The sequence below is a fragment of the Lissotriton helveticus genome, chromosome 4_1 (genome assembly GCF_964261635.1).
Source record: "Lissotriton helveticus chromosome 4_1, aLisHel1.1, whole genome shotgun sequence".
Taxonomy (NCBI): Eukaryota; Metazoa; Chordata; class Amphibia; order Caudata; family Salamandridae; genus Lissotriton; species Lissotriton helveticus.
Genome location: NC_136063.1, coordinates 1,649,398,760 through 1,649,975,475, shown reverse-complemented (window position 1 = coordinate 1,649,975,475; position 576,716 = coordinate 1,649,398,760).

Here is a 576,716-nt window from a genome sequence, read left to right as displayed (position 1 = left end):
TGTACAATCAGACTCAAATGTTGACCTATTAATTGGAGATGAGTTAAACATATCTTGTAATGAATCAGGGATAGATAAGCAGAGTATTTCCCCCCAAGCGCCTGTACCTGCACCAAGAGTAACAAGAGGGTCCACAAAAGTTCCCCCTAAAAGAGAAGGTCTCCGGTCTAGTAGGAACAAAACAACAAATCTCCCTAGAAACAAACACAAGAGTGTCTCAGAAGAAATAAGGGAGGAAGGGAATGGCAACACAGGATGGGATGACATGTTACAAAGTAAGTTTCTGGGCATGTTAGAAGCTAAGATATCCCGGCTAATTAAACCCCTTATATCTAAAATAGATCATCTAACCGACAAAGTTAATAAACTAGAGACCCTTCTAAAAACAACAAATGATAGTGTGGGTGAGATACCGAACCTGGTTATAAGTAAAATTGATGAAAAACAGGTGACGGAAAAGGCAATAGGGGGAAACATTTTAGAGGGAATAGAAAATATCCCAGCACTTATCCACCCAATTAGTACTAGATCTAGTAATGACCTAAGCAACCATATAGTCCCAGATCCTTCGATAATTCAGGAGAATAGTACATCCCCTGACTTTAATTCTGAAACGAGTCCCATGGAGCTAATTGTAGAAGCTTCACCATTGATATTAGTACTCGCCAACGTCCCTCCACTGAAAACAGGCCAGAGTGAGTCGCCAGATTCCCTACTAAATAAAGCCTCGCAGTGGCTGAGTAATAACATGCACATATCTCCTTGGGGAAAAGAAAAGCTACTAGAAGATCTTCAATCAGCAAGACGGGTAAAGTGGATAGGGACTAAACCGAAGAAATTTGCAGGTGACTGTGTGGTATTAAATCTTAAGGGCCCTGAGGTACTACCGGATATTCTGAATAACATTTTTCCCCCACAACGTAGAACGGCAGAAATAATTCCACTTATGTTGGATTTTTTCTACACCAGAAGAGGACTCGTAGCCAAGCCAAGCATTTTGAGAACTAAGTGGGCAGTAGTGGGAAATAGAAGGGCAAGGGGTGGCCCTACCTGCGATTGGGGACTACACTTGGCAAATCGTTACTCGGCTCTATCCGATCTAAACGAGTGCGACTGACTTGGAAGTCGTGAATCTGACTCTCTCAAAAAGAAGTTAATCCAAACTAATGGAAGGGCAGGAAAAAAGACATGCGTACAACTGTGCAATTGGGAGTTAAGCCCTAGGGAACCCCAAATCTCTGTCCAAGGAGTGTTAGAGGCAGATTTAGAGGGTTTAAACAGACCCAGAGAGCAAAAAGAAAGTAAAATAATACTGACGGATGGAGAAGTAATAACTACAGATCGCGAAGTATTCGCAAATAATATTGAGAAGTGCCAGGTGTTGCCATATCAAGTGACTACATTATTGTCTTTTGTTTCATGGAACATAGCAGGGATAGCAAATAAAACATCCATACCAGAGTGGGGGGACTTCATTGATCAATTAGATATAATCATGTTCCAAGAAACCTGGTCAGTGACTCCAACCTTTCGACTGGGGTATCTAAACTTCCATATGTCAGCAATTAGAAACCGCTTGGGACGTCCCTCAGGAGGCTTGCTAATTTGGGTTCGCCAGTCACTGAATTGTTCCATAAAACAAAGACCCGTACCATCTAATGATATCATAGCTCTCGATATCAGTTGGGAAAACGGCCATGAACTTGTCTTGTATAATGTTTATGCCAGGGGAGTTGGCAGTGGCAAATCCTCAGAGGTCGTAACAATCTTGGAGGAGAATATTGAAGCGACAATAGCAAAATCTCATGTAATAGTAGGCGGAGATTTTAATGCCACCTTTGAACCTTTGGGCGAAGAGGACAGGATTTTATCTGAAGAGGAGGATGTTAAGTGGGGTATACCCCAACTAGAGGTGCCTGTTATTAAAAAATGGAGCACAGTGGCAATCCAGCTAAAGAGCCTCTGTCTAGCAAAGGGTTTAAGAGCAGTAAACGGGCGTTCGCCCTCTGACCTAGAAGGGAACAACACGTTCGATAACGGACGAGCAGGTAGTAGAATTGACTATTTACTACTGGATGTAAGGGCCTGGATTAAAATGGTAGACATGGTCGTGGAAAAGAGATTGGAAAGTGACCATAACCCTCTATGCCTGACCCTTCATCCCTACAATGAGAGTATAGAATCTACTAATAAAATCGAAATGGTCACGCAAGATGTTGTGTGTTCAAATAACCAACGACATCTGAAATGGAGAATGTTATTAGAAGATGTAGCTAACCTTGAGAATGTGGAAAAGTAAATTTTGCCATGTTCTCTGTCCCTACGTGTTCCCCATCTTATGTTATATGTGCATGATTAATATGCATATGTATTCCCCATGATCGATTAAAGACGCAATTACAGTTGTGTCCATCTCTAGTATGCCAGTTTCCAGTTCTCGTGAAAGCTACGAGTGTTAGGCCTATGTAAAGTTACGTTGCCACGTTTCCCAGTGTGCACGTTATTTCATTGTAAAGTCCCCGTTTCTAGGCCTCAAAAGGGCCTGGACACCAGATTCAGCTCCTGTCTCCTGAGCCCTCGCTGAGGAGCGATACAGCCCCCACCTGTATCCTCGACCCTTCACTTACTTCCTGCCTCACAGTGCCCGGCTCGGCCTGGCTCTGCCTACGAGTCTGCCAAGAGTATGTTATGATTCTAGTTATCAGTCCAGCCCTCCTTCTCTGCATTCCTAAGCTACTGAATCGCATCAATAGTTTCCGTCATCGTCTAGCCCTTACGTCTCCATGTAAGAGAAATACTGTATTTCTGGTCATTTAATATTCTTCATCACGCACTACATGTAGAATAATGCATGCACCAGTCTTAGAGTCTGTTAGCCTTTGCCCCGATAACTTTTGGATTCTATCAACATGTTCTCTAAACATCAGATACTAGATATTGTTTAGGTACATGTCGCCCTGACTCTACAGACTTCAGTCTCTACTCCTAGCACGGAGTTCATAGCCCCCAGCTTCTCCTAGTAACACGTCATTGTCAGTTTGCGCGCACCATTAGGTTAAAGGTCCCGGCTCCTTAGGTAGCCCCCTCCATGTTTCCGCCCCATTTATGACATATTCTGTTACGTTTACATCACATGTCCATGTATACGCCTCCTGTTACACCTACTTTCACCCTTATCTTTCGCGACTGCTATTGACCACACCCACTGCTCCGCCTATTCTATTAATTGTAATGCAACTGTTTTAGTATATATGCTTGTGTACTGTTATTAAATGTTAGCGCGCTCATCCCAGATCCAGCCCCGGCAGCTGCCGGGCCCTGTCATCCTATTCCTGTGCAGGTTGTCCTGTTCCTGTCCTTATGCTGTATTAAACCTGCAAACTCCTACTACCTCGAATCTTGACTCTTATTTATTGAGCTATCTGTTATTACTATGTCCAGTAAAACCTAGATCCGGTATTATTTATTTATATACCACATAATGGCGCCCGAACAGGGACTTGCCCTTTCCCCACGCGCCGGTGAAGCCACGCCGGCCCCCTGACCCTCTGCAGCCGTGACGGAACCATACCGTGCACGTGCAGATATTTCTGCTTCAAGTATCCCTCAGGCCCACGGAGGAGACGGAGGTGGCGGTCCAGCATCCAGACGAGGCGGTGGAGGAACGCGGCGAGTCCCGACCAGAGCCCAAGCCGAGAGTCCAAGGTCCGAGGTATCCGGAGGCCCACCCGTAACTGAAGTCCGAAGTTCGTCTGTCCGGCGTCGAAGCAGTCCAGTCCAGTCCGAGGCCTTCCGTTCTTGCTGCCCGGTGAGTACCGTTGCTGGGGTAGTATCTAGACAGGGTCAATCTAATTGTCTCTGGTCCGTGGGGTTTGGTGGTACACAGATCCCAAAACGAAGTGTCCACTCCGGTGGATGCGGGTCCTGACGTGTCTCTTTATGAGACCGGTAAGTTCCGTACTGTTTCAGCAGTGCATCTAGTCTCTGTTCTAGTCAGTTCAGTTCTCAAGAAGATTCATGTATTCTGTTTTCCGTATTCCAGGTAGTATTCTGTCCGAACTGTTATTTTAAATGTTCTTCATGTATTTTAATGTCGTGGTATGAGAGCGGTGTAATTATCGTGTTTATTGTGTATTGTATTGTGTCCAGATTACAGTTCAGTCATGCCGTTATTTTCCAGACTACGTCAGTTAAGAACTAGAAAAGGTCTGTTAGAAGAAGCAGTTCCTGTCCCGCCTAGGGACAGTCCAGGTCATTTTATGTATCAGAAGCATGGCATAAGTGCCATATTATATCTAGATTTATGGGTAGAGTATACCAAACAGTTAGAAGAAAAGTATAGATGGCCCGTATCGGGTACATGGGATGCCGAGTGCATCATGCGAGTAGAAGAAGCATTATGGAAAAAGAAAGCCAGACAGTCACAGAAAGATGCCATCGAGTTATGGCGCAAAGAATCTCATAAAAGAACCGAAAAAGAAATCAGAAAGTCAGAATTAAGTAGAGAATCCTTAGAACGAGCCCAAGAAAGGGAATTAATCGAGATAGGTGAACGAGTTAAAACCGAACAGTTAGACAGACAGAGGAATGCCCTCATTAAGGGTATGTATCCTCTTCTTGCCGAGGGCTTGCCAAAAGCAACCCCGGAGGCATCCAGTAATTTTCCGCCACCATTAGTTCCGACCAAGCTACGTCACAAACCGACCGCAGCTGATATTTTTATTTCGTCCTATTTGGACGACACGGTTCCAGAATATGCAAATCCTGTTCCGCCAGTCCCTGTAAATAATGTAAATCCTGCTCCTCCAGTCACCGGAGTACCTGTTACGGTACCCCCGGTTCAGCCCACATTACAATTTCCCACTCTGCCAGCACGAAGAGTATCAGTCGACGATTCTAGTTTAGGGGCCGCAGGAGGAGGTCCTCCTGGTACCCCGCCACCACACCAACGTTTAACGTTAGTCGAGTTACATGAATGTGCGTTACAGAGTACGCCCAAATATAAGTCCGTTGCAGATATCCGACGAGCTCTTACTGAATGCCGCTATGATCCAGTCGCAGGTGATGATAGTACAGTTATATATTCCATCCGTGTAAGACGGGTGACCGGGTATTTGGACACCCTACCGAATATGAAAGAAGATCTAGACAGAATATATCGTTTCATCCGTACAGGGGATGATCCAGAAAGTATTGGTGAAGCCATGTCTCAAAGGAAAGCTGAGATCCAGCTCATGCTATTAAAGTTTCTGATTAATTGTTTAATAAGGGAACAAGATTATCCGACCAAAGATCCGGCCGAAATGAGAATCCTGACAAGGTGGAGTGATAATATAGCCGAGGGTAAACACAGAACTATCAGTAGTATAGAGAGTATGTACAAGAGAATTCGTAAGGAAATAATAAAGTTACACGAACAACGTAAAGCAGCACAAGTAAGCGAGAAAGAGAATGACTCTTCTACGGAAGAGGTAGAGGACGAGAATCCCGCCAGATTAGCGTATGTAGGTAAGTCTAGATTTCCAGACCGCCATTTACGCCTAGAACACAAGTCAGTTTTTCATCATCCAGCACCAGAGCAAGGTTCTCTAGAACAAGTATTTCAAGCTACCGATCATATTCTGAAATCACGAATCGGTTATAGTGAGTTGAGTACTATGCATGAACAAGAACTAGCCCGATCAGCAGTCCGATGGATTACTGATTCTACCACTTTTCCAGACGAAATAGTGGCACAAATGTTTCTGAAATTGCCCCCAACCGAGCAGCGACTGGTGGGTATGTATATGATCCAGCACCTCATCACATTGTATGAGGGTCAACATTCTGATCCTGGTCCGTTACATGATGTCCTGAACGAGTTACTCCAGTATAGATGGAAAGGTTTAGGTACCGATTTAATTAGTGTCATTCTAGAACAGCGTCACAAATATAGAACGTTCCTGAACCCGCATTTTGTTCATGTTTCACCTCCAGAAAGTAAACCCTTTTACATAGACAGACAGAATCCGTTACGAGAAGTACACCCAGTTAGGACAACAGATGGTGAAATGCAACGAGTGTTTGTTTACACCCCGATTACAAAGATGGAACTCTTAGAGATGAAGAAATTAATGCCTTGTCACGACAAAGATCCAGCAGGGTTCCACCGAGAATTAAAAGACATGCTCCGTATGGGAGAATACACTTATCCAGATATTATTAAAATGCTAAAGGTCCTGTTGCCCGCAGGGGTATATGAGAAACTCAAGGAAAAAGATTGGGAGGTGGGAGAGAAAAAGATCAATTGGGCAGTTCTCGAAGCTGAAGATAAGATACGAGTACCAGGTACCGGTCTTGGAGAGAAATGTAAAGAATTACCAGAATTATTGATACAAGTTTTGCCCAGATTATTAGCCACTAAAAAGGAAGACTGGGATGCAATCTCAGCCTGTAAACAGAAACAAGACGAAGACACTAGTGATTTTTATTCTAGATTTGAGAAATGTTTTATCATAAACAGTGGCCTCAAGACAAGTAGTGAGTCATACCCTCATCTTTTTGTTACTAAATTAGTCGAGAATTCAAGTCCACAAGTTAAGAATCGAGTTTTGAAAGTTGAAAGTACATGGCAAGCTAGTACCCCGTCCCAAATGTTACAGATGCTCCAGTATCATCAGAATAGAATCAGAGAAGAGCAAGAACACGAGAGAAAACGTATGAAAGACACGAAAATGAAAGTACTAGTTGCACAATCTGTTCCTCAAGACAGTCAGAAGAGGGGTCCGAATCAAGCCAGTCATCCTGCAGCTCCCGTTAAAGGGACATGTAATTACTGTAAACAGCCAGGTCATTTCATAAACGAGTGTGCAGTTCTGAAACATAATATAGCCACTGGTAAAACTAAAGAAAGACCACGTCCGCCTAGACAAGAACAAGTTTCACAGATTTCTCAGCCACAGAATGCACAACAGACAGTTCCAGCACCGCAGCCTATTGCTGCAACACAGCATGTTACACAGCAGATGTACCAGTATGCACAGTCCGAGTATCCAGAGTATCAGCCATATTCATGAAACAGCCTAGAGAGGGAGGTAGGCTTGCCTCTCATCGAGATTCCTGTAGATCAAGAAGGTCCCTATGTTCATAGTCAGGTACTAGGGAAAGACAGAAAGTTTTTGATTGATACAGGGGCAAGTAGGACCACCATTAGTCACGCCGAAGTTCCAGGGGCTCCGCTCTCAGGCTCTAGAAATGTTTCCCTTGGATTTTCAGGAAAGCCTATTGTAAACGAGATATCTAAGCCAGTTACTCTAGAAGTAGGTCCATTGTCCCGCACTACTGATCTGTTACTTACGAAGTCATGTCCAGAAAATCTGTTAGGCATTAAAACACTGAAAGAATTATGTGCAGTTATTTGCTGCTCCCCAGAGGGAATACGCCTGTTTCTACGTGACTTCAAGGGTCACTATGTATTACGAGATTTTGATCCGAGATTGTCCAATGTTCCACAGCATTTATGGGCGCAAGGTCCAACTGATGTAGGTTATATGCAAATCACACCCCATCGTGTGACTCTCAAGCCAGGTGTAGTGTTACCACGATTCAGACAGTACAGATTGCCACCTGAGGCTGTAGCAGCCTTATCCAAAATTATTGACGAGCTCATCACTCAAGGAGTAGTTGTAGAAACTGACTCCAATGTATGTAATTCTCCGATCATTCCAGTCATGAAACGTACTGATCCAAATGCACCCCCAGTATATCGATTAGTGATTGACCTTCGAGAACTTAACAAATGTATTATTCCCCAGTATCCAGTTGTCCCAGATATCTCTTCTCTATTGACAGCCATTGATTCCGAAGCCTCATTTTTTACAGTCATAGACCTCAAAAACGCGTTTTTCAGTGTCCCCATTCATCCAGACAGCCAGTTTCTTTTCGGATTTTGTTTAAATGGAAGGAGCTATATGTTCACACGAGCTCCTCAAGGTTTCACAGAAAGTCCTAGCATTTACAGTCAAGCACTTAAGAGACAACTAGACAACATTCACATGCCAACTGACACTGCCCTGCTCCAGTATGTCGATGATCTACTGATCACAGCCCGTTCTGAACGTGCTTGCGAGCGAGCATCACTCACAGTCTTGTATTTTCTAGCCGAGATGGGGCACAAGGTGTCCCCTTCGAAGCTTCAATTCTGTGTCCAGCAAGTGATCTATTTAGGCCACTTACTGTCCAAGTGGGGTAGGCAGTTGACACCAGACCGTATTCAGTTAATAGTGAGTCTTCCTCAGCCCAAGACACAGAAGGAGGTACGTGCTTTTATCGGCCTTACTTCTTATTGTAGACAATGGATTCCTCAGTATGCATTTCTAGCTAAGCCACTGATACAGTTAACGACACAGGAGGCAGCCGTATCGACTGTCCTCCCTTGGACATCTGAACATACACTTAGTTTCAATGAGCTAAAGAAAGCTTTATGCCAAGCTCCAGTTCTAGCTACACCGAACTACAGTAAGCCTTTTACACTTTTTGTCACAGAACGTGATGGTACAGCATTATCTGTTCTCACACAAGATCAAGCAGGACAATACAAGCCCTGTGCTTATTTTTCGAGCACACTAGATCCTGTAGCCCAGGCTTTGCCTGCGTGCCTCAAGTCAGTTGCAGCCACAGCACTAGCTATCAGACAAAGTGATTCCATAGTATCAGGACATTCCCTGACAGTACAAGTTCCACACTCTGTGGAAGTTCTTTTAAACCGAACACAGACTCGGCACTTGACAATTGCACGTTTAACAGGTTATGAACTGACACTGTTCCAGCCACACATAGAAATCAGACGCTGCAACGTTTTAAATCCTGCTACACTGTTACCGTCAGTTAATTCGAATCCTGCCACACACGACTGTGTGGAAGTAGTTAACATTATGACTAAGCCAAGACAAGATCTGTCAGATATTCCATTTCCAGATCCCGACCTGACACTTTATGTGGACGGTTCATGTATGAGAACAAGTACAGGAGAACTAGTAGCCGCGTATGCAGTGACTACTGACACTGACGTTATAGAAACACACCGTATTGACACCCTGTCTGCTCAAGCAGCAGAGCTAGTTGCTCTGACACAAGCCTGCATACACGCCAAGAACCTGAAAGTTAATGTTTACACAGATTCACGCTACGCATTCGGAGTTGTACACGACTTCGGAGTGCTCTGGCAGGAGAGAGGTTTCATGACCTCTCATGGAACCAAGATTCAGCATGGTCTCCTTATTCAAGCTCTGTTAGATGCCATACATTTACCGACATCTATTGCTATCATGAAGTGCAAAGCACATACGAAAGTTACTGACATTATTTCTCAAGGTAATGATCTAGCAGATCGCACAGCCAAGCTTACAGCACAGACTCCAGACATGTCAGTTAATCCGATACAGACACATACTCCAGATCCGACTACATGTATGACAGTTAAGGACCCCACTCAAGATGTCATAGATATCCAGTTACATGCTACTCCCGATGAAATTAAGAAATGGTCCGAACAAGGAGGGGTCCAGACAGATCAGGGATGGGTAACGAAGGGAAAAGCCACATGGTTCCTCCCCAACTCAATGGTTCAAGTCATTATCAATACCGCACATAGTCCAGCACATTTAGGAGAAAAAGCTATGTTAGACAGTATCCAGAACATTTGGTTCAACAAGCATTTACGAGCTGCAGCCAAGCAGAAAGTCCGTACCTGTATGATATGCTGCCAGTTTAATCCAGGTAAAAGTGTCCCGGTGGAACAAGGTGGATTCCAGCCCCCTGACCACCCTTTTGAAGTCCTCCAGATGGATTATATTCAGATGGAGCGATGTCGAGGTTTCAAGTATGTTCTTGTAGTTGTATGCGCTTTGTCCAGGTGGACAGAGGCATATCCAGTCCCAGATTACACAGCCACGACCACTGCCAAGCAGTTGGTTCGTGAATTCTTCCCCCGTTATGGACTCCCTAGAGTCGTATATTCTGATAACGGCCAGCCATTCTCATCCGAGTTGATGAAACATGTTTCCCTGTTGTTAGGGTACCAGTGGAAGTTCCATTGTGTACGCCATCCAGAAGCAGCCGGTCTCGTAGAGAGACATAATCAGACCCTGAAAATCCGTATTGCTAAGATTTGTAAAGAGAAAGGTGTGGACTGGCTAGTAGCTCTGCCAGTCGCTTTGTTTTATATGCGCATGGTCGCACATTCCAGATCAGGTCTGTCCCCGTACGAGGTCGTATTCGGCCGCCCCCCTAACATGTGGGGTACACCTAGACCTCGAAGTATTACAGATGTTTCAAGTAATATGCTGACAGATTACCTAGCTTCCTTGATGTCTGCCCTCAACTCTTGTCGTTCACAGGTTGCCGCCGCATTTCCAGACAATACCGAGGTGGCACCGCATGAAATCGTTCCCGGATGCATGGTTCTCGTGAGGAACTTTGATCGTTCAAGTCCGCTGGAGCCTCGCTGGAAGGAACCCCGACAGGTCCTCCTGGCCACCCGTACTGCCGTCAAGCTGGAAGGCAGGAAGGGCTGGGTGCATCTGTCTCATGTGAAAAGATTTTACGGACTGAAGCCCGTTTCTAAGAACATTTCCCAGGATTTGAAAGACTGCCAAAGTACTATTCTTAAGGACTGTCCCGCAAAAGACAATGATACTGAACCCTCCCTGTTAGAGAAAACTCCGCAACAGGAGTATAAGAAGAAATTAAGGTCTAGTAAAATAAGTCAGCCAGTTTGATTGTCTAAGTCCTCCCCTAGGTGAAACGGTTAGACCGGTTTCTGACATGTATAAAATAGACCCCCATAGTGAGAGAGTTAGTCAAAACTCAATCCGATGTATCGTTTTTCTAAGTTTTATATTGTTTTTCAGCCTCATGATTACCTGCACAGGTTATGCATTTTATTTGTATTTTCCAGTTTCTCATGTAAATAAGTCTTCTATTGCTACAGTAGAGCACACGTTTAGTGATCTGCCTCCTCATGAACTCTCATATCGTCTTGCTATGCGAAATAATTCTTTTATCCGTATGTTACATTATTCACACCAGACCAGCAATGCCACTAATTGTTGGGTGTGTGGTCGACTCCCCCCTTTCCAGACACCGAAGGGAGTTCTGCCACTCTTTCCTTATCCATTTTCACATAATGGTTCGTGTGGAGCATGGTCCACGTTAACGTCATCCTCAACAGATATGTCTTTTCTTAACAGTACATGTTTCCCAGACAAGCAAGGTCTTCCCCACAGAACAGGGTTAGATCTAGAAAATGAAGTTTACAATTTGGGTAATTATTCTTCGAATTTCATGGTCCTGAATGTTCAGTCTGATACTACTCCAGACTTACCTGCTATTTCAGTATTACCAGTTAAAGGCGAATTATGTGTCCGAAAGAATGGTTCCGTACATGTAGGCCATAGTGATTGTACTACTATTGTCAAGTATAGTGACAGTAGGAAATCTATTTTTAAAGCTTCACGTCATTCTTATTTTGTTTGTGGTCAGACCGCATATGTTCGTCTGCCCCTCGATTGGGAGGGAACCTGTTACATTGCCTTCCTACTGCCACCAGTTTTTCTAGCCCCACCTGACTATCATAGGAATTCCCACCTAGTACATACTAGACACAAAAGAGACCTCCCGATTGTCGATTATACTGAAACTGCTCTAGAACAATATATAGATATCAATAAAGGTGTCTTCCCTTATTTAGGTACTGTTGTGAATAGTAAACTGATACGTAGATTAACCAGAACCCTTGAAGCAGTAGTGATTGAGACTACTTCTGCTCTAGGTAACTTAACCGAAGAGCAATCCTTTATGAGAATTGTCGTGCTCCAGAATCGTCTCGTCCTTGACGTCATACTGGCCGATAGGGGCGGGGCATGTAGAGTCATCGGATCTAGTTGCTGCATTTTCATTCCAAATAACGCGCCGTCTGTTTATTCAGCTATAACCAGACTCCATAAAATTGCCCATATGTTACACCAAGATCCAGGCACCTGGACATGGTCCGGTTGGTTCTGGAATATAATTTCCGTCTGGGGATGGAAAGTATTGTCATTTCTGGGTATTGCAGTAGCGATCATATTCAGTTGCTGCCTCTGTTTACAATGTGGTCCTGCGATTTGCGGCATTTGTGCTACCTCTTGTATTCCTAGTCCCAAGTCCCGTTCTAAATCCCGTTCCAAGAAAATTCGAGACGAGCAAATGATACTGTATGAAATGATAGATGGTATCATGAATATTGATGTTTCCTGATGGAAACGTAGTGACAAGGAGGGAATGTGGAAAAGTAAATTTTGCCATGTTCTGTGTCCCTACGTGTTCCCCATCTTATGTTATATGTGCATGATTAATATGCATATGTATTCCCCATGATCGATTAAAGACGCAATTACAGTTGTGTCCATCTCTAGTATGCCAGTTTCCAGTTCTCGTGAAAGCTACGAGTGTTAGGCCTATGTAAAGTTACGTTGCCACGTTTCCCAGTGTGCACGTTATTTCATTGTAAAGTCCCCGTTTCTAGGCCTCAAAAGGGCCTGGACACCAGATTCAGCTCCTGTCTCCTGAGCCCTCGCTGAGGAGCGATACAGCCCCCACCTGTATCCTCGACCCTTCACTTACTTCCTGCCTCACAGTGCCCGGCTCGGCCTGGCTCTGCCTACGAGTCTGCCAAGAGTATGTTATGATTCTAGTTATCAGTCCAGCCCTCCTTCTCTGCATTCCTAAGCTACTGAATCGCATCAATAGTTTCCGTCATCGTCTAGCCCTTACGTCTCCATGTAAGAGAAATACTGTATTTCTGGTCATTTAATATTCTTCATCACGCACTACATGTAGAATAATGCATGCACCAGTCTTAGAGTCTGTTAGCCTTTGCCCCGATAACTTTTGGATTCTATCAACATGTTCTCTAAACATCAGATACTAGATATTGTTTAGGTACATGTCGCCCTGACTCTACAGACTTCAGTCTCTACTCCTAGCACGGAGTTCATAGCCCCCAGCTTCTCCTAGTAACACGTCATTGTCAGTTTGCGCGCACCATTAGGTTAAAGGTCCCGGCTCCTTAGGTAGCCCCCTCCATGTTTCCGCCCCATTTATGACATATTCTGTTACGTTTACATCACATGTCCATGTATACGCCTCCTGTTACACCTACTTTCACCCTTATCTTTCGCGACTGCTATTGACCACACCCACTGCTCCGCCTATTCTATTCATTGTAATGCAACTGTTTTAGTATATATGCTTGTGTACTGTTATTAAATGTTAGCGCGCTCATCCCAGATCCAGCCCCGGCAGCTGCCGGGCCCTGTCATCCTATTCCTGTGCAGGTTGTCCTGTTCCTGTCCTTATGCTGTATTAAACCTGCAAACTCCTACTACCTCGAATCTTGACTCTTATTTATTGAGCTATCTGTTATTACTATGTCCAGTAAAACCTAGATCCGGTATTATTTATTTATATACCACAAGACTCTCAAAAAAATAGTAGCTGATGAAGTAAACAATATCAAGTCCCATTGTGGAAAGCCCAACTTCCAAGATCATATGATGGAGGCTCATAAAAACCTCTTTTGTAACATCCAAAGCTTTTTTGTTAAAACAGTAAATTCTAATAAAACTAGCAAAGAACAATCTAAGCATGGATGGTATGATAAGAGTTGCAGGTTGGCACGATTCAACCTAAGTATAGAATTGAGAACAGGCAATGCCATAGCAGTTAGGAGGGCCAGGGATATTTATAGGCAGACTCAGAAACAGGCTAGGAAACGTTGGGATGAAGAATGCTGACAGGACCTGAAGGAGGCTTGTGCTGCCAAGGACTCTAAGCGATTTTGGTCCCTGGTAAAATGGGAAAGGGGCGGGATAGCTGCTCAGCCACAAAACCACGTAGCTAAACATAAATGGACTGAGTTTTTCCAACCACAGTATGCTCGAAATCCAGCCTACATCTCCATTGAACCCCCACCACCTGTCTATTTCAAACACCAAATATTTAATGAAATGGATGTTAGTAAAGCATTGGATTGTATAGCGGGGGGAAAAGCCCCTGGTATGGATGGAATTCCGGCTGATATAATTTTATCGGACCGGCAATCCTGGTGTACCTATTTTGAAATGCTGGCCAATGCTGTGGCGATGGGAGGGGAGGTACCGGCATCTTGGAAAGGAGCAGAAATTATCCCCATATTTAAAAAAGGGGATAAAACCCTAGCTAAAAATTATAGACCCATTAGTTTAATCGACACAGCCCAAAAACTAATGGGGCGCCTAGTCCAAAACAAACTGCAGCAATGGATTGAAGAAAAGGACATACTGTCACCCTATCAGGCTGGGTTTCGCCCCCTGACTAGTAGTGTTGACCAAGTACTATACTTCATAACAATCTATTGGAGAAATGTCACACTAAAAAAGGGGTCATTGTATGCCGTTTTTGTGCATCTAAAAGCAGCGTTTGACCTGGTCCCTAGAGAAAAATTATGGCAGACCCTGGCTGACATAGGACTAAGCCAGGAACTCCTTACCCTCCTAGTTCGCCTTCATGAAAATAATTTTGCTAAAATTAGATGGGGCAAGCAGGGAGAAGCAACAGACCCGTTTCCAGTAGAACGAGGGGTGAGCAAAGGATGTGTCTTAGCTCCAACACTATTTTCAATTTATATAAATGGCATAGTTGACCACTTAAAGGGACTCTCAAGTGATGCCCCAATCAAAGCAGGCTCCCGTGTCCCCGTCCTTATGTTTGCGGACGACACGCTTTTGCTTTCACGTACACCGAGCGGTCTTCAAAAAGTGGTAGATGCCTTTGGAGAATTTTGTGACAATAAGGGCCTTGAATTGAATACCACGAAAACTCAATTTATGTGCCTAAATCAACACTCCACTTTTAAAGGTGTAATAAAATATAAAGGTATTCCCTTAGAGAAAGTGGACGCTTTTTCTTACTTAGGCATCATCTTACAGGGAAACATGAAGTGGAAGTCGCACATAAATACGACAGTTTTGAAGTTTAACCAGCTCGCAGGCGCAGTTGCTCTAAAACATCGAGCCTCGTTAACCAAGCCGGTAAATTGTGCACTTGAAATTTATAATATGAAAGTATTGGGCGCCTGTCTATATGGTTCTGAATTATGGGGGTTCTCAAATTTGGGAGAGCTGGGACGAGCAGAAAACAGATTCTTGCGAGGGCTTGTAATGGTCCCCCAAAGCACACCCACAATTCCATTGAAATTGGACCTTGGCAGGAAAAACATTGAGGATATTGCCAGGCTACGGCCACTCTTATATTGGAGACGACTGATGGTGACTCCAGAGCTGAATCATTATGCTTCAGCTCTGGTAGATGTTGTTGAGTTTGATCGTTTTCATTGCATTGAATGGCTAAAAGAATTACGGGGACTTCTTGCAAAGCTAAAACTGGATTATTTATGGGGCTGTAATGATGTGGCTTGCTTTCCTACAAAAGCAAAACTGAAAGAACTATATTGGGAAATGGTGTATACAACAATGTTCTGTAGTGGATCCCAATCAAAATTGTCATCTTGTTTTTTGGACATAAAAATGTATCCATCATGTGAATTATATTGGGATATAATTGAACGACCATATGACAGGAAGCTGTATTTCCAGTTCCGCATAGGCACACTACCTGTGAATGCGTTCAAGAAACACTGGTCCCCATTGTGGGATGAACACTGTCATTTTTGTAAGAATCAAGTAGAGCACATTTCCCATGTGTTATTCTGTTGCCCATTGTATACCAGCCCTAGGCGCAAATGGTTAAAACCAGTGTGCTTAAACATCGGTACCCGTAGCCAATCGATAGCTCGTAGAATATTAGAAACCGATTGTTCAGCCCCATTTGTAGTTGCCGTAGCAAAATTTCTTGCTTGGGCGTGGGTAATCCGCACCCGTACTCTATGTCAAACGTAGTAAACTGAATCTGGCTGCTACCATTTATCTTTTTTGTTATATGAATTCCCAAGAACTTTTATGAACTTTGAAAATGTAATTGTACTTTTATATGTATAGCATTCGACTGTCATTGTTTAATATGTGTTTTAGGAAATATTTTTAGATATAGTATTTATTGTATTAGGGTTAGGAGGATGCTTTTATGACAAATGTCGAATAAAGCTTTGAAATTTGAATTTGAAAATATGCAAGAAACATTACACGTTTGAGAGAAGAATTGAAACCACTGGGGGTTGACAATGCATGGAAGAGACTAATTAGTGGTCTCTCTTCCATAGGTAGTTGGTTTTCTAACGTAGGAAAGAGTTTTGTAGGTAAAATACTGATGCCAATGGTGGAAGTAGCCCTACTGATTTTAGGAATAATAATTTGTTGCAAATATCGCAAGCATAAAAAGACATATACAGTAAATAAGAAAGGAAAGAAAAGAAACTGCAATGAAATTGAACTTAAAGAATTAGATTGGGATTTATATAAGAAAATGAAAAACTTTCACATGAATAATGGGGGAAAAGCCTAAGAGAATGTTTGAAGAAATAGAGCTGAGTAAATGTTGAAAGTTGGCATCTGTTTCTGTAATGTGTGATGATATAAAATATCATCAAAGAGGGGATTGATGGAGCAAGGTTTTGCCCGTAAAGAGACTTGCTTGGATTCAACCCTCTCGAAATAACACATAATGCACTAACAAACATGTTTCGTATTACAAATAATGCACCACACAACATTTCTAGTATCATGGGGAAGCTTTCGTATGTGCTTTTTACTAACAGTAACTCGAGTGATCTAAAATGGCCGCCGCAATGTGGATCTTTACTGCGCATGCGTCTGTCACACTCACGTGACGTGACGTATTCTCTGCTTTGGTGGTAAATCTTTGCTTCTGTGCACTAGAACTAAAGATGGCTGCTCAATGTTTCACATGCTGATGCTTGCCCTGCTGCTCGTACTAAACCCTGTTCGTTCTGCCTAATCATTACCGCTATAGTTAAAATAAAGTAAGGGGAATAGAGCAGAGATAAGTGGTATACAGTGCATTCATTTATTCTTTGCACTAAAATTGTTTCTCTTTGACTTTACTACTAGCTAGTATTTGGGCCTGATGTGTCATTGCTGAACTCCATCTAAGACTCTCAACCCGCATGTGCTAAATTCCCTCGAGTCCACAAGCCATGGCATTGAACCCGTGCTAGTGACAGTCTTGCCTGGAATGCGCCTGGGAAAATGAACTTTTACCTTCAAAAAGAAAGACAACTTACAAATCTTCGTATACATTGTATTTGTATTGAAACATCCATTGCTGGGTGGAATAAAAATGTATGGGAAAATAAAGCTATGGGAGGGAACATTAATTTGAATATATGAATGAAATGACCTCATAACTGGTATGGTGTGATGACCTCTCCTCATCTTTTGACCAATCAAATTGAGGGAATACCTGAACTTGCAACATTGGGTGGTGGTACACTGCCCTGGAAAATGGTATAACTAAGGTAGGCTTAGCTAGTTAGTTTGTCTGACTTGTCCGAATAGCTGACCTGTCACTGACCCAACGTACTCAATAGGCGATCGAGAGCAAAGATGCTGGCGGAGCACTTTTTCAGAAGATTCGATAACCCAATCAGGGTTCTGGGAAGGAGTTCGATAATCCAATCGGGGTCCGTCTGTTAGTTGCAGAGAGGGTGTGAAACTGGCGTTGCAATTTAGCTGTGGGTGCCGGTCCTGACCTGCGGTGGTCCTGTCCTTATCCAAAATGGTCCGTACTTGTCCTGATTCTGGTCTACACCTGTCCCGTCCTGTTGGCACCTGAACTATAGGGAGTCCTGTCCTTTATCCCAGCCCGTGGTCAGGGTTGGTTTTCACACCATTCTAGGTAAATATAAATTAGTGTGGGTATGTCATTGTATTGTTTCCCTTTTCTTACCCTTCCTATGTTTCAATGCTTAAAAAAAGTCTCATAATAATTTCACTTCATCTTGCTTTGATTATTTTCTTCCTAATTGAACGAGGTTTAATTGAATTGGTATGGACTCTGACATTTAAGAATTTACATAGATAAAGTGTTTAAACCTTTCCCGAGTCTGTGGTTATTTTATAAATGCAAATGTTTATTAGTGCCTATTATTCTAACACCCTTGATCCCTTGAGACTCTAGGTACCAGTGACTAGGATTGGTAAGTCAATGGTATAGGTCCTAAAAGGTTAAGTAAAATCTGATTAAGCGTAGGTTTACCTGTTCAAAGTGTGTATTGTTTATGGGCCCAGGTGAGTATGGTAAAATGAGCAGGTCAGCCCACGCTCTATCAGCGTCTGCTCAAAGTCTCTTGTTGTGTGCAATGTTTTGGCTGTCATTATATACATTTCAATTGGTACAATAAAACAATTTCTACATTCCAAAAGAGCATCTCAGTCATAAATTAACAAGGGCAGGCATCTGCTAAGGACACAAAGGTCTCTTGACCTCTGGGAGAGCTAGTGTGGGCCATTGTTTATGTGTCAATATGTCCTGCATGAGAAGTGTGTGATCACTAGTTGTGGTGTGCATGTTGTGTTCTGATAGGCTGAGTGTTTCTATCTACATGTGGTATCTAGCTTTGGGGTCTTTTTGGGGGATGCAAGCCTTTGGCCAAACGTGCTTTATTGGGGCCATTTGCATCAGACCATTTTGTGGTGCGACTATCTATCTGTGGGATCGATCAGGGTTTTCCCTAGGGGAGCGTTTGTCTTTGGGTTAAGAGAGACCCCATCTGTGACCTGGTATTTGATGGACATGGGGCATAGGGCCTGCATAACCCCATATCGCTGACTCTGGGTTGATGGGGAGGTCACCTTGGGTGAATTCAACAGCAGTGATGAGAGTTCATTAAAGCTCCTGAAAATAATATGGCAGTTATTGATAAAAATTATATTATGCACATTGCATATACAATTGTCATAGCGTACATTGATATTGTCCTTATTGGTATAGACATGGTTATGCTTACATAGGTCATAACGTACATCAACAATGTTTCTTCTGGTCACTACATTGCCATTTGCACATGGATTATGGAATACATTCACATTGTTACTGTCATTGTCAACACTGCTGTGCAGGCACAGGCTATGGCATACATTGATTTTGCATAGATAAGTATTGGTATGCCATGTGGGCACAGGTGACGGGATACGTTGACTTTGCATTTTAGTATTGCCATTGTCGGGCCTTCACATATCATGGTATTCATTGACATCGTATTCACCCATTCCTACATCTTCATTTTCTATCTCCAAAATTCTCACATTCTCTTTATCAAGAGAAATGGCAATATAAAAACAGGAGCAATTAATGGTGCATTAATTCAAAAAATCCTCTTAAGGCTGTGTACTAAAAATATAATACTCCGTTTGGCGGATTGAAATGGCAGAGCCCTGGGGAGACTCAGTCCTCGCATGCTGGAAACTTGGGAAAAGACGCATCTGAGACATCCATTTTGTGACACTGTACTTTCCCAAGAGCCTGTGATAACGTGTTATATTTTTAGCACGGCTGTAGCTTTTGACTGATGATATTTTTCTGCACTGGTAAAAAGATGTGAGAACATGGGCAGGTGTTTTTTTGTGTTTCTTGTTTTTAAAATGATTCTATTGTTTCAGGGTTCTCATGTTCTCATATATGTTGTCCTAACTAGAAACTGTTTAAACACAGTCCTAATATTTGGGATTGGTTTTTCATGCACGGATTAGTCAATTGGATCCCTGCCAGGAAAGAGGCAAGAGGCAACAGAGTTCCATATATGTGTTATTGGCATGTTTTTCGAGAGTTTATTAAGAGGTTGATTGGGAGTCGAGGGTCAATGCAGATTCCTCCTCCAGCTTCTTTCCTCCATCTTCTCCCAGTTGTACATTTGATCCTGCTTATTGGTTTCACGTTCATGCGTCTGATACACACTAAACATCAGTAACTTTGGGAACAACAGGCTTACCTCGACAGTTCTGTCAAGTTACTAATTTCTGTAGGATTCAGAGAAGGGCTGTTCCTTGGCCGTATTCTCATATTTACGCCCAAAACTAAGCTAGAAATATTTCTGCAACTGGACAATCCAAAAGACTGTGTTATGATTAAGTTGCAAACGCCTTTTTTCTTTGTATTGGTTTTCTCAGATGGATATTTTCCAACTGGTATACTACCGGAATATCAGCTTCAAATATCATTGCAGCAAAATATCACTGCAAAAATATTGTTCACCAAAAATTGTGAAGATTGGTAAGTATATCTAGATTTGTAAATATTTACTACACACTTAACCCAACACATATGTTGATATAACGATCAAAGATGGCCTCAAGGCCAGGACCTGCACCTAACTCTCAGCAGACAGCCAAAGCCTGATCATGAACAGACTCTGGCTGTGCGTATCAGGGGCTTTTTTGTATTTTAAAATTAGAGAGCTGTTAAGCCACTGAGGAGATGGAAAAAGTGAGTAGTTGTGGAAAGGGGATGCTTTATTTATGCAGACATGTCCCTCTTTAACTATTGTTAGCCCCTTTAAGAATACCTCAAATTAGTAAAACCCCACATCTCTCCTTACATTTTTAACCTGCTGCTTCCTAAAGTGAAGCTGTGAAACAGACAGTGCTTAATTTATAATAGAATGAGTGCCAGCACATGAAGCTCTGCTTAGAAGCCTGTGACTGGGACTATTACATATCAGTGTGCTAAATACCAAGGTTGCATAGTCTTGAATCCGCCTCATTCCTCTATAATTCACTACCAGGCACTTCCTGCCCCTTACCTCACTCTGACAGGTTTGTGGTTTCTCCCTTTGGGACATTTTGTCAGTCTTTCTCCTCCTTTCCCCTTTCTTTATTTTTCCTTCTCTTGCTCTCAGGAAATGTCCAATGGGGAAAAATAAGCGCCGGTCCCAAAAAAAGACTTCTGGTAAGCTACACCGACAATCACTGCCTCAGATTAGGCACTGGAAACAGATAAGCAAGGTAAATACTTGAACTTTATTGTGAGCACCAGCATATATGGAGACTTCCTTGCCTGCTCCGTAACCACTCCTTCAACCCTTTTATGTGTAATTGGCGTAGGCCACCAGCATATGTGTCTTGCAGTGCTGCCCTACACCAATGTGAAAGGGCAGGAATGCACCACATTTATGAAATACAATGCTTTCCTGTCCTTTCCCCCGGCACTGGCGCACAATGGTCTGCCTAGCGTCAATGCAGGCACCCTTGCATCATGGTGCACGGGTGTCTGCGTTGCATCCAGGATTGTTTTTGTGCAGGAAGGGGGACCTTCCTGCATGAAAACAATCGAGAGAAGCATTTTCCTCTTTCTGTGTGTGCTGCAAAATTCATCTCACATGGAAATAGGAATAAATGAAGAGAAATAAAATTTGGTCTCCTCTTTACGCCTGCTCTGGATTGGAGTCCATTTTTAGCGCTGCCCGAGGTTTACGTGAATGAGTAAATCTGGGGCTGCTTCAAAATCCATGGATGTTGCATGGGAAATCCCCCTGCAACGCCCATGGAACCCCTCCCTAGTGCAGAGTAAGACAAAGGAGCGGCTTGCGCTGTTTAGTCTTACTCAACATCTGTGATACCAAGTAAGTCCACGCAAAGTGGCTTTGCGCAGCATGATAGATATGGTTGAGAGGTTTGCACCGCCGAAGCATCCAAAAAAGTGACACTCTGGCCGCTTATAAATCAACCCCCTAGAGTACTTAATAATGCAGGAAGATAAACCCACTATGCAATTAGCACACCATTTTAGAGAAATGATACATTGAAAAAAAAAACTACTATGACATATTTTGTTTCAGTACTATAGAAAAAAACAAGTAAATAGAAAAAAATAATACAAAGAAAGGGCATGGCCAAAGTGAAGATAAATATATGAAATAGGCTTATCTCAAATCAATATATGGGAGCAGATTCACAAACTGCAGGCTTAATTCACAAATGGCCTCTGCAGTCACAGCGGGGGTCTGCCACTCGTGACGGGAGCTCTGTACAGCAGTTTCACATTGCAGAGATCCTGCAGTGAGTGCGGGACCCCTGATGCAATTGGGATCCTCCACTGCAACTGCGGAGGCCGTTTGTGAATTAGGTACTTAGGGGCTCATTAGGATGGCGGACGGAAGAGCCACCGGAGTACGCGGGCCCTGGAGTACGCGGAAAATGCCTTTTCCGGGTCCGCCTGCCGCGGACACTCCATCCGCCATATCAGGATAGGAAAACGTGTCAAATTTCCGTCCGCGACGGAAAAGCACGCACCGCCGCCGAACTACACACGACCACGCGGCAGACGGAACACTTCCGGAGGCTCCGCCGTACGTACTGACGTCTAAGACCGTCCCCCAAATCAAGATGGCGGAAAATACACATAAAACCGCTGCGGAAAAACAACCTGTCTGAACACGGCGGATTCCCCACAGCGAAGAAAAGATACATAGCAGAGAGACCCACCACAAGCTGCTCGCCACCATGGACCCAGCGCTACACGCTTTCCCGATGCTCTTCGCGATCCACCACGTCCTAGTCTTGGCCCACCATCGACGCCGGCGCAGGTAAGGCACAAACCATTGGCTGCATGGAGGGGAATACCTGCAAGGGTCGTGACGTAGGGAGGGGGAGTGTCATGTTACCGAAACCACTGATGAGAAGCAAATAGAAATACACATTTGTAGTACGCTAACATTAATGGAAAACGACAAACCACGAGACATGATAGACTACCTTTATTCCACATAATAGGGGTATAATCACAGTGTATGCGTGAGCATGGGCAAAGTGGGCACCAGAGCAGGTACATCAGAGGCAGCACATCAGAGGGCAGAATGCAGTATCAGAACATCAACAGGGCATTGTGGAGTACAGAGCAGCTACATCAGAGGCAGCACGTGAGAGTGCAGAATGCAGTATCAGAACATCAACAGGGCATTGTGCCCAACAGAGCAGGTACATCAGAGGCAGCACGTGAGAGTGCAGAATGCAGTATCGGAACATCAACAGGGCATTGTGGAGTACAGAGCAGCGACATCAGAGGCAGCACATCAGAGGGCAGAATGCAGTATCAGAACATCAACAGGGCATTGTGGAGTACAGAGCAGCTACATCAGAGGCAGCACGTGAGAGTGCAGAATGCGGTATCAGAACATCAACAGGGCATTGTGCCCAACAGAGCAGGTACATCAGAGGCTGCACGTGAGAGTGCAGAATGCAGTATCAGAACATCAACAGGGCATTGTGGAGTACAGAGCAGCGACATCAGAGGCAGCACATCAGAGGGCAGAATGTAGTATCAGAACTTCAACAGGGCATTGTGGAGTACAGAGCAGCGACATCAGAGGCAGCACATCAGAGGGCAGAATGCAGTATCAGAACATCAACAGGGCATTGTGGAGAACAGAGCAGCTACATCAGAGGCAGCACATCAGAGGGCAGAATGCAGTATCAGAGCATCAACAGGGCATTGTGCCCAACAGAGCAGGTACATCAGAGGCAGCACGTGAGAGGGGCCAAGTGCATCAACAGTCCATAGCACTGAACATGTCCATCAGAGGCAGCACGTGAGAGGGGCCAAGTGCATCAACAGTCCATAGCACTGAACATGTCCATCAGAGGCAGCACGTGAGAGGGGCCAAGTGCATCAACAGTCCATAGCACTGAACATGTCCATCAGAGGCAGCACGTGAGAGGGACCAAGTGCATCAACAATCCATAGCACTGAACATGTCCATCAGAGGCAGCACGTGAGAGGGGCCAAGTGCATCAACAGTCCATAGCACTGAACATGTCCATCAGAGGCAGCACGTGAGAGGGGCCAAGTGCATCAACAGTCCATAGCACTGAACATGTCCATCAGAGGCAGCACGTGAGAGTGCAGAATGCAGTATCAGAACATCAACAGGGCATTGTGCCCAACAGAGCAGGTACATCAGAGGCAGCACATCAGAGGGCAGAATGCAGTATCAGAACATCAACAGGGCATTGTGGAGTACAGAGCAGGTACATCAGAGGCAGCACATCAGAGGGCAGAATGCAGTATCAGAACATCAACAGGGCATTGTGGAGTACAGAGCAGCTACATCAGAGGCAGCACATCAGAGGGCAGAATGCAGTATCAGAACATCAACAGGGCATTGTGGAGTACAGAGCAGGTACATCAGAGGCAGCACAAGTACGTGTCCCAACCACCCCGTCCCAGGGACCACAAGAGTGCAACGCAGTTCTCAATGGACAATGGACACACCGTGTGAAATAACATGTGAGTGAAGTGATCAGCACCTCACATCACAGAATCAGGTGGACTGCGTGAACTACCTGCCTCGGACACACTGCCAGCACCAGCAACAGGAGTGTGAGACACAGCCACAGCCCGAGTGACACACACATGGGCCACAGACCCAGACACACTGCCAGCACCAGCAACAGGAATGTGAGACACAGCCACAGCCCGAGTGACAGACACATGGGCCACGGACCCAGACACACTGCCAGCACCAGCAACAGGAGTGTGAGACACAGCCACAGCCCGAGTGACAGACACATGGGCCACGGACCCAGACACACTGCCAGCACCAGCAACAGGAATGTGAGACACAGCCACAGATGTAGTCACTGACACTTGAGCCACTGACCCAGACAGACTGCCAGCACCAGAAACAGGAGTGTGCAACACAGCCACAGATCTACTCACTGACACGTGAGCCATAGACCGAGATACACTGCCAGGACCTGCAACAGCAGAGGGCACAACTGAGACTTTGCCACAACATGATGCATGACAGCAAACAACAGACACAGTGCCACTATCTGATACATGAGAGTCAACTGCACCTGCGCCACTGGGACCACTGAAATGATGAGCCACAGGGCTGTATGGGCCAGGAGGCAGGGTGGCCCTGAGAGCTGGGGATAGCTGACCTTGAGCGACATCGGGGTGGGCAGGTGTCAATGGTGTGTGTCTGCGTTTCTTCGGGATGTGTGAGTGCACCCTGGACAGGACAGGACTGGCAAGTGGTGGTGACTCTAAACAAATATCACCCACCATAGGTGGAGCATCTGCAGCCGGGGAGCGGGTTTCTGGGGACGTGCTGGAGCCTGCTTGTCGTTTGCTATGTGCCTGCCGTCTGGACTCAGAATCATGTGTAATGGGGGATGCAACAACAGGGGACTCCCTCCTCTGCTTCTGACTGGGCTGGATGGGAGTGGAGGTATGGGGGGACTCCGCCGCGGAGACATCTGTGTGGCGTTCAGTCGAAAACATCAGCCTCAGTGCAGCCAGGGGTGAAGTATGCCTGTCCTTGATTGCGCCATTGTCCATGGTAGAAGCCTTGTCCGTAGGATGTGCCTTATCCTTAGGTGGAGTGTTGTCTCTGGATTTTGCCTGTGCCCTGGTCGGCGCCCTGTTCCTGCCAGCAGACTTGTCGTCCGTGGTGTACCTGTCTCCAGTAGACACCTGCTCTCTGTGTGTGTCCCTGGCCTTGGGAGATCGACCTTGCTCTGTTGTGTGCCTGTCCATGGGAGTCTCCCTGCTCTTAGGAGGTGCCTTTGTCTTTTGACTGTCCCTGTCCTTGGGAGGGTCCCTTTCCTCTGTTGTGGGCCTGCCCTTGGGAGTCTCCCTGCTCTTAGGAGGTGCCTTTGTCTTTTGAGTGGCCTTGTCCAAGGGACTGTCCATGGACTTGTGAGTATCCCTTGCCTTGGGAGTACCTTTTGTGTTGAATGCCTGTGCAGCTTCTGAAGGCATGTCCCCCAACAACACTTGTGGATCCTGTGTGTACTCCAGTGTATCTGACGTTGTCGTCGTGAACAGATTTTGCTGACCTAGGGGATGGGGTCTGTGCCCTGCGTGCCCTGGCGTGCTGTCTGACGCTGCTTCTAGTGCAATAACCTGTATTTGAGTCCTGCTCAGAATAATCACTACCCCCTGAGACATCCAGTGGTGTAGATGGGGAAACAGAAGTAGCACCCTGTCCATGCGACTGTACTATTGCAGACGACACACTGCTTGCCAATGACTGCACTGTCCTGTGTAGACCAGCAAGATCGCCATGCATCCCTTCCATGAATGCCACCACCTGCCCCAACTACCTATCATGGTCATGGAAAGCATTTGTCATATTGGTCTGCCCCACACACAGCTGTCGCAGCAGATCAACGGCCTCAGCACACAGTGCATTTTGGCTCACCGTGGCAGGGGCAGTGGTGCCTGCACGGAACGCCACTCTGCTCCCCCTACTCCTGCGGGCACGAACAGTACATGGTGCAGTTGGCGGAAGTGTGGGCCCTGTGTGCTGTGTTCCGACAGAAGGTGATGATTGCCCACTCCCAGTCTGTGACAACAGTGCAGGCTCACCAAGATTTTCCGAAGATGAGGACGATGGTGTCTCCACATGCGAGTCCTCAGGGACGGTCCTGTCCCCCTCTCCGGCGCTGCCCTCCTCTGTGTCAGTCTGTGTGTGTGCGAAGTCTGACCCGGACTCATTTCCTCGACTAATCTCCTCCGTCTGTGGCCGAGTGTCCTCTGTCATAGCTGAAATGCACATAAAAGAGGTGTAAGTCATGGGCACACTCACGTACAGAAGGACAAGGATTCCCAAATTCCATAGCTGACAAAGTTCTTGTAGCACCCATCCTGCACACGGCCCACCTCTACCAGTCATCCTCACATTACATAAGCGTTGGTGGCCGTGACACATGTACAGCATGCGGACAGGGCAGGAGCACGTACATCTGCACACATTTCCTGCCATGGGGCCATGGACCACTAGGGGATGTGCTTCAACACTCAACTACTAAGCAAGTGGCGTGTCAACATGGCGGACCTGGATGTCAAATGACACCCACCCAATGGGACCAACATGGCATCACAGAGATACATACGCAACACGGAACTCAATACTGTGTCTGTGCACCAATACATGCATTGCACTCACATGTTTCCTACACAGACAGTATGCTCACCGCTAGTTTGCTGTTGATCGACACTCAGATGTTCGGACAGGTCAGGATGCGTCACTGCAATGATACGGTGCATGAGAGGGGTCATGGAGCGTCGGGCCAGACGGGCCGTCCTTGGAATCATCCCCAGTGTCACTTCCGCTACATTCTTGCTCAGCCTGGAAATGTCGTCCCAGCGTTTGTGGCAGTGTGTATGTCGTCTGTTGCACACCCCCAATGCCCGTACTTGACGTGCAATGCTCCTCCACACGTCCTTGTGAAGGTGCAGCTTAACCTACCATGATGGGAGACAAAAGGGTGTAAGTCAGTGGACAGTTGGCCTGTCACACACATAGGGGCAACACGTATCTGTCATCAGCCATGCACAATCCGGAACATATGTCGAGCCCACACTACACAGCTAAGATTGCAGTAGGCAGGATTATTTGGCCCTCTCATGCACACCAACATGTCCCACACTGCACTTACCACCTGTCCGGGTGCGCCGTAGAGGCGTCCATAGTTGCGGAGCACACCGTCCACGAGGACATCAAGCTCCGCGGCGGTGAAGGGACGAGACCGGATCTCTTTGGCTCTCGACATGTCAAGATCACGGAGTATGGCACTAGAGCAGCAGTCGGTGGTCAGCTCAGCAGCAGCAGCAGGTCGAGGTGATGGTCACAGGCAGCAGTCGGTGGTCAGCTCAGCAGCAGCAGCAGGTCGAGGTGATGGTCACAGGCAGCAGTCGGTGGTCAGCTCAGCAGCAGCAGCAGGTCGAGGTGATGGTCACAGGCAGCAGTCGGTGGTCAGCTCAGCAGCAGCAGCAGGTCGAGGTGATGGTCACAGGCAGCAGTCGGTGGTCAGCTCAGCAGCAGCAGCAGGTCGAGGTGAACAGGCAGCACTGGTCCCCAGGGTAGGATGTGTGCTTTTGGGCAACACACATATATAGGGCCCTCAGCACGTGTCAGTGGCATACGTCGCCAGCAATTGGTCAGCCCTGGATGCGTGTTCGTGAAATGGGCCAATGACTGGCCCTGTTGTTGCGGTGCACTGCTTCCGCTACTTTCGATTGGGCATATGCGGCCAGTGTCCCTCTTCCCATTGGCTGCATGTGGACGGACCGTCACGGGCACACATCGGCAACCGCACGTGCAAGCTTCAGGCACGGATGCTTCAGTTGCAACAATGTTCTATCACTGGCGCCACCATGGCGGTGCACGTACTCAGCGGGGGAGGTGCAGGCCTATACACCCTTTAGATGTACTCAATGGACATGCCAGTTCATGTCCCCTCTTACAGTCACATTGCATCATCCCCCATCATCGGGCCTAGGACGGCCGTGCCGGCCATGTCCACAACCGCCGTGCAAGGCCATGTCCACAACCGCCGTGCCAGGCCATGTACACAACCGCCGTGCAAGGCCATGTCCACAACCGCCGTGCCGGCCATGTCCACAACTGCCGTGCCAGGCCATGTCCACAACCGCCGTGCAAGGCCATGTCCACAACCGCCATGCCGGCCATGTCCACAACCGCCGTGCCAGGCCATGTACACAACCGCCGTGCAAGGCCATGTCCACAACCGCCGTGCCAGGCCATGTACACAACCGCCGTGCCAGGCCATGTACACAACCGCCGTGCAAGGCCATGTCCACAACCGCCGTGCCAGGCCATGTACACAACCGCCGTGCCAGGCCATGTACACAACCGCCGTGCAAGGCCATGTCCACAACCGCCGTGCCAGGCCATGTACACAACCGCCGTGCAAGGCCATGTCCACAACCGCCGTGCCAGGCCATGTACACAATCGCCGTGCAAGGCCATGTCCACAACCGCCGTGCCAGGCCATGTACACAACCGCCGTGCCAGGCCATGTACACAACCGCCGTGCAAGGCCATGTCCACAACCGCCGTGCCAGGCCATGTACACAACCGCCGTGCCAGGCCATGTACACAACCGCCGTGCAAGGCCATGTCCACAACCGCCGTGCCAGGCCATGTACAAAACCGCCGTGCAAGGCCATGTCCACAACCGCCGTGCCGGCCAGGTCCACAACCGCCGTGCCAGGCCATGTCCACAACCGCCGTGCAAGGCCATGTCCACAACCGCCGTGCCGGCCATGTCCACAACCGCCGTGCCAGGCCATGTACACAACCGCCGTGCAAGGCCATGTCCACAACCGCCGTGCCAGGCCATGTACACAACCGCCGTGCCAGGCCATGTACACAACCGCCGTGCCAGGCCGGGCCTAGGACGGCGGTTGTGGACATGGCCTTGCACGGCGGTTGTGGACATGGCCGGCACGGCCGTCCTAGGCCCGATGATGGAGGATGATGCAATGTGACTGTAAGAGGGGACATGAACTGGCATGTCCATTGAGTACATCTAAAGGGTGTATAGGCCTGCACCTCCCCCGCTGAGTATGTGCACCGCCATGGTGGCGCCAGTGATAGAACATTGTTGCAACTGAAGCATCCGTGCCTGAAGCTTGCACGTGCGGTTGCCGATGTGTGCCGGTCCGTGCACATGCAGCCAATGGGAAGAGGGCCGCTGGCCGCGTATGGCCATTGGGAAGTAGCGGAAGCTGTGCACCGCCATGGCGGCGCCAATTATGTTATCTTGTCAGACGCTGCACCGTGATGTGTTATCTGCAGTTGCGTCATGAGGGTTGTGAGCGTGATAGGGAAAGTTCATATGTCATACACTATTGAATGTGTGTCCATACTATGCCCATCGGTGGGCACACAATGGGCAACAGATGTGCATTTGGACGTGTCGACGTCGGGTGTGACCCTACAGACGTTATTACATCTTCACAACTACACAGTACATCACGGCTGTATGGCCAAATTATGAATCTGTTGTCAGTGTGTGGTTCTGGCGAGGTGACTACAATGGTGGTGGTTCACATGCATTCAGTGTATGTGTTTTGGACGTTGTGTCACCATGCATGTAATTACCGTATGCACAACATTATTGCTGTTGGCATTGGGCATGATGACATGGTGTGTGTGTATCATTATCGTCTGTGTGCATGCACTTGCATGCGTGTCTGTGATGTGGCTACTAAACATTAGGGTAAAGACACACGTATTGTCAGTAAGGTTCACATGTGACTACGTTGTGTTGTACGTGTTGACACGCTTCCTGTTGCAAGTGGCTGCACTTTGTTAACGGCCCACTCCGTATTGTATAGACTATCAGAGATGTCACACATATGACCATTCTCCCTCGAAGATTTTTTGTTGCTAATGTTGGCTTACATGTGATGGAGTTGCACACGTATGGGTCGTTTGTAAGTTGACTCAAGTTACATTTCTCTCCCACACCGGAGGGCTCCAAATGTGCATCTGCCATACACTGTGCTGGAGGATATGGTTGACGAGGAGGTGATTAGGAAATTCCGGCTGGATCGACGTCGGTTGATGGAGCTTGCTGCCCAATTGCCTCCTCATCTGCAGCCACGTAGGACGTATCCTGGTTCTATTACACCCACTGCAAAGGTTATGGCGGCACTACATTTCTTTGCTACAGGCACCTTTCAGTACACAGTTAGACATGCCGGGGGGATGTCACAGGCCATGTTCAGCACGGTACTTCGGGATGTTTTAACAGCTATGATGCTGTACAAGAATGACTACATCCATTTCCCACGGCCGGAAGAGTTACCAGCAGTCAAAGCAGACTTCTATGCACTGGGCCACATACCACACGTTGTGGGTTCAATTGATGGCACACATATCGCTATCATTCCACCACGGGCACGTGAGCAGGTTTTTAGGAATCGCAAACACTTCCATTCGCTGAACGTGCAGGTGGTGTGCCTGGCAAACAACATCATCTCCCATGTGTGTGCAAGATTTCCTGGCTCCGCACATGACGCCCACATCATGCGGAGCAGCATTGTCCCCCAACTGATGGCAAATCGGCGACCCGGTCAAGCGTGGCTTGTTGGTGAGTGTGCAGTGGGGACTCTTGTGATCTCTGTGTGGCATGGGGTACCCACCATATCTTGTTGTGATGTTTGTGTCTGTCATCCCCCTACATAGGCGACTCGGCGTACCCAAACCGGCCCTGGCTCCTCAGTCCCATACGTAATCCTACTACAGCGGGTGAAATGCGCTACAATGATGCACATGGAAGGACACGGAGAGTGATTGAACATACCTTTGGACTGCTAAAGTCTAGGTTTCGGTGCCTGGATAAGACAGGAGGGGCCCTGCCTTACTCACCAGGAAAAGTATGCAGGATTGTGATTGCCTGCTGCATGCTCCACAACCTGGCCGTGTGCAATGACATTGAACTGCTCTTGGACCCTGAAGACGAAGAAGTTCCTCGGCCTCCCATCCCACCCATGTCGACTGATGAGGATAGTGGTGAGGAGGAAGGTGTGGACCAGAGGCGCCAGCTCATTGATCGCTACTTCCCTTGAATGTGAGTAACTACCTCTTGTGCCAGTTGACAATGCCTTATGTATGTTTGCTGGTGTTGTGTGGATGAGGGGTGCATCAGCTGTGTGTTCTTGTTTGTGATGGTTGCATATGTGTGTATTCATTTCTTTGGACATACAAGTCTCCATGATGTGTGTCCTCTCATCCCATGCTTTTGTGATGAGTGTAGTTTGTGTAATGTTGCTGTGCAGTGTGTTGTGATGTGTGTGACTGTGTTTCCTGACGTGTGTTTGCTGTCTCTGATTTTCCCTAGGTCACTCCTGCAGCGCCATGATCATGTACGACTAGGATCCCTGAACCTGTTTACGTCTGTTTCTGAAGGCAATCATGTGAATAAACATGGAGGCAAAACATCATTGAGTGTGTAAGTGAAATTTATTTACAGGTTGTGCATTTGTGCTGGTGATTATTTACAAGTAAGTGGGGGGGGAGGGAGTTGGAGTTGAAGGTAATGGCAGATGAAATGTCACCACATTGGGGGGTGTCAGGCTAGTCCAGCAGACCAGTGGCAATGATTGTCTCTGTGGGACAGGATACTTTGCAGGGTGAATGTCTGGCACAGGCAGTGACAAAGTCATTGGCGGCCCCTCTTGGACCGTGTGGATGGCGCTCCAACACTGCTCTCACCCACTTCCAGGCTCGGGCGGCCCCTCCGTCTCTGAGGTGGAACAGAGTCAGCTGGGGGTGCAGGTTGGTCATGGGCCACATCCGTCGCCAGAGGCACAGGTGGTGGTGGTGGTGGCGGCGGCGGTGGAGGCGGAGGTGACGGTGGCGGTGGAGGTGGAGGTGACGGTGGCGGTGGCGCAATGACAATTGGTGGAGGCGGGGGGGGGGTTGTTCCGGCCAATCCATTCCCTCCACATTGTTGTCTGCTGGCCCATGATGTGCACTATCTGGCCAAGGTACCCCGAGATTTCGCGCAACATGTTCGTGTTGTCCACTGAGTCCTGGTGTGCACGATCTGCATGTTCCTGGGAACGGTCATATGACGCCTGGCTAGGGCTTGTAGGGACTCAGCCACAGGATGGGGTAGCTGTCCTTCCTCTGTACGGCGGAGTGTGGGTCGCCTGATTGCCTGATGTCCCGTCGCCTCTCTCCTTTGTGGCCCACTCACCCTGCTTGGGTGTGAGGCCGATGGACCTGCGTCGTGCGCTGGGTTAGGCTGGGTGGCACAGGCAGGAGTCGTGGTACTGGTGGTACTAGTGGTACTGGTGGTAGTGGTGGTGGTGGTGGTGGTGGTGGTGGTGGTGGGGACTCTGCAGATCACAGAGGCAGGTGTCGCTGGAGTCACACATGCGACGGTTGTCGGGCCCGGGAGTCCCTGTGAGCCAGATGGCCCTGGCTGTCTGCTTGGGCCCGCTCCATCCTCCGCACCGGAGCTGCCTGTGTCATCGTCACCAGAGAGTCCGGTATGTGTGGGAGGCGAGGCTTGCGGCCGGGTGCTGGTTTCCCCAGTCAGTTCACGATCACCTGAGGGACAAGATAGAGCTGGTCAGTAATGTGGACATTACATGTTCATATAGATTTGTACACATTTCTGTGTCCTGTCGCACACACCCCACACACCCCACACTCCACCACCACCATCCTCCCCGTGAACATGGGGGCCTGTTGGGAGTTGTAGTTTGGACCTCTCACACACCCCACCCTCCACCACCACCACCCTCCCCGTGAACATGGGGGCCTGTTGGGAGTTGTAGTTTGGACCTCTCACACACCCCACCCTCCACCACCACCATCCTCCACCCACCACCACCACCCTCCCCGTGAACATGGGGGCCTGTTGGGAGTTGTAGTTTGGACCTCTCACACACCACACCCTCCACCACCACCACCCTCCCCGTGAACATGGGGGCTTGTTGGTAGCCATGTACATGTTGGTGAATAGGTGTCCGACGTGCATGGGTTGGGGCGTAGGAGATGTGTCTTCTCAGTTGTGTGAGCCTGACCATGTCGTACTGATCGTGGTGCTTGGTTTGTACTTACCAGCCTCTTCTCCTTCATCAAGTCCGTCTAGGCTCTCTGGGTGAAGTATCACCAGCATCTTCTCCTCCCAATCGGTGTAGGGTATGGGCTCCGGGGGTGTTCCGTCGCCAGTATGATTGGCTCTTGCATAGTTTTTGGCGCGGATGCCTTTCACCCGGGTCTTCAGGTCATGCCACCGCCTCTGGATTTCATGCTTCGTCCTCGGCACGGTCCCTGACGCATTCACCCGACTGACGATCCTGTCCCACATGTGGTTCTTTTGCGCCACGGGCGTCTGCTGGACTTGGGCCCCAAAGATGTGGGGCTCAACACGGATTATTTCATCTACCATTACCTTCAACTCTGTCTCTGTGAATTTAGTTTTTTTTTTGGGTGCCATGGTGTGTGGTGCTCAGTGTGTGGGTTGAGTGAGTTGGGGGGTACAGGTGTGTGGTGTGTGATGTGTAGGAATGGTGTGGTGGGTGTTTGTGTGGTGGGTTTGGTAGGGTGGTGGTTGTGTGTCTTCTATTTGAGTAAGCTGTATATCGATTAGGGCCTCTTGCTAGCAGCAATGCTGTGATGCAAAGGATTGTGGTAGTGTGTGGGTGTCATTTTATAGTCGTGTCTCAATGGTTGTTGGCAGTCAGGTGGTAGGTGGGCGTGTTGACTAGTGTGCATTATTGGGTACTTGGGGCGTGTCATGGTGGCTTGTGCTTGGTGTTGGTGTATCGGGGGGGCGTTGTCAATGTTCGTATGTTTGCTTTGTACTTGCGGTACACTTTCTGACATTTGTTTGACGTTAGGGATGTTGTGCGTGTTGGCCTTCCGCAGTGATGCACTGTTTATCGTTGCATTCTTTCCACCGCGGACGTGGATGGCTGTGCGTTCCGTGGTACAGGCGGATTTATCCTAATTGCGGACACGGAGTATTCACAGGTATGGCGGTAAATGTGTCTTTTTCCGCGGTCATTCCCGTCCGCGGCGGTGGCTGTTCATTAGGCTCCGTCCGCCGCGGACGGAGTTAGATGTGTTCCGTCCACCGCGGACGGTGTTTGTTATGATCCGTCCGCCGCGGTCGGAGTTTCGTGACATGAATAACCTAATCGCAACCGCGGAATCTCCGCGGCGCAGCCGGGAGTAAAATTTCCCCGGCCATGGCGGACAGTACCTGTTTCCGTCCGCCATCCTAATCGACCCCTAAATGTGGAGTTTATGCCTCCGTAATTGCCTATTCTTTGTGTGCTGAGTTTTCCGACACCACTGCAGAGTTTTTGCACACATAGGTATACGTTTTAGTAGTAAATGTGGGTGGGACTGGTGGGAGTGAGTGGTTAAAGGGGCATACGTACTCCAAAAGGGGGGGTGAGATTAGGGATGAGTTAAATGGGTTTAGGGAGGACCAGAGAGGGGTTCAAGGAGGGATGCCACCCACCCACGCAATAATGAGCCAATTGCTACACTACGGGGGAGGAGACATGAAACTTAGAATTTATACTTGGAGTTTGTGAATACTGAAATGCAGTACACCTACTCCAAACTGTAAATTGTTCAAAAGTGTGAGTTACCTTTGTGAAACCGGTCCTGTGTTTTGAAACCTCGCTAATGCATGGTGCTTTCTGCGTTCTTCTCCCCAAACATTGTTTTCCAACCTTTCCCCCACATGCAGTATATTTCTCCTCTCTCCTCTGCCTTTTTCTTACGCAACTTGGTCTACTAATTCACCCCACCACCAAAACATCCATACTGCAACATTTCATCATTCATCAACATGAAACCACTACATTCACCATGCACACCTTGACTTCTCACCCTTCCAGCACTTACACTATTCCATTTATCCCATTTTTTTACAGTACAAAGGCACTCTCCTTTTATTCCACCTTTGATCATTTTTTCAACACAACATGCCACTTATGCACATTTCCGACCTGAATAAGTTCCACAAATGTATTAACTCCATCACTCCTTCTACGCAACCTTATTTTCTTATACTCACCTTCTTTAATTCTTTGCCTCTTTGATACCACTCTCCAAAGCATCAAAAATGTTTCAGTCTGTCATCCACTGCGGGGTGAATTTTGTTTTGGCTTCTCCTCTCCTCGTAATTACAAAAGGTATCTTGCCTGTCACACCATTCTGGGTGGTATTATACCCTCAAACCACATTCTCCACAGCTTTTTCAGTTACTGGCTGCCATTCACAGCCATTTCTATTGTGCCTCTGATTACGAGTTTCACTCGGTCAGCTATGATATTCCCATGAGGATCATAAAATGATGTCCTCACTTGTCTGATTATGATACTGTGACTCCTTACAAAATGTTTGCATTAATGTGGGCATGAGTTGAGTTCCAATGTCCAAAACAATGAGCCCAGACCACCCCTCGATTCTGAAAACTTTCCTGAAAAGACTAATTATATTTTCTGTAGTAATGTTTCTCATACACTCTTTTTCCATCTATCTCAAAAACACATCCACTGTGACAGCGGCAAATTGATCTGACTCCCTCAAATAATGCATGAGACCAATAAAATCCACATACACCTTCTTCCATACACCTACCAAATCACCCAAAGAGCCCACTGATAGTCCACCATCCTTCAAAATGTGTTTTGCTCTCCTTACAGAGCACACACCTTTCTATCCAATCTTCACATCGCTAGCCATGTCTGACCACCAAACTTTCTCATAGAAACTTCTTTAGTCAAAGATTGTCCTAGGTGTCTCTTATAAGCTTGTTCCATTAACTTCTCCTTCACTCCCTCTGGGGGTAAGTGTCTCTCTCCTTTTATTACTAATCCATCAGTCATCCTCAAGCTCAACTTGTTCTGCAATTTAAATAACGTAATGAGGAAATTACATTACCCTTTCTCTTTCACCCTTCACATACACTTCTTACTAATTCTTGAAAAACATGTCAACTCATGAAACTTGTCCCTATTCCTCACATGTAATGGCTCAATTCGCTCCTCACAATCTGTTTTCTATACTTTCCACCAAAAATGGCAATCCTGACAAGCAATAGCCTGTACATTTTTCCACCCTCCAATATAACTCCAGTATGTATTGATATTTTTGCAGTCTTGGAGGAAACCTAGTCATTCCTACAGAGACCTTGTTTGCTCTCCCACCCCCGGTTGCAATTCCCCGAGCAAGGGTTTGTGATCCGTTTGTAACTTAAAATTCACACCTCAAAAGTACGAATAGAAATATCCACACCCTTTGCTGCTACTAAAGCCTCCCTTCCTTTCACAGGGTAATTACTCTCAGAAAACAAACTGAGATCTGGATGCAAAAGCTACTGGCTTCTACATACCATCCTTGAATTACAATAACATTACTCACAGTGTATGGGCACTTGCATCAACTTTTAAGATACATGCGGCTGTGCAATCAAATAGTGTTAATATTTTAGCACTGGCAAGTCCACTTTTCTGTCAGTAGCTCTGCCATTTGTCTTAAGACAGCTGGGTTGAGAGTAAGTGCAGGCTTACAGTGAGCTCTGGTGCGCCACAACAAGCCACTCCCTCCAATTAGGACGCTGCTCTCATGCTGGTTACCTGCATGTGAGCAATGGCAGAATTGGTAAAGCAAGCAGCAGCATTCAGTTACAGTTCCTGAGGCAGAGGACGTTATGTTGGTAAAAGTAGTCCCTGAGTGGAGGACATTGTGTTGGTAAGTGTTTTATTTTTTAATATTATCATTTGCCCACCCCATTCCCCGTAGATGCCAACTGCCACTTGTTGGTAGCCTGAAACAGGTTACTGTAGGTTCTGCTCTATTGCTGTTTGAGTGCTTCTAAATAAGCAGACAGTTGTCGCTCACCTTAAACAACAACATTTTAAGGGCACACTATGCAGGAAGATGAATTCACTATCTACAATGTTAACATTGTAAAAGTTCCATTCATTTAAGTTTAATTCTTTTTAGGATGCAGCAACCATGTCTCTGAGTTTTGTAATGGCTGTCACAACATATTATTCATGTTGTGGCCAACCAGTCAAGATTGGTCAACTTGCTTGAGACTGACCAATAAGAGCAAACCTGGACAACAGCGGTGCAGACGTCAGTAACTTTTTTCTGGTTGTTAACCCTTCATGCCTACCCAACCATATTTTTAAATGCTAATTTCTCAAAAACTATTCAACAAATAATAGGCCCGATAATGAAATGCATGCTTTCTGAGTAATGTTTTAACTTTCTGTCAAATTTGGTTTAGTTTCAGTCAGCTTTTTTGTCTGTATTGGAAAGCATGAAAATGGGAAATTAATGACCACCCCCTTTTCTTGGGATTTGTTTTATGGATCAGTGTGATGAACTTTTTTGTGAAAGGGTTTGTGCGCAAAAGTCATTGAATGGACCCACAATTATTAAAAAGTGAACAAAATGCTTTTTCTATGGAAAGACTGACATAACTACAGCTACTCTGGTGCTATCACCACCAGAGTAATAACGTCAAGATATGCAGATGTTAGACATAAGAATAGTAAATCTATACTAACCTATCTTTTCTTACTTTTGGCAATATTTTAGCTACCTCATTTTGGTAATAACATTTTTTGGTGCTCAATATTCTGCCATACAAACACTTTAGTTCTAGAGAAATTCCTTCTCATTCGCAACCCCTTTCTTGAAGACATGAATATTCTGGCATTTCTTCTTAAATATCGGTTTTGTGCTCACATATTTATGCAATTTATTTGCATTGTAATCAAATGGTTCTGAGCCATGATGAATCTCTGATCCAACAGTCACTGACTCACATTTGATGCCTTGTGTTGGACCTGAACGTCTCCTTAGAGTTGCCCCCAAACTTTTTACATTCACTCCCCCTATTTTTCTAAATTCGTTTTTGCTGGCCTTAGGACTCTGTGCACATTACCACTGCTAACCAGTGGTAAAGTGCTTGTGCTCATCCCCTAAAACCTGACAAAAGTGGCCTACACGTGGTTGGCATATTTAAGGAACTTATTAGTCTGTAGTAAAGTGGTATACTGTATACCCAGGGCCTGTAAATTAAATGCAACTAGTGGGCCTGCAGCACTTATTGCACAACTCACTTATGTAGCCCTTTAAAACTTGGCCCCGGTCTGCCATTGCAGCCTATATGCAGTTTTAAACTGCCAATTCAACTTGCCAATTTAACCCAGTTGTCAAGCCTTAAACTCTCATTTACTACATATAGCTCACCCTAAGGCAGTACCTAGGCAGCCAATAGGACAGAGTGCATTGTAAATAAATGGTTGGACATGTGATGGAAGTGAAAAACTCAAAAGTTCCTGTTTCACTACTGTAAGGCCTACCTCTCTCATATGATAAAATGGTGGTACCTTAATATATTTAATACGTGCTAATGTTAGGTTGGAAACAGGTAGGAAAGTCATATTTGGTATCTGAGAAATTTTAATTCAAAACACTCTTCAATGGTAAAGTTGGATTTTAAATTACAACTTTGAGAATGCCATTTTTAGAAAGTTGGCATTTTCCTGCACTATGTGTGCCTGTAGCTTGTGCATCATTGTATATTACTCCTAGATAACCACATAATAGAGTGATTAGGTGGCCTGTGTGGTCCTTTCCTGGCAGGATGTGGAGTAGGTGGAGCTGGGCTCAGCCACACTTGCAAGTCAAAAGACTGTGCTCTGCCGTCACACAAAGGTGTAGCCCATTGTTCCTGCAGCCAGGCTGGAGCCAGGGCAGGGTTCCAGGAAATCTCAAGCATGTCAAAAGGAATATCTACTTCAAAGAAGGCTCCAGGTATAAAAATAGGACCCTAAGACCCACTATTCAGTTTACGTTCTGGACCTGCAGAAGGACTCTGAGAGGATTGGCTATTGCTGTGGCCTGTTTTGTACTTCAGAAGACTGCTTGTCTGAGCCTGCCTGAAGCTTGCCTCGAACCCTCAGAGAACGGCCCTGCTATTTGAGCCCTATTCCACTGCTTGAAGGGAGGAGTACCAGAGCGACTCCAAGTGCTAGTTAGTTTAGTCTCATAATCAGAGGCTCAGGGACAGAAAAACCTCCAACCATCTTGAACCTACACCTGGCCCCAGCCTGAGTGAATCCTGACCCTTCAAATGGTGCCTCTCCACTCCTGGACCCTCGGAAGTGCCCAGATAGCAAAGTCCCAAACTTGGGACCTCAGAAATCTTTGTCTAAAAAGTGCTGTGAGAACCGAGACCATAATGGGACCTACCTGCTCGTTGAGCGACCCAAGGTGCATTGCTGGCCCGCATGACTTTGCAGCATCTCTCGCTATGGTTTTCTCTGCAGCAGCAAATCCGGCCCCAAGGAGCCCTCATTTGCACCAGTTTTATCCCACTGGAGATTTTTGACTTCAAGAAAAAAAATGAAGGGCCTGATTACGAGTTTGGTGGACAGGGTTACTCCGTCACAAACGTGATGCATATCCCATCTTGGTTCAGCACTACAAAATATTATTCAGGATAATTGGTTTCTGCCAAACATTGAAACCAAGCGTATATAAAACTTTAAAACAGCGCTGGTTTTCAATTATTGGATGATTCAAATTAATAAAAGTAGATAATACTTTGGTAATCAGTCTCCGCTGTAAACCTCTAAACAGCGCTGGTTTTCAACTACTGATTGACTATATTAACATAAGTATAGAATATTTTGGCTATATCTGTTGTACTTACAATATACATTAATGCCTATGACATCAAGATTAAAACAGAATGGAGTACATTGATGGCCCGGACTATATTAACAGCAATCAGGGCCACCCATTTGTTATTTGTTATTACAGCACTCTGTCTATGAACAGCAAGACCAGTGCTGTTGGCTTTAGTTGTCCCATATACTCTAGGGCTTCTAATCAGACCATTGAGATGATGTTGGTCTCGGCGCACACCTAGCCAGCGAGAATGCTTTTTGTGAAGTCAGCCGTCGCTGACATGTCTATTTGTTTCTCTCCTTCCCTTCAGAGCGGTGCTTCAATTACCTGAGCCGTAGCCAGGTGAGGTGGAGCTTTTCTCTCCTACATAAATCGGTAAGTGAATCACCGAGATGAGGATGATATCTTCTCTGCTCTAATTAAATCTAATTGGCAGAATGAGGGCAATATGACATATGAAATATGCATTGCCGAATTGAGACATACTAGAAATATTAAACGATGTGTGAAATGAATACATAGTATGTACTAACTGTGTTTTGTCTTTTTGTGCAACTGTCATTTTGTGTCCTGTTCGGTTGGATTACGACACATAGCTGGGAGAATGATCTTTCAAAAAAATCCAGGTGACATTCACTTTTTTTATTATATTTCACGGTTTTAAGCAGTAGCGACATAGGTCCTGAAGAAAGCAGTGGACACCGCTGGGGTCCCCACATCTGCAGAAACATGTCGACCAGTTAAGATGATGCTAGTAGCTATTTGTTGAACTACTAGATTCGCACTACTTTTTTATTGATTTAGAAGCAGCGTGGTGTCCATTAAAATTGTTTTCCTCCTGTCTATCTAATTTTAAACAGTAAAGTCCACATTTGTAAAGCGCACAATCACCCGTAAGGGTCTCTAGGCGCTGGGGGGCCGTCGGGAAGATTAAGCGAGCTATTGCCCAGAATCACATGGTGCTGGGCTGACCTGCCGCCGGAGCCGGGGATCGAACCGTGGTCCCCAGATTCCAGCGTCAGTCGCCTTGGCCGCGGCGCCACAGCACTCTGTCACTTTTTTTACACCCTACACTTTACATTTGCACTGCTTAACAGTAGTTCCCTGTCGCCCACAGCGTGGATATACAACACTGTGCCCAGTTCCAGTCTAACATTCCAAACGACTGGCATAAACCACCTTCCTTTGTGGTATGAAGGCACCCATATGATGACAAGGGCGTCACAGGTCGAACGCTGATGGGTATTTTTCTTCAAATCATGAATGAAGTACCGTCTTGATTGAAGTAGAATATAGTTGATTATCACAGTTGTCAGTTGCATAGTTAGTCACTTCCAGCTCTTTGACCCACCACTATTTGTTGTTGCTGCATATCCCATCTGCCAAATTACAACTCCATTATATCCTATGGATCTTGTAATAAGGCAGATGGGATTTCTGTCCCGTTTGTGATGGAGTATCCCATCCGTCAAACTAGTAATCGTACCCTAAGTCAAAACGTAGAAATCGCCACCCTGACTTGGTCTAGCAACGCCCTAAAGATGACTCCTACTCCTTACTTTGCTGAACTCTACCTTCTCAGACATTTCTTCTAAGGCTGACGGTAAGCACCAACTGGGCCAATCCACTTTTTGTATCCGACCCACACTCCATCGCAGTCAGTCATATTTTATGACTTCAACTTGGCCTAGCAGGAGACTAGATATCCACAGTTTGTGCTTCGATCTTTTAGGTGCTAGTTTGTACCTTAATCTTTAACAGTTCTTAACTCCAGTTCTACTGATTCGATTGTTGTTGTTTTAGTGTAAAATAATGTATTAAAATTACTCTATTTTTCTAAATTGGTGTGGTATTTTCTTGTATTGAGTTTTCCCTTAATTCCTGTTTGTGTGGTGCATAAATACTTTATTATCAATCAAAAGAGAGGGAGATGGGAAGCTATTAAAAGGTCCAGTACCCTCGTTCCTAAGACCAAGTCTGGGTAACTGTTCCTTAGGAAGAAAGTGCATCAGGATGGATGATGGTAAAAGGGGGAGCTTCCTTATTAGAAAGTAGTGCCCTCACACAGCTGTGAGGGTGTCATGCTTCATCATCGAGCTTAGATCCTTGTGGAGTTGGCGCTGCAATACCCTCTGGGCCCTGTGAGAAGGATGTTTGGCATCTTGTAAATAAAGTTGCGATGGTGAGTGAGGGTCTGTGGGGTAAGTGAAAAGGTGAATTAAAGCTACCTGATGTTGTACCATGAGACAAATTTAATCAGGAGTCTCCTGGTAGTGAAAAACTCCCAAATTCTTTTTTCACTAACTTGAGGCCACCTGTCCGATCGGATAACATTGTGTTACCTTATTGCATTTAATAAGTGCTAACTTTTGATTGGAAACAGGAAGAAACCCCATGTTTGGTTTCAAAAGAATTCTAATATGAAATCATCCGAAATGTTATTGTCGGAATTTAAGTCACAAGTCTGAAAATTGCACTTTTGGGAAGTTTGCATTTTCTTGTCCTCACCACTTGGTAACTAAAGCCTCTGTCCTGGGCAACATGACTGTGAATAGAGCAGCAGTTGGCCTTTGGGTAGTCCTCTTTGACAGTGAGACCAAGGGATCTAGATGTTGGCAGGATGGGCCAGGATGGTATGAACAGAACTGTTCCCTGTCCACTTACATTTCAAAGAGGCTGTCTCCAGCACACTCACAAAGAACTTATTACCATAGATCTTTGGAGCCAGGGCAGAGGAGGAAGGAGATTTCCACAACCAAATGTGGGGGGAAGTCTAGATGTTTCTCCCACTTTAAAGGCTGGCACCTGGTATAAATATTGGACCCTCAAGCCAATTCTTCATTTCACACCCCGAAGGACTGCCTAGCACTTCAGAGGACTGTCCTGCTGCTTGGCCCTGCCTTGTACGTCAGAGGACTGCCATGCTGCTACCACAGGGCTGCCCTGCTGTTACCAGAGGAGTGCCCTGCTGCTTGAAGCCTGCCTTGTAACCCCAGTGGACTGCCCTGCTTCTTGAGGCCTGCCTTACTGCTTAATCCCAAGACTACCAGAGTGACTCCAAGGGCTAGTTGGCTTGCCTCTTCTTCTGTGCTACAGGGACACAACAAGCTCCAACATCCTTGAACTTACACCTGGACCCTGCCTGAATTGAGTCCTGCCCTTCAAGTGGTGCCCACAAAGTCTTGGTGCCCTGAGGGTGGTGCTGAAGGTGCCCAAACATCCATAATCCACAATGTGGGAATTAAAACAATGTCCACTAAAAAGTGGCCTGAGAAGCTATAGAAGACAGAGACCATCCTGCTGGCTGATCTGCCCAATGTGCATTCCTAGTCTGACTTTGCAGCAGCTCTCGCTACATTCTTCTCTGCAGCAGCAAATACTTTTCAGTGGGACCTTTTCTGGAGGGTATCCGACCTTGTGGAGTCCACGTCGGCTACAACATGCAGCGTTGTCTTGCTGGAGATTTGTGACTTCCAAATAGGGACCAAGTTTGAATGAAGATATCTTTACTGCAACTTCATCGAGTGGCTCCCTGGCGGTGCCACCTTCTCAGACACCACCAGCGGCTTTAGCCTGCTGAACTTTACCTTCTCAAACATTTTTCTTTGAAATTTACTCTAAGTCTGATGGTAATTTGAGATCAGACCCAATCTACTTTGTGTATACGAACTGCACTCCATCGGGGTCAGCCACAATTTTTGCCTTTGCCCAGTCTCGAGCAACTGGATGTCCGCGATTGGAGCGTTGATCTTTTATGTGCTATTTTTCACAAACTTTTTTTACAATTTATAACTTCTGCTGTTCTGATTAGATTTAATTTGTTATTGGTATCATTTCATTTATTAAAATGTTTTATATTTTTCTAAATTGGTATGTGATTTTTCTTGTGTTGTGTTTTTATTTTATTACCATTTGAATGCTGCAAACATACTTTAGACATTGCCTCAAAGGTAAGCCTGACTGCTTTTGTGCTAAACTACCAGATAGTGACACACAGGTAATTTTAGTGAATTTGATGATGTGCCCTGACAGGGATTGTGGTTGTTGTTTGGGAAGGATTTTCACCCCCTTTATCCAGAAACATAATTTCTTAAAAGGTATTCTTGTAGAAGATCTAGGTACATCACTCACAAATTCATAAAGTCTGCCTGTTAATTCAAAACCAACCCTTAGGTCCTTAATATGTATGGACCAGATTCACAAAGATTTTGTGTGATTTAGAAGTTTTTGTGTAGTGTGTCCTAAGTGAAGAAAAAGAAAAATGTCAACCACAAAACACTCAAAGAAAAAGTGAAAACACGGTAAGTGTTTATGTGTTCTTAACAAACATCTTCCCAGTTATCATTAGTGCATTGATAAAGTATGACCTGTAGTTTGATGTTTATGCTAGACCGTTGATAATGTTTTATCCCTCTTTGGGATACATCAGGAGATTAGGGATGTAGGGACATCTGCAACTTTTTTTAATTAAGTAATTTAATTAAATTATGTGTAGTATGGTAATTAGCTAAAAACAATGTATATGTACTCAGTGGGTTCCTTAAGTGGCCGCCTTCCTATGTAAAATGACAAATTGGTCCTAAACTCTCAAATGTCAAGATACCTGATGGTGCTCATCAATGTGCAAAAATGTAAGGAATTGTTAGACCTGTAATCCGTAGGGTGGTCTTCCCCCAAATGTTTGCCTGCTTCCCTCCATTTTTTGCTATATCTTTTTGTTGGCGTTAGGACTCTGAGCACTTAACCATTGCTGACTAGTGATAAAGTGCATGTGCTTCTCCCCTAAACATGGTAACATTGGTGTACACCTGAATGGCATATTTATTTTACCTGTTAGTCCATTGTAAAGTGGTATACCATATATGCCCGGCCGGTAATCTGAATACTACTAGTGGACCTGCAGGACTGGTAGTGCCACCCACACAAGTAGCCTTTCAAGCCTATCTCAGGCCTGCCATTGCAGGGCCTGTCTGTGCAGTTTACTGCCACCTCGACTTGGCATTTAAAAGCACTTGCCCAGCCTTCAACTCCCCTTTTATTAGAACAAGTTCATCACTAAGGCAGGCCCTAAGTGACCCTAGGTGCAGGATGCTATGTAACTAAAAGGCAGGACATGTACTTTTAAGTTTTACATGTCCTTGCAGTGACAATCATCTAAATGAGTTTTTCACTGCTGTGAGGCCTACTTCTCTCATAGGCTAGCAGTGGTGTTTCCTTAAAAACCTTTTTTAGTTGTAATATCTGATCAAAAAGGAATAGCTCCATCATGTTTCATTTCTTTTTACATGGTGGTGATGAATCCTCTTTAGTGGTAAAGTTGAGTGTGACATTAACATTTTAGAAATGCCACTTTTAGAAAGTGGATATTTATCTGATTTTAACTTTGCTCTGTGTGCCTGCAGTCTGCCTCCAATACACGTCTGGGATGAGTGACAGCTACACTTTGTACATTTCATCTAGACAGCCACAAACACTGGCAGGCCTGGGTGTGATCAAGGACTCATCTGCATTCATCTGCATTCTGATAGCCTTCCTGGGCAGGAAGGGTTAGAGGTGGCTCACACTTACATCTGAATAGGCTGTGCCCTGTTCTCACACAAAGGGCTAGCTACCCCTCATAGATAGCCTGGAAGACAAAGTTTGGTTGAAAGGGGCCCTTGTGAGCTTCAGATAGTTCATTTGAAGTCACCCCCTACATCAAATGCACTTTTGGGTGTAAGTACTAGGGCTCTGACTCTATCACATAAGTACACTATTGGACCTAGGAAGAACTCTGCTAGAGTAAATACTACTCTGCTGTAACGACTGACACTTTGCTGTGACTGACTGTTCTGAGGAACTGCTTCTCTGCTTTTCTGAGCTGCCCTGCTGCCTGCTGATCTTTGCAATGCTGAGGACAAGGAATGGACCCATCTCACCTGAATGAAGAGTGACTCCAAGGGCTTGCTGGCTTGCCTTCCTGTTTTCTGAAGTCTTGGGGACACAAACTACTTACTGCAATTCTGCTGGTGATGCTGACCTTTGTTTTCTTTGAGTCCGACCCATGCCTGAGGTGCCCCCTCCAGTCCTGGGCCTCATAAGTGGGTTCTGCAGCTGATTCCTTCAAAAACTGATGCATTGCCTTGAGTGCGTGAGAATTTTTTGCAGTATTGGCCTTCAACGCCAACCCAGACACTGCTCCACGAAGAAGAATCCACAGCCTGGATGGCTTGCCGAAGACGCTCTGCTCCACAATGACGCATTGCCTTTAATTCTACAGAGACTGACGACGATGTGAGACACCCTTTGCACGGCTCGACGAGAATGCGAAAAAAGCTCCATTCAAGGTATTTCTTCAGCAGGACCTGTCTGAGTCCTGTACCCTCATGTAATCGTTTGACCGCTAGTGACTTCGAAGCACTGTTATCACATTTACTGCCAGATTCATGAAAACCATAATCTGCGAATTTTAAATTGCGATTAATACCGAATCGCAAATTAGAATTCGCAGAATGGGATTCATGTAAATGTGCGAGAAAATATAGCGATTCGCATTCGGCCGCAAAAGCTGATAGCGATTATTCTGAAATCGCAGAAAAATCGCAAAATCGGTCAAATCCCATGTTGAAATTGCGATCTCGCTATTAGCGATATCGCAAATTGCGATCTCGCTAATAGCGAGATCGCAAAAACAGGAAGTCGCTTTTCGAGCACTGTGATGACATCACAACCAGGAAGCAGGCAGTTCCCTCCCTCATTCTGAATACTGAGGCAGAATTGGAAGCAGCACTGCTCAGAGCTCCACTCCAACCACCTCCAGTTATTGTATTTGGATACTGCAGACTGCAGCAATGTCACAGGAAATAGCAGGGCCCAGTGACACAGGGAGAAAGCGCAAAATTAAATTCTCCGAACAGGAGCTGGAACATCTCATTGATGGAGTCTGTAAAGACCATGATAGACTGTTTGGTAAGGACTCCAGGAGGGTGCCAGAGGCCGAGAAACGGCGACTGTGGTTGCGCATCTGTGCAAAAGTGAACTCTGTTGGAGTCACACAGAGATCAATGGACGATCTCAAAAAGAGGTGGTACGACCTTCGAGGTTGTGCCAAGGAGAGGGTGGCCGAGAGGCTGGGTGAGCGCCTAGCAACAGGAGGGGGAGAGCCTACAGTCCCTCCCAACACCCCATTGGAGGATTGCTTAGAGGACACATTGCAACCTGAGGCATGCGTGGGGGTAACCCGGCTGGACTCCTCCAGACCCACCCAAGACAGCCAAGGTAAGTGCCATGCGACTGCGACCCTGTCCCCTAACAATGGCCATGACGTTATAGCTACCCATAAGAAACCCCAGTCATGCAGCCCATGCACACCAGAATATCCCTATAGCATTGTGGGACATGTAGTCTGACCACAATATACAAAAAGTCCCATACAGCCAGACATGTCCTAACTTAGTCAATGCAACAGCCAGTCAGGGAATGGTAGCCAGCATGCATGTAGCAACCTTCCATGTGAAAGATACATGTAATTAATCAACGTCCACTTTCCATCGCAGGTGGCGCTGATAACACCAGCAGCGACAGTGAGGGGCTGCAAATTGATGAAACACATGAGGATCCTGAGGGTGAGGAAGATACATCAACACAACCAGCTCCATCTGGCCAAGCACTAGTGCCAGCAGGCGTACCACCACCTGCAACTCCAGCTACAACAGGCGCACCACCATCGTCAGCTGTGAGACCCATGCCAGTGGCATCGTTAACACCAGCAGCTGCAAGACCACCAACATAACGCACACCTACTGTGCCCACCCAGCCCAGCAGGCAGGTCAGGGAGCGGCGCCAAAGTACACCACACACCGGCAGGAGGGGGATGACTGTGCGTGTACCGGGGCTCTCAATAGAGCGCCGCATGCTGCACGTACACCAATTACAGGCACGACACCTTGCAGCTATACACCTGCAGCTGCACAACACAGGCAGGAATGTAGCCCATCTATCCGACCGGATGGACAGAATGACCACAGCTATAGAGGCAAACACTGCCGCCATGGTTAGCCAGCGAAACCTCACCCGCCGCCGCCACCGCCAGCTCCTCACACGCCTCTCGGCGTACACACGCTCCAATTATGTGATTGGCAACGCAACGTCCCAGCTGTCCCGTAGATGTTTGGCCATGCAACTCCAGATGGTCCAATGCTGTCAGGACTTGGTACGGGCACTCGAGCAGGTAACCACTGCTGTTCAGGCTCTGCAGCCAACTGGCCATGGCCATGCAGGAGGGGATGACACAAGTGAGGGGACATCTAGTCACAGCAGCCTGTCTTCGTCACAGGTTAGTGTTCCACGCCGCAGCAGCAGGCCCACTGCGGCATCACGTGCTCAGCCGGAGGAAGTGCTCGAGAGGCGATTGGGAGCTTTGCGCCGGAGGCGCCAATGACATTAATGTTCATAGGGCAGGGACATGCTGCTGACATAAGCATGCCCACTACAAAATCTTGAGTAGTATGACGCAATACTCCTCATATGTTACTGTTTGAAATAATGCCATATTATTGTGCAACCAACAATAATATTTATTCAATAATAGTACATCAGACTCATGTCATTATTTACATTGTCATGCATGAGTGAAGTGTTGGGTGAGGGGAGTGGGTGCACTAGAAACAGTTCATTGTGATTTGGTTGCGCCGTCTGCGTCCTTCGGCGGGATTTTCCCCGCGTGCATGATGCGCATGTGCAGGTGGGCGGTGGTCCCCTTCCGACTCACTGCCAGATATCTCTACAGGTATCCGGCGCTTGGTAGCAATGTTGTGTAGTATAGCACACACAGCCACAATGCGGCAGCAGACCTCAGGCTCGTATTTGAGGGCCCCACCAGTCTTGTGAAGTATGCGGAATCTGCTCTTCAGAAGCGCAAATGTCCTCTCAATGCAATTTCTTGTGTGTATGTGTGCTGCATTGTAACGTCGTTGCTGTGGTGTTGCAGGGTTGAGGTATGGGGTGAGGAGGTACTCACGGAGAGCGTAGCCACTGTCACCTGAATGAGAGGAGCAGAGGGTGAGTGCCTGTGCTGCGCAGCTACATCATCACAGTGTAAGATTGTGGGGCATGTGTACTTACCTAGTAGGTGTCCTTCGCCAAAGTCTCCCCTGGCCAGTCGTGTGTGGATGCCGCTGTGCCGGAATATGAAGGAGTCATGTGTGCTCCCCGGGTACTGTGCCACTATGTCCGTGATGTATGTCTCAGCATTGCACACCATCTGGATGTTGAGGGAGTGGTAGGACTTGCGGTTGCGGTACATGTATTCCGTTTGTGCTGGTGGGCAGATGTGGATGTGGGTACAGTCAATGCATCCTATCACATGGGGAAATTGTGCAACATTGTAAAATTGATGCTTGGTCTCATCCAAGTCCTGTTGGCTGGTGGGGAATGTGATGTAGTGGTGTAGCCGGGTCAGCATTGCATCCAGGAAACTCCTTAGGCAGCGGGACATGGTGGGCTGGGATATCCCCCCTGCAACTGCGACTATCCCCTGGAAGCTTCCGGAGGCCAGAAGGTGCAGGCTGCACAATACCTGGACATGTGTGGGCACGGCATTGGTCCTCCTTGTTGGGTGCTGCATCAGGGGGTCTAGGTCCTGGATTAGCTTGATGATCATTGGCCCATTCAGGCGGTACTTAGCGTATATTTGCTCCCTGGTTTGGCCCAGAAGGGTGACCCGCTGGCGGAATATCCGCTCCTGGATCCTACGTCTGTTCCATGCTGCTCGCTGTAGCCTTCGCCGCCTGACCACCATGTAGAGTCCTGGCATTGTGAGAGTCCTGATGCTACAGCTGCATCTCCTTAAGTGTGTTTGGTCAGGCCTGCACCTGTTGCTACTTAGAAAACGTTTTTAAAAATGTCCTTACTGGTTACCACCTGGTTTGGGTTCTCCTTAAATTGCGCCTCGCAAACTGCGATTTTGGTTTTTTTCCGCAATCTGCGATTTTACATGAATTGCGATTGCGATTTATTCACGAATTCGCAGTTTTATTCGCAGAATCCATGGTTTCTCGCAAATTCAGATTCGCTAATGGGCTTCTTCCAGGAATCTGCGAATATTTTTTTGCGAATTCGCTATTTTTGGTTTTACACTGTCTTGAATTCCTTTTCATCAAATTGCGATCGCAATTGCATTTTCGCAACTATTGCGATCGCAATTTCGCTTCATGAATCTAGCTGTTAATCTTTAACAATTCCTATCTAGACTTCTACTTATTGTATTTTTGTCGTTCTGGTCTTACTTTACTCAGAAGAATATTCTCTATTTTTCTAAACCTAAGTGGAGTCTTTTGTGGTGTTTTAATTGAGTTACTGTAATGTAAGTGTTGCACAAATACTCTTCACATTGCCTCTTAAGTTAAACCTGACTGCTCTGTGCCAAACTACCACAGGGTGAGCACATGTTAATTTAGGAAGTGTATCTGACTTACTCTGACTAGAGAGGTGGTCCCTACTTTAATATGTTGCAAACCTCTGCCAACTATAGACCCCATTTCTAGCAGGAATGTACTCACTCAGGTGTATTATTCCAGAGCCTTTTATGAGGCAAAGTAAGACAATGAAGGGGACAAATATTAATGTATTCTACAGTAAGTACAATCATCCTCGGCAGAGCACTATGGTCTGTGATCTACTTACTCCTGAGTTGAATGAGGCAACCCCGGCTGAGGGTTTGTACCTGAGTGGTGACCTATCACTGATGCCACGTTTGGCATGTTCTAGACTGCAGAGAGGCAGGAGACAATGCCACCAAAGAACTTCAAGGCCTTGTGAGTGCCAGATAAAAGGCGTACCCTCTGCAGCAGAGGCCATGCGGTAAACTCTAATAGTGCCTGTTACTCCCTGAATGTATGCACTTACCACAAATTGCAGGAGGTAATACCTTCTATTAGTATACGTATCATGAGAACGATCGCGTTTTGGTGAAAATAGGAGTCTGCTCCCAAAACAAGATTAGGAGAGAAAAAACGTCTTCACGTCAACGTGACCAGAAGATCAGAACAGCAATAGCTAGGAGCAAACAAATGGGTGCATTGAAAGTTCAGCTTTAAGGCCGTTTCCAAGAAATACATTGCTACAAAGACATATACAGTAACATTTACTATGTAAACCTTTATTGAGATGAAGATTAGATATGCGTGGATTAAAAGTGCTACAGATTATTTCTTTTTCAAAGGATGATTTATGGTTGTATGCTTTCTCGTATTTATATAATTTGTGTTTATGCTTTACGTTACTACTCTCATTGGATTTCTATAATATTCAATTCACATACATAACTTAATTGTGAATGTCAGTGGTCACAAATACTTGGCTGAAATTCATGACACACTCGAAATATCCTGAGTCTAAACTACCTCTTCTGGTTTGAACCTGTGTTCCTTGTTCACACTGATGTAGCAAATGTACCTGACAATTTCTTCTAAAGAATCCATGCCCCAACATCCTAAAAAAGTATGCATTCCGCTGTTATTGGAAAAGCTAAATAATTGACAACAAGGTTCAGAGAAGGGGAAAATGGCCCAGTTAAATGGCTCATTGCTTTAAGGATGTCAGGAGAGTCCTTGAGAGTGGTATTGTAGTAACAATTGACGTGAAGCAACGAGGTGGTACAGCTCTACTTCTATGTCTGATATAATTATAGTACATGTCTCCTGCAGACCATCTTTTGAGAAGAAATTATTTGACAATTAAAACAGCGGTTTAAAGGGGTACTACTAGATTCCGCAGGGATTGTCTTATTGTTTCTGGAGGGATTAATTCCAAAAATGGCAAGTTTCTTGGGAACAGGCGTCGTCTCAAAAGAAATAAATTCATCCTGGGCAAGAAAACTCTGTCATACCAAACGAAATGGAAACCATTTATGTAGTCAGTGGTTATCCTAAAATGTGGTTCAGGTCTAACCCTCCAGCTGACCCTCCTACTCATGAGTTATACATCCATTGTTTAAAGAGTAGAAACTCACAATGCTAAATGTATGAGCTAGAGTATGGGTAAGAATGAGTGGCCCCCATGACAAGCAGAAGAAAGCTAGATGTAGTGGGATTTTGGAGATCTATCTCTTAAACAAAACAGAATTTTGATAAACTGAACGATGCACTATCAGAAGATTAATAAAAATAACCAAAGAGGTTGCTTCTGCTAAAAGTATAAAGTAAATGGAAAGTAATTGGGATTGTGTTAGTGCTGCCTCTCTTATACATGGTTAAAATGTCTTATTCCTGATTGGCACATTTAACTTGCTTCTAGATCCCTCATATATGGTGTAGAAAATGCACCCAGGGCCTAGAAGTTAAATGCCCCTGGTGAACTGCAGCATCTATAATGTCATCTGCTACAGTGCACACATGACTCCAGGTCTACCCTATGTATCCTGACTGCAGCAGTGTAAAACCTGCAGTGCAAACTGTCAAAATAACCCTTTTGACGGTTAAAGTCCTAAATTTTGGATATGTGTTAGTCACCCAATGTAGGTCTTGCAGCCCACATAACAGGATGCATGGTTTTTAATATTTAATTCTAATACTGTTAATTCTGGAATGGGACCTGCTAGAAAAACAACTAAAACCACTAGTTTCATAATTATTAAAAATCTACTTCAAGGGTGAAATCAAACTTTTTGATAAATATTAAGGAAAAGTAAGCTTTCAAATGTTACACTATAGCTCTCTTAGCTTTCAGATGGCTAACTAGCCTTAACCTCTGCAACACCAAGCTTGTCCTCATCCCTCAATGAGGTGTGAACTAGGTGTTGCATTCCTCATTTAAACAACACAAGAGGTTGACATGAATGGGCATGGATGACTCCTCTGTGATCAGCAGAATTTTCAGGGTGAGGGCTGGGCTATCCTATTGGCACAATTGAATTAGATTTTGCCTGACATATGTGTTTGAGCTGCATGTAATACTTAGGTGCAGTTCAGAGGCAGAAAACAGGATGTGGTCAAAATAACATGTCAAGAATATTTTGGTCAATGATATTCTGTCCGTGAACCAGTTTGTTGTGGGTACAGCACCTGTTTCAAACTGGACTTTAGTGTTAAATGTGGGACCACAATAGTGGTTACCAAAGTGTACTCCCCTACACACCCACAACCCTTTAGTATGGCCAAAGACTTTTGCTACAATGGTTAGGGGGGCTACAGAGTCAAAAGGAATCACTAGCACCCACTAGCTAGTGACTGGCATAAACATAGCATATCAAGGCACACCATCAGAACACATTCTGGACCTGCAGAAGAACAGAAGAGGACTGCACCTGATGTCTTTGACTTGAGAGGAGCTCAGAAAAACTGAACCTGTACCCCTTGTACCCAGGTCAAAGAAATTGACTTCTAGAGTCATTTGGCTGATCTTCTGTGTGGCTACAGGGAGACAACAAGTTGTAAGAGATCTTTTCCCTGGAGTGCTCAGATGACCAGTAATAACTGGACAGGGACTAGACGTTTCTAATGGCTTCTGCTGGAGTGAGTCCTGTCCCCTAAGAGCAGTTTCTTGGAGTCTTAGAAGCGATCTAGGGTAGATCCTCTTAAAACCTTGAAAATGTGGGACTTCAAGGACTAAGGGCCCGATTTTCATGTTCGCAGATGGAGTAATCACCTTTGGCCTAGAGGAGGACTTTACGTCAGCCGGCCCATGAATACTCTACCCACCAAATTTGTAAATGACCACCAAGCTGGGAGTCTTTTATGAAGCATTGGTAGGAGCCATTATCACGGTGGTTCCTGTCATTGCGTTTTTCCAGTTTGGTGGAGGGTTCCGTCAGTAGGAGGCAATTCTGCACCAAACAGTTAATATTATTTTATTTTTTTCCAAAAGAAAACCCTAAATTATTTCAGTCTTCTGCTTCCATAGAATATCACCGGCTCTTTGCCCTTTTTGGCACTATTTCTACTTAAAGTTTTAAACAAATCATATCCCTAGTTCCCCTTATTGGATTTTTGTCATGTTGGTGTCATTTTGCTTATTACATTTCACTATATTTTTCGAATCTAGTTTGGAATTTTTTGCTTTGTTTTGCACTTTATTACTATTTGGGTACTGCATAAATACTTTAAACACTGCCCTAAGGATGTGTGTACACCTCATCCTGGTTATTCTATACTTGTCTGTCTCTCTGGAAGCTTTAGAAATAAATAGCAATCTGTCTAAATTGGAGGGACTGGGGATATGTTGCAATTTTTCTTTTTGTGAATAGTGTGATTGTGACAACATATGTTTTGTTATGCTTCATTGTGTCATGATGGAGAAGAATGGAAGTGGAGCTTATTGCCCCTTTTTAGCAACATTTTAGAATGTTTGATGTGTGTGATGAATATTGTGCATTTTAAACATTGATCTATGGGGGAACTAAATTACACCGGTAATCGTACAACTTCTGAGGGAGAATGTTGCTTTAGGATTTTGGGAAAGTACATTTTATATTTTTATAGACAGGATATTTTATGCTATGCAAATAATTGACTAGATTATCATTTGTGATGAACGAACCAAAAATATATATATATATATATATATATATATATACACATTTCAGTAAGACAATCAGAAAAAGTAGTCTATGGACATGGCCATTTCGAAACAGTTAGGACCTCATTACCGATTGTATGGAGTGGTAATTTTGCAGCTGACCACACTGCACTATTACAAGTTTTATAAGGTGAAAAGTTGCTAACAATAATATCACTTCTTTTTCAGCTCATATTTCCCTACTAAAAGCAATCTGAAAACGTCAATCGTAAAAGCTCCATAACCCGCGTAAAACACGCAGTGAATAGCCCAGTAACTTCAGTATCAACGCATTATTCAACACTCAAGTGTCAAATTTGTAATGCCCGAAAATGGGGTGGTAATATCACCCACTAACATCAACCCCAAGACCGTTATAACCACCCAATTTTATCTGCCAACTTGTAATGATGCTCTTCATAGCCAACTGTTGCACTAAATAGAGAAAGCTTACTGCTTTTGAGCAGAAAAGTACATTCATGAAATATTTCCACTGCAAATAGTTACAAGGCCATTCACACAGTAAAGATGAGATTGAGCCAAGCAAACTATGCTGATCTGTCCTTTTGAAACGATGAATTACAATATTTTCCTCAAGGTGCTAAGTTTAGACACCAGAGTTCCACATTCAGCTTTTACTGGATCTGAGTGATTCAGCGACATTGCATTTTCAGGGTTAGGAATAGTTGACCTGCCATCTCTTCTGAAATTAAAGTTGACAAATGGTCAGTATTATCATCCAGCCTGTACAATACTTACGTACCACAGTTCCACAGCTCCACGATGTCCTCATATTCAGAGCCAAATCAACTGGGATATTTGGCTATTCAACTTCCAAAAAAACCAAGGGTCTGACTTAGTCCTTGGTGGATGCTACGCTGTTAGTCAGGGTGGAGGAGGACATTATCTACGCCACCCAGATAAACTACTGTCTGCCAATTGTAGAGATCCGTGCTGGCCCAGCGGTCAAATCTGAAGCATCACGACGGTTACCTTGAAGGTTAGCGGATGGCCACCGTCGGTTCTAATGACGCTCAACCAACTTTTAAACTTTTAAGCATTTTCCCCAGAACTGGAGAAATGCTGAAGTGGTGGGGTCCCTCAAACTGGGCCGACCCCACATTGTCACTCCCTCTACCGCCCAATCTACCTATTGAACATAGAAGCCAAACTACTCACCAAAGTCCTGGCCAACTGACTCATACCCCATTGCATTAGTAAACCCAGACCGGGCTGGCTTCATGCCCCGTTGCGCTACCCATCATAATATCCGTTGTGATCACAATAATATCAATTTCAGTGACATAATAATGAAGGCTCAACCAACTTTTAAACTTCTTTGGTTATCATAAGCAAACACCCAAAACAAAAAAGCCTAAGATTATGGCATGTGTGGTATCTAGTTTTGATGTTTATTAAAGTACTTTTCATTCAAATAGTAAAGCACTGGATTGGATGTTCATTCCTTGTGCTACTGTCTGATTATTGAGTTCTTTTTTTTTCAATACAGATTTTATTTGTAATGTCAGCCATATGTGGCCCGCTGGGCCCGATCCACACATGTGCAGGTCAATGCATATAGGTATGGCATTATTATCTACGTCAATACAAATCAAAAACAAAATATCATTCTACAAGACAACTAAATGTGCAATGTCACTACTATGCTCCCCTGTAACTGCTCTCCCAAACCTAAATGTCTCCTGACACATATAAGTTGTACAGTGGTTTAATAAGCTGGTATCCATATCTACGTTAATTCTATGAATGTGATGCTACAGAGGTCATGGGCTCCAAAAGAAGTTCGCAATACTCCATCAACTGCTGCCAAATCTTGGGATGTTTCTGTGGGCATCCATTAGCTTTGAATACTGCTAGTTCTAGACCCATGCAGAAGTCCATGCCCTGTTTTCATACACCCAGCAGAGATGGGAAGGTAGCCTTCCACAGCCAGGCTACATCTTGTTTTGCCAGGGTAAGGCCCAGAACCAGCAGGTGTTGTTTGTACCTATTGCCTTCAATTTTGACAGCAACATGTAGAAAAATTAATTTCAGTGACATAAGAGATCCAGGTCAAAATCTCAGACAGGCGTGTCATAACCCCTGCCAGAATTTTGTGGGCGCATCCCATAAAAAATATCATGTGAAGAAAGGTACCGTCTCTGTTGCCACACTGTGGGCATGTTGGGGAGGCCACTAGGCCAGCCCGCCAGAGCATATGCGGGGTAAAGTATGCACGGTTTAGATATTTGAATTGAATGAGGCGTAGGCGTGAAGAAATGGCCATGCCTTGTGGAGATTCCAGGGCCTCGGTCAAATTGTCATCCTCAGGTCGCTTAGAGGGGATCAAATATGGTGGGGCTGTTGGTAATTAGAGACTCAGATATCCTAGTTATTTTATGATCTCGCAGGTCTCCCATAAGTAGTGTACCATCCAGTGGATTGATCTCCGGAAGAGCCTCTAGGTCCTTAAGATAGGGGGACAGGGCGTGACGAAATTGTAGTTATTTGTACAATTGGTTGTGTGGCCTGGTGAATTCCCTGTGGAGCTCCTTGAAGGATTTAAGAGGTCGGCCGTGCATGACTACCTACCCCCAATGATAATATTCCAATATTTTCCCATCCACTGAACCCAGATATATTGGCCATCTGAGGGAGGAGACCATTATGCCACAGTGGGGTCTTATGTTAGGCGACCTCACCACCCCATCCGATTCAGTGATTGCCACCACAATAAGTAGACTGAAAGCAGGTTAGTAGGGCCACTAGTACCGTGCCCCGAACCCATAAGATTTGACCCAATAGTGCATTTATTTGCTGAAACCACGTGGCGGGAATCGGATATGGTTGGGTCTGCAATTGGTATAAGAGACAAAGAAGGGATTCTATCTTAAAGATGGTGGATCTTCCATATAGTGACAGGGGCAGGTGTGACCAGGATTTCACCTCTACCTTTACCTGTTCTGTCAATGGAGCAAGGTTATGCTCCCAAAAGATAGGTTGAGAGGGAGACAGGAAGGAACCAAGTTATCACAGCCCCTCTGTGGCAATGGTCAGATCATCCGACAATGTGCCGAAGTCATGTGCCCCCTGTATCAGTCACAGAATGAATTTGCTGGCGTTCATATATAAACTGGACGTCGCTCCGAAAACCTGTATGATATGAAGGAGTCTAGGGTCTGTTCTATGTGGGTCGGTAGGGAAAATAAGACGTCATCTGCATATAGCATGATGCGGTCTGAGATCTCCTATGACCATTCAAAGCCCCGGAACAGGGTGTCTATTCTGACCCAAGCTGCCAATGGCTCCAAAGCCAGGGCAAATAAATATGGAGACAGGCGACAACCCTGGCGAGTACTATGCCGGATAGGGAATCAGGGGGAAACCGAGCCAGCCACCTGCACCGAAAGGGTAAGATCTGTATATAGTAGAATTACGTATGATAGAAATCTAAGGCTGATATTGAGGCATTGCAGAAGCACAAACAAATAAGTTCAACTGACAGAGTGGAAGGCCGTACTGAAATCAGCTAATAGAGCAGCCAGGCATCCCAGGCACTCTACAGCAGCTATGGCATTGTGAGCACAACGAATATTATGATGGGTAGCGCAACGGGGCATGAAGCCAGCCCGGTCCGGGTGTACTATTGCTATGGGGTATGAGTCAGTTGGCCAGGACTTTGGTGAGTAGTTTGGCTTCTATGTTCAATAGGTAGATTGGGCGGTAGGGGAGTGACAATGTGGGGTCGGCCCAGTTTGAGGGATACCACCACTTCAGCATTTCTCCAGTTCTGGGGAAAACGCTCTAAGGTGCTTTGGATCGCCTTGAGATAATGGGTGCATAGTTGTGACATGTATGCCTTACAAAATCACATGGGAAGCCACTGGGACCTTGTGCTTTACCTGGGCCTAGGTCAGCTAGAGCAGTCACTAACTCTTCAACTGTAAGGGGAGTGTCAAGCAGCGACCTAGCCATGTGATAGGGCCTTCGGGGTTAGGTCGTCTAGAAATTTCTGTACTAAAGCCTCAGGCAGCACATCACCTTTGGCGTAGAGCGCCATATAATATTCGAATACCGCTGTTAGAGTCAGCGCTTGGAACTTGAACCATCTGTAACGCATTTTGGGACAGCTTATGCAGTAGTTTACTGGATTTGTCTCCCCGTTGATATATCTGACAACAGGAAGCCAGCCAAGCAGTCCGTTCTTCTTCTAATGGTTCTCCCTGATACAGTTGTTGAATTAGAGCCAACTGACATGCACCAGGCCCCCTTGCTCCACCCGTCCCCACCGTTCTAAAGTTAAGATGCGGGCCTCCATCTGCAAGAGATTCTTGCAATGTTGTTTATGCCGCATGGCGCAGAGCGAGATACCGACTCCATGAAAAGTTGGTTTCATGGACTCCCATAAAGTCACAGCCGAGGCAGCAGTTCCTGTATTTAGGGAAAAGTACCCTGCACTGGTATTGCTAAATGCCTGGGGGAAAGACACCAGAGGAAAGGAGGATAACCAGGGCCCACCAGGAGTCTAAGTGACACCGGAGAGTTGTCAGAAAACCCCCTGGGCAGTATCTCGGCATCAGAGACTCTATGAATATAGCTAGAGGGTACAAACAAGTAGTCTAGACAAGAGAACGACTCATGGACATGGCAATAGTAGGTAAAGCCATGCTCAGCCGGATGGAGCATCCTCCAAAGGTGTACCCATTCCATCCCGTCAACCAGGGGCCCCAATCACGATTTGCTCGACCCCTCCAACCCCCAGTGGCTCACCATCTGTCTTGAGCTCGATCCATAACATCATTCCAGTCACCACTCAGTACCGTCAACCCATCGGGGATCTACCCAGATAGCCATCAATTGTTCCCCTAGGGCCTGAGTGAGTATTGGAGGGGCTTATATGCTACCCAGGACCACCTGTTCTCCATGGATCAATCCTGTCACAACAACTTATCTATTCTGCGTGTCTACCCATGAGTGTGAAATTGGAAGGGGACTCTGCGGTGGATCAGAATGGGCATGCCTTGGGAACCTCTAGCGAACACCGATTGAAAGGCTTGGTTGTAGCCAAATCTAGAACCTAGGAGAGGTGCTTCTTGTAGTAGCAAAAAAACTGTCTCAAAATGATTAGCCTGCCGAAGCACTGCCCTGCTTCACCTTGTCTAGGACACCCCGAACATTCCAACTAACAATTTAGAACCTACCCCGCAGAATACTCACATTTACATCTGTCATCTGGAAGGGTGGCAGGTATCTAGGGGACATGATCTGTGTGCGGTCGCGGCACAAGGAACACTTAAGTCATGCATAGAGGAAATAGCATAAACAACAACTGAATAATCCCAACCAACACCCATCCTCCCACCCCAATACCTAACAACTGTTGAAGTATCTATCGCGGATGAGACGCTGTCTCAACCCCAAGGGGGGGCCGGAGACCAGGCCTCTCCAATGGATCCCCCAAACCATGATCCACTAACATAGAGTCTCTTCTGGAGTTCGGCGGTATCTCTCTAGGTGCGTAATCCATCCATATTGTCGTCATGCAAGTAGGTGAGTATAGCAATGAAGTCCACCTCTGTCGACGCAAACAAAGTCCAGACCCTGTAATATGGACAGTCACATCAGTCCGGGGGAGCCTCAGACCAGTCCTCACTACGAGCTCTGGAATACCATGATGACCTCGATTTATATCTACGCTTTCCCTTTGGGCTTGGACTGTCGATGAAGAAGTTCGCTGTCAGAAGAGTCTGAGTCAAACCACAGCGGTGTGTGTGGCTTCACACATATCTCCTCATCTGTACAGACAAAAGCCTTCTTGGTGGTGTCAAAGAAGAGTATACGAGAGTTGTATGTCACTCATAGGCGGGCTGGAAATGATAGTGCGCAGGAGATCTTGAGGCTCCTCAAGCGAGCCTTCGATTCCAGTAAGGACTGACAACGCTGCTGGACCAGTCTGGTATAGTCCAGGAATGTCATGATGCATTGGGAATCAAAAGAGAAGGAATCTTTCAGCCTAGCCTGTCTGAGGAATGTGTCCTGATCATGGAAGTTAAGGATCCTGGCAATGATAGGCTGTGGCCTGGCAGCGGGGGCCTCTTTACCAGAGCAAGGTGGGCCTGCTCGATAATGAAACATGGGGAAATGGATCCAGCTGGAATCCAGTCTGCTATCCATGTTGCGAGGAACTTTCCTACATCTTCACCTTCTAATCCCTTTGGAAAGCCCACAACTCGAAGGTTGTTTCTGCGGGCTCACCCCTCAGCATTCTCAACTTGCATTGTGAGGCTGCTGGTGAGGGTCTCAAGGGTGTTCACTTTCTTTTGGTGGGTGGTCACAGTGTCCCCCATGTTGGACACCCTCGTCTCGGCCTTTGTAAGCCTCTCTAATGCATTTCGTAGTTCTTGATGCAGCAGCATCACGTCTGAGCCATTAGCGCCTATTTTGGCATCCAGCATGTCTTTGGATTGAGTAATGGCTGTCAACAATTTGGCGTTCTCCGGCAATACACCACCAGTCCCCCAGAGTTTACAGCTGGGGCGCCAGCCCCGTAGTAGTGGTCCATTATACTCTGTTTGGAGGCAGCACTACATGGCTTATCACGTGTGATTTGAGAGGGCATCTCTATCTGGAGCTTTCAGGCCTCGCTAGGCAGCATCAACTTATATTGCCTGACGAAGGCAAGGCCCACACGGGTGTCTCAAGCTGGGTGCGGGTGATAAGGAGAGGCAGCCACTGCCTCAGTCTCACTTGGTAGAGGTTGGGAAACTCACTGCCCACAGCCCACACCGGGGCCTTGCCCAAACACCTCCAGCTGCCTCCATAGGAGGGAGCCTTCCTCTGCCACCTAATGGGTGCCTCACCTGTGGAATACATTCAGCCTTGTCTGCATGAGTTCAGATCCTCCCTGCTGACAGCAGGTCTTCAGCAGGGTTCAGTAGCAGCTCATCACCAGGTGTCAGAATGTGGGTTGGAGCCCCGCCGTCTCACTTGGGCCCAGTATGTGTGTTGTTGGGGCCTCCTCTCTCCACAGTCCCCTGGTGCAGTAGCACAAGTCAAATCTCGGGTCTCTGAGTGACCCAGGCTCCAACACCAAGATCTTAGTAGCGTCTGCAGTGTGGTCAGTAATGGGGGCCTTTGCTGGGTCCATCCCTGCTTGATCGCCCTCACCACCATGGACCAACTTGGCTGCCGAGACCCCAGTGGCTGTAGGCCACACTCCTCAGGGGCTGCAAGAACACCACAGGCACCGCTCTGTCCAAGGCGGCCCCGCTCCAGCTCAATCCTAGCCGTCACCTTGGCTCCATGTAGACGCCATGTCTATTTGGCTCTGGCAAGGTCGCAATCACCATCACGGCCCGGTGGCCGAGATAGGAAGAAGTCGCAGGCCACACTCACAGCAGGCCACACGCTCATCGCAGGTGTCAGCTGCCCCCTCAAACCACCTCCTGGCAGTCATGGTGTATGTACTGGCTCCAGGCTCCTCAGAAAGTGAGGTCCCAGACTCCAGAGCCTGGCCACTGGTGATGTATTGGCCAAGCAGTCCGCACCCCAGACCAGTATAGATGATCTGGGACTCGCTCGGTCTCAGTCGGCTCAGAGCAAGCCTGCCCCTAAAATGGTCACACCGGAGAGACAAGCGGATCTCTGCAGGACAGGCACCTCCAGCGGATCCTCTTTGGCCAGGTCTCAACCACTGACACAACTCGACATGGCCGCCAGATCACTCCTCCCAGGCAGCCACACCACCAGCAGGTTGCAGGGTGTTTTCGTGGTATCCTAGCACCCCAGGGCCATTCCCCTCCTCCCCAAGTGACCTAAAATGTACCAGGGTCAATGTAGGGGCAACAAGGGGCTAAGATGCTTGCATTTCGACAGGAAATTGGGTGGATAGAATACCGGGCTACTGGAGCTTGCCTAGAGTGCATCTGCCATGTTAGACCGCCAGGCCACGGCCCGTGATTATTGAGTTTAGAGCTTGAGAACCCCAACGACAAGGACCATTGCAAGAATGTTGCTTTTGCATATGTGTGCATAAGTGTGCATAAAAATGAATCTATGTACTGTACTGTTAAGGTAATTTCGTATACTCAAACATCACTGTTTAGTTTTTATAATCTGCTCCTTTCTATAATAAGTTCAAATACATGAGGGTTATTGCAAACTGAACGTTGCATTTTGATTGATAGGTCAGAAACACAGCTTATTATTCCCCCCCTTAAACATCCATTATATGTATCCCACACAATCGTGCGGGAAGCACTATATTGATTAATTTTAAAAAAATCCTCTAGTCCAATTTTTAATATACTTTATAAAATCTTCATCAGTTAGCAATTTCCTATCAAACGACCAAGAGCAAAGTTTCCCTTTCTAAGCCCTGGCGTGTTATTTCGAGCACAAGAGGATTGTGATCTCAAAAAACTTGCGGCAACTTTTTTATCTCAGCTTCCCCCACCAAAAAGTAGTCTAAACAAACATATTTTTAGATGTGGGCATGAGAAATACGAATACCCAGGATCTACAGTCTTAGCTGCCCACACATCTACCAGACCATGGCTGGATTTAAGGCTATTTATGGCCCGATTGACCGCAGCATTCTCCCCTTATATTTCTGCCTCGCCACACTTGAGCTCTCGGAGTGAATATTAAAATCTCCACATACTATTAGTGGGGTAGGCCAGGTAGCAAGCTCCAGCTGTAGCTCTTCCCAAAGCTCGGGATCATCCTGATTTGAAGCATAAATTACCCCTATAGTCACTCCTGTACTTAACATTATAATAGCCCATCTACCCCATTTATCAGCCAGAGTCCGTTTGGTAATATCCGCTTGCCGTTTGATCAATATCGCTACTCCCCTGATCATAGAGGTCTGTGTGGAGCAAACTGACAAATCATATCCTGTTATCTGGAGGACACCCCTATTATTCCATGGGATGTGGGTCTCCTGTAAAAAGATAATTTCCGGGGTTATAAACCGCAGGATTTCAAAAACTTTGGCTCTTTTAGCTATGTCATTCAAGCCTGCCACATTGACTGATCAAATTTGTAATTTATCCATTCCCTACTACCAAAATGAACCATCTCTGTACCCTACCACCCCATCTTTTATTTATTCTTTCCTTTTCTTTATTTCCCTCTACTCACCGTGCCCCCCTCCCACCCCTACCTTCCCTCAACCCACCCATGAAATCCAATAGACCAATGGTCTACTAAGGATGATGCGACTCTTGGCGTGATCCATGTGTCCCCCCCCCAATTTGAATCAATAAATCAAAAACTTTTATTTCTTACCCATTTCTTAAATTAAAACACCATTTAAAGCACACCCCTGTACCCTACCCCATTCCCTGTCATAATACCTAAGCTGGCCCAGCCACCCTAACCTTTCCTACTTAGCTCATCCAAAAATATTTTTGCTTTAATTTCTGATGTAAAAAAAGCGGACCCTATCCCCAATTATAACTTTTAACTTTGCTTGATTCAGGAGGTATGCCTAAGCTCCTTTTTCTTGAAAAGGGTTTATCATCTGCCGTAACCTCCATCGTCTCTCAACGGTCACATGGCAGAAATCAGGTCTTTTAAAAAATTCGACATCCTCTATTCGCCGTTTGCGATCTGGTCTAGCTTTTTCAAAAATGATCTGTCGAAGGAGGTAGTTTCCATAAAACACGAGCACTGCACGAGGTCTGGCGTCAGCACCATCCTGCTTCTTCTGTACTATTGGGACCCGGTGTGCTCGTTGGACTACCTGAGCCCAGTTCCATTCTTCAACCTCAGGGAATGCCTTGGCTAACAGGTCGACCATATAGTGACTGATATCCGTACCCCCTTTGTCTTCAGGGATACCCAGGAACCGTAGATTGTTTCTTCGTTGTCGATTTTCCTGATCTTCAAGCTTCCACTGTACGTCTACGAGTCTAGCCTCATGTGATGTGGTCTGCTGCGTTGCCATCATTTCGGTCTCAATAATACAAGTTCTTGTCTCAAGATCCGTTAAGTGATCCGAAATTTCACTGCACACTTTGGCTATTTTGCGAACTGAGCCTTGGATCTTCCGAATAGCTGCTTGGGAGCACCTATTATCCGATCTAGACTCGTCTCGATGTCCCGTAACTGATTGTAATATTGCATCTAAGGTTGTTGTGGTCACTGATTCCATATTAGCGGGAGATTTGATTGTATCTCCCACTAATTGACTAGAAGGTGAGTAGTCCCAGTTTAAGTCTTGTTCTCCCACTTTTGTTCGAGCTAAGAGGAATACCTATTTCACCGACCTCCGTAGCGTTGCAGCGGAATCCCTTCCACTAGTGCCATGAGGGCTGTCGCTCTCGTCTTCTACTTCACTACCACTTGTTGAGGGAGCCGATCTCACCAATGATTCTGTGCCCTCAGACAGTGAATAGTAGTAGTCGGGTGCTTCAATTTCAGTTTTCAGTTTCCTTCCCCTGATGGATTTTTTGCGCAAAGTGTTTGAGCAGCGCGTGAGGTAGGTCACCACTCGTGGCAGCTGTTGACTTTATTTTTGCCTTTAGCGTGGAACTTATTAAGCTTGTCCCCTTATAGATGGTTTGGCCTGTGGAAAAGTCAGCCCATAACGCACCCGATGCCCAGGCTGCTGGCGCAGGACGCCTCTTAGTTCCCATCTTGAACAATTACCAAAATAAATGGACGGGCGCTGGAAGCAGGAAAACAAGAACAGAGTTTTATTTCTCATGAGGAGAGCCTGTCATTTCGGACACTCGCATGGTGTCTTCAGGAGGTGCTCTAACAAGTTTCTCTGAGGCTTCGTCTTTTATACACATGTTTATGATGCACAAACATTCCTTATTGCAATAAAGACGCTTTGAAGTAGGAAAAACATGCTTGGAATCCCAGCTTCAGGCCTATTCCCATACCAGTCGCTCAGATGTCATCCTCCCCTCCTGAATGTAACAAGAGATTGTGATCTCTCAGCCGGACATTCCTACAGGACACGAGGGCAGGAGGGGATGATCAGATCAAAGGTTGGGCAGGCGATAAGATCGGGCACTTCGGTTGGTGTATCACGGTTTTGTTATGCTGGGCAGGAAAAAAGGGGGGGGTGTACATCCACGAGGCTTGGTCTTAGGACTTGGGACCGGGTCGAAAGGGCAAGTGCAGCTGGGGGGGGCTCGTCAGCTGAGGGGAAGGGTGTTCTTGGGAGGAAATGGGGGGGTGTGGGTCAAGCAGGAGTGTTACTTCTAGAGCAGGGTCACGCAGAGGGAGAGGGTCTTGTGGCCGATGCATGAGCAGTGCGCGCGGGGAGGGGTGCCAGGAACAAATGGGCAGAGAGGCCATGGTGCCTAAAATGGCTGTCATGTACGTGTGTGCATGGGTCTATGCTGGCGGGATAATACAGTCAGGGTTTAGCGATATCCGTTCTGCTTACAACAAGGGGTACAGTGAACACAAATGAACGCCGCTTATGTGCATATACATTGCCATTTTCAACAGTCGCCGCTTTTTTACATAAGCTAGTTCATTTCTATACAGTCGATACGATTGGCGGAATGCGGTACATGTGATTTTACATTTGTTGGGTTATTCATACAAGTCTAGAGATCGGCATAATACTTAGTAGGGGTCAATCAAGAAAAAGTTCCTACACATTATATAATCAAGTTCTGACTTTCTCTCCGGTGACATCAACATACAGTAAAGAAGTGCTCTGATACCTTCGGGTCCTGTCAGTGCTATGTGAGACTTCTGGAAAACTAAATACATGAGTGACCGATGAAACATTTTTGAAAGCAATACAAAATGGTTGAGGGAGGAATTCAGTTCGATACAAGCAATTAGTGAAGGGGTGGGCAGAAAGTTCAGGAAGGGGGGTCTTTGTCACAGTGTCTTTTTAACAGAGTCCGTTTTCTTTCGTTGGCGCTGTTGAGCACCGGCGGTGGAGCTATAGGTCCAGCTCGGATTCATCCTTACGCGTTGCAGGGTGTGATCAGTCCTCTGCTGTTAGATCACAGTCCTGTTTCCTAACTGATCTTCTTAGTGGTGCCTCATGCTGAGCACCTGCGTGTCTTTCTTCTTTCGTGGCAAAACTTTATTCTATCTAAATGTTGCTCTTCTTTTCTGAGTCAAAAGTTATGCGAAAAGGGTGATGTTGTTGAATAATCGAGGGAAGAGAGGGCGGAGTGGGATCAGATCTTTGAACACACCAAGGGACCAAAGGAGCAAAGGATGACGAGCAGGCAGGCCCATTAGTCGGGCTCAAAAGGGACGGGGACTTCAGGCACGAGTGGGTCAGCAAATCGAGGGCTTCAAGGCAGCCCTTCATTCCTTTATCTGCCAAGTTTGAGAGTGGTGCCTCGTCCCGCGTCTCATTGCTCTGCGACTCCACCTTTGGTTGCGGTCACACGTGCTTCATGATCTGTGGCCAGGCTGTGCGTCACATCCAGCTCCTCTCCTCCGGTGATTATATCTTAGAATGGGTACAAAACAAGTTTTAGAAAAACTGGCAGGAGAAGACATTTATACATCTCAATTCCGTCCCCAATCCTAATAGGTGGGGGATATGTTCATCAGTCACAGTCAGAAGTCATCACTTATGGAGTATGTAGGAGGGCATTTCCACTGAATTCGTAAGCCTATTTGGCGTTCATTCGTGACGTACGTGGAGAGAAATCGGACTCCTATCGACAGTGTATTATATCAAAACTCGAAATCGAGTCCTTAGGTAGAGACTCGCCCTTTTTTTTTTCTAACCCAAGTACTGACAATCTTACATTTCCCTTCGGGGTCGGCTAATTCTTGCAAGCAGGGGGGTTATCATCATGAGAGGGGGGCAGAGGTTAAACATGCTTTTCTTGGGGAGCGACGGCTAATCAAGGTCATCAATTACGCTTCGGGGATAGCTGATATGGAGCTGGGGTCAATCGGGAGAAGCGAGGACGCTTTGGACAGGGAGCTGGGGTCAATCGGGCGAGCAGGAAGACGCTTTGGACATCCGCACTTAAGTGCAGAGGGGTGAGGCAATCTGGGCATTGGGGATTGCATTTCTAACGAACTGAAAAACAGAAGACCATTGACGTTATAGTCCCCCTATAAAAAGGCCAAATTAGGGGACATCAGTCGTCTTACCTGTCCTTTCTTTCATTACCAACTCGGGTTCTATCATTTCGCAGAAAGGAGAGGTAGTAATATGGCAAGTTACAATCGTTTTAGTTTCTGTCAATTTTGCCGAACACCTTTGCGTTCGAAGAGACCCAACTAGGTTTGTGCCGGTGGGGCACAACGTTACCATACAAGGGAGGAGGGAACAGGGGGATCCTCAGAGAGAGAGAGAGAGAGAGAGAGAGAGAGAGAGAGAGTGAGTGAGAGAGAGAGAGAGAGAGAGAGAGAGAGAGAGAGAGAGAGAGAGAGAGAGAGAGAGAGAGAGAGAGAGAGAGAGAGAGAGAGAGAGAGTCCGCACTCTAAACGAACCATTCGGTACACGTATGACATGGAGGGAGAGAGAGAAAGAGAGAGAGAGCGAGAGAGAGAGAGAGAAACATGTACAATAATCGGCCATTCAGTGCGCACACAACACAGAACAGCAGGGGTCAAGTAATACGGAAACACAGGCAGAGGGACGACGTAGATCCATACATTACGTGCACACAAACTCAGGCGGGGGAGACAGTACATGTATTATGTACACAAATCCAAGACAAAACATAGAACAGTTATTGGCCAAAATGATCTCTGCCTGTATGCTGCGCATCCTTAGCATCCTAAGCTCTTTTTACCTTTTTCTTCTCTTTTATCGTCGGCTGCCTTTACCGGTGGCTTTAGTTATATACACTTATATGCTTTTGGCAATTGGTCAAGAACTAACCTGGTCGGGCTAGGATGTTTCCAGGCTTGAGGCAACAGTGGGTGTCAGTTGTGAGAACAATGGGGCAGCTTTGAGTTTCATGTCTATGAGGGTGCGAAAGGAGGTAGTAGATTTTAAACACTGGCAATACTCCTAGTCCTCCAAGCGGAGGGTACTTGGGTAAACCTCACCTCGGAATATTCCTTAAACTTTCCCTATTTAATTAAACGTAGGAATTTATTCATTAGTGCACGTCATTCTTGGTTGTATTATTCGGGGTGCCAAGCGAAGTCATATTTCGTAGTTTCCGCTTCAGGCTGTCCTCCCAAGCGCTAAGTAAATCGACGTTCCGATGTGACCTGCAGAAAGAGGGAAAAAGAAGGGGGGCGGGGGCAGCATTTTAAAAACACATTAGCGCGCATAAACCCGTAAAGGCTTTTACTTACTACATACTCGGCCTATCTCCACGGGATGCAGTCCCTGCCAACTTGGCGTTTAAGCCCAGGTGGACCATTCAGTGTGGGAGAGATGATTATCGGAAGCCTGTGGATAGCATAGGTCGCCCAAGTGTGGTATTACGGATCGTGTGCAGGGGGGGGGTCAGAACAAAGGGCAGTCGGTGCAACGGGGGGGGGGGCGAGCTCGTGCTCTCCTTTGAGTAAAAGTGATAACCTACAGTGGTACGGGGTCGTTTGTCGTTCGTACCAGGGGGGGGGGTTAGGTGGCACTCCTTCGGGGCGACTTAGGGGCATTTTTAAAACAACTTTCCTGGTACAGGTAGCTCATAAAATATAGGCTAAATACTAGGATCTTTAGCGGTTGCTTTAGGCTGTACAAAAATGCAAAACACATACAACAAAAACCTGGACCGTTCATATTTGCAATATTTCTGCGTACTATACTTTTTAACCCTTGGCTAATCGAGCTGAGCCATTTCACCTGTAATTTAGTTATATCGGCTTGTTGTCATTTATTCGAAACTTACCAATTTACGCGTGACAACTACGTTTGCTTTTTCCAAAAATCTTTAATAAAAATGTCGGTGCATAAATACGGGCCTACAACCCTGTGGGCCGGCCAGAACTGTACATGTGGGGATACTTATTAGTGGAAAACCTAATGGAGTCGGTGGTCGTTGATTTCATAATAAAAAGTGCGACAGGTGCAATAAAATCATATCGAAACTTCAGTGTGAGCGAGTATCATAAGTGTTGAAATTCGAACTTTCAATAATCATGATGCGCCAAAACTTAACAACAATTCATTGTCTGAATGTTCAATCAGTACCCATCTCACTTCAATTCATTGTCCGAACACATAATCAGTACCCATCCCATATCAATTCATTGTGTTTAAAAACTGCATACATATTTCATGACACCAAGGCTAAGCAATCGGGGTACAACAAGGAGTTGAAAGTTTCATTTGTACCAGCGCCATTTTGGGAGCAGCCAGGCAGATCTAGGCATAGTCAAAATCTCCACCAACTCGTGGTTGGCCTAGAGCCTCTTTCGGCAGTCCAAAAGTTCCGTTAAAGGGCAACAGAAAGGATCGGCGGTATGAACCATCAGTCAAAAAAGGGGGGAGGGAGGCAACAATTTTTTTCTACCGGGTCATACTGGGTTTTCACCGGAACTGATCCGAACTGTAGTCTGCAGGGTTTTAGTCATTCAAACTGAGGCTGGCGTCAGCATGGGAGCGCCGACGTCTCGCGGCTACATTTTCATCGTTCCGCGGGTAATCATGGCAGTCATTCCCCATCGGGGGTGTCTGCGGGGGTCGGGGGCCCCCGTGGCTTTTATAGAATCTTCAAAGTCGAGGAGAACACTTTTGATTGTGGGACTCATTTCTTAATCAACAAGCAACCGGGCCATCTCTCCACGCCGGGCCCGCTCCAGCAGGGTCGACCGCCATTTTACGAGTGGGCGAACCCTCGTCGGGTGAGTGGAGCGTTGGGGGTGCCACTGGGGGCCTCCACCTGGGGAGGTGGGAGAGGCTTGTTCGCGCCGCTTCTCCCTCCCAGCGCATCCCACGCCGTTTTTCTCGGCGCTAATATTCATGATGGCCGGACCAGGCGATGAGAGGGGGGGGTCGGAGGCATAGGCAAGACATCCCCCCCCCCGGTGGCCTGCAAGGCGCCGCTTCAGGGCCGAACGGGGAGCTCATACCAAGCCGTGGCTGGACCAGGAGATGCGAGGGGGGGGGTCGGTGGCATGAGCAAGACACCCCCCCCCGTGTTGTCGCAGCCATTATTGAAGAAAGAAGAGGGGACGCCCGGATCCCGTCGGTCTCGGCTCCTCTTTTGGCCCACCTTACTCAACGACCTCCGGCCGACGGCTGGCAGCAGGACCCGCCCTACACGTGCCGAAGATCTCATCTTCCGGATGGGCGTAGCCGCGAACCTGTTGCACTTCGGGAGTTTCCAGAATGGGGGTAGGTATCTGTTGACTTGTATCTGTCTCATGTTACCGTTATTGGGGCGTGGCAGGCGGTGGGACAGACATGTTTGGAGCAGTGAGGGGTGGCGAAGCCTGGTTGCCTTGTCGCTGCCGTGATGTCAAGCTTGGCTTCTCTCACCATTTTCATGTTTCGTATTACGGACTTATTTCTTAACGTTTCTTATTTCTAGCGAAATCATATGTTTTATCGTCAGCTATTTCTAACGTTTTTCTTATTTGTAGCGAAATCAAAAACTCATCAGTGGCCTACTGATTTTGCTTTCTTATTTCTTTCTTCCCTTTTTTTTTTTCTAGCGTGTTTCATGCTAAAGTTTTTGTTAACAGGATACGGTTATTACTTCGTTATTGTTGCATATGTCCTTTTTATTAGGGGTGCCCTCTGGTCGAGCCAGATGACCTACCTCTAATAAATGGTCCGGGTGGAACTAGTTTACCAATCAGTGGGGAGTAGATAGGCCCGAGAGATTACAACGGGGGACAAAGGTCCACATTACCTACCCTTCACTACTTGCAAAGATTAGACAGAATATTTCTTTTCTACGTTATTTGCAAACAGAGAATACCTCAAAAGAACTATTCCTTGAACAATAAATGTCCAGACAATCAATCAATCAGTGGGGAGAAAAACAGGCATGACGGATTACAACGGGGACAAAAATCTGCATTACCTATCCTTCACTATCTGCAAAGGGGGCAGAATATTTCTATTCTTCCCTGTTTGTAGACAGGGAATATCTCAAAGAGCAATAATCGATAAAAATCGATAACAAACAATCAGTGGGGAGAAAAATAGGCATGACGGATTACAATAGGGGACAAACGTCTGCATTACCTATCCTTAACTATTTGCAAAGAGAGAGGAACGTTCCTATTCATCGCTGTTTGCAAATAGAAAATGTCTCCAAGAGAACCAATACTTCAAGTACAATCAATCAATCAATCAGATGGATAAAGCCATCCTACCAATCGGACGTAAAGACGTCCTACTTAACCTTACCCGGACCGGACCGTGTGGGCAATTCTTCGCCTTCCCTTTTCCAGGACCCAATCGTTCTCTTTCTCCATGTTTTTACCGCAGCATTCCTGTGGGATTCCAGTCAGGACAGTAGGTCACTTGAGAGAGGTCCGTTCGGAATCGGTGAAGTTCATTCAATCGGCAGCCGGACGAGGGCCCTCTCAAGGCAGGTATACTCCAATCATTTAGATGTTCACCCCATCGTCTGGACCTCTCTTACCGGACCTTATGTCGCTGATGGACCCCGCGTTGGGACGCCAATTGTGGAAAAGTCAGCCCATAACGCACCCGATGCCCAGGCTGCTGGCGCAGGACGCCTCTTAGTTCCCATCTTGAACAATTACCAAAATAAAGAGACGGGCGCTGGAAGCAGGAAAACAAGAACAGAGTTTTATTTCTCATGAGGAGAGCCTGTCATTTCGGACACTCGCATGGTGTCTTCAGGAGGTGCTCTAACAAGTTTCTCTGAGGCTTCGTCTTTTATACACATGTTTATGATGCACAAACATTCCTTATTGCAATAAAGACGCTTTAAAGTAGGAAAAACATGCTTGGAATCCCAGCTTCAGGTCTATTCCCATACCAGTCGCTCAGATGTCATCCTCCCCTCCTGAATGTAACAAGAGATTGTGATCTCTCAGCCGGACATTCCTACAGGACACGAGGGCAGGAGGGGATGATCAGATCAAAGGTTAGGCAGGCGATAAGATCGGGCACTTCGGTTGGTGTATCACGGTTTTGTTATGCTGGGCAGGAAAAAAGGGGGGGGTGTACATCCACGAGGCTTGGTCTTAGGACTTGGGACCGAGTCGAAAGGCCAAGTGCAGCTGGGGGGGGGGGGGGCTCGTCAGCTGAGGGGAAGGGTGTTCTTGGGAGGAAATGGGGGGGTGTGGGTCAAGCAGGAGTGTTACTTCTAGAGCAGGGTCACGCAGAGGGAGAGGGTCTTGTGGCCGATGCATGAGCAGTGCGCGCGGGGAGGGGTGCCGGGAACAAATGGGCAGAGAGGCCATGATGCCTAAAATGGCTGTCGTGTACGTGTGTGCATGGGTCTATGCTGGCGGGATAATACAGTCAGGGTTTAGCGATATCCGTTCTGCTTACAACAAGGGGTACAGTGAACACAAATGAACGCCGCTTATGTGCATATACATTGCCATTTTCAACAGGCCTGGCTTTAGATCAGATTTGCTCGAGTGGGCTTCTGCCAAAGCAACCTGGGCTAGATTATCATCACACTGGTCTCCCATGTCCCCTGCCTGCTGTGACCGCTCTCCGTCGTCTTGCTCCCTCTCCACGCTATCTGTGCTGTCCGTAGCATCCATCATGCCCTTCTCCACTTGTTCCCCCCTGGTCTCTACAGTCTCCATTACGCCCGTTTTGGTGCCATTAGTTACTTTTAAGGCTTCAGGGTTGACCGATACCTCGGGTAAGCTGAGCATGACAAAGACATCCTCCCTCATCGCCTCCATTTCCTCTGTTATCTATGTTATCTACCCAGAGTCTCCAGGTCCAGAATCTTGCTTGGGCAGGTCGTCTTTCGCTGCTCCCATCCCATCCTTCATTGGAACTCCTGTCGATTAATTTTCGGCAGCGCTCATCTGCTTAGTTTGTTTCTCACAGCTCTTTGTTCCAACTAGCAACTCCACAATCGTTGGACCAGCTGGGCGTTGCTGGTGTGATGCTTTTCTCAGGAGATCCTTCCGGGTCAGCTTCTGGCCACATCGTCCTGGCAATTGAGTTGTTCCTCCTCCCACTACAGCTGTGCCATCCTCCAGCATCTGGGGCTTCAGCGGTGTAGCGATTGTGTCCCCCGATGGAGGGCTATCCGCAGTTAAATTCTTTCCTCCTGCTTTTGCCCAGGTCATTGGAGCCCACTTCTGCTTCTTTCTTTCAGGACCCCTGTGACATTGCTCTATCAGCAGAGCAGTTGAAGATCCACGTCGCTCACAACCAGGATTATAGCCGGAGCTCAAAGGGCGCCAGATCTGCCAGCAGGTAAAGGCCACTGTTTCCGATGTAATTTCCCCGTGATTAATCTTTTCCTCTCTACAGCGGAAAATATGGAGGAATCAGATCTCATCCCTTATGACTCGTTTGGCACAGTTAGAGACCGAACATACTAAATTGTTATCTCAGGGGGAGGGTGTTAGATCGATGGCAGTTAAGAATCAGATAATCATTGTTAAATCAGAGCTAAACAAAAATTTTCAAACACAAGTAGCCCTGGCATACCAAATACATCGTAGAGAGCTATATTAATATGGGGAAAAGACGGGCAGACTCTTTGCCCTTAGGATTAAACAAAAGGTCACCCAGAATAATATAACGGAAATAAAAAATTCAGAGGGGCAAATGAAAACTACTTCTGCCAAGATAATGGAGGTTTTTGAACAGTTTTATAGTAAGCTATATCACTTGGATCCCGGCGATATTCAAATAGATACTGCAGGGGAATATCCACATTTCAGCAGAATAGATCCTGCCATATGCTTTGAGCTTGAAGAAGAGATCACGCTGGAAGAAACTGTGTTGGCTTTAAATTCCCTTTCCTCGGGGAAAACTGCAGGTCCAGATAAAATTCCACTGGAGCTATATAAAATACTTTAAATTGATCTGGCTGTACTACTTCAGGATCTTTTTTTAGATGTTCAGTATCGAGGGATCTCACCAAGTCTTGGCAGGAAACAGATATAATAATATTTCATAAGAAGGGGAAACCATCGACACTAGAGAGTCATAGCCAGATTGGTCTCACCATGGCAACATAGTTTTGAACCTGGTCGGGGAACAACAAAACATACCAGATGGGAAATCTCCCTGTTAGATATAGTCGTGGCTAGGGGAGATGGACTAGCTATGATCCTCTTGGATGCCGAGAAGGCTTTCCATAGAGTGATGTGGCAGTATTTGTGGGGTGCCTTAGTGGAGAGAGGGTTTGACCCTAAAATGATTACAGCAATTCAGGCGATGTATGAGCAACTGTATGCTAGGTTACAGATGATGGGAATGACATTAGACCCGATAGAGGGGGCAAGGGGTACTAGGCAAGGATGTCCATGCTCCCCAATTCTCTTCGCCATATATCTAGATCCGTTTTTTAATCAGATAATTCAGAATTCTGTGATTGAACCCTATAAAATGAATGGATAGGAGACAAAAATACTTGCATATGCGGACAATATCTCTGTGGTTACATCGAATCCAGCAACAGCAATGGTAGAAATTGAGAGAATAGAGGAGAAATTTGGGAGCAGAATAGACTACTATTTGAACAAAGGAAAGACGCAGATAATCTGTACAAGACAGGGCAACCTACAGGATCAGCGTCAGACGGATACAGCAACGTATTTGGGGATAAGGATAGGACCTAATCTGGATATGTTATGGGCAAATAATATTGATCTAGTGCTGGAGGAGGTTACCTCTGAGCTCCGAAGGCTGGATAAACTACATCTAACGATAGTGGGCAGAGTAAATGTCTTAAAAATGAAGATCTTCCCTAGAATACTATACCTATTTCGAGCTATCCCCTTAGAACTGCCTGGTAGTACATTCCAGAAAATTAATTCTATCTTTTCAAATTTTATTTGGAACTACCAAAAAACAAGACGTGCTTTGAAGATATTAACCCTGCCACGGGAAAGAGGTGGCTGGGCTGCTCCGAATTTATATTCTTAATATTTGGCAGCTTTTCTGCAACAAATGGGTGACCTGTTTGGAGCGGATAGCTCTGCGCGGGAGGATGGCTTACCATCTATATATCAACTAGCTGTTGGGGAGAAAGCATCAGGGCTCTTTCTTAGGTAGCTTGAGCCTAGCTATTACAAAAAAATTTGCTTCAAGTGTTTGAAGGCAGCTAGAACGGTGTGGCTTAAAATAAGTAAGATTATGAAAATCCCCAAGTGTAATAGATATACCCCAATATGGGGATCATCGATGTTCCCAGCTGAGCTTACGGATGGTATGGCCAGAGAGTGGGTGCAGGCTGGTATACATCGGGTTGTGAGCCTATTTTGATGATAATTCAGAAATAATGCCTTTTCCAGAACTGGTTCGGAAATTTGGGATTAATAGTAGATCATATTTTAAATATATCCAAATAAGGGGGTGTTTAAAGAATCTAGTTGGCAGACAGGATAACTTTCAAGCATTACCATTAATGGACAAGGTATACTGGGGGGGATGGGAGGATTGGGGATTTTTATAAAATACTGATTGAAACAATACCCGATGATTTAGATAAAACCGAGACAAGGTGGGCGTCAAAACTAGGGGATGATGATATAGATCTAGATATGTCATTAAAACTGGGGGACAAAATATTTCTGGCGGCAAACCTTCAAGCACAAAACTATAAAACCCTATTTAACTTATACTATACTCCAGCAAAACCTTTTGGTTGGGGGAAACAAGATAGAGATCAATGCCCTAGATGTCAGCATAGCCCTGCCGATATTACTCATATGTTTTATGCGTGCAAGTCCATGATTCCATTAAAAAAGGGTATAGAGAAATTCTGGCAAGTATCACTTAACTGTGCGATCGAGATCAGCTCTCCGATTATGCTTTTAGGATATGATAGACGAATTGAGTTAGCACCAGCACATTGGGACTTTATTTTTGCTACTATAGCGGTGGCAAGATTATTGATAACCACAGCTTGGAAAGACTGGGAACCACCGGTATATACTGCCTGGCTTCATCACCTATTGAGTATACATGCTCTGGAAATGGCTCTCTATAAGAACAAGGGTCACCGAGCTAGGGTGGAAGGGGATAAGATCTGGGCACCTATGACAAACTGGCTCAAAAAACAGTCATGGGGAGCTGCAAAACAAATAGGAATTGGTTAATATATGTTTATACCTGTAGGAAAAATTGAAAAACAAAATTTAATTTGATGCTTTTTTTTAAAAGTCTGTTCATGAACTTGAAGAAAATATTGTAATATAATGTATGAATTTAGAAGTGTAAATACCTTTTCTTTGCTCTATATGATGAACCAGATGGCATAAAAATATCATAAAAAATAAAAATAAAAAAAGATAGGTCAGAAACACTATAAAACTAGAAAACAATACATGTCACAGCAATATTTGAAAGTCGCCATGACTGCATATTCTAATGAAAAGTCTGATAAAACTGCTTGTTATCTCATTGGTACCACTTTCAGGGTATAAGAAGCAGATATATCCCACAGAGGTGCTGTGAACAGGAGCAGCAGTCACAAAAATGTTTCTGCATTCACTTTTCTCAGGTTCCATCTAAGACAGAGATATTTAGGTGAGAGGGCCCAATTTATGGATCAGCACCAATATAATTGAAAGAAAAAATAAATAAAAACGCTCCCTCTAAATGAAGTTCAGATGTGGGCCCGAAATATTAAATGCTTCTGTCCCTGGAAAAGCCTACACTACAGAAAGTGGCAGACTTTTTCAGGGTGAAAAACCAAATATGTAATCAATTAAAATGACATTACAAGACTTAAATATCTTTCTCACTTGCAATGTCAATGTTGTGATTTATTTGGTATGGCAATGAAAGAGGGCAAGAAGGAGATGTCCACCCCCAGCGATTTGCAAGGAAATGTATAATTGGTGTGCAGCTACTACACCACAGGTCACAAAGCATTGAAAAGTTACTGACTGTCCATGTCAGGTGGTACCGATTTACACAGTGGAAACTGACCATGAGACAAAGGGGTATATTTACAAGCCCTCTGTGCCGCCGGAGTATCACTTTTTTTGAAGCACCGATGGCTCAGCACCATTTTCCATATTTATAAAGTGGCGCTAAGCCACTTTGCATGGCTTAACGCCACCATGTAAACATCCCCCTTTCTGCCGCAGTCCACTGCAGCAAAGGGACGTGCATGCCGTTCCACAGCAACACCCATTGCTTTTTGAGGCTGCCCCAGATTTACACGCCAGAAACTAACGTCAAGGAATACCAGGTGTAAGAATGATGCAACAAGGAGAAATTATTTATTTCTCCTAGTTTTTTGCTCTTTCCATGTGTGTTGCATTCTGCAGCACACGTAGAAGGCTCAAATCGCCAGTATTGATTGTTTATGTGCAGGAATATAAAAAATTGTCCCTGTAGTTCAGGCACCCTTGCAACATTGGTGGCAGGGTGCCTGTGCTGGTGCTAGGCAGCTTTTTTTGCACCAGTGCTAGGGGCACATAGGGGTGCGCCGTATTCTTGTGCATAAGGCACATACCTGTATTTTTAAAATGTCAGAGTGCTGCGCTGCCGAATTTGGTGCAGTGCTGCACTTCAACATTTTCTTTTGAATATGCCGCAAAGTTTCTATGGCACAAATGACAGCGTTGGGCATCAGGGAGAGTTGAGAGCAGTCCTATAAACCAGTGCATGCTTCCCGATATCCCTTTTGTAAAGAATAACTTTTTTATGCCATGCAACAACTATCTTTTTGAACAATAGGGGTCGTAATTCTGTTGCAAATGTGAATGCAAAGATGAAGGTCTTCTATGCCTTGCAGACCTCAGTCTGTTCAATCAATCAGGATTTATTGATTTGTACTCAAGAATGCACGTAAAGGAATATTACTTCATGAATATGGATGAGGCAGGGTTTAAGCAAATCCTTTAAACCTACTGTTTTGCACTCTGCCTAAATTGACACAATCTGCACAGAACAAAGAATTGGTCATGTTATACAGTGCTGCAAAATAACCCAGCCATTAATGCATTTGGTCCATGGTCTTTGAAAAAACTCTTGCTGAAACACTATGAGCCTGATTAAGACTTTGGAGGTGTGGCATCGGGTCTGCCCAGCCGCCGCACTGCCAAAGCCGTGGCCAGACCGCCCGCCAAATTAGGAGTTTCCTCCTGTCTGGCGGGCTGTTTTTTTTGCGTTCCCACGGCGGTGTCTCTGAAAATGAGGACCACAATGGGAAAGCCAGCAACAGTTCCTGCATGGCATGGACTGAAAAGTTCATGCCGTGCAAGAACTGGGGTGCATGCACAAAGGGGCTGCACATGTTGTGTGCCCCTGTGTGCATCCCCATGTGGAAGTGCCACAATGTGCCCTGCAGAGCCCACTTTGTTTCCTCTCCGCCACGTTGTTCATGGAGTAGGAATCTCCATGACACCGCCAGCAAAAAGAACATTTGTAATGTGCTTTGTGGGACCGCGGTGGTCCTGCCAAGCATATTGCGGCCTCCTGACTGCCGCAACATCGCCAAGGAATGGCTGATCCCTAGCGGCTGCGGCAGGGCAATGGCGGTCCGACCACCCCAATCGTAATAAGGGGGTCGGGAGACTGCCGCCACTGTGCATCCACAAGTCTGGCGGTCCACTATCTGTTTCTCCCAAATTCGCCCTCCAACGGTTGGAGGCTTTGGAAAATAAGGATCTTAAATTTAGATAACTGAGATAGATTTTGGAATGCTGATAATTAGTATCGTAACCCTTTCCAAAGTGCCTTGATTCCCACTGATGGATATGGAGTATTTGCTAAATGAATAAAAAAGAAAATTAAAGTGTGCAAAACAACCTGGAAGCATTGTGTAGTTGCTTGAGGCAGAGCAGCGAAGTGAAGTAGCGACTCAAAGTATAAGCAACACTCATTAAACACTGCATTACGCGAGGCCTACATTTACGTTTGTCTCTGTCCCTACAAGAAAATCCCGCCCTTCCACACAGTCTTTCTCTTCTTAATGCCTTCTAGTTATTGAACTCATTCTTCATTATTGCTCAGCTGACCTGCTTCCTTTTCCAAATGACTTGATGTATTTTGCTCTCCCACCTCAATTTTCTGCTGCACCGAAGAGGTCAGTGAGCCTCCAACAGCAAAACCTACTCAGGCCGAAAGGTTACAATCTTGAAGCCCTGTGCGGGTGGGTATGCGGAGGCCTAAGAGGTAACTCGATCTTTTAATGAACAGTAACGACAGCGTGCTACTTCTATGCACCAGACTTGGGAAACCTAAAATAAACAAAAGGGGCATTATTAGAGCTCGGTTATTATTTTTTCTAGGTTTAATTCTCCTGGAGGGCATTTATCCACAACATTTTTAAGAACAGCAGAAGACAGTGGTTAATATGACGAGCACCTGGTCTGGCGTGGGTATTAAACACTTTATACCTTCATATCATGATTGTGAAGATACGTCATCTAGAAAATTGATTACTGATGAATGCCTAGCAATGCCTCTCAGACTCTGCTGTCTACTAAAGTCCTCTAGTCGTACTCAACATGTAGAGGCAATGGGATGTTTTTAAAGTTCACTAATTGTTAGTTATTTATTAAGGTGCTTGAAATATTTTTTGATTTTGTGCTTTGTGTTTTAGTAGTTGCTGTGCAGGGCAACTCACACAATAACATAGTGTTTGAAGTTCGAGATTAATTTTGATAGATTTATGTCTGTACACAGCAGGTGTGATAGTATTATTAAAAAAAATATCACTTGTCTCCAAACGTTGATATCACGAACATTTCATATCATAGGACGTTTCTTCAATTGCGATGTTCCAGTGGGGAAATAACTTCAAATGTTACAACTCATTTGGGATCATTTTCAGTTGTTTAGCTTATAATGTAGTGAATGAAATTGTTGGAAAAATTGATTTTGTTGTGATAACTAACAAACGGATGATCTGCGGCAGAAATTATATTTCCCCCCAGAGTTCACGCTTTTCATTTGAATCGTGGTATATCCAGCATTAACAGCAATCAGTGATGGTGCATTATAGGAGGATCGCCCACATTTTTTATTTTATTTATTTATTTTAAAGGTTTTATATAGCGCTGGCTGGACCCAAGGGTATCAGAGCGCTATACAAGGGTCACATATAAAATAGAAAAAAATACAATGAGGTAACATACACGTCCCAAAAAGCATTAGATAAAAGTGCAATTTATACGATCTGGTTAAAACAAAGTGCGAGATTCAGCAGCAAGTCAAGAGAAGAGAGGTATGTCGTGGAGAAAGGGGGGATAGAAAAGAGGGAGGCAGGATGTAAGAGTGGAGAGAGGCTGTGAGGGGGTAAGATAATCATATTTCTTTATCGTATTACGCATTTCATGCACACCTTGAGAGGGTTTCACAGCCTCCAAACCGAGTAACGTATAAATTCCTTACTAGTGATCTCCATTACTCTGATCATCCATCCTCATCTCAGCATTTATATGAATAGGATGAACACACCTCTGCAGGGGCTACATGATTTAAAAAAAAAAAAATACGGAGTTTTATATAGCGCGAACTTTACCCAAATCGGTTATCAGAGCGCTTTTACATAGCACCAGTTGCGTTACATGAGGACACATTCATTTTTTGTTAGGCACGGGGAGATTAAATGAGTTGCCCAGAATCACAAGATGTTCAGTGTCATTGCCGAGACTCCAACCCAGTTCCCCAGATTCGAGGTCGACCGTCCTAGCTGTTAGGCCAACTCCGCTCGCTATCTTTAAGCTTTTAAAAAAAAAAAATAAACCTCTTACCCGGTAAATTCTTTGCATGGCCACCTCTTTTTCCACATCCCCGTGCCTGGAGTAAAAAAATACGTATTTTTCCTGTTGTTCCAAAGCAAAAAAGGCATCAAGGTCACAATAACAAGAGGGAAGTACTGGGACAAGGACGGATAATTAATTAATATCAGTGGTAAGTACTTAGCCCATTATCTCCTCAATCCTACCTCTTTATAGTTCTTACTTGAAGGGGGAAATATCCAAGTCAATAATATTGTGATTCATTAAATCCAAGGGTAGTGTTTTACAAACGTCGAAGGAACTCCAATTTTGGCCCAAGATGCTGCCAGACCATGTATTAGGTGTTCCTGAATTGAGTCTGGCGAGTATGCTGCATGAGGTTTGCACCTAGAGAGATGACAGCCCTAATCCAATGATTTAGGGATGATGAGAAGGGTTTACACGGTTTACAGTTTACTCTATATACACAACTGAATGAGAGATATATCTGCTTTGCTTGAGTGACATCGAGAAGAGGCCATACTTCTTCCTTAGCAGAGGAGGGATTAGGAAGAAAATGAAAGGGCAATCTCTTGAACTGTATGGAAAGAAGAAGGCCCGGAAGTATGAAACGTTTTGCTGTTCCAACAAATCCAGATAGGAGTTTGGGATTACAAAAAAAATATTTCTAATTTACTAGACCCATTTTACCAACACTTAAAATGTGTTTATTAAAGAATACTAATTTGATATTTGGAAAGGGCATGTTTGGGCATCTCTTGCTCTCTTCCCAATACTGAATCAATGGCAAATGTATCAATGGTTTCCAACCTGAATCCTGGCCGCAAACCATTGAAAGGTTACTGACTCCCAATTTAGGTGGGGGTAACTTATTAGCAAAAGCAAAGGGGTCCTCTTTGGGCCCCTTCCTTTCTAGGGGTTGGTTTACATATTTCAGGAGGAGTAGGCAGTGGTCCAGGGAACTACTGCCAATTCTCATTGAAACTTTAAAAATACTTTGTTTTAAAGATAATACATTTCCTTTGATAAACGTGTACTGTTTTTTTCTTTTATAAAAAATGTTCTTTATTTAAATGTAATCACAGGCATGGTGGTTTTCTGTGTCTCTTGCAGGCCACCATCTCTTGATTGTCTCAAATTAGAGTGTGTCGCAATTTGAAACTTACCTAATGAATATTAAAAAAATGGTTGGACTGTGACCTACTCTGATTTCTTATTGTGTAAACCAACTTATAAGTAAATAGGTGGGCTCTCAAAATAAGTTTCTGCTTGCAAAATGAAGATTTGCAAATTGTGATTACCTCTTTGTGACCAGAAACGTACTACTTCTGCACGAAAGCTACTTAGGAAGAAAACATAGACCTGAATGAAAAATGTACTGACAAAAAAAGAAGATGCAGATAAGGAGGTTTAAAAGACAAGGACCACCAACTCCCCCAATAATCATGCTATGGGAATGACCACTAGAAAGAAATCTGTAGGTCAGAAACTATAGGGAAACTGTCAGGAAACATCTTAGCGATGCCCAAAAGGACACTGTCGTAGAACTCTGGGAATCGAGGAAAAATACCAGGAAGGTACACCTGCCTTGTGAAAAGAGCATGAAAGAGAACATGTTGGGGGGCGTGGCTTGCAACTGGTGAGGATGGTCGCAGCCTAACAGGGCTCCCGACCCCCTGCCTGCTAATCCGACGAATACTCCTTCACCTGGCCTGGGATCCCCGCGAAAATCCGGGTGATCCCAGACGATACCTCGGTGCCTGCTCCGGTAGAGGCGGCGCGCTGTTGCCGGCGCTGAGAAGGGTACGAACCGGCAGCAGGACCTCGGAAGGCTGAGGCACAAGATGGCGGCGCCCTCGGGGACTGCGCTCTGAGGTTTGCTGCGACATCGCCCCTCGGCCCTGACGCCGGGCTGCAGCGGATCACCCAGCATCCGGGGGACCGGAGCAGCGGGTGACTGGTCAGTGGTACCTCCGACCTCCACCACGAATGGAACCGGGGCCATGCTCCGTGTCACCTAGCGGCCCCGACGGAGCTCCTCCCTGCCCGGGAAGCGGCTAATCAACACCCCGGCTCCTGGAGGCCTACTGCGGATGGGAGCATCGGGTCCCGCACTGAACCTTCCTTTTTACCAGTCCTGGCTGCGGGGACTGCTGAGGCATGGGAACCGAAAAGGCGATGACCGGTTGATGCGGCCTCCACCCTCCGCAGCTGACAGTACCAGGGCCGCGTGTCGCGCCCTCTGATAACCCCGACGAGGCGCCTCCCCACCCGGGTGGTGGAAAATCGGCGCCCCGGCTTCCAGAGGCCTACTGCAGCTGGGGGCGACGGGACCCATCCTGGGGCTTTGTTGCCAGCCCTGATAGGTTGGGGCTGCTGAGGCGAGCCTCTGACGGTGGGACCTACGGGGATCGGCCACTCCAGATCCGCTCTGACTTGCGCCCACCAGAGCGCAGTGCCACTGGGAGCTGCCTATTGCCCCCACTACCTACTCGAGAGTCACCCAGGCCCTGGGACCTTGCAGGGCGGAAGCCCCCCTCCGCACGTAGCGGACTCCTGGAGAGCCTACTCCCGCCTTCTCCTTCTGGAGGGGGGTGGCCATCCGCTGAGCCGTTACCAGCAAGAAGAGGTGCCCTGGGTGCCGGACCTGCCCACGGTGCTACCGGCTGCGAGGCGCCGGAGAATCATCGTGGACGTCTGCCTCCTGGACATCACTGTGGGGGATCTGACCGGCGGAGGCGGCTGGAGCCGGCATCAGAGAACGGAGTTCAGGGGGTTCCGCCCGGGTTTGACCCCTTGGTGCTCGCACGCCGCGACCGCTGGGGAGCGAGGATTGGCATTGACTCCCTGGGCGCTAACTTACCACCGCGGACGCCGGATTGGGTACACACTAGAGGCGGGAGTCGGAGGAAGACGTCACCTGGTAGCCCCAGAAGACACAACGGTGAGGAGCGCTGGGTGCTACCCAGCGGAGGGGCTGGAGGGCGCTGACCTGGGTGTCTGTGGATTATCGGCGAGCTGGAGCTCTGAGTGAGTCACTGTACTTGACCCCGGGAGGACCAACCCACTTGTCCCGGCTGGCTGCGAACCACAGACGCATCGGTTAACCTGAGGGGGCTCGTGCCGGTTGCCACAGGCGTTAGAAAAGCCCTGGGACACGGACAGTGACGCAAGATGGGGAAGCCCAGGGGCCCTAGTTCGGAGGCTCCTGACGATGCATCACAAACCCCGCCGGAACTGCAACAGATGCAGGACCTGATCCTGGAGGCTATCGCCGCCACAAAAGACACCCTACACCAGGACATAGCTCAGGTGGCCACGGGCCTGGGGCTGCTGCGGGCGGACCACGGGAAATTAGCGGACAGGGTCAAGACCACGGAGACCGCCCTGACGGACCTGGTGCCTGCACACAAATCCATGGAGGGTCGCCTGACGGAAGCACTGGACCGCATACAGTCCCTTGAGAGGCGAGCTGAGGATGCCGAAAACCGCAGCAGGCGCAACAACGTGCGCCTAGTGGGCCTTCCGGAGAAAAAAGAGGGCCCTAACATTGTGGACTATCTAACTACCTGGCTGCAAACTGCAGTGGCGCCTGAGGGGCTCTCTCCTTTCTTCACAATTGAAAGAGCACACCGTGTACCAGCCAAACCACCCAGTCCGGGGCAATCACCTCGCCCGGTGGTAATTAAACTGCTACACTACAAGGACAGAGACTGGTTGCTGCAGAGAGCGAGGGAAGCGGGTCCTTTCCAAGTGGATAATTGCAGGGTGACGTTGTTTCCGGATTACACCTTCGAGACCCAGAGGCTGCGAGCCTCGTTCTTATCCATCAAGAAAGAACTGAGTACGCAGGGCCTGCAGTACTCGCTCCTCTTTCCAGCCAGACTGAGGGTGGTGGTGGATGAGAAATCGCTGTTCTTTCCTACTTCGGCGGAGGCATGGGCCTGGTGGGACACCTACAAAGCAGGCACGGACGGGGCACAGCTTAGGGAGGAGGTGGAACGACAACAACAGCCGCTGAGGAGATCACAGAGGGTGCGAGGACGTAAGCGGAAGACCGGGAAACCAATGGTCTCACAAACGGAAAGTGAACGGAGAGCTGCACTACAGGCGGTTATCGACTTATCGGGTGCAGCCTTAACTCAATCGGAGCGGGCCTCAGGCTCAGAGGACCGGGCAACGGGCTCAGAGACGGAACTCTCGGAATTGGGCAGCACGAAAGGCCCAGAGGTCACGCCGCAAACTTCGGGGGAGATTATTGAAGGCTGAGAGCGTTATGCTGCCCCAGTACCACCCTTCGATGACAGAACTTTGCCGCACCGGCGGCCGGAGCAGGCAGCTACTGGACAGTAATGTTGTGAGTAGAATTGTATTGCGGGGCGGGGGGATGGGACTGAGGTTCGGGAACCAGAAGCCAGCTCGCGCCCCTTAGGGCCCATAAGGCCTCCGCAGTGCAGACTGCGGATTAGGTGGGTAGGAGGGCGTGGTTGCCCATACATAGTTTGGATGGGAGCGACTCTTGCGAGGTTAGGTCCTGTTCTGGGGGGGGGGAGGGCCTGAGGCAGTTGGGGTGGCCCGAGGCACAGTTAAGGGAGGGGGGAGAGGAGCAGTTTTTGTGTGTGGAGGGGGGAAAGTGTCATCACAAGCGACCGGAGACATGTCTATGTTGCGACGCACCACATTGCATGGGATAATGGCTAATGCAGGAATGATAAAATGTGTGACTTGGAATGTGAGAGGGCTTCATACCATGACCAGACAACACAAAGTTCATGCGTATCTGGTCCGTAGGGGGGTCCATATCGCGCTACTGCAAGAAACACACCTGACGAAAAAGGAGGGAATAGCACTACAGCGCAGGTGGAGGAGGCACTTATTTAACACTACGTATTCGGCCTTTGCTAGAGGGGCCTTAATTTGCATAAGGGCGGGTACCCCTTTTCAAGTAGTCCGACAGGTGGTAGATCCAGAAGGGAGGTTTGTAGCAGTGGAGAGGAAACTCAGAGGGCGACACAGTGCTTTGCAGCGTATATGCACCCAACGTAGACCAGGCTGCATACTTTGCGAAGCTCTCTGGGGAACTGGCTAGCTACCTTGCAGGCCCTGTTTTGGTAGGAGGTGACCTTAATTCGGTGGTAGATGTTGACCTAGATAGATCACATCCTCCATTACACTCGTCCGCTGTGCGCAGACTAGCGAAGTGCAGATCAGACTGGCAGAAACCATAGGAACTAACCGATGTTTGGCGCACACAACACCCGATAGAACGAGATTACTGATTCCACTCCGCCCTCCATGACCTCCACTTTCATATCGATGCCTTCTTGTGCTCACCGCTAGTGCTCCCTGCAGTGGCCCGCACCGAATACCTGGCATGCACGATATCAGATCATAACCCCCTATTAATATCACTTGACTGGATGACTGAAATTTCCAAGGTTCCGACATGGCAACTCAGGCCAGACACACTAGATGACCCACCATTCCGCGAGGCTTTAGGGGACAGAATCGACCAATATTTTACGGAGAATCAAGGCTCCGCCGACTCCAGGGTCCCGGAATGGGACGCTTTCAAGGTGGTGGTGAGGGGACACTGCATTGGCAAATTTGCTGGGGCCCGCAGAACGTTGTTGGACGACTTAGATAGGGCGGAACATAAGCTACGGGAGATTGAACTAGCGCGCCCTAATCGGCCTGAGCTCCAGGGGGACCTATGCGCGGCGTGGGAAGCGGTGGCGGTGGAACTGGAACGCCTTCGCAGCTATGATTACAAGAATTATCTTGTGAAAACGCACGCGGAGGGGGATAAGGCGGGGACCCTGTTGGCTTCCGCTTGCCAACCCCACCAGACGCAGCCACCCGATCCTAGCCATATCAGGAAGGGGGGGCCACACGAGTACCACGCAGCCGGAGATCCTTGATAGCTTTAGTTCCTACTATGGACAGCTATACAAGAGTGAGCTAGGCGACAGGGGGGTGGAAATAGATGCCTTCCGGGATGACCTGCAGCTACCACGATTGGAGCAGGCCCAAGCAGATGCCTTGGGCAGCCAAATAGAACTGGCTGAAATTAGAGAAGCAGTGAAGCATATGGCCCGCAATAAGACCCCGGGATTAGACGGTCTGCCGATAGAGTTTTATGGTCGTTACATAGAACAATTGGCCCCGCGGCTCCAAACAATTTATAACGAGGCTAAAGACAAGGGACGACTACCATGATCCCCCTGTTGAAACCCCGGAGGGAGAGCACCAACACTGCGTCCTATCGTCCGTTGTCAATGCTGACAACCGACTATAAGATTTTGAGCACCGTGCTCGCGTCCAGACTACTGCAACACATGCAGGCACTGGTCCACAAAGACCAATCCGGGTTTATACCCACGCGTAATACCACGCACAATATCCGAAGGTTGACCCGATTAATGAGTAGCCCGCTGCTGGAGGCTAGAGCACCCCTAGTGCTGGCAGTCGATATAGAAAAGGCTTTTGACAGCTTGGAGTGGGAATACTTGTATAAGGTGCTACGGCGTTTTGGTCTCGGGGAGGGCTACGTAAAGTGGACGAGGGTATTGTACACAGCGGCGAGGGCAAGAGTGAGGGTAGGCACCCTGATATCGAACCAATTTGAGGTGCTCCGCGGCACCAGGCAGGGATGCGCGTTGTCCCCGCTGCTGTTTGCACTGGCGGTGGAACCGCTTGCGGCAATGGCTAGGAAGGGCGACTGCTACGGGGGCCTGGCTCACGGAGGGGATCGCCACTTTATCTCGCTGTACGCGGATGACCTCCTCCTCTTCCTGGAGGATGCCAATGAGGCTGTGGAGGGAGCGGAAAGGCTCCTTGCTCGCTTCGGCGAGTTATCCGGCCTGAAAGTCAACTGGGCCAAGACCTGCCTGTTCCCTCTACGTAAACACGAGGTACAGCCCTTCCTCTGGCCACTTCTTAGATGGGAACCTAACTGCTTAGAATATCTGGGAGTACATATATTCCATGAAGAGGCGCACATGCTGGAGGGCAATGTGGGCCGCTGCCTCCGAACCTTAAAAGGTAATATGGCCTTCTGGGCTACTCTCCCGTTATCAGTGACGGGCCGCATTTCCCTGCTCAAGATGGTAGCCTTACCCCGATTGCTGTATTACTTCCGGACGCTGCCAGTTTGGGTGCCAGCGGCGATTTTTCGACAGCTGAGATCAATGGTCATTTCCTTTTTGTGGGGCTCGGGCAGACGCAGAATTGCACTGTCCACGCTGACCCGCCCGAAAGACGAGGGAGGCCTGGCGGTCCCAGACTTTGAACTCTACTATCTAGCGGCCCAGCTTCAGACCTTAATGCAAGAAATCGCGAGGGTGTACCGCGGCCCGGAACAGGACCGAGACAGCGGCACCCCCGACACGTGCTAGCCTACATAGCCCTACGGCAGCGATTGTCACTCAGAGACCTCTCCCTGGAAGAGAGAACTTTCTGCCTGTGCTGGAACCGTTCATCGAGACGTGCGGGGATTAAACACCCATATGCGCCCGAGATCCCAGTGGGCATGATAACAGCACTTCCACACGGGGGTGACTGGTCGCGCTTGCAGGGTTGGGAGGAGGCAGGACTACAGGTAATAGGAGACTTATTCGATGATGGGACATTGGCCCCATACCAGACGTTGCAGGAGCGCTACGGCCTTCCGCGGGCGACTACCTATTGCATCCGGTGGTGGTGCGTGCCGTTCAGGCTCACTGGGGAAAGGGGCTAGGGGAGCCGCCGACGGCGTTGGCCTGCCAGTACACTATGATGTCGGCAGGCACCTTCAAGGCGGTTATATGCCTCTACTCCAGAATGTTGGACGAAACCCTGCAGCCTTTGACAACCCTGAAGGCCAAATGGGAATTAGACCTGCAGACAGAAATTCCTGACGCCACATGGATGCAATTGGTGGGACGCGCTAGGACGAGCACGAGGAACGCACGTTTCCAGCTCATCCACTTTTATATTCTTCATAGGGCCTACCTTACACCGAGCAAAATACAGAAATACTTCGGAGCGGTGGAGGTAGCTTGCCCACGCTGTAACACACTAGGGGCGGATCTGACTCACATGCTCAGAGACTGCCCTCACTTACAGGACTACTGGAGGGAGATTGGTGACACGCTGAACGAAACAGCAGATAGGGACCTCCAATACACTACAGCCGTCAGTATTCTGCACTGGTTCCCGCACACGCCCAAAAATAAGATGTCAAGCATGTTCATTGATATGGGCCTCCTCTTGGCCAAACGTGAAGTGACCAAGGGATGGAAGTCGAAGACGGGTCCAACTCATCGAAGGTGGCTAAATGAGTTTTTGAAATGAGCAGCAAGCGAGAGCACGATCATATACCAGTTAGCACGTAGAAGGGCAGACGAGAGAGCTTTGGAGGCGGCGATGGAATGGGAACTCTTGGTGCAAGCACTGCGAGATTGCACGATTGATGAGGAGGACGAAAGGGAAATACCGACTGACACCACTGACACGCATATGGTGACGGCGCCCTCACCAGTCACACATACTCAGTAGACGAGTAAGACCTCCTGCTAGCGGTCATATAGCCCTACATTCTTAGCTGGGAGCGAATGGTGACACTTGGGGGGAGGGGGGATCTGAAGAGGGTGGGGGGGACTCCTACTAACGATAGTATAGACGAGGCGGTTCTTTCTCAAGCATCAGTGGGGGGGGAAGGGCAGTAGAATTAAAAATCAAAAGCAGACGGTGGACCTCCCCTAAAGACCTACACAGCGACTGACAAATGTAAGGATTGTCTGATCTGCGATTCTTGCTGCCCGACCTCCGGGATGTGGGCTGAATGGCTGTGTATAATATGTGGATACATGAACAAGGGAGTGAGGACTCCGCATCAATGATAATTCTCCTGATTGAAATGCTATGTATTTGGATCTGCAATAAAAACGATTTAACTAAAAAAAATGAAAGAGAAACATGTTTTAGTAGCCAATTTCCTAAAACCTCCATATTAGTAAGAACACCCTACACCCCCCAATTGCTCTAGCTGGCTTTAGCGCTCCCAATTGTACTATAAGGGTGGAAAAAGATACACTCAAAATAAATCCATCCTGAAGAAAGTGATGAACCCATTTTGAATCAAAAGGACAGGGATCCGGAGATTTACTAGAACACAGGAAGAAAAAGATTTCCATGGTGGTCGTATGATCATCGAATAGAACTACAAAGAGATTCCTTCACAGATGTCACCTATGTCGATAAAAGACCTAATGATTGGAGACTCTTCCTTTCAGCTTCAAGGCAGATAGCTGGTGATGATAACAGGGCACCTAGGACAGAAGAGGACTCTGAAGCAGACAAAGATCCAGAGAGAAAAAAACACTCTGGAGTATGATACATTCTGAGACATTTGTCTGAGCAGGGGAATCCAGCCCATCCAGGGCTCCGGACTCCAAAACAGAAAACACAGTTAACAGAGTATTTTTTTGAGCTGGCAGAGACATCCACTGATCGGATTATGAACATTGTGCACACCTCATGAAAAACTGGGAGGGAAAAGCTGAAATCATGATACGCAAGAATCATCTTGGTTAAGTGGTATACTCACACATTCAGAATCCCCTGAATATGAGAGGCCGATAAGGATAACACATGTTTTTCTGCTTGAAAAGATTAGGGGCCAGATGTAGGTAAATCTATTTTACCGACTCATAAATACCGAATTTTACCGATTCGGTATTTATGAATCGGTAAAATAGAAGTACTGATATGTAGGTAAATACAGATGTGCATTTACCGAATCGGTAATATTCGGTATTTACCGATTCGGTAAATACCGACCGGTAATGCCCATTCATTCCTATGGGCTTTGAAGCCCATAGGAATGAATGGGCATTACCGAATCGGTAAATACCGATTCGGTAAATACCGAATTTCACAAGGGTGCAGGGGGTGTCACTTTGACACCCTCTGGGCCCCCCAAAACAGGCTCGGGTGCCATGTGGCAGGCATACATGCCCCAAGGGCAGGTCTGCCTGTCACATGGCAGAGGTGTGCATGCACACATGTGCATGCACACCGGAATCGGTATTTTACCATCAAATTGAATTTGATGGTAAAATACCGATTCGGAAAGGCTTGTGGGACTCAGAAGAGTCCCACCTACATCTCAAAATTACCGAATCGGTAAATATACTGATTCGGTAATTTACAGAATCGGTAAATTTACCGATCGGTAAATTTACCGATTCTGCCCCCTACATCTCAAAATCCATTTACCGGTCGGTAACGGCCGAAATCGGCCGTTACCGACCGGTAAAAGCCTACCTACATCTGGCCCCTAGACAACTAACTGACTGCAAAGAGAAAAGCTTCTTCCTAACTCATTATTTACATATGGATTTGTTACTGTGTTGTCAGTCAGACCACTGAAGGTTGTCTCTCATCTAGAAGGATACCAGACTTGCCATGTTGTAGTTCTAAGAGGATGGAGGCCTGAACTGGAGGGGATGTCTCACTAGTGGGCCTAAGTGCAGGCAGGCCCAGTGAACCATGAGTATATAAAAGGCCTACAGAAAAAGAGAGAAAATGAATGCAAACTTGCTTTAATCACAGTTAATGAAATGTTTCCAGGCTAAGATTTTTTATTTGTGGGACTTACCATGTCTCCATGAACCTGAAACCTGTTGCAGTGTGGTCAGGACAAATTCTCCAGATGTGTGAAATCTTCATCCCTGGGTAGGGGCGATACCTTTTTGTATCCACTCTACCGACATATGTAAGGCTACAAGCAGTGGGCAAGTGCCTTTAGGAAGAAATCACTGCTGATGTAGGGAAAAGCTGTGGCAAAGATCCTGGCAGGAAAACAGGAGTGCAGAGAACAATATATGAAACCTACAAAAGGAACAGTAAAAGGAGCAGGAATTAGCAGAGAATACAAGTGAAGGCAAAAAAACCTCTTACCAGTAGCTAGTTTGTTTGCGGCACACCCTTATTTTGACTGACTCTTCTTATGTAGGGAAATCAAACCTGAAAGTACTGGGTTCCCAAGGGACCATTCATCCTCCATTTTAGACAGGAAAGAAACCAGTCCCAAGCTTTCCTGGCACCGCGTGGGATTGTATCTAATATCCAAGATGGCACCAGCGTGTGGCCGACCCCAAAGTACGCAGATATTAGAGAGGCACTTGCAGACCCCGGGTGGGCTCTCAGTCATGGGTGCCGTGTAGAATGAACCTGGATCAATCAAATCTACCAGGATATCCAATTGCTTGCAGGTCCCAGAGGTTCTTTTAAACAGCCTGGACAACTTCGGAGGCCTGCGCTGAAATGTCGACTTCTAGGATGCCTCCTAACAATTTACGCCTCTTCAAATGTCCAAGAGTCGAAGGATGTTTCAGAAAAAATCTGCGAAATACAAGAGGAGCCTGAAAGCAGTAGCTGGTTCCCACAACTGCTCGAAAATAGGATACCCTTTAGATATGAGCAGAATCTGAAGCTTGCCACTAATAAATCAATAATCTAAGAAATGTCATATTCTGCCTGACCTTCAGCTATCACAGGAAGTGGAGGATTTGTCATGAATTTATCAGAGACATAAGGCTTAATTTGAGAAAGCTAGAACGTGAGATGAACCTTCCAGAAAAAAGAGTAACAGAAAAGGGGTCTAAAAATCGAGATCTAAATTTGGATGAATCTGCTACAGAGAGTAAATAATGGGAAGATAACCAGACTTTAACGCAAACTTGATAATCACGTTCTTGCTGTCTGTGCGTTTTTTACTGTAATTTCATCTGACTGACAGTTGTTTTTGAATTCTCAAAAACTAATTTCCTTACTTCAATTTTTGATGCAGTAAGTCAGTTGAAATGGAACAGAAATAGGGAACTGGACATTTTCGAGTCGAATTTGAGGTGAAATCCTTGCATACAAAAATAGGTCACTTTGATGGCTCATTGAATGCTAATATTGTAAGCAAATTCTGCTTAATGTAATTTGACACCCAATTACCACTAGTAGCATTGCAGAAACATCTCAAGTATTGCTCTAGATTTGGTTGGTGCTCTATGTAATTTCGTTATTCCGAGGATGAGATCCAGAAGACAAGGCTTCCAAAATCATAAAATATACTGCGAAACTTGATCTGAAGTGGTAGTTCCGGGAACTCCATTTAATCTGAATACCCTTAATAAAATACTGAGCCATTTCCCTTGCTATGGGCAATTTAGAAGATGTAGAAAAGTGTGCCATTTTAGAAAAGGTATCACTTGTTACAATAATAGTCGCTCTCTCTCCTTAGAAGAAGGCAGAACAGAGTTGAAGTCAGTAACAATAGTTAGTCCGGGTCCTGGGTCCAAGCAAATGTGTTCTTTTTTTATTTTATTTTTATACATTTTATATACATAGTACAGCCTTGTTAAACGGGTTTTCCGCAGCAGGTAATTGCAGGGTATAAAAATCAAAAGTACATTTGCGCGGGTCCCCTTTTGCTGGTTATACTTGCACAGAGGTAGATCTGAAATAGGAAAGAAAAGAAAAGAGATAGGGTTAGGCGAAGGCTAAGGGTAGGACAGACATCTAGATACACCCTTCTGGTTTGGTGGGGTGTTAGTAGTCCCCGGGTTGTCTTTCTTTGGCTCCCTAGGAGTCGTCTTGGACCCAGGGCGGAACAGTCCTGAACGCTTTTGGCATATTTTAACATAATGTTAGATGCCGTGCTTAGCTGTAGACCACCAGTAGTGACAAAGGGTTAGTTAATTTCAAAGTACTCTTTACTCCTCAGTGCCCTGCTTGCAAAGAGCCTTAGCAAAGTTGTAATATCTCCTTTTGTAAGGAGAGACTTGGAACAAAGCAAACTTTCTGAAAGAAGTACACGTCCGTTTTAGAAGTTGAAGCTTGAGTATCGTTGTGTTTTTTCACTTCTCAAGATTGTTGTGGGCCGCACGACTCTTTCCAGGAAGGATGTCCCTCAGGAGATGATGTGATTAAGGGGTATTATGTTTGATTCTTCAAGTTCCCATTCGTCGGGGTATCTTCGGGACATGACATAAGCAACTCAGTTTGGCCTCTTGGAATGTAACTAATCAAAAAACCATATTGAGAAAAAAGTATGGTCATCGGGCTCGTCTTTTTTTTTTTTAAATGATTTTTTTATTATTTCAAGTTCAATACATAACACTCGATAAACAAAATATAAATACAGAAAAAGAAGAAAGCATTGAGGCAAAAATGTCAGTCAACATAGAAAATAAACTACTGCAAAATAATCGAGGGCCAGGATATCCCTGATACAGACATACATACTTGAGGCCGACCCTGACAAGTATCTAAAGGAAATAGTATCAATCAGCATTATAATTAAGTTTCAAGTTGATAGAATGGACTGATCTATCCTATATTTCCAAAGCTTTCTGTATCGCTGAGACATGAATGTCAGAATCCAGTTGTGGACTCCATTTTGAAGCCAGTAACACATTGTTATCAGTTATATGCTGGCAGAGGACCTGATATATTGAGTTTATCGTTGGTTTCCTACCAGCTTTATAAAGACACACCATTAGCTATGTACCTTTAAGATCCATTGGATATTTACAAACTGTCAGAAAGTAATCGCTCAGTTGTAAATTTAAAGAAAAAATGACAAGGAAACCCATAGGTAGCCTGTAATCCAGAAAACAAGTGAAAGCCATTTAAATTGTCCACCTGCCTGATAGTCTGAACCCCATATCATGCCCAGGCCTTCCCATTTGGATCTTGAAACACTAGTGGGAAAGCAGGATTATCCCAAAATGGTGTTTCTTTGTTTAAAACATTAATTGAATATTTTATTGCAAATTTCCTGCCAAATACGAATAGTGTCCTTCCCAACCTTAAAGCGAACCCTCTTGTAACAGTTTGGGCCCACCAACCGGTATAAGAAAAGCTTATAATCTACACCCAGATTCTAGTTGTTAGCAGAGAGCTGATTGAGCTGGGTCTGCTGGGATTAATATACTGCGCAGGCACCCCACGAACGCAGCCCATAAATTGGATTGCTCATCTCGCTTACCTGTAGCCCCAAATAAAACTTCCAATGGATTCGTCCAGGCACCTGAAAAAATTAATCCAGAAATGGGAGGGGGGTTGCCCTAAAAAGATAAAGACATTTCGGAGGGATGTTCATTTTAACTATATTGCATCACCCAATAATACTAAGTGGTAGTTTATTCCATGCCCTAATTTTGGCAATGGCTGATATTAGCAGGGGCTCATAGTTCAATTTGATTATATCACCCACCTCTGGGCACAGTTTCACACTCAGGTACATAGCGGTTGGGATTACCCCCTACCATTGAGACATCTGGCTCAAAGTTCACAAGGACCTGTTTTTTAGAGATTTTGAGCTTATACCCTGAAACCTGCCAAAATCAGCAGCCTCCTTAACAACCTGTCCACGGGCTGACACCGGATTTAATGCAAAAACAGCCACATCACTCTGTAATTTTGAGTTCATGACCAGCAAACAACAATGGCCAAATGCCAGAGTTCAGAAATAGCAATCTTAAGTATAGCTCAATATATTACACAAATAAATGAGGAGACATTGGCATCCCCATTGAGTTTGGCAATGTATCCAAAATATACTTGAATACCACCCTGAGTATATAACCCTAGCCGGTGGAGTCTTATATAGTGCCTGTAGCATTTGTATGTATTTGTCACTGACACCGAAAGCGCCCAGCGTCACCCACATACAGTGCCAGGAAACGTGATCAAAGGCCTTCTCTGAGTCTAATAAGATCATGTCTATCATTGTATTGGACTTCCCTAAAACATCGAATGCAGCAACTGCTGTATTGGTGTGACCAGTAGTGTCCCTTCCTGGTACGAATCCATACTGTTGTTTGGAGACTAGTGTCAGAAGGAGAGGGGCAAATCTTGTTGCCAAGACCTTAGCAAACCACTTAGCATCCAAATTGATCAGGGAGAGAGGTCGGTATGTCCTCTGATGGGCTGCCTTTCTTCAGAAATACCATGATGTTGGTTACTTTCCAGGATATGCTGAGTAAGGTTTAAGAATTCCCTAGCTAGTATATCCTTAAATGCTTTATAAAACTCTAGGGGAAGAGCGTCCTCCCCTGCAGCCTTGCTTCAAGGGAGAGCTGCCAAGGCTGCCTCCACCACTCACATAGAAAGCAGAGCTTTTAGCTCGCCTGTCTAATTATCCCTTAGGTGAGACAACCTACACTTCTGTATGTATGTCATGATCTCCGACTGGCAATCTTCATACATTTGAAAGTATAAATCCTGATAGAACAGAGAAAAATGCTCTAAAATAGAGTCAGGGTTTGTATGAGTAATAACATCCATGCCTTGCAAACATTGTATCGTACATTTAGACTGCCTATCCGAGATTTGATAAGCTAAAACTCGACTGATCCTGTCACCATATTCGTATTCCTGAGGTTATTTTTTTGCATACTTAGCTGCAATCTGCTCTTTTAAATCCAGCCCAAACACAGATCGTTTTGCAATTAGTTGTAGAAAGATAACCTGCTCATCCCTGCCTCCATGAACAACTTTCTGGGCGTGCAATATTTAAAGCTGTAGAATTACTTACAGCAGTAGACCGGCAGTATCCAAAGCAAATCTGTTTTGTTTGATGATATACTGTAATATAATGCCACGTACAAATGCCTTCATGGTATCTCAGACAATGAAGAGTGTTGATGTGCCTGTGTAATAAGTAAGATATTGCAAAGACAAGGAGATGATGGACAGAGTGCTGAAACTTTTCAAACACTCACACCAGGCACTGTTATATCTGGGTTGAATCCACCATCTTTCTTTATCTCACTTCACCACCCCAGTTCAGACCCAGCCATATACAAATCAGTCTTGACCCTGTTCCTTATGGGAACAGTCCAGCCCGAACTGCCAAGCCAGGTCTTCCCTGGACCAGAAACAAGCATCCTGAGACTGGTTTCGGGGTAAGATCTGGTCCGAGGACACCAAGTATGCAAGCAGAGAAATTCATAAGGAGAAAGGAAGTGGAGGTAGAGGAGGAAGAGTTGAAAAGTACAGCTATGAAGTATCTATAATTAATTATTCTTGATAGTAGAGCCCTTCAAGCTGGTCAAAGCCTGCATGGTGTCAGACTCAGAATAGCACATCAGTACCCGACCATCCTAAATGATTTTAAGTCACCTCAGCTCTTGCAGGAATACCTGCACCCCAACGGCTTTTAAGGGATCAATATATTGACAAAGCTGCCACCGTCAGTCCATAGTAAATTTGCAGAGATCTGAGTGGGCTACAATCGACATTGCATCACCACGACAGGTGTAGTGGGGTGTGCTTTGAGAGAGATTGCCTGTCTAAGAAGCAAATTTCCTACAAATATTACAATTGGATGAGACAACAATGGCTTGGATTTATCCACATTGCGATTAAGAGGACGGTGGTGGGCCCATTGAATCTGTGATTTCCAGTTCATCAAGTCTGGGAAGGCTTTCCCGATCGGTTGCATAATGAATTGGCAAGGGTCACACCCCTCCTTCCCTTCCAGTATTCCAAATATCCTCAGGTTATTTCTCCTCTGCCGGTTCTCCATGTCTTCGTCCTTGCCTTGGAGGAAATTCAACTGTTGATTTAACTGTAGCGGTTTCCAACTCCCCAACATCGGAAACATGCTTTTCTAGCTGATCCCTGTAGCGAGGTTCGTGATCTCTAGTGATGCCTCCAACAATGATTGCTGATTGTAAGGATTGTCTGCCCTTGACTGGGCGTAGTATGACTGTGCCTCCGGGCGCTGAGTTTGGAGTATCTGCATGATTGTCGACAGAGACGGCTCTTGAGGGTTATCCGCTGCACTGGTTTCCTGATAGGCCCGGGAGGCAGAGTGTTCGGAACAGGTGCCACAGGTTACAAATGAAAGCAATTGAAGATGAGGAGTAGAGCACCTAAGAGGGGGTTGCTTTTCTATAGGCCATTTACTTCCAGCAGCTCCAGCCTGGACTGCTGACAACTGGGAGGTGAGTGCTGTCACCCTTAGATGTGACCTAGTTCCTAAGTGGGCTACCCTCCACCCCAGAGGCTGCTTCACAGATTTGCCAGCTTGGTGTATTCTATACGGCTCCTTAGGCTTCCTCTTAATATTGCCCCTGCCCTTCAAAGCATACCGGCCCCCCTCCTCATGACTGGCCCCATTGCAGCAGCTAAAGCCATCATCAACACAAGGGCCAGCAGTGGACCTATTGGGGGTGCTCACAGCCACACATCTGCGTGTCTGAGTCACCTGGGTGCTGCCCTATCCCCAAGGTATTTGATTCCAGCAGACTAGATCAATTTTCCCAGTTTGAGCGCCCATCCACCACCTCCTGAACCACCAAAGTATCTGGTGCGGTACTCACAGATTTTGCGGTACATGCAAGCTCCTGATAATCTGCCAAAGGGTTAACCACATCATTCTTCATGTGAGGGGGTGTGGTAAGTAACTTGATGTGACGTCCATGTTGGGGCTGAGAGCTGTTAGCTTGACAAATAGCAGGTAAGTCCACAGGATCTATTCCACAACTGCTGCTGACATAATTAACAATATCTGAGGTACTTGGGGATGCTGCCATATTCCCTCCAGTCATGGTCTGTTTCCACATATATTTTTAGCAGGATCAGGATGGCAGAGAACATGAGTGCAATTAAAGACCGATTTCAGAGCTTTAAAGGATTTTCTTGCATGGGAATCCCAATTGAATCCATTCTTAAGTTGTCCTGAGTATAAGGACTCTTGAGATCTCAGCAGTGTATGCAGAAAACCTCTTAACAAATTTCCGCTAAACATTTACAGAACCCTGAAAGTTCTTGCTTTCTTTTGCTGGATACAGAGATGGCCATTCTAAGACCGCAGTGATCTTCTTATAATGATTATGCCAAGGAGCATCAAAATAGACCCCAGAGATTCGACTTCAGGCACCTCAAAGAAATACTTTTCTGACTTAGAGGTTCAGTGATTCATACAAAGTCGTCTGAGGACTTCCATACCATGTTTTCTATGTTCCATCAAAGATTTAGAAGAAAATCAGGATGTCGTTTAAGCATACTATGACAAAATTGCTCATGAAATCAGAATAAATACAATCTTTGAAACACTGGAATATTGATAGGGCATTGACTAACCCAAAAGTACAGCACCCTATGCTCATAATGTCCGAAGGGTGTCCTGAAGGCGGTCCTCTACTCATCCCCACTTTTTATGAAATAACCTTGAGGTCGAGCTTGGTGAACAATTGAGCCCTACAGACTGCCTAGACGATATCATTAATTAAAGAAATGGGATACCTGTCTTGAATGGTTACTTCATTTCATTTCCGGTAGTTAATACAGAGTTTTAATTCATTGTTTTTCTGAGGGACAAAAAATAAAAGTATTCCTGCAAGGATGACAAAGGTACAATCAACAATTGTTTTAAAACTGCTAGTTCCTTCTCAATAAAGAGTACAGTCATAGGGAACCACAGCTCCAGATTTCAAAGTTATGGCACAATTTCAGGTGCGATGAGGTGGCCACTGTTTGGTCTTAGATAGAAACAAGACATCCAGAAATACTTATATTGTTCAGGATCTGAACTTAAGACAGAGGCCAAGATGGAGGTTAGGCTTTCTACACATCCTGAATGTATAGTTCTCAAACAAAGCAGATTGTAATAATCTGAGCTAAGTGAAATAGTCCAGGTAGCCGAGTTAATGTAAGGATAGTGACAACACAGCCTTGGGAGTCCTAAGATTATTGAATGATGTGGCCAAACAATTAGATCCAATGTTTCTTGATGATTATATAATGATACTATCCGAGGTACTGTACACTCTCTCACAAGCCCAGATGACATAGGGGTGCCATCAGCAGTATAGACTTCTTCAGCCTTTTGTTTAAATTGCCCTGGAACTGTTTTGACCAATGCCCATTAAAAATCCACAAACAATAACTGTAGCCACAGAGTCTAATAATGCCATCACCATAATCTTTCTCCCTTCACTTAAATGTCTTGCAATGAGAAGTAAGAACAAAATGTAGCCCTTGTCAAAATTGAACTGAGAAGTTCTAACCTTAGAACGTTTCAAAGTACCCAACACCTCCTTCCCAAAGGGGTTAGGTTGGACTTAGGCATGTCCCAAACTTTTTTGGAGGTCGACTCGGTATTGGCGAATGAGCTGACCATTTTGCCCACAGTTAAGGCATAAAGCCTTCTGGCTTTGTCTTTGCTTCTCATCTTCAGAGAGAGGCCCCTTAGCAGCTTATATTTGCTTAGGCTCAGCCTCTGCACTCTTGAATTCTTCAGTTCTACAGGTTGGAGTTCATCTCACAAAAGAGGAGCATTGCTTTGAGTAATACTGGACGGGCTACATGTACAAATTCATCCTTCCTCTCATCTTTGAGACCTCTCTGCTATAGGGTTAGCAAAGTACGTTCAACCCACTGAGTCTCCATTGTGAAACTTCAACACCTGGTTATTTAGGACACAGCGCCTTGTGATCCTTGCTGAATTTCTCAAAGCGCACCCTCATCAGAATAGTCTGCATCTGGTCTTCCGAACATTCACCAAGAAACTGCCCGTAGTTGTTTAGGATTGCATCAAAGGAGATCACAAAGGACATGGCCAGCGCAGGGCATCTCCAGTCGGACAGCAAATCATAAAGCCTATCTATGATTTTTTTCTACAAGAATTGCATGGGACGAAAGGTAAATTGTACTGCCAAAGCATCCAGAAATTCCCTTAGCTTTTCTGATTTGCCATCAAACTTTACTGCTCTGGTGGGTACCATTGCTAATTCTAGCAACTCACAAGACTCAAAAATCTGCTGTAAAGCAGTGTTTTAATTTCTCAAGGATATCAATATGTCATTTTGCTACTAAATGGTGGCTTGGAGGACCTGGGTTGGAACCATAATTCCTGAGGAGGCAAGGGAATACAAGCCTTGCAGCGTGTCAAAGGCTGGTCTGGAAAAGATTCTCCGGATAGTTGAAGTCTTGACCCAGAAGAAGGGGTGATTACTTTCCACAGGCACTCTACTGACTGGTGTCAAGGTTCCAGCAGCAGGCAAGTGCCTATAAAAAGAAGCCACTGCTGATGGAGAATACAGGTTTTGAAAAAAACACACCCAGGAAAATGCTAGGGCAGAGAAGATGCCAGCAATGCAATTCATGAAACCTACAAAAGCAATGGGAAAAGAAGAAGGATTTAGCAGGGAATACGAGTGGAGGAAAATAAACTTTAACCAATAGCCAGTATGTTTATGATGCACCTCAGAACCATTTAGCCTCCATTTTAGGAAGGGAAGAAAACCAGTCATCAGCTTCAGCTGTGCCATATTGGATTGGGATTGTAGTTAACATTCAAGATGTCACCCATGCTTGGCAAATGCAAACTACCGGACCCCGGGTGGAATGCTGTCACCAGAGAAGCTCTTGGGGACCCCTGAGAGAGGCACTCAGAGACCCCAGTTCAAAATCTCAGCCGTGGGCACTGCTCATTGTAAACATGCATCCAAAGCCTGTGGCTGAAATGTTTAGGGGTGGACGTAACTTGGTTAAGCCAAAATTACTTTGATTATGCTATTGTAATTAACATCATGTCCAGGCCTAGAAATGTCTGTGTCCGGAACACCTATTAACAGAACTGGAGCACTGCACTTGGCTAAAAGCTTGGATAGTTGCAGTCTCACCTTTGCTGCTGACAATTTGGGGAGGAAAACAAATGCTCTTGAGTTCTGAAATCAGGCCCCAAAGAATTCCAGGTCTTGAGGAAGATTAAAACAGGACTTTGCAGCATTGATAAGAAAAACATGTATTGAAAGAAGCTGGCAGACCAAGATGTTGCACTGTGACCCTACAGCTTTAGCTGGAGAATGCATTAGCCACTTTTCCAGGTAGAGGTGTTGCATGATTTCTCTATTTTGAAGGAGTAGAAGCTCATGTAAACCTGAAAAGCAGAACTGCAAGTGGATACAAAGTCGTAGGAATTATTGACAGTCTAGATGAATTGATATGTGCAGATGTGTGTTCGGAAGATCTATGGCTGACTTTCACTCTCAAATAGAAATTAGCAGAATGATTCACTGCAAACTCTCTATTTTTAACCTGGTTTTGTTTATGAACTGATTCCACCGTTTGAGATTGTTGACCAGTCTGGAGTCCCGTAAAGGCTCTAATAACAAGATAATTGAAAAATGAACACTTTTTCCTTGTTCTCTCAAGGAAATTGACAATGGCTCTTTTCTGGACCACATCTGGAATCCCTTAAGTCAATTGCCTGCTGGTGGATGGGATCCCTGGGCCAAGTTGTTAAACAGTTACCGAATTTGGCGTCTTTCTAAATATTTCAGACAATAGCCTTAACAAATCACCTCCAACATCAAGCATCTGAGATAGAATTGGCCCAATGTTAGATTGAAGAAAGAGAGATAACCTCTCACTCAAACATTGGCGGGGTATCATAATTAGAACTTGTTTTGGGGTTTAGAAGAAGAGGACTGTGATTGTTGACTGTCCTGGATCCGAAGGTAGAGGACCCGTGTTTTCATTTAGCATTTGGAGCTTGAGTATGTTTAGGGCCGTACACTTGAATGAAACTTAAAAATGTTCAGTAGACTTGATTGAACTTTTGAAGTTTTGAGCATGCACTTGATTCATAAATGCTCGTCTCTGGACATCTTCTAATTTATATCCATAAAACTGGCAACCCTCAAACAGAAGATATGATAAACTTGTCTTTTGTTCTCCTTTGGCCTCCAAATCTCTTAACTATATTTGACATTGTGCTGCAATATCTGTAGCAGAATTAAAAAGAGAAGTCTTCAGAATATCATAAGTTACATCCAGAAACAAAATGTAGGTTGTAACTTCATACCTGGCAGTCAGTTAGAACCTTCCTTTTCAGCCTGTGCTGCAGCAGCAAAAGCCTGAAAATGTTTAAGCACCCTCTGGGCAGCATGGTTTGCATAGATTCCTGCATTTGTAGTCAGGATAACACCAGCATAGCTTTTAAAGGGCAGCTTTAACTCTTCTGTCTACAGGATCTGAAGCAGATAACTTCGGAGATTACAGACTTGCCAGGCAGATTAGATAACAAGGGTTATAACATTACTAACTCAGGAAGTTATAATTCACCTTCGGGTAAAGGATAAGGTATTGACAAAACCTTGAGTTACTCAACCTTTTCAGGATCCTTCCATTCCCTTGGAGGTTAATGAACCTGTAACTATTGAAAAAAAACTGCACTTATACTGGGAATATCTACAAAGCACAGCTGGAGGTTTTCCACCAAAAACTTTAAAAGTGCGGACACCTCTGTTTGTTGAATGAACATGCCTTTAGGAACGGGTTAAGACTATGTATCTGTAGAGTCTTCCTGATACTTAAGGGAGGTGATGATGAAACAGAAGAAGGAGGGGAGACTGAAGAAATAGATGAAGAATCAAAATCACCCTCTGACATAGGCCCTTCTCAGTCAACCTTATCTGAATTCTGTAAGAATTAAAACCAGGATCTCAGAAAGGGAGCTAACAAGAGACTGCAACTAGTCTAATGGAACCAAAAAGGATGTCTCTAGATCGGTTCTGTGACACTTACTGGAAGACCTTTCTTTTTCTTCCATGTGTTGCTTTTTAGCAATACGTTTTTGTGCTCCTTCTTGATTCAAAACAGAATCATTGATAATGAGGCACGTGGAACAGACTCAACATAAATACACAGCCACAAGAAACATTAGGTGACCACTTGTGGCATCCTGGTGCTGTTGCTTTTCGATTAGAATGTTAGGTGCATCAGTGCCAGCATAGAATGTTATTATTAGAAAGGCTGCAGTTAAAGCCTGCTGGATATACTGAGAAGAGCTATCTGATGGATGGGATCTTTTCATCCTAATAAATACATCTTATTTAATCTTCAACAGAGTTGTACTTCTTTACATTTGGGGACGAGGATGGGATACTTTGGAAGAAAGGAGAAGAAAGGATCTCAGCACATATTTTTTTTAAACTGGATTAGGAATTTTTTAACTATTACCTTCTTAACGTCAAGGAATCTCAAGGTACTGTGTTTTATTTTCTTTTTCACAACCTGTTATTCTACACTTACTTGAAGGAACCCTCCAGTTTGTTTTTAATTACTTCTGATAACAATTATTTTGTTTCTGGATCACTTTCTTATAAGAAAGGTTAAGAATCTTAACAACTTCATCATCCCAGCGTGTGTATTTGAAATGCTAATCTATGGTGCTTCCTCAAATGCTTATGTGCGGTACTGCCTGGATGTCTTGGATATTCTAGCATTTTGTTCTATGTGCCTATGATTTTGCCTAGAGGTCGAGCAAAGAACTAAGTAAACAACATTAATTTGGGGCGCTGATGAATGAAATTGCATTGGATCATTTTTGACAAGTTATCTCAATCAGACTTATATTGGTTAAAGTATACTGGGAGCCGTTACCACTGTTGGGTTGAGTCGGTGTCTTTTGAACAACCAGCTCGAGATTATGGTTTGGGAATTCAACAGAGCCGGCTGCCACTTTGCTCGAGATTGAGCTACGCACATTAAGCAGAGTGTTTGCACGTCATCGTGCTTGTCAAGAAAGGGAAAAGAACATGTATGACCGAGCACTCACCTATTCCTGCAGCGTCTTCTGTTTAGAGTGCATCGCCTATTGTACGGCGTTCCAGAATCTGCTTACATGACACTGCTTGTCTTCCAACACGATCGCACGTCATCGCGCTAACGTGACAGCCATCTTGCGTGTACTCTGCAAGTACATTGCGTGTCTCTTCAGTGACACGCTCACTGTAGAAAGGATTCTTCGTTTTTTTTGTTTTTTTTTACTCATTATGAACAGCGTGTTATGATTACAGTGACACGCACACTTGAGATTTGACTGTTGATTTATTTCTCTTTGGCATGTTACTGCTGTGACACGCTCACATTTGAATTAGACATAATCACAAGAAGATCGAGGAGGAAAATTGTGGTATACTTTCTTTTGTTTTAAATCGGATCTACTTTGCTTTTCTTCTTTTTCTGTAATAACACGATTTAACTCTATTCAACACTTTCTAAGCTAAGCAAAATTTTCAGTGTGTGTTGTTTATACTCACATTATTGTGTATTACTTTCCATGTGCTATGTATTATAAATTGTTTAATTTCAAGTGTCATTCCTAATCTATACCTTTACTCTGAGGAGGGGTTTTAAGTTAAACAACTTATATTGTATTTTTGTGATTTTGATTGCTGGTATACTTTCAATATGCAAAACGTTACTTCCGTGCCGTTTTTTTATCCTCTCCTGGGGATCCTCCAATTAGATGGCAAAAATGGCGAAAAGTCTTTGAAAGATATGCTAGAGTTTGTGGTTCTAGTTTAAGTGCAGAGAGGAAGAAAGCTTTATTGTTACACTGTCTGGGTTCAGATGGTCAGGACGTTTTTGATCACCTTCCTGAATTAGATGACAATACTCTTAATGAATATGAAATTTGCATAGCCAAACTTGACAAACATTACCTTCCAAAGGTAAGCACAATACTTGAAAGGTATCATTTTGGTCGTAGAGCTCAATTAGAGAAGGAAAGCATTGAAAATTACATCACAGCTCTCAGGAAACTTGCTTCAACTTGTAGGTTTGGAGCATTAGTTGATGAACGCATAAGAGATCAGTTTATGTTGGGTTGCAACATTGAAAAAGTTAGAGAAGAATTATGGCAAAAGGATGAACCGTGTTTAGATGATGTCATCACTATTGCAAAAAGAATAGAACATTCCATCAAATGTGTTAAAGTCATAAAAAAAAATGGGGAAAGTAAAGGAAAGGATATTGTTCAAGCAGTTAAATCGTCTTCAAAAGTTGATGTTTCTCAAAAAGAGAATAAGACTGAACATGTGCCCAATAGAGTTTTGAGCAAAAAACCTCAGAATAAGTTTGATTTTTCACAAGTTAAATGTTTTCGATGTGGCAAGATGGGACACTTTGCCAATGATAGGCAGCGTCCAGGTTGGAAGGTAACTTGTAGTAAATGCAAAAGGAAAGGGCATTTTTCACATATGTGCAAAGGAAGGAAATATAAGAGTAAAGTCAATGAAATTTTCCATGATTTTGATGAGCAAACGGAAGATGTTGATGAAGCTGATTGTGGTCAAGTGTTGGTACAGGTTATACACAATCAAGAAAGAGAGAATTGTCCTTTTGATAAGATCTATGTTGATGGTCATCGAACCAAAGTTTTATTTGATTCTGGTGCCAAAATAACTATTGTTGCAAAACATTTCTACTTCAAAAAATTGAAGGATAAAATCAAATTATTTCACCCTGATATCAGACCGTTAGCGTATGGAGGTGAACCTATTAAATTACTTGGTTATTTCATGGTCTCATCAATTATAAGGAAAGAATGACCACGATAAAAGTGTATGTGTCTCAAAAAGGAGAAAGCATTATAAGTTGGTTTGCACAAAGAGATCTTGGGGTTATGCCAGACCCAAATTCATCACCATCGATTATATTGAAAGAACCTTTTGTACAAGATTGTTGTGTTTCTATCTAGGACCCTAATTCAATATTCCCGATTTATGCCCTTATGTGGTTATAATAAATAATATCCTTATAAAGGCATAAGAATCATATCCATATTTAGTAATAGCCCATGCAGTCCAAAGACGGCAAGGCTACTCCCCCTAGACTCCTAGAAAGTACAACGCGTTCTTTAAACAAACCAAGCCTCTAGCAGCCCTGATTTGCACAAGAACTCCTGGAGTCCAGAAAGAACACTGTTAGTTCTTGGTGACGTCTTCTGTCCAACCTTATGTCAAACCCGGCACCTTTCAGGTATAAATATACCAACGTTGCCTTAAGCAAACACACGGTGGTTTGGAGCAGAGCGGCCATCTACTTGCCCGGAAGCCCAGCTGATGCGAGAGCTGAAGGAAGCCGCCCCTCCCTTTTGACGCACTGAGAAAGACGCTGTCTTTTTCTCCAGCCGTGAAAATCCAGCTCCGGTGTTTCCAGTCACCCTTGCGGGTTGCTGGGATATCGAGTCCTGAGAGAGAGAGATACAAGACCTCCTTCATTCTAAGAACCAAGGTACGGAGTTGACTAAACCCTTAAGAGAATTCTTGATTCAGATCCTTGGCAAAAACCCAACTTAACTTAAAACTGCAACTTACTTACTCCTTCCCACGTATTAGGCTTAGGTCAGGTACACCGGGGTAGGCGTAGATTAGAAGCACCAGTTGAGTACGTTAGTCAATGTTTTTATGTATGTATATATTTTATCCATTTTAAAGTATCATATGGCTAAGAAACCATATCAATGCTTTTACAGTATTATTTGATAATACTCCTTTTACTGTATGCACTTTACTTCATGATAAGTATTGCAATTGTGGCAATTCATTTCTCTTGCATGAGAAAGAAGACTGCTCAATAAATAACACCTTTTATTTTTAACACCCGTCTCTCTATTTCTCTGCACTCTGGTGAAACTAAGTACGCACGATTGACTACGTGAAATAGTTGTCTATTGTTTTCACACGACTCTAGAGATACACTCTTTATTCTGAGGGAGCAAAGTTGTCATGTTATGAGGTTGTCAGAAGCTAATCCCTTCTTGTCTATCTAGGGAAGTTAAACTCCTCATTGTTTACTCGAGAACGTTTCTAGTGACCTCTGAGCTAGCTGGCAAAACTAATTAAGTCTAATATAGTCAGTAGAGACCTAGTCGACCTCAGTCCTATGTCTACACTGCTGTTTATATTATTCCAATGCGCAGAGCCTATTGGGAATATAGGAACTACACTACATGGTGCCCAACGTTTGGTAAGGCGATAATCTAACGCAAGACATTAGAGTAACTCAGCCGTGCTTTTTCACACAAACCCTTTTTCCTGTAAATACTCCAAAAGACGTCTGGAGTGGGTAAAAGGTTAATATCCACCGGAACTTAGTAGGAAGAGATTCCTATGTATTAGTTTTTGGTTTACTCAACGTTGAAGGATACAGTGTTGCAAAATATTGTGCACCTAATCTTTGTTTCCCTTGAAACTTGATCTGCAACAAAACTTTCTGTCAGCAAATGGCGGAAAGTGACGATGAAAGGGAGAAAGCTAGAATAGCAGCTCAACTCCTAGCGGATGACACAAGTCTCCAAGATGAAGACCCGAATGCTATAATCATTCCGGTAAATGTAAGAAGAACTATAACTAAAAAACGTATAGAAAATGGAGTATCATCACGAGGTGGTACAGTCATATTCGTGGTAGAGGCCCATGAATATCGGCAGACAAATGTATTCTATTCATGGATACATTTTCCAGCAGCACACGCTGTCACACACGAATTCCACTATTACAAAATAGGGGAACCTCCGGATGAATACGCTCCTTTCGAGGACGTTGAAATCCCACTAACTTACCAAGAGCACCTGCTCTGGTTTAATGGCGCCCTAAAACATCAAAATCACATCACCAGGCTCGGTCCACTAGGTAGACCAGGAGCGACGTGGCCGGTTCTAGCCAGCTACACACCACATCCAGACATTGAAAAAAGTCAGACCGAGAGCTATTAGCTCAACTAAAGCTGTTAATTAAAATACACAGACAATTGGTCCAATATGTCATGCGGACTTCAACAGTCCAACCGGCAATAATAATTCCACAGACCATCCCTCACCAGGGGAACACAAATAAAATCACACCACAGAATATACAATCAGCCATTGGCAAAATTCTCGTAAAACGGGAACAGATACCATTCTGGTTAGCTCAAAATATCACTCAGATAGAGGCAGTATTTCCTGATACTACACCTCAGGAGAAACACAGAATTCTGACTATCTGTCTTCCAATGGGGATCGCACCACATGTGGAGGACTGTGGCACTTGGGGCACAGTCTTTGCTTCGATTTACACAAAAACACATGGTGTTCCGTCCATGGCGGTTATACCAGAAGTACTAAGACAGATTCAAAATTGATACGGTCCAGAACCTGCTTTAACTCTGGGTATGAAATTACTGAAAGACTTCAAGCAGGTCTCGGCTATATTATAAGCCAACATAAAAGGTGAAGCAGCATCAGTGGTGATCCGCCAGAAACTGAAAGAAACAGATATAGCAGAACAACCTTTTGAACTTGCCAGAATCATAGAAAAATCCTATGAAGAACTAGGTAGAGATAGTTTGGGTGGGAAACCAGTAAAACCCCAACTACTTGAAAATCCTGAAAAAACATTTATTAAAAATAATCTAAACACTCCAAAAAAGAGTTGGGATGGAAATAAGCAATCCACTCCCAAAGAAAAACGATTCCGGTCCAGAGGAAGGTCTCCTCAACGGAGAGATAGATCTCCAGAACGAGGTGGCAAGTCTCCCCAGAGGGAGCCCTCTGAGAAAAGATACAACCTTAGAGATAGGGATAAATTAAGAAAACCTGACAGATATCAAGATATTGATACGCGTCCCTCTCGATCTTTTCAGACTTTCTCACAGAAATCGGAAAGAAGAGGACGGTCAGAACACAAAGAAGAGCACGTCAAGTCCAAAGACAAGGAACCTGCTCATCAAAGTAAAAAATTACAATATCCAAAGAAGAAGGTAGCTAGGAATAAAATCAAACATGCCGAGGATTCTGAGGACACAACTGAAAAACGGAGAGTGGGCCCAGACAATGCTAGACAGCGCAGCAGAAGTGACCATAGCTCGCAAGATCCTGATGAATCTCCTGGAGACAGTGGGCACGAATGAATACATTCAAGTGGAAACTGCAGACACCAGAGTCAGCAAACCCCATAAATTATATGAAATAACATTACGTATAGAGGGGGACAAGACTAGGAAAGTAAGGGGTCTCTTTTGGGATAACCTTTCGAAAGGCTATGATATCCTTCTAGCTGAGAAAGACTGGCCACCAGAATTTGTCAGGGAGTGCCCTCATGGCAAAGAAATGATTATGCCTGCCTTCTCAAATCATATTCCTATTCATAAAAAATATACATTTACAAGAAAATGGGCAAGGGCCCAAGCTCCTGCATTATTTAAAAATCATGTAGGATGGGATGAGGATTCTCCTCACCACAAAATCCAGTTAAAAAATCAACCCACTGCACAAAGGCAGTACCCAGTTAAGCAAGAAGCTAAAAAACAAGTCAGGGAGATCTTAGATCAACTTGAATACCAGGGGGTGATTGAAACATGCACCTCACAAATGAACAATCCTTTGTTTCCTGTCTCCAAGCCAGACAATTCATATCGTCTAGTTTTGGACTACAGACACTTAAACTCATGCTGCAAAACATTTGCAGTACAAAACTCACACAGTGCAGCACTAATGAATAACATTGTGCGCAAAAAATATAAAACAATATTAGATATCTCAAATGGTTTCTTTTGTCAAAACATTGCACCTGAAAGCAGGTATTTGACCGCTTTCTCAATAATGGGGTCGCAAAAACACTTCTGTCGACTCCCACAGGGATTCAAGAATAGCCCAGGATTATTCTCAGCAAGAGTAACAGAGTTACTACAAATATATGATGATGAGGCATTATCTTATGTCGATGACATCTATCTCACAGATGATGACCTGGAGACTCACTTGAAAAGAGTGAACACCATAATACTTGGGTTCGCAGCTGAGGGTTACAAATTGAACTTTAAAAAGTCACGAATTGCCCATCTAACTGTCCTGTTTTTAGGATATGAATTATCAAGTGAAGGCAAAAGCTTAGCAGACAACTTCTTAGAGAAGTGTGCTGTACTCCAAGCACCTAAAACGCTGAAGAACTTACAATCAATACAAGGTTTCCTGAATTTCGGAAGAACATACATTCTAAATTATGCAGAGAGGGTTAATCCTCTCTATGAATTAATAAAACCTGATTTCAAACCAATCGATTGGACTCAGAAACACCCAGAAATTTTAAAATCATTGCAAACAGTTTGCTAAAACTAAATTGCAAACTCGCGAAATCGTACGCAACCTTGTAATCCGAGTCATCCCAGGAAGAAGCGGATTCATGTACTTAACCTTTAATGAGGGAGAAACGGTACCAATAGCTTACAAATCACATTTGTACACACAAGCTGAAATGAAATTCAGTTCCACTGAAAAAATTCTAACAGCGGTTCAGACTGCTGTAGCAAAAGAAAGAGCCCTAGCACAAGGTAAACGAATAATAATCGTTACACCAATACCTGCCCTAGAAGCAGTAATAAAGGCAAGCATTCCAAATGCTAAAGCACTACATCCGAGATGTATACAATGGGTTAATTCTCTTGCTGCAACAGACGTAGTATACAAATTTGATCCTAATTTAAAAACACAAGAATTTCTCCAATATGAATATGAATGTCCTCTGCCGACCGAAATCCTGCCTCTAGAACATTACGGCTGTATAATATATACAGACGGATCAGCACAACCCGCGGTTAGGGGTAAACAAGCTTACAGTGCTGCGTGCGCGATTGTTAAAGGTTGTTGGCACGAAGGAAATTTTAGAGCACTGGTTACTAAAACCCAATCTCTAGGAGATTGTACAGCTCAGCGAGCTGAACTACTAGCATTTAAGATGGCGCTTGAAAATACCGATTGCGAATTCCCCACACTAATAGTGTGCAATTCATATGACTGCGTTCAGTCTTATAATGAATACTTGCAGAACTGGGTTCAAAACGGCTTCGAAGATGCAAAAGGTGGCACAATCAAGCATAAAACGCTTTGGGAACAAGTAGTTCTTTTACAGAAAGAACTACAAAAGACTCATGTGATACATACACTGAGTCATCAACGTGATGGCATTCACGTTGTGGGGAATTCATTGGCTGATGAAGCCGCGAAGGCAGCTGTGCAAACGGCTTCCGTAGCTGCTATCACCCAGTCAAAAACAAAAATAGACAGCGATATAATGCAAGCTGTCAGTGCTTCAGTAAAAGATGATAGAAAAACACTCCCGAAAGGCTTTCCATTAAAATACTCATACATAACTGATGCGAATAATGTTCCTTTTGCTCGAATCCCTGGAGTGGGGGATAGGGCAATTCCAAACATGGAACACAGATTAGGACTAATTTTAGCGGCACACGAAGGGCTCGCTTCTGCACACGCTGGTGTTTCAGCCATAATATCGTTATTAAAACAGAGATATTGGTGGCCGCGCATGAGAAAACAAACTAGGAACTATGTTCTAGAATGTGAAATATGCCAAGGAATGAAAGTATCAACATTGAAACGACCGGCACAGACGCCCCTTCTAATCGCAGATAAACCATTAGCGTGTGTTTACCTGGACCACTGTGGTCCCTTACAAAGGGATGGCAACTATAAATATATCATGGTCGCAGTGGATTCCTGCACGAGATTCATTTGGATGTGGCCTCAGCGCTCGGCTGACGCTAGAACTGTTATAAAAGATTTGCGAGTCTTTATCGGCACATACGCAATTGGCATGCTACATTCTGACCAGGGTCCTGCGTTTAGCTCTAGGGCTTACAAGGAGGCCATGGCCAGCATGGGCATTGCATTGCGGTACTCTTCTCCATCCCATCCCGAGGGAAATGCGGTAGTGGAAAGGAAAAAACGGGACATAAAGCAATCTATAACGGCGAGGGTATTAGGTTCGGGTGATGGGTGGGTCAAACATTTAACAAGTGTCCAATGTAGTCTTAACAATCTGCCAAGAAATTCTCTAAAAGGTCTCACTCCCTACGAACTATTGTTTGGTACTAGAATGCATATCCAGGTCTTAGATAGTCACACTTCAGTGGTAGAAGAAAAAGCCTTTGAGATCAGAGGCATGGCTGTTTTACAGGACTTAAATGAAACAAGAAGAAGTCTGAGTAATATAAAGCTAAAGCCAACAGCCACTGAAGAAAAACCACCTGTCCCAGCAAGACCTGTCTGGATTCCAAAGATTGGGGATCTGGTCAAAGAAAAGATCACGGTGAAGAAGGAATTTGGGCCTTTACAGAAAAGCAGTACCTGTCTTAGCTGTCAGCGGGACAAGATCAGTAGTACTACCGCCCCTTGCTGGTAAAAAGGAGAACCGAGTTGTATCCATCGACCTGGTAAAACCACAATCATGTGGCCAATAATAAGTAGTAGGCCAAGTGGACTCCCAAGAAATAGTAGAAGACCAAATCTTGCTACAATCAAAGAGGTTCAAACTGAGAGACTAATCACTTTTGGTAAACCTGCTGTGAATAAAAAAGGACTATGTAACAAAGCCATGGAACTTGTGCCTCTTGAAACCCAAATTGCAACAGTTCGTCAAGAAACACCGGTCTACAATGATGTAGCATCGGACTATACTAATGTCTCAAAGAAAGATCCAAAGACTAAAGAAAAACCGGAAGCAATTCCAACAATTGACAGAACTGCATCTGGCTACTTCATCAATTTCAATGACTTTTCTGATGATCCAAGTGAACATGAAGAAACGCCAGCAGCAATAACTTTCAAAGACAAAGTAACTGAACTCTTTCATCAACTAAAACAAGCCTATCTGATTTCACCATGGATTGAATTTTGGATTGTGTTACTTAGGTGTACTTTTCCTCCTGCTTTGGCTCATCATGGTTTTATGTTTGGGTAGATTCATTGAAGGAAAATACAGTACAATGGACACAGCAAGTCAGAACATCAACTTGGTCCTAAAGCCTCACAAGTCATCTCACATCGAGAAAAGAGAACTGTCATCAGTGAACATCACAGCCAATCCAATACCCGGTGGGGTAGCATGGGACAAAACGGATTATGACATTTATGGCCCGATTGAGCTCTTGAAATATCCACACCAGTTCAAGATTTCATTAAGTGACTTTGTAAAACCAAGTAGTTTTTCTGATGATTGGGACTTTGAAAATATTATTAATATGATGTCAGAATTAGTAATGTCAGCTAAATTCACAGCACATGATTATTTGCAGGGTTCATCAAATTATGAAGAGTTATATTGTTATAATCATTTTGGTCATCACTATTTGCATAAAACTGCTCAACCTAGAAATGTTTTTAATTATAACCAATGGGAACATTGTGCAACACCGCCTAAAGGCAGCTTGAAAACATTTTATGAGAAATTCCCATACTTCTCAGGTTTTAACACAAGTGATGCAGAAACGTTTTATTTAAATTTTTTAAATAAGACAGGAATAAAAACAATGTTGACAAATACTAAATTGATTTATTCTGAAACATTTTATGAAAAAATGACTACATTTGGTTTTGAATTCTGGAAAAACAACATTGAAACAAAAACCATCTGGGGAACAAAAGACTGGCAGGTCCAAGGTTTAGAAGCATTATTTAGAGCCTGCATGATCCCAGAACCACTAAGATTCCTGAATGACACCATTCAGCAAACAACCTGTCTTGGTCTAGCCAAGATAAAAGACTTAAATAAACCGTCTATTCCAAAGCCCATACCTGATAGTAATAGCACTACAGATGTGGAGATAGACGTATCCCATATTTTACACCAAAACAGAACAAATTCTGATTGGAAAAAATGGTTGATCTGGCCCACAGACACACATAACTGTCAAGATAGATTCCTGAACAAAACACAGGGGTTTAAACAGACCAGGCCAGACCCAAGATCTTCCCAGAGACAAAATCCAGGGATAGTTACAACATACAGTGTAGGGAAACTATGCCTTGAGTGGCTACAAAAATTCACACTGACTGAAATTAAGCAACACTTAACTTTACTTAAAGACAGTGCTGACTTGCATGATTTCATACTGGGACCACCCAAACAGCGTCAAAAACGTTTCATATACGCCAGTATATACGCTGCTTACAACGAGGCTTGGAAAGTAACACAAATTGAACACAGCTGAAAAAATACGAGAAATTGATCGTATTCATTTGGAAAAATCACTTTCTGTAGTGGACAATGGGTTAACAACTCTGTCCTCCAGAATATATTCACTGGACAGCATTGTATCATCTGCTATTGATATAATAGAGCAGGACTTACTAATGTTACAACATGGTCAGTCCCAATTACGTTCTATTGTACAGCTTGGCTGGACGTTGCAAAATCTGCGTTCAGGCTACGTGCCATGGCGTTTAATCAACACAACGTCATTATTTTCTATCTTTAACCTTAATGATAAACAAATCAGTTTGGCACAAAAAGGAGCAGACTATACGATTCTGAGCATTGAAAAACTTGAGAGATTACCATTGACAATGTCAGAGACCTGTCATTGAATCGATAATACATGGAACGATTACAATCCCAATAACAACTTTCCAGTTTAAGTATTGCCAAAAATATATACCAGCAGGCCTGTATGAAAGGTTGGGTAAAGGATACATCAAGTCAACAGGGAAATTACCTTATACACACAAATGTTATAGTGAAGGAAAAAAAGAGGTATTTCTTAGTGGTAACAATTGTAAAAAATCACTAAGTGGTACACTCCTGTGTCAAGGTATTAACTTGCATGGAGCCTGCGAAGGGTCTTCAAATAACCTTTCGTGTCACCTGCACGGCACTCCTGCAGCACAGTTAGAGCCATTTTTCAGACAGCTTTCCAATGGCAGCTACGTTCTAATAAGTGACCACAGCTGTTGTGGCATGGTGCCAGGAAAAGCCTATCTCGTGAGCGTTAGTTCCATGGTCACTTGCTGTATGCAAGTATTGTATCCAAACAGTAATCCAGACATGGAGGCGGCAATATGGCCTTCTTTGAATATCTCTTCTATTCGAATTGATACTTTAAGCAGAATGAAGTCCGTTCTTTTACAGACAACTGTGCCTTTAACCTCGTCCAAAGAGACGTATGAACTGCAAGTTGCAAGCACAGCGGCAGAGATACATTCCCTATTATCAACAAATTGCCCTGTGCATTTCGTAGAAATGTTAGGTCAAATTTTAAACATTTCTGATACCAGTGGCATCGCACATGTATTTAAGACAATTTTTTCGGGACTGTTAGCACCCTTTGAAAGAGTTCCGGGCATTATCCCCAATTTTGTGCATTCATTATTTGGCGGTCTGCCTCTTCTTTTGGGACTCGTAGCAGGAATTTTATTTTTGATCCTTCTGCTCCGATATGGCAAACCAAGCCACAGACAAGACTCCAGCAACGATGGGAGAAACGATACCAGCTATTTGCTACCGGGACCGCATCACTAAAGTCCTCGGATTTGCCCTGCTAAGAGATCTAAGTACAATTTGGTTTCTTTCATTCAGACCAATCTGGCAAGATTGCATCTTACCTGTGCTTCGATGTATGCTATGCGGAGAAGAATGCATGTTGGACGTCTGTCTTACACTACCATCAGCAGTACCAATGGATATCGATACTTTGCAAGGTCCGGTAACGACTCATGCATCGTGTTGTCCCCAGCGGCTACCTATTCTGATGACGGCATTCTTTGAGACTTCACCACTACGAATAGGTGGCGGTGAAGTATGAGAGGAAAGCAGCACCAAACAGGTACAACCTTCAGTGAGCATTGCTGATCCTGATATCGATAATAGCAATCATTCTCACATATGCACAATATCAGCATATTCGAACTTGGTCGAACTTTCACCTGATGTTGTAGACCAATTTCTTGCAAGCCTGTCTGATATGATGTTCTCCCCTGAACAACGAGAATAACTTTTTTAAAACAACGAGCACGCAGCGTTCCCTGAACTCTGAATTCAGCCTTCAGTTTTTGATAAATACAGCTACTGAAAACATTTGGAACTATTTTTTCCCTGAAAGCGAAATTATTTTTTTCACACTTCCAAAATATTTACCCTTTTTTCTGGCACAAAGTACTCTGCTTAAAGTAGAACTATTCTTAGAGAACAGAGCTTCTATTTTAGGAACTCTAGAGACAATATTTTACCTCAGCCTCTAGCACATGTACAGCATTTGTATAAATATGTGATGGAATGGTCTCGACTTTCTTTTCTGTATACAGACCCATTTCATGTGTAATTTTCGCAATTCATTCAGCTGGTATATATATGCATTTAACTGAATGATAACACCGCTTCAAAAGCGTACAGTACCAATACTCATTTTCGTGTATTTGCCATATACCATTTCAAATGCAATTTATGTATTTTGGGGTGGGTTGGAAAACACACATGCATCGTTTTGTTTAATATTGCTTAGTTTTTAGTAATGATGGACATTAATTCATGGAGTGGGTGTTGTGTTCCTATCTAGGACCCTAATTCGATATTCTCGATTTATGCCCTTATGTGGTTATAATAAATAATATCCTTATAAAGGCATAAGAATCATATCCATATTTAGTAATAGCCCATGCAGTCCAAATACGGCAAGGCTACTCCCCCTAGACTCCTAGAAAGTACAATGCGTTCTTTAAACAAACCAAGCCTCCAGCAGTCCGGGAATTCCCCCCTGCTTTTGTTTTGATTTGCACAAGAACTCCTGTAGTCCAGAAAGCACTGTTAGTTCTTGGTGACGTCTTATGTCCAACCTTACGTCAAACCCGGCACCTTTCAGGTATAAATATACCAACGTTGCCTTAAGCAAACACACGGTGGTTTGGAGCAGAGCGGCCATCTACTTGCCCGGAAGCCCAGCTGATGCGAGAGCCGAAGGAAGCCGCCCCTCCCTTTTGACGCACTGAGAAAGATGCTGTTATTTTCTCCAGGCGAGAAAATCCAGCTCCGGTGTTTCCAGTCACCCTTGCGGGTTGCTGGGATATCGAGTCCTGAGAGAGAGAGATACAAGACCTCCTTCATTCTAAGAACCAAGGTACAGAGCTGACTAAACCCCTAAGAGAATTCTTGATTCAGATCCTTAGCAAAAGCCCAACTTAACTTAAAACTGCAACTTACTTACTCCTTCCCACGTATTAGGATTAGGCCTAGGTCAGGTACACTGGGGTAGGCGTAGATTAGAAGTACCAGTTGAGTACGTTAGTCAATGTTTTTATGTATGTATATATTTTATCCATTTTAAAGTATCATATGGCTAAGAAACCATATCAATCCTTTTACAGTATTATTTGATAATACTCCTTTTACTGTACGCACTTTACTTCATGATAAGTATTGCAATTGTGGCAATTCATTTCTCTTGCATGAGAAAGAAGACTGCTCAATAAATAACACCTTTTATTGAAAACGCCCGTCTCTCTATTTCTCTGCACTCTGGTGAAACTAAGTACGCACGATTGACTGAGTAAAATAGTTGTCTATTGTTTTCACACGACTCTAGAGATACACTCTAGAGGACTTTACCCTAATCTCCTGAGGCGGAAAGCCGGGAGCGACGCTTAGCACTGAAATTGAATTTGTATTTTAAAAAATTGTGTGAAACCTGTGTTTTTAACCCACTTTGCGCCCTTCCCCCTGCACTGACCTGTATCACTTGAAACAGCTGATCTGAACGCTGTGTGACACAGGACCCCTCGCACGCCGCCATCACCGGCCGCGAGGAGACTAGGACACGCCCCCTCCGGGTGGCCACGCCCACTTCTTGCCAAATCATATAAAAGCGCGCTCTGACCACTAGAGCTGCACTTTACCCTAATCTCCTGAGGCGGAAAGCCGGGAGCGACGCTTAGCACTGAAATTGAATTTGTATTTTAAAAAATTGTGTGAAACCTGTGTTTTTAACCCACTTTGCACCCTTCCCTTTGCACTGACCTGTATCACTTGAAACAGCTGATCTGAATGCTGTGTGACACAGGACCCACTCGCACGCCGCCATCACCGGCCGCGAGGAGACTAGGACACGCCCCCTCCGGGTGGCCACGCCCACTTCTTGCCAAATCATATTAAAGCGCGCTCTGACCACTAGAGCTGCACTTTACCCTAATCTCCTGAGGCGGAAAGCCGGGAGCGACGCTTAGCACTGAAATTGAATTTGTATTTTAAAAAATTGTGTGAAACCTGTGTTTTTAACCCACTTTGCGCCCTTCCCCCTGCACTGACCTGTATCACTTGAAACAGCTGATCTGAACGCTGTGTGACACAGGACCCACTCGCACGCCGCCATCACCGGCCGCGAGGAGACTAGGAAACGCCCCCTCCGGGTGGCCACGCCCACTTCTTGCCAAATCATATAAAAGCGCGCTCTGACCACTAGAGCTGCACTTTACCCTAATCTCCTGAGGCGGAAAGCCGGGAGCGACGCTTAGCACTGACATTGAATTTGTATTTTAAAAAATTGTGTGAAACCTGTGTTTTGAACCCACTTTGCGCCCTTCCCCCTGCACTGACCTGTATCACTTGAAACAGCTGATCTGAACGCTGTGTGACACAGGACCCACTCGCACGCCGCCATCACCGGCCGCGAGGAGACTAGGACACGCCCCCTCCGGGTGGCCACGCCCACTTCTTGCCAAATCATATAAAAGCGCGCTCTGACCACTAGAGCTGCACTTTACCCTAATCTCCTGAGGCGGAAAGCCGGGAGCGACGCTTAGCACTGAAATTGAATTTGTATTTTAAAAAATTGTGTGAAACCTGTGTTTTTAACCCACTTTGCGCCCTTCCCCCTGCACTGACCTGTATCACTTGAAACAGCTGATCTGAACGCTGTGTGACACAGGACCCACTCGCACGCCGCCATCACTGGCCGCGAGGAGACTAGGACACGCCCCCTCTGGGTGGCCACGCCCACTTCTTGACAAATCATATAAAAGCGCGCTCTGACCACTAGAGCTGCACTTTACCCTAATCTCCTGAGGCGGAAAGCCGGGAGCGACGCTTAGCACTGAAATTGAATTTGTATTTTAAAAAATTGTGTGAAACCTGTGTTTTTAACCCACTTCGCGCCCTTCCCCTGCACTGACCTGTATCACTTGAAACAGCTGATCTGAACGCTGTGTGACACAGGACCCACTCGCACGCCGCCATCACCGGCCGCGAGGAGACTAGGACACGCCCCCCCCGGGTGGCCACGCCCACTTCTTGCCAACTCCCCTTTTTCGCCCATAAATAATGTGTCAGTTCAGGGAGCGCAGCGGACGGGCGTAGCGGGCGCGCCGTCAGCGCGCAGAGGGCGCGCCAAAGGCAAGCCCGTCTGGGCCCGTCCGGGCCCAGACGGACCCAGGCCCAGTGACTCTGCCAGATGGCCCTCATGACCGTGTGGTGTATACTGGAGACGCGCTCCGCGCACTCCAACCTAAGAAAGTCCTTGCCTGCTACCACACGCATATTGATGGTAAACCCTTCTCTAATTGTATGCGCTGCAATCCGACTCCCTTGAGCTCGACAAAACCCGGATTGAAGATAGGACTTCTTAACTGCCGCTCCCTTCCTAAACATGCTCTCGAAACCAACCTGTTAATCCAAGATCAGGATTTCGATCTACTGTTTTTAACGGAAACATGGCTATCAGATAGCTCCGACTCGGACATCGTCACGGCCCTTCCCACAGGGTACCTCTGCCAAGCCTTACATAGACCCAAAGGGAGGGGAGGGGGGGTAGCCATAATCTTCAGGGATCAATTTACCTGTAGAACCTCCAACGCCCATATCGAGGATTGCGAAAGCTGTCAATTCTCCATCCAAACCTCCCCAGCTCACTCCCTGTCAGGGCTACTGATCTACCGCCCCCCAGGTGCTCCTGGCAATTTCATTAATGCCGTCATCGAATCAGTGTCACAACTAGCATCTTCTACCTCCAACTTCCTTATGCTAGGTGACCTAAACCTCCACTTCATGGACCCTACGGACCGGATAGCCTCTGACCTCCGGCAAGACCTAATGTCACTCAATATCCGACTGGTCAACAACGAGCCTACCCATGAGAAGTTACACCTACTGGATCCCATCCTCACTAATGTAGCAACTATCACCACCAGACCACCCATGACCCTCCCATGGACGGACCATTTTCTGGTCCCTATCTCCTGGGAAATATCCACCACGAACCCCCTAACCACTAAAATTCAGGTAACCGACAGACGGTGGCATAAACTCACACCCGGGGAATGGGCCGCCGTCCTTGCAGACTCCATCCCCGAGCTCTCCACCGATCCTGCCACGGCTGACAAGCAGTTTAATGAGTGGATTACCTCTTCTCTAGATACACTTCTCCCCAAAACTGCGATCTTCAAACATCCTAAAAGACTATCCTCTGCTCTATGGTACACCCCAGAGCTTAAAGCCCTGCACCAAGAGTGCAAGAGAACGGAACGCTCTTGGAGAAAAAACAAATCGGAAACTAACAAAAACATCTATTCTACCTCCCTTTTAATCTATAAAACCGCTATTCGAAAAACTAAAAGCGCTTTTTTCCAGGAGAGAATAGAGAAAGCGGGATGCTCCAGTAAGGAATCCTACGCCATCCTTAAAGAGCTTCTGAAAACCCCAGATCAGGGACCGAGATACCCCACGGATCCTAAAGCCGATCAGGAAAAATGCCAACAATTGGCTAATTTCTTCCATGATAAAATCCAAACAATTCTTGATTCAATCCCCCTCGCGAATCCGTGTGAAGAAAACGATCTCCCGTACTCCTCAACACCTACTTGTCTCTCTTCTTGGGGTCAAGTTACAACTGAAGAAGTAGGAAACACGCTGAAATCCATAAAGAGCGGATCTCCCAGGGACCCCGCCCCACTCCGGATCCTCAAGGAGGTAGCCCCCACGATCATTCCCCCTCTGACATATCTGATCAACGCCTCACTCCAACAGGGAGTTGTACCCCCGAGCTGGAAGACGGCCGTCGTAAAAGCTCTACTAAAGAAACCTTCCCTCGACCCTGAAAATCTGGCTAATTACAGGCCCATCTCCCTACTCCCGGGAGTCAGCAAGATTGCTGAAAAATTGGTTAATAGGAAACTCTCTCAGTTCTTGGAGAGCAACAATAAGCTAAAAAGTTCCCAGACGGGCTTTCGTCCAGGGCAGGGCACTGACATCGCCCTCCTGGCAGCGGTAGAGGAAGCCAGAGCACTACTGGACGGAGGAGGATCAGTGGCAGTGATCCTCCTCGACCTAAGTGCGGCATTCGATACCATCAACCACCAACTTCTCATCAAAAGACTTAAGAGAGTTGGTGTGGAAGGCTCGGCCCTTTCCTGGCTCTCATCCTTCTTAGCTCAATGGACCTATCAGATCTGGGAGAAGAACGCCTGCTCCTCCGAAATTCCCCTCCAATGTGGTGTGCCTCAGGGCTCCTCCCTGAGCCCCACTTTATTTAATATCTATATGTCCACATTGGAGGAGGTTATCACCCCATTCGGAGTGAGCGTCGTCAGCTATGCTGACGACACACAACTAGTGGTGTCTCTATCTCACCCCAGACAACAATCAGCAGACCTATTTAACTGCCTTACGCAGGTCCACTGCTGGATGAACAATTCAGCCCTAAAACTAAACGGGACGAAAACTGAAGTTCTGCTCCTCGGCCCGAAAGGGCTCACACTCTCCCCGAACATCTGGCCAGCTTGTATGGGCCCCCCCCTGATCCAAAAGAAGAGGTAAAAAGTCTGGGTGTGTGGCTCGACACTGACCTCTCATTCACTGTGCAGGCAAAGAAAGTAGCCGGGACCTGCTTCGGGCTCCTGAAATCGCTGAGGAAAGTCCTGCCCCTCCTGCCCTTTAACTCCCAAAAATTGCTAATTCAAGGCCTAATACTTTCGAGGCTCGATTATAGCAATGTGATCTATCTAGGCGCCCCTGAAGCGACCCTTAACAAGCTTCAGAGAATCCAGAATACTGCGGCCCGGATTATCACAAAAACCCCTGCCAGAACTTCCGCTAAACCTGCTCTAAAATTCCTCCACTGGCTTCCCATAAGGGAGCGGGTCAAGTTCAAGGCCTTGTGCCTAGCCCACAAACTACTACAAAATCAAGGCCCCCCTGTTCTCAGTAAACTCATCACACCCTATAAATCCACAAGATCCCTCCGTTCGGACACAGAAAATTTCATCACCACCTCCAGATTCAAGAAAGCCCGCTCAGGTGGAAGACGTTTCTCAGTCCAAACTGCACGCCTTTGGAACTCGCTCCCCCGCGACCTGCGACTCGAACCACAATACCTTCGCTTCAGGAAGAGGCTCAAGACTCATCTTTTTCCCCAATGACTCATTGTTACTCTTAACACTGATCTTCTGTCCCCCCCCCCCTTTTTGCTTGCCCTCGGCCCTCTGAACTGAAGAGATAGGGTTCCTAGCGCTGGGATACCTCAGGGTGACTACGCGCTCTACAAAAATAAATAATAATAATAATAATAATTCTGAGGGAGCAAAGTTGTCATGTTATATGGTTGTCAGAAGCTAATCCCTTCTTGTCTATCCAGGGAAGTTAAACTCCTCCTTGTTTACTCGAGAACGTTTCTAGTGACCTCTGAGCTAGCTGGCAAAACTAATTAAGTCTAATATAGTCAGTAGAGACCTAGTCGACCTCAGTCCTACGTCTACACTGCTGTTTATATTATTCCAATGCGCAGAGCCTATTGGGAATATAGGAACTACACTACAAGATCTCAAAGCTGTAACAGTTGATAATCAAGATTTTAGTCGTGATCTGAAAGAGAAATTTCCTAGAGTTTTTTCACAGAAGTTAGGATGTTTAATAAATTATACTCATCATATAAAGTTGAAATATAATGCTGTACCTGTGTGTTGTAAAGTACGCAATGTGCCTATTGCCGTCAGGGACCAAGTAAAAGAGAAGTTAGATAGACTTGTCAAAGAAGGTATCATAGAAGAAGTTGAGGGGACTGAATGGGTCGCCCCCATTGTCGCAGCGAAGAAATCGGATGGTTCTTTACGCCTCTGTGTGGATCTAAGAGAATTAAATAAGAATGCTGTTGTTGACCATTATCCTTTGACAACGATTGCTGATATGTTGATGTTTTTGAAAGGAGCCAAAGTGTTTAGCTCTGTTGATTTAAGATCTGCCCACCTCCAGATTAATCTTGATGATGAATCAAAAGATTTAACAGCTTTCATATCTCCCTTTGGCACTTTCCGTTTTGTGAGACTTCAGTTTGGCTTGGTTTCAGCTGCTTCTGTTTTTCAAAGGGCTTTAGAGAATGTACTTAAAAACCTTAAAGGGGTAAGAATATATCAGCATGATATCCTATTTTTTGGTTCTAATAATGAGGAACATGATGAAAGGCTTATGGATGTTTTAGAAGCTTTATGTGAGGCAGGTCTTACAGTAAAGATTGAAAAATGCAAATTTAGAATAGATTCGATTGAATACCTAGGTCATACTGTCTCTAAAGGGGGAATTCTGCCAAAAGAGAGTTTAGTGTCCAGCATTTCTAAGATGTCTTCGCCAACCAACAAAGAGGAATTGATGAGTTTTTTTAGGAATGGCTGAATATTACAGCAAATTTATAAAAGGTTTTGCTTCTCTCTGTGTCAATATGAGATCCTTTCTCAAGAAAGGTTCTGAATTTGTTTGGAGTGATAAGTGCGAGGAAGAGTTTTCTGTTTTGAAAAAATTGAGCTGTGCTCCTAAACTAAATAGTTTTGATCCTGGTGAAAAATCAATTTTAATCACAGACACCATCTTGAGAGGTCTGGGTGCAGTTTTGGTTCAGAAATGTGAGGGCATGGAAAAAGTGATGTTATTCTTGTCAAGGAGCTTGAAGGGTGCAGAATCGCGCTACTCAGTTGTTGAAAGGGAAGCTTTAGCTGTGTATTTGTCTGTTAAAAAATTTAAAAAAATGTTATGGGGTACTTCTTTTGAGATAAGGACGGACCACAAACCACTATATGAAATTTTGAGGAAAAAAGGTATAGATGCCATCTCTAGCAGGATCACTAAATGGGTAGTAGGACTAGAAGACTATCATTTTGAAGTAAAATACCTTCCTGGGGTTGAAAATAAGGTTGCAAATGATTTATCTCGCCTTGTTCCGCCTGAGGGGACTGATACTAATGATGATTTTGAAGAAGATGATGAATTGGTTTGTTCTATACAGGAATGTGTAATTTATAGAGACAAATGGATCAAGGCGTTGTAGGAAGATTCTGTCTGGTGGAAGTTTTGAGGCTTGTCAATGCAGGTTGGAATTATAAACCAAAGGGTGATGAAATGCTGGAAAGGTTCTGGCATGTCAAGGAACAGTTAGCTGAGCATGATGGTTTACCTATGAGGGGCATGAAATTAGTTCCACCGTTATCCATAAGAAGCTAACTCATTTCTTTAGCCCATATTGGTCATTTGGGCGTTTCAAAAACCAAAGAGACTTTAAGACCATCCTATTGGTGGCCAGGAATGGATTTGGAGGTTGAAAGAACAATTAGAGATTGTGTAGAATGTGCTTCGAGTGATAAAGTGGCCAAGCCTAAAGTTAACCCATGGTCATTAGAGATCGTCCAGAAGCGCCTTGGAAAGAAGTAGGTTTAGATATTTTGGGACCTATATTCTCTACAGGCTCTGAAAGGTATGTTCTGGTCTTAGTTTACTTTTACTCTAGATGGCCTGAGATAGCTATTACACGTGGTATTGAAACTAAACATGTTACAGCTTTTCTTGAGAAATTATTTGACAAGGAAGGAATTCGTAATACCATACTTACATATAATGGTTGTCAATTTGTCTCTAAAGAAATGGAAGTGTTTCTATCTAAACATGGCATTAAGCACAAGAGGTCATCTTTGTACCACCGAGAAACCAATGGCATGGTTGAGAGGTTCAACCGAGTGCTTGAAGAGACTATTAGGATGGCTAAATCTTCAGGAACTGACTGGAGAAGTGAAGTTCTTAAGAAGGTTAAAGTTTATAGATTATCTCCACATGCTATTACCAATAAATCGCCTTTTGAACTTTTTAGATCTAGGAAAGCCAATACATTGGTTGCACCTGCTTGGGTTAATGATTTACAACCTAGTTTAGGTTCTGCTGATGATCATGTAGATTGGAAATTACGTGAGGCTTTGAAAATTCAGAGTCGGAAAAGACTTCATGATATGAGGAAGAATGTAAAAACAACCTGTGTAAAAGTGGGAGATTGGGTTCTTATAAAGAATCCAAGTAAAAAGAATAAGATGTTGTCTGCAATGTTTATGAAACCAAGTCAAGTCATCAAAGTCTTCCATAATGTAATCAAGACGCCTGATCATCGGATTTGGAATCTCAACAGAGTTGTGTTGATCAGGGAAGATCTTATCTCCAAATCTAGAAAAAGTGAGATACATCCTGATTCATCTTTGAAGTCATCTTATCAAGGTGTGCCACCTCTTTGTGTTCGCAAGTCATCTAGGGTTTCTCGCAAACCTGTTCATCTAAAGACTTTGTTAAATAGAATCTCTTTCTGTTCGCAAATCATCTAGGGTTTCTCGCAAACCTGTTCATCTAAAAGACTTTGTTAAATAGAATTTATTTTGTATTTAGTTTGTTTGTTATAAGAGGGGAGATGTGTGGCATCCTGGTGTTGTTGCTTTTAGATTAGAATGTTAGGTGCATCAGTGCCAGCATATAATGTTATTATTAGAAAGGCTGTAGTTAAAGCCTGCTGAATATACTGAGAAGAGCTATCTGATGGATGGGATCCTTTCATCTTAATAAATACATTTTATTTCATCTTCAACAGAGTTGTACTTCTTTACACCATTATAGCACCTGCATTATTGAGAAAAAATATATGAAGCACATAGAAACAGGCGAACAGATTACATCATATATATAGCAAGAGAAATCTGGGAACTTACACTGCATGCACAGTAAGTCCACATAAACAAAAGGAATCCTACTGGGGAAAAGGGGAAAGTGTCCACCACAATGGTGTGGGAGCACTTAGTGTTTTGTAAAATACCCCTCACACACCAAAAGGCCCCTTGGTGTCATGCTTCATCATCGGGGTCTTCGCACCCCTCTATCGGGATGCGGCGTGCTGCGACCTACGATTACGTGGGAGCACTATAATAGTTTGGCTATGTGTGGTGCATATCCCCAGTAAGATTCCTTTTGTTTATGTAAACTAGTCTGTGGAGTAAGAATCCTCCTGTATTTACTCTACCTCCCTCTCTTGTTTTTTCGTGCACGGTAAGTCCCACATTACTAATAAAACAGAGAAACTCCTTCCTTGAGGTAAAGCACATTTTCCGTTTTCACTTGTTGTTTCATTCTGTCCTCCGCGCCATTGCAACATGTGGACTCTTGGTGGGGGCCATCCTCTTAAAATTCTAAGGAAGGAAAACAAATTCATGTATTAAGCTTAAATATGCAAGGAGCCCACTACCTTGCCATTCTTACCCATTCTAGGTACCAAAATTATGCTGTTCAAAGGAGTCGAATAGGGAACCTTCCTCATGGGTAAGCTCTACCTTTCAGAGACACTACCTTTAAGTCTGAGAGACTGATAGGTTTCAGTTTTCGATGCCCCGCCCACTGTATATATTACGCTTATGAGTTAGCATGATGTGTCTAACCAACATGCAGTTACAGCCTATTATTCATGTGCTGCAACCCACTGAGCTATTTTTGTAATGTGCAAGCTTCAGTTGGATAGAATTGTTTCTGTAATGTGTAAGCTTTTGTCTTATTATTGCCTTCTAAGTTAGAAAACCTGATGTGGTGCATTACTTTCCCTTGGTTAGGTTCCCATTATTGATATTTCTGTATACTTTCCTATAAGAGAGAGAAGCTTGTCTATGGCAGACAGACTTCTGATGCTGACATTTGCTCTGCAGCCCCAATGTCTCATGGTACAGTTTTCCCCCCTCCCTTATGAGCAGAAAATCCCTGTTTCAGCATTCCTTGCCTTGAGTTAGTTTTGCAGAAATGTTTCCATGCCCTGGAGAAGCAGAGCTTCGGCTCTGTGACCTTGAGGGGAGATAAGTGTTGCCTTCGCAGGTGCAGATGCCTCATGTATGAGTTCATTGTTCACCATTTCGCTAGTTCTGTAATTTTCCAGGCTGGGCGTGTCTTTACCCTGCCATGTTATGTTATAATGTATTATCATGATAGGATGAGTCAGTCCTCTCGATGCACTCCTTTGGGTGTAGACCTGACAGGGCCCATCTGCAGATGAATATTATGTCCTAATAAATATATTTCTAATTCTTCTCCACTGCCTGGCTGGATTATTATATGAGAATGATAGATAAGTGAGGTAAGTCGCTCAGGTGGATTTGAGCCACGCTTATCAGATGGCGCCCGAACAGGGACTCCGTGATAAGGATCTTTCTCACCCGTAAGTGGGTAGCAGAAGGCCGGGGACCCTCTGGTCGGCACAGTGGGTCTGGGTACCCACTTTGATGCCGAGCTTGGTTCTCGCAGCGCTGCCCCACCCTGCTGATCGGGAGAGGTCCCGGTTCATGATCCTGCACCGGAGTCCAGAAGGCGGAACTTTGGAGCTGACCGTGTTGGTCCCAGCAGCCGGCGGTGGAGAACGGTGGATGTCGGTTCTGCAAGCAGAAGGTGAGTGGTTCGACTGTTGATTGAGAGAGCTGGGATGCTCCATGAGACCGGTGTGTCTCTGAGAATGGTGTGTCTCTGGTGATTGGAGGAGCCGGTGTCCTCCTGGAGCTAGTGTGCTCCGGGGAACTCAGAGTGCAAGTGGCGCTCTGACAGACTATTGGTGATGGGGGTAATGGGTGGATGTCTGTTTTAGAGCATCCAACCGGGTGGTACTGAGACTGGAGTGTGGCTCACCACGGTCAAATACTGGGAAAGGACCCAAACCCCTAGTGTGAGTGGTTTGATGGAAGAGTCCCAGATCTTCCGGGGTAAAGTGCGCAATGGTCTGTAGTGCCGCCCGGGTGGCGGATGTGTCCTCCAACCTCAGAACAGTTAGTGTACTGTTCGGTCCGCGGTAGGGTCCAGGTTCCCCAGGACTTGGTCGACGGGCCTTGTCCCATTATGGTAACACGTGTTTGGCAGGGACTCAATGCATACATAGGACGTGCGTGTGCGTGTGTGGTTGTGTGTGGAGATAGTTGCTTGGTTCTTTTGTGTCTGGGTATGTGTGGGTTCTTTGGCAGTATCTGATTGAGTGAGTTTGGTGGTGTTTGATTGAGTGTGCAAGATGCCGTGTTTCAGTAAGTTGCGATGTTTTAGGTGTTGCTGCAGTTCAACTGATGTCAGATTGGCCGAGAGCCAACCCGCTCCTGTAGAAGACTCTTGATTTTGTTTAATATTTTTGATGCAGCTAAGATAGATTACTTGCAAGAGGGATTGTTTGCTAGGCACAGCTGTCAGAGCATGTTTGATTCCCTAAGGTTGTGGCAGAAAGAGGTTCAGCAAAGACAGATGAGAGGATAGCCCAGAATACGGACAGATCAAAAGTTTAGTTTTAAAAGAAGACAAAAATGTGTTCATTTAAAGTTGCTTTTAATGGCTCAGTGAGCCAATGTGAGCAGTGATTAAGAGGATGGGGTATGCATTTCATGTAATATGTTTGATTTGGTTATAATTGGTTTGGTTTGAGAGCAGTCTGTGGGCTGCCTTTTATTTGTGTAAATGTTTGTTTGAATGAAGTGAGTGCGTCTTGTTGCATGAGTTAGATTGTCTGGTCCTTGTGAGCTACCTGAGATGGTTGTGCCTGACTATCAGTGTGTTTTTCATGTAGTTTAAAAGTGCATGCAGGGCTGTGCTCTATGGAAAAGAATTTGGTTTCTTTCACCCCTATCCATAATTTGTGAACAGTAGAAGATGAAGAAAAAGGGATTTGATTACCAGTAATCAGAATGTATATTAATAGAATGTAGGAAGAGTGTAAAGTTAGAAAGAAGAAAAAAAAAGAAAGAGAAATGTATTTGCCAAAATAGTGTTAATTATTGCATGTTAGAAAGAGTTAGGAAGGCTTATTGGCTTTGTCAGCGCCAGAACGACGAGCGTGGAGCGCGAGGCAGATATGGCCTTGGTGATGAATGCCAGAAAGGCTGGAAGGCTGGCTAGCAGCCCAGAAATCTTAGCTCTTGGAAGACGGTGAGAGTGAAATGCATTTTTTTAACTGAAAAAAGTGGCCTCCAAAAGGGGCAGAGAGCAGAAGTTGTTTAGTTAGTTTTAAACATGACTTGTTGAGTGGATGTGTTTCAGTCCACAATAACATAAAAAAGGTTGTAGAACTATGGGCTGGTAAGGTCTAGAATAACAGTGTGTGCATTTTTATTCAGTTTTGGAAGATTATGTAGGATGGAAACATAGATGCTTGCAGCCGTAGAGCAGGACAGGTGTGACCATGGTGTTATCAGCACCATTCCAATGGGTTAACAGAGCACAGAGAGCGAGAGAAGAGACAATCAGAAGATTATGGGGGGGCTAGGAGGCTCAGCTCCTGGCACAGACAGCAGAGATACACAGTTGGAGCTATGTGAATTGTGAAATTGCAGCGAGTCTGCATAATTATGAGTTCTGCTCTTTCCAGCAGACTGCTGCTGGTTCAGACTTAAGTATAATACAGTTGTTAAGAACACATGTGATTTAGAATTAGGAACAAAATTATGAATAACTTTCAACAGGTTATTCCATTTGGACATAGAGAATTACACTTTAACATGGCCTAGTCTGAGAAAAGAAGGATTGTATTGAGAAAAATTAATTTACTAAATATGTTAGTGAGTGTTACTCCTATTGTTTGGATTGTATTCAGTAAGTGATTGATTTGTGTGCAGTTCAATGGCAAAAAGAAAAGAGAGATTTATTGGTTGTCTGTTGTGTCCATTTTTGTTGTTGATTCTTTTTGTTTCACTGTTGGACAATGTCATAGTATAAACGTTTCCTATTTCAATAATTATTGCGTTGGGGGGTTTCTGATTGGCATGCTGGTTAGTGTCTTTGCTAGTGGATACCTAGTGGGGAGTACTGATGATGCGAGGGTAGGAAAAAAATATTGATTGTGTTGCTCATGGGAGCGGCCTGGTGGGAATGTATATATGTGTGTAACAGTATTTGTATGCAGTTTGTCCATGGGACACCATTGCAGTGGGCCCAATGCCCCACCCGCTGAGTGGAAATGCAAAGGGTGTGTTTTGTGCAAATGTCTGCTAGTGTGCACGGGAGTATTTAGTGTGTTCAGGAGGTGAGCAGATACCTTTGGCAACAGGATTAAATGTAGTGAGATGGCGCCCTTTTTGTTTAAAGTTAAGAAATGGCATTGGTTATAAGAGGGCTCCTTTAGACAGCGAAAGATGACTGTGCAGAAATATTTGGTATTTTAATAACAAGAATAAAATTTTTACGCAAATATGGAAATTCCTGGTTCATGACAAGTGAATGATGTGAACGTAAATGCCATTACCAGATTGTCATGTGATTTTCAATGCTGCTAAATGTTTTATATTCTTGGCTGACGGTTAAAGAGGTTAGGACTGGCTCTTGTCAAGAGACAGCAGACAGGGTTTTCAGAACGGACAGTGAACAGTTAGTATATATATAGTGATGATGGATAATATATATGAACTGGTGTGAATGAGCTCCAAGCATAGGTTTTAAGGTAAGTATTTGTGGAAGGTATTTTGACTAAGTGTTTGCCTTTTTTTTGTCCAATATTTTGTGTGTTGTTGTTTTTCTGTGGTTTGATTTGTTTCATTTCAGTGCAATGGGAAATATTTTTATCTGTATGTTACGGTGAGTATTGATGCAGCTTTGTGCTAGACAGATTAAGTGTGCACTGACACCGCATGATGCATGACATGCATGAGAAAAATTTGGGGCCAGATGTAGGTGTCAAAATACCGGTCGGAATCGGCCGAAAATACCGATTTTCGGCCGTTTCTGACCGGTATTTTGACATTGGTATGTAGGGGCACTGAAAACATGCAGATTCGGTAATTTTACCGAATCGGTAATTTTACCAAATCGGTAAAATTACCGATCGGTAAAATTACCGATTCTGTATTTTCCTACGTAGGTAGCACTTCTAACAGTGCTACAGGGCCTTTAGAATTCGTTATTTACCATGTAATATAATTGCATGGTAAATAACGAATTCTTGTGTACATGCACATCTGTGCATGTACACCTGTGCCATGTGGCACACAGACATGCCCTAAGGGCATGTCTGTGTGCCACATGGCACACAAGCCAGTTACAGGGGTGCAACAGGGTGTCAAAGTGATACACTGTCCCCCTTGTAAATTCGGTATTTTTACCGATTCGGTAATTACCGAATCAGTAACTGCCATTGAATCCGATGGGCTTCAAGGCCCATCGGAATCAATGGCAAATACCGATTCTGTAATTACAGAATCAGTAAATACCGAATCTTAACGATTCGGTAAATACCGAGTCTGTATTACCTACATCCCCCCCCTCTATTTTACCACTTCTTAAATACCGATTCGGTATAATTCGGTATTTAAGAAGTGGTAAAATAAAATTATCTACATCGGGCCCATAGTCCTTTGAGTAACTAATATTGTGTTTTCCTTTTGTGGCCTTTGTGTTTGGTATATGTATTATTGCGTATTATTTTATGTTATACGCATTTACCTACATTGTGTGTTTTATGTTTTCTTTGGCTTATTGTGCATTGCTTATTCTGTTCTGCGTGGATGGTATGCTGATCGATCTTAAGCCTGACAAATTAAGTAGGCCAGCACGCTGGGTTTTGGGCCCCAGGCTCACTGTGCATGAAATGCATGGCATCGTGTTGTGTGTCACAGCTCATTTGCATGTGTTACAGTGAATTTTCTATGCTTTCTGTGCTTAGCACAGCAAGTATACCTGCTGCCTTGGTATGCTTGTTTTTATTTTATGTATGTGTCTGTATTGTATTGTTTTGACAATTCTAATATTGATACTAGAACAAGCTCCTCTGTGGGGAATTTGTTCTGGTCCCTAAATTTCACTTCAGCAGTGTATGTCTATTTGGTTAAAAGGGGTATAGAGGAAAATACATGAGTTCTGTGGGGTACTCATGGTGTTGTGTCACAAGTCTGACCATCACCTAAGTAATTTTTGTTCTTTTATGGATTTTTCTTTTGCCGCCATTTCCCTCATGAATGTCACATAGTGCCTGGTTATGGGGGACTTTAGCTGTGTCCCAGTCCCATTTCCTTAGATATTAATAGGAACACACATCATTTTATGGCAATGACATTTGTACATGTGCTAAAAGATGTTCTAGCCCTCTCAAAAGTGCTATGTCTCCCCTAGAATTTTGTTTATGTTCAGTGCTACACCCAGTGGTTGATGGTGTTGACTGAAGTGAAATATGTTTCAGATTTCCTTCTGTCAACATGGGGGTGGAGGCTAGCTTCCCTGGAGCTAGCTCCCCGCTAGCTCTCCTATGCTCCCTCCTGTCCTGCTTTGATCTAAAAGGGGAATTAGATGTGGGTAGTTTTGTTCTACAAGTGTTGGGTGATAACACCATTATTGTAGTATTGCAAGTGCATTGCTAGTTCTTTATCAGCTAGTCTGTGAAAATAAACTGATAGTTTTTATTAGAGAATTATTTTAATTGGATAGGGATGAAAGGACTGGTAGCCCAGACTAGTGTTTCCTTATTTGACCTCTGAAGGGAACAGCCCAGACTAGTGTTTCCTTATTTGACCTCTGAAGGGAACAGCCCAGACTAGTGTTTCCTTATTTGACCTGTGAAGGGAACAATAGGTTGGTACCTTTTTGTTGATTAAGGGAGCAATAGGTCGGTACCTTTTTTTTGTTGATTTTTCCTTCACATTCCTAGGTAACAACATCATTATTGTGCAGCACTAAGTAAAGGTGTCAGTTAGCCTGTATAGTTGAGCTGATAATCCCTATTAGAGCTGGTGAACAGGTTTTCCCCTAAATAAAATGTTACATGGTCTAAATAGTGAGAAAGGTGAAAGATGCTTGTGTGATCCTCAGCAAAATATTTTTAGAAATTAAAGATTTGTAGAAGTTAGTTTCCTGCTGCCTCTATAATATGTGAGCATGGTCATGAGCAAAAATATAGTTGTTTTGAGTAAAGAAAAATAATATTAGAAGCGTTATGTTCTCGCCTAATGCCGGAAAGAATATCATACAACATGGCAGCATAATAGCCCCAGATAATAGAGGACAAATTGACAATATCACAATTGAGGGAGCTCCCAAAGGACTGTTTCTATCACAAATATTTAGGAAAGGTCACCAAATGTTTTACCAAATGAAAATTCATAAAATACAATCTATCACAAGTAAATTTTAAAGCCTTATTAGGTTGTGAGAGTCAAAAGGAGTAACTATAAAAACTGCTGAGAAGCATGGCGGCGGTGTTATTTGGGGTAAAAAGGTTTATCAGTCAAAGGCCCTTAAAGAATTTAGCAATACTAATCACCAGTGGTGCCTGGTGACATTTGAAAGTGGTGCGGCGTAAAAGTTGGGTATAAATGTTACTTTGCCAGCGTGACCATGACACACTATTAAACTATTCCCTGGGACACTATTAACTAATTGCATGATACTCTAATAACCAGTTCTGCAGGACATCATTTGCAAATTCCGTGAGACACTATTAACAATCTTTCTCAGACAATATTATTGAGTTTCTTGAGACACTTCCAACCAGTACTATTAGAATCTATTAGCCGGTTCCTTGTGGCCCTATTAACCAACTCCATAGAGCGCTATTAGCTAGTTCCCTACGACACTATTAACCAGTTCCTTGAGAATCAGTATTAAGCAGTAGTACATATTTACCAGTTCCCAGAAACACTATTAGGCCATATCCAGAGTTTCAGACCTTCATTATACCAGGGTGCCCACATTTTATTCCTGTTTTTTAATTCCTTTACTGGAATTATCTGATCTAATACATCTGTTATATGGCTGGTATATGTTTTATAGTTCTCTTCAACCGTCAACGAAGGTGAGAAATGATTACCATCCTTAATAGTTAGGCGGCAGCTACTCTTATCCAACTTTGCCCATTCCCTACCCCTCCTGTAGGTCCATTGCTGGCTATTTTTGGACTTGGAGCATGGTCGCCTAACCTCAAATTGTATTAGATAGTGATCAGTCCACGGCTGTGGTGATATATCTAATATCTTAGAGATATTCTAATTTGAGAACAGTAAATCTAGCACATGTCCCCCCTGATGGGTGGGCTGTTGAACTAACTGTGGGAGATTGAGATTAGTGCACGTATGCTATAGGTCTCTCAGGTGATTACTAAAATTCTCATCTTCCCTAAGATTAAAATGCCCCAGTATAATCACTCTTGTGTGTGTCAGAGTTAGATTGGTGATAATATCTAAGAAAAGTTGGTATTGCATATTACTACCAGGAGGTCTGTAGCATAATAATCCTGTGAGTAGACTGCCGCTGGGTATCTGTAACGAGAAACCCATAGTTTCAATCCCCTCCACTTCGTCTATTGATAACGTCGTGAAGTCCAGCTCCTCCTTGAAGATGACTCCCACTCCTCCCCCTCTACCTCGGGATCTGGGCTTATGCAGGATTTTATATCCATTAGGACATGCCAGCCCTATTTCCACCATTGACTCAGCAGTAATCCATATCTCCGTTAAAAACAAAACCTCTAGTCCTCTATCTTCGATCATACTAGAGATATCCACATAGTGTTTGACAAGTGATCGAATATTAATCAATCCGCATATGAGGGGCCTTTCCATACTTGGCTCATGTGCTAAAAAAATTTAATGACTTACTATTAAACTTACCAAGTTCCATAAGTTGGTCCCTATCATATACCAAACGTCCATGAGCAATATTCAAATGGGCATCGTGGCTAGCGCTAGTCGCGGCCTGGGCGTGGACGGGCGCAAACGGGCTTGCCTCAGGCGTGCCTCCGGCAGACCATCGGCGCTCCCGCTGCACGCGTGCGCTGCGCGCTTGCATTTCCTTGTTTTTATGTATAGTCCCTGCCCAGCACCTAGAGCGCCTCGCAAATGGCGCGAAGGAGGATAGCGGGAAAATTATTCCCTCACCTAAGATGGCGCTACTCCAATCGGGTCAGGTTCCAAAAATGGTCTGTGCCCCGCTCAAGCAGTGAGTGAGTAGTATCAATTTTAATAGTGCAAGTATGTGGTTAGGCTAAAATTCAAAATTTCATCAATTGAGATTTTTAAAAGAGTTAGCAACTCACGACGATTTTATTAAAAAGAGTGCTCTCCCATAAGCACCGTTTCTCACCCTTCAATCATGGCGAGAGTTAGTCCCTCAGTCTAGGGCTGCGCGCTTGCATTTCCTTGTTTTTATGTATAGTCCCTGCCCAGCACCTAGAGCGACTCGCAAATGGCGAGAAAGAGGATAGCGGGACAATTATTCCCTCACCCAAGATGGCGCTACTACAATCGTGTCCGGTTCCAAAAATGGTCTGTGCCCCGCTCAAGCAGCGAGTGAGTAGTATCAATTTTTATAGTGCAAGTATGTGGTTAGGCTAAAATTCTAAATTTCATCAATTGAGATTTTTAAAAGAGTTAGCTACTCACGCGATTTTATTAAAAAGAGTGCTCTCCCATTAGTGCCGTTTCTCACCCTTCAATCATGGCGCGAGTTAGTCCCTCAGGCTAGGGCTGCGTGCTTGCATTTCCACGCCCAGCACCTAGAGGCCTCTCAAATGGCACGAAAGAGGATAGCGGGACAATTATTCCCTCACCCAAAGATGGCGCTACTACAATCGGGTCCGGTTCCAAAAATGGTCTGTGCCCCACTCAAGCAGCGAGTGAGTAGTATCAATTTTTATAGTGCAAGTATGTGGTTAGGCTAAAATTCAAAATTTCATCAATTGAGATTTTTAAAAGAGTTAGCAACTCAGGACGATTTTATTAAAAAGAGTGCTCTCCCATAAGCGCCGTTTCTCACCCTTCAATCGTGGCGGGAGTTAGTCCCTCAGTCTAGGGCTGCGTGCTTGCATTTCCTTGTTTTTATGTATAGTCCCTGCCCAGCACCTAGAGCGCCTCGCAAATGGCGCGAAAGAGGATAGCGGGACAATTATTCCCTCACCTAAGATGGCGCTACTACAATCGGGTTTGGTTCAAACAATGGCCTGTGCCCCGCTCAAGCAGCGAGTGAGTAGTATCAATTTTTATAGTGCAAGTATGTGGTTAGGCTAAAATTCAAAATTTCATCAATTGAGATTTTTAAAAGAGTTAGCAACTTACTACGATTTTATTAAAAAGAGTGCTCTCCCATAAGCGCCGTTTCTCACCCTTCAATCGTGGCGAGAGTTAGTCCCTCAGTCTAGGGCCAGTCTTGCGTGCTCGAGTGGCAATTCTCAAGAATGTGCTTGTATGAAAAACCAACTCTTCTACAGCCAAGGTGAGTATGCATGAATAGGCAGGATCCAAGCTAATAGGCCTCCTATTTTAAAAAAATGGGTATAAATGCCACTTTATATATTTCATATAGTATTTGCAAAAAAATTGAAAATTTAAAAATTGATTGGCCACTCACCCCATCACATGGACATGGTACATAATCAAGGTTGGGATGGTAACCAAGAGGGAAACACAGTGCACATTTGACAATTCCTGCTCTTAAACAGAATAGAAGGCTCCTTTCCCATTGACTCATAGGTAGGATGAGATAAATAGGTAGAGGATGGCAATACTATTCTATGGACATATAACTAAGAACAGAGGATTTCTTAGATTCCATGCCTATCCTTTCCGTATCATATAGTGAGTAGAGGGTATCTCTAAGCTCTTTTTTATGCAGGGTTTCGGCTGGGCCTGGGTTTAGAAAGATGCAATCTTTATTAACACTGAGCAGGCTTAGGTGCACTTGAGTCAGCCATCCCTTTCTTACACTTAACACAATCAGTAATAATCTCTCTAGCTAGGGAGGCAGCCTGGTTCTTCCAAACTGATAACCAAAAAATAGCTGGTTGGGCACGTATAAAGTCTGCTATATAATTTAGATTAAGCTCCCTGTGGCAAATATGTTGTGAGGAGGAAATTGGGATGCCCAGCAGTTTCCTACAAAACCTATTTTCTTCCTGCTGGATGCAGGAACTGTTCGCAATACCCCAAATCTCCGCCCCGTACGTGGCTTCTGGGACACATTGTAAATTTAAAAAAATTTGAATAGCTAAAATAGCGCCAGTGGTCTTTGGGAAAGGAAGGCTAAAGATTAAGTTGATGGCCTTTGAGAACTTGCTCCTGGAGTGGGCGAGGTGCTCAGTCTAGGAGCCATTCGCAGAAAAGACCAACCCAAGATAGGGGAATGTGCGGGTGCTTGTCAATTTCTGGCTACCCTCAACAATAGCGCTTAGCTGACATTTCCCAAGGCCACAGGACATTAGAAATGATTTTTTTAAATTAACGCATAGGTCCAAACTATCCATGTGCTTAACAAAAGTCTGTACTAGGATACGCAGAGAATTCGGGATGTGGCCTATAAGGACCGCATCATCTACGTATAATAACACAGAGAGAGATTTCCCATTATTTATGGGAACATCTTGGGTCAAGGTTTTTAATGATTTATTCAGCCCATTAATGTAGATAACAAAAAGGAGGGGGTCCAAGACTCAGCCCGTCTGACCCCCTTTCCTACATTAATGGCTCCCGAGACCGCTCCACCCATGCCAATCCTCACCTGTGCCTGGAGATATTTATGAAGGTGCGCTAAGAAATGTACCAAAGGCTCATCCAGCCCGTAGGCCAGAAGGATAGTCCAGAGCTTTGACCTATTGACAAGGTCAAATGCTGAAGACAAATCCATAAAGGCCAAATAGACTGGAGACTTCCGCGCAATGGTATATTTCCCAAACACCAGAGTGAGGTTTAGACATTGTTCGTTTGTACCATCCTTGCTATGGAAATTTAACTGGCAGGGTTCTAAAATGCCATTTTCCTGTGACCATCCTAAGATTTTGTCATATAAAACTCGTCCCAATATTTTTAGAGTATTATCGATCAATGAGATCGGCCTGTAGTTGCTAGGCTGAGACCTGTCCCCCATTTTAAAAAATGGAACTATAATACTCTTGGCCCACTTTTTGGGTAGCAAAGCATGTGTTTAGTTATTAAAAACATTTAAAAGGGGGGGCGTGACTACCAGCCGAAGGGAATGGTCACTTGCTGAAGCGCTCCTCAGCCCTCGCCATAAAATCCGCCTCATAAATCCGAATAAAAAATCCAGGAGCACCCCCGAAGGTGTAGGATCTCCTATTCTCAGTCCGGGCACTCTTTACGTGCCCTCGGCGTGCCCCAGGCAGCCGCACAGCAGAGAAATCCCTAAACAGAGGCGGACCCCGCGGCCCCAAGATGGCGACGGGCGCTAGAGAACACTCTTAAGGTCCAACGCGGTGAAAAGACTGGAGCTCGCTGGGCCACGAGGAACCAACGGTGGAGAGGTGCGGAGGTTCCGGTGGTGTGCTCGGAGGCCAAGCAGACAGCTGTGAGGAGGCCATGGTGCTTGCTGCTTGAGGTATGGCGGTAGCGCGAAGGTACGATCGGCGGACTTCGGGCCGGGGACTCAACTACGCAAGCCCCCCGGCTCTGGGGCCTACCAGTGGAATTGGCCGAGAGACCCGGGGCCTCCCTGGACCAGCGGGGGTGCCGGGCCCGCGGGACTGTGGCCCGACCAGATGACAGCGGCCCCCCCACCTGACTTCGTAAGTACACTCTCCTGGTGCGTGGAGGCTGGGGAAAGTGCAGTGTGCCCCAGATGCCTGGTGGCACGGCCCGCTCCTTAGACTGATGGACCTCGGGCTTTGAATATTGGGGGAAGAACCACGGCCTGGTGAGGCAGGCGGATGCCTGCACCCAAGGGCTGGGCCTGACAACGTCCGAGGGTACCCCGAAGAGACCTTTGCCTGGGAGCGTTGGACGTGGGGGCCGGACATGGGGGTTTAGCGACTGCGACCCATATATGGCTGGTGCCCCTCTGGACAGCGCTGCTGTGTCTTCCTGATTTCTGGAGCGCCTGCTTCCTACCATCGTGTTTTGTCCTATGGTGTTTTTGAGCGTGGCTACGCGACACTTACGGCTGTGGCGTGGGTCTCGCCTGCCCTAAACAGCCGTTTGGTGGGAACTCACAGAGGTGGTGGAAGGATTCGAGGAGGGACCCTACGATCTGGATGTGCCTGGCGGGCCTAGTCCAGGGTTGACCCGCCATCGTGGACACTACTCTTGGCCCCTAGATCCTGGCTGTCGGGACTATCCCTCTATTATCCTATAGAGGCCAACTCGAGGGATTGCCATCTGGTTACACTTCCCCCGCTTCCACATTTGGAAAACTGCGATTGCGGGCAGACCCTACGTGGAAGCGCCCAACCGGCTGCCCCAATGGCTTCCAACACGGGGAATAGGCCGTCCACACAGAAGCAAATTACTAAGTTCTCCTGGACTTCCAAGGGGAGACTAAAGAGCCGGTGACCGAGGGAGACCCAAAGTCTGCGCCTTCATCACCCGCGACAAAGACTCTAACGTTGGAAGATGTTATGGAGGCTATAGCGGGAGTGCGAACATCTCTTGAGACCCGTATAGACTCTGTCAATATTGAAGTCACCCTGTTGTGTGTGGATCTGCACAAAATGGACTCCATGGTCAAGGATGTCAAGATAAAAACGGCGGCCCTCATTGATGATACCTCTACTCTCCAGCAACAAGTGGTCGAGCTCCAAAAGCAATAACACCAGATGAGTGAGCTTCTGGATGATTACGAAGGGCGAGCAAGGCGAAATAATATCCGCATTCTGGGAGTTCCTGAACGAATGGAGGGGCCGGCTGTCGACCTCTTTGTTGAAGACCTTATATTGAAACACCTCCAGCCAAAACGTCTCTCCAGCTATTCCTCTATACAGCGGGCACATAGACTTCCAGGGGGTAGACCGAAACTGGAACTCCTCCCCGCCCAATTCTCGTGTTTAAATTCAGGGATATGGACGTCATACTCCAAACGTCCCGAGCGGGACCACCGACGAAAATCGAGGACGCCCACATCACATTCTTCCCGGATTTCACAATGAAAGTGCAGGCACGCAGAGGCAGTTTCATGGCTGTCAAAAAAGCGTTGCGGGACAAAAATATAAAATACTCTATGCTATTTCCTGCTAAATTACGTGTTGAATCAGAGGGCAAGACCTGGTTTTTCATATCCCCGGAGGAGGCGTGGGAATGGCTGGAGGGATGGCGCCAGGTGGGGAAGACATCGAATAATCGCAGAACACCCAGAGCGGAGGCCCCCCGAGATCATCCACCAGAACGGAGGGAAACAGATCACTGAGGAAGGCCAGGATACCTCATAGCGACACCCCCAGAGACGTGATCTGCCCCAGGGGATATGAACAGTCATGCTTCAGGTGACTGGAACTCTTGACGCCATCCCCGCTCTTGGCTGCGAGCCGGAGCTTGAAACTCCTTATTAGACCCTCATGTTTGTCCTCCTTGGCTCGCAAAGAATAAGTGGACTAAGTTGGCTGCCTATATATGATGTTATCATAGGACCTGGACGGGATTGTTTTTGAATATTATTGTTCTACAATGTTAAACTGCTTAAGGCGAGAGGCACGGTGGCTCACCAGGTACCCCGTGAATGGTTGGGAGGGCGACAGGCACTCTACCTAGTTGGGGTGTGGATAGTTTCAAGTCCGCGGGCAGGGGGGCAGGGTGGGGGGAGGGACGGGAGGGTGGGTGGGTTTGTTTTGGTTTGTGATTATTATGTATTTCTTTGGTTACAGAGCATTTTGTAGTTTTGGGTCATGTCAGCGACAATGGTCAGAGATGAGGGGCCGTACTGGTCCGAGCCGTGAGGCTCCGCGGTTCCCTTGGGGGATGTTTCAAAGTACTTTCCAGATTGGGACTGTTATTTCCGGGGGAGGGATAGTCTCCTGGACAAATCATCGGACCTGTTCTTGTTCCAACCACCGCCATGACAAAATCCCTTGAGAATGCACTCACAATCATGACATGGAATGTTAACTGCCTAGGCAACAAAATAAAGAGGGGGGTGGTCTTACAATATCTCAAGCGACACGCACCCGAACTAGTCTTATTGCAGGAGACGCACCTGGTGGGTAACTGCTGCCAGGCACCCCAGCGATGGGGTTACAAACTGCTGATACATGCGGGGTTCACATCCGGGTCCCGGGGCACGGGTGTCCTTGTAAAGAAAAACCTGCCACTCACACCTACGAACACCTGGGTGGACCCGCAGGGACAACGGTCCTGGAGGCCACTTGGGAGGGGCGACCGCTGAATGTGGTTTCGGCTTACCTTCCGCCGGCGTTGGGTGGGGAGGCGTTGCGAACCCTAGGCAAAATAATGCTGGACCTCCCCCAAGGTACACTGATTATCGGTGGTGACCTTAATATGACAATGAACGATCAGTTAGACAGACACCCCCAGAGACGATCACACTAACATGGGTCTGAGCTCACGGACTTCACGCAGGCAATGGGACTTGAGGACCTCTGGCGAACACTACACCCAGATACTCCCCACTTCACACATTACTCCAATGCACACAACAGTATGTCTCGTATTGATTATTTCTTTTGTCCCACGGCTGATATCGGCCACCTCAGAAATCTACGAGGACTCCCCCGAGGCATCTCCGACCACTCCCCCCTTAGTGTCGAACTTACCTACTACCAACAACTTAATCGAGGGCCGATCATTATTAACCCGTGGATCTTAAAAATTCCAGACATTAAAGAAGATTTGATTGAGCACACGGATTATTACATTGTTGAAAACGTTGGATCGGTACACTCTGCGGTTACGATCTGGGAGGCCTACAAAGCCGTTCTCAAGGGGAGAGCTCTGGCTCTTAAAGTCGGATACCTACGTAAACATAAAGAACAGGTACTTCAGGCTGAAACTGACCTGCTCTGTCTTGAGTCGGCTCATAATACTAACCCGTCCGAGGATAAGGCTCTTCGACTCCAAGCGAAGCAACTAGAATATAAGGCCCTGGCCAATGAGATGCCGCAGGCAAGGCTACTTCAGACTCACCATCGAGTCTATGAACTGGGTGATCGCGCCGGTAAAATGCTGGCATGGCTAGAGCGACCCGTACAAGGAACGAGATGGGTTCCACTGATTGTCCGCTCCGATGAGACTCACATTACGGATCCCCCAAGGGGTAGCAGAAGCCTTTGCCGACCACTTGGAGCAGGTGTACACGGCCAGAGCGCAATACACCGCTGAGGAATCTCGGCAACTCTTAGAGGAGATGCATCTGCCTACTCTCTCTGAGATAGATAGAGATGCTCTTGAGGCAGACATTACGTCGGAAGAGGTTAACAACGCTATCTTTGCCATCAAATCGGGTAAGGCCATGGGACCCAATGGAATCCCCATTGAATTCCTGAAGGACATGGCTCTTGGTATAACCCCTCACCTAAAGAATATGTTGAGGAGAGCCGGGAGAGAGGTATTCTACCGCTCGATCAGAGGTTGGCCTCCATAGTTGTTATTCATAAACCAAATAAACCGGTCACCGATTGCGGATCATATAGGCCGATCTCTTTGATCAGTGCGGAAGCCAAGGTACAGGCGAAACTTCTGGCGACTAGACTTCTCGCAGTCCTCCCATCGTTAATTCATGATGACCAGTCGGGATTCCTCCCGGGTCGCAATACGGCCTTGAATCTCCGAAGGGAAAATAATGTCTTGGGCAGACGGCCCTATAAACAGGAGGAGGCCGCAATTCTCTCTCTCGACGCCACAATGGCGTTCGACTCGATCGAGTGGTCTTATCTCTTTGAGGTTCTAACGAGATTCGGCTTTGGGCCTAATTTTATCCAGTGTTTTAGACTGTTATATACAGACCTATTGGGACAAGTGCGGGTCAATAATCACACATCCCGACAATTTCCACTGCACAGGGCGACCAGACAGGGCTGCCCCCTATCACCACTACATTTGCACTGACCCTAGAACCGCTGGCCCATTGGATCCGCACTGACACCTCTATTCGGGGTCTCAAATGGAGTGATGATACGACCGATAAGATCTCCCTCTATGCCGACGATATTTTAGTCTACATGGCCTCCCCCCGTGCTTCCATCAACAGCTTACTCCATTTCATTACAAATTTCAGGAAATATTCGGGCTATTCAATTAATTGGTCCAAATCAGTGTTATATGTATTATACGGCCCCCCACCCACCCTACCCCGAGGGTATTCCATTATCCTGGCCCTCGACGGTTTTAAGTATCTCGGCATCTTCGTCAGCTCGAATCCTAAACCTTTCTATGATCGTTATCTGATGGGCCCGTTGCAAAGACTACGTGATGACGTCTCCCATTGGAGATCGCTGCCTCTGTCCCTTCCCGGTAGGGCAGCCCTATTCAAAATGTTGGCACTCCCACGATTCCTGTATGCTCTTCAGAACTGCCCATTTCCCATCGCAGACTCTTATTTTAATGCACTAGACGGGGAACTGCGTCTCTTACTATGGGATGGAAAGGCACCTCGTATCGCCCTCCATATGCTCACGAAGAGATGGTATGATGGTGGCATTGCACTACCCGACATGCGCCTATATTATTGGGCGTCCCAACTGGTGGCTACTAATCACTGGATTCATGGATCACCCTCGAATCCGGCATTTCACTTAGAGCGATACCAAACGGGATGAGAGGGCTACTTGGGAGCTCTATATAGTAAACCTACTTGAAATCGATACGTGGGCCCCATGGCGCAGACAATAGCTATATGGCATCGAGCTACTAAAAGTCTGGGTTGGTCCAACAAATTCACCAAGGCCACGCCACTATGGTCCTCAGAGAACCTGGGCTCCCTTTGCTTCCAACTGGGCTTTGACAAGTGGGACACCATAGGCATATCCACACTGGGAGACTTGATTCATAGAGGGAAGCTTTTAACTTTCTCCGACCTCCAGCAGAAACACGCACTCACTCAGGGAGAAGCCTTTCTGTATCGGCAAATTAAACATGCCATCCTCACGAACGTACCTGACCTCTCCTCCCTCCCTGAGGCCTCACCCCTTGAGGACAGACTGCTCTCCGAACCCCTTCTGACAAAGGCAATATCATGTACATATCGCAAATTATGCAATAATTTGCCTGATTCTTTTCAAACCTTAGGTGACAAATGCAGGGTGACATAGAACATTTGGAGGACAAAGACTGGCTAACCGCGCTGATGTCCCCCAGGGAAACAGCGATAAACCATCGCTTCCGACTGATACAGTTGAACATTTTACACAGGGCGTATATGTCTGGTCCCCTAGTAGCTAAGATAGGCCAACGCCCTGATGATCTGTGTCTAAGAGGTTGTGGCCTGATTGGCACCTTTTATCATACCTTATGGGAGTGTCCGGTAATTCAACTGCTATGGAAGGGGGCGACCAAGAAAATGACGGATGCACTGGGGAAACCAATCCCATTGTCACCTAAGGGGGGGATCTTCAATGTCTGGGGGGCGACGGATCTGACGGAGATAGCACATCAATGGCTGGCTCTGGGATGTCTTCTCATAAAACGCTCTATAGCAATGCACTGGGGGCGCTCGTCAACGACCGTTGATAGTGGGATGGGTGGCAGAAATGGATAGATCTATGGTCGCTGAGATGACCATTTATAAACTTTGAGGCTGCCCCAAAAAATGGGACAAAAAGTGGGGTCATTGGAAGGTTTATAGAGGTGAGATTTGTAGCTCTCCCACTGCTGACATGGCCATGGACAGAACTGGACCCTCACTCCATGACACAAGATGAGATATTATATTTGTGTATGCAATGCATATCGTATTACTCTCTGTATGTCACTATGCTCCTGAACTGCTGATTTTGCTCTGTTTTATTTCAATAGAATGTTCTTTAAAAAAAAAAAACATTTAAAAGGAGCGAGCCCAAAAGTCTGGTTTCCATTTTATTAAATCTATTGGTAGCCCGTCAGGGCCCGGGGCTTTATTCCCAATACTCTGATGGATAGCCTCTTCTACTTCGAATATAGTTATCTGTATGTTGGTCAGTGGGCCAAATTCATACTGATCTATCTCTGGTGAGGGGGTGGCATAGCTTTTTGAAAAATGGTTTTCCCAAGACTCACTAGAAATAGTGCAGCTAATAGGGGTTAGTAGCTGGTCCATAGATCGAAGGTCCCTTACGGCAGACCAAAAAATGTAGCCCTTTTTAATAGTTGCAACCTGTGTTAGGGCTTCCCAACGTTCATTTAGAAGGGCTCCTTTCCGATTGTTGATCACTGTATTATACTTCCGCCTTGCCAATTGCACATCTAAGGGGCACCTTGGGTTAGATGACAATGCCCTGCGCAAGTTCCTATTGGCCTCTGAACACTCACGGTCAAACCATCTGGGACCGTTTTTTGCCAGGGGAACGGGTTTCGACATCAGGGTTTTAGTAGCCAAACAAAGTTTTGAAAATTCATGAACTACCTCTGGATGTGGGGTTTGCGATGACAGGCAAGAATTAATTAAATGCATGTTGTCCTTCACTAGTATCTTAAACCGTTTGCTACTGTTGGCACCCCTCCATGTTAACCTTAAGTTGTCAGTTGAAGCCATTAGGTTTTTAGCCCCGCATTCGGAAGAAAACACGGGCCGGGGTGCCAATCTCAATGCTATTTTAATAGGGTTGTGGTCCCCTTGGTTCGTAGAAATGACCTCTGCCGCCATTAGTTGATCCTCAAGAAGGGTGGAAATAAAGATAAAGTCTATGATTGAAGAACAGTCCCTTCCGCTAAATGTTGTTAATTGGTGGTTAGTGACATTTGCAGAGCCTACCAAATCCATACCATTAACCAGGTTATATGAGCTCAAGAACACGGCCAGCTCTACACCCCATTCGGAAGGGGGCATAAATTACATGTCCCCACATAATTTTCTATATCAGTGAAATTCACATTAAAATCTCCACCCCAGAGAATCCCAATAGACCCATCCGAGCTTTGCTGACAATCTAAATTGGAGATAAAATCAAAAAGCTCGATAAAATTCATATTAGGGATAGAATGAAAATCATTATTGTAAAAATCTACCAAATAAAAAGAAACTCTCCTTTTATAAAACACAACTTGATAGTTGCGGCTATTAGTTAAAAGACCTTAAAACTCCCTCCAACAGCAACATTAATCCCAATAAATAGGCCCCCCGAAGATCGGCCCGATTTGGGACTGGAAGCTGCTACGCTAAAACAATGGGTGGCCCAGGTCTCCTGGAACATGACTACGTCTTGTTCATTTATTAGACGCAGCCAGTCCCGGTCGCCAAGCCTAGGCTGTAGCCCAGCTACATTCCAACTTAAGATACTCAGGTCGGTTCCCACATTGGCCCTATTTAAAGGTAGCTTGTCATTATGAGCAGTGAATGTAGAACCTGGGGTGTCCTCCACATGGTCCTTCAAATTGGTCATCGACGGTGATTGTCAGTCCTGTGCATCTAAACTGGAAAGTGCATGAAACCTATTGGTTACCAGAAGCGGCTTATAAGCATCCCTAATGGGTATAAAAGGTGGTTTATAAAAATAACCTAAAAGGAGCGCACAGATGCCAGGGCTTTGTATAGATAAATGCTCATGAATTCTTAGTAAACGGCTAACCATTTGAGGTCTACGGAAAATAAGGACAATACAGTCGCCGTTTATATTCTTATCCAAGTGGCCAACCCACCCTACTCTTCTGGCCATAAGGATTTCATTCATATCAGAAGGTTGAAAACCTTTGTGTTTACATAGCCAGTCTACAGATTTATTGCGGAGGTCTGCCCAGGATTCCCTCTGGCCCCCAGCCAGATTAGGGATGCCGGCCAGGACTAACACATATGGACTTGAAGCCGGGGGTAGGCTCAGGACCTCAGTATTTGAACTCCAACGTATACCCCTAAGGCAGTCCATAGTATCCCTGCTTGGATCGTTCACAGTGGTACCAGGCAGTGACTGATTATAATGACTGCTACCTGGATCTGAGTTTAAATTATTTGCATTAGGCACTCGGGGCATATCTTGACTAATCCTCTGCTCAAAAATGGGGTTCAGCACAGGGAGTTCATTTAGATTGCGACATGTTATGCGAGGGTTAGCAAGGGGAGTATCCTTATGTAGGGTGGCACTCATCAATTGTAGATCAGACCCATGTTTGTTAGCAACAGAAATTATAGGGGTCCCCACCCCGACATCATTGGTAACATGGTTTGCCTTGCTACCACTTAAGTTGGCCATTGCAGAGTCCATGCGCTTTAGTTTCCCCCAGAGTAAATTAAAATTTGTGTCAATCATCTCCTTGATGTCAGCGAGTGTGGTTTCCAAAACTTTTATTGCAGACCCTACAAGGGCGGCTTCCCCAGCAATGTCTGTATTGATCTCATTACACAAAAGTTTGGGAATAGCGTCTGTCTGAGTGGCTACAGAGTTAGTAAAAGTAATGGGCACATGGTCATTCACATTGCTAACAGATTGGCAACCTTTTGTATTTTTAATTTTAGTCTTAGATGTTCCAACATTTCTCTTCCTTTTTGTGGGTTGGACATTTAATTTAGCATTCCTTTGGGACTTAGCAACCTGCTCCCTAGTATTAATACAAGACACACCTGGGGCAGACATGTTAGGTGCATCCAAGTTTAGCGGAGACTGATTTGAGGAAACAGGACAAATCTTCACTGGCGATGTGTTTTGTGGGTTTGGGTTTGTTGCGCAGTCAGAAATAAGACCACCTTACGATAGATGGGACTGTAGCGCAGTAGGGTCCAGGGACAACCGTCTTTCGGTCAATTCGATTTCATGCGTTAACAAGGACTCAGCTCTCACAATGAATGCATCTAAAGTCCCGGCTACTCCTCTAAGTTTGTTCATTTTGGAGTAACAATTCCAAGTGGCCCAACTACAGAGCCACAAGATGGCGCAATGGTGGGCAGGAAGTTACAAATAACTTCACGTTACCATGAGGCTGGGTGGATAAGGTGAGTGCCTGATGGTCAGTGTCAGTGGGGTGGCCCAGCCCAGCCTCTACTGGCCCCTGACGTGCACAGACAGGCCCACCCTTGGTCTGGGCTTCGTCCGGGTTGCGTCCCACGTGCGCTGCACGCCACAGTGGGAGAGGCAGCGCTATAAGTGCGATGACCAGTGCCTCCCCCTCATGGCAGCACTTGTGGCGGCAGCAGAGGGTTCTGGGACTTGTAGTCCCCTACTACGGTATTGGGTCCCTCGTGGCAGCGCCTGGAGCAGGAAGAGTTAGCACTGGGACTTCTGTCCCACCAGGGCAAGCAGAGCGGGCAAGAAAAAGGGTTATGACAGCCAGAAAATGAGTAAGGACTCCCGGGCATCGGGGGATAGGGAAAGCTGCTATAAGCGTGATGACCAGCGCCTCCCCCTCATGACAGCATCTGTGGCGGCAGCAGGGGGTTCTGGGACCCGTAGTCCCCTACCACAGTATTGAGTCCCTCGCGGCAGCGCCTGTAGCAGGAAGAGTTAGCCCTGGGATTCATGTCCCACCAGGGCAAGCAGAGTGTGCAACAAGCAGGATATGGGAGCCAGAAAATGAGTAAGGACTCCCGTGCCGCGGGGGGAGGGACAGCCCTATAAGCGCGATGACCAGCGCCTCCCCCTAATGGCAGCACCTGTGGCGGCAGCAGAGGGTTCTGGGACCTGTAGTCCCCTACCGCGGTATAGAGTCCCTCGCGGCAGCACCTGGAGCAGGAAGAGTTAGCCCTGGGACTTCTGTCCCACCAGGGCAAGCAGAGCATGCAACAAGCAGGATATGGCAGCCAGAAAATTAGTAAGGGCTCTCTTAGGACTTAGGGGTTTAGGGGTCTATTTCGATGGCGGGCAGACAAAGTCCGCCCGCCATCGCACCCGGAGATGGGACCGCCTGCTATGTGTGCGGCGGTCTCGCATCCTACAATTAGGATGCACCCGCTGCAATGCAATAAAGGAATCTGTGCATTCGCATACACAACGTGGCAGGCACCGTGCGGTGCCTGTCACGTCGTGCATGCAAATGTATGGTAACCCCCATGTGCCCCCCTAAACCCCAACATCCTGGGGGCCCGTAACAGGTCCCCAACTGCAAAAAACGCATGCCTTTCCATGGCGGCGTTAAAAGACTGGTTCCCGCAGCTATTGTTATATGGATGGCGGTGTCTAGCAGACACTGCCACCATATTCAACCCTTTTCCGCCCGGTCGACTGGGTGGAAAAGTGGAGGACGGTCTTCCCGTCCGCCACGGTATCCCCGCCATCATAATATGGCAGGGGGAAATGGGAGGTGGGTGGGAGATTATGTTGGGCGGATCGCCACCGCCATGCGGGCGGTGACGATCCACCCAACATTGTAATAGACCCCCAAGTTTGTCATGTAAAATGCACATAGTACATATGTGAGAATATTTTTCACAGCAATATAGCTCAAATGAAACTTCTAAAACATTTATTGACAATGCTATCAGTCAAATGACTCGCGCTGTGTTTTAACCTATGATCTTACCATCTTCGAGAGATTTCTCTTAATAAGATTTAGGTTAAATATCTTTCACCGTTTGGTTGCTTTCCCAGAAAGAAATAACTGGGACTCAGTATTATCTGTATGCCCGTGTGATGAGCTCTCAACCCAGGCCACAATTCATACTCTCTTTTTTTGTAAGTTTTATAGAGAGCATAGAAAGATTTGGCTGACACCTCTACTAAAATATGTTGGAATAAGAAGATGTCGTCCGGCCTTGCTATTTTTACAATTGCTGAGTGAGGAGTGGATGTCGAAGTCCATTGTCAAATTTTTTAAATGTATCTTTCGACATCGACTAAATCTGTAACTGGGCCCTGTTTAATATAAATCAATTGAGTAAAAAGTGACTGATGTTTCCGCAGATTGTTTTAAGTATTTATAATCCATTTGTTTTTAATACTATATAAATTACAGTGAAATACATTAAAAGCCTCCTTTTTAGGACCTTGTACTACATGTCAGTATTTCGTTTTAAAGATGATCATGAAATGTAATTTTTTTTTTTTTATGTAACTGCTTTTATGGTTTTTTACCTGCTAAAAACCGAATAAAGAAATACTTGACTCGCACTGTGTCCAAAATGTGGAAGTTACTTCCTCCACACCTCTGGAATGCCAACACAAGAGAAATATGTTATTTATTGGCATCTATGGCTAATTTTGAGAGGGGGAGAGTAAGGGACCGTCTAAAGAGAGTGTGCTTTATTCCAATCCTCCTGTTTCACGTTATCTGGGACATGCAAAATGCTTTGGCATATTGGGGGGAGGGAAGCTTAGAAGGAGAAACTCATGACAGTAGCTTTTGCCAAGATTTATGCATGAAAACTAGGCCAGGAGGAAAAATAAACTTAATTTAATTTCTTGCACAATTCATTTTGTATTCATGAACTGCCCAGAGAACAGTGACGTGATTCTACAGTGTCACACAATGACACACGTGGGAGCTGGGATGGGAACTAAGGGCTGGTTAAAGAGCTGACAGGCCAAACATTTTGTGCATTTTTTAAAGGTGGGACGCATGCTGGGTGAAGGGGCTGTCTTCCCATCACATGTATGCAGAGCCAGGTGTTTCTTACCAGTGCAAACCATGCTGAGAAGGAAGATTGCAGCCCCTAGGGCACCCTTGTGAGTATTTCTAAGTGCCTGTTACTGAAATCCCAGTTTTACCAGGTGCTGCTTCCCACGGATATTCCTGGTGTGTCCTTCGGTGCTCTCTATTGACATTAAGGCATTTCCCAGTGGGTCTTTTGATGAATAGACCTGGTGTATCCCTAACTTTGTTACCTGTATCCGAGGTTATCACTGAAGTTCCTCTAATGCAAATTCCTAGGGTATCCCTTAATGTGTGGTACTGAGATCCCATGTTTTCCCAGTGCTTCTTTTCACAGATATTTCCAGCGCACCTCTTGACGTCTCTTTACTAGAGCCCTGTGTTTTCCCCGCTGTTCCTCTCATAGATATACCTGATGTATCCCCATGTGCTCTTTACTGAAAGTGATACACTTTGCCTGTGGTTGGCCTTAGGGCGCTAACCTCCATTCTTCTGTTCCACGTATGGGTAGTGTGCTCCTCCGTCAGGAGTGAACTATTCACGCCCACACCCATTCTTGTGGGATGAAGCAGCATCAACGCTTCACTGCCGGCTCCGTGCTCTGAGAGCACGGAGAATTTACCCTTCTGCCAACAAACACAGTCCTCTTATCTTAGCGCCCTGCCCTACATCTAGAAATGTCTCCTACCCACGTCCCTCGCACCTGACAAATCCCCGGCAGTCCTTGTGCCCACTTAAAGGAGACCTAGTGTATAGCAATATTCCCAGCTACCACGCTGCTATTGTGAGGGCAAAGAGCGGGAAGACATTAAATACCCACTAAAATGTAAAGTGAAAAAATAAGATGTCAGCAGGAAGATGACCTCAACGCAGTCACGGCCGGCATGACGGGCGGGTGGGGGGATCGCGCGGGGGAGGCGGGAGGGGTTTAATTAAAATAAAATTAAACTTCCCTTCCCCCGGGTCCCGCGTTTTCTTGCTGCCGCAGCTCTCCTCAGAAAGCAGCCGCCCTCAAGCAGCCTCCCTCCCCTCCACCAATCACAACGCTGCAATGGCAGCATTGTGATTGGTGCGGACGTCGCCCAGCCGGGAGCAGAATGGGAGGCCATTTTCTCTATGTAGGCTGCATGCAGGGGTAAGCCCTATAGAGTGGCTAAGACATCTGTGAAAAGAGTATGGTACAATTTTAAGGATGGCTTAGTTCATATATAGTTCCAACTGGGGCCTCGTCAGGATGCACAGCCAAAAGGTAAGTAAGCCATCCATTAAAGTTCAAACATTTTCTTCCTTATTTCACCTATTTATTCCAAAAGTAGTCACAAGTAATCCAACATTTCATTCTTCAATTCCTTTTAATCATCAGTTCAACGAGTGACATCCGGCTTTACTCTCAAACACATAGAAGTACCTGTTTTCCTCCCAATTCAGCGTAGAGATGACATTAAACTTCCTCAGGGAAGTATAATACCCGAAATGTGTGTTTGACAATATCAATCTAGAATTAGATTTAAAGTTCCAAATGGACCTCTGGTGGTACAGCTCTGTAAAGAAAATCATTCTCACTCTGACCTTAAATGGATTGTGATTGATGATGTAAGAATGAAGAAAAGAGGAACGAATGTGGCCAGAGCCCTCACCTTAATGGAAAACGGTTGGATTTTACAAGAAGACAGTGTTCATCGTGGCCTTATTGTGGCTGTTGAATGACAGGCACTGGGGATGCTTTAGTAGAAAGAGAATAATTAGTATTTGTTATTGATTACCTTGCTCAACCTTTCAAGTGGTAATGAAGACATTCTGGTTTTAATAAGCTAATATGCATTAGACCGTGTCAGAAGATTTTTCTGATGAGTAAGTTATTTATCTACAGGCACATGCATCAATGTTGGCTTTTGCAATTTCTTAATTGTGATTTTTAAGGAATCTCAATTAAGGAATCACAAAAGCTTATGCATGTAGAAATCGCTTGAAAAATAGCGATTTCTAAACATTCCTTAATTGCGACTCGCAAATTGCGAGTAGCAATTAATGAATACCTCCCCATTCATTCCTATGGGCCATAGTAATGAATGGGAAGACATTCTCAATTAGGGAATCGCAAATTGAGAATTGCACCCCTGAAATCTGCATATGAGTACATCTTGCACACACACATGCCCCAAGGGCATGTGTGTGTGTAACATGGAACTTTGAAAAATGCACTTTAGTGCATTTTTCAAAGTTTTTGCAAATTACCATGAAGTTCAACTTCATGGTAATTTGCACCCCCTAGTAGTGAAATCGCTACTTCAAAGTGGTTCTTGCATTGCATTTAAGGAATCACAAAATGCGATTCCTTAAATGCATTTGCAATTTGAGAACTCGCAATTAATTGTGAATTCTCACATTGCGAGGGCCTTGACCCCTGATGCATGGCAAAAACTAATTTTGCGATCGCAAACAGCCGATTTTTCCGAATCGCACCGTTTGCTAATGCAAAAGGCTTTGATGTATGTGCCTGCTTGTTCCTTACCGTTATAGTGTGACTAGTAACATTGCTTTTTAGCTTTTTAGTGTGCTTTTTCAACATGGCGCTGTCATTTTCAGTCCAGTTCTGTTATGTTCCCAGAGGCATAGCAGTATCCCTGGTGTTCATTTTGTCATTTGCATTACATATTTTCGGCATTATTCTCTGTTAATATGAATTACTGATTTTAATGATATATGGTTTGCTGACTTTAATTGAACTTCTGAAATGTAGTTGTGGTTACTTTCAATTGCATCCCTGAATGAGATGGACTATTGATCGATAATTCTCAATATGGAGCCTTTGTTTTGTGATCTAGTCCTGATATGCTGAGGCTTTCCCAGCATACGCTTGATGTTTTTACAGTTATGTCTGTATAGATGCTTCTTAGCTTCAGGGTCTTCAAAATCACTCTCATTCAACATGGCTGGTTCATTGGTATGGCTGGTCCCTTTGAAAAATGACTTGATACATACATGCCTCAAGTAAGTGTTTGTCTCGTAACTATGTACTCTGGGTCAGATTTATCAAGGCTTTGCATCACCCTTGTGCCACACAAGGAAGCACATGGGTGACACAAAGCCTAAGCGAGATTTATCAAGCCACACAAGGTGGCCTCGAGGGGCCTTGCATGGCTTCATAAAACTAGAGTAACACAAGGCACCACAAATCGCTGCTTTGCGTTACTCCGCCCCAGGGAGGTGTTCTATGGGTGGAGCGTGGGTGTTCTTACGCATCCACCCAGGGATTTGAGTGCATTCCCAGATTTACCATTAGTGGTAGGCCTGGGAGTGTGTCAAAATGTTATGCATCGCCAGGTGAGGCATAACGAGTACAAATATCTTTATTTCTTCTCATTTTTCCTCTTCCGATGTGTGCGGCATTCTGCAGCATGCATAGAAAAAAGAAAAATGCCTCTAAGGATTGTGTTTGTGCAGGAAGGCTCTGCACAAAGAAAATCCAGTTTACAACACAGACACCCTTGCAACGTGGTGCAAGGGTGCCTACATTGGCACTAGGCAGCCTTTGTTGATCTGCAGCTCCTCAACACTCAGTTCAGCCTTCCCGTGTCCAATTCCCACTTCATTTTTTACTTTTTTGTCTTCAGCACCTGCCCCACTATTGATCGGTGTCCATATTTAAATGTTTTTTTTTACCCATTTCAAGATGGCCGCCTGTGAGTGCGAATGCATACACAGGGGGCACAATGAAAGGTCGTCACTCACGCCCTGGTCACCAGCAGACTCGACTACAGTAATGCACTTTATGCCGAAATAAACAAAAACCTCACCCACAAGCTACAGAACATTCAGAACGCCGCCGCAAGACTGGTCCTCAACCTGCCAAGACACTGCCACATCTCACAGCACCTTTGCACACTCCACTAGCTCTCCATCAAGGCTAGAGTCATCTTTAAGATGCTCACCCACGCACACAAGGCCCTCCATGACACCGGACCAGCAGACCTGAACAGCCGACTCAAATTCCATGCACCCCAAAGGAGGCTACGATCAGCCCAGCTCTCCTACGCCGTGGTCCACCGCACCAGAAAGACCAGATCAGGAGGCCACTCCTTCTCCTTCCTCGCCGCCAGAGCCTGGAACGCCCTTCCGCTCCACCTCAGACAGACAACATCGCTCCACATCTCCGCAAGAAATCTCAAAACCTGGCTCTTCGACAGACCCCCTCCTTAATGGACTGGAACCTTCCCCCCCTTTCATCCCCAGAGCCTTGGGACCCTTAAGGGTGAGTAGTTGTGCTTAACAAATGCTTGATTGATTGATCGAAAGAAATGGGTTTGTCGAAAAATGTGAGGTATTATACATTTTAATATTTCTCATTTCATAAAATGATTGAAAGTTGAGCATGTACAGACATAAGAAAAAGCTTCACCCTCACCCTCAAAATCTCAGCAGTTAAGGGAGCACTAATATACCGCAATTTAACAAGGTAACATTTGAAATCTGACCAAAACTTCAACTGTCTATTGTCCGAGAAACGATTTATTGTGCAAAGTAAGTCTTCAGATGGAGAAGGGATACATTTGTTTACAGAAAGCTTTGCAAGCTGAGTGCAAAGAAAAATATGGATTTTATTTTTTACTTGTTTATGTATTAAAATGGCAAATTCCACAGCCAGGCATACGCTGCTAGATTAACGTGTCAGTCAGAAGATGGGAGCAGCAAGAGTGAAAAAAGAGAATAGTATAGAACTACATAAGAAAATAAGCAGGTGGTCTCTCAAAACAGACGCTATATAGCATGACGTGTAATGAAGAATAATGAACCCGCAGAGGCACCCAATATGTATTTGCCACAACAGATTTATTAATTGCTCAGTATATACTGATAGGTCTGTTCATGGACTGCGTGTTGTATGACTCACTATGAGGCAATTCCTTTACAAATGTCAATAACAAAGGGTGCCGAGTTACCACTGCGCAAAAAGGAAAGGCAGGTTAGCGGGTGGAAGGGGGGGGGGGGGGGGGGGCTGTGCCCTTCGTGTATGCTTTGCACATCATTTTATTTCCTGCTCATCTTCACACGATGTCTTCTTCTCCTCTGTCTTTAGAATGACAGTAATTCCAATTATGGTCCAGCTCTCTGTTTGCTTCCAAATTGCTTCAGATCTGTCTCTGGCCTTTCGATTTTCTCAATCACTTTTACTGGATAGTCACTCGCCCACTTCCGGTCCTTATTCCGGCTCGCACGCAGGCAGCGCAGTACAGAAGAGCTTGTAGATAAACCCATCTAATAATATTTTATCGGCATGGAACTCTCAAAATAACTAGGAAGGATAGATAGCACGATCCGGTTCTCTTTTTAACAGTAAATGGCTGTGTAGATCAGCCGTTTTTAAACCAGGCGTGTTTTTATCGTTTCACTTTATTAAAGCCTACAAGAACCGTCTCCAGATTCCGGCGCTCTCTCGATGTCGTCTCCAATAGCAACAAAAAAGAGAGGAGCGCCCCTCCCCCACCAGATTCCTTCCCGCAGAGATGTGCCTTTTGATGCAGACAGGTTACAGTAGCTGTTACCTGCTGACCCAGTTTTGATACCTCTTAAAATATACATGAAATAAAATAATATATCTAAGCAAGGATATTAAATTAGTCTGGCCTCATATATTTTAACCACGTGCCCAACCCGGATCGTTGTCCACATGCCCCAGTTGGAGGCGCTGTTTAACTCTGCCTTTTTGCAGGCAGCTCACACGGTGCACACTGGAAGAATAACCTTACCGACCGTACTGGGATATGTATGCAAAGATAGTGTTCTGAATCGTACCGCCCCTCCATGACTCCAGTGGGAATTTTTTATTAGAGGTAGCTGTGCTTACAGTTCCTGGCTGACTTGACGGAGAACCCTGAACTGATTAGGAATGTTACCCTGTGCAGCCGTCTACATCATGGCTTTGTGGGTTTTGCAGCACGCACAAAGTAGGGCAGTTGCTACATGAGAAACGTCTTGGTTACAGCTGAGCAGCAAGAGAAAACTAGGAATTCGACATATTGTTGCTTCAGGCTTTCAGAAAAAAGGGAAACGGCGGTTTTAAAAACATTGATCTATATATTTATTGACATTTAAAATGCGATAAAAAAAATCAAATCATGATGTTCATACACCAGCATATAAATACATATAGAAATCACATTTCATTACAGAATAAATCCATAAGCAAAACTACATTAAAACTCTGAATTTTCATTCATACAAAGAACCAATCTAGACAGCGGCATTTCCTAGTCAAGCATTGAACCTCTTAACCTAAGCTTCCTCCATTATCTACCCCCATAATTTATCAAATTTTCTAAGAGCCTCATAGCGTGCAATTGTTCCTTATTTCATACTTGATTCATTTTTACCACCCTTTCCTTGATTGTTGGAACCAACTGTGCTCACCATCTTTGAAGCAATAAGGATCTGGTACTGGCATTGCAAAATATAGTAAGGCATTCAATTTGGGAACAAATTGAATAGCAGGGTATACCCCCAAACTATCCACCAAATACTGGGACCTAATTTCGTCTGTCAGGCCCTCTCCAAATACTGAAATATCTCTTTCCGGAATTCTTGAATAGGGACACATAGATCTGTTACATGTGACCAGTTAGCGACAGCCTACAAATTGCATTCCACCCGGGGTTAACCTGTGGTAAAAATTGTGGGGTTCTATAGAGAAACCATTTACTAAAAAATAACATTTTGCGCCAATTGGCTCCCCTCGTAACTTTAACATTAAGGGCCCGATTCTGATGCGGGTTGGAAAGCTTCCCGACCGAAACGGTTTGGAAATGGTTTCCGACCTACTTGGATCGGGTGAGTCTGACCGACCGAGTATGATGCATCCGGATGCTTCCAGATACGATTTGGTTGGACTGTCATTGATTTCTATGGAAGCCTATGTTCCTAACCGCAGCGTAATCTCACCTTCGGTCGGGAAAACACGTTTCTTGTTCAGATTTGGAAGGAGCAAATGCCAATAGGAGGCCTTCCTAACCGCATCAGGATCAGGCCGTAGGTGGGAATGCTTTCCTAACCGCATCAGAATCAGCCCCTTAGTGTATTAATTTCATCCCAGATCTTTTTCATTAATTCCAACCCTTCATACTTTTCCCATTTTTCAATAGTTTTTTTGGCAAAGATCAGAGTCCTTTGTTGAAACAAGTAATCTTTTCCATTCTCCTGGTCGCTTATGGGCAGAAGTTTTTAATAATGCTGTTGCTACTTTTTGACTGCCCCAAATCTGCCCGACTCTAAATTACTGAATACACTAACCAATATTCTAAAGGAGCCAAGGAACAAAAATTGCCTTGAACACGTTCACACATTTCCAACTGGTTTAGCCACCTCTCTCCACACATGAAATCCCCTACCCTCTGAAACCCAGCTCTCATTCATTTTTGCACTACATCGGAGACCAACTTAATGCCACAAACCCTAGCTAATTCGAACACTAGGCAAGAAGGCGACTGGTCACTCGGCCGAGTGAGCACTCGATGCCTACTGCCCGTGTTCGTCCCCCGAAGCAAGTGGATGGGCATACAGTTATATTGGCTTAAAGGATTTGGAGGTGATTGAAAGTCAATAAAAAAGAGGAGGACATCGGTAGATTGCTACGAATGCTGTGGGCGCTCTTTTACTTACGGTGCTTCCTGCGGGTCAGCTCTCCTCGACTGCTGCAGTCCCGGTCCCGGGGTGCTTGGTGTGTTCTGCGGCGGACCTTGGTGCTGCGGGGATACACCCTGGAGGACATATGTGAAAAGATGCCCCCAAAGAATGCCAGAATCAGAAAAACACCGGTAACAAACAAGGAAACGGAAAATAACCCAAACAAACAACGAGGTGGATCGACTACAAAAGACGGGTTGTCAGACAATATTGAAAACCCAAAGAAGGTTACTCCTGCAATATTTTTGACAGCGACGAAGCGAGGAGGCACCCAGAATAAAGCCATCTTCGAGGGAGCTGGGACATTGGAGAATTCTGCTGAGGTGAGCAATGCCATAGCGCCTAACCCAGCTGATACAATGGAAGCAGGGATATTTGAAGTGCCAATGGAGGTAGTTAGTGAGAGAGCTGATGGTTCCTCTGACGGTCTTATAAATAGCCAGAACACTAGGGGCCAGAACACTGGGGACCTGGTAACAATGAGAGAGGTGGAGAATTTGGGTCTTCCGGATGGTGAACTACCTCAAGAACAGAGAGGAAATTATAATGCTGGCTCAGAGATTGAGGTGACTAATACCCTAGAATTAGATGCAGAGGGCCCCTTCTTCTCGCTGTCAGATCACTCGAGCTCTTCAGGGGACGAATTCCTGCAGGTATCTGAGCATTTTCAATTCATTTCAAATAGACGATGGAGTGAGACCAGCAGTATATGTATGGAAGAAGAAACTCCAAGAAGAGCTGATAGAGTGCATTCTACTGGGATTATATGCAAGAAACTTGGCACACAGATATCAGACCTAGCAGGTGTTCAAGCAGACTCAGACCGTCAATCTTCGGGCAGGACAGTAGAGCAAGTGGAGTCAATGGGAGGTATCTTTTTAACTCTCATATATGAAACAATAATGGCCTACAGGGAAGAGAGTCGAGCAGAAAGTTTAAAAACACAAGGTGCCTGTAGAAAATTACAGAATGCTGTTCGCCGGATGACTAAAACCTGCTCTGAAATTGGAGAGAGAATTACGGAGGCAGAGACCGACATATCAACGCTAGAAGACGAGATGGTGCCACAAAGAACAACAAAAGAGGCTTTAACAACACATAGGGATGACTTATCCTGGAAGATTGAGGACATGGAAAATCGCCTACGGCGGAACAATTTAAGAATTCTTGGGGTACCTGAAGGGGTCCAGGGGGGACCCCCGAAAATTTGTTGTCAAACTTTTTAGTGAAGCATTCCCCGAGTTAGCACAATGGTCCTGGGAAACTGAGATACAGAGGGCTCATAGATTCCCGTTTCAAGTAAAACAGAATCAGACTAATGCAAGGCCCAGGGCCATACTAATATGCCTCTCTAATTACTTGGCTAGGCAAGCGGTATTTGAGCTAGCTAGACCAGACAAGCAGCAGAAAGCAGCGGGAGTTGAATTCTTTGTTCATCCTGATTTTTTCCCCACTACTGTGGAAAAACTATGGCAATTCAGACAACTAATAGCGCCATTTCAGGAGAAGGGGGCACAAGCATTTTTACTGGCTCCTGCCAAATTGAAAATCATATATAAAGATAAAACAAGATTTTTCTCCTCTGAAATGCAGGCAAAAGAATATCTACAAGAGATTAAGCATTAGGGCAATCATATATGCAATATAATGATGTTGTACGCAGATACTATAAGTGTGGTTATGTTGCCTTTTAGTAGATATTCAGCATATGAAGTTTTTTTTTGTATGTCCATGCAAGACTTAGTGTAATATATAAAGGCTGTTGTATTATATGTTTTTTGTGGTACATAATGGTGAGTTAAAGGTATATTGCTTTGGGGAGACAATGGGGTAGGGGCGGCACCGAGGCTCTCCATCACCGTAGACCATGGGGTCTATGAGCCTATTTTTTGAGGAAGGGGGAGGGGGCCTTCCACTGGCAAGGGAAGCAGTACAGGGTTGGGGGGGAGGCTGCTCAGTACTGGGGAGGAGGGAGGATGCCACAGGGGGGGTTGGTGTGGGGGAAAAAAAGGGAAGAAAAAAACAGTACTCATTTTTGGGTTTATAAAGGAAAGACAAAAAGAGAAAGAGATACTCAGAAAGGGCATGTAAGACTAATTGTCCCAAACTAAAATGATGGCAGGGCTGACAATATGTACATTTAATGTGCAGGGCCTAAATGATAGAGGGAAACGGCAAAGAGTAGCCTATGAAATAAAGAATATGTCACCTGATATAGTTTGTATCCAGGAGACCCATGTCCCTTGGAATAAACACAACTATTTAAGAGAGCATGGGTTGGAGATGCAGGTCTGCACCACACATGGGACAACCACTAGAGGGGTTGCTATACTCTCCAGAAAAGTGCTCCTAAAAGTTATTAAGACAGCGGCAGATAAATATGGGCGATGGGCCATGATGGAATGTAGTATCGCTAATAAGAACTATACAGTATGTTCTGTCTATGGCTCTAATTATGATGAGGTGAAAGTTATTGAATACCTCAATATGGAATTACGTAACTGGGCAACTCCAGTGATTATGACTGGGGATTTTAATATTCAGCTGGAGGATATTATTAAAGGGCCTGGAGGGGAAAAATATGTTGGTAAGAAGCCAAAAGTCTATAAAGCTTTACAGCAACTTCTCCAAGAACACAGGTTAGTGGATGTTTGGCCTAGGTGAAATCATTCCGAACCAGGATTTACACATTATTCATGTCCCCATCAAAAGTTTACTAGATTAGGCTATTTTTTATAGCCAAAACACTTTTAAAAGATGCTCAAATGTGGATTTATCCTCGTATAACTTCTGACCATAATCCACTTATACTGAAACTTACAATATCTGAGTTCATGCGGCCTAGAAGTAAATTTTCGTTTGATAAAAAACTATTATTAAATGAGGAGTTTGTTGCTCATATTCGTAAATGGGTGGCAGAATTCTTGGCTATAAATCGTGGCTCCACAAAAATAGGTATGGTGTGGGATGCAATGAAGGCTGGACTCAGGGGGGGAGATAATCTGTTTTGGCCTGCGTATACAGAAACAATGTAAACAACATCAGAGGCAATTATATGAGGAGTTAAGTTGTTTAGAACATAGAATAATTAAGACAGTACGGGACAAGACAGATATTGCACAGGCACAAATGGAGGTGGCTTGGGGAAAAGCTAAAATCAATAAAGAATGGGCTAAAGACATCACCAAAAAATATCATCTTTTTAGGAAAGAATGTTACAAGTTCGGGGAAGCAACAGGTAGGTGCCTAGCAAAAAAGATCGTATGTAAGGAGGTCGAGAATAGTATAGTGGCAATTGAGGTCTCGGCAGGGAATACCATAGAAACAGCAGAGGGTATCCTTGAGGTATTTAGAATGTATTATGAGAAATTATATTCGGAAGATGAACACAGGGTAGATGACCAGGAGGGGCTATATCTGGATCCTGATAGAATAATCCTGGATGAAGACGATAAGCGGGCATTAGACGAGCCGATATCAATGCAGGAGCTGATAGATGCAGTGGGCTCATTGGCAATGGGAAAATCTGCGGAGCCCGACAGACGTCCTTTAGAAATATATAAGTCACTGCTAACGGAAATTCAGATTTGCTTGCGGTATGTCAGGAGGCACAAAAAGGGGAGGCTCCGGTATCTTGGGAAGAGGCAAATATTGTTGTGTTTTTAAAAAAGGGTAAACCTCTTACACTCTCGGGGTCATTCAGACCAATATCTTTAATAAACTGCGACTGTAAAATGTACACGAAAATCTTAACAACACTGCTGGATATCGCCAATACACGCAAGCTGCCATGCGGGGTGATATTATTAGACGCAGAAAAGGCGTTTCACTGTGTCTCATGGGAATTTTTATGGGCTACACTTGGGTGGCATGGGGTTGGCGTGGGGTTTATTCAGTCAATTAGGACAATGTACAAATCCCCAAAGGGACGAATATGTGCACTAGGGCTGGAATCAAAGCCATTATTGATATCAAGAAGCACTCGCCAATGATGCCCCTGCTCCCCCTGTTATTTGCGATATATATCAACCCGTTCCTAAACTTGTTAGAGCATAAGTTAAATGAACATCTAGTAGACCTCAGATTGGAGCGGGTTGATATATTTGCTTATGCAGACGACATTGCAATAGTATCATCGAACCCTACAACTACACTAGAACAGACGGAACAGTTGGCAGCAACATTTGGGAGGAGTGCGGGTTATAAATTAAATATAGCCAAGACACAGATAATCTGTACCGAGCAAACCCAAATTAGGCATCAGAGAGTGCTAAAGGAGGCAGTATATCTGGGAATACGTCTGCATGCTTGTTTAGATACGATGGTTAAAATGAATTGGGAACCTCTGCTTAGTCATATTAAAAAGGGACCTGGATTGTATGGAAAATTTACATTTGTCATTGCTAGGAAGATGTAATGTCCTTAAAATGAATGTGCTACCAAAAGTTCTTTATTTTTTTAGGGCAGTACCACTTGAAATTACTAGAAAACAAATGCGGAATTTAAAATCTATTGGTAATAGTTTTTTATGGGCACAGGGGAAGCCTCGGCGAGCACTAAAATGTATGACCCTGCCACGGGATAGAGGGGGATGGGCCGTACCAAACTTTCAATTTTATTACTGGGCTTGTTTACTGCAGCATATAGGAATATTACTGGTGGGAGCTAATGGTGAAAACCCAGGGAACGGGCCTCATATATATCAATTATTATTAGGTGCAAGTACAGAAAGAACTTTAAAAATGTTATTAGAGCCAAACTACTATAAGAAGACCCGTTTCAAGGTGCTTCAAGCTGCTTATAAGGCCTGGCACCAAATAAAGAGACAGTTAAACATTGGTAAAATCAATTATTATATACCCACAGATGCAGCAGCATTACTTCCATCTATTTTTGTTAGATATTTAGATAGCATCTTGAACAGATGGAGAAGCAAAGGTATTACTACCCTGGGCCTGCTGGTAGACACCAATGGTATTAAAACATATGCTTCATTGAAGTGAAAGTATGATCTCCCAAAAGCAGATTTCTTCAAATACCTGCAGATCCGGGACTTTCTGAATAAAAGGAGGTATATTTTATATTTGGCTGAGAAAAACAAGCTTCTAGAAATAGTGATGGCTCGAGGCAAAATTGGCACTTATTGATTTGCAAAAAGATGATATGGAAGTACAGAATGCTAAATGGAATACGAGGGTGTTGGTGGAAGGGAACATATTACAAGAGTCTATCTATTTAGCCGAAAAACTTTTAATATCATCAAATCTGAAAACACAACAATATAAAACTATGTTTAATTTATACTACACACCGGCTAAAATTGCAAGTTGGGGTGGCACGGATGAGGACAAATGTACTCGGTGTGGGGGGGAACAGGCAGACATAGTACATATGTTTGCCACTTGCCCAGATTTGAAAGCACTGACAGATAGGATGCAGATGTTTCTAACTGAGGTGACAGGGGTGCATATAGAGATAACGCCATTAGTTATGCTGTTGGGGGTTATAGAAGACGAAATACCCGCACAAGAAATGCTTACACATAGATATTTATTGTATATTGCAGTAGCAGTAGCAAGGTTGTGTATAGCCTCCCTCTGGCCTGAAAATAACCCTACATTTGAGATGTGGAGAGGCAGGCTATTTGCTATCTGCAAATTAGAGACTAGTCTATACGCCTTTAAAAGCCCACGGAAATGTAAACTCGGGGGGAAGATCTGTCGGGCTCTAATAGATTATCTGTCATTGGCAATGATCCAGCGCTCTCACCAAAATATTGCACAAATGACACTATTTACTACCACAAAACTTTCACTACAACACTAGGCCCATAACAACAATAGAGCGCTTGAATCATGAGGCGATAAGATCTAAATATAGTTGTTTAAACCATCTGCAATAATCAAGACCAGCTTGTCAATTTAGAAAGTTTATTTTAACACATCTAGAAAAACTTAGGTTTTGGTATTTTATTAAACAAGCATTAGAAAAAGTCATAAAGAAAGATTTATTCAGTATTAATAAAAAGAGCATAAATCAAGAATTATTATTCATTAGCAGGAATAAGTAAAATTAAGCATTTTCCAAAATCCTATCTATATTTCTGTCTCTACCCTCATCACCTAGTAATAAAGTAATTAATAAAAACTCCTGTCCTCACGTGTAAAGTCCATCAGCATAACATCGTCCTCCAGAATTTCTCGAGCGTAAGCCAACTATGTGTTCTCTGAACCTATTCTTATACCCTAAATTGAGCTGAGCTAACTATTTTTCACATTCCAGCAAACGAATTCTAGTTCTCCATTGGCTGAGCCACCTCGTACCACAGTAAACTGTGACACCTCCTTCTTACATGCCCGGGCAAATTCACTAGTCCATTGTTCATTTAGAAGTCTTGGCAGCTTCTCTTTAGGCTGCTACATTTTGTAGCGACAGCTTCCTTTTAACCTTGAGCCTGTCAGCTCTGAACTCCCGTGGCACGTTAGCAAACGTTAGCAAATTTCTCCAAAGAGTCATCTTTTTAGCAGTTCATTCCAAAACCTTTCAAAATAAAAGCTCAGAGGCCTTTTCCATCCTTTCAGAATTATTTTCACTTGAGCCATTTTCATCATTAGGCCTCTTTCAGAAAGCGTCAATTTTCTGCGCCACTGTCCCTGCGCCACTTTTGAAAGGGTACTAATTTTCCTGCAGCCATCTCTAAGCTTCATTTGTAAAACTATTATATAAACAAACACAAAGAATAATTAATCAAAGAAATACAGTTTGTTCTGTTGCCTCCCATCATTGCTAATAATTAACCCATTAGTCTAAATTACCTAGCAGTAAAGCACAAATAAAGCAGCATTTTATATCTACCAGTCTTCATAAATCCATAAAGCCTTATGTGCACCTAGAATAGTAGAAATGACATCACATAGACAAGGGAAGCAAAATAAGCACATGCCATTATTTTTAAAAACAGCTGCTATTAGTTATGACATGACAATAGACAAGATTAATTTATTATTTTCCACATACAAAAGAATGCAACATAATGCACATTTATGAGCACACATATTAGTTTCCCGCGTGTTTTGTGAAAATGCAACTTTAAACTAGGTTGAATTATTATACACACAGCACAAATTGTTAGCATTATTAATTTATTTATGGAAGTGTGACTTCACGGGTTTAAACAGATTTCTGTTTTCTATCCCGCTCCATCAACTCCCTCATCTGGTGATTAACAAATCACCACACCACCACCCAATATTTTAGCAAAGATTTTATCTAAGATGAACATGATTCAATTTCACCTGTGTTAGTATTTCTAAAGACTTATCTCATTAGTTTATCTACAATTCTCATATTGAGTTTTAAGAAACCCCTCTAGTTCTATTTCTTTCTCTTGTGTAACATACGACTAAGCTTCAATAAAAGTGATGCAAAAACTATAACTAATAAAATGTCAGTATCTTGCTTGTCATATTAACCTAAAACTTCTCCTTGTAAATTTCAAAAAGAACAATAACCTAAATTAACCAAAGCAGAATTATATTTTCATTAAGCTTGCAAAGAAAAATAAAACAAAAATTTTAAAAATGTTACCTAAATGTTCTAAAAATTTCTAACACCCCCCTTTTTCAAATTTTTTTTTTTTTTTTTTTAAACCTACTAACAGTTTTTCTTCGACCTAATGTCACAAATTAATTTTTCAGCGAACAGAATTTCTTCGACCTTGTGTCATCTAACACATTTTCTTCAGCCTTATGCCAAAAACAGAAACCTAAAAATTCAACAGGTATGTACTTCAATCATTGTCACTTTTGTTTTCAATCTCTTTTTGACTGTGACTATTTACCTCCATTACAGGTATCACTTCTATTTTCTTTCCTGCCTCAATCTGTTTCTTTACAGAATCTCCTTGACTTGATATCTCATCAATCTGTTTCTTTGATCTGTATCTCAATTTGAATTTTAGGTCTTCATTTTCTTCTGGCCAGTTATCACTTTTTCTTAGTAATTTCTTCTTTTGCTTGGTCACATTACATTCTGTTCTCCAAGCTCCTTTTCTGAATTTTCTTATTTGAGTATCTTCATCATTCTCATCAGTTTCAGTGTCAGATATTTTCATTCTGGACTCAGGTACTTCTTTACTCAGTAGCTTCACTCCGTTAGGAACATCATCTTTGTAGCTGGTACTTGGCAATTCATTTTCTTCTTCAATTACCTTCAACTTCCCAGTTTCAGAATTCTTGTTCCTGCTTTCAGAGCTACTTTTCTGCTTTTCAATACTCTCCTGATCTTGAATCACAATCTGATCACATTCTTCTTCTGCTTCTTTTTCTGGCAGATTTCCATCATTTTCTGAGTCTTCTGTCACAATTTTCAAGTCTTCTTCAATCAAGGCTTGTTTTCTATTCATGTTCTCCAGATGTCGACCAACTTGTCGATCTTCAAGATCTGGATTCTCTTCAGGCTCTTCTTCAGAATCTGAATTATCAATTGTGACACTATCCTCATCAGGAATTTCAGGTGTAGTTACACGAAAAGTATGGCCAGTGTCAATCCACCTCTTCAGTCTTTTGCACTTCACTTCATTTATAATGACAAGACTGACTGGCCTCCTTTTCTGCCACCTTGGCACTAGACAATTTCTTTTTAGACGAACCTTTTTCCTGATCCTTTTACCTGGTAACAGATCAAATACTTGCTCTTTTTCTCTTGTTTGCACTTCAGTTTCATCTTCATCAAACACAGAGATCATTTCATCTGATAAATTCCTGCAGTTCTCCAAATTGATGCTATCATTGATAGGCATCATGTTTTTCTCTGGCATGAATGTCTGTCTCATGACCTTGTCCATCATAATCTCACGTGGACTTAAATCTGTCTTTTTATCAGTAGTACTTCTCAAAAACATCAAAACAAGTGGAAGAATATCTGTCCACTTTGTACCTGCAGCTAGGCACATTTTTGCATCTCTGACTTTTATAGTAACATTCTCATGCTCCTCAACATCTGAAATTTCTAGTCTATCTGTACAATGGAGCAGTTTATTTTCAATATGTCTCCTGCCATCTGATAAATTTTCAGCAGTAATTTTATCATTATGTCGCATCCGAAATATTTCAAACCATTTTGTAATCAAACAAAAAATCACAAAAATGTAGCACAGTTTATCATACAGTGACATCTCACAGAAATCCATTTGTAATCTGGTCAATGAACCACTCTCCTGTAATTCCGTTCCCAATCTCACAACTGTTCTCTTAATTGTGTTCACTTGCTGACAAGTCAGACACCTCTGGTAAAGAAATTCTGCAATTTTATGGTACATTCTGTCCATGTCAGTAATTATGCTATTTGGTAAAACTACTCTACCATCTTTGTGTGACAAAATCTCATCCTCATCTCGCTGTCTAAAATCTGCACTCAACCATGTGTTTCTCAACCATGTGTTTTTCTCCTCATGAGTTGCTTCATCTTGTAAGTCTTTGACTACCTGCCATGTTTCAACTACTGTTAGTATTAGTGAACTCAAAGCATGTTCATCATTCTTTTTGTATGCTGCACATATCACGACAGCAAACCTTTCTGCCAATTGAATATCATCAATCAATCTTTTAATTAAATTTGCATTTCTGAAAAGTGAACCTGCATAAGTCAATGTTTTAATCTGTTGATCAATTGTATCCTTTATTTTAATGTCTTTACTCAAAAGAACATTATTTTCATTCCAACATTCTGGAAGTGCATTTAATCCTTTTGGACTGTTTTCCTGTTCTTTATTTAATCCTGTATCTGTATTCTCTGTCTGTTCATTAACAAAAATGTGTAATGGCAATGAAGCTATCTCAATCTGCTGAATCATTACCTGTCGCTGTATTTGTAACTGTTCATTCAGCTCATTTATCTCAATCTCCTTTTCCTTTGAACATAATTTTGACTCATCAGGCTGTATCAATTTAATCAGGTCAATGTCAGACTTCTCACTTACCAGAACTGAAGTCATCTCTGTTTCTCGCTGAGTTGCAATCCCTACTAATTCAATTTCAAGTACAATAGAATAAACCCTTTCAGTTAATGGGACCTTTAAAACTGCTGAACTAATTTCATCCTTTCCCAGCACAGGAACTATCTCTGTTTCCATAATTTTCATGGACTCCTTTAAATCATTTGATGAATTTACATAATCAGGAATATTAATTCCAGATGTACCAATCATTTCATCATGTTTTTCAATTGCATTAATTTTAGTAAAATTCTGAACTGGCACTTTATCAATCTGATCTGACACTTTTGGCGTTGCATTAATCTGCTCTGGGGTTTTTCGTGTTCTTGATTTCCTGTTCTGATCAATATTTACAACATCAATTTTACACTGATCAGTAATTTCTATTCTGACACTTTTATTATTTACATTCACTAATTTGGGAATCTTTAATTTACTTTCGCATTTGGCAACAACCTTTTTCATTTTCTTGTACAAGGAAGACATTTTCTTTAATTAATTTGGTAAATGTACTCTTTAAATTTGCCTTGCAGCGCTTGCTGATCAATTAATTAATTAATTAAATACTATCAGGTGTAGAAAACGTTATAATTTAGTCAATCTAATATATCTTCTAATTTGCCTGTATCACTAATTATAATTAACCTGTAAAAAAATTTATCAATTTGCAAAAACAGTAGCAACGCACAATATTTATTTATACCAACATATAATCACATGTGTTTTAAATGTACTTATTTTTCACTTACACACCTTCTGCAACATATACCTGTGGAAAAAGAAAACCTACTCTGTTTTGCCTTAATTTACATATAATTTCTTGCTGCAAAAAAACTTTTAGACTCCTTCTATTAATTTATTTAAACTAATAATTTAATTTGACTTGTAAATCAAAAATCACCAATTTTGATACAATGTTACTAATATTGCCCAATCTTGTTCTTTCTTTTATTACTGTTGTAGAAGACTTTCTCCTCTAATTTTTAGCTATTTCCCTTATGAAATGCGTGTAATGTTTGCCTCACACTTCCCTTTAATTAACAGTGTGATTGTAGTGACAATAGCAATCAAAAAAACAGGGAATCTCATAATAAAATTTATACTGTAGCGTTTCACCCAATCACAGAGTGACCATAATTTACATCAACCAATTATAGCACAGTGCTCCAGCCAATTTAGAATACTGCTTTCACAACCTCAGCCAATTACAGTACAGTTGCAGCTACAACGTTACTGCTACTGTTGTAGTTTCTCTCCTCTCGCGCTCAGCCCCTCCTCTAATAATTACGATCTCAACACAGTGCACAATCTTTCGCCCAGCCCATATCAGCTGTAACTCTAAAACAATAGAGTAACCAGGAAGGAAATCTAAGCGGGAATATTTATTATCAGAGCGCACCTTCCCTCGCGCTCCAAACAGACTCTAAGTTTGCAATACAGTGCGCAACGCCTGTCACACATTAGTTGTGACATTAACAACACAGCCGTAAGACTCCTGCAAATATTTCAATTTGTAACCTGCCTCAGCCAATTACAGCACTGTTGACAAGGCTTTAGCCAATCAGAGCGCAGCTTCTCTGTCATTCGTCAGACTGCCCAGCAAATCAAAGCATTACTTTGCCCCAAAGCTCCTGAATACTTCTGTCAATTTCAGAGCGGCTCTATCATGACGTGCTAGACATTGGAACTAGAGCGCGGCTGCCTACACAGTAATTACGGCTCTCAGCTCCTCGCTGCCGTTTTTAGCACCTTGCGCCTTGCTTCCCCCTTCTCATAGCCCTTCGTTAAAATTGGAAATTTCATCTAGCGCAAATACTTTTATTATTATGTGCACTCACTCGTTTGTAATAGCTATTGTATGTTTTTCCCTTTAAACATTAAGGGGCTAAAGCGGTGATCCTATTCCAAATTAAATTATAAAATACTTTCTTGGTAGGCAGCAGTCACAAAGCCCACACTCGAGCCTCAACCAATCAGGTCGCGGCTCCCTTATGACGCTGCGCGTCACCAGCCAATGGGTGTACAGCCCTTCGGTGACGCTGCGCGTCACTAGCCAATCAGTGTGTTGTTTTGTGCTGACGCGACGGGACCTCCACCAGTCACAGCGCGGCCCCTTCGCAACTACTTCGACATTGAGGGATGCCAGCAGGTCATGGAAACACAGCGTATTTCCGCACAAAAGCCTCGCCAGAACCCCGCTCAATGAGAGCGCGGCCCTCCTATGCGACCCACGCTAGACGCTCAGTCTACACACAACTCACGGAGCTCTGCCCAATCAGAGCGCGGCTCCGTGCATGACACGTCGGCCTTCTAGCCAATGGCAGCGCGGCGGCTGACGTAGTCAGTCGCTGCAGCTGACAGAGTTCTCTCACTTGTTCCAGTTCCCCTCCTTCAAAAATTTACTCGCGCGTCTTGTCAAAACATTAGGATTTATCTAGCAACCAGGTGTAAATTACTAAATATTCAAACGGGTAACAAACAATTTTTCAATATCAATCGCACCTCAACTAGGGAGAGCCTCGTCCAATCAGTGCGGGGCTCACGGAGCCTCGCCCAATCAGAGCGCGGCTCTTTCTATGACGCGACGGCGTTTTAACCAATGGGAGCGCGGCGGCTGACGTAGACAGCCGCTGCAGCTCGCAGCTCTCCCACTCGCTCCTCACTCAACAAACAGCCCCTCCCTTTAGAATTTAATCGGAAGGCTTTTCACCACGGAGAATACTTTATCGGTAATTTAAAGTTGGGACAATTTAAAATTTACATATAGTGGTGATATATATCAGTTAATTATAACGTGGCTCTTATTGCTAAACGCTAACTGCTGGCACTATAGTCCTTGTGTTTTTGCGTTCATGCAACACGCTTCGTTTTTTATTATATCGCAATTCAGGGATGAAATTAAATTGGGAATTTATTGGTTATGGTGACGTACATCAATTATTAAAGCGCAATGTTTCTTAACAATTTGAAACTCTCTTCACAGTAATTTAGCTGACGCTCCAGCCCAATCAGAGCACAGCTTTGCTCAGACACTCCTGATACCTTTAACCAATCAGAGCGTCTTCTCCCTATGACGAGCCTTAAGTTTCAGCGAATCAGAGCGCGGTTGTTCTGACGTAAGCAGCTGCTGCAGCTTCAGTCTCTCCTCACACGCTCTCACTCCTAAAACAGCCCCTCCCTTACAATTTTCGATCGGGGCACTTTTCAACTTATTTAAATAGCGTGCAATGCTTTTTAGTGTATTTAAACACTGCACAACATCATAAAAAGTCTTAGAATGGTACAGACTTTATCCTGAACTTTCCTAAGTACCTTACTTTTGGTACAATTTAGTGAATACATAAAACGAAACTCATCTGTCTGCTTCTCTAATTAGGATAGTTTACATACATTCAAGTATCCACACTTCGGAATAGTCGGCGCTATTCACACTAAGGATAATTTCCATTTGTCAGTAGAGCAACTCTTACCCTACCCTTCTAACACGTAAGAATATGAACTCATTTTCCTCTGAACGCACCGCGAAGTGACAGTATCTAAGAGTTCCACTTGAACATACCTTACAAAACAATCACGCACTTTCACACTGAAAATTCCCTAACTTCAGTCACACATGAAATCCGTACAGGACTCTCACCTGTTTATAGAAATCATGCACCGTTAGCAAAATAACACCGTTATCCGTACAGGGCTCTCACCTGTTTATAGATATAAAACATGTACCCGTACAGGACTCTAACCTGTTTATAGATAATCATGCACCGACATTACCCTGCCCTTCACTCAAGCTCGAATATAACTAATACTCTTATCACAGTGAGTTTTATGGAAGGCGCTTTGTCCCTATTCTCATGCTGCTCTAATTTCTTAGAAAACCCTCACTATTACAAGATTCACACCTAGCCCTAAAACTGTGTTGCACGGCGACAACACTGTATTGCACGGCGACAATACTTCTGGTACACGGCGATACCAACAGTGATACTCGGCGATATCACAGAAACAGATCAGATATTCTGCATGACTACCTTCTCATCACACAGTTTTTGTACCGGTACACACATAGCACAAAATAAACAAACTCAACATGTGTTAAAACTTAATCCTATGAATTTACCTACATATATGTATCATGCATGTAACATGTATGTCAAAAACAACATATATAAACCGTCCGATGGCTACCAGAAATTGATCCAGCGCTCTCACCAAAATATTGCACAAATGACACTATTTACTACCACAAAACTTTCACTACAACACTAGGCCCATAACAACAATAGAGCGCTTGAATCATGAGGCGATAAGATCTAAATATAGTTGTTTAAACCATCTGCAATAATCAAGACCAGCTTGTCAATTTAGAAAGTTTATTTTAACACATCTAGAAAAACTTAGGTTTTGGTATTTTATTAAACAAGCATTAGAAAAAGTCATAAAGAAAGATTTATTCAGTATTAATAAAAAGAGCATAAATCAAGAATTATTATTCATTAGCAGGAATAAGTAAAATTAAGCATTTTCCAAAATCCTATCTATATTTCTGTCTCTACCCTCATCACCTAGTAATAAAGTAATTAATAAAAACTCCTGTCCTCACGTGTAAAGTCCATCAGCATAACATCGTCCTCCAGAATTTCTCGAGCGTAAGCCAACTATGTGTTCTCTGAACCTATTCTTATACCCTAAATTGAGCTGAGCTAACTATTTTTCACATTCCAGCAAACGAATTCTAGTTCTCCATTGGCTGAGCCACCTCGTACCACAGTAAACTGTGACACCTCCTTCTTACATGCCCGGGCAAATTCACTAGTCCATTGTTCATTTAGAAGTCTTGGCAGCTTCTCTTTAGGCTGCTACATTTTGTAGCGACAGCTTCCTTTTAACCTTGAGCCTGTCAGCTCTGAACTCCCGTGGCACGTTAGCAAACGTTAGCAAATTTCTCCAAAGAGTCATCTTTTTAGCAGTTCATTCCAAAACCTTTCAAAATAAAAGCTCAGAGGCCTTTTCCATCCTTTCAGAATTATTTTCACTTGAGCCATTTTCATCATTAGGCCTCTTTCAGAAAGCGTCAATTTTCTGCGCCACTGTCCCTGCGCCACTTTTAAAAGGGTACTAATTTTCCTGCAGCCATCTCTAAGCTTCATTTGTAAAACTATTATATAAACAAACACAAAGAATAATTAATGAAAGAAATACAGTTTGTTCTGTTGCCTCCCATCATTGCTAATAATTAACCCATTAGTCTAAATTACCTAGCAGTAAAGCACAAATAAAGCAGCATTTTATATCTACCAGTCTTCATAAATCCATAAAGCCTTATGTGCACCTAGAATAGTAGAAATGACATCACATAGACAAGGGAAGCAAAATAAGCACATGCCATTATTTTTAAAAACAGCTGCTATTAGTTATGACATGACAATAGACAAGATTAATTTATTATTTTCCACATACAAAAGAATGCAACATAATGCACATTTATGAGCACACATATTAGTTTCCCGCGTGTTTTGTGAAAATGCAACTTTAAACTAGGTTGAATTATTATACACACAGCACAAATTGTTAGCATTATTAATTTATTTATGGAAGTGTGACTTCACGGGTTTAAACAGATTTCTGTTTTCTATCCCGCTCCATCAGCAACACAAGAAAATATTTAAGCCACACCCGGGTAGGAAAGACTTTATTATCTCTTGTATAAATTGTATATAATTGCTTCGTATACTTTCATGATAGGGGTGTTGGAGTTCTAGTACGATTAAGTGAAACTTGAATGTAAACAATGTGCCGGAAGGCATTTCCCCCGGGAAGGGACATCAAATATATATATATATATATATATATATCCAGACACCCTCCAGCAGAACTGTAGGAAGAGGCACACGCGGGGAGTTCAGGAAAAGCCTTTAATTGGACACGCAGGTAAGGCATAATGCATTTCGACAAAAAGTCTTCCTCAGACGCCCCTACTGCATTAACAAAAACAGTCCAGCGCTTCCACTTAAGATCCACCTGCAAGTCTACTATTGGTGAGACAGAGCACCTCCCCTGCCATGTGATCGCTCACCTGTTGTAGTGCTGTTTGCACTTCAGCACCCAGAATGCAACATCCCTGGGTTGGTGCTGCGCGGGGAAATAGAAATAACGTCCATGTGGCTGTGGTGCACTGCAGAGTGGAGCGCACTGTTGATGATGCACATAAAAGTCCTCGGGCTTCCCTGTGTCCCCGCATTCATCTGTACCCCCACTGCACAAGTCCGCTGAGTCCTAGGCTGGATATATGTCCACACCTATCCGTGAAGTCACGAAACTACTGTGAGTGAACTCTGCCTGACTGGCGCTTTTAGAGGTGTGCTGCTGCCGTCCGATACCTCGGTTGCAAAAGGAAAACTGCTCACGCAGAAGCCAGTGATACAGCAGTCAACTTGTCAGATGTGGCCTCTTGAAGCGTCTCTGGCTGACGCTGTAATTATCCAGACACCCTCCAGCAGAACTGTAGGAAGAGGCACACGCGGGGAGTTCAGGAAAAGCCTTTAATTGGACACGCAGATAAGGCATAATGCATTTCGACAAAAAGTCTTCCTCAGACGCCCCTGCTGCATTAACAAAAACAGTCCAGCACTTCCACTTAAGATCCACCTGCTAGTCTACTATTGGTGAGACAGAGCACCTCCCCTGCCATGTGATCGCTCACCTGTTGTAGTGCTGTTTGCACTTCAGCACCCAGAATGCAACATCCCTGGGTTGGTGCTGCGCGGGGAAATAGAAATAACGTCCATGTGGCTGTGGTGCACTGCAGAGTGGAGCGCACTGTTGATGATGCACATAAAAGTCCTCGGGCTTCCCTGTGTCCCCGCATTCATCTGTACCCCCACTGCACAAGTCCGCTGAGTCCTAGGCTGGATATATGTCCACACCTATCCGTGAAGTCACGAAACTACTGTGAGTGAACTCTGCCTGACTGGCGCTTGTAGAGGTGTGCTGCTGCCGTCCGATACCTCGGTTGCAAAAGGAAAACTGCTCACGCAGAAGCCAGTGATACAGCAGTCAACTTGTCAGATGTGGCCTCTTGAAGCGTCTCTGGCTGACGCTGTAATTATCCAGACACCCTCCAGCAGAACTGCAGGAAGAGGCACACGCGGGGAGTTCAGGAAAAGCCTTTAATTGGACACGCAGGTAAGGCATAATGCATTTCGACAAAAAGTCTTCCTCAGACGCCCCTGCTGCATTAACAAAAACAGTCCAGCGCTTCCACTTAAGATCCACCTGCAAGTCTACTATTGGTGAGACAGAGCACCTCCCCTGCCATGTGATCGCTCACCTGTTGTAGTGCTGTTTGCACTTCAGCACCCAGAATGCAACATCCCTGGGTTGGTGCTGCGCGGGGAAATAGAAATAACGTCCATGTGGCTGTGGTGCACTGCAGAGTGGAGCGCACTGTTGATGATGCACATAAAAGTCCTCGGGCTTCCCTGTGTCCCCGCATTCATCTGTACCCCCACTGCACAAGTCCGCTGAGTCCTAGGCTGGATATATGTCCACACCTATCCGTGAAGTCACGAAACTACTGTGAGTGAACTCTGCCTGACTGGCGCTTGTAGAGGTGTGCTGCTGCCGTCCGATACCTCGGTTGCAAAAGGAAAACTGCTCATGCAGAAGCCAGTGATACAGCAGTCAACTTGTCAGATGTGGCCTCTTGAAGCGTCTCTGGCTGACGCTGTAATTATCCAGACACCCTCCAGCAGAACTGTAGGAAGAGGCACACGCGGGGAGTTCAGGAAAAGCCTTTAATTGGACACGCAGGTAAGGCATAATGCATTTCGACAAAAAGTCTTCCTCAGACGCCCCTGCTGCATTAACAAAAACAGTCCAGCGCTTCCACTTAAGATCCACCTGCAAGTCTACTATTGGTGAGACAGAGCACCTCCCCTGCCATGTGATCGCTCACCTGTTGTAGTGCTGTTTGCACTTCAGCACCCAGAATGCAACATCCCTGGGTTGGTGCTGCGCGGGGAAATAGAAATAACGTCCATGTGGCTGTGGTGCACTGCAGAGTGGAGCGCACTGTTGATGATGCACATAAATATATATATATATACACACATATATATGTATTAGGCTTTAGGATGTTAAAAAGAATCATATGTATTTTTTTGTTCAGAATTCTTTTTTCTATTTTTTTCTATTTTTTGATGTATATGCCCTTCATCTCTTGTCTCTTTTGTTTTGTTGAACAAGCTGTGTAATTCTTGTTTTTCTCATTTGTGTAATTGGTTACTGGTTTAATAACAAAAAAATGGGGTGTAGCGGAATTAATATAGGGGATGGCGTATCTCTATAGAGATCCACACGCTTCCTAAAAAAGCACCTCAAGCATTTGTAGCAAACTCTTTTAGGTGACTTTGTTAATTTTAGTACATCATGTATATCGTACTCCTTAAGGATCAACTGCATGAAATTGTTTTAAAAAAGAAATCGTGGGGGGCGTGGCCAAGATGGCGACGGAGTAGGACGTGCTTCTTGTCCCCTCCGGCGCCGGGCCTTCAATAGCCTTGTCCAGCGTTGACCCCAGGAGCTCCTCTGGGCTTAAGGTCGCTCCGGAGCCTACTGTGAGCGGTGGCTGGCAGCGGAGTGAGTTCCGATGCTCCTAGTACCCGAGGTCGTGGGTTTGGAGCTGGCGGCGATCCTCGCGCCCTGTGAGGCGCTGAATGCTGGAGCGCCGGACGGAGCAGCAGGGAACTCTAGAGGCACTCGGCGAACAGTGGTGGTCGGTGCTGCCTCATCTTTGCCGCGGAACGCTCCGGGGGCCAAGCGGCAGCGAGAACGGACCCGGTTGGAGCCGTGGCCTTGAGCCCCGGGAGGGGGCGGAGCCTATCACCCGCGGACGGCGGGCCCTGCGGCGCGGCAGGTGGCCTAACTGAGGCCGGGGACTGAGGCCTGGTCCGCGAATCGGTCTGCGCTACGCCTGGGGGCCGTTCCTCCGTGCTGCAGCCTGGGCGGTGCACGGCAGCTGGGGCGACTGGGCCCTTCAGTGGAGAGCAGAAGCGGTCACGGGGTGGCACGCTAGGGGGCCTCAGCTTGGCCCTGAGTGTGCATGATCGGCTTGGCACGGCTACTGGCGGCTGAGAGGAGACACAGGGCAGTGTGAGCGCTCGTCCCCTCGGCGGGGGAGCCCGGCTACAGGACAGCGACGAAGCAGGCTGCAGGTACGCAGATTGACCGGGGATCCGGTGAAGTAACGCGGTGCCCGGCTGATGAGGCTTTGGGGGCCTCTGAAGGTCCCCTGGAGATGATTGTGCCCAGAAGGCGGCTTTCCCTCGCCCGGACCTAGCGGCGGACCTGTGCCCTGTGGAGGGAGCGCTTCGATTGACTCACGCGCCCGGGAGGCCTGGCTGGTATTGAGACCCTTGGCAGGCCTGCTGCTCACACGCCGCCACGCGCCTGCCTGCCCGGGGTGTACTTTCTGTGTGCTGGGGCCTCGAGGTCTACAGGCTAGAGACGCCGGACTAACTTTGACATTGGGGCGCAGGGGGGACGGCTGGAGATTGTTGGGCGGTGCCTTCGCCTGGTTCTTGCAGCAGGCTCTGATGGTCTCTGCTCCCCTGTGCACCGCTCTTTTGACCTGACACCGGTGGTGGGCTGCAACAGCGATGGCCGCCTCCCTACGCAAGGGGAAGCCTGGTAAAGATGGGTCAGCTAGGGGCTCTCAGGCCCCGACCTCCCCCGGTCCTAGCGCATCTCCGGGGCGGTCTGATGATGAGGCTCCGGCTACTAAGGCCTTCATGAAGGAACTCTTCGCCTCCATCAAAGATGATATTGCCGAGCTCCGAACCCAGCTAACTTCGGATCTCCGCGAGGTGCGGAGGGATGTCGACGGTCTTGGGGAGAGAGTGGCCACTCTGGAAGACCATGACCTCAGCGTGGCCAATGATGTCCACCTGCTACAACAGGACGTGCTCCGGCTCATGGAACAGAACATAGATCTGCAGGCCCACGCTGAGGATCTGGAGAATCGTTCCCGCCGAAATAACATCCGCATTCGAGCGGTCCCTTGGGAAGGCGAAGCGGGAGATCTCAGAGAATATGTGCAGGCGCTCTTTCTTCAGATTTTGGATGAGGAAGATGTGCAGGACATCAGAATGGATAGAGTCCATAGAGTGGGGCTGCCCAGGCGGAATGGGGGACCTCCCCCTGACATACTTGTGTGTGTGCACGATTTCCAACTCAAGGAACGAATCCTCAGGAAGGCGCGGGACATTCCCTCCCTGCAATTCCGAGACCATCGTCCTCAGCTTTATCAGGACCTGGCTGATTCCACGCTCCAGAAGAGGCGCGAGTTTCGACCGGTCACTGCTTATTTGAGAGAGCACAACATCTCCTACTCGTGGGGCCATCCCTTCCGCATAATCTTCCGTTGGCAGAATAGACTGGCGCAGATTCGATCTCTCCGAGAAGCGAAGGCTCTCCTGGGGATTGAGGAGGAGACGCCGACGCAGGCCCGTCGCAGTCCTTCACCACGGAGACGACACCGTTCCTCGTCTTGGCACAGAGTGGGACCGGAGGCGAGCCGCAGGAGGCCTGACCACACGACTAGCCTGCAGGAGCGTGGAAATGCAGTGGCGTCAGTGGCCTCTGCCACGCTGGCGTCGACGCAGCAGAGCTCCGGGGCGGCCTGATCTTCGGGCAGCTCACCTTGGTGCCGGAGGGGCACGCACATTCAGGTACTGGGGTTATGTATGTACTTTTCGAGAAGACACCACGCCCTTTGGCCTTGGGAGATCCGATGTTGGGTCCCCATCCACAGCCCCAGGGGGGTTCCAGTGGCTTGAGTTTTTTCTTCTTCTTCTTGTTCCTTTTGTTGTGGGGTGTGTTGGGGGGTGGGGGGCGTGAGGGGAGGGGGTCGGGGAAGGTCCATGGTGGTGACAAGGGTGCTAGGGGGTGTGTATGGCAGAGATGCACGTTTGAAATATGGAGGATTGGGGCAGTGGGGGCGTACCCACGGTTCAAGATGACTTGCGGTCCGGTTAAAGGAGTAAGGTGGGGGGGGGGGCGGGTAACACATTGGCATTACAGGTGGCGGGTGAGTTTAGGCCTCTGAGAGGGGGGACTCATGGGCTGGCATTGGCAGGGGTCGGGGTGATGTTCTGTGATGCCTGTTAGTATAGGGACCTGGAATGTTAAAGGGCTTAACTCGCCGCAGAAACGACAGAAAGTATGGGAATATGTGACTGACCATCAGCTGGATGAGGTGGGTCTCCAGGAGACGCATCTAGCGCGCAAAAACGAGCTGCGCCTCAGACATAAGGCTTACCCTCTTATTTACAGGTCTTCTGCTACTACGAAACACAGAGGGGTGGCCATCCTCTTCCGCGCCGCGCTGTACTTCCAACCTGTAGAGGTGCGCAGTGACAAGGATGGCGTGGAGAAGCGTGGCTCAGTGGTTAGAGGCGGCAGACCCGGAAGCTGAGATCGACCGTGGACCAGGGTTCGATTCCCCGCCTCGGCGGGTCTCGGGCTCAAAAATTCCACGGACTCGACAATTCTCGCTCCGGTGCCTACTCGAATCACGGGGTCACACTCTGCAACTCTGGGCAATAGCTTGCTTAATCTCCACTACGGCCCCTCGCGGCGGGATGCCTGGCTTTCACCTTGTGGACACCCTGCCGGGGTTTCTCACAGGGGAATACCAGGACGGGTTCCCTAAGCAAGCGCCAGGATGCCCTTTGGGTGACAGGTTGCGCTATATAAGTACACCTACATTTACATTTACATTTACATTTACATGGCCGTTGGTTGATGGTGAAAGGGGTTGTTCGGGGGCGAATGTGTACCTTTGTAGTGGTTTATCTCCCTAATGCTGGCCAAAATAAGTTCCTACAGGACTTGCTGCAGAAGGTGGGGGATTTCACTGATGGGCACTTGTTCCTCATGGGGGATTTTAATTTGGTGTGGGATGAGGTTGTGGATAGCTCTAGGTCTCACAGGGCTGATACAGGAGTGTTTTCGGGTGCAACACAGCAGATGGTGGGTGAATTGGGGCTGATTGATGGATGGCGATTTTATCACCCTACTTCCCGAGATTACACATCCTTTTCCCATGTACACCACTCCTACTCCCGATTAGATTATATTTACCTCAGTCAGGCCCTTCGGGGAGATGTCCTAGATTCCACCATTCTCCCGCTTTCAGTCTCCGACCACAGTTTGCTGGTTCTCACCCTTCGCTCGACACTGTCCGGTAACGGACAGCGGAAATGGTACTTCCCAGCCTCGGTGGTCAGGGATGACGCATCGAATAAGGCACTACGGGAGGCCATTAGGGAGTTTTTTTATCTCAACTCCACAACGGATACATCGGTAGCTAATACTTGGGACGCCTTTAAGGCGTCAGTCAGGGGTACGTGTATAGGCCTTAACGCCACTCTTAACAGGTTGAGGCGGAAAGACCGGGAGGACCTGGAGGCCGAGTTGGCCAACCTCGAACAAGAGCACAAGCTCCGTCCGTCGAGGGTGACCCTACGCCCGCTTACGGCGGTCCGAGGGAAACTGAGAGCTCACTACAATAACAGGGCTGAACTCACGATGTTGAGGCTGGGGCGACAATCTTATTACTCTGGGAATAAGGTGGGTAGACACCTAGCGCGTCAACTGCGTGACAGGAGGGAGCGCGAATATGTCGGCGGGATTAAGGATGACGCGGGCGTGCTACAGCATAGGGACGAATTGAAGGCGAGCATTTGTGGCCGCTTTTATGCGAACCTCTACGCAGGGGACGGCCTCGATGCAGAAGCACAAAGGGAGTATTTGCGGCGCCTACCGCTCCCCCAGATATCAAAGGAGTGGAATGATCTGCTGGAGGCCCCGGTCACCAGGGAAGAGGTGCTTGAGGTCATCAAAATTCTGAAACTGCACAAAGCACCTTGGCCAGATGGCTATACGGCCGTCTTCTACAAGACATACGCCACTGAACTTTGCGACTTCCTAGTGTCCCTCTTTAATGATATGGCCACCTCTGGTGCCGCGGCCGGAACTTTGGCGGAGGTGGTCATTACGATCCTGCCGAAGCCGGTGAAGGATCCTACCCAGTGCGCTTCCTTCCGCCCAATAGCGCTACTTAACATAGACGCAAAGCTGTATTCAGCAATCCTGGCACGCAGGTTACAAGATCTGATGCCGGCAATTATTCATCCTGACCAGTCTGGGTTTATCAAGGGGCGCCAGACTCACGATAATACGCGGAGGGTGGTACACCTCATTGAAAAGGCAGATAGGTTCCGCATCCCAGCGGTCCTAGTTGGGCTGGATGCCAAAAAGGCCTTCGATCGTGTGGACTGGGGCTTCCTATTTAACACAATGTCGGCTTATGGCTTTTCGGATAAATTTATTACTATGGTGAGGGCCAATTTTTGCAATCCCAGGTCCCGGGTGACAGTGAATGGACACTTCTCGGCGTTCTTTCCACACTCCAGGGGTACCAGGCAGGGTTGCCCTCTTTCGCCTCTCCTGTTCGCGTTGAGCATTGAACCCTTAGCATTGGCGGTACGTGAGAGCGAGGGGATCCGGGGCATCCCTTTCACGGGAGAACAACATAAAATCACGCTCTTCGCGGACGACGATCTGCTCTCGGTGGCGGACCCGGAACACTCGTTGCCCTGCATCAGGGAGGCCTTATTGTAATTTGAAGCGGTGGCCGGTTTCAAGGTCAACTATAGTAAGTCGTATATCCTGAATCTCACCCTGTCGCAGGCGGAGGTGGAGCGGGTGTGTCCCTTGACGCCCTTAGCATGGGCCACCAGTTCGATAGTTTACTTGGGGGTCCATTTGACTTCGACGGTGGGCGGATTTTTCTCGGCCAACTTCCCCCCTCTATTAGCGACAACACGAGCTGAACTGGACAGGTGGAAACCTAAATTTCTGTCCTGGTTGGGCAGGATCCACTCTGTAAAGATGGTTCTCCTTCCCAAATATCTATATTTATTCCAGGCGCTGCCCATCCCACTGGATAGCGATTTCTTTCGACGCCTCAGGACTCAGATATTGCGATTTATATGGCAGGGGGGGCGGGCTCGTCTTCCCTTTACGGTCTTGCGTCGACCAAAGTCTGAGGGAGGAGTCGGACTCCCGGAACTGCAGCTCTATTATAAAGCGGCACAACTGAGGGTGTTAGTGGAGTGGTCGCAGCAAACGTCGGAGAAGCACTGGCTTCACATGGACCGGAGCGTGTCGGGTAGATCAGTCTGGGACCTGGCGTGGAAACTAAAGAAAGACCGCCCTCTTAACGCTTACATTAGCACCCCGACGGGGATGACGTTGAAAGTCTGGGATTCGCTAGCCTCAGACGAGAGGTGGACTACATTTCCCTCACCCTTCACGCCCATACATTTCAACCCAGCCTTCCCGCCAGCGCTCCAAGAGGGTCACTTTGATGCTTGGAGGGAGGGGGGCTGTAGAGCACTAACCCATCTGTTTCATGGGCAGGACCCTCTCTCCTTTGCTAATTGTACTCGGGACTATGGGATCCCCCAGACTGAACGGTATCACCACGTGCAATTGCTCCACTGGGCTACGTCGCCTGGAATATGGGAGGCAGCTACAAGACCACTATCATTATTTGAGGCCTTCTTACTGCGGACATCTACCATGAAAGGAACTATCTCCTTCCTGTACCAGCTCTTGCTTCGATCTGCTGTGGCGCCCAGGCCTCGTTACATGGAACAGTGGGAGGAAATGGTGGGGAGAGATATCTCTGATACCGAATGGTCTGCACTGTGGCGGGATCTGACTGCGTTTAATCACTCACTACATCTAAGGGAAGCGCATCTTAAGACACTTATGCTTTGGTATCTCTGCCCGACTCGGCTCCATCGCATATATCCGGCCACGTCCGACAAATGCTGGAGGGGTTGTGGGCTCCTTGGTGACTTCCGCCATATATGGTGGGACTGCCCAGTGATTCGGCCTTATTGGGAGGAAATTCTCTCCCATATCAAGGACATTCTTCGCTATCCTGTCGAGAACTCCATCGCCTCTGTCCTGCTGGGCCTGCGGGATCCTGGCCTGGAATACCAGACTCGGGCGGACAAGAAGATCTTGTGGCTCTGCCTAGGAGCTGCCAAGCTCACGTTAGCTTCCGCTTGGAAACAGAAGGGGGCACTAGCAATTTCCCTGTGGCACGCAAGGCTCTGGAAACTTTTAAGTATGGAAAGAATGGCGGACATCTTCCTGGGTAACTTCAAGAACTTTCAATTTCTGTGGGGCCCGCTGGTTACCTTTCTCTCTAAAGGGTTGCCATCAGCTGTGTGTCCCGCGTCCTTAAGATCACTACACCTCTTTCAAATCTAGAGTGAATGATGGGATGGCAGTTGGGGCGAATGGAGTCACCGCCATGGGGAGGGAGGGGGTGGACTGGGAGGGGGAGGCTTGTTTGTGTTACTTGATCTTGGGCCCTTGGGATGCATATTGCAGGGCACACTACCCTATGCATTGCTGCACAGGATATTCTACCTACAAGCCAATCAGTGGTCTTAACCTTCACGTCCTCATTGCAGAGTTTAATGGACTGCTGATCTAAGAACTTTGAACTTGATTATGTACTTCTGTTACTACACGGTCTCTAAGCCAGCAATCTTATGTTAAACTGTCCTCCTGTGCGAGGGAATGTGTGGCACCTCGGGGGCCCTTGCCTTGTTTTTTCTACTGTTTAAATCAAAATAAAAATTTTACAAAAAAAAAAAGAAATCGTCTGTTCTGAGTTTTATACTGAATCTGGACATAGGCTGTGCAAAATAAGCAACATTGTAATCCATCAAAGTGGGAAGTGCCAAACCACCCTTCTCAAGTTCTACATATAAAGTGCTTAATGCTAGTCTGGCAGTTTCATTTTGGCAAGTAAATTAAGTAAACATAAACTCCACTTTCTTTAAAAAAGATGCCATTAAAATACATGGGGAGTCTGAGAAATAAAATTGAAACAATGGAAGAATCAATATTTTAATCAAGGTGACCCTCTCTAAGAAAGTTAAAGGGAGCGAGTTCCATTGGGCAAACATAGCTTGTATTTTTAAAAGCAAAGAGGCCTGTACACTACAGCAGGCAAAGAATATACGAAGGCCATCCTCTCGGCCAAAGCTGCCCACTTTTCCTCACGTATCCTTAACTCCAATAAATGCTCCAAAGAAATATTTGCAATCATGAACGAGTTGTCCAACCCAGACAGAATCCTTCCTAAGGCTACTCCTACCCAAGCACTGTGCGACTCACTGAACAACTATTTGATTGAAAAAATCACTACAATTAAAGCTAGCATTCCTAAACACCCCCCAACACGACCTCCTCCGATACGCACAGTAACAACTGCATGCTAAGCTGTTTCCCAACCATCAGCACCGAGACCTTTCAGGACCTCCTAGCTAAAGTCAAATCAGGAGCCCCCACTGACTGCTGCCCACCTCACATACTAAAAGACTGCCTCTCAACATTCCCGGGCCCAGCCCTCGCCCTCCTGAACGAGTGCCTTTCTTCCGGTCACGTTCCAACAGCAGTTTAGGAAGCCATTGTGGTTCTTCTCCTGAAAAAACCTGGAGCTGACCCTACGATTCTACCTAACTACCGTCCCATCTCCTTGCTCCCTTTTTTGGCGAAAGTACTAGAGGCCCATGTAGCAAGATGCCTGTCCAACTTCCTGGAAGAATCTAAATACCTCGACTCCCACCAGGCGGGTTTCCGGCCTGCACAGTCCACAGAAACAGTTATATTATCTGTCCTGGACACCCTCCGTGATAATGCTGACAGAAGCTCCCCTCAGGCACTAGTACTACTGGATCTCTCTGCCGCCTTTGACACAGTTGACCACAATATTTTGGCAGACCGTGTCAGGCAAGCTGGCATCCAAGGCGCAGCTGCTAGTTGGCTCAGTTCCCTCCTGGAGGACCAGTCCCAGTCTGTTCGCACAGGCCACTTCACGACCCCTAAATATAAAACTACGTGAGGTGTTCTGCAAGGCTCCTCTCTCTCTTCTCACCTGTTCCATCTCTACATACTTCCCCTGATCCAGTCCCTCAAAGACAGGAAGGTGACTGTCTTCAATTACGCGGATGACCTGCAACTGGTCTTCACGGTCGACAACTCACACAGCTTGGTCACCAAATTTTAGGCCACCATGCTGCACATTCAACATTGAATGGACCGCAACAACCTCAAGCTAAATCCTGGCAATACGGACCTAGTCCTCACAGGAGACAGCCATAAGTTCTGGGGACCACTCTACCCACCGTCAAAGCTAGAATCACCGCACACTACCTCCTCTTGGCTAAAACACTCAGTGTCACCTTAAACAGTGATCTCTCACTAAAAACTCAGGTCGGCACGGTAATATCTAAATGCTTCTTCCAACTGCGAAAGATCAGGAAGATTCATCGCTTACTCACGCAGGAAGGCTTGATTCAGGTTGTAATAGCTACCATCTTGTCACACCTGGACTATGCAAACTCTGTTTACCTGGGCATGCCACTCTACTTGCTCAAATGGTTGCAGATAGTCCAGAATCACAAAGCCAGAATGATTGTTGGACAACCCAAATGGCAATCGGCGACACCTCTAATGAGGAAACTGCGCTGACTCCCCATTTCTCAACGCGGCACATTTAAAACTGGCGGTCTGATTTTCAAATCTCTGCACGGTCAAAATCCCAAATTCATAAACAACCTGACATTCAGGTACACACCCTCTCGCAACCTGCGATGAGCTTACCTCTTGCACCTTTCCACCCCCACGTTTAAGCTGAAACGTCAGGGAGGCTGCAGATTCGCAACCCTCGCTCCTAGACTGTGGAACCCATTCCCCCTGGAGATCTGGCCTTGCACTGACCTTCTGAAGTTTAGGAGGTCCCTCAAAACATGGCTATGTGCACAAGCCCAATGTGTATATCAAACCTGGGCATTCTATAACAACATAAAGGAAATCAGGATTGTAATAGGAGAGAACAACAGAGGCAAAAAAACGTTAAAAAGTTATATTATCTTTAATTTAAACATATATAAATAAAGAAGAAGATTTGTTACATACAAATTCAACAAGGATCAATAATACACAATTAGGTCTTCAGGTTTCCCCAACGTAGCCTAAACCACAGGGGCATTTTATAAAGTACACAACATTCGCTGTTTTACAGTTCCATATTTCACATGCTTTGGTTGTAAAACCATTGTGTGAAAAATGTTCACCAACAAGAATGTTGGTGCAGGACTTACATGTTGAGCACTTGACAGTGCCACGTACTGGAAGATTGTCTGTCAAGGATCGTTGGTTAGGTCCAAGGGGGGACGATTTCATGCCTACTACAGCACCATGAAACCAACCAGTGTACATGCGCTTTATAAATCATTCTTAACATTAACATTAAGATCATATAAATCCTCAATCTTTGAAGAGTACTAATACTCAGATACCTCTCTGGCTGTGCGTTAACACAGGAAATGATACCTGGAAGTAGTCTACTTGAATTGCACCCTCATAGGATGATTTTCGTTTTTTTCCTATTTATTTTGTAGCTCCCCAACTTCATATATAGCACAAAGGTCTCCAAAGCTTTCTCCTGTGAACCTATAGTATTATCCAAAATCAGCATAACGTCATTGGCACATAATTTTATCTACCCATCTGTGCTAGAGGAAGACGGATATCATTATCCCTAAGCGCAAAACAAATCGTCAATAAGGGGCTCCCACTGCTCTTGTAATTTACCCGCCTCTGTAGCATTAATTATGACATTGGCTTCAGCATTCCAATCAATACATCCTATAAATCAACCCCATGATTGTGAGTGAATCTCGAATTTAGCTAGAATACCAAAAAGGGTTTCCCAGACCACGGTGTCAGATGCTTTTTCTGCATCTGAAAGAACTATGGCCCAGTGTATTATTAACTGAAAGGTAATCCAGCGCTTCGGCTAAGTAATGTGTATTGTGCTTAATTGCCATCTGGCAATAAAGCCATTCTGATCCGGATAAATCAGCTTAGACGGAATTAAGTTAAGTCTTTCAGCCAATAATTTAATGATTATTTCATATCTGAATTTATTAAGTTGATTGGGCGATAAGAATTTGGGTCTTCGCAGTCTTTTCCTTTTTTTAAAAAGCTGACAACGTTCCCCATGCTGAATGATGCTGGTATAGGTCTAATTTCCAACTTTATATTGACAAATAATAAAAGATAATCTGCCAGTACTTCTAAAAATGTTTTAAACATTCTGCCTGGGGCCATCAGGGCCACACCTTGTAATGTGGGAGGTGTTTCACCACCTCCTCCAGTTCTTCTTTATAAAAAGGGCGTAGAATCTTTTTCACATCTTCCTTGGACAAAATGGGATGTTAAGACTCACTAAAAAGTTCCCGCAAGCATCCTTATCAACCGCTTGATTTCTCTGTAAATCTGTCTATGATGCTCAAGCTCAAGCTGTCATGCGTGCTCACCGCCGACCCCGCTCACCTCCTCCTGAATGGGTGTTTGAGGCTGCCCAGGTCGGGCTTGTGACCGCTCCGTGCTGACTCCACTCTGCCTGCTGTGCCTGGTCTGCTTTTTCTCCTAATTTTTTCGTGGTTATACTTGTGTCATTGTAGGCTTACTGCCACTGTTTTTTGCCTTTTTCTTTCCTTGGTTTTGCACTCTAGCCTGTTGTTAACCTGCCGTTGCTTTCCCCTGCGGCCCCTCACCCCTGCCGGTTACCAACTCCCAGCTGCTTGTCCCTCCCCCTCCCTATTTTATAGCAGCTGATGTGGGGGAGCACAAGCAAGTCTTCTGACCTCTTGGTCTAAGATCTGCTCTGCTCACCGCCGACCCCGCTCACCTCCTCCTGGGAGGTGTTCGAGGCTGTCCAGGTGCGGCTAGTGACCCCTCCATTCTGACCCCACTCCACCTGCTGTGCCTGGTCTGCTTTTTCTGTAAATTTTTTCGGTGGTTTTACTTGTGTCATTGTAGGCTTACAGCCACTGTTTTTTGCCTTTTTCTTTCCTGTATTTGCGCTCTAGCCTATTGTTTAGCCCGCTGCTGCATACCCCTGAAGCCCCCCCTGCAGGTTCTTGCTCCCACCTCCCAGCCGCTCAACCCTCCCCCTCCCCTATTTTATGGCAGATGTTGCACGGCCCCACTCAGCGGGCACGCCGCTGGCAAAGGCAAGCCCATAGGCGTTTGTCCGTGACCCGACCGCAACCAGCGCCAGGGACCCTGGATCTCAGACCACCTACCGCTTCGAATCAGCCACCCTCCTCACACTCAACACTGGAAGGAACAATGACTGCCAGCAATCCATGCCAAACACGACCCATGGGCAGTTCTCCTTCCGCCACTGCCGCCAGACCGTCACCACCGCCCCGGCTGACAACATCAGTGGCGTCGTCTTCAACGAGCGCTTCATGCACAGACATGCTGCGGAGATCTGTAACCTGCTGGACACACTTTCGACCGATGTCACCTTCTTCACAGAAATCTGGACCAACGCCTCCTCCGCCCGGACAATGCCATACCGGACGGATACAAGATCCAGAGAAAGGACTGCCCCAACCACCCGGAGGAGATCTCGGCATTGTGCACAAAAAGTCCTACCGCCTCACCACCTCCAGGGTCACCTTCCCAGCCGCCGAACACCTGCACTTCCAGGTCTAGACCAGCCCCAACTCCACACTCCGCGGCACCCTCGCCTACAGACCCCCCGGCCCTGGGCCCTTTTCGCCGACACCATTACAGATCTCATTGCACCCCACTATGGACTACATACTCATCGGAGACCTTAACTTCCACCTCGAAAACTCCAGCGATCCCAACTCCAACACCCTCGCTGAAAACTTCGCCAACATCGGACTAAAACAACTTGTCACCACACCGACTCACAAGGCAGGACACACCCTTGACCCATCTTTGCAGGAGGAAACAACATCCCTTTCAGTCATACCACACAGCCCCCATGACAGACTACCACTACTTACATTTCATAGTTGATAAACCCAAACCTCCAAAACCGGCTCCATGCCCCCAAGAAGGAACTGGAGCAGAGTTACCGAGGACTAACTCAACGCCACTCTTAACCACAACACTCCCCCCACTACCACAAACGCCAACCTTGCAGCCAGGGAACTCCACACATGGATCTCCAACTGCACTGACAAGCTCACACCTCTACACTACTCCGACAGACCCAGCAATGCCGCCTGGTTCACCACCAACCTCCAAGAAGTCAGACACACCTGCAGGTGCCTGGAGAAGAACTGGAGAAACAGCAAGACACCTGAAAACCACACCACCTACAAGGATGCCATGACAGAATACCACCAACACATCGGAACCACCAAAAGGACCTTCATCCACAACAAAATCCTCGCAAACTCCAAGGAACTTTTCAGCCTTATCCAGAAATTCACCAAACCCTGCAGCAAAGCCATGGCCATCTCCCCACCCAGGACCTCTGTGACAAGCTTGGACACTACTTTCACCTGAAGATCAAAAACCTCTATGACAACATTAAAGACTGATACCTGACTCCACACCCATCCGACCCTCCGACAACAAAAGCCAGCCCACCATCTCCTCCTGGACACCCATCACGACCGAAGAGACCACCTCGACCATGAAAAGCATCCACTCAGGGGCCCCCACAGACCCCTACCCACCACAAATCTACCACTGGGCCACCACTGCCATCCCACCCGAACTACGATACACCATCAACAACTCCTTTCTGACCAGTACTTTCCCCGATGACTGGAAACACGCAGAAGTCAAGCCTCTAATCAAGAAGCCCTCAGCAGACCCGACGGACCTCAAAAACTACTTGCCCATCTCGCTCCCCCTTCACAGCAAAAGTCCCTAAGAAGACCGTCAACGCAGAAGGTTCATCGAAGACAACGCCATACTCGACCCATCTCAATCCGGATTCTGCAGCAACCACAGCACAGAGACCACCCTATTCGCCACCACAGACGACATCTGCATCATCCTAAAACAAGGCCACACCGCAGCCCTGATTCTACTTGACCTGTCAAAAACATTTGACACTGTCTCCCACCACATGCTCACCGCCAGACTACACGACGCAGGAATACAAGGACCCGCTCTCGACTGGATCCAATCATTCCTCCCAGGCAGAAGCCAAAGGATCCCACTTCCACCCTTCTGCTCCGAGCCCATGGCAATCAACTTCGGGGTCCAACGGGGATCATCGCTCAGCCCAACCCTCTTCAACATCTACATAGCCTCCCTCGTCGCCATCGTCCGACAGCACGGCCTCAGCATAGTATCCTATGCTGACGACACCCAACTCATCCTCTCCCTCACCAAGGACCCCACCATTACCAGACTCAACTTCCAGGAAGGAATGTAGGACGTCGCACCTGGATGAGCACAGCTGCCTAAAACTCAACTCAAAGAATACAGAAGTCCTCATCTTCTGAACCACCCCATCGGCATGGGGCAACACCTTGAGGCCCACTGCCCTCAGTAGCCACCCGATCCCCACGGGCCATGCCAGAAACGTAAGCATCGTACTTGACTCCTCCCTCTACATGAACAGACAGGTGAATGCCATCACCTCCAGCTGCTTCAACACCCTCCGCATCCTCCTTAAGACCTTCAAATGGATCCTCACTGAGTCAAGGAAGACAGTCACCCAAGCACTCATTACCAAATGGCTGGACTACGGTAACACCCTCTACGCTGGCATAAACAAGTCTCTACTACGCAAGCTCCAGACGATACAGAACAGCGCCACCAGACTCGTACTCGGGATCCATCAACACGTGCACATCAGCCAACACCTATGGAAGCTGCACTGGCTTCCTGTCGAAAAGAGAGTCACTTTCAACATACTGACCCATGCCTGCAAATACCTACACAACACCAGACCCCATTACCTCAAAGAGAGAATTGCCCTTCACGTACCCAAAAGAAACCTCCGATCCACCAACCTCGTCGAAACCCCCGCATCTGCAGAGCCAAAGCAGGGGGAAGGTCCTTCTCTTTCATTGCGGCCAGGGCCTGGAACGAACTCCTGATCGACATCAGATGCGTGCCCTCCCTGAACACCTTCAAGAAGGCTCTCAAAACCTGGCTCTTCTGCTGAACGGAGCTGCTACACCGCCCCCCCCCCCAACCGAGCCTTGAGACCCTCACGGGAGAGTAGCTCACTTATAATCTCCCTGAATGATCATTTCATCCACTTTCCCCGGTTCCTTATACCTATTCACAGACACTGGGCATTTCAGAGCATAAATCATATTACTTGCAGCTTGTTCTCGTGCCTTGTAAGCTAAAAATCTCCCTGTGAAATTACTCTCCTCATAAACCTTTTGCATATAAGCACGGTTCAATGCACCACACTTAGTGTAATACAGATCACTTAGTGCCTGTTTAGCCTCATCCAAGGCTCCCTTATTTTCCATCAATTATTGCCTTAGAAATGTATCTTTACTATCTTGAACAGTCTTTCACGAGTTTTGCGTTTCTTGTCTAGCACTTGTGATATTGACAGTGTCTTTCACGTTCACCAGTCCCTTATAAAGGCTTTTAAAGCATCCCACACTACATTTGGGGTGGCGGACCCATGATTTTTAATCAAAAACTCCTATATCTCCTCTTTGAATTTTCGGACCCATCCTTCCTCCAGTATGTACTGTTTATTAAAAACCCATTGATTAATCCGTGGAGTACCCTTCTCTCCTAATACCTCCAGAACAATCATTGCATAATCTGAAAAGCCATTAAGGAGTGCCCACTGGCCTTTGAAAACCAGGGCTTTTTAAAGTAAAAAAAAACTAAAAAGGAGAAGAACTATGGAATCAACCAGAAAAACACGTATATTCTATTTTTGTCAGAATGGCCTCCCTCCAAGGATCAACAAGTGCCAGGGTCATTAGATAATTTTGTAGAATACTCGCAACCTTATACTTTAACTGCTTTTTCAAATTCACCAAGAAGTCTGTTCTAGGGTTCTGCATGAAGTTAAATTCACCTCCAATGATATTTTCCACCTGAACTTCCAACAAAGATTGAGAAATTCCTTGCAAGGCCCTGCATTATCTTCCACTGGGGCATACCAACTGACAAACATGAGTTGCCTAGACAACATCGAACAGTTCACCCAGAACCAACTTCCAAATGTATCACTAGTAGCATCCAGCACTTCGCCTCCTAGGCCCATGGCTAGAAAATAGCAGTACCATGATGTGGCGCTTGGGCAGACGAGAACCCTCTAAAGCCGGCCGAGTTTTTGAACATAGAAAATTCCACCGGCTTCCTGGCTAAAATATGCATTTATTGAAGTAAAACCAACAAAGGGTTCTCAGCTATAACCACAGCTTTTATTGCATGCAGTTTATTCTTATTGTTAAGGTTGTTAACATTAAAAGAGACCACCTTCAAAACACTTTCAAACAGTTCTGGCAGTTCGGGCTGGACTGTTCTCATGGGGAGCAGGGTCAAGATTGATCTCCATTTGGCTGGGTCCAAACTGGAATAGCATGGTGAGAAAAAAATGATGGATTTAGATCCAGATCTCTGTACTGGGGGTGGATGTTTGACATTGTTCTGTAGTGTAGTTCCTATATTCCCAATAGGCTCTGAGCATTGGAATAATATATCCTATAGATTTGACGTAGGACTGAGGTCAACTAGGTCTCTATCGAATACACTAAACTTAATTGTGTATGTACCAGCTAACTCAGAGGTCACTAGAAACTTTCTCGAATACACAAGAAGGGATTAGATTCTGACCACCGCATAAACATGACAACTTTGTTCCCTAGGAATAAGAATAAATCTCTCACAGTCGCAGAAACAATAGATAAGAATTTCACTCAGTCAATCGTGCATGCTTCGTTTCTACAGAGTTGCAGAGAAATAGTGAGACAGGCGTTTCCAATAAAAAGGGTTTATTGAACAGTCTTATTTCTCATGCAAGAGAGGTGAACTGCTACAATCATTATGCAGACTGTAAAGTATAATGCGTACAGCGTAAACAGTAATATGAAATAATACTGTAAGAGCATTGTATGGTTTCTAAGCCATATAAAAATACATACATAAATAACATTGACTAAAATACTCAACTGGTGCTTCTATAATATGCCTACCCTAATGTACCTAAACTAAGGCTAGTATGAGGGAAGAAGTAGGTATTGTGTAGCATAGGTTTAGTTTTTGCCAATAATCTACCAAAGGTTTCTCTAGGTTCTAACCAGCTTCATACCTTATTAGAATGAAAGAGGTCTGGTATCTCTGTCTCTGGATTCTTTCCCAACACCCTGCAAGGGGAGCCGGAAACACTGGAGCTGGAATCACGGCAGGAGAAGGGCAGCTTCCTGATCAGTGAGTCAGCTGGAGAGTCGGCTTCCTTCTGCACTTGCTGTAGCGAGCTGCGTCAGGCAAGTAGGTCTTCGAACTGCTCCAAACCACCGTATCTTGCTAGAGCAAGTGAAGGATAAATTTATACCTTGAAGGTGTTTAGAAATGCCATAGTTTGACATAAAGTCGGGCATATGAACGTCAGGAAAGAACCCCTAGGGAATAGTAAAGTAACTGAGTTCTTGGACCAATCACTATTCAAACAAGGGGAAGTCCCTGACTGCTTCAGCTGGTTTTCCAAGAAGTCGTTGTGACATTTTGGTACAGGTAGAAGTAGCCATGCCTGTATTTGGGTAGCATGGGTTATGACTAAATAAGGGCTTGATTTCTATGCCTATATAAGGGCAATGTGAATTGTACCTATATAGGGGCATGAATCAGGAAAATTCACTCGGAGCTTAAAACGCCACACAACAGTACAGCTTTTCGTCCACCTATTGTTCTTTTACTATTTGCTACCCCAAGTGGGAGGAATATGTGTAGTAACAAGTCCCATGCTCTCCATGCCACTAGAGTCAATCTAGCCTGGCTGAGGATGGTGATACTCTGAAACTGGTCCCAGGATGCTTGTTTTGGGTCCAAGGATGACCTGGTCTGGCAGTTCAGGCTGGACTGTTTCCATGGGGAGCTGGGTCAAGACTGATTTGCATATGTCTGGATCCAAACTAGAATGGCATGGTGAGCAGATAAACAATGGATTTAGGCCCATATCTCTGTACTGGGAATGAATGTTGAACATTGTTTAGCATTCTGTCCATCAATTGTTCTTTTTGCAATTGTCACCCTGAGTGGTATGCCAAGACGTGGGTTTCGTACTCGCCATGCCACTGGAGTCAAGCTAGTCTGCCTGATGAGGTGTGATACCTTGAAACTAGTCCCAGAATGGTTCTTTCCGGTCCAGGGAGGACCTGGTCTGGCAGATTGGGCTGGACTTTTCCCAAAGGGAGCATGGTCAAGACTGATTTGCATATGGCCATCCAAACTGGAATGACATGGTGAGCAAAAAAACAATAAATTTAGGCTCAGATCTCTGTACAAGGAATTAATGTTTGACATTGTTTAGCATTCCCTATGTTAATTGTTCTTTTTGCATTTGCTACTCTGAGTGGGATGGGTATGCCCAGGCGTAGGTCCTGTGCTAACCATGCCACTGGAGTCAAGCAAGCCTGGCTGATGAGGAGTGATACCCTGAAACCGGCCCCAGGATGCTTGATTCCGATCCAGGGAAGACCTGATCTGGCAGTTCAGGCTGAAGTTGTTCCAGGGGGAGAAGAGTCAAGACTGATTTGCATATGGCTGGGTTAAAACTGGAATAACATGGTGAGCAAAAACAACAAAGGATTTAGACCCAGATGTCAGTACTGGGTGTGAATGTTTGAAATTGTTCAGTATTCCATCCATCAATTGTTCTTTTTGCATTTGTTACTCCAAGTGGGATGGGTATGCACAATCATGGGTACCCTACTCGCCATACCACTGGAGTCAAGCTAGGCTGGTTGATGAGGGGTGATACCCTGAAACCTGTCCCAGGATACTGCTTCTGGTACAGGGAGGATATGGTCTGACAGTTCAGGCTGGACTGTTCCCAGGGGTAGCAGAGTCAATACTGATTAGCATATCACTGGGTCAAAACTGGAATGGCATGGTGAGCAACAAATCAATGAATTTAGGCCCATATCTCTGCACGGGGTGAATGTTTGTCATTGTTCAGCATTCCATCCATCAATTGTTCTTTTTGTATTTGTCATCGTTTGTTGGAAGGGTATGCACAGATGTGGGTCCCGTGCTTTTCATGACACTGGAGTCAAGCAAGCCTAGCTGATGAGAGTTGATACCCCGAAACTGGTCCCAGGATGCTTGTCGCCAGTCCAGGGAGGACCTAGTCTGGCAGTTCTGGGCTAGATTGTTCCCAAGGGGAGCATGGTGAAGACTGATTTGCATATGGCTGGATCCAAACTGAGGTGGTATGGTGAGCAAAAAAACGTTGGATTTAGGCCCAGACCTCTGTTCTGAGACGGAATGTTTGACATTGTTCAGCATTCCGTCTGTCATTTGAGTGGGATGGGGATGCAAGACGTGGGTTTTTGCTGATGAGTGGTGATTTTTTTTGTTTAAATCTTTTTATTAGGGTTTTACATTTTCAAGCAACATCCCTTGTGGGACATACAACAAATCACAAGTCTGTCAGAATATACGGAAACAGTGTTCATTATTAGTAATCACGGTTTGACAACAGCAAATGGACTCTAGTCTCTGGAATGTAGCAGGTGTGATGAAGAAAGGGATCTAGAGCGTGTCCCCTGAGTTTGCCGTCAAGCTGTCTCATCGCTGTATGTCGGTCCTGAGTATACCTGACCCCTCTCACGGTGTGGTAGCTGGGTTGGAGGGAAACTATTGCCCCTTCTGTTAGTGGGGTACCCCTGTGGAGTTGTGCAAGTGATTATATTTGTGTAACTGAGTCGGACTTTGAACTGCCGACTGGAAGGGGGGTACCTCCCGAAGAGAAAAAAAAATAACCAGGGAAAAGAATGAAGGGGGGCGGCGGGGGGGGAGGAGAAGTGCGGTGGATGAGGGCAAGCGGCCCGTGTGGTCAGTGTGCGGACTGGTCATCAGGCAGCGGGGACAGATGTGCATGGCCCAGAAAGGGGGAGAGGGTGGGGGGACAACCGGACCCACAATATCGGCAGGCGATCTCTTTAGCAGGAGCCACCACTCACTGCATGCCAGCCTCTCTACTCATTCAGTGTCGGGGGGCGCGGGTCGGGGCCTCCAGCGGGTCACCCGGTGGGGGCTGTGTCAGCTCTGGGGCGTCCTCTACGGCTGTCCCTAGCTTAAATTGTATGAGGAGATGCGCCCATTCCATAGAGATTGGGTGTTTGTGTGTGCCTTTTACCTCTTCCTCCCTCAGGGTCTCTTCTTCTGCTGCCCCCCACTTATTTACCGCTCCGATCCAGGCTGCCTTCGGGGGTCCAGTAGGGGACCTCCAATGCATGGCTATGTTTCTTTTTGCTAGGAGGAGGATTAGGGATGCAAACCGCCACTGTAGTTTCTCTGATTTCTTTTTCTTGTAAATCCCCAGGGCGCACACCTCCCATGTGTCAGCATGCTGGAGATGGGCGAAAGTCTGTAGGGTGTGATGGACTTTAATCCAGTACGGTTGCAGGGATAGACAGTCCCAGAACATGTGTTTGAAGTTTGCGTTTGGCGTCTGACATCGGAGGCATTTAAATTCTGTGTCTGGGTAGAATTTCTGCAGCTTTTCGGGTGTAAGATAAGCGCGGTGTAGGACATTATACTGTATATTCTTAAAGCGGGAGTTGCGGGAGACTTTTTTTGGGTATTCTAGCGCTTGTGCCTACTCCTTATCATGGAAGACTCAGCCTACGTCATCCTCCCAGGTTTGACGTAGTCTGTCCAAGGGAACTTTAGTCAGCTTCCGTATGGCCTTATAGTGCCATGTCACTAGGTGCCTGCCCGCCCTCAACCGCAGTATCGTGTGTAGTAGGGGGTTCCCCACTTCTCAGGTCCGAGTAAGCTCGGCCACTGTCTATCAGTTGCCTGTGTGTCAGGAACTGACCCCGCGGTAGGTCGTACCACTCGATTAGCTGGTCATACGTCTTCAGTTGCCCTTCGTGGAACAAGGCTTCCAGCTACGTCACTCCACTGTCAGTCCACGCCCGCAGGTCTCCCTTGGTGTAGTATCCCTCTTTTCGAGGAAAGCCCACCAAAAGGAGCAGAGGGGAATACAACGGTTGCCCCTTCGACAGTCGGTGGATCCGCAGCATGCACTTACGGGCTACAGTGACCTGTAGCGGGTGTGTACCAACCGGTTTGGATATTGGCATTAGTCTTCATCTAATGGCGGGCAGGGGCAGCCCCCCCTCCATCAGTGATCGTCTCGCACATGTGTCTCTCGGCTGTCCAGTGCGGCAACCATTGGAGTTGTGCGGCCCAAAAATATGATTCGAATGACGGGGCGCCTAGGCCTCCCTCCATTGTGGGCAGCTGCAGAGTGCGCAAGGCTATTCTATGTCGCCCATCTCCCCAGATCAGTGTCGTGAGCAGTGTGTCCAATTCGTGAAAAAAGGACCGGGGTGGGATCACCGGTAGATTTGTGAAGTGATACAGTAGTCTGGGCACCATTATCATTTTGGCTACGGCTACCCACCCTATAGGAACCAGTGGGAGTGTGTTCCAAAAACCGACCGCAGAGCGGAGGTCAGCCAACACTCTTCTATGATTTCCCTCGTACAGATCCTCAGGCGAATGGTACAGGCGAACTCCGAGGTATCTGGGGGCCGCCTCACTCCATTTCAGGGTTTGTGTGCCTAGTGGCATGTCATGGGGTGCCAGATCAGGGCCGAGATTTTCCCCAATTAACGTTGAGGCCTGACATGGCTCCAAAGTCCTGCAGTGTGCGCCAGAGTGAAGTGAGATCACCCGTCGCATCCCGGACATATACAAGCATGTCGTCCGCGTACAGGGAGATGCAATGGAGCCCGTCTGCTAGCGGAATGCCCCATTCCTCCCCCTCCCTCCGCAATCGGATGGCTAGGGGTTCCACCGCTAGTGCGAACAGGAGGGGGGAGAGGGGCACCCCTGTCTAGTTCCCCTTTCCACCAGAAACGGGTCCGAAACAAGTTTCCCGATCCGCACCCTGGAGGTGAGTCCTCTGTAAAGGAGCCTGGTGTACGCCATCAATGTGGGGCCTATCTATATTGCCCGCAGGATGGCGAAGAGGTGAGGCCAAGTCAGGGTATCGAATGCCTTCTTTAGGTCGAAAATCAGGCAGGCCGCCCGCGGGAACCGGTCCGCGACAGCGTCTTGTATGTGAAACAGCCGACGCAGATTGTGGGAGGTATTGCGCCTGGGCACAAAACCGCACTGGTCGGGATGCACCAAGGCCGTGAGGATTTGACTATAGCGGTCAGCTAGTATCTTCCCCAGAATTTTACAATCCGCATTCAGCAGTGTGAACGGTCTATAAGAGGCCGGGAGTGTGGGGTCTCTGTGCAGTTTCGGGAATGTTACGACTAGCGACTCACGGAACGATTCTGGCAGCATGCCCCCAGCCAGGGCCTCTTTGAATATTAGCGCCAGATGGGGTGTCATTTCGGTCAGGAAGGTCCAGTAGTACTCCAGGGGAAACCCATCCATACCTGGAGCTTTTGTCCTTGCTAGTGAGCCTATGGCATGTTTGATGCCGGAGGGTGTAATTTTCCCATCCAGGTCCTTCCTGTCCACTTGAGATAGTGCAGGCATGTGCGATGGGCTTATAAATTGAGTGAGGTCGCGAAGCGCTGCCGATGATGCCGGAGCACGATACACCCTAGCGTAATGGTCATGAAATATGCACAGGATGTCGAGTTGGGAATGCTTAAGCTGTCCGTGTGCGTAAATTATGTTTTTTTATGGGGTGGGACATCGTGTCTTGTCTGATCAGCCAGGCTAGAAGCACGCCTGTTCTGTTGCCTTCCTTGTGTGCTCTGGCAGCGTAGGTGCGAAAGTTATACTTGTGCAGGTCTCTCATGGCCTCTGCATGCGCAAACTTCGCTGCTGAAAGTTGTGCAAGTGTGGCTGTTCCCTGGTCCATGCCGCGAGAGAGTTCTGCCAGCGCTTTCTCTGCCCCGCCCAGTGCCTGTTCTAATGTGTGTCGTACCCCCACCACTTGTTGGATGCAATGACCCCTGGCACTAACTTTGTACGCGTCCCACTCTATTGCCCTGGAGGAGGCTGTGCCAGAATTACGCAGGAAGTGTTCCCTGATGTAGTCCCCGTGAGTTTGACGGAAAGCCTGATCTGTAAGGCACTCCTGGGGTAGTTTCCACCTTGGGACTGGGGGGCGGGGTGGCCTCCAACGGAGGACCACTACGTGGGCATCATGATCTGATATGACTCGCCCCAGGTAATCCGTGTACTGCAGCTTGGGTAGAATGTCTGTGGAGCATAGGAACCTGTCTAGCCGGACTCGCAGGTCATGTGGGATGGAGTAGAAGGAATATAGTCTATCGGTTGGGTGTAGTGCCTTCCATGCGTCTACCAGAGACCAGTGATCTAGCCATCGGCGAAGCCGCTCTGTTTGTTTATGTGCCGGCGAGTGTACTGGTGGGGGATGAGATCTGTCTAGGTGCAAATCCAAAACAGTGTTGTAGTCCCCCCCTATGAGCCATGGTATCCTTACGTGTTGGGTTAGCACCCCTGTGAGGGTAGTCCAGTATTGGTCTTGGTCTATATTGGGGGCCTACACACATCCCACTAAAATCGGCTGATCCTCCATCAGGTCTGTCAGAATGACGTATCATCCCTCCCTATCAATGAGTCTGGCATGTTCTTTAAAGGGGACCCACGGCCTGACCCATATAAGCGTACCCCTGGCAAAGGCTGAGTACCTTGTGGCGCATATCACACCGCGCCATTTCCTGTGCAACCGGTCTACTTCCTGTGCCGTCAGGTATGTCTCCTGTAGGAGGGCCACCTGGGCTTGTTGTCGTTTAATGTAGGCATACACCGAATATCGCTTCCTGGCCGTGTGCATACCCCTGACGTTCAATGTGAGGAATTTGTAATCTGTGTTTGACATTTTATACGTCATGTGTCACCCGTGTGGTCCGTGTGTCTCCCCCGCTGAATGCTTCCCCCCGTACCCATCCCCCCCGCCCAGCCCACCCCACCCACCGCCAACCGAGAAGTCCACGCTGTGTACTCTGTTCCCTCCCCATCCGCCCAGGGTGAAATGGAAGAAGTAGGATGAAAAAGGGGATAGAAAACAGTAACTCTGGGATGTGTTCCCAACATCTGGGACCCACTGCCGGAGGCAGTGCGTCCAAACTGGATTGCATAGAAGAATAAACTTTAGTTCGTTATCACAGGTTGTGGATGGGTGTCTCTCCGGCCACCGCCGGCGTGGCCCCACGGCCTTTGATTACTTCTGAGATAGGTCCACTAGTTTTGTCTCTGTCCATCAAAGGCGTGACTGGGCTGAGACATCTGCGATCGTTGTGAACACAGTAGTCCAGGTCAATGATCGCCAAGCTGCGGGTCCCGGTGAGCCTGACAGTTCCACGGCGATGTACAGTCTGGCCCCCCGACCTCTGTTGTTCTCGCCAGTTGACCCAATCTTTCAGTAGTTCATCATATCAAAGTGTCAGCTGTCTGGGGGGTCACCATGGGGGGTGTCACTGAGCCTTCTTGGGACACGGGTGCGTCACTGCCTTCGTCTTCGGAGCTGAACAGATGGGGGTCTACCTCCATGTCAGATCCTCTGCTCGCGGGGTCCAAGGCGGCCACTGCCCGAAGGGCCTTCCGGCGCTCAGCAAGAATTTGCGTTAAATCCGGGGAGCCCATTCCGGATGGTCTGGGTCGTATCTCCAGTCGTGTCAGGGTGATTTTCCGAGGCAGTCGTCTGGGCCTGTGCGTCGCCCGGCTGTGTTGTGCGGGCGAGGCATTGTCGTGGTGCTGCAGGTGTTGCTCTATCCAGGAGTCCGCTTCTTTCAGGTCTGAGAAGAAATGCGTATTCCCGTCGTGGATGACTCGGAGACGGGCCGGGAATAGAAGAGCATACTGCACATTCTGCTGGTGCAGGGTACGTTTAACTGCCTGGAAGGTAGCTCTTTGCTGCTGCACTGCTTGGGAATAGTCCGGAAACAGCATTACCTGCTTGTCTTCCACCTGCAAGCGACTGTGTGCTCTGGCGGCTCGAAGGACTGTGTGGAGTATCTTCAGTAGGAACGGTCGAGGCGGGAGGCCCGGCTTGGGCCTCCGCTCGGGGACTCGGTGCGCCCGTTCAATGGAAAAGTGGGGGGGTTAGATCCTTGGAAGGCGTGAATGTTGCAATCCAGTCTGTGATGTACTTGATCGGGTCGGCTCCCTCCACTCCCTCTGGCAGGTTCTTGACACGAATGTTGCTCCTCCGAGAGCACCCTTCCAAGTCATCAGTTTTGTGCTCCAGTGTCTTGACCCAGGCTTGTAGGTCCTTAAGGGCTTGATGGTGTTGCTGGACCTGGGGTTCCATAGTTGCAGTGTCGCTGCACCCTGGTTCACTTTGTCTGTAAGTTTCCTATGGTCATCGCGCAAGATGTTGAAGTACGTGGCCAGGGTGTCGAACTTGTTCTCCAACGTCACTAGGGAGTGCTCTATGGCCGCTAGGACCTGGTCCAGTTTCCTGGACATAGTGTCGTCGTCTCTGGTGGGTTCGTCCCGTAACCTCGTCACGGCCGGTGTCTGCGACGGCGTTTTCTGTGGTCGACCCATACTGGCGAGATCGATTGGTCGGCGTGGTTTGTGATTGTCAGCTGTTAATGACAGTCCACCCTGGCCTCGCCGTCCGAGAGATCCCTTGTGATGGCACGCCTGCCCCCCGACCCTGCTACTAGGCCTGTATTCACTGTGGAGATGCGGGCCTTCCTCTGAGGTGCCCGTGGAGACGTTGCGGTGGGTATCGTTCACCGCCTCCCAGAGGGCTCGTGGTATGGGTGAAGGTGAGTTGTTGACTTACTGCTTCGAGGAATGTCACTAAGGGCAACTCGTAGCGTCCACGTGTGCCCGCTCCAGTTCCACAACCGCCGTCTGGATTCCTATTTGTGCCCTCTAGTCGGTCCTGGGGCACGCTCTGCAGGTGCAATGCTTCCACATCCTCTTGTGGGCTGTAGGTACTCGGGACACTACCACTGTTTCAGTCCTTGGGGCCCCAGGGCATCTCAGCGGGACCTCGCCCCAACTCCAGCGACGCATCTCTCTGTCCCGGCTCTGTGGGTGACCCTCACCGCTCCATAGCCCACTGCAACTCTCTGTTGGGTCTGAGCTACTCCCCCGGCCCCCGCCGGACCCGAGGTGAGTCGGGTTCAAGTGCCCTCGTAGTTGCTAGCAGCTCCGTGTATGTGCCGCTCGCTCTGCCCCTCGTGGCACATTTCCTCCCACGGTCTGACCAGCCCTGCCTCTTGTTGGGTCTTACAGGGGTCCTATGCGACAGTCACTCTGCACTCCCAGCGCAGCGCACCCCCCACCCCGCGGCCGGCCAAGTGTGCACTGTCTCAGGGCCGCCGGGCAGGGGCGCCGCTGCCTCACCTGGGGTTCGTTAACCTCGCATCCTCCTTGGCGCCAGGCGCCCGCCAGGTCACACGCTCAGCCTCCAGGTCCGTCCGCACCCCCGATGGGATGTGTAGCTCAAGGGCGCCCTTGGATCATGCTTCCGCCGCCTCCTCACACCACACAGGACCTTCTCGCACTTTGGCCGGCCAGGAAGGGGGGAGGGGCCCCTCCGCTCCACCATGTCACTCCCGCCGAGCCCGGTCGTCTGGCTCAGGTCGTCTCTCCTCGCTCCAGGCTCCCCAGCTTTCGCGCGGGCTCCCCTGTTTCAGGGTTGCTGCTAGATGCGGGGGACACCTCCACGCGGGTCCGCCATCTTGGGAAGGCCGATCGCGGGCGCCACCGCCAGAGTACTCCCGGCCCCCACGCTCCACCCAGCCGGGATCCAGTCTCATCGAGGCATTCCTCGCCCCTTCCGGAGTCGATCGCTGTATTTTGCGACTCGAGTGGGCACAGATAATGGCACTAAGAGCCACGGGCTCCAGCCGGCAGCCGAAGCCTCACAGAGAGACGTCCGCCATCTTGGCTAGCTTGGCCACGCCCCCGTGCTGATGAGTGGTGATACCCTTAAACCCACCCCAGGATGCTTGTTTCCGGTCCAAGGAGGACCTGGTCTGGCAGCTTGTACTGGACTATTGCCAGGGTGAACAGGGTCAAGACTGATTTGCATATGGCTGGATAAAAACTTGAATTGCATGGTTAGCAAAAAAACGAAGGATTTAGGATCTGATGTCGGTACTGGGGATGAATGTTTTACATTGTTCAGCATTTTGTCCATCAATTGTTCTTTTTGCATTTGTCACCCCAAATTTAAAGAGTTTATCCAGATGTGGGTCCCCTGTTTGCCATGCCACAAGAGTCAAGCTAGTGTGGCTGATGAAGGGTGAGACCCCCGAAACAGGTCTCAACATGCTTGTTTCAGGTCCAGGGAGGCCTTGGTCTGCTAGTCTGGGCTGGACTGTTCTCAAAGGTAGCAGGTTCAAGACAGATTTGCATATGGCTGGGTCCAAACTGGAATGACATTAAATCCATGCCCAGATCGATGTAATTGGGGTGAATGTTTGACATCGTTCACCATACCATCCATCAATTTCTCTTTTTGCTTCCAATTTATTGGAGGCATTCAATTGCCAAAGGAGATTGTTGTGGTAAAGTGTGCTGCACACAAGAGCAGACATTATTTCATTACTAGAGGCAACCACTATGGGGATGACATTGCCCATTATTGCGCTTCTGAGTCTAGTACCTTCCCCATGGAGGAGCCATGCAATGCTGAAGGATAAATTGTACCATATATGCTATAACACTGTACAGAATTTCAATGAGCTAAGGGAAGTGCAACACACTGCCCCGGGAAATTGAAAAGGGAAAGTGGGAAAGGATGGAATGTGTGAAGGACGTGACATTTGGATATACAGTGACAGGAAGCCTATGCTTCCTGATTCTACATTACTTTCATGGTAAGACACCGGCAAGGACCAACACATGTGGCAAGAGATGGGATGGTGATGACCTTTAGAAAGTACTGGCATAATAAGCACTTTTGTGCAATGGCAGAAAATCTGTGCCAGTGCTGTGCGATTTGCCAAAAAACAAATGTGGGCAAAAAGGCTTTGGTGACCATGAGTCACATAGGGACGTCTGATAGCCCCTTCAACCTTCTCCAGATCAATTTCGTGGAAATGTCTAAATGCAGCCAGCTAAAGTGTATCCTTGTGATTGTGTGCTTGTTTTCCTATTGGGTGGAGGCGTATCCTACCAGGTAGTGTGACAGTCTGACAGTTGCCGAACTACTATTGCAAGAATTGAAACCACATTTTAGCAGGCCAAATTATCTTGAATAAGATCAAGGAAGCCACTTCAAGCACGAAGTGATGCAGTTGATATGTGTGACATTAGGCAAAGATCAAAGATACTATTGTAGGTACAGACTAGAATTTCCAGATATTGTTGAACGACTTAACATGACTTTCAAAGCAAAATTTGCCAAAACTTGTGTTTCCCATCATTTAAATGGCCCAATGCACTTCCTCTGGAATTGATGAGCATTCAAAAAACTGCAGGACTTTTTCCTCATGAGGTGTGGATGAGAACAGCCATGCTAATTCCTTCTGTTCCAGCTGCTGCTTTTGTGAATATCATAGATTATATGTTTTTCACCTACTGTAAGGGATTTCTGACATGGTCTATTTCTATTTCTCATCAGGTTGATGCCGCTACTCTAGCTGGACGAGAATCTGCATTTCATGATCTTAACCCCGACAAATTGCTTCACATGAAGAAGCACATTCATGAGCCATACTTGGAGGAATGTTGGAGAGGTTCTTGGTCACCAACTTCGATGTGAAGTGTGCCAGACCCCCGAACTAAATACTTGTCTCCCACACGAAGAGGGTGCAACTCCTCAAGTCCGCCTAGGCTCGAGATTTGTGAGGCAACCGAAGTGGAACAAGAAGACCAGCCCAAAAGCTCACAGTCCCCTACAGCAGAACTTCAACAGTGGCAAGAGAGGAATGATAGCACCACTATTCAAGTCCCAACTGAGACACCAGACTCTGTATTAAAGCTATGCATTCACAGGGACAGAGAGAATTCATGGTAAACTGAGTCAAATCCACCTGGATCAGTAGCACCAGAATCAGAGAGTAAGGTTGAAAGAAGAAGATGCTCCTCTAAAAGTGAATCAGGTTCATCTGAGCCAGAATTAACAAGTAAATCCAAGAATCATACATTGATGGAAGAAGGTTGGCCAAGGACCAAGACCAGATGAAAGAAAACATTGACAGCTACTGGGAGACTAGAGATGCTAAGAGGATTCTAGCAATAAAAGCCTAGCATTGACAGTCGCTAAAAGACCCAGAAGAGAGAGAAAGATAAATCACAAATATTCAGGTCCTGATTGGACCTACCTTGCCAGAATTGACTTTAAGTTTGATGAATGTCTGACTGACATTGACGAATATCTTTGATTCTAAGATAAATCAAACAGGGCTCAACTTGCGCAAACCGTTGACAAAGTTGAAAAGGACAAATAGAGAGGTAGGGTAATGGTCAGAGGTCTTCAGAGCCTTAGGCCTCCGGTTGACGCAGAATACGAATCACCATACAATTTTAGGTAAGGTAGTGATGCCATAGTAGTTATAGAAGGAATTATCGTTTCTTTCGAAATAACAGCTTATTTCGCTTGATCTGATTTAAGCTAACATGGTGCAGTAACACTGCAAAATTGTTCTTGTTGTTTGGGTAGTTGCCATTTCTGTTTCTATTTTTGGGTGGTTGTCCATCTACTGGAGGAAAATGTTTCCCATATACTGACAAATCTAACTGTTAAATCTGCTTTTAGGGAGCAAATGCATCAAGGTAGAATCTCACATACACCTCATTCTGAAATTATCTATAGTTATGTCTATTTTCAAATATTAGCTGAATATGTCAAAATAATGCATGTAGGGAATTGTTTTTGTGTTTTTACCTCCCAGCCTCCACAGCTGAGGGAGCTGTTTATTTCCACTTACCTCAGTCCTGTTCTTTTTCTTGTAGTATATTTCCTAATCTATTCTATCAGAGCATTCAATTACATTTTTTTATACTGCTTGTGAAAAGCCTTTAGATGATGTACCAATTGTGACAGATGGAAACCATGCTCATTATTTTTCCATGGGGTTTATACAAAGGGAGCAGCGTAGGTATATGATGAAATTCTTTATTCTCATGACTAATGCGAGCGTTATTAACCAAAGCATGATTTAACCTGCAAGATCAGTAAGAATGAGAGAATTTTTGTAGATGAATTAAACAAAAGAATAAGGCAAGATAAAGAAAGGGAAAGCAAGAGAGTTAAGGCAGAGCCTAGCAAGGAGAAAGGTAAAAAAAGTAAGGAGACAAGAAGAGAATTAAATTGTTGAAGTAGTCAGATGGAGCGAATGTGAGCACGATTACTTAGTTAAACAAGTTCATAAATAGCATAAAACAAAGTGATTGCAGTATATATTTTTTGAATAATACTTGAATCAGTTTTATAAAACGCGTTTACATATTGGAAACCTTAGGGACAAGTGGAGAGCTCCCGGTTCCAGACCTGGTTTACACTAGGCCTCTACATTGCAGTTATACTCAGTTGTGGGCTCAACTAACCACTGGGTAGCTCCCAACACAAACCACTTATTGAACTAAAAGATTGAATATATTTGGTAGAGACAAGGAGTGCAGGCTAGACTCTTACATAGCAGTTTATACAAAGGGAGCAGCGTAGGTATATGATGAAATTCTTTATTCTCATGACTAATGCGAGCGTTATTAACCAAAGCATGATTTAACCTGCAAGATCAGTAAGAATGAGAGAATTTTTGTAGATGAATTAAACAAAAGAATAAGGCAAGATAAAGAAAGGGAAAGCAAGAGAGTTAAGGCAGAGCCTAGCAAGGAGAAAGGTAAAAAAAGTAAGGAGACAAGAAGAGAATTAAATTGTTGAAGTAGTCAGATGGAGCGAATGTGAGCACGATTACTTAGTTAAAGGGAAAATCTTTGCTGAATTAAAAGTAAGTATTAATGGCATGTACTACATATGTGGCAAATCGGCTTACTTTCAGCTGCTGTACAATTGGGTAGGTGGTTGCCATGCAGCATTAGTCTTTCGTAGAATTTACTACACTAACCAGGTAGATATATAGCTTGACCGCTAAATAAAATGAGCCCAGCACAGCTTTAAGCAGATACTTAGAGACATTTTTGAGCATTAATTCCATCAGTAGGAGTGTACTTAAATGATATAACTCAACTCACACTGTGTACGGGGTAGAAAAGTGGAAATATGCAAGTGAATGTGGGGCACTGCTTGTGCTTGGACGAGAACCCTCACTCTCCCTTGGGTGACATGCTTCATCATAGGGTCCCCTCCGCACACTGGGACGGCAAGGTACCCAGTGTGGGCTACGACTATCTCGTAGGAAAGGAGCAGGGTTGTTCAATAGCACAAATAGTACCTACCTATTGGGGCAGAGTGAGGGGCAGATATCTCCACTGCATCTAAGATACGCAACACATAAGAGCTCTACGTGGTGAGAGAGTATGCTGACAGGTGAGTAAGACTTTACCTATATAATCATGTGCCATCTGGCCCACTCAAGAATTTGGTGCTATTAGTACAGCTGGGCAAGTGTTTGTATGGCCTAATTATATAAAAAAATATAATTTATTTTTGCACACATTATATACAGCAGAGTGACTTACAGTCTCGGTCCTGAAGAATGCCCTGAACAGTACGGTCATACACACTAGAAATATATTGACCTCAATATAGGGTAATATCCATATTCCTATTTCACTATGCTTTTAACTTCTATCCATTAGGGTATTGGATTAACGTTTTTTTTGCCCTTAATGAGATAGTTTTAAAACACTTTTCTTTAGCATTCTGCCACCATAAGTAGTAGTACTATTTGTGCTATAGAACAACCGCTCCTTTCCCATGAGAAAGACATAGCCAACAATAGGTACCTTGCGGTCCCAGTGTGCGCAGGGGACCCTATGATGAAGCATGTCACCCTAGTAGTAAGTGAGGGTTCTCGTCCAAACACAAGCAGTGCCCCTCATTCACTTACATAGTTCCACTTTTCTACTCAATACACAGTGAGAGTTGATTTTCATTCGGAGCAGTATGTTTCAAATTGGGTAGTGCAAGCTCCTTTGTCACCCTTTGTGTGTGAGAGCTCTTAAATGATGAAAGAATCTGTGATAAGTGTATCACAAAGGACGCGTTAGTTTTACATGAAACACGAGGGTTTCTTCACCATTAGTAAATCATTTAAATGAAACAGGTATAGTTGCCATCAAAGATAGGCGTTTCAATATAGTCAAAAATTTCAATTCCAAATTTCAGCAAAAGAATTTTATTTTTCGTTCTTTGTCATTTGGTATGATCAATCCATTAATATTTAATCCTTTTTAAGCATTACATCATGCCCAATGCATTTCGGGTATAACCCTTCTTCGGGGGCCTGTATAAAATGAAAACATGCAGGACCTTAGCAGTCAGCGAAAACAAACCATAATAAATTCAAGACATAATATATTCAAAACATCATTCTGCTACACTAAGACGTTACTGAGTTCAATTTGAAGTTATTACAATTGTTAAAATAAAACATGCTCCGTCTAACATTGTTCGTGCTATTGGTGTAAACATCGTGGGGTTCAGAGTTAAGCTTTCAACATTGAAGAAATTACATGAAGCGTTAGCGTGACTAACAATTAGGCTTGCTAAATGAGAATAAAGTTCTCTATTCTGGCGTCTTTCGATATTTACTTACTGATAAAGTAATGCGGGCGGCTCGCGGTCGGAAACACGCCGGGTTAGGCAAGGTTGTCAGAATAGACCAATCAGCGGGGATGTTGTAGCTAAGGCTCGCGGTCACGTGATATACACGGTCGCAAGAGATGTAAGTGTTGCACGCTTGAAAAGCGTCCACAGGACTGCGGGCGCTATGATATCAATAAACATTACCAAAGAGGCAATGTAATGTGGAAATATTAACTATTACATATGTAAATAAAAAGTTGGTCGTGAAGACCTGGCGATTATTAGTTAAATGGATGGTGATTGGACAGTGGTTTGACCACGTGATCATGGTCTCGTAAACACGACGAAATGAAAACAAAACGATCGGAAATTTGTTCAAATGATACCTACTCTATGGAAGGTTCCTATATATAGTGTGTGAGTGCATAAATGGATGAGATTCCATATAGGTGAATGTAAATGAAATATCTGCCAACAGTGGCTAATATTCAAATTTACAAATAAAACATGAATGAATATACAAAAACAATATATGCATAGTATGAAGACTATTTGGTAGCAGTGCAAATATATCATGCTTATTTCATTACATTAATGATGAATTCATAATACATCATTCTTGGACATTCTGATAGAGAGATGGAGGACCGAATTATCCTCAAAAATCAAGGTTGTGTCTACTATTCATAGAAAACATGCTAGTTCAATTCTGTCATTGAGCCCCGATGGTTGAAGGGCATTAAGTTTTTTGATCCAACGGAATTCGGATTGTAAACGTTGTTTCACAAGGTCCATGTCGCAGCGTTGTGGTAATATCTCCAGTATGGTGAATTTGAGTTGCGCTATTTGGTGATTATTTTCCAGCCAATGTGTGGCTACCACTGATTTAGTGTTCTTTGTGCGAATGTTGCTTTTGTGTTCTGATATTCTAACTTTTAGCTTCCTTTCTGTTTGTCCGATATATATTTTTCCACATGGACATTTGATAGCATAGATGAGGTTTTTTGAATCGCAAGTGCTATTGTATTGAAGGTTGATGGGATAACCTTTCGTAGGATGTGTGAACTTGTTGCCAATCATGACATTATTGCAGTGTGTGCAATTAAAACATTTCGACATGCCTTTGAATTGAAGTTTTTCTGTTTTGCTGGATGTAAGTATTTCTTTCAGATTTCTTGATCTTTTGAAAGCGAAGGTCAATCGTTCACTGTACATATTGATCAGATCTGGTTCATCTTTTATGAGCTTCCAATGATGGTTAATTATTTTCTTAATTTTGTTGGCTGCCGTTGAATATTTTAGTACACAAACAGTTTTGGTTTGATTTTCAATTTGAGCTGATGTTGTTAACAAACTTTCTCTGGAGAATTTTTGCACTTTTTTCTGCGAAATATCTAAAATCTCCTTAGGATATCCTCGTGTTAAATACTGTTCTTCTTGTTCTTTCCAAATTTGTTCTAGCTCATGCACATCAGAGGTTATTATTTTCAGTCGAATGAATTGGGATGTAGGCAAATGTTTTTTTAATGTTTCCGGATGGAAGCTTTGGAACAATAAGCTGGAATTCCGATCAGTGGTTTTCTTATGAACTTTAGTTTGTATTTGTTGATTACATAGAGTGATTTGTACATCAAGAAATGAGATTGACTCCCCGTCTATAGTGTGTGTGAACTTGATTCTTGGGTTCACCTGATTCAGTGCAATGATATTGTCAAGTAACAATTCTCTTTCACCTTTCCAAATGAGGAATAAATCGTCAATGTATCTTTTGAAGATTACTAGGTTGTTTGCCCAGTTCTCATTCTCAAGGATGTTCTCGTGCTCAAATTTCGACATAAACAGATTGGCGTATGAGGGGGCCCCCCCAAAACCCATTGAGGTTCCATTGCATTGGTTGTAATATTTGTTGTCCCATTCAAAGTAGCTATGATAAAGTGCAAAATGCATCAGTTCAATGAGGAACACTTTGTTGGCTTCACAATCTTCATCACGGAGAAGATTCCATTCAAATGCATCTAGGCCCTCATTATGAGGGATTGAAGTGTATAATGACACTACGTCAATAGTACATAGCCAATATTTTTCATTCACCTGAAGTTGTATCGTTCTGAGCATATTCAGGAAAGCTGTAGTGTCCTTGATGTATGTCTTACTAGTTTGTACAATCGGCTGTAAATAACAATCAATGTATTTTCCAATACTGTCTGATATCGACCCACAGGCTGATACGATGGGTCTGAAGGGAGGTTTTTCCATGCACTTATGAACTTTAGGTAACATGTAGAGTTTTGGTCTACGTGGATATTTGGTTTCCAAAAATTTCATTGTTTTCTCATCAATCCATTTCATTTCGATGGCGCGCTCAAGAATTTGTGTGAGTGTCATTTGATATTCCTCTGTGGGATCCTTTTCTAAAGGAATATATGTGTTGGTGTCATTCACATGTTGGTTAACACTGTCTCTGTAAAAGGAAGTGTCCATAATTATCAATGCTCCTCCTTTGTCAGCTCTCTGGAAGGTTAAATCTGGATCTCTGGATAACGACATTATTGTGCTCATTTCTGCTTTAGACAAGTTGTTTTTCGTGTTTTTATTGAAATTGATTTTCTGTATGTCAGAGACAATTGATCTTTCAAAGATTTCGATGGTCTTGTGCGTATATGGAGCACAAAAGGTGCTTTTGGGTTTGAAAGTTTTTGTACTCAGTGGCAACAGCGGTGCGTCTTTGAAAAAATATCTCAATTTTAAATTTCTAAAAAATTTGAATAGTGCGATTTCTGTTTCAGCCAGATTGGTTTTGTAGGTAGGTACGAAAGATGTACCTTTGTTTAACACGGATAGTTGAGCTGGTGTTATTAATTTCGAAGAGATATTAATGACTAAGTCGTTTTTGATTGCTTCTGACTCCTTGTTCTTTTTGCTATCTCTTCTGGGGATTCTTCTCCCTCTTCTATTTCTGCGGTAGGTGGTGCATTGGCTGCTGGGCTGATGCCTAAAAAAGACTGCTTACTAGTTGACGTGCTTGGTTGTTGTGTTTTGCTGATTGGTTGTCTACTTTGCGAAATTTCGGATTCTGAGACCAAGCTCTCTTGTGATGAATTGGCTGCTGGTTTTGGTTTAGGTTGTTGCCACTTTTTTTGATTATAGATTTCTGCCCAGGTGTATACTTCATCATATTTGTAATCGATTGTGTCTCTTTTGTATTTCCGCACTTTTCTGTCGTTTACTTCTTTGGCATATTTGTCTAGTTTTTTGTTGACATCTTCCAACATGGTTTGAATATCCGGTAGTTTATCCAACTCTTTTTTCATGTCAATTAGGTCATTTTCAATTTCTTTCAAAACTTTCGAAAGTTCTTGTATTATTAATAAAATCAAATCAAGTGAACATTTGTTCAATATTTGATACCATCTTTCAATGAATTGTTTGTTATTTTTACACAAAATTGGTTTGAGGGCAATTCTCAATCCTCTGGGGATTCTTTTGTTCTTATGGTAGTGTATCAGAGTAGTCGCATGTAATCTTTGGTTTATTTCCTTTTTACTAAGGAATTCAAATTGTCTGATTAATTGCGCTGTCGTGGACACATTCGGGCTGAATGCTCTGGTCTCCTGTATGAGTCCATATATTTCTTCGGCTGACTCAGGTGAGAAAGCTAGAAGTTCAGCTTGTTTGGTGGTGATCTGGGCTATATCATCAAATTGCATTTTCTTAACTGTTTGCGAGTGCAACAGGAGATAAAGTAGACTTCAAAGTATATAGATACTATAGATTATAGTAGCTCTTAAATGATGGCCATTATGGGAAGTTAGCAACCTCAGTAGACAGACGTGCTACTAATAATGCAGGTGCACTAATAGTAATTAATACAGAATTGATTTCTATGACAGCTATGATTATATGAAATATACTTTCTTTAGAGATGCTTTTAGGAAGGTAGAGTTTGCAAGGTAATCCACGTAATTCATGCTTACACCCCTAGGATAACAGCTATTTTGCAAACATTACACATGAAATAACCGAGTTGGAAGAAAAGGGTGCCTATTGGAAAGGTATTCACAAAAATAGGCGAATGCTTAGGGAGAGTAAGTGGAGGAATACTAAAATTGATTTTTGACTCCTCTTTAGGTCATACTATTTGGTACTGCATGTGTGCTTGCTTCCTTAATTTTGCTAAGGAATTTCATCAAATGGTGGGTTAACATGTGGGATCAATAAGCTGTCAGCAACGAAAGGAAGAAGCAGAAAGAAAATTGATGTAAAGGTTGAAGAAATGCAGAGTCAACTCAATGATACCATGAAGGACTGGAAGAATTAAAAGAAAAGAATCTGAAAATGATGACAGCTGTATTGAAAGACGTAGTTGTGAGGATTTTGAAATTATCAGGGTGATATCTGTTTTCTCCTTTTGGAGTGTTTAATGTATTTGAAATCCAAAATTTGCTAACATAAGCCAGTTTCATGCTTTCTTCAATTTTGAATGTGCCATCGTAATACACCACATGATCACTACTGTTTTCATTGTTGTAATACATAATTGTGAGCTTAACACTGAAAGGCTGAGGCTTTCCCAGTCATGTTGAATGCAATGTACCTAATGAAGGACGAACTGGCTGTCCCAAGCTGTATTTCATATTTTGTATCAACTCATGTTACCTAAGTAGAATCTGAGAACCTGTGAATCTAATGCACTAGTATTATGAGTGAATCTTCAAATGTATTCTGTATTAAAATGTTTCTTCTGTCTTGTTCCTCATTGGTGCCTACCATGTTCTTCTGGTGTGAATGTATGAAAAACCTTGTCCTAAAGAAGTACCTGCTTTTTCACTGTTGAAGAGAGCTAACTTTTTCATCATGAGAGAAGGTGAATCTATGCTGGGTTTCTATTAAACTTTACTGAGTTCTTCGTACCCACAATTTATATTTCTATATTCTAACCTGATCAATAGTCCCACTGATGCATCCTGCTTTTTTATTCCTTAAGTAAACCTTTTAAAGTTTAACCTTTGTCTTTCCTTCTTGGAGAGAATGTTACAGTGCAAACACAAGGAGATGATGGATGGAGTGTTGACATTTTTCAGACACTCACCCCCAGTCACCGATCTAGGTTAAATCTATCATCATTCTTTAGCTCACTTTGCCGCCTCAGTTCAGTTCCAGCTATATGCAAATGAGACTTGACCCTGTGCCTCATGGGCACAGTCCAGCTCGAACTGCAAAGCCAGGTCTTCCCTGGACAAAAACAAGCATCCCAGGACCGGTTTCAGGGTAACACCTCTCATGAGCCAGGCTAGCTTGAATTCAGTGGAAAAGTTAGCAAGGGGCACATGTGTGGACATACCCTGCCAAGTTAGGACGAACAAAGCAAACACAAGGAGAATGTTTCAACTTTATGCTAATGTGTAAGGTCTACAATAGAGAGATAGGTCCAGCCGGGGATCACCAAAGCCCATAGAGGGACAACACTGCTCTCAGTCCAAATCGATGGCGAGCATTGGGCAAGTAAAAAGGGTGACAGATTTGCAAGCCCACACAGCCAACTGTGAATGAGTCCCTTTTTTTTTTTGCAAAAACACTTTTTATTGGTAATCAAGTGCCGAGCATACATTACAAAATAAAAGCACTTCAGGTATCGGCCAACGATACATTAAATCAGCTCAGGTCAATCAAGACACCTTTTATGTAGAACTGGCCCCAACTTACCCACCCCGCCCCGCAATCCCCCTCTCGTAGCCAGTGTGCCGCTTTCCTCCATTCCAGTCATTAACACGCTATCCCCATCTGCTCAGGACAGGGACCTCAATGAAGGGTAAGTGGTGTCATTCAACGGAGTGTCAAAACCCCCCAGGACTGCCATCAGTAATTGTAAGTAGTGTGTGTGCCTTGGTAAGTGTGAGAGATCCCAGGCTCAGTGCCCTCACTCTGAGGTCCCTCCCTCATCTCCACTTTGGTCTCCATCCGGCTGTTGGAGCGCTACCACCAGGGCCTCCCACGCCCTTGCCACCTCCAGCGCCTTGTCATTATCCAGGCTCCTAGCTTGTCGCAGCCGCAATGTACTCTCCGCTTTCGCCCAGCGCTCTAGTGTGGTCTTCCAACGCGGGTAGCTGGGGCCTTGAATAGATTTCCAGTGCATGGAGATTTCACGTTTAGCCAATATCAAGCCCAAGTCGCAGAATTTGCTGGTGACTCGAGTGCGAGGGGTGTGAGGGAACCACAGTAATAGGCATGCACCTATATCAGGAGCGATCTGCCGGTCCGTGACAGCATTCAGGCAGGACATTACCGCCTCCCAGTAACCCGTCAATTTGATGCAAGACCAAAACATGTGGGCGAAGTCCGCGTCTGCGGTCCCACATCGGGGGCAAAGCGAGGAAGCACCCTCAAAATATTGCGAGATTTTCGTCGGCGTTAGGTACGCTCTGTGCAGGGTAAAAAACTGGACCAACTGGAACCTGGCGTTCCTCGTACCCTTCCATGCTCTGCGCAGTAGCTGTGGCCACGCCGTGTCAGGAATAGATCGCCCGATATCCGCCTCCCATTTGGCTCGCAGTCCATCCATGGGCCGCAGGGCAGCTGTCGACAGCCGCCGATAAAGACATGTGACAGCCTTGTAAGTGCCAGCGGCCATCACCACATACTGACAGCACTCCGACGTCGGCGGTTCAGTGAGCCCACATTTCCAGTATCGGCGAATACCAGCCACTAAAGCGGCGTGGAGCAGATATCCACCTCTCGGCAGATCGTAAGAGTCCCGCAGCTCCTGAAACGAGAGCAGCGAGCCATCCTTGTAAAGGTCGCCGACCATCTGCAGGCCAAGCTCCTCCCAGACCGCCAGTGCCGACCAGTCACCGCCATGCGGGAAGGCTGTGCACATCCCGAGTGGAATTTCGGGGGCGTAAGGGCGAACGGCACCGGAGCGCTTGTGGGCCCGAAGCCAACAGCTGCGGATCGTCCGTTCCTCCAAAGTGAGCTGAGCTAGGTCCAGCTTCTGGCCCATGACTATAAAGGAGAGGAAATGTCTCGGGAACAAATTGCCTGACACATCGTCCGGGCCGCGGAACTCCAAAGCCACCGCCTGAGTGAGCCACTGCAGCTGCGCGGCCAGGTAGTACCACTCAAAATCCGGGGCCGCAAGGCCCCCGTCCGCTCTGGGGCGCATCAGCGTAGTTAGTGCAACCCGTCGTCTACCCGATCCCCAGATGAACCCCGTCGTAAGGGAGCGGAGTCTGCCGAAAACTGTCGCGGGAATCCAGACCGGCAGGGTGCGAAACAGGTACAACAGTCGGGGGAGTGCCACCATCTTCAGTCCCTTTGACATGATCTGATCATGCTGCTGTCAGCTTTTCTCTTCTCCTCCTTATACATGCTCACAGCCCCTTGAGATCCTGACCTCAGGACATGCCTCAGCAGATTCTGGTATAAAGGTCCTATCTTGTGGAAATGTGCCTTTTTTAGGGGCACACTGGTGCAGGGTTCACCCTTCTCTGTCCACGGGTCCTTTGACTAACAAAATAAAGATGGACACTGAAGCTAAAATACAAAATAACAGGTTTATTCACTCATGAGTGAGACCACGTCCATGCAACACCCTCAAGTGTTTAGGGAGCAAAGCCATGGATCTTTTATACTGAGTTTGTTGCAGAGTAAGCATGTAGACTCAAATAGAAGGTACAAGCATTCAAAGGAATAGCTACCGACAAACATGGGCAGATGGATATCACTTAGTCAGCAGAGTGAGAGGGGAAACAGAACTGCTTATGTCAGTAGGAAATGGTAGACAGTTACATCATTAACCAGGTGCATTTCAGCAGCTACAGACCTTTTCTCAGCACATGCTTTGCTTTGGCTCAGTATGGAAGGGGTTAACTAAAGTTGATGACTCAAGAAGAATAGAAGGGCAAGCAGCACTGAAGGCCGAACAATTACATAGCTAACAAAATGGATGCCACAGACAAGATGGCTTCAGCTTATGCTAACAGAAATTATTTTCGATTTCCACAATCTTATCCATGCTCCTTCACTTGAACTGACAAAATGAACAATAGCCATTCTGCTTTTAATGAGTGGGTTTCAATGGCTTTAGATATATATATATTCCTAACTCCTGTTCTGATTGGTCCACTCAGAACAATTTTAATGAGCTGTGGCCACTGCCCTGGTTAAAAACAAAAGATGCACCTTCCCACTTTAAGGTGTGTGGGGACGTGTGCTGTTGAAATAGGTCGACATGTTTCTTGCCTTAAATCAAGTGATGGCAATTCCTCAGGACCAAAAGTAATTGATCTACCTACACTTGTTGGTAGTGGTCAAGACCCCAATGAGGTGAATGAGTGACCACCTGTACAGCACCCTAAAAAGTGGCAGTAGTAGATTTCACTCAACCCAACTGGAGTTGAGAGCATGTGGCAACCAGTGTTGTATTTCCACTGTCCAATTCTAATCCTTTAATTCAGGGAAGGACTCTTCAAATAGTTGAACCACAAATTTATGAGCATCTTGCCCCTCAAGCCCCTCTGGCACTCCCTATATTCTAAAATTGTTTCTGCGGAGCCTGTTTTCTATATCAACAAGTTTGGCGTAGACATCATCCGTATTAGCATTCATGGCTTCTGCAATACCCTTCTGAGTCTCCTTTTGATCTTCCAAAGCTGAGATTCGCGTCTCAGCTTCAGCCATTCTTTCATTAAAGTCATTGCAGGTTTTAGCCAATCTTCTAATGGTATTTTGAAGCTTTTGAAAAGCCACATGTGTTTTCAAATTTTTTGAGCGTGTTTCCTCCCTATGGTCCGACAGACATCTATAGATTGACTTCAATTATATTTCAGCGGGAGGTTTCATGCTCGCCCCCACCAACTGCTTGATCAGATCGAGGAGATATATCCACTGGGGAATCTTCAATGCTTCTACCCCAGACTCTTCTTCATTAATTACTGTTTGTTTGCGCACTGTAAACACCTTTGGGTTCTCCTCCTCCAGAACAGTGTTATTCTTGTCACTACCAGCACTTATTGTTGACCGCTGTAATGACCTATTATTAAATCCTAGATCACCATATTTATCAGAAATATCGGAAGGTTCAGAAAGAGAAAAAAAATTCTCCTCAGATTCAGACTCTTTATTAATGTCATTAGCCCTGTGAGTAATGCCCCCTCCATCTAGCTCCACTGATTCTAGGACTGTATTATCATAGTTAGAACTAATTACAGATCCTGAGGCCGCCTTATCACCAGTTTGTTCACTGTTTTTATCGCCTGTACCTGGTTCTTTATGCCTTTGTTCTGTTTCCTCCATTTTATTATTAGAAACTTGCAATGTAGTCGATTTCTTACTGCTTGCACCTTGAAATATCTGTGTAATTTTCCTACCCGGTACGTGATTGCTATATTGCTGGGTATTCACCAAATCTTCTCCTCCTGTAGCTTCCCTAGCACTGCGAATCGCAAGTACTGATCTGGTCACCACCAAGGCTTCACCTATAGCTCTTGTTTTGCTCCTCGAGCAGCTTTGGGCGGCATTTCACACGTAATTCACACTTCAAGATATCAATAGTAAGGAAAGTAAGCAAGACTCAAAGTTCAATTTTTGGGGGATCGGTGAACGCAGGGTGATACACTCACTCTCCATCACTAGGGCGATCAGCCCTTTTGCCTGCGTAAAGAGGAGAGGGTGAGGGGTGGGACCGGGGTTAGCGGTGGGCACGAGGGTGTTGAGTGAGGGGGTAGGACACGGGGTTGGGAAGGGGTTGGGAGGGGATATTAAAAATACAAAAAACAATCCATAGTAAAATATTTCTGGTGTATATATTTTGCTTAATTGTGTACAGCCAAGCTCAGCAAGGAGCCATGCAATTTTGGATAGACATAGGGAGAAATGATGGCTAGTGGGGTACGTATATGTTTGTTTAATGTATGTGGTCTCAATAACAACAGCAAGAACCATAGGGTAGTTGCAGATCTTCGTTTAATGAAACCTGATATTTTGTATATTCAAGAGACGCATATACCCTGGGCAAAACGTAAAGTGATGGAGGAGCTTGGATACACACTTCTGGCCGCAACCAGGCAGACCATTACAAGTAGGGGAGTTGCTATCTTGGTACGAGGTGGTATTAATGGAACCGGTAGCATAAAAACTGACAACTATGGAAGATGGGCGATTGTTGAATGTATTATAGACGGAACCAAATACACAATTTGTACAGTTTATGGGTCAAATTCTGACAAAGCGGTTATACTGGAGATCTTAAATGTAGAGTTGGCTACTTGGCAGACCCCGTTAATTTTGTGTGGGGATTTTAATATTCACTTAGAGGTCCACACTTTGGATGGAAACAATTATAAATATATGGGTCGAAACTCAAGGTTATTAGAGCCTTACGACAGCTGCTAAAGGATCATCGGTTGTTTGATATATGGGGGACCCTAAATGACTCTGACCCAGGATACATTTTTTATTCACATCCCCATCAGAAATTGGTGGGACTTGATTTTATATTTATGTCTAGGGTGTATATTGTTGGAGCAAAAATGCAGGTATGGCCCCAGAGAACAGCAGATCATGGTCCACTATTGCCAGATTTACATAGACTAAGACATATGTAGGTTAGAAGGGCGTTTACATTTAATAGGAAACTATTAAAAGATAAAGATTTTATTGAGCATATGGTTACCTGGGCTGGACAATTCTTGGAAGTCAATAGGGGATTCTCCTCTAGCCCTATAGCATGTGATACTCTAAAAGCGGGAATACGCGGTGAAGAATTTAGCTATGGACTGACCCAACAGAAACAAGGACACATTTTAATGCAGTAACTTTTGGGGGAATTAAGGAATGGGGAACAGGAGTTGATACAAGTGTTTATTCAAGGGCGGGACTGTAAGGATTATCATATTAAGATTGCATGTTCTAAGGGCAAAATAAATGTGATTTGGTGTAAGGAGATTGCTATGCGATATGAGACCTACAAACATGATCAATATGAATATGGAGAAGTCGCGGGTCAATGTATTGCTCAGAGACTAAGAGTAAGGCAATCTTCACAGAGAATACTCAGTATGACCAATGTGGCCGGTAATACGGTCAAAATAGAAGAAGGTATATTGGGGGTCTTTTATGACTTTTATCAAAAATTATACACGCAGAGAGACGTTGATAAGCAAGTCATTGAGAAGTTTTATCAAGAAATGGATCTGAGTAGGTTAAGCCTAGCAAAACAAGGGCTACTAGATGAGGTAATAACAATAAAGGAATTGGAGGAGGCACTATGGCTGCTTGCAAATGGGAAAGCTGCAGGGCCTGATAAATTACCACTCGATATATATCAGCTGCTTTTTCAAGTTTTGAAAACTGACATGCTGAAAGCTTTTCAAGAAGTCCAGGTTGGGAACCCACCCCCATCATGGGATGAGGCTAATATAGTCTTGTTTAAAAAAAAAAGGATAAACCCCCAAATATACCTGGGTAATATAGATCAATATCTGGCAGGGTCATAGTGCAGGAGCTAATAGGTCCTTCCACTTCTTCATAAAAAGTGGCCAGATTTTTCTGCAGATCAGGCAAAGCAGCTTTAAGAGCCATAACATCTGCTCTACTCCCAGGTGTATAGAACCAATTATAAATAAAATATCCCTTTGCATCTTCTGAGGTTTTATCCTCATCCGTTCTGGCTCCCTTTGGGGGAGCATACAGAGGTGCTGCTTCACGCATTGGTTTCATAACAGCTTCACTACTACTAGATTTGTTTGCATCTACTGAAGCATCTACTACCTTTGTCTGAGATTGAGCTATTTCTACAATGTTATTTTTCTAGCTAACTCTTTCTCTTTTCGTAAATGCAATGTTTCATCTCGTAATTTTACCACTCGCCTAATCATATCAGGTAAGTTTGAAAAAGGAACGTTCCATCTACTAACTGTTTATAATCGATACTGATAGCATGTGGCTCTGTTTCATTAGAATTATGCCGTCAACCATATATTACCAACCAAGAGAATTTTTCTAAAAAATATTACTGTTTGGCGTTTACCCAAGTCTGACCTGTAACTGTGAGGACCGTTGCTGTAATAGTCCTATGCGCTCCCTCTCTGGCAATGTCCCGTAATTTATCTTTCTCTTCCTTTTTCAAAGTAGAGCAATTTAGCCACCCACCTTCTTATCTTTGTCTTTTTCATCCGAAGAAAAATGCTCCTCGTCAGAAACCTCATTCTCAGGGGCACTAACAAATTTATATGGGGTGGAGGTCTATCTAACAAGATGGAATCATCTTGAGGTTTATTAAGTATGGGTTAAATAGGACACCTAATAGGGTACTGGCCAGGTACCTCTAAACAATGCTCCCTATCCTTTTTTTCTTTTATTTCCTTCATTTCCTTATTTTTCAATTCCAATGCTTTTTAATATATCGTTTTACACTGCTCTTTTTCTGCTAAAGCTTCTTCTGTCCTCACTCTCTCTTGTACTTATTTCTCCCACATTTGTACTCAATCAAACATATCCTGTTGACTTTTACGTTTAAACAAACACTGCTCTAAATACTGAATCTTTTTTAAATCAAATGACCCATTCACTGGCCATCGAAGATAAGGATCCTTTTTCGTATATTTGTTTCACAGTGTACTATACATTATGGAAGAAATACCGTATTTAATGTACATATTCCTATTACGTGTCTCCTCTGAGGGAAACGGCTGAACTTCTTTCTAAATCCATTTTTGGTACCTTCAAGACAGCAACACAACCTACAAAGTGTGCCAGGAGCAGGCATGCTGCCAAATTGTAGTAAAATATTACTATTCAAAAATCTTCCAAAGGAGAGAACAATCTCCACATTACCTGCCATTATCTATTGCAACAGATAAACAAACAAACAAAACCAGACTCTTGGCCAAGCAAATCAAGAGTGCCGCTTCAGCAACCTTACCAAACAAAAGTCTCCAACCTCCAACTGCCAATCTCTTGGTCGACCTAATGGTCACTGTAAATACTTGCACCAAAGGAAACCTCAGTTGGGACCGGCCAACACCTGGAGGGTCAGATCAAGAAAACCGTAAAAATCACTTTGGCTACAAAGACAAGGGTCTCCCTAGCAAGATTCCATTCTTCCATCAAGACCACTCCTTTGGATGGTTGCATCTCCGATGAGGTCCCATCTAGGGTGACAAACTGTCGAAATGTGCCTTTTGTAGGGGTACACCAGTGCAGGGTTCCCTCTTCTCTGTCCACGGGTCCTTTGACTAACAAAATAGAGATTGACATTGAAGTTGAAATTCAAAATAACAAGTTTATTCACTCATGAGTGAGACCACGTCCATGCAACGCCCTCAAGTGTTCCAGGAGGTAGTGACTTGAATACACTGACAATGGACCTTTTCTACTGAGTTTGTTGCAAAGTAAGCATGTGGACTCAAATTGAAGGTACAAACATTCACAGAAATAGCTACCGACAAACATGGGCAGAAAGATATCTCTTAGTCAGCAGAGTGGGAGGGGAAACAGAACTGCTTACATCAGTGGGAAAAGGTAGGCAGTTACATCATTTACCAGGGGCATTTCAGCAGCTACAGGCCTTTTCTCAGCACGTGCTTTGCTTTGGCTCAGTACAGAAGGAGTTAACTAAAGTTGATGACTCAAGCAGAATAGAAGGGCAAGCAGCAGTGAAGGCAGAAGAATTACATAGCTAACAAAATGGATGCCACAGACAAGATGGCTTCAGCTTATGCTAACAGAAATTATTTTCGATTTCCACAATCTTATCCATGCTCCTTCACTTGAACTGACAACATAAACAATAGCCATTCTGCTTTTAATGAGTGGGTTTCAATGGCTGTAGATACATATATTCCTAACTCCTGTTCTGAGTGGTCCACTCAGAACAATTTTAATGAGATGTGGCCACTGCCCTGGTTAAAAACAAAAGACACACCCTCCCACTTTAAGGTGTGTGGGGACGTGTGCTGTTGAAATAGGTCGACATGTTTCTTGCCTTAAATGAAGTGATGGCAATTCCTCAGGACCAATAGTAATTGATCTACCTACACTTTGTGGTAGTGGTCAAGACCCCAATGAGGTGAATGAGTGACCACCTGTACAGCGCCCTAAAAAGTGGCACTAGTAGATCTCACTCAACCCAACTGGAGTTGAGAGCATGTGGCAACCAGTGTTGTATTTCCACTGTCCAATTCCAATCCTTTAATTCAGGGAAGGACTCTTCAAATAGTTGAACCACAAATTTATGAGCATCTTGCCCCTCAAGCCCCTCTGGCACTACCAATATTCTAAAATTGTTTCTGCGGAGCATGTTTTCCATATCAACAAGGTTGGCGTAGACATCATCCGTATTTGCATTCATGGCTTCTGCAATACCCTTCTGAGTCTCCTTTTGATCTTCCAAAGCTGAGATTCGCATCTCAGCTTCAGCCATTCTTTCAATAAAGTCATTGCAGGTTTTAGCCAATCTTCTAACGGTATTTTAAAGCTTTTGAAAGCCACATGCGTTTTCAAATTTTTCGAGCGGGTTTCCTCCCTATGGTCCGACACACATCTATAGATTGACTTCAATGATATTTCAGCGGGAGGTTTCATGCTCGCCCCACCAACTGCTTGATCAGATCGGGGAGATATATCCACTGGGAAATCTTCAATGCTTCTACCCCAGACTCTTCTTCATTAATTACTGTTGTTTGCGCACTGTAAACACCTTTGGGTTCTCCACCTCCAGAACAGTGTTATTCTCGTCACTACCAGCACTTATTGTTGACCGCTGCAATGACCTATTATTAAATCCTAGATCACCATATTCATCAGAAATATCAGAAGGCTCAGAAAGAGAAAAAAACTTCTCCTCAGATTCAGACTCTTTATTAATGTCATTAGCCCTGTGAGTAATGCCCCCTCCATCTAGCTCCACTGATTCTAGGACTGTATTATCATAGTTAGAATTAGTTACAGATCCTGAGGCCGCCTTATCACCAGTTTGTTCACTGTTTTTATCGTCTGTACCTGGTTCTTTATGCCTTTGTTCTGTTTCCTCCATTTTATTATTAGAAACTTGCAATGTAGTCGATTTCTTTCTGCTTGCACCTTGAAATATCTGTGTAATTTTCCTACCCGGTACGTGATTGCTATATTGCTGGGTATTCACCAAATTTTCTCCTCCTGTAGCTTCCCTAGCACTGCGAATCGCAAGCACTGATCTGGTCCCCACCAAGGCTTCACCTATGGTTCTTGTTTTGCTCCTCGAGCAGCTTTGGGCGGCATTTCACACGTAATTCACACTTCAAGATATCAATAGTAAGGAAAGTAAGCAAGACTCAAAGTTCAATTTTTGGGGGATCGGTGAACGCAGGGTGATACACTCACTCTCCATCACTAGGGCGATCAGCCCTTTTGCCTGTGTAAAGGGGAGAGGGTGAGGGGTGGGACCGGGGTTGGCGGTGGGCACGAGGGTGTTGAGTGAAGGGTAGGACACGGGGTTGCGAAGGGGTTGGGAGGGGGTATTAAAAATACAAAAAACAATCCATAGTAAAATATTTCTGGTATATATATATATGTTGCTTCATTGTGTACGGCCAAGTTCAGCAAGGAGCCATGCAATTTTGGATAGACATAGGGAGAAATGATAGCTAGTGGGGTACGTATATGTTTGTTTAATGTATGTAGTCTCAATAACAACAGCAAGAGCTATAGGGTAGGTGCAGATCTTCGTTTAATGAAACCTGATATTTTGTATATTCAAGAGACGCATATACCCTGGGCAAAACGTAAAGTGATGGTGGAGCTTGGATAAACACTTCTGGCCGCAACCAGGCAGACCATTACTAGTAGGGGAGTTGCTATCTTGGTACGAGGTGGTAGTAATGGGACCGGTAGGATAAAAACTGACAACTATGGAAGATGGGCGATTGTTGAATGTATTATTGACCAAACCAAATACACAATTTGTACAGTTTACGGGTCAAATTCTGACAAAGCGGTTATACTGGAGATCTTAAATGTAGAGTTGGCTACTTGGCAGACCCCGTTAATTTTGTGTGGGGATTTTAATATTCACTTAGAGGTCCACACTTTGGATGGAAACAATTATAAATATATGGGTCGAAACTCAAGGTTTTTGGAGCCTTACGACAACTGTTAAGGGATCATCGGTTGGTTGATATATGGGGGACCCTAAATGACTCTGACCCAGGATACACTTTTTATTCACATCCCCATCAGAAATTGGTGGGACTTGATTTTGTATTTATGTCTAGGGTGTATATAGTTGGAGCAAAAATGCAGGTATGGCCTCAGAGAACAGCAGATCATGGTACGTTATTGCCAGATTTACATAGACTAAGACATATGAAGGTTAGAAGGGAATTTACATTTAATAGGAAACTATTAAAAGATAAAGATTTTATTGAGTATATGGTTACCTGGGCTGGACAATTCTTGGAAGTCAATAGGGGATTCTCCTCTAGCCCTATAGCATGGGATACTCTAAAAGAGGGAATATGCGGTGAAGAATTTAGCTATGGACTGACCCAACAGAAACAAGGACCAATTTTAATGCAGTAACTTTTGGGGGAATTAAGGAATGGGGAACAGGAGTTGATACAAGTGTTTATTCAAGGGTGGGACTGTAAGGATTATCATATTAAGATTGCATGTTCTAAGGGCAAAATAAATGTGATTTGGTGTAAGGAGATTGCTATGCAATATGAGACCTACAGACAGGATCGATATGAATATGGAGAAGTCGCGGGTCAATGTCTTGCTCAGAGACTAAGAGTAAGGCAATCTTCACAGAGAATACTCAGTATGACCAATGTGGCCGGTAATACGGTCGAAAAAGAAGAAGGTATATTGGAGGTCTTTTATGACTTTTATCAAAAATTATACACGCAAAGAGACGTTGATAAGCAAGACATTGAGAAGCTTTATCAAGAAATGGATCTGAGTAGGTTAAGCCTAGCCGAACAAGGGCTACTAGATGAAGTAATAACAATAAAGGAATTGGAGGAGGCACTAGGGCTGCTTGCAAATGGGAAAGCTGCAGGGCCTGATAAATTACCACTTGAGATATATCAGCTGCTTTTTCAAGTTTTGAAAACTGACATGCTTAAAGCTTTTCAAGAAGCTCAGGTTGGGAACCCACCCCCATCATGAGATGACGCTAATATAGTCGTGTTTAAAAATAAGGATAAACCCCCAAATATATATGGGTAATATAGACGAATATCTTTGTTAAATGCTGATGGAAAAGTTTATGCTAAGATATTAGCTAATAGGCTGGCGTGAGTGATTACACCTTTGGTCTCCATACCCCAGCATGGATTTATACCTGGTAGAAGTACGATTAGCCATATTCAAAGAGTGATTACTTTAATAGACTATGCTAATGTATATATATAGAATTTTTGGGTTGATATTTCTCGATGCTGGGAAAGAATTCGATCGCATTTCCTGGGCATTTTTATGGAGTATTATGCGAGGATAGGGTTTGGTCAGGGTTATATTAGGGCGATTCAAAGTATGTATCAGTCACCACGAGCGAGGATTTGTGTGATGGGTAGGGAATCACAACAAGTTTATATTAGTAGGGGGACAAGACAGGGATATCCCTGCTCCCCGCTGTTTTTGCCATCTATATAAATCCATTCTTGATTATGTGAGAATGAAGTCAGGGGTTCAGATCCATGAACTGTGGCCAATTCCAGGTGCGTGTCCAAACTTATACTGACGACATAGCAGTAGCTTCGGACGACCAAGCACAAGCAATAAAGGAGATTGAAAGGCTGGCTGAAGAATTTGGAGTGGTTTTGAAGTAAGGGGTTCAGATCCATGAACTGTGGCCAATTCCAGGTGCGTGTCCAAACTTATGCTGACGACATAGCAGTAGCTTCGGCCGACCAAGCACAAGCAATAAAGGAGATTGAAAGGCTGGCTGAAGAATTTGGAGTGGTTTTGAGTATAAATTAAATTCGGCCAAAAACTCAGCTAGTGTGTACTGATCTGGCTTGCCCGGGAGAGGTACTTGTAGTTGATGAAGTTAGATACTTAGGTATTAAAATTAGAATGTCGTTGCAAGACCTGATAGAGGTAAACCGGGGCAACATAGTTTTCGGGGTTAACCAGCAGCACGACCGGTTGGAATGTCTCTATCTCACATTGGTGGTGAGGCGTAATGTGCTCAAGATGATTGTTCTCCCCAAAGTACTTTACTATTTTAGGGGGGTACCGCTAGAACTAATGAAAAAACATCTACAGAGGGTGCAATCTATATGTGATAGATTTCTATGGGGACAACGAAAAGCAAGGAGAGCATTTAAATTTATGATGTTACCACAAGAAAGGGGGGGTAGTCGGACCATAATTTTTTTTTTTTATTACTATATTTGCCTATTGCAAAACATGCAGATTTTACTGACAAGGGAGGATGTCCCGGCCACAGAAGCTTCGTCCATATATCAGTTGTTGTTAGGGGAGGAGACTACAAATGTATTAGTAACATTTTGGGAGCCAAACTACTACAAAAAGCACGGTTCAAGGTTATGATTGCAGCATTTAAGATATGGAAAAGAGTACAAAAAAAGTAGCCATTCCACAGCTTCACTATTATACACCGCTTAATTCTACTCTTAAGTTCCCTGCTATATTCTGGGATTATAAGATGCTGGGTTGGTGACTTAAGGGGAGTAGACAGCCAGGTGATTGATTTGATGAGGGTGTGTTAGACTCATTCGTAGGGCTAGTTGATAGATATTGACTTCAGCAGCATACATTTTTCAAATATCTTCAAATTCATGATTTTTTAATTAAACATCATTTGCACAAGAGTATTTTTGTGTCACCGATAGTGGAGGCAATTAGAAAGAGGGCAAGGATAAGGGCACTTTATAGTATCTTAGTCGATTTGGCTGCTCCAGATGCTATATGGTCTGAACGATTAGGGCTGTCCGGTGAGTTTATTCAGAGGTCGATTTTTGCTGCAGGGAAGGTACTTGTGTCAGCAAATTTAAAACCGCAACACTTCAAGATTATTTGATTTATATCATACACCATAGAAGATGATGCAAAGGGGTGGAAATATTGATGGAAAGTGTTTCAGATGTAATAGAGATAGAGCTGCCATTGTATATGTGTTTTATGACTGTACTGCACTTTACAACTCAAACAACAATTAGATCTTTTTCTGTCAGAAGTCACAGGGACCACAATTCATATAACAAAAGAAATGATGTTATTGAGGATTTGGGACAATGTCTCAAATGATCAACCAGAATAGAAATTTAGATATATGATATTTATTGCCTCCGTGGTGGCTCGGTTATGCATAGCCTCATGATGGCTTCAAAAAGAGGTGCCCTCGTTTGAGATGTGGAGTGCCACATTTTATAATATCTAATCTTGAATATAGCCTTTATCACTTGAAATCACCTAAACAACAAAAGCAGGGTATACAGATACGAGATACAATGATACAACATATGCGTTAATTGTCTGATCTTGGATGTAATTAGTTAGTGAGGATGATGGATTAATCCTTCTTTTTCTTTTCACATTATGTGGATTTCTTTAATATGTTTGTGAAGGATTATTTATGTATGGATCAAAGTATAATGACATGTGTTCAATAGATTGAATTAAATAAAAACATAAAAAACAGCAGCAACACACTAAGCACACCACAAAAGGAACTTCACACAAGGTTATATATAGAAATAGCCTTTGTGTTGTCCAAAACACATTAGAATAGTAATCATGCAATATACACTGTGCCAACTGGCACTAGGCCATATTTACAGGGGATTATATACACATGACAGGGCCAATTTTGCCACTGTCAGAACCATGACAAAGTAAAAATAGTAAATGTGGAACACAATCAGTAACTACTGGCAAAACACTGTACTCAGCATTATATCCTGAAACATACATCATATTATGCAATCAGTCACACATCAGGCGTACAAAACATTATGTGCCAACCTCATAAGCCTAAACACATTAGGTAATAATATCCTCACCATCATAAACACATTATACAATAACCTCACAAACATAAACAGAGTATGCAATAACCTCATAAGCATATGGGAAAAGTAACTCCTAGGCAACTAGATAATTTGAAAAGAACAATAAATGTACATATGTAAAAATGCAACAGATCAAGAAATGTATGGGAACTATATTTCAAATTTAATAATCAATTCTTAACCTCCTCAATGCTACAGCAATTCCCCCTGAGCGCTGTTACTCATTATTTCCCATTGTTCATGACGAGCTCAGCTCGTCATGAGCACACGAGCAGTGTACTGCATGACGAGCTGAGCTCGTCATGAGCATGGAAGGGGTTAAAAAATCATCATTTAAAAAAAAAAAGAAAAAATACATATTATTTAAAGCACATTTTTTTATCATGAAAAACACATAAAATGTTAAAAACGTGGCAATAATCAAAGTTTTCGACGCACGTTTCGGCGTACACAATGCCTTCCTCAGGAGTAGCCACAACTTTAGCTGAAAATGATAAAGACTGTATACTCAATGCCAGTGTTTGATATGCTATTAAACACAATATTAAATAAAATCATCAATTTATAATTGACAAAAATGGTTATACACAATATTATGTCATTACTTCAATCTATTACATTCAAAGTCTGTTGCTGTTTTGTTATATCTATATATACGTAAACATTGATATGAATCTGAGTGCCTTTCTTGGCAGTTCGAGCTGGACTGTTCCCATGAGGCACAGGGTCAAGGCTGATTTGCATATGGCCATGTCTGACCTGGGGTGGTGTGGAGTGCAAACCCCCCCCCAAAAAAACCCGATGGATTTAGGCCCAGATCTCTGTACTGGGGTGAATGTATGACATTGTTCTGCATTCTGTCCATCAATTGTTGTTTTTGCATTTGTCACCCCGATTGGGATGGGTATGCTCAGACCAGAGTCCCATGCTCTCCACACCACTGGAGTCAAGCTATCCAGGCTGATGAAGGCTGATAGCCAGAAACCGGTCCTTGGATGCTTGATTCCGGTCCAGGAAAGACATGGCTTGGCAGTTCAGGCTGGACTGTTCCCATGAGGCACAGGGTCAAGGCTGATTTGCATATGGCCATGTCTGACCTGGGGTGGTGTGGAGTGCAAAACCCCCCTCCAAAAAACGATGGATTTAGGCCCAGATCTCTGTACTGGGGTGCATGTATGACATTGTTCTGCATTCTGTCCATCAATTGTTGTTTTTGCATTTGTCACCCCGAGTGAGATGGGTATGCTCAGACGTGAGTCAAGCTATCCAGGCTGATGAAGGCTGATAGCCAGAAACCGGTCCTTGGATGCTTGATTCCGGTCCAGGAAAGACATGGCTTGGCAGTTCAGGCTGGACTGTTCCCATGAGGCACAGGGTCAAGGCTGATTTGCATATGGCCATGTCTGACCTGGGGTGGTGTGGAGTGCAAAAAACCCCCCCAAAAAACGATGGATTTAGGCCCAGATCTCTGTACTGGGGTGCATGTATGACATTGTTCTGCATTCTGTCCATCAATTGTTGTTTTTGCATTTGTCACCCCGAGTGAGATGGGTATGCTCAGACGTGAGTCCCATGCTCTCCACACCACTGGAGTCAAGCTATCCAGGCTGATGAAGGCTGATAGCCAGAAACTGGTCCTTGGATGCTTGATTCCGGTCCAGGAAAGACATGGCTTGGCAGTTCGGGCTGGACTGTTCCCATGAGGCACAGGGTCACGGCTGATTTGCATATGGCCATGTCTGACCTGGGGTGGTGTGGAGTGCAAAAAACCCCCCCCAAAAAACCAATGGATTTAGGTACAGATCTCTGTACTGGGGTGAATGTATGACATTGTTCTGCATTCTGTTCATCAATTGTTGTTTTTGCATTTGTCACCCCGAGTGGGATGGGTATGCTCAGACGTGAGTCCCATGCTCTCCACACCACTGGAGTCAAGCTATCCAGGCTGATGAAGGCTGATAGCCAGAAACCGGTCCTTGGATGCTTGATTCCGGTCCAGGAAAGACATGGCTTGGCAGTTCGGGCTGGACTGTTCCCATGAGGCACAGGGTCAAGGCTGATTTGCATATGGCCATGTCTGACCTGGGGTGGTGTGGAGTGCAAAAAAAAAATGATGGATTTAGGCCCAGATCTCTGTACTGGGGTGAATGTATGACATTGTTCTGCATTCTGTCCATCAATTGTTGTTTTTGCATTTCTTTATCAATGGCATATTAAAAGTTCTGAATAATTTATAGCTGGAAACATAGATAAAAAGAAAAGAAGGAAAATAAACAGGTTAAGGGATAAAGAGAATTCCTTATATTATTATTCCCTAAATATTATGCTACCTTTATCTATATGAATTTACTTTTAGATGTAGAACTGATAGCGATACGTTGGCTGATAACTTGGTAACTCTTTTCTTATTTCTGAGGTGTGAGATCTGTAACGATTTCAATATTACGATAAGATAATATATTACATTGATTCTATAAATGTACTAATTTGCACTCATTATTATCGATTTGATTATATCCCAGGACGCTATAATTAATTAGCAATCTTTTTATAAAAAAGTTTTTAAAAATTCAGTAAAATTTTGTATGGTACTGGTGAGTGATCCAAAAGAGAGATACCGGATAGTCCGTAGTGAATCCAAATGTCGATAAATTGCTCCACAATGATAATAAAAACAGTAACGGCCACATCCCCTCGTAGGTGATTCTTTTTGTTTAAACTCTACAAACATAAGCGTCAACATTTTTCTATTTAGTTAATAACTTTGAGTGATCTCTAAAGACCAAACAAAGTATCTGGTGCTAATGGATGAAAACCACAGTTACTTGGTCAACAACGATAAACCGATAACAGCCTGCTTAATCTGCATAGTTGGCAGATTTTTGATGAAGAGGGTGTGGCTTCTATAAAAGATATAGAATATCAAGTGGTAACTTTGGGTGTTAACCTCCTGCTAAGTTTACTATATTATAACATACACAGCAGTTTCTTTATGATATTGTTGTCATGCTCTCCCCTGTATATAGAAAAGCCTTACTTCGGGGTGCCGTGCTTAAAATGGCTAACGACGTCTGTAACCTCTGGATGTAGGTATCAACCGTGATATCTGCTATACGGAGTTAAATACTCTATCATATCACACGTCACGTGTCACGTGATACGGAAGTTCCAATAGAATGTGGAATTAATATAAACAAAAAACTAGACTTCAAACTGATGTATGTATTATGTGTCTTTTCCAAGATAGATGTATTATCACAAACTTTATTTATACTAATATTAGTTTACAACCTGTATAATTTTGCACACGGAGTCAGACAACTCTATCCTATCACTCGTCATGCTTCACGTGATATAGACGTTCCGATCGTTTTGGATACGTAAAAGCAAAAGACTAGACTGCACACTAATGTTTATCCTATATATTTTTTCAAAAGTGAATGTATTCTCAATACCTTTATTTATAATGGTTTTGTTTACAACCTACAATTTTAGTGCGCGCAGTATAGACCTATTATATTATTGGTGTTCCGCTCTCTATAGTGTAAACTATATTGTTGTTCTGGCGGTCCCGGTTGTGTAGTTCAAATATTCCAACTGTATATGAGGACGTATTAACCTGAGAGTGAGAAATACAAGCTTGTTCTCCTCATATATGTAATGGCAAAAATCAATAATTTGCTAATAGCTTTATTTATTCTGACAAAAAAAACCTCACATAATCCGATAGAGGATATATGGCTATAATAAATATTAATGTCTGTGATTATGTAATACATTCTAAAAGTTAATATCTTTCAAGTTCTATACAAGTGACAAAAATCTATCATCTTATTGCTAAATTAAAGAGACAATTTTAATTCATGGTCCATGTCTATATAAAACAAATACAGCATGGAACTTGACCTTACTATTACTAGTATTTACAGATTCTTCTAACATTCCTAATTTATATTCATGAATCAAAGCAAGGTCTTTATGTATATTTTGTGCTAAAGTAATATTATTAATATAATATTCTAAAGGTAAATCATTCCATGTCCATATAAATGCTCATTAATAGATCTCTTACGTGTATCATATGTGCTTCAATAAAGAAAAACTAAAAATTTGGAGCATCAAATTATTGCATTCTCCCATGGAATTTCACTGTTCAATCCATTTTTAAAAGTATCCAAAGAGAAGATCCAATATACTTCTGTTTTTTTTCAGATTTTTAGACCACCATTGTCATCTGCTGTCTTAATCTTTTCTAGAATGCGCCATTGAATTTCTTCAGGTTTATGATTTTTTTCAAGAAAATGTTTCACTAATGGTGCAGTCAACTTTGCTGTTCTAATAGCAGACCGATGTTCTGTGATTCTAGTTTGAATGGCTCTGGGGGTTTCTCCAACAGAGCCCAATTGGCAGGGACAAAGAATAAAATATACTACATTTTGGGTTTTACAATTCGACATCTGGGTTGCCTTAATGGTAAACCCATTGTAGACCAGAATCTCATCTTCCATTACCTTATCACAGGATTTACGAAAGGAACATTTTACCGTACCCTTGATTGGTGCATTACCATCAATGGATTTTTGTATAAATGATTGTCCATTAGGTACCTTCTCAAAATGTGAGTGAATGATCATGTCTTTGATATTTTTATTCCGTCGGTGAGCAAATAAGGGTTTCGCCAATTTCTTTTTTTGTTCAGGATTACTATTTAAAATTTGCCAGTTAGAATTTATAACTTGTTTCACTTTGGCATCTACAGTCGAGTGACTAGTAACACAAACTAACTGGGTAGTTTGGGATTTTTTGTTTGATCTCAGAAGAGGATCTCGATCAAAAAACCTCACTCGTTTATAGGATTCCCTAACCAGCTGGTGGCAATATCCTCTATCTAAAAGAAATTTCTTCATGATGACTGCTTGATTGTCAAAATCCTGTATATTGGTACACTTTCTTCGTAAACTCAGAAATTGTGAAAAAGAGATGTTCTGTTTTTGGTTGCAAGTATGAAAACTGTTAAAATTCAGTAAGGTATTCCTCGTAATTGGCTTAGTAAAAAGATCTACTTCCAAGTTGCCCTAATCATGCCTAATTAAAATATCTATGAATTCCCCCTCATCTGAAATCCTATGTGCAGTGAGTTTGAGATTTCTATCTGTCAGGTTGAGCCATTTAAGGAACTCAGAGAAAGTTTCTTCCCCATTAGTCCAGTCAAAGAAGATGTCATCTATGTATCTAGACCAATGGGAAACGGACTCAAAGAATGGTGCGATTTCATCTATATATATAAAAACGAATGTATGTCTGTCAGTCTGTTTGTCCTTTATGCATTACTACACCATTCATCCGATCGCCATGAAACTTTGGGAAGTTGTTGAGTACACTCTCGCGAAGGTTTCTGGCATCATTCTTTTAAAAATATCGGCCCCCCAGGGCCCTCATAATCTTTCGAATACTGATGTACGCACCAGACGGAAAAACAACAAATTGTGTATCCACAAGCACTCGAATAAATAAATAGAATTAAAACAGCATTCATCCGATCGCCAGGAAACTTTGGGAAGTTGTTGAGTACACTCCCGCGAAGGTTTCTGGCATAAAAATGTGTTAAATATCGGCCCCACAGGGCCCTCATAATCTTTCGAATACTGATGTACACACCAGACGGAAAAACAAAAAATCGTGTATCCACAAGCACTTGAATAAATAAATAGAATTAAAACGACACTTTGAAATGTTTTCCATATTAAAATGAATACGTTTCAATAAAAATGACACAAAGTAAATTGAATGTTATCATAACAAGTTTCCTTGAATTTTCTTTCTTCGGAGATCGCAGCAACGCGCGACGGTTAAGCTAGTTATATAAAAATGCTAAAAATTCTTCTTTGTCTAGGTTATATGTGGGTTTAGGGGTAAAATGAAGTGATTGTTGTAACCGTTGTAAAACAACTTGTTCGAAGGTTGCCACTTCGGGTCCAAGTTGGTCATGGGAAGGAATATTGTGTATAAACATTTTTGTAAATGATAAATTAATGATTCTATTTATTAATGTGTTTAATAGCATATCAAATACTGGCATTGAGTATACATTCTTCATAATTTTGCAGATAAAGTTGTGGTTACTCCTGAGGAAGGCGTAGTGTACGCCGAAACTCACGTCAAAAACTTTGATTAATACCACGTTTTTACATTTTATGTGTTTTTCATGATAAAAAACGGTGTTTTGAATAATATGTATTTTTTTCTTTTTAAAAAAATGATGTTTTTAAGAATTGATTATTACATTTGAAATATATTTCCCATACATTTCTTGATCTGTTGCGTTTTTACATATGTACATTTATTGTTCTTTTCAATTATCCATTTGCCTAGGAGTTACTTTTCCCATATATATTTACCCTGTCCTAGGAATTGTCTTGTCAATTACACAGTGGGTCCTTCTTCTCTTCATTTGTATAACCTCATAAGCATAAATCACAGATTAGGTCTAAGGGAAACCTCCAACCTCCAATCTAAGGGAAACCTTAAGAATTCCCAGATGAAATGCTTTGAACGAAAAGGCGGGAACAAAAAAATGTGATCATCGTAATAGACAGATAAGTAAGCACAATACCACAATACCTCAACCAAGGTAACGAGAAAAATCATAGAGATACAAACACAAATAAGCAACATGTTGCAGGAGTTATTAAACACCCTAAAGGCGTAGAAAAACTTAGAGATATTACGGAAAACACGCAAGTAGAGCACATCCGAAAAATACTTCTTCTGAATACATCCAAAGGCAAGAGCAACAAGAGGGCGATGCCACTATCAAATAGACAAAACCGACCGGATAGGACTCAGAATTATTTAACGGAAGAAGAAATACTATTCCTACTCCAGGATTATGAAACTACGGACAACATCAAGGGGGAGGAAATCAAAAGAGTACCGATAGATGCCAACAGAATACCCAAGAGAAATGAGAGGAAACACGATATCAACAACTTAAAACAAATCCAACTGATCACTGATTCGCTAAACGAGAAGACTGACAGAACAGACAATTCTTTAAAATGCTTACTGCTCAACTGTCGATCTGCAGCTAAACATGCCTCTGACATAGCCGATACCATCATCAACCAGTAAATAGACATAGCAATACTTACCGAAACTTGGCTATCTGAATCCTCGTCCCCAGTCTTGGACCTTCTGGTGCCCCCACATTATAACATAATGAGACTTGATAGACCCAAAAAAACAGGAGGGGGTATAGCCTGTATCCACAGATCGGACATACAAGTTGGACAATTCCAATCTGACCCTCTTGAATCATGTGAATACCTAGGGCTTAATATAAGATCGGCTAATAAACAGAAATGCAACTTACATGCCTTGTATCATCCTCTGGGAAATAATATAAACTTCATTGACCAACTAATGGAGATCATCACAGCTAACGCTAACACCGACACTAACAATATATTTTTATGTGATTTCAATCTACACTGGAACAACATCAATGACAAACAAGTCAACACGTTTAAAGACTTTTTAACTGAACTAAACCTATCCCAAGCATGCACACAACCAACACACTCATAAGGAGCAACATTGAACTGGATTATCTCTAAAAATGATAACATATCAATCCTCGCAATAGAGCCATGCGACTGGTCAGATCACCATGCCATAACCTTCCTAATACCCACACAGGAGAAGATAAAAACTACTCATCCTAGCATAATCTAAAAATGGATGCGAGATACCAGAGACTCGAATATGGATCTACTAATTGAAAGTTGCAAGAAAGACTTAAAACTACCTGACAACATGCAAAATGTGAATGATCTAATGAACCACTACACTACCTCAGTAACGAAAATAGTCAACACCACTATTCCACTTAAATTGAAAAGAGTCACTGAGAAGATTAAAAACCCATGGTTCAATGGATTATTGAATGAAGAAAGGCGAAAATTGAAACACGCGGAAAGAAAATGGAGACAACACCCATCATCCCCTGAGCTGATTTCCCTCAGAAAAATCAGAAATGAATATAACAAAAAGATCCTCAACTCAAAAAAGGAATTTATCAGAACAGAACTGGATAATGCCAAAAACAGACCAAGGAAACTGTTTGAGATCATAAAACAACAATCAAACAGCTAGCAAAAACTACCCAAGAAGTCACCAAAACGCAACTAAGCTGTAAAGAATTCTCTACCTTCTTCTCCAACAAAGCCAACAAGCTAGAAGGTGAACTCAGGAGCGCAGCAGACAACCCTGACTACATTACACCATCGTCACAACATACTTCGAATTTTGCGAATAAGTCGATAAAAAATAAGGCACATTGGGACACATTCAAATTACTGGACCAGAACGAGATTGCTAAAACACTATCTGACACTAAACCCAACAATCACTATAACGACCCATTACCTTCAAAATGCCTGAAAGAAATCAGCCATATCGTGATTCCAATATCGACAGAAATCATAAACGCCTCTCTTTCCCAGGGGATCCTTCCAGAATGCCTTAAGACAGGGCAAGTAGTCCCAATCATCAAAAAAACGACAGCTGACCCAGCAGATCCAAATAACTATCGCCCAGTGACCAACATCCATTTCCTTGCCAAATTAATAGAAAAATGTGTACGGAATCAGTTGAGCCTGCACATCGAAAATTTCTCACTGCTTAATGACTGCCAATCGGGATTCAGAACAGGTCACAGTACAGAAACAGCAATACTTCACATTGTCGATGATGCACTTCAGGCACTAGACCACAATCAATCCTGTCTACTCATCCTCCTAGACCTGTCTTCCGCATTTGATACAGTTAACCACGAAAAATTACTGAACAGACTTCACAACAGAATGGGTATATCGGGTAATGTATTAAAAGGGTTTGAATCATTCTTACAGAACAGAACTCAGAGATTCCTGGTAAACCATTCACTCTCATCTTCATGCCCAAACACTATTGGAGTTCCCCAAGGATCAACATGATCTCCCTCATTAGTTAACCTGTACATCGAACCCCTTACAGAAATTCTACGAAATTCCAAAATTTCTTATCACATGTACGCGGACGACACGCAGATATATATCAAAATCTCGTCACTGAAAGACATCACCTTAATGAATGAGGCCCTCAAAATGTCTCTAAAATGGTTAACCATCAATCATCTCAAGCTTAACGCAAATAAAACAGAATTCTTACTTATCTCTCCACAAAAGAATCAGTCAGAAGTGAAGGAATGGTCCAAAATGATCACAGCGTTAAATTGCACCCCCACACTAGTTGACTCGGCGAAATCACTGGGAATCACACTAGATGAGAACCTAGACATGAAATCCCACATTAAATTAATGGCAAAAACTCCCATTTCCATCTGAACTACCTAAGAAAAATGAAATTATTTTTAACGGAGACGGATCTAAAACTAGCAGTGCAATCATTGGTTATCTTGAGGATTGAATATGGGTGTACAACACTAGCAGGGCTACCAAAAATCTCCACAGCACCACTAAAAGCATGCCTTAATGCAGCGGCAAGACTTATTACAGGAACGAGGAAATTTGATCATATCTCCCCTCACCTGAAAGCTTTAAACTGGCTACCTTACAAAGCCAGAATACAGCTAAAAATGGCATGTATCACCCATAAAGCGATTCACTACAACACACCGAGATACCTCGCCCAGAAAATAGAAATCTCAGGAGGACACAGACCGGCCCGGAGTGCCAAAGATCTGGTGCTGAGACCACCTATCTTCAAAAAGAAAAAAACCTACGAGAGAGCGTTCTCAGGAGCGGCCCCCAGAATTTGGAACTCTCTTCCCCCGCGCATCAGAAAAATTACAAACACTGCAACATTTAAGAGGGAAGCTAAGATCTTTTTTTTTTTTTTTTTTTTGTTCAAATCTGTTTTTATTGTGAACACAGCGATAAGCCTACAACCCCTTTTCGGGGCCGGCCGCGCATGGAAGGGCCAGTAGGTAGAACTAAACAGGGGAGATGGAGTCATTAACACAGCGCCCTGCCTACAACCCCCGGAGGGGGGGGCCGGCCGCGTGGCTTAGGGGAGAGCAGAGCAAGAGGTGGCCATGAGCTGGCAATGCGCCGTTGTGTGGGGTAGGCACGTATGTGAGGAATAGCAATGGTGTCACATTTTCAACAGGCCCAACAGGGACCTAACTGCCCCAGAGAGGGGTGGAAGCCAGAGTGGCAAGTAGGAAGGAAGTAAAGTCAGGAAAGGAGCTAGCAGTGACAAGGTGAAGTGGAGGTAGAGGGGCGCACCCGTGGCAACAAACAGGGAGTGCAGAGCACAAGGCGGCGTTGGGGTTAGCGGTTAAGAGTCTAGTCTGCTGGGGTCAGCAGGGATGAGGGCGTCCTCGAACAATTGCAGAGCGCGGATCCTGGGAGGCATGTGTCGGGCATAGCTAATCGAGCACAAGAGGCGCACTAGGGGTTCCCACACTGCCTTGAAGCGCACCCCCCTGAATTGTATCCGCGCTGTGAGTAGTTCCATAGTCAGGATCTGCCAGAGGCGCACGAACCAGGATGCTATCGGCGGCGCCTCTGTTCGCTTCCAGTACAGGGCAATGAGCTGTTTGGCAGCACCTAGCATGTGGAGGGTGAGGATCCAGTCGCTGCGCGTGAGGGCCCTAAGTGTGGGGGGTCGGATGCCCAGTAGGAGTGTGCAAATCTCTTCAGGGAGGGGGAAACCCAACACCTTCTTGATGTGACTGAGGACCTCCTTCCAAAAGACAGCTAGGGTAGGGCAGGACCACCAGATGTGTACGAAGTCGCCAGTCGCAGTGCCACACCTCCAGCACAACGGCGAGGCAGTGGGGAACATTTTGCTGAGTCGCAGGGGGGTGTAGTACCATTGCGTCAGCATTTTGTATGCGTTTTCCCTTTGCGGGATGCTGCGGTAGGTTTTGGGGATGTCGTTCCAGAGCCGAGTCCATTGAGAGGGCGTGATGTCAGCGCCTGTCGCCGACTGCCACTGTTTCTGATAGGGGTGTACAGGTGGGGCGGTGGGGTGTTGCAAGATGTTGTAGATCTGGGAGATGAGCCGTTTCAGCCCCCCGAGGGATCGTGCCAACTTCTCAAAGGGGGTATACGTCCTAGTAGCAGCTTGGTACATGTCCTCCCCCGAGGTCCAGTGGCGCAGCTGCGTGTACTGTAAGTGGGCGGTGGGGGGGAGCCTGAATTCCTCCTTGCAGTCTAGCCATGTTTTAGGCGATCCGCCAAGAAAAAGGTCTCCTGCAACTCTGCAGTCGCCTTGCGTCCAGCTCTCAAAAGCTCGGGTCCGGGCGGCTGGAGGGAAGTGCGGGTTACCCGCAATGGGAGTATGCGGAGAGGGAAACGTGGTGAGACCCTTGGCCACTGCCACCCTGTCCCATATCTCAAGAACCGTCCTCGTGGGGACCGCAAGATATGCACTTCTGGAACGCGCCACTCGCGGCAACCAAGGCAGGTCCCATATGGTGCGCCCCGTGACCGATCGGTCCATGTGGAACCAGTGCTTGTCGCTTTCGCGTGCACCCCATTCGATCACGTACCGGAGGTGAGATGCCCAATAGTAGTGGAGGAGATTCAGGCAGGCAAGACCGCCCCTGTCTCTTGGTTCCATCAGGACTTTCTGCGAGAACCGGGGTCTTTTGCCCCCCCATATGAAGGACGTAAGGTCGCGTTGAAGGTTTCTGATGCAGTGAATCGGGATCGGGGTGGGGAGGCACTGGAAAACATACAGAATGCGGGGAAGGACGGACATCTTGACAGCGTTGAGCCGCCCCAGCCAGGAGACCATCAAGGGTTTCCATTTGCGCAGGTCAGCCAGGACTTCCTTGCGGCAAGAGGCCCAATTCCTCGAGGACCACGAGTCAAGATGGGGCGCGAGATCCAGGCCCAGGTATTGAATATGGCTGTCCGCCCAGCGATAGGGCGTGACCCCCTGCAGGAAAGAGATCTCCTCGTCGGGGACGGTGAGGTTAAGCGCCCAAGACTTGGCATGGTTGATTTTAAGGCCGGACGCCTGTTCAAACAGGGAAAGGGCTTCGTGCACCGCGGGGAAGGAGACCCGAGGGTTCATGAGAGTAAGAATCAGGTCGTCGGCGAAGAGTGCTACCTTATTGGTGCGCCCTCCGAGGGGGACACCATGAATATCAGGGGTACGCCTAATCAGCTCCGCCAGCGGCTCAACCGCAAGGGCGAACAAGAGCGGCGACAGCGGGCATCCCTGCCTCGTACCCCTGTGGACCGAAAGCGGCGATGTCAATTGGCCATTGACCCGAATTCGGGCATGCGGTCCTAGGTAGGGGGCCATGCACCTGGAGATCATGACAGGGCCAAGACCTAGTTTCTTGAGGACCGCCCGCAGGAAGGTCCAATCGATCCGGTCGAAGGCCTTTTCTGCGTCCAGCGAGAGGAGACAAGCCGGTAGTTTCCAGTGGTGCACCTTTCCCACCAAGTGCGCCAGCCTGCGGACATTGTCGGCTCCCTGGCGGTCTCGGATAAATCCCACCTGGTCCGGATTCACCAGGCCCGGCATGTGTGGGTCAAGTCGTTTGGCCAAGACCTTGGTGTAAATTTTAAGATCAGTGTTAAGGAGGGCGATGGGGCGGTAGGAGGCGCACAAGTCCGGGTCTTTCCCAGGTTTGGGAATCAGGGCTATTTCCGCCAGACCCATGTCAGGGGAGGGGCCGACGGTGTCAGAAAAGGAGCTGTATAGTCGCAACAGATGTGGGCGGAGCTGGGTCAAGAACAGACGGTAGAAGGCCAACGGTAGGCCGTCTGGCCCCGGGGTTTTCCCCACGGGGAGATCCTTAACAGCCTCCGTTATTTCCTCCTCCTGTAAGGGGCTCTCCAGCGAGGCCGCACATGCCGGGGACAGGGTAGACCCCCCATAGTCTGCGAGGACGGCCTCCCGGGCCTCCGGGGAGGTGGGCTCCTCGGCATATAGGGAGGAATAGTAAGCAACAAAGGCGGCCTGCTTGGCCCTCTCGGCGGTGGCGCAAGTGCCGTCCTGCTGCTTGACGTTGGCGATGTGGGCCCTAGCGGCACGTGCCCGCAGCCTGCCGGCCAGTAGGCGGCCAACCCTGTCCCCACCCTCGTAATATCGTTGCTTGAGTGCTAGCAGGGAGTGTTCCGCCTTGTTGGTGCGCAGGGTGCGGAGTTGCCCCCGTAGGTTAGCTAGAGCTCTCTTTGACGCCCGCGAGGGGGAAGTCCGGTCTCGGGCCTCCGCAAGCTTGATTTCGCTAGCCAGGTCGGTTTCCATCTTGAACTCCTCCCTCCTCCGTGCCGCCGCCAGGGAGGTGATGTGACCCCGAATGGTGGCCTTGAAGGCGTCCCAGATCGTGTGGAACGGCAGTTCAGGGGTGTCGTTAACGGCGAAGTACGAGTCTATGGCGTCACGGATGCTGGCTACGTCGTCCGGGTCCCGAAGGATCCTCGGGGGGAGCGTCCATCGGCGTTCACGAACGGCGTGGGACAAGGGGTCCTGCAGTAGGAGCTCCACGTGAGCGTGGTCTGACAGGGAGATGTCGGAGATAGCAGCAGCCAAAGAGTCTCGGGCTATCTCAAGGGAGGCGAAAAGATGGTCGATTCGGGAGTATGTCCTATGAGAGTGCGAATAGAAGGAGTAGTCCCGGATCCCCGGATTGTGGTAGCGCCACACATCCACAAGTCCCAGGTCCCGTAGCTGTGATTTAAGAGTGGAAGACATTGCTCCCGCTCCATTAAAGAGGGCTCCCGCCCGATCTAGCTCGGGGTCCCAAACAAGATTGAAATCGCCGCCCAGGATCACATTACTATCGCCCGATGGGAACTGCTCCCGCAGGAGCGTCTGGAGGTATTTGTCCTGCGACTGGTTGGGAGCGTAGACACACCCAAGCGTGAACTGCGCACGGCCCAGCTGTACCGTGGCTCGGAGGAAGCGCCCGTCAGCACTTTTGAAAGGTTTCACGGATCCCCGCCTAATGCCAGCCCTGCATAGGATTGCCACCCCCGCTGTCTTGGTGTCAGAGGATGCCCAGAACTGTGTAGGGTATCTAGGGTGGGCCATGCGTTTGGTGTCTCCCCTGAGAAGGTGCGTCTCCTGGAGGAGGATAATGTCAGGGGCGTGGTGTAGGAGGTAGCGCCATACCTGCCGCCGCTTGTTGGGGGAGTTGAGCCCTTTGACGTTGAGAGAGAGGACTTTCAAGGGTGTAGGGATGTTCGCTGTCATAGCACTAAGGGGGAGTAGAGTCGCGCATGTCCCAGTGTAGCAGACCCTCCCGTAGACAGCACAGCGGCAGCCGCTTCTCGCCTCCAGCGCGGCAGCCCCCGCAGTACCCACCCCTCCACCCCACCGCAGGCGCGAGAGGGGCAGTATAAAAGTAAAGTAGGAAGAGGAAAGTGAGAAAAAAGAAGAAAGGCACAAAAAAGAGATCGAATCAAAACAGGCCAACAGGGCCAGCATACAATGTCCCAGGTACCGGACATCCTCTACCCGAGGGTTTGGATGAATCCAGGAATGTCACTTCCTACAGGACAAGGGGAGGAAGCGGAGTTCCGGGCAAGTAGAGTAGAATCAAATCGTCTCAGAGCCCGTCCACCCCGCTGCCCAGAGGTAGTCCGGGGGTGTGTCAGGCTGCGGGATCACTCAGTCCGTTTAGGCGCCAGTGGGGCGCAGGGGCCCTGCGGTGAAGTCCATGACCTGAGGGAGGCAAGGGGCGTCATCTTTTCCGCGAACATTGGGGGTAGGCCATCATGGAGCAGGGAGACACGCTGAGGTGCCTAGAAGGCGAGCGTGTGTACGGGGTAGCTGGAGTCACAGTGGCAACGTTCAATGGTCAGCCGGAGTTGAGGGGCGATCCCCACCCTCAGAACCTGAAGCAGGGGGCTGGGAGGCTCGCTCCTCGCGGTCGCTCTCGAGGGAGCGGATGTGGGCAATGATGTCCTGCTTAGTTTGCGAGGTAGAGAGTGTGTCCACCGGAGGGGACCGCCGTCGTCTGCGCACAGTGGACCATTCAGAGCGTGGAGGAGCCCTCCCCGAGGGGGGAGGGCGCGTCGGGCTGTGATCCGGTGACTCTGGCATGTCCAGTAGTTGTGCCGCCTCTCGGTAGGATCTAAGTGACCTGCGCTTGCCTTCCCATCTGAAGATGAGTGCAAAGGGATGCCCCCATTGGTAAGAGATGTTGAGGGTCCGGAGCTTCTCCGTGATCGGGCGGAAGACTCGCCGTCTGTGGAGTGTGGTGGGGGCCAGGTCCTGGAAGATCTGGATCTTGTGGCCTTCGTAGCGCAGGTCCGGGTTATCCCTAGCCGCCTTCAAGATGGCCTCCTTCTCGGTGAAGTAGTGGAGCCTGGTGACGATGTCGGGCAGGAGACCCGCTTTTCCCCCCGCTCCGAAGACACGGTGCGCGCGGTCCAGGCGCGGTGGGGGGGCGTCCTCTTCACCCCACACCGCTTGCAAGAGTAGGGCCACATAGGCCATGGTATTAGTCCCCTCTTCTCCGAGTGGCACACCCCGTATGCGGAGGTTGTTGCGGCGTCCCCTGTTTTCCAAATCTTCCTGCTTGATCTGGAGCTGGATATGTTGTTCCTCGAGGGTCGCCACTCTCTGCCAAATCTGTTCTAGGTCCTCCGTGCGGGAGTCGACCGTTCTTTCCAGGCCGTCGACGCGATCGCCAAGGTCAGTGACTTCTTTGCGCATTTCTTTGACGCAGGAGTGGACCTCCGTCCTGAGGGACCCAATTTCAGTCTTCAGATCGGCCATAAAGGAGGTCATGAAGGCCTGCGTCACCGGTGGGGAGTCGGGCGGCGGTGGGGGCTTCCCCCCTGGCGGTGCCGAGGGCCCACCGGTGGGTGATGGCGAGCCCGCCTTACCCCACATAGAGGCTACTGACGCCCCTCTGGTCGTCGTGGGTGTGGGGTCCGGTTTACTCCCCCTGCCGCGTGTCATGGTCCACGGGGGCCGCACTCAAATAGGGGAAGTCCAGGCCGTGGAGGGGCCGCCGGAGCTAGGGTGGGCAGCGCACCTGAGAAGATGAGGCAGCGCGGAGGCAGTGGAGGCGGCGGAGAGGTGAGGGCTGCAGAAGGGCCACAGCAGGCCGGGCCGGTGTTCGCAGACGGGGGGCCTCTCGCAGGCTCGTGGTGTGTCTCAGTACCCCGGCGCCGGCCAGACCAGGGCCTCCTCCCAGTGTCGTGCCCAGCCGGTCCCACCGCAGCCGGCAAGGAGTGTCCAGGAGGGTCCCTGCCTCCCAGCGGTGGGGAGTTCAGTGGCAAGGGGCAGCAGGCAGTAGAGATCCCTTAGGGCCCCGTGCGAGTACAGCAGGGTCACCCAGTCCGGGGTCCGCCAGGCGTGGTAGGGTCGAGTCTCGGCGGCAGGGTGGCCAGAGATCGGTTGCTGCAAGGCTGGGGCCCACCAAGGCCCAGGGGTCGCCAATGCACCGCGGTCAGCAGCGCGCCAGGCCGCAGTCCATGTGTCCAGGGCGGCTGGGGGCGTTCAGGCTGGGACCGTCGGTGTGTGGGGTCGGCCCGCCGTCAGAGGTGGGAAGTGGCGGGAAGAGCAAGCGTCGGGCCCCCCGGGAGATGGCAGGCGGGGGGGGGCAGCGCGCTGCAGCTCACCGTCTGGGCCCAGGACGGGCGATGAAGTTCCGACCAGGATTCGGGGGCCGCCGGCAATCTCACGGGTCAGGGCCTGGGTTTCCCGCCAAGGCCGGGGGCTCAGGTAGGAGCGGCGTCCGGGCCGCCGCTGTGCCTCCCGCTGGTGGCAGCCCGGCAGTCCGGCTCCAGCAGCTCCGGCGCGGCTCCGCCGGCGACAGACCGGGTCCGCTGCACCCGCACGGCCACAGGTGAGGCCAGGAGTGTTCCGGTGTCCCCTCCGGGCCGCAGTGTCGGTCTCCTCCCCAGGGGCTCGTCCCGACACCACAGCAGCAGCCTCAGGGCAAGATGGCGGTCTGCGACCGTTGGTGAAATCCCCGCCGGCTGGCGGTGTGGCCGCAGGAGCTTTCGCGGCCGCGCCTCTCCGTCAAAGATGGGCACCAGCAGGGACCGTGATGTGTGGGGGTCCCCCGGAGTGATCACCCCCCGAAGACTACGCTGAAGCAGGCGAATTAAAGCAGCGGGGCGACGGAGCTCAAGTGAGACACGTCTGCTCACATCGCCGCCGTAGCCACGCCCCTAAGATCTTTTTTATGAGTAAGTTCCTACCACAGACATGACAAACCACCAGCTAAAACCTGACATTGAGCTGAATGTTGGATAACAACTCAGGAAAAATCACAGAAAATCACCAAAGATATGATAACAATGGCGATTGAGATGATGCCAACCTGGGACGGGAGAAGATAAAGTCCTAAAGTAATATAATTAGTCCCCAACCTACCTCAGTGCATTATATTCTAATGTTTAAACAGATACTGATCTTTACATATTTTTATTTTTATACTATCTTCCTAAATCGTCCGGTATGGAATTATTCCTAACTTTGTACCTTTTAGTCTTATTGTATATTATATATGTTTGTGTCGCCTTATTGTATAGGTATGTGTTTTAACATATTCCATATGTTGTTAAGCGCTCTGATACCCATGGGTCATGTTCGTGCTATAGAAAACTGTTCAATAAATAAATAAATAGAGAATAATATCCTCACCAGCATAAACACATTATGCAATAACATCACAAGCATAAAAACAGTATGCAATAACCTCAGAAGAATAAACCTCAGATTAGGGAATAACCTACTAAACATAAACATAAACATAGGAGGCACAAATCACGGTGCATTAAACACATCTGGCATATTAGCATATAAATCCCAAAAGGCCTGGCGCCCTGCCAACCTGACTGACCACCTGGCCAACTGGCCTCCTCTTAGGGCCCAAATGCCCCATGTCCATAATGTCAGGGCGCGCTGCCAATGCAGCAGAATCCAAAAGTGCGCAATAGCGCTGGCACCACTGTGCCTCCGGGATCCCCACTGGGACTCTTAGAAATGAACTGGCCTAAACGTTGCAGCTGCCGCCTATTGCAGGCAGCTGTGCAAGTCCAGAAACAGCATCATTTCATGGGGTCACAGCCCATATATTTATACTGTATATTCTTCTTTGTCTGCAGTGCAGGGCTTAGGGGAACCAGCTAAAACTGGTTCGGGGGGAATTGGAGCACTCTGTTTACCAGGCTTTACCAGGCTTCTCTTTCCCTTAGTCAGGTGGGGGCTCGGTGATCAGACACCCCACAGGGGGCGGAGCCAGCATTGTACAGGGCAGGCACAATCTTATTCAGGAACAGAGGACTACTCCTCCCACTACTCCAAATGTAGATGTCCCATTCAGCCTAGTGCTGACTAACCCTGCCCCTCCTGGAGCCACACACCCCTCCCCAGCCCCTGTCACTCAAAAGCCAGACATGCAATTTACATCAGACAGGCAGACACATAGCACACAGAAATGCCAACTTCAACCTGTGGCATTTCTAAAATAGTTGTAATAAATCGGCGACCACCATTGCGCAGCATTTATTTTTACAATTCCAAATATACTAAACTTGACCACGCTGCTCCTTTCATATCAGGAATTACCACTGAAACACTTATCAGGGAACCCCAATGCATTCCTATAGGAGGGCAGCCTCACAGTAGTGAGAAACCAAAATGGCTGTTTGTCACTACCAGGACATGTCACACACAAACGGTACATGTCCTACCTTTTACCTACAATGCACCTAGCTAGGGCCTACCTTAGGGGTGACTGACATGTAGTAAAAGGGGTGTCACAGACATGGCACACACTTTAGGTGCCACGTCACAGCGGCAGTAATACTGTGTGCACAGGCCCTGCAATGGTAGAGGCCTGAGAGAGGTTTGAAAGGCTACTTTGGTGGGTGGTGCAATCAGCGCTGCAAGCCCACCAGTAGCATTGAAGTTACCAGCCCATGGTATATGAGATACAAAGGACTGGCAGGTAAATTAAATATGCCAATCAGGTGTAGACCAATCTTACCATATGTAACACAGAGAGCTCACACGCTTTACACTCAACAGAAGTGCTAAAGTGCCCATAGACCTAAAACAACCAACACCCTGTCAGGGAAAAGGCTAGGAGAAAGGCAAAACGTTTAGGGATGACCCTGCAAAAAGGGCCAAGTCCAACACACACAGTTTCCCAGAATACCCTGGCTAATCACAACACTGCCTTTGCAGCTTTGTGATTGGTCTTAGTGCAGTGGTTCAGCACTCAGACAGGGGTTTACAGGCTGTGCTTGTTCTCCACACAGGCTGTAGTACAGCCTGCATAGAGAGCATACAAAGTGAGCACGACGCTTTGGCCAGCCCGAGATTGCCGGCCAAAGCATCATGCGCACTTTAGGAACTGCCACCACTCCTACCCATGTGACTCACAGGTAGTGTTGTAATTTGGCAGTGATTAGGTCAGCATTAGCAGAAGCCATCCTGCATTTAGAGACTATCTTGTCCGTTTTGTGGAATCCATTTTGTACTTCTGTCAGCCATTTTGTTTGCCATGTGTTACCATGTGCTCGCCATTTGTTCTGTCCTACCTTTCTGTTAACTGCACTTGAAATCTGTCTAGAGACGAATAATATTGCATTTTCCACCTTCGCACATGCTCAGTTGAGCTTGCAGCTGTCTATGCAGCTGCTGTTAGTCTGTAACTGTCAGGATGTGTTCACCAGAATTAGCGACTGTTGGCTCTTTCCACTTGTTGATTGCGCATCTTCTGTATGACCTTATATGTACCTAAAACCAGCATTTTGTACTTGTACCGCCTTCATTTGAGCCCCTGTGTGAGTATAAAGGGACCAAGCTCCTTCCAGTCAGTGTTCTACTTCATACATTACCGAAGGGTGTTGTGTGAATGTAATTCCACCTCATGAGGTTTAATAAATCTTGTATTTTCTATTCCAGTTTCTGTGCCAACTTCTTCCTATTGGTCTGAGGACTCTGTGCAGAGAAGGGTGAATCCCTTGCACTTCTAGGCCTTGCTAAGGCTCACCATCACAAATTTGCACTTCCAACGCGGGGCTGATCGGTGACTCGGATGCCCGAAGGAGTGGTCGAGACGAAGGATTGGAATCTCGCTTTGGACGCGATCGCTTCCTGAGGAGACCTGAGTCTTGGCAACCACAGCGTTTTTCCTTTCTTTCTGATCTGACCATCCAGGTGGTGCCGGTCCTTGACTGAGATCTCTTCTGTTGATTTGCCATGCAGTGACCATTTGGTCGATTTGAGTACTTGGCAGTTGGAACCTGGATACCATTTGATTGGTAAGAGTCGTTCTGCGGCACTTGCTGTTGGTTTTTGATGCTTTAGATTGGTAAGGTAGTTTAGTAACACTTACTGCAGCTTTTGATTAGTATGATTGGTCAATATTTGTATTTGTATGTATGTAATATATAAATTGCAATTTATATAGGCAGGTAATGAGGAGATTTTTCTCTATTTGAATTTGTTTGAACAGCGCAACGTATGAAGAGTACCTTAAGTGCTACTTTGATTATAATATTGGATATTCTACACTATTTTTGGCATGCCTGTTTCCAGCACACTTCGTAGGATGTGTTGCTTTTGTAGAGGTACCAGTTTGAGATTTGATGAAGCAGAACCGCCCCTCTCCCCCCACCCCCCCTGGAGGGCCGGAGGGGAAGCCTAATAGGGACATGTATATTAAGTATGATATTTCTTCTGTAATGTACAGCACGTTATGGAATAAATATACTCGTAAGGGTCCTGAGTTGCATTGGCCAATGCATGGGTCATTTGATTTGCGAAAGATTCAGTATGTGGAGCAACGAATGTTTAAGCGAAAGGCTAGGCAAGACATGTTTGACTGTGTGCGAATGTGGGAGAAAGAAGTGCGTGAGCGAATGAAGCGTGAGCAGGCCTTGATTGAAAAAGGACAACGTAAGAGCATTCATGCGAAAGCATTGGAAATGAAAAATGGGGAAATGAAAGAAATTAAAGAGAGGGAAGATAGGGAGCGTCATTTACAGGTAAATGGCCAATACGCTGTTCGTAGACCTCTTTATCCTATTCTGAATAAACCCCAAGATGATTCTCTCTTATTAGATCGTTGTCCACCTCCGTATACTCTTCCTTCTGCTCCTTATGAGTCGGATGAGGACTCTCCTACAGACCAGGACAAAGCTTGAGAAACTTGTTCGATGTTATTTGCTGGGAGTCCATCTGACATTAGATCGGCTGCGCGTAAAGCAGTTCGTAGTACTACTACTGCTTCTGAACTTCTAGATAGTATAAAAAGTTGGCAGGACAGGGAGCAGATATGTTTTACTGAGGTATTTGCTGCAGAGGTTATTGAACGGTTTAGGAAATATTTGGTGGAAATGGAGCCCGATGATGTAGCAAATGATTGTAAGAAACTGCGTGAAGGTCTTTTTGTCTTCTCACAGGTGGCTGACACGATCAGACGTTTGGTTAAACTGCATGTTGAAGCAGCCCATTTGCGAGAGGAGAAAAAGGCAGCAGACGCAGCTGCACAAATATCCCAGATCAGCATGGCACGAACTTCTGCTCCTGAAACAGATAAGAATGTTGTGATTAATGTGAAACCCATGCGGGAAGCCGCGCCTTTATATGTTCCTCCTAAGGGATAAGACTTCTACAGATACAAAGGGTTATTTTGTTGATAATTGGGTTTACACTCCTTGGAATAGAGCAGATGGTATGGCCCTTAATAATGCATTGCCTGATCCCTGCAAAAATCCAGCAGCCTTTTATGAGGAAGTTGAGGGTGCTATTAGCTCTTGTACTATGACTTTGCTTGATATTGACCTGTTTTTTGGACTGATATTACCGCCCGATATGTGGAGAACTGTGCATAAAGTTAATGATCGTGCGACATTTGGAGCATTATGGAAAGATTTAGAGCATTTAGATGAAGACAGAGAATCTGCACAGAAACCGTGTCAGTTAATTTTAAATCTTCCGGCAGCTATATTAGTTAAGTTAATGACGATTATTCCCCCTAAAAAGATAGATTGGACAGTGTTAGTGTCTTGCAAGCAAAAGGTAGATGAATCAGTTTCTGACTTTTTTACACGCTTTGAGGAGGCATTGCACGTTTTTAGTGGCCAGTCATTGACAGATGACATGGGTAGGCATCTGTTTGTCGATAAATATGTCGCAAACCTTTTGCCAGGAATAGCTAGTCACCTAAAGGCCAGTGAGAGTTCATGGACTACCTCTTCTCTGGTTTCTCTTTTGACTATGGCTCAGTATTATAAACGCCAGGAATTAGAAGCAAAGGGTAATGAGGATAAAACGACTTAAGAGTTGAAAACAAAGGTTATGTTGGCTCAGGCTTATGGTCTGCCTTCTAAAGGTAATGATAGAGGTGGACGTGGATCTTATGGTTCGTCCTTTACTTCCTATACTCATTTGAATTTGTCTGTTGACCAGTGTGCGTACTGCAAGAAATTTGGACATTGGATTTCTGATTGTCCAGTGCTGCGTACTCAGCAGTGTCCACGTGGTCGGGGACAAATGAGAAATCGTTCAGGATATTCAGGGCCTAAAGGAAGCACAAATGATCGTGCTAGGTTTGATGCTAATACACGTGGGCAGGATGGGTTTAACACTTTTGATAGAAGGAACCATTATCAAATGTCCGACTATGTGCCGTCTGATTTTCAAGATTCTGCTTATGCATAGGATTGCCTAGGAGGGAGTAAGGAATCAGTTGACGTTCCAGTAGATCAGAGGGGTCCCTATGTTACAGCACATGTTTTGGATTCTACTGATCAGTTTCTGGTTGATAGGAGCTACTCGTAGAGCCTTATCTAAATAATTGGTTCCAAGGGCTCCCCTGTCAGGCTCAACCATTACATTGATAGGATTCGATGGAACACCCTCCCTTAGCCCATTGTCACAACCACTTGCATTCCATGTTGATAAGTTCACTGCTCCATGCCCATTGTTGCTCTCACCGAACACACCAGACAATATTGTGGGACTTGATATGCTCAAGTATTTCAGGGCTACGATACGATGTTCTCCTGAAGGACTGCGTGTTATTTTGAATGACAAATACCCCATGACTGAGAGATCTTGTTTGGTTAAAGAAGATACTGCATTAGTTTCACTCCCTAGTGCTTTGTGGGCTGATGTAGGACAAATGGTTATTCCACCAGTGCATATTAGTGTCAAGGAGGACGCCTCATTGCCGCGCTTGCCTCAGTATAAAATTTCTCAGGAAGGCGAAGAAGCACTCATTCGCATTGTCCATGATTTGATTAAAGTAGGGGTTGTGGAGAAAGTCCCTTTAAATGTTTGTAACAGTCCTATTCTGCCCATTTCAAAAAAGGATAGTGATACTAGGATTTACAGATTCATTATTGATTTGCGAGAAGTTAACAAGATTGTAGTACCACAATACCCAGTGGTTTCTGACATAACGACACTACTTACTTTGGTTCCCCCGACAGCGACTACATTTAGCGTGATTGATTTGAACAATGCTTTCTTCTCGATCCCTATTCATCCTGATAGCAGATATTTGTTTGGTTTCACTTTAAATAATCGGTCATACAGATTTTGTAGAATTCCTCAAGGGTACACTGAGAGTCCTAGTATCTATAGCCAAGCACTGAAACAACAGCTTGATTCTTTCGTTTTGCCTAAAGGAGTGGCTCTCATACAATATGTCAATGACATCTTGTTGGCAACTAATACGCCTGAACTTTGTGAAGAGTGTACTTTGTCTTTGCTTTCTTTTCTTGCTACACACCATCATAAAGTGTCACAGAAGAAATTGCAATATTGCAGACCGAAGGTAACCTACTTAGGTCCCCTTCTGTCTAAGGAGGGCCGTGCACTGACACCAGATCGCATTCAAGCAATTTTAGATACACCGATACCTTCCACTCAGAAAGATGTCTGTGCATTCATTGGTCTGACCTCGTTTTGTAGGCAATGGATATTAGGGTTTTCACACATTGTTAAACCTCTGCTAGGGCTTTTGACGAAAGACACTCCAGTGCCCCTCCATGGACAGATGAATGTGAGAATGCTTTTCGACAGTTACGTCAAGCTCTTTGTTCTGCACCAGTGTTAGGCACTCCAGGTTACGTGAAGCCTTTTACACTCTATGTACACGAAAAAGATAGATGTGCATTGTCAGTTCTAGTAAAAACACACGGTGACAAGCAGCGTCCCTGTGCATATTTTTCAGCCATCCTTGATCCTGATGCTCGTGCATTGCCTGGGTGTTTTCGTTCAGTTGCAGCAACAGCTGTGTCCATATGTCAGAGGGAAGGGATAGTTTTGTCACACAAACTGTTGGTGTTAGTACCCCATGCAGTAGATGCCCTTTTGAATCAGACTAAGACACAACACTTAACTAGTGCCCGTTTGACAGGATATGAATTGACACTGTTAGCACCTCATATTACCTTGAAGAGATGCACGACACTGAACTCAGCCACTTTGTTGCCATATCCTGCGACTCAGTCTCAGTCAAAGGAGCCTCATGATTGTATATTACTTACTGAGGAACAGACAAAGGGACGCATCGATTTGCAAGATACGCCCCTTGCAGATGTAGATGGGAAACTGTTTGAAGTTACCAGATGGCACGACCTCAGCTGCATATGCAATCACGACACTTGAGACAGTAGTGGAAACAGCTCTCATACCACAGAAGTCGGCTCAAGCAGCTGAACTGATAGCTTTGACACGAGCATGTGAGCTTAGCACTGACTTGTGTGTGAACATCTATACAGATAGCCGCTATGCTTTTGGAGTGGTTCATGATTTTGGCCTACTCTGGAAGGAAAGAGGCTTTCTTACATCCCGCGGGATGCAGATAATGCACGGAGAATTAGTGCATAATCTCTTGACTGCACTTACATACCCAAAGAGAATTGCTATTATGAAGTGTAGCGCGCACAAGAAAATCATTGACAAAATAGGACAAGGCAATGCCCTTGCAGACCGCGTAGCCAGTGAGACTGTAATGTAGCGAAGCACTACATCCATGTACGTAGTGAAATCACAAGCTGAGCATTGGCATGATGCTAGAGAGGAAGTATTGGATATACAGAGCCCTGCCTCTGTGAAAGAACTTGAGCAATGGTATAAAGAAGGAATATTGGACGATGAGGGTTGTTGGCACAACAAAGACATGGATACATGGAAATTGCCTGCAGCCTATTTACAACCTATGGTTCAAATGGCACATGGGCTGGCACATGTTGGAGCTCTAGCAATAACTAAATTGCTTACGCAAGTTTGGGAGCATTCTGAAATTGCCAGCACAGCTAAAAGAGTAGTACAGTCCTGTTTGATCTGTTGGCAGTATAATCCTGGTAAAGGGACACGGACTCCTACAGGAGGGTTTGCTACATCAACCGCACCGTTTGAAGTTTTGCAGATGGATTACATCCAACTTGAACGCTGAAATAATCTGAAATACGACCTAGTGGTGGTATGTGCCTTCAGTAAATGGATAGAGGCATACCCTACAAAGGATAATACTGCTCTCACCACAGCGAAGGTGCTTCTAAAGGAGTTTTTCCCTAGATATGGTGTTTGTAAACTTTTGTGGAGTGACAACGGACCTCATTTTATTGGGCATGTTGTTGAGCATGTCCTGAAAGGATTAGGGATCAAGCAGAAATTCCATGCAGTCTTCCACCTGGACGTCAGCAGGATTAGTGGAGAGGTACAATGCTACTTTGAAATTGAAGTTGGCGAAAATACTGGCTTCCGCGTCTTTGAAGTGGCCAGATGCACTACCCTTGGCATTGTTGTCCATGAGATCGGTGCCACATTCACGATCTGGCCTTACCCCATATGAAGTGGTCTTTGGGAGACCAATGAACATTTGGGGAGTTCCTAAGCCACGCCCCATACATGATGTTCCATGTGTTCTGATGAATGATTATTTGGCACAGTTAACCGACAGTTTGATTTCTATTCATCAACAGGTTCGAGAAGCTCTTCCTGACAGATCTACAGGTGAGGCCCATGAACTCCGTCCTGGCAACCACGTGATGGTCAAGTTCTCCGACAGATTGAACAGCTTGGAGCCGAGGTGGCGAGGACCAGAGCAAGTGCTCCTTGCAACAAGGACTGCAGTTCGAGTGACGAATCGAAAGAATTGAGTCCATAGTACTCACTGCAAGAGAGTACTACCTACCTTGATGGAACATGCTGTGTTGACCAACCATCGAGAGATTCTGGAGAAGGAGAAAGGTCAAGCTATCTCACCTGACGAATCTGCAGAATTCTTCCCGGACCACACGATTCCTGGAGCATCGCGATGCCACTTGAGACCGAGGAAAGAATCTATAGTGCTGAAAAAGGCTGGTTGAGGTACCGCCCTGGGTTAGTGAAACGGAGAGCCGATGTGGCAAGGGGGGGGATCAGTCCTGCGTAGTGTAGTGACACCCGTCTTGGCCCGTGGTGAAGAAATCAACGGCTGCCCAGGGATAAGAGCTCCAACGAGTTTGTAGAAAGATCAATTATCGCTGTTGCTAAAATGCATAACAAAAGAATCATTTGTGCTGTAGGGTTTGTTGTTGCTCTGGTGGTTATAGCAAAAAACACCTGGTTTGTTCAGAAGGTGGCTCCTGTTCGACAGTTTTTTATTGCCACTACTCCAGTGCCAGTGGAACATCACTACTTCACGCTTCCTTACCATGAGCAGAAGCATCGGCAATCCTACCTAAATAATACATTCATCCAGATGTTTTATCATACACACAATGCCACGAATACTACCAACTGTTGGGTGTGTGGGATGATACCTGCACACCAAAAGAAAGGAGGAACACCTTTTATTCCTCTACCGTTTTCCCATAATGGTTCATGTCAAGCTTAGTATGCACCTTTGTTTGCTTCCGGAAAGCCTTCAGTAGGTGGGGTTAACTTTCGTCTGAATAAAGTATGCTATCAAGATGAAGATGGTTATCCTCAAGCTAAAGGGACTAAATGGGAATGGGAAGAGTATCAACCTGACAATATTTCGACACCATATGTCTTCAAGAATATTAGAAACATTAAGAACATTTGACCTTTTGTAATTTCTGTGACAAGAGCTAAAGCAGATTTATGTATTAGCAGTGTTTGAAGAATTCCAGTGGGGAGAAGTGAATGTACCGTAATTCTAACCATTGAAGGTACTAATAACAGCAGTTTTAAGTCTTCACACAATACTTTTTTTGTGTGCGGAAATAAGGGATACTATCAACTACCTGTTGGGTGGTCAGGGATCTGCTATTTGTCCTTTCTATTGCCCCCTGTGTTTTTGGCACCTGCGTCATATCACCTCGACTTCAAATTGTACAATGACATTTCCAAGAACAGAAATAAGAGGACAATAAGTACTGATGAAGTGGACCAAACTGACACTGCTCTACAACAATATGTCGATTTTAACTTAGGATTGCTCTTCTTTGTGAGTGCTGCATTGAATAGCAGAAAGATAAGGCGATTGACTCGTGTTGTGGAAGCTGTCACCAATCAAACAGCTATGGCACTTGGGAACATTACAGAGGAGCTGCAAGATACGAGGATTGTAGCACTCCAGAATCGCATGGTATTAGATGTGATACTGGCTGATCGAGGTGGTGCATGCCGCATCATAGGCAGCAACTGTTGTGTCTTCATTCCGGATCACTCGCCTTCAGTATATGATGCAATCTCTAAACTGCATAAGATTGCTGCAGAAATTCACCCAGAGACTGGTACATGGACATTCTCGAACTGGATATGGACACTCTTTATCACTTGGGGCTGGAAGCTACTGACTATCTTATGTATACTATTGATGATACTATTTATATGCTGTGTATGTATACAATGTGGTCCTATGCATTGCTCCATATGCATCACTGCTTGTATACTTGCCAAAAGAAATATTGCAGAAATAAAAGCACAACAAATGTTAAATAAAGAGATCACTGAGATGATGAGCATCAATGTACAGGATGCATATCTAGATTACCCCAGATGAACGACTGTCTTCAGCTAATGCTAAAAGGGTCGTCTGTTGTAATTTGGCATCGATTAGGTTAGCATTAGCAGAAGCCATCCTGCATTTAGAGACTATCTTGTCCGTTTTGTGGAATCCATTTTGTATTTCTGTCAGCCATTCTGTTTGCCATGCGCTACCATGTGCTCGCCATGTGCTCTGTCCTACCTTTCTGCTCTTGAAATCTGCCTAGAGACGAACTATATTTAGCATCTTCCACCTTCGCACATGCTCAGTTGGGCTTGCAGCTGTCCATTCAGCTGCTGTTAGTCTGTAACTGTCAGGATGTGTTCAACAGAATTAGCGACTGTTGGCTCCTTCCACTTGTTGACTGTGCATCTTCTGTATGACCTTATATGTACCTAAAACCAGCATTTTGTACTTGTACCACCTTCATTTGAGCCCCTGTGTGAATATAAAAGGACCAAGCTCCTTCCATTCAGTGTGCTACTTCATACATTACCGCAGGGTGTTGTGTGAATGTAGTTCCAACTCATGAGGTTTAATAAATCTTGTCATTTCTATTCCAGTTTCTGTGCCAACTTCTTCCTATTTGTCTGAGGCCTCTGTGCAGAGAAGGGCGAAACCCTTGCACTGGTAGGCCTTGCTGAGGCTCACCACCACAGTAGCCCAGCACCGCCCGCCTGCCTTTAGCTGCAAGCTCAATGCAAAAAACCCCATTATAATAACGAATGATATTATTATTTTATCGTTTGTATTCAGCTTGCAGCTGAAGCAGTGGGGCGATGCTAATCTGCCCAAGCGGTGGAGCTGCCACTGTATATTTAGCTGTTTTTCAAGCAATATACAGTACCTTTCGCATGCTTTGCTTGGCTTCCACCAATCTATATATTCGTTGTCTGAGGAAACAGAGACTTAGAGGCAGCTTTTTTTATTTACCTGACAGTTAAAGTCTTCGCAGGACTACTTCCCATCTTTTCTTTAAGAAACAATTTAAAATGTACCTATTTGCGCTGTGGCTCTTCCTAAGGTAAGAAATTTTCTCTACTGTAACTCGAGCAGCAGGATACCCTTTTCTGGGCAAGAGTGCACTATATAAGTGACTCATCAATCAATCAATACATCAATAAATCAAATTAATCAATCGATCAATTAACCTGAAGTTCTCTCTTTTTAAGTTAACACCTGTCAAAACTTTACATGGAAAACAATCTGGGTTTATGTGCAGTATTAGCAAATAACTTGGATTACCAGGTCAATATTTTAGGGTTATTGAAGCCAAGGCCTTAGTCAGTGTCGGGCACTGAATGCAACGTTTTCAAAAGGAGTTAACAATAAAATGGTTGGAGGGGGCGTGGCTTGGACGCCGATCGGGATGGCGGCGTGAGCTCGTAGCTCCGCGCAGGATCCCGCTAATTCTCCTGTTTTCGGAACCCTGGGCGGCCCGGAGACGACTCTCCTGCCCTCTGAAGTGTGAGGGGACAGCTGGGTGCACTTGATGAACTGCTGGGGGACTGCCGCCCCCGAGGAGACCGTGCTGAAGCAGCGGCTGAGGTGTTGCCGAGGGTGCGAAGAAAATGGCGGCGGGGAGGTCGGAAGGCCCCGAACTTCAACCCTGAGCCGAGTTGTCGCCGACTGGCGAGGGATCCTGGCGAGAGATCCTGCAAGCCGCTGACTGGGGCGCTAGGGTCGGCGGGACTGTGCTCTGAGGCCGTGGTGCGCTGCCTTGGCTCGTCCGGAGCTTGGGGACCCTAGCTGGATACCGTCTTGGGACTTCTCCTCTTCCCCTCAGGCTCCCGTGGGGGCGGCCGAGTGGAGTGGGCGTCGCAGGCCGTGGCTCTTGTGCCTGTGAGTGTCGGTGGAGACATTGCACTGCCGGCGACCGGTGCTGCCCACGGGCGCTGACGGTAACCGAGCTCCTGGACTTGTGACGCAGCACCCTGGAATGGCGGCGACGAGTGGGTCGATGGCCGCGGGATGCACTGAGGGGGACTCGGCAACTTCCACCCAGCTGGGCGAGAGTCCCTCCTCGGAGCTCGATCGAGACCAACGGCTGAACCAGCGACTAGATGCCATACTTGATGCGATCGCCTCGACTAAGGACGTGTTGCACCAAGACATCGCCCAAGTGGCCGTGGGCCTGGGGCTGCTGCGCGCAGATCACGCGAAGCTAGCGGACAAAGTTAAGGACCATGACCAACTATTGCTGGACCTGAAACCGTCGGTGGTGGCCGCGGAACATAAGATCACTGATATGTTGGCCCGGTTGGACGCGTTGGAACGGAGGGCGGAGGATGCAGAAGGCCGCAATAGGCGGAACAACGTGCGGGTCGTCGGCCTTCCGGAACGGATTGAGGGGGAGGATGCAGTGGCCTATATGGAGAACTGGTTCCGCACTGTGGTGGCGCCGGAGGGGCTCACTCCTTTCTTTACGCTAGAGAGGGCCCACCGGGTACCTGCCCGCCCACCGGGGCTTGGTCGCCCCCCCCGCCCGATGGTGGTGAGACTCCTCCACTACAAAGACCGGGATCTTCTCATTCAGCGGGCCAGGATGTCGGGCCCCTATGACGTGGAGAATAGTAGGGTTACGATCTTCCCGGACTACACCCAAATGGTCCAGAAAAACGGGCGTCGTTCCTGGCAGTGAAAAAGGAGCTCAGGGAGGAAAGCATTCAGTACTCCTTGCTCTACCCAGCTAAGTTGCGGATCATGTTGGATGGGTCTACGCACTTTTTTCAGACTCCGGACGAGGTTTGGCAATGGCTGGAGTTGTACAGGGCGGGTACGGACAGATCGCATAAAAGCAGGCGAGATGAGCCCAAGCAGCCCCGGGTGAGACAATCGCAACGCATCCGATCCCGCAACAGGCGCCAACGGGAGAGGCGGGAGGCCCAAATGGCGGCGGAAAAGAGGGATGCACTCGCAGCGACGGCGGCCATTACAGGGTCGCAACAGAACAGTGAACGTGCGGACACTGACTCGGGAGGAGAAGGCGGCAGGTCGGGAGAGGAACTTTCAGAAGCGGACAGTTCGAAGGGGCCGGAGGTGACCCCACAGACCTCGGATGGTATCTTTTGCGGCTGACATTGGGTTGGATTGAGCTAGATCGGGACTTCATGGTGGGGTGGTATCCTGTTGATAGGGGGCCGGGACGCCGGGAGGGGGGGATCTGTGCTTCAAGAGGGATGGAGGCGCGGGGCGTGGGCTCCGCTCGCTGAGGTCGGCGGTGACTCACCCCCCTTGGGCCCTTAAGGCCGCCTGTGGTGGAGACCACAGGGTTATGAGTGTGAGAAGTTGTTTCAAGGTTTGGATGGGGGCGGACATTGGGTTCGTGTGCTCTGTCCTGGGGAGCGGGGTTTGGGAAGTTTTTCTGTTTTGGGTGTGTTTGGGGGGGGCAACTGCACTGGGGGGGTTATGAACATTCGTTATTTGATTTGGACTGTACGAAGTTGGAATGGGGACATTACCTAATCTGAAATGCCTAACGTGGAATGTCCGGGGGCTGCGAACTATGGTGAAGCGTCATAAGGTCCATGCATATCTTGTACGCAGGGGGGTTCAGATTGCTATGCTTCAGGAGACTCATCTCACTAAGAAGGAATGTACTGCCTTGCAGAAAAGATGGCGGGGCCAGGTGTTTGGCACCACCTACTCAGCGTATGCCAGGGGGGTGCTGATCTGGGTGAGGGCGGGGATACCCTTTCAATTGCTGAATCAAGTAGTGGATCCGGATGGCCGGTTTGTGGCGGTGGAGGGGAGGTTATATGGCCGGGATGTGGTTTTCTGCTGTGTGTATGCACCAAACACTGATCAAGCTCGATATCTTGATAGCCTCTCAGGGGCGTTAGCCTCCTTCCTGGCGGGCCCGATAGTGCTAGGGGGGGACTTTAACTCGATTACTGATGTGGCTCTGGATAGGTCCCATCCCCCTCTGGTGGACTCCCCGGTGCGCAGGCTGACCGCGCACAGGAAGGACTGGCAGGATAGGTGGGGGCTGCTGGATGTCTGGAGGGAGCGGCACAGGGAGACCAGGGATTACTCCTTTTACTCTGCGCTTCATGACCTGCATGTCAGGATTGACTCGGTGCTCTGTGGTGGATCCCTAGCTCCGTTGGTCTCCCATGCGGAGTACTTAGCTAGGACTATCTCAGATCATAATCCCCTATTGGTGCACATTCAGTGGCAGAGGGAGCGCTCAGTTATACCAACGTGGCGGCTTCGGCCGGAGACACTTGAGGATCCTGTCTTCCAAGACGTGGTTCGGCAAGGCATTGATAGCTATTTCGGAATGAATGCGGGCACGGCCACGAGTAGGTCCATTGAATGGGATGCAATGAAAGTGGTGGCGAGGGGAGTGTGTCTGGGCAGGTTCTCGAATGCTCGCACGGCTGTGTTGAATGACCTCGTGACAGCGGAAGATAGGTTGAGGGACCTGGAGCGCCGCAGGCCGGCTAGACCGGACTTACAAGCCCAGCTATTAGAAGCGAAGGAGGTGGTTGCCACTGAGACGGAACGTTTGCGATGCTATGACTATAAGCAGTATATCGTCAGGGCGCATGCGGAAAGGGACAAGGTGGGTACCCTCTTGGCCAGACTGGCCAACCCGGAACTTAGGGGCTCCCCGATCCTCGGCATTCGCACTGCGCAGGGGGAGATGGTGTACAACCAGGCAGCGATATTGGAGTGCTTTAGGGGGTACTATGAGGAACTGTACCAGAGTCAGCTGGAGGTGGGGGTCCAGGACATTGTGGAATACTTGGGGGAGAGGCAGCTTCCGGTCCTTGCTGAGGAGGACTCGAAGGAACTGGGCGGCCCGGTAACGCTCACGGAAATACGGGCGGCCATAAAGCATATGGCCCGCAACAAAACGCCCGGGGTGGACGGATTACCGATTGAATTTTATCAGCTGTATGCGGATATTTTGACACCCAGATTGCTGACGGTGTATGCTGAAGCATTCGAGGCTGGGGCGCTGCCCGGATCCATGCGGGAGGCCTTGATTGTGCCGCTCCTGAAGCCAGGCCGGGACGCAGCGGACGTGCGGTCTTACCGCCCGCTGTCCATGCTGACGGTGGATTATAAGATTCTGAGCCGGATACTGGCCACCAGGCTGGCCCCGTATATGACGGGCCTGGTACATAGGGACCAGGCCGGGTTCATACCCACGAGGAGCACGGCGCTGAATGTTCGCCGACTGGTGGGGATAATGGACGCCATCTTGGACGGGGAGGGTGCCCCTGCGGTCCTATCTGTAGACATCGAGAAGGCCTTTGATAGTTTGGAATGGCCGTTCCTGGACGGAGTTTTGGAGAGGTTTGGTATGGGCGAGGGGTTCCGCAGGTGGACAAGGGTCTTGTATGCATCGGCGACGGCGAGAGTACGTTTGGGCGGCCTGGTGTCTGCGGCGTACCCGGTGGGCAGGGGCACGCGGCAGGGGTGCTCTCTGTCTCCCCTGTTGTTTGCTCTGGCAATGGAACCTTTAGCGGTCCATGCGAGGTCGGGTGTCGTGTACTTGGGGATAGCCAGGGGCGAGCAGTGGCATTATATATCGCTTTATGCGGATGACTTGCTCCTGTACCTGGCTGACACCTCCCGGGCGTTGGCCGGTGCTATGGAGCTGCTGTCGGAGTTCGGCCGGCTGTCGGGCCTTAAGGTCAATTGGGCGAAGACTTGTGTGTTCCCGCTGCGAGCGGGTTCACCTGCTCCTGACGGAGACTTGGACGTGGTGTGGGAACCATCTTGTTTCACCTATCTGGGTGTTCGCATTTACCACGCTACCGCAGACCTATTGGAGGGCAACATTGGTCGTTGTGTCCGGGCACTGCGGGGCAGCTTGTCTTTCTGGTCGACCCTCCCGCTGACGGTTCTAGGCAGGATTGCCCTTCTGAAGATGGTGGCACTCCCCCGCTTTCTCTATTATTTCCGGACGCTGCCCATATGGATTCCCCAAGGGGTCTTCAGAGACTTGAGGTCGATGATTATTGGCTTTCTGTGGGGGCATGGCCGCCGTAGAGTGGCCCTGACCACGCTCCTCCGCCCGAAGATGGAAGGGGGTATGGCTGTGCCTGACTTTGAGCTGTATTACCTAGCGGCACAGCTGCAGGTTCTAACACAGAACGTGGCTAGGGTGTTCAGGGGTCCGGAGGAGGACCGGGATCGGGGGATGCAACGCCATGTGTTGTCCTATATTATCATGCAGCAGAGGCTTGAGTTGCGGGCCCTCACCGTGGAGGAAAGGACGCTCCGTTTGTGTTGGCAGAGGAGCCTTCGGAGAGCGAGGGCTTCGCGGCCTTATGCACCGGAGATTCCGATCGGCATGCTGACGGCCTTGCCGCACGGGGGTGATTGGTCCCCGTTGCTGGCTTGGGAAGAGATGGGATTGCAGGTGGTGGGCGACCTGTACATAGATGGGGCGTTGGCACCGTTTGAGGTGCTCCGGGACCAGTTTGGGCTGCCTGACGGGGGGTTCCTCCTACACGCGGCAGTGGTGGCTGCCATACAGAAGCACTGGAAAGGGGGGCTCGTAGAACCAACGACGACTATGGCGTGCCAATATGTGGTGATGGCAGCTGGTACGGTTAAGGCTGTGACGTGCCTCCATAATAGGATGCTGCATGAGGGTCTGGAGCCGCTCCTGGGGCTCAAGTCTAAATGGGAGGAGAGTGTGGGCCGCCCCATACCGGATACGGCGTGGGGACACATCCTGCGGCGTACGTGGAAGGGCACGAGAAATGCGCGCTTTCAACAAGTGCATTTCTATGTGCTTCATAGGGCCTATTTAACCCCGGAGAAATTACAGCGGTACTTCCGGGTGCCGGATGCCCGATGCCCACGGTGTTCGTCTTTGGGTGCGGACATGGATCATTTGTTTTGGGGGTGCCCGCAATTGGGGACCTACTGGGCAGAGGTAGGGGAACTCCTGAATGAAGTGTCTGCCAGGGAGGTGGACTTTGATATGGCGGCGTGCCTGTTGCTCTGGTTCCCGCACACCAAACGCACCAAGGTGACGAGCAAATTTATTGACCTGGGTCTGATACTGGCGCAGAGGGAGATATCGTGGCACTGGAAGTCCAGGGGGGGGCCCTCGCTGCGTAGGTGGAGGAATGAATTGCTGCGGTGGTCTGCTTGCGAGAGTGTGCTCCGGATGAAACAGGCTGTTAAGTTGGGGAATGAGAGGGTTCTGGACGCGGCGCGTGCATGGGAGCAGGTGGTGCAGGCCTTGCGTGACTCTATGGTGGATGACGGGGATGGAGAGAACTGAGCCGGTGGACACCACGGGGCGCACACTGAAGAGCTAATTTCCGCGCTGTGGTAGATCCATCCAACTCGACAGGGCGAGGGGTACTCCTAGCAGTTGCCAGGGGGGGGGGCTTGGGGGGGACTGGTTTATGGGACTTGGGGTGGGACGGAAGCCATTAGGGGGTGGCTAGCCTGGGTGCCTAGGCTCTATTAGGGAGGTTGCGTGCTGTGGCAGTGGGGGAGGGCTGGGGGAGCGGCCAGGCGAGTTGGGGCGGGGGCGCTTAGGGGGAGCCCCGAAGCGCGGGATGTTACTGCATTAGTTTTGGGATGGCTGACGGAGATTTTGTTGTGGGGGGGGGGGTAAAAAGCAGATACGTACGATGGCTTTTCGACCATGGTCCCTGTGGGACTTGCACTGTGATTTTCTCCTATTGCTTGGATCAACATGCCGCCCGGCCTCCGGGATGCGGGCTGAATGGCTGTGTACAGTTTGGATTTATTATTGGACAGTGGGGTGTCGCGGGGGCACGGGTTGATTGTTTGTATCCTGTGGTTTCTAACTCTGCAATAAAAATATGTTTAAAAAAAAAAAAAAACAATAAAATGGTTGGAGACTTAAACACTTAAAAATATCTGTCATGAATATTTGTGTACATTGATTTGAAAACATGCATTGGCAAAGCAAAGAGGTCTGGCGTTAGCTGTCAACCTTTTAGTTTTTGCCAATGCTTTGTAAAAATGTTTTAATAGTTTTTATATAACTTTATTAAAAAAATTTTATCAAATAGTTTGTCCATTTCCATTTAATTAAAAAGCACGCACTGGGGCGTGGTTAAGATGGCGGCTGAGTAGGACATGTCCTTTTGTCCCTCCGGCGCCGTTTGTTTTCCGCTTTGAGTATCAGCCCTCCTGGTGCCCATCCACGCGGGTGTGCGGGAGAGTAGAAGTTGCCTGCGGACCTCCCGCTCTAGTGGAGAGGCCATTTCGGCAGTAGGAGGCGGTGGAGGCCATTGTTTTACCCCGTCCGGCCCTGGCCTTGCTGCGGCCAGGCGGGGAATCTGGCGAGGCGCCGACGGAGGGGGATCCTGCCGCTGGAGAACCGGGGATTGAGCGGTGGTGCTGATCCAGAGCTGTGGTGCAGTGTCAGCCCCCCCGGCATTGCAGTGAACCGAGCGCTGTGTCGCCTAGCCCTGTGGAGGAGGCCGGACGGAGGGAGGCTGTGGGACTGCCTCCGGGCCGCCATTTTGTGTGGTGAGCAGCCTGGGCCTACATTCACGTGGCGGGCACAGCGGGCATTCGGAGGCTGGTGGTGCTTGCAGCGAGGAGAGGCGCCCAGGGCCGGAGTCCGCACCGGAGGAGGAGAGGTGGCATTGTGGTGTGCAGGCGGCAGGTGAGGAGGACGGTGGGCTGTGTGTGGCAGATCTCTGTCCGCGCATCGGCGGACGGTGAGCGTAAGGGTGGTGGAGGAGTGAGGAGCCCGTTGCACAGAGGGAGTAGTCTGCGGCTGCGGTGATTCCCGGGCGGCCGCGGCTTGTGGGGCTGGTTGGGTGGCCCGGTTATTGACTGCTTGCGGGTGCTGCCGGAAGCTAAGTGCAGAGGAGCAAGGCACTGCTGGTACGACTGGGCTCCATTCTTGCGTTCCCTTGCCACCATTATTTCTGAGCTGCTGACTAAAGTTCCTATGTCTAAGAAGACTGCCTAACATTAACGCAGAGGCATTTCACTCAATACTATGGACTCACCAGCTTGGTCTCTGTTGGGGACATTGAAGGCTACTCTGCAGGTGCGGCAGGCCTGTGGTCGTCCCGCGTGTTGGCGGGGGGCGGCCCATCTGTGGTGAGGCCTCGCAGTGGTGTGGCTGCCCTGTACTCGAGGCCTATATCTGGCCTGTGCACTGGAGGCGTGGAGCGCTGCATGGGTCCCCCTGAGCGGGGGTGGTGTACTGTGTCCCCCCCAGCCCCGTGGTGGTTGAGAATGTGAGCGGAGCTGACCCTGGGAGAGGCCCTGATGGAGGAGTGTTAACTGGCCTGTGCTGCTGCACCGGGGCCTGTGAAGCCGGGGCTGCTGGGTGCTTGGGGCCTGCTTGCTGTTCTACTAAGTTGCTTAGTGGAGGTATTGCCCTGGCCTTCCTGGAGTGCTCTTCTTCTTCTGACACCTGCTTGCTACGACCCCGGGCAGGGGCTGTGCTGTTGAGGCAAGGAGTGGGCCCCTAGCGGTACCTTCTGAGGGTTGGCGGTGTTCTTGCCTTGTTGTTGCGCCTTAGAGCCTCGGTGCCGCCGGGGGTGCCATGGGGGCCTCCAGGAACCGTAAGGATAACCCCTCAAAGAACTCCCGTAGAGTGTGGGGGGGCTGTCTACTTCTCCGCCTAAGGACGAATCCCTGGGCGCTGAGGATAGTGATGCACCGGCAACCAAAGCCTTCATGCTGGACTTGTTTTCCGCCATCAAGGAGGAAATCCTGGAGCTCCGCTCGCAGCTTACCTCGGACCTGCGCGAGATGAGGCGTGATGTTGACGCAGTCAGGGAACGGGTGGCGACCCTAGAGGAGCATGACCTGGGAGCAGCAGAAGATATCCATCAACTCCAACAAGATGTACTCCGCCTCACAGAGCAGAATTTGGACCTCCAGGCCCACGCCGAGGACTTAGAGGATAGGTCTCAGGAATAATATCAGGATTCGGGCGGTCCCATGGAAAGGAGAGGGAGATGATATACGAGGGTACGTCAGGGCTCTTTTCCAGCAGGTCCTGGGCGAGGAGGAGAGAGACCAAGACATTCAAATGGATCGGTCACATCGTGTGGGGCTGCCGCGCTGAGCTAAGGCCCCTCCCCCGGACATTCTAGTGTGTGTCCATGATTTTCAGCTTAAGGAAAGGATCCTCAGGAAAGCTCGGGACCTTAATCCCATACATTTCAGGGACCACCAACCCGTCCTTTTTCAAGACCTGGCGGCCTCTACCCTTGTTAAACGTAGGGAGTTTAAGACCATCACCAATCATCTGCGGGAGCAGGGCATTCCCTACTCATGGGGACATCCTTTCAGGCTCATCTTTAAACTCAACTGCAAGTTGGTCCAAGTGCGTTCCCTGGAGTCGGATTTCAAGATTTTGGGCCTGGAGAGGCCCGCTTCTATGCCCAAAGATGGGGCGATCACCTGTTTGGCAACGGCGGCGTTCTGGGGAGTGGCAACGGGTCACGAAGTCGCCTTCATCTGTGAAACCAGACCTGTCGGCAAGACTTCTGGAGAGGGGGGCTGCTGTGGCCTCCGTAGCATCGGTAACTGACCCGCCTGGGGTCTCTTGAAGATTGGCAGCTTGGCACTAGTTGGGACTAACTCGGGCGTCAGAGCAGGACAGTTTTTTTCACTACTGTGTTGTTGCACTCCTATGTTCCTGACCGTGGGAGTGTCTTGTATCAGGATCTGGAGATGGGTGAGGAAAGTGCCATGTTTCCTTGCCATTGGGGCCTGTTTGACGGACTGTTGTTATATTTTGTGTAATCTGCTTCCTTTTTTCCTAGGGGCACTCTTTGGGTTGGGGTTGGGGGGGGTTGCTTGGGGGCAAGGGGGGGGTTTGGGGGCTCCTCATCAGCTTTCGAGGGTCTTGGGGGGTTCGAGGGCTCCATCAGGTTGTTGTGACCCCACAGGAGTGCTGGGGTTAGTCGGGGCAGTGGCTCTTCTTACCTGCTTTAGCTATGGTTGGTAGCAGTTTGAAAGTTGTGAGCCTGAATGTTCGGTGCCTGAATAGCCCAGTTAAGCGTTCTGGTATCCTCTCCCTTTTAGAGAATGCAGACAGTGGAGTTTGCCTGTTGCAAGAGACACATCTCCTCTCCAAAGATGTTAAGCGCATGACGGACAATCGCTTCCCGCTGCAATTTTGGTCTTCAGGTCCGGCTAAGAAGCATGGGGTGGCCACCTTTTTTAGTGCGAGGGCGCACTGCAAAGTTATCTCCCAGGTGGTGGATATCAAAGGTAGATTTTTAGCCGTCCGCGTTCTGTGGCGAGAGATGCAGCTCACGCTGGGGTCCATCTATGCCCCGAATGAGAGACAGGAATCTTTCTTGCAGATGGCTTTCTCAGAGGTGTTGGCGTCACTGGATACTCTGATCCTGGTGGGTGGCGATTTAAATATTGTAATGGACTCGGGGTTGGACAGGTCTGCACAGAGGTCTTACCAAGCGGGGGCAATGTCGCAGGGAGGGAGGCTGTGGCTGCTTGATGGGGCGTTACATGATGTGTGGTGTGTTCAGCATCCCACTGAGCGCGATTATACTTACTACTCGGCGGCTCATAAAACGTATGCACGCCTAAATCACTTCCTGACCACGTCTTCTCTGTTGCCTCATTTGTTAGCTGCCGACATCACGCCACGCTCCCTGTTCGATCATGCGTTCATCTCGGTGTTGCTCACATCCCATGGCGACAGGCCGCCACCGTCGGGCTGGCGCCTCCTGCACTCTATGCTTCATTCGGACTCGGTGGTCCAGAAGGTACGGGATACTATTACTCACTACCTTGCCGATAATGATGTAGAGGGAACACCCCTGGCATCAGTCTGGGAGGCTTTGAAACTAGTAGTTAGGGGTGAGTTTATAGCGCTTCTGGCGACATATTCTCGATTGCGTGAGGAGAAGCTTGCTGAGTTGGAGAAGGAGGTTGTTGGCTTAGAGGCGATCCACAAGAGGACTTGAGCCCCGAGGGTCTGGAGAGAGCTGGAGATGAAGAGACGTATGCTAAAGCACTTAGACCTTGATAGGGCTTCCCATGCCTTGCTGCGCTTGCGACATAAGATCTACCTTAGTGGGGACACGGGTGGGAAGATGCTCGTGCATAGGTTGAGGGCGCGCACTCAACGGTTAGCTATCCCATCCATTAGGGACTCTCGGGCGAGTGAACAGGCAACTGATGCGGCTATAGTGGACACTTTTCTTGTGGCATCACGCCCCTACTCCTGGCTTCAGCGGAGGCTTTAGATGCCGCGATACGCGTCGAGGAGCTCATATCTGCGATCGCGCGCTTGAAAGTCGCCAAATCCTCAGGGCCAGACGGATTCTCGGCGTCATTTTATAAAACTTACTGTGTGGAGCTGGCTTCTCTTTTAACCTGACTCTTTAACTCCTTCCTTGATGTGGGAGCGGTGACTCCATCCATGGCAGAGGCGGCGATTAGGGTTATTCTCAAGCCTGGGAAGGACCCTAAAAATTGCGGTTCGTACAGGCCAATCTCGCTACTCAACATAGATGCCAAATTGTTTGCGGGCATTCTGGCTGCGAGCCCATTGATGGATGGGGTTATCGAGTTGGATCAAGGGGGATTTATCCCAACTCGCCAGGAGGGGGGGGGATAATACCAAACGACTGCTGCACTTTCTGGACTTGGTCCATCGCTCTCGGGCTCAGGCCTTCTTTCTCTCTATTGACGCTGAGAAGGCCTTTGACCGTGTCGAATGGTATTACTTGTTTGCGGTGCTGAGGGTCTTCGGGTGGGGGACAACTTCCTGCGGTGGGTACAGTGTCTTTATGCAGCCCCTAAGGTGGCGGTGCTTGCGAATGGATGTAAATCAGCCCTCTTCCCCATCACTAGGAGAACGCAGCAGGGGTGTCCCCTCTCCCCGCTGCTTTTTGCGCTCTATATGGAGCCCTTTGCCCAGCTTGTACGGTCTAATGTGGGTATCTCAGGGATCAAGTTCGGCGCTGATACCCATAAAATTAGCTTATACGCGGATGATGCTATTCTTTCATTGACCCAGCCTCACTCTTCCCTGCGGTGTCTGTCGGCTGAACTCCTCGCCTTTCGCAGGGCAGCGGGCTTTAAAGTCAACTTCTCCAAGTCGCAAATACTGACTGTCTCCGTCCCTAGTGCGGATGTACAGGATCTGCAGCTAGACTTCAACTTTCAGTAGGTGCATTCCGACATTCCCTATCTAGGCATCCGACTGGCCCCCTCTATTGCTAAAACGGCGTCTCTAAATTATGGTTTGCATGTTGACCACACTGCCAAGGCTCTCTCAGATTGGTCCCGTCTTAAATTGACCTGGTACAGACGGTTGGCTGCAGTAAAGATGACGATTCTTCCTAGGGTTCTTTACCTCTTCCAAATGCTGCCTTTGAGCCCTCCACCGGGCACCCTGCGGAAGCTGCAGGGGCTTCTCGATAGGTTTTTGTGGAACAATCAGCGACCACGGCTGGCGTTGTCCCTCGTTACTACGCCGAAAGCGGTGGGCGGGTTGGGTTTCCCCCTCTTGACAGCCTACTACCACGCGTCCTGTCTCTGCTATATTGCAGAATGGAATAGCCCCCTGTCTAGTAAGCATTGGAACTTTATGGATCAAACGGTGGCGGGGTGCAACATCTGGCGTGAGTTGTGGTTGCCGCACAAGCACAGGGCTTGGGGGCTTTATTCTTATCCGGTGACCTCCCCGACCCTGAAGGCCTGGGATCAGTTGGCGCAGCGCAAGGGGTGGACTACATTTCTCTCCCCCATGACCCCCATTGTCAATAATCCGGACTTTCCGCCGGGGTGTGCGTCCCCAGTCTTCCACCGCTGGAGGGAGGAGGGCTGTAAAAGAGTAGGCTCGCTTTTTGACCTGGACGGTCTGGTTCCCTTTGTCCGCTTGCGTACTGAATTCTTTCTGCTGCCGGAGTCTGATGCTTTTTACCACTCGCAGGTAGCGCACTGGGTGACCAAACCAGGCAATATGGCATCTATGTCTCGGCCCTTGACGGGATTTGAGAAATGGTTAGTCTGCAAGAAAGATGATCGTACGCTTGTTTCAGAATTATATGCAATGATTCTGCGCAACCCTAAGAAGCAACGTACGAAGGCGCAGGTTCGCTGGGAAACAGAGCTGGGGCGTCCTCTGACCAGTAAGGAGTGGGAGCACATTTTCTATTGCGTACACCACATGGCTTCTAATACTGCAGGTACTGAGTCTGCTTACAAGGCGGCATCCTATTGATACTACACCCCGTCGCGCATCAGGGAGTGGGATGTGGCGAAGTCGGGCATTTGCTGGCGGGGGTGCGGCCTTTGAGGGACTCTAGTACACTTGTTATGGCGCTGTCCGAAGCTGGAGCGCTATTGGAAACTGGTATTAGGTGAGCTGGATGTTGCGTTTCAGATTACACTCCCCCGGTCGCCTGAACATGTTCTTCTGGGAGTTCCCCATCCGAAGTCCTTTCCCTTGCGCTCGTTGAGGGGTAGGCAGATAGCTTTAGGTTTGTTGGCAGCGAGGCAGGTCCTCTTGGCGGAGTGGGGTTCCCTGGTCTTGCCTGACACTAGGGACTGGATTTAAAGGCGCTGGCACATTTTAGCCATGGAACGGCTCTCACTGGGCATGGATGGGAAAGGTTCTGAATTTGCGAAGCTTTGGGGTCCGTTTAAAAAAATCCTTGCTAAGGACCTTCGTGAGGTGACATGTCCGAAATATCTTCAGATCTTGCAACTTATTCCTTTGGAGCCAAAGGGGGCCACTGCAGAGGATTGAGAGGTGCCTGATGGCCTGAGGGGTACCTGGATGGTTATGGATTTTGGGGGGGGGGTGCTGATGCGGAGCGGGTGGGGGGCAGGATGGGGGAGTTGGGGGGTTTCTTTCTTCTTTCTGTTTCTTGTGTTTGTTCTAATATAAAAGTGGAGACTATTGCACAGGCGGGCTCGCTCTTGAGCTCCGAAAGTGACGCAGGGTCGCCCTCCGGGGTGTAGGCACAGACGCTGTGTTGAACCTGTGGGACTGAGCCCTGCCAGCAAGTTGATGTAGGCAGCTGGGCTGTTTACGGAGATCCTTTTCCACATAATAAAAATGATTGACTCTAAAAAGCACGCATTCAGGCCATTAGTCCATGGCACTAATGGGGAATGGTGGCGTTTTTATATATCTATACTACTATAATAAAGGAAGAACTTTCAGCCTTTGAGGCAGGTAAACTCGGGAACCACAGCGCCAATCCACACACCCGATACACCGTTGGAATCGTCACGGTGTGTAGATGGTTATAGGCTATATAAATAAATAAAAATAAGTCCCTCCGAAGTAGCGCCGGCCGCGACGTGCGTGCTCACGTCAGGAGCGCGGGGAGGAGCGGCATCCAGGAGCGCGACGAGGAGCGGCGGACATGGCGCGGGGGAGGAGCGGTGACATGAGGAGCAGCGGACAGGCCAGCGGCGGTGTGAGCAGCGGACAGGCGGGAGGAGCGGCGGCTCAGGTAAAGGGACCCATGTCGGGGCAGGCGGGGGACAGGCCGGGCGGGGGCACGGGCTGCTGCACAATGTCGGGGCGGGGGTCGAGGAGGCCTGTTGCACCCGGGGCAGGCGGGGGTCAGGGCAGGCGGGGGATGTGCGTGCTCACGTCAGGAGCGCGGGGAGGAGCGGCATCCAGGAGCGCGACGAGGAGCGGCAGACATGGCGCGGGGGATGGGCGGTGACATGAGGAGCAGCGGACAGGCCAGCGGCAGTGCGAGCAGCGGACAGGCGGGAGGAGCGGCGGCTCTGGTAAAGGGACCCATGTCGGGGCAGGCGGGGGACAGGCCGGGCGGGGGCACGGGCTGCTGCACAATGTCGGGGGCGGGGGTCGGGGAGGCCTGTTGCACCCGGGACAGGTGGGGGTCGGGGCAGGCGGGGGACAGGCCGAACGGGGGCCCGGGCTGCTGCACAATGTCGGGGCGGCGGGGGGCGGTGAAGCCTGTTGCACCCAGACAAGGTCGGGACGGGCTGCTAGTATATGTATATATAGATGTAATATGTGACGTCACCAGCAATGCATTGCGGGGGCGCGAGTTATAGTTATCTCTACTAACTATAACAGCCGAATTTCTCTGGTTTTGTACAAGTGAAATGTCCAACTAACTATGGTCAACTGTGGTTTTTTTCAGTGAATTTGTAAGGTTTTTGAAATGCTAATTTCTAACCATAACATCCCTGAAAGCTATGTTTTTTTCAGTGAATTTCTAAGGTTTTTTAAATGCTAATTTCTAACTATAACATCCCTAAAATGTATGATGTTTTCAGCGCATTGCTAAGGTTTTTAAATGCTAGTTTCTAACTGTAGCGTCCCTATTAAGGCCCGGGGAGCCAGCGAGCCCACCAGGAAACCTCCAGTAAGTGCCACAGAGCTGCGTTGCAGAGAGGTGTAAAAAAGGGTGTGTCCTCAGTAACCCTGGGTGAAGCACTACGCTACACTCGCGGAGTTTGCGAAGTTTTCGCAACTTCGCACTACACGAGCTGCACGTAGCACAGTGCGAACATGCGTAGTGCAGCGTAGCGTAGTGCAGCGGTCATTTTTTGCTTGTTCGCGGTCCTGAACGTCATGTTCGCGACCGCGAGCAAGCAAAATGACATCCCGGCGAGATTCTCAACGCGTGGAGGTCAGGTTTCTCATTGTGAGTGGTTGCGCATGCTCGCGGCCGCTCTCAATGAGAAACTACCTGTTCGCGTTGAGAAAGCTGCCGCTCGAGTAATAATCTACTCGAGCAGCAGAAAACTACAGCTCGCACTGTGCAAGATGCCGTTTTCAATGCTTGCACAGTGCCAGATGCTTGTCCGCACTGTGCAATCATTGAAAACGCATCTTGCACAGTGCGAACATGCTACTACGCAGCTCATGTAGTGCTACGTGAAGTTCGCGTAGTGCGAAGTGCACTTCGCGTAGCTTCGCGTAGCGCTACTTCGCGAACTACGCCCACCCTTAGTCCTCAGACCACCTCTCTGCAACGCAGCTCTGTGGTGCTTACTGAAGGTACCAGGTGGGCTTGTTGGCCCCCAGGGACCCTCAGTATTCAAGGGTACTTAATCCCCCAACTTAGAATGCACCAGGGGGCACGTTTGCAGAGTGCTGCAGGGAGGGGGAGGGGCCTCCGGCGAGTTGCCAGTTTCTTTTTTTCTTTCTTATTTCTCTGGTCCACTTTTGGCCCCAGGGACCCCATCCTCCAGGGCCTGAGCATTTTCTTTAAAAAAGAAATAACGGGAAAGGGGCCACTTGGCCCCCCTTTCCTGGGCCACTATTGCCCCCGGGGACCCCATCCCCCAGGGCCTGGCTTGTTTTTAAAAATGTTATTTATATATTTGTGGGGAGGGGGTCGCGTGGACCCCCTCCCCATAGCCATTAATGGCCCCGGGGACCCTATCCCCAGGGGAACGGCCCTTTGCATTGGGGACCGCGGGTGGAGCCCCAATGCCTCCTCGGTCCCGCTGGCTCCCCGCCTGCTGCGGGAGCCAGCATTGCTTTTGAGCAAGAGGAGCTGCTAACATGTAGCTCCCCTTGCTCAAAAGCAATAGGCTTTGCTTCATTGACGCGAGAGCAGGTTTGGAGTGTTGGCAGCCAATCAGAGTGAAGCGCGTGCCCAGGAGTGTTAGCGAACTCTCCTTGGTGCTCAGATATCGATGTTTTTCTTTTTTTAATTTCTCAGGAACTACTGAATGGATGTACACCATTTAAATAAAAGTCTCTCTCTGAATCAAGGGCTTTATTCTTGCCAAATTTGTTGTAAATCCATTCAGCAGTTCGGGCTGCAGCTGTGTCTTTAAAATTTCCTATGGCAATTAACATGGGGAAAATGCATTTGGGACCCCCCTTTTTTCTCTGCCCCCGCTTGACGAATCACCCCGAAACTTTCAAAACAGGAGCTGACCGGAGCGCCCCAATAGTTTTGACAATTTCGCGAAGATTCGTCAACCGGCGCCAAAGATATAATGGCTTTTGTCATTTTACAGCTTGGCAAGGACAGCACTGTGCTAGTCCTATGCCTAAAGACTTTGATATAGAAATGGCAAAAGACTTTTGGGCATATTATCAAGAGATATATTGCTGCTTTTTTGGCACGTAGTGCTGAAAAAGAGGCGATTTTTTAATGTCAATATTATCAAGGCATCGCTAACATTCATTAGCGCATGTTAGCAGCTGATTTTATAACACATCTCATGACAGCGATAGCTGTCGCTAATGAGATGCAAAGTAGATGTTCCCTCCTCAGACAACATGAGAAATGATCGGAAAACCAACATCGCGGTATTAACAACACGGCCCCTAAACAGCGAAGCGATATCAAAAGGCACGCTAAGCCGCCATTATAGCATGATTCTAACGCCTGCAAAAAAATGACTTAGCCGTATAGCCTACGGGAGGTGGAATGTATGGTTAAGTACACACTATTGTATCAGCGATCTTTTCTATTATCGCTGCTCAGTTATCTCTGGATTTCTCGCGATAATGGGTGTTTTCGCTGCTATCGCTGGATTTCTTATTGCCTTTAAGATGAGAGTTGATAATACCGCGCTATGACGGTGGTGAAATCCAGAGATAGCTTTAGGATAATTATCGCAACTCATTGGTAAAATGCCCCTTTGTCCTTTTCTATCTCAGCGTGGATGGCACTGTGCTAAACCTATGCTTAAAGACTTTGATAGAATACCAGACATTTTAGGTGAGCAGATCTAGAGTGTCACTGGTGTTGAGTATTACCAAGGTTTATCGCAAATGCGATAAAAAATGGCCGCAATGCATGAATATCGCTGAAAAGTCAGCGATATTCATGCATTACCGAGCAAATGCTCTTAGCCATGTTATCCACCTCTCATTGGATAACATGGCTAAGAACTGCTCAGGGCAGGTGTTAGCTTTTGGAGATATTCGCGCTTAGCGCGAATATCTCCAAAAGTTGGTAATAGGAGATAGCGATGTTAACGACTGTTTCCAGTCGCTAACATCTTGGCACGCCCACTTTGCATGTCATTAGTGATAAATATCACTGACATGCAAAGTGGGGCCCAAGATGGTCGCTATCTCCTACTAGCTGTCGCTAACTGGTGTTAGCGACAGCTAGGTAATAGGGAGATAATTTTATCTCAGCTTTCTTGGCTTTTAAAGCGGAGATAAACCCCCTTGATAATATGCCCCTTTGTCCTTTTCTATCTTGGTGTAGATGGCACTGTGCTAATCCTATGCTTAAAGACTTTGATAGAAAAGCTGACAATTGCGGTGAGCAGATCTAGAGTGTCGCTGGTGTTGAGAGTGCTTTATACAGGAGCTGCTTTCCACCTAAACTTGAGAACTACCCAGAGTTCTCTGCTTCTTTTTTGCATAATTTATTCTATACCCAATACATGGTAGGGATTTTTTTTTACTTATACTGGTTGCTCCCTTGTGAATGGACAAATATATACCTCTCTGAATTGCTCTATTTAGAGTAAAATACAGTGTCAGGGGTTGCTTTTACTCATTTCAGGTTGGCTTGGTTGGTATTTTACCAATTCAAAGCTGTAATACTGTGCCTGGAGTGGTTTGTTATTTTACAGCTCGGCAAGGACAGCACTGTGCTAGTCCTATGCTTAAAGATTTTGTTGTTAGAAATGGCAAAAGACTTTGAGGCATATTATCAAGAGATATCTTGCCGCTTTTTCGGCACATAGCGCTGAAAAAGCGGCCATTTGTTAATCTCAATATCATCAAGGCATTGCTAAAATGCATTCGCGCATGTCAGCAGCTGATATTGTAATGCATCTCATTACAGTGATAGCTATCGCTAATGAGATGCAAAGTAGGCGTCCTCTCCTAAGACAACATGAGAAATGATCGCAAAACCAAATCGCGGTATTAACAACGCGGCCCCTGAACAGCGAAGTGATAACAAAAGGTGCCCTAAGCCCCCATTATCGCATGATTCTAACGCCTGTAAAAAACCTGACTTAGCCTTATTGCTTATGGAAGGTGAATTGAACACTATCGTATCAGCGAGCTTTTCTATTATCGCTGCTCAGTTATCTCTGGATTTCTCGCGATAATGGGTGTTTTTGCCGCTAACACTGGATTTCTTATCGCCTTTGAGATGAGAGTTGATAAAACCGCGCTATCACGGCAATGAAATTCCAGAGACAGCTGGCGGTAAGAAAAACAGCGCTAAGGGCGCTTTGCGATAATTATCGCAACTCGTTGGTAATACGCCCCTTTGTCCTTTCCTATCTCGGCGTGGATGGCACGGTTCTAATCCTATGCTTAAAGACTTTGGTAGAAAAGCAGACATTTGAGGTGAGCAGATCTAGAGTTTTCGCTTGAGCTGAGAGTGCTCTTTACAGGAGCTGCTTTCCACCTAGACTTCAGAACTACCCAGAATTCTCTGCTTCTTTTTTGCATTATTTATTTGTCACTCTATGCCTGAAAGGGTATTTTCTTGGCTTATATTGGGAGCTCCCTTTTGTCTGGACAAAACACTATCTCTCTGAAGAGCTCTCATTAGAGTAAAACACTGTGTCAGTGGTTGCTTTTAATGGTTTTAGGTTGGCTTGGTTGGTATTTTACCAATTCAAAACAGTAATACTCTGACTGGATTGGTAAATGGCTTTTGTCATTTACAGCTCGGCAAGGACAGCACTATGCTAGTCCTATGCTTAAAAACGTTGCTGTAGAAATGGCAAAAGACTTTGTCCTTTCCTGTCTTGGCGTGGAAGGCACTGTGCTAATTCTATGCTTAAAGACTTTGATAGAAAAGCAGACATTTGAGGTGAGCAGATCTAGAGAGTCTCTGATATTGAGAGTGCTCTATACAGGAGCTGCTTTCCACCTAAACTTGAGAATAACTTAGAGTTCTCTGCTTCTTTTTTGCATAATTTATTCGTCATTCTATGCCTGAAAGGGGATTTTTTTTACTTATACTTGGTGCTCCCTTGTGTGTGGACAAAGCTAGACCTCTCTGACGAGATTTAATTAGAACGAAACACTGTGTATGGGGTTGGTTTTACTCATTTCAGGTTGGCTTGGTTGGTATTTTACCAATTCAAAGCTGTAATACTGTGCCTGGAGTGGTAAATGCCTTCTGTGATTTTACAGCTCGGCAAGGACAGCACTGTGCTAGTCCTATGCTTAAAGACTTTGCTGTAGAAATGGTAAAAGACTTTGTTCTTTTCAATCTCAACGTGGATGGCGTTGTGCTAATCCTATGCTTAAAGAGTTTGATAGAAAAGCAGACATTTTAGGTGAGGAGATCTAGAGTGTCGCTGGTGTTGAGAGTGCTCTATACAGGAGCTGCTTTCAACCAAAACTTGAGAACTCCCCAGAGTTCTCTGCTTTTTTTGCATAATTTATTCATCATTCTATGCCTGAAAGGGTCATTTTCTACTTATACTGGGAGCTCCCTTGTGTCTGGTCAAAGCTATACCTCTCTGAAGAGCTATAATTAGAGCGAAACACTGTGTCAGGGGTTGCTTTTATTCATTTCAGGTTGGCTTGGTTGGTATTTTACCAATTCAAAGCTGTAATACTGTGCCTGGATCGGTAAATGACTTTTGTCATTTTATAGCTCGGCAAGGACAACACTGTGCCACTCCTATGCTTAAAGACTTTGCTGTAGAAATGGCAAAAGACTTTGCCCTTTTCTATCTCGGCGTGGATGGCACTGTGCTAATCCTATGCTTAAAGAGTTTGATAGCAAAGCAGACATTTGAGGTCAGCAGATCTAGAGTGTCGCTGGTGTTGAGAGTACTCTATACAGGAGTTGCTTTCTACCTAAACTTGAGAACTACCCAGAGTCCTCTGCTTCTTTTTTGCATAATGTATTTGTCACTCTATGCCTGAAAGGGTATTTTTTTACTTATACTGTGTGCTCCCTTGTGTCTGGACAAAGCTATACCTCTCTGAGGAGCTCTAATTAGAGCGAAACACTGTGTCAGGGGTTGCTTTTACTCATTTCAGGTTGGCTTGGTTGGTATTTTACCAATTCAAAGCTGCAATACTGTTTCTAGAGTGGTAAATCGCTTTTGTCATTTTACAGCTCAGCAAGGACACCACTGTGATAGTCCTATGCTTAAAGACTTTGCTGTAGAAATGGCAAAATACGTTGTACTTTTCTATCTCTGTGTGGATGGCACTGTGCTAATCCTATGCTTACAGAGTTTGATAGCAAAGCAGCAATTTGAGGTGAGCAGATCTAGAGTGTCTCTGGTATTGGGAGTGTTCTACACAGGAGCTGCTTTCCACCTAAACTTGAGAAATTCCCAGAGTTCTCTGCTTCTTTTTTGCATAATTTATTTGTCACTCTATGCCTGAAAGGGTATTTCTTTTACTTATACTGGGTGCTCCCTTGTATGTGGACAAAGCTAGATCTCTCTGAAGAGCTCTAATTAAGCGAAACACTGTGTCAGGGTTTGCTTTCACTCATTTCAGGTTGGCTTAGTTGGTATTTTACCAATTCAAAGCTGTAATACTGTGCTCGGCGTGGATGGCACTGTACATGTCATGATCAAGAAAAATTGTAAATACAAACTTATTTTGTTCAGCAAAATAGTGAATACAATCAATATATAAAGTGCTGTACAAAAATATATACATTGCTATCCTATATACTGCAATAAATTATGTAAATACTATTTCATCAGTCCATTACAATTACTTTGTACAGACCATGTGATGGTCTCAACAAACACAAGGAAACACATTTACATATGTATATGTTTTTCAAGGAAAGAAAATAAAAACTCCACCTCATTCGGGACCAGCTATGATGCATTTTCATAACAAGTGGTGGACCAGAGTCGGAAGTATCTGTTAAAGCCTACCTAATTTACTCGGGGCTTGAACCCTGTAGGACGTCATAAAGTGACAAATGGTGTTAGTATCCGTTTAGTGAATTACAGCTCCTGTGTATTTTCTCCTTTAATATAATCTGAGCACATGCTTCAAGTCTTGTGCATGGACATTTCTTTATATCGTGGGTACTGGATGTAACTTGAGATGTATTCCCTTGTATATATTTTCTGCTTAACATGCAGTCCTTATGATCCTAAGATGCTTCGTGCAGGCTGTGAAGTCCATGCAAAATTCTTTGCATGAATACAAGTTAAATTTATTTAAAGAAGCACACACATCAACTCACATTCCTATAAACCCACTCTCCTACCCACACAACCACTCACATACCCATTCACAGGCCCATACAAGTACTCACATGATCACTCACTCATCCGTAAAGCCAATCAGACACCCACTCACTCACTCATACAGGCACTCACACAACCACTCATTCACCCATAAAACTATTCAAACAACCAGTCAATTACCCATATACCCACTCACAGTCACACACTCCCCCAAACAGCTACTTACACACATATACATCCACTCACACGCCCACTCACTCACCCATACAGCCTCTCAATACAGTCACTTACTCACCCAAACAAGCACTCACACACTTCCTTCCAAACCCACACAGCCACTTACATACCCATTCACACATCCATACAAGAACTCACGCATCTGCTCACTCACCCATACATCCAGTCACACAGACACTTACTTTACAATACAGCCACTCACACACAAGCTCCCTTAACGAAATAGCCACTCACTAACCCATAAAGCCATTTATACAGCTAGTCACTCACACATTCAGCTGTTCAGACACCCACTTACTTAAAGTCACTTTTGCACCTACTCACCTAATCACACAGCCATTCCCACAGCCACTCGCTCACCCATACAGTTACTGACACAGCCACTGACTCACCAAGATAGTCACTAGCACAGCCACTCACTCACCCACATAGCTACTCACATACCCATCCCGGCACTCAGACACCCCCTCACATACAGGTTCACAGCCATTCACATAATATATGTTAAAAATAGTGTCACTCATTAGTAGTATAGAAAGTATACTTATGTAGAGCCTTGGTATATATGTTTAACACTCATAAACTTTTAGAAAACAGGAAAACACTCACTGGATGATGTTATCACTGAAGTTATCAGTGATGTAATTTGAGATGTCATCAGTGATGTTATCAGTGTTGTCACCGACCATGTAATGAGTGGTGTAATATGTGAGATTATAAGCAGTGCTTATAACCTATATATATATTTATAAGCGAAAAAACAAAGGTTACAGGAATGTTATAGTTAGCAAATAGAATTTTTTTAAATTTACAAAAAAATTCACTGAAAAAACTGAAGGTTACAGGGACGTTACAGTTAGACTAATATTTCACTCACCAAAACCAGAGAAATTCAACAGTTATAGTTACCTGGCTTAACTATGACTTGCACCCTCTCAAAGAACTGCGTATAACCTCACATACCACATCACTCATGACATGGTCAGTGACATCACTGATTACATCTCAAATGACATCATTGATGACATAATCCAGTGACTGAAAGATTTTAAAAAGTTTATGAGTGTTAAATATATATAGCAAGGTGTAATTGGTGAACCAGGGTGTAAGTATGAAGCAGAGGGTGCTTGACTGATTGTATAAGTGAGTGATTAGGTGTTTCAGTGAATGTATGGATGAGTGACTAGGTTGTATGAATGTCTGTATCAGTCTGTATTCTGTTGTCTAAGTGACTGTATGGGTGTGTGAGTGGCTACGTGAGTTTCTCTATGGGTGCGTGATTGGTTGTTTGAGTACCTTTATGGGTGTATCACTGTGTGTGTGGGTTGGTTAGTGGGTGTGTAACTGCCTGTATGGATGAGAGAGTGGGTGAGTCATCGGCTGTATGAGTTTGTGAGTGCATGTGTGAGGGCCTGTATGGAGGAGTATGTGTATGGCTGTCAGTGAGTCAGTGTATGTGTCAGTGGTATATGGGTGACTAAATAGATATGTGAAAGGCAGTGTAGGTGAGTTGTGGGGTATGTGTGAGACTCTAGGGGTGAATGAGTGAATGTGAGAATGATTGTATGGCTGAGTGTCTGCATGGGTCAGTGGCAGTATAGGTGAATGAGTATGTGTTAGTATTTGTATGAGTAGTTGAGTGAGTGTTTGTAAGTGTGTGGGCGAGTAAATGGCTGTGTGGTTGACTGTATGGGTGAGTGAGTAGATGTTTGAGTAGGTCTATGGGTAACTGAGCAGCAGTGGGTATGTAAATACTGGTGTGGATATGGAATGGGTTTGTGAATGATTGTGTGGGAGTACGAGTGGGTCTGTGAAAGTTTTTATGGGGGTGTGAGTGGATGCGTCAGAGATTCTGTACAAGATGTCTTTTGAGATGTTGTCAGTGATGTCATCAGTGGTGTAATATGTGAGGTCATAAGCAGTGCATTGTGGGGGTGCAAGTTATAGTTAGTTTAGCTAACTATAACTGTTGAATTTCTCTGGTTTTGTACGAGAGAAATGTTAGCCTAACTTTAACATCCCTGTAACCTTTGATTTTTTCACTGAACTTTTAAGTTTTTTTAAAATTCTATTTGCTAAATAGAACATCCCTGTAACATTTGTTTTTTTCAGTGAACTTCTATGGTTTTCTAACTAGTAATCAGGTGTGCAGAGTGGGGGAGGAAGGATTACTGATAGGTTCTCAGGCGCCACATCCCCTTTCTTCACCCCTTTGCAAACACGGCTCCTAGCACACTACTAGTAGGGGCATGGGGTCCCCTTAGCTCCCGGGGATCCTTGGGGGCCAACTACCCCTCCTGGTCACTTTAGGAAGTCCCAAACATTGGGTTTACCGAGAGGTATTCGGTGGCCACATAGTGTACTACTAGTGGGAGAATGAGGTCCCCTTGGCTCTTGAGGGTCCTTGGGGGCAACTGCCCCTCCTGCCACCTCCAGTAAAAGTCACCTGGCTGTATTGCTGAGAGGTTGTCAGAGACCACGCCCCCTTTCTCTACCACTCTGCCAACGCACCTCCTGACACATTTCTGGTTAGAGGAAATAGTCCACTTTAGTCCTGAGGCCCTCAGGAGTAAGGTGGAATTCATTCCCCAGCCAGTAGCGAGCTAGGAGGTGTGTTTGCAGAGTGGTAGAGAAAAGGGGCTTGGCCTTCAAGTCCTCTGAGCAATCTCGCTGTCTGGGACTTACTGGAGGTAACAAGAAGGCTTTTAATTATATATATATATATTCACTGAAAAAACCATAGGTTATAGACCATATATAGTTAGGAATTAGCATTTAAAAAACCTTATTTTACTCACACAAAACCATTGAAATTCCATATATAGTTAGTTGCACTAACTATATATCGCGCACCCGCAATCCACTGCTGATCATGTCACATATTACATCATTCATGACATGGTCAGTGACATCACTGATGACATCACTGATGACATCTCAAATGACATCACTGATGACATCACTGATGACATCTCAAATGACATCACTGATGACATCACTGATGACAACATCCAGTGACTGTATGTTTCTGTAAAGTTAAAATATGTCTTACATATTGAAGAATGAGTGGATGTAGAAGTGTCTGAACAAAGGATTTAGTAGGTGCGTGACTGACTGTATGAGTGAGTGATTAAATGTGTCTCACTGAGTGCATGGGTTAGTGACTAAACTGTCTTAATTTGTGCATCATTATGTCTGTTGTTCTGTAAACTGCTGCATGTGTTGATCAGTAGCTATATGATTAACTATATGGGTTATTGATTGGTTGCCCAAGTATTTGTATGGGAGACTGAGAGTGTGTATGGGTGGCTGGGAGGTGTATGACTCTCTGCATAGATGTATGGGTTCAAAAGTGCATGTGGAAACAGCTGTATGGGCGGTTGACTGTGTGCATGACTGTATTGGTGAGTGAATAGATATCTCAGTGCTACATGTCAAAGTAAGTACATATGTAAAATACAGTACATGTGAGAGTTGACATATATAAATAACTGTGCATAAGAGCCAGTGAATGTGTGAGTGGCTGTATGGATCATTGTGAACTTGTATCCAGGATTGTATAAGTGAGTAAATATGTTTTAGTATATGTTTGAATAAGTAAGGTGTGTTTAACTGTATAGTTAAGGAAATGGAGGTGTGATTGATTGTTTGCATGACTGACTAGGTGTGTGTGTAACTTCATGGATGAGTGACAGTCTATGAGTGTCTGTTTACACTGAGTGTATCTAAGGTTATATTAGAGTCTGAAGAGGTTCATCGTATTATCACATGAATGATGTCATCAGTGATGTGATCAGTAATGTCAAATGAGATGTCATCAGTGATGTAATCAGTGATGTCATTTGAGATGTCATCAGTGATGTCATCAGTGATGTCATTTGAGATGTCATCAGTGATGTCATCAGTGATGTCACTGACCATGTCATGAATGATGTAATATGTGACATGATCAGCAGTGGATTGCGGGTGCGCGATATATAGTTAGTGCAACTAACTATATATGGAATTTCAATGGTTTTGTGTGAGTAAAATAAGGTTTTTTAAATGCTAATTCCTAACTATATATGGTCTATAACCTATGGTTTTTTCAGTGAATTTTCAAGGTTTTGTAAATGCTAATTCCTAACTATATATGGTCTATAACCTATGGTTTTTTCAGTGAATTTCATTGGTTTTTTAAAAGCTAATATCTACAGCTGTAAAATGTATTCTTCTTTAAATACAAAAATATATTTTATATGTTTATTAATAATTTTTTTTAAATATTTTTTTTGTTTCGCTCCCGGTCCGCGAACCGGGAAGCTTCCCGTTAGCTCAATTCGATTCCGCGATCCGGTCCGCGAACCGGTAACAAATCAACATAGTTACGGTATCGCGTTGCCGCGTAATGCGTCTTATGACGTACTGCGTTAGCGCACCCGGAAGTGCCCCGGGGCGCGGACCGAGGCGCGAAACGCAACTCCCCGGAAGCGATCCGCGGCGCGAAAGCGCGACGTATCGCGTTGCCGCGAAATGCGTCTTGTGACGTAATGCGTTAGCGCACCCGGAAGTGTCCCCGGGCGCGGACCGAGGCGCGAAGCGCAGCGAACCGGAAGCTAACCGGGGAGCGTTCCGCAGCGCGTAACATGAAAGTTAGAGTCATGTGACTTGTTAATAAAGCTTTTCATTGGTTCATTTCACTTTTAGTTTCATAATTATGGAAGGCTAGGTCAGGTGACCTAAAAATAACACTTTTCATTGGTTGAGAAGTATTGTTTTTCCCAAATGATGAAAACCCCTCCTTCTTTCCTCACTCTGACTTTCATCATTGTGAGAGGAAGACCTTCATTAGTATATCAGAAATGGCTTCAGTAGTTGCTTCAGCTGGTGGACCCCCACCACCACCTCCACCTCCTCATGGGAAGAGAGGACCACCTCCCCAGGTGATGACCAACACTGAGGAGGAAGAGGAAGAAATGGAGGAAGAGGAGGGAGAAGAACCACAGTTCTTGGAAGAGGTGCCCCGGGTTTCCCATAGGAAAGCCAGTTTCATCTGGCAGTTTTATTCAATCCCTCCAGGGCAAAAGAAAGTGAATGCGAGGTATGTGACCTGCCTCATCTGCAAAGAGAAATTATCAAGAGGGACTGATAAAAAGTATAGCTATGGGAACTATACCATGCATCGGCACATGACCAGGAAGCATCCACTTAATTACAGCCGGGCGGAAATACGGGATATGGAACAAAACCCAACAGCAACTCCTGTGGCCAGGTCAACATCGTCAATATCATTGACACCAGCAGAGGCACGGGAAACTGTGCCAAACATCCAAGAGAATTTTGGGCACATGAAACATACTTGTATGCACTGTGGTGCGTTGATATCATGTGGTAACATGAGTATTAATGCCATCAACCTGGCTTATGACAATCATAATTGCCCTAACCGCCCCCAGTAATTTTTTTTTGCTCCTGTTGAGCCCTTTTCAACGCCTGTTTTTTGTTGTTCCCCCCCCCAAAAAAACCCAAAAAAAATATAAAATCGTTCAAAAAATACAAAAAAAACAAAAAATGTTCAAAAAATACAAAAAAAATATAAAACAACAAAAATATAAAAAAAAAAGTTCTTTTCAGAACTACCTTCCCTTTCCAAAAAAATTGCTAGAATGTTTAGCACTCTGGCAAGCTCTATTTCTTTTGGTTCGCTTCCGGTTTAGCTTCCCGGTACGCGTACCGGGAGCTAACCAAAAAAAAAACTTTTTAAAAAAAAAGAGTAAGTATAAGGAAAGTAAACAGAGAGTGATGTTTCAAGAAAGACAGCTATAGGTAGTAAAGAAGAGATACTATTTAATAGATCTATTTACCAAAGAACAGACAGAAGATGGTATAATTGTGAAAAACAAAATAGATAACGAAGTGAAAGAAAAACAAGCATTGGCATAGCCAATAGGTATCGACTTTTGGACCTTCTAAGTCTTTAGTTATGCAGCATAATATCCTTGGTGCAGCAACATCAACTGTTGCATGGCTAAACACGTATAAGGTCCCAAAGGCGAGACCTATTGTCTATGCCAATGCTTGTTTCTTAAGTAGAATTGCAATACGTATGGCTCTTCCATGTAAAAAAATCTTATCTTGTGCTCTAAAGATTGCTAAAGTCTCGACAGAGAACAGGCTAGATTGTAAGTAGGGTAAATTGCGCTTGGTGATCTGTTTGAGGGAGCGTCTGCTTTGCCTGGTGTCTTTGGAGAGCAATTTTGATTGTTATACTGGACAATATAGCCCTAATGTAAATAACATAGGGGCATATTATCAACATAGGCAATAAAAGTTTTGCAGCTTTTATAGGCAGAAATGTGTCGCTAAAGCTGCTTTTGCGGCAGAAAACTGCCGCTAAAGCCGCTTTTGCACCAGTTTTCTGCCAATAAAAAGAGCAATAATTTTATTGGCTGCATTCATAATATGCCCCTTAGTGTGCTTCAACTACACAGAGAAAGCATTATGAACAAATAGTGATACAGTGATCAGTCAAAGACACTAAGAGTAATAGAGACGGAGTGAGTGAACAAGAGTGAGGAACTATGAAAAGAGAGGGACTGAGAAAAAAAGTGGAAGGAGTTGAGTAAGTAGGTAATAGAGAAAGGAATGAGGGAAGTAGCAAAGGCAGGAAACTGAGGATTAAAGAAATGAAGCAGTGGAACTAATAGTAGTTCAATGTGATAGAAATGTAACGAAAAGAGTACAAAATACTTACCTTATAATTGTCGTTAAATTCCTCACTTTTTATTTTTATACTTTCAATCTGTGAAAGAGAGAACAAACATTTGAAAAATATAAAAACATGTATTGAAAAATTACAAAAGACAAGGGCAAAGATTGAAGGACAAACAGTTTTTCAATAACTTTGACACTTACAGAAGCTACACAGTCCTAAAGATATACATTTTAAAGTAACACTATCTTGATGCAGATGAAGTGAGGCCTATCTTAAAACATGGTGCATCTTTTGCATTGCTGTTGTCTCAGAAAAGTGTCGCAAGACACTAAAATTTAAAATAATTGCTTCAGGATGCCAATAAGATGTCTACTATCCAGAGTTTTGTTTCAGGTGAGGCCTACTCAGGGTTGCAGATGAAATTTCAAGTTGTTGAAGAGAATAGAAGACATAATACATGTGAAGGTCTACCAATGAAGTGAGTCATGTCCACTGCAATCTTCAACAAAGTCCAAACCTCCTATGTTTCCCTGGACAGACCTAAACTTGATCTGCACAATGTGATTCGTAATGATAGGAAACACAGGTGATGTAATTGAAATACATGCAATTTATTTTGCTCATTTCACAATCACATCACTTCTGTTTCCTTTGCTTAGGTATCTCATTGTGCAGATGTAGTCTAGCATATCAAAGAATACGCAGAAGTGCAGCACTGCATGCAACAACTTTGACACTTACAGAAGCCTCACCTTCTCCATGCCTTCTACACAGTTCTACATATACATCATAAATGGAAACATTACAGAATTAATTATACATGTTAAATGGTTTATTTTTGCTGTTCTCAGAATGTATCAAAATTCACTAAAAACAGTGACTTGAAGGTATTCATCATGTAACAGCGGGGGAAAAAAAACACAATCAAAATGATTGTGTTTAAAAAACCCATACAAGATCAGAAATCAAAAATCAGAACTCCTTAAAGTTAACTTACTTTCCATGACGTCCAAGGATGTCCTATGAATAGCTTATACTCTTTTGTGCTGTTATTACTTTCAGCCCACCAGTTTCTGAAAGAAAATCTCCATCGTTTTTAAAAACATGTTACATACAATAAATGACTTCTTGCTCTCTACCACAAGATTCCACAAGGCCAAATTTTGTCAGAGCCATGTATAACTCTTGGATTTCTTGTTAACCAATCCCATCATTTGGCATTCCCGCAACTTTCAGAATTAAAATGTTGAAGATCATTTTCACAATCCTGGAATAGTAATATCTTCCCCTTCTTGCTCAGTCATGTTCTACATTTCGTATGACACTGATACTGCTTAATATGAAGCAGACTTACACTACCTCTATGAGTACTACAATTATTTAATTCTCTACATCACTTTTAATCACAAAGTAATGTAAAACAGTAGACAGCATTGCAGACTTACATTCCCTCTACTCCATGTTTTGATTGGCTGCTTTAATTAGCTTATGAAAAGAAACAGTTTTTCTGAACTCATTTAAACTGCACATACATGTCCATGATGTCCAATCCTATGATTAGAAGTTATGTCTCTGAACTACACTTATCCTCAAGGCCAAATTGTGTAGGAGCCATTAGAACTTCTTGAAATTCCACAGATCATATCCCGAGATTATTTTCCTAAAATTTTGGTTTTAAAAACACCAGGTAAGAGTTTTTAAGGTCATACGGCAATTTTTTTTTGAAAATTACAACAGAATCATTACAGAATGACCAGCCATTTCTAGACTTTAAATAAGCTGTGTAATGTCCTGATGATATTGAAGGGCCGTCATGATATATAATTGCTGTAGTTACAAAAGTCCTTCCTGATATTGACAACTGCGAAGCTACAAAATTTTTTATTAAAGTTGTCAATTTTGTTCCATCAGGCCTACATCGTTGGAACATTAAAATGATGTACTGGCCATATGTTCGTATAAATAATGTGGACATCATTTCAGATTTACATTGGCTACACTCCATGTTGTGATTAGCAGCTTTTACTAGCTTATTAAAGGAGACTGATTTACTGTCTGGCAAAGTTAAATATACAAATCTTTCTGAGTCTACACTAGTAGTACTTGATACCATACAGTTCTCGCAGTCATGCTGCCATTGATAAGAAAGCCCAAACAGCTGATCTACATCTACACCTTCAGCATGTAATACATGAAGCATATACATTAAAAACTCCTGACAATCTTGCTGAATATTTTGAGAGAATTGTGTTTGGCCTGAACATCTATCTAACAGATTTCTAATTTCAGACACACTTTCTATGTTTCTTCTATCAGTGGTACATTTCTCTAACACAGAATTTAACAAACTGCAAAATCTTTGATCAGAATTGACCACAATCTCTTCTTTTACATTTTTTAGAGAAAACAAAACATTCATTACTACATTAGCATAGCAGTTGACACCAGAACTGTTTTCAAACTGAAAACCAACAACATCTTCAACAGAATCCTCTTTGTTTCTGCTTGTAATTTTAGGTTCATTCACTTTTTTTCTTTTTGCTACAACCTGCCCAGTATTGTTCTCATTTCTTCGTTTCCGGCCTACCAGACGTTTCTCAAACAAAGGAAACTGAGGCAAATGTGGCGCATACTCTCTTCTTAACCTATTGTATTCCTTAACACAATCTAGATCTGCACAAATGTTTCTGACATCACAGTCAATCAAGTACAATCCCGATAAAGTTCTAACTCGTGACAATGCCACATATGCCATACCCTCCTTGAACACAGAACTGCCAATATTCACCAATGCAGTGTCTACACTTAAACCTTGCGATTTATGAATTGTCACCGCATATGCCAAGCAAACAGGGAACTGCTTACGGCGAACATATAAGTCTTTTACAAGCAAAAATCTAGCAGAACAACGAGCAATTAGCTGTACTTCCTCAATGCCATCAAATTTAATTTTTAAAAATTCAATTCCATCTCTATTTCTGTATTTCACAAAATCAACAACATTACCCATTGATCCATTTACCAGACCTCTTTCAACATGTAAATTCCTTCTTAAAATTATACGGCAGTTCAAGCACACATTCAGAGTCTTTTCAAAACCTGCAGTTTTAGATATACTCTTCTCTAATGAATCCAATTTTGTTTTCAGATTCTCAGACAAAATAATTGTTGATCCCATATGCTCTACTCTATCAATAGCTTCCACTTTCACAATCTCTTGCTTTTCTAAATGCAACATTTTGTTGTTAAATTTTGCACATTCTGCAAGAGTTGGCATCAAACATATTCCAGATTTCTTATCAGTAATTTTCTGAAAAATATTCTCAGGCACAACATCTTGTTCTGGATATAAATTTGACAGTAATCGTGCATGTAAAGCTTCTTTCCCATGCTCGGTCACTTTTCCAATTCTAACATCTTGTAGAATAGTCTTGTAAACTTCATCCTTTGCCTGACGCATATTTTCATGCAGTTCAGCATAATTGAAGTTTAACCATATATTGACGTTGCCAATGCTGCCTAGGCACTTCCTGGTATCTTCATGCGTGAGCATTTTGAACACAGGTTGCCCTTTCACTGGTGTCAGCTGCAGAAGATCTCCAAAAACAATGATGTGTTTGCCACCGAATAACACATCATACTCTGTTTTGAGAACTTCTTGCATCCTCAAATGCACAAAGGCAAGCATGACATTGGAAACCATGCTTACTTCGTCAATGATAAGAAGTTTCATTTTCCTCAAGATTCTTGAAACTTCAAAACAAGCATCTCCAGATAGCTTGTGATATTCTAATTTGTTGTCATGCTCCACTGGCAGCATCAGTAAACGATGTAAAGTAATCCCTTTAATATTATGTGCTGCCAGTCCAGTTGGAGCAGTGACAACACAAGACAGTGATGACTCTGTCCTTTCCTGCAAATAGCATGAAATTGCTTTAATGAGGAAACTTTTTCCAGTTCCCGCTTCTCCACTCACGTACAGTCGGACAGGCTTCAACGACGTACATGAGCACTCTTTCTTATCATGACTTAATCCATGATCAATTTGCATGGTAACTTCGTCATATATTTTCCTCTGCTCAACGTTGAGTTGCCTTTCCAACTCTTCTAAGTTAACCGCATCCTCTTGAGCATGTGCCATGGCTCTTTCCACCTCATTCATAGCAGTGGCAGCTTCATTTTCAATAAGAGGTCCTCCTAGTGGATCCTGACTCAATGAAGCAGAACTCTGACTGTCCTGAGAACTGTCTCTGGCAATCTCGGCTGCAATCGTTGCTTCCTGCTCAATTTCCGCATTCAACATTTCTACATATTTGGGAAAAGCAGGACATTCTATGGTCTCCTTGGCGGCATTGAAAGAGTCTTCGTAACAGAGGAAATCTCCAAGCAGTTCCTCTTCTGCACGCCAAGGCTTGAAAAGTTGCAAAAGTGCTAAATAGAAAAACTCCTTTTTTTCAGGAGATTCGCCACTCAATTTTCGATGGTTTATCAAGTGGCATTTTCTTTGCTTGACCAGACATCCCTCACTTCCTATTACAGCATACACTCCTTTCTCAGTATCTTCTTTGATGTTCCTCTTGAACATGTAATTTTGCAGAACCTCATACAGACAAACATTCTCTAGGTGACTGCTTCGATTTGGATAATATGTATCCAACATGTTTGTCTTCAAAATGTCGGTACTGTTTGGCTCCTTTTCCGCCAAATACTCAATTTCCCGCACAGGTTTGAGAACTCGATTACGCGTTGCAGCAAGACCAAGACTCGCCCAAACGATACTCCTGGACTTGGCATAGAGACTTGCTGAAGACAACCGGTCAGAACATTCGTACGCTCCGATTTCTCGATGCGACAACATCTTCAGACTGAAACTGTACAACTTCTTGCTGAGGCTCTTTTCATGGGAAATGTCCTCCCACATATCCTTCAATTCTGTCTTCTCTTTTTTGGTGATATACGACGTCACATACCGAGCCACAGCCATACAGTTATCAGCCACAAACTGTATATCCATGTTAGCATTCCACATGGACAAAATCACCGGGTTGTAGTCGTTGATATACTTGGACTCTTCGTTCCTCTTCAAATTGTAAGTGTTTTTAGGTGATTTCTTCATCACATTATGTCGCAGCGAAGACATCAAACTGTTTACTCTTCCTTTAGAAATCACCGGTCGTGGGAAGCCGAAACGACATTTGGTGTAGAACTTGTCTTTGTTTCGGAATTTACGACGGCAGTACTTTCCACATCGATGGCTTTGGAAACGCAGAACTTTTTCTCTTAGGCTTTTCTTCTCCTTTGCGTTTGGAACAGCACACGTAGAATACTGTTGGATGAAACTCATCACTGAGTCTTCTGGATCCGTTCCAAATTTAGGTGCATCCTTGATCCACAGCAACATATGTATATGAGGAGCTCCTCTTGCTTGGTACTCCTTTCTCCAGAAGAAATCCAACACCTCTCCAAGAGGTGGATTCTTCTTATTCATGATGAAAGACATCATAGCTTCAAATCTATGATTGAAGTACCTACATACATTGACTGGATCCAAAGAGCACAGTTCTCCGGGTGTCTTGAATTCGATGTTTTCTACGTTAGCATTTGCCTCTCGTAGAAATTGAAGTAAGTCTTCCCAGCCATACTCGGCACAACTCAGAGTGAGGAACCATGTGGGAGTACCTAAGTTCCTCAGCATACATTTTAAATCACCATGACGACGGTACCAGTACTCATTAGTACCACGCTGACACGCCATGAGATTAATCAGGTGAGATTCCAAAATACTATCTTGGACATTCACTTTATCCATAAAATCACTTGCCGAGATGTTTTGCATGTGTATACCACTTTTCAAGATGTGGTTCACTGCATATGACAGTCCAGACAGATCGCTTTCAAACAGGAGATGAAACAAATAAGGAATGCATTGTCGAAACCTAGCATCTCCTGCATACAATCGCAAAGTCCGGTATTCAGAAGCAGGAATTTGATGAGGTCGCTCATCATATCTTCCTCCCTGACCTGTTGGAAAAAGCTGTGGGAAACACCGAGCTTCCAAACTTTCCTCCCAAACACTAATGGGACTCCCTTTGGCTTGTTTCATTTGAAACAACTCAATAGCATTCCCCATGACTTCCTTTGAATGCAAAGGATGAACACTATAATGTTCATATATTTCCTCACTAGTAGAGGGTTCTACTTTCTCAATTTGACCAGCACACAAATCGCTATCCTCTTCCTCACTTACTTCCTCTTCTGCAACATATACATTCTTATAGTATTTATTATTTTTTTTCAAATACAATGTTGCCTTTTTAACTTTCCTAACATCTACTAAATCTTGCCATATTTTCTTATTCTTTGTCGGAACCCCATTAACTAAGATAACCAGAGGTTCCTCTTCCACTTTTTCTACTCCAATTGTGTTAATGTTTTTCTTCAAATCTAGAGGCAAATAAACAACTCTTCCCTTTAATCCTCTCTGTAAATCTGATGGAGGCAATTTCCCTGTCTTTGGCTCCATTCTTACAATAGCCTGAAAGGGATGGATACTTTGAATCAAAATAGATTCATAAGTATTTAAATCCTTCAATTCAGAAGGAATCTCAACCAATTCCAGATTATTATGAACTGCTCTAGCAGGCATCTGGTTTTGTTTTAATTTGTTACAACAATAAGTACACACACGTTGATACAATCCCAAATCAAAACAATTTTCTACCATCAAGTATGTTGCAAAATCCTTCCATTCACTATTATTTTCCCTTTCACTTTTTGCATATAAATCCACTAACTTAGTCTGATTCTTATAATAAGTGCGTCTACAACACACACAAGTGAAATTAGGCCTCTCACTTGATTTCATGTCAAACGTCGCAATTTCCCTCTGGAAATTATCTGTACTGGAAACCTGTACACTATCTTCCAAATGACCCTCTACTTCTTGCTCAATTTCAACATTCTCCTCTTTACTTCCAAAGTAACAAAACTCAATTTCTTCACATATATTCTTCACATCTATTTCAGAACCATGCAAAAGAGCAGCGCATAATTGTTTCAGCATAATTGCTGGACTCTTAGCATAATACAACAGTCTAACTAACTTCCTCACTTTGTTATGATGCACTGCTAGCATCCTGAAATGATGAAAAACACTCTGGCATACTCTCCTGGAAAGACAAGCCAGTGAATGACCATGCAAACCTGTCACTTCTCTCACTCTGCAAGGATCTAATTCTTGCAACAACCTTATTTTCTGCTTCAAACTTTTCTTGTTAAATGACCGTACAAAATCACAAAGCAAATTGATGGAATCCTGTCGCACACTGCAAATACTACTACACTTCCAGGTGTACACAGGACCCTTAGCACGTCTTCCTAAAACCTCATTACCTAACAACTCTTCTGCCTCTGTTGTCACAAGTTTTTCTTTTTCAACTGGACAACCATCTTTCACTTCATAAGCACGACCACTGATGTCAACTGCATGCACCAAATCATTATCCTGGAAATAACTCTCTTCATTAAAAAATGCCTCACAGCTTGAACTATGTATCCATTCTCCAGAAAAAACTTCACAAAAATTACTACGATTAACTATTCTCTTCCATCTACTATTTCTTTTGAAATCAAAAATTGCCTTGTTTAGCTTCCTAATTCTATTGATTATCAAAATAAATAACTTACGTTTAATTTCAAAAGCCTGATCAATAACTTTCTCAACTTTTTTTTTTCTCCTATAAAAAACTAATTTCTGTTGACCTTTCTTAATATTTTTTAACAAATTGCCAATTATCCTGTTACGGAACATTCGTTTACGAATCTCCGTAAACTGTTGTTTCCTTCTACTATCATGCACAGATTTATCTCTTGCTCTAGCAGTAACATTTTCATTTGTCCTTTTCTTTCCATTTGATTTACTTGTGTTGTTATGGATTGAAACATTTTCTGTACTAATATTTTTTTTATTAGAAATATTTCTTATGAAATATTTAGAGCTCTTACCCGGTGCTTTCTTCATCGCTTGAGAAATCTTTTTGTTAGAGGACTGCTGCATTTTTTTTTTCTCCTGCTGTCTTTGACGTTTTGCAGCCTTCATCTCTCTTATTTTTGTAGGCATAGTTGAATCTGAGGAAAAATATAATAAAAATGCTATTAAACATTATTATCAAACAGTAAATCAGTAATAGTGATCAAAAACATAACACACTACTTGACATTTTAAATAGAAGATTTTTTAGTCCTTGCAAATTTACAATACAGAAATAGCAGAAAAGAAATGAGATTTATATTTATGTTACCTATGCTATTTTATATGTGAATCTGATCTAATTTTATGAGCATATTTTAATATTTTATTGAAGACACTACACATAACCTGTTTTTGAAGGTGTCTTTATTTTTAAATTAAACGGTTTACCTTTTTACTTTTTATTGATTATAAATTTTAAAAATAAATGTTTATAATTCCAAAGGCTCAAGCAGGTCAGCTTCCCATCCTATATCATATAATTCGGACAAATCTGCATCCTCATCACGCTCTTCTTCATCCTCAGGATTTAAATCATCCAATGGATCAACATCCACTGATGTTTCAATTACAAGTTCAATGATGAGGTCAAAATCAACTGATTGCAGATTGTCGCTCATGTTGAGGTTGTCTTTATCTTTAAAGAAAGACAACAACAATGAGATGTTGCAGAGTAAGAGACAAATCTCACAGATTATAATAGTAAAATTATTTAACAAGAGTAACATTTTGCAGCTATTATTTAGCCATGTCCAGCGATGCTGAGCAGGTGAAGCCTATGTCTAATTTTTCACTGAACAGGACTCATCTGTTCTTAACCTTGGATAAGCCTCAACGACTCTGTGTCCCCTGCACATACTCAAATGTTAAAGTGCAGATTTATATTAAATGGCACATCCCCAGGCATGCACCAGTTAATGTGCACCACTGCTTTACCACCCATGGTGTGCCGCATTTACAATCAGATAGGAGAAAGCTGCTTCAAAACCCTGCGCCTGCTTGAAGCTGGCATAGGTCTTGACGCAGCATTGTATAGATGGGGCACCCCTGATCCTTGCTGGAGCTGCATCGCACTTACGATACAACTCCAGCAATGTGCCACCTTTACAGCACAGATGCGTCACGCATCTGTGCCTTTTTTGCCCCATGCTGCGCCGCATTGTAAATGCAGCACACCATGGGTGGCGGAACAGTGGCGCAGGATGACTGTCACATCCCTGGGGATGCGCCACTCATCATAAATCTATCCCTAAGCTTCTTATCTTGTTACAGATGAACTGCCATATGTATCATCAAAATATTTTACATATTATAAATAGCAAATTTTAAGGAATAAATAGCGATTCTTTACTATTCCTAATTTGCAATGAGCAAATTGCTAATTGCAAATTACCCATTCATTTCCATAGGCTAGGAGGCTCATAGGAATTAATGTTGCAAGTTGTGATTAGCAATTAGCTCATCACAAAATAGGATTTTTTTCAAGCGTGCAGGGGTATCTCAAGAACACCCTGCTGCACCCCTGAAAAAGAAATTTGGGAGCACATGTTACATCTACATGCCCTAATGGCATGTATGGGCGTCATATGGGACCTTTTTTTTTTTTTTAAAAAAAATGCTTTTTGAAAAGAATTTGCAAATTACCACAAACTAGAAGTTGGTGGTAGTTTCCAAATCCTTAATATCATTTTTTACATATTTTTTTTGATACATTGCATTTAAGGAATCACAAATTTTGAATTATTGACATTTTAAGTAATTTCCACATGTGCACTGTTTTCTAAATATAATTTGAAAATCGTTTTTGGGGAAAAGTAATGGTTTGCAAATTTATGACAAGGACATAATGGTGTATGCTTCTCTATAAGGCATTTCAGTATCTCTAATGTCATTTTTCCCATATTACATTATAAGACCTTTCCCCATGAAGCACATTCCTTGTAAATATGCTCCCACCAGTGCATTGCAAATTTAGATTTTGACTGTTTCAGACACATAGCCATGTTGAAAGTGACCCAAAAAAATTGCAAACGTTTTAAAAAAAAACATTCATGTGTCTTAATGACATTTTAAGTCATTTCCCCATGGACAATGTTTTCTAAGTGGCACAAAAGAGGTATACACATATCATAAATCTGTCCCTAGCATTATAAATGATTAAATCAGGATGACAATAAGATGTGGCCTATCCAGAGGTTTGTTTAAGGTGAGGCCTACTCAGGATTGCAGATTAAAGTTATGCTTGATGAAGAATACAGAGGAGATAATTTATTGTAAAGGCCTACCAATGAAGTAAGTGATTTCTACTTCATTGCACCAGTCATCATAAATGTATCCATAAGCTTCTTATCTTGTTAGACATCAACCGCCATATGTATCATATAACTATTTTGCATTTCCAAAAAAGCGAATTTTAAGGAATAAATAGCGATTCTTTACCATTCCAAATTTGTTTGAGAAAATTGCTAATTGCAAATTACCCATTCATTTCCATGGGCTAGGAGGCTCATATAAATGAAGGTGCAATTTGCGATTAACAATTTGCTCATCACAAATTAGGAATTTATTCCAAAAGTGCAGGGGTGTCTCAAGAACACCCTGCTGCAACCCTGAAAAAGAAATTTGGGGGCATATGGCGAACATAAATTTTAACAACATTCCTTTACCTCAAAAACGATTTTCAAATCATAACTTCAAAACACTACACATGGGAAAATTACTTAAATTGTCCTTAAGACACATAAAAGCGTTTTTTGATTGGCTTTCCTGCATGGTAGGGTCACTTTTAACATGGCTATGTAACATAAACATTCAAAATCAAAATTTTCAATGTACAGGTGGGAGCATATTTACAAGCAATTTGCGCCACAAAGAAAGGTCTGACATTAAAATGGGAAAAATAACATCAGGGACAGTCAATTGCCTTATAAAGAACCATACACCATTATGTCCTTCTCATGAATTTAAAAACAATTCCTTTTTCCCAAAAACGATTTTCAGATCATAATTTCAAAAAACTGCACATGAGAAAATGACTTAAAATGTCATTGAAACACATGAAAGCGTTTTTTTTTTGGCTTTCCTGCATGGTTGGTTCACTTTTATCATGGCTATGTAACACAAACATTGATAATTAAAATTTTCATGCACATGTAAGAGCATATTTACAAGCAATTTGCGCCACAGAGAAAGGTCTTACACTAAAATGAGAAAAATAACATCAAGGACAGTCAATTGCCTTATAAATAACCATACACCATTATATCCTTGTCATGAATTTAAAAACAATTCCTTTTCCACAAAAACGATTTTCAAATCATAATTTCTAAACACTGCACATCAGAAAATGACTTAAAATGTCATTAAAACACATGAAATCATTTTTTGATTGGCTTTCCAGCATGGTTGCGTCACTTTTAACATGGCTATATAACAAAAACATTCAAAATCTAAATTTTCCATGCACATGTGAGAGCATATTTACAAGCAATTTGCGCCACATAAATCATAATTTTCTCCTTAAAGCACACTATTCTCTATCTAAAGTAAAGAAATATTTTCTCACCTTAGCAAATACTTTGAGTTTGAAAACAGTCTCAGAAACACACCAATTTGTCTTCAGCAGAGCAAAAGGTATGCACTCCAGAGTCTGCAGCTATCAAAAGCACAGAAATGGTGTAATTCTTCACACATATTTCTCATGTCACCCAATCAAAACTCTTCCCTCACTTTTTTTCAAATGAAAACCCTTCCCCCTCTGCCCTTTCTGCCTATTTTCCATAGCAACCACCTCTTGGAGAAACTCTGGTGTTTGCAAATTCACACAACAATGTTGCAATTGAACTCTGAACTCTCAGTGCACCTGCATATCCAGTGCTTTCTTTCATTTAATGATTTTTTATTGACCACTCAAAATACATCTTTCAAAGAACACATCTCTACACCCTAACTTTCTGTTTTCATCAATCAAAATCCACCAATCACTGTTACTACTTCATGAACACAGAAACTCCACAGTTTTTTTCATTTCAAACTCACATTTTTTCAACTGCCATTTCATTGCCACACTTCATCTGACTGCAGGAGAACCTTCTCTCACCATGTTTTCTGTCTGGATTGTTGGTCATAGTTATATTCACTGGGCTCAAAGGTACGTTGAAAGCAGGAATTTGCCTAACCTCAATTTACAAGATGTGGAAATTAAGTGGTTTGGCCACAGAGGATTAAAATGTCACCAATTGATACCATTGGTGAAAACCTTTATGCATTTGCCCAAACCTGACCTGTTAATTGTGCACTGTGGAGGTAATGACTTGGGCACTTTGACTGGTGTAGGTCTGGAAATGCTTTTAAAGGACACCTTTGAGCAATTGATGGCACTTTTTCCTCAGACTGCCTTGGTATATTCAAATATATGCCAAAGACAGAAATGGAGGTGGTCAAACCAATTTTGTCCACAAATTGAGAAGTCGAGGAAGCATGTAAACAAATCTGTTTCAGCTTACATGAGAGACCATGGAATGGGCTCCCTGTACAACAATAACTTGCGTTACTACATGCAAGATATCTACAGAGGAGATGGAGTTCACTTCTCAGATGAGGGCAACAGAGTTTTCACTCTGAATTTAAAAATGTGCATTGGTACCTACTTATAAGTACCAAAATGTACCATAAACCCAAAAGCTCTTCTCAGAGCTACCCTACATCTAATCACTCACAATTATTATTTTACTCTAACTTTTTTTACTAATTTTCAACAAAGTACGCTCCCTGGGGCGCTACCCGGTACGCGTACCGGGAGCTAACCTCGCGAAATTTAAAAAAAAAATGTTTTTTTTTCGCACATATGGGCCTCCTCAGCCACCCTCACAAAACCTAGGGGGTCAAGATAAGTCTACCATGCCCCCTTCTACCTATTCTGAACATTATTTGCCCTCCATCTTGTATCATAATTCGACCGAAACACAAAATGGTGGACTCCCGTTACGCTTAAGGTTCGCGTACCAGGGCGCTCACCGGTTCGCGTACCGGGTCGCTTCCTGGGAAGCGCACCATCAAAAAAGGTGGGAAAGTAGTTCACAGAAAAGCCACTGGAGACAATTTCACCAAATATAGATTAGCTCATACTACATACCAATCCCTACCATTTTCACAAATTTGATTGGAATTCCATTTAGCGATTTAGCCTATAGAACTCACTAAATACCGTGAGGTAAATTACTTCACAAAACACATCTGAAGTGTTGGAATTGACAACCAATTAAAATGTTACTTTCATTTTCTACTTTTTTTACCTGACATTTGATTGGTTATGTACCCGAATATATATAAAGGAAGAGAAGGAAACACAGCCATTTTGACTACTACTTCCTGGTGTACATTTCTATTAGAATTTTCATTAATAACTTCAACTTGTTTTTAAAGGTAAGTTGTTATTTTTAAAACTGAAGTATATTGAGCACTTTAAGTTAATATGGCAAACTTTTTCTGTTAGTTATATACTATCCCTCTGTAGTACTTATAAATTTAGATACACTTTTTTATATTCCTACTTCCACTCTGATACTATACACTGCCCAAAGATAAATTCTCTGTTAAAAACTGCCTATCTAAAATTAATCCCAACAGTGCCCTACCTCTACTAATATATATTTTTTTTATGCAAATTTCAGGAAAAATGGAAAGTGAACAAAACATTTCATTTGAAATTGTCCTTCCAGAGTCCAACACAGAAATCATTGATCCAAATGAGATTGAATTTATGGATGAATCTTGGGACCAAGAACTACTGCAATGTGTACAAGCAGTAGATAACCTCCTTGCAAATGAGGACATTTTACAACCTCAGAGACTACAATCTATATTCCATGATTATGAAATTTCTGACAATGAAATGTTAGAAAGTTTATTAAATTATGAAACACAATAAAAAAAACTTTAAAAAAAAAAAAATAATCAACAAAACCAACAATCAATTAACATACAGCATTTGAAAAGTCTATCATTCATTTTTCATTGTGATACGCTCCCCAGAACGCTTCCCGGTTCGCGTACCGGGCGCTAACCACGAAAAAAAACAAAAAAAAATTATTTTTTTTTGCTTCGCGGGGCCCCTTTAAAGCCTCCACATCAAACCTAGGGGGTCAGGGAGGATCTACTATGCCCCCTTATAGTTATTTCCCCCTTTGTTTTGGCCTCCTCTTGTCTCTCAATCCTACCGAGAGACAAGATGGCGGCCGCTCCGGACTGTTTAGAATGTTGACAGACACCGGAGAGCCAATCAGCTTAGCTACGCGAAGTTCCGGTACGCTTAAGGTCCGCGGACCGGAGCGCTGCCCAGAGCGCGCTTACAGATATATATCTTTTTTTAAACGTTAATTTCTCAAAATCCACTGGAGCACATATATTGAGACCTACAAAAGGCACATCGGGCTATCAGTCCCTAATATTTTGCCAAGTTTCGTGCAAATCCATTCAGCCGTTCGGGCTAAAAGTGAGGTTAACCGCCCTATGGAAAACTCAATGTTAAAAACACGTTTTGGGACCCCCCTTTTTTCTCGGCCCCCCCTGGACCAACTCCCCCCAAATTTCCAGTGGCTGCTCAGAAACAAAATGTTCGATTTTCCAGAAAATTTCATCCAATTCCGTCCACAAACGCCAAAGTTATTAGACATAGAATTTTCAAAAATCCCATAGGGAAAAAATCCTAACTATATATACCTACTGGCGACCGCCAGTAGGTAATATATATATATATATATATATATATATATATTTACTGAAAAAAACATAGGTTATAGACCATATATAGTTAGGAATTAGCATTTACAAAACCTTGAAAATTCACTGAAAAAACCATAGGTTAGAGACCATATATAGTTAGCTGGACATTTTATTGACATAAAACCAATGAAATTCCATATATAGTTAGTTGCACTAACTATATATCGCGCACCCGCCATCCACTGCTGATGATGTCACATATTACATCATTCATGACATGGTCAGTGACATCACTGATGACATCACTGATGACATCTCAAATGACATCACTGATGACATCACTGATGACATCTCAAATGACATCACTGATGACTACATCCAGTGACTGTATAAGTCTGTAAAGTTAAAATATGTCTTACATATTGAAGAATTAGTGGATGTATAAGTGTCTGGACGAAGGATTTAGTAGGTGCATGACTGAATGTATGAGTGAGTGATTAAATGTGTCTCACTGAGTGCATGGGTTAGTGACTAAACTGTCTTAATTTGTGCATCATTATGTCTGTTGTTCTGTAAACTGCTGCATGTGTTGATCAGTAGCTATATGAGTAACTATATGGGTTATTGATTGATTGCCCAAGTATTTGTATGGGAGACTGAGTGTGTGTGTGGCTAGCTGGGAGGTGTGTGACTCTGTGCAGATCAATCTGTACTTGTATCAATGATTGTATAAGAAACTAAGTATGTGTTAGTACATGTTTGAAAATGTAAGGTGCTCTATGTTTAACTGTATAGACAAGAAAATGGAAGTCTCATTGATTCTTTACAGGACTGACTAGGTGTGTAAGTAACTCCATGGATGAGTGGCAGACTGTGAGTGTCTGTATAGGTGTATGAGTGCATATGATAGTGTTGTAAAGATGAGTGATTGTATGTATGAATGATTGTATGGGTGAATGAGTGAAGGTGTGTGTAGACGTAGCAATCAGTGAGTGCGTATGTAGTAACTAGTATTGGTGTGTCAATGGTTTCAAAAATTATACTCTTTTTAACACTGGGTGAAACAGAGGTTATATTAAAATGTGAGGAGATGCATTGTATTGTCACATGAATGATATCATCAGTGATGTGGTCATTGATGTCAAATGAGATGTCATCAGTGATGTCATCAGTGATGTCATTTGAGATGTCATCAGTGATGTCATCAGTGATGTCACTGACCATGTCATGAATGATGTAATATGTGACATCATCAGCAGTGGATTGCGGGTGCGCGATATATAGTTAGTGCAACTAACTATATATGGAATTTCATTGGTTTTATGTCAATAAAATGTCCAGCTAACTATATATGGTCTCTAACCTATGGTTTTTTCAGTGAATTTTCAAGGTTTTGTAAATGCTAATTCCTAACTATATATGGTCTATAACCTATGGTTTTTTCAGTGAATTTTCAAGGTTTTGTAAATGCTAATTCCTAACTATATATGGTCTATAACCTATGGTTTTTTCAGTGAATTTCAATGGTTTTTTAATAGCAAATATCATAAGCTGTCGAATGTCAAGTACGTGGTAAGTAAAAACATTTTCGTGTTTATGCACACTGATCTGCTTTGAATGCTGCCCCCCACCCCTCATTCAGGAGTACTCTCTCTTTGCAGATAGTGAAGGGTAGTTAACGCAGCCCTTTGCCCCCTTTGTAATCCGTCGTGCCTGCTTCTCTCTCCATTTGATTGATTGTTCTCTTTGGTTCATTCTCTATTTACAAACAAGCACAGAGTCGCAATACTCTGTTTAGTCTTTGCAGATAGCGAAAAACCGTGTAAAAAAACAAAAGGAATCGAGCAAAATCAGTAGGCCACTAATGGGATCTCTTTTTGACCTCGCTAAAATAGAAACATTAGGAACAACCTGTTGAAAATAGCAATGCGTATGTACATAAGCGGCGTTCATTTGTGTTCACAGTACCCCTTGTTGATTGTTTGAATCGAGCATTGAATTGTTCGAAGTTGGTTCTCTTAAGGATCTTCTCTGCCTGCAAACGAGGAAGAATAGGAATATTCTCTCTCCCTTTGCAGATAGTGAAGGGTAGGTAACGCAAGCCTTTAACACGTCGTACCTATTTCATTCCTCATTGATTGATTGATTGTCCGAACATTGACTGTTTGGGAATTAGTTCTTTTTGGAGGTATTCCCTGTTTGCAAATAAACGTAGGAAAATCTTTGCAAGTAGTGAAAGGGTACGTAATGCGGACCTTTCTCCCCCATTGTAATCTGTCATGCCTATCTACTCCCCACTGATTGATGCACCTGTTTCACCCGGACCATTTACTAGACATACGTCATCTGGCCCGACCAGAGAGCACCCCTAGTGAAAAGGACATATGCAATAATAACGAAGTGATCACTGTATCCTGTTAACAGAAACTTTAGCATGAAACAACCTGGAAAGAAAAGAATAGGAAAACGAAAATCAGTAGGCCACTGATGAACATGAACTTTTATTAAACAACGAACAAAGAAACGATAACATAACGTAATGATAAAACCTGTTAATGTCCTAGAAACAAGAAAACGTTAAAATATGCCATTGGTGAGAGACCAGAAAAACAGTAAGAGAAACCAAATCACCCCTCGCTGTCCCACTGCCTGCCACGCCAAAAAAATCGATAGACTAGGGAAAATGCAAGTCAGTAGAACATCCGCCCCCACTCTGGAAACTTCCAAGGTGGAGCAGGGTTCCGGCTACGCCCAGCCGGGAGCAGCCCATATAAGGCAGGTCCTGCTGCCACGCCTCGGCCAGGAGATCCTAACGTAGGGTGTAGCCGGAGGAGAGGCCGAGACCAGCGGGACCCGGCCAGGGGATTGCCTTTACAACGCTGAACAGTTGCAGGGGGGGGGAATGTCTCCTCGACCCTCCCCTCTCTCTCCCAGTCCGGCCGCGGTGGCCCTTGAGAGTTGCAGGTAGTCCCGCCACATGCTCTTCCGGTCCGGCCACCAACGGTCGGGGGGCCGAGGCCGACGGGATCCGGCTGCAGCCGATAAACCAAGAAACCCGTTCATGGGGCCAGAGCCAGGGGCGTCCGGCCGACATCTACCGGAAGCCCGGCCCGAAGACGGACGGGACACTTCTTCTTTCTTGTATAATTGCTGCAACAACCCTGGGGGGGGATGTCTTGCACATGCCTCCGACCCCCCCCCCCTCGTCCTCATCGCCTGGTCCGGCCATAACAAATATCAAGCGAGACGCCGTGGGGTGCACTGGGAGGAAGAGACGGTGCGAACAGGCCTCTCCCGCCTCCCCAGTGGAGGCTTCCCAGCTGCACCCTCAGCGCTCCAGGCGCCCGGAAAAGAGTTCTTCCACTGTGGCCATGCTGCAACGTCTCGCCCGGCAGGGTGGAGCCCGTCCGCTCATTTGACCCCGCGATCGCCAGTAGCTACCGAACTCTCAAAATGGCGGTCGACCTGGCAAGAGCGGGCCCAGCATAAAGAAATGGCCCGGTCACTGGTTGACTCCACCACCGTAGTCCTCCACGACCTTGAAGATTCTAGAGGAGCCGCGGGAGTCTCCGACCCCCGATGGGGAATGACTGCCATGATCACCCGTGGAGTGACGAAACTGTATTCGCGGGACGTCGGCGCCAGCCTCACTTTGAATTACTAGAATCCTGCAGACCTCACTTCCGGTAAAAGCACAGTGTGACCCGGTAGGAAAAATTGTTGCACCCCCTCCCCTTTTTGACTGATAGTTCAAACCACCGATCCTTTCCTTTGCCCTTTTAACGGAACTTTGGACTGCCTCCCCCTCTTTTACATTTTCTAGAGAAAACAAAACATTAACCACTACATTAGCATAGCAGTTGACACCAGAACTGTTTTCAAATTGAAAACCAACAACATCTTCAACAGAATCCTTTTTGTTTCTGCTGTGACCCTGCTACAGCACAGGCATTGTCCCCAGCAGTAATTCTGCAATGCCGGTAAGAATAGCTGTGGTGCCTACTGGACTCACTCACCCCCGCGGCGCCCCACGCCGTTATGTGCTGGGCGGCAACTTGCTAGACATCACTTTAGTGCCATCTAGATTTCAGCGCGTTCTGCTGCCTTGGAACTATTCGCACAACAGACCGCTACTGACAAGAATATTTCATTATTGGTGCTGTCAATTTCAATAAATCTATTGGATAATTCAAAAGAAATTGCCACGGTCTCTTCGTTGTTTAAATGTTTTTACTGTTTTTGTTTTGTTGTATATATTTATATGTTATTAAAGTTTTATATTCCTACTACTTTGTTGGAGTGCTATATATTTTTAATGTGAGACATAATTGTAAAAACTTTGATGTACAAAGAGTCATTCCTGGAATCTTCCGCTTCAGGCTCGATCCCCTCCCCAATCACAATACAGGATAGTTTTCAGATAGTAGGAACACGTGTGGTGTGACGGATCTCATCGGGTGTGGGCCTTGATCTACTATAACTCCTTTGAAGAGGGGTGATTCTTTACAGCTGAGGCCATAAACTACATCTGCAGGGCTAGCTGATAGCCTGGACAATCGGACACAGAGGAAGAGGAGTGTCAGAGGGTGCGGTAGTGAATAGGGCGAAAGGGAGGTGTCGGGCGGGCACAGAGTGTGATTCTCAGGGAAGAGCAGCGCAGATGGGGGGAGGTTTATTGCCCATGCATAAGACAGAGAGCGGGGGTGACCAGTGCCTGTGGAAGATGCTTGCGAGGGTGAGGAGCCATGCTACGAATCGACAGCGTGCAGAGAGTGGGTCTGGTCAAGACATCTAAAATGGCTGCCGTGCACGACAAAAGTGTGGCATTTCAAAAAAGGCAAGATGGCGCAGACAATGTTTTTCAACACTTCCTCATTTCCTTCGAATCGAACGTTAACAGACGTTGGGGCATATTACCAAAGTTAAGCGATATTTATCGCTAACGATGCTTACCAACGAATTTTTTACCGCTAAGCATCGTCAGAAATTATCAAAGATAAACCTTGCTATTATCAAGGTTTATCACAAATGCGATAATAAACGGCCGCAATGCATGAATATCGCTAAAAACTCAGCGATATTCATACATTACCGAGCTAATGCTCTTAGCCATGTTATCCACCTCCCATTGGATAACATGGCTAAGAACTGCTCAGGGCAGGTGTTACTTTTTGGAGATATTCGCGCTTAGCGCGAATATCTCCAAAAGTTGGTAATAGGAGATAGATATCTTGCATGTTGTAATGCAAGTTATTGTGGTATATGGAACTCATACCATAATCTCTCAGGAAAGCAGAAACTGATCCTTTTGGGACCGCCTAAAAAGGCCTAGGGGGTGAGGAGTACTCTACTTTGCCCCCTTTTCACGTTCCGAACTATTTTATTTTACTCTCTTCTGTAATTACACAAAATAGCACCGATAAGATGCATCGGAGACACACAGTGAGAGAAAGGAGGCCGGAGATGAAGAAGAGATGTCAAATACACATTGGAGATAATATAGTGGCAGAAGGGAAGTAAATATGAGTAAACTTACCATGTAACATAAAAATGTTGCACTCTATACTATAAGTCTCATTTTATACTACAATCACTTCGCTACAACCTCATAAATTAAAAATAAAAATGAATAATGTCTCAAACTATTTTTGATTTCTAAATATAAATTTATTCTTCAGAATTTTCTAAATTTGAAAGAACTAGTAACATGTCCTCATCAGTCATCAGCAATGTCCTCATGAAAAGTCTGCAATAATGATTCTTGTAACTCTATCGTCTCCAAACACTCGATAAATTCGCCATCAAGAGATTGATCAAAAAAATCATTCAAGTCATCTCCTCCTTCTGACAATATTTCCTTATTGGTGCTGTCAATTTCAATCAATGTAGTGGAATCATTCAAGTCATCTCCTCGTGACAATATTTCATTATTGGTGCTCTCAATTTCAATCAATGTAGTGGAATCATTCAAGTCATCTCCTCCTTGTGACAATATTTCATTATTGGTGCTGTCCATTTCAATCAATCTAATGGAATCATACAAGTCATCTCCTCCTTGTGACAATATTTCATTATTGCTGCTCTCAATTTCAATCAACGTAGTGGAATCATTCAAGTCATCTCCTTGTGACAATATTTCATTCTTGGTGCTGTCCATTTCAATCAATCTAATGGAATCATACAAGTCATGTCCTCCTTGTGACAATGTTTCATTATTGGTGCTCTCAATTTCAATCAATGTAGTGGACAATTCAAAAGAAATTGCCACGGTCTCTTCATTGTGAGCCATTTTATTTTGAAATTGCTTGCTGTAAATTGCAGAAAAAAATAATCACTTTCATTTATCGTTTTTAGTAATACATAATATAAAACTAACTTTATCAAGTATTTAGTATAACAGAAGGACTGCAAATAAATAACAGAAAACATTTTTCAAATTATCTTCAAGTGTACAACATAGTTCCCCTTACAAATTAACAACTCACCTTTTCAAAAGTAGGAAAAGTGTTAGTACTGTGTAAATCAAACACCAGAAATTCACCACCAAAAATTCCTCACAAATGTACCTCAGACAGTAGTATCACAAAATGGCTGTGGTTTCCTCTCATTTGACATATATACATAACCAATTAACTTTCATCACACACAAATACAAAACCAAAGTAACATTTTAATTGGTTCTAAATTTCAACACTTTCAAATGTGTTTTCCCCATGCAATTTTCCATAGGACATTTACATACGTCTACAGCCTGAATGGCTGAACGGAATTACACCAAACTTGGCAAAATGGTACATCAAACCTAAGAGGTCAGGAAGGATCTACTATGCCCCCTTATGGTCATTTCCCCCTTCGCTTTGGCCTCCTCTTGTCTCTCAATCCTACCGAGAGACAAGATGGCGGCCGCTACGGACTGTTTGGAATGTTGACAGACGCCGGAGAACCAATCAGCTTCGCAAAGCTCCGTAACGCGAAAAGTACGCGAAGCGGAGCGCTGTTACAGATATATATCTTTTTTTGAACGTTAATTTCTCAAAATCCACTGGAGCACATATATTGAGACCTAGCAAAGGCACATCGGGCTACCAGTCCCTAATATTTTACCAAGTTTCGTGCAAATCCATTCAGCCGTTCGATTATTATTATCATTTTTTTTTTTTGCCCCGCGGGGCCCTTTTAAAACCTCCACATCAAACCTAGGGGGTCAGCGAGGATCTACTATTCCCCCTTATGGTCATTTGCCCCTTCGCTTTCGCCTCCTCTTGTCTCTCGATCCTACCGAGAGACAAGATGGCGGCCGCTACGGACTATTTGGAATGTTGACAGACGCCGGAGAACCAATCAGCTTCGCTTCACAAAGCTCCGTTGCGCGAAAAGTCCGCGTCCTGGGCCGCCGCCCAGTCCGCTGTTACAGATATATATCTTTTTTTAAACGTTAATTTCTCAAAATCCACTGCAGCACATATATTGAGACCTACAAAAGGCACATCGGGCTACCAGTCCCTACAATTTTGCCAAGTTTCGTGCAAATCCATTCAGCCGTTCGGGCTAAAAGTGAGGCCAACCGCCCTATGGAAATTAACATGGGAAAAACGCGTTTTGGGACCCCCCTTTTTTCTCGGCCCCCCCTTGACGAACCCCCCCAATATTTTCAGGGGCTGCTCAGAAACAAAATGTGCCATTTTCCTGAAAATTTCAGCCAATTCCGTCCACAAACGCCAAAGTTATTAGACATAGAATTTTCAAAAAACCCATAGAGAAAAAATCCTAACTATATATACCTACTGGCGACCGCCAGTAGGTAATATAAATATATATATATATATATATATATATATATATATATATATATATATATATATATATATATATATATATATATATATATATATATATATATATATATATATATATATAATTTTACTAAAGTCAAAAGTTCTTTGCTAATTTCAGACATAAGAACACATAGTGCTATATAAAATACTTAACTCATTCTGAATGGTCATTAATAGAACAGAACTCCCCGGATTACAGACTCATAGTTAAGATATTTGTGTAACACTATTAGGTGTAGTAAGCTTCTGCACAATCTTCCAGAGTGACACTCACTTTATCTGTTTGCTGTTGTAACTGTCATGAGTGGCGATGGAGACTCGCATACAGTGACAGCTTCCTTGATTTGGAAACCCAGCATGTTCCCATTGTATTGTGTTGGCAGTTGAGTATATATCAAAACACACAATATGATGGACGGAATGTTGCACAATGGCATAACATTCACCCCAGTCACAAATCTGGGTTTAATCCATTGTTATTTTGCTCACCAAGCTACCCCAGTTCAGACATGGCCATATGCAAATCAGTCTTGACCCTGTGCCCCATGGGAACAGTCCAGATCGAACTGCCAAGCCATGTTTTCCCTGGACCAGAATCAAGCATTCTAGGACCGGTTTCTGGCTATCAGCCATCTTCAGCTAGAATAGCTTGACTCCAGTGGCTTAGTGAGCACGGGACCTACGTCTGGGCATACCCTTCCCTTTTTTAATTTATTTTAAAAATCTTTATTTTAGGGCATCAGACATATATAACAAAAAAAGAAAAAAGCAGAAACACATTATATCAATTCCATGTATGACAACTATAGATACATTGGTATATCTGACACCCCATTTTAAGAAATACTATCACCACCCCTCCCCCCACCCCACCCAGATGGATCCTATTGAAAGGCTAAACTATAGCCAAATTAATCCATTTGGTTAACAATCCCCAAATCTTTTCTCCTTTCCTTCTAGCATTTCTACCTCTTCTTTTAAGCACCGATATTTCCCAATGATATACAAATAATAATTTCCTGAACCAAACATGAATAGATGGTGGAGTTGGTTCCAGCCAATCTGCAGCGAGGCAGAGTCGTAACACCACCATTGTAATAAAAACCCATTTACGTTCCGCCTCAATCACAGGTTGGTTAGAAATCCCCAACATAATAGTCTGGGGAGTCAATACAATTGGATAACCCAGAATCTGTTCTAAGGGCTGCTCAATTTGACCTTTTAATTGAAACAGACTAGGACAGGTGGCAAACATGTGTGTACTATCGGCTGCCAGTAATCCGCATCGAGAACAATTAATCCCGGAGGTCCCCCCCATCTATGGATGCGGGCTGGCGTTGTGTACAAATCACACCATGTTTTATAGCATTGTACTTGAATGTTTGCAGAGATACACGCTGTTTGACTGTAAAGAATAGAGTCCTCACACACGCCCTGCCCAGCTTGTAATATTGTTTGCCATCTGTTAAAATGTTTAATTAGATCATCAGGTCTTTTATCATTAACCATTTTATAAAAGGATGAAATTGTAGGGCAGCCCGCATTTAACTTCTTCAATAACGGGACTTGTAACCATATCCCAGCTCTCCTCAATAAAAAATCCCTGACCTGTAAATATTTGAAAAAATATTTATTCTCTACCTCATATCTATCTTTTATGTCCTCAAAAGACATTATAGCTGTATTAGATATGAGATCCCCAATACAATGTATCCACTTATTCATCCAGTTTTGAATGATGAATCTCGAAATATTTCAAGGAAAAGGGAATTCATTAGAAAGGGAAAATAGATATGTAACCGCCCAACTCCAAACATTTTCCTCATTGCTGTCCAAACCCGATAAGCACTTAGTAAAACTTTAAATTTAACCCTTGTTAAATAGCCAAAATCGATATGCCGCAATAGAAGGCCCTTCGCCTCTATCCCACAAATCATTTGGTAAATAGAAATCTCTGATGTATCTGCCTCGGCAGGATTTCCCACATTTAACAGGTCCCGTATCTGTGTAAGAGTATTCGCCCAATAATATGCTTGAAAGTTGGGGACCGACCATCCCCCCTATCTCTAGACAGAGTCATTAATCTAAGGGCCCTTCTAGGTCTTTGTCCAGCCCATAAAAACCAAGTGACTGCTTGATCCAATTTCTTAAACCAAACTTTGTCTATCCCAAACCGGATTGCACGAACCCAATATAATATTTTGGGGAGAAATATCATTTTAATGATATTGCACCTACCCATTAATGTTAGATGTAGATTGTTAATCCTACGAGCTTCTAAATTGATATTATGTAGAAGTGGCTTTAAATGAATCTCAACTTTCTCCTCTACCTTTGAACTAATTTATATGCCTAAATATCTGGCACTAGGAGTAATCTGATGATCAACAAACCCTATGTTATCATTACAGATAATTTGCGTTTTCCCTCATTTAAATGATATCCTGAGATCTTGCCATATTGCTGAGTTGAGACCTTAATCTGACATAAAGCCGGTTGAGGAGAACCTGTCACAATGGCCTAGTCATCTGCATATCCCAGGATTTTGACATCGGCCCCTCTGGTTTGAATAGGATAGATGATTTCATTAGCTTGGATCTTCCTAATTAGGGGGTCTATGTAGATTGCGAATAATAAAGGAGAGCACGGGCACCCCTGTCTCGTGCCGCGTGTTATGTTAATTACTCCTGACTGTGCTCCCATTGCTGTGACATAAGCTATAGGATTCTTGTACATACTTTGATTCGCGCCAATGAATCCCTCCCCTATACCATAAATCCTCAGCGATTCCCATAAAAAAGGCCAGGAGACCCTATCAAAGGCTTTCTCCGCATCTAGCAGTATAAAAGCCATAGGGTCTCCTGTAACCTTGGTATAGTCAAACAACGTAATAGCACGCCGAATATGATCAATGGTTTCACGCCCAGGAACAAAGCCATGTTGTTGTGGCGATACCATTTTCTTAATCACTGATGACAATCTATTAGAAAAGATTTTGGAATAGATTTTAATGTCGGTGTTGATCAATGTGATAAGACGGTATGAGCCAGGCTCCGACAGCGGCTTCCCTTTCTTAAGGAATGTAACTATCTTTGCTATTCGCCAAAAATCTTTGGGATAAGCTGCTGTTGATATGTCCTATATAACTCCCCAGGTATAAGATCTGGCCCCACCGCCTTCCCTGTTGGTTGTGAGACTATAGCACTAATTAATTCCTCTAATTTTAAAGGGGCATCTAACATATCCGAATCTTCAGGGGATAACGGAGTTATTGCTAGCTCATTCAGATAATTATATATTTCGGTTTGAGTCTCACAGCTATCACTAATATCCTCCAAGTATAAATTTTGATAACGTTTCTGAAAAGCCAGGAGAATTGCCTCTTCCTCCGTAACCAAGCCTATATCTGGATCTCTCATACTGGCAATCCGTGATAATGCCACTTTTTCCTTTGGCTGAATTGCCAACATATGGCTTACCCTTTCATTACATTCATATACTTGTGAGCTGGGAATACCCTTCCCACATAGGGTGAACAGCAAAACACACAAGATGATGGACGGAATGTTGCACAATGGCAAAACATTCACCCCCAGTCACAGATCTGGGTTTAATCCATCGTTATTTTGCTCACCAAGCCACCCCAGTTCAGACATGGCCATATGCAAATAAGTCTTGACCCTGTGCCTCATGGGAACAGTCCAGACCGAACTGCCAAGCCATGTTTTCCCTGGACTGGAATCAGGCATTCTAGGACCGGTTTCTGGCTATCAGCTGTCTTCAGCCAGGATAGCTTGACTCCAGTGGCTTAGTGAGCACGGACCCACGTCTGGGCAGTTGAGTATATATTACATATTTCTGTATGATCTATATATCCAATATGTGTCATTTACCTTAAAATTTTAAAATAATGATTACCCATTTTCCCACCAGTTCCCCTGGTACCTACAACGTTTTCTATGAAGTATTATACATATGTGTTTGTTCTTTTTTTTATTTTTTATTGCGAGTTCATAAAAATAAGATATACTTTACAAGATGCATTTAGTAATGGAATTAATGCAGTACAGGACACAAAAAATACACAAGCGTGTTCAAATTTCACCAATTCAGAAACTTACTTCTAAAGTGCAATGTGAATAAATATAAACAGTCTGGCAGACTAATAAAAAAAGATGCGGTTACAATTTAAAAATATCGACAGAAAACAAACTAGGATTCAAATACACTCCAAAACTATTCATATTTCTTGAGGGCCCCATATCTCAGTGCATATTTTCTTTCCCTGCCCTGGGTTTGTAGTAGTTTTCCCTTCCATGCCTGAAAGGTTTGTACACGATCTGTTTTCCAGGACTGTAAAATTAGGGATTTCACTATTGTGTTTGTTCTGTGCTCTCCACCATTGTCGCAGAGATCTTGGCACAGAAAAAGTAGGAGAGGCGGAGGTGGAAGTCTCCGACTGTAGATTGCTGAACTGCATTTTGTGGTATGTGAGTAGTACTTTTGTAGTACTACTTTACGAACTATAAAATGCAGTTTGTGTATTGGACCCTCTTGGACTGATTCACAAAGGTAAACTTACACTTTTGTGTAAGTCTACTATGTTTTGGTAAAAGCAAACTATGTACAGAGTTTTACATCTCTGCACTTCTTATATTTATAGTTGAGGAATTCTCTGCATTTAGAGACTCCACGGTCGTGGTGAAGTGCTCTGCACAAATAAGTATATGGAGTTCAGGGTTGTAAAACTCTGCACGTAGTTTGTGAATACCAAAAAGTAGTAAACTCACACAAAATTGTACGTTTATTTTGTGAATCAGGCCCAGAGTCTTTTGTTGTATTGCGATTGTCACAGGCACCTGCTGTTCATTTGTGGATCGATGCGGAGGCAGGTTTCCATATATTTTCACTTCGCACCTGTCCACACAGACACCTTCGGTCATCAAAGTCATTCATGTGTAATCAGAATAAGGTGATTAAGCAGAGTTTGTGGGCATCTAGGTAAGTTTGAGACATTTAAAAAATGCAGACACTCTTCTTGTGAAGTGGCCTTGGGTGGGCCATAGGGGTCTATTGGTGAAGGTTGGGGAGCGCTATGCCGCCCGGCCTACCCCAAAGTAGATGTTTTCATTTTCATGTTTTCCCCTTGCAATAAACTCATTGACATCAACAGGAGTAACACCTATCATAGTCTGCAAAGTCTGTGTACCATTGAAATCCTCCATCATAGCCATAGCACACACAGCCTACAAGGCAGCATTAAAGTGAAACAAATTAGAGAGCATGTAAGCCTGTCCCAGCATAGAGGATAGTCCATCAACTAGGCAGACAACACGGGCAAGCGCGGTGACAGGACTTTATCCTGTTAAGAAACATAATTAAAAGAGCTTGACAAGGTTTCTGTTAGAAAAGGTGATAGGGGAGATAAGAGTACTGAACTTCAAGCGTATTAAGGATGGGAGGAAATACAGAGACATGGCATTCGCTTACGCTTGGTAGAGAAAAGGCTGACAGCATCACTTTTAAGTGGGTGTACAGCAGATCACTTGCAAAAGGAGTAACTGACACCAGCAGTGATACCATTGTAAAAGGTACGAGCACCGGACGGAAAATGCAACAGTGACATGCAAACGTTGAGGGGAGGACGCCTTTGAGAGTCTCGGTACTCGGTCAGGCAAGTAGGAGGGAGGAGCGATGACAGGAAACAGATACAGAGAGAAGGAGATGTTCTTGATTTCAGGCCGAGTGAACTTCATAACAAAAAGAAACTCTTCACAGCTCTCCAGTGAAGAAAGCGCAGGCCTCTTGCCCGTGCAAGGGTGTGAACCTGTAGTCCAGCAGGGAGCAAATACGTCTAATGGGTAGAGATTTATGAGGGATAATTAGAGGAAACGATTGCACTTATCTTTACATCGTTGATTCTTTTGTGTGGATATTTTCTTTGCATCAACAACCAGGTAGGTAGGTAATCATAGGCCGGTGGGCCCCATGCTTCGCAGGTTTGTTTAGTGGTCGACGTCGGGCGAAAACCAGAGGGGTCTGGAAGAGTATTAAAGAGGCATTCACTTGTTATGTGACACCACTGCAAGCGCGCATTTTATGGTTTTAAACAAAGCGATTTGTAATGGCGGAAAAAAATGGGTGAAAGGCAAGAGAAGCTTGAATGCATGTGGTTTATTATAAAAGGAAAGAGGAAAATCTACGGGGTCAGCTCGCAGGTAATGGTAATATGTGGAACTCATTCACCTTTTTTTCTAACAGCACTCGGCCTTCAAATTTAGAAAAAAAAACTGGTTCAACTTTGAACTCCCTCTTGCCAGATAATTCCAAGAAGTGCCTCAAGGATTTCATTTGCGTAAACTCAGTGGTGGCTGTACAGAGGGTGGCGCAGCAGGTGAAAATAAATAAATAAATGAATAAATGAATGAATGAATGAATGAATAAATAAATAAATAAATAAATAAATAAATCAGACTTACCTTTCTCTGTGATGTCCTCCTTTGGTCTTCTGGTAGACTCCAATGCCAGACCCAGCACCAACTTCCCTAACCAATCCTGGCGCTGCTCTCACCAGCATGAGAGCACCAGGATTCGAGGGAGCGGCTGACTCAGCACTCCTAAGAGCACTGGAGGCCTGCACTTTCTCTAACCTAGCTGTCTATGACAGCTAGGTTAGAGAATTTTTAAATGTGGCCAAAGAGACATGCACAATTTAAAGCGCACAGCTCCCTACTGCTACCACTTGACACAGCAACACTGGCCCGCCAGTACTGTCACTCAGTTCAGGATGGGTTGGTTGCTGAAAAATAAAACTGTAATAAATAGACTTTTTTACCATGGGGCTTTGTTAGTGGGGCGATTCTCCTCCGCTCCTATGTAAACTTCATTTTTTCTTTACCGAACGGTTCACTTTCGGCCTATGGTGCTTTAACAATTTTTGGTGTAGGGGTGCAGCTTTTAATGTTTCATCACAGAAGTCATAGTTATTGTGCAAAATCCAGGCAACACTCAAAGAATACGTATAGCAAATGAGCCACTGCAATCCAGCAAGAGAGTAGGAGCATGCTGTCACAAGTATATTACTACAGCATGTTGTGGTGCTGCACTACCACTTACAAACAACACTTTTTCCATTGAAGTGGGCACAAACTTTGAATTCACATTTAGTTTAACTGATTAAACTATAGCGAACAGACAATAAATTGGGGACATTCCGTTTTAGCAAATAATTATCATTTTCACATCTCTAAATAAAGTGCCTTGATTTGTGTTTATCCGTTTAAAATTTTACTTCCATCACTCTTCAGAATTACCACAAAAAAGTGCTTAGTTTGTATTTCCCAACTGCTACAGTTCATCTACAGGTATGTAAATGTTGCTGTGTGTTAGAAAACCCGAATGTTCTTACAGTCTTCACTTTACAAAGCCTCTAATTTTGTAGTCAGAGAAATAAAGGTAAATACTAATCTACAAGTTAAAAAATAGAAGGTTGACATTTAATCTGTCTTTGAATTCATAGCAAAAGTGGAAAGATAAAAACCAAATTGAAAGACATCTTTATTGTTCATTAACATTTTGAACTCAAGCACTCCAATACTGGTTCAACGCAGAATTCGCCAGATTTCATTTTTATATACAGACATTTTGAGATCTCATAATATTCCGCCCATTTTTTACACAGATTGCTGTTTGGCTCATTCGTCGTTTAGTGTGCTGCGAGCCGGTAAGTCCAGGACTTGGCCATAAATGTAAACGTCAGTCACATACCTCAACCATATACTTAGGTGGGATACATTGTCCCATCTGATTAGCTGGTCAGGAAATTTAGCTGAAAACAGAATATGTATTTAATGTGATTTTTTTTAACAAAAACGGACCTTTCATTTCTATTCGTCTGAGGAAAAAAGCTAGGTTTTAGTGTCTACAGCTTTGAATTTATTATCCAATTTCAGCTCTTTAATGCCCTCTTTGGCCAGATCATTGACAGTGCACAGGCGCAATCATCCACATACAGTATATAGGAGTGTTTACAATATTGTAACACAGCAGCAGCTCACAAATATTACGGCAAATAATCTCTGCAATACCCTCCCATTCCTCATATCTGAGGTCCTGTTTTGATCTAAAGGAAACTTTTTAATGGATGCTGCATGCGGCATAAACACAACATTTCTCAGCAAAATGTCTGTGAAAGAATCTCACACATCTCAAACATTAAAAATAAATCAAAGGAAATGGTATTTAAAACAATCTGTTTAAGAATTATTCAAGGCCATCAGGGCAAGACACTGCAGGATTGAGCTTGCTCTATCAGGCCCCCAGAAAGGCTGGGGCCCTGGGGCATAGCCCACTTTGTCCATGGTTTAAAACGTCTCTGACCCAGGATGAGGCGTGGGGTAGCATGATGACTTCTCTCAAGTCAAACCAGTGGAAACCCTGGGGGTCCAAGGCATAAAGAGTTTCAGTAGTCCAACCTGGATAGGCCAATTGCTTGTATGACAGTTTGTTTATCTGAGAATGGAAGATAGTGAAGAATTATATGCAAAAGATACAGGTGAAAACAAGCTGCCTAAACATATTTTGCTCTCTGCATCCATCAGAGGGAGATTATTTTCAGAGCAAAATCCAAAATAGCAAACTGTGGAGGTGGCTAGAGGATTGTTCCCTAGTTCCATGGGCCATCAGTGAGACGACCTGATTGAGGGCTATTTGCCAACCACCAGAACGTCGGTCTTGCCAATGTTGATTTTTATTAATCGAGGATATCTCTTTTATTAGGCAGTTACTGAAGCTGGCACAATCATCACAACTGGGTTCATTATCAAGTTAAAATCTTGTTTACATGTTACTGTAACTATTCATGGTGTTAAAAAAGGTTTAAGGCAGTAATGTAGTTGGAACAGTCATTCCAGCAACGCTGTTTATGCGCTGCCACCCCCTGCAATGCCATCCCCCCTGTGCTGCTGCTCCCCCTGTCCCTGTGCCTCTGTTCTCCCTGTGCTACCTGCTTTTCCCGTGCTGTTGTTCCCTCTGCCCTGTCCCTGTGCTGCCGCTCCCCCTGCGCTGCCTGCTGTCAATGCGCTGCCTCTCTCTCTATACTACTGCCCCCCTGCCCCTAAGCTGCCTGCACTGCCCTGCCACTGCTCCTGTATCACTACTCTCCCTGCCCCTGTGCTTCCTGCTGTCCCTGCCACTCCCCCTGCACCGACACGCACCCTGCACTGCCTGCTGTCCCAGTCCCTGCATCACCACTCCCCCTGTCCTTAAACTGCCTGCACTTCTGCTCTCCCTGAGCTGCCGCTTCCTCTACACTGCCAGTCGCCCCTTTCCCCCGCTGCCCGTTGCCGGTCCTTACTCAGCACCCAGGACCACTAGGACTATCCATCAGGACCAATAATGGAGGCCACCACGTGCTGCCAACCCACCAGCGGTTGTACAACACCCAGCGCCAGTACGCCTGGCCCTCAGCCACCCGATGGTACACTGCCAAGGAACTCCTGGACCTTGGACCCTGGAGGCATAAACAACAGCTGCATCTCCTCTTCCCCACAATCCACCAAAGGAATCTTCACCTGCTGGCACTTCTCCTGCGACACAACCTCTGAAAGAGCTAGCTCCACTCCTGCCCACAAATCCAACAACACACCGTAACTGCTCCTTGTATCCTGCTCAACATCTACTCATTCTGCAAACACGCCACAGAAATTTGGGCTACCATAACTACCCTCTCCAAGGACACTGCCTTCATCACTGAAATGAGGCTCAAAACCGCCTCGAAGCCCGACTTCACCATCGCCACTACTGAAGGCTACAACCCTATGCTTCTCATGGAACATCTCAACTTCCCACTTCAAACTGACACCAAGACCACGATAATAGGTACCCTCACCTACAGACCCCAAGCAACATTCTGCAATGCCATCCCCAACCTCAATGCCCCCTAGCAATCTTCTCTCACCACTATGTCCTACTTGGCGATCTAAACTACCACATACATCGACAACACCATCAACGCCAATTGTATCGCCCTCCTGGAGAACTGAGCAACATCAGCTTCACCCAACTGCTCACAGAACCCACGCACAAAGCTGAACACACAATCAACCCCATTTTCACCTCTACCAACAGAATCCAATTCATCCACACCACCGACCTCACCGGGACTAACCACACCATCGTACACTTCACCTTCACCAACACCAGGATGACATCACCAGGCATCAGATCTACTCACCGCAGCTGGAACAATGTCCCGAACCTTTGAGGTCACAGGCCTTCACCACCTCCTAACCCGACAACTAAACACACCTCAACCAAGCTGTCAAGAACTTTGCGCCAAACTGAGTTGCCCCAATGAAACCTCCAAAATCTAACAAAAACGTTGTACATACCAGCTGGTATACACCACAGAACTCAGAAACACCAAGCCTAACTGGAAAAATGATGGCGCACCACTAAGAACCCCATGATAGATTAGATCACAAAACAGCCCTCAGCAACTATCACCAGCACATCAAGGAAACCAAGAAAGCAAGCAGCACCACCCCCATAGACTCCGCGGCCGACTACACAAAGGTACTCTTCAAAATAGTGTTAGAATCGAATGTACCATTGCCTCGTCCCTCATGACATTTACTGTGTTGTGTTAGCATTCATGTAGCTATTTTACATTGATTGCTATTGCAAATGTGTGTGTGTCTAGCTTTTAGTAAAGTTGTGCAGGCTAAAGTTAGCATCTGAGACGCCATTTTCCTTTCTGTAGATGCCATGTTACGCTGCAAGAAGAACTCAGCCTCCGTGTCCCCGCTCTCTGCTTGCTTCAGCAGAAGCTGCTGTTCAGCAAGTTCCCTTATCTCATCCAAGGTTGTGACCGAGAGGCACAAAGAGAATAGTTTATTCAGCTTTGCATGCCTCTCCCTGGACATAGTTATGCTTCCACACTAGAGAGAGCTGAGACTGAGTAAGATGACATTGGGAGCCTGATAATGTGTACCCATTCTGCAGGTGTTAGCTCATCCCTCAGTGCCACCTTTGTTCAATTTGCTGCCCAAGCAGTGATTTTTCACCAGGTGGGGGAGGGGGGGAGGGTTGAGAGATGTTGGAAGGCTTATTCAAGTGTTCTGAGGCCAGACCTCGACAGCTATCCCATGAGGCTGGCCAGACTGGGCTCCACTGCAATATATTTACTAATAAAGGTGTTAGATTGTATTCTTAGCCGGATAAAGACAACTCCTAAGGCGGAAGCCGGGAGGAACGATCGCCGTTTTTTAAAGCACTGAAACTAATAATTGATTTTAATACCTGTTGTTGCACATCTCCTCGAGCACTCCCCCTCCTTAGAGTTGCTCACTCACACCGCGCAGCCGATCTGAACACTGCCGCGGGCCTGTCAACAATCTGCCGCCATCAGTGAGGGAAGTGAGGCCACGCCCACCGCCCTGAGGCCATGCCCCCCCTGTAGACTATATAAGCCGCGCCAAACCCCAAGCCCGCATTAGCCTGATAAAGACAACTCCTGAGGCGGAAGCCGGGAGGAACGATCGCCATTTTTTAAAGCACTGAAACTAATAATTGATTTTAATACCTGTTGTTGCACATCACCTCGAGCACTCCCCCTCCTTAGAGTTGCTCACTCACACCGCGCAGCCGATCTGAACGCTGCCGCGGGCCTGTCAACAATCTGCCGCCATCAGTGAGGGAAGTGAGGCCACGCCCACTGCCCTGAGGCCACGCCCCCCCCACTTCCCACAAAAAGATGTGCCTCGGCCGGACGCGCGCTGCGGGCGCGCCGCCAGCACGTCGAAGGCGCGCCAAAGGTAAGCCCGTCTGCCCCCGTCATCGCCAGTACGAACCCAGGGCCCAGTGCCCCTGTTCCTCTCACCTCGCCAACCTTTAGCTACTCCTCAGACACCCTTCGCAAACTGGCAACACGCGCCCCTGACCTCTGTCTTCATTCAATCTCTCCCGATGAGCACCATAACAAATACAGCCCAAGCTCATACAGACTCACCCCCCACTCACCTCTTAAAGTCAGGACAATCAAAATGGCTCTGCTCAACTGCAGATCCCTCCCTAAGCACAGCACCGAGATAAACCTCCTAATACTGAACAACGACATAGAAGTGCTGTTCCTCACGGAAACATGGATCATTTCAGCATCCGACCAAGACATAGTCCAAGCCCTACTCTCGGGCTACACAATTAAACATCTAGATATACCTCAAGGATCAGGAGGCAGCCTAGCAATAATCACCAAAGCCCATCTCACCTGCCATCTCAAGGACAGTCCAATCCTCAACTGTGAAAATGTTCACTTCTCCCTACATCTCTCCCCGGAGAAAACTCTGTTGGGTCTTCTCATATACCGACCCCCGGGCCCACTTGGACAGTTCCCTAACTCCCTGGTCGAGACAGCCACCTCCCTAGCCTGTTTATCTTCCAACTTTACAGTGCTAGGAGATCTTAACATCCACTTTGATGACCCAGGGAACAAAATAGCGGGAGACCTCAAAGAAAATCTCTCAGCCTCTCTTTCAAAAACCTTCTGCCCACCCATAACAAGGGCCATCTCTTGGACCCTATCTTTTCTAACATTCCAGAAATCACCACCTCCTCACCCCTACCCATCCCCTGGACAGATCACCACCTTATCATCCTCAAAATTCCAATCTCCACCGAAATCACCCCCAGTCTCCCAACCCAAGCACCCTCCCGCCCGTGGCACAAATTAGACACGGATGCCTGGACCAGCCAGCTGATAGCCTCCACCCCCACCCTGAACCCGGATCCCTCACTAGCAGACATCCAAATCCGAGATTGGATAGAATCTTCCCTTGACACGGTTCTCCCCGTCAAACAACTCCCTAGTAAGAGGGGTTCGTTTAAGTCTCCCAGGTTTATTTATTTATTTTATTTAAAACATTTGTAAAGCGCGAACGAAGGCCCTAGGGCATCTCGGCACTAGAGAACTGCTGTGTATAACCCAGGGAGGCAGGAAGTACGAAGGTTAAAAGAGATCAGAGGTTAAAAAGCCAGGTTTTAAGGTTTTTTCGAAAGGACCAGAGGGAGGTACTGGTCTTAATTGAATATGGGAGTGTGTTCCACAATTTCGGTGCAGCTACTAAGAACCGCCTGTCACCCCAATTAACAGTTTTGGTTCGGGGGACCGCCAGATCAGATGAATTGGAGGAGCGCAGTGTTCTAGAAGGGCAGTAGGGAGTTAGATTTTGAGTGAAGAACACTGGTCCGGCATTATGTAAGGCCTTGTATGTCAAACACAGTGCCTTAAACTTTATCCTCTTTTTCACTGGAAGCCAGTGAAGTCGCCTTATAGTTGGTGAGACCGGTTGGTATTTAGCGATTCGCCCTAGAAGCCTTGCAGCGGCATTCTGGATAACCTGCATTTTAGCTAGCACTCTCTCCTGAGCACCTAGAAACAGGGCGTTGCAATAATCTAGGGTAGAGAGAACCAGGGCGCTTACCAATGTTTTGGCATGATGTTCAGGTAAAAAGGGCAGAATTTTTTTTATAAGCCGGAGTTTGTAGAAGGCTGAGGAAGAGATCTGGTTGGCATGAGGCAGGAAGTTTAAACGATTGTCGAACAGGACACCCAGGTTCCTAACCTTATCAACCGGATCTGGAGGCTGGCCCATAGACGAAGGCCACCATAAAGAGGACCAGTCTGGGGAAAGATTGCCGAAAATTAAAACTTCTGATTTTTCAGAGTTTAATTTCAGGCAATTATGGGCCATCCAACTGCCCATTGCCTGCATGCCTTGATTAAGCATGTTGGCTTTTTGTGGCCCATCGTTCTTAACGGCTAGGATCAATTGGGTGTCATCTGCGTAGGACGTTAGGCTCATCCCAAATGCCCTGATGACTTTGGCAAGGTCCGACACATAAATGTTAAAGAGTGTCGGACTGAGGGATGAGCCCTGGGGAACTCCACATGGTAATGACAGTGGGGAGGACTCGAAAAGTCCCACAGTGACAACCTGGGTCCTGTTAGCCAGGAAGGAGGCAATAAGATTTTTGGCGTTGCCTCGGATACCTATGCTCTCGACACGGTCGACCAGAGTGGTGTGGTCGACCGTGTCGAAGGCCGCCGATAGGTCCAATAGGATCAGGATGGCAGAGCCTCCTGCATCCCGGATGGATCTAATGTCATCTGCCGCCTTCACCAGAGCGGTCTCAGTTCCGTGACATCGGCGGAAGCCAAACTGCGATTCGTCCAGCTTTTTGTTCTCCTCAATAAAGAGGGAAAGTTGGGTGTTCATAATTTTTTCCACTATTTTTGCTAATAGTGGCAGACTGGCAATAGGCCGGTAACTTTTGAGTTCTTCTTTATCAAGGGAGGGTTTCTTCAGAAGCGGTTTTATGAGTGTTTTCTTTAAGGTGTCCGGGTAAATGCCTGTGGAAAACATGGAGTTGCAGATCTCGGTAATGGATGGGAGAACTGTGTCCATAATCGGCCGCATAACCTTCAAAGGACATGGGTCCAAGGCCGACCCCGATTTAATAGAGGATATGGTGTTAAATACCTGGGGGCAGGTCACCTCTCTAAACTGCTGAAAAGTTGGTCCTTCAAGCTGGGTAAAGGCCTCGTGGGAACTGGTGGCAGTATTGGCAAAGATTCGATAAATGTCATCCACTTTGCTAAAAAAAAATTTAGACAGAGCATCACAGAGGGCTTGGGAGGGGGGGGGGTGTGAGATCAACAGAAGAGCCAGCTAACTGTCTGGTAGTCTCGAATAGACATTTATTTGAATTTTGTGCGTTTTCTATTTTGTGGCAGTAGTGCTTTTTCTTGGCGTCTATAATGAGATGTTTGTATGTCGTTACCGACTCTTTGTACAGGGATTTAGATTCCTGGGAATAGTCTTTCCGCCAGTGTCTCTCTCTATTCCGGCACTGTTGTTTTTGTGTGCGTAGTTCGTCCGTGTACCATGGGGCCGAGGGGGTAGCTCTATTGCGTGACCGCTGCTTGACTAGAACCAGATCTCTGGCTGCTGAACTAACCCAGTGGTAAAATTGAGAGGTGGCGGTATTAGGGTCAGTGGTATCTGTGAGCAGATTTTTTAGGCTACATTCATCTGTGTTATCCCATGCCAAGTATGATTGACGAGGGTTACAGTTGGATTTATTAATCGAGAGATCGTGAGTTTGTAGCGATGAAAGAATAAGATGGTGGTCAGACCATGTTAGAGGAAGTATTTTTGTAACTTGAAAACCTGTGGCATTGGAAAAAATGCCATCTAACATGTGACCTCCTTCATGCGTGGGGGCATGAACCAAGGTGGCCAGGCCAAAGGTAGATAAGTCGGCTAATAGAGTGGCTGTGTCAGGATTATCAAGGGCATCAAAATGAAAGTTAAAATCACCTAAAATGGTGAAAGGGGTATCTAATGCAGATACTTCCAACAATGACCTGAAGGCGCCAATAAAGTCGTTTCTAGGCCCTGGGGGGCGGTAAAGGAGGATCCCTTTAAAGGTATAGGATGGAGACATTTTGATAGAAAACTCAATGGCTTCACACGAGGTCTGTGCAATAGTGGTGAACCTTACAGTGTAGGTATCACGGGCAATAATGGCGATGCCACCTCCCTTTTTCTTGATTTGCCTATCTAGTCTATGGGTAGTATACCCCACCGGAACTGCTATGACCAAGTCCGGGTCGGATGCTGCGCCCATCCATGTTTCTGTCATGAACAGGAGATCTATTTTGTGGTCATGGATCAACTCATGAATGTCTTGGCTGTGCTTGCCAAGCGAGCGGACATTTGTGAGTGCTATCGTGTGTGTTTTCATAGTGTGCGGTTTACTATCCGGGGGTTTATGGATAGCGGGGATCATAGTATGACATCCAGAGCAGTAGGTTACTGGGCTGGTGAGCAAGGAGATCGGGTGGGAGATGGAACAAGTTTGACTAGTCATGGGGCGAAAACGCAAAAGCTGGGCAGCAGAGTAATGAATGCGAGGAGGCAGGTCAAGCGGGCCAGGGGGGGGTGGCCCTAGGCCCGGGCCAGGCGCGGACGGGCGCAGACGGGCTTGCCTTTGGCGCGCCTTCGGCGCGCCATCGGCGCGCCCGCTGCGCCCCTGCCCGCTGCGCGGTCGGGTAGGCCCTTTGTTTATATACATGGTAGTGGGCAGAGGAGGGTGGGAGGGGCGCCGAGCTCGCCGGCCAGCCTTCCCTTTCCAAGATGGCCCCTGAAGTTATGACTGGGGTTTCCCAGCGCCAGGCAAATTCGGCGTGGTGCAAGAAAATAAGCCTCGGCGAAGTGGTCTCGTCACGAGGTGGGCACAGTATTTAACAATGTCTAAAATCACACTGCTAAAATATAATAAAATTTTTAAAAACGTAGGACAAGATTATTAATTCAATCTACTGGTAAATATGGCAGGGTGCAAGGAACACAGAAAAACCTCCGGCTTTCCGTCTCAGAGGGATCACATGAAACAGAATCACTTGGAGCACGAGAGACTTGCCCTTAAATATCCAGGGAGGGCGGGAGGGGCGCCGAGCTCGCCGGCCAGCCTTCCCTTTCCAAGATGGCCCCTGAAGTTATGACTGGGGTTTCCCAGCGCCAGGCAAATTCGGCGTGGTGCAAGAAAATAAGCCTCGGCGAAGTGGTCTCGTCACGAGGTGGGCACAGTATTTAACAATGTCTAAAATCACACTGCTAAAATATAATACAATTTTTAAAAACGTAGGACAAGATTATTAATTCAATCTACTGGTAAATATGGCAGGGTGCAAGGAACACAGAAAAACCTCCGGCTTTCCGTCTCAGAGGGATCACATGCAACAGAATCACTTGGAGCACGAGAGACTTGCCCTTAAATATCCAGGGAGGGCGGGAGGGGCGCCGAGCTCGCCGGCCAGCCTTCCCTTTCCAAGATGGCCCCTGAAGTTGTGACTGGGGTTTCCCAGCGCCAGGCAAATTCGGCGTGGTGCAAGAAAATAAGCCTCGGCGAAGTGGTCTCGTCACGAGGTGGGCACAGTATTTAACAATGTCTAAAATCACACTGCTAAAATATAATACAATTTTTTAAAAACGTAGGACAAGATTATTAATTCAATCTACTGGTAAATATGGCAGGGTGCAAGGAACACAGAAAAACCTCCGGCTTTCCGTCTCAGAGGGATCACATGCAACAGAATCACTTGGAGCACGAGAGACTTGCCCTTAAATATCCAGGGAAGGCGGGAGGGGCGCCGAGCTCGCCGGCCAGCCTTCCCTTTCCAAGATGGCCCCTGAAGTTATGACTGGGGTTTCCCAGCGCCAGGCAAATTCGGCGTGGTGCAAGAAAATAAGCCTCGGCGAAGTGGTCTCGTCACGAGGTGGGCACAGTATTTAACAATGTCTAAAATCACACTGCTAAAATATAATACAATTTTTAAAAACGTAGGACAAGATTATTAATTCAATCTACTGGTAAATATGGCAGGGTGCAAGGAACACAGAAAAACCTCCGGCTTTCCGCCTCAGAGGGATCACATGCAACAGGTTCACTTCGGAACTGCGTGAACTCCTGAAAAAATGCAAAAAACTCGAACGCCTCTGGAGGAAAGATTGGAACTCGAAAAGCAAAGAAACCTACAAATCGGCCATGAAGCAATACAAAACCCTTATCAAAAATACACAAGCCTCCTATTACGAAGGGAAAATCCTAGCTGCCTCCAACTCCTCCAAGGAGACTTACCGCATAGTAAAAGCTCTCATGAAAGTTCCCGAACCACAGCCTGCTGCTGATCCCACTGGTGCCAGATGCACCCAACTCGCGGAGTTTTTTTCATCTAAAATCCTCAAGATCATAAAGACTTTTCCGACGCCCTATCCCCTAACAGACCTCCCAGCTGGGACCATTGACCAAGACGCCCCCGTCCTGGAAACCTTCTTCCCCATCTCCACCGAGAGGTTGGTGGACACTCTCAACCGTGTGAAGAGTGGATCCCCGGACGATCCAGCTCCCATGAGTAAACTGAAACTAGTTGCCCCCACTATATCCCCCCTGCTTACCAGGCTGATAAATGCCTCTCTCTCCAGCGGGATAGTCCCCGTAAACTGGAAAAGTGCGACAGTTCGGGCACAAGAAACCCCACCTAGACCCCTTGGACCCTTCAAACTTCAGACCCATCTCCCTTCTCCCAGGCATCAGCAAAGTGACTGAAAGAATTGTACATGAAGAGCTCTCAACATTCAAACAGACTAACAACCTCCTTCGCCACTCGCAGACAGGATTCAGACCAGGTCAGGGGACTAACACCGCCCTTCTGGCCGTAACAGAGGAGACAAGGTCCATCTTGGACGCAGGAGGATCAGTGGCAGTGATCCTCCTGGACCTGAGTGCCGCCTTCGACACGGTGGACCACACCATTCTCCTCCACCGTCTCCAAAAAACCGGCATCACGGGGACGGCCCTGGCATGGTTAAAATCATTCCTGGAACATAGGACCTTCCAAGTGGCCGACAGCTATGGTCACTCCAAAGCTCTCCTCCTGAACTGTGGGGTTCCTCAGGGATCCTCCCTGAGCCCCACTCTTTTTAATGTTTACATGGCCCCCTTAGACGACATCGCCTCACCATTCGGCATAAAGGTGGTCATGTACGCCGACGACACACAACTAGTCGTCTCCATCAATCAGGCCGATCAATCTATGGAGAACCTAGTCACCTGCCTGCACAATATATCCAAATGGATGGGCGACTCCAGACTCAAACTCAATGGTGAGAAATCGGAAATCATGCTCCTAGGCGACCCAAACAAACTTCCCAAAACCCTTGCCTGGCCACCCAGCATGGGCACCCCTCCCACACCAAAACAAGAAATCAAGAGCCTGGGTTTTTGGCTCGACCAGGACCTTAGCTTCAGAGCCCAAGCAAGAAAGACACCCGGACCTGCTTCGGGCTCATGCGAGCAGCCCGTAAGATCCTTCCTCTTATCCTCCTCCAGTCTAGGAAAATTCTGATCCAGGGCCTTATCATATCGAGACTAGACTATGGAAACGCCTTGTACCTGGGCGCGCCAGTAGCTGTCATAAAAAAACTTCAGCACGCCCAGAATGCCGCAGCAAGACTACTCACGGGGGCGAAATCAAGATGCTCAGCTAAACCTTCCCTCAAGGCACTTCACTGGCTTCCCATCCAAGAGCGCATTGCCTTTAAAGCCCTATGCATCGCTCATAAAATCCTACAAGGCAAAGGCCCACCTATATTAAAACCTCTCATCAAACGTCACAAAGCCACCCGACAGCTCAGGTCGGACTCCCTATTTTTGGCCAGCGTCCCCAGAATAAGGAAAGCACGCACGGGCGGCCGCCGTTTCTCATACAACGCCCCTAAGCTCTGGAACAGCCTCCCCCTCAGTATACGCAAAGAAAACAATCTGCTCGCATTCCGCAGACTACTGAAAACCTGGTTGTTCCCCCAATAATCCTTCCCAGGAGAACTGTTAGGCTGTCACGATAGCGCTGGGACGCCCGAGGGAAGCTACGTGCTCTACAAATCCTTAATCAAAATCATCAAAATTAAATCCGCTGCTATCCTGACTCTACATTTTTGGGAAGGCCGACAGGTGGTCGCGAGTGACCCGGTTGGCCCATTTCGGGTCACTTCCTTCAGTTGGCTCCTGAACAGGTACTCCATCGGGCTGACCCATCTTTCCCGGAATCGGGTGTAGAGGTGGACCGCGTCCAGGATCACCACATGACCAAGCTTAGTTCTTTCAGCTGCCCCGCCTGCCTGTTCGGGTGGCACCTCACCCAGCGGTCAGTCCAGCTGGGTTCCTGAAAAGGCAAAACCCTTGATCTGATCGTTTGGTCCGAAGAGTCGGTGGTGGAGAATAACTTGGCCCTTTGATAATAGGTTGTTGTCAGCCCTGGCACTTCCCAAACGATTGGCAATAGTGAAGTGTAGTGCCCATAAAGCGATTACTGGCGATGTGGGAGGGGAAATGAGTTTGCAGACCAGACAGCTGAAGAGACAGCCACGTCCAAGATGAACAGAATGTACGTGGCAGGGCCAGCTAGATGGGTGCCTGACAATAGGATGTTAGAGGACCACCTACAAAATGTGAAAGAAATCCAGAGTGAGGCAACAGTTAAGGAGCTGGCAATGTGGCAGGAGAGTATGGGACGCTTAAATGAGGAGGGGTGCTGGACCGATAAATCAGAAAAACAGATATGGATGTTACCAGATGTATATGCATTCCCTGTAGTTAAATTTGGCACATGGCCCAGCCCACATTAGTGCGAAAGGGATATGTAAGGTACTGGACCCCGTATGGCGAAATGACAATATTCCTGAAGTAGCTGCTCATATAGTGAAGCACTGCATGGTCTGCTTGACGCATGATCCTGGGAAAGGTACTCCTTTACCTCCTGGTAATTTTGCACCCCCTTCTTTCCCTTTCGAGGTTCTCCAGATGGATTACATCAAAATGGAACGAGTTAACAACTTGAAATATGTGCTGGTGGTTGTTTGCGGGTTCAGTAATTGGATTGAGACTTACCCCACTAAAGAGAACACAGCGATGGCAAAGGCCCTTTTGAAGGAGTTTTTCCCACGCTTCGTCTTGCCCCATTTGATTTGGAGTGACAGTGGGAGTCACTTCAATGCAAAGGTGATGCAGCTGGTGTGCGATTGTCTGCACATTAAGCAGAAGTTTAATGCAGCGAATCACCCCCAGTCAGCTGGTTTGGTTGAGAAGTACAATGGTACTCTCAAGTTGAAGTTGGCAAAGATCAGGGAGAGCACAGGATTGCAATGGCCAGACTTGCTACCCCTTGCCCTATTATACACAAGAGTGAAGGCCAATTCTAGAATACGATTATCCCCGTACGGTCATTTTGGGATGCCCCGCAAATGTGTGGGCATCCCCCGCCCACGCCACTTTTCTGAGACTGAATATCCATTGCTTGTAGATTACTTGTGTGAACTAACACAAAATTTGCGTTCTATCCATCAACAGATACATGAGGCACTCCCACCAGCACCTGAGGGGCCCGGGCACAGCATCCAGCCCGGTGACTTCGTCCTAGTGCAAAACTATCAGAGGCGAGGGTGTTTGGAGCCGAGGTGGAAGGGGCCCCTGCTGGACCTGCTTGCCACGAGGACAGCAGTGAAGGAAGATGGCCGGAATCACTGGATTCACTCATCGCACTGCTGGCAAGTTCCATTGCCCCTCCCCTATGACAACTGGGTCTGTGAAGGAATAGGGGACCACAAGACGGAGCAGGTGCCTTGCTTTGTTCCTTTTTCTGATGCCAAATTGACCTGGACACAGACGGAAGAGGAGAACAATGCTTTTTTGAATGAGGTGACCCCTCCAAACAATAAGGGCTGCCTAGGTATCTCCTCCATCTGGTCCACAGGAGCTTGAGTCTTAGTCCCCTGTCTCCCCTGAATTTAAGATCGTTTTTCGTGATGAGGCCGTGCCTGGATTAACTAGGTATAATCTGCGTCCCTGGCGAGGGGACAGTGCCCCCAAGGGAAAGTCAGGATAGTAGGGATGAACTTCTTGGATGAAGAATATGATCCATGTACGTTGCCTGTGGTAGCAACAGTAGTTCAGGGAAAGAGAGGTTGGTGCGTTGTCTGAGACTTTGGACAGGATAAATGGGGGGTGCCTTCCCAGGAGAGAAGCTGCCCTACCCTGAGCGAATACACAGAAAGGGCTGTGTCCGGGCAGCCCCACGCGAAGTGGTCAGTAGCACCATTGTTAATGAACAATAAGACTCTACAGACACTGAACAGTGTGTTTTACTTTCTTTTTTCAATTTTTCCCTTTTTTCCTTTTTTTGATATCTCTGGCTCCATAGCACAGATTTTCCTCTGGTAGTTTGATATATTTATAATGTACCACTTTGGGCGCATTGTCATGGAAGAAGAACAGCCTTTAGAAGAACACCGTCGTGACCGACATAGCCCAACTTGGTCAAGCTGGCCCACCAAGACTAAGATAGTGTTCCTAGTGATAGTTTTCACTGCATTGGTAGCAGTGTTAGGGATCCTATGGTTCCTGGAAGAAAGACATCCTGTACATTCAGATTGGAAAAACAACATCCCCTGAACATGTCTTTGTCACTTTGGTACCACATAAAGAAAGACATATAGATAGAATTACGTGTATAATGTCTTCCTGCAGATGCTCCACGAGGCCCACCATACCACCAATGTCACCGATTGTTGGGTTTGTGGCTTATTCCCCTCAGTAATGCATAAAAATGACCTGTAACTGCCCTCTCTTATCTGGCCATCTGTGAAGCCTGGTTTCAGTTGTTCACCATGGTATATATCCATTATCATTCAGATGCAATGAATATGAAATACCTTGATTATGAGGCTGTGCTGGGTTATATAGCAACTTGCCAAGGATTTACCCAGGGAGGGCTGGGACCAGTGACACCCTAAATCCCGATGCCTGCATGAATGCACATGAAAGGAAGAAAAATGTAACATGGCTTCTGGATGAGATGGTAGATTTCCAAGTTTTTAACGTCACTGAATAGTTCCGGTCCTTCCAGTTACGTAATATTACTCAGGATAAGGCAATGCCAGTTCAGGTGATTAATACAACAACTAGTTTCTGTGTCTGAGGTTTTGGAAAGGTCCCTGTAGGTGAAAGTATTTGCAACTACACTTATGATTTTGGCACCACTAGTAGTCCCCCATTGCTTCCGTTCCACAATGTGTACTTCGTTTACAGGTCCAAGCTTACATATGGCTTCCTAGGGGATAGTCTGGTGTGTGCTATGTGTCCTTTCTCTTGCCTCCTGTGTATACTGCACCATCCAACTATCATAGAGACCACAGATTACTACGCAGGAGTGTGTATCTGTCCCGAGTAAGAAGGGTTCTTGACACGAATGATATCGATCAGACTGACACTACCTTGCAGCAATTTACAGGTGCCATGAAGGCTATTTTGTCATTTTGGGGCCCAATGCATAACAGCCGTTGTATACGCCGACTCACAACGGTTGTAGGAGGAGTTATCAACACTACAGCAGGAATACTGATCAACATCACGGCTGAGCTTCAGGCTACAAGACTCGTTGCTCTTCAAAACAGGATGGTGTTAGACATCATCCTTGCTGATTGGAGTGTGGCCTGTCGCGTCATTGGTAGAAGTTGCTGTGTGTACATTCCAGACCACTATGTAGCAATGCAAAATTTGCACAGACTAGCGTCTGACATCCACCAGGAGAATGGCACATGGTCCCTGTCTGGGTGGTTTTGGGGTCTGATAGGAACTTGGGGCTGGAAAACACTCTTATTTTTAGTAGCCATAGTGGGTGTTGTATTCAGCTGTTGACTGTGCATCAATTGCCTTCCTGTCGGCTGTTATTATTGCATGCAAAAGTTAACACCCAAGCCCCCTGTTCAAAAGCTAACAGCTAAACACTCTATCATGATGGTACAGGCTGTTCATGATTTGATGTCCATCAATGAGGGTATTTTTTAATATTGATATGTGTATCTGCCTAACATTTCTGACGATCACCCAAAAGGTTAATAGTTATGTATGTAACATCATGTTCCCCCTCTATTAGAATTGTAAAGACCCTAACCTGATAGCTACAATAAAAGATTAGTGAGAATTCTCCAACCGGACAGCCACAGAGAACACAACCCACCCCTCCCAAGAACTCTGCAACACCCTCTCGGACTACTCCACAGCAAGCCAGAGCAAAATCACCAATATCTACAACAATTGCAACCTCCAACCCGCCACCCTCAACATCAATGACCTCAACCAAAGAGCAAACATCAGCCAAACCATTACCAACTGGTCTCACCTAATTGCCCATCATGTCTTCCATCCACGCTGGGGTACCCACCAAACCCTGCCCCCACTACCTCTATAACCTCGTAATGAATCCAATCGGCATGCAAATCACCAGTATCCTCAACACCTCCATCTCAAACGCAACCTTCCAGCACAGATAGGAACACACAGACGTGGGACCCCTCCTAAAGAAAGGTTCTACCAACCCCAGCAATCTCAAAAATTATCGTCTGGTCTCCCTGCTTCCCTATCTGGCCAGAGTACTTGAGAAAACCATCAACCAGCAGCTCACTTAATTACTGGAACATAACTACTTACTGGATGCCTCACAATCTGGATTCTGTGCAAACCGTAGCACTGAGATTGTGCAGAGTGCTAGCACATACCACACCAGAATACTCCTCGCCCGCAGAGAAACTGTGGCCCTGATCCTCCTCGACCTCTCTGCGGAGTTCAACACTATCTCCCACAACACCCTCATCAACAGACTCTACAACATAGACATAAAACAATACGCCCTCAAGTAAATCGCCTTACAGGGCCCACACAGAGCATTCGACTGCCTTCCTTCACCTCTCCAACCAAAGACAACAAAGGCGGTGTACCACCCTGTTCAAAATCTACATGACCCCCTTCGCAGACATTGTCATATCCCACGGACTCAGCATTATTTATGATGCAGACAACAACCAATTGATCCTTTCCATTACCAACTTCTGCAATGCCATGACCAATGTAGCCAAATGGAAGAGAGACAACTGCCTACAACTCAACTTCAACAAAACTAAAGTCCACATGAACACAGTCCACAGAACTCAGACCTAAACTCACATGGACCAATCATGCCAGCAACTTCAGCATCATCCTCAACAGCCAAATGACATGAAACGACAAGTCAATGCAGATGCCTCCTCCTGCTTCCACACACTTCACATGTTCAGTGGAATCTTCAGATGGATCCCAAGCATCACCAGAAAGACCGTCACTCAAGCCCTTGTCACCAGCCGCCTCACCAGCATCTCCACCCAGCTCCTGACCATACAGATACACTGGAGCCAGACTCAATCTGGACATTCCCAAATGAACCCTTCATTGCTCCCCCAACTGAGAGACATCCACTAGTTCTCCATTTAAAAGAGATGCCAGTTCAACATCCTCATGCACGCCAACAAAACTCTCCACGACCTAGGACCTACCTACATCAACCATCGACCGAACTTCCACCAACCCACTAGATACCTGCGCTCCTCTTTATTCGCACCCACCCCCTGCATCAATTGAAACCATAACGGTGGCTTCACCTTCTCCTACATCATTGCCAAGACCAAAAATAACTTTCCCCTCCAGCTCCGTACAGCCTCCTCACTGGCAGACTGCAGAAAAAGATCCAGGACTTGGCTCTTAGACTGAGACACGGTGCTAAGATACCCATAGGGGTGACAGCGTTGTGCTTTACAAATGCTGTTTGATTGATTGATTGACTGTATCATGTTGCCTTGTTGGTGAACAATGTAACATACAGTAGCTTGAGAGAGCACAAATCTGAAATTTTAGAAGTGCACCATATTTACAAGCACGTAGTATTAGCTTAGTGTGGAATATACAAGAGTGTCAACTTATATAGAGAAAATATATGAGTGTTTGTTTTTAATTTGAATAGATGCATATATATGTGTGAAAAACTAATGTAGAGGTTGTAGAAATGTTAAAAATGATGTTGGAGTCACACGTTAGATGGCTAAGTGAAAACGAAATGTAATTCTGCAAACCATGAAAATGTGTAGGCCACATGGCATTTCACAGGAAACGAAAGATGCTGCTACACTTTTAGTGACGTGGATTCTAATGTCATTTGAGTGCAAATGTATTATTAGGCATAGTATTGAAGTATATGTTTTACATAGATGTGTTAGATTTTAGTATATGTGTGTTAGTAAAATATCGTTTAAACAAAGAAATTAAATGTGCATATTGCAGAGGCCCGTTTCATGTAATTCTGGTAGGCCTGAATAGATAAAGTCGTTTCTTTGATCTGCATGAGCTCGTTAAGGAGAAGTCGCACAGAGCACGAACGATAGGTCTGTTCAAGATGTTTTATGACTCTTAGATATGGTAGAGACTGGAATTTGGGGCCTACCGAGAGAGTGTCTGTTTGCAGGTGCAAGGGGAACTTAAATCAGAAATAATGAATAGGCCCTTGTTCAGAAGCGCCAGGCACAGGCCTGTAGGAGTCTTCAGGAATTTTAGGGGGTACCGCTTGGACGGAGAGAAGCCTGGGAAGCAAGGTCAACTTTAATGAAGAGTCCAGAGGAGCACCAGTCCGGAATTTGCCGCTCAAAACTGCACCACGTGAGAGGCGTCTACAGGGGCGTTCCTATTAGAAATGTGATTTTGTATTAGGGAAAGCACCCCGGGGTGGTGTTAGAGCAGATGATCTGAGGAGCCTAAGAGAGCGGATGGGTAGGCAGATAGAGAACTGAAAGACTTCGACTTTGAGACAAAGACTAAGGGAAGTGTGTGATCTTCTTTGGAAGTCACCACTGCTGACACCTTTTTAGGTAAAGATCTTGTTAAGTAGGGATGTCACTTAGTCTAGTGTAGGGACAGACTAACCTGTATTTTTCTTTTCTGTAAATGACTCTCAAGTTGCAACTCACAGCGATTCTTGCAACTCTAATGGTATTTGAGATATTTTTGATAATTTCCTTTTGTCGATTGAGAGCATTCAGAGAGTTCCTTTTTATATTGATACCTGTATATCTTTTGAACCTTATTCTGAGATGTTTGTATCTCCAGATACTTTTGGCTTTAAATTAAACTTTTTAACCTTTTACAGTGGTAAGTGGTTCTTTAGAGTGGTGTAAGTTCTTTTCTGATGAACCTAGTAGTGGATTGCCTTTTACTCAATGACAGGTACCAACGATTCAGTCGACCTGAGCTGGGATCTGGTAAGATAACAGAGACCAGAAATCCCGCGTTATCAGTTGGTAGCAGAGTGAGGATGGTTATCTTCTTGAGGAAGGTAATCTAGACTAGGTTAGTTTACCCCAAGGTCCCTAGAGTTCGAGAGGTGGCCTGCCGAAGAAGGCGCTGACGGAGAGAGAAAAGCAGCAGTATCGGATGAGAGTGAGTATAACAAGGGTCATGCGTGGACAGATTGCGGTGTTTCTTGTTGTATTTGTATTGTAATGTCTTGCGGAGTTGAATGCCTGTAGTGTGATTGTGAGAAGGTTGTGAGCGCGCGCAACCTGGTAGAATCTTAAGTTCGGGGTAGAGCTTAAGTGGTTTGGGTGTATCGAACATCCAGAGTAATTGTCGACCAGAGTAAGGGGGTCATGAGGTACCATTGACCGCCGCAGGACCGAGATAGGGGGAGTGTAAGAGTGAGTGTGTGAGTAACGGACGCTGGTCGAAAGTTACTGTGTGTAAGTAACCTATCAGAGAAGGCGATTGTCTGGACGTAAACGGAAAGACATTTCGCCAGTTAAGGTGACAATTACAGATTGACTGTGGGCGTACAGTCAAAGAAAAGTGATCGCTTGGACGGAAGTAATCATTTTTCGAAGTATGAATGGGACGCATGCTGCGAAGGGGGACGAGTGACGTCGGCAAGAGCCGCGCTGAGATAGGGTGGCTAGTGAAGAGCCGCGACGCGATAGGACGGTTGGTGTGACGTCGGCAAGAGCCGCGACGGGATTGGGCGACTGGTGCGACGTCAGTGAGAAGTCGCGTTCTGATAGGCCAGTTAGCGAGAACCGAGCTGAGATTGGTGGATTGTTATCGGGAAGTAAACAAACGCGGAGAAAATAGAAATATTGTAGGCTTTGAACATGAAGTGTTTTAAATGATTGAGAGGGATTTTTAAGAGAAAAAGAAGGAACTCTTATTACGGGGAAGAGGCACCGCCAGAGGGTACACCAGCTTACTATATGGCAGCGAATGTTGGCTTGCATACGATACTATGGATTAGTGAATGGAATAAGATTTCGGAAGGGAATGAAGAACTGACGTTTCCTAAGTATGGAACGTTCAAGTTAGAGGCGTTACATAGGCTGAAATCAATTATGTCCTCATTGAATCCTCAGCCTAGACCAACCCAGTTCGAGGCCCTTAATGCGTGGCTTAGGGCGGCACACGATAGAAACATGAACAGGCGCCAAGACAGGTTGAAGCGATCAGTAAGGGCAGTGCGAGATGCCAAATGGGATGCGGACGCCAAGAGATGGAGGGTACAGGCTATCGAGGTGGATAAGTTATACCCAGTGAGAGAGGTGACAGGAGAACAGAGGCTCATGGAAGAGGATGAGGAGAGCGAGTCGGAGGACAACTTGATAAATAGGTTGCTAATAGATAGACCGCCTCCGAACGTTGGGAGAATGGAGGATAGGGGACTCGCAAGGGATGATGGGCCTACCATAGAGGGATATGTACCACTCCCTATATCAGAGTGGACATCACCCAAAGGTGAGGAGACACCTCAGCCTAGTACAGTACCGACAGTAGTCGGAAGGTTTGTGGTGCAGAAGGTACCGGAAACAGAGAGAGTTGAGTCCTATGGGTTGCCAGATGCTCTACAAGTACCCGTTACGATAGGTCCTATAGTATCGATTTACAACCCTGAGAGAGACAGAGAGGAAGAACAGATGAGGTTAGATAGAGAGAGAGCAGAAATGGAAAGGAGAAATAACACGACAAATGCCTGGAGACAATTGCCAGGACCAGTGACGTGGAGCACCCCGTTTGAGCCAGCAGTGGGTCCCGCAGCAGAAAAGGGGGGTCAGAGAGGACCGATGGACCTGAGGGGACCACGGCCGAAATCCTTTAAGGAGTTGAGGGTCGATTTGAGAGAATGGGAGGGGTCCACAGAAGCACCAACCAGTAGACCTAGAGAAGAAGCAGAATGGGGAAGCCGAGGCAACGGAACATTGTCTCCCTGCGGGGCTAGTGCAAGTAGTCAGGAGTGTGAAGGTAACAGGCCGGAGAGTAGAGGAGCTATACGTCATACTGACGGTGGGAATGAGCAGGAGAGACGGGAGAGGAGTACAAGATGTGGGGAGACACCTCGTTTCATTCAAAGCGAGGGAGATCAGCGGACCCAAGAATACAGAGAGAGGTTTAGATGTACGCACCATGCACCTAATGAGAATGTACAGCACTGGAGTCGTGGGAGCACGGGGAACAGTGAAGGATCTTGCCATGGGTCGAGAGATCAGGGACCACCGGCAAATGATGAGGACAGGGGGAATAACGGGATGTCTTACCATGCATCTAGGGAAACCATGCAGGATGGGACTGGTGGGATTATGAGAAATGGGAAAGTGTTTCACCATACACCCAGAGAGGATGGAACTGCATGGGACCTGGAGAGGTGGGAACAAGGGAGGACTCCCCATAACTCGCCTGAGCCTAGACGTAGGACTCGGAGCTGGGATGGGAGAGATGTGAATGGACCCCCCAGAACTAGTATACTGAGAGCTGCAGTAAAGGCCAAAAGACTCGATGTCACTAGCTTAACATCTGACCTGGATGAGATAATAGATGGGACGTTGCCTTTAGAAAGGATTGATCTATATGAACAAGATGAGTTACTGTTCATAGCAAAAGATGTTACCCGAAAGGCAAGAGCAATTCATGAGAAACTGTCTGGACTGGCAGACAAATATATGGTAGACTTGTCCAGAACGAGGACATTACAGAGTAACCATAGGTTGCAGTATTCAGATCAAGACTTGGATGAGAAGAGAACTACAGGGTTAAAAACACACATAAGGGAGTTGATAACAGGAATAAGAGTGTGGACAGATCTGGACAAGTGGGAAGAGAGGTGGTCCAAACGGGGTACTGTCAGGAGGAGCACGAGTGTGATGTCTCCGGAGGGAAGGGTAATGCAGATGGAGGCATTTCCTTTGAGAGAAATATCGAATGGGAACTATGTGCATGTGCCCTGGAGTAGAGGAGATTTAGCTGCATTTACCAACTCATTTCCGAAGTTGAGGGATAATCCCGTTGAGTGGTATAAGCAGGTAGAAAGGTTTGTAAAAATCTCGAAGGTATTGTGGATTGATTTAAACACCTTGTTTGACATTGTGGTGCCAGGAGATTTGTGGACAGCATGTAAGACTAGTGTCGAGTGGCCAACGGTAGAACCAGAAAGGAATGCTGCCACAAATGGACCGTCTGAAATTGATATGTTGAAATATGAAAGAGTAATAACTTGGTTGAAGGAAAAGGTCCCACCACAAGACATAGATTGGGTAAAAATAGACCGAACAAGACAGGAACCCAAGGAGACAGTTCATGAGTTTTATGAGAGATTGCTGAAAACATTCAAACAATACAGTGGACTCGATGTAATGGACCCCAAGGATATAGGACAGTTTGTGTCAAAGTTTGTATTGGGGTTGAGACCTGATATTTGTTTGATGATTCAGCAACATTTGATTTGTTGGCAAAACAGACCCTTAGATGAGATTTTGAGGTATGCCAGGTAGTGCAGCGATGAAATAGATTCCAAAGCAAAGAAGCTAAAAGAGAAGCTGGTGGTAGTACAGATGCAGTCAGCTGGAAAGGGCGGACAGCAGCAGCAGGGTACAGGGACAATGAGACGGAAATCAACCAATCAGAATAAGAACAGTGAGGAAAGCGTGGGACCTAGAGTTGACATTGCTACGTTAAAGAAAACGACAAAGTGCCACCAGTGTCAGCAGGTGGGGCATTGGAGACGCGAGTGTCCCTATAAGCCTGAGAATGGGGAACTAGAGCAAGAGGAAGAGGTTCCAGAGGTTCCAGTTCAAGGGGTACCAGTGCCGAGAATCAAGGTGGCCAAAGGGGGGACTTCGGCTCCACGAGCTCAGTTTCCGCAGCCACCAAAGATTTCGACCGGGGGAAAGGTTTTTAGACAAATGCCTCTTTTCATAGACGAGGGAAAAAGTTATTACATTGATCCATTGACTGGCCAACGTGTAAGCAAAGAAGAGGACTGTACCCTCGGGGCAGTTCTGGAAGTGGATCAAAGAGGACCGTTTGTTGAGGCTGAAGTGGCAGGGTGTCCTATGACATTCTTGGTGGATACTGGAGCTACTCAATCAACTTTGAGGTCAGCAGTGGTTCCGGATCTACCAATGTCGGGGGAAACAATTCAGGTGGTAGGAGTCGCAAACAAGAGAATGACTAGCCCTTTGACAGAACCAGTGTCAGTAAAGATCGGAAATTATATGAATGAACATCAATTTGTAGTATGTGATTCAAATCCTGTGTGTTTGTTAGGAAGGGACTTATTGTGCAAACTGAATTGCACCATATACTGCACGCCTCAGGGGGTAGAGGTAGAAACGACAGATGATGATGCTACCTTCAAAATTGGGAACTCCAGAACATGCATAGAACTGTATCCTACTCTAACTGTGGAGGATCTCCCTTGGGACTTACGCGAGGCAGTATCATCAGAAGTATGGGATTTTACAGGAGAAGAGATAGGATTGGTCAAAGGGGTAGAGCCAGTGAAGATCATAGTGAAACCAAATATTGATTATCCAAGAACGCCACAATACAAGCTGTCCCAAGAGACGATTGCAGGAATAAAGCCCGTGATCGACTCCATGATTAAACAGGGAATACTGAAAGAAATCGTGGGAAGTCCATGCAACTCCCCGATTATGGGTTTGCAGAAACCTAGTGGGAAATTTAGAATAGTACAGGACCTACGAAAGATTAATAACATTGTTGTTTCATGTTGTCCAGTGGTACCGAATCCATCAGTAATACTGTTTCAGATACCATTCCAAGCTGAGTGGTTCACAGTGATAGATCTTTGTCAGGCTTTCTTTTCAATCCCATTAGACGAGGAGAGCCAGTATCTTTTCGCGTTTAAAATGGAGAATCGCGTCTTAACATGGTGTAGAATCCCACAAGGGTTCACAGATAGCCCATCAATCTTTAATCAGTTACTGAAAAAGAATCTTGAAAGTCTGGTACTGCCCCAGAATTCGGTTCTGGTCCAGTACATAGACGACCTACTTGTTGCGTCAGAAACAGAAGAGGCTTGCAAGGAAGACACCACCGCCTTGCTGAACCATTTAGCTGAAAATGGACACAAGGTATCTCCGAGTAAATTGCAGTACTGTTTGACAGAAGTACAGTACTTGGGTCATCGGATAGAAAAGGGAAAGCGTAAGGTGTCACCGGATAGAATAGAGGCAATCATGAAGATGAACTCGCCTACAACACAGAGAGAAGTTAGGATGTTTCTAGGAATGGTTGGTTATTGCCGACAGTGGATAGCTAACTTTTCACTGAAAGCAAAACCCTTGCAGAAACTGACGCACAAGGAGGTGAGTGATCCGGTACCATGGGACAATGAGTGCTTGATGGCGTTCCTACAGCTGAGAGATGACTTGTGTCGTGCTCCGGCTCTGGGGATGCCGGACTATGAGAGGCCATTTTCCCTCTATTGCTGCGAAAGGGAGGGCTGTGCTTTGTCAGTCTTAGTGCAAGTACATGGGAATGCCCGTAGACCAGTTGCATACTTTTCGGCTACTTTAGATCCAGTAGCCGCAGCGTTGCCCGGATGTCTCAAATCCGTTGCTGCAACAGGTGTCAGCATTGAGCGTTGTGAAAGCATAGTTATGGGACTCCAGTTAGGGGTGTATGTACCTCATTCTGTGGAACTGTTAATGACCAGGACCAAGACCCAGCACTAAACCAACAGTAGGCTCACGCGCTATGAGCAAGTTATTCTTGCTGCAGAGAACGTGACCCTTAAGAGGTGCTCTGTCTTAAATCCTGCTACTCTGATGCCACTTCCTCATGACATTGAGAGCGAAGACTGTGAAGATCACAATTGCCTTGATGTGACTGAACTATGCACGAAGCCCAGACCAGATATTGTGGATGAACCATTGATCGACCCAGATAAAATTTACTTTGTCGATGGTTCATGTTTAAGAGACGATACTGGTCGGTTGAGAGCAGCTTATGCTGTTTGCACCATTACTGGAGTTGTGGAAGCCGCTTGCCTGGAAGGAGTACACTCCGCTCAGGTAGCAGAAATTGTTGCATTGACCCGTGCCTGTATAGCAGGTAGAAAAATTAAAGTCACCATCTATACTGATAGCCAATATGGTTTCGGTGTAGTTCATGATTTCGGGCAATTGTGGTCTCAGAGGGGTTACATGACCTCCTCTGGTTCGCCAATCAGAAATGGAGAATTTGTGCGGCTGTTGTTAGAAGCATTACAGGGTCCAGCTGCAATAGCAGTTGTAAAGTGTGTAGCTCATACGAAAAATTCGGATTTTGTGTCACAGGGAAACAGATATGCAGATGAAGTTGCCCGCTATTGTGCGGAGCATGATTATTCTTTCACGGAGGTGGAAGTAAGTGGGGCTCAGGAAAGGACAGAATTGAGCATGATGTTAGAGACAGTTGATACTTGGGAAGATTTGAAACAAATGCAAGACAATGCACCTGAATCTGAGAAGCAGGCGTGGGAAACAGCAGGGTGTGTGAGAAGCGAAATGGATTTTTGGATTTCAGCAGATGGAAGGGCTGTGTTACCTGAGGAGTTAGCGAGCCCAATGGCACGACAGATACATGGTCCAGTACATTTGGGAAGGGATGCCATGCTGAGGGTGTTCAGGCAGACTTGGTATTGCCCAAAGTTTAGGATTGCAGCAGAAGCAGTGTGTAAGCGATGTGTCACTTGTCAGCAGTTGAACATAGGGAAAAGAACACCAGTTACACTGAGTCACATTGGGAGGTCTGGGGGGCCTTTCAACAGAATGCAATTAGATTTTATAGAGATGCCAAGAGTCAACCGCCTTAGGTATGTTCTGGTGGTAGTATGCATATTTTCCAGATGGGTTGAAGCATACCCTACACGCAGGTGCGATACACTCACAGTAGCAAAATTGTTGCTTAGAGAGCTGATACCGCGCTTCGGGGTGCCTGCCTCTCTGGAATCGGACAGAGGGACACATTTTAACAGCGAAGTTGTGAAGATGCTTTGCTCTGCATTGAATATTGATCAGAAATTGCATTGTAGCTATCGACCAGAGGCCTCAGGTATCGTGGAACAGATAAATGGGACGTTGAAATGTCGAATTGCTAAAGTGTGTTCATCAACTTCCCTAAGTTGGCCTGATGCTCTTCCTTTGGTTCTTATGAGCATGCGTAGCACACCCGACAGGAGGACAGGTCTCTCTCCACATGAGGTGTTGATGGGGAGGGCAATGAGACTTCCAACTATCCCCACAGCTGCATTGCTAAACATTACAGATGACCTGATCCTGGATTACTGCAAGGGGTTATCTGACGCCATTCATTCTGTGTCCCTTCAGGTACAGGCAGCAGAAGTTCCAGCTTCAAGAAATCAGTGCCACGACCTGTGTCCAGGAGACTGGGTGTTGGTGAAGAAGCACGTCCGGAAAAATTGCTTGGACGTGCGCTGGAAGGGGCCTTTCCAGATAGTCCTAATCACTAACACCGCTGTGAAGTGCGGAGGACTGCCAAATTGGATCCACGCATCCCATACTCGAAGAGTTCCAGCACCCCTGGAAGAAACAGCTCCTCTCACAGACGAAAATCCAGTGGTGGAGGAAGAAGCTCAAGAGGGGATCAGTCAAGCTGTGGGGGTGTCTGAAGAAGTTGGGAGTGTCACAGATCCAGAAGAGGAAGGAAAACAGGACGGCAGTGAAACTGAAATTGCCACTGAAGGAGAAAGCTGTTGTGAAACCAATTCAGAGACAGAGCAAGTTCACAGTGATCCAGAACTGAGTGAATGGACAAGAAATAGGAGAACAAGGCGTGGAGCGGCTACCTGGCCTGAAAGAAAAAGGAGGCCAAGCTTGAAGCCAGCTCGAGAGGAAACTCTTGCTCCTATATCCGAAGACTCAGATCCAGAAGAAAGTGCACCAGGACAAGAGCAGGAAGGTCCGAGAAGATCAAGGAGGGTGCGAGTGCCTTGCAGAAGATACGCTACTCCTGAGTGGACCTACCTCGCTACAGATGTCCTCAGCGGGTCGCAGAACTGGGAGGGTGAGGGAAGTGACCCTGACCAGAACTGACCCAATCATCACAGTGGAAGTAAAGTTCCTGTTACCAGGATTGGAGGTCGAAAGACTGCTGACACTCAACATCGTCTATCCTCCTCTCCTGAGCGGAATAAGAAAATTGATCTTTGAGACTGTTGAGTTTCCGTGTTGCTGTTCAAGGAGTCCAATACTGGAGGGAGTCCTTCTTCGTATGGAAATATTTGAGCTAGTGGTGGAAGCTCTGGGAACACGCATAGTTTTGGACTATTAAAGACTTTGTAAATAGTGTTTGAAAGATAACCTAGCGCCGAGTGGAAGGAGAAAGAATTAGGGGCTTCCCTTTTAGTGGATGGAGAAGGGCTAGGGTTGCCTATTGCTACAGAACTCAGAGACTGTTTTGCGGAGGGGATTTTTCAGTTTCCAGGAGGTGTGGTTCGAAAGATTGGAGAAGCAAAGCAAAGAGACTTGTGCTGTGAAAGAAACCCAGAACTACACTGTTTTGAGACCATGGAGGCTGGCAACCCGAACCGCAGGGCAAAGTGCATAATAGGCACACTTTTAGGGGTAGTGATTTCTCTTATAGTTTTAGTAGTTACTGTATCATATATAGTGGGACATGAAAATGATGTGAAAATAGAAAAAGAAGCAAAAAGTGTACCAACACAGAAGCCTCCTGTGGTTGGTAAACAGGGGGAAAATACAGCGAAAGAGAAAACTTTATTAGATGCTGAAATAAAAAGATTACATGCAGATGAGTCACAGGGGAATTTTAAAACGAATGCTTATGCCAAATTGCTTTATGAATATATTGATGTTATGGAGGCGAAGAACTGCTACGTCTGTATGCAGTTGCCAGCTTCTGTAGATGAAGGCATCAGATACCATCATCTTCCATTGACCTATGGAATCTCATGTAGTTTGTTGCTGAGCATATTTTATGAACGAGAGGGGTTTGAGTATTATTTTTCGAATTTTGATTCGGTACTGCCAGAGGTGCCGAATTATAAACATCTAAACAAGTGGGATTATTATAAGTGTGAGGACAGGTTACAGAAATTTTTCATTCCATGGAAAACATTAGATACTTCACATGCCCGAAGAAATAATTTGACTTGTAAAGTGTCAGAAATTGAGAAAAAGTTTATAGGGCAGGTGGATGATCGATACAGGAGACAAAAGATCTTAAAAATGTCGGGACAATGGAAAACAGATTGGACCCGAGAAGAAAGAGAACACCAAAGAAAGGGTAGCAGTGGTCCAATAGCTTTAGACCGGGAGAAACGGGGAGAGCTATGTATACACAGAAGTCGAACATATTATGAGAATGGGTTTGTAGGAGAAGTTCATTGTGAACATGCTTTCCAATTAGAGTATTATTCTAAGGATTTCCTGAAGGAAAGGCAGGTGATCCCAAATGTATATTTTGTCTGTGGAAGAAATGCATATGTGAAACTACCAGATAATTGGTATGGATCATGTTATTTAGCAATTGTCTTCCCCAAAATATACCATGCTGAGAACATAGAAACCAAAAAGAGAGAAACATCAGCTAGAGGAAGAAGGGGTGTAAGCGCTGAGGAGGTAGTTGGAGATGTGTTTGGTGCTATGTTTCCTATTTTAGGGATAGCACTAAATGATGTTAAGATAAGAAGATTGGCAATAGTTGTAGATAGGTTGTCCACCAGTACTGCTAGATCTTTAATGCTGGTGGAGGGAGAGATGCAATCGATAAGGGCAATGGTTCTTCAGAACCGACTTGCTCTAGACGTTCTATTAGCAAAAGAGGGCGGAGTCTGTAAGGCTTTGAAGGTCCAGGAATGTTGCACTTACATTCCAGACAATTCAAAACCTCTAGAAAAGTACATTCGAAATATTACTGAAATACACCATGAGATAGAAGATTTGACGAAGATAACAGTGTGGGAAAAGGTAGGTCAAGGAATGGGTAAGGTTGGAGGTTGGTTTGCCAACCTAGGGAAGAATATCATTTGGTACATACTGAAACCTATCATCATAATAGTGATTTGTATAATTACCTTGTGTGGATTGGTGAAACTGTACAAATGGTATAGAGCAAACAGGTTGCAAAGATCTATGCGAGAGCAGGGGAGGAGATTAGCTGCGATGCAGGAGAATCAGTACAGGAGTCTGAGGGCTTTAGAGGAGATGAAACGAGGGAAGGTTGCAACGACTTCAGTTTGATGCTCTGTACCTTAGCGAGGGTGTTGTGATGATGATGACTACTGTAAGTCATCAAAGGGGGGATTGAGAGAGCACAAATCGCCTTACAGGGCCCACACAGAGCATTCGACTGCCTTCCTTCACCTCTCCAACCAAAGACAACAAAGACGGTGTACCACCCTGTTCAAAATCTACATGACCCCCTTCGCAGACATTGTCATATCCCACGGACTCAGCATTATTTATGATGCAGACAACAACCAACTGATCCTTTCCATTACCAACTTCTGCAATGCCATGACCAATGTAGCCAAATGGAAGAGAGACAACTGCCTAAAACTCAACTTCAACAAAACTAAAGTCCACATGAACACAGTCCACAGAACTCAGACCTAAACTCACATGGACCAATCATGCCAGCAACTTCAGCATCATCCTCAACAGCCAAATGACATGAAACGACAAGTCAATGCAGATGCCTCCTCCTGCTTCCACACACTTCACATGTTCAGTGGAATCTTCAGATGGATCCCAAGCATCACCAGAAAGACCGTCACTCAAGCCCTTGTCACCAGCCGCCTCACCAGCATCTCCACCCAGCTCCTGACCATACAGATACACTGGAGCCAGACTCAATCTGGACATTCCCAAATGAACCCTTCATTGCTCCCCCAACTGAGAGACATCCACTAGTTCTCCATTTAAAAGAGATGCCAGTTCAACATCCTCATGCACGCCAACAAAACTCTCCACGACCTAGGACCTACCTACATCAACCATCGACCGAACTTCCACCAACCCACTAGACACCTGCGCTCCTCTTTATTCGCACCCACCCCCTGCATCAATTGAAACCATAACGGTGGCTTCACCTTCTCCTACATCATTGCCAAGACCAAAAATAACTTTCCCCTCCAGCTCCGTACAGCCTCCTCACTGGCAGACTGCAGAAAAAGATCCAGGACTTGGCTCTTAGACTGAGACACGGTGCTAAGATACCCATAGGGGTGACAGCGTTGTGCTTTACAAATGCTGTTTGATTGATTGATTGACTGTATCATGTTGCCTTGTTGGTGAACAATGTAACATACAGTAGCTTGAGAGAGCACAAATCTGAAATTTTAGAAGTGCACCATATTTACAAGCACGTAGTATTAGCTTAGTGTGGAATATACAAGAGTGTCAACTTATATAGAGAAAATATATGAGTGTTTGTTTTTAATTAGAATAGATGCATATATATGTGTGAAAAACTAATGTAGAGGTTGTAGAAATGTTAAAAATGATGTTGGAGTCACACGTTAGATGGCTAAGTGAAAACGAAATGTAATTCTGCAAACCATGAAAATGTGTAGGCCACATGGCATTTCACAGGAAACGAAAGATGCTGCTACACTTTTACTGACGTGGATTCTAATGTCATTTGAGTGCAAATGTATTATTAGGCATAGTATTGAAGTATATGTTTTACATAGATGTGTTAGATTTTAGTATATGTGTGTTAGTAAAATATCGTTTAAACAAAGAAATTAAATGTGCATATTGCAGAGGCCCGTTTCATGTAATTCTGGTAGGCCTGAATAGATAAAGTCGTTTCTTTGATCTGCATGAGCTCGTTAAGGAGAAGTTGCACAGAGCACGAACGATAGGTCTGTTCAAGATGTTTTATGACTCTTAGATATGGTAGAAACTGGAATTTGGGGCCTACCGACAGAGTGTCTGTTTCCAGGTGCAAGGGGAACTTAAATCAGAAATAATGAATAGGCCCTTGTTCAGAAGCGCCAGGCACAGGCCTGTAGGAGTCTTCAGGAATTTTAGGGGGTACCGCTTGGACGGAGAGAAGCCTGGGAAGCAAGGTCAACTTTAATGAAGAGTCCAGAGGAGCACCAGTCCGGAATTTGCCGCTCAAAACTGCACCACGTGAGAGGCGTCTACAGGGGCGTTCCTATTGGAAATGTGATTTTGTATTAGGGAAAGCACCCCGGGGTGGTGTTAGAGCAGATGATCTGAGGAGCCTAAGAGAGCGGATGGGTAGGCAGATAGAGAACTGAAAGACTTCGACTTTGAGACAAAGACTAAGGGCAGTGTGTGATCTTCTTTGGAAGTCACCACTGCTGACACCTTTTTAGGTAAAGATCTTGTTAAGTAGGGATGTCACTTAGTCTAGTGTAGGGACAGACTAACCTGTATTTTTCTTTTCTGTAAATGACTCTCAAGTTGCAACTCACAGCGATTCTTGCAACTCTAATGGTATTTGAGATATTTTTGATAATTTCCTTTTGTCGATTGAGAGCATTCAGAGAGTTCCTTTTTATATTGATGCCTGTATATCTTTTGAACCTTATTCTGAGATGTTTGTATCTCCAGATACTTTTGGCTTTAAATTAAACTTTTTAACCTTTTACAGTGGTAAGTGGTTCTTTAGAGTGGTGTAAGTTCTTTTCTGATGAACCTAGTAGTGGATTGCCTTTTACTCAATGACAGGTACCAACGATTCAGTCGACCTGAGCTGGGATCTGGTAAGATAACAATAGACCAGAAATCCCGCGTTATCAAGCTACTTTGGCAGACCCTGTAGAAAAGCAGTTGGCAGCACTTTTTCAAAGTGAATGTGAAACAGTGCATTGAAACCTACTAATAAAAGCAGAGAGGATGCACAGGAAAACCCTACCAACAGCATTCTCATGATTCAGGCCTCAGCCAACCACAAACATCACCTGATCCTTTGCATCTACCTGCACCAAAGTGCTAAGGTGACCGAGATGGATAATCAGGGGCAGATTTACTACTGTTTGACGTAATGCAATGCAACAACCAAAGTTGCTGCTTTTTGTCAGTGGAAATGATGAAAACAGCGCCATATCTACAAAGATAAGGCACTATTTTCATCTTCCCGAGTGCTGGTGAACTTTTAGCTTCCATGCGCCTTCACAGGGCCGTTTAACCATAGTACAAGCAGATACTTTCAGTACAAAAACTATGTTTTAATACTTTTCCCACTTTGTATGTGTGTACAGTGCAACACATATGCAAAGTTTGAAAAGTTTTCAGAAAAGAAAAATGTTGTCAAACCTTATGTTTGCTTCAAGTTATGTTATGTTAAGTGCATTTTATAAAGCGCACTGACACCGAAGCTTCCTGGCGCTGATAGACAGAACGGATGAGGGGGGAACAGAGGTGACGAGATCTAGGCAGAGGTGGGGAAGAGGTGGGTTTTTAAAATTTTTCTAAAATTCGAGAGGGAAGGGGAGGATTTGATAGAGAGAGGGAGGAGATTCCAGAGCACAGGGGCCAGGTGGGAGAAGCGGCGGCCGCCGAATCTTTTAGTTTTGTTTTTGGGGGTGATCAGCAGATCGCGGTGGGCTGATCGAAGATTGCGTGTGGGACAGTGAGGGCGAATGAGGGATTTTAAGAAAGCGGGACCAGGGCAGTGAAGTGCTTTAAAGGTGAGGCATGCCACCTTGAAGGCGACCCTTCAATCGACTGGGAGCCAATGAAGGCGCGTAAGCAGAGGCTTAGCTGATTGCCATCTGGGGGTTCCATGAATCAAGCGGGCCGCCTGGTTCTGGACAACTTGAAGGCGTTGTATAAGAAATTGCGGTAAACCATGGTAGATGGCATTAGAAAAGTCCAGACGGGAAAGTACCAGTGAAATAACGGTTTGGGTGAGTGCCGCCGGGGGAAGAAGGTAACGAACTTTGCGAATCCTCCGAAGTTGATACATACAAGAGGAAACCACCGCTCCGACTTGAGCCCTGAGGGAGAGCTCAGTGTCAATGATGACACCCAGACTCTTTACTGTTTTTACTGGGGTAGGAGGGGATCCAAACTCTGGCGGCCAGAACTGTGGACCCCAGTAAGCGTGACTGAGCCCTGGGAGAAGGAGCTCGGTTTTACCGGGGTTCAACTTCAATTGGTTCTGGTTCATCCAGAGTTGGATGTGAATCATGGCTCCGTGGAAGGTTTTGATGGCGTGTGGTGAGTTGAGGGAGAAGATGATTTGTAGGTCGTCAGCATAGTTGTAGGTGACGATATCCCATTTCGAGAGTGACTGAATGAGTGGCCGGAGATAAAGATTAAAAAGGAGCGGGGAAAGGGAAGAACCCTGGGGGACACCGCAGGACGTGGGGGTTTGTTTGGCGGTGTAGGGACCTAGGCGGACCGCCTGTGTTCTTCCCGTAAGGAAGGATTTGACCCACTCAAGAGCAACGCCCTGGATGCCTGCCTGCTCGACACGGCGGAGGAGGATGTTATGATCCACCGTGTCGAACGCGGCAGACAAATCCAATAGGACGAGGGCTTGGGGGATTCCCGCGTCCGCGTTACTCCTGAGTGTGTCAAGAACTGCCAAAATAACGGCTTCAGTGGAGTGGGCAGGTCTGAAGCCGGCCTGATTCGGCTCGAGATAACAGGTGGATTCTATGAAGCTGGACAGGCAGCGGGTAACATGGGCCTCCATATGTTTGGAGAAATAAGGGAGGAGGGAAATGGGGCGGTAATTCGACGGCTCCGACATGTCCGCACCCGTTTTTTTAAAAAGAGGTACCAGGATGGCATCCTTAAAGGACTTAGGACAAAAGCCGCTGCGGAGAGATCTGTTGATTAGATGTAAGACACTATCTGGTAGGTTGAAGCAGATACTCCGCAGGACAGAAGGTGGGCAGCAATCATTCGGAGAACCAGATTTCACACGAATGGCTAGTTCCGACAGGGAGGTGGAATCTAGAGCAGGGAAGGAAGTGAGGATCGAGGAGTTGTTAGAGAAATTATCCGGTAGTGGCGATTGGGGAAGTGGAGGAATGGATTTTTTTATTTTTGAGATTTTTTCCACGAAGAAGGAGTTCAGGGTATCACAGGCCTCCTGAGTGGGGGTCTGGGCTGGGAGGGTTCTATCATCTGTGGTTAACTCATTCAGAACTCTGAACACCTCCTTAGATTTATCGGTTGCCAGGGAGATCCTGTTGGCAAAGTGTTCCATTTTGGCAGAACGGATAGCTGTTTTAAAGTCTTTACGTGCGGCCAGATAGGATTGTTTGGCTGCGTCGGAGTAGTCATGTCTCCAGGCGCGTTCTAACTGGCGTATTTTTAATTTCCGGGCTTTAAGATCGTCGGAGAACCACCTGTGAGAATTCCGATGTCTAGTACAGGGGAATTTGACTAAGGGGGCAAACAGATCGCTAGCCGACTCTAGCCAGGAGGCAGTATCTCGTTCTAGTCCATCGATGTCGTTAAGGTCGTGACTGACTGGGCAGGAGTCAGCCAGGGCGGTGAGGAAGCCCTGGGAGTCGTATGAACTCCATTTACGGGAGAAGCCACCAGCCATCAGGGGGACGGGAGTCTGACCGACGACTGTGATGGTGGTGTCCACTAAATAGTGATCCGACCAGGCACATGGGAGTATGTCTGGTGGGGACAGCGCCAGATTGCAGGTCCAAATCTGGTCCAAAATGTGTCCCTTAATATGGGTGAGTTGAGAGACCTGTTGGACGAGATTCAAATCTCTAAGAGTCTCAAACAGCTCGGTGGCATGAGGGCCAGCATTAGTGTCGCCGAACCAGTAGTTTAGGTCACCGAAGATAGCAAAGCGAGAGCACAGTGTAAGGAGAGAAGACAGTTGTTCACTCATAGTGGTGGAAAAGGATGGCATAAAATGTGGAGGCCGATATAATAGAAGGAAGGTAAGAGGGCCGGTATTCGTTTGCACGCTAATGAGGAGATTCTCCACCTCAGGGAGGGGAAGAGAGTAGGAGGAGATAGAATTCAGGCGTTTGGATATGATGGCCGCTACCCCACCCCCGGGCCGGTCGCCAGGACGGTCGACGTGAAGAATGTAATAATCGGGGGGGAGGGCCGCCAGAATGTCTGGCAAAGATTCTGAGGTGAGCCACGTCTCTGTGAGTAGAAGTATATCCGGATTGGAACTAGAGAGCAGGTTGAAAATGTCCTCAGAATGTTTTACTAACGAGCGAGTATTCAAGTATGATACCCTGATGGATGTGGAGTTCCTAGTCGACGTAGATGGAAGTTGGCAACCGTCGACAAGGGATTGGTCAAGGCGCGTAAGACCAGCAGCAGAGATGTGTTGCAAAGCCATAGAAGATGGTAATATGGCAGTGTTCTGTAAATCTCTAAGTGCTTGGGGGAATATCTGATGAAATGGTCAGCATGGCATGCCCTTTAAGGAGTGTTGGAAATGGGATCCCCGGCTGGCCAGGGCTTTCGCCAAAGTCAGTCAGAGACCACCACACCCAAGTCAGGGCAAGGGAGTTACACGCCAAGATAACCCCTACTCACCCTCTAGGTAACGTGGCGCGAGCAGCAAGGCTAAACTTGGAGGCGATGTAGGCTAAGTATTTGCGCACGCACCCCAGCAACAACAACCAAAGGCCCACCACTGGACGTAAACGGAAAGACATTTCGCCAGTTAAGGTGACAATTACAGATTGACTGTGGGCGTACAGTCAAAGAAAAGTGATCGCTTGGACGGAAGTAATCATTTTTCGAAGTATGAATGGGACGCATGCTGCGAAGGGGGACGAGTGACGTCGGCAAGAGCCGCGCTGAGATAGGGTGGCTAGTGAAGAGCCGCGACGCGATAGGACGGTTGGTGTGACGTCGGCAAGAGCCGCGACGGGATTGGGCGACTGGTGCGACGTCAGTGAGAAGTCGCGTTCTGATAGGCCAGTTAGCGAGAACCGAGCTGAGATTGGTGGATTGTTATCGGGAAGTAAACAAACGCGGAGAAAATAGAAATATTGTAGGCTTTGAACATGAAGTGTTTTAAATGATTGAGAGGGATTTTTAAGAGAAAAAGAAGGAACTCTTATTACGGGGAAGAGGCACCGCCAGAGGGTACACCAGCTTACTATATGGCAGCGAATGTTGGCTTGCATACGATACTATGGATTAGTGAATGGAATAAGATTTCGGAAGGGAATGAAGAACTGACGTTTCCTAAGTATGGAACGTTCAAGTTAGAGGCGTTACATAGGCTGAAATCAATTATGTCCTCATTGAATCCTCAGCCTAGACCAACCCAGTTCGAGGCCCTTAATGCGTGGCTTAGGGCGGCACACGATAGAAACATGAACAGGCGCCAAGACAGGTTGAAGCGATCAGTAAGGGCAGTGCGAGATGCCAAATGGGATGCGGACGCCAAGAGATGGAGGGTACAGGCTATCGAGGTGGATAAGTTATACCCAGTGAGAGAGGTGACAGGAGAACAGAGGCTCATGGAAGAGGATGAGGAGAGCGAGTCGGAGGACAACTTGATAAATAGGTTGCTAATAGATAGACCGCCTCCGAACGTTGGGAGAATGGAGGATAGGGGACTCGCAAGGGATGATGGGCCTACCATAGAGGGATATGTACCACTCCCTATATCAGAGTGGACATCACCCAAAGGTGAGGAGACACCTCAGCCTAGTACAGTACCGACAGTAGTCGGAAGGTTTGTGGTGCAGAAGGTACCGGAAACAGAGAGAGTTGAGTCCTATGGGTTGCCAGATGCTCTACAAGTACCCGTTACGATAGGTCCTATAGTATCGATTTACAACCCTGAGAGAGACAGAGAGGAAGAACAGATGAGGTTAGATAGAGAGAGAGCAGAAATGGAAAGGAGAAATAACACGACAAATGCCTGGAGACAATTGCCAGGACCAGTGACGTGGAGCACCCCGTTTGAGCCAGCAGTGGGTCCCGCAGCAGAAAAGGGGGGTCAGAGAGGACCGATGGACCTGAGGGGACCACGGCCGAAATCCTTTAAGGAGTTGAGGGTCGATTTGAGAGAATGGGAGGGGTCCACAGAAGCACCAACCAGTAGACCTAGAGAAGAAGCAGAATGGGGAAGCCGAGGCAACGGAACATTGTCTCCCTGCGGGGCTAGTGCAAGTAGTCAGGAGTGTGAAGGTAACAGGCCGGAGAGTAGAGGAGCTATACGTCATACTGACGGTGGGAATGAGCAGGAGAGACGGGAGAGGAGTACAAGATGTGGGGAGACACCTCGTTTCATTCAAAGCGAGGGAGATCAGCGGACCCAAGAATACAGAGAGAGGTTTAGATGTACGCACCATGCACCTAATGAGAATGTACAGCACTGGAGTCGTGGGAGCACGGGGAACAGTGAAGGATCTTGCCATGGGTCGAGAGATCAGGGACCACCGGCAAATGATGAGGACAGGGGGAATAACGGGATGTCTTACCATGCATCTAGGGAAACCATGCAGGATGGGACTGGTGGGATTATGAGAAATGGGAAAGTGTTTCACCATACACCCAGAGAGGATGGAACTGCATGGGACCTGGAGAGGTGGGAACAAGGGAGGACTCCCCATAACTCGCCTGAGCCTAGACGTAGGACTCGGAGCTGGGATGGGAGAGATGTGAATGGACCCCCCAGAACTAGTATACTGAGAGCTGCAGTAAAGGCCAAAAGACTCGATGTCACTAGCTTAACATCTGACCTGGATGAGATAATAGATGGGACGTTGCCTTTAGAAAGGATTGATCTATATGAACAAGATGAGTTACTGTTCATAGCAAAAGATGTTACCCGAAAGGCAAGAGCAATTCATGAGAAACTGTCTGGACTGGCAGACAAATATATGGTAGACTTGTCCAGAACGAGGACATTACAGAGTAACCATAGGTTGCAGTATTCAGATCAAGACTTGGATGAGAAGAGAACTACAGGGTTAAAAACACACATAAGGGAGTTGATAACAGGAATAAGAGTGTGGACAGATCTGGACAAGTGGGAAGAGAGGTGGTCCAAACGGGGTACTGTCAGGAGGAGCACGAGTGTGATGTCTCCGGAGGGAAGGGTAATGCAGATGGAGGCATTTCCTTTGAGAGAAATATCGAATGGGAACTATGTGCATGTGCCCTGGAGTAGAGGAGATTTAGCTGCATTTACCAACTCATTTCCGAAGTTGAGGGATAATCCCGTTGAGTGGTATAAGCAGGTAGAAAGGTTTGTAAAAATCTCGAAGGTATTGTGGATTGATTTAAACACCTTGTTTGACATTGTGGTGCCAGGAGATTTGTGGACAGCATGTAAGACTAGTGTCGAGTGGCCAACGGTAGAACCAGAAAGGAATGCTGCCACAAATGGACCGTCTGAAATTGATATGTTGAAATATGAAAGAGTAATAACTTGGTTGAAGGAAAAGGTCCCACCACAAGACATAGATTGGGTAAAAATAGACCGAACAAGACAGGAACCCAAGGAGACAGTTCATGAGTTTTATGAGAGATTGCTGAAAACATTCAAACAATACAGTGGACTCGATGTAATGGACCCCAAGGATATAGGACAGTTTGTGTCAAAGTTTGTATTGGGGTTGAGACCTGATATTTGTTTGATGATTCAGCAACATTTGATTTGTTGGCAAAACAGACCCTTAGATGAGATTTTGAGGTATGCCAGGTAGTGCAGCGATGAAATAGATTCCAAAGCAAAGAAGCTAAAAGAGAAGCTGGTGGTAGTACAGATGCAGTCAGCTGGAAAGGGCGGACAGCAGCAGCAGGGTACAGGGACAATGAGACGGAAATCAACCAATCAGAATAAGAACAGTGAGGAAAGCGTGGGACCTAGAGTTGACATTGCTACGTTAAAGAAAACGACAAAGTGCCACCAGTGTCAGCAGGTGGGGCATTGGAGACGCGAGTGTCCCTATAAGCCTGAGAATGGGGAACTAGAGCAAGAGGAAGAGGTTCCAGAGGTTCCAGTTCAAGGGGTACCAGTGCCGAGAATCAAGGTGGCCAAAGGGGGGACTTCGGCTCCACGAGCTCAGTTTCCGCAGCCACCAAAGATTTCGACCGGGGGAAAGGTTTTTAGACAAATGCCTCTTTTCATAGACGAGGGAAAAAGTTATTACATTGATCCATTGACTGGCCAACGTGTAAGCAAAGAAGAGGACTGTACCCTCGGGGCAGTTCTGGAAGTGGATCAAAGAGGACCGTTTGTTGAGGCTGAAGTGGCAGGGTGTCCTATGACATTCTTGGTGGATACTGGAGCTACTCAATCAACTTTGAGGTCAGCAGTGGTTCCGGATCTACCAATGTCGGGGGAAACAATTCAGGTGGTAGGAGTCGCAAACAAGAGAATGACTAGCCCTTTGACAGAACCAGTGTCAGTAAAGATCGGAAATTATATGAATGAACATCAATTTGTAGTATGTGATTCAAATCCTGTGTGTTTGTTAGGAAGGGACTTATTGTGCAAACTGAATTGCACCATATACTGCACGCCTCAGGGGGTAGAGGTAGAAACGACAGATGATGATGCTACCTTCAAAATTGGGAACTCCAGAACATGCATAGAACTGTATCCTACTCTAACTGTGGAGGATCTCCCTTGGGACTTACGCGAGGCAGTATCATCAGAAGTATGGGATTTTACAGGAGAAGAGATAGGATTGGTCAAAGGGGTAGAGCCAGTGAAGATCATAGTGAAACCAAATATTGATTATCCAAGAACGCCACAATACAAGCTGTCCCAAGAGACGATTGCAGGAATAAAGCCCGTGATCGACTCCATGATTAAACAGGGAATACTGAAAGAAATCGTGGGAAGTCCATGCAACTCCCCGATTATGGGTTTGCAGAAACCTAGTGGGAAATTTAGAATAGTACAGGACCTACGAAAGATTAATAACATTGTTGTTTCATGTTGTCCAGTGGTACCGAATCCATCAGTAATACTGTTTCAGATACCATTCCAAGCTGAGTGGTTCACAGTGATAGATCTTTGTCAGGCTTTCTTTTCAATCCCATTAGACGAGGAGAGCCAGTATCTTTTCGCGTTTAAAATGGAGAATCGCGTCTTAACATGGTGTAGAATCCCACAAGGGTTCACAGATAGCCCATCAATCTTTAATCAGTTACTGAAAAAGAATCTTGAAAGTCTGGTACTGCCCCAGAATTCGGTTCTGGTCCAGTACATAGACGACCTACTTGTTGCGTCAGAAACAGAAGAGGCTTGCAAGGAAGACACCACCGCCTTGCTGAACCATTTAGCTGAAAATGGACACAAGGTATCTCCGAGTAAATTGCAGTACTGTTTGACAGAAGTACAGTACTTGGGTCATCGGATAGAAAAGGGAAAGCGTAAGGTGTCACCGGATAGAATAGAGGCAATCATGAAGATGAACTCGCCTACAACACAGAGAGAAGTTAGGATGTTTCTAGGAATGGTTGGTTATTGCCGACAGTGGATAGCTAACTTTTCACTGAAAGCAAAACCCTTGCAGAAACTGACGCACAAGGAGGTGAGTGATCCGGTACCATGGGACAATGAGTGCTTGATGGCGTTCCTACAGCTGAGAGATGACTTGTGTCGTGCTCCGGCTCTGGGGATGCCGGACTATGAGAGGCCATTTTCCCTCTATTGCTGCGAAAGGGAGGGCTGTGCTTTGTCAGTCTTAGTGCAAGTACATGGGAATGCCCGTAGACCAGTTGCATACTTTTCGGCTACTTTAGATCCAGTAGCCGCAGCGTTGCCCGGATGTCTCAAATCCGTTGCTGCAACAGGTGTCAGCATTGAGCGTTGTGAAAGCATAGTTATGGGACTCCAGTTAGGGGTGTATGTACCTCATTCTGTGGAACTGTTAATGACCAGGACCAAGACCCAGCACTAAACCAACAGTAGGCTCACGCGCTATGAGCAAGTTATTCTTGCTGCAGAGAACGTGACCCTTAAGAGGTGCTCTGTCTTAAATCCTGCTACTCTGATGCCACTTCCTCATGACATTGAGAGCGAAGACTGTGAAGATCACAATTGCCTTGATGTGACTGAACTATGCACGAAGCCCAGACCAGATATTGTGGATGAACCATTGATCGACCCAGATAAAATTTACTTTGTCGATGGTTCATGTTTAAGAGACGATACTGGTCGGTTGAGAGCAGCTTATGCTGTTTGCACCATTACTGGAGTTGTGGAAGCCGCTTGCCTGGAAGGAGTACACTCCGCTCAGGTAGCAGAAATTGTTGCATTGACCCGTGCCTGTATAGCAGGTAGAAAAATTAAAGTCACCATCTATACTGATAGCCAATATGGTTTCGGTGTAGTTCATGATTTCGGGCAATTGTGGTCTCAGAGGGGTTACATGACCTCCTCTGGTTCGCCAATCAGAAATGGAGAATTTGTGCGGCTGTTGTTAGAAGCATTACAGGGTCCAGCTGCAATAGCAGTTGTAAAGTGTGTAGCTCATACGAAAAATTCGGATTTTGTGTCACAGGGAAACAGATATGCAGATGAAGTTGCCCGCTATTGTGCGGAGCATGATTATTCTTTCACGGAGGTGGAAGTAAGTGGGGCTCAGGAAAGGACAGAATTGAGCATGATGTTAGAGACAGTTGATACTTGGGAAGATTTGAAACAAATGCAAGACAATGCACCTGAATCTGAGAAGCAGGCGTGGGAAACAGCAGGGTGTGTGAGAAGCGAAATGGATTTTTGGATTTCAGCAGATGGAAGGGCTGTGTTACCTGAGGAGTTAGCGAGCCCAATGGCACGACAGATACATGGTCCAGTACATTTGGGAAGGGATGCCATGCTGAGGGTGTTCAGGCAGACTTGGTATTGCCCAAAGTTTAGGATTGCAGCAGAAGCAGTGTGTAAGCGATGTGTCACTTGTCAGCAGTTGAACATAGGGAAAAGAACACCAGTTACACTGAGTCACATTGGGAGGTCTGGGGGGCCTTTCAACAGAATGCAATTAGATTTTATAGAGATGCCAAGAGTCAACCGCCTTAGGTATGTTCTGGTGGTAGTATGCATATTTTCCAGATGGGTTGAAGCATACCCTACACGCAGGTGCGATACACTCACAGTAGCAAAATTGTTGCTTAGAGAGCTGATACCGCGCTTCGGGGTGCCTGCCTCTCTGGAATCGGACAGAGGGACACATTTTAACAGCGAAGTTGTGAAGATGCTTTGCTCTGCATTGAATATTGATCAGAAATTGCATTGTAGCTATCGACCAGAGGCCTCAGGTATCGTGGAACAGATAAATGGGACGTTGAAATGTCGAATTGCTAAAGTGTGTTCATCAACTTCCCTAAGTTGGCCTGATGCTCTTCCTTTGGTTCTTATGAGCATGCGTAGCACACCCGACAGGAGGACAGGTCTCTCTCCACATGAGGTGTTGATGGGGAGGGCAATGAGACTTCCAACTATCCCCACAGCTGCATTGCTAAACATTACAGATGACCTGATCCTGGATTACTGCAAGGGGTTATCTGACGCCATTCATTCTGTGTCCCTTCAGGTACAGGCAGCAGAAGTTCCAGCTTCAAGAAATCAGTGCCACGACCTGTGTCCAGGAGACTGGGTGTTGGTGAAGAAGCACGTCCGGAAAAATTGCTTGGACGTGCGCTGGAAGGGGCCTTTCCAGATAGTCCTAATCACTAACACCGCTGTGAAGTGCGGAGGACTGCCAAATTGGATCCACGCATCCCATACTCGAAGAGTTCCAGCACCCCTGGAAGAAACAGCTCCTCTCACAGACGAAAATCCAGTGGTGGAGGAAGAAGCTCAAGAGGGGATCAGTCAAGCTGTGGGGGTGTCTGAAGAAGTTGGGAGTGTCACAGATCCAGAAGAGGAAGGAAAACAGGACGGCAGTGAAACTGAAATTGCCACTGAAGGAGAAAGCTGTTGTGAAACCAATTCAGAGACAGAGCAAGTTCACAGTGATCCAGAACTGAGTGAATGGACAAGAAATAGGAGAACAAGGCGTGGAGCGGCTACCTGGCCTGAAAGAAAAAGGAGGCCAAGCTTGAAGCCAGCTCGAGAGGAAACTCTTGCTCCTATATCCGAAGACTCAGATCCAGAAGAAAGTGCACCAGGACAAGAGCAGGAAGGTCCGAGAAGATCAAGGAGGGTGCGAGTGCCTTGCAGAAGATACGCTACTCCTGAGTGGACCTACCTCGCTACAGATGTCCTCAGCGGGTCGCAGAACTGGGAGGGTGAGGGAAGTGACCCTGACCAGAACTGACCCAATCATCACAGTGGAAGTAAAGTTCCTGTTACCAGGATTGGAGGTCGAAAGACTGCTGACACTCAACATCGTCTATCCTCCTCTCCTGAGCGGAATAAGAAAATTGATCTTTGAGACTGTTGAGTTTCCGTGTTGCTGTTCAAGGAGTCCAATACTGGAGGGAGTCCTTCTTCGTATGGAAATATTTGAGCTAGTGGTGGAAGCTCTGGGAACACGCATAGTTTTGGACTATTAAAGACTTTGTAAATAGTGTTTGAAAGATAACCTAGCGCCGAGTGGAAGGAGAAAGAATTAGGGGCTTCCCTTTTAGTGGATGGAGAAGGGCTAGGGTTGCCTATTGCTACAGAACTCAGAGACTGTTTTGCGGAGGGGATTTTTCAGTTTCCAGGAGGTGTGGTTCGAAAGATTGGAGAAGCAAAGCAAAGAGACTTGTGCTGTGAAAGAAACCCAGAACTACACTGTTTTGAGACCATGGAGGCTGGCAACCCGAACCGCAGGGCAAAGTGCATAATAGGCACACTTTTAGGGGTAGTGATTTCTCTTATAGTTTTAGTAGTTACTGTATCATATATAGTGGGACATGAAAATGATGTGAAAATAGAAAAAGAAGCAAAAAGTGTACCAACACAGAAGCCTCCTGTGGTTGGTAAACAGGGGGAAAATACAGCGAAAGAGAAAACTTTATTAGATGCTGAAATAAAAAGATTACATGCAGATGAGTCACAGGGGAATTTTAAAACGAATGCTTATGCCAAATTGCTTTATGAATATATTGATGTTATGGAGGCGAAGAACTGCTACGTCTGTATGCAGTTGCCAGCTTCTGTAGATGAAGGCATCAGATACCATCATCTTCCATTGACCTATGGAATCTCATGTAGTTTGTTGCTGAGCATATTTTATGAACGAGAGGGGTTTGAGTATTATTTTTCGAATTTTGATTCGGTACTGCCAGAGGTGCCGAATTATAAACATCTAAACAAGTGGGATTATTATAAGTGTGAGGACAGGTTACAGAAATTTTTCATTCCATGGAAAACATTAGATACTTCACATGCCCGAAGAAATAATTTGACTTGTAAAGTGTCAGAAATTGAGAAAAAGTTTATAGGGCAGGTGGATGATCGATACAGGAGACAAAAGATCTTAAAAATGTCGGGACAATGGAAAACAGATTGGACCCGAGAAGAAAGAGAACACCAAAGAAAGGGTAGCAGTGGTCCAATAGCTTTAGACCGGGAGAAACGGGGAGAGCTATGTATACACAGAAGTCGAACATATTATGAGAATGGGTTTGTAGGAGAAGTTCATTGTGAACATGCTTTCCAATTAGAGTATTATTCTAAGGATTTCCTGAAGGAAAGGCAGGTGATCCCAAATGTATATTTTGTCTGTGGAAGAAATGCATATGTGAAACTACCAGATAATTGGTATGGATCATGTTATTTAGCAATTGTCTTCCCCAAAATATACCATGCTGAGAACATAGAAACCAAAAAGAGAGAAACATCAGCTAGAGGAAGAAGGGGTGTAAGCGCTGAGGAGGTAGTTGGAGATGTGTTTGGTGCTATGTTTCCTATTTTAGGGATAGCACTAAATGATGTTAAGATAAGAAGATTGGCAATAGTTGTAGATAGGTTGTCCACCAGTACTGCTAGATCTTTAATGCTGGTGGAGGGAGAGATGCAATCGATAAGGGCAATGGTTCTTCAGAACCGACTTGCTCTAGACGTTCTATTAGCAAAAGAGGGCGGAGTCTGTAAGGCTTTGAAGGTCCAGGAATGTTGCACTTACATTCCAGACAATTCAAAACCTCTAGAAAAGTACATTCGAAATATTACTGAAATACACCATGAGATAGAAGATTTGACGAAGATAACAGTGTGGGAAAAGGTAGGTCAAGGAATGGGTAAGGTTGGAGGTTGGTTTGCCAACCTAGGGAAGAATATCATTTGGTACATACTGAAACCTATCATCATAATAGTGATTTGTATAATTACCTTGTGTGGATTGGTGAAACTGTACAAATGGTATAGAGCAAACAGGTTGCAAAGATCTATGCGAGAGCAGGGGAGGAGATTAGCTGCGATGCAGGAGAATCAGTACAGGAGTCTGAGGGCTTTAGAGGAGATGAAACGAGGGAAGGTTGCAACGACTTCAGTTTGATGCTCTGTACCTTAGCGAGGGTGTTGTGATGATGATGACTACTGTAAGTCATCAAAGGGGGGATTGAGAGAGCACAAATCGCCTTACAGGGCCCACACAGAGCATTCGACTGCCTTCCTTCACCTCTCCAACCAAAGACAACAAAGGCGGTGTACCACCCTGTTCAAAATCTACATGACCCCCTTCGCAGACATTGTCATATCCCACGGACTCAGCATTATTTATGATGCAGACAACAACCAACTGATCCTTTCCATTACCAACTTCTGCAATGCCATGACCAATGTAGCCAAATGGAAGAGAGACAACTGCCTAAAACTCAACTTCAACAAAACTAAAGTCCACATGAACACAGTCCACAGAACTCAGACCTAAACTCACATGGACCAATCATGCCAGCAACTTCAGCATCATCCTCAACAGCCAAATGACATGAAACGACAAGTCAATGCAGATGCCTCCTCCTGCTTCCACACACTTCACATGTTCAGTGGAATCTTCAGATGGATCCCAAGCATCACCAGAAAGACCGTCACTCAAGCCCTTGTCACCAGCCGCCTCACCAGCATCTCCACCCAGCTCCTGACCATACAGATACACTGGAGCCAGACTCAATCTGGACATTCCCAAATGAACCCTTCATTGCTCCCCCAACTGAGAGACATCCACTAGTTCTCCATTTAAAAGAGATGCCAGTTCAACATCCTCATGCACGCCAACAAAACTCTCCACGACCTAGGACCTACCTACATCAACCATCGACCGAACTTCCACCAACCCACTAGACACCTGCGCTCCTCTTTATTCGCACCCACCCCCTGCATCAATTGAAACCATAACGGTGGCTTCACCTTCTCCTACATCATTGCCAAGACCAAAAATAACTTTCCCCTCCAGCTCCGTACAGCCTCCTCACTGGCAGACTGCAGAAAAAGATCCAGGACTTGGCTCTTAGACTGAGACACGGTGCTAAGATACCCATAGGGGTGACAGCGTTGTGCTTTACAAATGCTGTTTGATTGATTGATTGACTGTATCATGTTGCCTTGTTGGTGAACAATGTAACATACAGTAGCTTGAGAGAGCACAAATCTGAAATTTTAGAAGTGCACCATATTTACAAGCACGTAGTATTAGCTTAGTGTGGAATATACAAGAGTGTCAACTTATATAGAGAAAATATATGAGTGTTTGTTTTTAATTAGAATAGATGCATATATATGTGTGAAAAACTAATGTAGAGGTTGTAGAAATGTTAAAAATGATGTTGGAGTCACACGTTAGATGGCTAAGTGAAAACGAAATGTAATTCTGCAAACCATGAAAATGTGTAGGCCACATGGCATTTCACAGGAAACGAAAGATGCTGCTACACTTTTACTGACGTGGATTCTAATGTCATTTGAGTGCAAATGTATTATTAGGCATAGTATTGAAGTATATGTTTTACATAGATGTGTTAGATTTTAGTATATGTGTGTTAGTAAAATATCGTTTAAACAAAGAAATTAAATGTGCATATTGCAGAGGCCCGTTTCATGTAATTCTGGTAGGCCTGAATAGATAAAGTCGTTTCTTTGATCTGCATGAGCTCGTTAAGGAGAAGTTGCACAGAGCACGAACGATAGGTCTGTTCAAGATGTTTTATGACTCTTAGATATGGTAGAAACTGGAATTTGGGGCCTACCGACAGAGTGTCTGTTTCCAGGTGCAAGGGGAACTTAAATCAGAAATAATGAATAGGCCCTTGTTCAGAAGCGCCAGGCACAGGCCTGTAGGAGTCTTCAGGAATTTTAGGGGGTACCGCTTGGACGGAGAGAAGCCTGGGAAGCAAGGTCAACTTTAATGAAGAGTCCAGAGGAGCACCAGTCCGGAATTTGCCGCTCAAAACTGCACCACGTGAGAGGCGTCTACAGGGGCGTTCCTATTGGAAATGTGATTTTGTATTAGGGAAAGCACCCCGGGGTGGTGTTAGAGCAGATGATCTGAGGAGCCTAAGAGAGCGGATGGGTAGGCAGATAGAGAACTGAAAGACTTCGACTTTGAGACAAAGACTAAGGGCAGTGTGTGATCTTCTTTGGAAGTCACCACTGCTGACACCTTTTTAGGTAAAGATCTTGTTAAGTAGGGATGTCACTTAGTCTAGTGTAGGGACAGACTAACCTGTATTTTTCTTTTCTGTAAATGACTCTCAAGTTGCAACTCACAGCGATTCTTGCAACTCTAATGGTATTTGAGATATTTTTGATAATTTCCTTTTGTCGATTGAGAGCATTCAGAGAGTTCCTTTTTATATTGATGCCTGTATATCTTTTGAACCTTATTCTGAGATGTTTGTATCTCCAGATACTTTTGGCTTTAAATTAAACTTTTTAACCTTTTACAGTGGTAAGTGGTTCTTTAGAGTGGTGTAAGTTCTTTTCTGATGAACCTAGTAGTGGATTGCCTTTTACTCAATGACAGGTACCAACGATTCAGTCGACCTGAGCTGGGATCTGGTAAGATAACAATAGACCAGAAATCCCGCGTTATCAAGCTACTTTGGCAGACCCTGTAGAAAAGCAGTTGGCAGCACTTTTTCAAAGTGAATGTGAAACAGTGCATTGAAACCTACTAATAAAAGCAGAGAGGATGCACAGGAAAACCCTACCAACAGCATTCTCATGATTCAGGCCTCAGCCAACCACAAACATCACCTGATCCTTTGCATCTACCTGCACCAAAGTGCTAAGGTGACCGAGATGGATAATCAGGGGCAGATTTACTACTGTTTGACGTAATGCAATGCAACAACCAAAGTTGCTGCTTTTTGTCAGTGGAAATGATGAAAACAGCGCCATATCTACAAAGATAAGGCACTATTTTCATCTTCCCGAGTGCTGGTGAACTTTTAGCTTCCATGCGCCTTCACAGGGCCGTTTAACCATAGTACAAGCAGATACTTTCAGTACAAAAACTATGTTTTAATACTTTTCCCACTTTGTATGTGTGTACAGTGCAACACATATGCAAAGTTTGAAAAGTTTTCAGAAAAGAAAAATGTTGTCAAACCTTATGTTTGCTTCAAGTTATGTTATGTTAAGTGCATTTTATAAAGCGCACTGACACCGAAGCTTCCTGGCGCTGATAGACAGAACGGATGAGGGGGGAACAGAGGTGACGAGATCTAGGCAGAGGTGGGGAAGAGGTGGGTTTTTAAAATTTTTCTAAAATTCGAGAGGGAAGGGGAGGATTTGATAGAGAGAGGGAGGAGATTCCAGAGCACAGGGGCCAGGTGGGAGAAGCGGCGGCCGCCGAATCTTTTAGTTTTGTTTTTGGGGGTGATCAGCAGATCGCGGTGGGCTGATCGAAGATTGCGTGTGGGACAGTGAGGGCGAATGAGGGATTTTAAGAAAGCGGGACCAGGGCAGTGAAGTGCTTTAAAGGTGAGGCATGCCACCTTGAAGGCGACCCTTCAATCGACTGGGAGCCAATGAAGGCGCGTAAGCAGAGGCTTAGCTGATTGCCATCTGGGGGTTCCATGAATCAAGCGGGCCGCCTGGTTCTGGACAACTTGAAGGCGTTGTATAAGAAATTGCGGTAAACCATGGTAGATGGCATTAGAAAAGTCCAGACGGGAAAGTACCAGTGAAATAACGGTTTGGGTGAGTGCCGCCGGGGGAAGAAGGTAACGAACTTTGCGAATCCTCCGAAGTTGATACATACAAGAGGAAACCACCGCTCCGACTTGAGCCCTGAGGGAGAGCTCAGTGTCAATGATGACACCCAGACTCTTTACTGTTTTTACTGGGGTAGGAGGGGATCCAAACTCTGGCGGCCAGAACTGTGGACCCCAGTAAGCGTGACTGAGCCCTGGGAGAAGGAGCTCGGTTTTACCGGGGTTCAACTTCAATTGGTTCTGGTTCATCCAGAGTTGGATGTGAATCATGGCTCCGTGGAAGGTTTTGATGGCGTGTGGTGAGTTGAGGGAGAAGATGATTTGTAGGTCGTCAGCATAGTTGTAGGTGACGATATCCCATTTCGAGAGTGACTGAATGAGTGGCCGGAGATAAAGATTAAAAAGGAGCGGGGAAAGGGAAGAACCCTGGGGGACACCGCAGGACGTGGGGGTTTGTTTGGCGGTGTAGGGACCTAGGCGGACCGCCTGTGTTCTTCCCGTAAGGAAGGATTTGACCCACTCAAGAGCAACGCCCTGGATGCCTGCCTGCTCGACACGGCGGAGGAGGATGTTATGATCCACCGTGTCGAACGCGGCAGACAAATCCAATAGGACGAGGGCTTGGGGGATTCCCGCGTCCGCGTTACTCCTGAGTGTGTCAAGAACTGCCAAAATAACGGCTTCAGTGGAGTGGGCAGGTCTGAAGCCGGCCTGATTCGGCTCGAGATAACAGGTGGATTCTATGAAGCTGGACAGGCAGCGGGTAACATGGGCCTCCATATGTTTGGAGAAATAAGGGAGGAGGGAAATGGGGCGGTAATTCGACGGCTCCGACATGTCCGCACCCGTTTTTTTAAAAAGAGGTACCAGGATGGCATCCTTAAAGGACTTAGGACAAAAGCCGCTGCGGAGAGATCTGTTGATTAGATGTAAGACACTATCTGGTAGGATGAAGCAGATACTCCGCAGGACAGAAGGTGGGCAGCAATCATTCGGAGAACCAGATTTCACACGAATGGCTAGTTCCGACAGGGAGGTGGAATCTAGAGCAGGGAAGGAAGTGAGGATCGAGGAGTTGTTAGAGAAATTATCCGGTAGTGGCGATTGGGGAAGTGGAGGAATGGATTTTTTTATTTTTGAGATTTTTTCCACGAAGAAGGAGTTCAGGGTATCACAGGCCTCCTGAGTGGGGGTCTGGGCTGGGAGGGTTCTATCATCTGTGGTTAACTCATTCAGAACTCTGAACACCTCCTTAGATTTATCGGTTGCCAGGGAGATCCTGTTGGCAAAGTGTTCCATTTTGGCAGAACGGATAGCTGTTTTAAAGTCTTTACGTGCGGCCAGATAGGATTGTTTGGCTGCGTCGGAGTAGTCATGTCTCCAGGCGCGTTCTAACTGGCGTATTTTTAATTTCCGGGCTTTAAGATCGTCGGAGAACCACCTGTGAGAATTCCGATGTCTAGTACAGGGGAATTTGACTAAGGGGGCAAACAGATCGCTAGCCGACTCTAGCCAGGAGGCAGTATCTCGTTCTAGTCCATCGATGTCGTTAAGGTCGTGACTGACTGGGCAGGAGTCAGCCAGGGCGGTGAGGAAGCCCTGGGAGTCGTATGAACTCCATTTACGGGAGAAGCCACCAGCCATCAGGGGGACGGGAGTCTGACCGACGACTGTGATGGTGGTGTCCACTAAATAGTGATCCGACCAGGCACATGGGAGTATGTCTGGTGGGGACAGCGCCAGATTGCAGGTCCAAATCTGGTCCAAAATGTGTCCCTTAATATGGGTGAGTTGAGAGACCTGTTGGACGAGATTCAAATCTCTAAGAGTCTCAAACAGCTCGGTGGCATGAGGGCCAGCATTAGTGTCGCCGAACCAGTAGTTTAGGTCACCGAAGATAGCAAAGCGAGAGCACAGTGTAAGGAGAGAAGACAGTTGTTCACTCATAGTGGTGGAAAAGGATGGCATAAAATGTGGAGGCCGATATAATAGAAGGAAGGTAAGAGGGCCGGTATTCGTTTGCACGCTAATGAGGAGATTCTCCACCTCAGGGAGGGGAAGAGAGTAGGAGGAGATAGAATTCAGGCGTTTGGATATGATGGCCGCTACCCCACCCCCGGGCCGGTCGCCAGGACGGTCGACGTGAAGAATGTAATAATCGGGGGGGAGGGCCGCCAGAATGTCTGGCAAAGATTCTGAGGTGAGCCACGTCTCTGTGAGTAGAAGTATATCCGGATTGGAACTAGAGAGCAGGTTGAAAATGTCCTCAGAATGTTTTACTAACGAGCGAGTATTCAAGTATGATACCCTGATGGATGTGGAGTTCCTAGTCGACGTAGATGGAAGTTGGCAACCGTCGACAAGGGATTGGTCAAGGCGCGTAAGACCAGCAGCAGAGATGTGTTGCAAAGCCATAGAAGATGGTAATATGGCAGTGTTCTGTAAATCTCTAAGTGCTTGGGGGAATATCTGATGAAATGGTCAGCATGGCATGCCCTTTAAGGAGTGTTGGAAATGGGATCCCCGGCTGGCCAGGGCTTTCGCCAAAGTCAGTCAGAGACCACCACACCCAAGTCAGGGCAAGGGAGTTACACGCCAAGATAACCCCTACTCACCCTCTAGGTAACGTGGCGCGAGCAGCAAGGCTAAACTTGGAGGCGATGTAGGCTAAGTATTTGCGCACGCACCCCAGCAACAACAACCAAAGGCCCACCACAAAGGAAACTCCACACAAGGTTATATAAAAATAGCCTTTGTATTACACCAAAACACATTAGATAAAACACACACTTTACAATGTGCCAGAGGCACGGGCAGAATTTACAAGGGATATGTACAAGACAGGGCCACCTGGACCACTGTCAGGAATCAGAAGTAGCACTTTCAGAAATAGCACTTAGTACATAGAATATAGCACAAAATAGCACACAACCAGTAATCACTGGTAACCAGGACCTCACTAGCACCACCTGTACTAGGGAGAAAACAACCACCTATGTATTACAATACCTGTAGGGGTGTAAGAGGAAAACACATGATGCAATGCATAACATTCATTCAGAGGTGTAAAGAGGAAAACACATGATGCATCACAATACATTCAGAGGTGTAAAGGCACATGACGCATAATCAATACATTCAGAGGTGCAGAACAAATACCAACTTCCCCAAACTCACCAGTCACCACCTGTGACTGTCCCGGTGTCCCAATGTCAGGGCCTAAACGTGGTAGTTGCCCACAAAGTGCTGGGCAACTGGAGCAGGGAAAGTTAGCGCAAAGTTGGAGCCTCTCTGGGCTCAAAGAACCACCACTGTGGCACTGGTGAGCCTCTCTTAGGCTTTCTCACCAGCAAGGGGGGCTGCTGAGCCTCTCAGGGCTCCAGCAACAGAAAGGTACAGCCTCGCTGGGCTGGGGGGTCCCTCGCTCTGGGGACCCAAAGCAATAATGCTGGCCAAGAGCCTCGCTGGGCTCTAACGCTACTGGTGCCCCCGGGGCACCTCGTGGCTCCACAAACGCGGAGGTGCTCTCTCTCGGTGGAGCCTCTCTGGCTCGGGTTGGAGTCCCCCTCTTGGGGACTCGGGTCGCTCACAAGTGCCCGCTGAGCCCTCAGGCTCAAAACACAAAGGCGCGAGGTCGCGCTACAGAGAGGGGGCGGGGCGGACACCGGCAATGTGTCCCGACGCTCCCCCCTCTTCTGCAGGCACCTACCGGGTTCGCGCTGGGCTCTCCAGCGGAGGCGGGTCTCTCCCGCTGGTCCCGGGGCTCTCCTGGGCGGCGGGGCTCTCCACACCGCGACGGAGCCTTGCCGGCACCTTTTCTCTGCTCTCCTCGCTGCTGGGCTCTCCTCTCCCGGCGGCGAGGCGGAACTTCCGGTTGCTTCTCCCGGGGCCGCGCTCTGATTGGCCGACCGCCTCACCACTTCCGGGTCGCCGCGGGCAGCGCGGCGGCTCGCTTCTAGGCAGGCAGGCGGCTTCCCAGATGATCCGAGGAGTGGGCTCCCTCGTAGATCGATTAAATCACGGGCACAACAAAGCGGCGAGGAGCGGGGTGGCACCCGCGCCGCCAAAGCAAATATAAAGCGAGGTAGGCACTCGCTAGGCCACCACGAGCAGGGTGGGCACCTGCACAGCAATTGGCGCGCTCCCAAGCGCTAGGCAGATAATCACAGCGCTCCAAGCGCTATAATTCAAAATAAAGCGCTCTCAGCGCTGGGGTGAAGGCACAGCGCTCCCAAGCGCTACAAGCCAAATAAAGCGCTCTTAAGCGCTATAAGTAAAATAAAGCGCTCCCAGGTGCCCTCAGCAAGCAGGGCAGATTCCCAGCAGTCCTTGGGCAGGCAGGGGGGACCAGGCTGGGCCCAGAGCCAGCACACTGGGTCTCCAGGCAGGGAGACACCCCAAGTGGCGGTCCTCTGGCCCAGCGACAGCAGCAACAGCCCCCTCAGGATCCTGGAAAAGAACAACTTCAGTGGGGACACAGCCCCATTTTTATACAGTGCATTCCTTTGTCTGAGGGTGCAGAGTGGGGGCGGAACCAGTCGCAGCTGGTTCTTGAGTACTCTGTTTACCTTAACCACCCTCTCTATTCACTGGCAGGGCTTGGGTCATTAGACACACCACAGGGGGGCGGAGCCAGCATTGTGTGGGGAAAACCCAGCCCATCCAGGACACAGGTACACTCCTCCCACACATTACTCATGCTAATCTCCCACTCACCACCGGGCAGACCCATCCAGACTTCCTGGAGCCTGGCATGCCAGCCAGCTCCAGCCAATCACACGCCAGCACCCTCACAGCACACGTACAGCCATGTCTAGAAATGGCGCTTCGCTACTAGACACATACATGCTGCATACACCATCTCGCAGCATTCACTCTCACGAGTTCACACATACCAGACTCAAGCCTGTACACCCCACGCATCAGGAACTACCAGGGACACATACATTCCCCATGCATTCCTATGGGCGGGCAGGCCTAGCTCAGCACATGCACTCAGAGTGCGCACGCACTTTCCACTGGGACACAGTGAAAGTGCGCAGAATCCAAAAATCACCATCTCCAGGTCACCATTTCAAGCAAAAAGTCTCGGGGTGAACCTGCCCTAAGGGCCAAAGTCCAACATAACCCCCTTCCAGCCAAAACGCAGGGGAGACCAATCACCACCGTGATGGACTTCCCTGCTTGGGGCGATAGAACACGGACGCGGGCCCACAACTGCAGGGACACCCTCCTGTTCTACGCCATGGTGAACCCAGGGGATTCCTTCTAAACACACTGTCTGGACCAACTGGGCTACCCCACTGGTACTCCCAAGTTGTCCGCGCCAGGACCAGGCCCTGGGCCACCCAGGTGCCACTGGTCCATGCCAATTCGCAGAGCGGGGGGTAGTAACCCCTGGCACATAGGAGCCATTTTCCTCTCTTCCTGTCTGCAAGACAGGACTAGACTGCCTCTGGTTCTCCAGCCTAAGGCCTACAACCTCAGGCGGACCAGGAGTCTCAGGGAAGGCTCTCCTCCCCCTACCTCTTCTCCTAGGGTTCCTCCTCCCTCTGCGAGGGGTACCCCTAGAACGCCATTCCAACCCAGGACTTATCCACTCAGGTTGCACCGGGGTCAGAGGTGGGCTCTCCCACCCTCTGCACCCCCTTCCAGAGGTCTGCCCTCTCCCACCTGGAGAAGTTCCTCTGGAAGAAGAACCGGTCAGGACACTGGTTACAGTCGTCCTACCCTTCAGGTCAGGCTGACCCTGAACCTGGCCTTCCAACCTCTGGTCTAAAACCTTCGGTGGAACAATTGCCTGGCACTCCAGGACTTCTGGGGACTTACCCTCCATCCCCCTGAGGCTAACAAATGTCACATCTGTTGTGTGACTGTCTGTCTGGCGCAGATCTCCCACCCTCTGTCCACCTGACAGTGCGTGACGATCCCCCAGACCAGAAGTGTTGTTACCATGGTCACTACACGGGAACCTAGCCCAACTGGGTAGTCCCTGACCCACTGGTCCTTCCACTGGGGAACTCCCCCAATCACTCCTCACTCTGGACTCCTGTACCCTCCCTACCGGAGCGGTACTGCCAGACTCTAGAACCACAGGAGCTCTGGTTACAGACACTCCAGGTCCTCTACTCACTAGGAGATCCTCCTCAAGTGGACTAACAGGACAGCCTAGGTCCCCAACCTGGTGTTCCCTCAAGAAACCACCCAGGTTCTGAGACAGGGCTTCGGGCCTCTGGGGGCTCTCAGCCACCCACTGACTCCTGCTCCACTGAGCCAGGCAGTCAGCCCCTACACCCTTCTCACTAACCAGGGACCTAGCTGGGCTACACTGAGCCTCTTCCACCACGCTGGGCTGGAAGATCCCTGACCCACTACTTTTGGAGTCACTCACCAATGACTCTACAGAACCTCTGGTCCCTTCCCAGCGGTCTGCTTCCTCTGCCAGCTCACATGGTTCAGACAATCCACACCCTAACAGGTGTTGGCGCAACCCTGGTGAACAACAACTGAGCAACTGCTCTCTGAGAAGCATATCGAACAATAGGTCCCAATCACATTTCGTGGGCTCCCGTACCCAATCACACAGGGCTTCACAACAGTCATCCTCAAAGTCTTCCCAAGACTGATGAGACGGTTTCCTAAGGTTCCTAAACCTCAACCTATTCTCCTCCTCTGGGGAAACAGGAACCATACTCTGGGAACTGGGACTTTCTAGACTGAGATTTAAATAGCTGCCACCACTGGACCCAACCCTCCCTGGGGGATCCAGACACTCAACACTGCGCGCAGGGGATAGTCTACCCTCCAGAGCTACTTTGCCTCTGGTGGCGGCCCTCTCAGCCTCCTCTATCCTGTCCTGCGCTAAGACCCTCTCGGTCTCCAGCTGTTGCTTCTTAACCTCCAGCTGTTGCTTTCTAATGCCCAGCTGTGCCATAGCCTGGGCATGCTCCAACCTGAGCCTCTCTAAAGCCAGCTGGTGCTCCCTTTCTCTCCTCCTATCTTCCAGCTCCTCTGGGGACAGGGAAAGGGATGAGGCGCTGCCTCCTAAACTGGACCCAGCAAGGGACTCCCTATCTATGGGGTCCTCACTCTCTGCTGGCGTCCCTGTGCTGTCATCTTCTTCCTCCTCAGACTCTTCAGGGCTCCCCTCTGACCCACCACCCTCATGGTGTGAGACCCGGGCCCTCTCCGCACTGTGCTCACGCTCCCAGTCATCCTTCTGCCATTGGATCAGGTTACCCCTAAGTTGGGACTGGGTGTCTGACTCATTCACTGCAATGTCTCTCTCTTCGCAAAACTCTCTCAGTTCATGCAAAAACAGACCCCAGACATTAAAAGCAGACTCCATCTCGGCAAGATGCTCACAGACACGTGCAACACAGGGGACTGAACAATCTGAAGTAAGAGGACACAATTCCAAAACTTCAACAATCTCCTTATCAAAGAGAACTCATACTCATGCGTCCAGGAAAACACACCATTCATCCACACACACCCTCCCCTCGGATCGGTAAGGCAGTTTCTACCACCCCTGACTTCTCAACCTGACCAAAAGCGACACAGGTACCAAACTCTGGAAGCAGGGCGGGGGACAAATGTACTGAACACAATCAAATGACACTCTTCAGGAGAAGAAAATAATGAAACTTCCAAAACAATGCAATCCCCTAAAATGTGGTCATCTAAATGCAGAGTTTTGTGGTATGGCCAGTTACTACTAAGGTACAACGCAAACACAAATCCTTATCCCACCGCTTGCCGCCAATGTTGGAAATGGAATCCCCGGCTGGCCAGGGCTTTCGCCAAAGTCAGTCAGAGACCACCACACCCAAGTCAGGGCAAGGGAGTTACACGCCAAGATAACCCCTACTCACCCTCTAGGTAACGTGGCGCGAGCAGCAAGGCTAAACTTGGAGGCGATGTAGGCTAAGTATTTGCGCACGCACCCCAGCAACAACAACCAAAGGCCCACCACAAAGGAAACTCCACACAAGGTTATATAAAAATAGCCTTTGTATTACACCAAAACACATTAGATAAAACACACACTTTACAATGTGCCAGAGGCACGGGCAGAATTTACAAGGGATATGTACAAGACAGGGCCACCTGGACCACTGTCAGGAATCAGAAGTAGCACTTTCAGAAATAGCACTTAGTACATAGAATATAGCACAAAATAGCACACAACCAGTAATCACTGGTAACCAGGACCTCACTAGCACCACCTGTACTAGGGAGAAAACAACCACCTATGTATTACAATACCTGTAGGGGTGTAAGAGGAAAACACATGATGCAATGCATAACATTCATTCAGAGGTGTAAAGAGGAAAACACATGATGCATCACAATACATTCAGAGGTGTAAAGGCACATGACGCATAATCAATACATTCAGAGGTGCAGAACAAATACCAACTTCCCCAAACTCACCAGTCACCACCTGTGACTGTCCCGGTGTCCCAATGTCAGGGCCTAAACGTGGTAGTTGCCCACAAAGTGCTGGGCAACTGGAGCAGGGAAAGTTAGCGCAAAGTTGGAGCCTCTCTGGGCTCAAAGAACCACCACTGTGGCACTGGTGAGCCTCTCTTAGGCTTTCTCACCAGCAAGGGGGGCTGCTGAGCCTCTCAGGGCTCCAGCAACAGAAAGGTACAGCCTCGCTGGGCTGGGGGGTCCCTCGCTCTGGGGACCCAAAGCAATAATGCTGGCCAAGAGCCTCGCTGGGCTCTAACGCTACTGGTGCCCCCGGGGCACCTCGTGGCTCCACAAACGCGGAGGTGCTCTCTCTCGGTGGAGCCTCTCTGGCTCGGGTTGGAGTCCCCCTCTTGGGGACTCGGGTCGCTCACAAGTGCCCCCTGAGCCCTCAGGCTCAAAACACAAAGGCGCGAGGTCGCGCTACAGAGAGGGGGCGGGGCGGACACCGGCAATGTGTCCCGACGCTCCCCCCTCTTCTGCAGGCACCTACCGGGTTCGCGCTGGGCTCTCCAGCGGAGGCGGGTCTCTCCCGCTGGTCCCGGGGCTCTCCTGGGCGGCGGGGCTCTCCACACCGCGACGGAGCCTTGCCGGCACCTTTTCTCTGCTCTCCTCGCTGCTGGGCTCTCCTCTCCCGGCGGCGAGGCGGAACTTCCGGTTGCTTCTCCCGGGGCCGCGCTCTGATTGGCCGACCGCCTCACCACTTCCGGGTCGCCGCGGGCAGCGCGGCGGCTCGCTTCTAGGCAGGCAGGCGGCTTCCCAGATGATCCGAGGAGTGGGCTCCCTCGTAGATCGATTAAATCACGGGCACAACAAAGCGGCGAGGAGCGGGGTGGCACCCGCGCCGCCAAAGCAAATATAAAGCGAGGTAGGCACTCGCTAGGCCACCACGAGCAGGGTGGGCACCTGCACAGCAATTGGCGCGCTCCCAAGCGCTAGGCAGATAATCACAGCGCTCCAAGCGCTATAATTCAAAATAAAGCGCTCTCAGCGCTGGGGTGAAGGCACAGCGCTCCCAAGCGCTACAAGCCAAATAAAGCGCTCTTAAGCGCTATAAGTAAAATAAAGCGCTCCCAGGTGCCCTCAGCAAGCAGGGCAGATTCCCAGCAGTCCTTGGGCAGGCAGGGGGGACCAGGCTGGGCCCAGAGCCAGCACACTGGGTCTCCAGGCAGGGAGACACCCCAAGTGGCGGTCCTCTGGCCCAGCGACAGCAGCAACAGCCCCCTCAGGATCCTGGAAAAGAACAACTTCAGTGGGGACACAGCCCCATTTTTATACAGTGCATTCCTTTGTCTGAGGGTGCAGAGTGGGGGCGGAACCAGTCGCAGCTGGTTCTTGAGTACTCTGTTTACCTCAACCACCCTCTCTATTCACTGGCAGGGCTTGGGTCATTAGACACACCACAGGGGGGCGGAGCCAGCATTGTGTGGGGAAAACCCAGCCCATCCAGGACACAGGTACACTCCTCCCACACATTACTCATGCTAATCTCCCACTCACCACCGGGCAGACCCATCCAGACTTCCTGGAGCCTGGCATGCCAGCCAGCTCCAGCCAATCACACGCCAGCACCCTCACAGCACACGTACAGCCATGTCTAGAAATGGCGCTTCGCTACTAGACACATACATGCTGCATACACCATCTCGCAGCATTCACTCTCACGAGTTCACACATACCAGACTCAAGCCTGTACACCCCACGCATCAGGAACTACCAGGGACACATACATTCCCCATGCATTCCTATGGGCGGGCAGGCCTAGCTCAGCACATGCACTCAGAGTGCGCACGCACTTTCCACTGGGACACAGTGAAAGTGCGCAGAATCCAAAAATCACCATCTCCAGGTCACCATTTCAAGCAAAAAGTCTCGGGGTGAACCTGCCCTAAGGGCCAAAGTCCAACAAGGAGGATATGTTATTGGGACAAATTCCTACCTACAGATTACTGTCAAAGACCATGGGTGGTTACATGGGATTCCCCAAGTACCACCAATGTAAATCTCTTGAAGCACAGTAGAACACAGCACTACTTTGTGTTACTTTAGGCAATTTTCCAATGAAAATTCCAACACTTCATTTTTTCCTCGATTTGCCTCACTTTTGTTACACAAACCTAGTTCAAAGTGTTGATGAATTGATACATTTGCCCACAGTCTTAAGAATCTGAATCAAGTGTTGGCCAGTGGATTTGAGATATTGGTGCCAAATGTAATGTCATTCATTCACTCTTCTGCTAACTGATACGCCTTTTATTGCAAGTCTGCTCATCTTAGATTCTTTTAAAGTTATTTACAAATTTCTTGTCCCTAGTATGTTCATTCACTATAAACATGGATCCAGGGTTCATGTGTCAGGTGCCAAATTGTGCCACCAATGCCCTCGATGTGGGGACTGCAATACAAGGATTACAGTGCAGCGACTATATACTATGGGCCTCATTTATGAAAGCCTTGCGCCACCGGTGTGTCACTTTTTCCCATGTTAAAAGTGACGCACCGGCGGCGCAAGTCCTTCATAAATAAGGCCCTATGATCTTATTGGTCCATGACTGGATTGGCCTGAGACATCATATATTGCAGTGGTACTTAACCGTTTGACTTCTATGGACCCCACTCAATTATTACTGGAATCTGAGAACAACCACTAAATCATGATTGGAATTCGGGGACCGCTGCTGAGTCATTACTGGAATTTCCAAGATTTTAACCTGATAACAATACACAAAAATACCGAAAGAAGCATTCATCAAACAAATATACAAATGATTAAATATTTTTGATCCATTCAAAAACTAATATAAGTAAATCAAAACTTTAATCTTATTGGCAAAGTTGAGGCTTTTATGAATTCATATGAAACCGCCCATTGTCAATACTATAATCTGACACATTTACTTTGCTCCCATGAATAAATTTGAGCACAGCAAATTAATCTTAGTCTCCAATTTCAAATTCCATAACATTTACGGAACATTTTTAAATGGTTAATCTTACATTTTGTATCCTTATTTAGATATGGGTTATTAATCTGTTATTATTATTATTATCTTTGCAGTCGCAGACCCCCTGAGTAGGCATCGCAGACCCCAAGATTCCTCGGACCACAGGTTAAGAAATACAGATACATAACATTAATCTCTCTTAGCAACGTTTTACAACTTTCTGATATTTGTAGTTTTCAAGAGCTTGTTGGCTAGTTCAAATGATGCATAACAACCCTTTGAACTGTAAACATAAAATCCAGCATGCTCATCCACTTGAGCTACGTTAAAAGGGCTTCTATCCAGCCAGTTCAGCTCATAACGCAGCAATTTATTAAAAACAGTACTTTCCTGACACTCAAGTGGAACAGTAATATGCTATCCTTGTAGTGAGCTCAAGTATAGACAAAATGTATAATAAGTAAGCCATTCTATCATTAAATGAACGTTAATAGTTCCATCACGTAATCTTCCTGGTTGGCCACATTGACTGGAACTAAGATAACTTTTGTTGAATCAGGCTAAAAAAACTTACATTCAATTATATTTTTGTCCCCCATGAAGTGGATAAATAGCCCCTTAGAGAATGTGAAAAAGTAACAATGCGACTGTTGGACTTGGCCCTTTTGGCAGGTTCACCCCTAAACTTTATGCCTTGTAATGTGATCAAATACTAGTAGTTTTTGGCCTCTGCGCACTTTAGCACTATGTCCCAGTGTAAAGTGCGTGCGCACTCTGAGCGTATGTGGTGAGATTGGCCTGCCCTCCCATAGGAATGCATAGGGAGATATGTGTCCATGGTAATTCCTGGTGTGAGAGGAGTGCAGGGACAAGTTTGGTATGTGCGAACTCGTGAGAATAAATGCTGCGCAATGGTGTGCGCAGATTTGTTGTGACTGGTGGAGAAGTGCCACTTTTAGAAATTGGCATTTCTGTGTGCTGTGTGTCTGCCTGCCTGATGTGGAATGCATGTCTGGCTTGTGATTGACAGGGGCTGGATGGTGTGCTTGGCTCCAGGAGCCAGGATGGGTCTGCTCGGTGGTGAATAGGGAGTTCTGCATGTAGATGGGAGGGAGGAGTTGCACCTGGGACCGGAATAGGGCTGTGCCTTCCCTCTACAATGCTGGTTCTGCCCCCTGTGGTGCATCTGAGCATCTAGCCCCCACCTGACAAAGGGGAGAGGAGCTGAGCACAACAAAGTGCTCCAAAGCTCCCCCAAACCAGTTGCATCTGGTTTTCCCCCAGCCCTGTGCTGGGTGAACAAAGGAAAATTATGTATAAAAGAAGGGGCTGTGACCCCATGAAAGTTGTTCTCTTTGTGTTTCTGACTTGAGGGGGGCCTGCTGCTGGGCACCATGAGGAACCGCCACTAGGGATTGTCTTTGAGCTGGCCTGCCTGATCCCAGCCTTTGCCCCCCTTCATTCCAAGACTTTCCCTGAACTTTGCCTTTCTTTGAGAGAGTGCTTTGCTCTTTGTTGCTGTCCAGGGTGCTCCATTCTTTTCCCTAGATTTTGGGGACTTCAAGCGCCTGGGAAGCGCTGTATCTTTATTTCCTGGTGAGCGCGCTGTTTTTCCGCACACGAGGAGCAGCGCTTCTATTTTCACCTGCAGCATGAAGCGGCGATCATCTTTGTAAGGGAATCCTCAGCGTGGAGATTCCCCCGCAATTCAACTTATTTACAGAGCGGGAGCCCACCCCGCATTGCCTTCCACACTATACCAAGAAGACGGGAGCATACCCCGTAGTGGCGTCCTTCTTGGGTGCCCACCCCTCATTGAGGGATTACTCGACAAGCGGGTGCCCACCCCGTCTTGTCACACACGAAGGAAAAGGAAAGGACGAACCCAAGCTGGCACCCGCACCTGGCAGTGTGCGGGCTGGCTGAGACAAAGAAGAGCCTCGTGGGCTGCATTTCCGCTTCCCCCGGCCGGGAGGAAACTGTTCCGGGCATCGCGGGAGCCCCTGCACAGTTCCGGTCCCAGGAAGGGGGACTGGGCCAAGGGAGATAGGCAGCACTGAGTTTGGAGCAAAGCGGGGCTCCCATTTGGTGAGGAGAGCCTCGCGTACTGCCCACAGCCGCCAGAGAAGCCCCGGTGAGGGGGGCGCCAACGAGCAGTACACGCACCAGGAGCATCGCTTGGGGGAGTCCCCGCAACAGTCCAGTGAGTGGAGTAGAGAGGGAGCCATGTCTTCCTCCTACCAGTGGGGCCTGAGCCTGGCCAGTACTTTGGTGCCCGTGCCCGTTGGTACCAGTGGCCCCGAAAGAGAGCGGGCCGCTGCAGTGAGGAGCTCCCCGTGCTACATTTGCCATTGGTGCTGGCGTTACTTTGCACGAGGGAAGCCCTGCAACAAGAAGCTCCACAACGGCTGCGGCGCTAACACGCTAGGAGTGATTCTCCTTTCACTTTTAAGTCCCAGAGTGGGATTTGGGGCCATTTGGATTTAAGGGTCCCAGAGTGAGGCTGCAGTGGCACCGTGGTGCCTGGGTTCATTCCCCAGGTGCCCTGCGAGTGCGCAGGCAGCTGCAACGTTTGGGGGAATATTTATTTTTTGCTAGGGTCCCAGAGAGGGGCTCATAGGGCACGCTGGTGCCCATGCTAATTTCTGGCTGCCCAGCAAGTAGTGGTCAGCTGCCACATTTAGGCCTAAGCTCTTGCGCACTCTTCTTTTGCTGCATGCGCAGCCAGCCCTGACACTGTTGGACAAAGGGCATTTGAGCCCCATGGAAGGCCAGTTGTGATTCTTGCGCAAGGTGATTGGGGTACACTGTGCTTATTATGGTAAATACATAATATATTCATACGGTGATGCCTATTGTGTAAATGTGATTTAGGCCTAATGTGATTCTTGCCTCATGTGTTTATGCCTACAGTGATTGCATAATATTTTCTATGCCTAATGCGATTATTATTGCATAGTGTGTTCCTAACTTTTACCAGTAGGTATTGGTTGTGCTCTACATTTATTATTTGTGCTACATTTACAATTGGTGATTTGTCATTGTTCTGACAGTGGCTCAATTGGCCCTGTCATGTGTATATAATGCCCTGTAGATACTGCCCAGTGCCAGTTGGCACAGTGTACATTGTGTGATAATGGTCTAATGTGTTTATGGTAACACAAAGGCTATTTTTATACATCACCTTGTGTGGAGTTCCTTTTGTGGTGTGCCTAGTGTGTTGACGCTGTGTGTTTGTGTTGTGCAAACGCATTACACATTGCCTCCGGGGCAAGCCTGACTGCTCGTGCCAAGCTTCCAAGGAGGTGAGCAGGGGTTATCTTCGGCAAGTAACTCCCCAGTTCTGACTAGAGTGGTGGTCTCTGCCTGGCTTTGGCGCAAGCCTTAGCCAACCAGAGATACCATTTCTAACAGCGACTCACAGGGGGCTTGTTGTGCGTATAGGCCTGATTTTGAGATTTTCCGATAGGGCACACCTTCATAAGTGTTTCCTAAGTACTTTGTCTTTATGGTTCACTGACTGTATTTGAAGTTGGACGGACCATCATGTTTACAACAGTGGTGGTCCGCTGGCTCTGCAAAAGTGATCTTACACCACCAGCCCAAAAGAGTTGTGACCATCAGTGTACTGGCTTCAGTCCATCTGCTCTAAAAGGCAGATGGACTGGCATAGTTATTTTCAGTACAGTACCACCAGGTAATCAATATCAACCGATCAACATATTTTATAGAGCGTGCAGCTATCTAAAAAGGTGTCCTAGTGCTAGCGATGAGCGTGTTCGCCAAGTTCAGGGGCAGAACCAGATCAAGAGGGGCTTGTTACTGAGTCAAAGAGAAACATTTTAATCCTGTTCCTGAAAACTGTTTCGGATGGGCAGCTTCGTAAAGCCAAAGGTAAAGCATTCCAGAGTTTGGTCGTTAAGTAAGGAAAGGAATGGACTCTTCTTCTGGATTTAGCAATCTGAGGGGTTTGGAACAGTTTAAGATTATTGGAGTGAAGGGATCATGCCTGTAGCGAGAGAGTGAAATACTGTTTAAGATATGAAGGACCCCTGGCGTTAAAGATCTTGAATGCAAAAGTGACGGCTTTGAACTGAATCTTTTTGCCAATCAGAAGCCTGTGAAGCTGGCGCAGGTTATCCAAGATAGGATACCAGGGAGGAAGTTTAACGATCAGTTGGGCCGCAGCGTTCTGAATAATCTATAGCCAATATATAAAATAGGAGGGGAGTCCAAATTAAAGGCTATTGAATTAGTCTAGTTTGGAAGTGATTATGGCATGCACTATGACCTTCTACTAGGCGTAAAAAAACAGGAACTAGATAGAGATTTTATTTGAGGTTCAAAGGTGAGCAATGCATCATATTGAACCCCCAAGTTTCTGGCCACCTGGGTGGGACAGGGTGTGTTGCCCATCTCAGGTGGCCACCTTAGGTTTAAATTGGGTTTGTTTTGGGACCAAGGAATAAGACTTCGGTCTTCAATTTCAAGAAAATGGCATTCATCCACTGTAAAATTGAGTTAAGAAATGTTTTCAGAGAGGTCTATGTGTAAGGATCACTTTCCTGAAAAGAGGGGAACAGCTGTGTATCATCCACGTATGAGATAACTCTAATTCCGAAAAACTCACAATGTCCATCCAATGTCCATCCAGTGTTGATAGTATGCAAAATCCTTTGTACTTCTTTTCTAATTGACAATGTACACCAAACAGCCAACGCGTTTCGTTATATTAGAAGAACTTCTTCAGGGCTATGAAAAGCGTTTAAAACATACATGTAATACAACATATTACCTATACATAAATACACCCTTATTTCAAAAGATATATACAAAGACAGAAGACATTTGTTAAAATTTCCCTTGATCCAGGTTCATATACAGCATCTAGTAACAATAGGAGCACTTGATCTCTCAGGCTTACATGTTCAATTTAAGTAAACATGCAACATATCTTATGACGCCCGCTTTAAACTTCCCATTGCAGCCTCCTCGTTGTTAGTGTGCATTTGCAAAAAAGAGACAGTTGCTAGATAAATATGGCACCCAATACCAGACCACCTGTTTCAACTTTGGCTAAGGAAAAGAGAGCACGACATAGAGAGAAAAAGATTGCTATGGGAGAGACTTGCTAACCGAGCATACACCATATAGTTTCAAGCCTCTCATATTACTTTGCACATCTAATTGCCTAATAAACTCAATTCTACTCTATGTAAAGGTAGTAAATTACACCCATCAAATATATTTTTGCTAAATGAGCACAATCCTACATGCGTACCCCTCTATGTAAAGGTACCCAAATACACCTACCGATTGTATTGTTGCTTGTAACTTTCAACAAAGAAAGCAAGGTTGTCCGCTTTAAGAACTCTCCATTTCGTGCCACCTCTAATACGGTGTAGGCAATCGAAGATAAAGTGTGTCTTCTATGTCTATAAAAATAGGGCATATAGATTTTCAGATTATAATCTGTACAACAATATCACATGGATAAAAGTACACCTAACGTGATTTTACTAAACTCATGTCCCAATACACACTCCCTTCGTTGAACGTGTCCCAACTATACAATCCTTATTAAGCTTTAAATAAATGTCAATAAGGTGCACCGCCTTACCTATTAAGCTGCCTAGTCAAGTGAAAATCCAAATCCGATGACACTGTATTGTAAAAAAGGGCAAAGTGCCTAGGAAGAAAATACAAACAATAAATGTATCTTCAAGGCGAGAACGGTAAGAGCGAATAATTCTTGATACGCACTCACACAAATCACATTGTGTTGGCCCCATTTGGGAAATCCATACGAGAGAACATATTGTCCTATCGCGCAATAAGATCTACAGGCCCCGCCTGCAGGTCAAAACAACCTTAGTGCACGTCTTAAAAATAACGGTCCTCAATTAATTAGCGTCACCTTCTAGGTTTGTAGCCTCTATTTTCAAACCTCTTTTTGGTGACTTGTAAATTCTCCAGAAATACATTATTGTTGCTACAATTCCTGCACACCCTCACCATTTCTCCATACGGAATATTATTGATGGTTGCCTTCGGATGTGCACTGGTAGCATGTAGTATGCTATCGCTCTCAGCTGGTTTGTGATACAGTTTACTCTGGATTTTTTTCGCCTCCACATAGAATGTTATATCCAGGAAATCTATCTGGTCAGCAGCATGTGTCATTGTGAGTACCACATTAAACGGATTGTTGTTAAGGAAGGCATGGTATTCCTCCAGTTGACTAATAGATCCATTCTACAGGAGGATAATGGCATCAATATACCTCCCCCAGAAGATGATGTTATCTACCCAGGGGGAGGTTTATCCTGTGATTCTGGCAAATCACTTACGGCCAGATTCATCAATGTCCCGTTTTGCGAGTCCTTAATAGCGATTATTAAGGAATCGCTATTAAAGACTCGCAAAACGGGATTCAAGTAGAAATCGCAAAAAAAATTGCGATTCATACAGCTTCCTTATTTGCGATTAGCAAATTGCTAATCGCAAATAAGGAATAACTCCCCATTCATTCCAATGGGCCTAAAGGCCTAAAGGCCCATAGGAATGAATGGGGAGTCAATCCTTATTTGCGATTAGAAATTTGCGAATCGCAAATAAGGAAGCGATTACAAGGGTGCCCGGGTGTCCAAAGGACACCCTGTAGCACCCCTAAAATGCAAATGTACACAGGTGTTGCGCACACACATGTCCAAAGGACATGTGTGTGTGTAACATACAACTTAGAAAAATGGACTAAAGTGCTTTTTTCTAAGTTTTCGCTATTTACCACGAAGTTACACTTCGCTGTAAATAGCGGCCCCATATTGCGAATTCGCAATTTTAAAAAGATACATGAATAGCATTTAAGGAATCTCTAATTGAGATTCCTTAAATGCGATTCCCCGCAATTAAGCGATTTCGGTAATTGCGATTTTTGCATTTGGGATGATGAATCCCAAATGCAAAAATAGCGCTCGCAAAGGGCCGGATTCTTAGAATCTGGCCCTTTACGAGCCGAATTTACAATGATGAATCTGGCTGTTAATCTCCTCCTGCTTAACAAAAAATGAATGTGTGCTTGTATAACCTAACTAGTGCTCATGTAAAAAGCTCCAATACCTTTGGTGTCGAGCTCGTGCTATATAAATCTGCAACAACAAAAAATGTTTTAGAAGTCTTTCCAAAATGATTTGCATGTACATGCCTTCTGAGAGTGCTTTTGTGTAGCAATTGAAACCCTTTTGTGAGCAATGGTTCAACGTTGATTAGGAGATCATGAAAATATTTTTAGCATTTGTAAAGGGTGGTCCTAGGAAAGGCTGCACACCAGGTTAGTCAATAAGTGTTTGTTGAGTCGTGTTTGGTCTTTGAATGCATTCAGCTGGGGCTGAGCGTTCATTTTCTTGAAGTACCAAAAGTATTTTATTCATTCTTCGTACTGCACAAAGGATGTTGTCTTTGTGCTTGCTGAAGTGCCTTAATTGTAATAACAGATTATTAGTTGACAATCAGTACTTGCTCCTCTGGCATTCAGGTTTCCAATGAATTTCAGTCCTCCATTCTACCTCTATGAGGATTTGAAATGTAACTTTACAGCAAAATAATCTCCATGAGTGCACTCCAGAACTACAAAATAATTTAATTAAACCACGGGTCAAGCAGCCTCTTTTGACGCCTGATCTCTCTTAATTCCAACATCCGTGAGGTCTCCAGTTGGAGGGAACACATGGGGTGTAGTTATTTTTAAATCCGAAGTCGAGAAGCAGCTTTGAAAAGAGATGAACAATGAGTCGAGAGGCCGGCAGCGGAGGCGCGGCAAAAAACACGACAGAGACCAGCCCTCTTTAGTTGTTTCAGACGAGAACAAGAGGCACTTACTGCTGGTGCTGCACACGACAAAAGAAAGATCCTTGCCTCACGCCTCTCTTCCCGCGGCAGATTACGGGCACAAAATGGCGGAGGCTGTCTCACGGAGTGTTGAGGTATTTTCCTTGTAAAGAGCTTAGACATTAGCGGGTGAAAAGACTGGCTCTTGTATTGTCAAAGCACTCATCGATGTAATGATTTTCAGCCACATTTACCTGCTTCTTTGGCTAGCTGTTATTGTCGGAATTGGATTCTGCACGCCTCACGCAGCATCCCCTCAATAAAAATCATTGAAATCATTGGCAACAACATTGTTAAAAGAAGTACTCAAGTGTGGCACACACGTCTGGCTATGAGATGCCCGCTTTTTCATATTTGCCGAGGTTTTAAGTGGCGGTCATCGGCGCATTTTCATCTCTTTCAACTGAAATGGGCCCCAATAGTCGAGGGGAGGGGGATGCTATCATGAAGGAAAGAGCTTGGAGCCTGAAGTTTCAGCTAAAAAGAGGCTGGGATCTTTCATAATATGTCATGTTGCTCACCCCAGGTGCTCACATTTAGCCGGTACTTATTGTTTCTTGCGGTTTTTATATGCTTTAATGGCATATTTAATTAGTCTATGCATAACATACGTCTGCTATTGGAATTCGGCCCTTCTCTTCAGCTGGCCCTGAATCTATTAATAAAAGCTTCTCTGTTTCAGTCCCATCACCTCGTCCACCTTTTGGTCCTGCCTGCTGCTTGCTGAGCTGAAGCACCATTTCTTTGGAGAACACCGCCTTTAAACTCACGTGAAGCTTCAAAAGTGTGCACACATCAAAAACACACTGACATCGTACCTTTGAAGGGTTGATTTTCTACATGCTGGCTCTATGTAGACCTAAGAGTTTATTTATGAGCGGCTTGCGTCGCCGGAACATCACTTTTTTGGCACACAGGCCTCTCAGCCACTCTGAGTAGCTTTGCATAGATCCAGAGTAAGACAAAGCAGCGCAAACCGCTGCCTTACTTATTCTGCGTCAAGTAGGCCTTCCATGGGAGATGCGGTGGGTTTTCCCATGCAGCACCCATGGATTTTGATGCTGCCCCAGATTTATTTATTGATTTAAACAGTGCCAAAAGCTTACTAGGCCCTAGAGCAGGCGTAACGAGTAGAAATATTTTTATTTCTAATTGTTTTTCTTCACTTTTCATATGTGCTGTATTCTGCAGCATACATAGAAAGAGGAATACGCCTCTGGATTGTTTTTGTGGAGGAAGGTACCCTTCCTGCACAAAAATAATCCGGCTTGCAATGGAAACACACTTTCACCACAGTGCAAGGGTGCCTACTTTGGCGCTAGGCAGCACATTGTGCATCAGCACAGGGGCAAAGGACAGGAATGCACATTATTTCACAAATACAGAGCATTCCTGCCCTTTCACATTTTGGCGTAGGGTTCTGCAGCAAGAAGACTTGTGGAGCTACCCTATGCCAATTGTTCATAAATGAGGCCTTAGGTTGGCAGGTGACATCACATTTGGAAAACACTTCGGGATCTAAGAGCGAAGGAGATAAAAAAGTTTAGAATGTAACCCATTTATGTGATTTGCCCAATTGGATCAATTTAAAGACGGTTTGTGTATATATTAGATGATTGTGAGGATTGAAAAAGCTTATGCATATTTAGAGCCATCATTATATATGGATAACTTGTAGGAAATCCCCATAAACAAAAGCTCCTCATGGAAGACCGTATCTATTTTTAGATTGTCTGAATTTAATCTGGTGAATTCCCAAAAATGTTTGCATTCACACCGGTAGGCAGATCTACCATACGAATGCTGTCTGTTTGATACACCACTGGATTCCATTCCCTGTGCTGTGTGAACCGAAGATGTTTCACTTTGAACAGCAGGGAATGGCTCTTAATGGTGGTAATCTTAGAAGAGCTGAGACCGAAGAAAGATAATAAGATATAGGTTATTGCAAGATTGATGTCATGTTTAATTAAAACCATTCCATTAATATGACAGTTTGCAGACCCAATTCACAAAGATTGTTTTAGGGGAAGAGTTACTGACAGTTGCACTTTAAAAATATGGAACATATATGTGATTTACAAAGCAGAAACATTTAAATTAATTTTGAAGTAATTCAAAAAAGTACATATTATGGGAAATTTAGGCAAACATGGCACAACTTGACTATGAATATTTTAGTAATTTTAAAGTGCAGGAGTTCCAGGGTTATAACCATCTAAAAAGAGAAGTGTCAGAGAAAGAGAAGTCCTGGCTTGGCAGTTCGGACAAGACTGTTCCCATGAGGCACAGGGTCAAGCTTGATTTGCATATACCTGGGTCTGAAATGGATGGCGAAGTGAGCTAAATAACGATGATGGATTCAGCCCTGATCTGCGACTGGGGGTGAGTGTCTGAAAAGTTTCAGCGCTCCGTCCATCACCTCCTTGTGTTTGCTTTGTTCACCCTAAGTTGGCAGGATATGCCCAGTTGTGGGTCCTTTGCTCACTATGCCATTGGATTCCAGCTAGCCTGGCTGATGAGGGGTGCTACCTGGAAACTGGTCCTAGGAAGCTGCTTTCGGCTCTTCGGATTGGAGTGTTCCCATGAGGCACAGTGTCAAGACTAATTTGCATATTGCTGGGGGGAACTGGGGTGGCAAAGTGAGCTAAAGAACGATGATGGATTCCACCCAGATCAGTGATTGGGGGTTAGTGTCTGAAAAGTTTCAGTGCTCTGTACATCATCTCCTTGTGTTTGCAGAGATATTTTCTAAGACATGCAATGCATATGATGCCCACTCCCCTGGGTCATGATAATGTTCCCCTTAGAAGGCCACAGACAGCTTCCTCAAATAAAGGTACCTCACCTGATTCAATATCCTTCCTCTCTGGCCATGGCTCCAAGGCTGTCCTGTAGCAGTGTGAAGAAATTGAGCCCCCACACCTCGAGTCCCTCCCCTGGTTCTATTGCTTTGAGGCCACCAAAAGGGTTCTCTGATTTTTCATTTACATTCCCGAGTGCCTCCTCCAATTTCGGCTTTTTCGCTTTTCATTCTGGGACTGGTGGTGCTTATTTGATAATGTAATAAAGAGGGTAACACATTCAGAAGGCAAAGGAAAAAAAACCATGACTGAATAGCTGCCTCAGAAGTCTGCACTCTCAAGGCTTCATGTATGAATGAATGAATGAAAAAGCTTTATTCGATTTCAAAATGCAAAAAATAATAAAAGCAACAGGTTAATTTTCATATACAAAACATATATCCCGCACATATACAATCATAAAAATAAAGACAATATTTTTAAGAGTTAATTAAGCTTTTCCTTTTTTTAAAAATGCTTTTTAAAAAGCCTGTCATGACAGCCACACAGTGTACATCATTTAAAGATAATAAAAACAATAATGCCGGACGGCATTGACGCCATGTGCCTTGTTTGTTTAAGAGTGGTTTGATCCACCGAGACCTTTCTACATCATAAAATTTACAAAAACAAATCACATGCAGTGTGGATTGATTGGACAGATTATCGCATGGGCACTTACAAAGGATTCTACTCCAGTCATTCGGTTTAGGAAATGTAATTAAACGGAAAAAGACATCAAACCTAAATCTTGTCAGTAAATAACGATCGAAGCCCTCCAGACACCAAATTAAATAAGGGTGAATTGAATAAGAGACTAGGGTAAGTTGATGTTGCATTACAGTTTTCTTGGTTAATTCTACTACTAGTCTGAGAGCTTCTAGGTGATGCCAGCACAACAACTTCAAGTCCTTCCTTGATATAGTACACATAGAAACAGGGTGACTAAAACACTCAGGTCTTCCTAGGTCCATAGTAAAATTGCAGATGTAGGACAGCCAAGGTATCCTAATGGCCTTGTCCAAACCCATACAGTCAGTAATAATGTCTCTGTTGAGCATAAGATCGGGTGATGTCCAAACTCTATGCCATAACAATAGAGGTTGCATACTAATGAGATCACTCACATATCGAATGCCCAACTCTGAGTGGCAGTTAAATACTGGTGAACTTTGGGGGGTTGCCAAGATAAATCTTAAAAAAGCGTTCTCTACCTTCTGAATAGGGGTAGAATCGGAAATTCCCCACACACCTGCCCCGTAAATGGCTGTACTAATGCATTTGGCCTTGTAAATTTTTATCAGGATTTCGGGAGGTCTTTTTCCCATTTTATTAGAGAAACACATAAGTGCTGCCGTGGCTCTTTTAAACATCATAGTCCTGTTTCTAATGGCAGGCCCCCAGGACCCAGTTTCTTATAAAACAATGTCCAGGTAAGAGAAAGTTTTTGTAGAGGCAATTTTATCCTTCCCAACAGATAAACGGCACTCTCTCTTCTTGTGTCTACCACAGGTCATAACAAAAGTTTTAGTTACATTGAGTTTCAGACCCCTGTTATCCATAAAATTTAAGTAGGTGTCTAATGCAGTTTGTAAGCCTCTTTGTGTGCGTGCCATAATCACGGCATCATCCGCATACAAGAGAGACACAATTTGTTTGTGGTTAACCTGTGGGGAATCACGAACTTCAGCCACCAATTCTTTTTCCAAATCGTTAGTATATAAATTAAAAAGAAAAGGGGCGAGTACGCATCCTTGCCTTACTCCCCGCTTTACATTGAACGACTTAGTGCATTCCCCGTTGTTGCCGTATCTCACTTTCGCCCTGGCTCCAGCATAAAGTTGCCTTAGGAAAGAGATTAACACCTCATCCACCTTCAGGTCCTTTAAAATCTGCCATAGACGACTGTGGATTACACAGTCAAATGCAGCGCTTAGATCAGCAAACACTGCATAGAGTTTACCATCCTTAGCCTGTGTGTATTTCCCTAAAAGCATCGTAAAATTTAAGACCTGTTCAATAGTACCCCGTCCCTCCCTGAATCCGTATTGTACGGGGGATAAAATGTTAGCATCTTCTGCCCATTGTTGCAGGCGATTCAAGATTACCCTCCCTGTAACTTCCATAAAAGAATCCAGGAGGGATATAGGACGATAACAAGAAGGATTTTCCCGGTCCCCTTTTTTAAATATCGGGATAATTATTGAGTCAGACCAAGTATTAATAAAACCCAAATCACAACTTGCCATAAGGGCGCATGTAAGTAACGGGGACCATAGCTCACTCCAATATTTAAATAAATCTATAGGAACGCCATCCGCTCCTGGGGCTTTATTCCCCTTACTCTGTGTAATGGCCTCTGAAATTTCCTTTACTGTGATCACTAGATCAATTGGGACAAGTTTTTCCCGATACCCATGAGTTTTTGTCCCCGTATCTGCAATTTTGTTTGCCCCGCCCGGATTATAGACTTCTGCAAAGAAGTCTATCCAGGAATCTTCAGTTATTGCCACTACCATTCTCGCCATGTCCCCTGTACTAAAGAACGGTGCCTTGACTGCTTCCCAAAAAGAGGAACCATCCCTTTTCAACGAGGCCTCGTATAGGTTCACCCACGCATCATTTTTAATTTTACTTTTACAGGACTTTCTTGCTAAGTTATACTCATGCCTACATCTTTTTATTTCTTCCTGATTTCTTGGGTTTTTATGCAGGGCCCCCATTAGTTGTGCATGAGTCTTCGTGCAGATTGAATCAAACCATCCATTTTTACAAGGTTTCTTGCCTCTATTAGAGCGCTGTAAATTCACTTGGATAATCCTAGTGATATCAGCAAAAGAATCGAATACTTCTGGGTATGTGACCTCATCCTGCAGACATTTGGTAATAGATGGTAGGGCTTGCTTAATTATATTTATGCTAGTGACCTCCGGATTGCTATATGACCATCTAAGAGCATATCCATTTAGTCTATTCACTGTGCAGTTAGTGGTCCAAGCCAACCTTTCTACCAGTGTACATTCTTTAGCTTTAGGAAGTTGAATACGAAAGCTAAGTGGGAGGCGATCACTTATTCCTATCATATGGGTTACAAATTCAGTTAGCCAAGTTGCATGGGTATTTGAGATAGTAATAAAGTCGATCATCGTGCTATGCCCTCTCCCCATATAGGTTGGACTGAACTCCACTGTAGGTGTACATAGCATGTTAACAAAACCCATATTATATGAGGCCATCATCTCGTTAAAAGAATCTCCCCCATTATTATGAGAGAAATGGGGTTGGTACTCGAGATTGTCTGCCTCTTGATCTCCACATCCACTCTGAAACTGTTTGCAAAGATTGTGGTTAAAATCGCCTCCCCAGATAAGAATAGAATCCCTCCCCAGTTTATCCATCAAAGTCCTTACCTCCTTATTAAGGGTGTTTACCATACCACTTACTAAACCCTTTTCTAAGTTGTTGTACATATTAATAACAATTAACTCAACCTTAGGGGACACATGTATTACAATAATTTGATAGTTGCTACACGACCTCACTATTTTCAACAATACTACCCCCAATAGATTTGTTACATAAACACTAAGCCCCCCTTTGCTTCTCCCATGATTAGATGAACCTGCTGGTACATGATATGTTTTAAAACCGTCCATGAAGATTTCATCGAGAGTCCAAGTCTCTTGCAGGCATAAGATGTCTACATCTTTGATAAAATCTGCCCAGATTGGGTTATTTATCTTGGAGCGAAGCCCCGCAATGTTCCAGAAAGTAACCCTCAAACCTTTCATGGTATAGACCCCTGGCGAAACGTATGAGGAATATCCAGGGCTAGGCTTACCAGAAATAGTCAAACTAGCAGTACTATTGTGTAAGGAATTACACCCATCAAAACAACCAGTATTCTCCTCGAGGTGAGATGAATAAAGCACAGTATCTCGCAAAATCGTGGAATTCGAGGACTCAGTCCCAATCCCTAGACTCACATTCAGATCCGTTTTTAATACACAATGATCCCCCCTAGTTTCTTGTGAGGGCTCAGGTGATCTACTCGTAGGAATAGAACTAGCGGATGTATGACGTTACAAAGCATACTTTTACCACGCATACCTTTACAACGCGGTTATTACCACGCATACCTTTACAACGCATAGCGCTTAGAGGTGCTGGATAGTGGTAAGTATAATTTTCTATTCCAACTCCAGTCCCCGTGGACACTAGGGAAGGTGTTGGATAGAAAATGAAACGTATTCCCTATCCTAGAGCGCCCCCCCAGCGCAATGCGTTGTAATGGTTTGCATTGTAATGCCAGCGTTGTAATGGTATTGCGTGGTAAAAAATGCATGGTAAAGGTTGTATACCGAACTAGCACTAAAAAGTTTGTTAGCTGTCTTACAGTTGTTCAAGCACACTTGGGTGCTTCCTACTTGGGGAGCAGATGATATCAGTCATTCGTTTGCGTCTAACCCAGAGAGGGGTTCGAACAAATTGTGTGGTGGAATATTCCAGTACTCATTTCGATTAGTGGGGAGATATCTATTGCCAGGAGGAAGGATGAACCTATTTGAGCGTTGAGGTGGGAAAAAAGGGGGAAAACTGTTTACGTGCTGTCTTGAAACAGTAGGGTGCGGATTACGATAGGAAAATTGCAGAGAATCAGAGCGACCCAGTATTGGTAGGTAATTAGGAGGCGTCATCAGAGCTTCAGGGTAAAAATAGCTCAGATTGCGAGATGATACATTACCCTCGCCTCTCCCTGGAAACCAGTCACTGATATACGTGACTACGCTGTCATCCCTGAAATTTACTATCACCACATCCCCCTGTATGTCTTTAGGTCAAAGACCCACCCAGTTGCACCGCCTTACAGATACTATATATCTCCATCTAAATGTGATGGGAGGGTCTATTGTTTCGCAGCCAATGAATGATTTTATTTTTAAGGCTAATATAGGATTCTAGGGTTCCTACTGACACGACAGGGACTCCAGTCAGAATAATAACGTAGTTGGATGATTCAGGTGGTAGATCTACGTTATTTTTAAAGTTAGATTTTACTGTATTCATTTTGGATGGCTGCGTTAAAGGAAGATTTCTGGTAACAGGGACTTTCGGGGGACCTAATTTAGCCTTCTCTTTATGTGAAACTTGCATGGCCACCGAGCTAGGAGAGTTGGTCATTTTATTAAGTATGAGGTTATCCACTTGGGTCGTTTTTTTAGGTATGGGGTTGTCCACTTGGCGCCTTGATGTCATATGTATAGGATGTTTCGTTACTGGACATATTTCCCCTGGATTGCTATGTTTTGGGGCTTCATTTAGATTGGAAGCTGCCAAAATACAATCCATTTTTTCCCCCAACCGCTTAACTCTCTCTGTGAGTGGCAACAGAAAAGATTTTTGAAGGCTTTCAATAGCCTCCATTATCCCTTTACCCAACAGGGGCTCTGGAAACATACCTGTTTTTGTTATAGAACCCGTTAGTACTTCCTTCCCTAGCTTTTTCGTTAGGTCCTCTGGAGGTAAGGATATATTTGAAATGTTCCCGCCTTTTCTAAACCCTCCCTTCCTCCTCCTTTTTTTTGGTGGAGAACGGTGAGCTCCCTGGTGCCTCTTAGTTTGTGTCTTTTCTTTAGATACATTAACTACTGTCGGTGTTTGTAACCCCGTAACTACTACAGCCTCCTCTAGTAAGTTAGGTAAAGGAAATGAGGAGTTAGTGTTAGCCTGAGACTGGGAAATTACTAACACTATTGGGGAGTTTAAATCAATTAAAGGGTTCGGTGTGGTAGGCAGCCAATTATTAGTACTATCATGATTAGTTTCAGTGATGCATATTAATGGTGACCTATCCTGAAAGATTAGTGGGATACTTTCAGTACTAAAAAGCTCTGCGTCTACATCTGCTGACATAGTGTCATATGTTTGTGAAGTTGGTGGATCCTTCTGGGCCAGAATTGGGGGCTTATTTTTGAGAAGTTCGATAGAAAAACGGCGCTCAGCACGTTTCTCGGCCAGCAAAATCTCTCTATCTACCTCTCTAGTAGCCCTAGCGAAATACTTATCTAAAGGCCCAAGTATAGAAACCCCAACGGTGGAAGGTAAAGAATTCGGTACGCATGTAGACATCCTGGGTCATGGAGTCAATAACAATAAAAGAAATAATCAGAGGACGTCAAATCAATCACAAGTTTGCAAACCAACCCCGAAACGGTCAATAGTAAGTTACAGAGGATGAGGGTCGGGCATAAAAAACTTACTATCACAGAGTCCTGGATGTTAGAGGGCGGGCCCAGCCCAGCCTCCTCTTGCCTCTGATGGACTCAGACAGCCCGCCCTTTGCCCGGGCTTTGCCCCGCGCTCCGACCCGCGCGCGTCCCGCGTGACGCGGGAGTCACGGTTGTTATATACAGGAAGGAGGGGGCGGGAAGAGGACCCAGCTGCAGCGCAGGTGTTGGCGCTGTGCAGGCTGGTCCTCGCAGTCCCGCCCGCGGTGTGGCAAAGTTCTCGAATCAGCCCTCAATCGGCGTTTGCTTAGGCAGTGTCCCAGGTACAATACAGATGCAGTATCCAATTAAGAAAGTCCGGTTTTTAAGAACACAGGGAATAGCACGTCCTTATACAAGTCTATACTCCTTCAATACTACACTTATGAAACAGTACTTTTAAATATTGATGTTGTTTCTAAAAGATGATTCAATTCTTTGGAGTACTACTCTTTGTTCAGATATGACTTTAAACACGCCTCCAAGGCTAAACCAAACAATTGCAAGGTGTTCACACGATATAGTTACAGGGTTCTGGCTTCAGCAACAGCGTTTTACAAATACCTAGGAAGGACACACTGGATAACCAGGAAACCTTTACTCAAAGAGTACAAGATGACCACCACGATTACAAAACACCGTGAGTGTTGTGTGCTTTCTTAGTAAACAAAGTTATCCAAATTACACCCTTCAAAGATGCAAAGCCTTTCACCAAACAACTCCAAATGCACCGCCAACCTTTCCTTCCCTGGAACATGGCGTGGGAGGCTCTTGTGAGTTTAAAGTGTTGCTCTTGCACATACCCTGAGCTTGGATAGGTTAGTTAATACCATAGATGTGCTCACTAATAAATATGAGGAACATAGGAGGTACATCTTGATGTAACCAGAGGGTATGCAGCACTAGTACAGCATCCCTCTCTCCAACACCAAAACCTGTTCATCCAGCCAAGTCAGTACCATCTATTAGTGGCAGTGTACTTGATGTGCAACCAAGACTATGCCAATTTTGGCACCCACAATCCTGACAAAAAATCCCAGTTGCAACAGCAACGGATTATTTCATGGAGTACTTATTGGAAATTTGCTCATTAGTATGACTAACTTGGAATTGAGCCAGTTAAAGTGTTCCTTCCCCCTTCTTGTTTTGAATGTTATTTATTTTATATGCATGCACATTTGTTTAAATGGTCCATATTTCCCTTTTTTCCCATGTGTGTCATTTTCATCAAGTTATTACTCCAGCCATGGGGGTAGGCAATTTTTCTGTTCTGTTTTTCTGCTTCTACTGTTAATTGCAAGAGTATAATGTTTGATTCAAATGGCTTAAGTGTTGTCTCTTTGGATGTTTTTGACCATAGAGACTCGTAGACCCATTCATACAGCTATAAGCTAAAGCAGAAATAGGTAGGTGAAAGGCACCTACAAAGCTCCCAAATGTGCTTTATGTCTTTCTTTGCTACTATGGTAGTGAGTTACAGCAGGCAAGTGACCCACTGGGGTGTGGCCCATGAAGCTCAGGCCCACTGTCAACAATTCAGTTATCAGAGTGCAGCAGGAAACTTGTCAAGCTGGAAGGAGGGCTGTTAATAGCAATCCTCACCACAGAACTGCCAGAAAGATGAGTTAGGTGAACCTCGATTCCCTCTTCCCCTCGTTTTTCTCCATGTGTATCAAATGCCCCAGGTAATAACTTACTGTTACATTTGATAGAGCACTAGCATTACCACGGATGGCAGCCATTTTCTTTCATATTTGACCACTCCATATTTCCTGTCCCCAGCTATGAAGGCAGCCAAAACACTTACAGGCCTTCCAACTTTTAAAATATTTTCACCATGTGGGAGGGAAAAGGGTGAATGGGGTCAAGGAGAGGGTGGGTCTTAGAGCCCAATACTTACACCAACAGACCCTCCTGACCTCACCCCACACATTAACAATTGTCTCTTAAGCTGACACCCATGTCCCAGGGAGGTAGCAAAGCTCCTGAAGGGTGTCAGCAGTGCAAAGCATTCACACAACCTGGAATCCCTTTCTGTGAAAGGGTTTCTAGCTGGTTTCCAGCTCATCTCTTCTTGCACCGTGACATATTGGCTCCTCACCACTAGACCATGTGAGGAGAGCTAGTATAATGTGACACACGGTGGCACTGTGTGTATTGCGTGCTTGTGATTGTGAAAATGAATGGAAAGTGTTTGGTATTACAGCCACATCTTCTGGACATTTTCGAAACGTTGTTCCAGAGGGAAATAAATGTGCTGTAGCCAGTGCTTCCTTTGAGCCAGTGGTTTTAAGTGAGGCCCACCAGCACTCATTTTTGAAGACCAGCAAAGGGTTTTCCTAATCAGACTTGGATCCCAAGCAAGTGCGAGAGAATCACTCAAAAGGAGGAAAGAAGAGGGAGAGGGAAGAAGAAGATTGAAAAACAGTGACAAAGGGAAAAGGCAGGCGTCAAAAAGAACCTGCAAGAATAAGTAAAAAGCACTAGGCAGTATCTGGTGGTGGATGAAAGAGGCCTGAGGTGGAATCAAGACCAAGAAGACTTGGTATTCCATACCCCGGCATTCAGAAGGCACTGACCGTTGGCCTCCAAGAAAAACCTGGGGGTCTACCAAATATTTATTTACAAATTAAATACTGCTGCTGCCTAACAATTTCCTAGCAATTTTCATTTCTCCTCTGTCACTTTCCAATAATTTGGGTAAATATTGGATTAGGAGGCTATTTTTGACAGTGAACCTTCCGCCTGAATGCATCACCTGCCAAAGAGCTCACATTGAAGTATGTTACCTCAAGCGCTCTGGTGTTTTGTACTGAATGAAGCCTACCCTTGTCAAGGATGGAGGGTTCATGGAAGAGGCCTATTTCTCTGTGAAATTGTTGAGATGGAAAAGTCCTCTGCATGGTAAGAGACGTGTACCCTTGCTTTGAAAGCCCAACAGTACTGTTGTCAGATCCCTAATTCGAACTTGTTGTCACAGGCGAACACTAATCATGGTTGTGCGCTATAACATAGGCTTGTCTCATGGATTCTGGTCTTGTTGGACAGGGAAAGGTCCCAAAGTGCTACCCTCATAGTAGTGGAAGGCTACTGCCTTCACCACCTTTATCCGGAGTTAAGCAGCACAAGCCCAGTGGCGGCCGCATACGGTGTAAAGATCAGTAGTAGTGAATAGTACCTTTTTACCTCTGTCACTGAAGTGAGGCGTACAGACTTTGATACCATTTACAAGGTTCCTCTGCTGTGCGCTCATCTTACCATTGGCCTACATCCGGTAGATGTGGAGTGCTGCATAGATTAGGAGTGGTGACTCTTCATTGGTTGTATGTGTGCCTGTGAAGGGTATAGTACAAGGATGGTGCAGCACTGTTCAGCACATGTGCGGTTAGGGCTTGTGCTGGGTGTATGTATGTCAGAGAGGAATATATTACATAAGAGATGTAGTGCTGTGCAGTGCACACACATGAAGGATATTAGAACTGTCAGCCATAGACTGTCTACCTCCAAACCTTTGGCTTGTTTCCCTACAATTTTTCTGGAATTCATTTTTGTTGGCCTAGGGACTCTGCACTTTACCACTGCTAACCAGTGCTAAGGTGCCTGTGCTCACTCCCCTAAACGTGGTTAAATTGGTTTACACCTGTTTGGCATATTTAATGTACTTACATGTCCCTTGTAGAGTGTTATACCTTATACCCAGGGCCTGTAAATTAATTGCTACCAGTGGGCCTGCACAACATAGTATGCAACCCCCTTAAGTAGTCCCTTAACACATGTCCCAGGACTCCCATTGCAGCCTAAATTATATTTTGAACTGCCAATTTGACTTGGCAATATAACTCCTTTGAAAGGCTTAAAATCCCTTTTATTGCATATAAGTCACCACTACAGTTGGAACTAGGTAGGCCATAGGGTAGGGTGCATTGTAATTAAAAGGTTGGACATATGCATGCCCTCGTAGTGAAAAACCCCTACAGTTGTTATTTACTACTATGAAGCATATCTGTCACATAGGATAACATTGAATTACCTGATTATATTTAATAAGTGCAAACATTTGATTAGGGATAGATAAGCAATTCATGCTTGGTATTAATGAAATTGTAATAAAAATGCTCTTTTATGGTAAAGTCACATTTTAAATTAAGATTTTGAAAATGCCACTTTTAGAAAGTTGTATACAAACTTGATATCTCGTGGCGTTGCTTGTCAAAAGTTTAACAATAAACAAGCCGATGTCCTTCATTCATAAGCCTGTGTGATTTATTTAACTTTTTCTTGTCTTATTCAAAAAAATGTTTAATGCATTCTAGTCATGTCATCATGAAGGGCAACACATGATTTTTCAACACATTTACCAACAAAATACAAAATACATAGAATACAATGATATATACAAAAATGACATATACAACATTATTAACATGTAAGTTTATAAGACATGTATGACCAGTCCCTTACTGAAATCTGAAACACTAGGTGGAAGATTTGACTTTAAAAAAAAGAAAACCTTTTTTTTCCTGCCAGTGTACGTAGCTCTGGGAACTTAAGTTGTCGATTGGAGAGTGGTATTAATGCAAAATCTCTATCAAAATACACGGCAGGCGCCTCATCCCAGGAGCTGCGGACAATGCGTTTCAAACCCCAAATCTCTTATGGGGTTCTCATCAGGACCTGGACATGGTTGTATCAGCTTAAGTAATTTGAAAGTGTGGAAGGCCGCAATTGTCCTCAGTGAGAGTTTCTGTGAAAAATCATGGGCGGAGCCGTGATTCTTTTCCAATTCCTTTGTCTTTTGAAACACTATAGTCCTCAGTTTGATGATGACTTCTAAGCCTCGTTGTATGAACTCCACCTGAAGTACTTTTGTTGCTCCATTCTCGCGCTGCGTGCCTCCTCACAGGGATCTCCAATCGACAGCATTTTAAACCTAAGTTCACATAGTTACATTTTTCTGAATAAGACAGAGAAAAGTGAAATAAATCACACAGGCTTATGAATTAAGGACATTGGCTCCTTTATTGTTAAACTATTGACAAGCAACGCAACTAGAGATCAAGTTTGTATACAATTCAGAAGTGGTCCTATCTAGTTTGCTTAAGGACCCAAGCCTCCTTTGGGTTACAGCTTTTAGAAAGTTGGCATTTTCCTGCCTTTAGCTGTTTAGTACCTGCAGCCTCCCCTAGGTAATATGACTGGATGCAACTGACAGACTTTGTGAATTCCTCCCAGACAATCACAGAATAGAGGGATTGTGTGTCCCTGAATTGACCATCTGCTGGCAGGATTGGGGGCGTGGCTGGAAACAGCCCCATTTGCAACTGAATAGACTGTGCTCTACCTTTCACTTAAACATCTTGTCACCACCTCAGTGTCTCTGCAGCCAGCTTGGAGCCAGGGCAGGTAAGAAATTCCAAACACTTCAAAGAGAAAACTCTTGCATCCTTTCCCAACTTCAAAAAATGCACCAGGTACACCAATTGAGCCCTATGATCCACTCTTCAGTTTATTTTCATGACCTGGGCAAGAACTCTCAGAGAAATGCCTGTCGTTGTGGCCTTTTGTGCACTGCACAAGACTGCTTTGCTGCACCTGGAAGTACTGCTTTACTGCTTCCTGGATCCTGTCTTTTATTCACAGAGGCTGGCTCTGTTGCTTGAGCCCTGCATCTTCACCTGAACGCAGGACTACCAGGGTTACTCCAAGGGTTAGTTTGCTGGCCTCCTCTTCAGAGCCGCAGGGCCATAAAAAGCTCCCACCATCTTGATTCCATACTTTGACCCAACCTGAGTGAGTCTTTGAACCTTCAAGTGGTGTCCTACCAGTTCTGAGCCCTTGGTTTGGTGATAAAGGTGCTTTGATAGCCAAAATCCGAAAACCCAAACTTTTTGGCTTTAAACTGCTCAGATAACTAAGGGAAGACCGGGACCAACCTGTTTGTTGTGTCACCCCAGGTGTATTGCCAGTCAACCTCACTTCATGATTGATCCCTCTACGTTGTTCCCTGCAGCAGCAAATCCTGTTCATCAAAGGGGCATCTGACCACCTAGAGCAGTTTTTGGCTACAGCCTCTTCCCTTGTCCGGAGATTTTTGACTTCCAATAAACTGGCTACGTCAGAACGTAGAAATCTTCATCGCGACCTCGTCCAGTGGTTCCCTGATGACAACGCTCCTTCCTCTGAGCTTTACCTCTTGAGACCCTTTTTTCTTGAAAACTTGACTAAGTCCAAGGTAAGCACCAATCAGGCCCAATCCCACATCTTGTATCCAACCACGCTCCTTTGCGATCAACTCTATTTTTTTACTTTGACCCAGTTTTGCATGACTAGAAGCCCACAGTTGGCGCTTTGAACTTTTAGGCCCTAGTCTTTATTAAAAAATGTAAATAAATGTATAAATCCTGTTCTACTGATTGAGTTTTGTTATTTTGGTGTCAAATCAACAACCCCAGTTCCTCATAGATCACATATGCTGGGTGTATGTGTGCTTGCATGAAGGGAGAAGGGTTGTGCAGTGCACATAGTGAGTGTGTATGCTGGCAGTGCAGGCTTTTTAAATTAAGCACACCCTGGCTGATTTTAGAAATGCTTCGGTAAGGAAAAGTGTGCCCAGGTTGAGTGTGTATACTGTACTGTTGTCTGATTCCTTTTCATAGGCAAACACGTATCATATGTGTACACAATGATATAAGCCTGTCTCATGGATTGTGGTCTTGTTGAACCGGGAGTGGGGCCAGAAAAGCTACATTCATATCAGTGAAAGGTTAACACCTTCACCAGGAGTTGAGCAGCACAAGCCTGGTGTTGGTAGCATAGGGTAAAGTGGTCAGTAGTAATGAACAGGACGTTTTTACCCTGTGTCACTGGAATGAGGCCTATAGGCTCAATCACCATTTTAAAAGTTAAGCTGCTTTGTACTTAACTCACCCTAGACCTACATCAGAGGTAGATGTGGAGTGCTGCATAGCCCAGGAGTGGAGACTGCATTGGTTCTATGGGTGCCTCAAAATGGTACAGTAGAAAGATGGGCCACTACTGTGCAGTACATGTGCGGTTAGTACATGTGCGGGGTGTATGTGTGCCTGAAAGGAATACATTACATGAGAGCTGTAGTGCTGTGCAGTGCATGGGCAGGGATCGCATGTGCTGGGTATTTGTGTGCTTGTGGGCAGTACAATGCATGAAGGGTGAAGAGTTGTCTAGCGTGCAAATAGTGAGTGTGTATTCTCGCAGTGCATGTGTTTTAAAATAGGTACACGCTGGTTAAATATCAAAAAGCTTCAGTACTGAACAGTGTGGGAGATTGAGTGTGTAAGTGACTGCATGTGTGCTGGTAAAAGTACAATGCATAGAGGTGTTAGTGCTGGACTGAATGTGCGCTGGGGAAGTACGTGTGCCTGCAATTGTACATTGAATAGAATACCCTGGGTTTCATTTTGGGTATGCCCAGGCCCACCTGGTGAAGACATGAGTAGGAGAAGAATTCCCCCAGACAGATGGTATATTGCTGCATTCCTGCTAGTTGAGGTGGGGGCAAGCTGGAGGGAAAAGGATGAGACTCCTTTTACATTTCAAAAGACTGCTCTTTGATTCAGTGATAGATCACAAGGAAGGGGCCTGGGCACATGTAAAAGAAGGGAGACATGCATATGAGGATCATAAAGACTAGGGCTGGGGGGCTGGGATTAACCTTTTGATGGACATATCATTGTGGCTGGCATCCAGGTGCGTACTATGGGCACATCTATGAATTGTGCTGTCGACAATCAGCTTCGGAGTTGTGCATGACCTCTTTCATTAAGGCAGATGAAAAGGAGAAGTGCCCACTTCAAAAGAAGCAGAACCTCAACATAAAGCTTCAAAAACCCAGATTCTGAATTGCATGTGGTGTGTTGAAAGGGACTATAAAAAGGGGAAGTTGAGTCCTTAAAGATTTGTCATCAGCCAAGCCGCCAGACGGGCTATGTGAGAAAGGGACGCTCTGTAAGACTTCTACCTGTGACCTGTACTAGGACCTAAGGCCTGCTAGTCTTCCTGCTGGGTGAGAAGACATCACGCAGAGAAACCAAGACCACCTGCCCTAGAGCCTGGAGCAACAGCTTCTACTTGCTAAGACCAGTGTGCCCTGTGAGTAAGTAGAGAGCATTGGAGGGAGCAAGGTCCAGTGAGGACTCACTGTGAGAGGTGTTAGGATTCAGCTGTTCAGTGATCAGGCCATAGCAAATGTGCAAGACTTTTTTCAGAGACCCCTGTATGTCAGGACTGGGCTGCAATAGACTGCGCCAAGTTTTAAGTGCTGTGTGAAGGGGGCAGAGCCCACATGGCTTTGTTGCAGTGACCCTCTATTCCAGAGGGGGCCACCTGTGACTTAATTTGGCCAAAGCTAGAGACTTTTGTTTGCCATGTGTTGGGCAGTCACACCAAAGACTCTGCGCCTGACAGTGAGCAATGCAGCAACCCCTTATGCAAGAAGGGGCAGACAGTATGCAGTGGTCAGCTGTGAGGGTCATGGCCCAGATAAAAAGATTTCTGCAGTGATCTGTGTAGAGTTAGAAATACAACATAACTTTTTCCTATGAAAGCGAGTATTTGGCTGGACATTGATATATTGTTCATACTGTCTTCGTATTGAACCAAGACAAGTCATCGTATTGCTATAAAGGTTCAGCAGGTATGATAACCATGCAGCGATTAAGTCATAGGACATTTGCACAATATTACTGATCGCATGACTTTGAGCCAATCATAAACAAGTGTGTGTGTCTAAATAAAAAGAGGTGAACAGGTAGCCCATTTAAAAAAACATTCCACGTTCCAAACCATGGTATGCAGTTCTAATTCAGCACAAAAGTTGAACTCTTATATTGTTAAAGAAGCTGCAGATAACATTTTACAGTCTGTGATTAAAACCACTTTGAAAGCAACACCTCCTACTCAATTCCACATAAAAGAAATCGCACACATAATGTGACTGAAAATAAATTTTCTACATGCGGCATTACACCTACGATAGTGATAAAAACAGGAGCAGCTCTTAGGAAAAAAAGGAAACAGAGCAATTTGCATTTCCACAAAGGCATAAAATAAACATGGTGCATACATATTCTGAGGTCTTCAATGGATTAAGATTCAACGTAGGTGTAATTTCTCATTTTGATTGCAACAAGCTATTTTTACTATTCATTCGCACCCTGTCCTTGCAGGTGTGTGGATATACAGGGTTATCATTTATCAAATAAAAAAAATAAAAGCAAAAAAGCAGATCTCAAAAATCTTGGAATACCTACGCAAGTAACAGTCCCCACAGCTATGCGATATGCATTGTCAGCAGGCCCTGCTCTCTACCACACACCTCCTTACATTCACTTGATAACACCCAATGCCACAATACCTTCAACAACCGTATTATAGCCAATTCTCCAACAGCATTCTCTCTATACCCAACCATCGGTACTTAATTTGTAAAAACAAAAACAAAACAATAATAATATAATTAACAAGTGCAGGGCCTCAAAGGTTTTCTTCAATACCATATGCTTGAGTTGTCAAACACCAAGGCCGCCAGATATTGATTCCACCTCATTTCATTTTCTTCTTCCAACCTACACTTCCCTCCTCTTTAGCTTATTCTTGCTGTTTCTTTTTCATCCATTTTTTCTGCCGTTAGCACTGTTTTACCAGCTTCCTTCTCTTTCTCTGTAGCAAATTTTGATGATAACAAATAAATTGTTGGGCCCCAAAAATGAATCCCTGTGTCCACCACCTGCAACCACCATGTGAGAAGGTGGTTCTGACCTTCTAATCTTCCTTGATTTTTCTCTTTTTGATCACCTGGTTTTTTACCTTTTACTGTGGGAGAGTCTCATTATCTGTTACTCACCCATGGTAAATTCATTGTAAAATAGACTGCGGGTGTTTACTGCCAGTGTCTGCCTTTTAAGATAAGGCTGCTGTTAAGCAGTGAGGGTAAGAGACACTTGGCTGGTTATACGTGTATACGTGTGCACACGTGTGCACACATGTCAGGGTTGTGGGTGGCAGGCTCCTGAAATACGAAACCCGGGAACTGCGCTCGGTTAGCCTGGTGCAGAAGGGACTCTGCAGGGTTAGGTTATTAACCTGGGGTAGGCTTTATAATGTTGGTGTGAACAGAAATAAAAAGTTAGTGTGCTTTTCTGTCTGTGCTGCAGTGACACTCTATTTTACAGTAAGGGGGCAGACTGCCTTAGGGTGCAGCTCCGCTTCCCTAGGTCCAAACAGCAACACCAGCATCATACCAAGGTACAATGTAACTTGTCTGAAAAGAACAATGCTGTAAAAGTCCAAAGTCATATCTGTACAGCTTATGTGACATCCAGGAAAGACATGTTTATCTGGCTCAGCTCGGTATCAGAGCCCAGGCCTTTTGTCACCCTGCTGAGCTGGGCTAACTACTTTTTTCTCCAGCAGCAGGAAGAAAGGCCTCCCCTCACAAAGCGAGCAATTACTCTTGATTAGATCTGCTCCTCAGAAGGAAGAGGTAGAGTGGACTGCTCTGCATCAATCAGCTAGCTGTCATTCTGTACCAAGAAGAGGGTGAGTCCAAGCCTACTAACCAAAGGGAGGGAGCTCCGACACTGGATCTAGACCAGGAGGGGGGCTCCTTTGAAGTTTTGCTGTGGCCAGTCCTGGCAGTGATGACATTGAAGGGTGGTGCTCAGACCCCCCAGAGAACATGTGGCAAGCGAGTCCTGGGAGACGCCATCTTGAAGTATCACAGAAGGCTGTGCAGGATGGTTGAAACAGGGGCGTAGAGGTGACGTGGCTCCTCAGAAAAGGCCAGAGATGCATCCCTGCTGGTACCTTCCGCTCCCACTTAAAAGGTCCTGTGCAAAGGGGAGAACTCTCTCTTGGATGTGCTTTTCTGCTGGACACTGGGACTGGAGGCTGACGCCATTGACAATTAGAAGAAAGTACCCACTGACTGCAATCGAACCTAAGGACTCTGCCCCTGATCGACCACAGGACCAGCAGGACACTCCCCCACTGTTCCCCTCACATCCCCTGAGGACCAGTTGGGGGAAAAAAATAAAGGGAGAAGCCCATAGGAGAAGTAACGTGAAAGGCTGGGGCAGGGAGCCAGTGAAAGTAGCTCCCAGCAAAGTTAGTCCCCTTTGAAGACGGGCGACCTGAAGAAAGTGCTCCAGGTGGCTAGGGCTCACCACCAGGAGCAAAACAAGATCAACATAATTGGAATTGGTCCAACAGGGCCCACGTTCTGTAGTTGGGTAACCTTCGACCTTATGCTGAGCAGGCAATGAAGCACGTGTGACCCCATTGATGTAATTCGACTTGCATCCAGGCTGGGCCAGGGCCCTGAGGCTGCTCCCAAGAATAGGAAAATGCAGGGAATGGCCACTGGACTTTCCCCATAAGAGGCAGGACCCAAGAACCTATCCATGGGCCCAGGATTTAAGATACACCGAGGGAGTGCTGCCATGTTCCCCCACGAAGGAGGAGGGGGGGCCAGGACGTATTGAGTATTGTGTGAGTAATAAATGTTCTTTTCCACACCACACCATTTCCCGTGAGTAGCCCTTGGACTGCTCTGCTTTTCTACACTGTGAGAGTCAAGCGCTACAATGGGGTGTTTGATTCCTAGTTAAGGACAAATGTAGACCCATTACTTGTGTATGCCATACACAAAATGACTCATTTTCAAACAGACTGTCAAACAGTAAGCATTACAACTGATGGAGCGAGGTTCAGAATAAAATTTTGTTCTGACTCGCAAAGTTAAACTTCCATAATGAATAACCGTATTAATTGATTTCTGGTGAATTATTAACCAACCTAGATTAAAATGCATTTACATGACACGAGGGACTAATACATGTGCTCTATGTTGCACTTGCAAGTACGTTGAAAATAATAAACTAACCTTGTCTATTGTCTTTGTCAGTATTAAATGCGGCTGTTTAACTAATGGCATGTGCTTATTTGTGTGCCTATGTTATGTCTTTTCGTCTTTATGTGGCATCAGTTTGTGGAGAATTCTGTGGCTTGTGCTTAAGCTAGGTAACATAAATTAATGGGTTAATATTTAGCAAAGAGGGTGGGTAACAGAATGGGTCTCAATTCTCTAATTAATTAATGTCTTGTGTTTGTTTGAATACTAGTTACCGAGAGAGAGGCCTAAGGCCTAGCGTTTTAAAGATGGTGTTTGGAATCCTGTCCAGAGTGGAGCCCTGCACGTATTCAGAAGTGGAAACTTTACCACATCAACAGTTGTCAAAGAAATATAATGAATAGTTTTCTGTGCAAGACGTGCTCTGAATGTGACAAAATCAAGGACAGGATGCGGCAAATCTAACAAGTTAAGGAAGTAACGGACTGTTACTTGAAGATTGTTGCGTTTCCGAGGAAACTGATAGACATGTATTTTGTCGGACAATGAAGTCAAAGAAAAAGGCTCGGTTTTGGGATGGGAACGTGATGAGCTAATATGGACTGACATATGTCAGCCAATAAGAACACTGGATGGCAAAAGAAAGAATACATTTTAGTGAGATTAGCTAGACAGAAAAGGTATAAAACTTGGCCCCTTTGTCAGGAGGGCGCTGCTCGCTTTCCGATTCCAGAAGGGTGTGTCGTGCTGATGGACTTTGGCGCACATAAGGATAATAGGCCCAAATGATTTTTCCCTTACAGGTGGAGCAAAGATTAGTTAGGGAATTAGCTTGAGGGATTGGAAACTGTAATTTTGCCTTAAACATGCTTATTGGATTGATTTGAAATGTCAGTCTAATTGATCATCCCTCATTAAATGCTGCTTATTTGCTAATAAAATAATGATTTATTAAATAAAATGCTTTTTCTTTGAAGAATAAAATTAATAAATTAGATTATTGAAACGACAAGCTGGTCTTGTTTATTCATGGTCTAGTTACCAGCAGCTGATCATTTACCGTAGTGACTTAATTAAAATGATATTTGCATAAAAACCATGGTAAGAAATGATAAACTGCAGATGTATATAAATGTGTAAATAGTTTGTGAATAGGTTCTGATTAATTAGGTCACATGATTCAGTTGCCCAAAAATTGTCTCGTTAGTTTATGGGCCTTGTGAGTGATTTATGATTAATGGTGAGTATCATGGTGTAGGGTAGCGTTGTTGAGACAGTTTTTCTATAGGGGCACTGGATCAATTCCTTGGTAGCAGAGTTACGGTTGCTATGGTAACTGTCATGCTACATGGTAATTACATAGGATCGATGTTTAACATATGTTAAGTTTGTTCAGTCGTCATATGTAGTCGAAAGGTTTTTTCCAGCAGTGTGCAAATTCCTGGTTTTGTACCGGTACAAGAGTAGTGTAACAGGTGAAGTTGCACAGTGCATTTGTTCTGTTTCAAAATAGTGGTATTGACATATATCACAAGTGTTGTGGTTGTACAGCACAAGTTTAGGGATTCTAGGTGTGCTAGGTAAAATGTATAGTGAGGATTGTCTATGAAATCGTAGCTTAAGGGTATAGGGACTTGGTGCCTGTTTTAACACTCACTGTGAAAAGAGTAATAGATTTTATCCAAGCTTGAGTGAAGGGTAAGGTAGCGTCGTCTATTCTTATTGGCGAGTGAGGATTTCTTTGGTTGGTTAAAGTCCTGCCAAGATTCATGTATGTATGGCTAGGGTTTCTTCAGTTTGAATGTGCGTAAATGATTTAGTAATATTCGATTGAGTCATACTTTGAATTGTCATTTTATGTGCATTCAGAGGGAAACGAGTTTGTTATTACCTGTTAGAAAGGTAGAGTAAGGCAATTTACTTTATCAACGAATTTAAATATTCTGTGAGAATAGCGTCGTCTATTCCACGCAAAAGAATATCTGAGTGTCAGAAAAAGCTATCACTTTATTTTAGCGAAACAGACAAGTGGTTTGTTTTGTGGAGTTACTAATTGTATACCATTGAAAAGTTTTGTTAAAATGGCGCTGTGAAAATATTTTGTGAAGGAAGGGTGAGTTCTAGGAGCGAGAGACGAGAAGCTGCAGCGGCAGTGTACGTCACAGGGTCCGCGCTGTGATTGGTTAACATTCGTCACAGCAAGCGCGCTGATTGGTTCACGTGACTAAAACGAGCTGACAGTTGATTGGCTTATCCTGAAAGCAGTCTTTCTATTGGTTGAGCAAGGTGGTGATGTAGCGTAACCTGATTGGCTCGTTAGTGAGTTTCGCGCACGGATTGGCTGGTGCAGCGGAATACTAACTTCCTTGTTACGATCTTTACTAAAGCAAGGGAAACAGATTTAAAACATGGATTATTATTATATTAAGCAGAAAAAGAAACTTTCATGGTTTCAGAAATTGAAAAATAAATTGGAATCTGACAAGAAAATTGAAACGCGAGGTGGAAAGTTACTTCATAAATACAAAACACCTGCAGCATATATGGAAGGTGAATATGGTTATCATACTTGCCTATGGTTTGAGAATTGGATGGATTATACCAAGAATGATGGTGTTTTAGCATGGCCAGAAGATGGTTCCTTTAACATTAAGGTTATGAAAAATTTAAGAGACAAGATGATGACACTTGAACCAAAGCCTAGACCTACACAATTTGAGGCTTTAGCTGAATGGGAGGATGAGATGTTTCAATTGGAAAGGGAGAATAAAGGTATAGCAAGAGGTACCAGATTAGGCATTGATCCAGAAACTCATGAAGATAGAATGTGTCGTGGAGACGTAGTGCCTGTGATGGTTTGTATCCAGCAAGATTTGGTGAGCCAACTAGTCAAAACAATGCCCGAAAGAAAAATAATAATGCTGAAGAAAGTGAATTAGAAGATTCAGTCAGTTTTAGAAGAAATTTATATTACGAAACCAAAAAAGCCTCCTCCTTATCAACCAGCTTGTACATGGTCTTCCCCGATGGTTCCTTCAGGAACTTCACCAAGTGCACCTCCTAGAGAAATTATTGATGAGGCATCACCCAGATTATATCCAAATAATGCAAAAACTCCTGAAAGAGTAGAAACAAGATCTAGTTCCAGTATATCTGGAGAAAACAGAAATTATGTTGAAACCCCAGTTCGCAGAACTGAAACCCCAAGAAATGTAATGAGAACAGAAGGATGTGGGGAAATGCCAAATACTTCAGAATATTTCAGATCAAAAGATGAATTAATACAGCAGTTAACTAAAAGCATGGAAGCAGTAACGGTACCAGTAACAATTGGACCTGTTCAACCAGTATTTGATCAAAAAGAAGTTAGACACTCAGCTTTAACTATTCCATTAAATGCAGAAATTCAGAAAGTGGCTGAAAATTTTTATTCAGATTTATCAGAAATTCACCGAGAAAAAACAATGATGCCTGATTTAACTTTTAATCAAAGTCCATTATGTAGAACACCAACAGGTGCAGAATCTGATGCTGAATAGCCAGAAAAGAGCATAAATAAAATAGATTTAACGCATACCCCAAAGACTCCAGAAATTAAATTACTTGATGTTGCAAAATTAAAAGCAGATTTGGAGGAATTGATTATTGGCACAATTGGACCAGACAATTTAAAGCAATATCAGGATGATGAATTATTGTTTATTTGTAAAAGCATACAATGGAAAACTAAAACAAAGTATGATCAATTAGAAGAATTAGATATTGAATTGGAAGTTGATTTGAATAGACAGAAAAATTTGGGTAAGAGTTACAGAGTGGATTTCTCTGAAAAAGACATGGAGAGCATGAATACCACTGGAAGAATTATTCACATAAAAGAATTAATCGTGTTCCTAAAAAGATTAGGTGAATTAGGTAAAAAGAGAGGAAGAAAGAAGAGAATGAGGAGCAGTAGCTGGTCAGTTTCCAATGAGAGAAATTGCTGGTGGTGGGTATGTGCATGTTCCTTGGACAAGGCAGGACATCTTATTGTTCACCAATGATTTCCCTTGGCTGAGAGAAAAGCCTGTAGAATGGTATCGACAGGTGGATAGATTTATCAAGGTTTCAAAAGTTCTGTGGATTGATCTTGATGGATTCTTTGACATTGTTGTCCCATCGGATCTTTGGACAGAATGTAACATTTTTGTAAGTTGGCCCAAAGAAGAACCTCTTCGAGATAGAGTAACAGGTGCTCCATCAGCAGATCTTATGGATCTCTATGACAAAGTAATTGTGTGGTTAAAAAACAAGATTGCCCCAAAAGAAGTTGATTGGGTTAAAATAGACAGAACAAATCAGGAGCCAAAAGAATCAGTACATTCATTTTATGAAAGATTACTGCTAGTATTCAAACAATACAGTGGCTATGAAATATTAAGTGAAAAGGACATGAGCCACTTTATATATAGGTTTGTTTATGGTTTGAGACCTGAAATTGGTGATATGATTAGAAACGGAATAGTTGGTTGGCAATCACTATCAGTTGATGACATTTTGAGAAAAGCAAAATATTGTAGTGATGAGATAGATGCCAAGCAGAAGAAGCTAAAGGAAAAAGCTATGTGGGCACAGGTGAAGGTAGCTGAACAGCAAATAGCAACCCTGGAAAACAAAAATGTTAACCCCTTGTATGCTGGTGACGAACCCCAGCCGTCACGCTCCGCGGTGCTCGTGTGCTGATGATGGCTGGGGTTCGTCACGGCCACGCCCTGTTCGTTTGTTTACCGCACAGCGGCGGAAATGGGCCAGCAGCGAAGGGGTTAATCAGAATCAAGGTAAATTTAAAGGTAATAAGCCTAGATTGATGGGAAATATTGAAGAGCTTAAGCAAAAACTCCCATGTTTTAATTGCGGCGAAATTGGACACTGGAAGCGCGAATGTAAAAATCTGCACAGAAATTTTAAAAATGCATTATTAAATCCGCAGATGCAGAATGAGGTAAATCAGCAGCAACAGCTACATCAACAGCTACAGCAACAACTACAGCGACAGGTAGTGAATCAGCAGAGTCAGATTCCACGACCGCCACTTCCAAATTGTGTGAATGTGCAGAGATACAATACAGAAATGGGATTCTGCGGAGGAAAGCAGGTAAACAGATCGCAAAGAGTGAATGTGCAAAATGTTTCTCAACAATATTTGTTGAATGAAAATGGAGGGAGTGATTCTGAGGATTATGACGGTGCCTGAGAGAGGAGGAAGAGTGTGTGCTTGGAGCCACTCTTGAGGTAGACCAATCTGGTCCATTTGTAAATGGTAAAGTGAATGATGTAGAAATCACTTTTCTTGTGGACACTGGTGCTACCCGTTCTACTGTTAGATCAGTGGAAATAGAAAACCTGCCTCTCTCTGGTGATACCATCCAAGTAGTTGGTGTAGCTAATCAGCAAATTAAAACAGATTTAACCGAACCTGTCAAAGTTGAAATTGGAAAATGTAAAGACAAACATAGATTTGTAGTTTGTAATAGCAGTCCTGTAAACTTGTTGGGAAGGGACATATTGTGCAAGATGAATTGCAAAATATATTACTCACCAGATGGTATAGAGCTCCAAACTCAAGAGGAAGATGGGCTTTACAAGTTAACAATGTTAATGGTTGAAGCAGAGGAAAGTAAATTATTTCCTGCATTTGATAAAGATAATCTTCCAGAAGAATTAAAAGAGACAGTTAATGCTAAAATTTGGGATTTAACAGGAAGTGAAATGGGTTTGATGAAAAATGTTGACCCAATTAAAATTACAGTGAAACAAAGAGTAGATTTTCCAAACATTCCTCAGTATAAAATGAAGGCAGAAACTATTGAAGGTGTCATACCTGTAATTGAGAAATTCATAAAACAAGGTGTTCTAAAAGAAATTGAAAGCAGTCCATGCAATTCACCGATTATGGGAATTAAAAAGCCAAATGGAACTTTTAGGATTGTTCAAGACCTGAGAAAAGTTAATCAAATAGTTGTTCCATGTTGCCCAGTTGTTCCAAACCCTGCGGTAATTCTTCATCAGATTCCACATGATGCAGAATGGTATACAGTCTTAGACCTCTGCAATGCATTCTTTACTGTTCCATTGCATCCAGAAAGCCAACAAACTTTTGCGTTTAGGTTCCAGGATCGCATATTAGCATGGTGTCGTATCCCACAAGGGTATACAGAGAGTCCATCTATTTTTAATCAGTTGCTAAAGAAATCCTTGGAAAATTTAGATTTACCTGGAAAGTCAACATTAGTGCAGTACATTGATGACCTCCTTGTGGCTGGAAAAACACGAGATAACTGTGTAACAGATACCATTACTCTTTTGAATCATTTGGCAGATGAGGGACATAAAGTGTCTTCTGCAAAATTACAGTTTTGTAAACAAGAAGTAAAATATCTTGGTCACAGGATTGCAAAAGGAATTAGGCAAGTAACAATTGAGAGGATTAAAATGATTCAGGGAATGCAACCTCCAAAGACACAGAGACAGGTCAGAATGTTTTTGGGAATGGTTGGTTATTGTCGCCAATGGATTAGTGGATTTTCAGTAATTGCAAAACCACTTCAGAGACTGACAAAAGCAGACATAAAAGACCCGATTACTCTAACAGAAACTGAGTTAGAAGCTTTTGAGCAGTTAAAAAGAAGTCTCTGTGAAGCACCTGCATTGGGAATGCCAGATTACGAGAAAGAATTTGAGCTGTATTGCAGTGAAAGGGAAGGATGTGCATTGTCAGTTCTAATTCAAAGACATGGACAACTGGGAAAGCCAATAGTCTATTTCTCAGCAGTTCTTGGTCCTGTTACAAAAGCATTACCTGGCTGCTTAAAAGCAGTGGCTGCAACAAGTGTAAGCCTTGAACAGAGCGAAGGAATTATAATGGGATTTCCTGTAAAAGTTTATGTACCCCATTCAGTTGAAATTCTTCTTACCAGAAGCAAAACACAGCATTTGACACGTAACAGATTAACCAAATATGAGAAGGTAATTTTGGGATCAGATAATGTCTCAATAGCTAGATGTGTGAATTTAAATCCTTCCACATTGTTGCCTGATGGTACAGTAACAGAAATCAAAAATGAGAATGACATTGATCATGAATGCCTGGATGTTTTAGAATATTGCACCAAACCCAGGCAGGACATTAAAGATGTCCCTTTACCTGAATCAGATTTTGTTTACTTTGTTGATGGTTCTTGCTTAAGAACAGGGAAGACTTCTGCACCACTCTCTCGAACATAAAAAGTGGTTCTCCTTCCGACCCTGCCCCGATGCACATCCTCAAACAGATCATGAGTACCATAGCCCCTATGGCCACAGAGCTGCTAAACATTTCATTTACCACAGGCATTGTTCCCCCGAGCTGGAAACAGGCCAAAATCAAAGCGCTCTTAAAGAAACCGGGTTTAGACACCTCGGATTTGGCCAACTTTCGCCCTATCTCCCTGCTTCCGGGATTGGGCAAAGTGGCCGAAAAACTGGCGAATAGGCAGCTCTCTGATTTTCTAGAGACTAATAGTCTATTGAGCAACTCTCAAACGGGCTTTCGCCCAGGCCAGGGCACCGACACGGCCCTCATAGCGGTGACAGAGGAGGCCAGATGCATCTTGGACTCAGGGGGATCAGCTGCTCTGATCGTCCTGGATCTAAGCGCTGCATTCGACACCGTGGACCATGTAACCCTGATCAAACGTCTCGCCAACTTGGGCATCACAGGATCTGCCCTCAAATGGCTGGAATCATTCCTGGAAAAACGATCTTTCAGGATATGGGAAAATGGTTCCATGTCTAAATCCACTCCTCTTCAGTGTGGGGTTCCTCAGGGCTCCTCCCTGAGCCCCACACTGTTTAATGTCTATATGGCCCCGTTAGAGGAGGTAATAGCCCCCTTTGGGATCAAATCCATCAGCTACGCAGACGACACACAACTTGTCGTCTCGCTGGCACGCCAAGGGGGATGCCCAGATGATCTCCTCAAATGTCTAACTGCAGTCTCCGCGTGGATGACCGATTCTAAGCTCAAATTAAATGGAGCTAAGACAGAGATCATGCTTCTGGGTAATCAAGCGACATCCTTGCCCGCTGAGCTCTGGCCCCCCTGCATGGGTGAACTCCCTCCACCCAAGGAAAAAATTAAAAGTCTTGGGGTCTGGTTTGAACCGCAATTAACGTTTAAGACCCATGCAGAGAAAGTTGCCGGAGGTTGCTTTGGCCTTCTCCGAGCAGTGCGGAAGGTACTCCCTCTTCTGCCTTTCCAATCAAGAAAGTTACTAATCCAGGGCTTAATCCTATCTAGATTGGATTATGGTAACGCCCTCTTCTTGGCTGCACCTCAGGCCTCCATTAATACTCTCCAACGAGTACAGAATGCCGCAGCCCGGCTGCTCATGGGGGCATCGAGGCGGGCCTCAGCCAAACCTCTGTTAAGAGCCCTCCACTGGCTCCCAATTCAGGAACGAATCTCTTTTAAATCACTCTGCATCGCTCACAAAACACTGCAAGGCAAAGGCCCTCCGGCCTTGAGAGACATGATTCGCCCCTATAAATCAGCCCGAACCCTCCGGTCCGAGGGAGAAAACCTGGCCTCCACTCCTAGAGTGAGGAAAGCACGTTCAGGAGGCCGCCGGTTCTCGCTGAATGCGGCAAAAAAATGGAATGCACTTCCCAGGGAGCTCCGGATGGAAGCCTCCTATCCGAAATTTAGAAAGGCACTCAAAACCTTTCTTTTCCCTAACACACCCTAGATCTTTCCCTTCTTGAGTTCTCTGCTATGATCACTATTGTTTATTATTTTAACAGTGCTGGGACGCTCGAGGGCAGCCATGCGCTTTATAAACCCAATTTCATTTCATTTCAACAGATGAAGATGTTCTGAGAGCAGCATATTCTGTCTGCACAGTTGCGGATGTAGTTGAGGCTTCCTGTCTCGAAGGAATTCGTTCAGCTCCAGTAGCAGAATTGATTGCTTTGATTCGTGCATGTGAAAGAGCAAAAGAATTAAGAATTACCATAGTGACTCATAGTCAGTATGGATACGGTGTGGTTCATGATTATGTAGTGTAGTTCCTATTATCCCAATAGGCTCTGCGCATTGGAATAATACCTTCAATAGTATAGGCCTAGACCAGACGTTAACTAGGTCTACTACTGTCGATATTAGACTTAAAGTTTTGGGTTTGCCAGCTAGCTCAGAGTTCACTAGAAACTTTCTCGAATAGGCAAGGAGGAGTTGAACCTCCCTGGATAGACAAGAAGGGATTTAGTTTCTGACAACCATAGAACATGACAACTTTGCTCTCCCCTAATCAAGAGTGTATCTCGAGAGTCGTGTGAACAAAAGGCAATTTATTTTACTCAGTCAGTACGTGCATTCTTAGTCTCATCAGATTGTAGAGAAAAGGAAGAGACGGGCGTGTTCAATAAAAGATGTTATTTATTGATCAGTCTCTTTTCTCATACAAGAGAAATGGATCGATATTATTGCAATACTTATGGTTAAGTAAAGTGCATACATTAAAAGCAGAAGTATAAAATAATACTGTAAAAACATTGATATGGTTTCTAAGCCATATGAAGGTTTAAAATGAATAAGATATATTACATACACATATACATTTGACTAATCGTACTCAACTGGTGTTTCTAACTACGCCTACCCCGTGTACCTGACCTAAGTCTAATGCGTGGGCGGGAATAGAAAGTTACCGTTTAAGTTAAGTTTGTTTTGCCAAGTGACTGACTAAAGAATTCTCTGTGAGGGGTTATTCAGTTCTGTACCTGGAATCTAGGATGGATGAGGGATGGTATCTCTCGTCTCTGGTCTCGATATTCCAGGCTGCCTGCGAGGGCTACCCGGAAGCGCCGGAGCTGGATTTCTCGGCAGGAGAATAGACAGCTTCTCGTTCTCAGCGCGTCAGGAAGGCGGGGCTGCGCCAGCGGGGTCTGCTCTGCTCTTGGCTTCGGCAAGTCTGGCTGCTCCGATCTCGTCACCACCGCGTGTGTTTGCATAGGGCAATTTCGGTAATATTTATACCTTTAAGGTGCCGAGATTGACGTAAGGATGGACATAGATACGTCAATAAGGATGTCATACGACCAGGTCGTTAGCACATTCTTTTGCTGAAGTTCTCGGTGAAATCAAAACAATGGCCGCAGGGTTTTTCCCAGGTTGTCATAGGTTTGATTTGTTTTGAGAACTCCGTATGCCTTATCAGGGGCTGGAGGAATATCGCTTGTCTAATTAGATGGCAAGCGTTATGACCTAATCAGATAACACGCTCCTGTGCCGTAGTGTGGCTTTATCAGATAACGGTTCCTGCATCATGGGGGTTTTCTGCCTCATGGGATGGCTGCTAGTTAACTTGTTAGTTTGTTAACCAGAATAGGGTCAGGAATAGGGGGATCGATACAGAACCTATAGGAATACATCACACCCACTACTCGCTAACTATGGACATATTTACTAATCTATGCATAGTAAAACATACTGTAGAGTATCGTGTATACCTTACCACCCCAAAATACATAAATGCATTTTGAAATTATCAAATATACGGAAAAAAAAGCATTTACATGTATTGTATGCACTCAAGCTGTGAAATAATGCTAAAGTAATCACGCATTTGTATACATTATTGCTAAATGGTATATGAGAATTTACACATGAAATGGCTCTTAATACAGAAAAAAGTTTCGAGACCATTCCATCACAGAATAAAATAATTATGAACATACCAGCGGGCAGCTAATGTCTATAAGCTATCTAAAAGTAGAAATCTTAGTTCTCTAAGAATAGTTCTTACTTTAAGCAGAAGATAGTGTCCCGAAAAATATGCAAAAATATTTTGGGGCTGCTGAAAAAATTGCTGTCCGTGAACTGGAGGGAAAAATGTTCATGGTATTTTGCTTTTCTAGTTGAAGGCCAAATTCAGGGAACGCCGTGTACGAGCTTGCTCAAAAGTCTCTATTTCTGCTCTGGTGAGAACATCATATCATTTAGACTCTCGAAAAAGTTGTCAACAGCTTCCTGGGAGAGTTCCACTAACTCGGAAATAGGTGTAACCATGCATTCGTGCGCATGATTGTCTCCATTGACATTCTGATTTGGATTGCTGACAGAAGGTCGTACCTGATCGATGCTGCTTTCATTTTGAACCTCACTACCCCTTAATCGTAGTGGTGAAGCTTCCACGAATGCCGTCATCAGGATTGGTAGCCGTTGAGGGCAGCACAAAGCATGAGCCTTTGTTGGACTCAACAATGTTTCTGCATCCATTGGCGCATCCGATTGTAGCGTCAGACAGGTGTCTAACACGCATTCTTCTCCGCATAGCAGGCACCTTAATACAGGTAAAACACATCGATGCCACATTGGTCGAAATGAAAGAAACCAAGTCATGTTCAGGTCTCTAAGCCGGGGTAGTCCCAGGATTTTTGATATCCGGTCCCGGTATCCAATGGCTAGGATTGTTTCTTCCCTTGTCGCAGGTGTTTTGTCTGTGACATGGTTTGCCATAACGAAATATAAGGACTAAGAATATGATTCCTGCAATTAGTCCTAAAATGAGGGGAAGTCCGCCAAAAATCGAATGGACGAAATCTGGAAAAATACCCAGTATGGCTTTGAATGGTGTTAATGCCATCGAAAATACTGTCTTAAATACTTTTGAGACTCCACTGGTATCAGAAATATTTAAGTTTTCATTCAGGATTTCTGCGAAATGTATGGGGGAATTAGTCGATAACAATGAATGTATCTCTGCAGTCGTCCTTGCGACTAGGAGATCATACGTTTCTTTTGATGACGTGAGCCTTGTCGGCGTCTGAAGAAGCACTGTTTTCATTCTGCTTAAAGTATCTATTCGAATAGAAGTAATTTTCAAGTTGGGCCATGCCCTTGCCTCCCTGTCTGGAAAGGAGCTGGGGAACAATAAGCGTCCACAGCACTTGACCTTCGCAGTCGTAGTTACGAGATAAGGAGTCCCGGGCATAAGACTACAGCATCTGCGGTCCACAATTAGAATGTAACTCCCATTATAGAGTCTTTGAAAGAATGGTTCTATCTCTGTAGCAGGTGTGCCTAGCTGGTGACATGAAAGGTTATTTGAGTTCCCTTCACAGGCTCCATGCAAACTAATTCCGTTACACAGAAGTGTACCGCTTAGTGACATCGCACAATTATTGCCACTAAGAAACACTTTCTGTCCTTTATTACTGACACATGCATGTGAATAGGGCAGGTTCCATGTTGTTTTAATGTATCCTTTTCCCAATTTTTCGTACATGCCAGCCTGTATATATTTTTGGCAGTATTGAAACCTGAAGGTTGATATAGGAATATTAATTATCCCATGTATTATCCATTCACTGACAGGTCGTTCTGACATTGTCACTGGTAATCTTTCGAGTTTCTCAATGCTCAGGATTGTATAATCAGCACCCTTCTGGGCCATACTGATTTGTTTATCAGTAAGGTTAAAGATATTGAAAAGTGACATTGTGTTGATTAAACGCCAAGGCACATAGCCTGAACGCAGATTTTGTAACGTCCAGCCAAGCTGTACAATAGAACGCAATTGAGACTGACCGTGTTGTAACAACAGTAAGTCTTGCGATATTATGTCGATTGCTGAAGACACAATGCTGTCCAGAGAAAAAATTCTGGAGGACAGAGTCATTAACCCATTGTCCACTACAGAAAGTGATTTTTCCAAATTAATACGGTCAATTTCCCGTATTCTTTCTGCTGTCTCAATTTGAGTAACCTTCCAGGCCTCGTTGTATGCTGCATATACAGAGGCTCCTATGAAACGCTTTTGACGCTGTTTGCGTGGTCCCATAGTGAAATCACGCAAGTCAGCACCATCAGTAAGTAAAGTTAGGTGTTGCCTAATTTCTGCCAGTGTGGAAGTTTGTAGCCATTGAAGGCATAATTTGCCCACACTGTAGGTGGTTATTATCCCTGGGTGATGTCTTTGGGGATATCTAGGGTCTGGCCTGGTCATTTTGAACCCCTGTGTTTTGTTCAGGAATCTGTCTTGACAGTTATTAGTATCTGTGGGCCAGATCAACCACTGTTTCCAATCTGGATGTGTTCTGTTTTGGTTTAATACATAGTTTATGTCTATCTCCTCATCTGTAGAGCTATTGCTGTTCATTGTTGGTTTTGGAATAGACGGTTTATTTAAGTCTTTGATTTTGGCTAAGCCAAGACAGGTAGTTTGTTGAACAGTGTCATTTAAAAATATAATTTGTTCTGGGATCATGCAGGCTCTAATACAAAGATTCTATACCCTGTACTTGCCATTCTTTTGTACCCCAAACACTTTTTACTTCAACATTTTTGTCCCAATAATCAAAACCAAAAGTATTCATTTGTTCAAAGAATGAGTCTGAATATATCAATTTTGTGTTGGTTATCATGGTCTTTGTCCCTGTCTTATTTGACAATTTGAAATAAAATGTTTCAGCATTACTTATGTTAAAACCTGAAAAGTATGAATATTTGTCAAAAAACGGTTCTTGAGCTTCCTTTTGGAGGGGTTGCACAATGTTCCCATTGATTATAATTTAAAACATTTCTAGGTTGTGCAGATCTATGTAAAAAATGGTTACCATAGTGGTTGTAGCAATACATTCAGTTTCAGTTTGTTTATTTATTTCGAAGGTTAAAAACCATCATGAAAATACATCATAATAAAAAACATGATCATAAACTTTCTCGACAACATCTCATTAAAAAAGAGAGGAAAGGGGCATCACATTTAAACAGGAGAGTTATTGATACTAAAAGGGCCAGAGTGCAAATGACATACAAAGAGTCCAAATCGCATAATAGATAGCTCCGTTGCCTACCAATTTCAACAGCCCATAGTGTTTCTCAGTTTAAAAGCGACTTTAAGAAAGCTTATAATGGCACATAAGGTTCGCATTTCAGTGGCTCTTTGCAGAAACAGTAAGGCAGATTTGGCATGGATGATTTTGGAGTCTTTTAAAATCCCTGCTAAAAATCTTTGACGGGGTGTTTTAAAATAAGGACACAATAATACAAAATGAAGGGTGTCCTGCGGAGACCTATTGTCGCAGCCGCAGGCACCCTTCTGCTCAATTGTTAGAGTAAACCCTGCTGGGTGAGCTAAATTGTGGTGCAACAAATTGAGCCTAAAACGAGTCAATAAAAACCTCTCGTGCTGACTATGCAATAAAAAGAGGTAAGGTTCCATGCCAACTTGGTTTGAGACTAGTGAATGAGCCACTACCGAGGATTTAGTAACACATACTATCATAATTTGTAGAACCCTGCAAATAATCATGTTTGGTAAATTTAGCAGACATCACTAAGTCAGACATCATATTGTTTATACTTTCAAAGTCCCAATCATCAGCAAATGTGCTTGGTTGGTTGGTCACTCAACGAGATCTTAATTTGGTGTGGATATTTCAGGATTTCCACCGGACCATAGATTTCGTAGTCAGTGTTGTCCCATGCTACCCCACCCGGTATAGGATTGGCTGTGAAGTTGACTGAAGAAAGTTCTCTTTTCTCGACGTGTGAAGATGTGTGTGGTTTGAGGATCAAGTTGATTTTCTGACTTGCTGTGTCCATTTTAGCATATTTTCCCTCAATGAAGCGTCCCAAAGTTAGTATCATGATGAGCCAAAGTATGAGGATAAATGCACCAAAACCCACCCAAAATTCAATCCATGGAGAAATCAGATATGTTTCTTTCAGTTGTTTCAAAAGTTCTTTAGCTTTATCTTTAAAGGTTTTTGATGATGGCTGTGTTTTTGATTCAGCGAAGCCTTCGGAGGAATCATCGAAGTTTATGAAGTAGCCGGATGCAGTTCTGTCAATTGTTCCAATTGTTTCAGGATTACTGTTTCTTGCATAGTCGTTTGTTACTTCATTATAGGTTGGTGTGTCTCTGCTAAATGTTTTTATTTGGGTGTTCAGAGGTCTAAGTTCCATTGCATTATTGCATAGTCCTTGTCGTTCTTCTGTAGGCGTTTCGAATGTGATTAGCCTCTCAGTTAGGACCTCTGTACTGGTAGCAAACCTTGGTGTTCTGCTACTTATTGGGAGTCCACTTGGCCTACTATTTGTTATCGGCCACATGATTGTGGTTTTACCAGGTCGATGGATACAACTCGGTTCTCCTTTTTACCAGCAAGCGGCGGTAGTACTACTGATCTTGTCCCGTTGACAGACAAGACAGGAACTGCTTTTCTGTAAGAAGGCCCAAATCCCTTCTTTACCCCGATCTTTTCTCTGACTAGATCCCCGACTTTTGGAATCCAGACAGGTCTTGCTGGGACAGGTGGTGGTTCTTCAGTGGCTGTTGGCTGCTGTTTCAACTTTATGTTGCTCAGGTCTTTTCTTGTTTCGTTTAAGTCCTGTAAAATAGCCAAACGATCTTTGATATCAAAGCTTTTTTCCTTTACCACTGAAGTCTGACTGTCAAGGTCAGAGATTAACATCCTAGTTCCAAATAATAATTCGTACGGACTGAATCCCTTCAGAGAATTTCTTGGCAGGTTATTTAGACTACGTTGGACACTTATTAGATGTTTGACCCACCCAGCTCCCGAACCTAATACCTTTGCCGTTATAGATTGCTTTATGTCACGGTTTTTTCTTTCAACAATTCCGTTCCCCTCAGGGTGAAATAGACAAGAGTACCGCAATGTCACGCCCATGCTGACCATGGCCTCCTTATAAGCTCTAGAGCTAAAAGCAGGACCATGGTCCGAATGCAGCATGCCAATTGCGTATGTGCCGATAAAGACTCGCAAATCTTTTATAACAGTTCTGGCGTCAGCCGTTCGCTGGGGCCACATCCATATGAATCTCGTACATGAGTTCACTGCAACCAAGATATATTTATAGTTACCATCCCTTTGTAAGGGACCACAGTGGTCTAGGTAAACACAGGCTAATGGTTTATCCGAGATTAGAAGGGGCGTCTGCGCTGGGCGTCTCTCCGTTGATACTTTCATTCTTTGACATATTTCACATTCTAAAACATAGTTCCTTGTTTGTCTTCTCATTTGTGGTCACCAGTATCTCTGTTTTAATAATGATACTGTGGCTGAGACGCCAGCATGTATAGAAGCAAGCCCTTCGTGTGCCGCTATTATCAGTCCTAACCTATGTTCCATGTTTGGAATTGCCCTATCCCCCACTCCAGGGATTCGAGCAAAAGGAACATTGTTTGCATCAGTTATGTATGAGTATTTTACTGGAAAGCCTTTCGGGAGTGTTTCTATCGAATCCTTTTCTGTAGCGCTGACAGCCTGTAATATTTCGCTGTCTATTTTTGTTTTTGACCGTGTGATGGCAGCTACGGAAGCCGTTTGCACAGCTGCCTTCGCTGCCTCATCAGCCAATGAATTCCCTGCAACGTGAACGCCATCACGTTGATGACTCAGCGTATGTATCACGTGAGTCTTTGGTAGTTCTTTCTGTAAAAGAACTACTTGTTCCCAGAGCATTTTATGCTTGATTGTGCCACCTTTCGCATCCTTGAAACCATTCTGAAGCCAGATCTGCAAGTATTCATTGTAAGATTGAACGCAATAATACGAAACGCACACTATGAGTGTGAGGAATTCTCGATCGGTATTTTCAAGCGCCATCTTGAACGCCAGTAGTTCAGCTCGCTGAGCTGTACAATCTCCTAGAGATTGTGTTTTAGTGATAGCTGGTTTAAATTTCCCTTCGTGCCAGCGACCTTTAACGATCGCGCACGCAGCACTGTAGGCTTGTTTACCCTCTACTGCGGGTTGTGCTGATCCGTCTGTGTATATTATACAGCCGTAATGTTCTAGAGGCAGAATTTCGGTCGGCGGAGGACATTCAAATTCATATTGGAGAAATTCTTGTGTTTTTAAGTTAGGATCAAATTCGTATGCCACGTCTGTTGCAGCAAGAGAATTAGCCCATTGTATCCATCTCGGATGGAGCGCTTTAGCATTTGGAATGCTTGCCTTTGTTACCGCCTCTAGGGCTGGTATCGGTGTCACGATTATTATTCGTTTACCTTGTGCCAGGGCTCGTTCTTTTGCTATAGCTGTCTGTGTTGCAGTTAGAATTTTTTCCGTTGGGCTGAATTTCATTTCAGCCTTAGTGTACAAGTGTGATTTGAATGCAATTGGTACCTTTTCTCCCTCATTAGAGGTCAGGTATGTGAATCCGCATGTTCCTGGGATGACTCGAATCACAAGATTGCGTGTGTTGTCACGTGTTTCTAATTTTGTTTTAATTAGCATGTCTGTTTGTAAGGATCTCAGAATTTCTGTGTGTATTTGAGTCCAATTGGTTATTTTAAAATCTGGTTTTATTAGATCATAAAGGGGTTTGACCCTTTCTGCGTAATTTGCAATGTATGTTCTTCCGAAATTTAGGAAGCCTAGAATTGACTGTAGGTTTTTTAGTGTTCTAGGTGCTTGGAGTACGGCACATTTCTCTAGAAAATTGTCAGCCAGGCTTTTGCCTTCACTTGATAATTCATATCCTAAGAACAGGACTGTCAGATGGGCAGTTCTGGATTTTTTAAAGTTGAATTTGTAACCCTCTGCTGCGAACCCAAGTATTATGGTGTTCACTCTCTTCAAGTGAGTCTCCAAGTCATCATCTGTTAAGTATATGTCGTCGACATATGATAATGCTTCATCCTCATATGTTTGTAGTAATTCTGTTACTCTCGCTGAGAATACTCCCGGGCTGTTCTTGTACCCCTGGGCTAACCGACAGAATTGTTTTTGAGTGCCATTTATTGAGAATGCAGACAAATATCTGCTCTCTGGTGCTATGTTTTGACAAAAGAATCCATTAGATATGTCTAATGTTGTTTTGTATTTTTTGCGCACTATGTTATTCATTAGTGCAGCACTATGCGAGTTTTGTACTGCAAAAGTTTTGCAACATGAGTTAAGGTGTCGGTAATCCAAAACTAGACGATATGAATTGTCTGGTTTGGAGACCGGAAACAAAGGGTTGTTCATTTGTGAGGTGCAAGTTTCAATCACCCCCTGGTATTCTAGCTGATCTAGGATTTCTTTTACCGGTTTTTTAGCTTCTTGCTTAATTGGGTACTGCCTCTGTGCAGTAGGTTGTGATTTTAACTGGATTTTATGAGGAGGAGAGTCCTCATCCCATCCTACATGATTTTTATATAAAGCAGGAGCTAGGGCTACTGCCCACTTTCTAGCAAGTGTGTATTTTTTATGAATTGGGATCTGATTTGAGAAGGCAGGCATAATTATTTCTTCGCCATGAGGGCAATCCCTGACAAACTCTGGTGGCCAGTCTTTTTCAGCTAGAAGGATGTCATAGCCCTTGGAGAGATTATCCCAAAATAGTCCCCTTATTTTTCTAGTCTTATCCCCCTCTATACGTAAAGTTATTTCATATATTTTGTGAGGTTTGCTAACTCTGGTGTCTGCAGTTTCCACTTGAAGATATTCATTCGTGTCCACTGTCTCCAGATGATTCATAAGGACTTTGCGAGCTATGCTCACTTCTGCTGCGCTGTCTAGCATTGTCTGAGCCCATTCTCCGTTTTTCAGTTGTGTCCTCAGTATTCTCGGCATTGTTAACTACCTTGATACTGGCTACCTTCTTTTTTTGGAAATTGTAATTTCTTTTTTAGCTGAGCAGGTTCCTTGTCTTTGGACTTGGCGTGCTCTTCTCTTTGTTCTGATTGTCCTCTTCTTTCCGATTTCTGCGAGGAAGTCTGAAAAGATTGAGAGGGACGTGTATCAATGTCTTGATATCTATGAGGGCTTCTTTATATTATCCCTATTTCTAAGGTTATATCTTTTCCCAGAGGGGTCACTCTGGGGTGACCTGTGTCTTTGGTTCGGAGATTTTTCTCTTCGCCTAGGAGACCTTCCTCTGAACTGGAATTTCTTTTCTTTAGGATTGGATTGTTTGTTTCCATCCCAGCTCTTTTTTTGTGATGTTGAATTATTATTAAAAAATATTTTTTCAGGACTTTCAATCAGTTGTGGTTTTACTGGTATTCCACCTAAACTATCTCCACCTAGTTCCTCATAGGATTTTTCTATGATTCTGGCAATTTCAGCTGGTTGGTCTGCTATATCTGTCTCTTTTAGCCTCTGGCGGATCGCCACGTTTGCTGCTTCTCCCTTTATGTTGGCTAATAATATAGCCGAGACCTGCTTGAAGTCTTTTAGTAATTTCATACCAAGAGTTAAAGCGGGTTCTGGACCATATTCGTCTTGAATTTGTTTTAGCACATCTGGTATTACCGAAATGGATGGAACACCGTGCGTTTTTGTGTAGATGGAAGCAAAGACTGTACCCCAAGTGTCACAGTCCTCAATGTGTGGTGCGATTCCCATTGGAAGACAGATAGTCAGAATCCTGTGTTTTTCTAACGGGGTGGTGTCTGGAAACACAGCCTCTATTTGGGTGATTTTTTGTGCTAACCAGAATGGTATTTGTTCCCGTTTAGCTGGTACTTTACCTAGGCAGGATTGTATGTTCTGTGGTGTAATTTTATTTGTGTTCCCCTGGTGAGGGGTCAGCTGTGGAATTTTAATTGCTGGCTGAATTGTTGAAGTCCGCATCACATATTGGACTAATTGTCTATGTATCTTTATTAATTGTTTTAGTTGTACTAAAAGATCTGCTGCAGGCATTCTTTCGAACTCTGGATGTGGTGTGTATCCTGCTAGGACCGGCCACGTTGCTCCTGGTCTCCCTAAGGGACCGAGCCTGGTGATGTGATTATTATGTTTTAGGGCGCCATTAAATAAGAGCAGGTGCTCTTGAAATTTAAGTGGTACTTCCACCTCCTCGAAAGGAGTGTACTCATTAGGAGGTTTCTCTGTTTTGTAATAGTGGAAGTACTTTGTTACAGCATTTGCTGCTGGAAAATGTATCCATGAATAGTATACCTCTGTCTGCCGATATTCGTGTGCCTCAATTACGAATATGACTGTACCACCTCTAGGTGTCAGTCCATTTTCTATAAGTTTTAAGGTTATAGATTTCCTTTTGATGACCGGGATGAGTATTATATCCTGGTCTGCTTCTTGCAGTGCAGTATCATCTGCTGCGAGTTCAGTTGCTAATCTAACTGCCTCTCTTTCATCATCACTGTCTACCATTTTACCGACAGGATGGTTACTTTGTTTGTTTGCAGATCAGGTTTCTTATGGAAACAAAGATTAGATGCACAATATTTTGGAACGGTTTATCCTTCAACGTTGACTAAACCAAGTACCATAAATAGGAGTTTCCTCCTGCGAGGTTTGGCGGATATTACCTTTCACCCACTCCAGACGTCTTTGGAGTATTATGGAAAAGGGGTCTGAGTGAGAAAGCACGACTGAGTTACTCTAAATGTCTTACTTTAGTTTTATCGCCCTTCCAAACGCGTTGGGCGCCATGTAGTGTAGTTCCTATTATCCCAATAGGCTCTGCGCATTGGAATAATACCTTCAATAGTATAGGCCTAGACCAGACGTTAACTAGGTCTACTACTGTCGATATTAGACTTAAAGTTTTGGGTTTGCCAGCTAGCTCAGAGTTCACTAGAAACTTTCTCGAATAGGCAAGGAGGAGTTGAACCTCCCTGGATAGACAAGAAGGGATTTAGTTTCTGACAACCATAGAACATGACAACTTTGCTCTCCCCTAATCAAGAGTGTATCTCGAGAGTCGTGTGAACAAAAGGCAATTTATTTTACTCAGTCAGTACGTGCATTCTTAGTCTCATCAGATTGTAGAGAAAAGGAAGAGACGGGCGGGTTCAATAAAAGATGTTATTTATTGATCAGTCTCTTTTCTCATACAAGAGAAATGGATCGATATTATTGCAATACTTATGGTTAAGTAAAGTGCATACATTAAAAGCAGAAGTATAAAATAATACTGTAAAAACATTGATATGGTTTCTAAGCCATATGAAGGTTTAAAATGAATAAGATATATTACATACACATATACATTTGACTAATCGTACTCAACTGGTGTTTCTAACTACGCCTACCCCGTGTACCTGACCTAAGTCTAATGCGTGGGCGGGAATAGAAAGTTACCGTTTAAGTTAAGTTTGTTTTGCCAAGTGACTGACTAAAGAATTCTCTGTGAGGGGTTATTCAGTTCTGTACCTGGAATCTAGGATGGATGAGGGATGGTATCTCTCGTCTCTGGTCTCGATATTCCAGGCTGCCTGCGAGGGCTACCCGGAAGCGCCGGAGCTGGATTTCTCGGCAGGAGAATAGACAGCTTCTCGTTCTCAGCACGTCAGGAAGGCGGGGCTGCACCAGCGGGGTCTGCTCTGCTCTGGGCTTCGGCAAGTCTGGCTGCTCCGATCTCGTCACCACCGCGTGTGTTTGCATAGGGCAATATCGGTAATATTTATACCTTTAAGGTGCCGAGATTGACGTAAGGATGGACATAGATACGTCAATAAGGATGTCATACGACCAGGTCGTTAGCACATTCTTTTGCTGAAGTTCTCGGTGAAATCAAAACAATGGCCGCAGGGTTTTTCCCAGGTTGTCATAGGTTTGATTTGTTTTGAGAACTCCGTATGCCTTATCAGGGGCTGGAGGAATATCGCTTGTCTAATTAGATGGCAAGCGTTATGACCTAATCAGATAACACGCTCCTGTGCCGTAGTGTGGCTTTATCAGATAACGGTTCCTGCATCATGGGGGTTTTCTGCCTCATGGGATGGCTGCTAGTTAACTTGTTAGTTTGTTAACCAGAATAGGGTCAGGAATAGGGGGATCGATACAGAACCTATAGGAATACATCACAATTATGGTCAGCTCTGGTCTCAAAGAGGTTATTTAACTTCTGCGAGAACCCCAATCAGGAATGCAAAATGGATCAAGAGATTGATCGATGGCATTCAGCTGCCAAAGAAAATCGCTGTCGTGAAATGTACAGCACATAAAAGGGGCGACGATTATATAACTAAAGGAAATGCTTATGCAGATGAAATAGCCAAGTATTGTGCAAAGAATAATTTTTCAATCAATCGGGAAAAAGACAATGAACATGTTTTGAATTCACTTATGCTAATATCTGTAGTTGAGACATGGCAAGGAGTAAAAGATTTACAAAATGAGGCAGATGATGAGGAAAAAGACACATGGCTAAAAGCAGGTTGTAGACAGCGAGAAGAAGATGAAATTTGGGTTTACAAAGATGACAGACCAGTTTTGCCAAAAAGCATGATTGCTGACATGGCTAGAATGTATCATGGTCCAGGACATATTGGAAGAGACTCAATGATTAGGTTGTTCAGGCAGACATAGTACAACCCAAAGTTCAGACTAATTGCAGAATCTTTTTGTCAGAGATGTTTGATCTGTCAGCAGATCAACCCAAACAGAAGAACATTTGTGATCATGGGAACCATAGGACGGGAGGGTGGTCCTTTTACAAGATTGCAAATGGATTTCATTGACATGCCACCCCATAACAAGTGGAGATATGTCTTAGTGATAGTCTGTTTGTTTTCAAGATGGGTGGAAGCATTCCCAACACGTCACAATGATTCAGTTACTGTTGCAAAACTGCTTTTAAGGGAGATCATACCTAGGTACGGATTTCCAGTGACTGTTGAAACTGATAGAGGCACACATTTTGAAAACAGACTATTACAAATGATTTGAGTAAGCAATAAATATAAAACAGAAGTTGCATTGTGCCTACAGACCAGAAGCATCACTTATGCTAATATCTGTAGTTGAGACACGGCAAGGAGTAAAAGATTTACAAGATGAGGCAGATGATGAGGAAAAAGACACATGGTTAAAAGCAGGTTGTAGACAGCAAGAAGAAGATGAAATTTGGGTTTACAAAGATGACAGACCAGTTATGCCAAATAGCATGATTGCTGACATGGCTAGAATGTATCATGGTACAGGACATATTGGAAGAGACTCAATGATTAGGTTGTTCAGGCAGACATGGTACAACCCGAAGTTCAGACTAATTGCAGAATATTTTTGTCAGAGATGTTTGATCTGTCAGCAGATCAACCCAAACAGAAGAACAGTTGTGAGCATGGGAACCATAGGACGGGAGGGTGGTCCTTTTACAAGATTGCAAATGGATTTCATTGACATGCCACCCCATAACAAGTTGAGTTATGTCTTAGTGATAGTCTGTTTGCTTTCAAGATGGGTGGAAGCATTCCCAACACGTCACAATGATTCAGTTACTGTTGCAAAATTGCTTTTAAGGGAGATCATACCTAGGTACGGATTTTCAGTGACTGTTGAAACTGATCGAGGCACACATTTTGAAAACAGACTATTACAAATGATTTGTGAAGCATTAAATATAAAACAGAAGTTGCATTGTGCCTACAGACCAGAAGCATCAGGTGTTGTTGAGCAAATAAATGGTACAATCAAGAATAGACTAGCTAAAATGTGTTTAGCTACAGGAATAAAGTGGACTGACGCACTTCCACTTGTTCTGATGTCTCTGCGAAGTACTCCTGATAAAAAGACACGTTTGAGCCCCCATGACATACTTATGGGTAGAGTCATGAGACAAGCATTTGTTCCAGTTGGAAAATTAATGAGTATAAATGATAGTGTCATTTTGGAATACTGTAAGAACCTTTCTGACGTCGTGACTTCTGTGTTCCATCAGGTGGTAACTGAAGTGATAACAAGAGGAAAGGAAAAAGCTCATGATCTGTTACCAGGAGACTGAGTGAGGACAAAAATACATTGGAGGAGAAATTGTCCAGTACCCAGGTGGCGGAAGCAAGACAGGTGATTCTTGTCACAACAAATGTAGTAAAGTGCAGAGGATTGAAAAGGTGGATTCATGCTAATCACACCATTCATGTGCCAACACCTGAAAATCTTGATGAAGGTGACACTACAACTGATTCAGATTCTGAAGAAGAACCTGAAAGAAATCCAGATCCTGAAGATCGACAAGAAGGTCAACATCTGGAGAATTCAACTGCGAATGAGGCATTGAATGAAGATACTGAAGAAATTGTGATACTTGACTCAGAAGATGATGAAAATCTGCTAGAAAAAAAAAGCAGAAGAAGAGTCTGATCAAGTTCAAAATCAGGAGTGTATTGAAAAGCAGATTGGAAGCTCTGAAGGCAGGAACGGTAATTCTGAAACTGGGAAGTTGGAAGTTATTGCAGAAGAAGAAGACGAAATTCCGAGTACCAGCTATAAGAATGATGTTCCTAACGGAGTGAAACTGCCGAGTAAAGAAGAACCTAGTGATTTGAAATCTCAGATACTGAATCAGATGAAAGTGATGAAGATTATGAAATAAGAAATTTTAGAAAAAGAGCTTGGAGAGAAGAATGTAATTCGACTGAACCAAAGAAGAAATTATCAAGAAAAGGAGATAACTGGCCTTATGAGAATGAAGGTCTGAAATTCAAATTAGTTAACAGATCAAAAGAGCAAATTAATGAGATATCAAGTCAAAAAGGAGATACAGATAAGAAGATTCAAGTAGGGAGAAAGATTGAAGTTATTAGCAGTAGGGCAAAAAGAGTTGTGAAACCTAACCAGAAGTACAAGTCTCCTGAATGGACATATATAATCATCCCACCTGTGGTGGAGGTGAATAGTAGTAGTCAGGAAGATTTGGAAGATACCAGTGACAATGATTGATTTTGTTTTTATATAGAGTTAAAATTTGCTCTTGGCATAAGGCTGAAGAAATTGTGTTAGGTGACACAAGGTCGAAGAAATTGTGTTAGTTGGAAAAATACATTGATGTAAGACGCAAGGTCGAAGAAAAGCTGTTAGAAAGTAGGGTTTTTGTTATTTAAAAAAAAAATTCAAAACAGGGGGGGTGTATATATTTAGAAATTTTAGATTTTTTATTTTTTCTGTAAGGCTCTTGTTCTGAGTAAAAGATGCCTTATGTTAACAATAATTCAAGGTGTTCCATTTTAAGGAGATGTTGCAAAATGTCTTCTATTTGTGTGGTTTTAACAATCTTGGTCTGGTTAATTTTGGCTGTCATTTTTCCTTTTGGAGTTGATAAAGAAATGTACAAAGCTAATATGACAAGTAAAGCTATGGCTAAACAAGATAATCATGATACAGCAGGCAAAACTAACAGAGTTATTGATCACAAACCAGAGATCCACCAAGATAGATCTGTCGGTGATTTTTCTAGTCATACTTATTTCGAGGCTTTTATCTGAATATGTTAAAGTAATGGATGTTAAGGATTGCTACATTTGTGTAGAATTGCCTGCTTCTGTTTCTGAGGGGGTCACATACAATATGCTTCCCCTTACTTCTGGAATAACCTGCAGTGTTATAGCTGGTCTGTTTTATCAAACAGGTCGTTTAGAGTACTATTATTCAAATTACGACGACATTTTTGCAAACTTAAAGGTTGACAAGAGCTTGAATAAACATAAACAAGCTAAACAGATGAGGGAATTCTTCATTGTTACTAACGAACTTACCTATGAATATGCTTTTGGAAACAACTTAACTTGTAAATTGAGAGCTGAAGAAAAGTCTTTCTTAAACTTAGTTGAAGAGAGAAGAGCAATTTATAAAAGAAATGAGATGCTGAAACAAACCAAATCTAAGTTTTGGCAGATTGAGGACGAGAAACTCAATGGTAGAACTGGAAACATAGATAAACCTGTTAGTGGAAAGCTTTGTATTAGGAGAGACAATACGCTTTTTGACAACTACTTTGTGGGTGCAAGTCAATGTGAGGATACTTATCAAATCTTGGGTGGATGGGGATTTAAAGGTGGTAAAGATCCAATTTTTCCTGGAATTTATTTTGTGTGTGGAGATGAGGCCTATTATAATCTCCCAGATCACTGGTATGGCACTTGCTATATCGGTTTAGTTTTTCCAAATTTTTTTCATGTTGATCGAAATGAAAAGGGTTCATTTGAAATTAGCAATCATCTGAGTAGATTCAAGGGAGAACGTTTTTCAGAAATTTTGGGCGATATTTTTGGTGCAGTAATACCTTTTGTGGGTATAACCCTGAATGCAGTTAAAATCAGAAAATTGTCCACAATTGTTGACAGATTGTCCACTGATACTGCTGGTGGTTTCCAGCTAGTGGATACTGAAATTATTGCTATGAGATCTATGGTTATGCCCTTGACATTCTGCTAGCAATAGAGGGAGGAGTTTGTGGAATTTCACATGTCCAGCATTGTTGCACATATATTCCAGACAAGAGTCGGAATATTGAGTTGTACATTAAAAACATCACAGAGTTACATTCGGAAATTGTACCTATAGAAGATCAAGATTTTTTAGAACGCTTGAGCAAAAGATTTGCAGCAATCAAAACCTGGTTTCATGAGAATGGTAGTTCAATTTTAGGCAAAATACTGACTCCTTTATTAGTTATAGTTTTCGTGATACTTATGTTGAAAATTAGTTGCATGTTACACAAAAGAAAGAAATATCTAAGGGAAAAGAAGAGAATTTATAAGCTCAGAAAGGAACAAGATAAGGAAATAGAACTAGAAGAGTTTCGTAGATCACAGTATGAGAGTTACAAGCAGACAGCAGAAACAAAACTTTAGAAACACTAATACAGTGAAAGTCAAAATATGTTCAAGGGTTTAAATTTTGCTAAAAATTTTGGGTGTAGTTTGGTGATTTTGAAATCACCAGATGAGGGAGTTGATGGAGCGAGGTTCAGAATAAAATTTTGTTCTGACTCGCAAAGTTAAACTTCCATAATGAATAACCGTATTAATTGATTTGTGGTGAATTATTAACCAACCTAGATTAAAATGCATTTACATGACACAAGGGACTAATACATGTGCTCTATGTTGCACTTGCAAGTACGTTGAAAATAATAAACTAACCTTGTCTATTGTCAGTATTAAATGCGGCTGTTTAACTAATGGCATGTGCTTATTTGTGTGCCTATGTTATGTCTTTTCGCCTTTATGTGGCATCAGTTTGTGGAGAATTCTGTGGCTTGTGCTTAAGCTAGGTAACATAAATTAATGGGTTAATAATTAGCAAAGGGGGTGGGTAACAGAATGGGTCTCAATTCTCTAATTAATTAATGTCTTGTGTTTGTTTGAATACTAGTTACAGAGAGAGAGGCCTAAGGCCTAGCATTTTAAAGATGGTGTTTGGAATCCTGTCCAGAGTGGAGCCCTGCATGTATTCAGAAGTGGAACCTTTACCACATCGACAGTTGTCAAAGAAATATAATGAATAGTTTTCTGTGCAAGACGTGCTCTGAATGTGACAAAATCAAGGACAGGATGCGGCAAATCTGCCAAGTTAAGGAAGTAACGGACTGTTACTTGAAGATTGTTGCGTTTCCGAGGAAGCTGATAGACATGTATTTTGTCGGACAATGAAGTCAAAGAAAAAGGCTCGGTTTTGGGATAGGAACGTGATGAGCTAATATGGACTAACATCTGTCAGCCAATAAGAACACTGGATGGCAAAATAAAGAATATATTTTAGTGAGATTAGCTAGACAGAAAATGTATAAAACTTGGCCCCTTTGTCAGGAGGGTGCTGCTCGCTTTCCGATTCCAGAAGGGTGTGTCGTGCTGATGGACTTTGGCGCACGTAAGGATAATAGGCCCAAATGATTTTTCCCTTACAGGTGGAGCAAAGATTAGTTAGGGAATTAGCTTGAGGGATTGGAAACTGTAATTTTGCCTTAAACATGCTTATTGGATTGCTTTGAAATGTCAGTCTAATTGATCATTCCTCATTAAATGCTGCTTATTTGCTAATAAAATAATGATTTATTAAATAAAATGTTTTTTCTTTGAAGGATAAAATTAATAAATTAGATTATTGAAACGACAAGCTGGTCTTGTTTATTCATGGTCTAGTTACCATCAGCTGATCCATTTACCTTAGTGACTTAATTAAAATGATATTTGCATAAAAACCATGGTAAGAAATGATAAACTGCAGATGTATATAAATGTGTAAATAGTTTGTGAATAGGTTCTGATTAATTAGGTCACATGATTCAGTTGCCCAAAAATTGTCTCGTTAGTTTATGGGCCTTGTGAGTGATTTATGATTAATGGTGAGTATTATGGTGTTGGGTAGCGTTGTTGAGACAGTTTTTCTATAAGGGTGCTGGATCACAACCATCCCTCATATGCACACACTTATAGGTGTGTGCAACTGTGCACACAGACACATTGAAGATTTTATACACAGACATGCTTTATAGGACTGGAAAGTGATGTAAGTCTGCTCTGACAAGAATCAGAACTTGTAATAGTATTGCACAGTTGACTCAATGACTGAACCAGATCCCTCAACATGACAAAGGTGTACTATTTGTGGTGAGGAGTGGTAGCTGGTGATCTTTGAGAGTAATGATGCAAAATACTAATCCCAATTTTTATAGGATATTTCAGGACTGGGAAAGTTCCCCAAGAAAAGTTTGATTGAAACAGGGACCAAATAGTCCATAGTACTGCAACATTTTCACATGAATTGGGTCAAAGGCCATTGGTGTGCCAAGCCAATATAGCCTGCCACTCCCAAGGAGTTGAGACAATTGTTTTCAAAAGTTTTTCGAAGAGGTGCCGCTCATCTGTCAATAATTATCTCCATTATGCCAGGGCAGTATTTTGTCATAGTTTCCCCCCATGTGAAATGGGTGACCCTCCTATGCCAATAAATACATCAAATATGCCAGAGTCACTTTTGCCATTGGTGCCATCCATATTCCATTGGAAACTCATTTGTACAATATTTCCCCTAATATGACAGCTCCAGGATTTTGCCATAAGTATCCCATATGCCTAGAATTACCGCCAATATGTCAACTCCAGCATTTTACACTGGGTATCTCATAAGCCATGAATTATCTCCAATAAGCCACCTCCTGCTTTTTTTAGTGAATACCATATGTGACAATTATTACCTCCAATATTCTAAGGTTAGTGGCAGACTTGCAAGCATAACACATTTGTACTCTCACTCATGTTCAGTCATATTCTTTAATCCACATATTCGCACCTGCATTTACACTCAATGGCACTCTTTCTCATTCACACTCACTGTCACACTCACTCATTTGCACTCACTCTTGCTCTCACTCGCTCAGCCTCACAACCTCATTCTCATTTAGTTTCCATTATTCTCACCAATGCTGAATCATTCTTTCTCATTCACAGTTTCATTCAGTCTCACTCTCTTTTCTGTCTTCCACTCACACACAATCTCCCGCAAGCTCACTTACATTCATTTATTCACTTTCTGACACTCATTCCCACACTCAGTCACACCCTCACACTCTCAAACTCAATTGTTCTCACTCACTGTCACAATTACTCTCACTCACTCCCCTCATCTTAATCCCAGCATACTCTCACTCCCGGTTTTACTCTTGTTTATTCTCACTCACTGTGATACACTCATTCTCACTCATAGTTTCATTCACTTATACATTTCCTTTGAGATTGTTCCCAATTATATGAGCGTTACAACTATATATCGTCTTTATTTTAGATGCTCCCCGATGAAGGGCGGTGGCCCGAAATGCATTGGAGCGGGATCCAATAATATGTATCTTTGAACTTGGATTGTTTCTGGAAAAACTTTGCAAATGGATATGAAATGAATACCATTTTTCGAAAAGAAAATAAATAATGGTTGAAACGTATTTACCACTTTTGTGAATAATTTGGAGGAATATACCAGATTGAGTGCCTTAGGGATGTCATCAATTTTCCATTGATCGCACTGTCTTTGTAAAAATAAATTAGGGCAGAAGTCAAGGAGGACTGAGCCGAATGCTCATAAACGTGAGCCCCCACTGTCAATGTGTTACATGGTTGCTGGTGATATACGTGGTGATCAAAAAGTTAAGAGTCTAAATCCTGGCAAGCATGAGTGTGCATTCCATCCTTCTAATATTACTAACTCGATTACCAAAACATTGTTAATACTAAGACCTGTTATTTATTGTACTTAGTGATGGTAAAAGTAGGGTACAGTGTGATGTTCCTCTCAATGAACTTGAGTCACGAAACCACGCTGAAAGCTGGAAATGTATCAAAGAGGCTCACATGTATGTTTGATGTACATTTCAGAGTTTCATCGAATTCTCAAAGCATGTCAGGCGTGTTGCTTGAAAGTGGAATCTACAGCAATAGCAGTGTTCCAGGAGTACTCAGATGCACAGCCATTCATGCACATACAGAAAAGTTTTGCTAACATACATTCACACTTGTTAACTGTTTTGTATCTACACAGGAACATTTTGTCCTGTGGAGGAAACCCTTCACCTATACCCATGTACGTTTAGGAGATTGTCCTGCCCCATCCCACTATGAAAGTGGATATACTTCTGCCCTTGACAGGAGTAGGGGCCATATGTATCAAGGCCAAATGGATTCGCAAACGCCGAAATTCGCAGAATTTCGGCGTTTGCGAACTCATTTTCGAAAATGGTATGTATGAAAGAATTTGGGTGCAAAATAAGGAATTGCTAAATTTGCCATTCCTTATTTTGCGATTGCATTTAAGGAATCGCAAATTTTGCGATTCCTTTATGCAATGTATCAAGCAAAAAAAAATCCAAAATGCCCTTAAGTAGGCGCAAATTACCACCAACTTCTAGTTGGTGGTAAGTTGCGATATCCTTGAAAAATGCACATTTCAGCATTTTTCAAAGTGCCATGTGACGCACATACATGCCCTTAGTGCATGTATGTGCACCACATGTGCACCCATACTTATTTCAGGGGTGCCACAGGGTGTCCTTTGGACACCCCTGCATCCTTGAAATTATTCTCAATTTGCGATTAGCAAATTGTGAATCGCAAATTGTGAATAAATTCCCATTCCTTCCTATGGGCCAGGAGGCCCATAAAAATGAATGGGAAAGTATTTCTTAATTGCGAATTCGCAATTTGCGAATTTGCAATTAAGGAATATCAAGAAATCGCTAAAAAATTGCATTTTTCTTGATACATACCATTTTACGATTCTGAAATAGCGATTTCTTAAAAATCGCTATTACAGAATCGCAAAATGGTTCCTTGATACATATGGCCCTAAATTCGAAGCGCGTGTTAAGGTGTAAAACTACCTACAGAGGTTTGGGAATACTCACGTATCAGTGAGCTCCTGGGGTTCACCAATTTTTGCAGATTAACCCACCTTGCCCTGGAAGACCCTGAAACAAGCTGTTGCAAGCAGATTTGGTTGCATGGAAATTCCACCACACTGGTTAAAAGGTGAACACAGATTTCTTGATTTTGTGACTCATGAAAGAGAAACTGGAATTGTAGAAAAGTGCTCATATAGTAGGGTACCAGAAACACAACAGGACAATATTTCTCAAAATGATATTTAGGAGGAAATATTTATGTCAGATGACATTTCCACATGTGCTATTCTAACATACATGGCAAAAACACACAGTGCCCACACCACAATTACTCATTCAATATTCAAGAAGGATAAGAAACCAGTTTATTGTAACCACCCTTAGACAGCATTACTCAGTGTCTATCATTTTATGCTTTTTTTCTAATTTTCAAAAAATCATAACAGAATAAAGGACTACGTATTGGAATATTTACAAGACTAACAGTGACATGTTCGCGGCTCTCCCTCCCCCCTTTTGAACTGTTTAAAATGGCTCCCGTGAGCCAAACGCTGACGAGCACTGGGAGATGCCTGCACACCGGGAGCGGTAATTGTCCTGAGAAGATGACGGTGGCATGTCGAGCAACCTCGAAAAATAATTTTCCCTACTGATGAAGGTATTAAACCAGAAACACGTGTCTAGGGATATGATGTAAGAAGAAATGGGCACTGGCCTTGAAATTTTTGAACTTTTGATGCTTTGAACTAGACGAAGAATAATGAACCACAATAACCATGAGGCAATGGGGTAATCCGGCAGTGACATGTTCGCGGCTCTCCCTCCCCCCTTTTGAACTGTTTAAAAAGGTATTGATTGAGTAATTGTGGTGTGGGCACTGTGTGTTTTTGCAATTTAAATATAAGGTCTAGCCCCCACTACGTGTTTATGGACCTATCCCCTTTTGGTTCTCAATTCTAACATACGTGGGCACAAATAACTTGATGTTTCTTGCCCAGGGGAAGCAGGAAATAAACATCCAAACCAAGAGCAACAAATGTAGTTTGAAAATAAAAAATATGTAGCTAGACCTTTGATAAGCTCAAAATAGATTTGAAGGTGCTAACAGTGGTAAAGTGAAAAGAATACAGCATCTGGCTTTATTAAAAACGTTGTTTCCTGAGACTAAATAAGGTAGGGCAAATTATATAAAAAGAATAACAAAATGCAGACAGGTTTGAAAAATTTCTCAAAATTGACTCAGTAATGAGTCTCCACTTTTAAAGACGTTATTACTTAGCAAACTCCTGGCATTTCTCCAATCCAAAGAGTACCTTCACAGACACTGTGATTGTCCCTTAGGTGGATTCAGCAACATTTTCTCCTAGGTACCCATTTAGGAGCAAGACATATGAGGACTGGTTGAGAAAGGTATATTTACAAGAGTAGATCTACTGAAGTATATACTTATTCCTATACCTAGGAGTGCCTAAATGAGATGGCAGAGCCCCTTGCAACATAATATATGACCATAAAGATACACTCAGTAACTTTCCAGCTGTTTGCGACAAGGCAGGGATCTCCGTTTAGGAATATGCTGGGAATATTTGCTAAACGTTTATTTTTAGCATAACAAATGTTAACTGTTGCTTTTAAAAATCATTCAGTGAGTGTACCTAATGATGTGGTATTACTGGTTGTTATTCTTGCTTCTTGGGGAATTGGTGGCAAATTATCCACTATGCACTGCGTCAGTTGCATAGGTCTCAACTTAATAGGCCATCACAATAATGTTATAAGATCTTTGGATTGCTTCCTATTCCACCTGGTCATAACATTTTGGAAATGTGTGGCAAGTGGTGCAGTTTAAGCACATTTCTTTACTTATTGTTCTATTGAATGACAGGACTGTTGAAATACAATGTGTAAAGTGGACATGTTGGTGCTAAGGGATAAACAAGGGAAACGTGGGCACTGCAGTGATGTAAGAAAATGTAAGATTTTTTTTAATGGAAGGACAGAAGACTGTCACACAAGAGCTCAGGAGGGAGCGAATGCCAGTGTCTGTCTAATTTTATAAGAGTGCAAGACTTTTGCTGTCACATGGTGGAGGGTTTTGGAAGCAACATAAGGAGTGAAACAATACTGAAGGAAGAGATAGTCTGTTTTTCGGAGTGCACTAGGAAAAATAAGCAATGATTTGAAGGAAGATTGTTGGTGACTGTAAGACAACGGAGAGCAAAATGCTGAGAAGAGATAGTTGAGCAGGAGGACAGCCCGTGGGTGAGACATGTGGCTATGTATTCAATTGTCTGAAGTTGTAAATGCGAAAGGCAGGAAATCCAAGATAAAAGTTCCATAATCTATTTGTGGGAGGATACTTGAATGTACTAGTCTTATGATAAAGATACAGGAGAAAAGTAATAGTTTTGCACACCATACGAATGTAATGAAAGCAACTTGAAGAAAGAGAAGGAAACATCATGGCGGAAAGTGAAAGCAAGATTATGTGCTGACTCCAACTTCGGTGGACAATGGGCCCAGCTTCACCTGTCACCACTGAGAAATTAGCTCAGGCGGTCTTCTAAACATGTGTACTCTGTTGCTATTGAGTTTTAATTAGTTATCATTCTGGATTCAACGACTGGGATGCAGGACTACATTTTTCTTATAGACCACAGATCATTGCAGAAGGAAATGATGATTTGGGTGTTATATTTTTGGACATGAGAGAACAATGAAAGGGTCATAGGAATAAAGCTAAAAGGATAAGGAGCTTAGGTATCAGAGAGAATTGAGAGGTTTAGTACATGACTGAAATGAGGAAGGGGAGGTGTTAGTGACCTATTGGGGATAAAAGTGGTAAGGCGCACCGAGGCAGTACCTTGAACCCTAATTTGTTCCAGTGGAATTATAAACATTGGGTGTGACATGCAGCGCTAAGTTCTAGTAATTTCAGGCTGCTTTATCTTTTGATAAGTAATCAGGTGCAAATTGTCTGGCCCAGCAAGGACATCTTTACTGTCTCACCCAGAGATCGAAAGGCAGCTTCATCAGGGTCAATGTGTGAATTATGTTTGATGAAGTAGATGAAAAGGTTGACTTCATTTTCAAAGATTTTAGAGGGCAAAGGCAACAATGTGATTTGTATGGGGTTGCAATAAATGGACTGACATACTTTATTGAACCTAATGCCAGATGCAAGATTACTTTTAAATAGAGTTGTGCATCATCACTTTAGTCACAGAAATAAATACACATAGGTTTATGCTCAGATAGTATACACAATTTACTTTTCTTTCTATCACACCACTGCATCACTGCCTGTTACTAACAATCTGTCGCAGGTTCTGCCCCTAATACATCCAGCTATATCCTTCACCACTGCCTCTGCCACCAGGCTATTTCCTTCTCTTACTGGATCAGTCCCTCGTATATTCACTAATTGCTACTTCTCTCCTTTTATTTTCTCTCGCTGGTTCTAACTTTCTTACGTTCCTTTCAATCCCACATGCTGTAACCTTCACCTCTCATCGTTCCACAAGCCTGTTACCTTTTCTAGATGATTCAAGCTGGATTGTTCAAATTGGAGCAGGGTTTGATTTGCATATGGCTGGGTCCAAACTGATGTGGCATGGTGTGCAAAATAACGACAAAAAGAGGCAAAAAGAACCTTGAGGCTCATAACCCCGTCTGACACGTTTAAGCACAATTTTAATTTGAAAGATCACGATGTATTGTTGTCATTACCCTCTCATATAGGTATAGAACAATTCCTTGCAGACATTTCTAACACCCTCCATCTTTGTGCCCCTAAATCAGGGAATAAATTCAAAGGCAGAACAAAATCAGAAAAGTGGTATTCCACTGATCTCACAATTTTGAAAAGAAAGTGTAAAACTCTTGAGCACAAGTGGCGATTATCCAAACTAGATTTGGATAGACAGCTATATAAGGCGGAGATGAGATGCTATAAAACTGCCATTAAAAACGCCAAAAAGAGCTATTTTGCTAAGCGTGTGAATGATAATAGTAGTTCACCGAAAGAACTTTATAAAATAGTCAAAGAGCTTTGCAACCCTGTCAATCTGTCCTTTACCCTGGTCCCCTCCACCGAGGAATGTGAGGCTATTAGCAATTTCTTTGTCGATAAAATTGCAAAAATGTACTCTTCATTTAAGGAACAGCACACAGTGGACAATCTAGATTGGGGAACAGTTAACCCACACCTGATGCCCAAGTGCATCTCTGAAACTTCGACCCCTTTACAGAGAAGGAGGTGGTAAAAGCAACGGCGGAAGTTAAATCAGGGTCTTCATTAGACCCTTGCCCCCATTTTGTCTTTTCCCTGATTGCTCCAACCATATGCCCCTATGTTACACTAATACTCAATCAATCGCTACACTTCGCTATATTTCCTGAGATTTGGAAAAAAGCCATAGTAGTTCCCCCTACTAAAAAAAGGTGGGAACTGACGTGCAAAATGCGGCAAACTATCAACCCATATCTCAGCTGCCATACCTATCCAAAGTGATGGAGAAGCAGGTAAACAAGCAACTAATCAACTACCTTGAGTCTAATGAACTCTTGGACATCACCCAAACTGGTTTTCGAGCCAATAATAGCACTGAGACAACTCTTCTGGCAGTACTAGATAGCATCAGGTATGTGGTCAACCAGGGTAGAGCCGCCGCCTTGATCCTGTTAAACTTGTCGGTGGCTTTCGACACAATTCCACACAACCGCCCTGTATGAAAAAGGTGTTTATTCCAAAGCTATTCAGTGGCTCTCCTCCTTTTTAAACAATTAACCACAGATCATACAGGTGGGTGCGTCAAACCCCTGTACCAATCAAATACGGCATACCAGAGGGCACCTCCCGAGCCCCACCCTTTTTAATGTTTACGTATCTTCATTAGCTAAAATCAGCGAAAAATGGGGCATCAGTATCTGCTCCTATGCAGATGACACCCAACTGATGTTTGCTCTTGACGGACATGATGATCAAGATCAGACTCACTAGCTGTCTTTTTGAAATGGCTGCTTTGATGTCAGATCACTGTCTGAAGTTAAATGCAGACAAGTCACAATTCTTCTTTTTGGTGGACCACATTTAATTTGGAATGCCACTTGGTGGCCCTCCTCACTAGGGAATGCCCCTGCCCCCAAACAAGTTGCAAAAAACTTGGGCATTCTTGTACACAGTGCACTCACCATGCAGGATCATGTACATGCATTCTGTGGGAAGAGCTTTGCAACACTCAAGTTGTTGAAAAGACTCTTCTAATGGATCCCCATAGAGTGCAGGAGAACCCTTGTCCAAGCCCTACTTATAAGTAAGATGGATTATGGGAATGTTCTTTTTGTTGGCATGGCTGACTATCTTTTCTCTCGACTGCAGCAGGTTCAGAATGTGGCTGCTAAATTGGTATGCAACAAGAATAAGTATAGCTTCTGAGTCAATGAGGACACACCACTGGCTCCCAGTAAGACAAAGGGCTAAATTTAAGTTGCTGAGCCACACATATATGGTCTTACATCATCGTGAACCGAGAATCCTACAGGACAGAGTTAAATTCTATGCACCCACTCGAAACTTGAGGTCACGTCACCAGGCGCGGGCAGTAAGTATCAGGAAGTCCAGAGTGGGGCTTCGCTCCTTCTCCCATCTTGCTGCCATGCTCTGGAACGAACTTCCTCTTGAACTTCGACTCATAGACAACTGTATGGCGTTTAGAAAAAACACTAAAAACACACCTTTTCCACAAGGAATAATAATTCATAGCACAGTCCCTTCCAAAGAAATGACTCATTAACTGGGTACTTTCCCTTGGAACCCTCCCGTGTAGGATGTGCTCTACTTAGAGCCGTGATATCCTTGCGGATGAATGTTGCGCTTTATAAATAAAATAAATAAATAAATAAATGATGGATTGAGATGCGGCCCAAGTAATTACCAGTGACTGAGATTAATTCAAGCATTTCATCCATCAACTTTTGTATACTTCACTGTGGGTCATAGAGAAGCAGTCATTTTCTTTTCACTTTAATGTATCATTCCAAGAAGGTGGATGCCCATTTTGGAGTGGTAAATTATAATATTTAATATTTTAATATTTTCCCTTTTATAGAATAAGTGGTCTAGCAGCATTGTAGCTACTGGGTTCTTTAAAAAAATAGAAATAAATTAAACATATAATGGCAGGAGCAATGGTGGAGTAGGTGGTAGGGAGGAAAGCAATTACAAATTAGCAGCATGTTGAGTGGGCGACCAATGGAAGAGCTAGATGGAAGCTTGAAAATAAACAAAAAAAGCAGAGCGATGTGGGGACCAGGGAAGCAATGGTAGCAATGGAAGAACTTTGATGGGGAAGCACCACAGAAAGTGTGTGGAGACTGGGATGTGAGGCAAAAGCAGCATGCTATAGAAAGAGCAAGAAAACTGAAGCTCTCCAATGGAGTATTGAAGACAAAAGAAAAACATAGTTCCCTAATGTGGGGTTGTGGAAGTATCCATGTAATCCAATTGAATGAATGGTAAAGCAGCTATTCTCTATTCTCTAGGACCTACCAACACTAGCACCACACCTGCCAGCTCCACATGCAGAAACTGAAAAAAGGTATCAGAAGACCAGTGGAACAACAGATTCAACTTCCACCTCCCTGACACAACATCCAGCTCAGAACAGTCTACAAAGAACTACTCCCAGTGGATCACAGAATGGGCCTACACAATTGCCCTCACCAAGGCTGTCAAACCAAAAGGACCTGCCAGAAGAGCCAACTGGTTCACTGCAGAGCTGAAATCCAACAAACGCAACTGCCGGCAACTAGAATGGAAATGGTGAACCAGCAAAATTACAGGAGACCGGAAGTGGTTCTATCACGCTTGCACTGCCACTTTAAAAAACTTAAAACAGGTCACCAATAGCTTACCATCAAACACATCAATTATTCGAGCAGGCAGGCAGGCAGGATTACAGTACAGCTCTATATCGAAGGAAAGAAGAAATAGGATCTAAGGCTTGTGCTGATTTGGAACAGGCTTCAGAAACTAGAATAGACTTTTCTGGGAAGTTGTAAATAGCCCTTTCTTTTCTTAGGGTCACAAACAGAGTATGGGTCACCACATAATGGCGGATGCTTGGATCTCACACTTTTATTTTTGACTCAAACAAGCAGGTGTAAAACCAAATCCCTAAGATCTTATCCTCCATAGTGAACACAAACCTTCTCAACTAAATATTACCATTGCTGTTTCTGATGTTGCCAGGGTCATTTTTAGATAGCTCGCCAGGAAGCACTGGACTGTGACGGCATCCCTATAGATTTATTTAGGCACAACTGTACTTTCTGGGCCCCTCTATTGACAAATGTGTTTTGAGCTGGTATTATGGGATCACTGATAATATCAGGGAGGGAAGAAATTATCGTGCCAATTTTACCCAAAAAGGGGACAGAAACCTTCCAAGTTCCTACCTCCCTATTTCCTTGTTGGATGCATTAGTTAAGATTCTCAGCTGAGTTAACAGTGAGAAGTTGGAAGATTGCGTTGAGGCTAACTCTTTTTTCTCAGCTGTCCAATATGGGTTTTCAAACATGTCTGGGTACGTTCCTAATGATGGCTAACTATATCAAAGCCAGTAGAGGTTTGTTACACCTGGCCTTCATGGACCTCCCCTGTGCTTTTGACTTGGTCCAAAATGACTTGGTGAATAGGCTTAAGCTCTGGCAGCTGATGGAAAAGACAGGAATTGAGGCTCCCCTGTAAGACCTGATCAAGCATTTGCTGTGGGACACTACTATCCATGTGTGTTTTAATCAAAATGGAGATTGCACCAAACTGATCCAGTTGTGCCGTGGTGTAAGGCAGGCATGCATCTTAGCCCTCATTTTGTTTTCATTTTCTATTGATGCCCTGGACTGTGTGGTTGTTGAAACTGGCAAAGATCTTCCTATGGTTGGGCCTCGTTTAGTCCCCAACCTTTCATACGCCAACAATGTGGTTTTTAATAGCACATACAGCAAGCGGGCATAAGACCTTGCTTGGTTCTTTTAATGGTTTTATGGTTAACCTTGACCTTAAGGTGAACAATCAAAAATCACATATTGACGCGGTCCCAAGAATACCCGTTCCCGAAAGTTTTTCCTAGGGGAAATTCCAATCACCAAGTTCCCCAATTCTAACTAGTTGAGCATTTTTTTTTTAGGTTAACTGAAAATTGGATAACTTATGCAATGAGTACAGAAGCTTACAGGGGCATGTGAATCAGTTTTCAGTTTCACAAGGAATCTGAGCCACAAGCCCATAAACAGTTGGTTTCACTTTACCAAAGCGAATGTCTCCCGATGGGGCTATATGGGGCAGGATTTTGGGGTTATACTAACTTAACCCATCTCCAATCCTAAGAAAATAAATTCCTGTGTAGGCTCTTAGCTGTTCCCAAGACTACTAGAAGTTATATTGCACATGCAGAATTGGAAATGTCCTACTTGGAGGATCTGGTGAAAATGGCTTCCCTGCTCTTGTGGATTAAAATATGGTCCTCTCCGCAGACAGGCTTTTCTCTTCTGGTCCTGAAGAACTGTATGAGGTTCGACAATATGGTGCTAATTCCCTAGTTCACTTACGCTAAACACGCCTTTCAAGATATTGGCAGGCCTGACTATTTTAATCATCCTCGCAGTATTGATTCTAAGTCCAAAGGAGTGGTAGAGTCGTTATTTTAACAGTCCCATAGGAAATTTAGATGGGCTAGACTGCGTACCATAGATTCTGTTCTCGATATTCTCCAATCTCGACCACTGACTCAGTGAAGCCCCATTTATTATGGATTACACACCCCAAGTTTAGTTTATATGCCTTAGGTTCTTGTCTCCTTCCTAATAACAGGTTGCTGGTCTTCCTCCCTGCCTTGTTACCCATGCGATTTGACCTCATCACATTCAACTGTTCATTTTTTGCTTTTTGTGATTTTAATAAATGAATTTTTCATAACAAATATAAGTTGCCTTGCTGTATGTTTATAATTGCTGTACGGGTCCTTTAATCCTTAGTGGATTAGTATTTTTTTTAATGCTTTGAGCTTGATTGAGCACATGGTTGATATTCTATAAGCCATTACCCAAGAGACACTTCTCTTCTTACATTGACTGTATTTTGCATCCGTCTCTTGGTGAGTTTGGCCACTCCCTTTCTATTTTATATAGCTCCCAGTTAACACCAGAAGGATCCAAATGCAGGCCCGCGCCACCAGCAGGCTGGACTACGGGAACACACTGTATGTAGGAATCATTGCTCACCTCCTGAGGAGACTACAGACAATACAAAACTCAGAGCCAAGACTCATCCTCAACCTCTCCAGACTGACCCACATCACACAGCACCTCAAGAAGCTACACTGGTTGCCTGTCCAGAAGAGATGCCAGTTGAATATGTTGACCCACACATACAAGGCCCTGCAAAACGAAGGACCATCATATATCAACATATGAATGACTTTTCACCAACGGACTGACACCTGAAATCCGGACTCTCATTCTATCACCTGGCAGCCAAAGTCTGGAACACCCTCCCCTGCACCTTAGGACCACCTCATTGCTCCAGGAAATCAGGAACTCAAGACCTGGCTGTTCAAATGAACAACGTAGACAACAAAGACCGTACAGCAACCCCTCCTCAGATGAAGGGAGTTCTACCGATGGCTCCACTTCACAAAGAGGAGGCACTCCCTATGGAAGACCACCAAGAAATAATGCACCTCTCAAGCCTTCTGAAAACGCCTCCCAAACCAGCGCTTCAACATCTGGTGTCTCTTTTTTAGAGAAAGGCCCAACCATCACCGTCGAACCAGGCGGAGTTGAACCCCCAAAAGAGAAAACTACAACCATAGCTCAGGCAACCAGGAGCAAAAAACCTTGGTTATCAACATCTCAAAAACCAAGCTAACCAACTTACAATTTGTCCACTCTCGAACGAGGCATTTTGTTCGTCCCGACATACAACACCTCTGAATTGGAGATTGAAGTGAGTGTATACAAATTCATGCGTACCTTGAGACTTCGTCACTTTTTCAATAACGTTTGCCCACCCACCAGTTCTCCAGTGATTCATACCTGTAAGGATTTGAAAAGCAAGAGTACATTTTTGGCCCCAGTGAGCCATAAAATATTTGATTCATACGAAACCATCACTATGAATTCCATTAAAGAATGTTTCAAAAAACCTAATCCTAAGTACAACAACTTCAACCGCAGAGAATCTAGAGCCCCGAACCAGATTGTGAACAATCCTAACATCGTTTGCTGCAAAGCGGATAAAGGGGGAGCACTGGTAGTTATGGACTGTGATTACTACAACAAAAGCGTAACTGACCATGTCCATGATGCCAACCTTTACATGAAGTTAACGCATGATCCTACTGAATCCTTCTCCAATATACCTAAAATCCTATTGGATAAAGCTGTCACGATGGGAACCATCACCGATAAAGACCATAAATACTTGACACAATCTCACCCTAAATGTCCTAGCATACATATGCTTCCTAAGATTCATAAAAATCTTAATCAGCCACCTTTCCGTCCTATCGTCTCGACAAAAAATTCCATTCATGAACCGACAGGGAGGTTCATTGACCTATACCTTCAAAACATCGTTAAGACTATGTCCACTTCTCCTACGTGACACTACAGATTTTTTTAATCGACTTCAACAAGTGATCCTGGAGCCTGACACTTTATACACTCTAGTCACTATTGACGTATGTGGCCTATACACATCGATCCCACACAACAGGGGTATTGAAGCTATTGAATCTTTTCTGCTGAACCACCCGATCGATGATGATCTGAAAGTTCTGATACTTGAACTCATTCAATTTACACTGTACCATAGTTATTTTTCATGGAACAATGACTACTATTTACAGCTCGTTGGCACTTCAATGGGCAATTGCGCAGCTCCCAGCTACGCCATCCTCTTTATGCATCGCATGGAACTGGACCATATTTTGAGCAACAACAAATGGGCTAATAACATTCTGACCCTGTGGCGATACATTGATGACATTTTTTTAATTTGGATTGGTCAACCGAAGGAAATTTCTGACTTTCTAAAGTACATCAACATCCTTGACGATCATATCCAATTTACCCATACCATCAGTTCTAACAGTTTACCATTCCTGGATGTTCAGGTTACTTTACAGGACAATAAACTCAAGACAGACTTATTTGTTAAAGCCACTGACAGAAACAATGCTCTTTTTTTCACCAGCTGTCACCCAACCTCTTTGAAAACTCATTTACCCTACTCCCAGCTGCTAAGAGCCAAAAGAATTTGCTCTGAACCTGAGCCATACGATCTGTCTGAACAAAAGATACTACAAAGATACAGAGATCGCAAATATCCCGAAACCACGTTACAGACAGCCAAAACACGCGTCGCCGCTAAGACACGCCAAGATCTTTTGATCCCACACAGCAAATCTACCGGTGACCAAAGATCTGTTTTCGTGTATAAATACTCCACTAGAAGCTGTATCATTAAGAACATCATTTTGAAAAATTAGGACATGATCCGTTATGAACCAGATTTTCAGGGTATCTTTAACCACAGACCACTGTTCGCCTACCAGAGAGCTAAAAACATCAAAAACATCTTGGAGACAGAAATTACAGACTCCTCTATGAGCTATTCCGGTACAAAACATTGCTTGAACTGCAGCCATTGTCATAACATTATCAAAGGGAACACCATCAACCACCCATCATCGGGAAAAGTCATTAAACTTTTAACCAGTGCAACCTGCGATTCTAAGAATGTTGTTTACCTACTTAAATGTCCCTGCGGATTACCCTATGTAGGGAAACCCGAAAGAAAAATTAAAGTCCGTTTGACGGAACACAAGAGCACCATCAGAAATAAGACAACCAAAGCACCACTCGCGGCTCACTTTATTACACATCACCACAACGTGAGCCAATTGAGGTTCCTGGTTTTGGAGATTGTACCGCTGAGTTCAGGCATTGATAACAAAAAAAGACTCCTACAAAGAGAAACGGTTTGGATAAAGAGACTTGATGCCTGCCAACCCAGAGGTCTTAATGACAGGATTGAATATAGTTGTTTTCTCTAACTAACATGAAGTCTCACTTGCTGTAAATCCAATTTCTGACCCTTTCTGATTCTTTGTTTTTACCAACTTCTTCCAATCTTCCCTTTCCCAATCTTTCTCTCAGTGTGGTACCTTAGATGTCCTTTTGTCTAGCCTAGAACCTTCTATACGTTGCTTTGACATTTTACACCATATGCCATTGTTGATGCTTAAGTTGTGGATGTCTTGATTTACCCAACCCATTCTCAAAGCATTATTCCTTTGTTCTTCTTACATTTTCTGTACTTTTCTTTAATTTTCTTTTTTCCTTTTACTATTATGAACCACCTTACGCTCTTGTTGCTTTACTGATTTCGTGGATTGCCTAAACCTTTTGCTTTTTTTACCCACGTGTATCTTCTCTTTTTTTACCCACGTTCTTCTTTTTTTACCCACGTGCATCTCACTCCTCATAAGGTTTCTCACCCTGTTCTGTACATCCTTTCATTTTTTCCTCAATGACCCCTATCATTGGGTATTCTATTACTGACGACTGAACCTTAGTGATGTTATATTCTTCCAAGATGGCCGCCGTTAGTTGTCCCTTTGTTATGTTTATCCTTATATGTACCTTTCGTGACTGTGTTTTTTAATTGTGTTCATTTTATATATTTTATTTGTACTGATGCTGGGTTTATACCTCAGTGCTCGTTTGATTTTCAATTATTAGTTTGGTTTACAATTTCAAAGCGTGATCTTTCTCCACTATGGTCCGTCTTCAATTTTGTTCAATTTTATGTACTTCCGTGTTTTCCGCACGGAGTGCTGACCCACTAGTTAGATTTGCTATGTGCTCTTTATGCACGGTATACGGTAAGCTCTGTTTATTGCATATATTCCTTTACTGTTTGACCGCATGGGTATATTATATGTAATGCGATCCGCCCGCGTAATCTATTCATTGCGCCATGATCACAACTGATTCTTTTTTTGGCACGGGTGATGCTCACGCCACTCTCGAGTCCTGCACCCCTATTTAATTTTCACGGGATTTTCATTATGACTTCACTGCCTCTACGATTTATGTTTTCATCGCTTCACACGACAGACTCCCGACATTATGTTAATGTTTTCCTGATTATCACTTTTTTTATCACGTGTTTTTTAACCTGCACAGACTTTGGTACACCGTTGGTTCTTGATTCCTCTGTCACTTTTCAGTCAAACATTACAAACCACTGAGTTGACTGTCTTGTTTTCTCATTCACACTTCTTTTTAGTATCACTTCACTGGTCTGGACATCTATTTAAGTTTACCACTCGACCATTTATTTCTTGAATGATGTACTTAACTTTGTGGTAGATAGCTCTCCTTCCTGATATGATATCTTTCATTTGAAGATTGTTAATTGTCCCCTGATGAAGGGCCTCATCCCGAAATGCATAGGGACACCATCATTACAATTGGATGTTGTTGACAAATAATTCATGAGTATCATTCTCCAACATAGTCACTATGATGTAATATGTGACATATAAAATAAATTCATCCTCAAATGGAGCACCAATGAAAGAGACATTCCTTTGTTTTTCTACATTGATTACTAACATTTGAATTTTGCTGAAGGAGCTCTCGTCTCCCCAGGTGTGCTTTGGGAAGTAGTGCGGGTGACTCCTGCACTCCCCTTATTCTTGAGTTCAAACTTTGAGCCCCTACTGGCCGGGAGGGACTCTTTCCCTGGCACCCGAAGACACGATTATTATCGTATTGATACTGACCTATCTGAACGTTCAACGAGGAGTGCCGCCATCCCCACACAACTTGTCAAATGAACAGAGCACCACAAAACTGCTAGTAACTCCAGCGTCATGGGACCATTACGGATTATTTGTCGCACTTTATAAATCCTAATTGATTGATTGATTGGAAGAACAAACATAAGAACAGGGAGGAAAGCCATAAAACAATATGCAAGCAAATAAAACTGACAAGAAGGTTTACCAATGTAAAGCAATCAGCTGTCCCACAGCTCACTGTCAACATTGGTATCGTCCAAAATAGGTCTTAGACAACAGACTACTAAAACCTGTTTGTGGGACAGACCTGAAAAGGAATACAGCAGATTTTACACAAATTCTTATAAAAGTACTGGCTCCATGCCAATCCATAATTTAAATGCATTTTTTCGTCTTTTTTATCTGGAAAAGGTGGCAACCCTATGGTCACTTATCAGAGAAGTGTGGCTCAGGGGTTAGAGGCAGCAGACCCGGAAGCTGAGATCGGTCCTGGACCAGGGTTCAATTCCCCGCCTTGGCGGGGTCTTGGGCTAAAAATTCCACGGACTTGATAATTCTCGCCCCGGTGCCTCCTCGACTCACGGGTTCACACTCTGCGACTCTGGGCAATAGCTTGCTTAATCTCCACAACGGCCCCTCGCGGCGGGATGCCTGACTTTCACCTTGTGGATACCCTGCTATCTCACAGGGGAATACCAGGAAGGGTTCCCTAAGCAAGCGCCGGGAAACCCACTGCGGGTAGCTGTGCGCTATATAAGCTCAACTACATTTACATCTTTCCCCTTTACTGCTCCCTTAATTCACGCTTTTCTGATTTTTCTCTCCTCTCTCAAGTCTCAAACGCCCATTGTGATGTGATCTCCCTGCCCTTCTTATGTTGAGAGTTTTAAAGAATACCCTACTGTTCAGTACAGGACGATTAGGGCACACGTCATACTTATGGATAATTTCAGTTGCCATCTCGACAATGTTATCATGAAACTGCAGCGATTAGATCGAGCAGAGCCGGGCAGGGGAAGCACCTACCAAAACAGAGGACACAAGATGACTGCAACAACTTGCTTGTGGTGATGTGAAACCCACTGCTGTATGAAGCCCAATATAATACTTTAGATAACGTTGGAATAGGGGCCAGCAGACCCAGCCCATAGCACCTGACGAGGGCAGGGCAGAGGGGGATAGGGCTGATCCCCTTTAGCCCAGTGGTTATTGAATGCCTGAAGGAGAGTGGGGTTTTAAGCTTTGCCATGTGGTCCTTTGGAGCAGGTGGGCACACTTCATATGTAGGGCTGGGAAGAGGAAACATGGGAAATGGAATATAAAGCTTCCACGCCCTTGGTACTTCATATTCATTCAATTTCCAGAGAGGAGCGACAGCAATTTATGAGCTATATAAATGCACTTTTACTTCATAACCTTTACTCGTAACAACTTTCGAAGGAGCAATCTTCTTTAAAGGCTGCGAGCATGAAGACAATGTGTGAATACTCAAGGGAAATGTTTATTTTCTGCTGGATATTACCGAGTTCTCATCTTTTTTCACATTCCTAGTTTCATTGCAATTAAAAGCTTCCACTTGTATGTTCTCTCCAACTTTAAAATTCACAAAGCATGTTGATTCAATCATCCGGTTTTGATTGGCTCCATTCGTGCATGATTTTTCCAACCTTTAGTGCAGGTCTATTAAAGTCTGGAAAGCAATTTATTCATTATTTGTGCACCGGTTGGTCTCTTGTGTTCTTAAGCGTGCTTGTGGATTTTCCGTGAATGCGAGTTTCGTACTGAATTGAGTATGACAATATTTGTAACAAGCATTGCCAAAGCCAATAGGTCTGGTGTTGACTGATAACCTTTTAGTTTTGTCAATGTTTTGTCACACGTTTTGTAAAATTTTACTGTAGTATGAACTACCAGACCGTCACAAAGATAAAACAAGATTACATTGGCTAAAAACATGCTCTTAGTCACATTTGCCATGGTAGTTTTTTGCACTGAAGGAAACTATTTTGTGTGCAGAACTGATTTGTTCCTTGTAGAAGAGCTGAACTCCGTCCCTCACAATGAATGTAGCCAATAGCTAGCGTCGGCTGACCTATTGCTATAAGCTGTGTAGTAGTGGGTGAAAGAAAAATGTGAATGACAACAACAGACCAGCTCGTCTGCTCTGCAGAAACCTATTAGGCTGCAGAGGTTGAACACTTCCCTCAATATGGTGCTGCCTCCCTGGCATGCATAAAGGGGGAAGTGTGTCATCATGACAACCTGTTCTTTTTTTCCTGCTTTGCAGTCGCGGGTACCTAGCGTGGCCATGTAATTTGGAATGCCTTACTTTTTGTTTATTGTTTTTCATGACTTGCTATAGCAGTCATGCTGCTGTTTTTGGCCTGCATGCCCTGCTCAGTGTGCGTTGGTCTTCCTTTCGGGTCACAGAGTGTCCTGAGACCCATTCTTGGCTCCTGCTATCTTCATTATGGCTCCTGCCTGTATGGGCTGTTTTCATGGTTACGGGGGCTTCCTGCATGTCAGAGCCTTCCGCATGAGGTCGGGCTGCGAGACCTTGTATCCATTGAAGCGGGTCTCCTGCAGGAAGCGCCCGTCTTCATTGAGTTGCTTGCGATCATTGAGCCTCTTGCGATCCCACTGTGAACGCACTGCACCTCCTGATCAATGAGGCTGTTGTGGGTGCGTTTAGGGTTCGGGAGGCTGATGGTCCTCTTGCTAAGGTGCCTCTCCCTGCTCCCCTGGCTGATGTTGTTGATCTTGATGAGGAAGATGGCAAGAGGGATCGCTTTGTGCAGCGAGCTGTGTTCCCCGACTTGTTTACCCATGTCAGGAATAATCTGGGTTTACTTCGTCTGCAGTGAATGACTTGGAGGATTATTTCTTTATCCAGTATCACCAACCTGATCCTGACTCTTTGCCTTTGTACAGTGATGTCTGCAAGGTGCTAACCTATGAATGGCAAGACATGGATAAAACTGCTTTTCCTTGCTTTTTGGATAAATGTTATGTTTTGGAAGGATTTTCAGAGGAGTTTCCTCAGTCTGTCAAGGTGGATAATTTAATGGCTTGCCTTTCTTCATAGGTCACGGTTTTTACCGATGATGCCCTTCCCTCCGACCCCATAGACACGAAGGTGGAGGGTGCTGTGACGAGGTCTTATGCCACCGCCAATTTTTCCATTCAGGCTACGGCCTATACCACTTAAATGGTACAGTCCCTCTTTAAGGATTTCCAGACTTTAGCTCTTCAGTTGGGTGAAGGAGGGGATGCTTCCTCTCTGTTGGCTCTCATGGAACTACAGGTTTGTTACCTGTCCAACATATACTTCACGTGCAGCTGTTGTATTTGTATGTGGTCTTGGAAGATGGAGGCATCGCAAAAGTCTGTCCTTCTCAAATTGCCATTTGAGAGTTCTAAGGTGCTTGGCCCGCAGATGGAGGAACTGGTCAAACAGTAGGCTGAGAATCAGAAGCTGGTGGCTACTGTTCACCTTCCCTCTCAGGTCACGGTTTTGGTTATTACCGATCTTTTGCTCAACAGCCCTTTTGTGGCAGGGGTTGTAGCCGGGGGACCCCTGGAGGTGACAAGCCCTGGTTCCAGTCAGGTCGTGCGACCTCCGCTCCTTTTCAAAAGCAGTGACTATCCACCTTTTCAAGTTGGGGGTCGCCTTCGCTTCTTTGGTCAGGCCCAGCAGGTTCTTTCCGATGCCTTGATGGTTCAGAAGATGATCTCCAGTTAACGGATTGAATTTTCATCTCGAACTGCTCCTGTGTTCAGAGACATTCCTTTGCCATGGGATCCCCCGAGGCAGATCGCCTTGCTGGAAGCATTCAGCTTCTTTTGGAGAAGGCAGCAATTGTGGAGGTTCCGCCCCTGGACCGAGGCCTGGGGTCTTATTCAATCTTTTTTCTGGTTTTCAAGAAGGATGCCACAGACTTGCACTCCATGTTGGATATGAAGGGGGTACATTTCTACATTCCTCATTGTTGTTTCATGATGGTGACTTTGCAGTCAATCCATCAGCTGGTACGCCAGGGGTGCTTCCTTGCCTCCCTCGACCTGATGGACGCCTACCTGCATGTTCCCATCCATCTGGCGGATCAGCAGTTTCTGTGCTTTGTGGTGGGCTCCTGGTACTTCCTATTTTTATTTGTCAACAAGACAGCATAAACAACAAGCCAAAGAAAAAATAAAGCTACATATCCACGGCATATGAGAGAAAGAAAAAAAAAGGTTTCCCATTAATCATACAGAAAAATAAGATACAGATATATACATAAAACTAAAGTCAAATTCAAGTTTTATCTCTATTACAATAATTCTTAGTTCATATATAGATATAAATGAAAATTTAAGCCCCCATATAGCGTTCAATTTAGTCAGAGATTGGATGCCCCTTACATTTGCCAACGCATATTCCATCTCATATGTTTCCCTAACCAGCATCCACTAATCAATTGTGAGTGGAGGGTTCAGGCTAATCAAGAGCCGAGCGATTACCAACCTAGCAATTACAAGCAGTATCAAAAGTAAGCGAGCCTGTCTATGATTCGTATTTTCAGGACCAATCATAATTTCCCTGATCATAAAAGAAGGATCTATCCCCAGTTTCTGAAAGCATATTTGGCCCACCTGCTGCCAGTATCTATCTAGTTTAGGACATGTTGCAAACATGTGTGTAAGATCAGCTGCATAGAGGTCACATCTAGGGCATTTTGTTCGAGTGCTTACAGAGGCCGGAAGAGCCCACTTAGAAATTCTCTCTGGTGTATAATAGAGAAGGCAAATAGTATGAAATTGTTGTAATTGTATATTAGTAGAGTGGACAGAGTTACTAATTACACTTAAGTTTTGTTCTATATTATTTGCCGTAACCCCTGCTCTCAGTATCTTACTCCACCGTTCAACTAATTTATTACAATCCCCTTTTCTATAGCTAGTAAAACATTTATACATATGACTTAGAAGACATTTTGCCTTTTCCTGATCTAAATTGTTCCAAATCTCTGACTTGGATATTTTTGTCAAATTTAAATGTTTCAGCAAGTAATCCCTGATTTGTAAATATTTGAAAAACATGTATCCTGGTAGTTTAAACAATAGTTGTAGATTCTCAAAGGATGCAAAACCGTTATAGTCATACAAATCACCAAGAGATGTAATGCCAAAGCTAGCCCAGCGTTTACTAGTGATATCCTGAAAAATCTCCCAGAACATTGGATTGCCCCATAAGGGGAGTCTATCATGATAAGTCACATCTAGATAGAATAGCCCTCCATATAAAAGTAATATCTTGCAAGGTCTTAAATTTAACCTGTTTAAAATAATTCGGATCATTAATTCTATATAGGTACATAGTACTATTCTCTGCCAACATAAGTTTATAAAAGAAAGTCGTGCATAAGGGGTTTAAAAGACTAGGGAAACGACTAGCAAATGCAGACCAAAAATAAATTTTGAAGTATGGAAAATCTATTCCACCCTGTTTAAATGAGAGTTTAAGCAACTCTATGGTTCGCCATGCTTTTTTGTAGCCCCAGATAAAACTACTAAAAAGACCCCCTAATCTTTTAAAGAAAATATTGGGCACCCGTAGAGGGATAGATCGAAATAGATAAAAAAATGATGGTAATATTTTCATCTTAATAATATGTGACCAACCAATGATACCAATAGATAATTTATGCCATTTTTTCAATAGTATAGCTGTGTCTTTAATTAAGGATTCATAATTCAGAGCCAATACCAAGTCTATCGTGAAGATAGTTTGACCCCTAAATATGTAGCAACAGAGCAAACACCATATATTAATTCCCTAGGTTTAAAATTAAGAATTATTTGAGTTTTTTTGGTGTTAAGTTTATACCCTGATATAGCGCCAAACCCAGCTGCTTCATCCTCAATTAGTTTCATCGCTCTAGCTGGCTCAGTTGTAAAAACTGCTATATCGTCAGCATAGGCAAGGACTTTAAGCGAGGTTGCGCCATATACCAGTGGTGTAATTTGAAGATTAGATTGTAGTGCATAAATAAATGGTTCGATATAAAGGGATGAAAGTGGACAACCTTGCCTGTGCCACGAAGAATTGGAAAAGCAGATGATTGTAACCCTAGATACATTAGTTTAGCTTGTGGTTATCATATAGTGCCTGAATCCACCATTTGTACATTCCCTTCACCCCAATGTTTGTTAGTATAGCCCATAAGAAATCCCAATCTACACTATCAAACGCTTTTTCCGCATCTATAAGTAGCATACCAAGGGGAATATTTACTTTTTCTGCAAGATCAAAAGCGCAGATGGCGTGTTAATATGGGCAGTGGCATCTCTACCTGGAATAAAACCATGATGATGAACAGTTACCAAACCCGAAATAGCTGGAGCAAGACGGTTTGCAAGTATTTTTGCGAAGATTTTTATGCATCTGCATTAATAAGTGAGATTGGCCTGTATGAGCCACACTCAGCAGAGTTTGTTTTTTTTTAGAAAAAATACTATTCGCGTTAGGTTCCAGGATTCGGGAACTATACCATTGGTTCCGATATATTGTATAACCGATCTAAATGGGTCAATTAACAGACCTTTAAATAGTTTATAAAATTCCAGAGGTAGAGAATCTTCCCCGTCGCCTTACCCGAGGGAAGTGTAGATATTGCTTAACCTATCTCTTCTCTAATAATGTCCCTTCCTATTGTACTTATGGCCTCCTCGTTTAATATAGACATGTGTATACGCTGTAAGTATTGCTGTACATCTTCCTCTTTTGTCAATATATGAGAGGTGTATAATTCTTGATGATACATTGAAAATTGTTTTAAGATCTCCTGCGGTTCTGCATGCAGTGTACCATTTGCCGCTTTTATTCCCCTTATGTAAGTGGTAGCCCGATCATCGGCTACCTTGTAAGCAAGAACTCTCCCTATTTATATTGTGCGAGGCGATGTTTGTTAAAGCTAGCTTCTATTCTTTCCCTAAATACTTTTTTAGTGGCAACTCTGAGGTCTGTCAGACTAAATAGCAGTTGATCCTGATTATGTGACCCAGACAGGACAGCCTCCATATGTTCTATTTAAACCCGTTGTATAGCTAGGATACCTTCTTTGGTTGTAATTTGCCTTTTTTTTTGTTTTGTTGTAATATATATTGTTGTGTAATTCCTCGGATAACTGCTTTCCAGGTATCCCAGACTATCAATGGAGAAGCCGACCATATATTTTCTTGAAAAAATATTTCTAATTGTTTCCTGACAGTATCTATATACGTATTGTCTGATAGCAAGTATCTTGGGAAAGAAAAAGATCTATGTCTTTTGTCTCCTGCTAAGACACGGAAAGTTAACATTAAGGGGTTATGATAGGGATTTAATGCGTGGGCATGTTTATAAATCTGATGTCAAGAGTATTCCGTCTGACACCCATTCCATATCAATTCTTGAGTACAAATGATGTGGGGAGGAAAAATACCTATATCCTGGAGTATTTGGATACAAATATCTCCATGCATCCTTGATTAGCTGGAAGCGACACATTCCACTATTGCAGCCCTTGTTTTACACATTCTGTGGGTGGCCCCCTGTCTAGTTGTGTCAATACTGTAATCCATGATACAATTAAAATCGCCCGTTATCACCCTTTCTCCCTCCCAATTTAACAATTCCATATTTAATACATTAAACATTGAAGGGTCATCCACATTAGAACCATATAAAACAGATAGAATATATATTTTCCCCATCTTTCCACCAGTGCAATTGCCCATCTGCCAGCCTGATCAGTCAAGGTTCTCTGTATCCCGCATGAGAAAAGCTTCTGTTTTAATATTGCCACTCCTCTAATAGAACATGACTGGGACGTGCAAGCAATTGTTTCATAGCCCAGGTGTGACAAAAAATTATGATTCTTGTAAGAAAGGCATGTCTCAGCAAAATAAACTGAGGGCTATACATTTTTAGCTCTTCAAGCAACAATTGCCTGTTAAGTTTGCTGTTAAGACCAGCGACATTCCAAGCTATGCATTTAATCTGATCCATTACCCAATTTTCTTTTTTGCCTCATATGAATTAAGTGCTCCTGGCACTTCCAGTTGCTTCATTTCAGCCTTTCATTGGGGCCAAGGGCTTTTACAAAGCTCTTGGCCCCCCCTTTGTGGATATTCTCCATTCACAGAGCATTCAGGTTTTTCCTTACCTTGATTATTTACTGGTTATCCCTCCTCGTTTCTCTCAGGCCATGAAGATGTTTGTCAGGTCTGTCTTCTGCTGGATTCTTTTGGTTTCCTCATCAACAACAGGAAGTCCTCCCTTCAGTCCTCCAAGTGTTCGAAGTTCCTCGGGCCCGCTTCAGGATGGATCTGGGGATGGTGTTCTTGTCTCCCGAAATACTATTGACTCTGTTCCAGCATCTCTCTTGGGTCCTGTCCCAGTCTCAGGTGTCTGTCAAGCTCTGGCTGTGGAGTATGTGAGAGATGGCCTCCACATTGCATGTCCTCACCTGGGCCCATCTCCACTTGTATCCCCTCTTGCACCACAATCTGCACCACTGGGATCCTGCTTCTCAGGGCTATGAGGCTCTCACTTCTGTGTCTTTCGTGAGTCTCTTCAGTGATGGTTGTCCCCCACAATCTTTCCAGGGGTTTCGATCTTCTTACTTCTCCTGGCTTGGTGGTCTTGTCGACTGATGCAAGTGACACAGGGTGGGTGCAGTTCTGGGGGATTCCAAGGCCCTGGGCCGGTGGTTCTGTCTCGAGGCTCTCCAGTCCTCAAACTGGTGAGAGTTGATGGCAGTTTGGCATGCCCTTCTTTAGTTTGTTCCCCTCCTGCGGGATCAGGCTGTTTGCATTCAGACCGCTAACCACGTCATTCGTGCTTATTTCAACAGGCAGAGGGGATGGCCAGGCCTCTGTTTCTCCTTTTGCGGAGGATCAATCTGTGGAACCTTCTTTCTCCCTCTGCAGTTCCAGGGAAGGAGAATGGGCCTGCGGATTCATTGAGCTGGGTGATTCTCTCGTCAGTGACCATGTGTCTGTCTCTCCTTTTTGGCAGATTCTCCCCAGGTTTGGCCTTCCTTGGCTGGATCTGTTTGCCTCAGAGGAGTTTGCTATTCATCTGTATTCTTGCAGCCTGGTTCCCTCAGGGTTGGCCTGGATGATAGATGCTTTCTCCATCCCATGGTCCCAGGGGCTCCTGTTCGTCTTCATCCCCTTTCCCTTGATTCCCCGAGTCTTCTGGTTGTTATGGAGTAGTCCCGGAAGCCCTGGTTCTCCCTTCTCCTGGATTTGGCTGTGTGTATCTATTGGCAATTTCCCCTGTACCCATCTCCGCTGTGTGCTCCTCTTCTCAGCTCGGCCTCTCTCCTTTTACTCGGGCTGGTGGTCTGGTACATGAGAGGACTGTGAAGTCTTATGTTCAACACTGGAAGCATTTTGACTCCTGGTGTCAGGGAAGGGTATGTCTTCTTTTTCTTCCTGCAACCCTTTCAAGGCATTGGATTTTTTAAGGGATGATTTTGTCATGGACTGGCTGTCTCAACTCTCTGTGCCCGGTGGTCCAGCATTCTTGTCTTTCGGGGTTCCGCTGTGTCGGTGTGTCTCCCTTGGTGCCCCACCTTTTGCTTCAGCATGCTGTCTCCTCAATCAATCAATCAATCAGGTCATTTGTATAGCGCACTACTCACCCGTAGGGTCTCAAGGCGCTGGGAGGGGGGGGGTGCCGCTACTGCTCGAACAGCCAGGTCTTGAGCTTCTTCCTGAAGGAGAGGTGGTCTTGGGTCAGGCGCAGATTGGTCGGAAGTGAGTTCCAGGTCTTGGCGGCCAGGTGGGAGAAGGATCTTCCTCCTGTTGTCGCTCTTCGGATGCGGGGGACGGTGGCGAGGGCGTGGTTGGTTGATCTGAGGAGGCGCTTGGGAGTGTAGAAGTTGATCCGGTTGTTGAGGTAGCTCGGGCCTTGGTCGTGTAGGGCTTTGTGCGCGTGGGTGAGGAGCCGGAAGGTGATTCTCTTGTTGACCGGGAGCCAGTGCAGATCTCTCAGGTGTCCGGAGATGTGGCTGCGTCGGGGGATGTCGAGGATGAGTCTCGCCGAGGCGTTCTGGATCCGCTGGAGTCTCTTCTGGAGTTTGGCAGTGGTTCCGGCGTAGAGGGCGTTGCCGTAGTCCAGTCGGCTGGTGACGAGGGCTTGGGTGACCGTCTTCCTCGTCTCGGTGGGGATCCACCGGAAGATCTTACGTAGCATGCGCAGGATGTTGAAGCATGACGAGGAGACGGCGTTGACTTGTCTGGTCATGGAGAGGGAGGAGTCCAGGATGAAGCCCAGGTTGCGTGCGTGGTCCGTCGGTTTGGGTGCGGTGCCCAGGGCGGGGGGCCACCAGGAGTCGTCCCAGGCGGAGGGCGTGGAGCCCAGGATGAGGACCTCCGTCTTGTCTGAGTTCAGTTTCAGGCGGCTGGTCGTCATCCATTCGGCTACGTCTCTCATCCCTTCGTGCAGGTTGGCTCTGGCGGTGGCGGGGTCGTTGGTCAGGGAGAGGATCAGCTGGGTGTCGTCGGCGTAGGAGATGATGTTCAGGTTGTGTTGGCGTGCGATGGCCGCGAGGGGGCTCATGTATACGTTGAAGAGGGTTGGGCTCAGCGAGGATCCTTGGGGTACGCCGCAGATGACTCCTGCTCTCCGGTTCCTGTTAGAGATTTTCCCTTGGCGCCTCAGCCGTTGACTCTTTGAACCACAGCTTTCTGTTGACCTTAAGTTTCTTTCAGCTAACGTTCTTTTTTGGTGGCCATTTCTTCTGGTCAACAGGTTGATGAGCTTGGGGCTTTGTTGGTTTCTTCCCCTTTCCTATGTTTTTGCCCTGACAAGGTGATTTTGTGGCCTATTCAGTTTTTTCTTCCCAATGTCTTGTCTGACTTCCACTGTCAGGGGTATATTGTCCCTCCTGTCTTTTTTCCTGATCCGTCTTCTCCAGAGGTTCTCCATTCTCTGAATGTCTTGCGGGCCCTTCGCCTTTACCTGGATCATACCCGCGATTTTAGGAAGGTGGAATACTTGTTTGTTCCTCTCTCTGGCATGGGTCTCAAACCTTCCTTGTCCATTTTGACTCAATGGGTGAAGTGTGTGGATCTGTTGTCATATGAGGCTGCTCACTGTCCTCTTCCTTCTTCTGTCCAGGGGTGGTCCACTCAGGGGGCTTCCTCATCTTGGGCCATGTTTAAGGGTGCCTCCTTATGTGTTATTTGTAATGCTGCAACATGGGCCTCTCCCCACACTTTTGTCTCCCACTACAATCTTCAGTTGGGGATGGCGGCTTCTGATGCTTTTTGCATTCGTGTTTTGTCTGCTGCACTGGATTTGTGATTTTTACTGTTTTTCTTTTGTTCTTAAACTCACCTGTTGGTTTTGTTGCATCCTTCTGGTCTCTGTTGTTCAATCACCATGCACTTGGGTATGGGCTCATTGTAAAGGAATGGAACGGGAAGATGGACGAGGAGGTAGTACTTGGTTACTCACTGGTAATCTTCATTACTCCAAGTCCTGGTTTTCCCGTTCCATTACTGAGTCCATCCCTACCTCCCTGTTTCTGTTTTGGTGATTGTTTTGTGTATTTCTTTTCCTTGGGTGTCTTTGGTATTCTCAGGTTGTCATGGTGACCACTTCCCTCTTTACACATGCCAGGTAGAAAGCGCCATATTGGAGGAAGTGTTAGGCCTCTTTTAGGAAATAGGTTACTGCAGAGCAGACGAGCGGCTCATTGGAACACGTAGACCAGGACTTGGAGTAAGGAAGTGAGTAACTGGGCATTAGTAAGTATATTATATATATAATTTTAGTAAAATCAATAGGTCTTATCTAACGCCAGACCTAAAGATATATTCAGAAAGAAACGCTTATTAACTATGTTCATAAAAGAATGTTAATAGAAAATGGATTTTAGATTTCTCATGATAAAATACATAAATGCCGCCAGAACAGTACATAGAACATGGTGGATAGGTGCACAAAATGCATAAGGGCATGCTACCATCCCCAAGATGGCAAGGCTGTACCTATAGTTCAGCCTCAGTAGTACAGGCAAACTTCAACAAATATAGATGTGCAGATGCAATCAGTACTTCAGATTCAGCAATTTTGATTTAACTATCAATTACAATTATGGGACAGAATATGTTAATTTAGGAAAGCTGTGAATATTTCTGTGATAGTCATAGATTCAGTAGTGGTCGCAGCTGTGTTCATATGTAACATTCCAGAACATGGTTACAGACACCATTACTGTACTGTGATAGCGATTGCTTTCTGTGCAAAGGACTGCTTAGTCATGAGAAATATCACATAGGTCTAGTCAGTGAGGGGAAGTTAATATGTAAATAATAATGTTGATATCTAGCTGCACAGGAAATACTATTTTTGCACCCTTAGTAACTTTGCCCTCCATAAGCAATATGTGCTACACTTAGAGTGCAACATTTTCTGCAGACGTGTCAAAGGTCACAAAAGGGGGATTGAATCTAGTGACCTTTCTAATTGACACTGAAATCGCCATAGACCGCATTCTCCACAAAGTAAAAAAATTGCTGCACAATAATCCATTATACTTTGCATGAATTTAGGGCCCGCCACCTGCTTCCTGCCAGTCGCTTCCTACTACCCGCTTCCCCATCCCCCCTCGGAGGACCTACTTAATGGAGGTCGCAGCACGGCCCCATTGAGCATGTCCACACCAGCTCTCCCTTGCCAATACTGCTACTGGTCTGCCATTTCCTGCCCCGCCTGCCTGCTCCTGCCTTGGAAGCAAGCCGAGTCAGACAGACAGATAGCCTCTGACTTCAGCTCAGTCCTAGATTCCAGGTCCCCAGAGCTACTACCCTAGATACCTCCTGCTTCCCTCACCCACTTCCGGCAGCCCACCTCCCAGCTCCCCTCTCAGGAACGACTTAATGGAGGCTATTGCATGGCCGCGCTGCGAGCAAACCAAAGGCACACAAAAGGCAATCCCGTCTGCACCCGTCTGTGCCTGGACAGTGCCCAGGGTCAAGAACCCTGGCCCTTTGACCATCCTCCAATATACTGCCGCCTAGCTCCCCACCCTTGGCTCCAGAAGCCACAACAACTGCTGCAGCTCCTCGCCCTGATCTACAGAAGGACCCTGCACCTGAAGCCACCAACCTACACAGAAACTCTCGCCATGCACACCCAGAAGGCCAAGGACACTGCGTAACTGTTCCAGTGCATCCTGTTCAACCCGCAGTCCCTCTGCAAACATATCACAGAACTCTGGGACATCATTGCCTTCCTTACCCAATGTGATCTTCATAACTGAGATCTGACTCAACGCCTCCTTAGCCTCTGACATCACAACTGCACCACCTAACGACTATAAGATGATCCATCCTGACTGCACCAACAAACAGAGAGGAGGTATTGCCATAATCCACAAGGAAACGATCTATTGCACTGCCACTGAAGACTACACCACATCATTCATGGAAGAGCTGAACTTCCAACTCCTAACCGACTACAAAACCACCATCAAAGGCCCCCTCGCCTGGGCCATGACCAGCATTCTGTAATGCCATCTCCGAATTCATAGCCCTGCTAGCAATTGACTCTGAACACTACGTACTTCTGGGCGACCTCAATTTCCACCTCGATGATCCCAGCAACACCAACTCCACCAGTCTCCTAGAAAATATGAGAAACATCTACCTTACCCTACTGGTCACTGACCGCACACACGGCACATGACACTCTTGATCCGATCTTCACACCAAGCGACAGAATCAAATACAACTATGTCTCCAAACTCACCTGGACCAACCACTCAATAATCCATTCCACATCACAGGCTCACAGAATACCACCATCAAGCCACCCAGCTCCTCATACCGCAGATGAAACAAAGTAATGGAGACCCAATGGAGAAAGGCCCTCAACACCTCACAGCCGGACACCGTGTCAAACCTGGAATAGCCTGTCTAGAACCTCTCTGACTGGATCACCAAATGTGCAGGCAGAGTTGCCCCATTAAACCAGGCAAACCCTGCAGATCTCCCAGAAGAGCCAGAACTCACAGCCATCAAGTGCAACTGCAAATGACTAGAGAAACAATGGCGCACCACCAAAGATCAGCCCCCAAAAGGTACCACCAATGCATCAAGGACATCAAAAGGGATTATTTCACAGACTGCTTTGAAACAAGTGCCAATAGAATGAAGGAACTCTTCAACATCGTCAGGGAATTCTCTAACCTGTTAGCCACTGAGAACATGGTCTACCCTTACCCAAACTCTGCAACACCCTCTCGGAGTACTTCCATGGCAAGATAGTCACCATCTACAACAACTGCAACACCCAGTCCACCAACGTTTATTTAATCTCCTGAGCCAAACAAAGGAAACCACCTCCTCGATCACCACATAGAGTCTGATCAAAACACAGATCACAACATCCCTCTTGTCCTGAATCCTAGCCAGAGCACTCACAGACCCGTGCCCTCACCATTTCTTCAACCTTGGAGCCCAAGAAATCAGCACAGAACTCACCAACATCCTCAACACCTCTATTTCCACAGCAACCCTCCCCGGCAGATGGAAACATGCAGAGATAAAACCGCTTCTGAAGAAACCCTCAGCCGACCCCAGCAAACTCCAGAACTACCGCCCTATCTCACTGCTTTCATACCCTGCCAAAGTCCTTGAGAAGGCCATCAACCACCAGCTCACCAGATACCTAGAAGAAAACTACCTCCTCCACACCGCCCAATCCGGCTTCCGCACACACCACAGCACAGAAACAACCCTAATTGCCATCACCGACGAAATCAGACTCCTCCTCGACCACGATGAAACAGCAGCCCTGATCCTCCTTGACTTCTCAGATGCATTCAACACTGTATACCATCACACCCTCATCAACAAACTCAACCACATCAGCATCCAAGGAAACACAAACAAATGGATCTCATCCTTCCTCACAGGATGAATTCAGAGAATCTGCCTGCCTCCCTTCACTTCCGAACCCAATACCTTCACATGCAGCGTCCCCCAAGGAACGTCCCACAACCCCACCCTGTTCAACATCTACATGACACCCCTCGCAGACATTGTTCATCAGATCCCATGGGCTCAACATCATATCCTATGCGGATGACACACAACTCATTTTAGGAAAATTGCAGTTTTGGAAATACAAAACCATGAGCCTAAGAACCCCTTGAAATACCCCCCAAAAAAGTGGTGCACCTATAAAGCACTCAAATTCCCTTAAAGCGTGTTTACCCTCTGTGCCATACAAAAACAGCAGATTTGTGTGCCTTTTCCTATTTTGCATGTGATTACCATAGATTTGCAATCAAAGGTAATAGCCTTTACTGAATGCCCATTTCGCATTAGTAAATTGCTATTTACGATTTCATATTTTGGGAATCGCTAAATGAGATTACTACTGTGTACATGTCAAAAGGCAATTTAACATTTCTTAACGGTTCAAGATAGTGTTTCGGACCATTCAGAAATGCTAAATAGCTTTTGTATATGCCCTAGTGCTTTTTATGATTTGGTGAACTTTCTTCCTGCCATGTTTGTATCCATTTGTCCTGCATCAGCATACTGCTATACAACCATATATGTTTGCAAACAGGTGAACGTTCCTCACAAACCAAAAGATTTGAGGACATTGCCCATCCATTGAGACAGTGTACTCAGAGTACAGCTCCACCATTAGTGGTCACAAACATTAGAGGTTTGGTAACCTACTGCAAGCCCAGCAGGGTGATGCCCACATCCTTACAATGCTGCAAAAGTTGACTACGAACAAGTAAGGAAAGCTGGACTACATTACACATGAGGCGTAGGACACTTACATGGAAACATCAACCTGGAGCTATACAACTACAAGGAGACCAGCTGTACATAGAAGCCCAATGTTTGTTCACTCTGCAAATATGCACTTCACTTAATTAGATGTTTGTAAAGAGAAAATGTAAGGTGCTACATCACAGTCAAACCACACTATATGTATAGAAAGAGACATAAAGCAGGTGCAATAGATTTATATGAATACTCAGGCAATCCTACACTTTGGTGCAATGTGAAATATGAGTCCCCAAAAATATATCATGGGCCACTGCATGACTAATGAGAAGCAAATGACTGACATGGACACGAGACATGATATGACAATGGTCACTAAACACCAAAATCGACACACACATTCTAAACACTAGGTAATTATATGGGGAAACAAGTGAGACGTCACCCCAACAGAAACATCAACCCCGTTGACCTACAAAGCACAATTTAAGTTGTATCATTATCAAAGGAGAGAGAGAGGACTAGAAAGCTAGTCCGTATCCAAAAGGTTTATATGTGAAATCAATAAGGACTAGCCTATTTGTGAATTTACATAGACTCAAAACTGAATGCTAGAGTAGAAACCCTTTTGTTTGTTCATGAAGCCCTCCCCCACCAACCTGGTTGATGGCATGCTTCATCATCGGGCACACCCAGGGACACCGAATGTGTCCCGGGTGTGCTTGATACAGCGGAGCAGGTATGTTACTGAGTGTGCAGTGTAGTGGCGTGAAGGTGAAAGTTTAAAAGCTATACAGGGATCCCAGTACCCGAGGGTAAATTATACTTTAATAACTGGGTCACTGTTAGCATTAAAAAAGGCTGTTGGATGTAATAGGAGTGTCTATTAGGGTCTCCTGCATTCAAGTGTGGTCTACATGTTTAAGACAGGCCTTTATGATTAAAACTGGCTTTCCTCAGGACCAAAAAGTGAAGGTGCAATTGTCTTAATTTAAGGGAATGTGTGATTTTGAAAAATGTGGAGCACTCGCTAAGGTGCTCTATGTGTGCTAGAGGGATTCCCTCCTAAAGTATCACTGGACAAACAACATGTGTTACAATAGAAACATACAAGGAAGAGTCTTAGAATGGTAGTATATATTCACAAACCAATGCAGGACATTTAACCTGGATTTCTATTGGAATTCTATAACGCATATTAGCAAGCCCATTAGCGCCGTTTTAGCGGCAGTTTCGTGCCGCTAAAACGGCAATACCTTTAACCAGGTTCTTGCTAATATGCCTCAAAAACAAAAAACAAATCATAACCCCGCAATCAATTTGTGTATCTCATTGTCTACATTCCAGTGCCTTTAAACACCCAGGGCCTGATTCACTAAAGTAAATATGCACATTTGTATGAGTTTACTCCTAGTCGTTATTCACAAAACTGCAAATTAATAGTAAGTTTAGGACTGGTGAGACTCCGTAGTTGGGGAGGAGAACTCTGCTCATAAAAAGACAGGTCTGACAATCTTTTTATGTGTGGAGTTCTCCACCTGACTGCGGATTCTCTGCAGTCCTAAACTTACCATTAAATTGTAGTTTTGTGAATACCAAATAGAATTACATTTACACAAAAGTGTAAGTTTACCTTTGTGACTCAGGCGCCCCCCAAAAATTATCGACACACAATTTCAACAAAAACACTGATCATGCAATTGTTCACTTACATTACATAAATAAAACAAACATTGACAAGGCCAATAGGTCTGACTTATGAATGAAAGTGACTTTTGGGTTGCTGAAGGGTTTAGGCACTAAATAAGTCATCATACATTCACTCTGTCACTCATTATTGAACTCATGCATCTATTCATCTGTCCGCTAACTCATTCTTGCATTCAACCTCTGACACAACCACATTCATTAACACACACATAAACTCAACAACATATGCCAGACGAATGAAATTAAAATAAGCAGAAAAGTAAAAAAAGGTGCAATACAAACACGGCAGCCATGTGCTTACAATAACTAAACTAAGCATACCTGGGGATGTCTATCTTAAAGTGGCGTTGTACATGGTCCTTCATTGTTTTAAAATTAATTTCAGGATGGCTGCCACATTTAGAACTAACGTGTTGGACAACTAGGAATGGTAAAACAATGATGCTCTGTGGACAACAGTGTTCGGTAATGGTTGTCTGGTTTAGAGGAAGAGGCCAGGTGGGAAGAGGCACTGTGCAGATTACATGAGTGGCAAACAGGCCGCCTGTTAGCATTGTCCAGTGAGCTAATGTATCCTCTTAAGAAACTGTCAATGAAAAGAGCAGAAACAAAGAAATGAAAGGGAAACTATTAAAAGAGAAAATATTAAACTGAAGGACAATCCAACCAGCCCTGACACTGAAGCACACTAATTTTCAGGTGGATCTGCACGTGATCAGGAAATATCATCATTCACAGGGCAAGAGAGCCAGTGACTGAAGAGGATCATAATAATATCCCATGCAGTATGCTCTCATTGATGGAAGCAGAGTGTAAATACCATGCAGACAGACCAATGGCATGAGAGAGCTGACACATATGCCCTCTATAAATCTATATCAATATATGGTTATATATGAATGTATGTATTATTTTATGATTTTCTTTATTACAAGATCCCGGCAGACAACTTAGCAGCCTCCTGAAGAGGTGTTAGCTTAAATTATTCCAGTGCAAATCCTGTTTATCACAGAGAGTACATACAACAAACTCCTTTCCTATAAAGATAATCTGTGAGATGAAGTAACAAAATACTTGACAGCAGCTTTAACACAATGCAAAAGCAATTAACAGTTAAAGGCCTACTAACTTTAAAATATGTGTTTCATAGTAAATTAATTAGGCTTAGTGTATTTGTCATAACTTATCAGAATAGACAGATCAGACCTATGGAATCTGGAATAATCTTTGTCAGTGCTCCAAATTGGCCTATAGCTGTTGTTGTTGGCTTGTCACCATTATATAGAGTCCATTATATAGCGTTATATAGCAACCATCAAGCATACAGTCAGGAAAAGTGTACAAATTACAAGTGACAAAGCAAAATACTATTTCTCCAAAGGGGGTCTAACATGGATTCTCTTCTATACCCTGAGGGGGTCACCAAGACAAAATGTAAAATGGTAGGCTGTGAGCCTGCTTGTAACAAAAAACCTATCTGTAGGCTTTATGCTTGAGTAAGAACAATCCACTATTAAATGCCTGAATGCCTACTGACTGCAACAAATGATTTTCCCAATCAATATGTTAGTCCTACTGCCTTTTTTGTAACTTTTCATAATAAATAATCAGGCCTATACTCTTTAACATTGGATTGTCACAATAACCCACTCAGGCTTACTGTGTAGTGCATAGAGTATCCCACAAAGTATCCATCAGGTATACAGTAACAAAATTAGAAATATGCAGCAAATTACAGCCATCAAAGTAATATGAAATCCCTCTTAATAGGGCCTCATTAGGATTATCGAAAGGGGCGTGGCTTGACGCCGGACAAGATGGTGGTGTCCCGCTGCAACCCTAGGATCGACGCATGGAGCAGCAATACAGAGAGAGTTTCCTCAATAGGAAATGCCTCTTTACACAGTGTAGGTGACTGTAGGGGATGGCAGCCTGCTGTTTTCATCCTTTCCAGTGCTTGGGAGCGCATAAATACTTGGGGCCTCATTTACTATATTTTGACGCACATCAGCGCAGCTAGCCTTCCTGCTGCACTGCCATGTGTAAAAATAAAAGGGCAGGAATATGCAGTGCCTACAAGTTATGGCACATTCCTGCCCTTCTCCCCTGTGCCGGTAGGCAGACACACTTGCGCCTTGGTGCAAGAGTGCCTGTGTTGCAAGGATAATTATTTACATGCAGAAATGGACACTTACCTGCCCATAAACAATCATTAAAGGTGTTTTGCTCCTTCTATGAGTGATACAGAAAGCAGCACACATAGAAAGAGCAAAAAAACACATTGAACAACTCCTACGCTTTCCCTGCTGAAACATAGGATCCTGACGCATTCCGAGGTTTACAACACTTTATAAATCTAGGAATGGATCAGGTTCCAAGTATGTTGCGTGGGAACACCCACAGCAACACCCAGTGAATGCCAATTCTCACACAGATTAATGCATGAGAGAGGCCCTTATTTACAAGGCCATGAAAAGCCATGCAGGTCTAAAAAAGTGACACACCGGCATCGCAATGGGCTTGTAAATGAGGCCCTTGGTTTCAGCGGAGTGCTCATGTACCTCACACTTGGTCATTATGTTGTGTGTGAGAGACATGCAATGAGCGCAAATGGGTGTACTTCAACTGCAATGAGTTTCTGCTTCATTTAACAGGAACTAGCCGAAGCCTAGTAGATGGAGGTAACATCTTTGCCTTTTCTGAATACTTTCTTCTAAATATGTGCCATTGTTTTAGTAAGCTGTAAGGGTTTATCAATATCCTTTCCTGTTGCATTCTTTCTCTACTCAGTTGATTGACTTTAAAATGTGCACCTGAGTTCCTGTGTTATGGCATATATTGGTGTTCACTCTATAATTCATTTGATCTGCTATTGACTCCACTTTATGGCCAGCTTAAGGAATCTCAAACTCCCCCGGGCAGATTTTTCAAGCACTCTCCAGGGTTTTCATTGGATCCTGAAATGGGAGATTCTTTATCACATAAACTCCACTTGGCCTTCTTCCGTGACCGCACCCAACATTTCTTCACAATCTAATCCTAGAAAGGCGTCAATTAAAATATTTAAGAAGGACCCACCATCCCCCACAAAATCTCTTTCCAGTGCCTCATAGCTTTATGGAGGAAACCAATGCTAGGTTGCAGAACCTCAACGATAGATTGTCTCATATGGAAGAGAAATTATCTAGTGCAGAGCAGCAGACTTACAGCCTTAACCATACAGAATCAGGTTGAAAAGCTGGAAACTTGCAAGAGGAAGAACTGCCTCCAAATTTACAGTCTGCCTGAGGGAACGGAAGGGATGAAACCTCTTTTCATTCTTCAAAACCTTTTTTCCTCAGATATTGAAACTACCTGTGGGCCGGCCATTCAACATCCAGTGGGCACAGAGATAGGGTCATCCATCTATGGTCTCGAACACTTCAAACAATCCTAGAGGAGTCATTCTGTATTTTTTGGAGTACACCATAATAATGCAGGCCATCTCAGCTGCCAGACAACTTAGGCGTATCTTCTGGCCTGGTCACAATATCTTCTTTTCCCAGGATTATACTAAATGTACTGCAGGTGAGGGGATTTCCTAAATATGCAACAAAAGCTTCACTCACTTGGAGCACATTTGGGCACACCCATACTTGTCTTTTTAAAGTCACATAAAACAATAAGGCAACAACTTATGAGGGCCCATCTCGCCTACACGCTTTCCTTCAACATATAGAGCACAGGCTATGGACATCACCACGCCGACTCATTCGTTAAAATGATTTTTCTATTTCTATCCTTACCTATTCCATGTAGGAAATAGAGTTGTTATGTTGCTGTTACTGCTTTCTCATTTGATTTCATAAAGTAGTAATGCTGAAAGATATTACATGGCATTTATGTCAACTTATCTTAATGTTCTTTTAATTGCAGGAGTTCTTTTCTTGTTGTTGCATGTTCCCATCGCCTATTTCACATTATACTGCCCTTCACATTCCTTGTTTCCCTCTGAGGTTTGGATGTGTTGTCTTTTCCATGTCATCTCCCCACCTCCCTCATCGAAGTATTCATAGGCATATTTTCCTTTTTTGTTACCCTTTTCTTCTTTCCCTTTCATTCCATCCTCACCGTACTTTATTTTTATCCTTTTGTCTCATCTCTTTGCCTCTACCTAGTTCTTCCCTTTTTATTTTTTCCATTGTACTGGACCTATTGCTGTATCACACTCTTTTTATGATGTTCTTTCTTCTACCATTTGTCAGGCTCTTTTCTTATCTGTTTTAACATTATGTCTGATTGTATACTCCATTTTGTTTTTTCTAAATGATTTTGACAATGTTGTCTTGGAATGTCAGAGGTTTGAACTCCCCAATCAAAGACAAAGATCTTAACACATCACTTAAAGCTTAATGTGCATAATGATTACTTTCAAGAATCCCATCTCACAGAAAGCGAGTCTATGAAGCTATGTAAAGGATGGATGAGCTAAGTATTCTGCTCGCCGGCTAACAGTAAAAAAAACATGGCATATGCACAAGGAGTTAACGCCACCGTAGCATAATTGTTTGACGTTACGGTTACTTTTTTCATTGCCTTATTTACAAGTTGCCGCTAACCTCAGTTAGTGGCAGTTTTCCGTTGAAAACTTGAATTTTTAAGATTGTAATTTTTGTTAGCTGGAGTTAACAAAAATGAGAAGCAAGGTAGGCTTTCCTGTGCAAAAACTGCTGCTAAGCCCACTCCGCGATATTTGCAAGGAACTCCTGGTATCATGCAAAACCAAAAAACTGCCTCTACCTGCAGTTAGAGGCAGTTTTTATAAGACCAGAAAATAGCTGGTCTTAAAAATGGTGCAAACACTTGAGGCCTCATTTCAGAAGGTTTTGGTGCTGTTCAGCACTATAAGGAATGTTGCTGCGCTGCCCTGCTTCAAAACTACAGGGCAGGAATGCGCACCATCAATAAGATGGGGCTCAATCCTGGGCCTCATTCATGAAAAGTGTTGCATTGCTGCGAAAAAACAGCGTTGCACCACTTTTCACTGTGCCCTTCTTACGACACCATGTATGCGTTGCATTCACAGTATGGAGCTCCATGTCGCAATTAATGACAGATACGTCTGGAATCCTGAAGTATCTGTCAGCGCTAAAGTCATGCATTGCTGCAGTTGTGTCACAAGCATGACACAACTCCAGCAATGCATGGGGCCAGCCTATCCCTGTGGCACGGTGGCACCAAGGTACTGACGCCGTGGTATCCTACAGTTGTTGCAGTGAAATCTGATGGATTTCACTGCGCCACACCTATGAGGCCTTTGTTGCATGGGAATGCCCACCCTGCATACATCATACCTGATGCAGGCATAATGTGGCACAGGGCTTCACAAGGTCATGCATATGCCTAGATGCATCACTTTGAAAATACGGCACAATGTGGTGCAAGTATCACGCTGCAAGTACCTCAAGAAAATGTAAATGTAAATGTAAATGTAGGTGTACTTATATAGCGCAAACCTGTCACCCAAAGGGCATCCTGGCGCTTGCTTAGGGAACCCGTCCTGGTATTCCCCTGTGAGAAACCCCGGCAGGGTGTCCACAAGGTGAAAGCCAGGCATCCCGCCGCGAGGGGCCGTAGTGGAGATTAAGCAAGCTATTGCCCAGAGTTGCAGAGTGTGACCCCGTGATTCGAGTAGGCACCGGAGCGAGAATTGTCGAGTCCGTGGAATTTTGAGCCCGAGACCCGCCGAGGCGGGGAATCGAACCCTGGTCCACGGTCGATCTCAGCTTCCGGGTCTGCCACCTCTAACCACTGAGCCACGCTTCTCCACACACTGGAGAGTGAAACTGTCAGAAGGGGCTCATGATAAGCCCCCCTGTCTTTTTCCCCTACGCTGGCACACAATGACACGCAAATATGCAGGCTCCCTTGTGCCATGGTGCAAGGGTGACTGTGTTGCGAGGTTGATTGATGTTCTGGCTCCATCACTTCTCGAGATGTCTGCAGGTGCACCTGGACTAGTGGCGGTGGGAGTGAACCAGTTGGCCTTCTTGGAGTGTTGTTTGCCTGGCCTTGAGGGGTGCTGGGGTTTTGGCGCAGTTGGATATCCATCGGTGAAGGTTGCGTGCTGCGGTGTAGTCGCCTGTAAACGTTGGCGGAGTGGTGGTGCTGAGGAAGTTGATGAGAAGTTCTTCAGTGGCCTTGATACAGCTGCGAGGGGGGGGCTACTGGCGGTGGTGTAGAGTGGGCGTGGTTAATACGTGATGTATACAGTGATGGTTGGTCCAGGAAAGTCCGGTGGTGTGGCTGTAGTTGCATTTCCCGCTGGTGGAGAAGATATGCTTGAGCGTGTGTCCGGCTATGTGGTTTGGTGGGGTGACTAGCTGCTTGAGTCTGATGTTGGTGAGGTTCCCCAGGAGGGGGGTGGTGGTCTGGCCACTGGGGTTGTCCAGGTGGAATTTGAGGTCTCTGAGTAGGATGTTGTCGGTGGATGGAAAAGCCTGGGGTGCAATGAAGCCTACAATGGTATTGGTGAATGTTGGTCCATAGCCCAGGGGGCCTGTAGATGAGGGTGGATGGAGTTGAGCCTGTCGGTGCGCTGTTAGTTGGCTGGGCTCCAAGAGGCGCTGGTGTGCTAACGTGGCAGAAGGTGCGTTTGCAGTTTTGACAGGCGCAGGGTAGAAGGGTATTCTTTGGTGTTGTTAGATGGCAGGCGGCCTGGCATCCATGGTTGAGGGTGAGGAGGGTACTGGCATTGTAGCGGTTGAGTGTCCGATAGGCAGGGTCCCTGGTGTTGGACAAGGGACAGGGCCCGACAAACACAGACGGGCTTGTCTTTGGCTTCACTTCGGAGCACCAGTGACACGCACGCTGCGCATGGCCGCACAGCATCCGCCATTAAGTAGTGCTGCAGGGGGGCTGGACAGCTGTGAAGCGGAAACATGGGAAAGGACAATGGAGGGGCAGGGAAGTGGCAGATCGCAGTGGCAACAAGGAAGAGGATAGGGAAAAAGGAACTACAAATAAGCACAGGAAGAGCAAAGCCAAACATAGCAAATAAAGAAAAAGGTAAGAAAGCAATGGAGAAGAGCAGAAAGATGAACAGGAACAGCAGACGAGATGGACAGGAGGACAGTCAAGCTGCAGAGCAGTGACGCTCTACCACTGGACCACCAGGGATGATGCGCAGGCAGGATTCTGCACACGGAGGAGAGACTCAAACACCTGACCTCCGTGTCAGAGGAACCAGCAGCAGCAGAATGGTATATCAGCAGCAACCAGACGGTGCAGCGCTGTGGAAAGAGGAATTCCACTAAGGGTTAGTCTCCCGTACACCCAAAAGCAAACTAACAGGGGGCAAGGAAAGTCAGTACCACCCGGTTGCCTCTTCAGATCTGACAGTGGTGACCAGATTCCATGTTGCCCAGTTCCCCAGCAAGTAACAGTGGATCAAGCTGCATACCTAAGGGCCTGGGCCAGAGATGGCTCCTGTGCCCCTGGCAACCACTGCCAGGGGCATACCACGCATCAATTACAATGAGGTATGTTACATCGCAGTTTTACTACGCAAGTTGTTATATCAACTTGCACTGGAGGGCGCTCTAGACTAAGGAATAGTGTAAATTACTATTCCAATACCTTCCCTACTGTACATAGACTGGAGTTGGAATAGTAATTCACAATGCCCCTAAGTCCAGCACCCTCCAACGCAAGTCGATGTAACGACTTGCGTTGTCATGACCTCAATGTAACATACCGCATTTTAATAGAACGCGTTGTATCGTCATACATCCCTGCCCCAATGGCCGTTCTCAGCGAATTAAGCGAGTTAGTGGAGTCTACCTGCAGTCTTGTGTGGTGCCCTCAGTGATGTAGGTCAGACGTAGAGCAGAGATTGCTCAGGCAACGGTGTGTGTCACCCACAGGTGCTAGGCTTAGGCCTGACTAGCCCCTGCCTCCTCCGCTGCACGTCCCTCCTTCTCCTCACCAGAACATTGACACCGGGGCTCAATGCGCTACACTCTCGCCAAATCTGTGACTCAGCCAGCAGGAGCCTCAGCCAGATGGGATTTCACAAGCCTGGGGACAGCAGTCAACGCCAAGTCCGCTGGGGAACCTCCCGATGCAGGTGTGGCAACAGGGTCCCCTTAGGCGCAAAGTTGCAGCGCTCCCACCACACAAGTTTGCTACAGCTTAGGGGCCTCACCCTCCACAGCGTCCGGTCAGCACAACATCCTACAGCCTGTGAAGCAGAGAGGCATGGCACACCATTGATAAACTCCTACGTGCACCCCTTGGTAGTGGTGGTTCGTAGTATGCAATGCAGACCTCCCTATGTTGGTGCGCAAGAGCACCTCTATCATTCACAGCTCCAAGGGGCGCAAGGCAGTCTTTTCACACAGGTCAGCAATGTGTCTCCATGTGACCTGCTATATGTCACCACTAGGTAAGGGCAATCGCCGTGCCTCAATGTCACCCCCATGGCCCAGCGACACCACAGCACCTCTGCATCCCACTCCGGGTCCCAGATGCATGCCCAGCGAGGTCTCCTGGCCCCGGGGACTGTCCGTGCTTTCAAGATTTTGGATGCCATGGTGTTGCAAGGAGTGCGCAATGAAAAGTGATGCATCACTAGTTTGGCTCAGCGATGCGCCTCTTTTCATAGATGTAGCCCTGAATTTCCTCTTCCAATGGGACTCTGGCTGGTCATCCTGATTGTTGGGGGGCTTGGGGGGTATTGATCTGTGCAGCACTTGGCCTTGGCTGCTCCATTCTGCATGCCTTTGGTTTTATTACCTATTTTTCATTGGAGTTGGCTTATAGGCTATTTTTGCATCTAGAGGCAAAAAAAGTCACGTTTGGCTGATTACATGAGTTTTTTGCCGCTAATGGGCCTTTTCTTCAGTTTTTGCCTGCTAACATCAGAATTTGTATCGCCTTCACGCTAGTGTTACCGGCAGTTTTCACCGCAGCTACCTGAAACTATTGCCATGTAGCAACATATTGCAAATACATCGCTAGCAGGGCGATAGTTTTTGGTGATAGGCCACGTTAAGAAAACTGCAGCTAACTAGCGTTAGCGGCAGTTCTTGTATATATGCCCCATAGAGTTATGTTTCTATGTTACAAATCTTTACATGTTCAACTGGTGTCTCAGGAAATACACACAGAGGGGAGGTGGTTATCACTTAAACTGTGTATCAATAAGGTTGAAATTGTTCTTTTTTCTGGACAAAGTCCTAACACTTCTGATTGTCAGTACTATCTCTTAGAAACTCTTGAAACACCCCGATGCTAACCTAATTTTAGGTGGTAACTGTAATAATTTTGTAGATCCCTTTTTGCGCAGACACTCATCATCGCATTATATCCCAAACAAATCACTAAAAGCATTTGAACATTCAACAATGTAATCTCACAGATTCTTGGTGATCGTGCAACCCCACACTAAGGGAGTATACATCATTTTCTCTGGTGCTCCACTCACAATCTTGGATAGACCATATATTCACTTCACACTTTCTCACTTAGGGCCAGATGTAGGAAGGCAAATACTGGTCGGTAATGGCCGATTTCGGCCGTTACCGAGCGGTATTTGGAGTTTGGGATGTAGGTGCATGTTAAAATACAGATTCGGTATCTTTACCGAATCAGTAAAATACCGAATCGGTATAATTACCGAATCTGTATTTTGACATGTAGGTAGCACCAGTGCTACAGGGGTTTAAGAATTCTTAATTTACCACCAACTAGAAGTTGGTGGTAAATTATGAAAACCCTTTAAAAAGCATTTCTTTTGTTTTTGAAACAGTGCCATGTTGCAGACATACATGCCCTAAGGGCATGTATGCCTGCAACATGTGCACCCATGCACAATTGAGGGGTTCAACAGGGTGTCAAAGTGACACCCTGCTCCCTTCAATGTTTCCCCCAATTACCAAATCGTTATTTACCGATTCGGTAATTGACATTCATTCCTATGGGCCTCCCGTATGATTCGGTATTTAAGAAAGGGTAATCTGGGATTACTACATCTGGCCCCAAATCTTTACACAGCAAAGATCGGTTCCATCGTAATCTCTGACCATGCGCCAGTCTCTGTCCATCTAGACCTTTAACCTGAACATGTCTCTCCCAAAAGGTGGAGGTTTAATAACTCCTTTTTGTTAGAGACCACTTTTACTTCTTCTGTCCCTTCTTTCTTTCACAAATATTTTCATTTTAATCATACTAAGAGTAACCCTATTCACACAATATGGGATGCTTTTAAGGACTCATTTCGAGATTTTATCATTTATTTGGTATCTAGAAACGGAAACTTTCTCAGGTCCTGTGGAAACAAATCTTTGAGGAAATCAAACGTCTTGAACACTCATGTTACATTGTACACAACACTCATTACATCTACTGATTAATGCTAAGCTTCATTTCTACAAGGCAACCACCGAAATTGCATCCTCCTACCTGCTTAAATATTAATAATAAAGAGGTCAAAATAAATCTGGGAAATTAATGACAAATTATCTCAAAATTAATCCTAACAAATTACTCCGCAAATCAATTACAGATGACACTGATATGACCTATTGTAAGGATTGAGACATTTTAAACTAGACCTTTTACACCAACAAGAACTTTTACACCAATTTGTACACACCAGAGCCCATACCATTAGACCCTGAAATCTTACAATACCTGTCCTCTGTTCAAAACCCGCACTTCTCCTAAATAGATTTCCCATCCTTAGAAGCCAATATTTCACATACAGACCTACATCTTACAAAGGACAAAGCTCCAAGACCAGACGGTTTTACATCAGAATTTTACATATACTTTTCCAACTTCTTTTTCCCAAATGATGTACGCTTATTCACTCCTTCATTGATTTTTCCACCTCATTCGTTTTTTTTCTTTCTAGACACACTATCTGCCTCATCCCAAAGGATGTGAAGGATCCACATTATTGCAAGAATTATATGCCTATTTAGCTTGTTAACTTAGATTATAAGACTTTTTCCTAAAGCATGAGCCTCTAGGTTACAATCCTTTCTTTCCGATCTTCAGGGAAAGGAGTAATCAGGCTTTGTAAAAGGCAGATACCTTTCAGACAATACTCGACCTGTTCTTTGACATTATCTTCAAATCACTAACAGCCGTTACCTTTGATGCCGAGAAGACTTTTGATCGGGTAAATGGGGTCATTCCTCTTCCACACCCTACCTTGGTTTGGATTTGGCCCAAAAATTACCACATTAATTCCTCTTTTATACTCTTCTCCCCAATCTGCCATTTGTGCCAATAGATTGACCTCCTCATATTCTACCCTTGGTAGGGGAGTCCGCCAGGGCTGTCCCCTCTCTCTGTTTCCTTTTAACCTAGTTATTGAATCATTCTTGCCAAGGATCAGGCAAAATATACACATATATAGCTTCACACATAACCCTCGGCACGTCAAATTAGCCACAAATGCTGATTATATTTGGTTATTTTTATCATAACCTCATTCTTCACTTACCACCTTCTTGGCAGAAGTTACATCTTATGCTTTCGTATCTGACTATAAATTGAACCATGATAAATGCAAAATCTTAGCTTTGAACAAATTCCCTTTTAAACATGCCTTTTCATCCTCTAACTTTCAGTGGCAATCCACACAGAAAAAGTACCTTGACCTTCAATTCATCCAGTCCCTTAACACTTCTATTTCAATCAATATTGATACCTGCACCCATAAAATCACCTCATTAACTAGTAGATGGCACCCTCTGCACTTTTTCTGGTGGAGTCGACTTGATACCAAGATGTTGGTTCCCATTATTCTTTTTACTATATCTAACATTCCTTTGAATTTTCCTCTTAAATCATACAAAGAAATGTACTCACTGGTATCCTCTTTTCGTTGGAATAATAAAACGCCCTGCATGTTCTTACTTAAACTAAAGCATCCCAAGGCTGAGGGTGGAGTGAATTGTTTGGATTTCACCAAATATCATAAAGCATTCTTATGAAAACAATCTATGCATTAGATTACACCTTCCTTACCATATACTCCATTATGGGTAGATCTGGAGTGCATGCTCCTGTTGCCTTTTTCATTTAACAAATATTTAACTTTCTTATGAAGCCCCAAAAACTATCTAATCCAATCTTCAGGAATACATGTATATTATTAGTTTCTGTTAGTTCATACTCACCCACAGACTTGAGTTTCATGTTGGATTCTACCATCTGACATGATCACTATATACAAATAAAAAATGAACTTATAAATTGGCAAGCTTGGAGGACCAGAGGGCTAATTTGGTTTAATCAATTATATAACCAAGACTCCCTTAATTCTTTCTCACAGGCTAAGATACTCGTTGGTTTACTATACATTTTTTGACATAGAACTTTTAAGTCTACAGAACATCATTTCTCAAGCATACACTCACTTTAAATCTCTTTCTTCACCTACTCCAACACCACCAATAGTCTCTCTGACCATTTACACACAAATCCAAAGGCTTCTCCCATCTATTCACTCTTACAATGTATCTCTATTCATAAACCTAAATCCAGTATTCAATTAGCATGCGAAAGTGATCTCTCCATCACTTTCACTATTTCAACCTGGAAAGAGATTTGGATCAAAATCTTGAAATCCTTCCGGGCAGCAAACACAATACAAACACTTATTTTCATATACAATAGACTTTTTGTAACACCCACATTCCTACCTAAGATTAACCCGGACATTCTGGATACTTGCTGGACATGTTCCACACAACAAGCTGATTTGAAACACATTTTATTTACATGCCCTTCCATTTCTACTTTTTGGATACACATTTGGGGCCCAATCAATTCTATATTTCATTGCAACATACCTTCTTCGATTTCTATTGTGTTTTTAGGTAGTATATCTGATGCATAGGCAATGGTTTCATTTAATGTGAACATAGTGGACCTTTTGTTAGCAATTGCCTTTCAATAAATATCTTGGAAGGATTTTACTCAATTATTATCCAAAGCAAGGTGGTATGCAGTCTGCTATAATCATAGATTAGGCACTGCTTACATGCATCCACTATACCTTGTTTTAAAATAGAAAGACCTTTGGACACCAATTACATAGTTCCTTGATAACTTTGCAAACTCGTAGTTTGCCCTTCTACCTAGTTTGCAAGAAGTCCTTCAACTTCCCTGACTTTCTAACTCTGATCATATTGTTTTTTATACTATGTACCACTTGTTATATATTTCTCTGTTTATTCTCTACTTACAATTGTCAGGAAGCAAATTAATACCATTGTTTGGGAAAAATTCAAAAAGGCACAGAGTCTTCGCTAGACCATCTAACTACAACCTGTGGTTGAATGTTAGATAGGTAGGACAAGTTCTAAGATGGATGCCACGTTAGTTATCTTTGTAAATAGTTTTGTGCGGTGATTTGAATTCTCGCGGGACTTGAATGCTTGAGCTGCGAGATTGCACTGTCATCTGCGCACTTCAATTTGCCTGAGTGAAGAGAAGTTCCTGTTGAGGTGCACTCCGTAAAATAGTTTTTACGGGAGCGCTACACTCCGGTTTCCTAAGTCCGCTTGGAGAAATGTTCTGAGACCATTGTTCCTGTGAGGCCTCTCCGAGGTTTCCGAGTTTACCAGAGGTTCCACACTTCGTGAGGATGATTAAAGAAAGACGTGTCTCTTCTTTCAGTCTACTCCTCTTGCATTCTTGTGGAAGTTCCGAGATGGATGAGAAAGGTCCACTGATGAGTGCCAAAACAGGGGATGAGGGTGAGCGCTTAGTTCAAGGGCACCCTAAATAAGATGACATGTCACACGTATCTTGGACTAGTTATAAAGATTCTCCCAAGCAGGGATGTCAGAAGTGCCGCTGTGGTAATCTCAAATAATGAGGCGAAGTTCACCAATTGAGGTCACCCAATAAAGAAGATATGTGGACGCTATCAAGGTAACGTGGTCAACGTTTGATAGAGGTTTCACCTTCAGTATGAATAAGTATCATAACTTCTAAAATCGGAAATCGAGCAGCATGGTAGCTTGCTTGGGAAAATCTTTATAACCAGACCAAGGTACGTGTGACAGATCATCTTATCGTTAATTGCCTTGACATTTCTATGTCTCATACATGAATGATCACGAAACAACTTATTCTACAGGTTACTGAACCTACACATTACATGAGCCCTGACGAAGTTCCCGTGGCACTGGGGAATGAAACGCGTTGACTGTGTACCAGTGTTTTTACAAGAACTCAATAAAAAAAAGAATTTATGAAGTATTTATTTGTCGCCTATTCTGACTTCTATCAAGTGCACCTTACTTTTGTTTGAACAATCAGACACTTGTATGTATAATTCATGTATATACTAACCTGTTTCTTTCCATTTGCCTGCTACTTAATTGTTTTTTGTTATTGTTTTTTAAATTTATTTTTATTGAGATTTACTGATGTCATACAAAAAGAATAGATAAAATGTCATTGTTCCATTAATCCTTTAAACAATACAAAGAGAGCAGATGACAGATTCCTAACAGTTACCAAATATATAAATAACATATAGCCACAAAAATTGTAAAAAGCCAGACTGTTAAAATATTGCAACAATTCATTTGACAATACATATTCTTGATAGAGTAAACATTTGATTATAATCTAAAACTTCTCCATTTGGCAAGTGGAGCCCAAATATTTCTGCCTAGTACCCTGGATTTTTTACCCTTTAGCTCGTATAGACAGGACTCTATGTTGTGCATTCCAAGCAACCTTGCCATCCACATTTGAAAGGGGGGGGGTGGTATCCTTCCAACCTGCTGAAATAAGAATGCGAAGGACCGCCACAGACATAAAAACCAGTGCCTCTGCATCACTACCTAGGTTCAGTTTACTATATGTGCCTAGAAGCATCAAGGTAGGGGATAGAATGATTCCACAATCTAGTAGCCCCTCCAAAAAGTTGGTGATTTCTCTACGTATTAAAGTTAACTGATCACAATAGTGGAACATGTGGAGTAAATCTGCGGGACCCGCATCACACCTGGGGCATTTATCATTGTCCCTCATACCCCAGGCGAACAGCTTCGCCGGGGTATGATATAAATTAAACAGCGTTTTGTAGTGCTGTGTCCGCAGATTCGAAGATCGAAATAGTCTCTTGTTTAATATAAGGGCTAGATCTAGGTCAACATCTGGGTCTCCTAGCTTCCCTGCAAGTGCCGATTCAGTTTTCTCCACATCGTCTTGCAAGCCCAGCATTAGCTGGCTATACACTACTTTAATTTTATTACCCCCCTTTCTTAGGTAGTCAATCATGGGGATACAGGTTGTTATGGAGATCCTGGGTCTAAAGGCCGTCAGCGTTCGAACTAGCGGCCCATACAGGAACCAATGATTGGGTGGAATCCCATGCTTACGCTGTATCTCTTCAAACCTAAGGATGTCATCCCCCTCCATGATGTCCCCTATGGTCCTTATTCCATGTTCTCTCCAGAACATGCAGTTCCTATCTGTACCTAAGTGAGGAAAAAGTTTAGAGTTCCAGAGGTGGAGGTGCGTATTAATTTTTGGTATATTCAGCAGCTTTTGAGTAGCTTTCCAAGTCCCCCACACCCCGTCCAAGATCTTGTACCGGGCCTTCTTATAATATCTGCGATCTACTTCACGCAGCAGTAGACCAATAGCCTTCTTCCCCAAAAATAGCTCAAAAATAGATGGAGGATTCTGCCTATCTCCCTGGACAGCTGCGGGACTATGGTCCGATTGAAAAAGCACGGTCATTTGTGCCAAGAGACATGTCCAGTGATATAAACAGAGGTTTGGCAAGGCCAAGCCCCCCCTTTCATATGGAAGCGACATAAGATTCATGGAACGCCTAGTCTTCCCATATTGCCAGATAAACCTATTAAATATTGATTCCAGATTTTTAATTAATTTGTCCTCAAGCATTAATGGGATGGCCCGAAACAGATATAAAACTTTCGGGAACATCGTCATTTTGAGGACACTTACCCTCCCTATCAAAGAGAGGTGCAGGACATCTAATCTTTTCAATTCGGCTTCAATTGAGCCCACAAGGGGAAGGTAGTTGTCTGTGATGATCTTATCCACTGAGGCATTAATTCTTACCCCTAGATAAACTGCTGAGTCTACATATCTACTGTCTGCCTTTCTGATGTTTTTGGGGAAGATTATCTGAGTCTTTCCCTCATTTAGCAGATATCCTGAATTACTTCCAAAATCCTTAGCCAACTCAGTCAGAATGGGCATCGCCTGCTGTGGATCGATAGTAAGAACCGCCAGATCGTCGGCGTATGCTAACAGTTTGTTTGAATACCCATTAAGCGACACTGGATTAATCTGGGGGCACCCCAGGATTTTTTGGATCAGGGGGTTTATATATAAGGCGAAGAGGATCGGCGAACAGGGGCATCCCTGTCGTGTCCCCCTTTTGATTACTATAGTCTCCGAGCTCTCTCCCATTACTGACACCCGGGCTATCGGATTTTTATACATCGCTCTTAGAGCTCTGATGACCTTGGGTCCGAATCCCCTACCTACAAGGATGCCCCACAGATAATCCCAGACACCGCGGTCAAAAGCTTTCTCCGCGCCGAGGAGGATCATGGCCATATCTCCCCCTGCGGCAGCATGGGCATCGAATAAGGTGATAGCTCGACGAGTGTGGTCCGTAGTGCCTCGCCCAGGCACAAACCCATGTTGCCATGGAAAGACGAGACCGCCAATGATCCTCCCCAATCTTTTGGCCCAGATTTTAAAATACAGTTTTGTATCCGCATTAATGAGATATATAGGGCGTTATGAGCCCGGGTTCTCCTTAGGTTTGCCCTTCTTGTGGAAGATAATAATGTTAGTTTCCTTCCAGGAATCGGGTATATCCCCTGAACACACTATACCATTGAAGAGATCCAGCAGTATTGGAGCGATCTCAGATTCAATGCTTTTATAAACTTTCAGGGGAATTCCGTCTGGGCCTACCGCCTTACCGGCTGCTAGCTCCCGTAAGGCACCTATAATCTCACTAATGGTCAGGTCCCTATCCAGCTCTTCTCTAGATTGTTCGTTCAATCTTGGACCTTCATCTCCACTCTCCTCACTCTGCTGACTCTGACGACTCTCTTCAACATACAGTTTTTGATAAAAGTTTTTAAAGACCTGTACAATTTCCTTAGACTCTGTATGGTCTTTACCATCCTCCTGTATGCAGGATATTACATTTTTACTAGCTGTCCTGTCTAATCCGGAGCGCCAGAGCCCTGCCTGCCTGCTCTCCTGTTTCATATCGTTTGGCCCTGGAAGACTGGTATTCTCCTATCGCCTTCTGTGTGACCATTTTTTGGAGCTCTGCTTTAATAATAGTCAGATTCCTTTGGCTCTCCGCCCCATCTATACCCCATCCGATATCCCTTATATGTAATTCTTCAGCCTTCACTAGTTCCCCCATAAGTCTGTCTAACACTCCCCTATCCTCCTTCCTTAGTCTCTCCGAGCAGCTTATGGTTTCCCCCCTTAGACCCGCCTTACAGGATACCCAAACGCCATTCCTGGATGTGCTGTATCGGTTTGCATCAAAGAATTCCCCTGTCCACTTTTTGAGGTGTTCCACGAATCTTTGATCAGTTAATAACCTCCTTTCAAAGGTCCAGCTGGTATGTTTTTCTCTATTTTTTCTATTCTACAAAATAAAATCAGCGGATTATGATCCGAAATTACTCGTGGGATTTTCTTGATACAAAGTTTATTCAGTTCTGACGTTGTGATGAAAAAGTAATCTAATTTAGAGTACTTTTGGAAAGGGTTTGAGAAATAAGTGAACCCAGGATTCTGTGGTTCCTTCTCCCCCATACATCCTTTAACCCATGTGAGTGCATTAGGGCAGTCAAAGCACGATACACACTTGGTTTCCGTCCTGAGTACGTATATAGATTATGCCAGTAAGTGGATATGTTTAAATCACCACAGACTATCGTGGGAGTGGGCCAGCCAGCTAATTCTCCTTCCAAGAAGTCAAAAACATCAGGATCATCACAGTTTGGCCCATATATTGAGCAGATTGTATACCCCACACAAAGATCTGCTAATACCCATCTGCCCAGACTGACAGTATTGACCCACTTTGCCCCCCTAAAGATGATCTAGCTAAAATTGCGACCCCCCTAGTTGTTGACGTCTGAGATGTACATGCTATCAGTTCAAAACCTCTTAAATATAGCAGTTTCCGTTTTGCCCAGGGCAAGTGGGTCTCTTGGAGACAAAGTACGTCAATCCCATTGTATTTAACAAAGTGATCCAATCTTTGACGTTTTTTCCAATCATTCAACCCACTTACATTGACTGTGCATATTCTAATGTTCAACATTGTGGTGATTTCTGTCGATCCTTACCCCTTTCTGACATATTTGTTTCAGTATCTTCAATATCATCATTACAGCGCTGCTTGTGCCACTCTTAAGGCAAGAAGGTTCTCTACAGCACCAGTTTATCTCATTTTTCTTTTGTCCCCCCTTCACCCAGTTCCCCCCACTCCCCTCTCACCCACCCCACCCCCCTTGCTCTCCCTCAGCTCCCACTGCTGACTCCCCCGAACCCCCCATACCCCACCCTGCACCCTCCCTGATGAGGCGCTCAGACCTAGTCTGTGCATGTGATGGATCACAGCGGACGCAATGAGGAATAATAAGAAAAAACCCACGACATCCAGTCAAAGTGCCCTAAATACTCTTCAATTTACAGCAAATGGCAGCACCCCAAGACCCACACTTATACCTGAAAAAAAAGAGAGAAGGTAAACCAGTGAAAATGCACCTAAAGTACCTAATACAAGACTAATACAAGACTAGTTGCCCAGTGAGTCCAGGTACTCCTTTGCTTTGATCTCAGATGCAAAGTAATGTGTCCTCCCCTCATTAATTATCTTTAACTGGGCAGGGTTGATCAAGTCGGCCTGCATCTTCTTCTCTTGAAAGGGTTTAATCAGCTGCCTTAACCTCCATCTCCTTTCCACAGTAACATGGCAGAAGTCCGGACGGACAAAGAATGAAAACCCCTCGCAGGTCCTCCTCGCATCAGGTCTTGCCTTCTCTGCAACGATTTGCCTTAATACAAAGTTGCCCAGGAAGATTAAAATCACCCTGGGCTTATCTCCTTCTCTTGCATTTTTCTGAACTTTGAACGGAGTACGATGTACCCTCTGTATTTCGCATGGCCAATTCCAGCTGGAGAGCTCAGGGAATGCCTGTTCAAAAAGCTTGATGGTGAACGCTCTGATGTCTGAACCTTCGGCCCCCTCCGGTATTCCAAGGACCCTAAGATTGTTCCGCCTGAGTCTATTCTCCATGTCCTCAAGTTTCCATTGGATATCTACCACTTGCGAACAATGAGCGTCAACTTTACTCGTGGCTGCTGCAGCCTCAGCCTCCGTTGAGACGACTCTCTCCTCCAGGTTTGATACTCTGTCGCCCAGGTTCGTACAGGCCTTAGACAACTTCCTCACGACCCCCTGCATTTTCCTCATCGTGGCTTGCGATTTCCTACTGTCCTGGCGTGTCTCCTCCCTATGGGCAATGATTTCCTGGTGTATCACCTCAAGGAGCGACATCTGGGATGACTCAATACTGGGACTACCCTGTAGCGGCATAGCCGATGAATGATCCCAACTTAGCTCGCAGTTCTCTTGCCCCTTTGATATAGCTAAGGGCCTGACTGCTGTGGCTGGGGGATCATGCTCCAGATCGCTCTCAGTGTCTGGAATGCATCCTCCAGAAAGGAGCTATGTTCGTCCTCGTCGGACCACTCTGCATTCTCGGATACCGAGAAGAAGCATTCGCTAGGGACTTTCTCTTTTTCCAACAGGCCTCCAGAAGCTGCCCCACAGGTGGCGTTACTGATAACTACATCAAGGCTACCAACACCCAGAGTCACACCCACCTCAGTCCGCTTGCCCCCCTTTCCTTAGGGAGGACAATTAGCAAGTTGGCCTACCTGAGTAGAGGCACCCGCCGCAGCGTCCTGGATTTTTTGACCCTCTCTTGTTCCTACTGCTGCGGGATCCAAGCTTACGGCATTTACAGGGCTAGTTGTTGTCGCTTGCTCAATAGCAGGCTGCAGGGTACCTTCAAGTGCTTGATGGCTAGATAGCACTTCAATAGTCTTGTGCAGACTGTTCTCTTCTTGACTCATTTGTTGGGGATTAAATATAAAGAGCGGTTCTGTCGGGTAACAACACAACTAATTTGCATATGCTATTACATGCAATAGAGGAACCTCCTTCTGACATACATACTAAACAGGATCTTACAATAAATGGAAAGAAAACCTGTATATAGTTCTTTATCTTTTATCTTTATCAAGTTCATTCAAGACAATTTACAAATGACTGTCAATATATTGAAAAAAGTGCAAAGCGTGACAATAGTGAATAGTGATCACGTGACAAAAACAATCGAAAAACAAGCGATTTCAAATGATATCAAATGATAAAAAGTCAGCTGACTTTTTGCAGCCGATGGATGTGCAGCCGTACACCACAGCGAATATCATTTGAAATCGCTCGATTAAAGGACTTTGTGCCAACTCGCTCCAGGTGACTTACAAGCACTTGTGAATCAGGACTGTTGTGCCTTTGAAAACCCGTCTTGAGAAAGACCCGCCGCGACCTCAGACATTGGCGCTCGTAATGGTCGAAACGTCGACATTTCTTCATAGGCCTTACCACTTCAGGATCCCAGCATTCTGACAGAAACAAATTAGGATTCTGTAAAAGTCATATTAGTAGATGGCCTACATGAAATCATAACTTGTATATATTTGTACAGATTGTTTATATTGAAATTGATCAGTGTTGTATAGATTGTTTTTGTCACGTGATCACTATTCACTATTGTCACGCTTTGCACTTTTTTCAATATATTGACAGTCATTTGCAAATTGTCTTGAATTAACTTGATAAAGATAAAAGATAAAGAACTATATACAGGTTTTCTTTCCATTTATTGTAAGATCCTGTTTAGTATGTATGTCAGAAGGAGGTTCCTCTATTGCATGTAATAGAATTTGCAAATTAGTTGTGTTGTTACCCGACAGAACCGCTCTTTATATTTAATCATTAACTACCCAGGTTCTGAGGGACACAGGGTCAACCCCGTTTTTTCAAAAAATCATTTGTTGGGGAGGCAGCTTGACTTGACCCCCCAGTTCTTGCATTACCCCGTCCCTACCTTGTCGTACGACCTCCTTTGCACCTTTCTCCTTGCCGCTTTTAGTAAACAGGTCAGCAATTGATGCAGTTGCCTGCCGTGTCTTGACCGTCAGCTGCTGTTTCCTTACTGAGGGTGATTGAGATTTCAGCCGGGAATCACCTTCCTCCACCGCCACCGGCACCCCCTCAGCCCTGCCTTTCTTCTTAAGTGTTGCCGCTTTTGAGGTGTTTGTTTTCGGGGCCATTGCTCCTCTATATCGTTGCCAACCTCTTCTCCTTCCTCTCCTCTGGTCCCAGGACGTGCCTTCTCCTTGATTACTATCGTTATCGCTGCTTCTGGCTCCGTTTCCGAGCTTCAGTTTTGCACGGAACTCCGCTCCACTCCGCAGCCTTGCTCGCAAGCCCCGCCCACCAGCAAACGCGGGTTGCCGGTGGCAGGCAGAGAGGACAGTAGCGGCCAGCCTCAGAGCCCGGAGCAGATGCCATGCCGATCCGGGACACGTAAGCGGGAACATCATTCTCCTTTGTTCATATTTTAATCCTCATCCCATATGTGGTTTTCTCTTGGCTGCCAAATTCGTGATTTAGCCAATCACGTCCTCATTGCTCCGCTGCTTACAGGCACTGCTAAGCGGCCGCCATCTTGCCCCGCATTGTTTTTTGTTATTCTAATGCACTATGTTTTAAGTATCATATGATTGTATCATTTTTTCCATAATAAACTTATTTTTTTAAACTTAAAATAAGGATTGTCGCAGCACACATCTCATTTCTCCATGGTCTGACTGGGTGGGTCACCATCACCAAAACCATTGCCTACTGCGGTAGTCTGTGAGTTTCCTTTCAACATAAAACCTGACTATAAACTTTAGCACAGTGTAATAACAATCCATCCTGAAAAGCCTATTGCCTTTAACACATGTTTTTAACAATATGTAAGTCAGACTGACTTACTTTGTCATAACATTTCCTGTGAATTCCTAAATAACACAGGTCCATTATAAACTGGCAACCAACATGCCTACAGTTATACATTTACAAAATTATAGAAAAAAACTGTTTACATAGCAATACACAACCCCTCTCAAGAGGGCTTAACACGAATCATCACAGTGAAATGTCTCAGGCTTTGTCGGAGCTAGTGGCTAACACCAAAATCCTTGCCTATTATACACATCCTGAGAGACTATGTGTAAGAAAATGCATGTCTAAAACCTGCAACACAACATGATAATGACTGCCCACTGTTAATGACTGCCTATAGGCTTTAAAAAATGCCTGTCAAAACACAATTTCAGTTTTCACAGACTCTTTCAGTAATTCATAATACTAGAAAAGGGACCCAAATTGCCCTACTGTGCTTAGCATATGAAGTATGCCCCAATTGCAGCATCTTCAAAGCATACATGGGATATTCAGCAATTTGAAGTGCATGTATTGTTTCTACAACCTGTGAATTTCACATAGCAATGCTTGATGGGTAGATCTGAGTTAAACATAATTTGCACATTGATGGCAGTACATCAATTTGTGACTGAAACATTCTCTCTGAAGTATTTTGGGAATAATACATAGATTGAAGGAGTCAAGAGTGCCTACTATGTAAAGGGGAGATGGTAAAGATTTACATATTGCTTTCACTACAGCTATATCAGAGATTAATCTTTGAAACTGGATTTAGGACCTTATTTTGTGTTGTTTAGAGGCCTGAAAAAGATCCAAATTCTGGTTGAAATTCTAAATAAACCGTAAAACCCATTAGCTGAATTTTCCTCACCATAAGGATATTGTTGTGGAGTAAATTCAGATGGTGGATTCTGTCTCTTGTTTAGTTTCCTCCATAAATTTGGAGGACTGTCAATTACTTCTCAACTCTGAATGAGGATTTATTGTCCCTTTTCCCCTACTATGGGGCCTATTATGATCACGGGGGGACACGACACCGCCCGACGGCCATTTACCCCTGCCACATTAGCAGGGCGGGGGGTACCGCGGCGGACGGAAAGACCATCCGCTGCTTTTCCCCCGGGAGGCAATCGTCATGATCCACATTAGATTGTGTGCGTGGGGCATGCCTTTCCATGACGGAGACTCCGCCATGGAAAGGCATGTGGAGAATGCCTGTGGGGGCCCGTTGCGGGCCCCCAGAGAGGTGAATGCCTGCACTTGTTGTTGGCATGCACAGGGTGGCAGGCACCGCGCGGTGCCTGTCTCGTTGTGCATGCCAATGCACAACATGCATATTTTGCATTGCGGCGGGTGTTGCTGACAGCACCGCCGCCGGAATGCATAATATGCAGGATGCGACTGCCAGGGTGGCGAGGGCATCCTAATTGGCATTGCGGGACCACCGCACTTCTGGCGGTCGTCCTGTTTACCGTTACAGTGGCAGACAGACTCGTAATGGGCCCCTCCCTAACACTTCCAAAACTTGTGAAAACTACAAACAGAAAATTGCCTTCTAAAGTCCCACAGGAATTGCTACTGTACCCTAACAGTGCCAAAACTGTCGATGTTTGGTGCAGAGATCCAGTGCAATCTTGATGCAACCAAGCATGCCTAAAATGGTCTCTTAGTTCAGATTATGCATTTTTTAACTTTGTTTAACTTTTATGTTAAACAAGCTGACACAGTTGTAATACATTCTTTCCTTCCACAGACAAGGGACTTGGGCATGCATATGCTATTTACTTTTTTCCAGTTACAGTTCTATTAACCTGATCCATTGAAAGTAATCTTTGCAAATGGTGTGCCATGTTTTTGAGATAAAATGGCACAGCACCAGATGTTATCCTACCATCTCCTTTATGTTCTCTTTCTGCTCCTTTATCTTTTCCTATTTATACTTTTCATACTCCTTTTCCTATGCCTGTTACTCTTGCCACTCCTATTCCAAATCATTAGCCTACTCATTTTCCAAATCCTACTTCTACTCCTACTCTTTGTCCTGCTCTTGCACATCGGTTGCCTACTCCTACTAAACTTCTCATGCTCCTTCTAATATTCTTCTTTGACTCATTTCACAATTATTCTCCTAATCCTCTTACTCCTACTTTTTCTTCTACTTAGACTCCCCATCTCTCTAACTTCCTCTACTCGTTGACCTGCAATGCTTAGTTGTGAAACAAGAAACTAACAAAAAACAAACTCATAACACAAGGTGACTTTTTTTCTTATACAACACTACATTCAGTTTGCATTAAGAGCTTTTAAAGCTAACTCTTAAATAAGTATTTTGACCTGTATATCAAAATGTGTACTCTCCTGGATGATTTACCATTTGGTAGGAAAAGTAACAGGAGCCCCAGGTCAGACAGGCGTTACTGGGCTCATACCGTAACTAACAGAGCTCCGACCATGGTATCCTAGGACTTTACTTCTGGTCAGCATGTATCTCCATTCAGCACTTGACTGTCAGGTCAGTGACTTAGAGCAACCCAATGCCTACTCAGGGAGGTGATGCAGGGTAGAAGCTGAGAGCTCAGTGAAACATATGATAACAGTTAATAATTCATTTTGAAGCTAGTATTTAATACCTTACTTCTGATGCATAAACTATACTGTATAGGGCTTTGATATAAGGTGCGCTTACACAGCACAGCTCCTGTTATCTATAAGCAGGACACAGCCAATATTAATATAGGAATGATCCATTGGACAAGGTACAAATTTCCATAGTACAAGTCAAGACACATTGGTCCTACGAAGTGTGAAGAGGGGGGTAATATTCTTGTGACTCCTCTTGGCTTCCCCCTCTATCCCTCCCGAGTATTCATGGTTCAACAAAGCATGATGTGTCCAAACAAGCTCCTTAGAATGTCTTTTTGTCTTTTTCCCTTTCTCTAAAGCTTTCCTGTGTTTGTCATTGCTGTCTTTCACAGGCTGGGCCTGTAGTTAGCGGCTGAAGTATAAGGGCCATGTTGCTCCTTATGTGCATGCATGAGGTTCTGATTGCAAAGAGTATAAGAGCGGCAAACACTGGAGGGACAGGGACAGTGCACTTTATTGGGTCTGGTCATAGACGGACAGATCGTCAGCTGAGAATTGTTTCTCAGATCCAAGAAGAACCTGACACCCAAGCAAGTGAAGAACCCACCATGGGCTGTATTCTAGATGAAGGTTTAAGTCTGTCTATCAGATAGGGCGGAATTTGTGTAGTGGCGCTACGTAAAGCTCCGCGAAACGGTAAAAAATCTCTGCGAGCACGCAGAGTTCCGTGAACACGCAGAATTGCTTGTTCTGCCCGTTTGCGATGCTTTTTTCCTGTTCACGAATGCTGTTTGCGTGCTCGGGGGGAAATATCTTGTGAACACGAATTTTGAAAGCACAAACAAGCAAAAAATTTGGCAAAGCCGCGGATCACGGAATTTTTGGCAATTCTGCGTTCTCCTTGGAACACGAAATTACCCAAATTCCGCAAATTCCTGCGAGCGGAACGGAATCTACCGCCCAGGCCTAGCCTTAACAGAATGACACCCAGCTATATCTGCCTACTGATTGTCATGATATCATTTCTGAGAACAATGTTGAACATGCCAGAGGTCACAGTCCAGGTTCAAGCAAAATACCCCTTAGCATGACCATCGAATGGAGCATTGGTGAGAGCTTTTAGAAATAAAAAACAAAAATGTAAATCTGCAGCCAGCAGTTTTGTGGTAGGGGAGATTTGGGCTTTGGTAAATGTTGCATTGTGAATGAAGATTTAAGTCACTGCCAATCACAGTGGGTAATTTGGTTCTATCGCCAAACTTGTTGAGACACTTTGGCGATGTTGCTGTGACCATTTACTGAATTCACAAATTTATAAACACCAAGCCATCACAGGTGCCGCCTATGTTGTAGAGATGAATGGGAGAGGCACTTGTCATTTTCATAAGTGCACTGTCCTCACTCTGATTTCTTAGCAGACCCCACAGGCATCAAGGACTCACCCCCTTGGCCTGGTATTGCAGGTTCTTCCCCTGTCTGTAGGAGGTAGCTTATAATTGTTTCTGACTCAGGTCTCTGCAATCCTCCTTTTCTAGGTAGCATCTTCTTCTTGCAGCAAGGGTACCTCCAGCCAAGATAGGCTGAAGATAGAACATCTCCTCTCAAGTTGTGGACCTTTTTCCAGGTTCACGGTTCCAAAGATTGGAAATGAGAGTTGGAAGTCTGCCATCCCAACTCCGACACACAAAATAATTTCTTGGTCTCCACTTCTGTGGGACTCTGAATACTGGTAATGAAATCTTGGCACACTGGCTGGCATTTGAGCCCTATACATATGCCAAGCTGACAGATATTGTGTATTGCACAGGTTTTACAGGACTAGTTTCATGCAATTTGTGCCCTTTGTATATTCCTCACAAAAGATGTGCAGCCATAGATGTTGTCTCATAGTGTTAGGAGGAAGGTGGGTGAAGTTGGTAGTCATAGTTTCCCGGTAGTCTCCTGTCAGGGGAGACACAAAAACAATGGCACTAAAATGTTAACTAAACAGGTAGAAGCCTTCCCAATTAACTACCACCTAACCTGTTGGTAGAAATAATTCTTGGGAATAATGAGGCCTGAAGGGAAAAGGAGCACTCTAAATATGCTCTCTGCCTCCGGTGCTCTGCACCACGAGACTGGTCCACTACAAAGAACTTCAGAAATGCTGTGGCTCTGCTTTAGAATGCAGATTGCTTTCAGGGCTATCTCCATCATCCATCCTAAATGCCCCTCAGCTCCAGGAATCAACATGGACTCTGGAACTGCCAGAGTCACATGCAGCACACTAAATCCATGCACATTCTACTGAACTTGTTTAAGTTACATACACACACATGCCATCCATGCACCATGTGGATAGAGTGAAAACCCTGGTTGCAGAGCACTAACAGACACATTTAAAATAAGGGAAAGGCCAATAGGCAAGTCTGACTGACAGACAGTAGGTAAAAAGGTGTGTCCTTATCCTGGAATCTGTTGGTGCCATCATTGTCAGTCTTCTACAGCCTAGTGAGCTTACATTAGTAATCACCAGAAAGGTGGGTTCACATGATGTGCTCCACTAGGCCACCAGGGCCACAGCAATGGGAGGGCAACTATGGCTCTCTGGCCTAGGGATTGCACATTTTGGGGTGACACTGTCCTACTACAAATGCTAATAATGAAACAGAAGGTCTGCCTTATTCCTTAGTGAGAGTAATGCTGCATCACCAATGGATGGAACAATATGTGTTTTCACTTGCCATAGAGCACACCTTCCTAAACACAGGCAGCTTTTTTCTCTCTCCAGTTTCTATATAGTGCGAATTCAACCCGAACGTATAGTAGCGCTCTACATGAGCACCCAGGGCAAAGTCGAGGGTACACATGGGGAGACAGCGTCTACCCTTTTTTTCACAGGGTGGACATCATCTCCACTGCCAACGTCCCACGGAAATATACTGAACTCGTCCCTGGGTCATTTTCTCACTACAGAACACTTTCAGTAGCACCTGCTTGTTGCCTGCTTTCATTCCAAGCAGCAATATGCAGGCTGTGAGAGGGCTTTCATATTGCAGAATCCAGCTGTGTCCATAACAAAGGCTGAACTTAAGTGGACGTAAGGCCTTCTTTTGATTGAGTATCCTGGCTGGGAGCTATCTGGATCTTCACACCTTCTTGCAAATGCAAAGGAGGGGAAACAAAGGCTCACAGCTTGTTATTGCTTCACAGGTACTTAAGAGAGGCATGCCTTTGACTTTGTTCAAGCTCTGTATGTAAGAGTATGTAAGACATATGCATGCACTGTAAAAATGTTGTGTTCTGTCCCAGTATTTACACAAATAACAATTTAAATACCACTATTTTGTTTTGTTTCTTTTAGAGCACTACTCATCCCAATTTAGGGCATTTAAGCACTTTATATCACACATACACATTAATATTGACAATAAATCATATGTATCTAAATCAATGTACAGGATGTGTATCATAAGACAGTGAGGGTTATAAAGTGTAGGAGTCACATGTCCTTCATAGCTCACTGTGCTGTATTAGAAGGATTACAATTTATGAACTGCAAGTAACAAAAGGATCTCTGTGTTAAAAGCAGTAACCTACTTACCCATCAGCATAAAATACAAATCTTCCATTTGCGTGTCACAGGATGTGCTTTGAAGAAGATATATTAACCCTCTATGCTACTTTGATTTAAAACTTGCACTAGACAAAACACAGATCTCTCTAGCAAGTGCATTAACCTCCAAGTTATCTTACCATTATTATTATTCCCTAAGATTTATTGGGCACATAAAGATTTATGCAGCAAGTGCCATAACCCCATAAGATATTTTAAAATGCAGACTTTGCAACCATTTAAGCAGAACAGATTTACTGCTACGTTTCTTCTTGTTGCAGATTTCTTTGCAGCAGAGTTTAAAAAAATAACTGTACACCTTAAGGTCCAAATTTTGCGTTGGGGTTGTGTCACTTTTTGTCACAACATATGGTTGTTTGCCACTCTGAAGGGGTCTGTGAGGTAGAGCTACCTCCCAGTCAACTGTTTTACAAAGTCTGATATGGACTGAATGATAAGTGGAATGGTACACTTGGCTAACATCATGGTGCTAATCCACACATAACAAATCACATATACCATAATGTTACTTGAGAACTAATTGTAGCTACTGTACTCAGAGCCACGTTGTAGCCTAGGGGATCAGAAAGGAAGTCGTTAAACAGAGTGACTAACTGTATTTGAAATAGTCACCTGTTCTTATAGTGAGGCTTAGAGCTGAGAATACATCTACCAGGGTCTCCAGCTCCTCTGGATTTAATGGATGGGCCCTATCCTCTGTAGTGCATGTCATGATTGCTTCCAGAGGTGAAAAACAGAAATTAGAATGGAGGAGGTGTTGATAGAAGCAGTATCAGGAGGAAGGTGAGCTATTTTTGCAACCGCTGCGTACATGTATGCCACGTATGCGGTCATCAGTGTCGGCGCACACAGCCATTGGCCCGTGACCTTCACTATCCCTAACGCTAGGCTATAGCTGTGACCGCAGTGCATATGACCGCCCAGCACGCGGTCGACTTCCGGCGGCAGCCAATGTTCGACATGTCCTATAAACGAGGTCCAGTAGCCGCCATGATAGCGGTTGTCAAAACTGTACATAGACCAAATGTGCGCAGCGTACTGTACACCATGTTTGGCACTATTTTCACATGATCTGTTCTGCTACCCTCACCATAGTGGAAATTTAAAATTTTCAGATTTGATGAAGTGCACAGTTCAGTTACAGACCTGTGAAGGCCACCTTGGGGATGACAGGTGGATGGCCAAGATTTGACAAAAATAATGTAAAATGTGTAATGCTTCATTAAGCATTGATTTTAAGACAAATGCCTGTTGCTTTACTCTTCTTGTATGTTACACTGCACACTTTGACAAAAATACATATTTTGTGTTCCACCTTACATAGGTACCCTGGGAGAGGGAGGAGAAACCAGCCCCCTGTGTACCGCCCATTTCCAGACCTACACACCATGGAAGAAAGACACATCATCACAGTTTCATTTAACTAGGCAAACAATTGTAGATCTGTGTCATCAGCTGGGGCCGACCTCCTACCTCACCTAAATAATCCCACATCAATACCACCACTTGTCAAACTCATGTCAGTTTAGCATTTTTTGGTCACAGGCTCATTTCAATTCACTGTATCCATTTCTGGTGGAATGTCACAACCGATGTTCCGTCGGGTCCTCACGGAGGTGCTTACAGCAATGTTGAGATATGTGGGCAGCTACATCCAGTTCCCCAGACGCGAGGATTTAGCCACAGTGAAGGCAGATATTTTGGGGATTTGGACACATGCTACTTGTGATTGGATCTATTGATGTCACCCATAATGGCTTAGTACCACTACTCGACAGAGAGCTAGTCTACTGGAACAGTAAGCGCCACCATTCTATCAACATGCAAGTTGTTGCCTAGCAGATTTGTACATCTCAATTTGTCTATGCACAGTTTCCAGGATCTGCCCATGATGCCTCCAAACTGTGGAACCAAAAGACACACAATTGATGAACGGAATGCAGAACAAATCAAAACATTCACCCCAGTCAAGAGATCTGGGTTAAATCCATAATTCTTTTGCTCACCACGCCACCTCAGTTTAGACCTGGCCATATGCAAATCAGTCTTGACCCTGTGCCTCATGGGAACAGCCCAGCCCAAACTGCCAAGCCAGGTCCTCCCTGGACCTGAAACAAGCATTCTAAGACTGGTCCCTTGTTTTGGAACGTACTGTGGAACAGCACCATACCCCAGCCTATGTCACAACTTCTACTGGAGAGGGCCTGGCTTGTAGGTAAGTGTGAGCTGTCCTAAATGTGTGTGGGAAATGTCAGGTAGTATGATCGGAAAGTGTGTAACTAAATGGTGCCGTTCTGTCTGTCTTCCACCTAGGAGATTCAGTGTATCCCAACCAACCATGGTTGCTGGCACTGCTGAGAAAGTTGTCTTCAACAAGGCCCATGGAAGAACACAGTAGTCAGTAGAGGGGGCTTTTGGGCTCCTGAAAGCCAGATTTAGATTTTCTGTACTTTTGGAGCCATCCTCTACTCACCCAGGAAGGTGTGTAAGATCACCGTGGTCTGCCTCATATTCCACAACATTACCCTGCGACGGAACATACCTTAAATCGCAGAGGATGCAGGCTATAAAGAGCCACTGGTTGGGGACCCTGGAATGCCAAATGAAGATGATGATAGTGGTGAAGAGGAAGGAGCTGACTAGCATTCGGATTATAATCCAAAACTGCTTCTCCCGAGTGTAAGTGATTATTTTGACTATTCTTGAAACTCTTACAGTGATATTGTGAGGAGGATGTTCATGCTACACACTAGGAATATATGGGTCTGGCAATGTCTTGGGAAAGGTGTTTGTTTTGCAAGTGTAGCTTTGTTCAGCTGTAAATGTTTTTCTTGGCTGTGTTCTATAGAGGTTGACAATGTGATGTGTTTCATATGTATGTTTCCTTGGCTAATCTCTCGCTGTAGGTCTGTTTTAGGTACCTTCACCATAGCGTCTTCATTTGGACATTTCAAAGTTGTGACATTAGCAGGTATATTATGCTGTTCAGATGTACGAAGTGGACATGGATTGGTCCTGGGAATGTCTGTCATAGAGTTTGGGTGTACAAAGCTGGTATCAAGACAGCGTGCACAGCGGGAGGATGGAAGTTACCAGGTTTCCATTGGACTTTCTACTTTTGGGGTGTTGCTTTTAATGCAATATGTGTGGCGTCAAGTGATCCAACACAATGTTGTGTTGTGTTCAATTTATGCTATCCTGTGTTAACCTTGGCTAATTCCTCATTGTGTATGAACTGGTTGTAGCTGTTGATGTGTCTCCACATTGTAGCTCAAAGTGTTTGTGGCACATCACTGATATTTGTTTGTGACTGTCCACCAGTGGCATGCAACACTAAATTGAAATGACCCTGTGGTCAGAAACTGTTACAATGACATGTGTCTGATTATTTATTTTTTTGTTGAAGGATTCCATTTGTGATGTAGGCAATGTGTCTCCTGCTGACGATGTGGACCTAATTGATTGTTGCCTATTGTGTAGGATATTGGCAGATGTATCCCTTCCTTTCGTGTTGTAATAGACTGCAAGTGATGAAGTGATCACTGACCCAGAAACACTGAGTCATGTCTTATTTGCTATTTTTGCTGACATCTTATCAGCCTATGATTTGAACAATGGAATAAAGATGTTCTCGGCCCAGACACTTGTATGTATGTGTTGTTGACACATGTTAGTGATCCTGATTTGAACATTGTTTACATACAACATATCCATGCTTCCAGAAGTCTCTAGTTTTGACATTGCAAAGTTTACATGGCGATACATTCCCATTGTTATATGTAAGAATTCTGACAGGAGTCAATGCTTTGGTGACCTGTTTTTTAATGAAGTGGGCAGAGAAGAAACATAAAATTCAACAGTGCAAAACAATAAGTGAAGCCTTCAGTCATGGTGGATGAAACCATTGTAGTAGAGTCAAAATGGTTATTTATGAGTACAAAGTAGGCAGGAATGGTCCAACAAAGTGAACGTGTAGCACACACAGGAGGACATAAGGGTAGAGGTTTCCTACTGGCAGTAGTGGGTGTCTTACCACACTGAGCTCCTTGGTATTTGGGTGGACGTCCCCTCTTTTTGCCAGAGAGGTGATCAGGAACTACTGAGACAAGGGATGCCCTGCCAGGCATGTCGACCTCTGGCAGGGCATCCCTTCCTGTGGCTGCGGCATATGTTGATGGTGGGGATGTACTAGGACCACAAGAAGGGGTAGATGCAATTGGAAAATCCCTGGAGAGGGTGGTGTTAATGTCCTGCAGCATCCCGACCAGGGAGGCCACTTTGGTGTGGATGCCGGCCACATCGATGTAGATGCCAGCCACCTTGTTGTGGATGCCAGCCACTTCAGTGTGTGTCTTGCTGCAGCTCCTTCATTTCCCGGATTTTGGCCAATACCTGGTCCATGACATGTTGGGAGTCCTGGTAGACTCCCAGGATCTGGGGGATGGCAGCCTGTTTGACCGTGGCCTCTATGAGCTCACACTGCCGGCCCAAAGCTACCATTCCACTATGCCTACCCCCTTGGCCCTGTGCCCTTGGAGGAGACTGAACCCTCCCACTGGGTCCTGGTTCCTCCTTGGCTGGGATTGTGTTAACCGTTGAAGAATCAAGGACTGTGGTGCACCGGATGGTACTGACTGTGCTAGGTGCACAGGTTCAGGGGGCAGTGGTTGGCTGGGATGTTTCGGCGGTGGAGGGGGGTGTTGTAGTAAGCACAGTCAGCCACACTACTGGTGTCTGCCCAGGCTGAACTTATGGGCCAATTGCATTATCCACGTCCACTTCTACAGGAGAGTTGTCATCACTGAGGGCTTTGTACTGTGGGGGAGAGGAACTCTATTCAGTTTCTAATCTGTGCAGGTGCAGTGGTGGATCGACCTGTTGAGAATTATAGAACATTGTTAATGTTGGAATTGAGGTAGCTACATCCACGTTGTTTGTGTAAAGGTAAATGGGAACCTAGAATAGAACCAAATAGATGGAGATTAGTATTGTCATCTATTTGCTTGGAGTTGAAGTTGGTTACTAGTAGGGGTGGGCAGCAAATTCCACTCCGCTCGCGGAACTTGCGAAATTTCGGCATTTCCGCGATCCACGGCGGAACGGAATTCGGGGGCATGAGGTATTAAGTAAACCTCACCAGATTATAAATAAAGCAGACGCCTGAATATAAGCTCAAATTCAATAATGAATTAATCAGCCCCAAAAAATTGTGAGCTTGGTCGAGGCTGTGCAGGTGTGCTTTCTCCACATATCTACGGTCGAAAATTAGCTCCAATCCTTGATGGAGGTCTTTGCATCCATGAGTTTCTCGAGCGCAATCCCCGTGTAGTTCCTGTGACCAGGAGGCTGCTTTCTCCTCATCTGCTGCTCTGATCGGCCTCTGAACATTTATAAACAAGAGGCATGTGAACTCGCATTGAAGCCCCGCCCGTTTGGAATTGCCCCACTCACACTATCAGTATGCAACGTCTTCCCGCCATTTCCCTAATATGATGGGCAGCTCACTCAAGGGACCTCGGCACCATTCGGCGCGGTGGCAAAGTTACAGACACACATGGTCACTGGAGACAATTCTTCTGTCCCTTTACGCAGCTGTAGTGTAGGAAAAGCACTATACATTTACCCAACAACGTAGTACTTACTGATTAGCCAGTAGAAAGTACTCCAGCTGAGTAGAGGAATTGCACAAAATGGTGTCATCTTCTTGGAGAAATATGCAGGGCAGGATTCATTCTGGCACAATGCTCGTCTGCCCCTGTGAGTGACCCTGCATAGATTACAATGGGCACAGCGAAATCTCTGCGAGCACGTGAAATTTCCGTGCTCACGGAGATTTCTTGCCGTTTCATGGAATTTTGCGTAGGGCAACTCCCCAAATTCCGCCCACCCATAGTTACTAGACATTTGTTGACATTCATTAGATGTAGTAGATTTCATCAGCTCATTTGCTGTGCAGTTATGTGGCATTAAGGCTTTAGGGATGGACATGAAATCTCCGAAACTCTGCTACAAACACAATGTGGTCTTATTGTAAATGTTTCCATTCCAAGGCCTAGTTGTGTCTAATACAGGCAAACACCCAGCTTGGTAATATATTTAGCATTGTTCAACATGTGAGACATGTAGGGTCAGGGGTCAACTGAAACTGCTAATGAGCTGAGTTTCCTTCATGGCCCGCATATATTAGTGGTACATCGTTGTTATGGTGTCACTGATGCCACCATTAGTTTGAGATGATGGATCCAGAACACCATCAAGCAAAGTTTTCAACCATATATCTGAGTGGAGCATTGACTGTACATTGCACAGTATATGAAAGAACAAGAGAGGGACCCAACAACCAAAGGAGGAGGGTACCAAACAAGACTAAAGTCAGTCAAAAAAAAACCCTTTGGGTCAAAACACATTACTCATATCCAACATGCATACCAAACCTTTAATCGCCAATGTGAAACCAGCGGGCGGAGAGACAATGTAACTACAAGTTGACTGATATAAAAAGTGCACATTTAATTCGTAATCAAAATACAATTGTCAGAATATCAATGTATGTCACATAAAATGCATTTAAAAAGATAGTGTCCTGTCTAAACTACATATAGACAACACAAATACATATAATAAACACATTTAATAATAATAATAATAATAATATTAATAATAGCCAAACACACAGTATAAAAATAAAAATAATAAAAAGTTGCTGCAAACAAATTGGGAAACCTGATAGGAAGAATACTTCCAATACACAGAAAAGTACTACTAAATCAAAAATAAAGCAATCGTAATCATACCACACATTATTCCATGGATCATATGTAGTACAATTGTTCATATAGACTTAAGGTACACTTTTCTTTTCATTGTATCTCGAAGCATTTCGGTGGGCACTACTATAGAGCCATCACCTTCTTCAGGAAAAAAACTTGAATAGTTCCCAATATCAATTTAAAATCTGTAAGAAATCAACATAAAAACAAGCATTAGCTGTACCACTCTGAATACATCATCTCTCCCGAACGATACACACACAGGTGACAAGATAAAAAGGTTTCCAATTCATTCATTTCACACACATACATTCCATTCTAGTAATAATCCCAGGCTAACATGGCCAAGGAAAAGATATAGGGAGACAATGCTTCTCAGAGGGGGTGAACTGAGCATCCTCCTCTTGTTCTTGTTCTTAAAATAGACCTATACCTATAAAAACAGTCTTACTGAGATATTGTTCAAAGGGCTCATTTTTACCTTGACCGATGTCTGATCTCTATGGATACGGACAAAATTAGCCTCCAGAGGCAACCTTTCAAGGTGCAAAGGTGCCAATGAGAAGGTACCAATAATTTCAGTGCCTATTAATAAAAAAACAAGAAACACCACCCTCATTCAAGTTTCTGGTGTCTGTCTCTTTCTTGGGATATTTATCAACAGTTTAATTTATTCCCTCAACAAGACATTACCTCAAGTACGTGTCAAACTGTACTGGTAATTTCTGGGGATTTTTCCCTTTGCTCAACAAAATGGACTGTAGTAGCTTTTCTAGACGTGTTGATATATACAGCATATCATACATAGTATCAGTGCAGGTCATACCGATAGATAGAAACATGCTATTTATCACATTGTTCTACTATTAAGATTTGTACCGTCTAATAATGGGCCTACAACAGTATAGTTGTCCTGCTTAAAAGATCCTTATCATTATATCACTATCTCAGAATTACCTAGTATCTCTTATTTTGGTTAAAGATGACATAGTTCCACTTACAGAGATGACAATATTCCACCCACTAGGTTCTTTGCTTTTTAGCATTTATACTAGCTATTCTCCTTATACCTATTTGCCATGCCAGAACCTACTCGATATTATTCAGTATTTCACAGCCCTAGTTACCTTAAAGCTTTTATGGGTGCTCATAATCCTGTGCAGCTGTCTCTGTGAGCCTCCTGTATCCTATCCCCTCAAGATACCTTAATGTCTATTAATCCTGTTGCTGAGTCTGCAAAAAACCAGTCTGATATTGGGGGACATAGATAGTTCGTTTTTGCAAATATATGCCTAATTTAAACGTGACACGGAGCACTGAAAAAACAGCACATACCTAAATTTGATCAAGGGTTCTACTACGGGGTGTTCGCCTCCGTGTTCAACCTGTTCGTCCTATTCCCTTCGGCTACCAGGATGTCTAAAAATACAGTTGCCAAGTCTGCAGAAACATAGTGAGACTTCATGAAACAACAATACTTTGTTTATGCAGTATCAGCCCTATTAAAAACGTGTTCTGACCATTGCACAGTCCATGATGAGTGAAGATCAGTTATAACATGGGAGCCAAAAGGAGTGTAGTATCTTGGTTATAGTTGAAGCAACAAGGCCTCATGGTAGTTGTAGTCAGTTTAGTCTCATTTTAGCAACACTCGAGTAATGGTAAGCTGCAGGACTAGTGAACTTCAGAAGTAATATGGTAGACAAGTGAGAAAAGGCAAAAGGAATGTAGCATCTTGGTTAGAGTTGGAGTGACAGGGCCTCATGGTAGTAGTGGTAGCTTTTCTATCTGAACTTACCAACACTTGACACATGGTAACCTGCATGATGAGTGTAGTTCAGTAGTAACATGGGAGACAAGGGAGCAGGGGCAATAGAAGTGTAATAGCTTCATTATAGTTGGAGTGACTAGGATTTGGTGTAGTTGTAATCACGTTGTTATCACTTTAGACACACCTGAGTAATGGTAGCCTGCATGAGCGGTGAACATCAGTTGTAACATGGGAGACAAGTGAGAAGGGGCAAGAGGAGTGCAGCATATTGGTTAGAGTTGAAGTGACAGGGCCTCATGGTAGTAGTGGTAGCTTTTCAATTATACTTTAGCAACACTTGACAAGTGGTAACCTGCATGATGAGTTAACATCAGTTGTAACATCGGAGACAAGTGAGAAAAAGGCAAAAGGATTGTAGCATCTTGGTTAGAGTTGGAGTGACAAGGATTTGTGGTAGTTGCAGTCACTTCAATGTCACTTTGGCAACACCTGAGTAATGGTAACCTGTATGAGTAGTGGACATCAGTAGTAACATGGCATACAAGTAAGACGGAGCAAGAGGAATATAGCATCTTGGTTAGAGTTGGAGTTCCAGGGCCACACACTAGTAGTGGTAGCCTTTCTATCTGAACTTGCCAAACACCTAAGTAATGGTAACCTGCGTGAGTATTGGACATCAGTAGCAACATGGCATACAAGTGAGAAGGGGCAAAAGGAGTGTAGCATTTTGGTTATAGTTGGAGTGACTAGGCCTCATGGTAGTTGTAGTCACTTCAATATTGCTTTACAACACTTGACAAATTGTCAGTATACCACAGCTGGTGGTCAACATGCATTTGGGATGGACCATACATTTACATTTTAACACATATCATGCGTCCTGGATAGATATTTTGATGGAAATGCACTTACGGGCAGCATTGCAAAATGTGGCATGTCCTAGGGTTGGATACATGTGCTCTTATAAGCAACAATACACATTGCCACAGACAAACCAGCATCTCAGATACTTCGAGTACTTTGAGTATTACGTGTTAGGAAAATAGATAGAGAACAGAATAGGAAACGCAGAGTTGTGAGCAAACAGTACATTGTGAAGTGTGGCTCAATGGTTAGAGCGGCAGACCCTGATGCAGAGGTCTGGCCCGGGACCAGGGTTCAATTCCCTCCTCGGCGGCTCTTGGATTCAATTTCCCTGGACCTGATAATTCTCGCCTCGGTGCCTAGTCTAATCATGGGTCCCACTCTGTGACTCTGGGCAATAGCGTGCTTAATCTCCACAATGGCCCCAGCAGCGCTTGGATGCCTGGCTTCACCTTGGGGGTGCCCAGGAGTGGACATTTCACAGGAAAGCCAGGATGGGTTCCACAGCAGTATGAATACAGCGCTACGAGGCCTCCGGGTAGAAGTGCGCTATATAAATACAATACATTTACATTTACATTGATGCTGTAGCAGTTATTGAAGTTTAACTTACCAGAGTCCACTCCCCCTCTATTTCTGACATGCCCTCAGTATGCACAATGGCCAAGACCTTCTTCTTCCAGGGCATGAGTTGTAATGGTGCACTGAGAGGGCCACTACCATTCCTCTGAGTGTCCAAGTGGTGGCCTTTGTACTTGGTCTGGACCTCCAGCCTGAGGTTATTCCACCTATTCCTAATGTCTCCATGTGTGCAGGGTGGTATCAACAGCATTCTCTCTGTTGACCACATTTCTATTTTCCTACTGAGAGGATTATGCTGGATTTGGGACCCAAAAATATGTGGCTCTACTCTAATGATTTCATCCACCATGACTGTAATTTCATGCTCAGTGAAGCTAGGTTTTTTTCCCAGGCATGGTGAAAAAACACAAAAATGTGCACGAGTATATGAATGAGGAACAAACAAGTGATGGAGGTGAAAAGGTACAAAAATAAAAAAATACAGGTGGTGTAGAGTGCTAAATGGACTGATTAAAAAAGGGGTGCCTTATCTAAACCCGCAGAAAAGGTCTTTCTGTCTTATGTGCTGCAGTTTGAAAGCAAAGGATGTTGATTATGGGATAGTATGTGTTTTATAGTGTGATCTGCAGGCATGTCCACTTGCAAAAGCACATCAGGTGTGTAGTTTTTAAATCCATCCAATTGCCACAGCTTTTTTGTTTCCTGGCGTGTACTGCAGTGGTCGACTGCTGTTGTGCTATTGCCGTTTGTTAAGCACTGCTATGAGACCGCGAGTACGACTGTGTAGTCGTAATGCGCTCGGCGGGTGGACTGCGGACCTGGCGGCATCGGGGGATACACTGCCAATATTGCAGACCACCGTGGTCCTGTCAGGTAGAACACTGTGGCTGCGGTCAGCGTTTCAGACAGCACAACTCATCATACGGCGGGTGGTAGATCTCTGGCGCAATGGTAGTGTGAACGACGCAGGTGGGGTTCTCAGGCGGTTCCACCGCCAAACTCGTTATAAGCCCCTAAGTGATTTGCCCAGAATCACAAGATGTTGAGCCTCCAGCTGGGACGTGAATCCAGTTCCCTAGCTTCAAAGTCGGTGCTCTAGCCGTTATGCCACATCCTCTCCCCAGCTTGCTGATTCAGAAACATGAGTGAGCACCAGCTGTGGTCGGTAGTGGGATGAACTGCAGGGCGGTGTTGTGGGGAGGGGCAGGTAATGTATGGATTACGGAGTTTTACAGGTATGTAAACATAAATAAATAAAACAAATTTTGTTGCGTGCACTGCATCACCAAATGCGATGCAGTGCGAGCCCCGTTACCAACACAGAGGTCTGGGATACAAATTACACCTTCGAGGACCGAGGAAGGGCTGAGGGTCCAAAGACAGAGAGGCAAAAATCTAGATAGGGAACCTCAAGCAGAGGGGGAGTTAAAAATATTATCCTGGAACATTGCGGGCCTGGCAGGAAAATTCAACAACAATGAATGGAGACAGTACATTAGTGGGTTCCAGATAATTAGCCTACAAGAGACCTGGGCGGTTGACAGTAACCCCCTCCATATGGCAGGGTACATATGTTTGTTCGTGCCAGCTCAAAAAGCTAGTTCAGGAAGAGCGATTGGAGGTCTATCATTATATGTAGACCTAAACTTGGAAGGAGTTTGGACCAGCCCCCCTTGGTCATCACACACTATCCAGGCGTTAGGATTCACCTGTGTTGGGCTAAGGTTGCCTTTGTTCAAATTATATAATGTAGGGACTACAAGAGGAAACAATCCTACATTAAAGGAATTAGACTATAGACTTCATCAGGATCTAGCCCACAGAAAAGAGGCTTTAGAAACCTCTACACTAATAATGGGTGATTTTAACTGTCATATGTGTCCAACCCTGTTCCCCTTGAATGTAGACTGGTCTTGATGTCCCATCGAGAAGGGCCCACACTTTGAACACTCTCCAGAGGGAACAGTCCTTAGTAATCTCCTAAAGACCTATGATCTGGAACACACGATTGATTTTGTCCGCCTGGAGGAAATTGGGTCCCTTATTCCAATTTTTAAAGGGAGAGGATGTTCCTCCTATATAGATTATATATTAGCCTCCAGGCAAGCAAAAAACTGGATCAGTACAGTGGGGATTGACTGGAGTGCAATTAGCGATCATAACCCCTTAGCCTTAAAACTTAGACAGCGGGGTCGACCCAAGATATGCCCCCAGGTGGATAGTGAGTTGAAGGTAACTGACCAGGGAAGGCGGCTTAGATGGTCGAAAATTGACGGTGAAGCATTCTATAAAGAATTAATGGTAAAGGGGAAAGCACAGATTGATGAATGCCTAGATCCCACGATAGAAGGGAGCAATCTGATCAGGGCATTTAGGTCAGTGACTAAACTGGTAGATGGTCTACTAAAGACAAAAGCCCCCACGAGGAAAAACATGCAGCTGAGATGGTTTGACAGTAAGTGCTCGCGAGCCCTGAGAGATTTAAAACTTAGTTTACAATCTAACCCCAGGGACAATCCAAAAACAGCTCAGTGCAGACGGTTATACAAACTCGTGCTGAAACAAAGAAAGATCGCTCTTCAAACTAAAGCATGGGCAGACCTAAGAGAGGCTGGAGAAAGAAGGGACATGACTCATTTTGGAGGATAGTTAATAATCCATGTTTCCAGGATAGTAATACCCCTGGGATTGGGACGAACATCTTACCAGAACAGTGGGTATCACATTTCGAGGGATTGTACAATCACAACCAGGATACATATTTGGAGAGGGGGAGGGTTGAACAACAGGGCAGAGTTATTGAGTTCTCTCTAGCAGAAATAATAGAGGGGATCCAGGGCCTCACACGTAACAAAGCTCCAGGCCCCGATGGCTCACCACCTGATTTGTACTTGAGCAATGTAGATCTTTTGGGACCCATTCTTACTAGAGTGTTAAATGTGGCCGTCCAGCATGGTTTACCTCGCTCCTGGTCTAATGCAGTCATTGGTCCCATCTTTAAGAAGGGCAACAGGGATAACCCGCAATGCTATAGACCAATCTCCCTGATTGACGTCTCAGCCAAAATCTTGGGTCGGGTAATCTTGCAACGGCTCATGGAATGGACAGAAGATCAACACACAATCACGGATATCCAGTATGGCTTTAGAACAGGGAGGTCTACAACTGACCAATGCCTTAATCTTTACCTGCTGGTTTCAAAATATACCAAAGCCAGCAATGAAGCTATGTATCTGGGGTTCATGGACCTAGCAGCTGCTTTCGACCACGTTAATAGGAAAAAGCTATGGTGCTTGATGAGGGATATGGGAATTGACGCAGGTCTGATCAACATCCTCAGAGAGTTGCACCGGGACACGACAGCCAAAGTTCGCTATAACACAGAGGGGGGGGGAACACAGAACCATTCCCTTGTACGAGCGGAGTGAGACAGGGCTGCATTCTTGCTCCCTTCCTGTTCTTGCTCTATATTAACAACCTAGAGCAGGCTTTGATCGCTTTAAACACAGATTGCCCAAGAGTAGGACCGCGCCATATACCGGTGCTTTTATACGCGGATGACGCGGTCCTGCTTGCCCGCACCCCGAGGGACCTGCAATGTTTAATTGATGGTTTTGTTAAATGTATGGACACCTTGGATTTGTCGGTGAACCTGAGCAAGTCCTTTCTGATGTTGGTTGGAACTAAACCTTGCAAGAGGTTCTCATATAAAATAGGGAACCACACACTAGAAAAGGTACAGTCTTTCTCTTACCTAGGGTTACTATTTGATGGAGCACTAAAATTTAGATCCCTATTGGAGGATCGCTGCACAAAACTAATATCCGCAAATGGTGGCATAGCAAATTTTGGCTGAAGGCTGGGTCGTTGGTCCCCGGAACAGGTCATGAACCTTTATAGTTCAACAGGCTGTTCGAAAATCACGTACGGATCAGAAGTGTGGGGCTATGTCAACGTGGAGCAATTACAACTGGAGGAAAATAAATATATGCGAAGGATTTTAAAAGTCCCCCAGAGTACTCCAGCTGCAATTGTACATAGCGAATTGGGGAGTCCTTTCATCGAGGACCAGGTCAAGCTAAGACCCATTATGGCATGGTTAAAAATCTGGGTAAACCCTGAGGCAGATTTAAGCAGACAAATTTTGAAAGATTGTCTGCACAGGGACAAAGGGTTACAAATCCCATGGTTAAACTATGTCAAGGCTACTTTGGAGGGTATTGACCGGAAGGACCTTTTTATTAACCCCAGCACTATTTCACACCTTGATAAATCGAAAATCAAAAGATTGTTGTCTGATCAGTTTTCCACACGTAGAGCAGAAGGGGAGATGACCAAACACTCTGTAAGTGCCCATAGTTTTATAAAGAACAATGAGGGCATGAAGCCATATCTGTATTTGATGCACAACACACAGGATAGGTTTTTAATGACCCGTTTTAGGCTCAATTTATTACCACATATACTGGCTGATCCGCCAGGTTTTCCATTGACAATTGAGCAGATGGGTGCCTGCGGCTGCGACAATCGGTCTCAGCAGGACACCCTTCATTTTGTACTTTTCAGCCCTTTTTTTAAGTATCCTAGGCGTAAATGTTTGGTCGAGATTCTAAAAAAAGAGAAGTTTACTCATGCCAAAACCGCTTTACTTTTTTTGCAAAGAGCAAATGACCCATGGACACTTTGTTGTATTATGAATTTTATTAAGATAGCAGTGAGGTTAAGAAATACAAGAGGAGAGGGCTAATCTTTGGATCTGATTTTATATGCAATTCAAGATGTTGTTCAGATGTAATTTAATTCTATTTTAACTTTGTATATATTTGTACTTTTATGATGTTTTTTAATCATCGAATAAAGATCTACTGAACTGAACTGACATGTTTACTTACCTGTAAAACTCCGTAATCCATACATTACTACCCCCCACCCTGCCACTCCCCACGTCACCGCCCTGCAGGTTATCCCACTACCGACCACGGCTGGTGAGCACCTGTAGACATTTTGGCCCTCCCCATTGACGTCAATTAGGAATTGCCACGGGTTGCATCTTCGACCCCTAGGGAACCCATTTTGACCCCTGCCCCTTTGTATGATGCCCCCTTTGCCAGGTAAGTAAACACCATTAAAATGATTGGCCTCGCCTCATCCCTAACTATTATGATAAATATAGACAGTAATAAGAATTATGAACCTGTACTGGCTGGCAAGGCTGTCATCCTTCCCTTTGCCTTAAAATGTGTAGTTGCTTCATGGCTTCGAGGGCAGCGGTTTTGGAGTCACCTCGGTCACAGGAAGTGGCTTATCATCTTTTCTTCTTCTGTGTAATTGCAGATAGTGAATGCGCCCTGCGTGGCCTGCTGCATTCACCCCAGGCTCAGGCTTAATGATTTTCAGAACCAGTGCCACTTTCTCTAAAGACAGTATGGACGGTGTCAACAATGACGTAGAAGTAAGCGGGATGTATGCCACTGCCGCAACTAGACACTGCAGCCGTGTCCCTGATATCCTGTCTCGGAGCTCCTTGCCGCACTGCCAATGCATACGCAGGCAGGCCGGGCCTGGAAAGCTCACAGAAAGACAGGGAACTACAACGTTATATTTTATTTTATTACTATAGAAATTCTTAACAGGTCATTGATTCCCAGGCCATTCCCACAGTTCGAGAGCAAGAGTGAATGGAAGGGAAATTATTTTAAAAACATACTAATTGTGTTGAAACTTCTTGTAGACATTAGTTTGAAAAGCATCTGCATTCAAAATGAGTATCTAAGCAGCCACTTTCGCCTACATGCTACGCATGTCTGCTTCTGACCATAATCAGAGATCGTGCTGCACGCCAGAGTCTCAGAGGCAGTGGGTAACAAAACTTGTGGGGCCCTACTGCAGAGTACATGGAGGGGACCCCTCCCCCCCTCCCCCCACTCCCCCCACTCCCCTCCCCCCTTCCCCCCCCTCACAGGGCCAGTGGGGGCGCTCTGGAACTCAGGGGCCCCCGCAATACGGTTGCTGCGGGAGCTATTGTTACACCATTGATCAGAGGCCTGGCTGAGAAATAAGAAATGTGTTGTGCTGCACAATGGTTATAAAGTTCCTGGTGCCTTCTAGCAGGGATCTGCATCCTTATCTGGCCTATTTTGATTTACTTAACAGCAACAGCAATCATCGACTGATTTTCCAATAATGACTGTAATAATAACCTTTGAGGTAATTAATGAAGGGTGACCAGGCCTCCCGGATTTGCCCGGACGTTCCGGGATTTTCACCAGCTGTGGCAGCAGATTTCAAGAAATGTAGCTAATGTCACGGTTTTTAAAGAGGTTCGACTGAAAACTGCATCAGGTGCGCTTTTATGTTTTACAAAGCAGGGATAGTAAGCAGTTGTTTCAAGAAAGCAATGTCATTAACAGACAAGATACTGGGCTTAAAAATAACATGTTATGTATGTTCTTACTGCCTGTTCTGTAATTCTCTGCTGAGGAGCGCTGTCCTAAGCGCTCGTTTGAAGTAAAACTGTAGTGCTTCTTCTAACTTTGTGAAATGTATTGGTTTCTGGCTTTAAAATTCTGGACACCCTAAATTAATATCAGACATGCATTCTCTCTTCACACGTTATTTGTTTCAGTTCACCTTGCATTCCCTAAAAGTATTTGCTTTTATTAGATGATATGTGTATGACGTTTTTTTTACAGAAAACATGGCTGTTGTGTGGTGCACACTTTGACTTGTGCTACCTCTACGTTTGTATGTGAAAGCTGTGGATGGAGTATAAACTGAAGGCCGCGTTTCTCACAGTGCCCGTCAGTGAGTCATAAAGGTGCTGTGATCATTTACCCATCCAATCTTTGGCCACTCTGCAGAGCGATGGTTATGTATGAGCTGACTGTAAATATGGGAACATCTATGAAGGAGGTACACCGCTGCAGGAGCGACAAAGGAAAAGAAACTGCAGTGCTAATAGGTGAACAGCTTTGGTTATGTGCTTGGGGACAGTGAAGTCATGGAGATGAAAGTAAGCAATAGGGTCGGAGAAAGTGAAAATATGGTGCTGAAGAGGAACGAGATAAAGTGAGATATTCTAATGAAAGATCAGGGAAGAAAAATGTCATTTGTTGAACTGAGGGAAAGACTGCAGAGGAAAAAGTGAGTATTAGAGGGAAGACCACTCCGAACACCACTCACTATTCATTCAAAGGACCTCAGTAAAGCTTAATTCACAGTGCCTTAATTTCACTACTGAAACATTTTGAGTTGTAATTATGCACAACAGAATCATTATTGTTATACATTTTTATACTGCTCACAAGCTTTGACGAAGGCAATAGTTCTGGCTTGTTTTAGGCATAATTCCATTATTGATTTATAAGTCTGAATGCAATGACTGCAAACTCACAGACGAGCCCCAAAGTATCAGCCAGCTCCGTGTGAACCACAGGATTTTACTTCGTATATTTTAAGCTACGTCTTCAATTGCAAGTCGTGCCTCTTGGAAAGGCCTTAGTTATTCTTCTTTGGCCACGGCCTTATCAGAGACCCTCCACCTTTTTCAGCTCACAGTTTTATTTCCCTGCTAGTACACTTGCACAGCGCCCACTTATTGGATGGTATGGGTGCACCTGAAGAAGTGCTTTCTGTATGAACAATGGAAGGTATGCAAATATTGGTAATTGCTCAACGATCTTCAGTGTATATTGTTCATTTAGGTGCTTTCAATCTAGCCAGTGTATGTTCCATCTTGTACACTAATAATTCTTCACCAATGCTGCATTATTTAAACTCCATATCTGAACATACTGTCTGATAACAACCTATGTAAGAACATTTTTAATAGCATGTGAATAAAAATATGTTTGTTTATAGAGTATTTAATTCGTATCAGTTGCAGATTTTCCAATCCCTGTGTATGATGTAATTAACCAAAGGTCCGATGCATCACTTCCTGTGATAGCCCTAGGCCAACAGATTGTGCAATGGCACTGTCTGTGATGTCATGCAAGTCCAAAGGACACGTGATGTAACTTACTGTGATGTTACCAGGTGAAAGGTTGTGTGATGTCACTTCCTGTGACATCATGGTGGGTGTCAAAGGGCAATATGATTTCACTTCCACTATCCTGGGCATTTTGTTAAATCGAATTCCATGGGCCCCCCATTTCAGTTTCTGACATCGCTGCAAGAACACAAAGCCAAGCTATGGGTCTCATTCTGCGCCACAAGAAACCCTCAATGAACATGCATGATTGTTGTGTGTGCTGTGGCAAATATGAAAAACTTACAGCTCCTTGCTGTAGGAAACTCACGGCAAGGTCACTCACTCTCCAGAGCCATACATGGAACCTTTTACGCCCCAGCATGTTCCAACTCATGTCCTCGAATATTTAAGGACAGGGCTTTGTGAGACTTGTACTTTCTGCAAATCAGGGGAGTAAAAATACCAACATGCCTACCAGCGACGGAATCCCATTGACAGATTGGGAGGGGGGAGGGGGTGGGTGCAGAGACGGAATGCCCTGAGTCTGAAATGAAAATCCTCCTCGAGAATTGATTGTGCTTTCTGCGACATAAAATATAATTTTTATTTTCACCACTAGATGGTGCCCTTTAAACAAGTAATAATTTGCTGATGGTGTCCACAGATAACGTCTTTGTACAACAGCGCACAGCTATATCTGCCGTCTGATTGTAATGATATTATCGTTTGTGGAGAACAATGTTCAACATGTCAAAGGTCACAGTCCAGGTTCAAGCAAACGGACCCCTTAGCAAGACCACTGAACGCGAGAGCTTTTAGAAATACAAAGCAAGACTGTAAATCTGCAGCCAGCAGTTTTGTGGAAGGAGAGATTTGGGCTTTGGTAATTGCTGCATTCTGTGCCCGGAGCTATGCGAAGCATATGGTCTCCTGCCGCAGGGGATGTCAGCAGCCCTGCGCCGCACCGCCCGGGGGGACTGAACTACATTTCGCCTCCCCACAATCGGCACCGAGCAACAAAAGCGACAGATAAAGGTTAATTTATTGCCGCGCGGCACCCGTTTTCGAGCAGAATAAATTAACACGCTCTATTAGGAAGGTGGTGCAACTATTTCTGCATCTGAGTTAATAAAATTCCGAGTGGCGGGATGTTTACCTTTAAAGTCGAGAGCTGCTTTTTTTCTGTAAAGTTGAAGTGTTGGTCGGTCGGCTGTATTTAATTCCGCACGTGATGTGCAACGGGCCGTTAACGAGCTCTGACGTTTTGATTGTGATATTGGCAGTTGTTCGTTTCTATGGAATATCAGTGGAAGAGCTCAGACACATAATATAGTTTAGCTTGGAGATTGTTAAGTCCAGGCAATATTTTATTTACCAAAACACAGCAGCATATATTGAAAATAGCTGTGGTGACATTTTGCCCTGTTTTATGTAGGACTGAACGTTCACGGTGACTGGTATTTTTATAAAAAAAAAAAAAAAAAACAGAACACCTTAGGTTCCAATAAGTAAAACCATTATTTAAAAGCTTTTCACTTTCAGTTGTGTTGTAAAATTGTGGTAGGGCCAGGTCTTGAAGGCTTTCCTAAAAACTCAAAAATTCTGCAAATAATCTCTATTCAATTACTTGTGTGTGAGGCGAATGGAATTCTGGGTACTGTGATAATTGCCCCCCCCCCCCCCTCTCAATTCTATGCTGGTAAATGTTGGCAGTTCGAGCCTGTGGGAATTTACCAAGTGATAATGCAGTGGTATTCTCTAATACATGTGGAATTTGTGAACAAAGCACCAAATCCGCATAGAGGTCCTCAATTTCCCTAGAAAATTGAGGCACAGGAAGCATATACTTCCCCAGTAAATGCTGCATCTCGCGGTATTCATATTTATTGGGTGTTGTGAAGCCCACACCAGTACCCGGCCATTTTATAATCAGGGTGACATTCAGCAAGATGGGGTGCTTAAAGTGCAAAAAAATAGCATAGGAATCACAAACTCTCAGGTGGTAGATACCAGGGAAAATGCTGGGACATTGGTACAGACTCCCAAACTGTATGAGTTCTAAGCACCCCAGCCTGAAGACCCATGTAAGTATTACAATTTGATGTGTTTATGGATATATTTAACAGATAGACAAGCTTGATAAATACGTGTACCCTACTACTAATTTGAAGGCAAGGGCCCAGATTCACAAAGGCATTGAGTGTATTAATTCCACGTAAAGGTGCACATATCTTGATTTTCGAGGAAAGGAATTTGCCAAAGGGGAATTTGTGCTTGTAAATATATTGACCCAAGGATAAGATTTGCTGATGATAGTGTTCTAATACAAATGGGTAAATCCCATGGCGGGGATGCTCTTGTGGAGTTTGTTTGTATTCACAATTTTCTCTACAAGCCCTTTCCACCCTGAGTGTCATCAAAGAGTCCATCTTGGCAATGTATTTTGAAACCCACTGTGAAAGAATCTGGATCAGAGGCTAGGAGTGTGTTTTGACAGGTTCGCACTTTACCGGGCCCACAGTAATAGGGAAATAGTACTCTTTCTTGAACTCCAAACAACAGCCAAGAAGGAAGAAACCACATAAGCGTGAACAAAGCAAGGACACACACAAAATACATTAACACAAGACACCCACGACGTACAATGAAACACATGAGACGGCAAGGTCACGGGCATGGGAAACTGGAGCACAGACAGCAACAAAAGCTAGCATAATCAATACCATATGACATTCCTTTGGAACAACAACATTAACAGAAACACAAAAGTGCCATTAGCAATGCTTTAAGGTAAGAAAGGAGGCAACTGCAAAGGTAAACAAACTCATTCAAGGCATGTGTAATGGAACTCCGCATGTATTTACCACGCATGCCTTTAATACGCAGTCTCTATCCAAACTGTGACGTTACCACGCGTTCCTTTACCGCGCAAGTCGCTACAATGACTTGTCCTATGTGGGGCGCTGGACTTTGGAATAGTATAACTTATTATTCCTGTAGGGAGGGTGTTGGACTTAAAATCCAATACCAGCCCACAACTCGCCCTCGAGTGGTAAAGGAACGTGTGGTAATGTCACAGTCGGCGCAGTGACTGCATTGTAAAGGCAGATCGTGGTAATAAGTGCGTGGTGAGGAATGATTCTCTATTCAAGTAACCAGTCTTCTGATAACCACACTGCTTTTCCTATAGCTTACATTTTCACCATTATTAAACCAGATTGGCAAGTCTAGACCTTGATCCGAAAAACATCTGGATTCACCTACCAAGTCTTGTTCAATGACAGATACATCTTGAGGATGATGAAGAGACATTAGATGATGGAAAAGGCTGACATAGTAAATCCAGGTCTTCTGCATCATCCTTTTTGAGGAAATATCATTTTTTACAGAAGAAAGGAAACACATTCATTAGACAAAGTGACTGTGTTTATAGTCTACCACTTTCCATCATTCACCGAGAGAATCGAAATATTTTTACAACTTTGTGTAGAAGCATACATTTCGAACTGTCTTTTCACCAGAGAATAGGGAATTTCTTGTAATTTGATTTTGGATACTTTGGAACCAAATCTTGAATTATACATTTTCTTTCATCTTCTGTTATTTCACTAAAGCACTGCACTTAGATTGCTCATGTATATATTTATGAAGGACTTGCTGTTTGTATTTAGTCTGGCCCACAGAGTTTATACCCAAGAAAAGAACTCCATTTCTGAGTAAGACAAGCTGTGAATACCCTGTAGTTGCATATGGTGTTAAATTCCACATTTTTTCTCATACAAAGGTGTAGACATTCCTCCTACACGAACCTGCAAACTGCAACACCCTTGCAAAGAATTCGGTTTATTGTTTTCACTGAACCATTTGATTTTTGAGAATAAATAGGTGCGCGTTTGTGCTCAATATTGTGTTTAGTAAGAAAATATTTCAGGCTGAGAGATAGAAATCCTACTGCATTGTCTCCACTAATGTTGTTTTGAGAAAATTTCCCTGCAAAAACATTAATCCAGAAATTCCAATTCAGTATCCGTATTAGGTGCACTGCCAAACTTCTATTCAACCCATTTATAATAATCGCCTACCACAGCAAATATGTATTTGCATCCATTTTCCAAACACTGGAGTGGGGTTTAAAAACTATGGGGCATATTACAAAGCAATAGCGATAATTATCGCTATTGCTTGGTTAGAGACAAAAATTTACCGCTGAGCTGCGGCGATTTTTATCGCAAATAAACCTTGGTATTACCAAGGTTTATCGCAAATGCGATAAAAATCGGCCGCAATGCCTGAATATCGCTGAAAAGTCAGCGATATTCATGCATTACCGAGCTAATGCTCTTAGCCATGTTATCCACCTCCCATTGGATAACATGGCTAAGAACTGCTCAGGGCAGGTGTTAGCTTTTGGAGATATTCGCGCTTAGCGCGAATATCTCCATAAGTTGGTAATAGGAGATAGCGACAGTCGCTAACATCTTGGCACGCCCACTTTGCATGTCATTAGTGATAAATATCACTGACATGCAAAGTAGGGCCCAAGATGGTCGCCATCTCCTACTAGCTGTCGCTAACTGGTGTTAGAGACAGCTAGGTAATAGGGAGATCATTTTATCTCCGCTTTCTTGGCTTTTAAAGCCAAAAAAGCGGAGATAAACCCTCTTGATAATATGCCCCTCAATGCCTACAAGTTCCCACAGTCTTTCAGCACTCTCGACAGGTTGCAAGGGGTGGAAATGATCTTCAATGACATCAGAATTGGAGCAAAAGGAACAATTCTTTACTACATTGCTAATCATAGTATCCCTATATGGCCACCAAAATCTAGTTCTGACTACTATGTTGGTATTTGTTTCACCTCCCATCCTCGTTGCACAATTGTGAAATAATCATGATAGAGGCTTAAAATGTCTTTTGTAAGCTACGTACTTTAATGGGCCCACAGCCGATAAGAGCTATACAGCAATTGTAGACAATCTTGAGCCTTAAACAACAGCTGAGAATTAGGAGCCTACATAAACATAAACAAAGGAATGACACACATGCGACACATAAACACAAGATGCCCATGAAGCACTCTAAATTCACGAGACAGGAAAATCTAGAGCAGAGAAACTAAAACACTCCGAAAATTGCGCTCCCACATTTCTTTTTTTTATATATATTTTTATTGATTATAATACAAGAGGAAAAATGGTCATATCGGGAGTCATACAATAGAACACATTACAGCAGCGAGCGGACAGATAGATAGGCAAAATACATATTAATTAAAGGCATCTGCAAATCAACAATAAAGGCATACAACTGGAGCAAAACAATGCGTTACAGATCCCCAACAGCCACCATTATCAGAGCCATTCCACCCGTAAATCAGGATAATAGATATCAACTACTTGACACCCGATTATGAGGAACAGTGCAACTCAGGATAATACGCCACATCTCTTGTAAAAAGGAAAGAGGGAAAAGGAAGAAAAGGCCATAGAAAGAAAATACATTTTAAAAAAAATAAACCCGTCCCCCCACCCTGCACCCCTGTAGATGGCTACGGCCTAACCCCACTAGCAGCGTGCCTGTCGGCCACTAAACTAAACCCCAAGGAAGGGAAAAGATGGAGGAGGAAATGTCACACAATACGAGCTCCCGGACTCCCCCCCCGTCAAAAGCAGACCGTCCCTACCGTCATACAAAGCGAGTTAAAGAAAACAAGTGAGCAAACAGATAGGGGAGTTATAAAAAAAAAACGCCCAACTCCCGGAGCAACAGCGGCAGCAGATATCGTATCAAACAAAGCCATTGTATCGAACTCAGATAATCAAACTCCGCCCTGGCCCCTCCGATCAATCGTACGAACACCACCCGGCAGAGCCAAAAAGAAAGTCATTGTATTGAACTCAGACAGTCGAATTCAGCCCTGGCCCTTCCGATTCATCGCACAAACCCCATCCGGTAGAACCACCATATTAGCAGGAGAGTCAGAACGTTTTAGGAAATGGAGACCAATACAGCCAGAGGGGGTCAAAAATGTTAAGTCTCGAAGTCCACCAAATATACAAAAGTCAGTCCAAAAAGTACTGAAGGAAGTCTTCAGAAGTAAAAGAATGAGTGGGTCCTGCGCGGGCGATGACTCTGTTGATCGTGCCAGTTGTTCAGGGGCTCCAGTAACGTACCACTTTACTCGTGCGTAGACAAATGGCACCAGGTCTTGTTTCTGTTCGGGGGCCTCCTCTCAGGTTAAACCAAGCTTCGCGGGGATCACCGTTTGTTGCAGGTCTGACAGAGGGCCGGAGTCCGGTCTCAAACACACAGTCTCGATCCTTACAGTCAGTTTGTGGAAAATGGCTTCCATTTGCGAGTGAAGAGCCCCGATGGCGGCCATTACGGTCCTCAGCGATGGCCCACACTCCGTCCGATCCATCTCCGCTTACACAATAACAAAGCAGATCCTTAACCCCGGAGGCCGGCTACTCCGGGGAAACAGGCAGGAGCGGGGTGGACGGAAGCAACGGGCGACATGTAGGTTTAGCGATCTTTACATCGCCGCCGCGAGCGGGGGTCCCACCCGCGGACCCCGAGAGAGGCAGCAGGGTCCCCGGGACCTGGCCCCCCACCCACAGCCGCAGACACGTCTTGTCGCCGTCTTTTCAGTATTCGCCGGGACCTGAAACCACCACCAGGATCGAAAGGATAAACTTCACTCCGATGAGACCGGACTCCGCCAGGTACCCGCGGCCGATGTTGTTCAACTGAAACCCGGCTGGGTCAGTACTCGAGGCCCCGGCTCACACGCTGGGATAGGCCGGAAATGAAAGACGGTGTAACTTCGTCAATCCAGTCGGTAAAAACTCCGGGATTGCACCCCTAGGCTCAGCAACGATTCAGACAAACGGGTGTCGGGCGGGAGGTCAGGATTTATTACAGGATAGATCCGCAAGTGACGGAGGTCGACGGAGCCGGGAGCTTATGCGGCCATCTTGGTTGCTAGCGTAGCTCCTCCGCTCCTCCGCTCCTCCCACATTGCTAAAGTTTAAAAAGGGATGGCAAAAACAAGTTTGTGAAAGGAGAACTAAACTTCCCAGTTCTACCTGCCACGCAGCTAGGGTGACTGACTCCGGAATCTGGGGATCACGGTTCGATCCCTGGCACCGGCGGCAGATTAGCCCAGCACCATGTGACTCTGGGCAATAGCTTGCTTAATCTTCCCGACGGCCCCCAGCGCCTAGAGACCCTTACGGGTGATTGTGCGCTTTACAAATGTGGATTATTATTATTATTAATATATAAGCTTATTTTATTATAAAATAACTGCCTACCTATTGTTTCCCACTTGTTACCCTGACTGTAGTAAATGTAATCTTTATTTACCCTTTTACTCTTTTAATTTATATTTTTAAAGCAGCGGACAATTACCCGCAGAACTATCACATACTTTCACAAAATACTGGGCTCACTTTATTCCAGCCGGACATGCCCATGTTTCGCTTTCACTTTCCTCAAAATCTTCATATAGCTGCAAACTCCACACCAACACCTTGTGTGGCCAGAGCAAGTGACTTTCTCTGGAAGGAAAGGGAAAGGTCAGGTGGCCTCTAATCAAGGTCATTACACTGAAATTAGTGGTAGCCAAAACAAGTACTGCACGCACAGAGTTTTTATTCTGATGAATAAGACCTCCAATCCAATACACAGAAGGTGTTCCACATCTCCAATGTAGAGACAAAAATCCATGATAAGCACAGCTGAGCCATCCCACCAATATTACGTTGAACCTCGCTGCTTGCCTGGATGTTTGCATTTTTGAAGCCCCTAATCCAGGGACCTCTTGTACTGCAGGCCTGGTACTTTCGAGGGAAAACCTGGGTGTGGTGTGAAAATTGGAAGAACCTTCATTGGGTCCCCCTACATATAGTCTCCCGGGGCAGCCTCCTTTATTCCCCAGTGTTGAAACCTGAGTTAGGGCAGCTCAATGTTGTTTTTTGAGTGCCTACATGCACCCAGGGAGTTGTTCAGTCAAGAGGTTAGGAAAAGATGGAGTCTTCTTCCATGGATACTTTTTTATGTGTTTGCAAACTTTGTGCTTCATCATTGCTAAGATAACCCTTTGCACATTAAACGTTAAACATTGAAGCAGACACATAAGGGAAAGATTTCATGAACATTAATGGTACACCTGTTACGGTTCCTTGTAATTGTTTGTGAACAAATGTGGCCTTGTGTGTCTTGGTAAATATTATTCAAAGTTTTGCATCAACTTTGCGCTCCCTTGCAAGGCACAAGGGTGAAGCAAACACATGATCAATATGGGGACAGATGTATATTACACTTTGTGTGAATTCATCACCCTAGAATAACTGTTAGAAAATAGTCAGCCCTGTATGTCACCAACTCTTTTAAGCTTTAAAGCAGCGGTAATCATTTTTGAGGAGAAAGGAAGAATTTATATGTATCTAAAAATATTTGGCGCTAGCCTACACCTTCCGGTAAAATTAAAAATGATTGAGTTCCCTCATATGGAAATGCAACTATGTCAGGACAGGGGTGAAGAGCAGCTTCTTCCATTTAACAATATTGACACTCATCCTAGGACTACTTTCAGAAAACAATCAAGCAGTAATATCTGATATTTCAATAAACTCTAGACTAGATTACTGTAATGTCAATATTTTGAGCGTTTCCAATTGAGCGACATCATAGAGTCCAGAAGTCAATCATTAATCAATCAATCAATCAGGATTTGTATTGTGCAGCTGCTTCAGCCGTGAGGGTCTTGAGGCACTGTGGGGTCTTGCTGTAGGATTATGCTGCCTGTTCCTATTGGCTGAACATCCAGGTCTTGAGGTTCTTCATGAACTGTTGAAGTGACAATGATGCTCTGAGGCTCTGAAGGAGGTTGTTCCAGGTCTTAGCCGCCAGGTGGGAGAAGGAGTGGCCTCCGCTGTTAGCCCGGCTGATGAACTGGGTAGCTGCAAGGGAGAATGATCGGTGATGGAGTTCCCTGGTAGGTTGGTGGAAATCCACTCGTTTGTTGAGGTATGCCAGTGCTTCGTTGTAAAGTACTTTTAAGCGTAGATGAGCAACTTGAACTGGCATCTCTTCGCTGCTGGTAGCCAATTGAGTTTCCTGAGGTGGGGGGTGATGTGCGTCTGTCTGGGGAGGTCGAGGATGAGTCTGGCCATTAGAGTCCATTCTGGTCATGGAAAACAAGACTGTGTCCGCACTCCACTGGCTACCTTTAGACATGCACATTCATTTTAAGATAGCCTGTCTGGCCTATTAGATACTTAATCATTTTGCACTAGTCTAGATTACTTCTAATCTCAAGCCTTTTATCCTTGCTAGAGAACTTCGCAGCAAAAACAAGACTTTACTGCCAGTTTCCACCTTCCTTATCTTCTACAGTGCTGGCTGCCCATTTTTGGTATAGGTTGCTTTGATATAGAATATTGTGCAGATGGACATAAAACAGGCAGGTTATTTAATAGCTTCAGGAAAATCCAGAAGTATAGACTGCAAGTTTCCTAAGGTCAGTGCCAAGAGCCCTAGTTGGGTGGTGTGCACTATAGAAATGTGGTCAATCACCCAGTCACTTATCACCGTTGCTCCTTAAAAATGTTGCAAAAATATAATTATTATTATTATTATTAAAACATTTTGTAGAGTGCGTAGTCACCCGGAGGTATCCCAGCGCTAAGAACCCTATCCTTACAGGTCGGTGGGCCAGGGGGGGGGGGGGAGTAAAAGAAGGGGAGGGGGGGGGGAGTTCGGGGTTCCATAATTGGATACAAATATTGTGTACAAGTATTGTGATGACAAGAATAAACTGAGGCAGAATATTACAGGTAAGAATATTGTTTTTGGTAATTGTTTAACATTGTTTTATTGAATATGTTGGTAAATTGTAATTATTTTGCAATGATTTATTGGTTTGTGTGTTATATGTAAATAATATGTTATTGGTAATTATTTGTAATTGTTTAGTAGAGTTTATTTTGTTTTAGTTTGGTGATATAATTAAATAACTATTTTTGATTTCATTTAATTGTTTGGTATGTAGGGGAGTATGTGGGGAAGTGTTTTATTATGTAGTTTATAGTTTTTAAATAAATTATTTATAATTTATTTTAATTATAATTGGTCGGATTATTACTTACATGAAATAGTTAGTTGAATAATCACTTATTTATTTAAAATGCTATTCATTTGTTTCAATTCATTCCTTTTAATGTATTATGGTTTAATTTTAGTTTAGCCATTTTAGTGTAATATTTGTTTTTTGTTGTGATTTGGTTAATATTTTGAGTAGTTTGATTTTTTTGCAGGTTGTTGGTTTTGCTGGTGAGTAGGGGAAGTGTCTTAAGTATAACATAATGAAATATAATATAATGTAATATGATATGATATGACATAATATAATGTTATATAATACTTTATTTTTATATGTTTCATTTGTTAGATTGTTTATTCTTTTTTTAATTAAGAATTGGGAATGGTAAATCTGTGACCTGCAAAGTCTCACACTTTACCTAATGTTGCTTTGGTTGGAGGTAGAATATTAAATCTGCCCTCTTCAAAGTCCATCATTTTTCCTAGTGTCGCTTAGGTTGGAGTGGCAATAGTAAATATGACCCCTCCAAAGTCCAATACTATCCCTACTGTTGCTTAGGTTGGAGTGGGAATAGTAAATCTGTTTTATTGTTTTTTGTGTTTTATGTTAACATGTTATTGTTGATTATTTGTAATTGTTTTAGTAGAGTTTATTTTGTGTTAGCTTGGGAGCATATTTTAGGAATTGTTTTTGATTTTACTTTACTTTATGTATTGTCTGGCTGTTGGATTTGTAGGCAAGTAGGTTAGGAAGTGTTTTAATATATATTATATATACATTATATATTGAACTGTAATTGGTGAATTAGAGTATTACATAAAATAGTTTATTGAATAACCATTATTTATTTAAAATGCAATTCATACTAGGTGGGGTTCTAATTCAGGTTCATACAAAAAAAAATATTTGCAAATTCTTGTATTTTCTTACTTTTGTCTGGCATATACGAGCAGCAATGCTGAACTTCCAGCATCTTGCAGACACCACCATTCTGTGTGAGCAAACTGTCCAATTCTAAGCTTTTTTTGTCAAACCATGCATCTAACAGCTACCATTGCTGTCACAACTAATAAAGCTCCAGAAGTGTTTGTTGCCAACTTGTCAACAACCGTTGAAAGCTTTCTAATATTTAATCTAATAGCTAGTATTGCTGTCACAACTAATAAAGCTCTAGAAGTACTGGTTGCCAGCTTGTCAACAACCGTTGAAAGCTTTCTAATCTTTTCGTCATTTATTATGACTCCTACCTGTGGTATAATTGAACCAAAAATGTCTCCCATTAATTGAGTTCCTTGTTCTGCACTACGTGTGTGTCTGTGTAATAATGTCATTGTTAAATCATCTATACTATATACATGATACATCTCAGGAAACAATATAGCTAAATAGCAAATATCCTCATAATCAGCAGGTAACTTGAAATAAGCATTCTTTCCACAAACAAAGTAAATTCCTGGATTAGCTGTTTCTTCACCCTGTAAAATTTGCCATGTGCCTCCCATAATTTTAAATGTGTGTTCGTAACTACTAATTTGCTCATGTCTAGTTGTGTTTAAACACTGATTTTTCCTTTTTGTCTTCTAATTTTAGTTTTGGTAGACCATTTTCTTCTTAAACTCGTTTTCCTCTTTCAGATGTTTTTCAAAACATTTGCCTTCCTATTCTTACTACATAATGTTAGTGTTTCTTGCCTCTAATGTCATAAAGATTACTTTCTGTTAAGGTCTCATTAAGCGGTCAAGTTGTTCTCATAAGCCTCAACACTATCTATAGGCATGGATGGTCTTACATAATACCAAGCCTTGTCCATTTCTTTTGCTTGCGGTTGTAAATTCATGCTTTGTTGCAACGGTACTCTAGAAAACACCAAGGCATAATTTGAATAAAATACTCAAAATGTTCTCGCCTATATGCTAATGTAAGCAAATTACTACATGTGATTGCGTATGACAATGACCTGTGGTAATCAGTGACTTCTTCTGCAGCTAATGAAGGTAAGTGGGCACAGACATAACATTGTTTTGTGTCCATAGCCTGTGTGTATACATGTAGTATTCTAGAATAAATGTTAGTTGAGGAATCGTCAATGTTGTAGATTGGAAATGTTTTTAATTGCTCCTCATCTGTTGTGTGTGTAGACGCTGTAGGTGCCTGAGTAGATCTAATCGCCTTATCATGGGTAAAATAGACCCTCACTAATACTATTGCAATTACTAATACTGCAACTAAAAAGACAATACACATAATACATTTACATCTATTTCTAAGGCAACACATGTTTGTCTGCAGTCATATCATTGAAGCAAAAAGTGTACAGCAATAAGTCAGCCGTTCAGTTCAAATTTTCTCAAGCACTTTTCTTAAGCAGTTTTTCTTTAAGCAGTCTATTTTACACAGTCACTTATTTTCATAAGTCTTTGTATAGTCAATTTTAACCCTACTCTGTGTTCTTCTAAAAATAGCCTTGGGTCTTATGTAAATCTTCTTAAAACAACAAAATAAATATTTTATTACAGTCCTTTTGCACTCTCTCACTCAATATTACTTCAAATGTCTTTCAAACTGTGGATTTCTTTACAGATATCTTTTCAAACAGCCTTATACAAATTGTTTGTTTTAAAATAACATCATGGGGGTTCAAACAGTTTCACTTCACATACTTCATCTAATGACACATCCAGAACTTTATTTACATGGTAAGTCCACTCAGATGCAGAATACATTCTACAAGGCACTCTTGATCTTTTTAATCTCCTCTCTCTTTGTTTATCTTCCTTTGTGTCATTTGTACCAATGAATTCTGCAACCTGTGCTGAGGTAACTCCTCAAAGCCATGAAGCTTTTACAATATCAATAATTGTGTAAACACCGTAAGCTGCTCTCAGGGTGATTTCATTGTTTCTCAGAAATGAGCCATCATCAAAGATTATATAATCAGGCTCTTTCAAGGTTTCGTCTTTAATGTCTGGCTTTGGCGTAGTGCATAAATTAGGCCTGGGCGGTGAACTTCGCTCTGTTTGCCCAGTTTGCAGAACTTTCTGCACCCCACATTCCGCTGAGCTCACGGAGTGCAGAAAACTCTGCTTTGCAAGGTGCAGCAGAGTTTTTTCGCCGCTAGCGATTGCAAATGGAGTAGTGGAGTAGTGTGGCTCACTGGTTAGAGGCGGCAGACCTGAGAGCAGAGGACGGCCCGGGACCAGGGTTCGATTCCCGACGCGGCAGGTTTCTGGACCAGGGTCAGCGGACTCGATAATTCTCTCGCCTCGGTGCCCACACTGATCAGCGATCACACTTGGCAACTCTGGGCACTAGCTTGCCTCATCTTCACTAACGGCCCCACCAGACCGCCGGGGATGCCTGGTCTCACCCTGGAGATACCCATTAAGGGACCATCTCTCAGGGAAGCCAGGAAGGGTTTCGCAGCGGTCGAAGCGCGGAGGTACCCCTTCGGGAGTGATTCCAGCGCTATATAAGCACATAATTAATTAATAATTAATAATTAATTAAAATGGTAAATTCACAATTGCGAACAGTAAGTACGCGAGCGTGAGCTACAGCTCCGGTAGAATTTCTACAGAAGCTGTTGGAATACCAGCACAAACTGCAGTTCACACTGCACTCCCCCACTCGCGGAATTTCGTGGAGAGTTTTTTTGTAACTTTACGGCGTTCCGCGTAGCAAAACTCCCCGAACTACACCCAGGTCTAGCATAAATCAGTGACCTCTAAATAATCATGTTCAACTTCATCACACATGTTTTCATTAATAGGTAAGAGTGGTGAGGGGCTCAGAAGTTGACATCTTTTAAAGACAGTGTCAAAGACTAAGATTTATTGTTCATACTTTTTTAGCTTATTGTGGGTCATGTACTGAGGATTCTTTCTGGTAAGCAAAATCTTAACCGAATAAGGGACCAAAAGAGTTAATGGAAGTGCCATCACTATGGTCTCAATCCTTTCAATACTGACACCGATGGCCGTGACCACTTCAAGGGAGCCAGACAGGCCTGTGGCTACATGGTCAAGGTAGTCAAGAAATAGGCCATATATCTTCGAGCATCTCCATGCATCTGAGAAAGCACTGAGAGAGCCCCGTCCTCTCTCTCACTACAAACCATTATAAACATCTTACTGTAATAAGGCATTTCTAGTGCCAGGCATGAAAGAGACGTTCTTTCAGCTCTAGGAAAGCTTTCAAGCAGTCATTGTCCCATGAAAAAAAATCAGGCACATCTTTGGGTGTCAGCCTCAGTAAATGCTTAGCCACTAGGGAAATGTTAGTATCCACTACCTGCAATAGCCAACAATTCCATAACATCCTGACTTCTTTCTGTGTTCGAGGTGGATTCGTAGAATCGCCTTTACTCTCTCTGGTGACACTTTTCTCATTTCTTTTTCAATGGTATTTTCCAATTACTGGACTTCTTTTTGACAGTTTTGCATTTTAACTGGAGACATTTTGTGTCCTTTCTTGGCCAGGTGTTTCAAAAATGCAATTGAAACCTTTTTATAGGCTACTCAGGACTTTCAGGCCACAAGTAGGTCATCAATGTATGACCTGAGATCTGAATTGTTAGGCATCTGCAATGACTCTGGATTCTTTTCCAAGATCTGGTTGAAAATGGGAGGAATCTCTGTATACCCTTGTGAGACTCAGTACCTTGCCAAAACTCTAAGTAGAAAAACAAAGGAAAATAAAAACTATGTATCTTCATGCAATGGTACTAAGAAAAAAAACCTGCCAAAGGTCCACAGCAGTGAACCATTCTGCAGTGTATGGAATTTGAAAATGTATGGTGGCTTGGTGTTAGAAATGGTGGTCTCTAGGGTGCAGAGGTAGGTACCTTTGTCCAAATAGCGACCCTTGCTTCTTGTCAGGGTATGGGGGATACACTTCTAAAATAAAGCCTGCTCACCACCTTGGAAGCTTGGCACAAGCAAACAGGCTTGTGTAAAGCATTTGCAAACACATACAGTAATACAGTGAAACACTACAAAATGGACACCACACCAGTTTAGACAAAAATAGGTAATCTTCATCTAAACCAAACAAGGCCAAACCACAAAAATCCACAATACAGTAACAAAAATATGACTTTCAAATGGTAGGAATAGTTCAGTTCAATGCAAATTGCAGATGCAACACTATCCAGATAAAGTACCTTGGATGCATGGCACACACAAACAAAAAGGGACAAAGGGAAGGTGATGTGTTGGTTCTTTATACTCCGGGAAGGTGATGCATTGGTTTCTTACTGCATGGGGAGGTGATGTGTCGGTTTCTTACTGCATCCTCCAACGATGCGACAGACCAGGCACCTCGATGGGATGCAACCATCTGGGACAATGCATGGGTTCTTGCAGCCAGACAGCAGGCCTTGCATCGGAATCTGTGCAGTGATCTCGGACTTCGGAGATCAGTGCACTCGATGCGCTGTGCAGCGATTTCTTTTGCTGCGGGCAGGCGCTTCGACGATTTCTTCTGTGATGCGTCAGAAACAGGTGTGGATGCATCAGGCTTCTTGTTGCTGTGTTGCTTTTCCAACTCCCAACAGCCAGAACAACCTCCAGAGGCCCAGAACAGCTACAGGTACCTCTTGGCAGGTCAGAACTCCCAGCAAGGAAGTTAAGGGTAGCTGGGGGTGTAGTCTTTGTGCCCTGAGACCTCAAAACAGGAGGCAAGCTCTTCTTCAAGCCCTTCTTCAAGCAAGGGACACAAAAAACAGCAAAGTCCTTTTTTCCTTTCCTTGGCAGAAAGTAGCCACTGCAGGCCAACCCCAGACAGCAAACCGTACAGGGGCCGTATTCCTCCTCTGTTTCTCCCGCTCTTCTCCTTAGCAAAGGTTCCTCTTGTTTTCCCAGAAGTGATCTTTGAAATCTTTTTTATCCCTGAGACCTCCAACAGGAGGCAAGCTCTACTTTAAGCCCTTGGAGAAAACTAACAGCAGGATGATAAAAGCACAGTCCAGTCCTTTCCCTATCCAAGACAGAAGCAATCACTGCAGGCCAACCTCAACAGCACACAGCACAAGGGCAGTACTCCTCCTCCAGCTTTTCCGGTCCTTCTTCCTGGCAAGTTCCTTAGTTCAGCAGTGATCTAAATGTCAGGGGTCTGGACCCCTCTTTTTATACAGTAAATCTTTTTTTTCTCCTGGCCCAGGGCTTTGAGCCCAGTCCAAACCAGTTCTGGGGGGCACTTTGCAAGTGCGCAACAACCCCCATTGTCAGTGTGAGCCCTGGGTCCTGACCCACCACAGGCAGGTGGAGCTATCATTGTGGAAGGCATGCACAGCCCTATTCTGTTGCAGGTGTTACTGCTTCCCCCACTCCAAATGCAGATCAGGCCTATTCAGCATAGCGCTGTCTCTACCAGACTCTCTGGAGCCACTGCATATCCCCAGTCTGTGTCACTCCAAAGCAAGGCAGTCAATACAAATCCTTGCAGAGGCACACTGGAAGGCTAAGCAAGAAAATACCTACTTTCTAAAAGTGGTATTTTCAAGCACAGAATGTAAAAATCACCCTCACTAAAAGATGCATTTTAAAATTCTGAGTTCAGGCATACTAAACTTTATTTTCCTACCTTGTTCCAAGGGGTAGTTGTTAGACCTGGCATCCTTGGCGTGGTTTCTCCCTATCTTTTTGCCTCTACCTCCTGTATTTTTGATGCTGTGCTGGATTTCGTTTTTGCTGGTTTAGATGCTTTGGACACTCTGCCACTGCTGATCAGTGCCAGAGTGTAAGTGCTCCTTATGGAAATTATTATATTGATTGGATATACACGATTGGCATATTTGTATCACCAAGAAGTCCCTAGTAAAGTGCACTGAGTGTGCCAGGGCTGGTGAAGACAAATGCTACTAGTGGGCCTGCAGCACTGATTGTGACACCCACATGAGTAGCCCCAAAATGGTGTCTCAGGCCTGCCACCGCAGTGCCTGTGTGCAGTCTGTGGCCTGCCATGTCCTCCTGGCCAGTGTCCCCACTGACCAGGCCTAACCCTTCCCTTTTTGTACACATTGGACACCCCTATGGAAGGCCCAAGGTACCCCCCTGGACAGGGTGCAGTGTATGTAAAAGCTAGAGCATATACCGGTGCAGGTGACATGCTCTGGTAGTGAATGCCAGCCATTTTCGTTTTTCACTATTGTAAGGCTATCTTGCTCCATAGATTAACATGGGGGATGCTGGCTACAGTGGGTACCAGCATTTCATCTCATAGGAACAAGATAGGACATAAGAGTTTAGTATCCCTGAACTCAGAATTTAATAACACATCTTTTAGGCAAGGTTGTTTTTAAATCCTGTGTTTGAGAACAGCACTTTTAGAAAGTTGCTGTTCTCTTGTCTGACCCATCTGTGTGCCTTGGCCTGTTTGTGTATTGACTGTCTGGTTTGAGAGTGACAGGGGCTGGGGATTCCCCAGGAGGCTGGCTGAGTCAGCCCTAGGCTGAATGATTGCATTTGCAACTTGAGTGGTGGGAGGAGATAGCACCTGGGCCTGAATAGGGCTGTGCCTGCCTTCCACAATGCGGGCTCCACCTCCTGCTGGGCGGCTGACGACCCTGTCCCTCACTCTGAAAGGAAAGGAGAAGCCAGGTAAACAAAGTGCTCAAGCAACACCCAGAACTGGTTGAGACCGGGCTCAGGGCCCACTTGCACAAAGAGAACAAAGACTTTTAGGGGTATAAATACAGGACCCCTGACAACAGAAAATTAGATTTCTACAATCAAGAGGAACCTCTGCCGGAAGGAGAACAGCTGAAGAAACTAAGGAAGACTGCCCTTGCTGTTTGCTCGGGGCTGACCTGTTTTGCTGCTCATCTAAAAGAGAGAAGAAGGGGACTTTGCTGTGTGCTGTGACCCCTGCCTGCTTGACAAGACTTTGCTGTGTGCTGTGTCTGTAAGAATCTCCAAGGGCCTGAGAAGAGCTGGCCTCCTGTCCTGGAACCCAGGGTTAAAAGGTTCCCAAGAAACTCCAAAGACGTCGTGAAAATCGTCCTGTGTTCACCCTCGGTGCGTGATTGCAACTGCTGGCCGGGTGGGAGGATCGGTGTGCTCATCGGCACATAATTGCAGTTGACCGGAGGATCGTTGTGCCTCCTTGCATAAGGAATCACCCCAAAAGATCTAGTGGCCTCGTGGGTGATCCGCCAACAACTTGCGACCTGAATTTGCCCATGCCGCTATTCACCGCTGCTGCCCGGGGCCTGGAATTGGCAGAAAATTTCGCCGTCCCCCGCCGGGGCCGCGGAGAATAAACCAAAGAGGCCTTGCTAGGATTGGACCGCTGTCGGGGGCTCATCTCGCGGGGCCGCGCTCTGATTGGCTGATCCCCGGAGAAGAAGCTGCGGCGTCACAAGGGGCTCGTCTCTGGAGCCGCGCACGGATTGGGCAACACAAGGAGTCATCGTCTGATGGCGCCGGGAGCCGAATCGAGGTAGCGCTCCCCCTCCCTCGCAACCAAAGGTAATCTGGCCAGGAAGAGGAGCCGCGTTCAAGTGTGGAGAACGCCCTGTCCTTGCTGAGGGAGCCGCGTGCATCACTCGTCACCGGCCGCACCTGCCTCCAGGTAAACAGACTCCCAGCCGCTCGTTGGATTGTCGAGAGCGGGCTGAGAGCTAGCGGGACCGGCAGGGACTGCGTGAGGGTCTTTCTTGCAAGAAAGACTTCCTTTGTGTAAACACGGTGCCGGCGCCTCAGTAGAACAGCACTAGAGATACGGCATTCTTGCTATTTTTAAGTATTACAACCTCTACACCCATTTTCCTTTGCTTTTAAAAACTGAGACTGAACTGTGATTCCCCAATATCTTCCTAGAATAGCGCAAACCTCAAGAAGAGTCAAGTGATTTTCTAGTTGTATATTACCATTGGTTTGCTTTGCCTAAACTGAAGGTAAAGTTATATATTTTTATATACTTACTTGTGTGTGTTAAGTGCAACTACCCTACACATTGCCTTGGAGATAAGCCTGTCTGCTCGTGCCAAGCTACCTAGGGGGTGAGCAGAGGTTATCTACAGTGTGTAACCTTTTACCCTGACTAGAAGCAAGGATCCCTATTTGGTCATAGGTACTTACCTCCGCCAACTAGAAACCCCCAATTCTAACATTGTTGGACAGCGGTGAGAATTTGAACTGGTATTTGCACTTGACCTACAGTAATTTTGTGTACACAACTAGTTTAGTTTAGCACAGACCACGTCGCAGCCACATACTGCACCTATTTCTTTTAATCCTATTTTTGGAAAGCCTAGGAAGCATCGTGTCTCAGAAGGAAGCAGGTGAAGAGGTGGAATTGGAATTTGAGATTCAGGATTTGCTCACATACAAGGAGCACTTGAAACAAGTCTGCAAAAAGCTTGGATGTCCCATGAGGGGCAGCTCAAACAAGGAAGAGCTACAAAAAGCTTTAAGGGCCTGGTGGGAGGCCAAACAAGTTGAGACAGAGGATGTCACTGGAGATGGGGATGCACAGGAGAATGGTTTTGTATCCCAGGATTTACCCGTGAACAGGCCAGCTTCTAGGGCTGGCAGCGCCCATTCCAGTAGGGGCTTTTCTCCAGAGGAGCTGGAGGAGAATCAGAGGATCAGGGCCCATGAGTTAGAGCTTTTTAAACTCCAGGCTCAAGCAGAAGAGAGAAAGTTACGCCTTGACAGTGAAAAGGAGGCGGAGGAGAGCAGGAACGCTCTCGCTTTGGAGGAAAAGAAACTCCAGTGGGCTCATGAGTTGAGTCTAAGGGAGCTGGATCTCAAATCTAAACAAGCGGAGTCCAGTTCCAATGGTGGCAGCGCACAGCCAGTGCAGGCGGGTAAGGTGTACATACCCAAAGATTTGGTACAGAATTATCAGAGGGGTGAGGATATCTATGCATGGTTTAGATCCTATGAGCTTGCCTTGAAGATGAATGAAGTGCCTGAGAGGAGTTGGGAGCAGGTTTGTGGAAGCATTTTGAGGCCTCTGGGAGGGATGTCTTGGCACCCTTAGAGTCAGCAGGTACCCTAACCTACCCCGCTATGAAGGAGGCCTTATACCTCGGGTATGGTCTTACCCCAGAACAGTACTGCCAGAAGTTTCGAAACTTCAAGAAACTTGATTCTAGTACCTGGGTGGAGTGTGTGAGTATGTACACGCGTGCACTGGAAGGTTGGATAAAGGCAAGCAAGGTAACTGATTGTGTGGGGTTGTGTCACTTAATTAGTTGGGAGCACTTGAGTAGTCTGTGTGTTCCAGAGCTGTGCCAGCATCTTTTGGATAGTAAGTTAACTGATCCCAGTGAGCTTGCTAAGGAGGCAGACCGCTGGACTAGCACCAGGGTCCACAAGGGGGTGGTAAGTACCCCAGCCAAAGGTGGGCAGGGTCCCCAGCCGAAGGGTGGGGAGGACAAGGGTAACCGTAAGGAGTTCTCTAAAGGGCCCCAAAATAGTTCCCAGGAGAAGGAGTCCCAACCCCCAAGCCTAAGAGGTCCTGGCCCCCTAAGGGCAGAGAGGACAACCGAGCTCAGCCCACATGTTATGCATGTAGGGAAGTGGGACACATTGCCCCTTAGTGCCCCAACAAACCCCAGCACCTGCTGATCCCCAGCCCCAGGGTTAGCCAGTGTAGCTTTGGGAGGGGATTTGATTTCCAGTGGGGAAGAGGGTCTCATCTCGCAGGGCCGCGCTCTGATTGGCTGATCCCTGGAGAAGAAGCTGCGGCGTCACGAGGGGCTCGTCTGTGGAGCCGCGCACGGATTGGGCAACACAAGGAGTCATCGTCTGAAGGCGCCGGGGGCCGAATCGAGGTAGTGCTCCCCCCTCCCTCGCAACTAAAGATAATCTGGCCAGGAAGAGGAGCCGCGTTCAAGTGTGGAGAACGCCCTGTCCTTGCCGAGGGAGCCGCGTGCTTCACTCGTCACCGGCCGCACCCGCCTCCAGATAAACCGACTCTCAGCCGCTCGTTGGATTGTCGAGAGTGGACTGAGAGCTAGCGGGACGGGCAGGGACTGCGTGAGGGTCTTTCTCGCAAGGAAGACTTCCTTTGTGTAAACACGGTGCCGGCGCTTCAGTAGAACAGCGCTAGAGATACGGCATTCTTGCTATTTTTAAGTATTACAACCTCTACATCCATTTTCCTTTGCTTTTAAAGACTGAGACTGAACTGTGATTCCCAATACCTTCCTAGAATAGCGCAAACCTCAAGAAGAGTCAAGTGATTTTGTAGCTGTATATTACCATTGGTTTGCTTTGCCTAAACTGAAGATAAAGTTATATATTTTTATATACTTACCTGTGTGGTGTCAGTTTGTGGTGTATCCTTAAGTTATTGTGTGTGTTAAGTGCAACTACCCTACACATTGCCTTGGAGATAAGCCTGTCTGCTCGTGCCAAGCTACCTAGGGGGTGAGCAGAGGTTATCTACAGTGTGTAACCTTTTACCCTGACTAGAAGTAGGGGTCCCTATTTGGTCAAAGGTACTTACCTCTGCCAACTAGAGACCCCCAATTCTAACAGTAGTTATATTTATGAGATGTTATAAGCAAACTCCCCATTCTATCCTATAGGAAAAGGTAGCCTTGCAATTGTAAAAAACACAATTGGTAGTATTTCACTATCAGGACATGCCACACACACCAAGGCATGGCCTACCTTTCACATACACTGCCCACTGCCCACAGGGGTACCTTGGGCCTACCTTAGGGGTGACTAAAATGTAAGAAAATGGAAGGTTAGGGACTGGCATGTGTGTGCACTTGCCAAGTCAACACGGCAGTTCCAGACTGCACAAAGGCTCTGTAATGGCAGGCCTGAGTCATATTTACAGGATGCTTATGCAGGGGGCACAATCAGTTCTGCAAACCCCCTAGCAGCATTTGATTTACGGGCCATGGGCACACACAGTGCACTGTACTACGGACTGACAAATAAATCAAATATACCAGTAATTGAATCATCAATCCATAACACAATTTACAGGGAAAGTATATGCACTTTAGCACTGATCAGCAGTGGTAAAGTGCCCAGAGTCATTAAACCAACAAAAACAGGCCAGACACAGAAGGCCAAAAAGCAAAAAGTCTAGAGATAAACCCGCTGGACAAGCCAGGTCTAACACTTGGTATCACAGGACAACATGGGACAACAACGCTGTTAAACATTTGGAGATCCTGCAAAATATAATATTTACCATTGGGCTTCTGCAAACCCGCAATCAGAGATTAGCACAGACTCCCACCTACTTCTTTTAGTATTCCTTTGCTTAGCAAATCTTCAATTACGAGTGTTATTCCTGCAATAGTTTCTGTGGTCAAATTGTATGGTTGTTCTTGGATACATCACATTTTGTTTCAACGTGACTCAGACAAGTTTGACACCTTTAATCAGTCCGATATCTTTCCCTGTGAAATCCCACACTTCTGGGTTTATTGTCTCTTTCAAATCAGGAGGTAACCCTGCAATTGCTCTCACTGGGAACAACCTACAGTCTCTTGGCAAGCCATTTAAATTTGACGTCTTCACCATGTGTTTGAAATTCTATGCCATCTGGAATACAGTAGATTGTGAAATTCAACTCGCACAACAAATCTCTTCCTAACAGATTCATTGGACTTGAATTGCAAATAACAAATTGATGTTTTTCCTGATATTACCCTATTTTAACAGGAACTTTCTCTGAGACTGGATAAGTATTCTGTTCATTTGAAATGTTTACAACTTGGATCTTCTTTCCCGAGGGAGGTAGGTCTGGCATGTCCGCTGTTCTAACAGTGATCGAGGAGAGATGAATGATTGCTGTGCATACCACATCTCAGCCTTGGTGCAGTATGCATATTCTAAGCTTGTTGCATTGTTACTGTAGCACAGTAACAGAGGAAAGGGACTATGTGGCATTGAATCTCATCTCCGATAAGGTCAGTGTCAGAACCTCATCCCTGAGGAGGTCAGTGTTAGAACTCTGACTGTGGGTTCTGACAATGTGAGAATTCCATGTTGGGCAGTTGCTGCATGTTTGGCAGTTGCTGTGCCATCACTGTTGGCTGAGGTGATAACATTAAACCTCTCTCTGACCTTAAGAAGCTTTGTGTCATCATTTGCAGAACACCACAATTTCTGGTGACGATCGATGGGTGAAGACACGGTGTGCTGAAATTAGACTGTCACCTCAACAAGGTGAGAGGCGGGTCTGGATTGTAAATGGTTAATTGGAAATGGAGCTTGGCCCAGTTTCATTCAGGTCGGATTTCCTGAAGAATCTTGTTTCATTGCTGCAGTCTCGGAAGAGGAGTCTCGCTCGAGAAAATTAGCCGGATTGTTGTTGTTTCCGAGGGTCTTTTTCAGGCTGTGACGTGACGGAGTTGTGGTCACAAGCGTCTGGTTAAGGTACGTGCTGTCAAAGAAGATCTTTCGGCTGAGTGAGGTATGTGCACACCCTTTTCTAATGGGCTAAGAGGAACGTCTGCTTGCCCTCTATCCTTTGCCTGTGTGCATTGCTGTCAATTGAATGAAGGGAGTTCAGAGGAACAGCCTTTCGCCCTCTAATTTCCTTGCTGCTTTGTAACATTCTGCGCATGTGTCATCTTTCCAGCCCTGTCAGTTTCTATTACGCAGATCATTTAGACCGCTTAGGTTCAAGTTCAGAGGAACATCTTTTCGCCCTCTAACTTGTATTTTATTGTTTAAGGATTTCTGCATTGTGTTCACCTAGGTTTTATGTTGTTTATATCACTCTTCATCGCTCAAGGTTATTTTTAAATACTTGTCTGCATTTATAGTAGGAGCGAGGTGGAACATCGGATCTAGTCTCCAGCTCTCCGTTTTATGGGAATAACCACTCTAACTCATCGTCTGCTTAATTGGTTATGACGAAAGTTTGACTTTTCCGTTTTTTTAATTCACTTTTTCATTATAATTCACTTATTCATGTTACTTGTTGTCTAGAATAAGTTCTGTCTGTGATACAAAATGCAGAATGTTACATGACCCCCTTTTTTGCTACCTTCTCCTGGTGAACCTTTACTTGTGTGGTCAAAATGGAAAAAGGTTTTTGGGAATTATGCACGTGTGTGTGGCACTAATTTGAGTGCAGAGCGTAAACATGCTTTGTTGCTACATTGTTTGGGGGCAGAGGGCCAGGATGTTTTGGAAAATTTACCTGAGTTTCCACATGCTGAAGCACGTGATTTAAATGAGTTTGAGATCTCTTTAGCCAAATTAGATCGTCATTATTTGCCACGTGTGAGTACAATTTTAGAGAGATACCATTTTGGATTAAGCTCTCAGGGTAAGGATGAATCAGTGGAAGAGTTTGTAACTGCCTTGAGGAAATTAGCCTCAAAATGCAAATTTGGGGTGCAGCTGAGTAGAGGATTAGAGATCAGTTTGTGTTACGATGCAACAGGGACAAGTTGCGAGAGGAACTTTGGATGAAAGATGAACCGCCTCTTGAGGAGGTTCTTATTGTAGCAAAACAGGTGGAACATATGATGAAGTGTGAAGGTGAACTCAAGTCTGGGAAGGAGGTGGATTCTTCAGAAAATGAAAAAGTCGAAGTGATTAATGCGGTTAAGTCTCAAAGTGTTCCTGAGCGGAAGCAGATCTCCAAAGTAAAGGGTGTCAGGAGAACTGAACAGTCCTTCAATGTTACTTGTTTTAGTTGTGGGTTTGTTGGCCATAGAGCCAATAATAAATGTTGTCCTGCCTTGTCCCAAGTTTGTAACTCCTGCGGGATTAAGGGACATTTCAGTAAATGTTGCAGAAACAGAGGTAGAAGGAATAGCAAGGGTGGGAGCAAAGAAACCTGCCAAGAGATAGTGTTAAAGGTTGATGAGCCCAAAAGAATGTTTTCTTCTGAGGTGGTAAACATTGATGGCAAGGACATTGTGATGAAATTTGATTCCTGCTCTTGCAATTCTATTATTTTTGAACAAACGTTCATGGAGTTGTTCTCTAACAATAAGTCACTCTCTCAGATGGACATACAACCTGGAGGGTATGGAGGGTGCAAAATTGACATGCTATGGTATTTTGAAGCAGCCATAAGTGTATGTGGGAAATGTACATGCAGGAAGATATATGTCTCTTGTCAAGGTGATGATCTTTTGGGTTGGGGCCATCAGAAGGAGTTGGGTGTTAATTTGCATCCAAACAAAGTTCCTCAGGTACAAATTGATGAGATTGAATGTACTCAAAACAAATTTGTAAAAGAATTCAATGTATTATTTCAAAACAAACTTGGTAAGTTTGTCGGTTACAAACACAGAATCAAACTAAGAGAACATGCTTTTCCTGTAGTGGTGCGAATGTGTTTAGAACATTAGACCTAATGTAGGCTTATCATCAGGTTGAATTGCATGAGTGTTCACAAGATCTGACTGACTTTACTACTCCTTTTGGCACATTTAGTTTTAAGAGGATGCCATTTGGTTTGGTTTCTGCTGCTTCAGTTTTTCAGAGGATTATGTCACACATATTGAAAGATCAGATTGGAGTCAGATGCTATCAAGACGACATAATCATTTATGGATCTAACAATGAGGAGCATGACCATTGTGTCTGTGAGGTATTACACAAACTTCACGCAGCAGGTCTGACTTTGAAAACGGAGAAGTGCAGTTTAGGGTCACTGAAGTGAGTTATCATGGCTATAAGGTTACGTCTACCGGTATCAGACCAAAAAAAGAACTTGTTGATACAATAAAAGCTCTGGTGGAACCCAAAACGAAGGAGGAACTATCTTCTTTTTTGGGAATGGTAGAGTATTATAGTAGTTTTATCAAAGACTTTGCTAGTAAGTCATTTAATATGAGGAAACTGTTGAAAAAGAATACCGATTTTGTGTGGGGAATTGAATGTTCACAGGAATTTACAATTGTTAAACAGGAGTTGAGCAATGCTCCTTCTCTTCAGTCCTTTGAGGCTTCTAGTAGCACCAAAATTGTGTGTGATGCCAGTGGAAAAGGGCTAGGAGCTCTACTCATTCAGATGCGAAATGGCAAGGAGAATTTAATTGCATGCATTTCAAGAACTACCAGAGACACAGAACGCAATTATTCTGTCATTGAGAGAGAGTCACTAGCTGTGTTTTGGCCCATCATGAGATTTAAGCAATTTCTCTGGGGTACTAAATTTAGTGTACAGACAGATCATAAACCCTTAGTTGAAGTCTTCACAAAAAAGGTCTTGATTCGATATCCTCTTGAATAAGGAGATGGGTTGTGGGATTGCAAGATTTTTGTTTTGATGTTCAGTATGTTCCTGGTGCTAGCAACTATTCTGCTGATTGTCTATCTAGGCTTGTAGATTTGACCTGCTCACAGATTGACAGTGATGATGAGTTGGATGTGGAAGATGGAGTAAGCGTGTGTGAAGTATCCGAAGGTACCATCAGTTAAGATGAATGGTTGACAGAGCTGCAGAATGATGAAATCTTGTGTAAAGTTAGGGAGATCGCCGGTTGGGCACTAGGAGTAAAGTTGAGCTCAAGGTTTGTGAAGGAGGTTGGGAGAAGATTGTGGTTGAACTTGCTGAATACAAAGGGTTTCTATTGAGAGGCTCTAGACTCATTCCTCCTGTGAATTTTAATGAGTAGAATTTTACATTTAGCTCATGAGGGTCACATGGGCATTGTTAAAACAAAAGGGAGACTTCTGAGATATTTTTGGTGGCCTTCACATGATCGTTATGTGGAGTGTATGATAAGAGATTGTGTTGAATGTGTGATTTGTGACAAGGGGCTTAAGACTAATCAGTTGCCCATGGTTTGTAGAACTCTTCCCAAATATCCTTGGGAAGAGGTTGCAATGGATATACTTGGACTCATAAGAGGTAAGCATGCTACGCCTTATGTCATTGTCTTGATGGACTTATTTTCCAGATGGGTTGAAGTGTCTTGTGTTCAGGACATCTGATCGTCAGCTGCGGTTAAATTCATGAAAGGTGTGTTTAAAAGAGAGAGTTATCCAAGGTACCTACTTACTGACAATGGGGTGCAGTTCTGCTCTCATGAGACGGAATCATATTTGTTGAAATGCGGGATTGAACATGTGAGATCGGCTCTCTATCACCCTGAGATCAATGGAGTCATAGAAAGGGTTATTAAAACATTATAAGAAGGAATAGAACTAGCAGGAGTAAATGGTTCGGATTGGAAGAAGGAGTTGTCAAATAGATTGATGTGCTTTCGGCTATCCCCTTCATGGCTCCACAGGTAAATCTCCTTTTGAATTATTCAAGGGAATATCCCCGTCAACCAAAATGTGTCCTGGTTGGTTGAGTTGGAGCAAAGGTTGCGTTGACAACACACCTGGTGAATGGAGAGAGAGGGAGATTTCCATTCAACACAGGAGAAAAGAAGTGTTTGACTCCTGCAAGTCTGTTAGGAATATTGAAGTCAGTGTGGGAGATTATGTCAAAATTAATGTTCCCAAAGGCTGTGCTGATTGGTCCAAATTTACTAAGAGATTACAAGTGATTAAATGTTTCAACAATGCCATAAAAACACATATGGTCGCATTTGGAACAAGAGCAGGGTTGCTGGTATAAGACAACCACTTGTTTCTTCTGATAATTCAACCTTAGCCTCTCAACCGTGTGGGAGTAAGGTTTGTGATTCAGGTGTGTGGGGTTCTTGCATTCCACAGCAGAAGTGATAGGGAGACTAGGGAGACTAGAAATCCTGCTTATCTTAGGGATTTTGTTGTGTAAAGTTATTTTCCTTGTTTCTTTGCTCTACATTGCATCATCCTGTTTTTTATGAGAGTAATTTGTTCAGCATGTGTCATTTTTCAATTTTGTTGTATGAGAGGGAGAAGTGTGGCATTGAATCTCATCTCCGATGAGGTCCAGTGTTAGAACTCTGACTGTGGGTTCTGACGATGTGAGAATTCCATGTTGGGCAGGTGCTGCATGTTTGGCAGTTGCTGTGCCATCGCTGTTGGCTGAGGTGATAACATTAAACCTTTCTCTGACCGTAAGAAGCTTTGTGTCATCATTTGCAGAACACCACAGACTACTCTGGTCCTCTCCTCACCTGTTATCCCCCTAATCTTGCCCTGTGTGCTCCTGGGACTGTAGTGCTGAAGTCTGAGAGACAGTGTTCATCTCGTCCTGCCACCCCACCCAGCCCTGGCATCATCAAGACAGTCCTGTCTAGTACCGATCGTGTGTCTAATTGCTAGTGTTGCAGAGTGCAAGCCAGCAGTTGCAGACACAAAATAGTGTTAGTCACTCTGTGCATTGGAATATCTTCTTCCTGCCATCCTGGGCTAAACCGTAGAGTTGAATGGCCCTAGATCTGCAATCAGAGATAGTAGGAGAGTTCACACATTTTGTGTCACACCGTGTGGGCGCCATGTGCTGACCCCTGGCGGGTCCCATGCAGCTGGGCCGGCCATGGATTTACCCACAACAGCGCAGCAGGCTCTGAGTAATGAAGCAGGAGTCAGAGAGCAGTTTCTTGTGCACCAAATCCAGGCTACTCTACAACAAAATCAACAGGCCCAACACTAGGGACCTTATTTACAAGCCCCTGTGCGCAGCCGGAACATTATTTATTGACGTGTCGGTGGCGCAAGTGCAGTGCCATATATACAAGGCCATGTAAAGCCACCCTGTGTGGCTTTTCATTGCCTTGTAGATATGGTGTGAGGCAGTGCAGCGCAAGTTGCTGTGTTGCCTCACACTGCGATGGGGAGGCGTGCCATGGGTGCTAGAGTGGGTGTTCACATGTAACACTCATGGCATTTGACACACTCCCAGATTTACAACATTCTGTAAACCTGGGAATGCGCCAAATGCATAGGGGAAGCGCAACGAGGAGAAATCACTTGCTTTCTTCTTGTTTGTTCCTCTTTCTATGTATGCTGCATTCAGTAGCACACATAGCAGGAAGGAATCATCTTAATTGATTGTTTTTGTCCAAGAAGGTGTCCCTTCCTGCACAGAAACAATCATTCCTACCCTACAGACACTCTTGCACCATGGTGCTAAGGGTGCCTGCGTTGGCGCATGGCAGCCAATTGTGCACCAGTGCTTGGGAATAGGATAGAAATGAGCCATATCTCATAGATACAGCTCATTCCTGCCCTTTTACTTTGATGACGAGCAGTGCAGCATGAAGGCCTGCAACACTGCCCTATAACAAAAGTTTGTAAAAGAGGCCCAATGGGACTAGCAAGAAAGTTGAAGTTCCAGATGGGTGCTGATGGGTGCTGATATATTTCTTCAGAACGACTGTAACCTCCCTAAAGGTAATCCATGTCAGTGACGCAGACCCTGTTTACATTGCACATGTTTTACTACATCTGGCATTCCATACGAATATTTGCTTTCTCCAGAAAGTTGTGTTTCTGTCAGTGGCGGCTCCTCGAGGGAGTGCTGTGGGGTGGGGGTAGTAAACTCCGGCATACGGCAGAACAGAGTTAATTAAATAAATAAAGAAAGGTAACGAATTACATTGAGTGCGCTGCATCGCCGATTGGCTTTGCAGCGTGCGCAATGTAGTTCATTTTTTTCTTTCTTTATTTACCTAACTCCGTTCAGCCGTATGCCGGAGTTTACTACCCCCCCACCCTTCCTCTCCCCCGCCCCGCCCCACTGGCTGCAGCACTCCCTCGAGGAGCTGCCACTGGTTTCTGTAGTTTTTTCAAGTAACATACCCTGAATTCTGTGAACCATTTAGGCTCTAGGTGTCTGTGTGAGCTCAGGTTGTGGGAGGCTGTTAATGATGGGGCACAGTTGGGAGCGCCAGACATCATGAGTCTCTCACTGTGACTGGCAGTGGGTCATAATAGTACTGAGACTAAAAGCTCATTCAATCCTTGGTCTCTCAGCAGAGCGATTATTACATGAGTGCTAATATGAATAACCATTATATATGAAAGTGTGTGAAAGAGTACACAGCTCTTGAATACCAACAGCTCAGAAGGAAAAGAAAATGTGTTTACAGGTGAGGAGAGATGGCCATATGAGTGTGAGTGAGAGGAAGCTGAAAGAGAGCAACGGTCGTCCATGCAAAAAGATATAGTATAAAGCAAGTAATAACGTGGAAAGTGTTGAGGTTGAAGGTTCAATCTCAGGGAATACTTACTAATAGAAAGAAGAACTTGGCACAGAAGCTGAAATATGAAAAGACATCTTTATTAAACTTATAAGTGAGGCCACGTCACTCAGAAGCCGTAGCAACTGAATGAGGCGGTCTAAAGAGTACAGAACACAGAGGCCTTTTATATGCTTAGGGTTACAAACTCAGCATAAAAGGAAGGGGCAGTCCTAGCTTTTGCAAACATACAAAATACCTAATATGGTCATACAAGATCTGCCAAATATTAGCGAATAGGCAAACGTTAAAAACAAGGCATCATGTAACCAGAACATCCCCCTAGAGTCGTGCTCTGCCCAACCCCATAAGTCAATCAATGACAGCACCTACAGGTCATTCAGTAATGGCAGAACATGTTTGCGTGCTTCAAAGGAAAAGGTTGTGGAATAGGAAAACACAGGGAGAGAATAGCGAAGGCCAAAAGATAAGATACAGCACGAGAAGAATGATAAAGGCTAACAGATAGTTGATACAGGGATTAGGTGGTCCAGACAAGAATTAGTTAGGCCAGCTGGTGTCTGAGATGAGTTACAAAACAAGGACAGAGGGGGTTTTCAACACATTGCAGTCCAAAAGGGCAGAGACACTTTGTGAATCATGCAGCCTGTGTAAAGGCAACACAAAATGGAGTTTGAATGTAAAATGGAATCAAAATTAAGGAACCTCAGCCCCTCCTTTTGCCATTACACAGGCAAATCCTAATTCCTTGCTAGGTAAGTATTTTACTCATTTCATAGAGGCAGATACATGTAAGCTATTAGCAGGAATACAAAGAGAGCAAAGCATTCAACATTCAAATAGCAGAAGAAAGAGAGAGTCCGTCCAAGCCTCTCCGGCAGGCTTCTATTGTTCATCAAATCCTCTTCTGTTGTTTTCTTCCGCATGGGCCTCTTCATTCAGGCCTTTCATGAAAATGGTCCTTCTCAGTATCTGTTGGAGTGCCCTCCTGGCAAACACTCGCAGCTTATTTGAAAGTCTCAATGTCTCAAGGCAGTGCACCAATATCTCTCCTCTGCGGCAGGCACTACAGATAGTGTGCTCTTCATTGATCATGCGGTACAAAAGGGGGTGGTGATGGACGGAGCATCTGAATCAATCAAACACTCACACCCAGTCAAAAGATCTGGGTTTAATCCATCACCGTTCTTTAGCCCACTCTGCCACCCCAGTTCAGACATGGCTATATGCAAATCAGTCTGACCCTGTGCCTCATGGGAACAGTCCAGCCCGAACTGCCAAGCCATGCCTTCCCTGGACCGGAAACAAGCTTCCGAGGACCAGTTTCTGGCATTCCAGCCGTCTTCAGCCGGCTTGCTTGAATCCAGTGGCAAAGTGAGCAAGGGACTCACGTCTGAGCATACCCTGCCACACTTATGGCGGCCAAAAGCGGTAAAAAAGGGGGTGGTGATGGACGGAGCATCTGAATCAATCAAACACTCACACCCAGTCAAAAGATCTGGGTTTAATCTATCACCGTTCTTTAGCCCACTCTGCCACCCCAGTTCAGACATGGCTATATGCAAATCAGTCTGACCCTGTGCCTCATGGGAACAGTCCAGCCCGAACTGCCAAGCCATGCCTTCCCTGGACCGGAAACAAGCTTCGGAGGACCGGTTTCTGGCATTCCAGCCGTCTTCAGCCCGGCTTGCTTTTGCATTTGTCACCCCGAGTGGGATGGGTATGCTCAGACGTGAGTCCCATGCTCTCCATACCACTGGAGTCAAGCTATCCAGGCTGATGAAGGCTGATAGCCAGAAACCGGTCCTTGGATGCTTGATTCTGGTCCAGGAAAGACATGGCTTGGCAGTTCGGGCTGGACTGTTCCCATGAGGCACAGGGTCAAGGCTGATTTGCATACATCCATGTCTGACCTGGGGTTGTGTGGAGTGCAAAAAAATGATGGATTTAGGCCCAGATCTCTGTACTGGGGTGAATGTATTACATTGTTCAGCATTCTGTCCATCAATTGTTGTTTTTGCATTTGTCACCCCGAGTGGGATGGGTATGCTCAGACGTGAGTCCCATGCTCTCCACACCACTGGAGTCAAGCTATTAGGCTGATGAAGGCTGATAGCCAGACAGCGGTCCTTGGATGCTTGATTCTGGTCCAGGAAAGACATGGCTTGGCAGTTCGGGCTGGACTGTTCCCATGAGGCACAGGGTCAAGGCTGATTTGCATACAGCCATGTCTGACCTGGGGTTGTGTGGAGTGCAAAAAAATGATGGATTTAGGCCCAGATCTCTGTACTGGGGTGAATGTATGACATTGTTCTGCATTCTGTCCATCAATTGTTGTTTTTGCATTTGTCACCCCGAGTGGGATGGGTATGCTCAGACGTGAGTCCCATGCTCTCCACACCACTGGAGTCAAGCTATCCAGGCTGATGAAGGCGGATAGCCAGAAACCGGTCCTTGGATGCTTGATTCTGGTCCAGGAAATACATGGCTTGCCAGTTCGGGCTGGACTGTTCCCATGAGGCACAGGGTCAAGGCTGATTTGCATACGGCCATGTCTGACCTGGGGTGGTGTGGAGTGCAAAAAAAGATGGATTTAGGCCCAGATCTCTGTACTGGGGTGAATGTATGACATTGTTCTGCATTCTGTCCATCAATTGTTGTTTTTGCATTTGTCACCCCGAGTGGGATGGGTATGCTCAGACGTGAGTCCCATGCTCTCCGCACCACTGGAGTCAAGCTATCCAGGCTGATGAAGCCTGATAGCCAGAAACCGGTCCTTGGATGCTTGATTCTGGTCCAGGAAAGACATGGCTTGGCAGTTCGGGCTGGACTGTTCCCATGAGGCACAGGGTCAAGGCTGATTTGCATACGGCCATGTCTGACTTGGGGTGGTGTGGAGTGCAAAAAAACGACGGATTTAGGCCCAGATCTCTGTACTGGGGTGAATGTATGACATTGTTCTGCATTCTGTCCATCAATTGTTGTTTTTGCACCTTCATTGATCATGGGCACAGATCATCTCATGCAGACCCAAGTACTATTAATCAGGAAAGAGCAACAGGCTCAGCAACACTTTCAGACTCCAACACTTGCTTTTCAGTGTCAGAGGATGCTCTGGCTGCTCTTTCATTTAATCATAGGTACCACAATGTAGTGCATTTTTCCAATCTTGGATCCTCCGGTGCACTGCCTTTCCGTTGGAGCAAAGAAAAGGGGTGTGTGGCCAAAACTCAGGCCTAGGGGCTCAATGGACTGCCTACTGTCAGAGGTTACCAGCACATGACAGGTGAAAAACTAAAACCTCAAAACAACTGGAATCCTTCTCTTTCGCTCTTTTGCACTGAAACTGGTTCTGTGATGTCCAATGTCGTCTGATGGAGCAAGTACGATTCTTTGGAGATACCATGGATGGCGCGCTGGCGATCGCTGTCCAGCCTTGCTGCTTTTCTGGGTGCTGGGACTGTCACTGATGGGAATTAGCTTTTAATCAAAGGTCCGCAGGTTATTATGACTTAATCCCGCAGAACCTAGTGACGTAGGAAATGGGACACAGTTATTGGTTACCTTCAATTTAGTACAAAAACAGTTTGTTTTCAACAAGAGGATTGCAAACAGGTGGTCTGCAATCTGCGAGGGAGTGGCCAGACGCCATGAGACAATTCTGGTCTAGAACACACTGTCATTTCTCAAAGGTAATACAAAAACAAAGGCAGTAGGCAAAACAGTGCCTCTAGCCTCTTCAATTCATTTTCCATGTGAGAGCATATCCTCTACCATCTAAGGGTAGATAGCGACATGGGTATTCTATCTGAATGGATGTCCTCATGCATGGTGACATCGTCTAATGGGGTAAACATATATTTTTTTCTCTCAATGATTAAGTCTGGGCATTCCTAAATTCCTTATCTAGAACATCTCAAAAGAGAAATTGCATGATACAGATTATCAGGGACATGTAGATACCTCCCTTTTAATAACTGTGCATCAGGTGTACTATGCAATACACAGGCTAATGATCAAAATGTGGAAACTTGTCTTATAATAGCATTGAGTCAGTTAACCAGTCCATCACTACCTTGACGGTCAGACTGGAAAACATCAAGGTAGACCTAAAGAAATTTCTTAAAAACCAGTCTGGTTATACAAAAGGGATTTATACATAATATGGGGTCTCAGGTACATTACTGCAATCTGGAAGTGTGAACCTAATACAATAATAATAAAAAAAGAAGGCTAACTGGTGAAAGGAATATGGAAAAGGGAAAATGGGACTAGGACACAGCTAAAATCCCTAATTACTAGGCACGATGCGACATCAATTAGGGGAGAAGCGACAAAAGAAAAATCTATAGGAAGAACAAGAAATTACTTGGGTGATTGTCAGGCATGTGACACAACACCAAGAGTGGGGGTGATACATAAAAATCAAAATAGTTCACGAACGTTAGCTCTACCGCTGGCCGCTACACCATATACGGTAATCTCAGCTAATGTTCCAGTTCCTTTTTCAGGGAAAAAATTAAACCTTGTTTTCTTTATGGTACAAAGCCATACACTATTCAGGAAGCAGAACAAAACTGACTAATGTAATATAAAAATGAGGTCACCATGCACAAACGTCACAGATCTATAATTTATCCTTACGTCCAATTCAGGATACATAAATTTAGGGCTGCCTGTTCCTTACAGGAAAGGGGGCAGTAACATGACTGTAGGTGAAACCTTGTTTCCTGTATATCTCTTTTATTTTACTTCAATACTATATAGCCAAAATAGACATGCACTGGTGAAGTGTTGTCTGTCTTGCTCACAGGATGAAAAAATATCATATCTGTGAAATTTAGTGCAAATTCACCCAACTATTGTACAGCGATATACATCGTCATGTAGAACCCTTCACAACACAGGTGAACTTGTAATAGTATCTAAAGCAGCAACATAAAACAAAAAACATGCAAAAAAACACACAAAACGGACATGTCAAGCCATCAAATATACTTGCTGTATATCAAGCACAAAAAAATAAAACATAGACAAACAATAGCATGTGTGAATGAGCGGTGACGCACACACTTCAAGTCCTGTACTTTATGCACTGTGAACCTACAGCCCAAAACCCACTATTTAGGCCTTCTTAATTTGTCAGGTTTAAAATCAAAATTACACTTTCTTTTACACACTTTCTCTTACTTCCCTCACACTTACTTTTACATCCCTTACCCTCCTTTTGACAGCTGATCACTAGTCAGTCGTGATCGGCTGGCAATACAATCTACTGTCACTTCTGACATACAGGACCATCAAGAACAATTCATGATAGGACCAAATACAGAAACATGATAAACACCTGAACATTCCTTTCCAAAGGAGTTAAGCAAAAACACATCTCTTTTCAACCAACCAAACTCACATGTCTTGTCAGCCTTAAAATCACCCAGAACAATCCATGAATGATCTGCGGGCAGAAGCAAAAAAAAAAACACAACACACAAAAGAAAGACATTTCTCATAACAAACAAATATTCTTTATAACTTGTAATCAGAAGACAAAGCATGATACACATTAACAGACACAAAAATACATTTCCATTACTTAACTGTTACCATCTTGTCGGTCAGCTTGCAACATTAAGCTAAAACTAAAATTCTTTCACTGACACTCCATGTTAGCTTTGTGCCACTATTTCCATTTTGAAAAATTATTCTTAATTGGCAAATCGTTCTCACTGAGGGATGTAGCCTTCAAAATTTTAATAAAGAGCTTCCTCTTATTTTCTGTCTAAAACTTAATGCAATGCCTCATTTTCTGTCAAATAAAAGCAACTGTTCTTATGGAGAAACCAGAAACCCCCCTTTTAGAGGCCCGTTTAGCAAAGTCATTCTGCACTTCACAGAGACAAGGCCCTAATTTACGAAGTCACAGATGTCGACAAGACAGCCTGATTCCATTGTTTACAGGGAAACTAAAGATAACACCTCAGCGCGACTCGAGCCGGCCTCTGCAGCTCCTAGCCCCCAGCTTCTGCTCACTAAGAAGTTGGTCAAAGACAAAAGGCCTTCCTAATGCCTCCTAACCTGCAATAATTCACTCTATTTAAAACACATGTTATATATATTACTCCTGATAGGGGCTACAATTTATTTCTATACTTACATTATTAAAACATTTACTGTGAATAATTTGCAGAACATAATAACACACATACCAGTTTTTAGAACAATTGCTTGTTTGCCATGGTACTCATTTCATCAACCTTAAATAGATGAAGGTCTCAGTTAGGTCCAGCCAAAGTTAAAAACCTTCAACCCTGATATTAAACTCAAACCTCTGCACCAGGCACATTGGCTCACTGAGCCATTAAACGCAACCCCAAATGGGAACAACCTGCAAATTTGTGTTATACCTAAATGTATGCATTTACTGAAGCCTAAGGCACTTTAAAGCTATTTTAAATGGCAAGAATACCCAAATTTGACTTTGATATTTGGGGCACTTAAAAATAAATACCCTACAATTATGTTACATATTAATCATCCTCAGAATGTTCTTTACACATTACAGAGATTAGACATTAGATATATCTCATGTAAATCCTTAGAAAAATGAGTTTTTTACGCCTGCGCTAAGTGAAATTTCATATGCTCATGTCCTCATTATGCAGTGTAACACAACTTAAATTAAATTATAATGCTAGGAGGTCACAGTATGAGCATTCAGCTTTATGAATAGTAAAAAAAACGAATTTTGTAGCACTTATTTTTAATAATTATTTTTAATAATTAATAATTATTTTTAATAAACTCAATCATTTTTGATAATTTCACATATAGAAGCAAGCTGCATCCCTTGCCTATAATTTTAGACGCATTTATTTATAAGTCTAAGCACAGAACCCTAATTTGAAACATGACAGAATTTGGCGCCATATTTTTTCATTCTAAAAAGGACAATTTTATTTAGCAACAGAGCCAAGAATATGCGTACAAAAAATGTTTAAAGAGAGGAAAACCCTTAATTGAAATGTCTTCCTGTAATACAAAATAATGAACCTTAGTTTGTAACCCTTTTAAAACAACATTCTGAAATGCCAAGATTCACCCGTGTTTAGCTAAGGGCAAAGTCCTGGCTGAGTAAATACTCCTGTTTATTCTGTGACCTGCAAAGACAACAGCTATTTGCTCAGAGGTAATAAAAGCTCTCCTCTCAGTTTTAACATGAGCACCGTGGCAGTCTTTTTTCAAACGAAGACATATCAATGCGTCTGAGTTCAACAAAAAATTTACTTCAATTGAAGTGTTTGCCTGTTAATATCTAATACAATGTGTGTAAGTAAAAAATGCTATAAGGTTGTTTTTCTACGAAACACAAAATGTTCGTTTTTGAGGCCTTTTTTATTCCTAGTGAATGTGAATTTGTAATTTTAGTTTTTAAGCATTTAGACATTTTTCTTAATAGACTGAAAACATCAAGAAACCCACGAACAAACATTGAGCTCATTTCAGACATAAACAGAAAGGGTCAAACATTTAGGACACACAATACGGCACGCTTTAGCCTTATTTCGTGAATAGCGCCATCGCTATTCACTTACAGAAGTTGCACTAATGGAAAAACCACATAGACATGTAAACACACATTTAACCCACAAATCAATACTTAGGACAGAAACCAAGGACAGCCCACAGACTGTACTGAAACCAAACCATTTGCAAATACTAGTTGTAAGTCAAATTTACAAGAAGCGCTTTTCAATAGTGTTCCAAAAGACTTCAAAAACAGCCCAACAGACTGATGTATGTCCAAGAAGCGAAAATACACTCAATTCACTAGCTTTGGCTAGCAGAACACCAAAAATCGTTCTACATATTAAAAAAAAATGCACAGAACAAAGGATCCTTGTTTGTATTTTGTCATATTTTAATTCCCTGGGGATTACAGAATCACCAAGGAATAAATATGTTTGTATACTTAAACCTATTTAAGTATTCCCTTTTTAGGGGAGCTGGCTAATTTACTTCACACAATAAACAACACATTCTTTAATGTGAGCTTGAAAACAGGCATGCCCAAAAATACTGCCGAATAGGCAAGTATTATAATCAAAAGTAGTGCTTAATGTACTTTTCATACGTGCACCGTTTCAACAAAACCAAATAGAGAAAAATCTCCTCATTGCCTGTCCACGCAAATTGCAATTTGCATATCAAATACATATCCAAAGTTGGCCAACACAAATTCCAAAGATTCCAAAGCTACAGTAAGCGGTATTAAACTACCTTACTCTTACCAATCAAAACGTTATTCAAATTCTAACTGCCAAGTTCTAAATGACCTAACAGTCCTTTTTTCAGAATACTCACGCCAAAAAGGTTCTCAGTCAGGAGTGACATCATGTGGAGGATCAAAATCAGGAAGATCAGAAATATACCGGGCTGCAAAGACAGAGAATCTCCAGAATCCTTGTGCACAAAGTAGCAGAGTCCCGTCCTCTCCTCCTCAGTAGATTTCAGTCTCCTGACAAGATCACTCCTTCAGAAAGTCACTTCTCTGATGAGCCCACATTGTTGGGCGCCATTTGAAGAAACTGAAATCTTCAATCTCAGGGAATACTTACTAATAAAAAGAAGAACTTGGCACAGAAGCTGAAATATGAAAAGACATCTTTATTAAACTTATAAGTGAGGTCACGCCACACAGAAGCCGTAGCAACTGAATGAGGCGGTCTAAAGAGTACAGAACACAGAGGCCTTTTATATGCTTAGGGTTACAAACTCAGCATAAAAGAAAGGGGCAGTCCTAGCTTTTGCAAGCATGCAAAATACCTAATATGGTCATACAAGATCTGCCAAATATTAGCGAATAGGCAAACGTTAAAAACAAGGCATCATGTAACCAGAACATCCCCCTTGAGTCGTGCTCTGCCCAACCCCATAAGTCAATCAATGACAGCACCTACAGGTCATTCAGTAATGGCAGAACATGTTTGCGTGCTTCAAAGGAAAAGGTTGTGGAATAGGAAAACACAGGGAGAGAATAGCAAAGGCTAAAAGATAAGATACAGCACGAGAAGAATGCTAAAGGCTAACAGATAGTTGATACAGGGATTAGGTGGTCCAGACAAGAATTAGTTAGGCCAGCTGGTGTCTGAGATGAGTTACAAAACAAGGACACAGGGGGTTTTCAACACATTGCAGTCCAAAAGGGCAGAGATACTTCGTGAATCATGTGTAAAGGCAACACAAAATGGAGTTTGAATGTAAAATGGAATCAAAATTAAGGAACCTCAAGGTGTGAGGTACGCTTATGGGGAATTTCAGAAAGATACGGGGAGGGTCAGGGATAGACTGAAAGCGCCTAAACGAGTGAGAAACTGCAGAAGACAGGATGAATAAGAGAATGTGGCTGATTGAAGCACTCTGAAGCCAACTTCCATTTCAAAAAGCGTTGTAATGCTTAATTGCGTTTCTAATATTTTCAGAAAGGAAACATTTTTAGTCTAGTTCACAACACAACAGTTTTAATTACTCATTCGTCTGATACTGCTAACAAGCATTGTCAACACCAACAGGTTCGGCTTGCGATTATTGTGTTACATGTCTTCATTCAACTCACAAGGAACACAAATGCTAGTTTTTGGTTTGATTTACTCATGAGAAAGTGACACTCAAAGTGTCACATATTTGGCAGTAGAATGTCACTCACTCACACACTGAGAGCATATAAGTGTCGCATATTAGCAATCTCAAAACTTGGCACATATGAATCATACTGAGGTTGACTTTGGTTCACACTTGCTATGTGCGGGTGGTGTGTTCAGGTCGCACTGAGCATGCACTGACCGATTTTGTCCATTTGAGACTCCTTTCTGTTCACACTGAGCATGTGATTGTGAACACGTTCTTCCTTCTACAGGGGTTGACTTTGCTGCATCTTGAGCATGCCTTGCAGAGCAGTGTCTCTCCAAATAGCCCTATCAGTGATACCGTGTTTGCCACCATGTGCAGAGAGTGGACGGGCTCAATCAATGCTTGTTAGGTTTGGATTTATGAATGACTCCTTTCTGTTCACACTGAGCATGTGATTGTGAACACGTTCTTCCTTCTACAGGGGTTGACTTTGCTGCATCTTGAGCATGCCTTGCAGAGCAGTGTCTCTCCCAATAGCCCTATCAGTGAGACCGTGTTTGTCACCATGTGCAGAGAGTGGACGGGCTCAATCAATGCTTGTTAGGTTTGGATTTATGAATGTCGCTTCATGGGTTAATATGCCAAAGTTAAATGGAAAAAGGATGGGCTGGAAAGAAACAAGTCAAATTTCAGGCTGTGTGGTTGGATGGGTTATTGAAGTCATCTTTTACATTGAGGTTTTATGCTGCAAAATATATATACATTCTGTGTCGTTCAATGTTTCCCTGGGGTACCATTTAATAGCTATCTTGTTTTTAGAAAACTTACTTAAGCCAGACAGTGAATTGCATGATAAGGGTTCAGAGTCTATTTTATATTTCAAGTAGTTCATTACAACATTTTTGTGCATGGAACTCTTTGGGGGTGAATTGAAATATAAACATTGCTTATTAAAAAAAAGATAGTAATGAGAAAGGTAAAGTAAAACAAGTTCCATTTTTATTTTAAACGCCTATTTGGTCAGAACGAGGCTACCAAAAAACCCAGACTCCGCGAAGCAGCAAATGTAAAATAAGTCACATTTTCAACCTCATAAAAAGATTCTGACTTCTTGAAAGGAAAGCATAGACACTTGGTATTAGAAGGTGGTTCTGACACTATGGGCCGCAGGGATTTTTCCCATTTGAGCACCTAATTGTTGAGCTTTTACTGTGGGGGAGCCTCATAAGTTGGGACTCACCCACAGTGAACTCAGGATGAAAGAGACTGCATGGGGATTTTACTGGTGTCCCCCTGGCTTGACCCGGCCACTGCACATTAGCTGGAGTAAGGGACACCGAGCTGGTTACATGCAGACACAGGTGTACATGCGTGTGCACATGTGTAGGGGCTGCGCAGGGGAGATTTCTAGCGTGCGCAGTCCAGGAGCCGCTACAAAGTGACTGGTGTTTCAGGACTTATGCAGAATGGGGTGGTGACATGGAATAGGCTCTATACAGTGGCAAGAAACATGCCAGGGAAAGTCAGTGTGCTTTACTGTGTGTATTCCATTATTCTCTTATGGGGATAGGGAGCACATGTGCTAGTTTTACTTTCCTAAGACCTAGAAATTCCAGACACACACTAAAGTCCACTGTAACAGGTGTGAGAAGAAGTATTCAGCAGAGTCCAAAGTCATAGTTGTACTGCTTTTGGGTCATCCAGATCTGTCATATTTTTCTGAGCCAGCCATAACCAGTCCTGGCTGGGGGCTGACCTCAGTAGTCTTGATTGATGACCTTTTTCCCCAGAGTGATGACCTCCTCTCCACACAGAGAAGATGGGCAGAGCTACAGGCTCGTCCATCAGCAGCTATAACTGGGTGCCAGGCACCAGACTGAACCAAGGAGGGAAGGCAGCAAGGGGGAAGGGGCTTTTTCAGAGACCATGTGGCCAGAGACCCTGGACGATGCCATCTTGAACCAACCCAGAGGCCTGGGCAGGAAGGAGGGAGCAGGTGCAGTGAAGTGAAGTGTCGCTGTTTGATAGGACAAACAGAGACTTCCTGCCAGCCCCCACCCAACTTTTTAAAACTGCTTGCACAGTAAGAGAAGCTCTCTCTGGACGTGGTCTGCTGAGACAGAAGGTGCAATGGGCAGTTTGAAGGATGAACCCCCTGACAGTCCCCAGGGTCCTGAACAGTGCCATGAGTAGAGTCCAGGACTAATGTGCAGAAGCAGGGGCCTCTGCGCAGGGAGAAGAGAGGCCCAGGAGGAGAGCAGGTGAAAGGCTGGTGCAGGGAGCCAGTGATGACAGCTCCCTGCTGAATCCCCCTCTTATAGACCCAGAGAGCGAAGGAGAGTACGCCCAGTGGCTGGAGAGCACCACCAGGAGCAAGAAGAGATGACAATTGTGCAAATTGGCCTCCTGGGGCCAAGATATGCCCCAGAAGATAGGCGACCTTTGACCCCTCAGTGGACCAACGACGTAGCGCGTGGTTCCAACTATGCCCCAGGGGTGGGTCAGGTCCCGGGAGCGCCGTCACGCTCCTCGTGAAGAGGCCCTGCAGGGGGGGCCAGGAGCCCACCCTGGCCCCCGCCGAAGATGGAGGTGGGGGAACACCATCACGCCCCCCGCAAGGAAGTCTGTTGGGGCACGGGACCCCAACTCTGGGCCCGATGTGGAGAAGCACAGCGGGGAGCGGCGCAACGCCCCCGGGAAAATAGAGAGGGGCCTGGGACCCCATCCCTGGGCCCCCGTGTGCAGGTGGAGGGGGGAGTGCCGCCGCACAAAGGTGGGGAGCACTGTGAAAAATGTGCCCCGGGACCCCATCCCCAGGCCCCGAAGAAGACGATGCGCAAGTCGGGGATGCCGTCACACCCCCTTGAGAAGGGGAGGAGGTGGCCCGGGACCCCATCTCCGGGTCCCCAAAGTGGTGAGAGGAGGGGGGAGTGCCGCTGCACTCCCTCGAGGCCAGCGGCCACGCTGGCCTCCATGTCTGCCCGCCGGAGCGGGCAGACCAGACTGCAGGGCCGGCTCCCGTGGCAGCACACAAGGGCGTTGGCCGGGCAGGGCAACCGAGGGTGGGCTCCCTGGGCTGCCCTCCAACAATGAAGTCTGAAACTGGGATGGTGCAATGAGCTAAAAAACGGTGTTGGATCTGGCCCTGATCTCTTGACTGGGTGAGAGTACTCTGCTTAATTCAGAGACTCTGTCCATCACCACCCCTTGTTGTAAATTATTTTGTCCACCCTAAGCGTGGAAGGGTATACTCAGATGTGAGTCCCTTGCTCATTGCACCATCAGGATTCAAGCAAGCCGGGCCGAAGACGCCTGAAATGGCAGAAACCGGTCCCCGGAAGCTTGTTTCCTTCCCAGTGTAAGAATTGGCTTTTGTAGTCTGGTCTGCCCTGTTCCCATGATGCACTGGGCCAGGGACAGACTAATTTGCATACAGCCAGGTTCTGAAACTGGGATGGTGCAATGAGCTAAAAAACGGTGTTGGATCTGGCCCTGATCTCTTGACTGGGTGAGAGTACTCTGCTTAATTCAGAGACTCTGTCCATCACCACCCCTTGTTGTAAATTATTTTGTCCACCCTAAGCGTGGAAGGGTATACTCAGATGTGAGTCCCTTGCTCATTGCACCATCAGGATTCAAGCAAGCCGGGCCGAAGACGCCTGAAATGGCAGAAACCGGTCCCTGGAAGCTTGTTTCCTTCCCAGTGTAAGAATTGGCTTTTGTAGTCTGGTCTGCCCTGTTCCCATGATGCACTGGGCCAGGGACAGACTAATTTGCATACAGCCAGGTTCTGAAACTGGGATGGTGCAATGAGCTAAAAAACGGTGTTGGATCTGGCCCTGATCTCTTGACTGGGTGAGAGTACTCTGCTTAATTCAGAGACTCTGTCCATCACCACCCCTTGTTGTAAATTATTTTGTCCACCCTAAGCGTGGAAGGGTATACTCAGATGTGAGTCCCTTGCTCATTGCACCATCAGGATTCAAGCAAGCCGGGCCGAAGATGCCTGAAAATGGCAGAAACCGGTCCCCGGAAGCTTGTTTCCTTCCCAGTGTAAGAATTGGCTTTTGTAGTCTGGTCTGCCCTGTTCCCATGATGCACTGGGCCAGGGACAGACTAATTTGCATACAGCCAGGTTCTGAAACTGGGATGGTGCAATGAGCTAAAAAACGGTGTTGGATCTGGCCCTGATCTCTTGACTGGGTGAGAGTACTCTGCTTAATTCAGAGACTCTGTCCATTACCACCCCTTGTTGTAAATTATTTTGTCCACCCTAAGCGTGGAAGGGTATACTCAGATGTGAGTCCCTTGCTCATTGCACCATCAGGATTCAAGCAAGCCGGGCCGAAGACGCCTGAAATGACAGAAACCGGTCCCCGGAAGCTTGTTTCCTTCCCAGTGTAAGAATTGGCTTTTGTAGTCTGGTCTGCCCTATTCCCATGATGCACTGGGCCAGGGACAGACTAATTTGCATACAGCCAGGTTCTGAAACTGGGATGGTGCAATGAGCTAAAAAACGGTGTTGGATCTGGCCCTGATCTCTTGACTGGGTGAGAGTACTCTGCTTAATTCAGAGACTCTGTCCATCACCACCCCTTGTTGTAAATTATTTTGTCCACCCTAAGCGTGGAAGGGTATACTCAGATGTGAGTCCCTTGCTCATTGCACCATCAGGATTCAAGCAAGCCGGGCCGAAGACGCCTGAAATGGCAGAAACCGGTCCCCGGAAGCTTGTTTCCTTCCCAGTGTAAGAATTGGCTTTTGTAGTCTGGTCTGCCCTGTTCCCATGATGCACTGGGCCAGGGACAGACTAATTTGCATACAGCCAGGTTCTGAAACTGGGATGGTGCAATGAGCTATAAAACGGTGTTGGATCTGGCCCTGATCTCTTGACTGGGTGAGAGTACTCTGCTTAATTCAGAGACTCTGTCCATCACCACCCCTTGTTGTAAATTATTTTGTCCACCCTAAGCGTGGAAGGGTATACTCAGATGTGAGTCCCTTGCTCATTGCACCATCAGGATTCAAGCAAGCCGGGCCGAAGACGCCTGAAATGGCAGAAACCGGTCCCCGGAAGCTTGTTTCCTTCCCAGTGTAAGAATTGGCTTTTGTAGTCTGGTCTGCCCTGTTCCCATGATGCACTGGGCCAGGGACAGACTAATTTGCATACAGCCAGGTTCTGAAACTGGGATGGTGCAATGAGCTAAAAAACGGTGTTGGATCTGGCCCTGATCTCTTGATTGGGTGAGAGTACTCTGCTTAATTCAGAGACTCTGTCCATCACCACCCCTTGTTGTAAATTATTTTGTCCACCCTAAGCGTGGAAGGGTATACTCAGATGTGAGTCCCTTGCTCATTGCACCATCAGGATTCAAGCAAGCCGGGCCGAAGACGCCTGAAATGGCAGAAACCGGTCCCCGGAAGCTTGTTTCCTTCCCAGTGTAAGAATTGGCTTTTGTAGTCTGGTCTGCCCTGTTCCCATGATGCACTGGGCCAGGGACAGACTAATTTGCATACAGCCAGGTTCTGAAACTGGGATGGTGCAATGAGCTAAAAAACGGTGTTGGATCTGGCCCTGATCTCTTGACTGGGTGAGAGTACTCTGCTTAATTCAGAGACTCTGTCCATCACCACCCCTTGTTCTAAAATATTTTATCCACCCTAAGCGTGGAAAGGTATACTCAGATGTGAGTCCCTTGCTCATTGCACCATCAGGATTCAAGCAAGCCGGGCCGAAGACGCCTGAAATGGCAGAAACCGGTCCCCGGAAGCTTGTTTCCTTCCCAGTGTAAGAATTGGCTTTTGTAGTCTGGTCTGCCCTGTTCCCATGATGCACTGGGCCAGGGACAGACTAATTTGCATACAGCCAGGTTCTGAAACTGGGATGGTGCAATGAGCTAAAAAACGGTGTTGGATCTGGCCCTGATCTCTTGACTGGGTGAGAGTACTCTGCTTAATTCAGAGACTCTGTCCATCACCACCCCTTGTTGTAAATTATTTTGTCCACCCTAAGCGTGGAAGGGTATACTCAGATGTGAGTCCCTTGCTCATTGCACCATCAGGATTCAAGCAAGCCGGGCCGAAGACGCCTGAAAATGGCAGAAACCGGTCCCCGGAAGCTTGTTTCCTTCCCAGTGTAAGAATTGGCTTTTGTAGTCTGGTCTGCCCTGTTCCCATGATGCACTGGGCCAGGGACAGACTAATTTGCATACAGCCAGGTTCTGAAACTGGGATGGTGCAATGAGCTAAAAAACGGTGTTGGATCTGGCCCTGATCTCTTGACTGGGTGAGAGTACTCTGCTTAATTCAGAGACTCTGTCCATCACCACCCCTTGTTGTAAATTATTTTGTCCACCCTAAGCGTGGAAGGGTATACTCAGATGTGAGTCCCTTGCTCATTGCACCATCAGGATTCAAGCAAGCCGGGCCGAAGACGCCTGAAATGACAGAAACCGGTCCCCGGAAGCTTGTTTCCTTCCCAGTGTAAGAATTGGCTTTTGTAGTCTGGTCTGCCCTCTTCCCATGATGCACTGGGCCAGGGACAGACTAATTTGCATACAGCCAGGTTCTGAAACTGGGATGGTGCAATGAGCTAAAAAACGGTGTTGGATCTGGCCCTGATCTCTTGACTGGGTGAGAGTACTCTGCTTAATTCAGAGACTCTGTCCATCACCACCCCTTGTTGTAAATTATTTTGTCCACCCTAAGCGTGGAAGGGTATACTCAGATGTGAGTCCCTTGCTCATTGCACCATCAGGATTCAAGCAAGCCGGGCCGAAGACGCCTGAAATGGCAGAAACCGGTCCCCGGAAGCTTGTTTCCTTCCCAGTGTAAGAATTGGCTTTTGTAGTCTGGTCTGCCCTGTTCCCATGATGCACTGGGCCAGGGACAGACTAATTTGCATACAGCCAGGTTCTGAAACTGGGATGGTGCAATGAGCTAAAAAACGGTGTTGGATCTGGCCCTGATCTCTTGACTGGGTGAGAGTACTCTGCTTAATTCAGAGACTCTGTCCATCACCACCCCTTGTTGTAAATTATTTTGTCCACCCTAAGCGTGGAAGGGTATACTCAGATGTGAGTCCCTTGCTCATTGCACCATCAGGATTCAAGCAAGCCGGGCCGAAGACGCCTGAAATGGCAGAAACCGGTCCCCGGAAGCTTGTTTCCTTCCCAGTGTAAGAATTGGCTTTTGTAGTCTGGTCTGCCCTGTTCCCATGATGCACTGGGCCAGGGACAGACTAATTTGCATACAGCCAGGTTCTGAAACTGGGATGGTGCAATGAGCTAAAAAACGGTGTTGGATCTGGCCCTGATCTCTTGACTGGGTGAGAGTACTCTGCTTAATTCAGAGACTCTGTCCATCACCACCCCTTGTTGTAAATTATTTTGTCCACCCTAAGCGTGGAAGGGTATACTCAGATGTGAGTCCCTTGCTCATTGCACCATCAGGATTCAAGCAAGCCGGGCCGAAGACGCCTGAAAATGGCAGAAACCGGTCCCCGGAAGCTTGTTTCCTTCCCAGTGTAAGAATTGGCTTTTGTAGTCTGGTCTGCCCTGTTCCCATGATGCACTGGGCCAGGGACAGACTAATTTGCATACAGCCAGGTTCTGAAACTGGGATGGTGCAATGAGCTAAAAAACGGTGTTGGATCTGGCCCTGATCTCTTGACTGGGTGAGAGTACTCTGCTTAATTCAGAGACTCTGTCCATCACCACCCCTTGTTGTAAATTATTTTGTCCACCCTAAGCGTGGAAGGGTATACTCAGATGTGAGTCCCTTGCTCATTGCACCATCAGGATTCAAGCAAGCCGGGCCGAAGACGCCTGAAATGACAGAAACCGGTCCCCGGAAGCTTGTTTCCTTCCCAGTGTAAGAATTGGCTTTTGTAGTCTGGTCTGCCCTGTTCCCATGATGCACTGGGCCAGGGACAGACTAATTTGCATACAGCCAGGTTCTGAAACTGGGATGGTGCAATGAGCTAAAAAACGGTGTTGGATCTGGCCCTGATCTCTTGACTGGGTGAGAGTACTCTGCTTAATTCAGAGACTCTGTCCATCACCACCCCTTGTTGTAAATTATTTTGTCCACCCTAAGCGTGGAAGGGTATACTCAGATGCGAGTCCCTTGCTCATTGCACCATCAGGATTCAAGCAAGCCGGGCCGAAGACGCCTGAAATGGCAGAAACCGGTCCCCGGAAGCTTGTTTCCTTCCCAGTGTAAGAATTGGCTTTTGTAGTCTGGTCTGCCCTGTTCCCATGATGCACTGGGCCAGGGACAGACTAATTTGCATACAGCCAGGTTCTGAAACTGGGATGGTGCAATGAGCTAAAAAACGGTGTTGGATCTGGCCCTGATCTCTTGACTGGGTGAGAGTACTCTGCTTAATTCAGAGACTCTGTCCATCACCACCCCTTGTTGTAAATTATTTTGTCCACCCTAAGCGTGGAAGGGTATACTCAGATGTGAGTCCCTTGCTCATTGCACCATCAGGATTCAAGCAAGCCGGGCCGAAGACGCCTGAAATGGCAGAAACCGGTCCCCGGAAGCTTGTTTCCTTCCCAGTGTAAGAATTGGCTTTTGTAGTCTGGTCTGCCCTGTTCCCATGATGCACTGGGCCAGGGACAGACTAATTTGCATACAGCCAGGTTCTGAAACTGGGATGGTGCAATGAGCTAAAAAACGGTGTTGGATCTGGCCCTGATCTCTTGACTGGGTGAGAGTACTCTGCTTAATTCAGAGACTCTGTCCATCACCACCCCTTGTTGTAAATTATTTTGTCCACCCTAAGCGTGGAAGGGTATACTCAGATGTGAGTCCTTGCTCATTGCACCATCAGGATTCAAGCAAGCCGGGCCGAAGACGCCTGAAATGGCAGAAACCGGTCCCCGGAAGCTTGTTTCCTTCCCAGTGTAAGAATTGGCTTTTGTAGTCTGGTGTGCCCTGTTCCCATGATGCACTGGGCCAGGGACAGACTAATTTGCATACAGCCAGGTTCTGAAACTGGGATGGTGCAATGAGCTAAAAAACGGTGTTGGATCTGGCCCTGGTCTCTTGACTGGGTGAGAGTACTCTGCTTAATTCAGAGACTCTGTCCATCACCACCCCTTGTTGTAAACAACAATGAAGGCAGGCGGGGTTCCCGGGTGGGACCGGGACCCCAGAAACTACAGAGGAGCACCTTTGGGCCCGGGTGGGACCGGGCCCCTGAATGTAAGCAGATCGGCCAGGGGTGGGCTCTCCGAGCCGTGCAGTCACCTGGGGGTCCGGGTGGGACCGGGCCCCCCACCGAGGATGGAACGAGACGCGAAGCACCATGAAAAAGTGCAGCGCAGCTCTCCCCAGAGCAGCGGGGGAGCTGCTGCTCTAGTATGCAAATGATCCCACAATGCCTTGCAGGCCAGAAGCGGCTTGCAAGGGCAAACCGCTTTTTTCTCTGTGTGTGGTGGGCCCAGGAGAACGGGGTCACCACCAAGTGAGTGCCAGGGTGCAGGGGGAGCTGCAGGAGAGCGCAGCCTTCCCCAGCACGATGAATGAAAAGTCCATCCCTAAGTCTCCTGGGGATTTGAAAAAGATAATCCTTTAAGGGCTCATCCAGCATTTTAATTTCTCTTGGGCTGGAACTTTCGTTCTACAGCTGGAGGAGAATTGAGAAGTGCACCAAGGGTTGAAGGGTTGAAGGGCTGAGGTGGGGATGCCTAGAGAAGGGCCTCCCTGGAGGTGAAGAGGTGTAATTGCACCCGTAGTGCACTTACTAATGTTATTGCTTTTAGAGGGACTGAGGTTCACATGTGTAATGTGAAGATCCTGTGTAAGGTGATATCATAAGCAAAGTGGGGTTATGTTGCCAGACATTCCTGCTAGGGTGTCTGGCTGTATATGCGTAATCCTCTGATTTAATCTGTGATGCCTGTAGAGGCTGTAATTGCAATGCATTCTAATGACCCACAAATGTGATGAGTACTGTCATTCTAACGTGAAGCTTTAACATGTATTCCTGCTGCTGCACTTAGGTGAAGAACCCAGACTGCTAGCCCTTAAGAAGCCCTTAAGATGTAGAGGTGTATACTTCATGGTCAGTAGAAAATGCCTAGTCAGGGCTATGTGTCACCAAGGCAGGGTTACCTATTATAAATGCGTGTTGAGGTAATGGGGTAGGTCACCATTGGGATGGTGCCAGTGCGCAGGGCCCTCCCTCCAGGGTATGTTCAACTAGCAGTAGAGAGGCTGACCTTTGTGAATACTTTTAGCGTACTATCCAATCAAGTACAAAGGTCAGTGTGTAGACATTGGAAGATCCTGAAAGTGGCAAATGAAACTATTGCTACCCCTCTTTTTTCATTTAAGAGAGGAACGATTTTGCGAGACTGTCTAGTCCACACGAGACCAAGAACCCAAGTACAGGATTCAGTCAACACACTCTGGGGCCTCCCAGCTGTCCAAGGCCATTATGCGTGCGGATCCTGTACGGCATGCCCTCAGACTCAGACAACTAAAACTGTCGATATAGGCACTGGGAGACCTTGGATTTTGAAGAGACACACAAACTGTAACTCGGAAAGGGTGATTTATATGATCACGTGTCCATGCTCATTAAGATACATTGGCATCACGACATGTAGGATCAAACAAAGGATCAGTGAACACAAGAGCACGATTTTTTTGTTTTTTTGTTGGAAATCACCTTGTCTTACCGGACAGTCTGAGTGTATACAGCAATGTTTTTTTACATCCATTAACCTCAAGTTACATACATCATAGCATGAGGGCCAACTGTGGGTCTCTGGTTTTTCCTCGAATATGAGAGTGATCTCATATGATACTGGATTTTATAAATACAAAGGACTCTAATGATATGCATTTGGGTCAGAGAAACCATGCAGAGAGGCGATGAGTAATGTGTGAGTTTTTAATGCAACAGGGCTTTTGATTAATATGGGAACTTGATCCACAGAGGAGCTTACTCTGGCTGTGATCCGTTTTGTTCACCCATTTCTAGACCGGGGCCTCATATCCCTGAGCAGTCACCAGGAGAGGTGAGGAGTACTCCCACATAAAGCTGGGTGAGTACATGTACATTTTATGATTTATATTGCTACCAATGAGTGGTGAATTGAACACTAAAATGCCATTTTTTAATAATAGAGATATTGAACTACAGTGCTTCCGGATGTTATAGGTTAGAGTTGATTTGTATAAATTCTTTATTGTATATTGTTTTGCAGGAATGAATCCAAGGTTACTGTGTCATCCGCTCACCTGAAGGGAGTCACAGGACATGGTGGGCTGTATCGCACTAACCATTTAAGTTGTTGAGCACTAGATTTCAAATTTTTGCAATAGCGTTCTCATATAGGTCCTGACGAAAGCCTGGATAGAAGTAGTCCATGTGGCTGAAACATGTAGACCTGCCATTTCACCGCATAGGACAGTTATTTTTTCAAACTGTCAAGCACTCTGTTTTTAGATTTGACACTAGGATAGTGTTCATTAAAGTTTTCGCAATATCCTAGTAGCCAATTTTAACATTTACACCTTTCTTTTCACTTTATTGCACTGCAAACTTTCAGCACCACTGTTCAAAACTGGCTAGTGGCTGTACCGATCACTGGGGTACAAAGCAAGCATAGTTTTGATATCATCTCTTGCTGGTTGCACGATTGGTGCAACCGACTACAAATTCCAGATGATGATGGGTCGCCACTAAGGTGGGCTGATGGGATTTTTTTCCACTTTATGAATTATTTTTCTCTCTGGTCTAGGCATTTCATTCTCGCTGTTAGTCTATGTCTCATGGTTCATAGACCGCTAGGTTCATTGTGTTTTTTTCAGTTGTGGAATGGGGATGGAAAGCTGCCAGGTCTTTAAAAATAGATATTCCCTAGGACCCTCTGTATAAAGTTGTTGTGTAAGTATGTTCAACTAACTGCATGGGGGGCAAGATGATGTGCATATATGGGAGTGATGGTACTAGACCCCACCACCCCCCGCGGGAGGGGTGGGGATGTTATGCAATGTTACAAAGTAATTCCAACAGCTTATGTATATTTTTTAATTGGTGCACAGTATTGAGTAGTGTGTGTGTTTAATAAATGTACACTTACTTTTATAAAGCAAAGTACAGACTGGACAATCAATTATTGAGTGTTATTACTAGCCCACACCACCTCCCTTGAGTAAGCCTCAGACTGCTCTGCAACTCTACCCTCTGAGAGTCGGGCGCTACAATTGGGTATTTGGTTCCCAGTGAAAAACAAATGTAGTCATGTTATTTGTGCAGGCCTCACAGATACTGCCTCGTTTTCCAACATTTGGTGAGAGAGCGTTCACATGCGACAACATACGTACGCATTTGCATCTCAGTGAAAACATTGTCTCATTAAAAAAAATATTGGCTTGTCAAGGCCAGACTTCTTGGTTTGTTACTGGTGATGGAGCAAGGTTTCGCAAATAAGGAGCTTGCTAGGATGTAATCCTCTCATATAACCTCGTAATAATTAATAATAACGTCTTCAATACTATTTTTACATGATATTTTTACATTTACTAGACAAGAGGGAAGCTTGCCTATGTGTCTACTAACAAGTAACCCGAGTACGACTCAAAATGGCTACTAACCATGGAAAATTTACTGCGCATGTGTCAACTGCATGACGTCATAACGCTTAAAGGGAAAGCTTTGCTTCTGTGCAGTAACACTCAATATGGCTGCTTAAGAACTCACATGCTAAGCTAATGCTCTGCCCAAAACTAAACTGTGTTATGTACTAAGTGCTAATGCATGAATAGTAATTTTTATTAAATGGGATTAGAGTAGAGATAAGTGGTATACAGTGAAATCATTTTATTTGAATGTAACATCTTGTATTTTTCACTTCTCTGTTAGTTCGTAATTGGGCCTCAAAGAGTGTTAAAGCCGATAATCATGTGGTCCCTAAGCACAGGTGCAATAGAGACAACTCCGGAGTCATAATCTCAAGTCTTGGAACCTGATCAAGGATACCACTTTCCCATGTCCTGGGAAACAGCTGAAGACTCAATGGACAAATGTATAAATGGTATACAATGGTAATAAAGACATTATGAAAACGGGTGGGAAATAAAGCTTGGGAGATACAAATTATTGGGCAGGAACATAAGACAATGCTCTTACAAAAAAGTATTAAACTTAGCATGGTGTGATGATCATCCCCTTGGCTTTTCTAATCAGAATTAAGAGTTTCACTAGTTTGAATCATTTGGGGGTGGAACATATCTGAAAGCAGACTTCGAATTTTTTAACAAATAGAACTAGGAAGGAGTTTTGCGGAAGATCCAAGGAGGCAATAGAAAACTAGGAAGGAGTTGTGCGGAAGATCCGCGGAAGCAATTTAGCATCAGAGAGGTTTGATGCTGGTGTTAAATCCAGAAGAGTTTACCCGCCCTTTCCTAATCCTGTCCTGAACTTGTCACCTGAAACTTTCTGAGGGGCCCAAACTCTTGGCCAGAGGGATCTGTTCTTTCACCATCTTAGGTAAATATAATCTGTCAATGTGCCCTTTCTGTGTATCCTATCTTTCCTGAGGTACTCATCACTAAAATGTAGAGTCTCATTTAGGTAAACAATTCTTACCTCTTCAGAATGATGGAGTTAACACTGTAATTTGTATTTTGCTTCACTTGGAAAAATTCAGATAAAATTTTAAATCTAAACTGAGTCTGTGGTTATTTAATGAATAAACCAGGTAAATACTACTTAATTAAATTATCAATTCTAATCAACTAAAATAGATCCATGTGTAAGAAAGGGCTTAATAATTAAATAGGCTTAAATTTGTAGGCAAATCGGACATATTGAAAAGCCCTATAAATTGATCTCCATCGAGGTTTCATCGACCGGATATTGTAAGTGAGTATGGTTTATGGGCTCGAATGTGTGTGTATTAGTGATAATGTCCGCAGGTTGGTGTCCTCCGCTGGATCACTGGTGTCCCCTCACTGCATCGAGGGCTGTACATCAAGATTGAAAACATTGAAGACAATACATTGGGATTCACTATATGACAAGGACATTAAGCACAAAGATTAATTTTTTGAAAAAATGATGTTCATAACCCTTTAGGCTCCACCCACACACAACCATAGAAAAATAATCATGCGAAAAAGTAGAAAAGGTTAAGGATATAAAAATGTATTAGAGCTAATCAAAATAATGAACTGCAGTTTAAATGTGATTAAGTCATAATTATAATTAATAAATAAAATAAGAAAGTAAAAAAGCTATAGGGATTGTGCAAACAAAATGATGTGAAAAATAAAAACGTATAGAAAAAATGAACATAATTAAAAAAAATATATATACTCTTACAATCTAACATCAATAACCAAAACACATACCCTTAACCGCGTTCTCTAAACCCTTAATCCATTACACCAAATCCCTAATCATGTATCCTTCACCCTTTATCCACAACGTTTCAACCCATAAACTTACCCATAACATTTTACCAATAACCTTATCTCTACCCTTAACCCTATACCCTTCCCCTAAAACTGATACCCCAAACCCTTACCCCACACCCTTAATCCATTCCAATATCTCCATACCCACAGCCTGTATAAACGTAACCCTATAACCCTTAATTCAATATCCCAACACTTTAACACTAATCCTCAAACCTTTAACCTTATACATTGTATGCTGTAAAAATAGTTCTGAACCACTATACACTATCCCCATAGCCTTTTATTCTTAACCTATTAAGCCCTTTCGCACGTTCAGTGCTGCAGTACATTCTGGGCACACACACTTTGGGGAGTATTCCCTTTTCAAAATATTTGTTTTCATAACTGATAATTGAAAAGTAGTATTTTTTGGAGTGTTGGTGCTGAAGTTTTGAGAAAATACCCAGTGATGCGATATGAGAGCAGGTAGTAGCCACCAGGGGAGCACCTGTGCTGGATTGTCCCTGTTACACTTGACCGTGTGCTTGGCTGGTGCATATTATCCTCTCGTCCCATGATGGACCTCGCCCTGTACCCCCTGATGCACACCATCTTGTGCCACTGCTTCACAGTATCTTGCCCTCCACTAATGCATCACACCTTGTGCCTCCTACTGCACATGTTTCTGTATGACTATTTGCCTGTGTATATAAATGCAGGTTATTTGTTGATCTGCTTGCAAGTGTGCTTCTGTGCCTCTTGGATTTTTTGAAATGTGGTGTCAGCATGTGTGTGTCCGCTCTGTGCATACATGAGTGCTTGTATGTTATGTGCCTCTGTGCCTCTTGGACTTTGTGAAATGTGGTGTCAGCATCTGTGTGTCCGCTCTATGTATGCATGAGTGCGTGTATGTTGTGTGCATTTGCGCCTCTTGGACTTTGTGAAATTTGGTGTCAGCAGGTGTGTGTCCGCTCTATGCATGCATGAGTGCTTGTATGTTGTGTGCCTCTGTGCCTCTTGGACTTTGTGAAATGTGGTGTCAGCATCTGTGTGTCCGCTCTATGTATGCATGAGTGCGTGTATGTTGTGTGCCTCTGTGCCTCTTGGACTTTGTGAAATGTGGTGTTAGCATGTGTGTGTCCGCTCTAAGCATGCATGAGTGCTTGTATGTTGTGTGCATCTGTGCCTCTTGGACATTGTGAAATGTGGTGTCAGCAGGTGTGTGTCCGCTCTATGCATGCATGAGTGCTTGTATGTTGTGTGCCTCTGTGCCTCATGGACTTTGTGAAATGTGGTGTCAGCATCTGTGTGTCCGCTCTATGTATGCATGAGTGCGTGTATGTTGTGTGCCTCTGTGCCTCTTGGACTTTGTGAAATGTGGTGTTAGCATGTGTGTCTCCGCTCTAAGCATGCATGAGTGCTTGTATGTTGTGTGCATCTGTGCCTCTTGGACATTGTGAAATGTGGTGTCAGCAGGTGTGTCCGCTCTATGTATGCATGAGTGCGTGTATGTTGTATGCATCTGTGCCTCTTGGGCTTTGTGAAATGTGGTGTCAGCAGGTGTGTCCGCTCTATGCATGCACGAGTGCTTGTATGCTGTGTGCCTCTGCCTGCTTATCCAATGCAAAAGTCAAAACCGTTGGCTTTGCCATAATTTAGGATATTACTTTTGCTCATGATGCTGTTTGTTGACATACATTCGCGGTGAGAGGTATGTTACTCCGCTTGTCATCCTATTTTTCTGTAAAAATTGAACTGAAACATAACTGTGTTGTTTTCTTCTTTTGATTTAATGTAATACGATTTTATTTTAATTGAATAACCAGTCCCTTCCCACACTGTATAACTTAACAGTGTTATCCATACTCGGAGTCCATTGCTGAAGCAGTCGCATCAGCACCACAACTCTGATACAAGATGACCCAACTGTCGACCACCTCTGCGGTGCTCACACACTTGGATGTATGGATCTGTCACCGATTCTTAACTAAATAAAATCACGTCGTCCTTTGATCAAGGGGTGACTTGCACAGTGACCCCTGTGGCCAACATACATCCGTGCTCCGGTGAATGTTCCATGCCTTGTTTCCCAAGTGATCTACTGTTTCTTAAAGACACTCTTGGCTGGCACATTCGCTCTCCGTGATGCATCATCACACAGATGACAGATGCTTTCACCCTTTTGTTTTCTGGGAATACATTACTGTCTCGTCCCATATAGAGATCCTGAGGGCGAGAGGCATTACCACCTCATTATCTGAGTTATCCTGAGGCGGTTTCGTTAGTGGGTGCCCCACTTAAGATGGCCTGAGGGTTTGAGGCTGCGCGCTCTGAGCAAATGAGTGGCGCTGAATCCCAGCATTATTCCACCTCCTTAATGGTTCAGAATGGACTTCATAAACTGTTATTACTTTTACATTCTTTAAGTCCAGAACATTTTATTGCTATTTTATTCTTACCTTATTACTGGACATAAACCGCTCATGTAACACTATCTTAATAAAAACATATATCTCTTTATTAGACATTGATTATATTAGAGAGGAGGCAGTGCACAATTTTCACATAATTAGTCAATTATATTAGTATTTGCCTGCCTAGATCCCATGAGCCTAGTGTGAATTCAGCAGTCAAAGAAATGCAGACTCGTATTGAGTAAAAGTAGGGTGAGCACAGCATGCAGTCATGGTCGGTAATGTTTAAGTCAGTCTGACACCAATCATGGGTGGGGGTGCGGTAGGATCGTGCCCCGACTTCTGATTTTAAAGGCTGGCTGACCTATATTGGCTAAACCACGTTTACTTTTTAGTTTGCTGATCTCATACAAATTAGGTATCAATCCTGGCTAGTTTGACCCTTATAGCACTCCCCTTGACATTAGCCATGTTGAAAGCTTGACACTGGCAGACAGTGTTGCTCTACTATTTTGTGGTGACATTTCCCTCTCTGAGGCAGCACCCAAGAAGGAGACTTATTACGAAAATGTTTCGTTTTTGTAGCATATTAAAATTAATGCTGTCTGTCTCGAAAGATATGCCATTGTTCTTGAAAAATTGCATCATTCTCAGCGGTTAATACCCATTTCTTTACATTTTCTGTATGTTTCCCTTAGTATTTATTTCCTCTTTACTATTGTTATAGTTAGTCCATTTTTTTTATTCTTGGAGCTCGAAAAAGGGTTAGTGGTTGAGAAATGGGAAGGAGATTCTCCCAAAAATATGAAGAGAGAATCTGAATTTCATTAATTACACAGGTGTTAGTTTGTTTTTAAATGTTTTTATTGGTTGCTCAAAACAGTATATTTCACAATCATTGTTGCTGCGCTAGATGTACAGGAACACAAATGATTTATTTACAGATTTAAACAGATATTCTCCATACCCCTCACCCCCTGGCTGCTCGTGTGGTCATATGGTCAAACCTCCGACATCTATTGATATATATATATATATAGTATGTGGCCTAAGTCGCTTGTGCTCTTCAGTGCTGCCGATATATGTTACTAACTGTTATCATTGCACCCGCACCCCGGTGTTTTTTTTGGGGCACAGTATCTCTTTACTTCTTTTACTCTTGGTGACCCATTTATTCCTCAGTGTTCTGTTTTCCCATCTCCACTCCATCTTTTCGCAGGTCTGATAGCATCTGTTTCCAAGCTGCCAGGTCGCCTTCCAATCGTTCATCCCGTCTCATATGTTTCATTCTAACCTCTTTGGCCACTGCTCATTCAGACGCATCGTGCCACCATTCAGCACATCTGGGTGGGTGGACGTTCTTCCATTTAATGGCGATCCGTCTTTAAGCTAGCACTAACCCTAACATCAAGAATTTGCTGGCTACGTTTTTTCCTTGAAGGTGCCGGGGATAATCCCAGCAATATTTCACGTAGGGTGCCCTTGAGATCTCATCCAGTTGCCACTTTCAAACTTTGCAAAATGTCCCTCCATCCTCCTGTGTAATAAACTGTAATAAACTGGCACCCCCAGATATGTCACCTAGGATGTCACAACCCTCTCCCACGATTTCTGTAGCGACATGACTTTCGCTATGTCTGCAAATGGTTCCCAGAAAGACATGTCGTGTGCATAAGGCACACAACAAGTAACCCTCTTAACCACCTGTTCCCAGATGTGCCCCATTTGTCAGATCAAAAATGGTTGCGACTTCGAGATTTGTGTACCGCACATAAGCAGCTCTGGAAGCGTATGTGTCCCACACGAGCCTCACAGCAGCCTCTTCTCCCAATTATCTTTCTCACAAAGCCAATGGACTGCATGCTGAAGGTGGGCTGTCCTACAATAAAGCTTAAGATTGGGAGGCGTGATGCTACCCCGCTCCCACGCTTGTTTCAACAAGGTCCTATTCTCTTCCATTTTGTGGCCCAGAGGATATCGATTATTAGACTATCCAGCTCTTTGAAGTAACGTCTATAGTAACATCATGGCAACAGGTCCCCCCACCCCACAATATAAGCATGCATTCCGCAAATAACACACTAGACACCAGTGTTAGTTTGGGAAAAGCTGCTGCAGGTTTATTACATACAACGTTATGTAATCATAGTGGGTTATCTTACAGGCGATCCAAGGGCAGGCCGCATTCTCGCCACCTGCCCGCCTGATGAGCCAGGCAGCACCGTTGCAAACCACCTATGTGCTGCCCCTAATGGTAATGATTATACTCGCGCCCCTTGCGGGGCGGAGCGTAGCTAGGCAAGCCCCCGGTTGCACAGGCCCACAACCGCCCGAAGGACTACTGGGGCGCCGACACAGGTACCCGGAACCTCCCCTGAGGCCCCAGGTCTTAGGCTCTGGCACCCCTATGTGCCCGCTGAGGTAGAGTGCTGCACCTCTCTGGTTCCAGATCGCCCTGTAACTCCGCCTGCAACGAAAATGAACACATTAATAAGTTCAAACTGTCCCCCCCCAAGCTGACACACAGGGTGAGAGGTCAGGAGGGAAAATGTGTGTCCCCGCTGGCGAGGCCACCACAACGCGTCCGGAGCGGCAAAGAGGCAGAAAAAATGGCAAGGGGGACTTAAGTACCCCTCGCCCTGCCTGCCGCACCGGATGTAACCTCACAGCCCCCTCCCACGCTCATCTCGGGTCCTCCTGCCCAGGGGAGGAGTGGGTGCCAGAGGGGGCGGGGGGGAAGCCCTCTGTGACTAGAGGGCCGCTTTCCTGAGTGGCCACCGGGTGGCCTCGGGCAGCCGTAGGGACCTTGTATAACGTGCCCTGTAGGACATACAGACACCATGGCAGCACCACCATTTTTCCAAGAGCCTCCTTACTCATCAGTGAGAGAGGGTGGACTCTCCAGAACCGGACTGAAGCTTGCAGCCCCCTCAACCACTCTGCCTACATTTAAATCCAAGAAGAATTGCTTTTCGTATGATATTTTTAGATCCATCGCCAGTGCAAATAACAGTGGCGACAAAGAGCACCCCTGTCTCGTGGCTCGATGTAGTGGGAAGCCCGCAGAAACCAAACTAACTGGACACTGGCCTTTGGATTTGTGTAAAGTAACTTGAGCCAAGAAACATATTCTGCCATAGATGTTCCTATAAAACCAAATCAAACGCCTGCTCGATGTCTAGGAATGTTAGTGTATAGGAACTGTCCTGTAGACTAGGAGTATGGATAACATGAAACAGTCCATGTAGATTAAACATGGTACTGCTCTTTGGAATGAACATGCACTGATCTTCATGTAGACGGGTAGGCAGAAACAGGAGTATTCGGGTAGCCAATAGACCACTCAGTATGTTTACATCCACATTTAACATGAATAGCAGTCTTTAGGACTTGCCTGGTGTCTGCACCAGCACCACAAGAGCCTCACACATAGTATCCAAGAGGTTCCCCCATTGGTGAGCTTCCAGGTACACCTCTAGTTGCCTTTCTCCCATCAAATCTGTTTATTTATGGTAAAATTTGGTTGGAAGGCCATCACCCCCGGTGCCAATCTTTGACGGCTCCATGATGCTACGATCTCTTCTTTGGTTATGTCTGCCTCAAACAAATGGCGCACTCCCAACCTGGGTACCTCCAAACCCACCAGAAAGTCCCCTCTCTTGTCATCAGATCCGATACCTCTTTTCA